Source organism: Camelus ferus, chromosome 21 (assembly GCF_009834535.1).
Source record: "Camelus ferus isolate YT-003-E chromosome 21, BCGSAC_Cfer_1.0, whole genome shotgun sequence".
Lineage (NCBI taxonomy): Eukaryota > Metazoa > Chordata > Mammalia > Artiodactyla > Camelidae > Camelus > Camelus ferus.
Window position 1 is genome coordinate 28,767,144 of NC_045716.1, and position 508,311 is coordinate 29,275,454.

Below are 508,311 nucleotides of genomic sequence, written 5' to 3' on the forward strand. Positions count from 1 at the left end.
AGGCGTCTCAGAGCTGTAAGGAGGTGAAGCCAAGGACACTGCTGGGGACAGTGAAGCAGAAAGCATGGTGCGGCCTGGCAGTCAGCGGCTCCTCACCTGGCCTGGGCTCAGGACAGGCTCCTCCAGAGTCTGCCCCAGCCCCAAGCATTCGGGGACCCACCTCTCAGCCCTCCCAGCCTTCACATCTGCTCTTCTCTCAGCCAAGAACGCCCTCCTCTCACCACTCTTTCTCGAGTATTCTCTTCATTCTTCAATATCCTGCTTGAGTTTCTAGAATATTCCATGGCTCCCTTGGGCAGAGCCTAACAACCAGTGCAGAGCCACAATTAGCCCCCTCCCCACCCGCAGCCACTGCATGGGCCTGGGCAGCCCTCCTGGGATGGGTCAGCACAGAGCCAGGCCCACAGGCTGCCAGCCTACAGGTCGGAGGGCAGAGAGGGACCAGACACGAGCCTAGAACCAGAGGCATCAAGGCTGGAGGAGCCCTGAGGGGTTGTGTCCCCTACCCCCACCTACAGGTGAGGAAACCAAAGAACTTACTCAGGGTCACACCCTCCAAAATGGCAGAGGCAAGATTTGAACCCAGTTCGCCCGGCGCCCAGGCCAGGGCTGACTGCCCAGGATCACAGGAAGCTCAACCATGGAGGCGCTGTAGGACCACTCTGAGGCTCACTGTCTTCATCACCACCACTGCAGCCTTGGAAGCTGTGTCCTCCATCCAGCTCTGCCGCCTTCTGCCTGGGTGACTGTGACATCATAACCACTGCAGAGTTGCACAGGGACATCCTGAGACACTGTGAACCAGCCCACAAAAAGGGCTGAAAAAATGCTGGTGATGGTGATGATGACATCGCCCCCAAGTGGGCACCCAGAGCCGTCCCCAGCAAGCTTTCCTGGGCCTGGACAACCCTGGCACCTCCCTGGGGGCCTCCAGGGAGCCTGCTATTATGCCTTGAAATCCAGCAAAGCAGGAAATAACTAGGCTGTGGTCAGGGCAGCCCAGCTTCTTGGTGGGCCTGACAGCCCCCAACACGGATTGAGTGCAATTCTGTTCTCTCTACTAGTGACACTTGGATGTGAATCTCGGCACTCCTCGCGGACACACAGGGGCAGCCCGTGGAGGATACAGGTGTCCGAGTGGGACAGCGTCAGCAACCCCACACCCTGCTCCTCCTCTCCCATCTGATCAGGGGCTCCTACAAAACCCCTCTCACTTGTCACCTCCTCCAGTCAGCCTTCCTTGACTTCCAGTCTTCTTCCTTGACTTCCTTGACTTCTCCAAAGGTGGTCATTCCTGCTCTGGGCTGAACCAGGCCTTCCCTTCCACAGAATTTCTTGCTCCTGTTTCCTCAGTTCATTGTCATTATTAGCAGGCTTCCCCTGAGGGTATAGGGGCTTGTGTGAGAGGACCTGTGACATGGCCAGGCCAGCCATCACAAGCAAGCTGCAGTTCCCTCACCTGTACCTGGAGGTAACAGCAGCTCCTTGCAGGGCAGACAGAGGGAGCAAAGCATGGAAGCAAAGTGCTCCAGAAACAGCTCAGGCCTGGACCAGGGCTGTCGTAGCGTTTCTTGGGCCCGTGATCGTGCATGGAGCCCCACCCTTGGTTTAATGCTCTCCTGTCCCTGCCCTGAAATTCTTAATTTTGGGAAAAGGGGCCCCACCTTTTCATTATTCACCGAGCTCTGAGAATGATGTCATGGGTCCCGGTCAGCAGGCTCTGTTTCTGACCTGCCTCTGCCCCTAAGTCCCTGGACAACTTGGGTGTGTCTCTCCCCTCGGAGCCTAAAGTGACCAAAGTGATGCCAGCCTTCTCCTCCTGCACCCTAGACAGACATCACTAATCGATCCTGCTGACCCTTGGATCCCTCCTCAACACAGATCCCCAGCCACTCCAGCAGCACCAACCTGGGTGCCACTTGCTGTGCATGGAGCCTCAAACCCAGCACAGGTCCAGCCCATGGCACCGCCTCCAGGAATCCCCCTGAGGGCCTGACTGCCAGATCCTCATCCTGTGAAGAGGCCCCTCTTTGGGAAGACAGCAGGCCCAGTGGGAAACCCAGACAGGCAGGGTCCCTTGTCCAGTTGACAGATATTGTGAGAGCCCTGGGCTGAGCGAACCAGCCAGCCATGGGCCCTGCTCCCCAGAGAAGGGGTATAGCGCCAGGCAGCTGTAGGAAGGCTGCACCCATTGGCCCTGGGCAGGGAGTAGGTCTCCTGGCCTCCCAGCCTGAGTGTTCTTGTCTGTCCAGGGGCAGCCCTCAGCCTCCTGCCCTGCCCGCTCGTCTCCGGCCCTCCTGAGAGCAGCAGCAGGGCAGGGGAGAGTGCCCAGTCTCTGAGGGCAACCCCTCTCCTCTTCCATGGGGCAGGGGCAAAGATCACAGGAGTCAGAAAGGAGGGGGAGGGTCTTACCGCAGAGTGTGCTCAGCACCCAGTCAGCCTCCACATGTAACAGCTGTGGTGATTATCTGTCCTCAGTGGGGTGGGCCCAGCCTCCTGGACACTCGTCCAGGCGTCCTCTCTGCAAATGTCTTCCCACTAGCCCCTGGGCTCTGCTAACTTCCTATTTCTTGTGAGTGTAGGGGATGGGGGCAGGGACCAAATGCAGGCCAAGAATATTAAAAGAACACAGTTGGGCTCCCAGGGCCAATTCTAATGCTGTGTGACCTTGAGCCTCCCTGGAAAGTGGTGGACCCCTAGGATCCCCTGAACACGTCCCAAAGGACAGAAGGGTAGGTCTTCATTTCCACGGCTGGAACAGGCAGTTCTGACCCTCTGGGAACCTCGCTCCCTTCTGACTGTTCCCATCAGGGAGGGGCGTGGGGGGTTCGCTCAGTCCGCAGAAGGTCCTCCTTCCTGGGCGGCCAGCAGGGGCGCCCTGGAGAGGCACGGCCTGGGGAGAAGAGGCCCAGAGGGTCAAAGCCTGAGGGGCTGTTGTGGCGGGAGCAGTCAGGGCCGCTGGCTTCCGCGCCCTCCGAGATTTCTAGCCAGATCTGAGCCCAGGGGAGGAGACCCGCGGTCCCTTGCTATCCTCTGGGGGCCACCAGAGGTGGCGAACCCCGGGGATGCTGCTTCCTCCGCCAGAGCCGGCTCCACACCCCAAATCTGATCCAAGACAATGTGGGGCGTCAAGGCCTCGGACCTCCTCATCTGGCCCTCCCTGTCCCCATCCGTCGGCGGAACGGGGAGGTCACAGCCCGGGGGTTCTGGGCGAGACTGAGGCCCTGGGGGCGGAGTTACAGAGTGGAGTGTCAGAGTCCCGGGCAGCGGGGACGGAGCCTGGTGTTGGGGCGTGGTCTGGGCGGGGCCTCGGTGTCTAGGGGCCAACCAGGTGAGGTCGGGCTTGACTGCGGAGCTGGCGCCGGGGGTCGGGTCCAGAGAGGCCCAGACGCGGTGCCGCGGGTGGCGGGACGCAGTGGGTCGCCGAGTCTGAGCCGGGCCTGGGGACAAAGCCGCAGGGCCGAAGGAGGAGTCGAGGAGGCCAGAGGTCCACCCAGAGCCGGGGGCGGGGCCTCGCGGGGGTGGCCAGCTCTCTGGGGGCGGAGCCAGGCGGCGGGTCGGGGTCAGGGCCCCAAGGAAGCAAGATCCGCCCAGGGGCGGGCCCAACGCTGTGCGGGCGGGGGAGGGGCCAGCGCGGGGGCGGGGCCAGCGGGTGGGGGCGGGCCCGGAGGCGGGGCACCCGTGACGCGCAGGCCCCACCAGCCCGCCCCGAGCGCCCCGGTGGAGGCCGCCCGGTTCGCCGCGCGCTGCCCGCAGGTTCCATTGAGAAGAGCCGAGCGGCGGCGGCGGCGGCGGCGGCGGCGGCGGCGGCGGCGTCTGCGCGGGAGCCGAGGAGCCGGCAGCAGCCCGCCGCCCGCCGCCCCGGGCGGGCCGCGCGCCCTCAGCGCAGGGCCGAGCCTCCGGCCTCCGCAGCGGCACCGGGCCGGACGCGGCGGGCTGGGGGCGCCGGCCGCGGCGGCCGCGGAGCCTGGGGGCCGGGGGCATGAGCCGCCCCGCGCCCCCGCCGCCCGCCGCCGCCCGCCAGGGGCTAGAGGCGGCCGCCGGGAGCGCGCGCGGCGCCGGAGACATGTCCAGGAGGAAACAGAGCAACCCCCGGCAGATCAAGCGTGAGTCAAACTTTGTCCGCTGTCCCCGACCCCCACCGGCCCCCGCCGGCCCTCCCCCGGCCCGCCCCCCTCGGCCCGCGGCGCCCGCGACCTTCACCCCGCGCCGCGCCCCCCGCTCTGTGTGCCAAGCGCGCCGTAATCTAATCTCCACCGGCGGGCCAGGCCCCCGTGTCTCGGCTCGGGCACCGGGGGTCCAGCCTGGAGGGGGTGGCCGCCTGGGGACTGGAACGGAGTGGCTGGGGGCGCGACCACCTCGCGACCTGTCCCTCCCCTACATCCCCGAGATGGTGCCGCGATAAGGCGACCCGGATCTGGGCTCAGATAAAGTTTAAAATATTCCATTCTGCAAGTCCCATCCTGATAAGATCGCTCTGTCGGGACGGGCTGAAATTGTGATCTTATCTCGGGAGGTTGACTCTCTCAGGCTTTGTATCTAGAGGGAGAAAGAGACCTGGGAGGGAGAGGGGGCACCGGGCCGCTTGGAAGTGCACGGCCATGAGGCAGGGACAGCCTGCGCCCACCACCACTCCTGCTGACCGCAGAGCCCGGTGTCTTGGGGGATGAGGGTGCAGCTACCACAGACCGTGCGCTAGGCTCCAGCCACTCAGACCCCGGTGCCCTGTCGCTGGTGTTTCCAACTGGAGCCTCCCGTGCCTGGGGACAGCCTCTTGAAAGTCTGACCCTCCTTGTGCCCCGGCCATGTGCCATGCCGTCTGAGGCTTGTGGGCACATACCCCTCCCCCCCCCAAAAAAAAACAGAGGGGCTGCTTCAAGTCAGGGAGGGGTCTCCTAGGACTCAGTCCTAGGCCAGGGTCGCCTCTGCAGGCGTCCAAGTTTCTCACTCGTCCGGCCCACGGGCCACTCCCCTGGGCAGCTGGGCAGCCACTGTGTCCACACTGCCATGGCCCTGCGATAAGAACAGTCCGCACTCTCCAGGCCGCTCTGCTGCGTGAGCAGGGGCAGAGAGGGAGAGAGAGCAGTGCACAGGAAGCAGGCTCCCCACCCCACGCCAATCATAACTTCGCGCCTCTGCAGCCAGGGGCAGGGCACTGTGCTTTCTTTAGGGGGCCACATCTCTGAGGCCAGACGGGAGGGTCGTGGGGGCCAGCCAGGAGGCGAAGAGGGGGGCCTCATGCAGCCCAGCACTGCCTCTTCTCTCCACGTGACCACTGCCACCAGGACCCCATGTGCATGCTGCTGGGGGAGTGTCTACTCCTGAGGTCCCAGAGGGGGAAGGCAAGCATGAATCCGGGTTCCCGTAACCCGACTCCTCAATGTGCAAGCGGGACCTGTTTTCCGAAAGTCGCCTTCTATCAAGTCAACTCAAGTATTAAAACCACCCACAGGTCCCGATCTGCACTGGTTCTCTGGTTTCTTTTTCCCCTCCTCCCCGTGCGCCTCTGTTCGGTCTGTTCTCGTGTGTGCGTGTGTGTATGTGTTTCAGCCTGATGAGAAATGCAGATAGCGCGGGCAGGGAGATCGCAGGCTGGGAACCGATCGCCAGCGCCGATAAGGTCGCGAGCTGGGCGAACGCCGGGGCTCAGCTGGGTCGACCAAACGGTGTGCACTGAGGACAGGGACCAAAGCGGGCGCATGGGCAAACCCCCGCTGTCCACTTTCAGCACTCCCGGTAACAGGACAGGGGAGGGGTCCAGCCCTGGGAGGCGGGGACGCGCACCCTCCCTGCAGCTCGCGGCCCCGGGCGCCTCCTCCCCCTGGCAGATCTTGACGCGTTAAGATGCGATCGCTGATTGCCACCAAGCGGCGGCGCCCGCGCGCCCGCCCTCTGCCCGCGGCTGAGCGTAGGGCCCTCGCAGCTGGGTGCCCGCCGCGCTGGCCTCACCTGCGATGAGGCCGCGGTGTCGAGGGGAGGGGGCCGAGCGCTTGAGGCCGCCGCCCCCCGCGCCCCCACCAAAGCCAGGGCGCAGCTGCCCGCGCCTCTGTGCGCCTTTTGTTCCGCGCGAAGATAGATGTGCCGCGCTGATAAGGCGCACAACCGATGGCGGCGGCGATAGGCGCTCCCATTTATTAACTTCAAACGTGGGAGCCGGGGAGGGCGAGGCGGGAGCGCGGCCTTGGCCGGCCAGATGGCTGCGACGATAGGCCCGGCGCGCTGGCGAGAAGCGCGGGGCGGAGCACAGCTCGGGACCCCCGGCGCCCCCGGCCCGCCGAGGTTTCCTCCCGCCCGGGTCGATGTGAGCTGAGATAAGCGCCGGGCCGGTCGGCCGGATGGCGATCGTTAAGAGCGATAAGAGGCCTTATCTATGGCCACCAGGCCCGGCCAGGTTCGAGGCAACAACAGCGCGCGGGGGCGTTGGGGCTGGGGAGAGTGGGGACTTCGGACCCGTGGGGGAGGCGGGGAGGGGGCGTGCGTGCCTGGGTCCCTCTGGGCGAGTTTTCATCCCAAACACACTTAATTGCCAAGAAGTTGATCCTCCCCCTGCGGGTGGTACAGTCCATCAAAATGAAAGAAAACTGACTTCGCACCGGCCCGGAGGGGGAGGGGAGAGGACACCTCGCCCCTGATTCCTATTAGATGGTGTGAGATAGCCAGAGGCGGAGTTGTCACCTCCAAAAGGACCGTTGGTGTTTTCCCCCTTGAATCAACTTGGGGTTGGTGTTGTTCCTGGCAAGTAGTAGGTGTAACCTGCTTGGAGTTTTCTTGGAAAAACAAAAAAATCAAAGTGGTTTCCATTGCCAGGCTGAGGTTGGGGGAACCCAGTGTGCTGGCATCTTTTTCAGCAGGTCCCCCAAATCAGAAGGGAGGGTCTTCTCAGACCTGCCTTGATTCACTCAGCAAATCTTTACTGAGCACTTGCTGTGTGCAAGCACTGGGTCCCTGGGGAGCTGGGGAGGGGTGGGCTAATTAACCAGGGCAGGCTGAAAGTCGTATGGAAAATCGGAGTAGGATGTGGGCAGGTGGGGTGCCACCTGGAAGGGGGGACTTCCAGTGAGGTCAGGAAGAGGCTGGCCATGAGGGCACCTCCAGGGACAGTAGGCTAGTCTCAACTTCCAACTGAAAAATGGGAACAGGAATAAGACCCCAGGTCAGGCTGGGGATGTTGAGGGGGTCACAGAGCCCCTCTGCAGTGGGAGGGCCCTCTGGGACCACGGATCTCAGATGCCAGCCAGGCAAGGGGCTCCCAGCAGAAGTCCCACCAGTCCCAGCCCCAACAGCTGCCCCATCTCCTACAAGGGTGTTTTTCTCACGTTCTCAGAGTTTGATTAAACACGTTATTGGTGACCACAGGATGACTCATTCACTCCAACCTTTGAAGCACCTGCCCGCTCTCCCCAGCAGCCCGACGCCCACCTGGGGGCTGGCAGCGCCACCTGAGGAGGGCCAGTCCCAGGGAGAGCCTGGGTTAGGCTGGAAGGAGGGGGGGTGGTCTCTCTCTGACTTTTTATGAACTTGAGGGGGAATATCTGCACAGAGCCACTCACACTCCCCTCCCAAGAGTGGGAGGCCCCGGGAGTCCTGCTGGTTCCTGGGGGCCACCCTGCAGCCCACCGCCCTGCTGTGCTGGCAGAGAAGCAGGGAAGAGGGGGCTTTGGCTCCCCGATGGGCCCTCGTGGGCAAGCTGCTTTCCCCTCCACAGCTTCGGTTTCCCTTTGAGAAACGGGTGTAATGCTGCCTGCCATCTGGGGGTGGGGACGGAGGGCCTGAGCCTGCCTCCACAGGCCTCGGCCACCTCCTCAGAGCCCTGGGGGCCAAGCTGCCATGAGCCTCGGGGACCAGGGCCTTGGAGATGGGAGAGACTTGCTTACAACCGCCAGCCCCTGAACCTGGCCTTGAGCAGAGCTCTGGTGGGCAGGCACTGGGGTCCCAGCCCTCGCCCCCTGAGGTTGGGGCTTCTCTCTGGCTCCAGGCCATTCTTGGTTTTCCTGCATTCCTGGGCCTCAGGGAAGACAGTTCATTCACTCATTAGATAGTAATAATAATATTAATAGTAGCTAATAGTTACAGTGCTTACTCTGTGCCAGGCCACATATTAGCTTAAAGCAGGTCCTATTTTTATCGCCGTGGACATTTTGGGGAAACCAGCAGAGAGAGGTTAAGGCTCTCGCCCTAGAAAATGACAACCAGAGTTGAAATTCCCCCACCCCACTCCCCACTCTGAGCATCATGCTGCTTTCCCACAGCCCTCTTGCCTCTGTCTGCCCCGGGCTTCCCCAGGTCTCAGTCTGCACATCTGTGAAATGGGCCTCTGAGAGCAGAGGCTCCCAGGGGCCTCTCCCCAGCCCTGCCCTCACGAGTCTCCCGCGGCCTCCTTCCTACCATGTTCCCGGGCAGAGGGGGTCCCAGGGGCTTCATCCAGCCCTGCCCTGGGCCTGAGCCCCAGCTTCATCTGGCCCACTTGCCCAGCCCCTCCCCAGAGGTCACTGGGAGCCCAGCATGGCACCAGCCCCACCTGGGATTTAAATGGGTCAGTTGGGGAAGAAAGGAGGAGGGAATGCGATGCCATTAATTGTACCCCTTATCTCCTGTTTCTATGCCAACCAGACGTTCCTGGGGCTTGACGGGCTCGTGAATAATACTCCCGGCCGGCCTATCTGCCATCGACAGGCCTCCTCCTGGAGGCAGCTGTTGCCTCACCGATTGGTATCACCAAGCCCTAGACCCAGGCCTGGGCCCGCACATAGCCTGGCTGGGCTCCTGCCCGCTTGGCCACATAGCCCTGGGTCCTCCTGGCACTGCCCCCTGGCCCCATCTCACAGAGCGGGAGACTGAGGCCATCATCCATGTCCGCTCTCGGGACCTCATCTGGGAGGAGTGGCCCAGGTGAAGGGGGCTGCAGAAGGGGGGGCAGCAACACCTGCAGTGCCGGCCTCCGTGCGTCCTGGCCCCTGGGCCTCTGTGACCTCAGCTGTGGCACGAGGCAGGTGGCCCGACAAGTAGGAGCTCCACTGTCATCAGGCTGCACTGCATGTGTTCCTGTGAGGAGGGGGAGCCTGCACTCAGGGTCGGGGGCAGCTCCCATCAGGGCTGACCCCCAACCAGGGCGTGTGTTCAAGCTGACCCTTGGAGGATTTCTCCCTGCCTTCTTTTAGTCCGTTGAATGCCCAGCCCCTTCCAGCGTCAGTGGCTTTGCCTCGATTTCCCCATCTGCAGAATGGGGATAAGGACACTGGTGGCCCCCCCGGGCATGGCTGTGAGAATCAACAGGAATTACATGTCACCTAAGACAGCTGTCACCATCCCCGTCCTCCTCAGGAACAGTATCTTTGTGGTCAATCAGTCAAGTCAGATCTGTGGTTTCCAGCTTATCTGTGATGGACAATTCCCTTTTCCCAAACTCTCATTAGAGAGTGAACCACATGCAAAGCCCCTGCCCTGGAAGTGGGCCCCTCAGCCTGCCCGGCCTGTCCCACAAGCCGTTCCCACTACAACTTGCCAGACGGGTACCCAGGCTGTGCAACCTTGGAACATTGCTTGCCCACTCTGGGCTGGGGTCTCCTCATCAGAGAGGAGAGGCTACACTGGGGAATTGTCTAAGACACCCCACCTCATCATCTCCCTGCCTGAGCTCTGGATGGGTCTGGACCAAGCCAGCCCAGAGGTGAAGGGCTGTGGGGTCAGGCTGCCAAGTGAGGGGACCCCAGACTCCTGTGTCCCTGGGTCCATTTCACAGATAAGGAGCTGGAGGCCTGGAAGGGAACAGGGGCTTGCCCAAGATCCCTGGCCAGCAGTTGGCAGGTCAGGAGAGCAGTGGGCCCGCTCAGCCCGGAGGAGTGGGTCCAGGAGGAGCGGGGTTCTCTGCGGGAAGGACATCTTGGTGTTCCTGGCAGGGCCCAGGCAGTGTCAAAGAAAGTACCCCTCTCTGCCTCAGCTTGCCCACAGATCAGCGGCACGTCGCAGTCTGACACCCCATTTTTCAAATGAGGATGTGAAGGTGGCAAGAGGCCAGGACTGAGTGCTGCCCCAGGGCGAGGAGGAGGAGGAGACGGGGGTGGTTGGTCTCACTCTCCACTGCCCCCCGACTTTCCACCTCAGCACTGCGGGCCTGACTTCAGCTCCAGCCCCTCGGCTCCCAGCTGAGTGACCTCGGGGCTGTCTCCTGCTTTCCTGTCTGTGGAACAGGGTGCATACTCTGGAGGCCCGTCAGCGCCCATGGAGGCCTGGGACCCAGAGGGTGCTTAATGAGCAGTGTGTTTCGGGCACCCCTGGTGTCCCAGGTCAGATGGGGGCCCCAGCTGTTGGTTGCTGGTGGCATGTTGCTCCCACCCACCCCAGCTGTCCCTGGGGTCACTGGGCAGGCTCAGGACAGAGACCTTTCCCTCTGGGACCCCGATTCCATCCCCACCCCATCCCCAAAAGCATGGCATGGGGGCTCGGAGATCCCGGCTTGGGCTGTCCTCTGAGGCCTCTGGGCTGCAGGCCAGATCTCGTCTCCAGAGCAGGAGGCCACTGCATGGGGGGCTGCCACTCGGCCTTAAGTCCTGGCCTTGCTGTGACCCTGTGGGCAAGTGGCCTCTCTCATGCGTCAGTTTCTGCTTTTGAAGCAGGAGCTTCCTAAGAGCACCTCCCTCCTGGGGCCTGTATGTGGGGTCTGTGAGATCCCAGATGCAAACTGTAAAGTGCAGTCCAGGGTCGTGTGGATGTCGTGGCTCTGGGAGCTGCTGGTTGCATTACTGATATTTTGCCAGAAGCCCCAAGGGCTGGACACTTCACTCAGAGTCCTGTTTCCCACCTTCCTCCCCTTCATGTGTTAGTTTTGGAAGGAGGGACATGTGGGTAGGGGTGCCCTGACTACGCCACAGCCTGGGCTAGGCTGGCCCCACGTCCACGTCTCATCAGTCCCTTCCTGTCCAAGGATCTTCATCCTTATGGATTGACCCATTTTACCAGTGAGAAAACTGAGGCTCTGGGAGACAGTGATGTGCTCTAAGCCCTGTAACACAGGACCTGGGTGTGTAGACCCCAGGGTGGGCCGAGGTTTCTCTGGGCAGTGCCCACACAGCCCCCAGCCACCTGCCCTGCCATCCTGAGTCACCTTGCGTCCTCCGAGGCCTCTTCAGCCCAGCACCACCACACCACCTCCCTCCCACTTGGGAAAAGGCAGTGGCCCTGCTGGAGCAGGAATGCGGTAGCTGACCTTGGGCCAGGGCTGGGTTAGACAGACAGGCAGGCCCCTCCCCCTGCCTCCAGTCCCTGCATTCTGCCTCCCTGGGGCCGCCGGGGCCGCCCGGGCCGCCTGCGGCCATGGACTCTCAGAGGCTTGGTTTCCCCTCCTGTAAAGAGGTGATGGTGTGCAGCTTCCATGATCCCGGGTCTGATCAGAGCTCAGCCCTGATTCCAGTGCTCCTGGTTCCCTCAATCCCCACCCCAGGGCTGGAGTGGGGACAGAGACCCAGCCAGTCAGCCTCGGAGCCCTCCTCCCCTCTAAGCATTTTGCAGGCATCCGCTCCTGTGATTCTGCGAACACCCACTGAGGTCAGGGTTCTCAAACCATTTTGCACCCTGAAAAATGGAGGATCAGAGAGGGTGGGTAGTTGCACCAGGATCACACAGCACATGAACAATGTAGAAATGGGACCGATGGGGTGATCTATGCATCCCCGCCCCAGCTCCTGGGCTGGGTGCCTATGTCCCAGGCACCCCTAGACCTTGCAGGCATTCTGCTTCCTGGAGAGGAAGGGCCAGCCACAGTGGGGGCTCTGAATGTGGGTGGCTGCAGGAGCTTCCGCGTGGACGACCACTGCCAGGACCGGCTGGAATCCTGGGGTGGAGGCTCTTAGACCCTGTGGGTGTACAGAAGTTACCTTGCCCTCCTAAGCCTCAGCCTCCACCTCTGCGAGATGGGGATGCTGAGGGGACGCCGGGCTGAGTGCAAGTCAGTAGGCCTCCCAGGGCCTCGATTCCCCTACAGAGTGGAACCATGATGCCGACCTCGCGGGGCAGTGAGGCTGGTCAGCCCTGACAGCAGAGGTCCTGCCTGGCCCAGAGCCCCTGAGTCATCTGTGTTGCTTGACAAAGTTACAATGTAGAGGGCAGAGGGCACCTCTCCTTTCCCCAGTCTCCCCAGGGCTGCATCCCTCCGGTCCCCCTTGGTGCGTCACTTCGGTCCCTCCAGCGCTCCCGATCTGCCCCGGTTACTTGCACCTGCCACAGCCCCCTGCCTTAACTTCTCTTTTCTCCACCTTGCAAGTTGGACCCAGGGAGCGCACAGCAGCCAAACCTGCCAGGGCAGCTCCTGGTCAGACGGGGCATCTGGGCAGCAGGGTCCTCGGGTGAGGCCCTGCCCTGAGCCTCAACTGCAGGGCTCCCCAGGGAGTGAGTGGATTTGAGGGCCCCTTCCTCTTGAGTGGACAGAGGTGTTCCATTAATGGCCCTTGGGGACCCACCCCTGGCGTGCCCGTAGGGCCCTGAGGGCAGGCGGGAAGCCTCAGCATCTTAGAGGCGCACCTAGCACACTTTGAGCCTCCGCCGGTGCCTGCAGGGACAGCGTCCCCAGGATGGTCCCCCCCCTCCGGCTGTTTTGTTACTGTGTTTCCTGTTCCTGGGGCTTGGGGTCTGGAAAAGTCTTCCGGCAGAGGTGACGGGGGACCCTTCGGGTCGAAAGGCAGGAGGGCAGGCTGCTCGCATCCCAGCCCCACTCACAGTACCCCCACACCATCCACCTTTTCCACTTCATGGGCCTGGCACAGACCCACTGGGACCCTGAGGTGGCCTCCTGCCTCAGTTTCCCCTCCCACGACATGCCCGTACCCAGCTCCACAAAACCAAACATTCTCCCAGAGAGCAGAAGGGCCCCTCCGCACTCACTGCCATGGCCTTGATGGTTGGTGGGCACCCAGGCCCTCGGGGGCCCCTTCTAGGCCCCCTTTCCCTCCTGGCTTTGCCGGCCAAGGCCTGGTCCGCCGGAACCGCCTCCTGGTCCAGGCCTCTGGCGGGCGCAGGTTTCAGCCCCTGTGATAACTCGGAAAGTTGAACTGGCCCCATTACTGCGCCAAGATGGTGGGCGAGATACGGCCCTGATAATGGGGGAGATACGGCGTCTCCGTGGCCAATAGCCCAGCCTCTCCACCCATTAACATTCCCCACCAGCGATCGCTCCGGCCTATCTCCTCCATTTCCACTCCTCCCGCAGATAAGAATGGAAATTCTGACTTCATAGCTCACTGATTAAAGTGTCTGGATTTCTTGATAATACACAGATAAATTATGTTTTTGAAAAAGAAGGTAGGGAGGGGGTGGGTAGGGCGGGGGCCGTCTCTCCGGGCCTCTCCTGGCCCCCCGGGCCCGCTGTGAACCTTGGCACGTCCAGCCTGCACCTCCCAGGCCTCTGTACAAGGACAGCGTCCAGGGGCCAGGCTGGGGAGGGGAAGGCAGAGGCCTCCACACAGAAAGGCAGCAGCAGGGGCAGGAACCATGTTGCAGGGAGTGAGGGCTGGGGGCTGAGCCTTCTGCGGGGAATTAAAGCCTCCTCCGCTCCTCACAAGGGCCCAGCGTCTGGACCCGGCTGCCGGGGCTCTCCCTGCTGGGACATATCCCTGGGCCTCAGTGCCCTTATCTGTCCAGTGGGCCCAGGCTTGGAGAGAGGATGCCGGGATTTGGCCCAGTTGGGTCTCTGCTCTCTCCCTGGCCCCTAGAACCAGCGGTGCCTAGTTATGCAGTGGGTGCTCAATAAATGTTGAGGGACCAAAGGGAGCCCCACCTGCCGGTTGGGGCTGGGCAGGGCTGGGCTCCCGGCTCTCCCTGCCCAGTCCCCAGCCACCCTGCCTGCGGAGGCCCGCCTGGCTGCCACGTGTGACAGCTGCGCCCAGATGGGGCTGAGGGGACATCCCTGCGTCTGTCTGGATAAAGCTGCCTCCTTCAGCTGATCCGAGATCCGGCGCTGATGCTGCGATGAGAGTGATTAGGGCCTGCGTGGGGCTAATCCTCCCGCTGAGGGACAGGTGCGGCAGCTGTGGGGGTCGGGCGCCCGCTCAGGGAAAGCCAGGGCCCCGTGGCCGTGACAGTCCCGCTGGAGCCGTGGCTGAGCCAAGCCCACCCATGATGCAGAAAGCCCCGCCCGGCTGAGGGGCTGCTCGGGGCCATATCCACGCCCCGACCCCCGTCCCCTTTACCCTTGAGAAATGAGCTTCTCTGGGATCCCAGAGGCAGGAGACCGGTGTGGGCAGTTGGTGGCATTTCTGGGTGGCTCTGGGACTCCCCAGTCAGAGTAACCCACAGAGAGCCGTCATGAGTGGATCGCTCCCTTCCTGAGCACGTGGACCTGACCTGCATCACCCTGTAGGGCCCTCCCAGCAGCCCCGGGAGGGGACCTCTGTCCTCGTTTATCCTCAGAGGACTCAAGCCTCCGAGATGGCCTGAACCCAGCCTGGGTCCCGCAGCACAGGAGGGAGCCTTGGGTGAACTCAGCCCAGGACCCACAGCACGGGAGGGAGCCTCGGAGACCTGGCTCAGAGGCCTGGTCGAGGGCTGGGTCTCCATCCTGGCTGGCAGTTCCGGGGGTGTTGGTGGCCACAGGCCTCCACTGCCCCAAGGGGACTGCCTCCTCTGTTTTGGAGAGAAATGCCCAGGCACAGAGAGGGTGAGTGACTGCTCAGGGCCACACAGCCCTGTCCTAGCGCGGTGAAGGAGGTGGGTGCCATTTCATCTGCCCCAGAAAACAGGCTCCTTGGGTGATAAGGTTGGTTTCTTTCTGTCTTTTGGGTTTTATTTTCTTTCAGTATTCTAAAGGAAGTCAGCTATTTCCAGTAAAATGGCTGCACATGCGGGGGAGGGGGCAGGTGTGTAAGGGGGTGTCCAGGGCTTGAATCCTGCCCCTGGGCTGGGGGGTGGGCGGTTGGGCAAGTGACTTAACTGTTTCCAGACTGTGTGATGGGCTTCCTCGGGCTGTAGGGTTCTCTAGGGGACACAGGTAGGGGTGAGGGTCCCCAGGGCCTTCCCTGCCTGCTGCACTCCCTCCTCAGATCCCACCAGCATTCTTCCTCAGCAGGTTTTGGCAGGTGGCTCCAGTTTGCAGGGGCCCAGGCCCTCATGCTCTCACGTGGTGATGTGGGTGGTTCCAGAACATGTCTCCTATGGCCCTAGACAACCCTCTGCTTTCATCAGGGCCAGAGAAAACACAGAGGGAGTGAAGGGGCCCAGCCTGCCCCCGTCGCTGGGGTTCACCTGTTCTGAGCCTCAGTTTCCAAATCTGTAAAATGGAGCTGGAGACACCAAGACCTGCCCTGCAGACCCTGGGCTGAGAGTCACTGGCCCACACTGGCTGTCTCCCCTGGGCTGTCCCCGCCTAGCCGTGTCCTCCAGGGCTCTCAGGACTTCTCAAGGCAGGAGCTCAGTGCTCTCCAGGCCACCAGCCTCAAGGCCAGAGAGGCCTGGGTTCAACTCCTGGCCCCACGACGCACTTGCTGGGTCCTCTCTCAGGGACCCATGCTCTCCTGCCCTGTCTCAGTGGTGACTGTGACCCTTGGGACCCCTTCCAGCCGGCAGCTCTGGGCCGGTTGCTGGGCATGTCGGCCACAGTGGGAGGGAACCTGAGAGGGAGGCCCCCAGCTTGGGGTGGGGGTGGCGGCGTGCTCCACCCTGCCCACAGCCAGAAAGAAAGAAAAGGGAACGGCGACCCTGGTGATGGGTGAGCCCTATTGCCGCTATCTGCCTGCCGCTCCGGGCAGTTCTGTTGTTTCCTGTTATCTCACCCACCAAGATGCCAGGCACAAAAGCCCATGCACACGCACTCACGCACACGCACAGCCCGTGAGCCCACCACCCTCCAACTCAGAGCCACGAAAATGGTGCCACTAGATCTGGGCAAAACGGGGACAGCCAGGTCCTCTTAAAATCATCACTGGTGTGTTGTCACTCTGCAGAGGAAGCTGGAAACAGCCCTCCCTGGCCAGGCAGCTAAAAATAAGAAGTGGCCCTCCTTGAAGGGCAGGACCCAGCCTTGGGGTGGGGAGCCAGGACTTGGGGGGAGGCCCCAGCTGCGCTGCTGCGTCCTGCCTGTGCGGCCTTGGGTCAGTGTCTTTCCCCCCTGAGTCATTTGTGATGGGGTGAAGGAGAAGGATTAAACAGAGCCTTAGAGGAGAAGGAAGAGGGTGCACTGTAACCAGAGTTCTCCCCGTGTGACAGGTGGCCCTTTTGGACCCAGACTTGGGACTAGGACACGTCACCGTGAGCCAAGCACCCCTATAACCTGGCTCCCCAGAGCCTGATCTCCCCAGAGACCAGCCCAGTCCCTTAGAGCTCAGGTTCCCCACAACTGTCCCACAAAGCCAGTCTCCCCCAGAGCCAGCCCAGGGCCCTCAGAACCCAGTGTCCCCCAGAACCTGGCCCCAGGCCCCGCCCCCGGCCTCACCACCACAGCCAGGGTCCCAAGGTCCTAACCTGTGCTTGTCCTCAGCCAATGGAAACAGGACATGCAAATGAGCAGGAGTGAGGCCCAGGGATTGGCTGGGCTCTGTGTGGGGGCGGAGCCTCTTCCAGGGTGCACCCTTAATACGTGGGGACACTGCCCAGTGGTGGAAACCCGGCCCAGGCCTCGCATTGGCCTGGGCACGGGGGGATGGACAGGCAGGCCTTTGGGTGACCTCCTGCTGGACCCCAGAGCCCAGACCCCGACAGACAGATCAGTGTGGCCAGCTCTGACTCCCAGATGGGAACAGCAAGTTCCAGAGCGGGACGGGCTGGCTCAAGGCCATCCAGCTCCCCTCCCACTCTGCGTGTCTGGGGCACCTCCAGACCCTGTGCGAGCTGTCCCCTCAGTCTCTGCCCTCCCCCACTGTGATTTCCATCTGGAACCTCACTCTGCCAGGCCCTGTAGCACAGGCTGGGGCTGGGGCCTCAGCGCCATCCCCACAAACCACGGCCCCCCACCCATTTGCCCGGCCTGCTTCCCCATCTGGGCCCTGTCTGCCACCCAGGGTTTCTGTGCATTCCCTGGGCCTGCTTCCCCATCCATACAGCAAGGGCTGACATGGGACGTTCTGTTGTTCAGGTGGGGGTCCTGCTCGATCTGTGGCTGTGACGTATTCTGGAACCTGGGGGTCCTCCAGGGCTCCCGTTCTCAGGACTTTACGTGATAGGAGACCATGTCTGTAGGAAGCCTTCATGAAACTTCGGAAGGTTCTCATGGTGTTCCAAGGCACTTTGCACCCCCTGGGATGTCTTGTCAGCGTAGTGGGGCCCCAGGTAGGCCCTGCCATCCTGGAGCCCGGCCAGAGGCTCCCCCAGCTCCCATAGCACCCTCAGGGCTCTGTGACCTGAAAACCAGCCACAGGCGTGGGCGTTTTTCAAAAAATGCATAAGTGGAAACTAGCAGAGGGGTGAGGAGGGAAGGAGTTTGGGCTGAGATCAAGGTGGAGGAAACGGGGAGGGGGCCATCGGACCAGAACCAGACTGCCACCGTGAGACATCGGCTGAGCCCCTCACCTCTGGGGTGACGGTCCTTCCACGGGGTGGGAGGTGTGAGGGTCAGAGGGACTCAGCACGCAAGAGTGAAAGGACAGCCCCAGGGCAGCCTGACCTGGGGGGGGCCTCCCAGCACCTGCCTCGAAGTCTCTCCATGAGGGGCCCGCATTCAACACAGCTCTGTCTCCCCCAGGACAGCGCAAGGCATACAGTAGGTGCTCCATAAATATCCCCTCGACTGATTTCTACATCTGCTCCCTACCCTAGGCCCTGTCCCAGGGGAGCAGAGCAAACCCAAGGAACAAAGGAGCTGGAAGAAAAACTCAGCCCCTCCAAGTGAGCGCTGTGGTGGGTCGTGGGTGGTGGGCAGAGCCCTTCCAGCCCGGGGAGGACCCTGGCCCCCAGGCAGGGCTGAGGGCTGCCGCTTCAGGGCTGGCCGCCTGGGAACAGGGATGGAAGAGAGACAGGGCAGAGGCAGGTGGCAGTGTGTGTGGGGAAGGGCGTCCCTGGCAGAGGGAGCAACAGAGGCGAGTCTTGAGGAGGGAATGAGGTGTGATGGCGGGAGAGAGGCCAGGCCTGGTGCTCGCCTTGGGCTCGCTGGGGGTTCCTGAGGCCGGGGAGGGCCACTGCGCTGCTGGGAGTGCAGTGGGACCAGGGGAGCCTCAACCCTTTTGGTGGGAGACCAGCAGGGCTGGACCCTGACTGGAGAGGTTCACCTGGGACCGTTCCCGGGACCGGTCAGCTTGCCTGGCGTCCCTCCTGGACTCAGCACGCTCCCCAGTGTCTCCGGCCCCCATCTGTGGACGCAGGACCGGACCGCAGCAAGCCCTGGCCTGTCTCTGAATTCGGCAAATGGCCCGAGGCAGCGTGGCAGGGAAGGCGTCGCTGTGAGTAGGGGTATGTGTCCCTGAATCCGAGGAAGGGAACAGGCACTTATGCAGCACCTGCTGTGTGCTTCATGGGCGTGTGTGTGCTAAATGTAGTGCCAAAATGTACGTAACTCAAGATTTACCATTTTAACCACGTCAAGTGTGAAACTCAGCGGCAATACGTACGTTCACAAGGTTGTGCAACCATCACCACTATGCAGTGCTAGAAATTTTCCATCGTCCATCAGAAACACTGTCCCTGTCGAGCACTGACACCCCCTCCCCAACCCCGGCAGCCTCCATTCTACTGTTATGTATGAATTTAAGCCAACAGGTTCAGGCTGGGGAGGGGCCTGCCCGACAGGATTTGAGCCCAGGTGTCCCCCCCCTCCAGCCTCCTGGACGCTGTGGCTCTGGGCCCCATGGGGATGAGAGACACATTGGGCCAGGAGGTCTGGGCTCAGGCCCTGCACAGCCACCAACTTCCCGTGGCCCAGGAAAGCCTCTCCACTTGGGGCCTCAGTCTCCCAGTCTGTTCAGTAGAAATAGAGAAGGTCTGCTGCTTGGAACCCAGCCACATCCCCCAGGGGGAGGCCCGTCCAAAGGACCCTGCCCCTTCCTTCCTCCCTGCTGCACACCATCCCCAGGGCGCTGGGGAACTGCCTGGGCTAGTGGCTTCAAGTCTGGACACTAGAGTCTCCCAGGCCCAGTGAACATCCCACTCCTGACTTGCAGTGCATCAGGAAGGCCTGCCTGGAGGAGGAGAGATAACCACCCCCACCCCCCACCCCAGGGCCACAGCACCATGGCATGAATGAAACCCGGAGCACAGAGTGGAGCCTGGAGTTCTCGTGATGCGAGGGCCCTGTCACAGTGGCCCCAGTGCAGGACCCAGGGCAGTCGTGCCCGAAGGCTGGGTCTGCAACGAGCCCGGGCAGGCCTGCCCTCCTAGTGCCTGGCCACAGGCCCTGAGAGGCCGCTGCCCTGGGGGTGAGAGCCGAGGAGGGCCCTGGCGCCTGGCCTGTCCCCCCTCGGGGTCTCCAGCCCCTGCCTATCAGATGGCAGGGCCCTGTCACACTGGAGCCCCGTCCCCTTCCCGGAAGCAATCTGCCTCCATCCATCTGACGAGCAGGCCGTGCGGCGATGGCTCCATTAGCCGCGGCCCCCCGCTTCCATCTGTCAGCCCTTATCGGCCCATCTGGAGACAGCGTCACGCCACAGCCTGCGGCCCCCGTTTTCTCGGGCACTATTCCCCGTCTCCTTCTCCCGGCCACCTTCGCACTCATGGTTCTCTGCCGTGGCCTCGGCCGCCCCTGCCGCACGCCGTGGCCTTGACTGCCGCCCTCGCCCCTGCCACCTCCCCCCGCCGTCACGCCCGGGGTCTTTGCCACACACCCCAAGTGTGCTCTTGGCCGCCGGGCCACTCCCCACCCCACCCGGGCCACGCGGCCCGCACCCCCACCCCGGAGCATTAGTAATCGGTTCTCGGGAGTGAAACAATCTCGGGTAATCTGTCAGCGGCTATCGGGCCCATCGGAGGGCCGGGAGTGGCCAGGCCCAGAGATGGCGCCAACCTCTCCCGTTGATAAAGTCTCCGAGTTCAGCGCTGATGAATGTGGAGTAAGGGCTGGCCGTCGATAGGATGTGGACTTGGCAGGCCCGCAGCTCCGGCTGAAACCAATCTCTCCCCTATCAGCCGGGCTGGGCTTTCTCAGGCCCCGCGCTTTCTTCCCGCCTCCTCCGCCTCCCCTTTCTCTCTGCCTCGCCCCGCCTGGGCCCCTGCCCCCAGGGACCCAGGTTGGGGACCGGCCCACTGGCCCTGGCCCGAGAGAGGGGGCAGGCTCCAGGCAGGGGAGGCTCCTGAGGCGGCCCAAAGAGGCAGCACAGAGCTGGGGACTGCCTGGAGGTGGTGGCTAGGCCACAGAGGCCACAGGCCAGGGCCCTCCTTGCCATCCAGCGTCCACATTCTTGTGCTTAGCTTCCCACGGTGCCGAGAATAAACCCCAGGCCAGCTGCCTTTGTGCCCCAGCCCCTCGGCCTCTCCACCCACGCTGTCCTCAGCTGCAGCACCCAAACCTTCCAAACTCTTTCCAGATTCTGGGACTTTGCACTGGCAGTTCTGCCTGCCTGGATTTCTTCCCTGCTCACAGCTTAAATAGCGCCTCCTCCAAGAAGCCTTCAGTGACTTCTTCCACTGCCCACCCACCGCTTTCTATCCTGCACCCATCCTGGCCCTTCATGATGTCTGAAGTGTGTCCACCCCCCACTCTGACCGCTCACCCCCATCGGGGACCTGTTTGGTCATGGCTAACCCAGCATGTGGCGGGCACGCACGCAGGACCCTGGGGGAAGAAGTCACAGTGCTCCTGGGAGTCACACTGGGAGGCATCTGTACCTGCTGCAAAACCCTTTCCCACCGACCCTCACAACAGCGCTGTAAGGTTGGTGGGTTTATACCCATTTGCCGGATGGGTAAACTAAGGCCTGGGAGGTTCCCTGGGCTCAGAGCCATGTGTCCCAGAGCCTAGCACTGTCTCAGTTCTGCCTTGTCCTGGATAGCCATGTGGGCAGGTGGCCAGCAGCCCGTGATGGCCCTGGGTGGAGGCTGGTGTGGCTGCTCTCTGCCTCAGTTTCCCCATCTACACAGCAGAGCTGGCTTCCTCATAGGCTACTGCTGATGAGGGACCTGGCAGAGCTTAAACTGTTGAGGGCTGTGCACAAGTGTCCTGGGGTCTGAGCCGGAGGGAGCCCCAGCTCCCGTAGGGAGGGGGTCCTTGGTGCCCACCTCTTCACAGCCCTGCTGACCCCCCCATCACAGCTAGGGAGGCAGGTGAACACCCCCACATGGCAGAGAGGGGGCCCTGGGCCAGGCCATGCAGTGAGCAGCAGACAGAGCCAGGCTCTGGCCTCAAGGAACAGACAGTCAGAGGGGGACAAATGGCAATCCCACAGTGACTCCTAGGGAAGGGACGAGGGGTGGTGCCTGAATGGGAGGGAGGCCTTCTCAGAGCCGCAGTCTGTCTGTGATGCAGAGCCAGGAAGGGAAACTGAGGCAGTGAGGGGAGAGGTAAGGCCTCAGGCCTAGGATCCCCCAGGAGCAGACACCCCCACCTCTATCACCAGGGGCAGCAGGTGTGGGAGCAGTCTGTCCGCTCTCCTAGCTGTGAGGCCTTGGGCAAGCTTCTTGACCTCTCTGTGCCTCGGTCTCCCATCTGTATGAGGGGGTAACACTGTCAGGGTCATTACGAGCCTCAAAAGTCCCTCACGGGCCATTGTCTAGAACGGGGCCTGGTGCAGAGGCCGCCCTGAGCGCTGCTCATGGTCCCTCCGGCCCTGTGTGGCTCCAAGGGGTGATGCGGGCAGGGAGTCTGGGTGTGGCCGTGGGGCTGGGGCAGTTAAGCTCCGTAAGTTCTACCCGTAGGTTGCAGGCTGGCCAGAGAAGAAAGTGATGGTGGCTGCGGGTGGCATACGGGTGTAGGACCCCCTGGGTGTCAGCGCCCTATCTCCCCACATCCTGTCCCTCCCAGCTTGGAGCCCCCCACACTCACCCAGGCCTCGGAGGTCCCAGGCAGGGCCAGCAGCTTATCTTCTGCTGGTGGGGGGCAGTGGCACTCTTATTGTTCCTGGGGCTCCGTCCCTGGTCACACACCCCCAACATGCAGGCTGAGACCCCAGGCTCCTGTCTGGGACCACACCAGACTCCCCCGGGTCCCCCACCACTTCACCCCAGCCCCTATCCAATGGTGGCTCTGAGCCCCACCCTGTCACGTGGTCACCAGTATTCCCTGAGCCCCTACTGTGTGCCGGTGCTGTTCCAGGCTGGGGGTGCCCTGCTCTCTCAGGGGCGCACACGGAGAACGTGATGGTGGAGTAGTCGTGCTGTGAGAAGTCGGGGGTGCCAGCCGGGTGAGCGTTCAGGCCAGGACGGCCTCGCCAGAGCCAGGGAGGGAAGGTGCTGGCATGGGTCAGGTCATGGTGGGCCTCGGCCCGCAGTCAGAGTTTGAGAGACCACCCAAGCAGAAGACGGGGGTGGGGGGATCGGCGCAAGGGTTCTGGTGAGCACCACCAGCAAGCCAAGCACAGCGGGGGGACGGGGGTCGGCAATCACTTGCACCGCGAGTGAGTCTTAGGGTCTGTGCCTGAGGGCAGGAGTGGAGGCGCTGACAACTGGGTGTCCAGGCAGTGTGAGTCCTGGGCCCTGGGAGGTGGCCCTCAGCTCAGCCGTCACACAGGAGCCTGGGGACTCGGGACAGCGGATCCCCAGGAGCCGGCTTGCCAGTCTTACCCCGTCCCCTGTCCCCCGTCCGCCGTCTCCTGGAGGAATGTTTCATTTTGTCCTTCGCACCCAGGTCTCCCCTCCACACCCTCACAGGGCAGGAGGGAAGGGGTCTGCAGGGGGACAGGGAGGCCAGGACGGTCACAGTGGAGCAGGGTGCACGGCTGGCCCGCTGCGGGTGTTGGGGGACTGGCTGGGAAAGGGGGTCGATGCCAGAGTCTGAGCCCCTGATGCCCCTGAAGCTCTCAGAGAGAAGCAGGTATGGGCTGGTCTGTGGGCGTTTCCCTGGCTGAGCCTGGCCCACAGAGGGCCTGCGTCTTCCTTGGGTTACATGGGACTGTCCCGCCCAGCTTTCAGTGAACACACCTCCAGAAGCTGAGTGACGCTTGACAGCACGTGTTTTATTGTGTGTGAATGATTGCTCCATAAAACGTTTAATTTGTTCAATGCCGAAGTAGGTCACAGCACTCTTGCTTGTTGGAGGATGGGGCCTCTGCTGGGCCCTGCTCTGAGCACCCAGGTTCTTCCTCTGTGCCGCAGGCTCCCCAGGCCCTCAGACGACCCAGAGGGCATTGTGACGGTGGTCGGCCTGGCTTACTTGGGACAGCGGGTCCCCCAGCACCTCTGGGCTCGGCCTGCGCACATGCGGGGCTAGGAAGCTGCATGCATCAGGTCCAGCTCACAGCCTGGCAGCAAAGGCAGACAAGCCAACAGTCAGCTGCAGCCGTGACGGGGGCCTGACCCCCAAGGCCTGAGAGGCAGAGAGTCTGGGCTTGTGTCCACTCCTCTGGGAGGAGCAGTGAGCCTCTGCTGCAGGGTGCATCGAGCGCCACCCAAGAGAAGTCGGGGGTTAGGCTGCTCAGCCCATGTCTCCACTGTCCCAGGGCCACTCCCACAGTCAGGGGGCAGGACCAGCATGGGAGGCTGTCTGGGCCCAGGCTCCCAGCACACATACAGTTCAGATGCTCACCCTCCCCTCCGTGGGGCAGGCCACCTGCTCAAATAAACCAAGACTCTCTCACCAACGTCCTCTTTGTGGTCGCCCTGGCTGTCAGTGGGGACTGATCCTGGGGTGATGAGGGCCACTGGTGGGTCACAGTGGGGACCTGCAGGGCCCCTCCCAACCTGAGCCTCCCGGGGCCCAGAGACCCTTCTGGGCTCGGCTGGGATCCTGAGTCTTGTCCTCACAGCCGTCAGTACCCCCTTAGCACACAGAGGCACAGCGTGGGTCAAGGCCCTGTGGCTGTAGGGGTGGGGGCGACAGAAGGACTTTGGTCATCATTCCTGGGGGTGCCAGTGGAGGGACTGGGGGTGGGGCCCTGGGAGCCAAGAGGGGCCAGTGCTGATGGGCCTGGACCCACGTGGGCAGCAGTAGGGAGAGAAGTGGGCAGCATCAGGCCACGTTTGGAGGGAGTGGACACGAGGTGGACCCACCGAGGTTGTCTGACGTTCATGCTGGGCCTCAGCGTCCTAGCAGGGGGGTGGGCAGGAGAGGACCCTCAGGCGCCCAGGAGGCCTCCGGTCCCTCAGCCTCCTCCCGCAGTGCCTGTGTTAGCTCTGGGGAACCCACCTCCCTAAGTGTCCTCAGTTTTTAAGAAGCTCTGATCCAATGGGACTCTTCCTAGGCCTTGGTAACATTCCCTGGGCCCAGAACCTGCACCTTTCTGCCAGGCCTGAGGCTGTGAGGCGTGGGACATCCCTGCCCTTCACCAAGGCCCCGTACACTGGGCTCCCTGTCCCTACTCCCTGCTGAGGGCTCTCCACCCCTGCCCGCTTCTCTCCATCTGCCTCTGCCTGGAATTGTTTGGCTCCTGGTTAGAAGCGGGCATGAAGCACCAGTCACTCGGCCCCAGGGGCCTGGGCCGAGAGGTGAGGCCGCAGGGCAGGAGGCAGCCAACGGGCGGTCTGGGCCAGGCTGCCTCTGTGTGCAGTGCCTTGGTTTCCTCGTCCTTAGGCACCAGCTGGACCAGAGACCCTCCCAGCCTGGCATGAGTCCTGTCCACTGGGGCCTGGGTGGGGCCCCATCACCAGAGGTCTCACGGTCCACCGCCGCCGCCGCGAGGTCAGGCTTCAGACCCAGCCCAGTCTGCTGGGGGTGCCAAGCAGGGAGAGTGGGGTGTCCCCACCATGGCCCGAGCTGCCCCGCTGCCCGGCAGTGGGAAAGTCTGGATCTGTTGCTAATTCCTCTGTTATCGGGCCCTTATCCGGCTGCTGTGTGCCGCCCAGAGGCCAGGGTCCTCCCTGGCAGCGCCATGCCCCCTCCCGCCCACTAGCTGACCAGGGCCAGCCTGGGGGAGGTCTTTGTCTCCTGCCCACACTGCCTCCCCAGGCCCCAGTGCCCCAGTCCGCTCCCTCCAGCCAGGCCCCTGGGCCCTGCAGCCCCATCCAGAGGGGCAGGTGCAGCACCTCCCTGGAGAGTGGAAAGAATAACAAGTTATAACAATAACCACAGGTCTGTGCTCAGCACCCACAGCACCGCCTGGCTGACCCTTGACCCCAGGCTGCTGTCAAGCCCCCTTTCTGTGAGGAGACCAGGCTCAGGGAGGTGTGGCCTGCACAAGGCCGTGGGCCCCGGTGTCCTGCTGTTCCTTCTGCCTGGAATGCTTCTCCTCAGTTGCAGGCAACCTTCTGTCTTGCTCTAGATCATCACTCATCACCTCCTCCAGGAAGCCTTCCTTGACTGGCACCTCCACCTCTCCTTCGTAGCTGTGGCCACACTTGGCATTGTTCGTGTTTCTTTCTTGGAGGGTGTGTCTTGGCTACTGCGGGGTCTCCAGGGCCTGGTGCAGGGAGATTGACTCAGGGGCGGTTTCATGAGTGAATGAAGAATGAGGAGTGAGCAAGTGATTGAGAAGAGACCGTGGTGCTCAGGGCTGCACACTGCAGGCTGTGCCCAGCACCACCCTCCCAGCTCTACAGCCCCCCGGGCAGGCCAGGACGTGGGGAAGGAGCAGGGCCGCATGCCCACCACAGTCCACCCCACCAGCGGGCCTGTGGTCAGGATCGGACCCAGACACAGGAAGAGGCATGGCAGGTGCCCGCACCGCTGCTCCTCCTCTGTGCGCCGGGAATACAAGGACCTTCCCCGAGAGGCGTTAAGTGGCTGTGAGACGGGCAGGCGCAGAGCGGGGCCTCGGGGAAAGACCCACACTCGGGGTCGGGAGCAGGGGCCAGGCAGGGGGTGGGCACAGTCTGCAGGTGCCAGCGGGGGCTTCCCGCCCGTCCAGTGCTCCCAGCCACCCCCTTTGCACCCTGCCAGACAGGTCCACCCAGGGGCCACGGTCAGGGGATTTCGTCCCCTCCTCGGCCACAGCTCCAGTGTCTTTGGGGCAGGAGGACCCCCAGCTGCCTCGGCATCAGAGGCAGGAGGGCTGTTAATAGTCGCCAGCCCAGGACTTGGGAGGGACTCGGGATCATCGTGCGGCACGGAGCCTGTCTCCGTAATGCAGTTTTAAAGCATGAAAAAAGGGAGTTGATGAAATTCCGCTATCAGTGCCAAGCCAATATGCAAAATATCTCACCCCCAATCAAATAGCTATTATGTTTCCATTTCCATTTCGGCGTCCGGCTTAACGAGCGGGAGACGGGTTGGCTTGCGGGGCGTCTGCTTGCCGTGATAACCAGGGGGCTCCGGGCAGCGGGGGCCGCGCCCAGCACTGCCCCGGCCTCCCTGACCACCATCATCACCCATGGATACCCCCAGCCAGGTGCTCGGCCTTGTGCCCGGTCCTCTCACCCCGCCAGGCAACAGGGCCAGTGTCGCCCTCACCCCAGGTCGTCTGTGGGGTAGGGGAGGCATGAGGAATGCCTGGTGCAGAGGAAGGCAATGGCCTGATCAGAGTCCAGGAGGGCAGCGTGTTGAGGGGGTTCCGGCCGAGGGCCGTGGGCAGGTCAGTCCACCTTGCTGGGCCTTCGTTGACCCACCTGCAAAGTGAGTGTGACACCCCTCTGGGGTGCTGAGGGGGCTCCCAGGGCACCTGCCCTTCGTGACTGGCATCAGGGCCCGCCTCCCACTGCCCTCCACAGTTCCTCTGTGCACCCCATCTGCCTGCCCAGGACTGCGCCCCTCCCCGCACATACCTTCCACACGGGCTATGGGGCAGGGCGGGGCAGGGCAGGGCAGGGCAGGGCAGGCAGGCCCACCCCCCAGGCCCTGCTGGGAGGTGGGTGGTGGTGACTGGTGGTGGTGACGCCCGGCCCTGAGCACAGCTCAGCACAGGTGAACATCGTCCTGGGGGGCAGGAGCTGCTGAGGTTTCTGAGCACAGGGAAGTGGTGTGACTTACCCGCGGTCACACAGCCAGAGCACCATCTGCCTGGCCATGGGTGGGCAGATTGGGTCCCACAGGGGCCAAGCAGGGTCCTTCCTAGCACTGTCACCCCACCAGTGGAGAAACCTTCCTGTCCAGCCCCTGCTGGAGCAGGGACCCAGGTGCCGCCGTGTGGCCCTGGGAGTGTCACGGGGGCTCTAGTGGGCTGAGTCGGACACGGGGCGGGATTTGCCCGGTCACACCCCGGCACATCCTGCCTGTGGGCCCCCAGCCGCTTGCCAGTTGGCAGCTGTCTCCTGCACTATCAGAGCCGGTTGATTGTGCTGGATGAATTAGCGGCATCAGGATAATCGCCGCAGCCGCAGCCTTTCTCCACGCTCCTGTCACGCTTTGTGCGGAGCGGGTGTCTTTGTTCTCCCATAAACGTACCCGCCGTGAGCTCTGGGCCTCCCTGGGTGGCTGAGGCCCACCTGGGTGAGTGGGGGAAGCATCAGCTGTGTGCCCCAGGGCCCTGCTCCCTGCAGCCCCTGAAGCAGGGGCTTCTCGCCCATTCTCCAGAGCTGGTACCCGAGGTCCTGAAGCACCATGGCATCAACAAGGGGCCCGCAGCTCCAGGGCATCCCCTCTCCAGCTCTGAGCAAGGCACGGGCACACCAGGGCTTCTAGAAAAAGGCCGCAATCAGGCCGACCCCAGGCCTGTGTGCTGTCCGCCAGGGCCACGGTGACCGGCAGTGCCTGGTTGGGCTGGCCCCACAGGCCAGAGGCTAGGCCCAGTACGTGCCAGAGGCCACAGAGGGTCAGGCCTCCCGCCTGCCCCGGGGGCACGAGTCCGGCTGGTCTGGGGTGCACCCAGCCCTCCACGGAGCCTGCTCGTGTGGGCACATGAACGAGAGAGCATGCAGCTCAACCCAGGGCTGGCCGGTGTGGTCTGAGCCCGGCCACGGGGAGGGGAGGGGAGTGCCAGCCCACCCGCTGCCTCCTGTAATTACAGCTCCGCGGTGTCCCGGGGAGGCTGGGATGCGTGGGTCCGTGGGTCTGTGGGTCCAGAACTAGACAGAATTCAGAGGGCTCCGGCTGGGAGCTCGGGGTGCTGGAGGCAGGGCAGGTGGAGCTGGGGAAGGTGATGGGGCAGGAGGCAGCCCCACCCCCAGGACCTGTCTGGGCCCGAGGACCCAGCTGAGAGCGATGGAGCGGAGCACGAGGGAGTTCTCGCAGCAGGCTGAGGACAGACAGCGGTTCTCCACTGTTCTCTCTGCCCACCGCGCTGGCACGGGTCCCTCTGACCCTCCCAGGTGGTCTGGGCTCAGGCCGCCTGCACTCGGTCTGCCCTCTCACTGTGGGGTGGGCTCCATGGGGCACTTCCTGCACAAGCCTTCAAGGGAAGGTTGGATTTAGGGGGCCCAAGGCCTGCCTGGCTCCAGCCCCAGAGGCTGAATGCAGACACCTGTGCGCCCACCTGTGCCCCATCAACCACTTATTCCTTTAATCAGGTTCTCTGAGCACTTCCTGTTTGTCAGCCCCCACCCCAGGCCTGCCCCCTACAAGCTCCCAGAACTGAACCTGAGTGTGGGGCTTCCTGGAGGTGGGTCCCGGGCACAGGGCATAGCTGTGCAGAGGCCCAGGGCTGTGGATGTGCACCAGGGCCCCGCGAAGCCCAAGTGCCTACCTGCATTCCTGCAGCCCCCAGGGGCCCCGGCCCAGAGGAGGCCGGTGCTGCTCCCACGCTTGGAGCAGAGGGGAGGGGCTGGGAGCGTCGTCCAGGGAAGAGTGGTCCGCGGGGCCAGCAGAGGCTGCAGAGGAGGTGAGCTGGGTGGGAGGCAGGGTGACCCCCAGGCGTTGGAACCGGTGCAGGGGTTGGGGTTGATACAAGGGTGAGGTTCACATACCAAGTCTTGGGGGACCCTGAGGTCGCCCCCATGCTAATGGCCGCCCCCTTGAGGACTCTGACCTCTGACCATGCGGGGCGGCCGAGCCCTGCCCGTGCCCCCTTGTGCCTGGTACCGGGGCTGTGCTTGTGCTGGGAGGGGTCAGGAGACCGGCGGGCGGGGGTGCGCCGTGAGCAGACACCGCCTCACGACTCCCTTCGGGCTGTGTCCGCAGGTTCCCTCGGAGACATGGAGGCCAGAGAAGAGGCCCAGGCCGTGGACACCAGCCTCCCGGAGCCACTGGAGCCGGAGACCACGGGGCAGCCGGAGCTCCAGAGCCCTTCCAGCCCAGGCAAGTTGGGTGGCGGGTGCGACAGACCAGGCTCTGGCACCCCCACCCCTTCCCCGTTCCTCGCCTGTGACGTTGCTGGAACCATTTCCCACTGTGGACTCAGTTTCCACACCTGTGAGATGGGCATGAGCTTGCGGGTGTCTGTGGGCTGGCTATGCCCACTGGGGCCAGGGAGGGGTCTGAGAGGGCCTGGAAGAGGTGACACACACATTTTCGGAGGGTCTTCGTGGTGCAGGAGGGGAGAGCGAGGCCCGATGGGGAAGGTCTAGTCCAGAGTTGTCGGGGAGTCATAAGGGCACCGAGTGACCTCGGGAGGATCACGGCCCCCAGCCTCGGTGTACCCACTGTGAAACAGGGTCATCTGCCTCAGCACACGTGCTGCTCAGTACATAGCAGGTTCTCCTGTTAGGGCACTTCAGCCCATTTTACAGACGGGAATGAGGCCCGGAGAGGTTAAGTGACTCGGCCAGGGTCACACAGCCTGCAAGCACTTGAGCAGGATCTGACCCGAAGTCTGGATTGAGGCTGGCCCCTCTCCCCTCTGTCTGCCCCCCTCGGGCCCCTGGAGCCTCTCCTTGGGCCCTCCTGGTAGCGGTCTCCCTGGGGGGTAGGGGCGCACTTCTGAAGCTGAGAACAGGGCTTGGAAGGAGAGACCCTCAAGCTCACCAGAGAGTGAATTAGTTTGGCATCAGGAGGCCTGCTCCAGCCGGGTCCCTGGCGGGACTTCGAAGCTGGGCCAGCCTCTCGGGCTGGCTGTGCCCCCCGAAGACCCCAGGAGGAGGGGCCTAACTAAGCTGGAGGCAGTGGGGGAGGTCAGTAGCCTCACCCTTGTTTTCCAGAAGATGGAGCTGAGGCTGAGGGGTTCATGGAGGGAGGACAAGAGGTCTGGGCTCTGCCCAGTCACCTGCCGTGAGCCCCCAGCCCCCTTCTGCCCCATCCCCCCTGTCGGCAGTGGGCAGCGAGCTCCCACCCCATCCAGTACCCTCCAAGCCCTGTGCACAGAAGCTGAGTTAGCCCTGGGCCATAGTCCAATAGGGGAGACATGGCCACAAGCGGGACTGTTTAGGAGGGTGGTAAGTGGGTGGCTTGACCAGGAGCAAAGGAGAGATGGGGTAGGGGCGGCACTGAGCAGAGAAGGACATGTGGAGCCTGTGCTGCACACATCTGCACATGCAAAGGCCCTGAGGTGGGACAGACAGGGGACAGCGGGAGAGCCCCTCAGGGCTGGGACTGGGGGGCCGAGATCCCAGATAGACAGGGGGCTTCTCCCTGTGGACCCCATCCCCAGAATGTCCCAATGTCAGAGCGTCAGTCGCCTCAGGATGGCCACAGGTGCCCAGCAAGCCCCATCCTCTGACACCTGCTGGCCCGTGCCCCTTTCCCCAGTGTCAGGCCCACTGGGGTCACCAGGGCAGTGCAGTGAGAAGGAGGCCAGGCCAGAGGGACTTGAACCCAGAGCCGGGCCTCCAGTCACCCTTGGCTCCTCCGGGACAGCGGGCAGGGTGGAGGGTCAGGGGCCTGGCCTCAGGGGCTTGTTTGTAGGCCTCACTATCTCTGCAGTCATTGTCACCACCACCATGCTGCAGGCAGCCTCTCCCTAGCCTGTCGGCTTTCACATCCGTAACTGGGGGAGTACCTGTCCGGTGGCCCAGGCAGTGGGGGCCCCATCACTGTCACCATCACCATCCGGTGCTGCGCACTGACGGGGGTGGGGGGGGCGGCGCTCTCAAAAGGGCAATGGCTGGTTTTGGGTGGACTTTGCCCCCAGGAGCCTGGCCCCTTATCTGATCTGGGAGCCGGGCTGCTGGGGTGGGGGTGGGGGCGGGGCGGGGAGGAGCTGGAGAAAAACAAGCGGGGCTGCACCTGGCACAGGCCGCGGTGATAACGCGCCGATGGGCGCGATAAGGCGGCGGGAGCGGTATCTGCTTGTCAGGCGGGCCCAGCGCGGCTCCCGCGCAGTGGCTGGAGCTCGGGTGCCAGCCACTTGATTTATAGCCAAAAATAATAGGACTTTTATACTGTGTGATTGATTTATTCGATGTTAATCACGGCCCTTATCTTGGGGATTAATAATCTGCCGGGTGCGTGACGTCACCAGGGGGGCTGCTATGGGAGCTCATCGACCGGGGACCGCGGTGGTTATCGGGCCGGTGCGGAAGGCAAATATGCCCTTTGGGCTGGAGTTGGGTGCGGGGCCTGGCGGAGGGGCCCCCGCTGCCGGCCGGGGAGCCCGGCGAGCCGGGGCCGCACGTGTGCCCGCTGGCCTGGGCGTGCCGGGAAGGCCACCCTGCGCTCTAATCATTAACGGCAGCTGCCGCAGCCGGTGAGCAGGCCGAGGGCTTCTCAAGGCGGGCGGAAGTTGGGAAGTAAGGCCAGCCCCTGCTTAGAGCAAGCCTGGGGGGCCGGCCTTGGGCCTTGGTGTCCTTCCCGGCCACAGAGTAGGGAGAGCCGGCGACTTGGTGCCCAGAGGCTCAGTGGAACATGTTGGTGTCTTCCCTTCTGCAGACGCTAGTTCTCCACCCCGGCCATTGCCACAGCCCCCCATGTCCCCAGGAGGCCCCGAGGAGATGGAGAGTCAGGAGCCGGAGACGAGGCTGGAGGCGGAGGAGGAGGAGGCCAGCAGCCCCTGGGGTGGGCCAGGTAAGCACGCCTGCACTCGGGGTCTGCCAGCATCACCTCTCCTGGGTGGCTTGGGGGCCCTGCCTTGTGGGAGTCCTGGGAGTCGGCCACCCTGATGGCTTGGGTGGGACAGGCCTGGCCTGTTGGCCAGGGAGGTCGATAGTGAACCACCGGGCCCAGCGCTGCCTGTTTCAACGTCCAGCCGGCCTGTGGGGCCAGCGGCTTCCCTGGAGGTAGGCCCCGCGCAGCAGACAAGCTGCCGATGATCTCAGGCGGCAGAGTCCGGCCTGGCTGGGCGAGCGGTGCAGGCTGTGAGGGCGAGGAAGGGCATGTGGGAGATGGGAACAGCCCGAGCAGGAGGCAGGGAGGTAGGGGTGTGTGTCTGGAGCCACCAGGATGCCCGGGCCTTCCCAGCCAGGCCAGGAGCTCAGGTCTGTGCAGGGCGGGAGAGGACCCACCCCTGGAGTGGCTGCAGCACGTGGGAGGGAGGTGGCTCCAGTCTGCCAGGCCCTGGACCACAGGGAGTGTCTCTGACGGAGGTTTCACCTCCCAGCACTCCCCCTGCCCAGGTTGCCAGAATTCTGACTGTGGAGGGCCCACCAGATGTCCCCTCCCAGCAGCTCCCCAGTTCCACCCACTTATGAGCACAGGGCAGGCTGGGCGTGTCTGCTCTTTCTGTGATTCCTAATTAGAACTAGTGCCGCTTGGGGGACCCAGGGCAGCTTGGGGGTGGGGTCCCAGGGCTGCCACTCAGGGCACTGGTCGTTGAGGGCGGTCCCATGGGAGCTGCTGGGTGAAGGAGGGAGGGCGTGGTCCTTGGCGAATGGAGGGCGGCACCGAGGCTGCACACCCAGGCCAGGCGTGTGGGCACACCTAGCAAGCATGTACTGAGCACCTGCTGTGCACTGACCTGGAGCTGCCCTCACACAAGTGAGGGTGGTAGCCAGTGGGGAGGAAGCACATGTGAGGGCCTCACCGTGCTGGGGGGTCAGGGAAGACTTCACCAGGGCAGAGGGGACCCCTGTGACCTCTCGGGGTGTCAGAGATGGTCTCCTGCCAGGTCCGATGCAAGTGGCCGTGTGGACCCCTCGTTGGGATCCCAAGGAGTCAGGAAGAGTACTGGGACCGACGTGTGGTGTCTGCGTGGTGCCGCGTGGGGGTGGTGGCTTGTGTGCCTTCCAGTCCCCCTGCTGATTTAACACAACACAGCCCCACCATAGGTGGGGGTCTGGGGCCCAGGGAGGGAGGGGCTGGCCTGGTGGGCACAAGCGAGTTGGCGACACTGCTCCACCGGGAGTCTGAGCTCTCTGACAGCCTCTCCCTGCTGGGATGGGCCGTGGTGCTGCCTGGGTGTGGAGCATCCTGTGCATGGCAGGCTGGGGGCCCCCTCTGCCGTCCCCAGGCTGGGAGCGGGTTGAGCATAGCGATGTCTTGCCCACCCCACCCCACCTTAGGGTCCCAGCGATGGGCCGGGATGCGACAACAGCAAGCCCACCCCCACCGAGGAGCGCCTGGCCAGAGACGGGCCACAGGCCCCATGTGCACGGGGCCCTCCCAGCCCAGTCGGCACAACTGAGCCGGACGCCCACCTGCTGGGGTCCGGGACCGGCAGCAGGGCCTTTCTGGGCGCAGGGGCAGTGCAGTGGGGGCTGGGGCCCTGCGGTCAGACTGCTCTGACCCCGTCAGTCTCCCCAGCTCTAGAATGGAGTAGCAGCGAGGCCCCCAGACACTGGGTCAGCACGACTCCGGCACGGGCTCCCGAATTCCAGGGAAACCCAGATGCCTGTGGGACCCTGATAGGCCCCTGGGCAGGCGGTGGGGCTGAGGAAGCCGCAGCTGGACAGAGTGACCATGGGGACAAGTGTGCGGGGCAGTCACAGGCGGCAGGTGCGAGGCGACCCCCCCCCTTTGTGGAGAGACCCAGACGCAGAGCAACAAAGGGAGTGGCACGCCCGTGTTGGTGGCAGCCACGGCCATCCTCCGCTGGCCCGTCCACCCTGCGGGGCTAGCAGCACCACCCCCATTTCACAGACAGGAAAGCAGAGGCCTCTGGGCAAGGTCTGGCCCCCAGTGGCTGTGGGGGCCGTGGTTTGGGCTGGGGTGCACCGTGGAGCTTCCAGCGCTATTCGCATCTTCGGGGGCTGGGGGGCTCCCTATCGGCCCCCACAGATAGGCATTTCTGTGCAGCGGGCAGCGATGGGCCGATAAGCAGCCGCCAGCCAACCGCCGTGGTGGCCGCCCCCTATCAGACCCTGAACAGGCCACACTTATCGCCAGCCCGGAAAGCCAGAGACGCCCCGTGGGCTCTTATCTTGTAGGGGCCGCCGTGCTGGTGCTGGGGCGGCAGGGTCGGTGTCCCCAAGGGCAGCGCCCAGCCCAGTGGCCAGTGTGTGTGAGGACAGGGCGTGCAACCAGGCCCTTTGCCGCAGGCCCGGTGCTCCTCGTGGCTCCCCAGCCCCTCCCTGTCCATCTGCACCTCTGCCCACTCCCTGTCTGAGTCTGTCCGTCCATCTCTGCTGCCCCCGCCTCCCCATCCCGTGGGGACAAGTGAAGGCCTGCCCCAGCCTGCCTGGCTCTGGGGGGTGACTGGCCCCAAGTCTCGGTTCCCCATCTGCGCGGTGTGAGGGTGGGCCTGGCCACCTCAGAGAGACCGGGGCTCGGCCCACACAGGTGCTCGCCGCTGCCTCTCCATTCTGGCCGCATCTGCTCATGGGTCTCCTAGGAACCCTCCCCAGGTCAGACCCACAGCCTGAGAAGGGTGCTGAGATGACAGGGGACTCAGGGGCAGGTGACATCAGCCGGCTGGGAGGCTGGGCCTCAGTGCCTCTCTCCAACTGCACGGTGGGTGCAGCAAGGCTGCCCTGTCTGTAGCGGTCAAGGCCCCAGGCAGATGGCCACAAAGCCCTGGGGAGACGCCCGCACGGCACCGGGCGGAAGGGAAGCCTCCAAGCCCCCTGCTGCCCGGAGGCCCTCGGCACACACTGCAAACCTGCTGAGGTGCTGGACCCGCAAGGACTTTATAAACACTGGAGTGCGAGCCCCGGAATGTGCAAAGGGCCTATTATCTCTAGGCCTCGTCACTGCACCCACACTAGGTCCCCTCACCCCATCTGCGACCTGGCAACCCCAGAGCTCCAAAAACAGGCCAGGAGGTACTTGGGGTCTTGTCTTCATTTTCAGACGTTGCGAGCATCGTCAGCTGCTGGTGGCTAGTTCTCCAGTGTTGCTGCTTCTAGTGGGAACCCTCCGGCCCCAGCTGTCCTGAGAGGCAGGAACCTGCCTGCCCGGGCCTGGGTCCAGCTTTGCTGGTTACTTGACCTCTCTGGGCCTCAGTTTCCTCATGTGCTCTATGGTGCAGAGCCAGCGCCCCCCCCCCTCAGTGTTGTCATCCCTCTGGGAGGCCCAGGCTTCTCTGTACAAGGGAGCAGGGGGAGGGTGCAGGTGGATTCATTGGGAGAAGCAGCTCTCTGAATGACCAGAACTCCGCTCTCGAGTGGAAAGCCACCACATCCTGTGGCCGGCCAAGCTGTGTGGCCACAGAACAAGGAGAAGCCACCTCGCCCTCGAAATGGATGAGGACAGAGGAGGGTCCATGGGGGATGGCCACCAGCCCCAGGGAAGCAGGGTGTTGGGCTGAAGGCTGCGCTGGCCCCATCCTGCCCTCGTCTTCCTTTGAACCGCCAGCCAGAAGGGAGCGGGCAGGCAGCAGGGACCAGAGAGTGGGTATTTTTATCTTTGAAATGACCTTGTTCGCTAGAGGGGCTGGTTGCTTAAAATTCTGCTGTGCGGATGGTTGAGAGCTATCGTCTATGATCCTCAAAGCACGTCTGGGAGGGTGGCTGCGCTGCCGTGGCCGTCAGGGCGGGGGCCACCAAGTCCCATCCCACAGCCTCCCCACTCACCATCCCGGAAAAGCAGAGGGTGGGCAGACAGGCCAGCCCCCATTAGGACTGAGAGCCCTGAGGGTCCCATCTGACTGCTTGGGGGTCCCGGGCCTGTCACCCACCTCATGGTACCCGTCGGAGCCTCTGTCCTGTGGCACAGTGGCAATCAGTGTGACCTCAGCCTGCCTGGCTGGGTTGTGAGAAAACAGATGAAGGGAGGGACTGCAGTGGGTTTGGGCCCCCAGGGGTCTGGGAGCCTCCTGTGTAGCCAGGCCTGGCGGGGAGTCCCCCGCCCATGACTGGTCCGGCATTGCTGACTGGTCCAGCATTGCCTGGGGGTGGACGGAGACGGTGTCACTCCTCTGCCCTCCCCGCCCGCCGTGCCCGGCCCAGGGAGGCGAGGGCAAGCACATCTCTGTGGTTCTCCCCTGCCTGTCTGGAGGTAGCATGGTCCAGGCACTCCTGAGTGCAAAGCTGTCCACCAGGGATGCTGTGCATAGCTGGGGACTGAGCAGGTGAACCCAGAGGCTCGCAGGGACTCCCCACCAGCTCTAGGGGCTGGTCCAGTGGCCGTGAGGGTGGCATGCACTCCGTGGGGCCAGGAAGGAAGGGTGTGGCCAGGGCTGTGACATGGCTGTGTGAGCAGGGCCCTGGGAGTGGGGTCCCCTTCACCTGTCTTGGGACCTGGAACTCTTCCCTGGTGACTACTGTTTACAAAACAGAATCCAACTGACCAAACATCAGGTGTCACCTTTTTTGTCCTCAGCTTCATCTCTAGCCCTAGAGGCAGAGATGGGAAGGCGGGCCATGTTCCCCCTGCACTGCAGGCCAGCAGAGGGGACAGCCAGCTGGTCAGGCCAGGGCAACAACATAGGAGGACCCCAAACCTCCCCTACTCCATCCCCAAGGTGAGGCCCAAAGGATAAGTCAAAGTGGGGTGAGGGTGTTCAGGATGGAGTGGGCATGTGCAAAGGTCCTGAGGTTTGGCTAGCATGGGCATGGCTGGAGCATTTGAGGCTAGAGTAGGGTTGGAGAGAGGACAGGACATGGAAAGGCCAGGGTTGGGCTCAGGGCCATAGGCTGTAGGGAGACACCTCTGTTTTCTTGGCTGTAAGGTGGGGACAGAGTGTTATGCAGGGCGTTTGATCAGCTGCTGCTCGGAGAATGGGGAAGGGCATCTTTGGAGCTCGGGGGTCAGTCCTGCTGTGAGGGGCCAGAGGAGGTGTCTGTCTGCCGTTCCCTGCTTGGGGACCAAAGCCCGCTGCCCCCCTGCCCAGGGCACCTCCTGGAGGCCGGGGATCCTGGCCCCTGGAGCATGAGCAGGGCCATCGCTGGCTGTCTGGGCCGCTCTTGGTTGGCTAATCTCACTGCCCTGAGTCTCTCTGCAAACCTCAAGGTTTGTTATCTGGCGGTGGTGGGCAGGCGGCCGAGGCAGGACGGCCTGTCCTGACAGACAGCCGGGGAGATGGGCCGATACAGCCTGGCCACGCGCCCCTCCTGCCAGCTCGGCATGTGTGTGGGTGTTAAAAATCATTTCAGCGCTTTTGCGTTGTCGCAGGCCCGGCATTGCGGCCCAATAGGCCTGCTTATCTTAGATTAGTGGACAGGGGGAGGGCACAGGAGGGGGCGATGGCGGGTGGCAGGTCAGCCTGGGGCCAGCTCTGGAGTCCAGGCCCAGCAGCTTGGTTAGGAGCTACCTCTTCTGGGTGTCCCAGGGAAGAGGGTCCACACCAGATGCCCCCTGAGGCCCCCCAGCAGGCCCTACGCCCATCCCGACCTCCCCACCTCACAGCTGTGCAGATCGAGACTTGAGGACCGGGGGGGGTCCCAAGGAGGGGGCTGTGTGGCCCCACAGTCAGCCATCCTTCCTTCCCAGGTGTTGGCTGAGGACAGGTGCTGGCAGAAATAGGGACTGTGTTGTGGCGTGACATGCTTCAGAACCAAAGGACAGTGGGGTCTACAGCCAGGAGTGGGCAAGAGAAGGAGGTCGTGTATGCCCTCAACAAACACCTGTGCACCAAGTGCCTGCTCGGCGCCAGCAGAGTCCAGGCACTCGGGGAGCTGCTGTTCTGGGCAGTGAGAGAGAGATTAAATAATCAGTAAAAATGTCACATGTCCGAGGGGGTGAGGCTCGGGATAAAATAAAGAAGGGACAGTTCTAATAAGTAGGGTGGCCAGGGCCAGCCTCGCTGAGCCACGTTTGAGCACAGACCAGAGAAATGGGGGAGCCAGCTGCCATCTAGGGACAATGTGCCAGGTGGAGGGCGCAGCAGAGGAGAGAGCCCTGAGGCCCGGGTGTGCCTGGCTGGGTCTGGGGCCAGTGCAGGGAGGGAGGAGGTGGGTTGTGGTGGGGGAGGACCTGTTCTGTAGGTGGTTGTCTTGGAAATGGGGTTTAGAGGTCACAGGCTTTGGCCAGCAGAGGCCATAGGTGGCTGGCTGACCAATGTCCCCGGGCCCTGAGTTCTTTCCATGATGCCCTCCCAGGCCAGCAGTCCCCAGGCAAGGGTAGGGGCCTGAACCCGTGGCCGGTGTCTACCGCCAAAGCTCAGTGCCACCCAGTCTCTGAGCAGGGCCCTGTGGGCAGAGCCCCCAGGACAGGGCTGAGGCGGGGGCTGTGAGCCCATGGCCTCTCCATGGCTGGCCGGGCCCACACAGATGCCACCTCCTGCACTGCCCAGTGGGCACTAGGGGCCCGAGCACCAGGCCACACACGACACCCCAGAACAGCCCTGAGCAGAGGGGCCTCCGCAGTGAGACCCCCCGTTCCCCCACCTGAGGGGCAGCTGGGGCCTGGAGCTGGCCATGGCTTCCCTGGGGGCCAGGCTGTTGACCCCTCGCTGTGGTCAGCAGTTCTTCACCCTGGAGGTGCTGACCGCCTGGCACCATCGGCCCTGGCCAGATGGAAGCCACCCTTTGGCCCAGTTCTGACTTCGACCTCCACCCCTGACAAAGGCCTGGGCCTCAGGGACACACAGGCAGCCAGAAGCTGGAGAGGGGCAGACGGTCAGTGGGCCGACCCATCAGACTGCCCTGCCACCCACTTGCATTTTCATTTATCGAGCACCTACTGTGTGCTGGCCCCCGTTAGAGACCCTGGGATGCAGCATGAGCCAAACAGACCAGCTGATGCCATCCTGGAGCCATAGCCCGTTTCAGAGGGAGGGGTCAGTGAGGGCGGGGGCTAAGCAAGGAGCACAGGCTGAGAAGCGAGTGGAGAGCCCCTCACCCTTGGGGATTCGTATGAAGAGCTCAGCAGGCTGGGGGAGCCAGCCCTGCGGACACTGGGAAAACCGCTCACCTGCATGGCCAGTGCAAAGGCCCTGTGGTGAGGATGACTGGGAAAGGGGGCAAGGGAGGGGAGGGCTGGTAGCCATGTGGTGAGTGGACTGCGGAGGTTCAAAGACAGACACAGGAGACCCACGAAAAAGCTGAGACTGTATTTTGGTGTTTCGGACGTGGTCACTGAGGCACAGAGAGGTTGGGGCGATCGAGCAGTGATGAAGCCTGCAGTCCCACCCCTCCTGGCCCAGCCCCATATGGTTCTCTGGGCCCCTCCTGGGGGGCGTGGGCTCTGCGCTGGCAGAGGCTCCAGGCAGCAAGGTGCCCTGCAGAGAGCGCGGCCAGGGTGCAGGTCCTTGGCTGCCCTGGCAGCGGGTGGGGGCCCAGGCCTGCGCCGCCCGCTGACCTCACCCGCCTTCCGGGAGTGGCTATCTGTGGCCGGGAAGGCCTATCTCAGCCACGGGCGCTAATCAAGCCGGCTTCCTCCTCCGCCCTCCGGCCAGCTTCCTGCCCTGGCCAGCCCACCCCCCGCCCCAGGCTGGGCGTCTGGGTGTCCGCCCTTGCCCTGCCAGCGCCTCCCGGACATCAGAGGGACGCAGCCCCCCCAGCCCCCCGGGACCTCTGGAACCTGCTGCCCCTTCCAGAAGTTTCCTTCCCCGTCCTCCCCTTGGGCCCAAACCACACCCACTAGGACCTGGCCATGTGGCCCAGGGCACATCAGCTCACCTCTCCCGGTTAAGTGGCCACAGATGCACACTGGGAGGACCCCAGGGGATGACAGTGCAGGCTGCCCCCTTTGTCGTGCCGCTGCTAGTGCTGGCGGGACCAGAGTGAGCCCTGTTACCAGTGCTGTCACCAGGACTTGTGTGTCCTGGTCCCCGGGACCAGCACTGTTACCGTTCTGCTCCCCCTGGCTAGCGGGGCCCCCACCACCGGCACCAGCGCAGACCTGGCTTCTAGCTGCCACCTCTTGCAGTGGGGTCCTCAGGGCCCACTGCGCCCCTCTCTGGGCCCAGGCTGCTCCCCTGTGGGACAGGGGCAGGACGTTCCGGTTGTCTGGAGAAACCAGGAGGGCTGCGTGTGGGAGGCTGTGGCTGTCTCCGAGCAGAGCATGATGGTACAGGCCCTGGGGCACTGCGGGGCCACTGTCAGGCCGTTCCCTCCCCAACACGGGCTGGCTCTCCCTGTCCTGGGAGGAAGACTGAGGCAGCGCTGCCCTCCTGCAGGCAAGTCCTCCTCACAGCCCTGCAGGGAGCAGGGAGCTCCATCAGGCCCACTTGACAGGTGGGGAGACCGAGGCTCGAGGAGAGCTGCAGAGGGTCTCCCAGCCCCGGGGTGGGAGCCGCCCCGCCCACCCCGATGTCGCACTGTCCCCTGGGCCCCCACGCCACGCGTGCTGGCTCCCTATTTATTTAGTATTCGTCCTCTATCTCTGCGTGGAACTTATTTCCTCACCGTGTGTTTCCATTACGGCGGCGGTGGACGCGCCGATAAGATCGGTCCCTGGAGATGGGACAAAGGGGCCGCCATAGGCTTGAGGGCTGGTCATATCCTGCCCGAAAGGGCCAAGCAGGGCCTGAAATGAGCGATGCTATCGGGGGCTTATTGTATGTTGTGGGGGAGGGGTCCCGCTGCCTCGGGGGCCCCCGCCCCTTCGGAGAGAGTCTCTTTGGCCGCCCCTCCTTGGACCCACCCCTCCTCCCTCAGGCAGGTGGCCCCGGCATCTGTCTGGGCCATCCCAGGTCACCTGTGGTCTCCGTGGGGCTGGGAGCTGCCAGATGCAGTGAGCTCTGGGCCGTCCACCCCCGGCCCGGGGAGCGCTCCCCCAGGTGCAGGTGCTCAGGCTGGAGCCGCCCAGGCCCCGGGCCACCCGAGCCCCTCCTGGTGCTGAGAAGCCCCTGTCCTGACTCAGCAGTTCAGCTTCTAGGAATTGACCCAGAAAAGTATTCTCAGCTCGGACAGGCGCAGGGGGCGGGGGCGGTCATCGCGGCCGTGTTGAAGACAGCAAGCCATTTAGTTTTTATTTCTGCTAGCCTGAAGAATTTCTACAAGAAAGGGGAGAAATGATTCTAAAAGAAGCAAATTGCACACACAACCCCTGCCTCTTTGCCCGTGCGTGAGTGTGTGTGCGTGTGTGTGTGTGTGTGTGCGCGTGTGTGCGTGCGTGTGTGTGTTTGCATCTGCACGCTTGCTTGTCCCCAAGCACACCCACTGCCAGCAGCTCCCACACCCAGCACCCGAGGCCACAGGCAGTCGGGGCAGATGGGGGCTAACACTGAGACAGCCCCACCACCGCCTCTGCCTTGCCTGGTTCCTGAGTCTTTACTGGTTCTGCCTGCCCCGCCCCTGGAGGCCCAGGACTCGCTGGGTCTCAGAGAGCGCAAGCCATCACCTTGGCAGTTGAGAGTTGGGCAGTATGTGGAGGTGGGAGTGAGCACCACGTCCAGAGGTGACGCCCCTATTGGAGCGGACCACGGGCCCCGGCTGGGCTGGCAGCAGAGTGCTTGATTTGGGGCCTAGTGGGGAGCCCTGGGGGTTCCTGGGCAGAGGCACAGAAGAAGGGAGCTGTGTCTGGGGTGGCAACCAGCCTGGGCTCACTGTGTGCAGGCAGCAGGCCCTCTGTCCTCCAAGCCTACTTTCCCAGGCCCCTGCCCTGGCCCAGGCATGGTTCTTCCCTGCCTCCCCGCAAGGGGCAGGAAGGACGACAGAGCACTGGACAGGGGTCATGGGCCTGAGCTTGAACTCAGTTGCCCACCTCACTGTGTGGCTGGGTTCTCTCTGACCCTCGGTCTCCTTGTCTGAGAAGGAGGGGAGTAACCACCCCCAGGGCATGGGGTGGTTCAGGGACTGAGTCATCTGTGCCTTGAGAGCAGGTGTCTGCTGGTTCCATGCAGTGCATCGAGCACACACAGCCTATGAGGGGGGCAAAGCTATCCCCAGGGACTCCCCTCATGTTGCGTCATCCTCAGGGACCCGTTTAGAGCCAGGGGGGCTTGGGCAAGACATAGCCTTCCCTCGGCCCAGGCCCCTCCCCAAGTGCCCACGCCTCCCTTGTGGGCGGAGCAGCCGAGGGTGTTTATAAAGGACCTGCTGGTGCTCAGGGACTGGCGCCTTCCCTGGAAGGCTCTCTTACTCTCTAAGGGGCTGGCCCTGGGGGTGGTGCGGTGTCAGGACATCTCCATGGGGTTGGCTGACCTCTGTGCCTGCTGCCGCCCCTGGGGTGGGGGTGGGCGCCCGCCAGGCTGGGTAGGACAAGACTGGCCTGAGGCTGGGGGCAGGGCCCAGGGACACAGGGAGCAGGATGGGCCAGCCAGGTGGAGAGGGGGTGAGCAGGAAGCGGGATGGGAAGGAAGGGCCCTCGGTGGTGTTGGCCCCTGGAGAACGGGCAGGGGCCGGGACGCCCAGGCCGATAGCCAGATAAGCTGTTTGCACAGGAGGTGCTTTCTTTACCTTATCAGACACCCTGCTTCCGCCCCCTCCGGGAAGAGGCAGGGCGGGGTGGGCCAGGGACCCCCACCCCAGTTCTCAGGCCTCAGGGTCTCCCAAGACCAAGCTACCAGGGCCCAGGAGCTGATGGGCCCTCTCCCCATTTCACAGGTAGGGGGCCTGAGGCCCAGAGACCCAGGGTGTTTTTTTTTTTTTTTTTTTTAAAGCTTTTCAAGAAGGCTGGAAAGGCCATGAGGCCTTGCACTTTGAGGCACCGGGAGCTGTGGTTCTCAGGCTCTGTGGGGCCCAGGGAGGCTCCTACCAGGGCGGGGAGGGGAAGAGGCCGGCAGAAATCCAGCAGGTCCCTGGAGGGGGGCGCGGGCCCCACCCTGACTGCTGGTTATTCCCAGGCAGTCCCAGCGCCATTAGCTGGGGCCAGGGTTCAGCCCGATAAAGATGGGCTGTTGTTCTGTGTCAAAAAATCAATAGTCTCCAGCGATGCTCAGAGATAGGAAGAGAAGTTCACAGGCCCCAGCTGGCGGGGGTGCAGGCCGGGCCGGGGCTCCAGTGCCAGGCCACCTCCCTGCCTGTGCTCCCCGGCAAGCCCGCTGTCCCCCTCTGTGCCCACCCCCAGGTCCCCGCTTTGCAGATCAGGAGGCTCTGGGCCTGTGTGCATCCCAGGAGTCAGTGCAGGGAGAGCAGAAGCAGAGAGGACGGCGCAGTCCTCCCCCGCCTGCCCCAGCAGGACCAGCTGGCCCTTCTCCCAGGCCTGCGGCTCGTCGGCAGGACCGGGTGTCCAACCCCAGTTCGGCCTCCTGCCACTGTCCTCTAGACACAGGTACTCATGGGGCGTACAGGGCCCAGGCTCTCTCAGGACACAGCCATCAGGGGCCGCAGACACTCTCCTGGAGAGACTGAGAGATGGGAAAATACGGCACTAGAGGTGGGGGGTGCTTGGGACACAGTGGAGCTGGTGGGGACAGGGGGCCGGCCCATGGGTCCCCCTGCTGCACGAGTGAGGGGACTCGGGAACACCGAGGTCCCCGGCCAGGGCGTCCGGGGTCATGCCCCTGGAGGGCCCTTCCCAGCTCAGACCCTGTGGCGGGCACCATGTCTGACACCCGCTGGCCCGGGTCAGAGCCCCTTCTGCTGTCAGCTCCCGGGAAGGCTCAGCCTGGGCTCGCCGGCCTGTGTGACGGCCCTGTGTGACGCAGCGGCGCTGAGCAGAGCTTGTCAGCAGAGGGGAGGCAGAGAGGGCAGCCCACCCCAGGGCAGGGAGCCTCTGGCAGGTGCAGTGAGCAGGTGTGTCCCACCCTGAGGGGCCGTCTAGAGAGGAGTCCTTGGGGTCTGAGCTCTGGAACCCTCTCCAACCCAGTGCCCGCCACTGGCCACTGTGAGTGCAGGTCTGTGGGAAACTTGTTAAGAAGGAATGTTCTGGGCTTGAAGCCCTTTGAAAACCTCTGGCCTGGAAGGAGAAGGGTGAACGCCCCACTCCAGGGAGTCCCAGGCTCTGCACCCACCCCCAGCCTGGAACCCAGGGGCTGGGTGCCAGCAGAGGCTAGCGGGAGCCGCACTGGGCACTGGGCAGTGGCACCATGGGCCAGCAGAGAAGCCAGAGACTTCTCCGGGTGGTGGTGGGACTGACGGGGGCCTCAGGGGTCACTATGGGGACTCCTCTGACTTCCCCTCAGTGAAGTGGGCGTCCGTCCGGCTCTTGGTCATGGCCACTGTCGCAGCCCCCGTGCTGGGCACTCGGTAGCACAAACAAGTGCCGTAGCAATCGGGTGGGGCTCAACCCTGCGGCCAGCCCCCAGGTTAGGCGTGGGAGAGACTGTCATCTCAGGCAGAGGTGTCCTCTGTCCAGTGGGCAGCAGACGGCACTGGGTCACAGCATCCGATCTTCCCCATGAGGCCAGAGATCCCAGATTACACGTGAAATCTGATTTTCAAACCACGACAGCCAGTCCTCATTTTCATATGTGTCCCCAGCTCCCCCAGCTGCCTTCCCAGCTCCGGGCCCTCCTGGCAGGGCCCGGCTCCCCCGATGCTCAGGCTGGAGGCCGGGTGGAAACCCTCACCCTGGCCCCCAAGAGCCGCTAATCCTCTGACCACTCGAGTGGCTTTGCTTCTGAGCCGGCGTTCGTGTGCGCCCGTCTTATCTGGAGGACACACGTCAGATCATCCCTTCCATGTTGGCCCTGCTGCCTGCCGCGGGGCCAGGGTCCCGGGCCACCGCCTGTGTGCAGGCCGGGCATCGGGACTTTTTCCTGCCCCGCTCAGCTCGGTGGCTCCCGCCTGGGATGCGCGGACTGGACTGTGCTTAGGGCCCGGAGCGCTCCAAGACTGGCTGGGAGTGCGTGCCCACTGCCCAGGCTGAGGGCATGGGTCTGAGCTCAGAGGGATCCGGGCTTCACTCCCCTGTGCGGCCTGCTGGCCTTGTAACCTCAGACAACCCCTCGACTTCTCCAAGACTTGCTTTCCTCGCCTGGCAGGGGAAAGGGAGACACACCCCACCTGATTTTGCCCCAAAGCCTTTTCAGACGAGTCCTCTTCGATTCACAGGTGGGAGCCTGAGGCCTGGGATTTGTGACGGGGAGTCTGAGTCTGTCCAAAGGTGCCATAGCCGCTGGTGACAGCCAGCGCTAGGATCAAGCTCCACCCCTTTTTGCTTCCTGATGTGGCATTCAGGCGTGGCCTGATTCAGGGGACGCACTAGCGGGGTAGTGCCCTATGGCCCTGGGCCTCCAGGTCATGGGGCCCTAGGCTGCACAGGCACATCTGCCTTCCTCCTGCCATGGGGGGTGGGACCGCTCAGAGACCAGCAGCGAGCCTGTCAGCCGCCTGGCGGGGTGTTCGTGGTTGCCCCCGCAGGGGAACCAGCTCCAACTCCAGCAGATGTGTGGGCCTCCTGTGGAGCTGGCTGCCGCCGTGCACTTTGACCTCACTGATACACCGGGCTCAGCCTCACAGCCCTCCTCATGCCCCAGGCCTCGGGTCTCCGTCCCCAGTTCCCGGGCCTTGTCACACATCTGTAAACAGGAAGCAAAAACAGGGCCAGCAGGGTGGGGCCCAGAGGGGGGATGTTCCGAGAAGCTGATAGGAACTTGCCGTCCCCAGCTGTTTCTCTCCAGGCCCGATGTGCCCCCTTCAGCGAGCTCATATGAGCAGGGCCATGGCATTCACGCAGACAAACCCTCCCTCCTGGCCCAGAGGCTCCGTGGCCACAGAGCAGAAGGGAGGTGTCCCCCAGGCCTCAGTGGTGCCCACCCCACCTGGGTGGGCTCTCGACTCTCACCTCAACAATAGCCATCTAGGAGGTGGCTTCCGTGCCTGCCGCGGCCCCTGTTTGGTGTATCCACATGATCAGGTCTCCGCCGCCTACAGGTGGCAGAAGCCCCAGCGTGCCGGGGCCAGAGCCACCCAGGTGGGCGGCTGATGGTGGCTGCGGCCGCGTCCCGCTGCTGTGGACTGGGTACTTGCCGTGGAGGCTGGGACCGTTGGCCGTGTGGCGCCGCACCTGGGCCGCAGGAAACCCCGTCACCGCGGAAAGCGGGCACTGGTGATGTCTGTTTTAGGGCTAAAGCCCCAGGCCCGGAGGGCCGAGAGCCTGGCCAGGATCACGCAGGGCTGCAGCCCAGCCGGACCCCCGCTGGCTGCCCTGGTCACTGAGCACTCATCGTGCGGGGCCTGCCCTCCAGCCTTTCTCCCATTATGTCATTTGACCTTGACCTATCCCCACTTAACATGAGAGGAAACCACAGACAGGAAGGGACATGACCCAGTACCAGCCCGGTCCTGGAGCTTCGGGCTAACGGGGGGCTCAGCGTCGTCCCCTGGCAGCCCCCCCACCCACAGTGCAGGCCTCTAGAAGGGCTGGGCCAGCTCAGTTGCAGGGCAGTCCAGCTGGCTGCGGGAAAGGGGCCACCCTCGGTTCCAGGTCATGGGAGCCGGTGAGGTGTGTCTGGAGTGGGAGGGACTGAGTGAGCGTGTGAGTAGGTGGGGAAAGAGGGCCTGCCCCATTTGCTGGTGACCTTGAGAGAGGTACTCGCCCTCTCTGGCCTGGTTTCCACGTTGGTGCCAGACGTGCTGGACACACACATTCTCCGGGCCCACGGCCGCCCAGCCTGCCCCAGTCTGGGCCCAGGCCCTCAGAAACTTCTAGAAGCCTGCAGGGCGGGGCCTGCTCACCGTTGGGGGGGTTTCCTTTCTCCCTCTCGCTCCTTTTCTCTCTCTTTTTTGTGACTTTTATCAAAGGCAAACAGTGTGATCCATGAGATAGGGCTGGCTCCCGACAAAGCCAGGGCCAGCTGGCCCCCGGGAGCCACAGGGCGGGGCCGGGCGGGGGCGATGAGGCCGATTAGATAAGTGGGTGCTGGCAGGGACCCTGAGGTGAGCGCCCACCTGCCAACCCGAGCCCACTGTTCAAGGCAGGGACCGCAGGGCGGCCGGCCTTTTACGCTGAAGGCTACTGGCCATTAGCAAGGAGGCTGGCCCCTCCTTCTAGGGGCCAGCCAGCAGGGTGCAGGAGGCAGCCCCAAGCTCAGGGACTCTCCCGCAAACCAGCAGGGCTGCCTCGGGGCGGAGCCGCAAGCCAGCCTGCCGGGGGCCGTTGCACGGCGGGGACTGAGGCCTGCACTGGCTGGGCTCGGTGGGCTCTGGGGCCAGATGGTCTGGGTTGGAGCCCCGGACCTGCTGTCAGGAAGGAGCTCAGGTCTGAAAGGGTGACTGCAGCCCTTGCTGCGCCACCTTGAGCAGGCCGCTTGAGCTCTCTGGGCCTCCGCGGCAGGACGGGGCGGGCCGAGCAGTGCCTCCTCGCTGTTCGTCATGCGTGCGGTTGAAGGTGGTCACTCTAGGGCCGGGGCAGGGCTGGGGCCGAGGCTGAGTCTCAGGGCGACTCAGTGCAGCCCCAGCAGGGCCTCGCGTCTGGGTACACCGGGGACCGAGGGCAGGGGTGGCCCCGCTCACTGCCCTCACAGCCCCTAGCCCGGCACGCACCCTGGGTGGAGGCGGGACCGCCCGCCGCCGACCCCAGACCTCAGCTCTCCCGCCGCCGCCCCCCGTGGGGCTCCCAGGAGTGGCTCTTGCCAGCCCTGCCTGCTCCCCCTTGTCGCCCAGACACGAGCAGAGGCTTGTGAGACCTAAACAGAGGTTTAAATCATATAAACATGCAAAGGATGAGCCTCTCCTCTGGACCCTCGCAGATGCTTTGGGGTGAGACTGAATCCTGGCACGCGTGTTCTGGAAATAACGTGTGGGGGTGTTTGCCGGAATGAATTGGTCCTTGTCCCAGTGCTGTGCCCGCAGTGACAGCCTGACCGCCGTGGGGAGGTCCACCCTGGCTGCGTGGGGTGCCCTCTCTACCAGAGGAGACCGGTCTGCAGATGGGAACGTGAGGACAGAGCAGGAGAGGGGCTGGCCGCCCGCTGCCCTCCACCTCCTCTCCAGCAGCCTCTCCCCACCCTCTCGTCTCTGTCGCCTCCTGCCTCAGTCCAGAAAGACCCAGAAAGGGTGTCAAGGCCCTGGCCGCAAGCGTTCTGGGGCTCTGGTTCAAATCCCACCTCCCAGCTGTGTACCTGGGCCAATTGCTTAACCTCTCTGAGCCCGTCTCCCACTCTGTATGCTGGGCAGAGTAACTTCAGTGTGGCTGGGAGGAATCCCTGCAAAGTAAGCCAAGCTATTGGCTAAGACTCTGTAGACAGAGGCCAGGAATTGTGTTTGTACTGAGTTCCCTGGGTGAATGGCATCCCCTCGCACTCTCCACCTGCGGACACGGAGGCCACGGGAGGCAGAGCAGGGAGGATGCAACCGGGGCCTCTCTGGAGCTGGAGGAGGAGACGGAGACGTGGGTCACCGGAGGCTGCCAGAGTGGAGGCCGCCTCCACTGGGAAGTCACCGACTGGCCTACCATGGGAGCTGCCACACTGATGCTTCCTGGTTGCGCCTGAGGGCAGAGGCTGTGCCTCTCTCATCTCTGTCCTCGGCACCCACGTGGGGTTTTGTGACTGGCTGAGCCATGAGTCCAGAGACCGGGTTCTGGTCCCACCTTTGGCCTCAGCTCGCAGTGCGACATGAGCACTCCCGGGCCTCCCTGGGCCCCAGGTTTCCTGTCGATGTGGCTGAGAGCTGACCATCTCCACGGCCACTGCGGTCTGGGTCCTCCGGCTCTTTCTGAGGCTATTTAAAAATAGCCGTCTTCCTGTCTGTCACTCTCCTTGCCAGCTCCCGCCCCCAGCTCAGCGTCTCCTGCCCCCAGCCCCTTCCTGGCCCATTCATACTTTCATTCATTCTCAATTTTGAACTGAGCCCTCATGAGATACCCAATCTGCATGGGTAGGTGGCCCTGCCCACCCCCAGCCTGGTTTTTAGATACATTCTTGCTTTTGACTGGGAGAGAGCCCTGGATAGGTGCTAACTGGGCTTCAACACCTGCTTAACTATGCAAGGGGTTGGGCAGGAACTGGGAGCTGGATGGATATGGAACATCACCAGAGCCACCATGGACAGTTACACAGGTTGTACACCACACAAGGGCACTAGGAGAGCTGCGGCTAAGATCCGGACGTGTTCTCACCAAGCCAGGCACCTGCTGTGGCCCTGCATGAGGGCCACCTTTCCAATGCACAGCCCCTCTGAGATGGCTTCCCCTGGACCAGAGGGTGGGTTCTGATGATGGCCAGTGCCCAGTCCCAGCCCACATCCCCTGGATCCCTGGTCTCCCTGCCTTTCCCAGGCCTTGAGCAGCCCCCAGCAACCCAATGGGTGGGTTCTGCCCCCAGTTGTGCAGAACGGCTGCCTTTATCAGAAGCTGTCCCGTCTCTGGTGGTGCGTGATACCCAGAAGATGGAGTGGCAGCCATACTGTTATCTGGGGCCAGGCCGCCAGCCTGGGGTTCTGATTAGGGAACATGGCGGTTTGCCTGTGGGTGCGCGGGGTTGGGGGGTGCTCACTGGCTCTGCCCCTTTCCTCCATGGCCGTGAGGGCTCTGAGAGAGGGGCCTCGGGATCCCACAGGTGCACCGAGTCAGGGGCAGACTGGGGGCCCTGGGCTGCACCCACTTCCCTTCCTGCCCACAGAGTGACCTGGGCTAGCCGCCTGCATCCCCTGGCCCCCAGTCTGGGAAGACTGAACAGAATTCCAAGTCCCCCACCTCGGGGAAGGCGGACATTGGCCCCCCGAAGGAAAGCACTGGCTCCTGGTGGGGGCTCGTGCCCGACAAGACCAGGAGCAGGCCCGAGGCACTGGAAGGGAAAGGGCCTGTCCCTGGCTTGTCTGTGGCCCCAGGGAGGCATGTGGGCACCCCAATTCTGAGGCCCAAGTGAGGGCCTCCCATGAGGCTCAGAGGGAGCTGTGTCCAGATGGGGGCAGGGCACGGCGTTAGAATTCTGGATGATTCTGCCTTTACCCCTCTGCTTGGAGTTGGCAGAATGGTAGGGGGTGGGCGGGGCAGAAGCCCAGCCCATGGTGGGCTCCTCGCCAGCCTCAGAAACAGCGTGGGCCCATCAGGCGTCTGGACAGGCAAATGAGTGCCCAGCAAGCTTGCCTTTAGAAAGCCTCTCCCTACAGATGCCCATCCCCTGGGGCAAGCCGGCTGGGGGACCAGAGCCTCAGACCCGCCCAGGATGCCAGGGGCCAGAAGCCCAGGTCAGCGTGTGGAGCCAGGGGGCCTGGGTTCAGATTCTGGCACCCTGCTGCCAGCGGCAGGCCCTCTGGGGGCCACGGCTTCCTCGTCTGTCGGTGGGGGGGCGTCACAGGGCCGTCTGAGCAGGAACAGGTGACCGCGTGCCCACTGGGCACCCTACAGGGCCCGGGGAGGGGCTGGCCCGTGGGCAGAGTCCTGGCCGGGACCCAGGCATCCTGGCTCCACTGGCAGAAGACACAGCCCCGTGTGGGCGGGCCTCTCCGCGAGGCTGAGAAAGGGTGCCGCCTCCTAGCCTCGTCCTGGTCCCCTGCCATCTTATCTGCCCTGGAGAAGACAAGGACGCAGTTAGACATTTTAGCTGGGCCTCCTGGCATATTTACACGTTATCTCTACCATTAGGCCGGCCGTTATCTGATAATCGGGCCCATTAAGGCCACAGCCTGCCTGACTGGGGATCCAGGAAGTGGGGCCAACACAGCAGTGCTCAGTCAGGGCCCAGGCCAGGCCACGTGAGGCCTCTGTGGGCCCAGGTGGCTCCCAGGGCACAAGGTGGCCCCGCCTGCCTGGGGAGGGACCGCCCTCTGAGGGCATGGCCACCATCACCCCCTTGTCCAATGAAGAGGCTGAGGCTCGAGGAGGCAGGTAACCTGCCAGGTGTGAGTCTCCCAGGGCGGCCTGGGCAAATGTGCACGACCTGGGTGCCTTAAAGCATCAGAAGTCTGTTCTCCCACGGTCTGGAGCCAGAAGCCCCAAATCAGGGTATGGGCAGAGCTGCACTCCCTCTGGACGCTCCAGGTCTCTGCCTCTGCCTTCACGTGGCCACCTTTACTGTGTCTCTTACGGGGACATTTGTCGTTGGCTTCAGGGCGCACCGGATAATCCAGACACTCATCTTGAGATCCCATATTAACCCCAGCTGCACAGACCCTTTTTACAAATAAGGGCACATTCACAGGTTCTGGGCAAGTGTGTCTTTTGGGGGCCACCATTCAGCCTTCATCACAAGATCACGTGGGTCATTCAGTGAGGCCCGACTGCAGACCCTGTCTGACCCCACGGCCCTGCCCCCTGCAAAGGCAGTGGTGGGGCTCACGGTAGAGGCCCATCTGTCCGCAGAAACGCGGCAGAGTCCTGCGCGTGGCCTGCCACAGATGCCGCTACCCCAGCCAGGCCGCCGGCACCTGGGAGCCCGGCCCCGCCCACAGCAAGGCAGCTGTGCCCCCTGGACAGCCCTACACCCTCAGCGGGGCGACAGGCCACACAGACAGGCGGCGGCTGGCCTCAGCTGGAGCCAGGTCCACACATTCCCCAGGAGCACGTGGAGGGCCTGGAGGGGGGGCCTGCATGCTGGGGCCCTGCTGATCTGCAGGGAGAGAACAGGGCTGACTTCAGAGCTGCCCAGGCGCAGGCTGGCTGTCCTGAGGGCCTTGTCGGGGGAGCGTGGCTCTGGGCCTGGTCCCCTCTGCTAGGTGCTGTGCTGAGATGCTAGGGGGATAAACTCGTTCAATCCTCACACCAGCCCCAGAAGTAGGGCGTGTGGGGTCCCCATCTTGTAGACCGGCAAACCGAGGCCCGGCTGCCTGCCCAGGCTTGCTGCAGACTTGCGGCCCAAGCCAACGGGAAGGGGCTGGGAGGACTGGGGGTGGGGGATGGGAGGCAGGTCTCGTCGATGTCCTTGTCCTCTGCTCTGTGCCCCCCACTGACGTAAGCAGCAGGGTGACCTGGCCCCATTTGTGCACCCTGGGCTGCACGAGACACACGTGTTCCAGCAGAGCAGCCTTGGCCCCTGAGGTGCGCGCCCACCTGCTCTGCTCCAGCTGCAGCCCCACGCTGTCCTGCGTCTGCAGCCTGTCCTCCCCCAGAAAAAGTCCCACTGCAGGGGCTGGCCTGGTCCCCAGACCCCGCACCAGCCGCCATCCCCATAACCTGGGTCCAGGCGCTCCCTCCCTCCTGCCCTCCCTCCTCTGCCCTCAGCCCTGACTGCTCCCAGGGGGACAGGGCTGCAGGGCTGGACCGGACCTGAGCAGCCAGGCATTCCTCACACCTCTGACGTCTCTCCCCACAGACGAGCTGGAGCTGGTGCTGCAGGACGGACAGACATGCGTGCAGGCTCGATGCAGCCTCGCCGAGGGCCTGTCCTGGGGCCCATTCTGTGGGAGCATCCAGACCAGAGCCTCGTCCCCCAGGCAGGCAGAACTGGTAAGGAGCCCCGATCCCAGCCAGTCAGTCTACCAGCCGCAGGGCAGTGGCCAGGACAGTGTCCAGCCGAGGACACAGGCCCCTTCATCTCCCTTGAGCCAAGTCCGGGTTGGACTCCAGCCCAGGAGCTCCTGCCCGTCCATGTGAAATGTGTCAGGAGATGTGGGCATGAGGTGTTGGTGCCAGGAGGGCCGGGAGGAGTTAACTGCCTGAGAGCATGGGGAGAGCTGTCTGGAGGTGGCGACGTGCGGCCTATGGGACCTCAGGGTAACACAGGGAGGGCTGCCTGGAGGAGATGATGTGGGGCCTACGGGACCTGAACGTGATGCAGGGAGGGCTCCCTGGAAGAAGGGGTTTTTTAAACAGGCCCTTATGGTTGAGTAGAAGTTGGTGGGGCAGAGAAGGAAAAACTCAATCAAGGGGAGGAAATAAGGAGCCCGGGGTGAGGGGGCTGGACCTGGCCTGTGGCGCGGGAGGCAGGCAGGGACTGCCCCTTGGCACTGGACTTCACGGGGGGGGCCACCCCTGGTGGTAAGCAAGGTGGTTTTCTGGGTGCTTGGGGGCAGCTGCAACAGAAGGTGAGATCCGTTCCGTCTCTGTGCCTGTGGGTCCTCCTGATGACAGCGAGAGGGCGCCATTGGCATCTGAGCACCGCCGGCACATGCCAGTCCCCCCCAGGCTACTTCTGAGCTGCCCTCTGTGGCAGGCAGTTCCTGCGTCCTCTTTCAGGGGTGTCAAGGCTCCTTCTAGAAAACGTTTCAGTCAAGAAAGGCATCAATGTATGGGAAGCAAACTGTGGGGCAGTGCAGCGGGCACCTGCGCTGTGCTGGGAGCGGGGAGGAGCCGTGCGTGACGAACATCCAGGGGGCGCCCTTCACCATGCCTTTTGATTTCTGATGTGGCATTCAGATGTGGCCGGATCTAGGGTACGAACTGCTGGCAGGCGGCCCATGGTGCTAGGTCTCGTGGGCCTGTGGTTGGCCTTCAGTGGCAGGGGCAGGGCTGTGACGGCAGGGCTCCCCTGCACCTGGAGGCCAAGTGCTGCCCTGACATCTCTAACCAGCTCCAACCTGGCAGTCAGAGCCCCCATCACTCAGCCGAGGAAACCGAGGCCCCCGGAGCTCAGCCTGCAGCAGTGTCCATGGGGCTGGTGGGGAGCCGTGGGCAGAATCCCCAGCTGCAGACCCTCAGACTGCTGCTCCCAGCCCCCACCCACTCCTGTGTGCACTAAAACCTAGGCTGTTGGTCATGCTGAGTCAGAATCTCGGAGCTGGGGCTTGGGGCCTCAGGAGGTTGAAGGTGTCCGAACGTGCAACCCAGGCACCAGTCACAGCTAAGTGGCCAGGCTCAGAGGGGCAGGCGCTTGCCCAGACCACTCATAAGTCGGTGGGAGTCTCCGAGGGCACCCACCTTCTAGCCAGGCTGTCCCTGCGGCGCCGGGTCCAGATTCCTGGGTCTCCTGCCTTGTGGCTATTTTGCTGTGTGCCCCCAGGCAGGCCCCACCTCTCCAAGCTTCTGTCTCCTCAGCCTTTGGGAACTCAGGGGTCCCAGGAAGCCCTCAAGGGCCCTTGAGGCCTGAGCTTGCAGACCCTCCACTCTCCCCGCAGAGGAGAGGGTGGGCAGAGCTGCAGCTTGTCTGTGAAGTGGGGAAGCTGGTGGCCCAGGGCAGACGGGCGGATTAAATGCAGTGACCCGCACTGGTGCTTGCCACAGGGCCTGGCCGGTGGGCAGTGTAGCCAGCAGCCCTGTGGGAGGGGTGACCCTCTTGTCCCGTGGCTCCAAGAGGGGAGGAAACAGCGGAAACCCCAGGGGTTTCAGCTCTGTGGAAGGAGTGAGATTTCGGGAGGCTGTGGTGTTGAGAGCAGTCTCTGTAGGCAGTGAGCTCCCCGTCACTGGAGATATGCAACCAGCAGTCAGGCTGTTGTGGGGCAGTTAATAGGAGCTCGGTGGCTCCTCCCTGAACCCCCAGAGTGTCAAGAAAACCGTAAGCAGTAACTGGACAAAGGCAGGATGGTCAGGGACTGGGAACTTCGGCGTGTTCTGAGTGAGGCCTGCACCTCTCACCTCTGCTCCCTCCTTGGGGACAATCGGCCCCTTCTGAGACGGACAGGAGTGTGTTCCAGACTCACTCCACACACACTGCCGTGCACACATCCTCACACCTGGCCCTGTCTTCTCCACCCCACCCCCATGAGGCAGGCACCACTGTTCCCACTTTACAAATGAGGAAACTGAGGTTCCAAGAGGTTTGGTGACTTGCTGAAGTCACTGGGATCAAATGGCAGAGGGAGAATTGGCCCTTGTGTCTGCCCAGCCCTAGAGACCCCTGCAGGGCTGGGCTGGGGGGCCAGAGACACCCGCGCCAGTCCCAGGACGCCCGCCGTGGCCCCCCTGGGCCCCGCCTGGGCCTCCCCTCCCGCCTGCAGCCTCCTCTCTGGAGGTTTTGTCTTCATGGGGCCTGGGGAGCAGGTCAGCCTGGGGAGACTTGCATGAGGCTGGAAACCCTCTCCAGGCAGAGAGATAGCGTCCGAGGGAGCTGGGGCCAGAGAAGCCGGCCTCTGAGGCGTGTGCATAGGAGCCAAGGAGGAAGGGGCCTGCCTGCTCTTCCCTGCGGCTTTATCTGCACAGAATTAAATCCTTGATTAACCCTTATCTCCCCAGCAGGCGCTATCTCCGCCTTGGCGCCAAGTGTCCAGACACACGTACAAGATGATTGATTTCTTAAAGATATGCCTGCTTTCCCGATACTTCATTTATTGTCTAAATATTTTTGCTAACGTTTCAGCAGGCCCTTATGAAGCCCAGCGGGTGGGTTCTGGCGCCCCCCACTCACCCCGCCCCAAGTCGTCCTGCGCCCACCCCCAGGCCGCCTGTCTCTGCTGCTTGGAGGGGGAAGTGGGGGGCGCCCATGGGGCCTGGTGACCCTTCTCCACTGGTCCCCTCAGGCCCAGGCCACTTGCAGGCCAGAGGGGGACAGGGCGGCTCCCCCCACAGTCCCCACACATGCTGGACGGACACAGTGCACAGAGCCTGGCCGAGGGCTGAGAGTGGGTTCTGGCACCAGTGTGCTGTGACCTGGGGCAGGACCCCCGCCCTGGATCCAGCTGTGGCCTCCACTGCCGGAAACCCAGCCAGCTCTAAACCTTGTGCTCAGATACAAGAGAAGTGCTCAGGGTGGATGTCGGGGGCAGGGAGCGGATGTGTGATGGACGGGTGGGCGGACAAATGAGCCAATGAGTGAGCAAGTGAGCAAACGGGCCCCCCAGCCTTGTTCCACCTGGCTGTCCTGTCGTCCCCTGTGGCTCACCCTTTAGCCACGAGGCCGCTGTGACAGCAGTGAGAGCTGGGAGGGACCCCTGGCTGGCACACCCCTGCCTGGGAGGCCGACGTGGGGCCTCAGGTGAGCCTTCGCCCAGGGCTCAGCATGGCGGGAGGGGCTTTGGTGGGCCTCCCCAGCCCCCTCCTGGGCACCAGGGGCTCTGAGAGGCCCTCCAAGCGGGATGCCCCAAAGGCTGGTGTCCGCGATCATTGCCTGGTGGAGCCAAACCTCATGGCAGGCTGAGCCCTGGCCAGAGGGCAGCAGAGACACCCGGCCCAGGATAGGTGCTGCGGGCCCTCCTTCTCCAGATGGGACGGGGTGGCACTGTGAGCCCTCTGCGTCCTGCTTCTCTCGCCTGCTGGGACGTTTGTGCGTCCCACGTCGGGGGGTCCTGCTCCCCATGTGCCAGGGTGCCTGCTGCTGGCCGTAGCCGTCCAGCCTCGGTGTTCCTGCCCAGCACGTGTGGATGTGCCCTGACAGTGCCGTCAGGCCTGGGCACCGGCCCTGGACCAGGTCTGCCGGTCAGTCCTGCCCGTGCCCCTGCCTCCTTGCTCACCGGCTCTGCCAGCCCTCAGGAGCCTCTCGCAGCCCATGTCCCCCACCCAGGGGACCCAGCAGCCCACTGGGTCCCATGGCCCCACGGGCAAGGCCCTGCAGCTGTGCCCCCTCCCCTCCCACATAACTGGGGTGTGGCCTGGCCCAGACCAACTGTCCCAAGGACCACAGCAGTCTTTCCCCAGTGGGCCCTGGGCTAGAGCTGCACACTGACACTCTGTTGACCCTCCTTGGCTGTGAGGGGCTGTTCCGACTGCCCCATTACACAGATGGGGAAACTGAGGCAGAGAGGGCCAGCACGTATGGCTGCTGACACAGAGGACCCCACGTGGGCATCTGACGCAGTCACATTCTCCTGGTCCTGGTGTTGGCAGAGTGGCTCCTCCTGGGGTCTCCGAGGAGACAGTGCGTTCCAGGCCTGTGTCCGGCTTCTGGGCCCTGGTGATCCTTGGGGCTCCTTGGCTTGGAGACGAATCAGCCCCAGCCTCTGCCTGTGTTCCCCCTCCTCTCAGGACACTTGTCATTGGATTCAGCGCCCACCTGGCCACCCGGGGTGGTTTCACCTGGCTTAGCCTTCATTTAATCACACCTGCAAAGACTTTTTGCAAACACGGTCACGTTCCCAGGCTCCAGGTGGACACATCTTTGTGGGCCGTGTTCAGCCCGCTCTGCAGAGCTAACAGGTGTAGGGCCAGGCCCAGCCAAGGTCAGTCCCTGGGGGATGGTCAGGTCTGGGCTTGGCTGGAGCCCCACGGCCAGGAAGAGGGTAGCGTGGGGCTCTCTGAGAGGTGGACTCCCTCCTGGGGACAAGCCCCAGACAGGAGACCCGCCACTGGCCTCCCTGGATCCCTGGCCCCCTTCCTGTCCACACCTGTCTCCTGCCTGCAGCCGGTGGGGCTGGGGTGCCGCAGGATTGGGGAGGCCCTGCGGGTGTGGAGGGGCTCTGGCCACAGCGTCAACTCAGACTGGCCTCTTGGGGTCCCGGAGTCTACTCCAGAAAGACCCCAGCTGAGAACTGAGGAGGCCCATCCTTCGGTGGCCCCTGCTTTGAGCCGAGGGAAAGGGGCTGGGGCCACGTCCTCCCCAGGTGTCCTCACGCCCCGCCATCCACACAGCTCTGCCCACGTTCTGTTCACACTGCCCCCGCAGCTGGCCCACAGCAGGCCCTCGGGGCTGTTCACCAAATGAGGGAGGGGATGAATGCATGAATGAGTGGATGGAGGGAACAGGGAGTCTGCAGAGATGCAGCAAAGGTCTCTCAGGCCTGGCTTCTGGGCCTGTGGGCATGCAGCCGCTTCCGGTGGCCTTGGGTGTCACCACCTCTGTGGGCCTCAGTCTCCTTGCCTGGGAAATGGGTTCTTCACAGGGTCTGGGGGAGACGGGGTGGGGGTGGTTGTCTCCCGCGATGGTCAGTGGGAGGCAGGTGGGGGCTTCTCAGGATGGGCTGACGGACAGATGGGTGTGGCCCGGATCAGAGCCCACCCCAGCCCCAGTCCTGACCTCTGGTGGACGTGCCTGCAGTGACCTGGGGGAGGGCTTCTGCAGGGCTGTCTGGCTCCCTGGGCCACCCTCTCCCTGCGACACTGCTTCGAGCAACGCACAACGGAGTTTGAGAACAGCCTCAGATGCGGCTGTCACAGCGGATGCGGCGGAGATAGGGTTTCTGATGGTTATCGGCAGGCACAGAATCCAGACACTGACCTCTTTGTTGGCGAACAACAAGGGTTCTCAGATGCACCCAGAGAATTTAAAGTGCCCGCCTGCTACCCCGGGGGCTGGGTGGGGCTGCCTGCAGTCAGGAGGGAGGGACGGCGACCCCGAGCGCTGCAGGCCAGGCAGGCAGCCGAGTTTCTTACCAAGCCTGGACATGGCCTGTCCAGGGCAAGCTGGACCCAGACCAGCAGTGAGCCTGGGGGCACCATGGAGGGAAGGTGCCTGGCGGCCACACATCTTTAATAGTTTCGGCAGAAGGGCCAGGCTCGCACCCCGCTGCCCATGGCAGAGCCGGGAAGGGGGCCCACCGTGGCCTGGCGCCTTCAACACCAGAGAACAGGGCTTCTGTTCCAGGGCTGCTCGGTACTAGGGCTGGGCAGGGGAGAAAGTAAATAACTTGGCAGCCTCTCCACCAGGAGAGTAGAGTTTGAAATCTGCCCTCGGTCCCCAGGCAGGCTCCTGGGGCAGGGGGTGGGCTGCAGCAGCCCCGCGCGTTGCGGTCCAGCTGCCCAGGACCAGAGCTGGCTTGTGCACGCTGCGCCCCGGGGACAGGGCAGCGGCAGGCTGGGCGGGGCCGGCTCCCCTCCCTGTGGGGTGCTGGCCCCTGCACCCCTAGAGCCAAGCGCAGGTTGGGAGGCTGGAGATGGTGGTCTCAGCCTTCCCCATTTAAGTGGGAGGGGGAGGCCCCTCCCAGTGTTCAGGGCTGAGGGAACGAGGGTGAAGGGCTAAGGGGTCGAAGCCTGGATCTCCTGTTCCCCGCCCGGGGTGCAGGGTGCAAGCTCCCCCAGGTCCCCACGTCCCCTCCTCCTCGGCTGTCCTCACAGGCACCCAGCCCGCCCGGGGCAGCCCCCCGGCAACAGGCCGCCGCTCCCGGCAGGAGGCACAGGGCCGGGGGAGCGCGGCCGGCCATCTCCCCTGCACTCGGGCGGGCGTGTGCGGAGACGAGGGGTTCTGCAGCGTCAGCAGAGCTGTGCGCGGGCGCTTTTATCACACCACGAACAGGCCGCTCCCGGGAGTGATAAGCATTAAACCGACCGGGAGGCTGTCAGTCTCGGTTTGAGGGTTTAGAAATATTGGGACGAATAATTAGATTTCATATCGTTACCGCAGCACCCATCGGAGAATCAGGCAGATTAATTTTTTTCTCTCTCCTCCGCTCATTAATATTCATTAGGGACTCGGGGAGGCCCCCGCCTCTGCCTGGCTGAGAGCTGCTGGTCGGCTGCCCCGGCCAGCCAGGTTGGGGGAGCCACCGGTCACTGGCTGCTGCACCAGCCTTGTTGGTTCCACTTTGGCCCCCAGCCTGTCCCCAGCTGGTGAGGACCCCCAGCTCTGCAGCTGTCAGAATCGCCAGCTGTCTGTGAAAGCAGGTGCCACCAGCCACCAGCCTGCCCCGTGCAGCCTCCTTGGTGGAGACGCTTGTCCCAAGTGGACATCTGGCGATGGCTGGCCTGGTGCCCCAGTGGACACCAGCCTCCTGGGCCCAAAGACGCAGCCACTGCCCTCTGTTTTCTGCCGGCCAAAGGGAGTGGAGAAGCGAGGGGACGAGACTCGTGTTTCTCTTGTGCAGGTCATGTGCCAGGTGGGCACAGATCAAAGGCACGGCTTCACCCAGATTGCTACCTCTCAGTGCCCTGGGGGAAACTGAGTCACAGAGAGGGACACGACCTCCCCCAGGAGCAAGTGGCAGCTCCAGGACATTCGAGGGAGCACACGGGCTTGGGGCATCACTGTGTGCAGAGATGCGGAGGGCAGGGAGGCAGGCACGGTGCTGGCACCACAGGGCTCTGCTCCCACGGCCCCCTGGCTGGCTGTTCTTCACTTGACCAATCCGTGACTGAGCTGTGCAGCTGGTCCGCTGGCCAGGGTGCCCCAGTCTGCCACGGGATGAGGACAGGACACAGGGAGCACTGAGGCCGCTGCAGGTCAAGGGGCAGTGCCCTACCCAAAGTCACAGTCAGGGAGGCCAAGCCTGGGCTGGAGCTGATGCCCAGCTCTGGAGCCCACATGCTCCCTGCAGGCAAAACCTAGTAACGCCATGGGCTTGGACTGGGTCGGGAGGTGGCCAGAACCCATCAGAGAGCGCCCTGAAACATATTGCCTGCCCCCGCCGACCCACCATGGTAGCATCCTGGCTGACTGCCACGTGTGTCCCTGGGGTGCACAACTCTCGCCCCCCCCCAGGTGACCCCAAGTGACCCTGGTTCTTCCGTTAGAGGTCCTGATAAACAAGGTTTGAGTAAAAGGCATTTATTTACCTAAAACAAAGAAAATACTCGGACATGAACGCACTGTGCCTTCCCACAGTGCCCAGCAGCTGAGGGTGGGGACCTCCAGGCAGAGGCGCCATCCAGAACCCATCAATCCCTGGGGCTGGGCCTGAGGGGTGGCAGTGGTCACCCCAAACTCCTGGGGCCACACAGGGCCAGGCTCTGTGCCTCGTCCCCTTGATGTGACAAGGGCTGGCCCCCTCCCAGCACCAGGCTATGTTGGGACAGGGGGCGTATTTCCTCTGCTGCCTGGTGGGGGCCAGGGATCCGGAAATCAGGCCACCGCCCTCCACGGTCTTCCAGCAACCCCAAGGGAGCTGCCCCTCTCCCCTCAGCCTCCTCACCTGTGAGATGGGAGGACACTGCCCACTTTCCAGGCCACCAGTGAGGCAGGTGGGTGAGGGGCTGACCCTGCATGCAAACATGGGTCTTGGAGTCACAGGGAGACCAGATGCTGATTCTGGGGACCTCAGAGGACTGCTGGGCCCAGGCAGGTGTTCCTTGAGGTGCGCCAGCCCCAGGATGCACTGGACAAAGGGGGACCTGCAGCAGGGAGAGGGGCCGCACTGTTGGGGAGGACATGCAAGTACCCATCTGGGCTGATCCTGGCTGCAGCCCTCAGAGTTCATTCTGGGGGCCTCTGGGGGGTGTGTGTGGGAGGAGCCTGTGCCCTGCCCAGGTCCGGGCACCCCATGGGCTGCACCACAGCACCGAGCGGCCCACCAGGGATGAGGCAGCAAGGAGCGAAGAGAGATCTGGGTGCAAATCCCCTCTGCTGCTCACTGGCTGTGTGACCTCAGGCAAGCTGCTTGACCTCTCTGGGCCTTAAGCTCCATGAGAACCAAGCACTTAACCCGTGGAAGACACCCTGGCTTCTGTTGCCAGCACAGTACCTGACAAGACTCAGGCCTGCAGCCCGGACTGGCCACCCCCCCAGGCAGACCCTCAGGCTTCCCCCACATGGACCCCCCCCTTCCCTGCTGTGTTCCAAGGGCACGACTGAGTCCTTGCTGACTGCCCCCTCCTGTCCCCCAGAGCCCAGCCCTGACCCTGCTGCTGGAGGACGAGGCCTGCTGGCTGAAGAAGCTGCCCCATGCCCTGACAGAGGCCAAAGCCAACTCAGAGATCCACAGGAAGGGTTGGTATCCTGGTGCTTCCTCGCAGCCTTCCGGAATGTGGGGGGCGCTGGCTCTCCCTGGGGTGGCCCTTAAAGAGAAAGTGGCCTGTCTGGGCTGAGTTGAGGGGCTGGCTCCCATAGCCAGCATGCCCCCAGGGCCCTGATCAATGCCAGTCTTGGGCTGGATGGACATCTGCCCTCAGGAGGGGGGACAGGCATCCCAGGAAGCCAGTCTGCCCTCAGGGCGTCTGGGAGACTCCCCAGGGCACCGAGGAACCCAGGCTGGTGGGGTCTGGCGGGCTAGGCTGGGGGTGTAGTCTGGCCCCTCAGGGAGTGATCATGAGGGCCATGTTCAAATCTGGCTATGGGGCCCAGGACAGGTCCCTGCACCTTTCAGGGCCTCTGTTTCATGAGGCCTAGGAAAGAGCTGGTCAGACCCAGGGCATTCAGCTGGGCCCTCCCGCCCCTACGTCCCCACGTCCCCACTGTATCCCTGCACCTTCCAGGAGGGAGGAGGGAGAGCAGAGGGGTCCTCACCACCCCTCACCTCCTCAGTTGAAAGCTTAAGCCACACAGATGGGGACGGGGGCAGTGTCTACACCGAGGTCCTGCCGGCCCCGGTGGTTTGACTCCTGAGGAAATCACAGCATGGCCTTCCCAGCGTGTGAGGACCAGGGTGTCAGGGCTGCAGGGACCCCCCAACTACAGACAAGGAGGCTCAGGGCCCAGGGGAGGATGTAGACAGACATGATAGCTTCTACAGCCAAGCAAGGGGCATGCGCTGCAGTGTGGGCACCTGGGAGGGCCGTGCGCCCACTGCCCACAGGAAGTCCTCCTCACTCCCCTGTGGGGGCTCCACTTTCAGGGGATGTTCTAGGGGCACCACCCTCACCATCTCCTCGCAAGCACATTGGGCCAAGTGTCCTGGGGCGTTCTTGTTTTGGGACAAAGCCAAAGGCCACTAGGGTGGGAGGGAGCCAAGCTAGGCTGCTGCTCCAACACCCGCCCCTCCCATCTGGGGGCCTACATCCTGGCACGCTGCAGGTGCACAGCCAGGACCCAGGCTTCCCACCTGCCCTGCCATCGCCCCCAGAGGCCTGGGCCAGCATGGCGCCCACGTGCCTGTCTCTCCCTCCGTAGGGGAGAGAACCCCGGCCCCTCCTCCCCACCGAGGGGTGCTCTAAGGACCCGGAGAGCAGCCAGAAGGTACTGCAGGGCCTGGCGTTGGCAGCAGGTCATCAGCTGGGGGGTCTGTCCACCTGGTTGGGACGTGGCCCAGTCAGTGTTCTGGCCTGGTCAGTGAAGGCTCACCTAACCAGGCAGGACGAGGGTCCCTGCAGTGCCCAGGCGAGGCCTGCACCTCTCGGGGAAGTATCCTGGCAGCCTCGGTGCCGGACACTGGAAGGTGGACGGACCTGTGGGCAGTTCAGCCTGGGTCCTGTTGGCCAAGGCTGCCCTCTGCAGGCCGCCTTGGGAACAGCCACGCCAGCTGAGATGCAAGGAGTGGGGAGGCCCTTCTAAGGCCAGGCGAGTGGCTACTAGGCCCTCCCTAGCCACTCTGCAGCCCCTCTCCTGGAAAAGGGCCCTACTGCTCAGATGGGCGCAGGGCAGGCAGACCTGGGGAACCACCTAGTTGCCGCAGGGTGCACCATGGAAACCAGCGGGCCACAGCTGCAAACCCAGGTGTGGCCTCTCCCTGGCCCGTCCCTCACGCCAGCCTTTAAAACCCTTATCTCTAAGATGAGGCAGTGTGGAGGGGTTCCGGAGGGTAGGTGGATGGTTGGGTAGGGGGTCTTCGCAGATGAGTGGCAGTGGTGGCTGGTGCTAGTGGCTGTTCCATCATGGATGCCCTTACGCCACAGGTGAAGCCCTCTGGTGCAGGGTCACCAAGCCGGTGCCAGCAGGTGGACAGTTGTGTGTGCGCCTCATGGCCGAGCCCCACGGAGCCCCCAGCCACCCTGTGAAGAAGGAGCCCGTGGAGCCCGAGGGCCCGGCCCCCTCCCACACCGACATCCAGCTCCTGCCCCAGCAGGCCGGCATGGCGTCCATCCTCGCCACAGCGGTCGTCAACAGTGAGTAACCTGCCGTGTCTCCCCCACCTCCACTCCCGGGGGGCCAGTACAGCCCAGACACAGGGCTGCAGGTGGTACCCAGCTCAGGATCTGCAGAGATCTGTCACCACTGGGACCTGAACAGAGATGTGGGGGCCCCAGGAGGGGCCATGTGGTCGGTCTGCACACACTGCCGGGGCAGGACGTAGGGGAAGGCCCAGCACACAGCTGCCCGGTGCCTCCCGGGGAGGGCGGGAAGCAGGTTTCTCATCTCGATGTCTGACACGTGCACCATGGGGGCGCCCGAGGGCAGCCCTGCCCTCGTGCAATAGACACCAGTGCCACCTCCACCTATGAGGCGTGAAGCACGGGCCAAGTGCCCCTGCGGCAAAGCCACCAGGGGTGGGGGGGACAGCTGGGGTGGGGGCTCACTCACAAGGAGCCTCGGCGGGTCTGAGAATCAGACAGAACTCGCTTGTTCCCCAAACACTTGTGTAATGTCCATATTCAACCAGGTGGTGAGGCCCTGGGTCCCCGAGGTGCAGAGGCAGGAGCAGGTATGGCTCCATCCATCACCGTGGGCAGTGGCCAGGGGTACTTCAGCCGGGTGCTCAGGAAAGCCACTGGACAGGACAGCCAGCTGAGATCTGCATGCCAGGTCCTACACAGTGGTCACTGTGGCCAGAGCAGACCAGCCAGGGCTGGGACTTCTCAGAGAAATGACCCCACCAAGGGCTTTCAAGCAGCAAAGGGTATGATCCAGTTTAGTTTTAGTATCACCCAGCTGCTAGGTGGTGACCATAGGGTTGCAAAATTGGAAAAAAAGTGACCTTTTGAAGCAAGTCAAATGTGATGACGGTTTGAACCAGGTGGGGGCACCAAGGCAGAGGACAGAGGGGCACTGGAGCCAACAGGGCTCCACCGGGGGGCGGGGGCAGCAGCACGAGGCCCAGAGCTTTGGCATAGCTGTGCGGGTGGACACTGGTCCGTCCTGTCGCTGGCAGGGAGTCAGGGAGAGCCTGCTCTGACTTTCTGACCTGAGACGCCCGCCAGGCACTAGAGCGGAGCCCAGGCGGCAACTGGAGACATGTGCTGGGGCTCAGAGTGCGGTCAGAGCCAGGGCAGCTCTGGGCAGGACAAGGCCCCCAGAGAGACGGGACCTGCGGACACCAGATCCGGGAGTTGAGAGAGGAGTCTGCCATAGCCCAGCTGTGTAGACGCCAAGGGCAGAGATGTGACCCCTGGACTGGTCAGCATGGAGGCTACTACCATGACCCAAACAGTTGCAGCTGAGATGGAAGGGGGTGGGGACAAGCGCAGACAGAAGGGTGTCTCAGGCCACCCGTGGTGGCTGCCCCCACGCCCATCTGGGGGCTGCAGGGAGCCCCGGCCCCAGCAGCCTCACCGGGCCTTAAGTTCCCTCCCCTTTGTCTGAGACTTCGGAGCCACAGCATCCCAAGAGCGTTTCACCTGAGAAGTCCCCGTGGGCTAGACGTCTTGTTGACACTGACCCCTATCCCCGCGTGGGCCCGCCCCAACTGGTGGCCCAGAAGGGCCTTAAGACCCTCAAGCTTAGTTAATCAGCTTAATCAGACCCAGGTTAACTCCTGACACTCCACCACTCTGGGCCTGAGTTTTCTCCCCGTGAAAGGAGTAAAGGTAATACCAACCTCACGGCGTCCGTGCAGGACCCCAGGCCCCAGCCAGTGGTCAGCCTGCTGTCAGCTCAGGGCGGGTGGGACCGTGGCATCTTAAGTTTCAGGCCTGCAGCTGAGGCTCCGGGCCCCGCCCTGTGCTGCTGGCTGCCGCGCTGACCTTGCAGCTATGAACAGAAACCCCCCCACTGGCCCCTGGGATCCAGATCCCACCTCAAGGCCTCAGCTGGTAGAGAACAGAGCTGCCTCGAGGCCCTCAAATAAAAGGGAACTTGAAAACCAGAAGTAAACAACACAGTAGGGGGGAGGTCTGAGCCAGAAAAACAGCAGGCAGAGGAGCGTGAGGGGTGGCCACCTCACCTGACAGACAGGTACTAGGCTCCTTGAAGGAGGCAGAAGCCGGAGACCTGGCAGCCCCCCAGTGGAGGAGGACCACCCCTTGAGTAACTGCGGACCAGCGGGATGAGAACCTGAAGAAGTTAGAACACAATTAAGGAGTCCCAGGCCCCTCAAGTCCACGTCAAGGTCAAGACACAGGGCGAGGCCTCCGCAGGCCCTGGGTTCAGCCCCACGGAGCAGGGGCAGACAACAGAGCATCCCTTAGCCTTCTGCTGAGAACCAGAGGGCGAGTGCTCCCCCATCAGAGAAATCCTCACCGCTGGCAAATCTGACCCCGCAACCCGAAATCCTGTAAACTGAAAAGTCAGAGGCAGCCCGCTTGGGCAAATGTGCTCCATTCAGCAAATGTTGACCCTTATCAGTAACACAAGGAGCCATCAGGCGTAAGGGGGCTCAGGGAGGCTCTCCATCCTCTGCCTGCCCAGAGCCACGTTCACCTCCTATCCTCCTGCCCCAGGACTTGGGGACCCGTGCACCTGGCCACCCATATGCCGTTCCGTGTGCACACGCTTGTCTTCTCCACGGGCAGCCAGCTCCACGCCATCCCTCACACCCACGGCCAGTGCACCTTCACGTGCACATGCTCACCCTGACCCGGTCAGAAAGAATCACGACATGGACCCCAGCCTCGTTCCCCTGGGCGTCCACTAGTGTGTCCTTCTGTGGGCACCCCACAAAGCCTGTGGGGAGACAGCATGGGGGCCATCCTAGGGGCTGCTCAGACCCCACCCACCTGTCCCCCTGGCATCCTAGAGAGGGAATGCAGGACTATCCAGGGATAAGGGAGAAGACACAGCCCTCGTGTTGCAGGGGGCCCACTGCCCTGCCCCGGGTTGTAGGCAGCCCCTCTGCTGCCAGGGTGCTCCCTTCAGGCTATGCCTGCCTCTCGCCCCCATAGAAGACGTCTTCCCCTGCAAGGACTGCGGCATCTGGTACCGGAGCGAGCGGAACTTGCAAGCCCACCTCCTCTACTACTGTGCCAGCCGCCAGGGCTCCGGATCCCCCGCCACAGCCGCCCCCGACGAGAAGCCCAAGGAGACTTACCCCAACGAGCGCATCTGCCCCTTCCCCCAATGTCGCAAAAGCTGTCCCAGCGCCAGCTCCCTGGAGATCCACATGCGTAGCCACAGCGGTGAGGCCCCACACCCCCACCGAAACCATGTGGGCTCGACACACCTGTCCCGGGGTCGCCCACCAGCCGGGGATGTGCTGGGAGGGGGTCCTCCCACCTGCCCAGGGCACCTGGCCCATCTGCAACCACCTGGACAGCCAGCTTGGGGCTGGGCCCCTGCCAGATCCTGGGAATAAGGGCCAAGGAGGCTGAGCTTAGGGCCCTCCGCATGGCCTGCTGCGGTCCCCGGCCAGCTGGGCTTGGGACCCACCCCCTCAACGGGCCCTGTGTTCCAGGAGAGCGCCCCTTCGTGTGTCTCATCTGCCTATCTGCCTTCACCACCAAGGCCAACTGTGAGCGGCACCTCAAGGTGCACACAGACACACTGACCGGTAGGTGGGAGCCAGGAAGGGGTCAGACAGGGGGCGTCTCTGGGGCCCACCCACCCAGGGTCCTGATACCACAGCCTGCCTGCAGGGGTCTGTCACAGCTGTGGCTTCATCTCCACCACAAGGGACATCCTCTACAGCCACCTGGTGACCAACCACATGGTCTGCCAGCCGGGCTCTAAGGCTGAGATCTACTCACCAGGGGCCGGGCACCCCACTGCCAAGCTCCCCCCAGGTGAGCCCCGGGGGCCCCCTGAGAACCGGGGAGGGGGAGGCAGGCTTGTCGGTGAGAGGGGGTTGGTGTCAGTCTCGGCCTTGGCAGCCACAGCCTTTGCCCAGCGCAGCAATCCCTTCCTGCCCTCCCCCGCCCTCAGGTCTGGCCCAGGCAGGTCCTGCTCCAGCCCTGAAGTGTGGCCCCTGGGGTCTTCCTGCAGACAGCCTGGCTGGCTTCCAGCAGCATACGGCATTGCACGGTCCTTTGGCCTCTGCTGACCTGGGCCTGGCTACTGCCCCATCGCCTGGACTGGACAGGAAGGCGCTGGCCGAGGCCACCAACGGAGAGGCCAGAGCGGCCTCCCAGAACGGGAGCAGCGGCGAGCCCCCCGCGGCCCCCAGGAGCATCAAGGTGGAGGCGGCAGAGGAGCCCGAGGCGGAGCCAGGGCCCCCGGCCCCGTCGCGCACGCCATCGCCGCCCAGCCCCAGCCCGGTGCGCGTCAAGGCGGAGCTGTCCAGCCCCACACCCGGCTCCAGCCCGGGGCCCGGCGCGCTCTTTCTGCCGCAGCTGCCCGCGGCGCCCCCGGCCTCCGAGATCCTGGCCAAGATGTCTGAGCTGGTGCACAGCCGGCTGCAGGCGGGCGCGGGGGTGGGCGCTCCGGCTGGCCTCTTCGCGGGGGCTCCCAAGGGCGCCACGTGCTTCGAGTGCGACATCACCTTCAACAACATCAACAACTTTTACGTGCACAAGCGCCTCTACTGCTCCGGCCGCCGCCCGCCCGACGACGGGCCCCCCGCCCGCAGGCCCAAGGCGGCCCCCGCCCCGCCGCGCGCGCCCCCAGCCCCGCCGCCTGCCGAGGCCGACGCACCGTGCTCGTCGCCGGGCCCCGGGACGCGAGAGGACGAGGCCAGGAGCGCGGTCACGCCCGAGGCCGAGGCCGAGGCCTGCGGCCGGGGCAGCGAAGGCAGCCCGAGCCCGGGCAGCGGGGCGGACGAGGACGACGACCCCCGCCGGACGCTGTGCGAGGCCTGCAACATCCGATTCAGCCGCCACGAGACCTACACGGTGCATAAGCGCTACTACTGCGCCTCGCGCCACGACCCACCGCCGCGCCGGCCGGCGCCTGCCGGGACCCCCGGGTCCCCCGCGCCCGCCGCGCCGCCGGTGCGCACGCGCAGGCGCCGCAAGCTCTACGAGCTGCACGCGGCCGGCCCCGCCCCGTCGCCGGCCGGCCCCGCCCCTCCCGCTGCGCCCGGCCCCTCCTCCACGCCGCCCGGCCCCGCCCCCACGTCGCCCGCGGCGCCGGCGCCGCGGCCCGGAAGCGGAAGTGGAGGCGGAGGTGGAAGCTGCTCCGATCCCGCCGAAGGCCCCATCGACCTGAGCAAGAAGCCGCGGCGCCAGACGTCGGCCGCCGCCACCCCGGGCCCCACGCCGGGCCTGCCGGCCCTGGCCGACTACCACGAGTGCACGGCCTGCCGCGTGAGCTTCCACAGCCTCGAGGCCTACCTGGCGCACAAGAAGTTCTCGTGCCCCGCCGCCCTGCGCCGCCTGCGCGCCTCCCCCGAGGACCCGCCCGCCGTCGTGTGCCCCTACTGCCCCCCGAACGGCGTGGTCCGCGGCGACCTCATTGAGCACTTCCGCCTGGCGCACGGCCTGCTGCTGGGCAAGCCCCCGGCCGGCCCCGGCGCCGAGGCCCGGACGCCCTCGCCCGCCGTGCCGCGCGACAGCCTCAACGGCCAGGACCTGCGGGAGCCGCCCGCCAGCAGCCCACGGCCCGGCCCGCCCCCGGCCCCGTCCCCTGAAGCTGTGCCGGCGCCCCCCTCCCACTCGGACAAGGGTGTGCAGACCCCCAGCCAGGGGTCAGCGGCCCCCGTGCCCAACGGCAACCACAGGTACTGCCGCCTGTGCAACATCAAGTTCAGCAGTCTGTCCACCTTCATCGCCCACAAGAAGTATTACTGCTCCTCGCACGCGGCCGAGCACGTGAAGTGAGCGCCGCGCGCGGAGGGCGGAACCTGCGCGCCTGCTCTCTAGGGGCCTCCACGGGCCCGGGCACCCTTGCTCCTGGGAAACGCTCCAAGCACAGGCTTCAGCACAGGGGCTGCAGGGGGCAGACCCCGCTTGGACCTTTGGCACTTAATAAAGAAGTTCAGTTTGATGAGCACAGTGGTGGAGCAGCCTAGTTCTCTAAGCAAAGGGGCCCTGCAGGGTAGGCGCACGCATGGCCAGCACCACCACCAAGAACACACAGGCCACTGCAGACAGGAGTCACAAGCCCAACTCCAGGCTGACGGCACTGCCCTGGGCCCCTTTGGGGGCACAGGAAGGGCAGGCACGGCCCTTCTAGGTCCACTGCTCTCACCACCCCAGGACGCAGCCAGAAGCTCTGGTTTGATCACCAGACACCAAAGGGAAGAGCTGGATCCTAACCAGCCTACAGTTCTCCTGTCTGCATGGGTCTGGGGCCTGGATGTCACCTGTGCAGCCACAGGCCACCAAGGATTCTGGGAATGGGAGCATCACGGGGGAGGATGCAGCCCTGTGGTTGTCACGGCTGATGGGGGAAGAAGGGCGAAACAGCAGACAGGCCCCAGGAAAGAGAGTGGACCAGGGAGGGGCACCAGGGCCCACAGCGACCCCTAGGGCCAGGGGGAGCCCGTCCTAGAGTCGGGGCGGCAGTGGGCACAAGGACTAATGTCACACACCCCCAGTCTGCCCTGCGGGGGCAGCATAAGTCACGACCAAGCCACAACTTGTCTTGCCACTTGGCAACAAGGTGGCAGTGGGCACCCTCCAGCCCGGTGTCCCTTAGCTTGAAGTAGTGTCTTTTCCAAACATAATCTTACTTGGAACCTTACTGCAGATTAAAGTGCAATCTGACCGACTTTCTCTGCCCCCAAATACCAGAGGTGATTCCTGCCACGTACCCAGACTCTCTCTCTAGCTCAAGGCAAGCTCCCTCCCACCCAGCCCTCAGAGGTGAGGCCAGGGAGCCTGGGTTTGGACAAGCACAGTCCTCAGGCCCATCTGACACTCCCTTCCGCTGGCCCTGAGTACCAGGCCGTGACCAGGCAGGGCCACCGAACAAGCCAGGGCCCTAGGGAGCTGAGCTGCCTTCCTGGTGAGGACCGTCCCTGACTCTGCCCTCCTGGGTTGGGACTGGGAGGCTTACGGACCCCTCAGTCCTGCTCCTCGTTTGCATTGTTCTGCATTAATTTGCGTGGAGAGTTGGAGTTTCCACCCCCGAGTCTGGCCACCAAAGGCCAACATCGCTCTGTTCTCAAAACGTTAAACCTAAGGCAAGGTGCATGTCCGTCACTGGCTGCTGGTGCACACAGATGCTTGAAGGGGAGGGAAGAGGAGGCAGGCAGTGGGTGGGAGGCAGTGCTGCACTGAAAAGGGCTTCAGTTTCCATGCCCTTAGTGGGGGAGGAGGGGCTCCACCATCCTGGAGCCCCTTCTGAGAGCGCAGCTCCGGAGCCAGAGCTGACCCCTGACGCTCTCCTCAGGCCTGAACTGCTGGCCAGGCCAAGCCCTGTGCCAGGGAGGTCCCGGGCCCTGCAGCTGGGCTCTGAGTCCCATCCCCCGACACCCCCACTGATGCAGGGCAGGCACCTACTGTCCTCGCCCAGTTGAAGGTCCCCTGTGCTGGGCTCGCCCACCCACAGCCCCCAGCACCCCTTCGCCCTCTTCGGACCCCGTCTCCCACACACCCTGCCGCCTCCTCAAGCCAAGACCTAGCCAGCCCCCTTCGCCCCTGTGTCTTCTCCCCATGTCTGCGCACCCTCACGTATGCACACCTCACCATCCAAAGCAACTTGTGATTTCGCCAGACCCGTCTCTGCCCACCTGCCGTCCACCGTCTGGCTCCCAGGTCCCCTTGGGTCTCTCTCCACCACCACTTCCAAACCTGCCAGCACGTCTGGTTGTCTGCCGGGACGCCTGCCGCTGCTCCCCCGCCCCGGCCGCACCCTGTCGGAGGCCCTGGCTGGGTGGCCGGGAGACCAGGTGGTGCCCCACCCTGCTGCAGGCCTTCTGGGCTTCTTGCTGGTTTGTGCTGCTCCTGTAGGCACCTCGGCCCAGTCTGCTCCCCGGTCAGGCGGCCTGTCTGGAGACCTGCCCCAACCCCCCGTCCTACCACCTGGCTCGTTCCTCCTGTAAGGGCTCTCCCTCTTGGGATCTCCTAGTTTTTCTTACCTCTTGTCCCTCCCCCATGGGCCTCGCAGCCTTGACCACTGCCTCCTGGACACCTGATCCATGGCCTGGCCCCAGGGAGTGGCACATGGTCACTGGGGAGTGAGAGGACTAGCAGAGACAACGAGTGACCTCCCCTCCCCCAAGCCCCCTCGTCTACAGCCGCCCGCCTGAAGCCCGCCCTGCCCATCTGCTGCCCCCTCCCCCCGCCTTCCTCCATCCCGTTCTCCACTGGTCTCCTGCCTTTGACTGCCCCCCATGCTGTGCCAGCTGCACCTCTCCGGGGCCAGCTCTGACCAGGTGACACCGTGTCACAGGTCCTCAGCACACAGGACACACAGTCCATGTTCAAGGCCACCCGCCACCCAACCCCAGAGTCCTGGGTGCAGATCTCCCACAGGTCGTTGCTCCCAGCAGCCCTGCACACCCCTGGGGACACCTGGCTCTAGGAAGCGCTGGTGGTCATTCCTGGCACCAGCGGTCAGCAGCAGACAAGGGGACAGGAGCTTCAGGCCGGCCAAGCTGCCCACCCTGTCTCCTGAGGAGGCAGAAGGGAGGTGGGGCAGGTAGTGGTGGGAGGTGGCGGGATCACAGCTGCAAAGGGAAGGAGTGAGAACACGGAGGAGGGCTATGTGCTAGTAGGCAGCCTGGCAGAGTTCGGAGGTGCGTTGGTCTTCGCAGAAGGGGAGGAGCAGCAGAGATGACCGGCCAGCGCGGGAGGGGCCTGACAGTCAGGCCCCAGGTGCAGGGTGCATGGGAGCAGGCAGTGGCCCCCGGCAGGGCCCTGGCGGGCACCAGGCGGCAATAAGCTCGGTGCTGACCTCCTGCGGGTGTCCCGCAGCTGGCCTTAGGTGCTGGGAATGATGCTTCTGCAGCCTCCCTGGAAGTCAGCTTCCACCCTCCCACCACTGTCCTCCAGGGAGGCGCAACCGGCTCAGGGAGGGGCGTGGTTTCCCACCGCTCCAGTCACTGCTAGGAGCATTGCAGCCTGGTGCACAGACGGCCCTGCCCTGCCAGGCACTCAGCCGCCTCAGCCACTTCGGATTTCTGACCAGGGTTCCCCCCACCCAGGGCCCAGCCTTGCACACAGACCTGCCCTCACCTGGGGCCCTCCGTGGGAGCAGCTTAGAGCAGCGGACCCAGGGCGTCTGCTCCTGGGCAGCCAAGACTGGCCGCTTTCCTTCTAGGGGACAGCCTCCCCACCACTGTGGGGGACACTGAGGACAGAGGTTCTCTGGGATGTGGGTGGTCCCGGTTGCCAAGAGCACTCTTCCAAGACGGCAGCACCAGCACCACCCGAGCTGGTGAAGGGGCCTGGGAATCTGTGTTGATCAGCTCCCAGCAGATTCTTCCCTGGCAAGTTTGAGACACACCTGCACAGCAGGTGCTCAGACACTGTTTGAGCCGTTCTAACCTAACAGAGACAGACTTGACACAGGACCTTTGTCAGCTGGGCCGGAACTCAGCCATTGGGAGCCTGGCTGGGACGATGAGACCACGCCTCCCCCCTCAGGATGCGCGCTTGACCACCCAGTGTTCCAGACACTCCATCCCAACACCATTCTGCCTTCAGCCTTCATCGGATGAGCCCTTGGAAGCCCTGGCTAGCTAAGCCCAGGCCACGCTGGTGAGAACAGCAAGGTGGGGGGTGCGTGCGGTAGCTCCACCACCAACATGGAAGGCACCCCGTGCAGAGCGCTGCCGGCTCCCCACCCCCGAAGGGCACACGCTGGGAAAACCGGCCAAGATTTCACAGGGTCCCATCACGTTAGTTACCTAGGGACTTGCAAGTGGGAACCGCACCCAGTGTCAATCCCACATAGAGGCTCCAGGCAGCACCCCCAGGAGGAGGGGGACCCTGCGTGACGCTGTGCCTCCAGGCTGCTCCCTGCCTGCCTGGATGAGCTGCCGTCCCCAGGTGGCCAGATCTCTAGCTGCCTGTCTCAGCTGGGCGGAAAACAGGGCGTGGGGCGAGGGCTTGGCAGGAGATTGAGACCTGAAACACACCTGCGGCCCCTGTCCTCTGTCCACAGCTGGGTGTCTCCCAGGTCTGTGACTTGATGCTGGGCAGGAGGAAAGCTTCTAGCCAGACACACTCGCTTGCACACCCACACGCATGCACCCTGCCTCTCGTGTGCAGACGGTGCACTGACGGTGCGATCTCACGGGAAGAGCACCCTTACAGGAGTTCCCCGGTGGGGGCTGGGACACATCCCTCTGCTGGTTTCTCTGGGTTCCCTGGATGTCGCCTTCCCCGCACCCAAGGCCTCTGCAGGGACATCCCTGACAGGCAGGTCTCTGCCACTTAACAATGAGAACGTGAGAGATCCCGGCGTCCCCGCAGGCCGCCTGCAGCTGACGGAACACCATGTGTCATGGTGAGGTGCAGGCAAAGCTGGACCCGCCACCTCATCAGGTCCTGCTTGAAATCGAGGTGCTCCGAGCTCCCTGGAAATCACATGTCAACACTCAGAGTGACACAGGCTGGCTCCGTGAGCCAGCACCGAGAACTCTCAGCAAGGATGCCAGGAGGCCATGCAGCACGCAGGTGCCGCCTAACTGTGGGTTCACAAGGGTGCCCGTCTGTGCTCGGACAGCATGAGGGCAGCGTGATGGCCCAAAGCTGTCCACGTCCTAAGCCCCAGAACCTGAGCCTTTTTCTCCCCCGGGCAAAGGAGAATCAAGGTGCTCATCCAGTGACGCTGAGATTGGCCCCGGATCCCAGAGGGACAGGCTCATGCAGAGAGCAAGACCAGCGGGCAGGGCAGACTGGCCGGAGCGGCAGAGGACTGAGCCCCGGATTTTGAGAATCCCCCAGCACAGCCGGTTTGCCAGGTCCGGACCTGGACACACCCAGACTCAGCCCTCTCTCTGGGGCTTCCCTGAGCGATGTCTCACATCTGCACTGGACAGAGTGCAGCCCCAGGGCACCCTGGGGAGAGCAGCGTGAGGTCGCCTGGCGGATGTTTGAGAACCACGGTAAAGGGATTTCACCGGCGCTGCCGCCCAGCCCCCCTCCAGCCACCTCCTGGGGAGATGAAGGCAGTGGCCCCTGCAGAGGCCGGGCAGGGGAGCAGGGTGGGGGGAGAAGGGGGCACACCCCTCCTGTGCTTTTACACCAGCGGCTCTGAGTGTGCACCCCAAGATCCTGTTCTGACCGCAGCTGCACAAGAGGCACAAAGGCCAAGGCAAGTGTGACACATGGACCGCAGCACAGCCCCAGGCAGCAGTCCGTGACTCGGCCTCTTCTGTCCAATAAGTAACACTTGAGAGCCCCTCCCCGGGTCCAGGACCCCTCCTCTCCTCCCTCTGACTGAAGCCGCGGCCGGACGGGAGTCCGTTCCAGGTTACCACTGGGTGGTTGACAGTCAGGGTTCTCTGGGGACGCCACGAGTCCCTGACTGTTCTGCTCCTAGGCAGAACACACCTCGTGGGGACACCCTCGTTTTCGCTCTTGCCTTTGTCTGTTGACAGCCTGTGACAGCGCCGGGGCCGCCGGGCTCCCCCTGCGGTCTGGGGTTCTCTCACTGCTCACCTGCGATGGGCAGGCCCCTCCTAAGGCCCCCAGGACACTGCTTTAGGCTGATTCAACACATTCGAGACCTCCACCTTCAGGAGGTGGTCAAACCCAGACTTCTTACCTTCCTTGGCGGTACTGCATGGCCACAACGTAAACTTGACAATGGCAGCCAATGGCCCAAAAACGGCACTTTTGATTTGCACCTTCTTAAAGATGTTGACAGTTTCCTCCAGAGCCATGGAAAATGGTCAGAGGCCCCCATCTCCAAGCCTTTTGGTACCTCCGATCTCGTCGCTCCCTCTGCCGGTCCTGCTCTCCCCACCAGACCCCCTCCTATGTGAACCCCCTCCTCGGCAGCCCCAGCCCCCCAAAACAAAAGCCGACCCCGAAAATCCTCTCACCCCCACCAATCCTTTCTCATTCGAATTCAGCTGCAAAAACAAACCCCCTCCTTCTCTCCACAATCCCGACCCTCTCCCCCGAGGCCCCCCTCCCCCCCCACACATGAGATCTCGAACCCAACCCTCAGCCCGACTCCACAACCCCTCCGTGAGGTGGCCGGCACTGATGGCATCCTCTGAGTCCGTGTCCCCTTTCCCTCTCCGACCTCTCAACCATTGGAAACGATGCGGGTCATGCTCGGCAGACCCTGTCACCTTCCAGAAAAGAACTGCTATACCTCACCCGGCCCTGTGGCCTGACCTGGCGTGACATTCACTTCCCTCACGTCGCTCCCGCGAGGACCGGGGCGCAATCTGGGCGTCCCCTGCGGGCCATGCTGCCACTCTCCACCAGCAAAGCCCCAACAATCACCCTGGCGGCGGCAGCGGTCCCCAAGACAGACCCTGACTGAGACTGTCAGGCAGCCTCCCTGGGCCGCCCAGGGCGTGCCCATCCCGCTACCTGCCTCCTGACAGGCATGGGAAAGGCGGCCCTGAGAGCCGTTAATTATGAAAAGGGCGAGATCACCCAAGGTCTGGACGAAAACCCTGCCCTCTTCCTTCCTCGTCTCGCTGAGGCCACGCAAAAATATACCAGCCTCGACCCCGATTCCAGGGAAGTCCGCGTTTACCTTCATCTACATTTCACATCCCAGTCCGCCCCAGACATCAGAAAAAAACCACAAAAACCAGAAGGCGGTCCGCAAACCCCTCAGCGAGACATCATAAAACTGGCCTTCAAGGTCTCCAACAGCAGAGAGGAGGAGGAAAAAGCCTGAAAGGGAAAGCGCGGCCAGGCCAAACACCAGGTGCTGGCGAAGGCCCCACAAGAAGGGGCAGCGTCTTCCCAAAGACAAAGGACCCGGGGGCCACCGGCGCCTGCTTCAGGTGCGGCAAAACTGCCCGTCGGGCAAGCGCTGCCCCAGCCCTAGGCCCCCACCAGGGCCCTGCCCGCCCTGCAAGCAAAAGGGACACTGGAAACCGGACCGTCCTCAGCAGAACCCCTCCGGCCTGAGCACACCCCGACCCCTGTCCACTCTGCTGTGACTCAGCTCCTCGGCCCGGCCACTGAAGACCGACAAGCCCCTGGGCCCGTTGCCCCACCCGCACCTCTCACGATGAGCCGCGGGTAACTCTGACGGTATCTGGTAAACCTGCATCATTCCTGCTGGACACAGGGCCACCTATTCTGTTTTACCAGAATCCCAAGGACCTTGCACAGGTCCTCCACCTCTGCTGTGGGCGCTGACTGCACTCCTTCACGACCAGGGCAAAGCAGCCCTCCTCCGCTCCCTACGCCCAGCCCAGCTCACCCACGCCCTCCTAGTGACCCCGCTTGCCCAGCCTCCGTTCTGGGCTGAGAGGCCCTCCGAACGCTCATGGGGGGCGATCCATCTTTACCCCTCCTACTTTGATCTCCTCTACTGTTGAGAAACACCCCAACTCAAGCATACCTGCTCCATCTCTCTTTCTTCCTGAGGCGACCCCGGTCACCTGGGATGCATCACAGCCCGTGGTCGCCTCCCACCACACCCCCATCTCCATCTCCCTCCTAGACCCTCAACCATAGTCTGTCAGACAGATCCCTCTGGCCTCCAAGGACTCAGGGGCCTAAAGGCATAATCGCTCGTCGTCTGAGAGCCAGGCCCCTTCGGCCGACAACCCCTCACAGCACCCCTATTCTCGCCATAAAAAATGAATGGGACCCACTGTTTGGCCCAACCAAGCTGTGTCCCCATCCACCCACCGTGCCTAGTCCCTGTACCTCCTCTCACATGTCCCTCCTCAAGCCACTCACTTCTCTGTCCTTGATCTCAAGGACACCTCCTTCACAGTCCCCTGAGTCCCTCCTCCCCGGAGATGTTTGCCTTTACCTGGCCCGATCCAGACACCACACAATCAGCACAGCTGACCTGGACAGTCCCTGCTTCTTTGGCCCAGCCTTAAGCCATGGTCTCTCCCTCCCTGATCCGTCCCCTCGCCTTCTCTTACAATATGTGGACCGCTTACTTCTATGCAGTCCCTCAAAGCAACGCTCCATTTCCCATACTACCCAACCACTAAATTTCCTCACCGACCGCAAGTACCGAGTGACCTCCACCAAAGCTCCAGTGTTCCAGCCACAGGTCACTCATCCTGGGCTCGCCATTACCCCGTCACTCCAGGCCATTCCCGAAGAACGGAAAGCCCTCATTGACACATCGCCTCTTCCAAGCTCAAGACCCGAACTCCTCTCCTTCTTAGGCCTGGCCAGCTACTTCAGAATCTGGACCCCCAGCTTCAGCCTCCTACAGGACCCCTTTCCCAGGCCGCGGAGGGAGACCCGCAAGAACCCCTGGACCCGACCACACCCATTTCTGGCCCGATCAAAACACTAAAGCGGGCCCGAACGCATGCACCCGCCCGAGTGCTCCCCAACCCTACAAAGCCTTTTCACCTCTACCTGACTGCCACTCAGAGCCTGCCCTGGGTGTCCTGTGCCAGACACTCGGAGAGACTCCCTGCACAGTGGCCTGTCGACGTGGCCGGATGGTCCCCATGCCCAAAAACCCTCGGTGCCGCTGCAGCCCTGGCAGCCGAAGCCAAAATGTTCCCTTTTCACCAGCCCCTCCTCGTGTCCTCCTCACGCAGTTCACAGACCTACGCGGCCATCACGCCCTTCTCGACCTCCCTCCCTCTTGCTTACAACAAATACATGCCACATTCTTCCAGGACCCTCCCTGTCCCTGCAGCATTGTACCCTCTTAACCCCACCACCTTGTACCAACTCACTCGGATCCCTTACAACCAACCACTCACGCCTCAAGGTGCTAGATTCCCCTCCCTGTCTCTTCTCTCACCTCTCTGACCTCCCCTTCCTGAGGCCCCTACCTGGTTTATCGATGGGAGCTCTTTCCAGGACCTTCATCCCCAAGCAGGCTATGCCATCGTTACACAGGACACCGTCCTCAGAGCTAAGCCCCCGGCCCCTCGCCCTACCTCACAGCAAGCTAAACTCATCACACTTACCAGAGCTCTCACCTTAGCAAAAGGTGAGCAAGGAAACATCCACACCCACCCTAAATGTGCGTCCCGTGTCATTCGCACCCACGCCGCCATGTGGCAAGAAGGGGGCTCCACACACATGGAACCCCGTCTCTAATGGAAAACTGACTCACGGACTCTTAGAGGCAGCCTTCCTTCCGGTGGCCGAAGCTATGCCCCGTTGCAAAGGACGCCCAGCCCCAGAAAACGACACAGCCTGAGGCGGCACCCTCACAGAGCTAGCGCAGAGCAGGCTGCAGGGAGGCCATCGAACCCCAGAACACACCCCGACTCCTCCCCGCCTTTCCGCCGACCAAGCCCACACACACCCGCAGTGAGCAACACACACATCCAAGTCAGGGCTGCCCTCCAGTTCGGGCATGGTTCGTGCTCAATTCCGAAATCGTGCTCCCCAAATCACAAGAAAGCCAGATCCTAGGGCAAATCCACTCTCAGCTGCCCTCTGGTCACCCCCCACCAGACAGTAACGCTGCCTTCCCTGTCCCCCACTTTAAACCGCCTTAGCGCAAGTCGCTCTTGCCTGCACTTGTTCCAGAGCACCCCCTGAGGAGCCACCAGGCCGCCAGCGGTTCCCACACACCAAGCACGAGAACAGCTCCCTGGACACGGCCGGCGGCTGGATTTCACCCACATGCCCCCCGACAAAAAATTTAAGTATCTTCTGACCTTAGTTGACTGCTTTGCTGGCTGGACTGAGGCTTTCCCATCCGCATCAGGAAAGGCCCAGGCTGTTTCTTCAGTCTCGTGACAACACATCGTCCCCCCGACTCGGACTCCCAGCCAGCCCACAGACAGCGGCCCAGCCTTCAGCTCCCAGATCCCCCAACAGCCCATCAGAGCCCCGGACACCTCCCGGAAGGTCCATATCCCTCACAGGCTCCAGTCCTCCAGGTTGGGGGGGGGGGGGCCGGGGGCAATGCCCTGCTAAAACGGCGTTGAACTGTACTGGCTCTAGAGCTAAAACTCTCCCAGACCCGACTTCTTCCGTTAGCTCTTCTTAGACTCCACACGCTTCCTCAGAACCCGCCAACCTGACTCTCTTCGAGCTGTGACACGGGCATCCTCCTGCCTTACACAGCCACCCCGCGACTCTGGTCCCCACGCCCTGACGCCGGTCTGCTCTGCCCCTCAGCCGACACCCCACCCGACAGTGTGCTGGGGAGAGCCTCCCGTCGCCCCCCACACGCGAACCCACCAGTCAGCCCTGCCCTCTCCCCGGAGACTGGGTACACCTGCGACAGAAGACCCTCCCGGCCTCATAGCGCCTGGCTGGCAGGCACCCCGCCAGGCTGCAGTAACCACCCCCACCACGGCCAGGCTCGTGTCCCTCCCACGTTGGGCGCACAACTCACCACCAAAGCAGGCCCCTCCTGATCCCAACCCTAAGAACCCCCACAAACCCCTGTGTTCCCACTGCGTCCCCACAGGGGCAACCAAACTCCACCTGACCAGGATCCGGGAGGACAGCCCGCCCTGTGAAGGTGGCAGCCTGGAGTCCACCCACTCACAGCTCCTGTCTCCTTGCCCGTGTCTCCCTCATGATGTCAGTCCTGCTCGTCTGCCCCTGCCCCCCACCCCCACCCCCACCGAAAGTGTGCTCTCCCCGAAGCCCTCGCCGAGCCGGGGCGCTGATTTTTAACAGGGCTCAGTCAAGAAAGTGGCAAATCACTTCACTCTGTGTCAGCCGTCAGGGATTTCGTCTTGGGCGGACCCTCAATTAAACAGCAGCAGAACTTCTGGGACCTTCTGGTGCCTGGGGGGAGGGGGCGTGCCAGGCGGGGGCAGGGCGCCTCCGGTCAGAGCCCACTGCCCCCCGCGCAGCTTTGCCCAGTGGGCCATACCCGGCAGAGGAAGCACGAGCAGCCCCCCTCCTCCCGAGGTGGGCAGCCAGCTCTGCCCAACCAGAGCCCCATGCTTGCCGAGCCCCAGCTGCGCCCCCCCACCTCCACTCTTGCCCTCTTAGCCTCCCAGGACGCCCACACACCTGCCGCCCCCCCAAGGCCCCCAACCCCTGTGCCCCTCCATCTACTGCCGTGGAGTGTGGTCCGCCTTGGGGTACCCCCTGCACCCCAGGACTAGGGCCCCCTCAAGTCCACTCTGCCCCCAGACAGGTGAACGCAGCCAGACATGGCCAGCCCCCAGTGGGCCAGGGAGCCTGGGTCCTGAGCCCTGAGTGAGGCGTGGGCACCGGGGCCCCCTGGGCGGCTGCAGGCCCGGGGCTGGGGCTCCTCCTTTCTGGGGGGACAGGTGAGGACAGCCCCCGCAGCAGTGAGTCGGGAAGCAGAAGCTGGGGCCTCTAGGGGAGCGCCCTGGGAGGGGCTGCAGCAGCAGAAGGCGGGCCTGGGGACCACCTCTCTCCACCACCGGCCTTGGTCAGGGTGGGTGGCAGGCTCCAGGCCGGGAAAGTCCCACGGCCCGTGGGGCATCTCACCCCAGGGAAGCAGGGGCAGCCGTCCCTCCGGCCTGGATCCGGCTGACGACCACTGCAGGCTGCCGCGTGCCCGTCCTCCGCAGCCGGACTCCCAGGAGACGGGAGTCGGGGCCCAAGCTCAGAGGGGAGGCGCTGCCCGGGGCTGACCTGCAGAGAGCCGTCTGTGGACCTAAGACGCTCGTTACACCGCAGCCTCCCCAAACCAGTTCTAGCCCAGGGGACCGGGGTCCCCGAACATCCCAGTTTATTCCCAGCGAGACAAGCTGGAGGCACTAAACCCTCCGAGGGCAGGCAGAAGGCAGGACTCCAGCGCCAGGACCTCGCGTAGCTGAGCCCCGGAGCGGGCGGGTTCAGTCCCCTGGGCTCCCCGCCCACTCTCCCCATCTCTTTATTTTAATCGAGGTAAAGTTCATGTGACAGTTCAGTGGCATTCAGTGTGGTCGTGGTGACATGCAGCCACCCCCTTCTCTGCTTCAGCCCCAGGCATCGCCCCTGAGGAAACCGAGCCATCCACACTCGTACCCCAGCTCCCCCAAACCCAACCACCCCTGCAACCACTCACCTGCCGCCTCTGGGACTCACCTGTTCTGGACGTTTCCTGAGTGGAATCCCACCGCACGGGCCCTTTGCTACCTGGCTTCCTTCACTCAGCGCCTTCCCAAGGCCTTCCACAGTGTCGCATGGGTCCCGCCCCTACTCCTTGTTAAGGTCCCTGTTCCACCGTGTGCCCAGGCTGAGCCCGGCTGACCCACCCCCGGGCAGGGCATCTGCCTGTCCTAGTGGGCTGTGGGCGGAGACAGCTCAGGACCCCAGGGGCTGATGTGAGCCCAGTCAGCCCCCCGCCCCCTGCAGTGTGGCCTCTCCTGCTTCCTGTCCTAGGCCCTAGGATGATGCCCAGGGCAGACCCCCTGCCCCAGGGACAGGAGACACAGCGGGGTCATCTCCCCAGGAAGCAGTGACCTCGCCCAGAGGGCCCGTCACGTGCTACCTGGCCAGCAGCGCCACACCCCGGGGTCAAGCTTCTCCTACGGCTCAGCCGACCTGGTGCCCCCACCTGCCCCCAGCCGGCGACCCTGAGCCTCGGCCTGCAGCCCCCACAGTCTCCCACCCAGGACACTGCTGCTCCTTCGCCGGCCTTGTGTTATCACTGCACCACCATCCACGGCAGATGCGCACGTTTTGTGTGACTTCTTCTCACTGGCCTGTGCTCCGTCCCCTCAGCCCCCACCCCACTCGCCCTGGGGGCCCAGTTAACTCCCCAGGCAGCCCACACGTGACAGGGCAGGAGTCTGGGGCAAGTGCACCTGTCCCTGGAGGAAGGACATGGAAGACAGTGCCCACAGCATCTTGGCGGGTTCCACGGGATGGAGCCCGGGTGTGCAGATGGCTCTGTTCCCCCGCCTCACCTCCTCACTGCCCTCCAGGCTTCAGGGACACACACCCCGCGATGGTGTGGGCTTTGCACCATCCTCCCTACTCCCAGCTCAACAAGACGCTCCTGCTCCCAGCTCTCTCAGATGGGTGGACAGACAACAGCAGCCAGGCCCTGGCAGGCTTAGCGCTCCTGCTCTTATGCACAGCACCTCTCCCCGTGCCTGCTGGCCCCATTCCCTCCTCTGCTGGGAGCCCACAACCCCAGGCTCCAGGGCCCCCCCACCAGCAGACCACACCCCCCCTCCACCACAGGACAGGCTACAGGTCGGGTGGGCACCAGGCCCCCTCCAATGACCACCAGGGTGGGATCCCTCCCCAGGGTGCCGGGTGACAGCGCCACACCTCTCGGACAATTCCTGCTCCATCACCAAATCCCTTCCAAGCCAGGGTCCCGACGCGCGCATCAGAACACCTGCAACCCAGCGCCCGGCCAGCCACTCCACCGGCTGCCCTGTGGCCTGGGCCGGGAGCCCCATCTCCTGTCACGTGCGGGCGGGAGAGCCGGAGTGGACGCCCAGTCCTCACAGAGGGAGATGCAACCCCCACGAGAGCAGACTGTGGGTTCAGGGGGACAAGAGCCTCCCGGAAACATGAGACCCGGAAGGGCCAGCCCCAGGTGCCCCGGGTGATGCTCTGAAGCTGCCTGGGGTCGGAGGAAGACAAAGTGCTGTGCCTGCAATGGGAAGGGCAGGCACCTGGTGGTCTGAGAATGTTCCAGAACCCAGCCCGCCCAGGCCAGCCCCACCCTGAGTTAAAGGCACCTGTGTCCACACACATTTGCATGTCGTTAAGCAGCCTCCCTGGTGGAGATAGTTCCCTGGCGTTTTTCTCTACAATTTCTCTAATATGTGACTCCCGGTGCCCCCTGGTCCTCCACAACCAGACCACGAGTGTGAGGGGGGCTGACAGGGTCAGGGCCAGAGGACCCCAGGGCTGCTGACCCAGTGGTCTCACCTCCCTGTGCCCGGGTCTCAGGGCTGACCGCTGCCTAGCTCTGCCTGGCATCGGGGCCCCCCGTCATACCCACCGCCCCGGGCGAGACGGCTCACGCCGGACGGCCCGCACCCACCAGCTGTCTGACTGCACACGTGCCACTAGCCCACGAGCGCTGGAGACCCGTGTGCAGTGTGGTCACTAAGTCAACGCTGAGCCCCAGGGGGACGTCTTAGGGTCTGGGGAGGGGAGAGATGGGGAGAGGAGGGGTTTGGAGAGGAGAAGGGGGTTGGGAACGGGTGCCACCAGCTGGGGGCGGCCCCCAGGGCTTCCTGGAGAAGGAGGCTCGCAGTGAAGGCCATAGCTACGAGGTGCGCTGCCCCGGGACCAAGCCCAAATGGCTGGTTATGAGGACGCGATGCCCGAAGATGGCGACCGGCCCGCGCAGGCGCCACCCAGGGCCGAGCTGTCTCCTCAGCTGCGCGGCGGCCGCTTCCCCGGAACGGCCAGGGCGGCTTCAGACAACCGCAAAGCGGGCTTCGTGTCTGCACACACAGCTCAAGAACCGCGAAGAAGGTCTCACCTCCACGGCCGCCCAGCGGCTCGCGCGGGGGCTTCGGGCCACCCTGGGCCGTCCTCCAAGCGCCAGCGGCTCAGCCCAGCCCCGTGACAGCCCGGACGCTGCCGGGCCAGCCACGCGCCGAGGGCGCCCGACACACGACGCACGCAGGCGAGTAGGGGAGAGCCGGGATGCCTCGGGGAGGAGACAGAAAGGCGAGCAACTGAGTGGACCCCGAGCGAGCGCACCTGCAGGCCCCGTGGCGGCGGGGGAGGGTCACAGGAAACACGCAGGCTGCCCTGGGGCCCGCCCGGCCCACAGTGACAGCCAAGCCGCAGACCCAGGGCCGGGGGGGGGGGGGACGTCCTGGCAGGGGCTTCTGTGGGGAGGGGAGACAGGTGGCAGGCAGGTGGTCTGCAGGTGACGGGCCGGGGTACGGCTGGGCTTGTTTGGCAATCAGGGGGATCTCAGTCAGCTGAGCAGGACTGCTTCTCGGTCTAGCTGGTGCTGGGGAACAAACAGCTCTATTTGCAGCTACTCAACAACGAGACAAAAAACAGGGCCCTGGAGGTCAGGGTCCAGCCTGGTCACAGGTCACCCAGGGGGATCAGGGGTCTTACAGAGTCCCGAGGAACATAGATGGGGCTTCCTCCGCATCATTCAGGGAGGTCTTTGCAGGATGCCGTCTCTCAGGGTGTTCGGAAAATAGGAAGTTTGTGGGGCTCCTAAGTCCCTGTTTTCTGGGAGCACAGGCTCAGAGGGGAGCTCCCCAGGGACCCCGGCTGCTCTGGCATCTCCTAGAGGAGTCCACTGCCCCGGGACCCAGCGTGGAGCCGGGGCGCGCGGCTGCTCCTGCCCCACCGGCCTCCTGCGAGAGAGGGAGGAAGTGGGGCACACAGCTCAGGAGAAGAGGCACCAGGGTTCACTGCTCACCGCAGACGAGCCAGCACCAGGCGCTGTCCCCTTGGCAGCCACATCCAAGGGCATTTACCCCGGGGCCACACACACTCATCAGACAGCCAGGCTGAGGGGGAGCTCTGGATGGCGCTGAGCCAACACCGGACACCCGCGGACGGTCCCTGGGGCCCCGCGGCTCTGCGCACGCTCTCTGAGCACTGTGGGCCTGCTCCTGGGAAGCACGCACGCTGGCTGCTGCATCACCTCCACGTGGCAGCGACAGCTCCGATGGTCAGGCGTCCAGGACGGCTCCACCTCTTAGGCACAGCAGGGGTGTTTCACTCAGGTCCGGGGGATCTCTGGGCCCAGTGGCAGAGGACCACTGGTGTGCATTGTTGCATACCAGCGCGTTCACTTTTAGCCCCTTGGGGTGGGAATCTGGAGCAGACCGCCCAGTCCTTGTTGCTGTAAACACGGAGCACCGCCTGTCACAGGCGCTGTCCCAGGTAAGGGGTGAGGGTGCCCAGCCAGGTGGCCGGGATGTCCCCCGCCCAGGTGCCCCCACCCTGCCATTCCCCTAAGCACGGAGTTGGTAGTCACGGCGTTTGTGTCCCTCCCCAGGGCACTGCTCCCTCTGAGGGGCCCTTGGCCCCTCCACCTCAGGCACCCAGACCTCCGGGCTTGGCCCACCCCGCCTCCCCGCACTGGTAGTTCTGACATGCTCCCTGGGGGTGACATGTGGGAACCACTGTCCTGAGAACCAGGAAGTAGAGCGAGAGAGGGGCTTCGCTCTCAAGAAGTAACACGGAAACAGAGGGAGAGGCTGCTGCAGACCAGGTCTGGGGACCCGGGACCACCCAGCAAAGCTCCTGAGAGCAGCACGTAAAATAAATCGAGGGGCCGAGGGCTCGCTCCTGGGTGTCAGAGCAGCAGCTCGGGGACCTCTCCAACCCTCAGAAGTTCCCTTTAATCATTTGTGGCGGGTTGGGGGTAGGGGTGCCCAAATTAACTTCTTTCCGACGGTCATCTATGTCCTGGATAAGGCTCAGTAAAACAGTTAATCTCCCTGTTGATGAGATGTTCCTGTGTGCACACACACAATGAAAGAAAAGGAAAAGGAACAGTTCAGGCAGCAAAACTGGCAGGGCAATGCAGCCAGAACCCTGGTGGGAGCAGCCTCCCTCCACCCTGTCTTCACTGGAGGCAGGGGCGCCCAAGCCCTGTGTGGGTGGTGGTGGGGAGGGGTACCGAGAAAGGCCAGGAGGAGACCCGAAGCCTAGCCTGGCCCTTGGTTTGGTTGGAGAGGCAACCTCAGTGCCAGGAGGCCGTTAAGAAGGGACCAGGCCAGAGCACGACGCAGGAGCAGAGTCAGCAGCAAACGCCGCCCAGCGCGGCTGCGGCTGCAGGGCTCGGAGCCGTCAGCAGTGAGGCCAGGGCGGGCCTCCTAACGCCAAGGCCTGGCCCGGGCCCTCAGTGGCCACAGGAGACGCTAACGCCCAGGTGCCCACTGCACCCAGCCCCTCTGTCGCCCCGCCTACTCCCTCATTCCCGCCTGCTTCCGCCCCACACAGGTGCCCCACTGCACAGGCCACATTTGGGCCACCTCTAGACACACAGACTTCCTCCCAGGTGTCCACGGAAAATCTGTTTTAATGAGCGTCGCAGGAGCCCAAGGGGAAAATAATCTCAAAGGGCATGCGGATGGGTCAGTGCCCCAAGCCTTTATCCTGATCACAGAGGCGCGATCGCAGAGGGGGACAGGTGACTGCGCCTGAAGGTCTCCGGGCTCAAGGTCCTCATCGCAAAAGGGGGACAGGTGGAGGTCCCCCCGACCGGGTCGTCACTGGGGTAAACGTGAGTCCTGCGTGCACTGGGCTTTTCCCAGGCCTGGAGCCCCTGACCGTCAGTAGGGACCACCACGAGGAGGGTCCAGTGTGGACAGGCCAGCAGGGTCCCTGGTCACCTTAGGTGGCCACTGTCCTGCCACTGTCATGTACAGTGGCCATGCCCACTTACCCATGCACTCTCCCCTCACTGGTGGATCAGGAGGATTGACAGCCACGTGCACCTATGGAGGGCCAAGCATCGGTGCGTCCAGCTTGGCCACCACAGCCAGGCCGGGTCAAGGCACCGCTTTCCCCGACCCGCGTGGGGCCAGACCAGCCAGCACACAGGAGGCTGCCTGTTGGGCCCTTGACCCAGGAGCCAGCGCTGCCGGGTCCTGGCTGCCCCCATGAGGCCCTCGGCCCAGGCTCTGCTAGCGCTTGAAGTCACAGCAGAGGTGACAACCGCTGATCTGGGTCCCAGCTGCCATTTTGAACCCACCTTCCACAGGGAGCCTGGTCCCTGGGCAGTGAGGGGAGGAAACGGGCCTGAAGTTCTGAGTGCCGTGGGCACCCCCCGAGCTGGCCCAGAAACACATCTCGCTGCTGGGTGGGGGCGTTTTCTGCTACCTGCCCCCTGAATTGTCAGTGCCTTTGGCTGCAGTGTCCACCCAGATAAGAGATGGAGGTGGAAGCCTGCCCACGCCCTGAACTCTCCCATGGGCCCTGGATGAAGGGGGCAGTGGTCAAAGCCGGCCTCACGGGAGCAGAGCTTGGACGCTTGGGGGCGAGGGGCTCAGGAACGGCTTCCTACTTCTGGCTAAGGGGCTGGAAGAAACACAGCACTCTGCTCTGTCGACGACGGTGGCCCAGGCTGAACGCAAAGGGAAGGAGGCAGGAGGCTTAGGTACCGGCTGTCCTTGGCACACGTGCGTGGCCAGTTGGAGAAGACCTCCGAGCCAGTGGGGGTGCAGCATGAGGTGTCTCTGGGTGTCGGTGGTGGGGCTGGGTGCCCTTTCTGTGTGGCACCGTCCACCTTAGAAAATGCCACATGCTGGCTCTGCCCACAGCCAGACTGACAGGGGGTGTCACCAGAGACTGGAAGCGCATTTCTGTAATACCTGGGAAAAAGTGCTTGAAGTGGTAAGTAGGAGCGGTGGAAGGTCATAATTCTACACTGATGGAGGCTGGGGCACCCCCAGCCTCCCGTTCCTCACCTCCCACGCTTCTGGAGGCGGGAGCACTACCCTAATGGAACCCCCCTGGCCAGGACACCCTCAGGTCCTAGCTCACGGGGACAGAAGCCCCTGGGGAGCTGGGAGCTAAGAGCCACTGGCAAAGGGGTGTCTGCTCCTCTCCTGGCCCTGTCAGCCGCCAGCAGACAGGACCCAGCAGGGAGCAGACCAAGGGCGGCAGGAGGAGCCAGGCAGGGGGAGGGCAGCCCTCAGACGATGCTGAAACCAGGCCCCTGCTGCTGGGGTGGGCGCCCAGCTGCCTGATGGCCCACGACCCCACTCTTGCCCATCTGCATCTTCGGGGGGGGGGTCTCTCAGACCCCACCGTGGCTGGTGGTGGTGAGGCAGGCTGGGCGCCTCAGGGCTCCTCTCCTTGGCACCCGCATGACCGCCCTGGAATTCTGGGACGTGAGGCAGTAGGTGATGGGGTTGATGGGGCTGATGGGGCTGTTGGTGTAGACGCAGGTGCGGCAGAAGAGGAGGACCCAGGGGTCCTGGAGAGGCTGGGCCCCCAGGGGGCTGAGCAGCACCAGCGTGTGGCAGGGCGTCCTCAGGATGGCAGAGAGCAGCACGACCACCATGCGCACCTCGGTGACCTGTGGGCTGGCGGGGCTGGGGAGCCACTGGTGCTGGGCCCACCACATGGCTGGTGGCCAAGCAGATGCCACCAGAGCCACAGCCATGGCTGCTGCCCCAGGACGAGGCTGCTGAGTAAGAGATGAGAACGTTACTGAGATAATCACACGACTGCTGCGTGTCCACTGGGCGCTGTGCTAAACGTTTCCCGTGCAGGGACCCAGGGCCGGCATTCAAGGCTGTGCTGGTTGATACGCTCGTGAAACAGTCCCACCTCCGGTGGTAAATACCCACGCCCTGAGCCTCTTGTGCACCCTGCCCCCCAGGCCTCTCAGGTTCCCAGTGAGCAAAGACTGGATGCTGGGAACGGGGCCCTGGGACCCTGACGCCGCAGTGAGGCCCGGATGGACGGCACCACTGCTGGCACTCTGGTTGCCTCCCCTGCATCGGCCTGCCCCCCAGTGTGCTGTTGTCACCTCCACTTGAAGGACGAGAAATCAGGGGCTCGGGGGGAAGGACCACACAGCACGCACACCATGAACCAGCTTTTCCTGCAGCCTGCTCGTGCTCACCACTGTCCCAAATGGCCCCACCTGCACCCATTCTGGTGGGGGGTGGGGGGATGTCTGTGAGGGGGACGTCCAGTGCGGGGGGCGGGTGCTGCACCCACACCTCTCCCACATCCCCCATCTCTGGCAAACCAGCCCCTCCCATCCCAGGAGACCTCGTACCTGCTTCCTGGGAGAAGGGAAGCCTCTGGCCCGGGGGCAGCTGCCGGTCACGTCCCCACCAGGCCTGCAGGGCTGCCTCTCTCAGGCTCCTGCCTCCCATCGGGCCTCACTGCCCGCGTGCTGGAACCTGTGCTGGGGCAAGTGGGCAGGGGGAATAAGATCCTTGCCATGAGCCCGTAGAGGGCGGTGGCCACTAGCAGGGTGTGACAAAGAAGACCGCAAAGTCCAGCAGGTAGATAGGCAGGCAAAGGCCGTGGGACACCCTGCAGCCGCACCTCAGGCCCCGGTCCCCGTCCACATCGAGGTCCATCAAGAAGAACCAGAGCAGGCAGTAGGTGGATGTGGCCCCCTAGACTCCTGCCATGATGCGCTTGGCCCGCGCCAAGGTGCACACGGTATGTGCCCTCATCCGGTGGCAGATGGCGATGTACCTGCGAGCCACAGGGTCATGTGACCCACCCACCTGCCCATGTGATTGGGCCACAGTGGGGACACTGACCCCGCTCAGCCAATCAGATTCCCCGCTGGGGACCAAATGTGGCCTCGATGGTTGAACTGGCCCTTTAATAGGGATCTGGAGGGCCGTGACCATCTGGGAAGCGAGGTGGCCATGCTGAGGGAGACTCAGGGGCTGCAGAACACAAGGAGCCAGTCTTGAGAGGAGAGAGCAGGGGGTGAGTCGGAAGAGCAGAGCTGGGCTCCCTCTCGGGGGTACAGATCAGAGCCAGAAGAGCCCCAAGAGGGTGCCCAGTCCAGCGCCCACATTCCGGGCGGGAAAACTGGGCCCAGAGAAGTGCAGGGTGCCTTGGCGTCCCGCAGCAAGTCAGCAGCTGTGGTGAGACGAGAACCTGCTTCCTGGCGCCTGCCCCCTCACCCACCCTGGATGCCAGGTTACTCCAGGGCCCCACAAGCTCCCCCCCATAGATGGGGAGCAGCCTCAGTTTACCGAGGATCACGGCCAGGAAGCCCTGGCGTGCAGGAGGGGCCGGGAGCGCCAATCTCTCCACGGTGAACTCCAGGACGGAGCAAGAGGAGGCACTGATGCCCAGGAAGCCGATGCGGCCACAGACCCACTGCCCGGCCAAGCTGTGGGAGACGATGGGCAGCCCTGCGGCCACCAGTATGGCAAGGTCAGCCAGGGCCAGGAGGGCCAGGTAGCAGTCAGTGGGTGTGTGTATGTCCTATGTGGTCAGCACCACCAGGACCACCACGGCATTGCCCACAATGCCCACAGCGCACACGAGGAGCACCAGGAAGACCGAGGCCACCTTGTACACGACAGGGCTTGGGACAGTGTCCCTGACAGCCAGGGACACCTTGCTGGGGGTTGCCCGGCCTCTTCCCGATTTCTGTGTTGGCTGTGCAGGCACTGGAGGGGGAGGGGCTCCAGGAGGCATCCACTGCCCGCGGCTGGGCCTCCGTGAACACCGGCCTGCTCTGAGAGCCCGGCCCTGGGGACATGCAGGGACCCAGCACTTGGGACGGGACTTCTCAGCCAGGTTGAGAGAGGACCAGGAGTGCCTGTTCTGGGCTCTGCTGTAAATAGCGTCTGCGAGTCAGCCACTCTGCAAGCCTCAGTCTCCTGGTGCATAAACACAGACAACGGTCGGACCTAAGCCGTGAGCTCGCAAGGAGGCTGAACCCGGAAGAACGCCCGGCGAGCCCTGGCCCAGCTGCCCTTTGTCGTCAGGACGCCACACAGCATCTCTAAGCCCAGCTAGCTCAGCTGTGAAACGGGAGAACTGAGGCACCGGCTTCTCGGGGACGTGGTGAGATTCCCACGAAATGGCGGGGCCTGGAAAGTTCTGGGCCTGGAGGCTGGTTCCGGGCCCATGTCTGCTATTACTGGTAACATTAAGGCTTCAGTCACGCAGGGCCTGCTTCCCCACCTGCCGGCAGCTGTGTGGACTGAGTGAGACGGAAGTGCCCGGGGGCCCCGGGAGCCCCAGGCCTCGGCCCCCGCAGGCTCTGCTCCTGATCCGGGAAGAGCCAGCCAGCCTCCCACCTGTCGTGGTTCCCGCACGGTCCCACACCATGCACAACCCACCCCTCTGCCCTCTGACCCTGCTGGTGTCACTGGCCAGAAGGACCACATGCCAGCTCCGTCAGAGCCTGGACTCCCGCCTCCGCAGCCCCGCCCCCCATCAGCTGCACCGACCCAGGGCCCGAGCAGAGCCGAGGCCCCTGCAGCGCAGCGGAAGCGGCACCCCCTGCAGCTCCCACGAGTCAGGGCAGGGCTGGGAGAGAAGGGGTGGCCCCCAGGACACAGACCACACACCCGTGCGCACACACTACACACACAATACACACAAAACACAACATGCCATAACACACACACAGCACAACTCCCTGTGCACACCAACATGTGGAAACACACCACTCACAAACCCAAACCCCCCTCCCTGAACAGCACACCCAACACACCCAGCCGTCCACGACACACACGTGGGCACCACACACACACCTGTACCCACACGCAGGGACCCAAACGCACACACATAAGTGCACATCACAACTCGCCCACACCCCCACAACACGGGTGTCTGCTGTAACCACAGACACACACTGTCCACACTCACACGCCCAGGTGCACTAGGATGCAGAACACACCACACAGCTGTGCCCACAGCGCCTGCAGGCACTCCCCACACTTGGTCCACGTGGCCTGTGGCCCCTCACTCTCCTGAAAATGAGCCTCCCTCCTGTTTAGCTGGAGGAGACAATCGCCCCAGGGTCCCAGCAGCCGCTGTGACCCCCAAAGTCTCCAATTCCCTTCGGCTGCTGGAGGCCCGTGGCCCGGGGAACAGAACCCAGCAGCTTCCCTACCTGCTGTGCAAGCCCCCTGCAGCGGGGGGAGGGGGCTCACCCATCCCTGCGCCTTGGCATCTCTGGGACCCTCCCCCTCCCCACCTCCCTCTTCCCTCCTGCCTGCATGCGAGCCTTTCTCCACAAGACGTTCCACCAGCCAGGCAGCTGGGACCATCGTCTCCCAGCCCAGCCCCGCCCCCAGGAGAAACTTGGCAGCACTGAGAACTTACTGGTGAAGAGCCTCAATGCCTTCCTCCTCCTCCCAGAGGGAGACAGAGAGGAAAGGCGATCCCACAGGCAAGGCTCCTGTCCTGCAGCTGCAACGCCACACACGTCTGTACGTACGTGCTGGGAGCTTTCACACCCAGACACGGGGCCCTGCAGCTTTTCCCAGCTCTGCCACGCCCCTCCGCCCACACCGTGGGGCCCAGCGCCTGCCGATGCAGCTGCCCTAGCAGGCAGCCCCGTGAGAAGAAAGCCCAGGACCACAGCACCCCCTGCCTCCCCCAGGCCACGAGTTCGGCAGGCTGGGAAGGACCGGGCTAGCCAGCCGAGCCCTCCGGGCCGGACGGGAGGGGGCAGAGACCCAGGGCAAAGGTGGGGAGGGTGCGGACCAGTCCCCCTACCCGTGAGTGGCCAGGCTGGGATTACCTGGTGGCTGCTGGGTGTCTGGAATCTGGAAGGGACTCTGGTGTGGGGGCCGCCCCGAGGACACTCCACCGTGATCTGGAGGGGAAGGGACCCTAAGCGCCTCCGCAGCACGTGCCAGCAGGGAGACGAGGCTCAGGACGTGTGTGGCAGCTCAAGAGAAGGGGCCCGGGCCTCGAGGCTCCAGGGAGCAGGGCTGCCCCACCCTTCCTGCTGGGGTGGGGCTGCTGTGTACCCATGAGGGCTAGCCTTTGGGAAGAGACCCTGAAGGGGCCCCTCAGCAGGAATGTCCCCAAACTGTCTCCCCCAAATGGCCAGGGGCCTGGCTCCTCAGAGGCATTTAAAACGCAGATTCCAGGCCAGGCTGTGTGTCACAGGCACGCACCCCAGGACCTGGGAGGGACCCGTAAGCATGCAGGTTCCTGACCACTGAATTGAATATCTAGGAGCAGGCCCTTGAACGCGTGTTGTAGTGGCCTTCTCTCCCAGGAAGGACAACACCTGCTGTCTTTCTGATTTTTACATTTTTATTTTGGAACAGAATACACTCAGAGAAAGGCGCACAGAACATGAAGGAAGGTTGGTGAGTAAAGTGTGCACGCGGTTACCACCCCTACCCTGGCTGGCTTCCACTGCTGTGCCATCCAGGAGCTTCTGTAACCAGATCCACACGTGATGGCGTCCTGCTCACTCCACTGAGGTCAGCAGGCGGAGAGTCACCCTGGCCATGTGTGCAGTAGCTCACCGTTCCCTCAGCTGTGTGACTCTCCCCCAGAGGACTGGACTGCAGTGTGTCCACGCACCACAGGCTGTCGATGGACTTTGGGGGGTCTCAGCTTGGGGGAATCACAGACACCACTGCTGTGGACACTCCTGTCCAAGAGTCCTGGCTGAGTGCATTTTCATCAGCTTGATCCAAAAAGTACGATTTCCGGGACCTGGCTGGACTCAGGACCACAAAGATGAGTGGAGAGGGGGGAGGACCGGTGGGGAGGGCAAAGGGTGGCAGAAAGACGGCACACTTGGCAGGTTGTGGTTTCCAATGCCCCCAACACAGCACCCCAGCCCCCACAGGGCTCCCCGGAGCACTGGGAGGGCCTGTGGGGCTCAGCGGTGCCTGGTGGACAGAGGGTTGCCTGTCTCTCCCCTTCTGCTGCTGCCACGCCCAGCCCACCTCTGGCTCCTCTCCTGCCTCCTCTAGGATGGTCCTCCCCCAGGAATTCAGCTCCCAGGACAGCTCCCAACTGCGGTCCTCCTGGCTGGTGCTGAAGTCACCCAGCTGGGACCAGTACCCGTCTTTGGTCTCACACTGCCCTCGTCCTCCAGGCCCTCCTCCTCTCTCGGACAGAAAAGACGGCCAGAGGGGCAAAGGCATCGCTGACCAGCACCTACATAGAGAGTGCCTCCTCCGCCTTAAGTTCTCACGTACTAACTCGCCTGTGGACAGTCCCCATCGCACAGAGTTTCTTGCGTCCCCACCCCCTGGTGCCCCAGGTGCAGCCAGCCTCCTCTGCCACCAGCAGCATGGAAACCCTCAGTGGCGCTCCCCAGGCACAGCATGGTTACGGAGCGTTTGTTCCCAGTGAGCCAGCTCTCTGACGATTTAGCTGTCCACTCAGAGAGGAAAGGACTTGGTGCTGTGTCCCCACAGCGGAAAGTCTAGCCTTTAAAACTGATGTTGTAGGAGGAATCAATCAGCACAGAAAGACGTTCGCAGCACGACAAGCTAACGGTGGGCTCTGAGTGGCGGGTAAGTGCTCTCTCTCGTTTGCGAAATGTGTTCAAGTCTCACAGCAACAGGCCAACAGGAGCTTAGCAAGTGGCCCGCGTGGGGCACGGTCCTCAGCCTCTTGTGGCAGTCACAGCCCTCCCCTCCTGGAGGCCACTGTTACTGTTGCCAATTTTCAGAACAGAAAGCAGAGTCTTACAGAGGCAAGGAAGCTGCTCAAAGCACACAGCTAGTCAACGGCAGAGCTGGGCTTTGAACCCAGATCCCTCCTTCTACAAAGTAGGTGTCCTCGGCCACAGGCTGGATAGCCACACCTGTCCCTGTGACTGCAGAGTCACCGGGAGGACAGGGGCACACCCAGATCCTGGGCCACCTTATTTTCTATGTCTGCATCAGTAAATGTGGATTGACTCTGCAGTTAGAAAATGTGCGGAGACGCCCCACAGAAGGGCCACCTGCATCACGGGGTCCTTCCCACACTCGGTCCCCAAGGCCATGAACCCCGCGGCAGGCGGGTGGGGTTCCTAGCGGCTGTCTTGGAGCCTGAGCACCACAGGCAACTTGTTTTCCGAGACAGGAAGCTGCTGGTTGCACCTCGGAGTGGCACATGGGCCCCGTGGGCTCTACTGGTGGCCAAGGTGCAGGAGGGTGTCAGGGTGTCAAAGTGCCGTGTGCAAGCTGTCACCGTGGGAAGAAGTCTCCGGCCGCTGCTAAAGGCTGCGAGGGGGGAGCTGGGCTGCCCTTCGCCCCTTAGTTCAACATCCATTCATTCATTCATTCACTCACCAGAGCCAGCGTGTGGAGGCGCTGCCAAGTGCCAGGGCGGCAAAAACACACGAAGCCGAAAGCCTCCAGTGAGGGGTCTTGGGAGTCCCTCCCCAGCCTCCTGGGGGCCTGCAAACCTCATCAGACAGGCGGGGGCAAGTGGCCACTGCTCTGCGGGTCTTAAGAGTGGCCCCGAATGTCTCCAGGGAGGGAAGGGGGCAGGGTGGGATCAGTGCTGGGACGCCTTGGAGGTCGGGATGGAGCCTGGAGGGGACAGGGGTCCCATGGGGGTCAACACCCCTAACGGTGGAGCCCACCCCTCCGCAGCCTCTCACTGCATCTGGGTAGGGGCTGTGATGTGAGTGGCGGTTTGGATGAAGGGGTATGTGTGTGTGCACGAGCCGGTGCCCTCCCTTGCCCCTCACCACTCGACCGGGAGCAAGTGCAGGGGACAGATGGCTTGTGAAAGTCCAGAAGCCTGAGGCCCACCCGGCCCGGGGCCCCAGAACCCTGGGCTGGCGCGCCCTCTGGTGACAGCCGCAGACAGCAGTGGAGGCTGGTGGGCGTTGGGCTGCTTGGAGAGGTGAGTCCTCTGGTGGGTTCGTCCTGCATAACTCACTTCCCCAAGAGCGGCTTTCAGTCAAAAGCCCTTGTGTCGAGCTCACCTGTGTTAACGACAACCACAAAAGCTGGACAAACCCATCAAGACACACACGTTGACGCACTTGGGGGCCGGCTGGGAAAGCCTTGGGGAAGGCAGGGGACAAAGTGAGCCCCACACCACTCTGGCCTTGGGGACAGAAGCAGGAGGCACAGCCTTGCTGAGCTGAGGAGACAAGGCTCACCAGCTGGGGCTTAAGGGGAAGCGCCCACCTGGGGAAGACTGCAGGGACCAGCAGAAAGCACCGGGGAGCTTAAACAACTCACACTGACTTCTCATGGCTGTGGCGCGTGGGAGTCCGGGGTCAGGGTGCCAGCGTGGCGAGAGCCCCTCCCCCTTCTGTGTCCCACTGGGGCTGGCCTCTGGTGTCTCCTCTTACACAGACGTTGCCCTTTCATAGGGCTGAACAGCATTCTGCTTCATGCACGGACCACAGTCTGTTGATTCACCATCTGCTGAAGGACATCCGGGCTGTTTTCACTCTGGGGCTGTTGTCAATAACACTGCCGGAACGTTCCTGTACAGGATTTCATTGCTCTGGGGGGTGGCATGGCCGGGTCATGGGTTAGCTCTGTCTACGCGCTCATTTCTTCCCTTGCTCATGCATTCATATGGATAACACGGGCAAGCATGCAGGAGCCCAGTCAACTACTCTGTGTGCAGACACTTGCATCAGTGGGCTGGATGGGGCAGGCTGCCCTGAGGAGGGGATCTTCTTAGTGCTCACTGCGGGCTCTCTGGAGCAGAGAGATGGGGCTCTCAAACCCCTAGGTACCCCCAGGGCCAGCCACAGAATTTGCAGGGTCCAGTGCAAGATGAAAACACGGATCCTTGTTCAAAAATGACCAAGAGTTTTAAAGCAAGGAAAGCAGGGCGTTTGACCAAGCCCGGGTCCCTCTAGTGTGGGTCCCTCCTCCAGCATGGAGAGTCTGAGCCTCTGTGGGACGGTTCTGTGAGGCTGTGAAGGCTGTAAACATGCCCCAAATGCCACAGGATGTCCTTCTGGTTGAGGAAAGGTGACTTTGTGTTAATCTGATCATGTTTAGCAAGATGCAGAGTTGTATATTCCCACGGAAATGGTTTAAAATGTTAAGCTTCGGAGTGTAAGACAGGCTCAAGGATGTATTGTACAACATGGGGAATATAGCCAATATTTTGTAATAACTAAATGGCAAATAACTTAAAATTGTGTAAAAAATGTTTTTTAAAATTTTAACTCAAAAACGCTTTAACCTTTGATATTTAAACTCAGTATCTCAAAAATGATTAAGGTTTACGCTGTGCTGATTATTTTTTAAGAAAGATGTGTAAAAAAAATTCAGCTGAGTAAATCTGAAGATCTAATTAGCTTTATTCAACAATTTATGAACCAGAAAGCATCCCACCTAGCACATGGAAAGGCCTCTAGGAGCTGTGCAAAGCCGAGGTTCTCACAGGCGCCAGGAGGGCCGTTGTTCAGACAAAGTCACCTTCCCCTGGGGGGAGAGCAGGCAGGGGCTCTCAGGCAGATCACCTCCTTGGTGCTGACCAGGAAGTTCCAGGATGATGGGTTTCAGTTTCCACCCCTGGGAGAGGCTGAAACTTCCATCAGGTGAGGTGTTAAGTCTTGGTGGAGTTAGTGACTCCGCTTTGGGCCTGTTGTTTCTTAACAACATTAGCGACAGTTAAAAATGTTTACACTCTGACATTTAAACTCAGCATCTCAAAAAATGATCAGATTTTGTGTTGAACTGATTGTATTTGATAAAGTAAGAGCTATTTAGTCGCCCAGAAACAGTCTAAAATGCTTAGGCTTTGACACTTAAAACTCAGTATCTCGAAAACAGTCAGTTTGTGTTGAACTGATACGTGGAATAGAGTGAGGAGCTAGCCAATCCCACGGGAACAGTTTAAAATGTTTCACCATTGATCTTTAAGCTCATTTCTCGAACAGGATTAACTTTTTGCTGGGCGCGCACGCCCCGTAGCGCGGGAGCCCCTCAGGCTCGCCGGAGAGAAGAGCTCGGAGCCCCGGGATCGCGGGGTCCGCCCGCATCGCCAGCCGCCAGGCGCGAACCCGCGCTCGCCCGTCAAGTGGCCGCGTGGCGCGGGCAGCCCTCCCCGCGGCTCATCGGGCGGTGCGAGCGCTCGGAGACCCGCCCCCCGGGGGGCGGGGCCGAAGGCGCGCCTACGCCGTGGCGGGCTCGGGCGGGCGCGCGCCGCGGGGGCGGGGCCTCGCGGAGGCGGCAGCGCGGAGGCCGGAAGGAAGCAGGCGGAGGGCGGGGCGAGTCAAGGAAGCCCGCCGGGCCGCAGGACAACCGTCGCGGCCTGATGACGTCGCACAATGGCCGGCCCCCGAGGGTAGTGGAGCCCGTTTGTTCCGCCCGCGTCGCGCCTCCAGTCGGAGCCTGTGAGGAGCGGAAGGACCGAGGGACGTCTTCCCCGCACCGCCCCAACCCCCGCGGAGCCGTGGCCCCCCTCCCCGTCCTCGCGCTGAGGTAAGCGGTGGCGGCGGCGGGGAGGCCGGGTCGGCGGGAGGAGGAGGCCGAGGCGGCCGAGCGGGGAGCGTGGCGGCTGCGCGGAGCCGAGGCCGCGGAGCCTTGCCGCCTCCGCCTCCGGGGAGCGCTCCAGGCTGCCCACCGGCCGAAGCGTGGCTTTTGGGCCCCGGGAACAGGAGGCCGACCCAGGCACGATCCCGCGTCCCGTCCGCGGCGACCTGGCCAGGGGCCCTGAAATCTCAGCCCAAGCGCCCGGCGGCTACCTCCGCGCCCTGCCGTGGGGTTGATTCTCTCAAAGCTGTCATTCCTCTTCCGGGACATTCGCGTGGCGCTCTTTGCCGCTCACAAAGACGTGGGGCGGCAGAGGGAGGCGCGTGGATTCGTTCTCCGAGCTGGGGATAGGCTCTTCGGTAGCTTTGAGCTTTCCTAGTCTCCTGCAACTTGCTCCCTCGGCGTCCTGGCGGCCACAAGTTGGACGTATTGGCTGTGGCCTAAGACGCGCGCCACTCTTCAGAGTGACTTCCTTACCCCTTTGGTTAAGAGCCCAGAGGCTGCTGGGTCCTTGCTGGGAGAAGATTTCAGGACTTCCAGCCTTGCTCCTGCTAAAACTTAAGTTTTCCTGAATACTTTATAACAGCTGAGTTTGCCGGGTAGAGTGGCTGATCATCTTAAATGAGCTGTTCAGCTCCACCTCTGAAAGAGTAGGTCGGTCTTCAGATCCGTTGGGAAGAATGGGAGAAGAGAGTGTTAGAAGCATAACAATGGCTCTCGTTGTTTATGTTTTGAGGCTCATCTCTTTCATGTTGCCTGTGGAGCCGTCCTTTCCCAGAGCAGAGGTTGGGATTCTCAGGGTGAGCCTGGAGCCAGGCTGATTCCCACCTCCCTGGCAGGGAAGTCTCTGCCTGAGGATTTTACAGTCTGAGCACATGTGTGGAGCCCAGCCAGCTCTGGAAACCAGTCAGATGTGTCTCAGAGGCTGGAACTCTTCTGAGTTTTGGGTGGGAAACCATCAAACATTGTAAGAAAGCTCTGTGGAATCAATTCCAGAGAGCAAAAGTTTTCTCCCTTTTTTACAGGTCATCTCAAGGTGAGTGCTTCCTCCCCACGGAGTTGTTTGATATCAGGCCTGGTCAGTTTGGGGTGCTTTCTATCACCAACCTTGACTTCCTTCCTCTGGACGTTGTAAATCTATGAAGTTACGAATCCGAATTCTAACCAGATGTACCAGCTCTTGGGCGCTGACGTAGGGACTGCTCTGTCAGAAGTTGTTACCCTGGAAGGTGATGCTTGTATTTCATTGGTGCTCCTCTGCCAGAACCTCTTTAGAAGTCCTGTTTAGGAGGTAAATATGTAAGCCATCTGAGGAAGCAAGTCTCATTCAATAGTCACACCCCATGTTTGACCAAGAATCATCTCATCTGGCTTGGGAACTCACCCTACTTAGTAGACCAGGCTCTGAACAGCCTCCTGCAGTTTCTCAAAGTGACCCACCTCGAGAGGAGGAAGGTTTGCTGCCACTGAGAGTGCCAGGGCAGTGTTCTGCAGGTTCTAAAGGTCACTTGGAAAGAAAAGTTCCCAAATGTTCTGCACTGTAGCAGTGCCATGGGAGTCAGGGTGCCTCCCAGAATGCCTGCTGGGAAATGAGACGGCACTCGCTCTGGGTCTGAGCGTAGGGCAGTCTTCTGAAAGCTAGGCACTTATTTCACATTTCTTCCTGGTGTGCAACAGGTGGTTTATCAAGTAATGAGGCTTTGTCATCTGTTCAGGAAGCATTTACCGGTCACTGTCTGCCAAACATAGTATGCTTTAGAGACACGATGACGGACATGTGTTAGTCTCTTCTCCAGGCAAGTTCACTATCTTGTGGATCAAAGGACTAAAGAGTTTTAAACTTGGCCAAGAATGCTCAGTTACAGGGTGATTGTGTGAGAAGAACAAACTGAGTAAAAATCGTGAGCCTGGGAGCTGGTGAAGATGTGATCAGAGGACCCCCCATTTTGTTGTGTGCACTTAACAGACCACATGTTTTTCCTGGCACCTGACAGGGAGCATGTACTCAGATGTGTGCCAGATTGAATTCACCTCAGAGCAGGACGCTGATGCCCAGAGAGCCAATAACTTGCTCAGAGTGAGTCCTGGAACAGAAACCATCTCCTGACCCCGGTGACACTCCTCTTGTTTGCAGCCAGTGTGACTCAGGTTGCTTCTGATAAGCAGGTAGATTCTTTGACATGTCTCCTCTGTGAGATATTCACCTATGTGTGGCCTCAGATTGTAAAATCCCAGGAGGTCCCATAGAGAAAAGAGATGTGACTCCTTTCCTCAGGAAATTGTCCAGGCCTCCTGTGGGTGCCTGTGTGTTCTGGTGTGCCCAGGACAGCCCATTTTCATGCCTGTTGTGGTTGGTAACAGTGGCCCCTTTCAGTCGCAAACCCGTCCCCGAGTTTAGACAATGAGTTATGGATGTGGTAAGTTCTGCTACTAAGTGCCAGCCATTTGCTGAGCTCGCGGAATGCATGTGAGTCTGAGCCCTTCCACACAGGTACCTCGTGAGGGGCAGGGGGGCGTCTCAACAGACTTTGCAAACAGATAGTCAAAGTACAGTGTGGTGAGTATGGATATGTAATAGAGTAACGTACAAAATGCTAAGGGTAAGAGTTCTTTATCTGGGGGTGACGGTGGACCTCAAGAAGTTTTAAACTCTCTGAAGTGGAAGATAAATGGTGTACCTCCAGGTTTTTCTAGGGAGAGGAACCATCCCAGTCATCAGATTCTCAAAGCCACCAATGCTCCCTGAAAGGCTGAGCACCTCTGACAGCACCGGTCCCCTGCCCCCTTGACGGGAGCAGGTATACTCGGGACTGTGCACTCCGCCATCTTCTTTTCTGGTCAGTGCTGAAACCTGCCCTTGAGAGCAGGGAAGTTTTCTTGTGCTTGGACTGCTGTCATGGTTTCCATCATTCAAACTGGGGGCACAAACAGGCTCTCAGGGTACTTCTTTTCCATGCACAGTACAGCGGCCTTGGATTTTCATTTGAGTCAGCGTTTCCTGTGGTGTCAGTATAGAGGTGTGCACCTTTGGGGGCTTTCTTTTGTTTGATTCATCTTTAGTTTAAGTGCCTAAGGTTCAAACTTCAGACTGGTTTAAAATTAAAAAATTAATGACTGGCATCCCAAGTTCAATTTCCATGTGGTCATCACTCCTTTTTACTAATAGTCCATATAGGTCATACACTTTCCCATCTCTGAAAATGTGTGGTTTTGGTTCTGGAAAGGCTGTGGTAGGAAGCTAGATTGCTCAGCACAAACCTTCAGAAGGGAGGAAAGGACAACAGGCAGACTCTCCTGATTCAGTAGAAGCCCCCAGTTTATGTGAGGACTGTGGTCCAGAAAAGAATTTGCAAAGTCAGTTTGGAATTCAGGTCCCATTTTATAGAAACAACGGCGGTCAGTTGGGGTTGGGTCCTAGCAGGCAGCAGGAGCCCGTTCATGCATAGGTCCAGCTCTGGGTCTGGGCACACGCTCTGGCAGCAGCTCGGAGATGCAGTCCCGGGACCACGCCCAGTGGCCATGTGGCCTAGGTTCCTTCTCTGTTGGGGGGAACGTCACTTATTTGGAAGGTTGTTGTGACGGAGTGGGTCAGGTGTCTGGCAGAGGACGAGTCTCTCAGCAGATGTGGAGCCTGTTGACTTCATTGCAGAGGTTGTTTTAGTGACATAGTCTTGCACGTGTAGGTTCTGGGGTTTGTTGGGTGAATTGCTCCTAGGCACCGCAGGAGAGTTGAACTCAGTCTGATGAGGGGAAGGGGTGTGGGTTTCACACGCTGAGGGTTACCGATACTTGTGTGCATGTTAATCCCACGTGAACTGTGTGGAGCACGTGCTGAGCGTGTTACAGGGCTCATCTCATCGAACGGGCGTGAGGACGCTAACACGGCTGCTGCTGTCCATATACTTCAAATGAAGAGGCTGGGGTCTGGCTAGTTTGCGTCATTCGTCCAAGACCCAAAGGCTGGGAGGCAGGAAAGCTGGGACTCTGGTTCTTGCTCGGGAGCCCCACGCTGCACTGCCCCTGTGTCCCACAAGACGCGGCATCTGCCAGATGGACTGCCCGCTTTGCTGGCCCACAGCTGTGAGCTCACGTATTTGAAGTTAGGCGATCTTTTTCTTCCACTTCTTACCCTAGAATTTAAATTCCAGTTTGCCAGGAGAGAAAGCGCCTTTTGGTTGGACCTAATCATAACGGTGAAACCCAAGTGCAAACCTGTTGGCACCTGGGCCCCAGGAAGGGGCTGTTATCAAGTTACCGGGAGCGAGCGGGAGCGAGCCTCTGTGCTGTGAGCAGGTGGTGTGCTGCGAGTTTTGAGTGTCAGTTGTGTGGGTTTTAAACTAGTTTAAGGGGACGCTTAATTTTTTTTACCAGTTGATTGACTGAAGAGGTAACTTGGTTTCTGGGGTTGCCTTTAGACTGCACACTGTGAGGATTAAACCTGCCAGATCCCCAGCAGTGGTGTGATGGGGCTCGGTGCATTTTGGCATGACTGCCGGGCCACAGGGTCCCAGTTGCCAGCCTAAGAACCAGGCAGCGGAAGCCCCTGCCCTTCTTTGAGAGTTCCTGAGTCCGGCGTGACACAGCCCAGGACCCATCTGCACCGGTGCTGCGGTGCCCCATGGCCGTCCGTGAGAGTTGAGGCTGTGGACCCTCATTAGCCGGCCCTGTCTCAGTAGTACTCTCCCCTTGCTCATCGCCCTGGGCTGCGGGAGTGACATGTGTGGTGACAAGGAGGCCAGGAAGCCATGGGGCAGCAAAATACACCTCTTTGGGGCCAAGTTTGTAACGATTCTTTCCAGTAGTCCTACCTCTGCATAGGGTAGTGGGAAGACTGAAAAGCGAATCCTTTTCAAAACTGTCTGCTTTTAAGTGACTTTGAATGGCTTGTAAATTTCTATTACTGCTAACCATTTGGTTTACTTATAAATGATGGATTTTAAGTGATTTGTCCTAATGTGTGCTGAATTTAAATAATTTCCATTAACAGCAAAAAAAAAATGTAACTGTGGATTCAAATACCAACTCTCGGTATGTGCATCTTTAAACACAGTTTCTTTTGAAAGTATAAGTTTAAAAGATATATTTTTAATCTTTACTTATATAAATGTATACAATAATTTTATATTATTTATATAGTACACAAACGTGTGTGTTTCCACATCTCAACTGAGGTACCGAGTAGCATGACTGTGGCACTCATTATTTTAAATAAAAAATTTTGAAGAATCAGGTGAACACTGAATCCTTCACTGTTCCTGTTACTTCACACTGGTCAGACGGTTACTCGCTACACCTCGCAATGGTGGATGGTAAAAGTTTACTTGTGGGCAATTTGATTTCAGGCACACACGCTCCTACCCCACTTCTGCGGCCTGCGTCTAAAGCTAATGGAACAGCATCCTGTCTTTGCACACTGAGGCGGGAAGAGCAGGAAACAGTCACTTTGTAATTAAATCTAGAAATGAAACCTGAAATGACAGGTTTTTTGTTTGTTTGCTTTTTAAAAAGAAACTACTTAAATATGTAAAGTTTTCTGCCAGAGTCCTTTCCCACGGCGTGCCTGTCCTGGAACGGTGATTCTCAACTATCCTACCAGAATCACGGTGCACTGAGGCCTCTGGGCATCCCTTGGCAGCCCCAGTACACAGGTGTGTGGGAGGCCCAGTGTCTGCATTTCTAAAGATCATCCCGAGGGGTTCTGACGTGGCCATCAGGGCCATACTTGGAGAAGTGTGTTCAGGAACGGGAGACAGCCCGCATCTCGGGGACTCCTAAAGATGGGCCCGGTTTCTGCTTCAGACTCTTCAGAACAATGGCCAGGCTCATGCCTTCAGTGTGGCCAGCTCATGCATAATGCAAGTTTTCCTGAATTGCAGAAGTAATTAATTCACTCTAGGGATCCAGAAAGCTGGCCCTTGCAGTTCACATCTTATTTCTCACTTTCTGTTAGCTGTCGGGCTGCTCTGTGAAAGCGGGCAGGCGGGCCTCTTCCCGGCTGGTCCCGCCTCGTGGAGGCCTTGTGTGCGGTGACCAGCAGCGGTGGTCTGTGCAGTGCAGTCCGGAGGAGCTGTGCAGGGCCCAGCAGACTGCGTGTCAGGAATGAGTGTGGGGCCAGGGAAACCAGGGCGAGATTTCCTTTCCATTCTGCTAAATGCTGTGACTCTGTGTCTCTGTCTTTTGCAGAAGTGTGGGTACCGATGGATGTGGCCGAGAGCCCTGAACGGGACCCTCGCTCTCCGGAGGACGAAGAAGAGGAGCAGCAGGGGCTCTCGGACGATGACATTTTGAGGGAAAGTGGGTCTGACCAGGACTTGGACGGAGCTGGGGGGAAGGCTTCTGATTTGGAGGATGAGGACCACGGTGCCCCGGGACTGAGCCAGGAGGAAGAAGAGAGTCGCTCCGACGAGGAGGACCAGGACTCTGAGGCTCAAGAGCTGAGCGGGGGCCCGGCCAGCCCCCCGCGTGTGGAGGAGGGGGACGGCGGGGAGGAAGACTGCACCAGCGACCTGAGGGACGAGGCCTCGTCGGTCACCAGGGAGCTGGACGAGCATGAGCTGGACTACGATGAGGAGGTCCCCGAGGAGCCGGCCCCCGCCCTGCAGGAGGACGACGGCGAGAAGGCCGGGCCCGAGGATGATGACGAGAGGGGGGACGGGGCCCCCGGGGAGGAGGGGAAGGCAGATGCCCCTGGTGTGGAGGACAGGGAGCCCCTGGAGGCTGCCAAGGAGAGGAAGAAAGAGGATGACGACGGGGAGATCGATGATGGGGAGATCGACGTGAGTGTGGGGACAGGGACAGGGAGGAGCACACTGGAGGGCTGCGGGGCAGGGGAGGGCTGTCCTGGGAGCACTTGCCGTGGGGGTCAGACAGTGCTAAAAATCCAGGAGAAATAGGCTGGATTGAGAAACTGCCAGTCGGTAGCTGGCGGGAGTTCCACAGGCCCTCCTCGCTCATCCGTCTGGTTGTATTAAAATTCTGGAGTTTTTTAATAGGCAGTAGTTTTCACCCTTTGTGTTCGCTGTCTCAGAGTAGTACTTGAGTTAGCAGTCAGCTAGAACCTCTGTGGGTTTCAGTTCTTGTTAGGTTCTTGAGGCTGAAAAACTCCTTCCTTCCAGTTTCGTCTGTTCTTTTATTCATTTTTTTCTTGGCCCCACGGCCTCTTCTCTGATGCGGGCCCCATCTTCTATGGAAGTATCCCTAAAAAGACCCTCGCTGGATAAAATGGGGTTGCGCATCAGAACACCTTGGGTTTTGACCAAGCTGTCGCATCCTTAGAACTTACTTACGTTCATCTGGCCTTCAGGGTGAGGAGAAGGTAACTGGTAATGATCATCTTAGATGTGGGTTGTTTGGGTTTTTATGACAGATGATCCTGTTGAAAGAACTTTAATCACCATCGTTTAAGAGGTTGAGTTTGGGGGGCGGAGCCTGAAGCCCTACTGAGTAAAGCTTGTACTCAAAGGAGGGGAGAGGGAGGCAGAGCAGAGGGAAAGGATCTGGAGTGTTAAGTATCCTGGGGGCCGATCCTGGTTGAGTCATTGTGGAGAGAGGTGGGCCTGGGGAGTACCCCTCAGGAGGGCCCTGTATTGAGGAGGGAGAGGTTGCTGCTTCACGGGCAGCTCCGTCCTGGAAGGTGAGGCGGTGCCGCACAGCCACGCGTGTGCCTGGTCTTAAAAGACGTGCTTGTCGGTTCACAGGGACAGAATTTGTGGTGCATGCGTGTGTAGTTAAAGCTTAGGGGTTTAGATACTCTCATAACTTAAGTTTAGGAGGTGGTCTCATGTATTAATAGCCTTTGCTTAATATTATCTTATTGAAAGTGGTATTGTCGAGACCTGATCATGCAACTGTCCTCAGGTTTTGCCAGCTCCACCTCCTTTCCAAGCTCCCTTTAGAAAGTTAACCCTGACGGCAGGGTTGCCAGAGGGAAGGAGATGCCAAGAGACTCCAGTGAATCAGTTTGGGTGGAATTTGGGAGTGGAAGATGAAGTCACTGGTTGAGGTCACCTGTGAGTTTGATTTTTCAGTTTACATAGAGAAAAGCCACTAGGAAGGTGAGGGGTCCCGACAACGGGGGCACCGTGGCCGGCGGTTCTGGGTTCTGTGTGTCCCGTTAGGAAGGCCCAGCTGCAGATGCTTCTTGCTTCCACTGCTGAACGCATGGTAGCAGACTTCGCCGCCTCTGCTGCCTGTGTTCAGTCGCAGGGACATGAGCCTTGCTGCGCCGTGGCGTTCCTGCTGCATCCAGCTTTGTTGGTCTCCCCCGGGCCAGCATTGGAGCCTCCTTGCCCACCGACCCCACCTGGTCGGCCGGTCGAACGGACTTGTGCCTGCCTGGCACCTCCAGTGAGGCCCCCACAGCCCAACTGGAACAGCTCCACTCAGCTCTGCGGGCCCCGCGGTGTGCCAGGCTCACTGTGAAGCACTGGGGGTGTAACTGTCCCCCATCCTTGGGGACCGGTGGGCCTGCATGGGGCTGGGCGCTGTGAATGGAGACTTTGGCCCTCGCAGGAGCGCACCTGCCTTCCAGGAGCTCCTCTGGGTTATTTTTGCTCTTGCCTGTGCCTGTGACTGCGGGCTCCTCCACACCCTGTAATCACTGGCCTCAGTGTCACCTCCTTTCCGTAGGCCTCCTGCCTGCCGCCCCTGGCTCTCCTGTTAGATCTGCCTGGGCACCTTTGTGGTGCTTCCACACACAGTCTGAAGTAACCGGGCCATTAGTGCGTGTGTCTCTGCTGCTTCCCCGCACCTGCCCCTCCAAGAACACGAGTTCCCGAGTCCGGCCCCTGTGTGGCTGGCTCCCTCCATCCCCAGCACCTGGCACCTTGGAGGCAGTGCTCTGGGGCATGCCAAGTTGAGTGCCATCGAGATGAGGCGTGGTAGTGGGCGGGACGTCTGCACTGGAGAGCCTTCCGAACAGAGGGCAGTCTAGCACTGCGTGTGGGTGACCAGCACCAGCCTGAGCCTGCGTTGGCAGAGCCCGGCGTAGACACGCGTCAGCAGGCATCTGAATCGCTGCTGCTGGGCCGTCTTCCTGCTCTCTCTGTCCCGGTTCTGGCCCTTCCTTCCCTGTCAGGATCCCGTGTATCCGCAAGCACACACTTATATCTTTCTTTCCCAAGATGGAGAGGGAACTAGAGCTGTGTGCTTGGGTCCATGAACAGCCTGCTTCCTTCCAGCAGGCTTTGGTCTAGTCCCCTTTAGTTGAAGTCCCTGCCAGGTAGCTTCTGGTCCTAGTGGGAAGTACCCATCCCAGAGGGCTTTTTCCCCGTCGCCTTCCAGGTATCAGAGGTGAACTACCTGGATGTTTTTGTGAGGAGGAAATGTGTAGTTTAGTGTATACCTCGAAGATGTGCATTCACGGAAGCCTCTGAGCTTCTCCGTGCCCAGCAGCCCCTCTTGCCAGTCTGCCAATTTCCTGCCCACAGCATCAGGCCCAGAATTGCTGGGAACAGCAAGCTGAGTGGAAGAGTCTAAAAGGCCCTGCAATTTATTCTCCTCTTAACTCAGAAGCACTTTTCCTTGTAGGTTAGGGTTAGATTGGGGGTTACTGGGACAGGTGAACTGGTTTGGGAGGGAGTCACCCCCACCCTCCCCAACTCTTCTAGTCTGCTGAGAGTTTCCATGATAATGACATCAATTTGTACAATAAACCCTTGAAATTTTTTTGTCTAAACCACAGTTTATAACTCAGGCCTTGAGTTACCTTTATATGTTTTTTGTGTGCTGCCCTCAGAAGCAGATGCCTTTCTGGAAATGCTACTTCCCTGTGCGGTGGGGATGGGATTTTGCAAACAGGGTGGTGGGCCAGCTGTTAGCAGCACTGGCTTATTTGTGGAGGGGGCGTCGAGGGGACCTGAGGACCCTGACGCCTGAACCACGGGTGAGCCCTGTCTAATCAGTAGTCGTGCCCATCAGGACGCCACACTTAGAAGGACTAGAAACGTGTGGTTTTGTTTCTGCTCCCTGCGTGTCTCTCAGAAGAGCGCCGGAGCCACCACCATGGCCTTGCGCTGCGCGGTCTTCCTCTCTTAGACCAGCGCCTCCGGTTCGTCTCACCAGAACTACTACTTCCTTCGGGGGCTGCTGAGTAGATCGAATGTTCTTCAAGGGTCTTTGATTTGCCTTTACAGACACCAGCCCCACCGTCTGGTCTCCCCATCCTCTCCTTTGCTCAATTCCTTGGTTTCTGTTTTTATATCTTGTCATCTGGTGAACAGAACTTCGGCCCCCAGAGTATGCCATCCCCCAGGAGAGGGTGGAGTATGTTTTGTTCCCTTCCTTTCATTGGTGACTCTCACACTGTATGCTGGGCTCTCAGAGATGGCAGGACAGTGGCCTGGTCAGAAGTGGTAGCTCTGGGTCCACCCACATAAAAGTGCTTTGAAGCATTTTCCTTGCAGGTGGTACTTTGTGTTTTGTCCTGTTCAGAAGCACCTGCTCTTTCTGTGTCTGGATACATAGTATCTTCTGCCAAAGGGCTTCCCACACCACTCAGGCTTCCTGGGGACACGTCACTGCGCTCACTCCACTGCATGCCACTCAGATGCTTCCCAGCATCTGTCCCCTTGAGGAAGCCAAGGAAGCCGCTGCCTGCGCCTCCATCAAGGAAGGAGGCCGTGCGGCGCAGCCCCTGAGGGACTAAGTGGTGCCAGGCTGTTGGCTTTGTCCCCTGCAGGACAGGGACAGGGTGCTGCTCCAGACCCCTTTCTAAAGCCGGAACACGTCTGAATTCCCAAACCACGTCTGGCTCCAGGGGTTTTGAGTGAGGGATTACAGCCTGTATTGTCCACTGCATTTTGCAGGTGCAGAATCTGGGGCTCAAGGGGATTCCGGTGGGATCTGGTGGTTGTGCCAGGGTGAGCTCTCTCTGCTCCTGTGTACATGGGGCCCTGCGCCCAAGCTCCAGGTGTGGTGGGCTTCAGCCTGGCACAGCCCACTGGGTAGACCAAGGCTTGGGGTCGGGGCATCTGCAGTCACAGGCAGGATTCAAACTCAGGCCTCCCCACCACGTGTCTGCTATAAATAAGGACCTTCAAGGTGAACATGCTGGTTTGTGCTCACCCCAGCGGCACGCTGCCAGCGGGCTGGAGTTCCTCCCAGGCTTGCACACTGTGGCGGGCCTGGCGCTCTCCCCCCAGGCTAGTCATCAGTGCCCTTGTCGCCTGGCCTTCTGTAGACCCACGGGCCTGCTTCTGACTGGACCGCTAGGGCCCCTGCTCTCGATCACATCGCCAAGGGTCGCCAGGTCAGAATTCCTACCCATTAATCACACACCTGACCTGATGGAACAGCTAAGTGCTGGCAGTCTGGCTTCAGAGATCCCTTTCTTGAGTTGTGTTTGCAAGAAATTCTCTAAGATTCTGGTACTCCTTTTATTTGTCATCACCTGAAAGGCCATCGTGCTAAACGCACAGTTAGTTGGCAGGTGAGGACCTTCTACTCCTGAGTGATTTATTGCTGGTTTTGTCTGTTAGGCCTTGGAGTATCCCAGGGCACCCTTGGCGGCCCCGGTGACTGCTCCCCAGCTAAGGTGGGAGGGGGCTCTGCTCTCTGCTCTTGTGAACATGGAGAGTAACATCTCTGCAGAAACAGCTCTTCGCCCCGATCTGGTGCCCTGCCTGTGCATCCTGGCTGCTGACACATAGTCACTCTGTTCCTCATCCCAGGCTAGAATGTGGCCAGGCTGGACTTGAGAAGGTCACGGCAATGTGGAGAGCTCAGAAGTGTGGACCCCTGTCAGGGAGTGTCCCCAGGCCAGCTGGGACGGAGCGATAGTTCGGACGAGGCGGTGCTGAGGAAGATGGGGGAGTGGGGTCCGCACTGCTTGAGATCCTTTTCATCGACTGCACTAGGGTACCTTGGACAGGATGAGAAGGGGCAGTGAGGGGCCCCATCCTGGACATACTGACAGATTTCAGTCAGGTGGCTGGATGCTTGTCTGCTAGGGGCCATCCCAGGGGTGCAGGGTCTCAACTCTGGGGCGCAGATGGCCCTGGGGCGGTGGGGGCTGGGGGTGGGTTGTGCAGAGCAGTTGTCTAAGCTCTCTGCTGCTCTTTGGAATCCCTGGGGAGAGACCCACTCAGGCTTTGGTCTTTAAAGTCTCCTGCGTCACTCTAGAGCCAGGGTTAGGAACTCTGGACCAAGAACAAGAAGAGAAGGGCCCAGGTCTGAGCTAATGGTGGGCCCACTCACTGGCCTGAGCCACCTAACTTTCTTCCTCCCTGCCCTTAGGCTTTTAAATTAGAGGGAGGTAGCATCTAATTTAAAGGACATATAATACTTTGTTTAAATGTACAAAATATTGAAAACCTGAAGGGTAACCACGTCCTGCTCAGAACTGCCAACAAGAGAACTTGAAGGAGTATTCTTTGGTGTGGTGCCTCAGTCTTGGAGGTGAGCTCTGAGACACCCCCGTTGTGTGGATGAGGTTTGGGAAATGCAGGTGAACTGCTAAGTGGCCAGGACCCGGACCTCGGGAACGCACCCTTTCTGGTTTGGTGAAAGCACGCCGGTTGGTAGATGCCCCTCCCGCCTCTTCCCTTTGTTAAGACGAGTCTCTCTTCAAGTCACGTTGTCCTCTGTTTCAGGATGATGACCTGGAAGAGGGTGAAGTGAAGGACCCCAGTGACAGGAAGGTGAGGCCTCGTCCCACCTGCCGATTCTTCATGAAAGGTAATTGTCTGGGTGAGAGCCTTGGCACGGCCAGTCCACGTGGCCTGGCTTCTCCCAGGACGGGCGCTGGTTCAGCCTGGTCGGGCGCCCCGGGGCCTGCTCGGGCTGTCCTCGGGACCTGTGCTGGTGGCGGCGGCACGTTGACGTCAGACAGTGGGCCCTTTCATAGGCCGCTTTCAGGACTCCGGAGCTGGGCCAGCTCGCCTATTTCTTGCTGGGGCTCCTGGCCCTGCTGCCTGGCGCAGACCCCCTCTTTACTGTAGGCAATGTCAGCTCTTTCTAAGTGGTCCTTTTTGGAAGGCCACGTGCCCCAAGCTGCCAGTTTTGACATTTTCCCGCCTCTGTGAGGACAATTCCCACTTTGCTGCAAGATGTCTCAGAAGCATATCTTTCATCTGGCGTGGATCTCGGAATAGCTGAGGCCTTTGAAAGCCAGCCATGCATCCTGAAAGGTGGACAGAGTGAGTCAAGTAGTTGTGACAGGGGGCCCGTGACAAGGGCTGGTGAGCAGTGGGCATTCAAGTCCTGGAGGCTTGGCGTGGAGACAGCAGCCTGTGTGTCAGGGCCGCTCTGGGCGCAGCGCCGGTGGGCACGTCGCCGTAGCCCCGCACATGCTGGCGGAAGGCGTCTGCTCTTGCCCGTGGTCCGCCCTGACCCTAGACGACCTGTCTGCTGAGCCGGCCCCCCGTGCGGCCTAACGCTCACCACAGCTTCCTGTACTTCTTTTCCAGACGTTGTGACACCATTGTCCACTGCTCCACCAATACCAAATTCCATACCATTCAGAGGCCAGGTTAAAGGTACAAAACATACGATGTTCCCTCTCTTTAGTACCTCAAAGCCCCTCTGCTCCAGAGGCCAGACTTCTTTCTCCTGGATCCAGAGTCCTGCTGTGAAGTCGGAAGGAAGGGGCAGGCTTTGAGGGACAGAGAGCGGTCACGCCAAGGCTCACCAGAGGGCGGCTGCCTGCCCGGGGAGGGCGGGGACGTTGGGCGCTGGAGCCCCATCCTGTGGGTGGCCCTGGAATGAACCTGTCCTGAGTGCTGAGGTGGCCTGGTGGTGAGGATGCCTGGGAACTGGGGGCCCTGGGCAGCTCATCCTTGGGGCACGTCCTCTTGGCTGTGCTGTTTCCATGCTGCTTGTTTCTGCCACGTGGGGACAGTCTGGCTCGTCTGAGTCAGATGTCCACATGGTGGCTTCCCTGTGTAGCCAGTGCCCTGTGCATGCGGGAAGGCCGCAGAGCCAGCCTGAGGACACGATGAGCGCACAGTACGTTCTAGAAAGAAAACTACTGCGGTTCCCTCCAGCAGCAAGAGAGTCACTTTAGGAACACAATGAAGTCTGTTGTGTTTGGTGAGGATGCGGAGAAGGGAGCCGCGCGCCTGCTGCTGGGAGCCAGCAGTGGTGCGGCTGCCTGGGGCCCGTCCCCTCAGCATGCCGCGTGCAGCGGCCGCGGACCCAGCGGCCCCTGCCTGGTGGTCGGGAGAGGAGCGGAAGCCTAGGCCTCCCGGAGGCTGGGGCGCGAGTGTCCACAGCAGCCGCGGAGTGGGCGCTATCCGGGCGTCCCTCCGCTCGTGAGGGGAGAGACAGAGCACGGTCCAGGTGTGCAGTGGAAGGCCTGACCCCATGACGTGGAGGAGCCCTGGGGGGCTGTGCCCATTGAAGGAAGCCCGTCTCAAAGGCCCCTGTTGCACGTCCACGTACGTGAGCGTCCAGGGCCGGCAGGGCCATGAGACAGAGTAGGTCATCACTGTCTGCGCTTGAAGGGAAGAGGTAGCCGTTGAGTACAAGGTTTCCTTTTTGGGTGATGGAATGTTCTGGAATTAGTGGTGGTGATTGCACAACTTTGTGGAAGTACTGAAACCCACTAATTGTGCACTTAAGTGGGGGTCTTTTAGGATAGGTGAATTATATCTTAATTTGAAAATTCTGTTTTTAAAAAGTGTTTTAGCTATATTTCTGTTACATGTTATGATCTGCAGATTAACCGTTGCTTTGCCCGAGTGGACACAGTGCTATTCGTGGCCATTGACTACAGAGTACACTGAGGAGTACAAAGTGGAACATTTCAAAGCACCAGTGCTTTGTTTAGGACGTATTTTCACCTCTCATGTGTTCAGGTTGAGTCATCAAGACGTGACGTTCTATCCAAAGAGGCACAAACAGCACTTTCTTCAAGGGGGTGCTACTTGGAGTCTCCGATCTTCCGGCTGTCGGCAGCGCGCAGCCCGTTCTGTGGGCCGGCCTCCTGCGTCTGCTCCTTCCTAGTCTCCCTTTCCCTTTCCCCTTATTTTAAAATTGTGGTAAAATACACAATATAAAACTTATCATCCTGCCCATTTTAAAATGTCCGGTTCGTTGGCGTTGAGCACCTTCATATTGTGGCTCCTGTCACCGCCCACCTGCACAACTCTCCATCCTGGAAAACTGCAGCTGTCTCCATTAGACGTGGACTCGGCACCCGCCCCCACCAGCCTTGGCACCTGCCCTTCCATTTTCTGTCTCTGTGTCTGACTTCTCTAGGTGCCCGGTGTAAGTGCAGTCTTGCAGGGTTTGTCCATTTGTGACCGGCTTCTTTCACTCAGCATGGTGTCCTCAAGGTTCATCCTGCTATAGCAGGCGTCAGGATTTCGTTTTTAGACCGTTAGTACTCCCCGTATGATGGGCCGCTTTCTGCTTACCCGTCACCCGCCGATGGACACCGGGCTTGCTCCTGCCTGTCAGCTGTCAGGAGTGGTGCTCCTGCGAATGTGGGTGCACACGTGTCTCTTCAAGACTCTGCTTTCAAGTCTGCTGAGTACACACCCAGAAGTGGGGTTGCTGGGTCATGTGGTAGTTGTATTTTTAATGGTTTGAGGAACCCCCCACTGTTGTCCATGGTGGTGCACCATTTGCACCCCACCACCACACCAGGGTTCAGGTTCTCCTCCTTGTCAACTCCTGTTGTTTTCTGGTTTTGTGATGGGAAGTGTCGTACTGGGTGTGAGGTGGTGTCATTTCCCTGTGGTTAGTGGTGCTGAGCATCTTTCCATGTGCTTTTTGGCCATTTGTGTATCTTCTTGGGAGGGATGTTTATTGCCCATTTTTTAACCCCTGCATTCTCTTTTGTGTTCAGTGCAGCAGATCTCAAAGTGTGCTCTGTGGACCCCTAGAGGTTCTTGAGACTCAGGGCCCCTGCGGTCAGAGGTCTCGTGAGACTCAGACCACACCGGTGGCAGAACTCGTTTGGCAGTGTCTGTGGTAGAGCAGGAAGAATCACAGGTAGACTTTACCTTTGAGTACAGGTCTTCTTTTAAATAACTTTTTGAGGTCTCATTTACATTCCATAAAATTCACCCATTTTAAGTGTACGATTCGATGATTTTTATTAATTCACCAAGTTGTGCATCCATCACTTCAACCCAGCTTTAGAATATTTCCGTCACCTCAGCCAGACCCCTCAGCACGTCTTTTGATATTCCATGTGATGAAACTACAAGTGTGCACGGAGCCCCTCTGCTCTCACTGAGGTGCTGGGGCGTCTGATGGGAGCCAGGACGCGCCTCGGGGCCAGGTCCCTCCAGGACACACCCGGGAGACCAGCTGACAGTCTGTGCTGGTGAAGTTCAGGCTCTCAAGTGAAATCAGAATTTTGGAGAGTGTGACAGCTTCACAGAGTTTGAGGACTTTTCCAAATGACTGTTACATGATGTTACAAAATCATTCCTGGGGAGAAGGCCATTCCCGGGCCACGAGGGACCAGTGGACTTCAGTGGAAGAGGCGGAGAAGTTCAGTGGTAGGGCTGCGGCTGACCATGACGAAGCCTCAGACAACATGCTGGCTGCTGAAAAGGCTGTCCGCCCCACCCCATCCAGCTGTGCCTCTGGGTGAGGCTGGCTTCTCCTTGCCTGCTTCACCACACAGCCCATCACAGCAAATGGAGCACAGATGCCAGCTTGAGGGTCCTATTCTCACGTCAAAACTAAAGAGACGTGCAAAAAGGAAGATAATGCCGCTCATCCCTGAGTGTTTTTAAAGTATCTTTTCCTAAAACACTTATGTTAACAAGTATTGTTAACGTTAGTTACATATGTTATATTTCATGCCCTTAAATGTTCTCAGTTTTAATTTTCACAGTAAATATCAAGTATAATCGTAACAAAGGCTCTTTGGGGTCCTGAGACCAAAAAGTTATGAGAACTGCTGCTTTCAAGTCTTTGTAAAAGAAGCAGCCCAGAAGTTGTTTTCATTATTTTGGCTGCCACAGTGAACACATTCCTTAAAGAAGCTGAACTACGTCAGGATCCTGCTGGAGATGCCCGCAGTGCCTGCCCGTTGGCCGCGGTTCTCTGTGGAAGGGGAGAGTGCTTGAGTGCCTTTGCTCTGTCGCTCGAGGTTCGCTTGTCGTGGTTCGTTGGATTTTATGCCTGTTAGAGTGAGCGTTTGTAGATCTTGGGTTGGTCCTTCATTATTTATTAGATTTTTATATATTCTACTTTCCTTGTAGGAAGTATTTTAAAAAAAATTTTGGTGGGGGGTGAGGTGATTAGGTTTACTTATTTATTTTTTAGAGGAGGTACTGGGGACTGAACCCAGGACCTTGTGTTTGCCAAGCATGCTCTCTACCACTTGAGTTATACCCTCCCCAGGAAGTACTTTCTAAAACCATGAAGCACTTTATAAACTTCATTTTGACAGTCCCTGTATCTGTTATTCTGAGTGATTCAGACTAACAGGAAACAGGACCAAGGAGTATTTAAATAAGAAAGGCTTTGTTTAAAATGTTAGTGTGAAGCAAGTGTTTTGCACTGAAAGCAGATATTGTAAAGTTATCTCAGCTGCTGTAGGATGCGCTGGGAGTGCAGCGATGTGCAGCGTGTAAGTGCCTTCAGGCTCGGCGCTGCGGCCCAGGCAGGCCGGCAGTCAGACCCGCAGGCTCTGGGCGTGTGTCTGGAGCCACTGCGCACCCACGCTCACACGTGTGCCTGCAGACACGGGCACTTTCTCTTGTCTGACGCTTCACTCGGTGAGCGAGGTGGGCTCCTGGGGCTGCGGTGTGGGGTGTGCTTTCCTTTCCTGTCGCCTCTGTGTTGGGTTCCTTAGTTTCTGCTGAGAGACCCAGGTGAGCTTTCTCTGGATTGTGTCTGTCTCACTGATAGACTTTGGGTTTGTTGCTTTTGAGCATGCAGGTTCCTTTTTTGTAGGTATATTGTTTAGTGAAAAGAAGCAAGACTCATCAGAGTGTGTGGTGTAAGCAGGAAGAAGTGGGACGGGGCCCTGATGGGCGGATAGATGGATCAGTCCCTGGCAGGGTGACACTGCGGCTGGTGGGGCGCGCTGCAGGCGGGAGGCCACTGAGTGCCTCTTAGAGTATTTGGGTACTTTTGTTTATGTGTGCTCCTTTTATTAGTTTTATTATGAAATATTTCACATGTAAAATAATACATCCACACAGACATAAAGAATAATAAAAGAAAAAGGCGATTTCTGATGTGCCCCCCACTTCCGTTAAGAAACAGAACCCGATCAGGGCCTTTGAAGCCCCATGTGCGTGCGGGGAAGAGGCCTGGCCCCTCGCCCGCCAGGCAAGCCGCTCCTCCTCTCCTGCCCTCCCGCCCGCCCGTGTAGCGTCCTTACAGAATTGTAAGTCTGTTTATTCGTCTAGCCTCGATCACAGTCCACATCAGTTTTGTGTTTGTGAAGTTTCATTTAGAAGCAGAAAACGATACGGTTTTAAAACGAGTTTATGTATTTTTGCTTCCATTTCCTGGAGAATGTTTTCCCCAAACAGATGCTTTTTTGAATCACGAAAGTAGCATGTACTGATAGAGAATCGAGGCAGTAACCATTTGGGTGTGTCCTTCCAGACTTTTTTCTACACAGTTAAAAATTCATTTTTTAAAAGGCTGATGGGATTGTACTGCTCTTGCTGTTCTTTTTGCCTGCATTTGCGGGACGTCTGCCCTCGTGTGTACAGCCACCCACACTCCTTCCTGGAGCAGTCTTCTCCCCTCTTGGGAGGTCAGGGTCAGGACATATGCACAGCGTGGTCCTTAGCACAGCCTGGGGTGGGGGCCTCCCTCCCTCCTCACTCACCCTCGCACCCACCCGCTCCCCCTCCTCCCCTGCCCGGCCAGCACGGGTGGTGAGAGTTCTTTCTCATCGGTGGGCTCACAGCTGAGGTTTTTGTTTTGTTTTGAAAGTGTTTTAAATACAAAAAGAACAGAATAGCATTCATTTGTCCACCACCTACATATATATTTTAGATTTTAAAATTATAGAAAAGCTGTGGTTTATATTGTTAATACTTTTCTGAACTTGCAAGTTTTGTACAATGAGCTTTTGTTATTTTTTTCAACTAGTTTGTTTAAGAGTCAAGTGGTGAAGAAGCCCATAATGTTTTGGAATTCGTTTTTGAGATGTATTGACTGCATAATCTTTTTTCTTTAAAACCTCTGGGTCTCCGGGATTTTGAAACCCCTATAGTATATTTTCCAGCCTCTGACAGATATGTGATCTCTCAGACACTTTTAGTAATTTTAAAAGTTGATCAGTCATTTTTGCATTCCCAGAGAAGTAATTTTAAGCATACTTTATTTCATATTTAATTTAGAGCAGTATATTATTAAGTTGTTTTTTATTTTATTTGTTTTGTTTTGGGGGGTTTAGGGGGCGGTAATCAGGTTTATTTATTTTTAGAGGAGGTACTGGGAATTGAACCCAGGACCTCATGCATGCTAAGCATGCACTCTACCACGGAGCTATACCCTCCCCCTTAAGTTGGTTTTAATACAAATTTAAACACTCGTAATGTTTAAAAGGTAAGATTTAGTGTTTTCCCTAAATACCAAATGATTATTTCTCTTTAATTTACACTATACAAACAGAAATATTCAAGTGGAGTATCATGTTTGAAAGTGAATATATATTAAAAGATAATTTAAAATTTAACTACATGCTAACCCAATGAAAAAAAAATTGGGGGGGGTGTGGTAATTAGGTTTATTTATTTTTTAGAGGAGGTACCAGGGATTGAACCCAGAACCTCGTGCGCTCCACCACTGAGCTATACCCACCCTCCGAAAATATTTTTTAAAACTACTTAGATATTGTATGCCATATTTATTTTTGAACCTGTGTACATATTACCTATTCAAAAAGTTAAATTTTAAAAACAGTGATTCACTCACATATTAAATTAAAACTAGGCATCCTGCCTTCTGTGCTAAAAAGTCAAGTGGTTTTTTTTTAATGATCTTGGTGCTCTGTTGCTGAATAATGCTAAAAGTCGACCTTTTTATCATTTGTTGTAAAGTGTAAACACCCAATTTATTATAGTCGTCCATGTGTTTTCTCTCTGACACGTTTTTTGAAGTACTAGAAACACCCTGGCATGGTTGATAGGGGAAGCGCAGACACGCAGAGCTGGCGCAGACCGCCGGCCTCAGGTCGCAGAGCTTGTCGGTCTCTGTGTCAGCACGAGTGTCTTCTGAGCCAGAACAACGACCCTGTGGGCGCACCTGCAAGCCTCCCCGGGCCGTGTGTGTGCTGGGCAGTGCCCAGAACTCAGGCCGCCCTGGCTGGCTGGGAGGCTCTCAGACTCTGCTGTTTTTCGGGAGAATGAACTGTGCACATGGTGACTACGGAGCAGGGACCCCGGCCCCTCTAGGAGGTGCTCCTCGCAGGTCGGCCCAGACTTCGCAGGCCTGCTGCTCTGCGCTCATGGGACGTTGCCGGGCTTTGGGTCCGTCCCCGCTCAGGCTCACGCACCTTGTAGGGTGGAGAGGGTTCCACTGGCAGCCTGGCACGTCCCAAGCCCCCCCGCGTGGCTGCTACTCCTGGTCCCGCCCCAGGCTGCGGCAGGCAGAGCAGGTGGGCAGCTGACCTGTGTGCTCGGGTGCTTGGGCCATGGCCCCTTCTGACCTGCCTTTTGTTTCCGTAGGGAACTGCACCTGGGGGATGAACTGCAGGTTTATCCACCCCGGAGTCAACGACAAGGGCAACTACTCTCTCATCACCAAGGCGGAGCCCTTCCCGCCCAACGGCGCCCCGCCCCTCGGACCGCACCCTCTGATGCCTGCCAGCCCTTGGGTGCGTGAACGCCTCTTTTGTTGCTGGCAAATCACTTCTAAGCTCTGTTTGTGAATCTCCAACATGAAGCACATTCATACGCCTTGTGTCTCAGGGACCTCTGTGGTGCCAGGGCCCCAGAGCCGCCCCCCACCCCCGGTGCTCGGGTTGTCTGCAGCGGAGGGCGCCCTGGCCCCCGGGCAGCCGTGTCGGGCAGAGCGAGGCCCGGAGGAGAGAGCGGGCAGTGTGGCCGCTGGCGTGTTAGCTGGTGTTCTGCTCCTCTGGTTCTTCATAGATCTGGAAGTTTGCTTGATCCCTTAACTCCTCCCTTCTCGTCCCTTAACAGGGCGGGCCGGGAGTCGATGAAGTTTTGCCTCCACCCCCTCCAGAGCCCCCCACCGAGAGCGCCTGGGAGCGAGGACTCCGGCACGCAAAGGAGGTAACAGAGCCTGCGCAGACAGGCAGTGGTGGCGGCCGGTGCGCGAAAGCAGCCTGCCTTTGACCCGGGACGGCGGTCAGAGCTCAGTGCGGCCTCTGGAGAGGGCGTGTTTCTGTCACTTCTCTGAAGAGGTGGAGGGCGGAAAACGACATCTGCCTGTCTTGGAGGCTTGCTGGGCCATGACAGAGCCCCGGAGGCCGGGGAGGCCCAGTCAGGAGCCCGGCCTGCTGCCTGCATGTGGCTCGGCCAGCACTGGGCCGCTTCCTAGAGAGCACACAGTGTTCCCCAGAGTGGCCTGTGCATCTGGCACGCGGTCCTGTCTCCCTAGAGAACACCCCTCGTCCCACCCCCAGTCTAGGCTGCTTCCCGGTCCCGGGGGTCCAGGCTCACGGTCTCCAGGCCTGCTCTCTCCACCAGGATGACGGGCTAGAGCAGAGCCCCACCCGCCCCTGGCCCTCCTTTCCTCTGAGGCCAGCTGGCTCCGGGGCCTCTCCTGCTGGGAGCGTGCTCACCGACCTCTCCACTCTGTCCTCCCAGGGCACGTGTCTGGAGCCCCTGCTTCAGTACCTGGACTAGTAGTAGGGAGTCACCGCTCCGTCCCCTCTGCCCAAGTGCTGCTGCAGCTGTGCCTGCGAAGACGGCGTGCTCCCGTCCCCCCGAGAGGCGCGTGGATCCCGTGTCCGTCCCAGCACAGAGCTTGGGCTCGCATCAGCCACGCGTGCTCTCCTGCAAGGCCCTCCAGCCACGCCAGCCCAGGCTTCGTGGGTCAAGTCAGGACAGGACTCCCTCTGTGTTCCTAACAGTAACTCGTGTTGGCTTCTTTCTTCTTACAATGGTAGGTTTTAAAAAAAGCAACCATTCGAAAAGAACAGGAACCTGATTTTGAAGAGAAAAGGTTTACAGTGACCATTGGCGAAGATGAACGGGAGTTTGACAAAGAAAATGAAGTTTTCCGAGACTGGAATTACCGCATCACGAGAGATGTCAGAGATACAGCGTAAGGAACACTGCGGCCCCCCTCCCTGTTGACAGAGAACGCAGCTGTCCCCTGCTGTGTGGGCTCGGGCTCTGAGAGCAGCAGCACGTGGCCCCCAGCGTGTGGGGGCCGAGCCCTGTCCCTCTCCCTGCACTGAGAGCGGCATCCCGACCCATCTCAGACGCTGTGCAGTTGACTTTCCTCCTTGTCTCGCTTCCGTGGAGGACATGTGCCTGGGGTGGGCTTCCACCCATTTGGGTTCCTATCGTATCTGAGAGTCTTTACAGCTGTTCTTTAACAGCTGGAGCCCCGTAACACAAGGCTCCTCCCCACCCTTCCCCAAGCTCCCCAGGACCCAGGAAACTTTGTCACTGACATCTGAGAGTGTGACAGGTGTGACCCTCCTCATCATCAATGCCGTCTTCCTCATTTCTTCCAGACATTTTATTACTGGTCTTTTTAAAACACGGTTGCAGAAGTTGATGTGGTTGGAGACCTGGGTCAGATCTCGAGGAAATGTGTAGCGTAACCAGTCCAGCTGCCGGGAAGGGGCATTACAGGCCACGTCTCTCCTGAGCGGCCAGTGTGGTGTGGGCTCTGGTCACCAGCCAGTTTCAGCATCGTCTTAAGTCTTGCAGTGACTCTGTGCACTTGGGTTTGCTACCAGAAAACAAAAACCACTGATTTCTGGCTGAAATGACAGTAAAAGGCTCAGGAAGAGGGACGCATACATGCCTGTGTTTCCAGATTCAGTTGTGCTGACCCAGACCCACAAGGCTGTATCAAGGCCTTACATCCCAGGCCACACCCCACCAGGCGCTCCGCGGGCAGGAAGCTCGGGAGGGCCACACCTGTCGTGGCTCAGGTGGAAGGATTAGAGGCCAAGGACGTGAGAGCTGAACTCAGATGTTTTCTAATTCTGCGTGTGCAGTAGTGCGGCCGCAGTCAGGGCTGCATCTGCCGGTCACTGTGGGCATTTCGCTTGACTTGAGTCTTGAGGTCTCGGCTTTTTCTTGTGTAAAACTTGGGTGACAGTGCTGCCCCCCCCCGGGGGGGGGTGTCAGTACACGTCCTGGGAGCCAGCGTATCGGGTTGCGGTCTGGGACCTCACTCTCTGACTGTGCGGTTGCTGTGAGTGGTGAAGGGAGGGGCCTTGGAACCTCAAGGTCCATCCTTGACACTGTTCTCAGCCTGGCTGGAGTAGGGGCCTTGAGAGTGTGCCTGACGGAGCTGTCTGCAGCCCAGGTCCACGGCCGTCCAGGCACCGCGCTCTAGCCCTGGCCCGTGTTCACCCACAGCCTCTCCGCCAGGCAGGGGCCTCCGAGGATCAGACCACCTTAGAGCCAGGTTTTCACTTGTGTTTGGTTGTCTGTTCAACATCTGCTGTGTTTTAGAATTAACCACACGCTTTTGTGATAGGACATGCCTAGCCAGGGAAGTCCAGACCTCTGGGAACAGGGACCTGGCATGTGTCTGGCGGGAAAGCTGTTCTGACGACGCTCAGGGCAAGGGCTGTGTCAGTCAGGGTCCGCTCAGCAGAGACCACCCGGCTCTTTTAACGGGGAGTATTCAACCTAAAGACGTGCTTTCTAGGTGACCGCGGGAGCAGAGAGGCCACTGCCCCCCAGGGTGAGGGGAGGAAGGCGGTTGGAACCGTCCCTGCGGGAGCTGGGAGAAGGGCTGCGGCTTGGGTGGCTCAGGAGGGCTGCTGGCACCTCCCAAGAGGGTGATGAGGCTGGGCTTGCAGGGCTGGCAGGGAGGTGCCAAGGGGAGACCCCAGCCTCCCCAGCCCTGCAGTGCCCGCTCAGGCTGGCCTCACAAGGACAGCTGGTGGCAGCACGCGCTCTGCAGGGTGTGTGGGAAGGTGGCCAAGGATGCCGGGGCTCCAGGGCCATCAGCGTAAGTCTCAGAAGGACCAAGCCTCAGCAGCTCTCGCTTCCTGGGGCCCTGCGCGTGGCCTGTTTTGTGCCCAGGCGTCCTTACCCAGTCCTTACCCTTCTGCACAGGGGAGGGCTGCAGGCCGCGGTTCTCCGGGTGTGGCCCATGGGGGCTCATGAGACACACCTGGCCTGAAGGTCCTGGGGGTGGAGGCCAGCTGCTGCTTTTAACAAGCCCTTGGGTGACTCAGGTGCTGCCCATAAAGTTTGAGAGCCACTGATGTCGCTTGCGGGGCCGTCACTTCTCCCACTGCCCTCTTGCCTGACGGTGAGTTCTGAGGGTGGGAGCTCTTAGTGTTGTTGTGGAAGGCCTCCTCGGTGCGGTGGTGCTGGTACCTCGCAGCTGCGCAGGCCGGGGGGAGCCGTGGGAAAGGGCACCTGTTCGGGAACTCTGCAGGGGGTGTCCTGAGATACTGTGAAGGCTGGGGAAATGGGGCTTGGGGGAATTAAACAGAATTCCTGACAAGGTCACTTGGTGAAAATAATGCTTTTATAGCCGGACACTGCCCAGTTCCCCTTTTCCACCACCTCAGGCGTTTATTTCAGACTTGTCGATCTTGTGAGGCCTCCTGTGTCTCTGCGAGGTGCTTTTGGGTGCTGCCAGGGGTCTCCACCTAGGAGACGAGGGTCCTGGGACGCTTGGGGTGTCCCCTGCGAGGAGTCTGTCATTGGCGGTGGCCCTGTCAGGAGCAGCACTTGTCAGTAAATGGGCCAGACTGCGGCCGCGTGCCCGGGGCTAACTGTGTGTGGACATGCCCTTCCTGTCCTGGCCTCTGAGGAGTGGCTTGCTGCCCGCCTGCCTTTCACGGCAGTGGTTCTTACCTGCTCCCGAGACCCAGGCCCACGGGCTGCCAGGAAGCCGGGCTCGGTTCTGGGGGCAGTAGCGGGGGAATGCTTCAGCCCGTCCCCGTTAGCTGTCTCCCGAGATGGAGATACACCCAGAGAGGCCTTTCACTCCCACGCCCCTCCTTGAGAGAGCACGTGGCTCACCGCCACTGGGGAGAGTGCTTTCTGGGTGCTCTGGGCGGTGAGTGGTACCGGTTCTGTTCTCAAGGGCACGGGGGACATCTGCCTAGGGATCGTGTTCTCTCTGAGTGCCATCTGCGGGGCGTGCAGGCCGTTGGGCATGAAGGGCTGTTTCCCTGGGCAGAGCCCGCCCTGGGCTCGCCGCTGGGCCCTGGCAGCACAGGAGAGGTTTCCCAGGAAGCAGCCAGCCGAAGGCCACACGCACCATGGAACATGGAGGGCACCTCTGCTTTCCCCACCCGTTCGCCCAGCGTGAGGGTTGGTCTGGAGGCCAGAAATGCTCGAAAGAACCTCCAGTCGTCTGTTGCAGGGAGTGCACTTCCCTGTCCTCTGCTGCTGGGCTCAGAGCTCCCCCGTGCAGGCCGTCTGGGTGGGTGTGCCAGCTTCTGGCCCTGCGGGAAGATGCGTCCTCGGCCCTCCTCAGGGCTGCCCAGCGGTCCTGCCCCAGACTCCCTGCTGGCCACCCCCCTGCGCCCGCCAGCCTCCCCTGACGTCATGACACCTCGGAAGGTGTCTCTCCTAGCGTTTCCTTGGCTGGCCTTGCATGTCTTGGGTTTCATGTGAGGATCGGTTGTCTTAGCTGCATGAAGACAGTGTTTTACTGGCTGCCCTAAGTCTGTGAACTAGCACAGGGAGAGCTGGCTTTGGTAACATCCAGTCGTCCTGTCCGAAGACACCGTCTTGTGTATTCACACGTGCTCTTGTGTCTTTCAAGAGTGTTAAATTTTCCTCAAATACGTTCTACACATTTCTGGTTGAATGTATTTTGCTGCTGAGTATTTTTTTTCTCTCTACTGGAAGTGAGGTTTTCTCTACCATCCATCTCCTAACCGGTTATCGTCTGTGTGTACGAGGGTGTTGGTTGCTGTGTGTTCATTTTTCTCCGTCTGCCGTACTGGGCTCTTCTCACCGTCTGACTCGCTTTAGCACGGTGTCTCGGTTTTCCATGTGTAGCATCATTTAATCTGCAAAATGAGACAATCTCACGGGTTCCTCTGTCTGGTCACGGCAGTGCCCCAGCACGCTGGTGGGCTGTCTTGGAGGCACCGGGCGACCTGAATGGAGACGCTTCCCCTGTCCGTAGTAAGTAAGGTGCCAGCTTGAGTCCTAAAGTGCATACGTGTTCTTTGTCACGTGAAGAAAGTGTCATTCCTGTTTTCATTGCGAAGGGGTATTGAGCTTTTATCACAAGTGTTTTCATCACATCACCCTTAGGTGTGGTCCTGTGACTGGCCTCTGTAGGTCTGTGTTGGCATGTAGTGTGTTCATGAATTTTCTTCTCTTGACTCAGCCTGGCAGTCCTGGGATAAATCCCAATTAGCCCTGCTGTGTTACTTTTTGAGGCGGTGTGAGTATCTTTTTGCCCAATTCCATGTAGTACTTTTGCATCCGTGTTCCTAAGTGACGAGCCTGGCTTCTGCTTGCTCTCTTTCAGGCTGGAGCCGTACGCAGACCCCTACTACGACTACGAGGTAGAGCGGCTCTGGCGCAGCGGCCAGTACGAGAACTTCCGGGTGCAGTACTCGGACGCCGAGCCGCACCACAGCTACCGGGTACGCGGCCGGCGAGACCGCCCCCTCTTGTCTGTGGCCTGTGTGGGCACGTGGACCCATCTCAAGCCCAGACGGACCGGTGTTGGGGGGCTGGTTCTGATCCACGGCTTGCCTTTGTGGTGACGGGAGCGGAGCCGTCCTAGAGTGGTCGGTGCTCTTGCTGTCTTTGCGCTGAAGCTGCCGATCGGCTTGTTGGCACCATTTGCGGGGCCTGTGCCCCTCCTTGAGCGCGTGGCTCTTCCAGGCCCCTCGGGAGCACCTTTACGGGGTGGAGCTGCCCTCATGAGCTGCCATAACCTGGCCACTGCCAGCCAGGCCTGGAGGTCTAACGGAGGACTGTCCTGCAACTGGCAGGTCTGTGCCTCAGCCTCTGAGTCCCTGAGGGTATGCTTTTAGTGTGCTGGGGAGGAGCTGCACCCGGGGAGAGATGAGTCAGCAGCAAGCTAGTGGGTTTTGTGCTAAGCCTAAAGTGACAGTCGTGAGTTTTCAGGACCCAAGGGAGGTGACTGGCTGGGGCACCCATCAAATCACATGGTGAGCTTGTGGCCAGAGCTGGCCCCTGGCTGACCCTCCCATGCCCCCCGTCCCCAGCGGAGCAGCCTTCTTGCCGGGGTCGTGCTGCGGGGCTCTGGGTGCCTGGTCCCAATCAGGGCAGCCTTGAAGGTAGCAGGACCTGTGGGGGGGTCCCTACCACCACGTGCCCCCTCACCCCCGTGTGCCCAGGTCCCCACCGGCCTCGGCCTTTGTGGAGGCTCGGTCCTGTGCATCCCGCGACAAGAGCCAGGCCAGGGAGGCCTGCCTGGGCACGCGGCCTGGGCGTGGTCAGCCTGGAGTCCCTCTGGGTTGGCGTCAGGTCCATCCCGGTCTCCTCCGCGGGCGCCTCTGCGTTTTCTCAACGCTTCCGGTCCTAAGTGTGCCCATGTTTGGCTTTTCAACTAGGAAAGGGAACGGGAGCGCGAGCGAGAGAACCGGCAGCGCGAGCGGGAGCGCGAGCGGGAGCGAGACCGGGAGCGGGAGCGGCGGCAGCGTGAGCGTGAGCGCGAGCGCGAGCGCGAGCGGGACAAGGAGCGGCAGCGGAGGAAGGAGGAGTGGGAGCGGGAGCGCGCCAAGCGGGACGAGAAGGACCGACAGCACCGCGACCGCGACCGGGAGAAGGAGCGCGAGAAGGAGAAGGAGAAGCCCAAGGCCCGCTCCCCGCAGCCGCCCAGGTAGGGGCCTCGCTTCCCGTCCGCCCCGGGCTGCACGGCGCTGCGGCAGCCGGAGGAGGCTCCTGGCACCGCGCTGTTCTGCCCGGCGGTCCCCGGGGAGCTGCCGGCGCGGATGCGGGCTGGCGTGCAGTCAGGACGCCCCCAAACATATTTGAGTACTAGGCCGGGACAGGGGGTCCTCGTTCGAAAATTGTAGAACTGGAGGAAGTTGCGTGTGTGTTACAACTTTGTTGAGACACAGTTTACAGGCCGCGCGCCCATTTACAATCCACAGATTGTTGCTGCGGGGTCTCTCGCGGTTCTGTACAGACTTCAGGGTTGTGTTCTCTGTGTCTGTGAGAGGCGCCTGTGGGATCAGGGTCGGGACTGCGTCATTGCGGTGGCTCTGCCGGTTGGCCTGGGTAGTGCGGACGATGCTCTAATAGCAGTGTTAGTTCTTCCTGGTCATGAGCGTGGAATATCTTTCCTTTTTTTGTGTCTTCAGTTTCTTTCATCAGCGTCTTACAATTTTCAATGTACTGGTCTTTCACCACTTTGGAAATTTATTCCTAAGCCATTGATTATTTTTATTATAAATAGGATTGTTTTATTTCTTTTTCAGATAACTTGTTGTTAGTGTCTAAAAACACAGCTGGTCTCTGTATGCTTACCTTGTATCCTGCAGTTGTGCTGGACACGTGTGTTAGTTCTGACGAAACCAGGCTCTCATCCCTAATTCTTGTCCTTTTCATCAGACAGGCTCCTGTCCCGTGTGCCGTTGTGTTTCTGAGAGTGAATGTCAGGACCACAGGCTTCCATTTTAGTTTGTGGTCAGCGCCAGTGTTGACTCTCTGTCCTCTGGATGGCAGTGAAATGACCTCCCTGAAGTTGCTGTATTTTTTCCTAGCACTGGGCAAAGTGAAACTCTTAGTTCAGTTTTTAAAAGATTACTTCGATGAGTCTTTTTATATTATAGTAGTCACTCTTTAAGTTATCTTGAAATTATACATTCATTTGAGTGGATTTTGATCTGGTCTGGTCCCTTTGAAGCCCCTTTTTGATAGAAGCCCTTTCCCCTAAGATACACCGCCTCTCCAGTTAGGCTCAGTCCTGGGGGCGCACTGCAAGGAGGAGGAGACTCAGCGCCTTTCTGTTCACACCCGCCAGCCACACTGCCTCCTCACTGCGCCTCCTCACTGCTCACGGACTGTGTGTCCCTGTGTGGGCCCCAGCCTTTGCTCTGCCATTCCCTCTGCCTCCAGGGCTGTCTCGCTGCTCAGAGAGGTTCCCACACTCCTTCCTCACAGCTCTCATCATCCCCAGCCCTCTGGTGTTCATTTGTCCGTCATCATCTCTTTCCCTTGTAGAATTGAATCCCCGCCCCGAGGGCACTGCAGTCCCAGAGCCCCGCACAGAGGGCGTTCATGAACATTTGACAGATGCCATCAGTGAGTTTTGGCTTTAGTGGCAGCCTGCATTTTTACCTCAGGTGACATAACTGGGTGCTCTGCTTTCCAGAGTCATAAACTGGCTCTGTTTCCATGTGTATCCAGATGCCTGGTTGGACAGGTGACAGCTAAGATGTCCCTGCGGGTAAACGCGTGGATTCCTGAGTCACATCAGCACGTCCATTTCTGTGGTTTTGGGGTTTATGAGCATGCTTACTCTGGCTGCAGGCCCCCTTCTGTCCACAAGTGTGTTTTTAGAGACTGGTGGAGGATAGGCTAGCTGTGTCTCTGTGTGTCACCGCAGATCCTCCCCAACTTTCGAGGGGTCACCTCCCAATAAACCTATCGTACATGGAAAATGCATCTAATACTCCTAAGGTACTGGGCATCATCAGGTGTGGAGCCTCTCGTGCGATTTGCTGAATACTGTACTGAAGGTGCAAGACAGTGGTTGTCTGGGTCCAGAAGGATTGTTAAGCGTACTGGTTGTTTGCCCTCCTGGTCACATGGCTGACAGGCGCTATGGCTTGCTGCCCAGGAAAGGGCAAAATTCGAAAAGCGGCTTCTGCTTAATGCATGTGACTTTTCCACCATCATAAAGTCAAAAACTCAGAGTTGCGCCATCGTAAGCCAGGCACCAATCTGTCTCATGGGACGGAGGCCTGTGTTCACAGTTCTAGGGCTGCCTGGCCTCTCTAGAGGGAAGTACATACAAATTCCAAAGGAGGGTTTTCTTCAAGGCTGTGGCATGTCTTGGCTCGGCCCCCTAAGCGGCAGATCACTGTGTTTGCACAACCACAGATCCTCAAGTGAAGGAGAGTCACTGAGAACATGGCTGCACTTGCAGGCCGGGACGCCGGAAGCTCAACTTCCTGTGTTCTTCCTAAAATCGGGTGCAGCTTTGCTCACCACACCGGGCCGTCTGCTCCGCTGGCCACTGGCCTGGTTTGTCTCCTATGCGCCTCTATCCCCGGCACCTCCTGCCGTCAGCAGAGAGGAGCTCTCGTCCCTCAGTCTGGGTTCAGCCTGTCTCACTGGCCTCGGGAGTCTTGCAGTCCATGTGCGGTCCTGGCTGGAGCCCCGCCGCCCGCCCCACCCCCCCCAGCACCAGCCTGAAGGGTCAGGTCTCGCCAGGGCAGAGCTTCCAGCAGGGCCTCCTACCTCCTTCCCTCTGACCAGCAGAGCTGGTGTGGCCACTTCCGCAGGAGGCGGCTCAGTCTCCGCAGTGCTCCCTTTATACCATCACCCTTTTATAGCAGAGTTTGTTTACTTAGCCTTTGACGGGTTGGGAGTTTTTCATCAGCAGCCTGACGGAGAGAACGCTCACCTGAAGTAAGAGATGGGCTTAACTGCATCCGGAAGGAGCCACCTGGGAGACCTCTGTCTGCCATCCGTCTGTGAGCGCCCTGCCGGAAACAGCACTTGCAGGGTCCAGCGGACGTGCTGGGAGTGGGCATGTGGGTGGTCTCCCGTGTCATCCGCAGTTAGCAAGAGCTCCTGAAACCCGCCTGTTCCCCGGGAGAGGGTGAGGGAGGCGCAGCAGGCAGCAGGGTGGGCGCTGGCTGCGCGGTGCTGGCGGGACAGCAGGCGCCCCCCCACCTCGCGCTCTCACCCGCCACGCTGGGCGCACTCAGGCCGGTAGTAGGTGGAATGTCAGCTCCTCCCTACACCTCGAGGCTAGGTGCCGTGCTTCTGTAGGAACTGCATCACTCCCTGGTCCAGGTTTTCCTTTCGTAATTACGCCTTTTGAGACATTTTGCCTGCTCCTAGATCTGGGCTATTTTTAGGCTAGAGTCAAACCTTTCAGCCAGTTCTGTAGAGGAATGCTTCTGCGTCATAGGGGGAACTCCCTCTTGTCTTTACAGCCAGGCCAGTGGGTGTGCGTTCCCGGGTGGAGCTGGGGCAGTGATCAGGCTGTTCCTCAGCGCAGGCAAATGAACCTCATTCCAGATATAAATAGTAATTGGGGCCTTTCTGCAGGAATTGTCCAGACTGCTTGTTATCTTTAAAGCTGTTTACTAAGCGTTCAGAGGCAGTGTGAGGTTCGGTGCCTCCTGGGGCGGGTCCAGCAGACTTCTCTCCTCCTTGGAGATCAGTTAACCCTCCTAAGGGAGCACTTGCTCCCCATTTCCTCACCCTCGTCCAAGCCTGGCCTTTGCCCAGCGTCTCAGGGTGCCTGTTGGTGGGGAGCCTGGGGAACTGTCACTTCCAGGGCCATGGGAGTTGCCCTGCTCAAGTGTGCTAACCTGGGGGTCTCCTTTTGGAGACATGCTGGGGTCTTGGCAGGTTAGGGGCCCTCTTCAGAGGGCTGTGTGTCCCTCAGCAGGGAGGAACCACTGTTCCCAATGGCCCGCGGAGGACTGATTGCTGTGTGGCCTTCTGCTGCCCTGGAGAGGAGAGTGATGGTCACTCAGGCCTGCTTTGGCGGGTCTGTGGGACTCTGCTGTCTTTTTGCCAAAAAATATGTGTTAGGTTTCCCTCTGCTTTTGGAGACTTTTTTCCTCCCCATTTCCTTGAGTGCGGCTGCCCCTCCCTCGGCCTCACCTCCAGCCGCAGTGGCTCACCACCACCTTCAGTGCCATCCGGTGATGTGCACACCTTCTGTGTGGAATTCAGGGATTTCATGAATTTGACCACCACGAGTTGTGCTCCATCTCGACCCCCATGGTGGCGTTGCCGCTTCCGCTGACCCCAAGTGTGTCGGACGATCACACCTGGGCGGCTGCGGAGCCTGGCCCCTCCTCTCCCAGCAGCAGAGCTCTACCCCCACACTTAGTGCTCCTGGCAGCGGTCACCGAGGGTCGGAGCCCCAGCAGTGAGGTGCCGCTTTAAAACACTCACTCATCTGTTAGCGAAGAACTCACCCCCTAGGAACTTAATAAACCTTATTTTCTCTTTTTCATCTTCGTTCTAATCTGTCCTGGTCATGGCTTGCCCAGCTCTGTGAAAGTCACTGTGCCCAGGGTGTTTTCAAGGAAAGGTGTATCCTGTTTTTGAGCTTCTTGACTCTTTACCCACTGAATTGTCCAGAAGTTGCCTGACTGTTTGACAAAGATGAGAGGATAACACTGGTCTCCCTCCTGCTCAGCTCTAAGTAGTGCCGTGCAGTAGGCCTCACAGAAGCCGTCCTGGATCAGGGAGCTCTGCTGAGCCGGCGGGAGGTCAGTCTCGGCTGTGGGGCGCAGAAGGCTGAGGCCGCGGTGGTTCTCAGGGGTGTCAGGCCCTCCCAGGGGAACAGCGCCTGGATGGCCCCACCCACCACTTGAGGCTTTTTCTTCTCTTCACTCGGAAGTTAAAGTCTTAGTAGGTGGCACTTACATGTCAGCTTTGTTGGCAGTGACATTTCTCTAAGCTGTAGCCACTTGTGATAAAGTGCAAATGTGTTTTCAAATCCAAGGAATAAACAGACAGGTCTGTCGCACTGGTGCCCCTCGCCCGGGTCTGCGTGGCCTCCTGGGGAGAATCCCTGGTGTGCAGGGGACTGGAAGGGGCTGCTCACAGCTGGCAGGTCATGAAGGCTGCCCAGGGCCACTGGGCGTGGGGACCTGTGGGCAACCTGATGCAGCAGTGGGAAGGAGAAGCAGGTCCACTCCCAGCGAAGTCGTGGGAGGGCCTGGCGGAGGGAAGCCCCATGCTGCCAGGTCTGCTCCCTGTCCCCCTGCGGGACATGTCATCCTTCCGTTTCAGGAGAGAACCTTCCTCCTTTTTATCTCTTCTTATCTTTAACCCCAAACTAGGCAGCTGCTCAGGGCAGAGTTTGAAGACGCCCTGCCCGTGGCTGCCTCACGCCGCTGCCCTGGTGCTGTGCGGGGACTGGGGCCCTTTCTCGTGTTTGCTCTGACTGCGCCTGCCTGGCCAGCACAGCTGACCTTTGCTCTGTGGAGTCTGCCTCCTGTGGCCTTGAACAAAGGAACAGGGGCCAGGAAGATAAGGCTCCGTACTGGTGTGCTGCAAGGCTCTGCTCGGAGATGATCGGGGTTTTCCCCTTTCTGTTCACAAGGGCTTATGCAAATTCCAAATCTGTCTGCCAGCTTTGATGCCAGCATTCCTGGCTGACCGAGGCCCTCCCTCCCAGCTGTCCCACTCACGCAGGTTTCCTCCCGCCCTTCTCCAGCTTCCCGTTGTGAAGTGGCCGGCCTGCGCACCAGGCTTCAGTGGGAGGCCTGTGGGGACAGCGTGGCGCCCCTGCAGCTTTACGTCTCAGTGTGGTTGCTGGCTTGTCTGTCTCCCAGGTACTCCAAGTCCCTTTAGGCTCTCCCTGAGTGGGGTGAGACAGCAGAGGGACAGTTCTGGTTCTCTGCGGCCGCCAGGCGCCAGCCCACTGACCCAGGCCGTGGGCACCGAGGCCAGAGGTGTCCTCTGTCACTGCCCCCCTCCTGCTGGGTCGTGTTCAATTTACTGGTTGGCGCAGGACACCTTCTCCTGCCGCCCCCAAGGGTGCTGAGCTGGGGGTGGTGAGGACAGTGGCAGCAAGTGAGCCCTTCGTGGGGTCAGTCGGCAGAGTGGGGCTCCTGCCTGGTCCTTTGAGTGACCTGGGAGCGCCCCGACCTTGCCTCTTCCCACCTCCCCAGGAGTATAGGAACAGGTTTCCCAAGTGGTGTTTAGTGAACTCTGTTGCCGTTGCCTGTTCATTCAGTCATCCTTCCCAGACAGCTGCCATCTAAAACTGATGGGTCACATTTTGCCTCCAAGTTTGAAACCATTTCTTCCTGGTTTGGGCCCCACATCGGGGGGAGCCCTTCCGGGCTCAGCAAACTCATTAACACCAAGCTCTGGCTGTCTGCAGGAGCGTCTTGTTTCACACAGTGACCCCCCAACCCCACTTTTTTCCTGTACCGCCGTGTGATTCTACATCAGGACCACTTGTACCATTCATTTATATACTTTAAAAACGTTTCCACCTTTTAACCTTAAATCCGTCTTAAAAGGCAATTTGACATCCTTGTTGCACAGCAAGGCAAGCGCAGGTGCTTTGTCCTAGTAAATCACAGTAGAAACAGAGTCAAAAACAAAACCGGTTTTCTTTGTACTAATTAAAATCAGGAGCCCAGTTGGCTACGTTTTGGGGAACACAGACTTGCTGCGTGGGGTCCCTTGTTGACCAGGGTCACCACCAGGCTGGCGCCAGCCCTCCCGAGGGGCGATGGGAGCTCTAGGGCCACCCGCGGCCCCAGCCCAGAGGAGCCGTCTCCTGGCCTCGTCCTGGAGCTCTTAAGACCACCAGTTCATTTGAGCCCCAGAGTGAGCGAGGAAACCTTGGCTCTCAAAGCTGGTGGAGGCCTGCTGTGGCCGCCTCTCTGTGGCCACGAGTGGTGCTCGTTCCCTGGCTGTCATGGGGCCAGGGGCCAGGGCTCTGTCCTGCCCACCACCACGGCAGCGGGGTCTCGGTGCTGTGCTGGAAGGGCAGCAGGTCGACAGAACTGGGCCGTTCTGATGACTCATGAAGAGAAGCTAGTGACCCAGGTGTTCCGTTTCTTGTTGCATGTTTAGAATGAGAACAGCTCAGGAAGTGCAAAGGTGGAAGCAGCGTGGCTGGCTAGGACACCTGGAGTCATCAGGAGGGTTCCTTCCTTCCTGGACAGCGCCTCCAGCAGGACACGCTTATGAGCGGAGGGGCCGTGACTCTCGGGGCTGAGGGCTGAAGTGTCAGGGACTTTGTGCCTCACTTAGTGTGTCCTTAGGGTGACTTTAAATGTTGAGTGTTGCTCCTGGTGTGGGGCCCTTAACAGATGGTAGGCATGGAGGCTGCTAGTTGGTGGATTGATTGAATAGGTCTGAAAATGTCAGTAGGCGTTGATTTTTATGAGTTATGATGTAACGTAACTAGATGGTGGTCTTGGAGAACTTAGAGTAACTAAAAACCTACCCCCAAGCAACAGGATTTTTTACGAAGAAAACTGATCTTTTGCTGACACCCGTCAGAGAAGAGGTGAGTAAACACAGGACACTGTTCCTCGCAAGCCGGGCGGCCGAGCGGCTGGAGCTGCCCTGCGGTCGGGCGGCCAGGCTGCGCCCAGACGCCTATGAGGCCTCTGCACTGGCAATTGTGACTCTCTGGGGTCTTGCCTGCAGACAGGACTCTTGGCGTGAGATAAGACAGGAACGGGAGAGCCCGGCCCCTCAGAACATACCTACTCCAGAGGCATCGCCCACAAGCCTTTCAGGAAACGGAGGCGGGGCGGGAACACGGCTTCCCCTCAGACCCTGCGCGACACCCAGAATTGTTAGAGGGACAGAAACCAGCCCCGTGCTGTGCTGAGTGTCAGTCGGCTTCACTCTCAGGGAAAAAATTCGACAGTAGCAAGAACCTGTAAAATGCTCACCTCCTTCCACACACTGATTCCACATCTTAAAAATTGGCCCTTAAAAAAAAGTCCATAAAGACATATGTAAGGGGTCGCTTTAATCTCTGTGTTTTCTAAACACAGAGTTAGAAACAGCTAGCAGTAGAGCAATGTCCGGACGGTGTAGCCCCTGACAGTGGGGTGCTGCACCGTCGGGAGGCCCACGAGTCCCCGAGGGTGCCCAGCTGTGCTCAAAGTGTTCATCGAGGAAAGAGAGAAGGTGGGAAGGAGATGCGGAGGTGCTAAACAGCGGCTGTCCCCGCAGAGCAAGATGACAAGCTTTTACTTCCTTTTTACTTTGTGTGTGATTTTTAATTGATGACAAATATGGCACAAGGCCAGCAGGTACCTTGGTGCTGAGCTGTGTGGTGGTTGTGGGGCCCTGTGCTCTGGCTTGTAAAGCAGGGGTGTTGAGGGGCGGGGTGCCACCGTGGCTCGGAGCAGAGCCTCGTCCCCAGAGCTGTGCTGCGAGCTGCTGCCGGGCCCAGTCCCTGCTCGCACCCTCGGGCCTGGGGGCTCCCGCTCCGCAGCGCGGGGGCGGGCACCACAGAGGCTTTCCTGCGTGGGCCTTGGTGGGTGCAGCCCCACTGGTGACCACCACGGAGGCAGCCGATGTGGGGGCAGGTTGGTTGGGAGGCCCAGCAGGGTCTGACCCGCTGGCCCTCAGCCTGCACACACTCTTCATGCAGTGACTGACGCCCTGGGCCGCGCTGGTCTCTCCGGCCCGGGGTCTAATCGGAATGTTCTTGGGGTGAGTTTGAGAACTTCAGAGAACAAAAGAAATGTCAAAGGCTTGGATTGTGTATTTAACTCTTTTGAAAACAAGTAGTTGTTCAGTACCTTGAACTTGCTGAACGCTGATTGTGCACCCACTGGGTGCCACCCCGGAGAGAAGGCTGCCCTGTCCCTGTCCCTGTCCCTCCCAGAGCATGTGCCGCGGGGAAGGTGGGACTCGGGCACCGGCAGGACTGGTGCCAGCGTGGTCAGGGGCCGTGTTCCCATGGAAAGACGCCCCTCGTGGAGCAGGCCTGCCCATCTTGTTCGTGGTGGGCTCTGCCGTCCGTCGGTGCCCCTGGGCAGGCCACTGAGCTCCAGGTCTCTCCTCAGTTTTTCTAACCAAACAGCAGTGCTGTCTGGCAGGAGGTGGCCTGAGGCCACTCACCTTTCTGTGATTTCAGCCGTCAAGCTGAGCTGCCAAAGAAGGAGGCGGCCTCCACGGGGCCCCAGGTGAAGAGAGCTGACGAGTGGAAGGACCCCTGGCGCCGGTCCAAGTCCCCCAAGAAGAAACTCGGAGTGTCGGTCTCCCCTAGCCGGGCACGACGGCGCCGGAAAACGTCAGCCTCGTCGGCCTCTGCCTCCAATTCCTCCAGGTGAGGAGCGCTGGCGGCCGCTGCCCAAAGATGGGGTCAGCAGGACAGAGCGGGCGTCTGTCTGCTCAGCGGGGGTGTGGGGTAGCTGGGTGGCAGTGTCGGCATAAATAGGTCTGATGCTGAGCACGTTGGTGAGGCTCACATACCCCCAGAATAAACGGTGAGGTCAGCCAGGATGCGGGCCACCCAGAACGGACCCCAGACCTGGGCAGGGGAGAGACACCGCAAGGTAGGAGGCCAGAACCAGCGTGACCCTGGCATCTCGTCAGTCCACCTGCTTCTCCTGCGGGTTTGGGTCAGCAGCTCTGAAATCTGGGAGTGCACTGGGTCTGCACAAACTAGCGGGAATGCTGTGAGTGATGAGGGCTGGGTCTCGCCCAGAAGAGGGCTGGGAGGAGCCTGCCGAGTTGGACGGGAACTGCAGGTGTCTGTGGACTCAGAGTGTTCACTCCCTGCCCGCGTCAGACACACCCGCCTACACGTGTGGGCACAGGTGTCCTGGCGCTGCCCCTGAGGGCTGAGGAACCGTCACCAGCAAGAGTGAGCACACCTGCCACCCAGATCTTGGTTTCTAAACACCGTTCCCACGACCAGGGGACTGGCCTGCAGTGTGTCCACAAGCTGCCCCGAGGGTCTGTGTGTGTGGCTGTGCCTTCCAGGCCTGTGCCTGGGCACAGGGCAGCAGGGCTGGTGCCGGGGGTGGGACGGGCAGCGGACAACCGGCCTCTGTCCTCTCTTGTCCCCTCGGGGCTGCAGGTCGTCCTCGCGGTCCTCATCCTACTCTGGCTCTGGCTCGTCCCGGTCCCGGTCCCGGTCCTCGTCCTACAGCTCCTACTCCAGCCGCTCTTCCAGACACAGCTCGTTCTCAGGCAGCCGGTCCAGGTACGTCCCTGAGGTCCTGCAGGTGCAGGGAGCATGGGCTCATCCATAGTTGCCTGCGTGATGGGAGGTCTGCCTTGACAGGGCCCTTCTGGGTCCTCAGTTGTTTGCAGAACAGTCGTTGGGTTACGGGGTCGAGTGGTGAATTCTGGAGGATACACAACAAGGGGCCGAGTCGCCAGCAGCAGGCGCTGGGGTTGTTGACACAGGGCCACACATCAGGGGGCCCAGGAGCCACTCTGCCCTCGCCTGGCTCAGGAGGTGTGTGTGCTGAAATGAAGGAGGCAGCTATGGGGTCAGCGCCAGCCCTGGTGACCCCTGCGGCCCTGCACTGTCCACCGCGGGCCGCCGACCACATGTGGCAGTTCACATCCCAGCACAGTGGAGGGGTGGGAGGGTGCACCAGCCCTGGTTGGCGTGCTCAGGTACGGAACATCTTCATCTTTGCAGAAAGTGCTGCTGCTCCGTTCTAGGAAGATCACAGAATGTGTACATTTTCCCCCCTGAAAATGGGCAAACTCTGCTGGGAATTTTAGAGAATTTCTGGTTGTCATTTGGGAGGGAGGACAAGCCCTGGTCTGTGTGAGGAGGGGAGAAGTCCTGACGGCTAGTGGCTGCTTTGGCCCTTCCCGCCACACCCCCGCTTCCGCACGCACTCCACTGGCACAGACCTAGAGCCACACCCCTGCCCCACTCCCACCCACATCCCCTATCCTGCTCACCCTTTCTGCCTCCTGCCAGCCTGAGACGCCATGTGGGGACCCCACCCAGGGGAGGCCCAAGGCCAGAGGGGGGCCTCTTGTGCAGCTGTTTCCCTTCGACAGCCCGGAGACACTCCAGAGCTTCTGCCCGGGCTGCGCCCCTCCAGCTCCATTGTTGCCTCGGCCCTGGCCCCACGTCCCGGATCGGGCGCTACTGCCCCAGAGGGCTGTGGCGGGGTGTGGACAGGAGGCGTTCACATCCTGTCACAGGACAGAACTGCACACAACACACGCACCTGCTTCCCTGGGGAGCGCCTCGCCAGCACTCTTGGGGTAAAGCGATGGGTCCTCCTGCGAGGCTGTGGCCCACAGCAGCACCCCTCTAGGACAGTGTAGAGGGCGTTGGGACAGCAGGATGGTACCATTGAAGCTGTTGAGTCTGGTGGCCACGCCTCTGTCTTGCAGGGTCAGATGGCAGGTGGGCCACTTTCTAGGGACGTCTCGAGGGCCAGCTGGGGCCCAGGGCCTCACAGCCTTCCTGCCTAGTGTTTACACAGTTGCCCGGGGGTTCAGGGGCAATCCAGGAAGGCTGCCGGTAGGAGGCAGGGTGGAAGACGGGAAAGACGTTGATCAGAGCGTTGAGGTCAGGAGAAACCGTGTCTGGTCTCGCGTGAGAAACAAGGCTGGTGAGCTATGGGGAAGAAGCCTGGAGCCAAGCTGAGAAATCCGGGGATTCTGGAAATCCCAGGGTGTGGCAGGGCTTACCTGCGGTCGTCCTTCTGAGTGAGCGGTTGATGAGACCGGGAAAGACCAGGAAGCGGGCCCTGGGGTCAGGGCCCGGGCTGCAGCCCCAGGGGGTCCGCGTCCCAGCGTGGTCGGGCCGTCCCTGCTGAGGGAAGCAGCTGGTAAGTCCCCCGGGACCCAGCCCTGCGCTCCAGAACCGCATCCGTCTGCGTGTAGGCGTCCCCAGTGTTCTCAGAGTTGGGTGCACTTGCGTCCCTGCCTAACCTCCCTGCTGATGCCCGGGACCAGCCCCACCCCACGCTCTCCGAGGGCAGCCCCGCCCGAGCCTGCGGGGAGGGCCTCGGGTCTGCCTTCCTGCCTCCGCACAGGCAGCGCGGCCACTTGAGGCGACGTGAGGGCAGGAGAGGGAACGGGCGTCTCTCCCGTGTGGCTCCGTCCGTGGCAGTCGCAGCGGCGTGGCTGCAGGAGGAGGCCTGTGCTGATCTCAGCTGCTGATGCTGCTCCGCTGAAGCTGCCGCAGACCCTGCAGGCGGCTCTAAGCGGGGAAAGCCCAGCGAGCCCCGGAGCCCTGGGAGGCGGCCCCCTGTGCGACGTGGCGGCGCGTCCCAGGGCTGCGGAGGCCGCTGCTGGTCCCGCTCTCCTCGTCCCGCAGCCAGGCCCGGCTGCTGGCGCGCCTGCTGGAGCCTCGCAGGCGCATCGTTCCTGTTTGTCCCTCAGCACCTCCTTTCCCCTCTGGGAGTGCGTTTCAGAAGATGACCAGACACTGGCTGAGGCATACGAGAGGCCACCCGCAGTGGCCTTCTCTGGGAGCCACGCTCGGGCCCCCTCACGCCTCCATCCACTCCGCAGGTCCCGGTCTTTCTCCTCATCCCCATCCCCGTCCCCGACGCCCTCCCCGCACAGACCTGTGAGAGCCAAGGGGGAGCCAGCTCCGCCTCCCGCCAAGGCAGGGTAAGTGCTCCCGCCAGTGCCACCGCCAGTCGGGCCCCAGAAGGTGGGCAGGGGGCCAGGGTGCCAGGGTTGGGCTCTGGAGGCTGTGGGCCACGTGCCGTGTCTGTGCTTCAGCAGCCCTGCGTGGCTGTGGGGATAGCCTGCTCCCGGAGGTAGGAGCCCCTTGGGTCATGGGCCAGCGGTGCTTTGCCCAGTCGGGGAGGGCACGGCGGCAGCGGCCCTGCCAGCCTCCTCGTCTTTCATCTTCTTTGCTGCCCCTGGAGTTGGTCACCTTGATCCTTTTCAACAGATGTGACGACATGAGGAATCAGAATCGTCTAGAACTTAGCACACAAACTTTACGACACCCGTGAGCAGTGTCGAGGTGCAGCCTCCACCCCAATCCCCCGGGGTGACAGTGGGCCCCACTCCTGAAGCTCTGCCGAGCGCGAGGGCCGGCCTGATAGTGGCCGTCCCTGCACAGGTCTCGCGCGGCCCTGCTGCAGGTCTCTGTCCTGAGGGAGTCGGCCTCCAGGCTTCAGGCCTAGAGAACCTTGAGCAGGTCACTGATAGAGTGACCAGTGCTGACGTGTTAACATCCCAGGCGCCGCAGCCGTCTGAATTGTACTTCCAGGTGGGCTGCCACCACCCCGGACGCTCAAGCCCTCGGGGCTGCGCCCTACGCAGGCTTTATGCGGGTGGTGTCACGTGGGTGCCCGTGCGTCTGTGTCTTGGTCAGCACAGACTTCGACTCAGCCCTGAGGCTGTGCTGAGCAGCTTACTTTCGCCCAAGACGCTGTTTCCTGCTGGTGTCAGCCCTGCTGTGACCCATCTACACCAAGTGGTCAGGGAACCCGAACACCTACCCACTGCAGGCGGCTTAGGTGGCCGTTTTCCTGACTGTGCCGTGTGAGAGTGTGCCTGGCCCCCCCGAGGACCCCGCTGCACATGGGCTGGGAGGTCTGGGCTGGCCAGGAGTGCGCATCTGCCGTGGGGTGCGGCCCTTGCTGAGGGAGCTTGCCCGGCTCTCCTTGACCCTCCAGGGCTCTTCAGATGCCCATCTTCCTCCCAGCCCTGCCTTTGGTGAGGAGGTAGCATGATGCCGTGAGCTCCGTGAGGTGTGGGGTCTCACGGGGAGCGTGTGCGTGCACTGCACGTCCTAAGATCTGCCCGGCTGGTCTGACCTCCCCCTCACACCACAGGGAGAAATCGGTGAAGAAGCCAGCCCCAGCTCCAGCCCCACCACAGGCCCCCAAAACCACTGCTGCTCCTGTCCCTGAGCCCGCCAAGCCCGGAGACCCTCGGGAAGCCAGGAGGAGGGAGCGGCAGGCCAGGACCCCCCCCAGGAGGTGAGCACACTGATGTCAGGCCCTTCCAGAGCTGGGGAGAGGCTCCCGGGCAGCCGAGGCTTGACCCTTCACCACCAAGCCTCGGTTTCCCTGGGAGCTCCATGGGAGGGTGGCGGTGGAGTGGGGAGCCGACTGGGGGTGCCAGTCTTGGGAAAGTGGCACTTAGAAGAGAGCAGCCCTGCTCGTGGCCCAGCTGGTGGCCAGTTGCTGGTGAAGCGTTCGTCCCGAGCCAGCGAGTGTGCTGGCTCTGAGGAACGCCGTGTGCCAAGACCATGGAAGCAGAGCGGGGCTCTGCTTGTGTTGCAGGCGGACTGTCAGCGGCAGCGGCAGCGGCAGCAGCTACAGCGGCTCCAGTTCCAGATCCAGGTCATTATCCGCTCTGCCCCTCGTCAGGCCAGGAGAGGCCTCTTCGGGTGTGAGTGGCCTCCACCCTCGGGCGCCTGTGGCCCACCGCGGCCGCCTCACTGGTCCCAGGCGCTGGTCCGGAGCAGCCCCGACGAGAAGAGGCCGGGCCGATGCTCACAGCCCGGCCAGAGGGCTGGGTCCTGTCCCGGCCTGTCCAGCACAGGCACGTGGGGAACAGCCGATGGAAAAAGTCTGTGAAAGATAGAAGAAAGCTCTGCTGTTTAGTTGTTTAGAGAGAAGACTGGGCTCAGGCTCTAGGTCCCTCGAATCCAGCTTCCTCTCATTTTCGTGCAGCAGGTAGTTCATACACTTGCCCGTGTCCTTGTAAGTAGGTCTGGGATGCGTTACAGACTGAACCTTAAAAAAACTGGACTGTTCCCTCCCCGTTCCAGCGTCTGCCCACCTCGGGACCCGGTGACGGGTGTCTTCTCAGAGGGCGGGTCACTGGACACGGCAGAGGCTGGCTCGGCGGTTTGTCTCAAGTCCTTGTGTAGCATGGGCTGTGATGGCCTGGGGCCTGGCTGCCGTGTCTGTCCCGCCCTGAGCTGTGTGGATGCAGGCAGTCGTCCTCCCCTGGGCCAGGACTCCGTTCTGTGTCCGGCCCTGGGTCACACTCCCATCACGTGTCCCTGCCCGGCACACAGCACAGTCCTCAAGAGTGCGAGGGGCCTCAGCTTGGCTGTATGGGTGTCCCCTCACCACACGGCACCCGGGAACCACCCAAAGCTCCCCAGATTTCAGGCTCGGTGGGCGCACACCCCCCAGGAACAGGACTTAGGGAGTCTGGGGTCCAGGGCCATGGGGCGCAGACGTGCGTGTGTGTCCAGGTCCCTGAGCGTGAGCAGCGTCTCCTCGGTGTCCAGTGCCACGTCGAGCAGCAGCTCAGCGCACAGCGTGGACTCGGATGACATGTACGCGGACCTGGCCAGCCCCGTGTCCTCAGCCAGCTCGCGGTCCCCAACCCCAGCCCAGACGAAGAAGGAGAAAGGTACGCGTCTGTGTCTTGGGCGTCATGGATCCAGAGGAGGGTGCGTGGTAGTGCGGCTGGTGTCCATGTGCAGTGACCACGCGCTGCCCATCCCGCCCCCCGAAATGGCACATGGAGGCCGCCTCACCGGAACAGAGGCTGTGATGGGGTGTTTCTCTTTGGCAGGAAAATCTAAAAAGGAAGATGGTGTGAAAGCAGATAAGCGGAAACGGGATCCGTCCACACAGCCGCCCAAACCCTCGAGGCCCAGCGCAGGCAGCAGACCCTCCCAGCAGCCCACGGCCCCCCAGCAGGCACCTCCCGGGCAGCCCCAGCAGGGCACATTCATTGCCCACAAAGAGATCAAGCTGACCCTGCTCAACAAGGTGAGGCCGCAGGTGGTGGTGCAGGGCCCCAGGGACCCCATGGCTGGTCCTGCCCTGGCGGGCAGCCTCGTGGGCAGTAGCACGTGGGCACAAGTAGACAGTGAGTGCCGGGGTGGTGGGAGCGCTCCCTGCCCTGGGTCTGGCCACGGCAGCCCTGGGCCGGGGCGCCACAGGCTTGGTCTCTCTGAGTTGGTGTCCACAATGCCCTGAGGGACGGGGAGGCAGGAGACAAAGTCTGCTGGGGTCCCGCCCCATGGGCCCGACTTCCCTCGGCCATCCTCACCGCCACCCTCCCCGCTGCTGCAGGCTGCTGACAAAGCAAGCAGGAAGCGCTACGAGCCCTCAGACAAGGACCGGCAGAGCCCCCCTCCCGCCAAGCGGGCTAACCTGTCCCCGGACCGAGGTGAGCCGCCCCGAGCCGGGCGACAGGGCACAGGCGCCAGGACCCCGTCCACCCCTGAGAAGTGCTGAGGCCCTGGGGGGCTTCCGATAAGGTGGGGCGTGTCCATCCACGCCCGCCGCCATCCGTGAGAGGCTCAAACTAAGGAAGAGACAGTGATGAACTGTTGGGTTTTGACACAAATAACATCTTTTATGGGAAATAACTGTTTTCCAAAATAGAAGTTAGCAGAAGCGGCATTAGTTTTTTTTTTTTTCCACAACCCGATGCGGCTGGGATCCCATTTCTCAAAGCACACGCCCTCTGGGAAACCCCAGGCCAGCCCGTGAGCCTGTGCCGCGGAGGCGGTGCCGACCCCTGCAGAAGCACTGGCCCAGCCCCAGGCAGCATCTTTCTGTCTGGCTCTCACAAGTCCAGCAAAAATCTGACTCAGCCAAGCTGTCTTTACTTTCTAAGACAGAGAGCGAGGGCCCAGCAGAGCGGGGGCAGGTGGGGTGCAGGTCCTGGGCCGTCAGGAGCAGGAGGGCGCCACTGCCCCCAAGCACTGTGGTCCCGAGCCCCATCTGCCCTCACGCAGGACGCCACGCTCGCAGGATGGTGCTGCGGCAGACACTCCTGTTTCTTAGTTTTGCTTGTATTTTTCAAGCCCTCACACCTTTTTGTTCCCTGTTTGAGGATCACAGCGAGTTCCTTCGAGGCAGGGAAGGAGGGTTTAGTCTGCCTGCTGTTGGCTGGTGAGAGCCCCACAGCCTGTTCGGACTCTTGCTCCAGAAACCAGCACCCACACTGGGCCTCAGCTTCAGTGTTTTCTGACATAGTTAGTTCTCCCCTTCCCCTCCTTCTTACTGGCTCTGCCGTTTTCCTCTTTCTGTGACAACAAGGGCACTGAACTGAGCTGGCACAGTCCTCTGGGGTGGGGTCGCTGGTCCCGGTGAGGCCACCCCTTCCCTGTCGGCCCACACCAGCCCCTGTGCTGCTGGCGTCACGTGTAACTGGGACCCTGGTCTTCCTTCGTCCTGTGTCACCCAGGTTCTCGGGACCGGAAGTCAGGTGGGAGGCTTAGCTCCCCAAAGCCAGAGCGGCAGAGGGGCCAGAATTCCAAGGCACCCGTGGCCCCGCCAGACAGGTGAGTGCCCCCCACCCTGTGCCCCACACAAACCACATTGGCTTCTTTGCCGCCAGACAGGCAGGCCTAGAGGCCGCCGGGTTGTTGCTCTTGGCTCTGATCCAGAGGCAAGAGTATGGCCCAGCTCATGTCTTATTCTGCCCCCATGTGGGTCTTGGAACACACGGCTCAGGGCCGGGAGAGGGGCAGGGCAGGGCAGGGCAGGGCATGGGAAGTAGAGCCTAGATCTCCTTTTCCCAGGAAGTGGGCTCGGAGTCCCTGCCACCTGCAGCTCTGGGTTGAGGGCCGGGTTGAAGGGGACATCAGGCCGGTGGGCAAAGAGCCCCCCACACACCCCTGGCCCTTGGCCCACAGCAGTGTGGGGTTTCAGCTCGCCACAGTGTAGGGCGCAGATGAGGACTGCAGCCGGGGATGAGTTAGCGGAGCCCCAGCTGAGCCTGGACGCTACGCCCCCCTCACCCTCCCCGGTCTGTGCACCACAGACAGGGGAGTGGGAGGGAGTGTGGGGAGGCCACACCCCCATGGCCAGAACCAGGGCTGCAGTCAGGAGGCAGTGCTCTCCACCTTGGGGGCCTCCATTCACTGGGGAGGGGTGCCCTCCACCTGGGCACAGCTTCTGGGGTCCAGGCCCCTGGGCTGGCCGCCCTCCGCGCCCTCTTGACGGCCTCCCGGCCCCTGCAGGAAGCGCCCATTGTCACCCCAGTCCAAGAGCTCTGGCAAGGTCACCAGTGTGCCTGGCAAAGCCTCGGACTCCAGCGCTGCCTCCGCCTCCGCCGGCACCAAGTCAGGGAAGGCCAGCACGCTGTCCCGGCGGGAGGAGCTGCTCAAGCAGCTGAAGGCCGTGGAGGACGCCATCGCCCGCAAGCGGGCCAAGATCCCCGGGAAGGTGTAGGCCCGTGCTCTGCTCCTGGGGCACAGACGCTCCTGTTTTTATAAATAGGGTAAGCACAGCCATTTTGGATTTTGCAGTTTATGTCTTATTTTGGCTGTGATTCTTTTTAAAAATTGAAAAAGAAAAAAAAAAGTTCCTCAGCTGGAAGAGAAGCCACACACACGGAATGAAGAGGACGCTGAGCCCCAGACTGAACCAGCCCCTCCCAGAGTGGAGTCCTGCCAGACTGGCGCCGACTTTACGTAATTTACGAGTCCAGGGCGCCCACGTGAGCCCCACCCTCTTTTCCTCCCTCTGCTCGTCAGGGTGCCCACTGCCACGTGGGGCCCCGACGCGCCACCCCCACCGTCACCAGGAACACCAGTGCTGCTGAGCGTCCTGCCTGTCCCTGCCACCCCAGGATCAAAAAATATATATATTCTTGACTGAAGTCTGATTGGGAAATACTTCCTGTCTTTTATTTTAAGCATCAAATTGTTTTAGTTGATTTAAAAAGGAAAAAAAATACAGAAAAGGAAAAAAAAAGGCCAAGAGTATTGTTGGGCGTCTCAGATGTGGAGGGTCTTTTTTTGAGGGGTCTCCTAAAATAAAATATTTTGATAAGCAGCGGTTTTGCCCTCGTGGTGATGTTTGCCCGGGCCTGGGCCCCCCACCTCCACCCTCCCCTTGGCGAGGGCCAGGCCACCCCACGACGGCCCCTGGGCCCTGGCTGACGGAGCCTGAGGATGGGGCTCCTGCTGGGAGACCCCTGTGAGGTTCCCTGGAGCCGCCAGCCCGGCGCAGCTCCCCTAACCCGGTGTGGGGCCTCTGCCCCCAGCCCTGGTCTGGCGGGGCTTCGTGAATGCCGGGTGCCTGCGTTTGAGCAAGGACCCCCCCACACAGCCCTAAAGCCCAGTTCAACACTCAGCGCCTCAGCGGACGGTTCGACCACATGTGGACGTGAGACACCCTGGCTGGGCCACTCTGCTGTCTCGCTGCAGGGCAGGAGCAGGCGCCCACCACAGCCCCTTCTTTCCACCCCAGAGAGCCCCAGCAGGACAGGACTACCAGGAGATCCCTTCCTTGGGGACTGAACTTGCAGACTGGGGCCAGGGGCCTCGGAGCTCCTCTGCCCTTGGGTGACTTGACTTGCAGACGGCTGGTCCCCCCAGAGCCTAGCCAGGCTGTGTCAGGAGGCAGCAGCCCGGGTCCTGGCCTGGTGCTGTAGCCCGAGGAGCTGTGTCCAGTTACGGGATGCATTCTGAGGCGCTCTGCCCCAAGGCTGCGTGGCCAGTAAAATGTGGGACAGGAGAAGGGAGTGGGAGGGAGTGCCGCTGAGGTGGCCGTGCCAAGGGGCCTCCTGTAGGGACGGTCTCCAGGGCCCAGCCTCGCCGGTCCCTTGGCCTGGCACGCAATGCCTCTTGCCTCACCCACCTCGCGTGTGCTGAGCAATTTTTCAAATCTGATTTGCCATCGGGTCAAAGCCAGGTGCTAAGGGAATGCCCATTCTCTGAATGGGTGGCCTTCATGGACATGGAGTCAGAATCCAGGACACCTCGGGTGACAGCCTGTCCCTGCCTTCTGCACCCCCTGGCCACTGGGCCCCATCTGCCAGCCAGGCAGTGACGGCCTCTGAAGCCGGGAGCCCACAGGTGAGTCCACCTCGCAGGTCTCTGCACTCAGCCCATTCCCTGCTGGCCTGACTGGGCCTCTGACGCCTGGGTGGGAGCTCCAGTCCTGGGTCCCTGGACCCGAGCTGAGTTTAAACTAGCAGCTCTCCATCCAGGGGCAGGCACCTGACCTGGGAGGGCTGAGGTCCTGGCAAGGGGGTCACATGCAAAGGTTGGGAATGATCAGAGTTCCTCAAGTCCCACACCTCTGCTTACAGACTGCTCCCAGACCCCCTGCCCCTCCAGTCCTCCCCCTGCCCCTCCAGTCCTCCTCCTCCCCCTCCTCCTCCAGGGCACAGGCCTGCTTGCCTTCCTCCCACCCCAGGGCCTTTGCACTTGCCCTTTCCTGTTCCTGGAACTCTGACCCAGCTGAGCCCTATATTTATTCTCCAAGCTCAGGCCAGGGCTGCCCCGTCCGCTCCGGCCCTCAGCTGTGAGCTGCCCCAGTGCTCCTGGAGTGGCCCCCGCAGTGCAGACCTCCAGTGGGCCTTCCTCAGGTGAGAACCAGTGGTGCCTGACCCAGCACCCAGCACCTGGCCCCACCCTTTCTGTGTTTCCTCCTCATGAAGGAAGGGGCCAGGTCTTCCACAGTCCAGCCCGTGGTCATGGTGTCGGCAAATCCTGCTGGCCAAGAGCAGGGCCCGGGCACTTGGGCCATCACGGTGTCCTCCCCAAGCCCGGCCTCTCTCCAGCCGTGTGTGCTCAAGTCTGCAGCCATCTCAGCCTCTTCTCCTCTCGCTCTTGAATGGATAAAAAAAGACTATGGTTTCAACTCACAATTTTTCTCACTCAGTGTCATTAATGAATGCCTTGCACCAACGAGACAGCTCAGTTCCGTATGAAGATTAAGTTCCTGTGGGTTTCTTGTGGTGGGGGTCACACCCGCCCCCTGGTGATCTACAGCAGCCACAGTCCCCTCACCCTGCCTCTACACCAGCCCTGTGCCCCATTCCCTGAGGTCTGGCCTCCACCCATCCCTCCTACCCCACCTCCACCCACCTCCATCCCCCTTCAGCATCTCCCCAGGCGGGGATTTGGGAGTGTGGCCAATGGGTGTGGTCTGTATGGGCAGGGATGCAGTGGGTGTGGCTTGAGGGGTGGAGTCTTCCATGACACCTCCTCCAGGACACCCTCCAGCCTTCCTCCTGCAGCCACCTTTCCAGTCTTGCTCAACCCTGGGCTGGTACTTGCCTCGGCTGCCAGAAGGAATGAGGCACTACCTGGGCCCCACCCTGTGTCCTTCCTGTCAGTGCGGGACCCTCTACCTCCGCTAGGGCGCCAGTGCCCTCCGGAAATTTGTCCTCCAGAGTGGCTGCCACGACTCCGCCTAGCAGCTCAGGGCAGCGGTAAGGAAGGGGCGCGAGACCAGCCCCTGGATTCGTCCCCAGTGTGCCCACTTGCTTTGGGCTGTTCAGAACAGACACAGGACACCTGAGGCCCTGCCCCTTGAGTGGGGACCCCCTGCAAGGGAGCTCTGCAGTCTTTCAATCCTGAAGATTGTGCCGGGACCCCAGCCCCAAGGGAGGCAAATGTGTGGCTGAGGGCCGCCTCCCCAGCCTGCAGGTTCTTCCTTCTCGTTGGCTTCTGTCCCAGGCACGGGTGCCAGGCATGGAATGGGTGTCCAGGTGGCCCTCTTCCCTCCACTGTGAGGCAGCTCCGCACCTGGGACGGGGTGAGGCAGGCACACACTCCCTCCCTCCTCCCTGGGGGCTCATGGCCTTCTGGGCCAAGGCAGGAGGGGCTGAGAATTCTTAGAGCCAGGGGTGCTCCTGCAGGAGGGCAGGCCTCTGCTCAGCCTGAGGAGGGTGTTCCTCAACCTGAGCATCTGTCCTGGTAGGGGGTGAGGGGCTAGGCTGTGTCCCCCAAAACATGTTGCTGTCCTAGCCCTGGTGCCTGTGAAGAGTGTGCCTTCACTTGGGAAAAGGGCCTCTGCAGGTGTGATCAGGGCCAGGGCCTTGATGTCATCCTGGCTTTCGGTGTGTGTCTTTAGAAGATACAGAAAAGGAGACACGCGGGGGAAGAGGCCACGTGAAGATGGAGGCAGAGGTTGGACTGATGCGTTTACAAGCCAGGGACCCCCCAAGAGTCACCAGGAGCCACCGCGAGCTGGGGGAGAGGCAGAAGGACCCTCTCTCAGTGGCCCCAGGAGGACCCAACCCGACTGACCCTTTGATTTGGGGCCTCTGGCTTCCAGAGCTGGGGAACATCGAACTTGTGTTGTTTTAAGCCCCCCAGTACTGTGCTATGGCCACCCCAGGAAGCGAATACAGGTGGTGAGCTCCCTGTTGCAGGAGGTGTGCGAGCAGAGGGCGGATGGCGGTGGGCAGGCACCTTGTGGGCAGGAGCAGCCCTGGGGACTCATCCATCTGTCTGTTCATCCATCCGTCAGGACACAGCACCTGCTGTGGGAACATTTCCTCCAGACTGAGGCCGGGAACCATCTTCTGCCTCACCTGGGCCCCGGGAGGGCAGGGCAGCCCCCCATACAGGTGCAGGCTTGAGGCCAGAGTCACACTGCTGAGCCGAGGCACTGGGAGGGCCCAGGCGTCCCACCACCTTCTCCAGCCCCATCTCAGGTCTCCCTGTCCATGGAGACTGGGGCCTTAATGGTGTATGCTCTGGCTCCTGCCAGCCGGTGAGGAGAGACCAGTAGGCGGGTTGACTCCACCTTCCCCACCCCAGACCCTCCTCAGCTGAACATGTATTTGATTGTTTGACTGATCTGAGAGGACCAGGGCAGACAGGGCCTTCAGCCTTGGAGGGTGGCTGGGACCCAGTGGACCCTCCCCAGGATGGTGTCCAAACCTCAGGCATTCAAAACTTTGCAAGATCTGATCCAAACTCTCTCCTTCTCAGATTAACGAAGGCACCTCCAGCATCCCCAGCTGGCAGCACTGAGTTGGCACAGGTGGGCTCCTGGGGTCTCCTTGTAACGCTTCTTAGGGGGCACAGGCACTTCAAAGTTTCCAAGGCATTGCCAAGCCTTCCGTCTCAGACTTGCGCTTCTGTTGACTAAAACCACAGAAGCCCAAAGTAGAATCCTGAAGACACTCTCTGGCCCTCAGCCCCCAAGTCTTCTGGAACCACCCGCTGCTGGTGGGCGAGAGGAGGCAGGCACCAAGGTGCACCGGATGAAAACTGGACCCAGCCTCATGTCCACCAACAGGGACAGAGAATCAACCCTGGTGGAGGACTAGTCAGCCGCCTAACGAGGGCGAGCCCCTTGCCCCAGGTCACCAGGTCTGAGCAGCAAAAACATACAAGCTGAATCAGAAGCAACAATCAAAGAAGCAGAATGCAGAAGGATACTCAGCCTGAAACCCTTCTATAGAATGGGCAGGACCCCTTCTCAGCTCCATTTGCCTGGGGTAGGGTCCCTCTGGGTAGGGATGGGGTAAGAAGGGAAGGGAGGGGGGGGGTGAGGAGGGTGAGGGAGGGGGGTGAGGAGGGGAGGGAGGTGGGGGTGAGGAGAGGGCAAGGGATGTGGGTATGGCCCACCCTGGGCTGGGCAGAGGGGACAGCGGCAGGAGGGAAGGAGGAAGCCGGCCCAGGCGCTTCCCCCAGGAGGAAGCGGCGCCCGGATTTTCCCCAGGTGTGGCCTGAGGTATAAAGGTGTCGTGTGAGCACCCAGAGCCGCCACACCAGGTCAGCCTGCAGCTACGCCTGGAACCCTGGGCAGGTGCACTGCCGCTCGAAGCCCGGAGCCCAGTCGACGCTGTTCGATGGTGAGCCTGAGCCGCTGCCTCCCCCACGTGCCCACTGAGCTGGAGCCTCCTGGCCCTGGATGGTTGGTGGCTCACTGACCCCAGGCTGAAGATGTTGGGATAGGGTCCCGGGAACCCCCAAATCTGGGGGCAAAAGGGGGTCAAGGAGCCCGGGTGGGCTGAGGGGCTAGTCCCTCTGAGCCTTAGTTCCCCCACTGTAGCGGGGGGCTGTCCCCCGCCTTTCCACAGGGAGCAGAGCCCCCTTCCTTGGGCACCCCCTGACCACCCACCACCTACTCCACCAGCTCATCCCTGGCCTCCTGCTTCTGGTCTGGCTGCCCGCCAGCCTGGCTCGCCACAGCCCCCCGCTCTGGGCAGGGGCCCACGCCCACGCCCACGCCCACAGGACCCCGCGCTGCTACTTGCCGGAGGAGCTGCCCCTGGGCCATGCCCCGCCCCACCTGCTGGCTCGAGCTGCCAGGTGGGAGCAGGCTTTGCCAGTAGCCCTCGTGTCCAGCCTGGAGGCGGCAGCCCGCAGGAGGCGGCGTTCGGGGCCCCCGGCTGGTGCCCAGTGCCCAGTGCTGCAGCCAGAGGAGGTGCTGGAAGCTGACCTCCACCAGCGCTCCATCTCTCCCTGGAGATACCGGTGAGAGCTGGGGGCTCCCTGGGCACGGGGTCCCCACTGTGTGGCGTTGGGCCCCTCCCTCCCCTCTCTGGGCCTCAGTGCTTTCACCTGCTGAATAGGCTCAGCATCGGACCTCAGACCTCGGTCTGGCCAGCCCCCCACCCAGGGGGCAGGGCTCCTCCGGCCAGCTCCTCCCCAGCCCTCGGCCACCAGGTTCCCCTGGGGAAATTTGGGAGCCCCTACTGAGCCCCTACAGGGGCTGGGCTGGGCCTGGTGGGGAGAGGGGGGTCTCCTGTGCCCTGGGAGGGCCGCAGGCGACGCGGGCAGTCACCCACTGAGCACTGGCTGTGTGCCCAGCCCCCTGGGGACCCCACACCACCCACCCCACAGCCCAGGGCGCCCCAGGCTCCCTGACACCCCGTCCGCCCCGACAGTGTGGACACGGATGAGAGCCGCTACCCGCAGAAGCTGGCCTTCGCCGAGTGCCTGTGCAGGGGCTGCATCAACGCCAAGACGGGCCACGAGACGGCGGCACTCAACTCTGTGCTGCTGCACCAGAGCCTGCTTGTGCTGCGCCGCCGGCCCTGCCCGCCGGCCGCCGCGGGGCCGCCCATGCCCGGGGCCTTCGCCTTCCACGCCGAGTTCATCCGCGTGCCCGTGGGCTGCACCTGCGTCCTGCCCAGGTCAGCGAGGTGACCGCCGGCTCGGCTCCCGGACTGGCCAGCGGGACCTCTCCCCAAGAGGCCCCTCCTATTTATGTGTATTTATTGGTTATTTATGTGCCCCTGGGGCTCCTGGGCAGGTCCCCAGGCTCCAGGCCTCTGCTCTGAGGTGACAGTGGAGATGGGGCCCAGGAAGGGCCACGTCGTCGGGCCCAGAAGGGACTCTGCGCTGGCCAGTCCCCACCTGGAGACACGGTTTACCCTGGAATATTTTTGCTCTTCTAGAACTTCTTAAAACAACAACAGAAAAGGTGTCCTGATGGCTGCTTCCACCTCGGTAGCCCCCTGGGCTCCCCTCGCCCCCACCCCTCCCTGGTCTCAGCCTCCCTCTCCCCAGCCCCCGGGAGGCACAAGTACCCTGTATTTCTTAAAGTGATTATTTTATATATGAGTCCGTGTTATTAAACTGAGGAGCAGCCCCCGAGCACAGTGCTAGATGGCAGGGGGCAGTGGGTGAGGACACACCCCTCGCCCTCACCCCTTCCTGGCCCTCCACACCCAGCTGGTCCCCCAGCAGCAGCTACTGACCCAGAGTCTGGTGTGGGCCACACCAGAAGGTTCTGTGCATGAACCCAGACGCGCCCTTGGCCATGCAGCGGCTCCGGGGCCAGGGGGTGGGCCCTGCTCTCAAAGCCCAGCCCTCTCCTGATGGGCATGGGTGTGGCCCCAGGGATGCACCCCCCTGCCCCGTGGACGGGCGCCCTGAGGGTGACTTCCCAGGTGGTCGGCTCAGGGGGCCCGTCTGCATCCTGGCTGAGTCACACTCCCGCAGCCCCAGCAGAGAGGCCCAGGCAGCTCTGGATGCCCCCTCGGGTTTCCATCCACCACTGTGACCTGCCAGAGCAGGGGCAGCGGGGGCCCAGCCTGCCCTCACCAGAGTGTCCTGAGGCCGAATGCATTTTGGGGCATCTGGTTCAGGGGCCCAGAGCGTGTGGCCTCAGCAGCTCCAGCTTTGCTACCACCCTCCATGGAGCCCCCATGTCCCCAGTGCGCCCAGGCCCGGCGAGACTCAGGGCTGATGTGGGGCTGGGGCGCTGCAGGGCAGTAGTCTGCACCCCTCGCCGGTCTCACCCACTGACTGACACCCGCTGTGTGGAAGTGCCTGGGAAGAGGGGAAGGGTCTCAGAGAAGCTTCCCGGAGGAGGTGGCCTTTGTCATGAGCCTGGAGGGCTCTTCACTCTGCACTTACTTGCTGAGTGGGTGCCGTGTGTCCAGCACTGGGAGGAGAGCAGTGAACAAAACAGACAGCCCCACCCGCCCTGAGGGTGACCGGCAGCCCAAGGCAGGCAGCAAAGCACTTGGCCTGCTGGTGAAGGAACCAGGGGCAGTGATGCAGGCAGGGAAGAGGTGGCCCCTGAGAACGGCCATGGTGGCCATCCGGGGCCTGGTGTTCCAGGCAGAGGGGAGCCTGTGCTCAGGGGTGGAGGGAGGCCCGTGTGGCTGGAGCCCTGGGAGAGGGGTGATGGGGGCCAGCCCAGTAGGAGCCGGGGTGGAGATGGTGTCTGTCCCGGGCTGTGGGAGCTTGTGGGCCCTAAGCTGGGCACCGGACGGGACAGGGCAGTGCTGGGCCTGGGGGTGGGGGAGAAACAGTGGGACGACTGGATTTATGCTGATGGTGGAGCCAGGATTGGGCGGGAGGTGCGTGAGGGGCAGTCAGGGGGGCTTGAAGTTTAGCTGACTTTCTGGAAGGCCGGAGTGGCCATCCCTGGGGTGGGGCCAGACTGAGATGCTGGTACAGTGTTGAGTGCTGGCTGCCTGGGCAGGGTGTACGCCAGGCCAGAGGCTGAAGGGCTAGGACCCCCGGCTCTGGAAGAAGCAGAGCGGGGTAAGCAGCAGGTGAGCCGCTTCAGGACTTCTCCAGACTTGGGGGCAGTGGGTGCCTGGGGAGGAGGGGGCTTCCCAGGCTGGGGTGGGACAGGCGGGAGCCAGGAGGCCCACGCCTGGGCCTGCCGTGGCTGGTGAGTGTGTGCGGTGTGTGCTGGGGGGGGTTGTAAGGGGCGGTGTGTATGGTGTACAGGTGTGTATGTGTTACCGAACCACATTTGGTCTGTTGGCCTGCTGATCACACATCCCACAGCCCCCCTCCCTCACTGTCTAAAAACCCCTCCAGGTAGGGGGAGGGTGTAGCTCAGTGGTAGAGCGTGTGCTTAGTGTGTTCGAGGTCCTGGGTTCCATCCCCAGGACCTCCATTAAAATAAGTTAATAAATCTAATCACCCCCCAAAAAACAACAAAAAATTAAATAAAAACCAGTCCCTGAAACCCACTGGGGAGTTGGGGTCTCCTGAGCATGAGCCGTCTGGCTCCTTACTTGGCGCCTGCAATGAGCACTGCACTCGCCTGGACCGCAGCCCAGTGCCAGTAGGCTGGCTTTCTGCGCACAGGCGGGCAGACCCAGGTTTGGTTTGGTAACAATTCTGGTGCCCAGGTGGGATGGGGACCTGAGTGGGCACATGCCCGTGGCACACTGGCCCCCGGGAGTCCTCCAGCAGGAGAGCCCTAGCAGGTCAGGTCGAGGGGCTCGTGGGATGCACACTCCCTTCCCCCAGGCCTGGACGTTCATTTCCAGAGGAGAAACTCAGGCACGAGGGGTTCCAGATACGTGTTTCAGGGAACAGGCGAGGCACTAAGGCTCCAGTGCAGCTCAGGAGACGACCGCGCAGCCAGGGGTGAACGGGGAAGGGGCCGCAGCCACAGGCGTGCCCAGGCGTAGGGGCTGCCGGAGCTCCGGCCCGGGTCACACCACCTCGTCTGTCACTGGCACAGGGTTTTCCTGGGGGCCACCCGTGGGGGCCCCCGCAGCTGCCGCCGCCTCCTCTCCTGGCTTCTTGCGGGCCTCGGCCGGGGGCCGGGGCGGGGGGTTGCTGGGCGGCTGCTTGATGGTGCCCCCCACCTGCGGCCGCTCCTTGGGCTTGGGCTCGATCGGGGTCCACTGCTCGCCACGGATGGCCGCCTGCAGGACACGGAGGGGCTGGGCCGCAGGGTCCTCCCGGGCAGCCTCCGCCCCATCTCACCATCCCCGCACTCCCCACAGCTGAGAGGGGCAGGACAGGACTGAAGGGACTGCAGCTCAGAGAGGGTAAGTGACTGAGGCCTCTCAAGGGCCGTCTGCTGCAGCTCTGCTCCAGGCAAACCCAGCCCCAGGTCTTGGAGAGCATTCTCGAGGCATCTGCCTGGCTAACAGGCTCCGAGAAGTGCCCCTGACAGCACCTTGGACTGGAAGAGGGAAGTCTGATCAACGACTCCCAGGCCAGGCCAGGCCCCTCTGAGCCTCCGCTTCCTTGTGTAAGGTTGGGACCCTGCCACCCCCCCATTACAGGGCCACGGCGTGGATTATGGGAGGCGTGTAGGGGACCAGCCAGCACATTGCATGGGCCATCAACGGAGGCCACACCATCACTGTCCCCACCACAACCTGAGCAAGGACACGGCCGGCCTCGAGGCCGAGGCTGCTGAGGACCAATGGGGCTGACCACGGGGACACTACTCACCAGCAGGTAGATGCCACTGGCGATGACCAAGCAGGCTGTCCCCAGGATGGTGGCAAGCAGGAAGCCGGCAGGTACCGACAGCCTGGCGGGGGCGAGGGTGGATGCAGGGGACAGAAGGGCGGTCAGAAGAGGGTCCACAGCCCCAGGCCTTGGTCAGAGACCACAGAATTGCAGGACGAAGCAGACTGTAAGCGTGTTCAGGGGGGCCCCTGACCTGCCAAAGACTGGTCTTCTCACTTCGGGGCCCCCGAGCTGTTCTCAGCCAGGTCTGTTGACAAGCCTGGGGACACTGGCTCTTGGCCCCCAGCCGGCACGCTGGGAAGACACCCAGGCAGCTGCCAATGGCTGGGTGCCACGACCTCCCCAGCAGTGACCCAGCCGCGTACATGCGATGCAGCTGAGCAGAGCTGCCCGGCTGAGCCCAGTGAACCCAGGACCCTGAGGTTCCGGGTCTAAGCTACTGAGGTTGGGGTGAATGGTGACCCCGCAAGTTATAGTGGATACAGGGCTGGGGAACCTCTGGCAGAACCTGGGCCCTGGGTTCTTGTTTGGAACAGCATCTGGACCGGGAGGGGCCTCAGTCCACCCAAGCAGTGCGGCGCAGGCAGCCCGCAGGTGGGGCCTCCTGACCCTGAGAGGGCGCGGGGACTCACCCAAGGTGCAGGAAGGCCCGGATGTAGTAATTCCTGGTGAGGGGCCCGAACAGCTTCACCACTCTGGTCATGTACTTCTGTCCACTAGGCCAAGAGAAGGGAAGCAGACAGACCGTGTCCTACTCGGCACACAGCACCACCCGCCCAGCCCAGAGCACCCCCGCTGAGCGGGCACCAGAGGGACGGGACCAGGCTCCTCCATGGTGGCTGGCCAGGCACCCAGCCCTGTGAGCTCTGCCCAGCTCCCAGAAGGACCCCAGAGCAGGCCGGGGAGACTTACCACCTCTCCATGGTGGAGCCCTTGCTCCGCTTCCCCCGGGGGTACTCCAGCAGGCAGATGAGAACTCCTGCCGCACTGAAGCTGCAGTTAAGGAAGAGCCCGCTGACTAACGGGCCACAGGGAGCCCCCTTTGCTGATAGAAAAACAGAGAGGTGCAGCCGCTGCCTGAAGTCACACAGCCAGGAAGCAGCCAGGAGGGATTCGAGCAGGTCTGGCCACTTTGCTGCCTCCTTCCCTGTCCCGGCCCCTCCCTCCCCTACACCTGCCTTGGCTTCCCAAGGACCTGGAACCGCTTGGCCAGCAGAGGACAGTGAGGCCCGTCCACTCATGGACAGGCCTGGGCAGGGTGGGGAGGGTGGCTTATAGAAGGGGGTGCAGGGGGATCTGAGCATCCCCGAAGCCTCAGTGTCAGCCCTTGGGGGCCACTGACACCTCCCATCCTTGCCAGAACCCGGCCCGGGCAAATCTGTCATTTCCTGCTCTGAGCCCCTCCTGCCTTCCCCATCGCCGCTGGGAGTGCAGAGGAGCAGAGGTGTGAGCAGCCCTCTGCAAACTGTGAGGTGTGTCTGCCCCCAGCCCCGCCTGGGGTCTGCAGCAGGAGGATACATGGAGTACGTGCCCAGGTACCACTGGGTGAACTGGCCCGCTGTGGCCACGATGCCCCCCGTGATGAGGACTGTGGGCAGAGGAGAAGCAGGTCAGTAGGTGCCCCCCATCCCTGCAGGGGCCCTGGCCACCTCCCCCGGGCTTCCCCCCCACAGTGGGGCTGTCAGCCCACCGCGGAGCTGTGCTTGAGTCTGTCACCGTGTTTGCTGGGCAAGGGGCCCAGGCGGATGCAGACCCTGGCAGGTGATGGGGCGTAGGCATGGGGTCAGGATGCCTTCCCCTGGGAGCAGCGTGTGGGCGGAAGGAGCTGCCAAGGCAGGGTGGGGGGCGGGGCCTGGGCCCGCTCCGTGGGCGCCCCTCCCCCCGTGCCCTGTCTGGTGCTGACATCCTGTTCCGGATGGAGTTTGTCTCTCCCAGCCCTCTGCTCAGATCTGTGCTCCTGGTCGCTGCAGGGACACGAGGGTCTCGGTCTTTCCTCCCCAGTAATGCAGTTTGGGCGGTAACACGAGCACGACACACAATGCCGCGTTTTAGCCGTTTCACAGCGGGTGGCTCAGGAAGCGCATTCACATCGCTGCGCCACTGTCCCCGCGTCTCACATCCCCAGCCGTTCACGGAGGTTTAATTACTACGTGACGGGCGCACATGTACGCTTGAGAACTTTACTTCTCGTGTGACTCCCCCGATGTGACCTCGCCCAGTCAAGGTCCCCGTCACCCCGGAAGTCTCTCTCGGCTCTTCTGGGGTCAGCGGTCATCCCGGCCCTTCGTGTGGGTCACTCTTGCTGACTAGTTTTCGACTGAATCGTCCCCAGGTGACCTGTTCTGTGACCTCGGGGACGTGTCAGTTGCTTCCGGTTTGGGGCTACCATGAATGGTAGTGAATTTAATGTATTTGTTGACTGTGGCTGCAGAGAGAAACTTACCTAATTTTATGTTTTCTCTTTAATGAGCACTTTTGTTGCTTCGCCTGCCTTTTGCTGACTTGATGGAACTTTAAAATCCCTCTTCCTGAACCACGTATGGACTTGAGAATGTTTCACTTCGATCTCACCCCAGGTTACCAGTGATATTCATTCTTTACAGCCAACACGGACTCGCTGTGTCCTCCCTCTGGTGCTGCTGCCCCTCCCCCTGGACCCAGCTTCGCTCTGGCCGAAGCTCACCCCTCTGTGGTCCTTTCCCGGGACCAGAACTTCCTGGTCAGTGGTCCTTGCGACACAGGGTCGGGGAGGGCAGCCCCTACTCCCTGCACAGCCCAGGCCTGGGTTTCCAGAGGTTTCCTCTTGCCCGTGGCATTCTTCATCTGGGCTCTGGCACAGACAGCACACTTCCTCGGAGGGGGCGCTCTTGTGGTGTTTCCTGTGCGGGCAGCCCTTTACAGCACCAGCCTCAGGCGTGCAGCTCGGTTTCAGCCCTTTTCCAGAGAGGCCCCCGAGCCCCTCCAGCCCCCGGAGCCCCGCTGCCGTCGGCTGGTTTCGGGCTGCGCTGTGCACTCAGGCTCATTGTGCTGCCAGGACCCCGTGCGCTGCGGGCAGGCCCTTGCATGTTCAGGCAGCACCGCGTCCACTCGTCCTGGGGACACCACTTCCTCAGCCTGGGCCTCGGTCATCAGCAAGAGAGAGGCTTGCAGGTGGCGTGTGCAGGGCCGCTGGGCCCCAGGCCTCAGCTGGCGCGGGGCTGTGGCCTCGGGTGAGGACATAAACTTCAGCTAGTGGAGAACTGGGACGGGGGACGTGACAGGAAGCCCAGGTGGGTGGCCCCGGAGAGGGATGGGGGGCAGGGGGAGAACAGGCCTGGGGCTGCGATCTCACTCGTGGGGCCCGGTCTGAGGAGGGCCAGGCTGTAGTCAATACTGAGTCAGGAGGAAAAGGCAGACCAAGGAGGTCGGAAGGGGGACCTTCCCACAAGCCGCCCCATCTGATGGTGGATGTCGGGGCATCACTGTAAAGAAGACACAGAACAGCCCTGCCCCCCGGGTGTTGGCTGAGGACAGGGAAGCCACCACGGGGGTACCATCTGCGCCCTTGGGACAGGAATCCAGGCCTCTCAGCCCCACGCTCAGAGCCTGCAGTCACCCTCTCCTGCTGGGGGCTGGGGGTCTGCCAAGGACAGCTCTGGGCAGAAATGAGATGAGGAGAGCCATCTACTGACCTTCTGGGTTCTCAGCCACTCCAGACCCAGGAGAGACCACCCTCCAAAATATGACCTTGCCCTGTGGGCAGGCCGGATACCTCACCCGTCTCTGCTCCCCTACCCGTCCCAGCTTGGCCAGCTCCTCTGCCCCCAGCTGGCATTGGTGGGTGAGGGGGGCGTGTCTGGGTCTCGCTTCCAAGTGTACAGTGCAGACCCCACTGCTCCTTGACCAGAGCAAGGCTGGGTGATGGGGCCCTGCCGTCCCTCCGAGGAGCACCTGGGGAGCTGGGAGGGAGGGGCAGTGGGAGCCATTTACAGCACTGTGCACAGGGCCCTTCTCAGCAGACCCAGAGCTGGGCCCCAGAGAGAGGGTCACCCCTCCGTGGGCCAAGCGCCTGGCCAGGAGGCAGGAGGAGCCCACCTCTGCACCCCAGGGCCCCTGGGAAGGAGCCTCCACACCAGGACAGGAGGGGCCACAGGGGCGGGTCAGGCCGGGTTTTTCCAACCCGATGGGTGGTGACTCTCCGGAAACCACCAGGGGCGAAACGCCTCTTCCCCTGGCTGCAACTTCCTCTTTTCAGGGGGTGAGTGGAGGAGTGAAGTAGGAACAGCTGTGGCAGCGGGACAGAGGATGGGAGGTGGGGTGCATGTGTCTGCAGGGCAGGAGGGCAATGAATCCATCTCCTCAACCTGAGGGCTGCAGCCTGTCCTGACACTGGCCCCAGGCCCTTTCCCACGGGGCTGCAGGTCCCTGGCAGAAGGCTCCAGACTCGGCCCCCACCCCCAGGCTTCAGTTCCCACTTCCTGACCTGCAGTCTGGGGTCTCTGGCTGGTCAGGACCCTGCTCCCCACCCCCGTCTCCAGCCTGCTCCTTTCCCCCCCCTTCCCCGGCCCGCAGCCTAGGGTGGCTGACTCCTGGCCCTCAGCTTTGCTCTGCTGGGCCCTGGCCAATCCTGAGGGTTTAAGTTTCGGCGCCCCTCACCCCAGGTTCAGCCGTCCCTGTGTCCCCCACCCCAAGTGCCAGAGCCCTGGTGCCCACTCACTCAGGCCAGATGCCAGCGCCTGCTCGTTGGCCCACATGGCCCACTCGATCTGCCCCATGGCGGCCGCACGTCTCCCCAGGGCTCCTCCGACTGGCTCAGACCCTTCGGACCCCGCGGCCCGAGCTCCGCCTGCCTCCTGCCAGCCCCGCCCAGAGTTTCCCAAGTTCTGGGGCCGCCTTGCTGCTCGCTCCGCCCCACCCTGGCTCCAGGTGACTGGCCAGACCAGCAGGCAGGCGGGCCCATGCTCCCAGGAGCCTTGCCCCCGGGAGCTCAGGGAGAGACCCAGCCACCCTGGCTTCAGTGGTGCCCCCCTGCAGAGGGAGCAGGGCCTCAGGCCAGGAAGCCCTAAGGCCTCATGGGGATCCCTCCCTGGCAGTCAGCGCAGGCCCAGCTCCGCCTCATCTGGCCTTGGGCTAGTGCAGGTGTGGGCAGCTGCAGCCCCTTTGCTCACCAGCACTGTCTTGGGGGGCCCCCAGGGTGCAGCTTCTGGGAAAACCCAGCGTGTAGGAGGGCAGGGCCCTGTCCTGTCACCTCCCTCCTCTGCCCTACCTTTGGGTCAAGGTCAGGACTCTCCAGCGGCAGGAAGCTGGCCCTCTTGGGACAATGAGGGGGGCCAGGAGGTAGGTCAGAGGGCGCAAGTGCCCACCCCCTCTCCTCCCAGCCTGGTCGGGACAGCGGGGAGGGACTAGGAACACGGATGGCGTAGGTCACGCAAAGGAGGGAGCGACCCGGTGCTTTCAGACCCACAGACCCACAGCTTCTGAATCAGCACTGCCCGCCTTCCTTCCTGGACCCAAACCACATCCCAGGCCATGAGCCTTAGTGACCAGGTCTGTCACAGTGTGGCCGGGGCTGTGGGGGGTGGCAAGCTGAGCAAGAGGGCGAGCTGGGGGGAAGGTGAGTCCTCAGCCCCTCCTGCCAAGCCCACGGCAGCCCCTTCCCAGTCCTCACTGCAGAATGACCGCAAGGGCCCAGAGAAAGCACACCAGGCAGAGTCAGCTCACTGCCTTTACTCTGGGGCCAGACAGAGTCCCGTTCACCTCTCAGTGCTGCTCCCCGCCCCGCTCCAGACACACCGCTGGTCTTTCTGTGAATAAACTGCAGGCACATGGGCCTAAGCTCAGGGTCTGGAGGAACACTTCACGGAGGTGTCCTGAGGCTGCTCCCTGCACGGTGACTTGTCCTCCAGGGGGGACACTGATTGGCCATCTTCTCCTTGGGGCAGTGGGGGTGGCCCAAGTTCAGGGACAGAGAGCACTTCACTGGTAGAGGCACTGGCAGCTCCACCTGGCTGGCTGGTCCCCCACGTCTGTCTCCTGATCTGGGCTCCCATCTCAGCAAAGTGTAGGTGCAGGTGGGGAAGATGAGGTACTGGGGGGCTCCTGACCGCCTGGGTGCCTGCAGGTGTTTCTCCACTGCCCCAACTCTGCCACGGCACATTGCCGGGCCCAGAGTGAGGCAGCCACCCACAATCCCAACAAGCAGGGTGGGCCGACCGCCACACCCGGCTCCCCAGTCCCAGTGAAGTGGCCCCTTCACCCAGTGGCAGATGGGGCTCCACTAAGGTGCTCAGGCGGCTGGCTTCGGCAGACCATCAGGGCCCAGCAGGCGAGCACCAGGGTCGTCCAGGACTTGAGGCCCAGGCCCTACCTGGCGGGCACAGAAATTAATGTCAGGGCAGGTGACAGGGAGGGGCAGAATGCACCTGCCCTCCCAGGTAAGTGCAGATCAGAAGATGACAACCCCATGGTGACGCTGGCCCTGGGCCCAAGCCTCAGGCAGAGCTGGGGTCCCCCGGGCACTTGCCTCCACAGCCCAGACTTGGGGTGGAGAGCAGGTCCTGGGATGGAAGATAGGGGCTGTGTCCGGGGGCACAAGGTCACGGGTCTTGGAATCAGACAGATCTAAGGGAAATCCCAGCCCCACCACTGAGCAGGACCCTGACCTGGTCTGGTGGGGTGACCTGGAGGCCCCCACATTCCCCAGCACGGGAACGCTGCCCCACGCACCCCAGGGCCCTCACACGTCCACTGTGAGTGAGCGAGGGAAACGCTGGGTGCTTTGAAACCCGAGGAGCAGGGTTCCTGCTACCTGACTGACCCTCAGCAAGGTGGCCCCCCACCTGGCCGAGCCCACAGGCCTGTGACGGGTGCGGCCGGGGCTCACCTGGGTGGCAATGATGTACTTGATGCCGCCAGGAGCGGGGTCCATGCCCAGCACAGCTTTAAGCTCGTCCGAGAGCAGGGCAGGCTCCACAGGCAGCCCCTGCAGAAACCTGGGAGAGAATGGCAGGCTGGCCCGGGGTCTGCAGACGCAGGTGTGCGGACAGGTGGCTCCAGGACGGAAGCCCCAGAGTGGCTGCGCGGCTTGGGCTGTGACTGCCACCAGGATGGGCTCTTGTGGGCTGACGCACAAGTGCTGCTTGCCCCGCCCTGAATACTCTTAGTGCCACCAGGCTGTCCACCCCAAGTGGTTGGTGGTACGCTTCATGTCACCTGTGTCTCACCACGTGTGCTAAGCACTGTGCAGGAACGCCAGAGGCCTGGTGGGGTCCCTGAGGGGAGGTTTCGGTGCTGCCCCCTTGCCCTGGCCTGTGGCTACTGCCACGCACGTTGGGTAGCAGAGCTTAAGAAAACACCTCAGTTCAAGCACAAACCTACAAACCACCCACAGGGTGACCAGGGCAATGAGCCCCCAGAGGGCACACCAGCCGGTCTGTCCTCGGTCCTGTGGTCTGTCCCATCTGGTGGGGATGTAGTATCCAGCCCCTCCCACTAGAAGGGGCACTGCCCCCTCACAGTGATGGACACAAGGACCCCACATGCCCCCCACACCCCCAGGGGGCAGGTGTCCCCACGCTGAGAACAGGGCCCCTCAGAACAGCTGGAGAGAAGAAATGCAGACACTCTGCACAGAAGCCGCTGGCGGCGTGCGTGCACGTGGGTGTGGGTGTGGGTGGGCTGGGCTGGGCGGAGAAGCGTCCAGGTCACACGGAGGCGTCCTTGAGGATACACCGCCTGAGGTCTCCACGGGTCAACCCCCACCACAGCCTGAGGAGGAGAACCCACGCCTCCCACCCCTGCCTCCCGGACAGCGGCCCACAACTCACTTGTCTCCATTCGACTCAGGTGGGAAGCTGTGCCTCACGGCAGCCACAAACTCAGCCACGGTCTCGTCCAGAGTGAAGATTACAGCATTGGGACCCGCGTCAAATGTGTAGGCCACCTGGAACCATGCGTTCAGCGTGACCAGGCGCCACAGCTCAGACCCGCTCCCAGGTGCCAGGCGAGCTCCCACCCACTCGGGACAAGGGGCTTGGACGTGGGGCCACGCAGCCGAATGAACCGCAGTGAGACAGAGCCCACCCGTGCCGGCCAGCCTGCCTTGGTGTGCCCGTGGAGGGCATTGAAGCGGTGCACCAGGTGGATGATGCGCCGAGACGTGTCATTGAGGTAGGAGATGGGCGGGAAGGTGTCCAGGCAGGTGGCGTGGAACTGGTTGCTGTCCTGCATGGTCAGCCGGCCGAAGGCCTGGAAGTCCCGCTCCCGGACACAGCGGGCCATCTCCACCATGCGGGCCGGCACCACCGCCTCGGCGCGGAACTGCAAGGCAGACAGTCTCCTAATGGCGTGGGCCCACTGGGGCTACGGGGCTGAGGGGCTGGGCTCCCAGGGCCCCCAGGGAGCGGCCCGCCCGCTGAGCGCGGCCTCACCCTGAGCAGGGGGCTAGTCTCCACGCTGGTCTGCATGCCCACGGTGCTGCCCGTCAGCTTCTTCCCGGCGCTCACCTGCCCCAAGGGAGAGATGGCCTGGACCGCGCCCTGAAGCCCCGCCCTCCCCACTCCTGCACCCCCAGCTCAGCCGGGCCAGCCAGAGGGGGCCCCTCGCTCCACAGCAGTCTCACTCACCACGAGGATGAGGACTCGGAGTTCGGGCCAGTGTGACTCAGGGGCCACCTGCCGGGCGATGCTGTCCTTCCCGTCAGCCCGCTCTCCCATCTGCCACTCCACGAAGCCGCCGTACAGGCTGCGGCAAGCGCTGCCCGAGCCCCTGCGGGCCACTTCCGAGAGGTCACTCTCCACCCCATAGACGCGGGCCAGGGTGTAGGCTGCAGGCACAGGAGCAGGCAGGGCAGAGAGGCTCAGACAGGCTGGGGTCCGTCCTGGGCTCAGAGCCATGGGAGAGAAGGAATCCCAGCTCCCAAGGTGGGCATCCCCCACGGTGGGCTCAGGCACTCAGGACTTAAAAGGAGCAGCTGCCCCGGAAGCCTGCTAGGGACCTGGGGGCCCGTGCCCGGGGGCCTGGGCAGGCAGAGCTCTCTGAGGAGCTCTGAGGGGTGGTGGTGTAGGGGGTTTGCTGGGTCACTGGTCTCAGGACTCTGAGAACGTGACCCCTACCGCCCATCGCTGTGGTGACCAGCTCTGCCCCCAGGCAGGGGCCAGGGGCCCTGCTGGAGGGTGAGCCAAAACAGGGTGGGCAGAGCTGGGGTGTAGAGCAAGAGGGATGGACTCCCGGTGGGAGGACCAGAACCTGGAGCCAGCTGTACCCCCTGGAATCCCACTACGTAAGCCACAGAATCCCCCTACTCAGTTTAAGCCGGTTTGGGGGGCTTCTGCCATGTGCAGGGTCCCATCCACGGGTCCCTGGGAGATCTCGGCACTCAGACATGCGAGATCACACAGGCCGCGGCGGGTGTGAGGGGCACCCACCTAGGCAGGCATAGCCGGCTGCTGAGGAGGCCAGGCCCGCAGCCGTGGGGAAGTTGTTCTCCGAGGCGATGTGAACCTTGCAGCTGTGGCTGAGGGGCAGTGGGTCTTCCGGGCTGCCGCTCCTGCGCTTGCAGGCCAGACGGCGGACTACAGGGAGAAGGAGTCGGCGCTGGGCAGAGCCGCCCGCCTGTCGTGGGCCAGCACCCTTGGGACTGGTCTCCACCCGAACCTCTCCCCGTGACTTCCTTCTTGGGAGGCCCCAGGCCCGGACTTGGCCACGCTGACAGGTGACCGTGGTCCCTGGGGCATGGGACGTGGCGGGCAAAGTGGCAGCAGCACCATCTGTGCCCTGGACCCCTGCGGCCTGAAGACCCAGCAGCTCCGGGCTCCCACTCACTCTCCTTCAGGCAGGCCTGGAGGCGCGGCTGCCCAATGTCCTCCTCGCGGCCGTTCAGCCAAATCCGGTCCTCCGTGAAGTCTCTGCTGATGGCGGCCGTCGTGGTGGTTTTTAACTAGGAAGGGAAACGCAAGGCCACCTCAGGAGCGGGTGCCCGCCAAGCACTCCTCTCTGAGGGTCCCTCCTGGTCACCCACCCAGGACAGTGGCCTTGCTGGAAAGCAGGGAGGTGGAGGCCCAGGCGGGCCAGGCTCGGTCGGTGGGGATGCCACACAGGCGTCCACTACACAGGGGACGGCCTGTTTCCAAGTTCCACATCAGGGCCACTGGGCCGGGCACAGGGAATGAAGGACAGGGACCCCCAGAGGAGGACCAGGCGTGTGCGCACGATGAGCATTCCTAACAGCGGCGGGTGGAACGGACACCGTTCATTGGCGGCGGGTTTGTTGCTACCATTCGGAAACAAAGGTTCTGTAAATATTTTTGGTGTTTGCTGCCAGTCCACGCTAACCTGATCCTGGTGCAAAGTGACGCTCAGAGAGGAGTTGATGGGCAGGATCAGCTTCTCATCCCGCTTTCCCCCTGGAACAGACAACCCGAGGCAAAGCCAGTCAGTCCACCCGAGGGGCCAGCGGGGCCCAGCCCACCCGCCCCGCGGGCGGGTCCACCGCCCAAACCGGCCCCTCTGAATCCCAGTTTCCCCGTCCGCAGGCCCCCCAACACCGCGCCCCCAGGCCCGCATACTCACAGTACTTGATGACCGCGATGTTGACCGGCGCAGTGCAGGTCACCGCCACGACCGGCTTCTCTGCGGCCATGGCCGAGGAACCGCGCGACCCCAGCCCACGACCGCGGGCCTTTCCAACCCGCGCCGCAGCCGGCCGAGCAATTGGTCGGCACCGCCCCAGCAATTGGTCGGCACCGCCCCATCTGTCCGCGCGCCGCCCAATCAGCGGCGGGCCTGGCCCACACTCCACTTTACAGCCAATGAACTGTATCGGACGACGGGCTGCTGACGCTGAGCCCGCCCCCGCTAGCCCGCGGCGGCGCTCCGGTTCTGCGCAGGCGCGGGATCGGGCCGTACGCGGAGCCCGCGCAGGCGTCGCTCTGCGCAGGCGCGGGGTGGGCGCAGGAGCGTGGGGTTTTTTTGGGACCGCGCCGCTCGCGCAGCTGAGGGGAGCTCCGGCCGGGCGGACGCGGTAAGCGCAGTAAGCGCCGTGGGCTCCGAGGTCCGTCCTGGGCCGAGGGAGGGGGTGGCCGACCGCCCGAGCGGACTGGGCGGGGCCGGCAGCTCCGGAGACGTCGTGACCTGCCCGGCCGAAGGGCAAGCGCTCCCAGCGCGGCTGGACGCGGGCCCCGCGGCCCGAAGTCCCCACCTTCCTCTCCCCCCGAGGTCCCCCCGCAGCCTGAGGTCTCCCCGTGTCCCTCCTCCCGAGGTCCCCACCTTCCTCTCCCCCAGAGGTCCTCCCACAGCCTGAGGTCTTAGTCCTGGAGCCGAACAGTGCCTGGGTGGGGGGCTGCTAAGGGATGAACTGCTTCCGAGATAGATGCTTTAAAGCCCCACTCTCGTTTTTGAAGCGCCTATAAGCAAGAGTTACTTTTTCACGGTTGAAATGCGGGTTGCCACGTTTATATTGACTCTTTTATTGTCATAAAATATACCATTTTAACCACTTTTAAGCAAACAATTATGTGGCATTAAGTACTGACAGTGTTGTGCAGCCATCACCACCCTCGGTCTCCAGAACTCATCCAGTATCCTAAACCGCAAAACCCGTTGAACAGTAACGCCCAATTTTCTCTTCCTTTTATAAAAATTTATTTTCAGCTTTATTTTTTTTTCACAAGCTGCACTTTTTTTTGCCATCTTTTTTTTTTTTTTCTGGTGGAGATACTGGGGATTGAACCCATGACCTTAGGCATGCTGAGCATACGCTCTACTCCTGAGCTGTACCCTCTCTCCCTATTTTTAGCTTTAAAATGGTTCAGATTTCAGTCAAGGTAAAAGTATGCAACATAAGGTCTCCCACTTTGGGCCTAGCCCCCCCAGTTCTGTTCCTGGAAGGACTAGTGTTATGAATTCTGTGTATTTTCATCAATGTTTTATATGTCATAGGAGCAAATAGCTTTTTTCCCACTTACTGGTTTCTTGGAAGTCATTTCTGATGATCTAGACTTGCTGTAACTTGTCCAACACATCCCCTGTTGGTGGACACCTGGGTTGTTACCAATTTTTTGGCACAAGCTGCTGTTTTGTGCAAGTATGAGTCCTTCTGCAGGTGAAACTCCTGGAGTTGTGGGCCCTGCAGGATGTGCCTGAGGTAATTTTGATAGCTGAGCAAGTCCCATCTGCGCAAGTTCGTCGGATGCTTGAAGTCTAGCCACCAAAGCACAGGCGTGCGAACCTTCCTCGCACAGCAGACCTCGTCTGTCTGATGCCTGAAAGATGGCATCTCACTGTTTACAGTTGCATTTCTGATGGTTATTGTTTCAAGTTTTTCTTGGAATCACTTTTCTGTTTCATGCAAAGACACTGAAACTTCTTTTGAAGAGCTGCTGGTAGATTGCTCTGGACGGCGTCATCGTGTATTTTCTGAGCTACAGAGGCTGGGTCGCCCGTGAACCTCGGTGATCTGTGTCCTGCCGTGGTGATGATGGCAGGGCCAGCACACACGTTCATTTTGCACCTGTTTGGTGGCAGATGGTGTGCTAGGTGCGTCACCCTGCAGCCCCTTGGTAACTTCAGCTTTACTGTTTATAAGTAACGTGTCCCCCCTGAAATTCATACGTTGAAACTTAACGCCCCAGTGTGATGGGGTCATGAGGGTGGAGCGTCGTGAATGGGATTGGAGCCCTCCTAAAGAGACCCCACGGCTCCCTCGCCCCTTCCCCATGTGAGGACACAGCGAGAAGATGCCGTCCGTGAATCAGGAAGGGGCGCTCACCAGACACCGCACCTGCCGCCGCCTTGATGCTGGACGTCCAGCCCCAGAACTGAGAGAACTCGCTGGTGGTTGTTGAAGCCCCCTCGTCTGGGGTATTGTTCATTATAGCGACCGGAACAGGCGAAGACCGAGTTGCATGCACACGATTTATTTATTAGTTTTGTTTTGGGGGGAGGTAATTAGGTTTATTTATTTTTTAACATCAGTCCTGGGGATTGAACCCAGGGCTACTCAGCTAGACCCTCCCCCTTGCATGTGATTTAAGGGGGCAATTACAAGGACCCCCACACACACCCACCCACCTCCAGGTTATCAAAGGCAGCCACTTTCAAATCTCTCACTTCCCTCCATGTTTCTAAGTAAACAGCTTATTTTTTCTCTTCCTTTCTCTCCTTCCTTTTTTCCTGTTAAGACGGTATCTGTTCATACCACCAAGTAGACATGAGGAATTCTCTTCTATCAGGACCACAGTCCTCCCTCCCCCATGCAGTGAAATGTTTTCATTGTTACGATCTTGTGAGCCACGCACTCGGGTGAGCCATGTGGGTGTAAACGCCTGACCGTTTGCATGTGGGCAAAGGCTCCCTCGTTTGATAGGGAACGTTGAATAGAAGAGGGTGGACACCATCACCCCAGTTCTCCGGAATGGTCAGCCTATACACGTGTGCAAGACTCATCACAGGGTGTCTGGGGTGAATAACTGTGAAGTCAATGTTTTTTTCTATTTCCTGTTTTTTTGTCAAATTGATGTGAGTAATAACTACGGGTGTGATAAACCAAGGACAGAAACTTTAAGACATGCACTCACACTTCCGGATTTGTCCCAGTGTTTTGGGGGGCGGTGGGAGGTGTGGGACGCCCAGGGGTCAGGATCCAGGTATCCAGGCTGAGATGCAGGCTGAAAACCAGGGGCCACTCCTGCCTCCGCCTGGAGCCCCTCCCACGGTTCCCTCAGATTTCCGTCGTGGTTTCAAAGCATTTTTTTTACTGTGGTAAAATACACATAACATGAAGTTTACCATCTTAACCATTTTAAGTGTGCCACTCGGTGGCATTAAGCACCTTCACACTGTGAGACTCTGTCCCTGTCAAATGCTGACTCCCCCAGCCCCTGGCAGCCACCTTTCTGCTGTCTGTCTCTGAGTTTGTCTATTCGGGGGGCCTCATGGAAGTGGAGTCCTGCAGGATTTGTCCTTTTGTGTCTGCCTTATTTCACTGAGCGTGTTTTTGAGGTTAGTCCACACTGGCACCTTTCAGAGTCTCCTTTTTGAGGCTGAGTATTACTCTACCGTGTGGGTCCATCGTCTGGCCCCTGGGAGCAGTGCTGCTGTGAGCACGGGTGTCAGGCCTCCACGTTCCTGTTTTCTGTCCTTTTGGGTGAATGTGTGGCGGCGGAATTGCTGGGTCGTATGGTGACTGGTTAACTTTTTGAGGAACCTCCAGACTGTTCTCTGCAGCAGCTGCACCGTCTTACATCCCCAACAGCACGTGGTTATCTTCTTCTAGTTTCTCCACATCTTTTTTTTTAACGGTTGCCACCCTAAAGGGTGTGCAGTGCCAGTTGTGACTTTGATGTGCGTTCCCAGATTTCCTTTTATTTGCGGTGGTTTCCCAGTGTTGATGAGAGAGTACATGGGATGGTGTTTCTCAAATGCTGGCTGCTAGGAGCAGGTCTGAGTCAGGTCAGGGGATCCTGAGACCCCGCCTGTGCAGCTGGCGCCCCGGGCGCCGCCAACAGGAGTTGCTGGGCCAGGGCCGCTGAGCTGCAAAGACAGATGCTAGGAAGCCCAGGGGCTCTGGGGTCAGGCGGACCTGGTGGTGCAGTGACTTTCTTCCCCGCAGCAGAGCAGTTGTCCCTGCAGCAGACTGCCAAGGGCAGGGAATAAACAACCCCTCCCTTGATGGTGGCAGCTTGGCCCCTCATGCGGGGGTGGAGATGAGAATGAGCTGCCCAGGGTGGAAAGAAGGAAGCCCAGTGCACAGTGTATGAGCCGGGTGTGGGGCCGACGGTCACCTCCAGGCGAGGGATCCCTTCCCCACTGGTACCGCCATTTGTGCCCCGCAGCAGCGGGCAGGCAAACGTGGGGGAGCCTCCTGCTTGCCCAGCCGGGTGCGGGTGCACGAGCATTGGGGGGCACCGAGGGCGGTGAAGCAGGATCAGAGCCGCCTGCCCCTCCCACCCACAGAGGGGACCAGGGACACTGGGTGGTGGTCCTCGGTGCCTTCAGCTGCCTGGCCTGCGTGTGCGACCTACCAGGTGTCAAGACAGGAGATCCTTGAAAAAACGGCGTGCGCTCGTTTGGAGATGTTCTTTTTTCCCCTTTCTTTCCCTTCTGTTTCAGTTCACTCCCCCCGGAGACCCTCAGCAGTGAGGCTTTTCTGGAACCTGGTGGGCGTGGACCACCACCTGGAGAGGCAGTGGGAAGGCTCGCCTGTGTGGCAGTGCATGGAGAGCAGCCGCAGGACAAGGGAGAGGCTCGGAGGTGTGAGCGCCGTGGAGTTTGCAGGACTTTGATTTTTTGGTGTTTTTTTTCAGAGGTGAAGCATCCGTAACAGCGTTCCTGGTGTTGTGCCGCCGTCACCACCAAGCCTCTGGAACCTTCTCATCTTCTTACACTGAGACTGTCCCCACTGAACACAGACGCCCCCAGCCCCGCCCGCACCGTCTGCTTCCTGTGTCTGTGAACCTGACTCCTCCAGGTCCCCATATAAGTGGAATCACGGGGTTTGTCTGTCTGTGTCTGGCACCGCCCTGAGCATCACGTCCTCGTGGGTCATCCACTCAGCATATCAGGACTTTCGCGGCTAAGTGATGTTCTGTTCCATGGATGGACCACGTTTCATCCATCGATGGACACTGGGTTGCTTCTGCCTTTTGACCATTGTGAATAACGCTGCCATGCAGTTGGATTTTCTTATCAGACAATCACTCTCAGCTCTTGAGCTGCCCAAACACAGGTGTGCAGGGCTAGGTCTGGGCCCTGGCTTGTAGACCTTGCTCTGAAACATAATGGTCCCAAGTCACATCCTGAGCCCAGCTTTGCATCACCTTGCTTGGCCTTCTCAGGACCCAGGAACTGCCCAGGCTGCCCAGTCATCCCCATCTAGAGAGACTGGATCTGGGTGGAGTGGCCCCAAGCTGAGGGCTGGCTGTGTTCGCAGGGAGGACAGTCCAGTCCCCAGTTGGGCTGGACCACGTCCCAGGCGTAGCTGCAAGGGGCGCCCCCCTCCCACTTTCTTCTTGACCTTTTCTTCTCCAGGGCGATAGTTTCTGTGCAAAAGTCTTCCTTTTTATTAAGAAATGCTTAATGCACGTAAAAGAATACAGGTTCATGTGGTCACTTGGAGCACCAGAAAATGAAGCCCCAGCCCCTGACCCTCATTTGGAGAACTCGGACCAGCCCCCCATCCCCAGGGCACCCTCCCCCGGCATCCACTCGCGGGGCTAGGAGATGGATGGGCCTGTTGTCTGTGGCCTTGTCCCTGCCCAGCCCTGCACGCATCCGAGCGTCGCCCTTCTCACGCCGACTCTTCTTCACAGGATGGATTTGGCATCGAGGCGACACAGCTGCAGAGGACCTGCGAGTGTCTGGGAGAGTGAGGAGGGGAGGGGAGCGGGGTTGGTAGCAGGAGTGGAGAGACAGACGTTCCTGCTCCGTGTTGGGCTCTGCGGGAGGTCAGCTTGGCCTGCGTCCTTTCAGCCTTCAGGGTCACTCCCCCTGGCTCCCTCTTCAGGGAGGAGCCAAGTCACTCTCTGTAATCACCCAGTGGAAGGTTCTGGAGCCTTCTAAGTCCTAAATTTTGCTGAAGTTGTGTGTGCCCCTCTGCCCATTCCCAGACCTTTTTTGGGAACCCCTCCAGCAGGCACTGTGTCGGGGCAAACTCCTCGTGGAGCTGGGACTGCAGCACAGCAGGGAGCGCGCAGAGTGCACAGCTGTCAGTAGCAAGTCATCTGAAGATGCTGACAGGCTGAGGTCCCCCCAGCGTGGGGGCTGTTTGGAGAATGACACGATGTCACTGTGTCTGGAGAGCAGAGGTCATCAGTGACAAGGACGAGTTGGAGCAAGGACTGTCTGCACGTGGGGGGACCTCCGACAGGCCGCCGCGGTGGTCTGTGACCCTGCCCTCTGCTGTGGTGTGGGCTGGGGTAGACTGCGGCACTGTCGGCGGTCGTGTGTAGTCTCACCGGTTGTCTGTTAGGGAAGCTCATGGTGTCGGCCATCTACAGACTCAGTCTGTGTCAGTGATCGTCTGTAGAGCTGACGGTCTGTAGCGCTGGTTATCTGTTGTGACGTGTTGTCTGTGGACTGGTGGTCTGTGCGGAAGATGGGGACCCGCAGCAGAAGGCAGTGACCGGAGTCTGAGGCCCGGAAGAGTGAGATGGGAACAGAGCGTGGGGCACGTTGAGGGCCCAGGGCAAGAGATGGAGGGAGAGAGGTCCTGACGGATTCCACCCGTAAGAATTCTGGGAGATGCCGCCTGATCCGTAGTGGCAGAAGGCAGGTCAGCGGTTCCTGGGGAGGGGTCATTGGACTAGGAAGGGGCAGGAGAAGCAGTCTGGCCCGTTGCTCGGGGCGACAGTGTCACTGGTGCTCATCCAGCACGGACGCCGATGGACGTGGAGGGGCTGTGGCCTGACGGTGCGGACGTTGTGTCTGACGCCCAGGTGGGTGGCTGGTTTGAACTGAGGGCCCAGGGAGGGCGGGAGCCGGGTCGTTGCTGTTGTCTGAGGGTGGCTGGCTCTGGGCATCAGAGGCACTGTCTTTGCCGACCGCTTCTGCGAAAGTATCTGCGTTCGTTTTTGGAACTGAGGTGAGCTGCGTCCAGCGCAGCTCGGGATCGTGTCTGAGGACGGGTGATGCAAGACCTAAGAAACAAAGAGACAGAGAGCGAAGGTGGGACCAGGGGACTTGATCTCGTGGACCCGGAGCCCCAAAGCCGTGTCGACGTCATATTTATTATGGGTACACAGCTCAGAAAAAAATGCGATCAAAGAGGGGGGGCTTTAGACATCCCTGTGGTAAGCGCTAAGTTCTGCTTGTGGGTTCACTGATGAACTTCAGGCCATCCCTTCCAGGAACAGTCACCCTCCTGGGGGTGTGCAGAATTTCTGAGTCTATCCTGTCGCTGCCTCCGGGACATCTCGAGATAGCGAGGACTTCCCCTGGGTTCAGCAGCAGCTTTCATGCCGGAACAAAGTTCTGTTAATGGACGATCTGGCTGTCCAGGACCATCTGTTTCACCCTAAGGAAGTATCTGCCCTCCTTCGTGCCCTTACGGTCAACGTCAGGATCGCTCGCCACACATTTTCTTTAGTGTGACACGTGCTACAGGTCATCTATTGCGCCAGACATTAAAACAAAGCAAGCATGAGTGAATATAATATATTAAGCTCGTGGAAATTTAGGAGTGGCTTCTTTTCTAGCCGCTTGTTGTCCAGCAGCTTGTTTCCCAGAAGAGGTGGGAGCACGGCGGTGACAAGGGGCAGGAGGGTGAAGACGGTCTGGGGGCTGCTGAGGCCCCTCCTGGCCTGCTTGTATTTGATGCGTGAGTCGCGTTCACTGGTGCGCGGGCCTGACATTCTCCTGTGGTGGCTCACCCCACCCTTGTCCACTCCCAGCTGCCAGGTCCCACCGCGTTTGGGTCTGCTCTCTGCCGTGGGCTGATGGGCCTCTCTCGGGTCCGGGCCTCTCTTGGGTCCTGGCCTCCAAGCACCCTTCCATTTGCCCCAGAACCCTTTCTGTCAGAGCCTGTTGGAGGTGGCATGGCTGGCAGGGAGCCAGGGTCACCTGGGGGCACTGCTGATGCAGAGGAGGGGCCGGTAGAGAGACGACCTCAGAACGGACTGCGTTTGGAGGCAGGGTCTTTACTGAGGAGATGAAGCTGAAGCCAGCAGGGTGGCCCCGATGACGGGAGAGCTAAGAAAAGGAGACCTAGGCGCCCAGAGGGATGACCACTGGAGGACCAGGCAGGAGTTGGCCATCTACCCACTGCCAGGGAGGCCTCAGGAGGAGCTGGCCTCTGACACCTGAACCTGGACGGCCCGTCTCCAGGACTGTGAGACAGGAACGTCTGTGACTCCGACCACTGGGTCGTGGCGCTTTGTCGTGGGTTGTAGCACACCGTCTCCCCAGGTCTTGGGAGCAGAGCAGGCATGATCGTGTGTGTGTGACCACAGTGGGCACAGAGCCCCTGTGTGGGCACTGTGGGTGGTGGGCATCCCCAAGGGGCCTTCCAGCCACATCTGCCAGCACCCCGCTCCCTAACTTCCCTTGGAGGTTTGTGGTTCCAGAGACCAGAACTGCGAGGCTGAGCACTGACAGCACCTGCCATGTGTCAGGTGTGAGGCTGGTGACTGCCACCCCGTTTAGTCCCTGAGCCTGGCTGGCTCCCAAGAAGCCTGTCCAAACCCTCCCCTGTACCTGTCGCTCTGATCTCCCTTTTCCTCTTTTTGCTGTGCCTTTCTGTCTGGCTTCCCAGACCCAGGTCACTGCTGAGGCGCTGGGTGGGTCCTGCTGTCCTTCCTCCAGCCCATCTCCCTCGGCTTCCCTTTCCTGCCCATCCTCTGACCACCTCACCTCACCCCCGGCCCCTGGGGCAGTGACAGTACCTGCCATCCAGATCTGGTGCCCTGTTTATGATTTCCAAGAGAAAGGAAAGTTCAGAATCGCTTTCTCAGCAGGGACGCGGTTTAGAGACCAAGGCTACAGGCGGGGGCCCGAGTGCCAGGGCTTGGATCCCTGCTCTACCGTGGCCCTGCTGTGTGGCTGCGGACGAGGGGCTGCAGCTCTCTGTGTCAGCCCCCTGCCTGTAGGGGAGGGGTGAGGTTGTCTTCCCCCACGGAGGGTAGAGCTGCAAAGGGGTTGTGTTGGAGCCACGCCCACGTCCGTCCACGGTGGCTGCTGCTTGTTACCGTCCCCAGGGAAGCGCTCAGGTGAGAGCAACTCCCTTTCAGAGGAATGTGTGCATCTGGCGAAATCGGGAGTTCAGAACACAGCCCCTGTGCTTCCAGCTTTCTCAAACAAGGGCCCCGGACACGCTGGCGCTTACTGCCTGCACGTGGCTGGGAGGCCCCGCCGCTCCCTGGAGTCCCTGCTGGAGCCACTCAGCGCAGGAAGCATCTCCCTCGCTGGTGGATGCCTGAAGCCTGCTCACCTGCTTTCAGACACCGCACACGCTGTGCCAGTGAATAGGTCTGGGGCTTGGTTCACGTGGCCTGGATAGACCCCCGGAGGCTGCCTGCGGGCCTCTGGGGGCTGGTGATGGGCTCAGGAGAGTGGACCCCTCTCGAGCGGTGGGAGGAGCCACGACTGTGAGATGACCCCAGGCATGGGGGGGGGGCCTGTTCAGACTGAGCCACGTCTAACGTGTTCCCTGTCAGTTCCCTCCTTCCTTCGATGCTGGTGGGGGGCCTGTCCTAGGTCAGACAGAGTTTGGCACGTGGGAGACAGAGGCGGCCACCACACAGTGGGGGCTCGTGGGAGAAAGTGGCCTCGTGTGGGTGCCAAGGTTTATGGGCTTGAACTTGGGTCTGCAGGGCAGACTGCCTGTCTGAGGCCGGAACGGGGTGGGGGAGTGGGTTGTGGGGCTGCTTGGGGTGCAGAGTGGAGGCTGAACTGCAGATGGAGATGGGGCTGGGAGGGGTCTTCCGTTGTCTGGCTGGGAAATCGTGAGGACGTGGGCTCTCTGGCAGTGGCCGTGAGGGTTGAGGTGAAGACGCTGGTCTGAGAGAGACCCCGGAGGTGGAGCTGACTGGACATGGGGCCGGGAACATGGGGCTCCGAGTCGTGTGCTCCAGGCCATCCTCTCACTGACGCGCCTGTGAGGGACTCGTTTCCAGAGTCAGTGGGGAAAGCAGAAAACAGGCGGGCAGAGTTGCCCTGAATAACTGACCGTTGGCACCAGAGGAGCACAGGACCGTCTCCTGCTGGGCCCGGGCAGCCCCTCCTCCCTCCGCCCGACCCGCTGCTTTGGCCCCGGGGCTCCCGTCCACACATGCCGGTCAGGTGTGCAGCTCGGGGGCCGTTGCTGTGCGTCTCAGGACCCCTGACGCACGGCTGAGGACCTCGTGCGGGGGCTTCCACCCGTCGTGCCCATTTCAGAAGTTAAACTTGGTGTTTCTTAAGGATGTTTATTAAACTCACCTAAAGGCAGTAACGAGCCCATCCCACGTTAGCGTCTTGTGACAATGGCTGTTTCCTGCAACGGTTTTGGTAAGGACTGTGCTGCGTCTTCGCGAGCCTCCTCAGCGTGGCCCTGTGGTGCCGGCGCCCGGCCCTGCTGCCTCTGCTCCATGTGGGGCTTTGGTGGGTGCGTGGGAAGGGGACCGCTGTGTGGGAGGGACATGCTGTGACCGCTTTTGGATCAAGTGGCTCTTTGGAAATGTGCCGAGTCTTGGCCGCGCCGTCCCTGCGAGCTCAGCTGTGCCGTCGGTGAGCGTGACCCGGCTCTGCTCCGCCCCTTCTGCCCTCCCCAGCGCTCTGCTGGCCAGGCCGGCTCTCGGGCAGCTCAGCGGGTCGGGCAGGGGCAGCTGGGAGGAGAGGTGTGCTTGGCGGTCGGACGTGGGCCTAGGGGGTTAAAGGTTACAGGTCTCCCTAGAGTTAGCAGTTACGTCTTATTTCTGCTGCTGTTCAGTCTCCCAGGTCCCTCCTGAATCCTAGAACAGAGGCCAGAGCAGAAACCAGGGCTTTGTGGCGGGTCCTGCCCAGCAGAGCCGCGGGCTGGAGCCAGAGGCCTCCGTCCGGATTGGGCAAGGTCACTGCGTTTGCTTGCAGGGCCCCGGACAGACCCCCGTCAGCTCCAGCCTCTCCCACGTGCCCCTGAGCCTCAGCAGCCGGGCGCCCTCCCCGCAGGGCTTCTCGTCCACAAGGTGATGGAGGTTGGAAACTTTTGTTCCACTGAACTTTGCCAGGGAACTATACTTAGCCACCCAGTGGAGGCCAGGAGTGGGCTCTCCGAGTATAGATAGTAACCAGTGGGCTATTTTCAAACTCCCAGAGAACCCCCAGAATATTCTGGCCCAAAACGGTATTTATAGAAGACTCTGGGTCTTGGAAGGGAAGCCATAACCTTAGCGCGCCTGCAGCTTCAGTGGGGAGGTCTCTCTCCCTGGGGAGCGGGGCAGAGAGCCAGGCCTCTGAGACCCTGGGCGTCCCTCTCACACCTGTTCCTGGACCTGCGCCCCGGGGCCAGGCGCTCGCGCCCCGGGCACAGGCGGCTCCCGGCGGGTTTCTGTCCACTGCCCATCACACGCCTCCTGGGAGCACTGTTCACATGGTGGAGACGCCGTCCCCACCCTCAGCTCCTTACGTGGTTCTCCTCTTGTCCAGAATCATGCAGGTTTCTTAGGCTCCTGCTGTCACCCAGATGTAGCTGGGCTGCCACCAAAACGCCTGCTTCCAACTCCTGGTCCTGAGGCTCCTGTCTCCGCCCTGCTCCCACCTCGGAGAGGTGCCAGCAGCATGCCTGGGGCATCGCAGTCAGAAGGCCTTCTTTTGGGAGAAAAGTGGAAATGTAATGTGTAAAAATGGGTTGAGAAAAGCAAGCCTGTACGTGGGGGACCCAGACGGTGGTCCCTGAGAAAAGAGCTGGCCGTGCCCACCTCACCTGGGACGAATGTGAGCAGGGGTTAGGCCCCCTCCCAATTCCCATCTGTGGGTGTTGAGAGGGGGTTCAGAAACCTGAATTTTAAGTGAGCCTCCTGGGTCAGTGCTGGTGATTAGACAAAATCACGAGGACAGTGAAGCGGGAAGCGACGAGGCCTGAGTGGCCAGTGGGGAAGTGGCCCTGTGGAGGGACATGGCATGCTGAGTGCAGCCGCCCTGCTCGGAGGGAAGCGTCTCCGCCGTCACTCCATGTCGGCACCCTGGCAGGTGCCTGGACCTCCCCTCACCCCATCTGCCAACCCATCCTCCGCCACCCTGTCCTCCACCAGCCCAGATATAAATATAAGAGCATTTTCCATGGGCCGGCACAGAAGTGCAGACGTGGACTTTATTTTAAGCCTGTGAAATTCCTTTCCTCCGTCCCCAACAGGTGCATTGCCTCATTTAGATATTGGGGCTCGGAAATAGAACACAATTTACAATATAGCTTCCTTCAGGCATCTGGATGCCATTAAAAAGAAAAAAAAAGTCCAGTGAGATGCTCGGGCGGGCACAACACAGACGTGGTTGGAGTCTCGCCTTCTACAGAGGCCGGAGAGGCCGCCCCCACACAGCAGAGGGCCGGGCGCCTCAGGAGACGGTGCAGGGCAGAGGCCCGTTCTCACCTGGGCTCCTGACCAGGACGGCGGAGGAGGTGGGGGGCAGGCACCGGCGTGCTCGGGAGGGAGTGGGGCTCACGGTGCTTGCAGAGGAGGCGCTCTAGCAAATGCATCGTGAAGCCGACTGCCCCCTTTCTCCCCTCCCCACCCTTTGCAGCCTGGGGGCAAAGGATTCATTCTTCTCCTTCAGTCCAAGTACAGGGACCCACCAGGCATCTCTTGGCAAACTGTGTTCTTATCAGCTGTTACAGGGTGAACGGTGCCCTTCATTCACATATTGAAACCCTAACCCCCAAGTGCCTCAGAAGCTGGCCTTATTTGGAGACGGTCTTTGTGGCTGTAGTCAGTCAGATGAGATTATGCAGGTGGGTCTCACCCAGCACGACCAGTGTCCTTACAGAAAGGGGAAATTTGCCCACATGACGGGGCAGCGATGGGGGTGATGCTTCTACGAGACACAGAACATCAGAGCTGCCAGCGAACCAGCAGGAGCTGGGAGAGGCCGGGACAGGACCCCTCGGTCTCAGAAGGAGCCAGCCCGGCTGGCACCTCGGCCTCGGGCTTCTGGCCTTCAGGACTGCGGGAGAGTGAATTTTTGTGGTTTAAGGCACTCAGTTGGTGGGATTTGTTATGGCCGCCCCAGCAGACTGACACGTTAGCTACACGGCACATTTCCAGCCTCTGGTCCCTGCCCTCTGTCCCTCGAGGGAGGCTGACCCCTGTAAGGGGAAGGCAGCAGGTCTGGGAATGTGAGGGAGACTTCCTCACAGAGGGTCTTTGTTTCACCGGCAGATACAGTCTGATGCAGGCTGGAGCAGGGGCTCTCCGGGGTGGACAGTTTCATCAAGGTCACCCTTGGTCCAGAGAAGCCCAATGACGAGGCCAAGTTTGCTCTGGGCTTTGTCCACGCCCCTTCAGTGGCTGTCATCACGCCAGCCACCAGGGCTTCAGCCCCGACATGTCAGGTGGGGGGCCCAGGGCTGGGGCTGCAGAGCAGTGGATGCCATGGCCCGGCGTGGTCCTGGTGAGCTCAGCAGGTCTGGAGGCCCAGAGTGGAGAGAGGGGGCCTCTGCTGCTTGCCATGTGGCTCCATCCTGGGACCAGGACCAGGGTGCTTAACTCTGTCACTTGGCTGGGGCCAGCGTGGAGCTGCTGACTGTAGGCCAGCCCTCCTGCAGAGAGGAGCAGGTGTCCCCTGTCGGCATCAAGGACTCGGTCATCTCTGTTAGACTCAGGGCTCCTTCCTCATTCCTGAATCCCACCCTCCAGGCGGCTCAGACCTGCTGGCAAGGGGAAGGGGCAGCCCACTGGGTGACCGCCCGGGGGCTGCGGGTGAGGGGAGGCCACCTGCGAGAAAGAAATGGGGTCTCGTGTTGGTATGTGAGGCAGCTTGGGAAGGCGTGGATCTCAGGCAGGGTCAAAGGCCAGCTGCTCGCTTGACTGGGGGACGACACGGCCTCGGCCAGGCAGGCGGGAGGCTGGGTCACTGTGGGCAGGCGGCGTGGGCTTGGCACCTCGCGGAGGTGGCTGCAGTGAAGACGTGTGTGTGGTGTTTAGCAGAGGGGCTGCAGGTGCGGGATGGACTCTGCATTAGACTTTGGGGAGGTGACTCCCTCTGCAGACACTCGCGCCCTCGACGCCCAGTGCCGGTTCATGCCCCGTTCTCGTCCTCACCTTTTCTTCCAGAGGAGGCACCTGGCTCGCCTAGGCCCCTGTCCCATAACCACTGCACAGCGCAGTGCTCCCTGACTGGCCAGAAGAGCCTTGATTATCCGCGAGTCCTGCCGGGGGTGGGCCTCTGTCGGCGCTCAGGCACCTCCGCGGGGCGGCACAGCAGGCTGTGGGGACTCCTTTTATAGCCCAAGTCCCCCCCCACTGTGAGTTCTCCCGCTGCTCCATCTTTGGGACAGCCTCGTGAGGTGGGGGGTGCGTCTGTGCACGCGTGACATGAGGCAGATGGAGGTGAGCCTCCAGGCGGCTCTGCCCATGAAGGTGGACTGGACGGCTAGGCTGCTCATCTGCAGTAGAGGGATCCAGGGCAGCCCTGCCCGTCAGCCTGACGGCAGGCATCCTGGTGCCGGAGACCTGTCTCCCAGCAGCCGTAAGTGGGAGGAGCAGAATGGAGGCTCCCATCTCAGTGAAAGTCTCCCCGGGAGAGAGCCCCTCCTGCGCGAGGGCCCCGACCTCCCAGGACGCTTGGCTCCTCCAGGGGCAGTGGGCTCTGGGGGCGAGGCCCTGCCCCTGCCTGCACAAACCCTCGCGTCTCTAGGGGCCGGGGCAGCCGCCAGACTCCTCGTGCCGCGCCAGGAGTGCCATGCGGGAGAAGGTCTTGGCGCAGCGCTTGCACTGGTACTTCTTGGTTTCCGAGTGCGTCTGCAGGTGGGCCCGCAGGTTGGAGCGGTCGGCGAAGGCCCTGCTGCAGTGAGGGCAGGCGTAGGGCTTCTCACCTGTGGGAGGGGAGGGGACCGGTGACCATCGGAGCGGCCTGTTGCAGCGGCCAGGACAACACTGCAGAAGGCCACCCAGACTCACAGGTGAGTAACCCGTCCCCCACCGCAGAGGCTTGCTCAGTCCCTCGTGGAGGTTGTAATGCCTTTATCTCCTTGCCCCTCCCTCGGAGATAAGGGGTGGGGGCCTTGGCACTTGCCGCAGGGGGAGATGCTGGGGCCAAGGGGTCGTGCAAGAGTGAAGAGCTTGCACAGACCTTGGCTGGGGCACCCGGCTTCTGCTAGAGCCCTCCTGGGGCCTCTGCCACCAGCCCTGGGCGGCAGGTGCTCTGGGAGCCTCCTGGCAGCTGCCCTGCCCCTTGAAGGCCAGTGGAGGGGACCTGCGGGGCTTGCACAGAATCTGCCACTCAGGTAGTTGGAAGGAGTGACCCCGGGTCCGAGTGCATCTCCAAGTGGGCCCTGCACAAGAGCCAGGCACTCGGGGCCAGGGGGAGTCCCGTGTCCTCCAGGCCGCCTCCATGAGGGCAACCAGGGATTTGCACACGGTCCTTCTGTTGGGACCTTGGCCCCCAGGCTGACCCTGACAGGTCTAAAAGGAAGGGTTGTTGACCGTCATCTGTCCAGCTCTGCCAGTGTGGAGTGGCCTCCGGTTCTGCAGCCCTAGAGGGTCCCGGGAGGCACCAGCCTGCAGTCTCTGCGTCCTTGCTGCCTGACTCCTGCATCCCAGCCCAGGGCACGGAGCCCTGACAGTGTGGCAGGGTGCTTGGGGACACCCTCTGCGAGGGGTCGAGGAAAACCGGATGGATTTCCAACCTGGAAAAAGACTCCTGCAAAACCCCTCTTTCTGTCATCTGCCAGGGTATGACTCATGGACCCATGACCTGAGGGTCAGGGAGGCTCCAGTGACAAGGCGTGTGTGTCGTCAGCACCAGGCCCAGAGCTGAGTCTCTGTTCCTGTCTCTCACTCTTTCGCTGTGTGCTTGACAAAGTCCTGGACTCAAGACGGTGGCCTGGGTTGAGGTCCAGCTCAGCCACTGGCTGCCCTTGGGCACCGCCGGGCCCTGCGCTCTTCCGGGACACTGCTGGTAATCTGCAGGGTAGAAGGATGTGCCCTCCACCCCCTGCTTGACTCTTCCACAACCACCCCGCTCTCCTCGTCTGCTGTGTGGCCCCTGGGGTCCTCACCCCCAAGCCAGGCCTTTCTGCCTCCTCGCCTCTCCGGCTGCTCCAGAATTCTGGAAGGCCGTGGCCTGTGAGCAGTCAGCCCCCACAAGAGCTGTGTCCATCCTGTGCTTAGCCAGGTGTTGTGAGCCAAGTCATGTCTCCAGAAAAATACGTTCACGTCCTCAACCTGGGTACCTGTGAGTGTGGCCTTATTTGGAAGCTGGGGTTTTGCAGATGTTGTCAGGTTGAGATGAGGTCACACTGGAGTACATGGGCCCTGAATGCCATGTGCCTGGTGGTGTTATGACAAGAGGTCAGTGTGGACACAGGCTGTGTGGGGACAGAGGCAGAGACTGGAGTGACTTGGCCACAAGGAACACCTGGGGCCACAGGGGCTGGGAGAGACAGGAAGAACCTCCCCACCAGACCTGGAGGGACTGTGGCCCTGCGACAGCTCGATCGTGGACTCCTGGCTGCAGACTGCGAGGGAGACCCCGGTGTGTGGGCCTCTGTGCCGCAGCCTTAGGACACTGGGAAGCAGAAGCCCTGTGTGGCTGGCTGCCCGGCCCTCCCTCCTTTCTAGGCCCAGCCCCGGCCCCACCAGCCCCTCGCGTGCCCTGGCGCCTACCCGTGTGGGTCCGGAGGTGGCCTTGCAGCAGCCAGGGCCTGGAGAAGGCCTTGCCGCAGACGGCGCAGAGGCAGGGCAGCGTGTGTGTCCGGATGTGCATCTTGAGGGCGCCCAGGCTGCCGTACTCCTTGTCGCAGAACTGGCAGGTGAAACAGCGCTGGGCCTGCAGGGGGCACCGCAGCTGCCGGCGCCTGGCCAGCCCGGCTGGCGCGTGGGCGGGCCTGTGGCCGTGGAGGGCCCGCTCGGCCCCCAGCAGGCGGCCTGGGGTCTGGGCCCCGTCTGTGCCCAGGAGCGGGGGCCAGCGCATGGGCAGGGCCGGCAGCGGAGGCAGGTTGAGGTGGTTCAGGCTGTCTCTGAGGGGTGCGCTGAGGGCCCGGCTGGCCCGGGGGTCCGCCCGGCTGACGTCCAGGGCTTCTGGCCCTGAAGCCCCCAGAGCTTCCTCGTTGCACAGCAGGGGCAGGGAGGTGTGAGCGATGACAGAGGCGTGGTCCCAGGGCTGGGGAGGGTCACCAGGCGAGGACGGGGCCACCTTGTCTGGGAAGATGAGGGGCACCACCGGCCCCCCGCAGGCAGAACAGGCACCACTGATGTCTGGGAGGGGAGGGGACAACACAGGTGAGCCCTGAGTCCCCGTGCTGCATGTTCCCGACTGGCATTCCCAGCGAACCCCCACACCCGCCGTTTAAGCCCTGGGCAGCCCCGTGTGAGGGTGTGGGCTGCAGCCCAGAGCAGGAATTTCAGTTCCCCTTTAAAAACAGGGGAAGAGAAGCACCTCGCAGCAGCCCTCAGGGGCCAAGGAAGGAAGCCTCCGCCCACCTCAGGACCAGCTTGGGCCGCGTCCTCTGGGCGCCCACGCAGCGTTAACTCACGGGGCTTGGCAACGTGTGCAATAACTAACTAGCCTCCAGTCACCTCCTGGTCACCACTCGCCCGTCGTGATGTGGGTGGACACAGCTCCTGCGGATACTCCCAGGTCAAGACGGCCTGTCCCGGACCCCTGTCTCCTGGCCTCGCTCCCATATTTGTGGTCCAGCACGCCTCATGCTGGACCCAGGTGGCAGGAGCCCCCAAAGCAAAGAGGCTAGCAGGTCAGAGCTGAGTTCTGTGTTTCCCCAAAGCCCAGCTCTCCAAACATCCCTCAGCTCGTCTCTTGTCCTTCATGTGTTGACATCAATCCCTGGCCGTTTCTACAACCATGCCAAGGCTTTGCTTGGAGGAAGACAACCCACAAAATGGAGAAGATACTTGCAAATCAGACATCTGGGGAGGGTTAGTGTCCAGAAACAGACAAAGAACTCTCACAACTGAGCGATAAAAAGACAGATGATCCAAGTTCTAAGTGGGCAAACGACGTGAACAGACGTTTCTCCAAAGAAGATACACACGCAGCCAACAAGTGCGGGAAGAAGCCGACGCTCGACACCACTAGCCGTCAGGGCCGCAGCGTAGAGCTGCGGGGAGGTTCCACGTCACACCCCCAGCACGGGTAGGGTTGAAAACAGGCGGTTACAAGCGCTGATGAGGATGCAGAGAAGCGGGAAAGTTAAGGAAGGTCCTCACACTCCACTCTCCTGACTCGTCGTCCTCCACCCCAGTCTTCCCAACTACAAAGTCAACACGCCAGGTTTCTGTCCTCCCAGAAGTGGGGGCTGGACAGTGACTGGCTGAGAGATGATGTTCAAGGAGGTTCTGGAGAGACAGCGCTGGGGTTCCTGGAGAGTCTAGGACCCCCCACTCCACAGAGAAGCTTCACAACAAGCCCCTCTATGGAGAAAAAAAGTCACCTTCCTCAGGTCTCTGAGGTTCTGCCTGGCCCCAGGCATCACCATGGAGAAAGCCCCTGTCTGGGGGGCCCGTGCCGACTGCAGCAGGAGGCGGGGGCAGGGGCAGCGTGCTCCTCCCGGTACTTTAAATGCTTCCCCAGGGGATACCTGGGTTAGCTAGATTTTTAATTCATTCTGCAGCTCAGATCCATGGGGGAAGAGACTTTAAAGTTCCCCTCTGGCTTCAGGGGTTCCCTGGGGAGGCCTAAAAAGGCCCTTATTTAAGAGTGAAGACTAGGGAAGCCCAAATCCAGCATCTCAGGTCTACCTGCGGTAACTGCTGGGCAGAAAGAGAGCTGGTGCGACCAGTGGGGGGTAAGGGAGGGGAGCGGGGCAGGAGCACTGGCAGCTCTGAGGCTGCACTCCTCCAGCCACTGGGCTTTGCACGCCGCCTAGACGAGCACGTTCGGGGTAAGGCAGGGTACACTGCGGGACCAGTTTCCAGACAATGGTTTCTGAACTTTTAAAACTATGACTTGTGTAAATTTAATTTTCATCACACATATATATCTGAAACAAAATTTTCCTTTACCATGAGCACTGTGCTCTGATGGCTTCTGTTCTTTTTCATTTTATAAGATTGCTGGTGGTGACTCTAACTGGATCTCAAAGTGTGGCTGAGGATCCTGGCCCTAGAATGTGCCCCCTGGTGGCAGCCCAGACTCAGGGACCCACCAGCCAGGACGCCCCCACCACCTGCGCCGCCCCCCCCCCCCAGTCCTGAGAGGGCTGAAGGGCTCTGAGCGGGCATCAACTGGGGGCCCTGGCCTCCCTAATGTTCCTCCCCTCCGAGTCCCCAGGCAGTCCCCCAGAAGGGCTTCACCCCAAGGAGCTGCAGAGCTGGGGGACGGCTCGACCACTCTAGAGAGGCCTTTGCCCTGGGACCTTCCCATGTCCCTGTGCCTAGCAGGGAATGGGAATGAGTGGACAGTCCTGGTTCCTGGACGCCCGTCTCCCCACCTGGGTGAGAGCTGCAGCCCCGTAGCCCAGCCTGCCTTGAGCAACCTCCACTGGGGTGAGGGGAGGCGGGAGGGAAGGTGTGAGGAGGCTCTGGAGGAGCCCAGTGGAACACAAGCTGGGCCTGGGCACCACAGGGCCCCAGGGTCACTCTTCCTGTCCCCTCTGCTCACCGCTCAAGCCAGGATGCTCTGGTGGGCCCTTGGAGGACAGCCTGGTGGTCACCCTTTGTCTCTCTCCCCAACATCCATGGGACCCTATCAAACCTCTTGCACCAGGAATGACTCTGATGTCCCCTTTGCTGGGATGGGAGCACGAGGCCATAGGGGGAGAGCCCCCAGGGTGACTGGGGGCCTGGAAATTTCTCTAAGTGGAGAGAGAAACCTTACCCAGTCTGCCCCGATTCGAGGCCCCGATCCCCAAAGTGGACAAGGTGCCCGCGGGCCACATTCCTGCCTCTAGCTCCAGGATCTCTGGACCCGCCTCCCACCTGGGACAGGTGTCCTCGCTCCCGAGGAACTCGCCCCTCCTGCCGCTCAGGAGTGGAGCCCTGGGTGGCGGGGAGCCCGCAGCACCTACCTCTTTGCGTCTCCAGCTGCCCGTAATTGGGGACCCTGTGACTGGAGTGCGTCTTCACCAGGAAGGAGCGCGGCATGGTGCCCTCGCGCGGGTCCCGCGGCGAGTCCGCCGGCGCCCGGGGGCAGAGCCGCCCGCAGGTGCCTGGAGGGTCGGGTCATTAGCATAGCGCGCCGCCTCGGCCAACCAGCGCCCGGCGCGGCCGGGGAGGGGCGGGGCCGCGGGGCGGGGTTTCGGGCCACGCCCAGGACAGGTGCGCGGGCCGCGGGGGAGGGAGCGCGTGGCCGCGTGTCCAACCCACGGGACTTCCTTGGCGCGCGCCGCGAGTCACACCTACCCCAGGGCCTGGAGCACCCACTCGCCGTGGACTGAAGGGCGGAGGTCAGGGCTGGGCAGAAGCCCAGCCCGGCGCAGTCCATCCAGCGGTGGGAGCGTGCGCGGAGCCCAGCCACGGAGAACCCTGCTCCAGCCCGTGGCACCCTCCCCGCCTCCAGCGCAGACCCGCAAAGGTAGGATTGCTGAGCACAAGCTCTGAACTCCAGAGCTGACCCAGTTGACGAGCCAGAGTGGCCCTGGGTGCGGGGGGGACGGGGGCGGTCCGCCGGCCTGGAGGAGAGTGGCCTCTCCTGGTGGGATGAAGGCCAGGAGGAGAAGGTGCTTTGGGAGTTGGCCCCAGGTCTCCAGAAAGCTCGTTTGGCAGGAGAAAGGCATGGCCTGGAATTCTGGAATTCGGAGGGGTTCAGACACGTTTAGTCACAGAGGGCAGCGTGTGTTCCGGCTGCAGCAGCCTGGTCTGTGACCTGGAGCAGCCTTGTCCCTCTTTCGATGTCCCTTGGAGTCCTCAGTGCTGTAAAGACTGAGCCAAGCCTGGGGGTCTGTTCCCTCTGATGTGGCCATTTTGTGAGGTCAGCCTCTGGGCTAGGGGGCACAGTGCCACCCCCGAGAGCCGCCAGGCGCGCCCATGGCTGTGCAGCAGACCTGCCTTTTGCGGCCCAGAAGCCACGTGACAGCCTGGTGCCCTTTGCCACCGTGGGCCTGGGGGCAGAAGAGCTGTGGAGCGATGGAGGGGGGCCTGTGTCACAGTGTCTTACGTTCCCATGGTTTTGCCAAAGAGAAGACAGGCTTGGAGAGGTTGGAAAGTGGTGGGAGTGGGAGCCGGGCGGGCGCTTCCAGCCTCACACGAGGCATCGGCTGCTGGGTGAACCCCACCCGCCGCTTGGTCAGGGCGCGTGGAGGGACAGACAGGCGGTACACAGACGAGAAGGCGCATGTCTCTCGTGGGCGAGGCCTGGCACCACGCTGCCATGCGTGTGGATGTCAGAGGCCATGTGGCTGGCTTCTGCTTGTTCACCTGTTCCGTGGCCTCACATACTTTCCATTTATACCCTCTCTCCCTTCTCTCCCCCCGAGATGTAGATAACGTTTGCAGATAGCTGGCCGGGCCTCCGGCCAAGGTGCCCTCCTTAATCCCCAGAGAGACACACATGGTGTAGCGGGGTGCCCGAGCACTGCTGAGGAGAGCCTGCTCTGTCACCCTGGAAGCACCCCTGTGGCCTCCAGGGGCCTTGAGGCACCTTTGGGGTGGAGCGCTCCTTGCGGAGGGCTGCCTCAGCCAGCCACTGGAGGGGAGTCTGAGGTCCCTGCCGACTTCTCAGAACTGCCCTCCTGTGGTCGCATAGACTCACTATTGGATGTGCCTCACAGGGCTGTGTCCAGGCCAGACCAGAGCAGGACCCGTGGAGGACATGGGGATCCCCCCGACAGCACGGCCCCAGGCACACCCTTCCCTGGGGTGTCTCAGGAGCAGACGTGCGGGTGAGAGAACAAGACCCTGGGTGAGCCTGACCTGGGACTCTTGGAACAGTGCTCAGTGCCACGCCTTGCCAGTGGGGCTCAGCTGTCCCGGGGCTCCGGCGCCAGTTACCATGGCCCCCGTGTCAGGGTGTGGAGTGGTCGCCGAGGGAGGGTGAGCGTGGCTGGGACAGCCTGACCTGGGCATCCCCGTGGCTGTCCAAGGTCATGGACTTCTAGAAGCTCGGACCCAGTGCTCCAGCCCCCAACATGTGGCCAGACTGGTGGCCAGTGTGTGCTTGGTCACTCCCAGAAGGGGGATTCATTACCGCTTACAGCTGCCTGGTCCCGTTTGGCGCCCGGTTGTTAGAGGCGACACTTGTTCTCAAACTGGGGTTCAGTGGGCACACCCTGTGCGATGTGGGGCCTCTGACACTGGCACTTCACCTGCAGCCGTGACGCACAGCAGAGTCCCAGACGCTGAGCTGCGGAAGGTGACCTGAGGGCCAAGGAGGGACACACTGTGTGTGCATGTGCGTCAGCGTGCGTGCAGGCCTGCACCCTGGTGTGCACGCACACACGTGTGTGTCCACGCACGTCTGTGTGTGTGAGGTCACAGGAGCTATTCCTGAGTGACACAGAAGTGAGGCTTCAGCGGGTGAGCCCAGGGCCTGGAGGGGAGGATGTGCTCCGAACCCCGCGGCGCCCTCTCCAAGCCTCTTACCCGTCCTCACGTGGAGCCGGGCCCTCCCTCGTTCCCAGCAGGTGGGAACTGCTGACAGGCAGCAAGGCCGGCTGCCTGTCACCATGGGACACCTGACGGTCCCACGTCGCCACCTGCCCTCCCTGGAGCTTGGGCTCCTCGGGGGGTCAGGTCCGTGCTTCTCCCTGCCGGCCAAGGCCCCCGAGGCTGCAGGGGCAGGGCAGACCTTCAGAGTCGTCTTGGGTTGTGGCGAGGGTCCACGGCTTTCCTCCCTTGTGTCAGTTGTCTCTGGGTGCAGGATGCCCTGAGGAGAGGGTGTGATTTGGGGTGAGGCTGTCAGTTCAAGACTGACCACAGCCCTTCAAATCCACGCACCAAATGTGCTAAGAGTTTCTAGCAAAACACCGCATGGGTGCTGATTGCTCCCCAGCTGCCTGCTCCTGTGCTCACCCCCGCCCCAGTGCCTCCCGAGGTCCCAGGGGGCAGACTCCACCCGAGAGACGTGCGTCCACGTGGGTCTCCAGGCTCCTGCCTCCTCTGCCCTTCGCTCAGGAGAAGCCCAGCCTCAGCGCCCCACTGCCCGCACCTCAGCTGTGAGGGCCTCCTTCCCACCCCAGTCGCTGGCCCTTTGCCTCAGGCTTGGGGTGGGGGAGGCCGGACGCAGTCTTTCCTCTCACCCCGCGAAGCCCATCCCGCCCTGCGGGCTCCCTCTTCTCCTTCGGGCCTGTCAGCTCCTGGTGCCTCGAGGTGAGTGAGTGAAGGCTCCTTCCCCCGAGCGGGCAGGGCTGGGGGCACCCTGGTGTCTCATGGAAGGAGGTGCCAGGCCTGGTGTCTGCACCGTGGGAGGGGTGCCCGGGGCCCTGACCCCAGCTGTGTCAGCGAGTAGGAAGCGTGAGTGGGCCGTGGGCCATGTCAGCAGGCTTCAGAATCTCTTTCTTCACCTGTGAAACAGGAGCTGGGACTTCGGCCCACCCCCCAGGGTGCATGAGCCTGAAAGAGGGGCCCCAAGAGCTTGGGTCAGTGGCTCTGCAAGACCCAGATTGACAACTGTGGCCCGTTCTCGGGAGTCCTGGGGCTAGTGGAGGGAGCTGGTCGGCCTGGGGGAGGCGCTCTTTGCTCCAGGCATCCTGCCTCCAGGAGAGCTGCCCGCCTGTCCTCTTCCCAACGGTGACGGTCACAGGTCCCTGGGGACACAGAGGCGCCTTCTGGGCAGCATGCTGTGTGCGGACTCCCCCTGCTGCTGTGTGACTTGGGAGGAGAGGGCGTGTGGCCCTCACTCAGGGCCACCCAGGTGTCGGGGCCTGGGCCCTGTGGGCGTGAGGGCCTTCTGGCTTTGTGCTGCGAAGATGCGCTATGGAGGATGGTCTGTCCTCGCACGTGTCTGGTGAGAGGGAGACCTTGGCTCCAGGAGCGGCAGCCTGGAGCTAGTGGCCCGTGACCCTGAGCTGTGGAGTGGGGAGCGCCGACCAGCAGTGGTGCCGGCCTCCCGTTCCCACTGGGACAGCCCCACCCACAGGGGCTCAACCTTGGGCTCCAGCTGCAGTTTCATCCAAACTGAAAGCAGCTTCCTGCTGGTTCAGCCAGAGGCATCCCCACCTGACGCGGTGGGGTCTGCCCAGACCCAGCTCCCCTGTGGACAACCCCTGCACCGGGTTCACTCTGATGGCCGCCACCTGGGTCATCTGTCCTGGACCCCTGGTCACCGAGCGGCGTGTGCCCGTGTGCCAGGGTGGAAGGGACGAGATGGAGAACATGCATGGATGCTGCCTGTGGCTCTGGCCTCTGTGGCCACACTGAGCGGCCTGGAGGGGCTGAGCTTGGCAGGCACCCTCGCGCAGAGGCAGGGACTTGCCACAGCCTGTTCCTGTGTCAGACAACGTAAAGGTGCACCTGGCTCCTCCCACTCCCTCCTGGGGCCCCGCTGTGGTGATGTGATGGCTGCCAGGGCCCCACAGGGTGAGGACAGTCACTGGAGCATCACCTCCCCGAGGGCACTGGTGAGGTCAGGACCTGCCCGGACAGCCCTGGAGCCTCCTCCAGGGCAGCAAGGGCCACGAGGGCATGTGGTAACAGTGCTGTCCTTTCCCAAGGTGGTGGGCAGGTGGCAGGCGGCCCTCGGGGTGGACAGGCGTGGCTGGCAGCCCCGCTCTGAGGGCTCAAGGCCCAGGTTGAACCCCTGCAGGTGGGGCTGTCCCAGTGGGAACGGGAGTAGGGGTGGGATGCGGCCTGAGTGACAGCCCAGAACCACAGCCGCTGCGTGTCCCAGACCTACGTGCTGCTGGCTCCGGGGGAAGAAGGGACAGGTCCTGGACAACGGGCGGTGTGGGAAGGTACCCTGCCTGCCGGCCTCAGGCGGACCCCGTCTCCAGACAAGGAAGGAGGTGAGAGCCGCTGTCCAGCAAACCTGGGCCTGAGCTTGTCACAGGGAGGGGCCGATGGGCGGGTGAGAGGGCCTGGGGGAGGCGGCTCAGCTCCTCCTGGGCGGGGCCGCCAGGGATGGATGCACACCCGTGGGCCTTGAGCAGGACTCCAGCCCTCTGCTCTGAATACTGGCTGAAGAAACGCATGGGTCCGGGACACAAGAGATGCTTTGAAACGTTTTATTTAAATTTTTTTAAAAGACAGAAATAACTTATGCCATGAACGAAACGGGAGCACTGACGAGCGTTTTCTGGCCCGACCCGCCGCTGCCCAGGCTGCTGCGCCCCGCCACCACGGAGGCGGGCCTGCCGAGGGAGGGGGACACGTGGTCCACTTTGGGACAGTGACAGCGGGGCCGAGGCCAGGAGCAGACCAGCTCCACCCCCAGTGGCTGGGCGCTGGGCTTTCTTCTGGTTGTTACCACAGGGAGACGTCGCAGTGACTGAGGCTCGTGGCCGCCTTGGCCCCACACACAGCGAGACCCTGCTCATTCCTGCGATTGTTCACTTTTGTTTTTTAAAAAATATAATTTTGTAAATGTTCCATAAAAATACTATTGTTCCTAGTCAAACACAGAGATTGCAGCATGAAGAGTGACTGCTTTATCTTTGTTCTAAAAACGTGAAAAGGTCATCGCGCTGGATAATGTAGAAAAGTGCCAGGATCTCGAGGGACCGCAGAGGCCAGTACCGAGTGCAGGGGGGGAGCAGGCCGGGGCTGGGCTGGGTGCCCCTCTGCGCGTCCCTGCTCAGCGGCAGGGCCCCAACAGTCCTCCCGGCAGCAGAGGACGGCATGGCTTTGAGACGCAGACGGCTGGCTGTGCTCGGTCCCGCGGCCGGTCCCGCGAGGCCACCTGCTCAGCTCAAAGCACCGCAGAGCCAGCGACGCTTAGCAGAGCCCTGGCAGCCGGACGGCGGCCTCCCTTCCTGCCACAGTGAGGCTCCCCCGGCCCTCGAGGCTCCTTCCCTTGAGCGGGCAGGGCCCTGTCCCTCCAGCAGGAGGGCTCGTCCAGGGCTGCGCCCTCAGTTCTCGGAGAGGGACAGGGCCAGGGCAGCCTGGAAGGCGGCTTCCTCATCGATGCTATAGTCCTGGAAGGCAAGGAGCCAGGCTGTGCTAGTGGCCTCTCAGGGCTTCCTCCCTGTCCCGTCACCTCCAACAGACCAGCACTGCCACATCCAGGTCCCCGGCCCCCTTCCAGCCCTGCATGGTCACGGGGTCCCGGCACCACCAGGCAGCCTCTCTTTGGGGACGGTGTCTGGCTTCCGCCGAGGTCTGTGCAGTGAGCTGCCCACAGATACCATGCCCGTGACTGAGGGCTGAGCGGACGGTGTGGGGTGGACACATGGAATGAGAGACTCAGGAACAGGGTCTTGAGGCAAGTCGAGAAGCCAGAGCTCCCCGTGGTCTCCAGCCATCAGGACCAGGCACAGATGGGGGGGGGGTGCTGACCCTACGGGGCCCGGAGGCTGGTTGGGGTGGGAGTCAGGCCAGGCCGTACAGCCAGGGCAGGTCTGTGGGCCAGAGGCCATGGGCGCGGAGGAAGAGCCGAGGTTTTCAAGGCAACGGGAGTCTGGTGGAACCTTCTCTACCAGGCCCCAGAGGGAACGCATCCCCTCTAGAGGGGTCTCTGTCCTGAGGCCCCATGCATAGCTGGGGAGATGGGGCCCCTGTGATGGTGCCTCTCCCAGAGAATGGGCCCAGGTGAGGTGAGCTCGCTGGCCTGGCGCTGAGGGACCGCAGGACAGAGGGGTCCCCCGTGGGCCTGCTGTGAACAGACCCAGAGCCCCGGGGCCCCTAGCGGCCACACGGATCTGACTGCCGCCAGCACCCCCCTGCAGGCGGCTGCCACAGACACCGCAGAGGGCGGGGGGGGGCACCCACCACGAAAGTGTCGTAGGAGAACTTGTGCCGGTGGAGCAGGTGCTGTAGGAAGTTGGCACTCTTGTAGCTGGGGTCGCCCCAGGGCATGGCCGAGCAGACGGGGCACACCTGCAACGCAGCGGGCAAGGGTGAGCCCCGAGGGCCTGCGGCGGGCATGGCTCCCTGCACCCCAGCAGGGGTCGGGGTGGGGGCTCACCACGCGGTTGGGGTCGCTGCGGTGGTTGTCCACACAGTGCTTCACCAGCTCCTGCTGGTCCAGGTTGCGGGCGCCGCAGTACGGGCAGGCGAAGGTGGACCTGTTGGGCACGGCACTGGGGCGGGGCGGGGTCAGCGCAGTGCCGCCCTCCAACAGCCCGGCCGGCCCGCCCTCCTCGGTGCACCCCACTGCAGCTCCCACCTAGTCACCTCCTGGCCCCTCTCCTTCCCAGACATGGCTGAGCCAGTGGCAGAGACCGGCCCTCCTGCCTCCTGCCCTGAGAGGGAGTGTCTATCCAGTCCCGGCCTGTCTGCGGACCACACTCCCCTGCTGGGAGGTGACCGTGGGCCTGGCCTGGGCCCTCCTGGGTCTCCTATGTGCAGGCGGTGATCCCCCCCACAGAGGGGACATGGCAGCCCTCCCATCTTCCCCTTGACGTTGGCCAGGAGCTGCCCCACAAAGGGTGGGGACTCTGGGCGCCAGGCAAGGCGGCCTACCTGGGAATGGGCTGGGACGTGGGCACCACGGGGACGAACTTGGGACAGTTGGCCATCTGCTCCTGGACCTTCACGCAGGAGGAAATGTGCACCCTCATCTTCGCCAGCGTCACCTAGGATGAGGATGCGGAGGAGAGAAGGGGTCAGGCAGTGGAGGACAAGGGCCGCTGGCAGCGAGCTGGGCTGGTCCAGCTCCTGACGCCTGAGCCAGCAGTGCTGCGTGAGCGGGTTCTGGAGGCTCCCTTGGGGGCCGAGCACCCCTGTTGGAGAAGACACACCAGGAGAAGGGGACTCCGGATCCCAGACGCACCAGTGAGCTGCACCAGAAGCTGGTGCTCACGGTTCTCAGCTGCAGCCATGCAGGGGGCAGTCGGCCACCAGCCACTGGATGGGAGCAGCCCTGCTGTGGTCCCTGGGGAGCTGCGGAAGGGAGGGGCAGCTCACGAGGGACCAGGAAGAGTGTTTATTTGGGAAAAAATACCCTAGTAACGGGAGCCAACAGGCAAGGTCCTTGTAGACAGTCAAACTCCTTACCAAGAAGTAGAAAACCAAATAAAACAGGACCTTCTCGGCTGCCACTCTGGCTGAAGGTGGGACCATCTCAGAGCAGCACAGGGAAGAGGCACTGGCTCCCGTGAGCAGACAGGGAGCCAGGAGGTAGGACAGGCCCGGTCAGCCCACCCTGGGGATGGGCGCCACTGATCCTGCCAGGTGAAGGTGCTGAGAGGCCGGGGGCAGACACCTCACTAGCAGGAAGCCGCTTCATAGAACCAAGGAAGCAGTGAGGGGCTGAGCCAGGCGTCTGGGCTACAGGAGGAGGTCCTGCTGGCACAGGGCTGGGCACCAAGTGAGGCCTGCCCCTCTGGGCCTGCACACCCGGGCAGACCCACAGCACTGAGGCTGTGGGCAGGGCCGCCTCACACAGGGACCTGCTCTGTTCTCCCACCAGGAGGGGGCAGCACCGGAGCTCAAAGGAGGCCCAGGGCAGCCCCTGGACAATCAGATCTTTGACCTTGAGGACTGAGCAACCAGGGGCTGCTTCCTATGTGGTAAGATGGTAGAACTCGTTAACCCGAGAGATGGTGAAATCTGAAAGCTAAGTTCAAACTCTGTTCCTGGGCTGGGTCCAGCGGGAGGCAGTGCATCCACCCGGAGGGAGCAGTGAGGCGGGGGGGCTCTGCTGCTGGAGGGAACAGCCCTCAGCTCCCAGTTCTGCCCGCGGCCCCATCTGCTGTCCCCACTGCCCTCCCCTCTGGCATCACCTGCAGGGGGCAGGTCACTGGGGTGTCCAGGGTGGGCTTCAGCTCAGCGCCTAGACTAGGCCCACCCAGTGTGGAGGAAGGCCCGCCAGAAGCCAGGGGAGTGGCCAGTTGCTCAACGGGAAGGGAGGCACGCACCTAGTTCCTCGTGCTGGTGAGCGGAACCCGGTCAGAGCTGCCCCATCCAGCCCTTCCCGCCAGGGGCCTGGGGCTGGGGGGTACCTTCTTACTGCAGCCCCGGCAGGGCGCCTTGCAGGATGAGAGCTGCTTCTCCACGTGGGTGGCCTTGTCCACCTTCTTGGGGTCGAAGGGCAGGCGGCAGAGCGGGCACAGAGGGGACGGCACCTGCAGGCAGGGCTGGAGGCACTCCCCGCAGAACCTGCAGGGGCGGGACGTGGGCCTGAGGGCTGCGGCTCACTCTGGCAGCGGTCACTCTGCCTGAGTCCTGCTGGCCGGTCAGACGCCATCTGGCTAAAAGATGACCCCAGGTCCCCACCGAGCTGTGGGCTTTGGGACCCCTGCTGGACCCTGCGATGCAGGCCGAGCTGTGGCTGTGGCTCCCCAGGTCCCGAGCTGGCCCCACAGCCCTGGTCCCAGCAGCAGCTCTCGCTGCAGAAGGTGGCCCAGGGCTCAGCCTACCAGTCTCACTGCCACGTGGTGATGCCAACACCTCAGGGGGCTCCAGGACAGCATGGGGGACCCTGGAGACCCCCCACCTACTAAGCTCTGGCGAGTAAAATCGCTAACAGTGGCAAGAGAGGAAACCGCAGGGTCCCAGGGCTGCGGACTCATTGGATGGGGCAGGGCCAAAGTTGGCCAGGTGAGTGCCACCAACCTGGGGACAGTGCCCTCGCCCCACTTAAGAAGGGCTCTGGCTTGGCCAGAGCAGAGGCATGGTGACAGAAGGGGCGGTGCCCGGGCCCCCCTGCCCCGGCTCCTCTTGGCCCTGTGCCTGGAGATGTTGTGTCATGAGGGACGAGGGTAAATGAGGGAACAGGATCTCCCTAAAGCTGTTCGGTGAGGCCCAGGAGTGCACTTGGGACAAGCCATCGTGGGCCTCGGGTCGGGGCGCAGGGTGCCCCCAGCGGGAGGAGACAGAAAAGCCTGATGTCTCGAGAAGCAAGACAGCCCTGCCTGACCTAGCCTCCTGGCCTGCCCGCAGGTCTCGTGTCCCTCCCTGAGGAGATGGAGGCGGAATCAGGTGTCCACACAGCACCTGGCCTGCGGCCTAGTTTCCAGCACCACCTCGCTGGCCCCCAACGCCCGCCGGCCCCAGGGGCTGGCGCGGAGCAGCTTTTTATCTGGAGGCCCATGGGCACCGCCAACGCACCTCACTCTTGGCCCAGCCTCCTACATGCGCAGCTGCACCAGTGACCTGGGAAAGCTGGCAGGCTGGGCAGTGCCTGGAGCCATCCTGAGCCTTTTCTGGAAGGGCTTCTAATCGCTCATGTCCTGGCCCCCTGACTCGGCTCACTCAGGCACAGACGCAGGTGAGCCGCCCATGGGCCCAGGCCTCTCAGGAAGCAGAGCGCAGTGACAGAGGCCTGTGACCCTGAGCACAGAAGCCAGCTCACTGGCCTGACTGCAGCCCGGCAGGGGGCTGGAAACGCTCTGTTGCAGGAGCGTGGGGAGCTGAGGGGTGGGCACAGCTGCTAAAGGTGGCGAGGGGAGACTGGCCAGGGCCTGGCAGCCTTGCCAGGATGCGTGGGAATTCCACTCAGCCTCTCTGATCCCATTTTCCTTGTACAAAAAGAATAATGTAGCATCTGCCTCCCAGGACCTCTGAACAGGGAGGATTCCGAAAACGTCCGTTATCACTGTTCCCAACAGGTTCCCTTAAACATGAGCATCTTAATGTTCTTCAACCTCTGTTCATTAACAGACAGCACGAGGGGACACTCAGGCGGGGAGACAGATGTGACACGCTGACCAGAGAGAATGACACAAGAGGTACAGAAGCCGGAGGCAGCCAGGACAGAGCCCCACCCCAAACGTACACTGGCCCTCGGGGGAGGCTTCCTCAGAGGGTTAAAAACAGCTGGGTAGCGTCTGGTTCTGGATGTGGCTCACTGCCCAGGGTGTCCCCTGACTGTGACAGTTAACTGGCTCCCATCTGGGGCCCTGGGGAGTTCCTGGGAGCGCTTTCACAATACCTACCAGCGGCCTCCTGCCCGAAAGCCCTCCCTACAACCTGGCCCCTCTGCCTGGTGCTGGAGCAGAAGTGCCGGTCACAGACAGGGCTGCTCTCACCATCAGAAAACATATCTTGTGGAAAGAAACTGCTTCCAGTCAGAGAGCCATGGAGGGACAGAATCAGGCCACCAGCAAACCTTGTAAAAGGAGAGGCACGACCCTCGGAGTCATTTTTGTTCATCTGTGCACATGCCTTTGAAACACTGGACAAGAAACTTAGGGAAAGTGCAAGGCAGAGACAGAGCAGGCAGGAGGTTTGTTTACGCCTGCAGGTAGAACCAGGGAGAAAGTCTTTTTAAGGGAGAAGCTGAAGAGGTTCCTCCAGAACTAACCTTAGAACCGGAAAGAGAGGTGTCAGATTCTGCCAAGAAAAGCATGGGGCGGGGGGTGTGTAGATCAAGCTTTCTCCACAACTTCTGTAGTTCTGTAATCTGAAAACCACCTTTTAAGAAAAGACTGATTTGGAAAAAAAGGGAGAGAAAACAGATTTGTGCTGACCAGGAGACCCGAAACACCACATTCTGGGGCTGGGGTAGTGTTGGTACCAACCCAAAGCCTAGGAAAGGCTTTCTAAAAGTAGGCCTGGGACATGCCCTACACGTCTCTCAATGATAGGCTGGAAGATGCTAAACATACCTTAAAACACCCACTTACAAGAAACAAGTGTTGTTCAGAGGCCACCCCTACCGAAAGGTCACGAACAGCACGAAAAAGCAGGCAAAGCACCTTTGAGGCAAGTCTCCCGGTGTGGGCAGGTGCCTGGGCTGCTTGTCGGCACGTGTGTGTATGTGTGCACGCGTGTGTGCCCTTCCTGGCTCCGGACACCATCCCTGCTGCCTCCCTGGGTGATGAGCGTTACACACACACCCAAGCAGTTCCAACTCCCTGCTCCCTCTTTGTATCAGGAACCTCGTAGGTCAGATGCCTCTGTTTGCAAAATGTTCCAGGGCCTCCTACCAGCCTGGGTGCACCTCGGCCCCACCTCCTCCGCAGCAGCTGCTGGCAGCCAAGCCCTCCTGCCCCCTCTCTCCACCCTGCTAATTTCACTCAAGAGCTGTATTATTCAGCACTAGGGAGAGTTGCAGAGCAGACACTCTGATCTCAGCCTCCTCCCAACCAGGCTGGCAGCTCCCAGACTTGAGTGAAGCTCTTGGCTAGAAGAGCCACATCCTCATGAGTCTGTTCCTGAAACAACTCGGCCATGGCACAGATGGAAACCCTAGCAAAGTGTGTGGCTTCTGGTATCCCGAGGGCCAGCCTGCCTGCTTGCTCAGTGACCGATGTGACCCAAGTTCTCCATCAAAACAAAATAGCGCCAGACTTCAAACAAGCCGATGCCTAAACTTTAGGGAACTTCTCTCCTCTGCAGTCAAGACAAGCAGACAGCAGATTCGAAAAAGAGTTGACAGCATAAGTCACAAGTTATTTATTTACCTCTGCCCACCCCAGTCTCCACGAAATCAGATCGAAAGCAACCGGCGCAGAGGTCGCGCCCGCTGCCCTCTGAGTCCCCAGGGAGGCCCACCGAGGCCGTCAACGACCCCCGGGCACCGGAGACCAGGCAAGGCTGCAGGTCAGCCCCATATGCCGACCTGGGGGTCGGATCGAGCACCCGGGGCGGGCGGGCAGGAGGCTGGGCTGAGGCGGATGGATGCAGAAAAGGCGCTGCGCGGGGAGTCTGCAGAGCCCTCCCCGCGGCGGCGCCCGACCCCGCGGCCTCCCGGAGGCCGGCGCACTCACGTGTGGCCGCAGCTGCCGATGGCCACCGGCCGGTGGTAGACCTCCAGGCAGATGGGGCAGCTGTACTGCGCCTCCAGGCCGCTGTCACCGCTCGCGGGCCCGCCAGGCGGCTGCCGCTGCTGAGCCGAGGCCACCAGGCTGCGGAACATCGCCATCCCGGGCCCGGTCCGCGGCGCCGCCCCTGTCCTGTCCTGGCCCGGCCCGGCCCGGCCCGGCCCGGCCTGCGCGTAACGGCCGCGACGGCGCGGGGTTGACGTAACGAGCGCCCGCCCCCGGCCCGCGCGTCACGGCCGCGCCGGCGCCTCGGTGACGTAGTCAGGGAGCGCCGGCCGTCGGCTCGTGCGTCACGGCCAGGCCGGCGCCTCGGTGGCATAGTCAGGAAGCGCTGGTATCTATGTGACGTAGTCAAGAAGCTCCCGCCTCTGGCCCTTATGTCACTGAGTACCGGCGCATCTGTGATGTTGCCAGCGAGCGCTCGCCGGCGGCCCAAGCGTCACAGAATTCCGGAGCCTCTGTGACGTAATCAGGGAGCGTCCGCCCCGGCCCGTGCATGAGTCTCCGGCGCTTCGGTGATGTAATCAGGCAGCGCTGGTGTCCCTGTCAGGTAGCCTGGAAGCACCCGTCCCCCGGTCCGTGCGTCACGGCGTGCCGGCGCCTCTGTGACGCAATCAGGGAGCGCCAGTACCTCTGTGACGTAGTCAGCGGCCGTCCATCCCCGGCCGTGCGTCACGGGGCTCCGGCGATTCGGTGACGTAGTCAGGGAGCGCCCGCCCCTGGCCCGTGCCTCAGGTGACGCCGGCGCCGGCGCCTCAGTGACGTAGTCAGGGTGCGCCCCGCCGCCGCGTACAGAGCAAGCCGGCGCAACCATGTGCGAGGTGGGCGAGGACTACCGTGAGTCCGCGCCCGGGGGGCCGCCGCTGACACGACCCGGGTAAGAGCTGGGCGGCCGTTCCCGCCGCTCCCGCCGGCGGCGAGCCCTGTCTCGAGGGTCCAGCCCGCGCTTTTCCGTCAGTCACGGGGGCCGCGCTCCGGGAAGCCCGGGTAACGCCGAGGGCGGGGCCCAGGAGCGCTGGAGTCAAGGCGGGGGCTGGACCTCGCTCCGCAGCACCCGGGGAGTGTCTGTCAAGCCAGCGGTGAAGCCCCAGGAAGGAGCTCCATCTGCGCGCTTGCACCTCCGATTCGTGTAGCCAGTGGGGCAGGTCCGCCGCTGACCAAGCTGTCGTTACTCTTACAGGAAAGTAGGCCTTTTTGTCGCTTCCACTCGCTGGCTCCATTCCCCTCCAGGGTCGCACAGAGCAAGTTCTCTCTCGTTGTCTCAGCCCTTGGGAAACTGAGTTGGTCTTTACGTGCCCGCTGAGCCAACTTTAACAGGCTGTGGTCTTTCTAGGGCCTTGGCTTTTCCTCAGGGTGGTAGTGTAGATAAGCTACAAGCCCTGGTTTGTGTGGTGCAGCCTGCCACGTGACCTCTCTAGTACGCCAGCGTGGGGTGAAAAACAGGCCACCGTGTGCCTGACGCCCCTGGGAGGGGGTGTAATCTGTGTTTTTGTTCTCTTCCCCGCATGTCTCCAAAGCCGTGAGCAGAAGTGTGTGAAGTGCAAGGAAGGCCCACCTGTGGTGGTGATTCGAGCAGGAGACGCCTTCTGCAGGTGAGGCCTGGCATGAGGAGACCCTGCAAATGCAGCCTCACTCAGCCGCCACAACTGCCACGGTTTCTGTGGCTTTGTTTGTTGCCTTTGAAAGCGTCTCGTCACTTTGCCCTTGCTTGTAACGTTCTGGTGCTGTGTGTGTGGAGGGGGATTGGTTTCCTGATCGGCTTTCTGAGTACCACTACATCGTCGAGCTGTGCCACAGGTGACAGTAAGACACTGACGAAGCTTATGGGGAGAGTTGGGAGTAAAAGTGGTCTGTGGTGCAGGCGAGGTGAGCTTTTCTGGGGCAGCTGGAACACATCAAGGGCAGATTAGAGCGTCCTGGTGTCTCTGGCAGGCGCTCCAGGTGATACCTGTTTTACTTGTGAGAGATGGCGGGGTGGAAGGAGGGCCCCAGCCTCCCCTCGCTCTGGGGGCCTCTGGACAGGAGCAGAGGCCTGTTCCCAGAGATGCCTGGGCGTGAGTGTGTTGCATTATATCTGAAGCGCTCTCGTGGCGCTGTGACATGCCTTTGAATCCTAACTCGGCCAGTGTCTGAGCACGTTCACTGGCTCATAGCTCCCCGAGGGCAGGGCCCGTCTCCGGTTTTACCCCTGTTCCTGGTGGCACTGCAGGCTCTGTTACAGCATTGAGTGCTTCCTGCGTGAGCAACTGGCTCACGTTTTAAATTGGTCTTCAAGAGTATGGGATTCTGTTTTGTGGATGTTTCCCGAAGAAAAACTGAAAGGACTGAGTAAGTTGTTTTCCCAAAACGTTCTGGTCTCTGCCCACCTCTTAGGTGTCCAGTGAGCTTGGTGTGTGTCTCCAGGATACGTTTTAAGCAAGAAAGTCACTGCTTTAACCACTTAAGAGCATCTAGAAATGTCGAGCTTTGCAGTCTGTTTCTGGGTCCACAGCCCCCCTGCCCACGCTTGCTTGGTCCAGAGAAAAGGTGGGAACCTGATCTTCTGGGCAGCAGGAATCTAGGTTTTGAGCAGGTTTTCTCAGTGAAAGTGAGGGTCCTGGTCTCGCCTGACTTGCGGGAGAGAGTGGTTTCAGGAGTCCGGTAGGGCAGGGAGGATGCCGATGCAGCAGCCCCAGGGCCCCCTGTGCCTGCTGGGAGCACCTGTGTCTGCTGAAGGAGCCTGCCCGGCCCTGACCTGGGAGTCACTCCTGTGGCTGGTCACCTGGGGCCTTGGCATTTTGCTGTTAGGCACTGAATTGAGTTACTGCGCACAAAGGCCTGTGGGGTGTTTGGTGTTGGGGGACAGCATGTATGGACAGGAAGCAGGAAGTAGACTTGGGGGTCCTGGGCAACGTTCTCCGCCTTGGCTGCCTGTTGGGGTTGCTGGGAAACTTAAACCTGTGGGATCCTGGGCCTCACCCGACACACCCTGATGTTGCCGGCCTGAGTAATTCTGATGTGGGGCCAAGGCCAACAGCCTCTGACCTAGTCAGCTAGAAGGTTTACCAAGAATGCAGAGTCCCAGGCCCTGCCCTGGAAGTTGTCATTCTCTGTGTTTGTGGGAGCCTCCCAGGCATTTCTGGTCCAGATGGGCTCACCACATGAGAGGCCAGTGTGAGGCTTTAGGACACTCGTCCCCTGACCCCACAGCCTGCTCAGTGCTTGCCCTGTACCCCCAAAGGTGGTGTGCTTCCCTCTGGGGCTCTGGGAAGGGGTCACCCGCTCTGCTTAGGGAAGGGTCGGGGTGGCCTTGCCCTGCACGAGCCTGTGTCCATCCGCCCATCTCTCCCACTAGCTGGCCCTTCCCCAGGGCTGCAGTGCAAGTGGTGCCTGGGCCCCCGGCCCCTCAGGCAGTGGTTCACACTGGTGATAAGTGGGGGGGGCGGGGACCTAAGCGGGCCTCCCCGTATAGCGTGAGGCTCCTTGTGGGGCAGCCACAGCTGGTGAGAGCCCCTCAGCTCCAGATCTCCTCAGGGCTGAGACAGTGCTTTTGCTTACTTACTCAGTGGAGGTACACTGGGAATTGAGCCCAGAACCTCATGCGCGCTAGGCAGGCACTCTGCCACTGAGCTGCACACTCCCCCCGAGACACTGCTTTTACAGCTGACTTTGCTGAAAGAAAACATTGCTTGGCGGAGCCTCGGGCTGCAGCCCCACACGTGGGGCCCAGCGCTTCCCTGTCCTGGTGGTGGCTGGTGGTCGAGGCCCTGTTGCCACAGCTGCTGGTGGCCTGTATTACAGGGACTGTTTCAAGGTGTTTTACGTCCACAAGTTCAGGGCCATGCTTGGAAAGAACCGACTGATCTTTCCGGGAGAAAAGGTAGGGTATGGGGCATCTCTTCCTGCACGTGGCCTGCCCCAGCCACGCCCCTCCAGCCCCTCCCCTGCGCACACCTGTGGGTTATGGGGGTGGACTCATGTCTGGGAGGGATGTCCATGAGCAGCGTGGGCCTTCATGTTGTGGGTGCAGCGTCTCCAGCGATGTTCTGTCTCCCCCAGGTGCTCCTGGCATGGTCTGGGGGGCCTTCGTCCAGCTCCATGGTCTGGCAGGTCCTGGAGGTGAGTCTCTACCTCCTCCTGCACCCAGGATGCCATCCGGCCAAGTTCCAGGGTCGGGGGCTGGCACTGACGGCCCACTCCCCAGCTGGGAGCCCAAGGGTCATGCAGGAGGCACACGACCTGGAAGCTGTGTCCCAGCTCGGCGCCGTCCCTTTGCTTGACTATGAGTGGCTGGAAAATGGGTGTGGAACCTTGGCAGAGTGCTGCTTGAGGTGTTTTGGGGGCGTCAAGGGGATGGGCCCTGGTGCGGGTCACGTGGCTTCCTTGAGAAGATACAGGGGAGGCCCGCATGCGCAGGGGCGCTGCTGGGTGGGGTGCAGGGGTATGAGCCGGGAGCACAGCTCAGGTCTAGGCTGGTGGGGAGCATGGGGCTGTGCCCAGTGTGTCCCCAGGCCCAGCTCAGGGCATTGGAGGCAAGTGGGCTCCTGCTTACGGCAAGGGGGCACCTTGGAGGCCTTGCCCAGGGTGTGGCACACAGACCCCTGCACTGACTCCTGGTGTGGGGCTACGGTGCCGGTCTGTACCAGGGGTTCCGGGCAGTGCAGTGCTTCTGTGGTTGGGTTTCTGCTCTCACCTCATGTGCCCTGAGCCTGGCCTGGTGGTGTGAGGTCGGCACCCCTCCCTGGCTCCTCGCCGTGCCCTGTGCGTTGCTCTTCCCTCAACCAGAGACACCTCGTTTCTGTCGTACTGCCCGTTCCTCTGAGCGGTCTGAGGGGCTCAGGCAGGGGCCTGGGGGGCATGTGGACCCAGCTGTCTCTCTGGGGATGTTGCTGGGAGGCTATCAAGGGCAGGGTTCACTTGTGGGGCTCCTGCGCTCCCGGCGGGGCTGCTCTGAAGCATGTCGTCCTGCTGTGCGCTCTCCCCCCCGGGCCTGCCTGGCACCCGGGCTGAGCGGCCTGACCAGTGCAGTCCAGGAGGGTACTTGTTCTAGACGGGGAGCAGACCATCAGCAGCGTCTTGTGGCTTCTGGCCGCAGAGCTGAAGTCCTGTCCTGTCCCCTCCAGGGCCTGAGTCGAGATTCTGCCAAGAGGCTGCGTTTTGTGCCAGGAGTCATCTACGTCGACGGTACGTGTCTGTCTGTCCCCAGGCCCTGGCGCTCGTGGCGACCCCTCCAACAGCTGGCACTGGGCTTGTGCAGGGCCCTGGTGGGGGCGTTCCCCTGGAGATAGCGCCCGGGTTCAGCGGGCGGCCCTGCTGTTGTCTGAGGTCTCTCCACGGGATCAGGGGCACTTGGTGAGAACTCCGAATGCACAGCCAGAGGGGGCCTTCCCACCCCACTGTCAGAGAACCCACCACCCTGAAAACGCCCCCAAGGAGACGGCTTGGCCCCCAGCGGCCTCCAGAGGACTTGCTACACACCCCTCCACAGGCGCAGTGGTGGTGGCCCTGACTGCCCGCCTGCGCCTCTTCTGTAAAGTGGTCATTCCGCATTTTCCAGAGGGAGCAGCCTGTGGCCGGAGCCCCGAAGACAGAGCCAGAACTCTGGTGGAGGTGGAGCAAGTCCTGCAGAGAGTCGGTTTCCCGAGCCATGTGATCGCCCTGGAAGAGGTGGGCGGCCCGTCCCCACTCAAGGGCCCTGGAGGTGCCTGCTCAGTGTCCACAGGGCCAAAGGCCTGCTTCCCCACGTGGAGGGCCGGGCTTCACGCTCTCCCCACCCACCCGCCAGGTGTTTGGCTTGCCGCCGTCTGTGCTACGCTGCTTTGCCCAGGAGCCAGAGTCGGTGGGGACCGAGGGTGCCTACAAGGCGGCCGTGGACAGTTTCCTCCAGCAACAGTGTGTGCTGGGGGCAGCGGGGGAGGAGCCCTGGAGCCAGCCCCGCCCCCAGGGCCCCCAGAGCCTGGCCGGGCCCCCCACAGCTGTGCAGACCGAAGCTCTGTCCAGACTGTTCGATTCAGTGAAGACGCTGACGGCCAAGGAGGAGCTTCTGCAGACACTGCGGTGAGCCCCCTCCACTGCCCCAGGGTCCCTGCCTGATCGCCCCCACCAAGTTCCTGAGACCTTCTCTTCCCTACCCCCGGGGTCCTGGTCCTGCCCACCCTGAGATTCCTGCCGTGCTCTGCAGGACCCACTTGATCCTGCACGTGGCCCGGACTCATGGCTACTCTAAGGTGATGGCAGGGGACAGCTGCACCCGCCTGGCCGTGAAGCTCATGACCAGCCTGGCACTTGGGAGAGGGGCCTTCCTCGCCTGGGACACGGTGTGCACACGGCTGCTCTGGCCCCACCCTCACCCTTCTGTCCCCTGTCACTTGATTCATGAATTGGTCCTGGGGTCTCCCACGGGGTGGGGCCAAAGACCCCCCGCCAGCTGGCAGGGAAGGACAGGAACTGTGAGCCAGTCAGCTGAGTGTCCTGAGGAACGCCTTTTCCCCCAGGGCTTCTCGGACGAGCGGCATGGTGACGTGGTGGTGGTGCGGCCAATGCGTGAGCACACGCTGAAGGAGGTCGCCTTCTACAACCGCCTGTTTGCCGTCCCATCTGTCTTTACACCGGCCGTCGACACCAAGGTGGGCTGGGGTCGGCGGGGTGGGCTCTGCCTGGTGCCCCAGTGGAGCGCACACTAGGGGTACAGACTTGAGGAAGGGGGTGCCCATTGGGCGTCACACAGGTGGGCGAGGGGACAGTGGGACAGGATGACCTGTGTTGGGTGCTTTATTTAACAGCATCTGTGCTTGACAGTGAGGGGTCTCTAGAAGTGGTGGCCCCTGAGCAGGCCCGGGGGCTGCCCCTCTGACTGAGGCCCCCAACCCGTCTGCTCCAGGCCCCCGAGAAGGCCAGCATCCACCGGCTGATGGAGGCCTTCCTGCTCAGGCTGCAGGCCCAGTTCCCCTCCACCGTCAGCACCGTGTACAGGTGTGTGTGTGTGGGTGTGTGGGCTCCAAGCCCTCCATCCCGGTACTTGGGACAGGAGCTGAGAGTGGAGGCCCCCAGCCAGCTGTGCCTCAGTGCCCTGCCCCCCTGCCCCCCCCCCAGGACAAGTGAGAAGCTGGTCAAGGCCCCCAGGGACGGCTGTGCTGCCAGCCCCCCTGGCCCCCGCTGCCTGCTCTGCCTGTGCACCCTGGACGTCGACAGTGCTGGTCTGTCCTGGCCTTCATGGGCGCTCGGGGGAGGGCCACGCACGGGTGTGTGTTAGGGTTCTGTAGCCCTCGAGGCCCCCTTAGCTTCTCTCTGCTTCCAGACAGTGCCACGGCTTTTGGGGCTCAGACCTCATCACATCTCTGCCAGATGCAGGCCCCCGGCCCACAAGCTGAGGCCGGGACGCCCACCACCCTCTGCTGTTGTCCAGGGCTGGGCGGTGCCCAAGGCTGCTGTTCGAGGTGAGTCCCTGCCTCGTCCTGTCCTCCTGTCCCCACCGTGGTCAGCACCTGGCAGCCGCACGGGGTGGGGGTGGCCCCCAGGACACTCGCTGAGGGCGAGAGCAGGCACCCAGGTCCAGCTCTGCCTGCAGGGAGGACCCCCGAGCCCGTGTGGTGGGGCAGCTGTGCTATGGCTGCCGTGTGAACGCAAGGGACCTGGTGAGTGGACGCCTGCCCAGCTCCTGCACCAGCCCCCCCCTGCCCCACGCGGCCCACACCCATCCCGGCTCTCTGTTACAGCCCTCCCTGGACTCCCTGCCGCCTTACATCCTGGCCGAGGCCCAGCTCCGCAGCCAGAGGTACTGTTTGCTCTGCTGGGGAGCCCTGAGGGGGGGCTTCTGGGTGTGTGAACCTGTGGGACTTCCTCCCGTGTGGCTTCCCCCAGGGCCGGGGGCGAGCAGGAGATCCAAGCGTATCTGCTGGGGGACCGCGATGATGAGGCGCTGCCCGGTGGGAGCTGAGGTGAGAGCGCTTGGGCCTCACCCTACACGGAACAGGCAGGCAAGGACGGGCAGGCAAGGACAGGCAGGCTGCCTGTGGTTGTCCACATGTATAAATAAAAACGTTTTAATTAGAAAACTCTACAGTACGCATGGGGCAGGGAGGGCCGGGCCTCTGGCCGTGTGTGGTGCTGGGCAGCGCCGGGCCCCGCAGGGACGGCTGGCAGGGGCGGCAGTCCTGCGCCAGGCCGGGGGAGCCGCGGCTTCGCTCCCGACAGCACAGTAGCAGCGCTCGTGGGCCGGGAGCAGGTCAGCTGGTGGCCTTGGCCGGAGGGGTGGCCCTACTCCTTCTCACGGGTCCACTTGATCATGGTCTCGGGTGAGCGGTACAGGAAAATGAGCTTGGCGTACAGCTCCTCCTCCAGCTCCAGCTCCTGCGTCTCCCGCACCAGGAAGATGTCCTGGCAGAGCTTAAGGATGCGGTCCACGCATGGCAACTCCTCGAACATGATGGAGTGCGAGATCTCGCTGAAGAAGCCACGCACGAACTTGCCGATGACCAGCACGATGGACACGTAGAGACCCATGATGCTGCGGGCGGGCGGGTGGGCAGTGAGAGTCCGTTCTCCTCCCTGGCCCCGCCCCGGCCTGGCCCGCTGCACGCCGCACTCACCCGTAGCCGGCCAGGAAGCCCAGGCTGGGTGGGCTGACCTTGTCACTGAAGATGACCATGGGCAGCAGGTTGCATCTGGCTCGGCAGTCTTGCAGCTCGATGACCCACCACTCGAGGAAGCCAGCTGCCCCCGAGCCCACACGCTCCCTGCGCAGCTGGACGCGCACACTGAGGTAGTCAGCCTCCTCCTCTGGGTGGGAACCAGGAGGTGTCACGGTCCCCACCCATCCCAGGCTGAGGCCAGCACCCCTACCCCATGTCCCCACCTCACTCACTGGGCTGTAGCTGTTTCACAGGGTTGGCTTCAGGTCCGTTGGGGGCACGGATGTACTTAGGGAAGAGGTGGGGGATGACCCTGTAGGGAGGAGGCCAGAGGGTCAGGCCTGGCCCTGCCCCCCACCATGGCCCCCCTGTCCACCCCCTACTCACACGGACTGGTCGGAGGTGCCCTCCAGCAGGCTGGCCAGCTGCCGCCGGGCGGTGCTGTTGGGGGCTAGGTCCAGGGTATGCTTCTCGTTGGTGTACTCCACGGTGCCGCCCTTGGCCAGGTCCCTGGGGCAGGGGTGCTGTGTGACCCTCAGTGCAGCTGGGTGGCCCCCGATCCCCCCTCCCCTGGGGCCTGGACGCACCTCTGGAAGTTCCAGGTGAGGCGCAGGGTGATATCGGCGGTGCCATTGTGCAGCTCACGCTTCATCTGCGCCCGGCTTGGTGGGCTGATGCGCCACAGTGCCCCGGAACTGCCCTCGATGTGCGCTGTGACGATGTCCTCGGGGCTGTACTGGCTGATGAACTGCATGGCCAGCTGGATGTGGGGGGCAGCCACCTCAGCGGGGCAGCCCGGTCCCCCCAACCCCCACCCCCGGCAGCCGCATGTGGCAGGGGCACTCACTGGGTCGCGGTCAAACTGCCGGGACAGTTCCTCATAGGCCTGGGCGGTGAAGGGCACGATGGATGGCTGCTGGGCGCTCATGGTGAACAGGGGCTGGTGGTGGGGATGCAGTGATGTGGCGCCGGGGCCTCTGGACCCCAGGCCACCAGCGTCACACAGAGCCCCTCACGATCTCGAGGGGAGGGCACCTGAGGTGGGGGTGAGGCTGCTCACCTCATAACCGCCCAGCTTGAGGGTGACGGTGACGTCGATGGGCTGGTTGACGACCCCGACCACAGAGCGCACCAGGGACATGAAGAGCAGCGGGAACCAGATGATGGCCACCAGGAACAGGATGATCAGGCCACCCATGCCATACTTGACCACCTTCTTCTTCTTCTGCCCCTTGGGCTGCGGGTATCTCTGGGGGGCAGAGGGGGGATGCAGGTCACCCGCCAAGTGGGCCTCTGTCCTCACATGGCCCTGCAGAGCCAGACCCACGTGGGGACCAGGTGCCCAGGCCACCCAGAGAGAAGGATGGCCGGACACCCACACGCCGAAGAGTGAAGTTGGGCCCTTAACCCTCGACCAAAGTGAACTCAAACAGAAGACCATAAAACGGTGAAACTCTTCATGGCAAATCTATCTGAAAGAACCTAGTGTGCAAGATCCAGAAAGAACTCTCACAACGGTGAGACACCACCCGGTGAAGACCTGGCGAAAACATCAACAGATGCTTCTCCAGACAAGCTACGCAAGCGGCCAAGCACAGGAAGGGGCCTGGCGCCAAGACTGGAGCCCCCGCAGGGCCCCGCCCATCCCCGGACGCCGAGCCCGGGGTGGAGGGGCCTGGCACCACAGCCACTCTGAGCTGTGTACCCAGGAGCCATGGGGACCTATGGCCACGGCTCTGGACGGAATGGCCACAGCAGCATCTCACAACTGAGACTTGTCACAATGGAAAGCTACTCAGCTGTGAAGAGAATTCTGACACAACTGACAGGTGGGTGCGCCTGGAGAGCGCCGTGCTGTGAGAGGGAAATGGTCACCAAAGGCCACGTGCCGTGTGCTGCTGTGCACGTGAGACACCAGGAATGGGCAAGTCCGCGTGGGAGGGGGTGGCTGCCCGTGCGAGTGGGGCTGCTTTCTGTGCAGCGGGCGTGCAGCCCTGGGTGCACCAGGAACCACCCAGCTGCGCGCGGTACAGGGGCAGCTGCGTGAATTACATCAGTAGCTGCTAAGAAGAAACACTTGGTTCATGTTCTACCACGCAGCCTGCTCCCCATGCCTGTGGCTGGGGGCCCTCTCTGTGGGTGGCCGCCCTGACATGGCTGAGCCCACCGTCCCCTCGAGAAAGCCCCTTCTGGCCATCAGGAAGTTTCAGAGGCGCGCACTGGACGCACTGCTGGCGTGGGCAGCAGCCGGCCCTCACCTTCTCTGTCTCGCGGCTGCACTTGATGATGAAGATATTGGCATAAATGTCCTCCACGCACATCCAGCTGGACAGGGACAGCGTGGTGTCCGTCCACACCCAGTCCATCACGGCCCGCAGCTCCACCAGGAAGGGCACCAGCCGGAACCTGTGCGAGGCCAGGGACCATCAGGAGGGCCCAAGGGAGGGCCGCCCTGCCCCTGGTGCCCGGGCCGGCCACGCTCACCCCTGGAAGAGGAACAGGTTGAGGTGGTTGTACTTCTTGGTGAGGAAGTTGCCGAGGATGCGGGTGGGGTAGCCACAGCGGATCTGGTAGGCCGACAGGGCGAAGTAGACGCACTTGACGAAGTACCACAGCTGGGCCACGGCATTCTGGTTGAACATCCTACACGGGTGGGGAGCCAGGTCAGGGCGCCCGCAGAGCCCTGAGCTCCGCACAGCACGCGCGTCCAGGCCACTCCCGAGCCCACACCCACCGCTCGGTGACGGCGGGCAGGACGAAGAACATCCAGACGTGGATGGCCAGGACCAGCACAACCTGGAAGGCCAGCTTGCCCAGCACGGTCTTGCGCAGGTACAGGGCGCGGTCGATGACCATGGTGCTGAACTGGACCAGCAGCATGACGAGGAAGGCCTCAGGCACCTGGTCATCTGACAGGGAGGACGTGATGTCCGTGGCCGCTGAGTGCTTCTGTGGCCAGGAGAGCAGAGGTCAGGGGTGCTGGGTTGGGGTGGCCCCCGGGCCCCGCGCTCACCGGGGGCACTGAGACCCGGCTCACCCCAAAGGCCCAGAAGCCGAAGATGATGATGATGAAATCGACCACGTCGGCCAGGAACATGAGGGCGTAGACGTCGGTGGCCGCGCGGTACTTGGTGTGCAGAATGTCCTGGAAGAACCTCCGCAGGGGCCGGTAGACGCCCTGGGCCCTGGGCGGGTGGGCAGGCCCGGCTCAGTGCAGCCCTGCTGCCTCCCGCCCCCCCCCCCCCGGCCCGGGGCTCCCAGCTGGGTCACTCACAGGGACAGGCAGCAGCTCTGCAGCTGGGCCCCCGCCTCCCTCACTCTTTCCCGGGGGCGACTCCGCTGCTTCCTCCTCCTCGAGGCTGCCGCTGCCTCCTCCGCCTCGTCCTCCTCCTGGTCCTCAGCGTCTGTGGGGAGCAACTGCTGCTAACAGAGCCCACGGGGTGGGGCCAGGCTCGGACTCCTGACCCTCCTGAGACCTCCCAAAGGGCTGCCACTGCCTCACTTTATAGACCAGCAGAGGGTCACCAGGTGTCCGGGGTCGGGGGGCAGCAGGGGGGCCCTCGTACCCACGGCTGCCTGTCCTCTGGGTTCTGTGCTCTCCCTCCTGCTCCTCCGGAAACGCAGGCTGATACGCCTCTTGTCTTGGGGCTCAGGGGGCCCGTCCCTTACTTCTAGCTGGATGTCGCCCTCAGTCCTGGCCACCCCTGGCTCCTCCTGGGGTCCTAGTGGGGCCAGCTCCTCCTCAGCCCCCTTCTTCCTACTGCCTCTGTCGTGCTCCTTGGAGAGCGGGTCGTCCTCGTGGTCCCAGAGGCCGTAGCACTGTGGAGGGACAGAGGGAGGGAGGTGGGTGAGGAGGCCACGTAGTGCCGCTGGGCCGAGCTCAGACCAAGAAGATGGCCAGGTGCATCCTGGGCTGTAAGATGTCCAATCTGCCTCCTGGAACAAAACGACTTGAGTGTGTTTTTGTGTGTGTATATGCATACATTGTGTGTGAGTGTACTGTGTGTTTGCATGAGTGTGTATGTGAGTGCACGAGTGTGCATGCGTGCGTGTGAGTGCATGTGTGCCCTGCGCGAGCACTCTGCCGGGCTCACCAGCAGCTGGGAGCGGTGGAAGAAGAGCGCCATGAGCTGCGCCAGATCCCCCCTGACGTAGCCGTCGCGCTTCTCCAGCCCCAGGATGCGTGGTGGGAAGTAGGGCTTGTTCTCGTGGCGCTGGAGCACCGCGTGGCTGTTCCAGGGGAAGAAGCCGAACTGGAACAGGTACTTGGTGACCACGGTGACCTGCAGGGGACAGCAGTCAGCAGGGCGCGGCCCCCGGCCCCACCCGGCCCCGCCTGGCCAACGCCCACCTCCGTGAAGACGATGGCCGTCATCCAGAAGCGCTTGCTGGGCCGCGGGATGGACAGCATGGCCCACAGGAAGACCAGCACAGGGCAGCACGAGCGAGGCGGCTGAGGCCGTGACCATGTGGTTGAGGACAATGACGAAGTAGCAGAGCAGCTCCGAGTGGGCGGCCAGGCACTGGTACCCGGCCCGCAGCAGGCGCAGCGCCCGGCCCTGCCGTGCCGCAAACTGCTCGGCCGCCTCCAGCTCCGGGACGTGCAGGCGTCTGTGGGGGCACAAGGCTCAGGCGCCGCCCACTGGGGGCGCCCCGGGGCCCCGGGCCCTCCGCCAGCCCCGTCGCCGCCCACCTGGCCAGGAGCAGCTCGCTGGCCGTGCGTGTTTGGGCGCGGCCGCCGGTGGCAAGCTCCCGGGAGCCGAGTAGGGACGTCCCAGGCTCAACAACCGTGTCCTCGCTGCCACTGCTGCGGGTGTGGTAGCCCGTGCTCTGGGGGCTGCTGGTGTCCTCAGTCGCACTGCTCAGTGGCTCCTCGGCCCCCAGCCCACTGTGGGAGGGGGCTGGTCACCAGGGGGCTCTGGGGCAGCAGGGTAGGACCTCGAGGTCCCTGGTGGACGAGGGGCTGGGCGGCTGGGCTAGACCTCACTTCGGGCCTGGAAATAGGCCAGGTGGGGCTCGGGGGGGGGGGTGCCTGAGCCCCCACCCTCACTTCTACCTTGATGCTGTGCTCAGAGCATCGCGGGCCTCCAAGTGGCCTGGCAGCGTGGCCTCCACTTCGCTGATGTACAGCTGGTCCAGCACGTCCCGGCGCACCTCTCCGCCCTGCAGGGCACCGGGGGCTCAGGGCAGCTGAGGCGGGGCAGGCACAGGGGCAGGGTACAGGGGGGCGCGGGGACAGCCCACTCACCCTGAGCAGCTCCTGCGTGAGCAGGTAGCGCTCGGCACGCAGCACGTCACTCATGGCGCTGTGGTGCCGTGTGAAGGTGAGCAGCCAGCGTGTCAGCCCGTCCACCAGTGCCTGCCCCAGCACCCACAGGAACTGCACGGCGCTCAGCACCCGCTGTACCACATGCCTGCGGCCTACGAGGGTGGGAGGGCGGTGCTGGAGGGCGGCCCGTGGGCACCCTGACCCCGGCCCCCTGCCCCGGGGCCCACGCACCTGCCATCTGGTCCTGCAGGCCCTCCGCCGGTGCCGCCTCTTGGCCTGGGCCGCCTCCTGGGCACAGGAGTGCTGGTCAGCGCCTTGCACCCTGAGGGCCCCCATACCCCATGCAGCCAGACTCACCCGTGGGCAGCTGCCTCGTCTGCTCCTGCCGCTGCTGCCTCAGCACCGTTTGGGCGCTGGTCACCCACGCCTGGTAGGCCATCTGCAGGGGATGCCGAGTGAGCACCAGGGCCCCGACTGTCCTGGGCAGTCACTCAGCCCCACGCCCCACGCTGAGAACCAAGGGCCCAGAGGCAGACAAGATGACAGGTGTCCAGCCACTGTGTGTCCTTCTCGGAGGCCAGGCCACCACAGGCCTGGGGGGCCAGGGTTGGGTCCCTGGGAGGCGCTGGGCAGAGGGCTCCCTGCTGCCTGGGACTGCCCACCTGGCTCGAGGGTGCTGGGTGTGACTCCTCCTGCCACCCTGCCCAGGCCCAGGCCTCCGCAGCAGCAGGGGAGCAGGCACTCACCTGGAAGGCACTCTGTTCTGACGGCCTGAGGTCCTCGGGCTGGGCCTCCTCCTCCTCCTCGCTGTCGGACTCGAACAGGAAGTAGTCCCCGGAGTGGATGACTGTGGGCATGGTGGAGTGAGAGCCGGCCCCCGACACGGATGGGGCTCTGTGTCCCCTCCTCCTCCCCCCAGACCCCTAGACCATCTCTTCAGTTTGGGGTGGGTCCAGGAACAGGCCTGGCTGTGCTGTCCAGCTTGGATGTCCCCAGCAGCCCGTGGCCCCCGGGGCCAAGGCCCACATGCCACCCTCACCCGAGAGACAGCCACAGTGGCGGGCGGCAGAGAGTGGTGGGCAGGGGCGGTGGCACATGCACAGTACACAGGCCAGAGCTGGGACGAGACCAGATCGGACGAGGGGACGTATAGGGTGGGGCCAGGAAAAGGGGGACACTGCCGATTAGCAACAAAAACTCCAACTTGAGTCAGAAAAGCACAGGAGGAAGAAAAGAGTCTGTGGTTGGGCCGGGCCCCTCACCATGTGAGGCTGAGAGCTCGCATGGAGGGCTCATAGAAGGTGCAGGGAGGGATGGCGTGCACTGGCCAGATCAGCTCCCTCTGCCCGAGGGTAGCTGGCAGCCAAGAGGGGGCTGCCTGGCACACAGCGGCTCTGAGAGGGTGGGCAGGGCAGGCCAGGTTGGGGCAGTACCTGTGGCGTGGTCCAGCCAGGGCCGCCACCACTGTCGCTGTGGCGGGGAGGAGCCCCCTGGACTGCCGGGCCCTGTGGGAGGGCAGGGGGGAGCGTGAGCCAGCAGGGAGGGGCAGGGCCGGGGAGGTGGCCCCTCAGCAGAGACAGACGCAGAGCCCGTGAGGCGTCAAAGGGGCCACATATAGACCCTGGGGAGCAGAGGACAGCCCACAAGTGCGCACAGACACTGACGGCCAGCTATGTGGCCTGCAGGGCCAGAGCAACCACACAGCACAGGGCGGACGGGCTGGAAGCCCCGTGGGACAGCTCACGGCACAGACGCGGGCAGGCTCCGGCGGGCGGGGACACAGGGGGTGCGGGGCCCTCCGAGGCTCCATCCACGCTCACCTGGCTCCTGCCCGGGGCCTGGCGAGTCCTGCAGGCGGCTGCGGCCGGCCCGGCCTTGCCTGTGCTTCTCCTGTTTGGCCCGGATGCGCTCCATCCTGCGGGCCGGGAGGCGGCTCAGTGCTGGGCTGCCCAGAGAGCCCGCAGGGCCCCGCCCGGACGGCACCTACTGTCTTTTCAGCTGGGCCAGGGACTTCTCCTCCGCCCTGCGGTGAAGCTCGATGGTCTTGAGGTTGGCAGCATTGTAGAGGGCGAAACCCCTGTGAGGGGAGAGGATGGGGCACTCAGTGCTGGCTGCTCGATCCCCGACCCTCCCCGCCCCACCAGCCACGCTCAGCCCAGCTGCCCAGGCCTGCTGCTCACGCCATGGTGCCGGCCCCCACTCGACACCCCCTGCCACCAGGTGCAGTAGTCAGAGGGAGACCCTCCAGCAGCCCCCAGCCTCATGGGGTCGAAATCGGGGGACAGGAGGTTAGCTGGCTCCTTGACCAAAGCGCAGAGTCAGGGAGGAGTGAACCCTTGGGCCCACGTGGCAGCCACATGGGGCCTAAATGTCAGCCAGTGGCAGATCCGGGCTGACGCCACGCACCACCACACTCGTGACAAGGTCCTCAGGCCTCCCGTGGGTGGCGTGTCATGTTGCAGAGTGGTGACGAGGGGACACAAGGCAGGGGCCCACCTGGAGGCCTGCAGGGCAGTGGCCTGGAGCTCGGCCCTGACGTGCAGGAAGTAGCGGCTGAGGAAGACGCGGCGCTGCAGCAGCAGGAACAGGAAGCAGATGCTGTCCCACAGGACGCCGGCCTCCTCCACGGGCAGCAGGCAGTCCTGGTCCCGGCCCAGCATCTCCTTGGCTGCAGACAGACAGTGGCCCAGGTCAGGCCTGGGAGCCGCTCGCCCCTGCGCCCCTGGACACCCGCCCCGCCCACTCACGGTCGTGGTAGCCTTTGACAGTGCACACGAGGCTGAAGAGCTGGATGACCCAGCAGAAGCTGCTCTGCATCTGCTCCACGAAGACACAGGACAGGAGCTGGGGGTGGCAGGAGGGTCAGCCTGGGCGGCGAGGCGAGGCGAGGCGAGGCGAGGGCGGGGGGGTGGGGGTGGGGCGGGGCTCACCGAGAGCATGTTCTTGGAGATGATGACGGTGACATTGTAGAGGATGAGGCAGTCCCACAGCACGAGGCGGGAGTGCGTGTCTTTCTGCAGCAAGCTGGTCCCGAACAGCAGCAGGTAGAAACAGGCCAGCAAGTAGCCCAGCCCGAAGACGCTGATGCGCGTGGCGCCCGTGACGAACACCACCACCAGCACCAGCCAGAAGAGGTAGCGGAAGACGGCCACCTTCAGCATGTCGAGGTAGGACCTGTGGGCAGGGCGTCACTGCAGGGCCCGGGCACTACGGCCTCCCCTGCAGGACCCCTCCTCGGCAGGGTCAGCGACCACCCCTCGTCCTGGCCACGGGGACGCCGCTGGCAGGGCCTGCCCGGCTCAGTCCTGCTGGAGCCCAGGCACGTCCGTCCGCCCTGCCAACTGCCGCCTCTGCAGCCCCAGGGGCCCCGGTCCTGGCCGCTGTGACACCCACCTGCAGTGGATGAAGTTGGGCACGGGGTTGGGCTCCCCCCGCAGCGGCTCCAGGTGGTCAGTGTTGATGCCAGCCATGTGCTGCCACTCCTCCGTGCGCTCAGCCAGGAACACCTGCCACTGCTGGGAGGCGCAGAGCAGCAGGAGGAAGTCACCTGCGGGCACACGGGGGCACTGCTGGGCTGCACCCTGGGGAGTGCCGGGCACGTCCGGCACTGCCCTCAGGCCCCTGGCCAGAGAGAGGTTGCAGTGTGTGGGGGGAGTGGTGCAAGCATCCACCTGTGTGGACACCAGCACCTACACACAGTGTGGACAGGCACACAGACATCAGAGAACACGCCTGCTGTACACATTCTGCATGTGCACGTGTGGCTCTGCACACACTGCACACATGTCAGCAAACAAGACCCACAGGAGCCTGACTGCACGCCTCACGGCCTCCGTCTGCACACCCGCGTCCACACCTGCGAGCAGGCACGTGTCTCTGTGCAGGGGTGCACGTGATGCGGGCCCCCCAGTCTCAAGGGATCTGTCTGCAGGACTGGGCACACTCATGGAACAAAGATCCCTGCTAGGGAGCTACAGGGCTGGACCAGCCGGTGAGGCCTGGGCCTCGTCCCTCGCGGGCTGGAGAGGAGGGTCCCCGCTCGCACACTGCCCGTCCACAAGGGAACCCAGCCCCCCGTGTGGCAGGGCTCCAGCAGCAGGTGCTCACTGATGAGGTTGGTGGAGTTGGGGGCTCTGAAGAAGTCGGGCAGGTACAGCCACTGGATGAGGGCGGAGTTCATGGGGACGGCCCGGCTCCAACGCCACGGGTAGTCTGCGGGGGGAGGGTGTGCGTCACCTGTGTGTCCAGGCCCGTCCCCACCCGTCCCCAGCGCCCACTGGGAGCCTCCCTCACACCCCTGCCACCCGTGTCTCCAAGCATCCGGGCCCAAAGCCCGCTTCTCGTGGACGCGTGTCTCAGACACGAACTGTGCCCCAGCCCTTGGGGGAGGAATCAAGGGTCGCCTGGGGAGGGTGGTGGGCAGGCCTCCCTGTGTGAGGGCCACGGTCGGCATGGGCCAGAATGAGACTTCATCGCGCACCTGACAGAAGAGCTAAAATAAAATGGTGTCAACGCAAAACGCTGGCACAGACAAGAGACGACACAGCCTCCCAGGGCGCTCATCCCCGAGAGACGGAAGCCACGGCCACACAGACACCTGCGCAGTGGCAGACAGACTGGTGTCCGCAACACCTGGTCCCCAGCGGCCAGATGTCGTCCAAGGGTGAACGCGGGCAGCAGCCCGGAGCCCTTGGCTGTGGCTCGTGATTGAGGGAAGCCAGACCCCAGGGCTGTGTGACCCTACTTAGGTGACTCCTGGCAAAGGGAAACCACAGGGCGGGAGTCACGGGGCGGGGGGCAGAGAACTGGGGTGGACACGCCTCCACGCGCTGGTTGGCACCACACAGAGAACATTACTATATTAAAAATCGAAGCCATCCTGGACGCTGGGGGGCCCAGGGCGGAGCACAGACTGACAAGCAATCGAACTAGATGGTGCATGTACATCGCACCTTCCAGAGGTCTCGGGGAAGAACGGAGCCACCCCGAGTGACGTTGGAAACTGTTTTGATTGAAGAAAGACACTGTCTGCCGAGAGGTCAGAGAAGCAGCATCTCCCCAGAGCAACACACACCGCAAGAGCTGGGGCTGGGCGTCTGAATTTCACCCGCCAGTGGAGGGAAGAAAGCAGGGTCCACCGGGCAGGGGCGGGGGGACTTCCAGGGCCAGTGCTGGGACGGTGCCAAGGACAAGGCCCCAGGGACAGGACTGGAGCAGAGCCCCAGGCCTAAGTGCCCGGAGTCCATACAGGCAAATGAAAACTGGACAGAGCAGGGTGGGCGACGGGGCAGCTCCTCGCTCACGGAAGACACCAGTCAACGGCCGTCAGAGAAATGCAGACAGGAAGTCCCCGTGAGAGCCCCGAGTGCCCCTGTGGGCGGGCCCGCCTCGGGCGCCGACGCTAGTAGGCAGGAGTTCACACAGAAACAAGACCCCTGCCTGGTCTCCAGGCCTGTCCCCCAACAAGCCTGCACCAGTGACAAGCAGCAGACGATGACGCTGTAACCGGGTGACAAAGGCGTGTCCCCTGGGGTGATACACTGGCCCCACGTGACACCATGCTCTTGCCAAAAGTGCGTAACCTGGTCTAAAGCAGCAGCACTGGATGATGCCGGGGGAGGAACGGCAGCCTGGTGCTCCCAGGAGTCCCAGAGTGATGAAGAGGCAGGCAGACAGAGGCACCACCCCGGCCCGAGGCGAGTGGAGCAGCCTGAGGACCACAGCAGGGGTGTCGGGGGCCTGGGACCCCCAGCGGCAGGGGCGAGACCAGGGAGAGCCACGCGGCCCGGGGCTCCGGCCGTAGGTGGTGGCCTGGCAGCCACTGCGGCTCCAGGTATGTCAGAGGCTGACACCAACCCTGGGAAACTGGGTGAAGAGATTCGGAGCTCTGTTCTGCTTTTGTAAATATCTGTAAGTCTATGGAAAAGTTAGAAAATTAAACAAGACCAACATGGGACAACACGGGGCATCTCGAGCCTATTCTGCCGAAGAAGCCTGGCTGAAGGCGACCCCGTGTGGGTCCGTCCCTAGGACACTTTGGGAAAGGTCAAGTCAGAGGTCGCTAGGCAGGCAGCCAGGGAGGGGTTGCTGCAAAGGGGCAGGGACTTGGGCCACGGGGTCTGACCGCAGTGGTCACGCGCCCGTGCCTTCTTCAAAACTCAGACTGTACACCCAACAGGGGCGTTTCCCTGGGTGACTGCAGCCTCTGTGAGCCTGACGTGAAGACAGTGGTGGAGGGCGTCTGAAGTGCCGTCTGGGAGGGCTCCAGGGGCCGCCTTGGCACGTCCAAGGGAGCCCCGGACAGGTCACAGCGCGCTCAGAAAGCACCGCTGGGGCTCGGGGAGGGGGCGGCGCCATGGCAGAGCGCGTCCTTAGCAGGCATGAGGTCCTGGGTTCATCCCCCAGCTCCTCCCCCGCTCCAAGGACAGCTGGGCTCCACTGACAGCAAGAAACAGAAAAGGGGGAGAAATCAAAGTCCCCCTTCGCAGAAAAGCCAACTAACCGACCAACCAGCAGTGATGGCGAACGGGGAACACCCCGTTCACGAAGGCCCACCGGCCACAGGGAGAGAGCAGGGCACGGACACCCAGCAGAGCGGCAGCCCCGCGGCGGGGCCATCGGGGGCCCTGGACGCCCCGTGGCCACCTGGCTCCCCAGTCGTGGGACGTTCCTGCTGAAGTGTCCACTGACATCTAAGTGTTGGGGCACAACCCGCGAATCCAGATTCAGAGCTTTCTGCAGACCCCCCGGCCTGACTGTGGGAAGGGCACAGATGGGCTGGGATGGACTCGACCAAAGGAGCTGCGAGAAGAGGTAGGCCAAGCCCTCCTGTCAGGTCCCGTCAAAGCAGACCATCAGCAGGACACCGCCCTGAGGACGAGGCCGTGAGCACGGACGGTGTATCAGACCGGGGTACCATCCAGGAATGGATGGCCGTGTGGGGTCACCGTCCCGAGCACAGAGGGCACTGGCCCCCGGGGGAACTGGGCACGGACCCCGACGGACTTGGTCCTGCCCCCTGGTCCAGACACCGCTTCCCCAACCTCCCACTGAGATTTTTCAACATAGCATGCTGGGCAGAAAGAAAGCAACGAATGCAGTGACCACGGAGGGGGCAACCGCCGCCATGAGCGGCAGCACGGCCGCGGCCAGCAGATGGGGGAGGGGCCCCAGGGTAGGTGCCCCCCCCAGTGCTCGGCACACCCCGGTGCCTGCTCACCGATGCACAGGGCAGGGGGCACGCCCAGGCACAGCAGGTACTGGTACAGCAGAAAGAGTGCCAGGAAGAGGCAGTAGTTGGGCCAGAGGCGGGCGATGGCCACACGGCGCCGGCGCGTGAGGATGGCCACCAGCCAGCAGCCGTGCAGGATGACCATGAAATTCATGCGCTGCCCGATCACAGTCACAGCCATCAGGAAGCAGATCTGGGGGTGGCAGAGTCAGGCAGGAGCTGGGGGGTGGCCTAGAATGCCTCTGGCGGGTGTCGTGCATGGGGTGGGGGCCTGCAGCCCAGGCCCCTCTCCTGGAGGGACGGCGAGGCTGGACTTGTCTCTACTGTAGGGGGGGACCATGGTGGTGGGGACCGTGGTGGGGGTTCCATGGCAGAGTCGAGACCAACCCCATCTCCAGCCTGAGACCCAGCTCCCCACCCTGCCTCTGCAGGCCACTCTCCAAGCACAGCCTGACACTCAGCCCAGGATAACCTGGCACCCTCGGTGGTCCCACCCCGTCACCACACCCCAGCGGCCCCCTGGGCCTGCTCATACCAGATGCTCAGAGAAGGCCCCTCAGGGCAGCAAGGACCCCAGTGGCTGAGCCTTGTCCGGCGGGGGGGGGGTTGGGGGTGGGTAAGGGTCGATGCCCAGTCTCACCTCCAGCCCAAATTTATAGAAGAAGAAGTTGACGAAGTACTTGAGGCAGCTGGGAAGGTCCCGGTCCAGCTGCTGGCGGGTGCCGTCAGCGCAGACGGCCTGGGCGGGCAGTGGGCCCAGCTGGTGCCAGCGGCGGTGGTGCTCCTGGCGCCGGTAGACCATGGCCTCGAACACCAGCAGCAGCAGGATCTGCAGGTGGTTCTGGGGAGCACGAGCAGTCAGGCCCTGCCCTGCCCCCTCGCCCCATGCCCCAGGCACCGGACCACCTCGCCTGCCTGCCGCATGCTCACCTGGATGTAGCCCAGGTTTGGGAAGCCCTTCCGCACCCCAAACCAGTTGGCAGGGTCAATGGGGCCCCGGTACAGCAGAGAGTCATGGACCTCCGTCTTCTGCAGGTTCGTGCTGTTGGGGAAGGGCTGAGGGAGGGCTGGCGTCAGCACCTGTTCCCCGCCAGGAACTGGACCCTGCCTCACTCCCTGACCCCAGCCACAGCTCCGGGACTGGTCTGGGCCAGAGAACAGCTGTCCCCAGCCAGGGACGTGAGGTGCTGCCTCCAATCCACCTTAATGGGGAAGGGGACAGGGTATCTGGGGACAGGGAGGCCACCTGCAGGAGCTAGGGGGAGTGAAGACAAAGTGATGGGTGGGGCTTCCCTGGGCGACCCCCTCCTTCCCCAGGGCTCCCCCTTCTCTCCAGGAGACCTTGGGCCTCTGTGCCCCTCACGCCATGACACGCGTGTCCATCAGGGAGCCAGCCAGGTCAGTACACTCCTCTGAACCCAGACGCCCTGGTACTGGGGGTGGTCCCCCGCAGACCAGGTGGAAGGTCACCTCCTCCGGGAAGCCCCTGGCCCCAGGGACAGGCCCCCTGCACCTGTCCTCCGCCCTGGGCTGGAGTGGCGGCCCCTAGGGGCGCGGGAGACTCCGTGTGACTCAGGCGCCACGAGGCGGCAGCTGTACCTCGGTGCAGTTGCTGGAGTACTCGTGTGGGTTGACGACCTTGAGCTGGTACAGCATCTTGCACACGATGATGACGCAGGTCCACACAGTGGACAGGCAGGAGGCCGTGGGCCGGAAGCGTGGGTAGGGCAGGGCGAAGGCCCAGAGCGCCACCAGCAGGAAGTTCATCACTGACACCTGCCGGCAGGCGGGTGGCTGGGCTGGGGGCGGGCGGAGCGGCGCCCCACCCTCCCCGTGGTGCCTGCGACCTGCAGCCCAGGCTGCAGGGAGGCCAGCGAGGGTCCCTGAGTGACCCTGCTATGGACAAGGAAGGTGCGTGTCCACACTCACCTCCTTCAGGGCCACCCAGACAGCGTACAGTGCGACCAGCTTTACGACATGCAGCTCCAGCAGGCGCTGCGTGAACATCTGCACACGGGCGAGGACGTCTGAGAAGCCGGCGGCCAGGTCCAGCAGCCTCTCTGCCACCAGGCCCCACTTGCTGGCTGGGGTGGGTTGGGGAGGACAGTGAGGAGGGGGACGGAGACTCTCAGGGTTCACGGCACGGGGGGTGTGTCTGTGTCCCGTACTTACCCTCTGGGGCCTGCGAGGCCTGGGAGGGGCCTGCTGTGCCCAGCCCCTCGTCCCTGGGGGCCTCCTCTTCCTCCTGTTGCAGCAGTGGGGTCCCGCTCACCGCGTCCTGCCTAGGACAGGGCCCCAAAGTGTCCTTCCCACCTGTACTTATGGGGTGGCCCCGCAGGCCCCTCCCATTCCTGCCCCACCCCCCATCTGTGGGACTCCTGCTGTCGGTGCTGCAGCTGCCAGATGAGCCTGTGGCCCCGTGACCCCTGCGGGTCAGAGAGGACATCCAGTGCCTGAAGCCCCTCATCTGAAGGCAGCATCCCAGGCTGTCACCCTGTTCCACGTCCCCCATCCAAATCCCACCAGACAGGCTGTCCTCTGTGCTGGTTTGGGGAAGCGGGGGGAACACCCTGCAGACCCCCGGTCCCTCAGGAGCGGGGACTGCAGCACGCGCCTCTCAGAGGCGGCGGCGGGCGCACCTGCGGGCCCAGTGTGGGGCGCGGGCGCCGGGCAGGGGGCGGCGCTCCAGGTCGGTGAGGCGCATGAAGGGCCGGTGGAAGTAGTGCAGCTGCAGGATGCAGGCGAGCAGGAAGAAGCCGGGGATGAGGATGCTGGAGAAGAGCTCCGACACGCTGAACTGCTCCAGGCCCAGGTCCCCCAGCCTGGCGAGGCGAGGGGCAGTGTCAGCACACGGGGAGCCCCGCCCCGCCGCCCCGCCCCGCCCCAGACTCACTGCTCATCCGTGAGGCCGGTCAGGTTGCGCCAGTAGGCGGGGAAGTCCTGGAACTGGAAGGTGTAGACGGCGACCAGCACCAGCATGGTGTAGGCCACCACCAGCCACCAGAAGAGCTGCAGCAGCTTCCGCCACAGGCTGTAGTAGACCTGCCAGACAGGGTGTGGTGAGGCCGGCCGGCAAGGCCCAGGCTGCCCCACACGGCCCACACCGCCCGCGCACCGCCCCGCGCCCACGCACCTGGAAGAGGGTGAGGCAGAGCAGGAAGAGGAACATGTAGACGATCTTGTAGACGACCAGGCGCCCGGCGAAGCTGACCACGATGAACATGCCAGCGCACACGTAGATCCAGTACTTGGCGTAGACGCCCCTCACCAGCTCCCCCAGGCTCCGCAGCAGCGCCTGTGTCCGCGTGGGCTCTGCGGGCCAAGCCAAGGGCCAGGGGGGCGTGGCTTCGGGGCCGGGGTGGGGCGCCCGCCCCCCGGCTGCCCTGCCCCCTCACCTGTGTCAGCCACGGTGACCTCCGTCAGCGCAGCGGGGACCCTGGCCCTCCGCAGCAGCTTCTCCTTCACAAAGCGGCGCAGCAGGAGCCAGAAGGTCAGGGTGCACAGCAGCTGGCGAAGGGGGGCAGTGTCACTGTCAGGCCAGCATCCCCAGCCCTGGGGGTGGGGAGACCACAGCAGAAGGTGGTCCCCACCGGCCCCCAAGAGCCAGCCTCCCTGCGGGCAGGAACTCCCCGTCCAGTATATACACGCACACAGGCTCATGTACAAGTGCACACGCTTGTCCGTATCAGCTCACGCACACACGATCACATCTGCACAGACCCACAGGTGAACCTGGGTTCACATCTGTGCACGCACAGGTTCACGCGTTTGCACCCGCATTTGCACGCACGTGACTCACACGCCTCTCGCTGAGATATAACCTACTGACCACCGACACGTGACCGGCACGATCGTGGGCGTCCAGGGGCAACGACCTGTCTCACTCGGGGACGCAGCAGAGGCACAGGACTCACTGAGACTCGCAGGACGTCAGTGCGACAGGGGACAGCCCTCCCGACAACACGAGGTCGTCACTTACTCATCCAGCCAAACACTCTGAGTAACTACTCTGGGCTGGCCCCTGGGCACCCCGTGGTGACAGCCAGACATGGGCCCTGGCCTCTCAAGTGCCCACTCCACTGGGACCTGGACGGTGGACAGGAAGGCATTGTCCCAGGTCCCCAGGCAGGAGCCCAAGGCAGCATCAGCGCTGTCAGGGTGGGGGCGGACTCACCATGGCGCCGAGGTCCAGGCAGGGGTAGCGGGTGTGCTCCAGCCCCAGCTGGCGCAGGCTGACGGGGCCCAGGGTGGTGGGCAGCTCGGGCTGCAGGTCCATGGCCCACACGTAGCGCAGGCTGCAGAGCGCCAGCCCGTAGAGCAGGATGAATGGGGAGCAGAGCATGGCCAGCTGGTGGCGGCTGCGCACGGTCCAGATGAGGCAGGCCCAGAGCAGCAGCACGAAGGTCAGCCAGCTGTGGTAGGTGATGCTCCACACCTGGATGGCAGGGTGGGGGCGGGGCTGCACAGGACACCTGGCCCGGCACCCAGACCCACTCCCACAGACCAACTAGCTGGCAGGTCCTGGGGTGCAGGGTGCTCAGACGGGAAAGCAAACACCCTGCCCGCCCAGGGGGCAGCGGCCCAGGACTCACTGACCACATGTATGCACACGCACACACACAGCCAGGGCTGGCCAGGGTGGCTCGTGGCCCAGCAGGTCACAGCCCCATCCGTTTTTGGTGACAAGGCACCAGGCCACCCCCCGCCAGAAGGTGTTGAGAGCCCTGGGGGAGCCCTAGCCGGAGGGGCAGCCACTCACCATCATGGCGATGAGGGCGCACACATAGCTCTGGTCCATGATGAGGTGACCCAGGCTGTGCAGCGGAGATGGCTCTTTGGGCTCAGTCAGCCTGGGACGCACTAAGAGGTGGGGGGCAGGGGTCATTAGAAAGGCAGACCCCCCGCCGGGGAAGCTCCCACATCCATAGGCCCAAGACCCTCACGCACACCCTAAAACGCAGACAGGACGCTGGAACCACAGCCCAGTGGGGAGGCGGGAGCCACGCTCGGCAGCTGGTTGGGCATGGGGGATGGCGGCTGGGCGCAGGTGGCGGAAAACACCAACAAAGGGCCCTGGCCAGTCCTCACCACTGTCCAGGACTTGGTTTCTAAGACTCTGAAGGGACAGGATGGACAAGATGGCCCAGACCCCATCCCACGTCTGGGGGCACATGCGTCCCCAGGTGCCAGGTCCTGAGGCCAGTGGCCTCACCCCTACTTTGTAAGATAGAAACCAAGACAAAGGGAAAAAAAAAAAAAGGCCCAACCGTGCCCTGGGGACACCGCCTACACAGCTCCTAGGGCCCGAAGCTGCCCGAGGCAGAGCAGTCAAGTCCTCTGGGGAGGGGGTGGAAGACCTGGAGCCCCCACAGGGTCCCGGGGGCGGTCAGCGGCTAGGCTGCGCCGGGGCAGCCCCAGAAGGGCACAGCTGGAGAGGCGGCACTGTGAAACCACCAGGGGGCAGCACCACGGCGTGCTCACCGGGGCGCTGCTGGACAGGGCTGTGGCCGGTGAGGTCGTGCACGATGCAGTTGTCCTCGGGGTCCAGCCTCGTGGGCGGGGGCGCTGTGAGCTGCAGGGGCGAGCCAAGCCCAGTGAGCCCAACTTGCAGGCAGGTGGGCACCGGCACCGGCCCCCCTCTCAGCCCCGACGCCTCACCTGGGCGGCCCCCTCCTCCTCGGCGGCTGCAGCCCTGGCCTGGCCCTGGGGCCACTGGTCCACCTCGGTCAGCTCCACCTCCCGCTCTTCATCGCCCCCGGGTGCCTCCTGCCTCTGCAGAGAACAGGGGGAAGCTCAGCCCCCAGCCCCGGTCTGAAGGGGGCGGGACAGCAGAGGGCACTGGCCCGGGCGCTGACCTGGCCTGGCGGCTGGCGTGCATGGAGCTTCAGGAGCGAGGTCACGGTGTAGTAAAGCAGCAGCAGGATGCCGGGGCTCACGTAGACGGGCCAGTCGTGGCTGGTGTTGAGGACCAGCACGTGGGGGCTGGAGCAGTTGGTGGGGGCCACAAAGTCCTTGAGACCGAACACCCTGCCCAGAGAAGGCGTGTAAGTGACCACGTCTGAGATCACGGGGGCCAGGCAGGCAGGCAGGACCAGGGAGACGGCGGCGGGGCCTGTGCGGGCGAGCCCTCACCTGGCCCAGATGCTGGCAGGCGGGAGCATGGCCTGGACGAGGGGCGTCTGGTAACAGTAGAGGCAGAGGAGATGGCCGGCACCGAAGCAGCCCACCATGACGCAGAGTGCGCTGAAGCCCAGGGGGCTGATGGGGAAGTGGCAGGCCCACCAGGTGCAGAGGGCCAGGAAGACCAGGAAGTAGACACTGGAGAAGGCTGAGGGGTGGGCGATGCCTGCAGGGCCAGGCAGAGGTGCTCATCAGGGTCAGCCTGGCCAGGGCTGCCTGACTGCTGTCTTGCTGGTCAGTGGGGGGCTTGCAGGCTATGAAGACGCCTCCGGATGCAACAGCAGTGATGGGGTCCCGGCCCCGCCCAGTGGTACCTGCTAACGCGAGCAGCACGATGGCCAGGGTCCGCCCAGCGGCCACCAGCAGCCAGTGGGCTGTGATCCGGAACCGGGCAGCCAGCCGAGACCTCCGCTTGGAGGGCTGATCGGGGGCTTCCTGCAGCCCCCCCATGGAGCTGGTGTCCATGTCCCTGCTGTCATCGTCCTGCTGAGGTCATGGGGAGGGCAGGGGTCAGGTACGTGGGGAGGGAGAAGGGCCACCTACCCCTCCACTACACCAGCTGCTGACCCTCTGAGGTCATGGGGCCAATGGTCCAAGTGTGGACCCACTACCCTCCCTGCCCAGGTCCGCCCTCCACCTTCCCACTGCCTCACACAGGTTCGCAGCCCTGGAGGCCTGCCTGGAGGCAGCCCACCATGATCACAAGACACGCTCCTGACAAGTCCTTGTGCTTAGATGACTGACCCTGCAGGCCAGCCACAGACTCTTCTGGAGCCCCTCGAGGGCCTTTACCTCCCCACATGGACCTGGACCTGCGGGGACAGGGCAGGCCTCCTGCGTCGGTCCCCGGAGCCCCTGGCCTGGCAAGGTTTGGTTCCTGAGGGCCCAGGTGGGGATTTTTAGAAAAAAGGAAAGCAGTGCACGCCCCTCTTTGCACTTGGCTACAGTACAGGGCGCCTCTACGCCCCCGCCCCTGGTCCCAAGGCACCGTCCTGACAAGTACATGGTGGGTGCCCCTTCCCCACCTGCTTGCAGGGTGAGGGTGGGGACAGACATCCACCAGGGCCTGTTTCCCCGGCCTGACTCGACAGTTTCCCAGAACAGAGCTGTTTCCTGGAATCAGGGAGAGCCAGGGCAAGGCACAAAATGGCACTGCATCAGACGCCTTAGGCCCCTGTGTCCCATCTGTAAAGCGGGCACTGGGCTGGTGCGTGGCCGAGGTGGCCAAGGCATCCAGGCTGAGAGCACGAGCTCAGGAGCCGGGCAACCTAGTCCCAGCCCACCTCCAAGTCTCCTGCTGTGCAAACTTAGCCAGCCACTTAACCTCTCTGTTTCCTGCCTGTCAAAAGCAGGTGGGGCGCTGGGAGGCCCCAGGGAGGCATAGAGCCATGCCTGGAAGGAGGGGAGGGGCAGGACTCCAGGACCCAGGATATCAAAGCAGGTGGTCCAGTCTCCTGGGGTCAGAGAGGTACCCAGGGTTCCCCCACTGCATCCTGGAATGCAAGGGGTGGGGGGCCGGCTGCTGGAAGAGGCCGCAGCCAGGCCTGAGCTCACCCCTGCCCACAGCCTGGCCCCGGCCCTGGGAACGCTTCTGAGCAGCCTGTGGGAAATGAGCGTCTCAGGGGAGAAGCAGGCAGCTGCTGGCTGGCAAGACAGGTGCTGGGGGCCGCCCACCGCGCCCAGCCTGGCCAGGCCCGGCTCCAGCCACGATGCGGCACAGCCCACAGGCCGCACCTCACACCCAGCCCAACCGACCTCTCAGAGCGGGCGCGGACATGTGCGTCAGGGTCAGGGTGTGTGCGTGCCCCTGGGCCCCATGCAGCTGTATATATGTGTGGCCCCGCCAAGCGCTGCTGTGTGCAGAGGGGCACTGCGGCGGCTCCTGGCTCTGGCCTGTAGCTGGACACCTGTGAGGGGCCCTGCTGCCTTGCTCAGAGGTCTGTCTGCAGTGGCCGCCTCTCAGCCAGAACCCAGTCCCTGGGAGCCACCAGGGCAGCCCTGTGCTTTAAGGGGCAGTGGGCAGTGAGGAGAAGGGGGCAGACCTCCTCCCACCCACCCCCAGGTTTGGGGAACAAGTCAGGCCCTCCCCAGCAGAGCTGTTCCACCGGTGAGGAAACTAGAGGTAGTCCTGGCCCATGTGCCCACTGGTGCCCCCAAGCCATGGAGATGGACGGGGGCTGGCTGGCTGAGTCGGGGGTCGCCTCCAGGGCAGGCAGCAGGGTGGGGCCAGCTACCGCGCAACTTCCAGGCCCCCATACCCCACTCAGAAACGGGGGTGCCAGCTTACCCTGCAGGATTAGGGGGACTGAGCCTCCCCCTGACTTCTCCAGGGATAGAGGCCCCCATTTCCATAAGCATCAACCGCTGGACAAAGGGACCCTGGGGCTGCAGGCGTACAGATCCCAGGCCCCCCCTCCCCCACAGGGAGCTCTTGTGCCAGGACCTTGGCCGGTCACAGCTCCCAGCCCTGGAGACAGGGTCCTACTGCACTGAGGCTGAAGCCAAATATGGGGGGCCCAGATCGGGCTGGAGATCACAGCACTCGTGCAGGGACAGGAGGGCACTGAGCCTTCAACCTCAGACGACAGCAAGGGAAGACCCCAGGGCGGGACCCTCCAGGGACTCTGATTCAGGGCCCTGCTTTATGCCTCTGGGCCTGGACAGTCACAGCCTTGTCCACAAGCCCACAGGTGCCCCTCCCCTGCTGTAGGCGTGGCTTCTCAAACACCTGTCTGTCCACTCATCCGTTCATCTGTCCCTAAGTACTCTCTGACACAGGCCCAGACCGTTGTCCAGCACCACTGATTCCCTACTGCCCTGCGGCCCTGAAGAGTCTCCTCTGGGAACAGTCCCTAAGGCACAGACGTGGCCTGGGTCCCTGCGTGTGCGAGGGACATGCTACATTCCAGCGCCCCTGCCCCTGCCCTGGGATGGGCTCTCCCCTCACGACAGGTACAGACTCTTGCAACCAAAACATGTAGATTTGTCAAGAAAAAGACCCTCACCAGCTCCGGGGCGTGCTGGCTCTGCCCGGCTGTCCGCGCGAGGCGCCTGCAGAGGCCGAGGCACAGCGAGGAGACCACCAGGATGCCCAGGTCGGGGGCCACCAGGCGGACGGCGTTGGGGATGTCCTTCAGGTCCAGCCTGGGAAGGGCAGGGAGAGCCCGTGGGTCAGCTCAGGCGGGCGGGCGCCGGTGGGGGGTCCCACTTGGGCCTGGGAAGTCTGAGGGAGGCTGGGGGCTCTTACCTCGTGACCCCAACGTGGCGGGAGATGTTGTCCCAGGTGCTGCCTGCAGAGAGGCCCAGGGGAGCTGGGTCAGGTGGGGGGGGGACTGAGAAACCGCCCCCCTTGTCACCAGGAGGCCCTCAGGAGCCCCAAGACTTTGGGGATCCTCAAAATCACACCTATACTGGGAGGGAAACTGAGGCCCAGGCAGGGAAGGCTAGGTGGATCCAAGGCCCCTTAGTTCTGCCCAGCAGCACAGGTTTCACAGCCCAGCTGGGTGGCCGTGATGGGGCCAGAAGTGGCCTGGGAGGCTTGGCCCGGCTCCCAGACCCATCGGTCAAGACCAGTTGCTTCTTGGGCCCAGGACCAGGGGGCCCTCGAGTCACCAGACTTCTCTCCCATTTCTAAGCTGCAGGAAAGGTGCCACCATCACAGAATCAAAACGGGAAGCTGGGTGGAGCACCCTGCCCACCACGAGCCAGGCAGGCCCTGGAGGTGGGAGGCCCCACGAGGGGGTGGGGGTGGGGGTCCGGGGTCCCCACACCTGAAGATCGGGGCGCTGGTGTCAGTGGGGGTGGGGGGGCTCGGTGCCAGCTGAAGTGTCCATCCACAGGGGAAAGGGTGTGAGGGGTGTCGGGCGGGCAGGGCACCGCGGGCTGCTGGTGCCACCCGGCCTAGAGGCTAAGTCCCAGCAGGCACAGGAGGAAGATGTGACAGAGCCATGGGAAGACCGGGGCTGCCCTGTGAACTGGCCTCTGGGCTCCGGGATTAGCTCTGTGCCGGTGCTCAGCCCGGCCCCACGGCCACAGGCCATCTCGGTGGGACAGAAATCACGGTGGTTCACGCTGGGGAACCCCTGGGTGAGGCAGGGCAGCCCATGAAGCTGAGATGACCTCCCCCAGAGAACGGGAGCCCCCCCCCCGCCCTGACCTCCATTTGCTCAGGAAGGCCACAGCTCTCCCCCAGGCCTGCTGCCCCCCAGCACCCCCACCCTGGCCCCTTGGTGACTCACAGCTCGGCCCCAGAAGCTGGTCCAGACGTGGCACGGTGTGCAGGCATATCTGGAAGATGAGATGGGCTGCCAGGAAGAGGAGGCTGAAGCCCAGCAGGGCTTGGAGGAGGCGGCCGGTGTGACCTGCAGGCAGAGGGCAGGAGTGAGGCCAGCACGCAGCTGGACCTGAAGGCAGATGGGGAGGGGCAGACCCGCCAAGGCCACTCAGCCCCACTAACAGCCCTGGGCCAGGCTGTGTCCACCAGCCCAAGACACGCACCCAGCACAGCGCCGGGTCCTGGGGGGCTGTCAGCAGTGAGCTCACGCAGCGCACCCCCCGACACCATCCACTGACCATGCACAGCAGCCCCACGGGCTGGTGCTATCTCCACCACAATTCACAGACTGGAAAATGTGCACAGAGAGGTAAAGTGACCTGACTACCGTCACACAGCAGAGAATCAGTGCTTGCCTGCACTGGGATCTTGCCCCTGCCTGGGGTGGAGGCTGGCGGGGGGGCAGAGCCAGCACAGGAAGGAAAGGGCTCCCCAGGCTAGGGGGCCACCTCCAGATCTGTTCATGTACCCAGCAAGCACGTGCTGCTGCTCAGCCCTGGCAGAAGGCACTGCCTCACCCTCAGCGTGGGCTGGAACCACGCACCGCAATCAGTGGGTGTGTAGGGGTTCCTGACTCTTCACGGGGTAAGCCTCCATCTCCTGGCAGGGTGCTGGGGGGCTAATGGCTTCCAACACATCCATGGAATGAGTCCCTGCAGAAATGTCGGCCCAGCACCCTGTGCCAGGTGCATCCAAGCACCTCACAGGCCACATTCCATCCATCCCCAAGCCCCACCACCTGTCAGGCCCCCCCCCCGTGCAGGGAGAAGCTGTCTGGAGCCCAGGAGCGGCAGCACCGGCAGGGCAGCCCACACAAGCACCCTCTCTGCGCCTCATGCCTGGAGGGACACGGTGGCCGTAACTGGGCCTGGACCCTGCTCCCCGGGCTGTGGGACTCAGCCCATCGGGCAGGGGTGTGGGCTTCAGGGAAAGTGGGGCAACGGTGCCTGTGCTCAGAGAGGACTCAGGGACCCGGGTCACTGCTGCTCTGTGAGCAGGCGGCAGCTCACAGCCCGTGCGTGGCTGAGACCAGAAACCTCCATTCACTGTCGGATTCCCACACACTGAGCCCCGAATCCTGGGTCCAGGGTCTGGCTGTGGGCAGCTCCCTCCCATGGCTCCCGCCCACGTCCCCAGACCCACTGCTGGATGATTTACTGCTGAGAACCTGCAGGCCAGCCCGGTCAGCCCCTCCCTTGATGTCCCGGAGCTCGGGGACAGATGGGGTCACCAACAAGCCAGCCCTCTTCCTCCCGCCCAGAGGCTGCAAACCAGGGCCTACGTCCGCTGCGTTCACCGTGTCTGAAGGCAATCGGTATTTGCTGAACAGACTCAGAAGTGGCCCACCCCTGGGGCTGGCCTGGCAGGTGACACTCCTGCCGTGATGGGCGCCTCGTCCATGTGAGGACCCACAGGTCAGGAGGAGGACACCCTCACCTGGCTCCTGACTGACCGCCTCCCCGTCCAGCGCCTCGCGGACATTCTGTCTGTCTGGCAGAGGTGTCAGATGTAACTCCTTTCCCACGGTTCCCCCTCCCCAGTCCACTTCTCAGAATGACCACAAGGGATCCTGGACCATGAGCCAGCACCGAGCCAAAGGGCCGGAGCCCTGGCCGTGCAGCTGTGGCTCTGCCCATCCGGGGCTGAACCACCCAGAGCGGGGAGAGGCAGAGAGGGGTCCAAGAGGCACCAGAGACGAGATCCTGTGCCCGGGGCAAGGCCCCACTGACCAGAGTTGGGGTGAGGGACAAATGGAGGCTGAGGCTGGCGCCCTGACCTCACCCTCTTCTCCGGGGGTGGCCGTGGGACCCCATCTGCCCACCAGTGCCTCCAGTGTCCGTCTCTAATAGGCCCCCGAGCCTGAGCTCCCGGTGCCTCTTTAAGGGGTGCTGGCATCTGGACCTCACAGGTCAGTTTCCTGCCTCTCCTGCCAGGCTGACGCCCAGCACGCGGGGCCTGGCCTGACCCATCAAAGGCAAGCCTTGCCCGGCATGCAATCACACCGCTAGGCAAGCCAGACACTCTCCTGCCTCACTGAGCTCAGCCTCAGACCCTGTGAGGCAGTCCTATCCTGTGAATTCACACAGTGGATGGAGGAACAGATGGCTGGCTGCAGGGACGGGTGGGGCCAGAGGGCAGCTCTGACTTCAGAGAGGGGAGGGGGGTTCAGGCTGCTGTGGGGCCCCTGAATTGTCTGGGAGGGAAAAAGCGGGTGGCAAGTGACCACTAGAGCCCACCTCTGTGGGCACCAAGGTTCGGCCCCAGTGCTGGAAGGAGTGGGCATCACTGGTGGTGGCGCACGGCCTCTGCGGTGGGGGCGCTGGGCCACCCACTGCAGCTGTGGGAAGGGGCTGCCTGCCTGTCCTTGGACCTGGTCCCTCACCAGGACAGGAGAAGCCCGCACGGCACGGGGCACACCGTGGAAGGACAAGGCCCCGCCCCCGTAGGCAGGTGACCCCCACCATGTCCATGCTTGAGTCCCTAAGTTAATAAGGCCACCGGGAGAGGACTGAGGGTCTGTCTGCAGCTTCTGCTGCGCCGCTGCCCAGCCCTGCACAGGGCATGTGGCCCTGGCCCACCGCCCCCTTGCCCGCTAAGCAATGGAGCAGGAGCTTTCCCGAGGACACAATGAGGTGGACACCTCTGGACCCCACTCCGCCCACACAGGGAGCTGGGGTCAGGCAGAAGCCCACACGGGGACGGGGCCAGGAGTCAGTGCCCAGGGGCCCTGGGCAGCCTCAGACCTTCCACCAGGGGCTGGCGCCACGGCCCAGCTGCTGCACAAGATAGACGGGAGGCCAAGCGCGCGGGCACCAGCGGGCAGGCCTCACATGTTCCTCTCTCCCACCCGGAAAAACCGGCAGCCTCCCAGTTCCTGAAGGGCCTCTGAGGCTGGACAGATGGACGATGGACGGGGGAGGTCAGGCAGGCAAGCCACTCCTGGCGCCGCCTCCGCTGCTCCCTAACCCTGTCCCGCTCTGGACTCGGGCCCTGGCCGGGGGCCTGTCCTCCCGCTGCCAGTTAGAGGGAAGTGCCCCCGGTGCTGCAGGGCGTGAAATATCCATGGGACAAGCAGCTCTCGCCGAGGGCCTGGGAACCGGCTCCGAGGCCTGGGCGACAGGCTCTGCCCAGCAGCCGCCCCCGGCTGGCCTGAGCTGGGCGTCAGGGGACAGCTGCAGCAGCTGGCCGGGGGGGTCTGGCCAGGGGCCCCGGCGGCTCCCAGATCTGCGCCTGCGCTGCGGCCCCTCTCCTCCCTCTGCCCCCTGACCCCTACCTGCACTCCAAGGTCAGGGCCATGCACCAGGGCCCCCAGCGAGGAAGGGGCTGGTGGGGGTCACCGCCAGATGCCACAGGCCAACCCTGTGGGAGGCAGAATGACACCCCCACCCCAGAGAGGTCAACCCTGGGGCCCGTGGACCATTTCCTCACACAGCAAAAGGGACTCCAGGCCGCCAACCAGCTGACTTAGAACAGGGCGTGGACCCTGGATCCCCGGGCAGGCCCAGTGTCACCCCAGGGTCCCAACAGTGGGGGGGGGGGCAGGAGGGCAGAGTCAGAGTGACGGGGTGACACTTGACTGGCCACGGCCACCCTGGGTGATGGAGGAAGGGGCCACAAGCCCAGAAGCTGGAAAAGATGAGGAAACGACTCTCCCCTGGAGCTTCCAGGAGGGACCGGACTGTGACACCTGGGCTTCCGCCCGTGAGGCCCAGCTGGACTCCGACCTCCTGACTGAGAGGGTGAGGGTGTCATTGTGGCCACTCAGTGTGGGGACTGTCTCGGCAGCGACAGGACACGCAGACACTCCCGAGGCCGCAGAGCAGCCAGTCTGCCGGGCCGGTACGTCCCAGGGGCAGCATGTGCGGGCCTCGGCCAAACCCTCAGCCTACTGGGCTGCTGTCCCACCGCCCCTGCCGGGCACGGGGGTCCTGCTGCCCATACCCCGCTTCCTGGGCGCCTCCCTTCACCCTCCGCAACCCGACAGCCTTCCCCCCGACCCACGGAGGCCAGAGCTGCCTTTGGGGATGAGTCCCCAGGCACCTGACCTCACTGAAAGCTGGGATAAAAACAGACACTGAGAAGGGGGAGGACAGAGCTCAGTGGTGGAGTGCATGCGTGCTTAGCTAGCACAAGGTCCTGGGTTCAATCCCGAGGACCTCCTCTTAAAAAAAATTAAGTAAACTTAATTACCCCCCCCCAAGAAAATAATAAAGTAACATAAAATAAAAATAAAATAAAATAAAGTAAAAATAAATAAAATAAGACACTGAAACACCCAAAGACCCCTGAGAGCGGCTGGTGGGAGCCCCGAGTGGAGGGCCCCTTCCGCCGTGCCCCTGTGCCATCTGCCTGCATCTCCCGTCACAGGGACCTGCCTGCACTCTGCAGGGGGCCCGCCTACGTGGGGATCCTGAGAACAGGCAAAGCCTCTCTGCTCCTAACTCCCCTCCAACGAGCCTGTGCTGGGGGCCCCACCGTCCAGACCCTCCTGGAGGCACAGCCACCCAAATGGGGTTCCCACCCAGTCTGTCTGGTGGACACTGCCATGGGCCCAGCTACCCAGATGGCCGGAGAGAAGGTGAGGCCCCACGAAGCACTGGGCGAACTCACACAGGACCTGAGCCCACAGCAGGGCAGGGCGGCCCACACGGTGGGGCACAGGGCTGGGGTTGGGGTGGGGGACAGGGAAGGGAGCCGGCGGGAAGACGGCCCAGCCCACGGCGCCGGGGCCTGAGCCTCCCCATGGGGACCCCCCAGGGACATCCTTCAGCATGGCCCCATGACATATGCTCAGAAAAGATTCTGAAACCAGCCAAGGGTCCATCGTGGAAAATGGATCTCAGGACCACTCCTCCTTCACCTGTGGCTCTTCAACCACAAAGAAAGCCCATCCCGCTGACGTGTCAGCCAGAGCACCTGACGCTCCCTCCCCTGGGAACCTGGACGGAGAGTACCCAGACCCCAAGTCCCCCGGCCCTGGGCGGGGGCCCTGCCCACCTTCCTTACCTCGGATGCTGTGTCGGGAGGGGCCCGGGAACCAGGGCAGCAGCAGCAGGACCAGCAGGTAGACCAGCGAGAGCACGCTGAAGCGGAACAGGCAGGCTGTGGGGGGGCGGGGGCCACGGTCAGCACAGCCGCCACGGCCACGCGGCAGGGGCAGCCCGCCCCCCGGCGCCCCCGGAATACCACCCCCGGAGCATCTCTGCCCGAGGTGCTGTGCTCATGACCGCCACGAGGCCGCCCGCCGCCCTGCCCGGGGGAGCGACCTCACTCAGCACGGGACGTGCCACCTGCCACTCGGGGCGGCCTCGCTGTCACCCGCGTCTGACACGTGGGCTCTGGTGCCTGCCCGTGTCTGGGGACCCGCCCGCGGGGCTCACCCCTCTGGGGGCCGACCCCGAGAGTGGACTGTTCTGACTCGCTGTTTCTCCTTCGTAAGACTTTGCGTCTTCAGTCACCGCAGCACAGCTGACTTCGGGGCCCAGCTCTCCGAGCCTCCTCCCTCTTCTGCCTCCCGGACGCCCACGTGTGCCGTTCCCAGCAGCCCCGCCCAGCACTGCACTCACTCAGGCCACAGCGGGGCCCCCAGAACGTCCCATGGGGGACCACGTGGCACGGAGACCTGGAGTCACGCCCATGCCTGGCTCCCACCTTTCCTCTTAAAGACTCAACAATGTGTCCCCGAGTCTCACACTGCTGACACTTTCCTGAGAAAGGGCAGAGGGGATGGGACCTCGCCCACCCCCCGGGAACTGAGGTGGTCAGGGGGTGCCAGAGCAGGTCTCATCACTGGGGAGCTGGACCACTCAGCCTCTCCTGGGGGCCTGAGGAGGGTGGCGGTGTGTGGGCCCTGCCCGCCCAGGCCAGGACAGAGCAGACGGCCACAGGCGCTGGTGCGCACCACGGACCCAGCACCTCCTGAATGGCCCACCTCCCGGCCGGATCGTCGTGACCGAGCAGAGGGGCCGCTATCCCACCTCTGCTCTGCCCCTCAGACCCCATCCGTGGACCATGAGCCCGGCAAGGGCCAGATCTCTGCTTAGCAGCCGTCTAGACCGCCAGGGCCACAGCAAGCTGCCCTGAACCCGGCCATGTCCTTGGTCATACAGACCACCCCTCCCCGGGCAGGCGGCAGGGCCTTTCCCACCCCACCCCAACCAGCAACCCAGCAATGAGGGAACCACTGGCCGGCACTGGGGCCACGAGACAGACTCGGAAGCACCCTGAGCTCTGGTCCGGCTGCCTGCCCTTCCGGACATCACCAGGCCTCCCGCTCCCCGAGCACCCCTAAAGCTAGGACGTACACCGGCCATGGAGATCGGCTCAACTAGAAATCTAAAGCTTTCAGTAATTAAACATTTTCACAAAAACAACAAAAAAGTCAATCTGATATGGCCCAAGAGGCAGCAGGGAAGTGTACTTACAGCAAAGGCTTCTGAAGTTGCCTTCTGCTACCCAGAGCTGCACCTCTCAGCCCACTGGGCCCTGCTTCTCTCCCCGCAGCGCCAGCCCCAGCCTCGTCCCCAGGGAGGGGGGACCAGCCTGGTGAGAACTCCTCCAGCCAGGACACCCACCCACCTACCCACCCAAGAAACTTTCTCCTGCACCGAATCCTGCAGGACTCTGCCCCGTGGTACTCATGTCCTGATCTGCCAGGGACACCAGACACTGAACAGTCAGACGTGCACCAGGGATGGTGTTCAGAAGGGGGCACCTCCCGGAGGCAGACGGGCAGCTTCAGAGGAGAAGGGACAGCCGAGGCCCCACCGTGTCTCCTGGCTCCCACCTGGCTCTGTAAGCAGACCCTGCCCCGGGACGAGCACGCGGGGCCGGTGCTTAAGGGATGAGGGCTTCAGTTCAGGAAAAGTTCAAGACACGCACGGAGGGGATGGCTGCATGATACTGAGGGTGTGCTTAACGCCACTGAACCGGACACTTAAACGTGGTTAAGACGGCAAATTTTCTTACATGTATTTTACCAAAATAAAAAGGCAAACAGCCCCTGAAATCAGCGAAGGGCTTCAGAAACCAGAACCGGAGGGGCAGGGCTGGCCCGAGCCTGGCCAGTGGAGCCAGGAGGTGTGGGGGGCTGGGCCCCCTACCCCCAACAGCCCTGGCCAAGCAGGAGGGAAGGAATCTCGAGGCTCAGCTGCCAGAAGCAGGAAATCAGAGATGCACAGTCAGGGCCAGGGTCAGAGGGCGTGGGAGGCACTTTGGAATGGACTGCACGGCTCGCAGTCCCAGTGCCAGGCACTGCCCCCACTCTGGGAGGGTCGCCGGGCACCACAGGCCCACCCCCTCCATCATTTGTCCATCAGACACACAGCTGACAGCCCTAGCTCAGCTCCGGTGACACAGAAGAGTTAGAGGAAGTGTGGTCTGACCTGGGACACGAGCACCTCCGCCCACTCGGATGAGGAAACTGAGGCCACGGGGTGGCCGCCCGCCCACCGGAGCCAGGCTGTGAGAGGGTCTCCCTGACTCCACCCTGCAGGCAGTGCTGCCAGGAAGCTGGCAGTGGTCAGGCGGGCAGGGCCCAGACAGCAGCCCAGGGGACGTGAGCCTGAAAGCGGGGCCACTGGCCTCTAGTCCCCACAGGGCAGTCTTGGGGGTGGGGTGACAGAGCAACTGGGGTGCGTCTCCAGCCTGCCCCTCCCCTGGCATTAGGGCCTGGGGATGGAGCGAGAGGCCAGCCAGCAGAGGAAGAGTTGCTGGGCCCACAGGGGCACCAGGAGCAGAGGGAGACTGTCCTTGATGGGGAGGCCGGGGTGACTTCTGGGATCCCCGTTATTCAGGAGAGAAAACAGGTTTTCGGGGGGTTTCATGGTGGGACAGCCTGGACTTAGGTCCAGACACCTGGCCCCACAGAAGGGCTTTTGGAACAGGCCTCAGGGCTGCTGGTCTCAGTGCCATGAATGTGGCCTGACTGTGACTGCAAGCCAAGGAGGCCCAGGGTATCAGAGCAGGCTGCCTGGAGGTGGCATTGTTCTGGCCTTGAAGGCCGACTGAGACTCAGAGAAGGCCAGAGGAGGGTGGGTCAGCCCCAGGCTCCAGCACAGAAGGAAGAAACTCAGCTGAGCAGGAAGTGGAGACCAAAGAAGGGGGACAGGGCCTGCTCTGACAGGCGCCCCCACCTCCCCATCAGAGCTGCCGTGGCTGGTGACCTCATGGGGGAAATATGCCTTTTCCTGAACCAGAAACAATAGGATGGGGGTGAGGGCAGAGGGAAAGCTGGCATGCTGCGCAGGAAAGGGCTCCTGCCGGCCTGGCTGGACGTCCCGCCCTGGCATGCGGGCAGGGGCCTGCAGGGTTGGGGGTGTCAGACGCCCAAGACCATGGACAGGGGTGGACACTCCACAGCACGGCTGTTGCTACCCCAGGCACCTGCGATGCAGGGGTGCTGCTGTGGCCGCTACTCTGCAGGTGAGGCAGCCGAGTCCCAGAGACCAGGGCTGGTACCCCAGAAATGGTGTGGGTCTGGGTGGCCCAGGGGGCAGAAGGCGGGGTCAAGGGTGGGAGGGTGAGCGCCCAGAGCCCAGGGGCTGCTGTAGCTCCCACAGCCACTTCCTCCTCTCCCCTCTGTGCCCCTGCTTGGGTGAGTCCCGTGGGCCTGGCCGGCTGCTGGGTCACAGGGAGAAGGGCCACAGGCTGAGTAGTCAGGAAGGGCTTCTGGGAGGGGGCGGTGCTGTGGCCTAGTCCGTGCCAGGGACCGGGGGCCAGGAAACTCGCCACGGCCTCAGTCTCGGGGAGATGGGGCCTCCCTGCGCCTCTGTTCCTCCCCCCAGGGAGCTGTTGCCATGGAGACGGTGCCCAGTACCACGAACCAACCTGCAGGACATGCAACGCAGACGCCACCTGCCACGTGACAATTCCTCTGGTACAAAACTCAAACGAGAACAGACACAGTGCGCATGGACGCTAAAAAGGCCCAACGGACGTACACCAAGCAGAGTCAGGGCGGGAGGGCCCCCGGCCACTGCTGTGAGGTCTCCTTTCTCACAAGGAGAAGGTTCTCACGCAGCACAGGGCTGTTAACAAGTGAACTGACCGCGAGGTAAGCTGCGGGGTGCACAGACGGCGTCGGGTTGCCGGGCCCAGGCTTCCCCTTCACAGAAGGGCCGGAGGCCGGGAAGGATGTGAGTCATCTGGGTCCCCAGGACACATGGCAGCTCAGAACCAGACCCAGGGTCTCTGACCCGGCGGGCGCCCCAGGCCTGCCCTACCACCTGCTGGGTGAAGCTCCTCTGGGCAGGCCTGGGGCAAGAGGCTCAGGGTCCCCAGGGGAAAGCTGCCAGGCCAGGGCAGCTGCCAGGGCGGGGGTCCCATCTGAGCTCTGACCGCCCGACCCCAGTGGCTGCACCTCCGGCCAGCTTGTTCGCTCTGCCGTATTTGGCTTGGAGGAGAAACCTATAAACACTTCCCTGTTTGCTGCTGCCAGCGCGCGGGTGGGGTGCGCAGAGGAGAAAGAGGGGAGACAGACGTGGCAGCGGGGTGGCCCAGCAGCACTCACTGTCCCCCGCTGTCCATCCGTCCGAGGGGGCCATACCTGCCATGCCCCCCGAGGCAGGGTACAAAAACCGGACCCAGACCCAGAGGTGATCAGGGTTAGATGAAACTCGCTTTCTGGAAGAGGAAGGCTGGGGAGGCCGGCCGAGGGCACAGGGGGAGCTGGCCCACCCTGCACGGCCCCACCCTCTGGGGACAAGAGCTGCAGCTGGGGCCAGCAGGGCAGTGCGGCCTGGCACCCTGGGGCCCTGAGCCCGTAGAAGGTGGGCGGGAGCTGAGGGGCCGCAGCCTGCCCAGAACCCCCCACAGCCTCAGGCACCAGGCCCATCAGCCGGCCTCCCCTCGATCACTGCCACCTGCCCTCACCTCCGTGTGGCACATGCCCCAGACCCTGCCCCAGCTGCAGCACCATCCGCCCCAGGCACCCCCTCTGGGGAGGGGGTCCCCTCAGCTGGACAGACACTGGACAGCCTGCAGGGGGTCGTGGTGGACCTACTCCTGCCCAGCACTACAGGGCAGAGGAGGGTGAGGGCGCAGGAAGGAGGAGCTGGTCCCCGGCCCTCCTGGGGTGCCAGCACAGACTACGTGGCGTGGAGAGGGCATCGCAGTCCGAAAGCTCTCTAATCCTCAACGACCTTCAAAGGAACCCCTTCCTTCTGCAGGAGAGAGACTGAGGTCGTGGGAGAACAGAGGCCAGAGACAAGGACACAGGCTCCTGGGGGACACGGGATGGAGTGCGGAGCCCCACGGGTAGGAGGGGCCAAGGGACACTGTGTTACCTACTTGGACCCTGGCCAAGAAGCCCGGGGCACCACGGTGCTGGCAGAGAGCTTAATTAGCACGGTGTCCAGGTTTAATCGGCACGGTGTCCAGGAAACCTGGCTTGACAACTCACCTGACCTACACAGGGCAGGGCCCCTCCCTGCAGCGCTAGCTCCGTGAGGCTACGGTGACTGCCCAGGGCCAAGGGGGCCTGGCGGCTGCCATGAACAGAACACCAGGAAAGGGGACTGAACCACAACCCAGCATCTCCCAAGGCGCACCAGCATTGCCCGGGAAAGTCCCACATGAGCCCAGGCTGGCACCCCTGGGCCCGTTTCAGATGGGGGAGACGGCTCCCCAAGGTGACCAGCAGATGAAGCACAGGGGGCTCAAACACCTCAGCCCAAGCTCTCAACCAGCACTGCCCAGGCGGGGGGAGCCCGGGCCGGGGGTCCGGGGTCAGGGTGGGGATGCTCAGACAGCTGCTCCCAGGGGTCAGACGCTGATCTCTTGGTCCCCTACTGCAGGCAGACACAGGGGTGCCGGGGTGCTTCTGCACTTCTCCCCTCCAGGCTGCTCAGACCCCTCCCCCAGTGCACAGCCTTCACCGAAGACCCTCAGCATTGCTGGAACCCCCTTCCCAGACTGTCAGCCAGCCCCTCCCCCAGAGCCAGGCCTGGGGCTCCCCCAGAAAAGAGCAGCTCTCCCCACCCACCAGCCCTTTGTTTGCAGCTGGACTGTTTGTTGTGGCCTCTGTCCCCCCACCCCTCAAGGGTCAGGGCTCCGGCCCCACCACGCCCTCCCCAGTGGAGAGGGCTGGATTCCAGGCCAGGGGCAGGCCCACATTCCACAGGGAGGGACCTGCACAGAGACACCCCCACCCCCCAGCAGAAGGAGACCTCACTCGAACCTGCAGGGTTGGTCCCGGCTGGCACGTGAGGGGGCTGGCAGGTGAGGTGTAGTTACGGACACGCCCCCACCCACCCTGTCTGGGATGTGGTCTGACAAGGGGGCCCCTCCGCAGGCCACCTAGAGCTCAGGGCCTGGCTGAGACACAGGCCACAGCCGGGGTTGCTTGGAGGGCCAGGTGACAGCCTGTGTCCCCAAGGCCAGTGCCCAGCACAGGGAGCCCTCCTGCCACATGGATGCCTCTTCACGGAGGTCAGCCCTGTGCAGGCCCCCCTCCTGGATCCCTGCCACCAAGACTGCCCAGGGACGGGCGGGACACCCTCCAGCCTCACAGAAAGGGGCTCCCAGCTGAGCGGCACCCCTAGACCACAAGGGGCAGGCCCCACTGTGCGTGACTGGCACCAGGACACACAGGGCCTCCCTGCACCCTGGTGGGCACTGCCACGGCCCGACCCCGGGCTCTGTGCCATTTGTCACGTGGGGAACCTGAGGCACGGTGGGCCCAGCTGGGGTGCCCGTGTGCACCTCAGGGCCTCCCACAGCCTCACTGCCCCGTTGGAGACAGCGCTGGCCAGTTCCTCCACACACCAGCCCCACTCAGCTGGGTCCCACCTGCTCTTCCCTGTCCCGTCCCCTAGCTCACCCACTCCACCCCGAGGAGCACCTCACACCCAGGGGACAGACAGACAGCCCTCAACAACCAGAGTGTCCACAGATGGCCTGTCTGGGGATGCGGTGACCGGACAGTAGTGGGCGGGGGGGACAACAAGTTACCATTCCCCCGTTCCCAGTGCCGCCGGGGAGCTGGCACCGACGTCCTTGCTGGGGACACAGCCACTGCAGGCGCAGCTGTCTCAGGCAGGAGGGGCCTTGCTGGCCATCCAAGTACAGGGGGTCCTCTGTGAAGGGGGCAGCGGGAGGCAGGGGAGGCCCGAGGCTGGCCAGAGTGGCCCTCTGTCTCTCATCCAGAAAGTGGACACCGCAGCTCCGGCCCTGTCCGCCCGGCCTGGGTTACCGTGAGGACCCCTGTCAGACTGTGTGAGGGGCTTCTGCCCGTGGGGGTTCTCTCGAGCGTGAGGGGCGGGTGCGGCTCAGAAAGCAGAGGCCACCTTACCCTGAGGGGGCTGTGACACCCTGACCCCCGTCACGCGGGGCAGTGCAGGGAGCCTGGCCCTGGGTGGACAGCACATTCCAGAAGCCTCTTCCAGAGGGAATGGGGTTAAGCTCTGGGTAAACAAGGACGCTTGTGACCTGGGGCCACTCCCAATCCTGCCCTGAATTCCAGGCTAGTTGACATGACTGGGCTCCAGAGGCGGCCCCCATCCCACAGTGTGGGGGTTCCGAGAAGTGACCCATCCACTGCCCCGGGAATGATGGGGTGACGAGGCTGTGCTGCACGGGGACCCTTGTGAGCCAGGACACAGGCCTTGTCCCTACACTGCCCACCTGGCTCTCAGGCTGAGAGCCTCCCTCACTCAGAAACCCCCCAGGCTGACCACCACACGAGGGCCTCCCCACCCTCAACACGGCCCCACCTGGAGCCACTCAGGCCCCGTGGCTCTACTGCAGAAGGCACAGCGAGGGTCCACACCTGCCACAGGCCCCACATAACACACACATAGGCCAGCCAGGTGCGTGTCAGGCATGGTCATAAGCCCACGATGCCAGGAGGAGCAGGGAGCCCGGTCTGCCCTCAGTTTCCACGGTCTGGGGATTATGTGGAAAGCACTGAAAGGATCACAAGGAGAGTCTGGACACAAAACAGAAAGCGGGGGGCTGGCAGGGTGGGCACCACTCACACGGTCCTGACCCAGCCGCCCCCTGAGATCCCGCAAGGCAACATCCAGTGCAAAGATCCTATGGTGACAGCGGGCCAGGGGCCGGGGTAGGACTCACTGCGACACAGGGCCCAGGCCCCCTGCACAGACTGGACCCTCCCAGAGCCCTCCAGCCAGCAGCCCACCTCCCCCTGAAAGTTCTTAATTGTGACAAGACACAGCTAACCCACCCTGCAGAGCCATGGCCCTCCCAGTGGGGCTCCCAGGCCAAACCATCGGCATCGCCTGCAGAAGCCAGGCTCTGCAGGCCTGCAGGGGCAGGCCCTGTGGGATGGCACACCCAGGCAGGCGTGGCCTGCAGACAGACGGGTACCTTGGGGCCCGGAAGGAAACAGGTGCGTAGGTTTCCCAATTTATAAGCAGCAGTGAGATGATTGCTCGTGAGACCCCCTGCCACACCTGGCCTGAAGCATGGCATCCGGCCCAACAGCGTGACCCGGGGGCCCCCGGAAGGACAACGACCTGCCTTCCCCACATCCTGTGCCTCCCCCAAGTGGAGGCAGCGTCCACTTTAAGGCAGGCTCAGAGCAGCCGGGTCCAAAGAGCTCCTGGGCGGCTCGGTGCCTCCCGGGAGCCACCCCTCGGGCCACGGCCGCCTCGTCAAATGTGGGCGTCTGCCTCAGGCAGACCTGTGCCTGAGTCTGTGCCCCAGCTCTGGGCCCAGGACATGAGGTTGGGGCGCTGAGTCAGACCCCCGCCCAGTGAATCAGCCAGCCCACAGCACCCCAAGTCCCTTGGCCTGTCTGGTCTGGCTTGTGCAATGGCCCAGAGCCTGGTCGCAGCCCGCCCCCTCTCCAGGGCCCTTCCTGGCACCTGGAGAGGAATGCCACCTGGCCACCCTGGGCTGGCAGGCGGAGACGGGGTCACTGGCTGGAGGGAGGCAGCCTGCCCATGAGAGGGAGAGGCCACGAGCCCTTCAGGGCCCCGCCCCCGCCAGGGCTGCAGGAGCTGGGGGGCAGGGCACCCCGTCCGGTGCTAGGGAGGCTGCCACCACCTCTGCGTGGTGGCGGGAGACCGTGTCAGGTCCTGCTCAGCCTGCTCTGCGCCTCGGTTCCCCTTTGGAGAAAGAGGACATCCACAGGCCCTTGTCCCATGACCACCCCGCTCCCTAGCACAGTACTGTTCCCAGACAGCGCCCCAAAAACGTGCGACCAATGAGTGCCCGGCAGAGCTGGGGAGAGGACGGAACCTGGCAGGCATCTTCATTCTGGATGAGGGTGCGGAGGTCCGGGGACTGCCTGACAGTGTGGAGGTGTGACCGGAGATGCCACACCCAGCCTTGTTTTCTTAAGAGTGGCAGGCGGGCTGGGCACCTCTGTAACGGGCCTTCAGGCCGGGAGTGGCAGTTAATTCTGAGTCTCCAGTTGCTGTGAGGGTGAGGGCACTAAGACACAGATCGGCCCACTGGGGACAGCAGACACCCTCCCTAACGTGTGGCCAATCAGAGCAAAGCCTGGTGGCAGAGCCTCAGGCCCCTAAGGAGAAAGGAATTCTTCAGCGTCCTTTGGAATTTGGAGTCAGGGTTGCAACATCGAGTCTTGCCTGAATTTCCAGCCTGCTGGGCTCCCTGCAAATTTCAGACTTGCCCCACAATTGTGTGAGCCAGCTCCTTCAGATACACCTCCTTCCTTCTCTCTCTCCTCCTTGTGTGTGTGTGTATCTACGTCTTACTTAAAACACCACACCTTCCCATCTACGTGCGACTGGCTCTGCTTCTCCGGAGGACGCGGGCCACTGCACAGGCTTTCAAGTTTCCGCGCTGAGAACAGCAGGCTGGCCCGGCCGTCTCTGAGGTCTGGGCCCAGGGGACCACAGGGCTGGGATGGACAGGGTGTCGGGGGCCCCCCGTGGGCTTGGGAAGTTCAACCAGCTCACAGAGACCAAGGGAAAAATCAACACTGTCGGCTCACCAGCCTGGGCGGGGCAGCTCAGCCCCACCCCCAGGACACCAGCCCCTGGAATGGGATGCAGCCCACGGGGCTCTGAGCAGCCACCCCCACGGGGAGGACGCCAGTGGTCTCCCCAGCCTTGAACCCTGGCTCCAAAGGGCGGGGAGCAGGCTGCAGTCTCCCCTCAGCAGGAAAGGCTCCTGACCGGCTGGTGGAACGTTCACTTTCTTTCCTCCATTTTCAGGAGTTTTTCAGATGCTGAGAAACTCAGAAATAGTAAACCAGCAGGTCCCACTCCTCCCGGGAACGGGATCAGCTCCCACCCGGTTCTCGGGCAGCGCATGTCTCACCAGGTGGAACGGCGCCCACCAGGCCCAGGGGTCCTCCGCTCGCCCCCCGCCCCCTCCCCTCCCCGGAAAGCAGCATGCGTGAACTGTGGAACATCCTTCCAGCAAAGAGCTACTCGTGTGCCCTGGAATTCCACGTAGGGTCACTTCCAGAGGGGCATCCGGGCCTGTGGCCGTGCTCCGTTGGGTCCAGAAAGAACAAAAGTGGCCTCGACGGGCACTGGCCTTCCTGGGCCCGGCCCGTGCCTGCCAGCCAGGTGCCCCCTGCCCGGGCTCCCGGGGGCCCACCCCGGCCACACCCGACTCCAGGAGCCCAGAACCCAGAGGCCCCCACGCCCCCGCCAGCTTGTCCAACGCAGGCTTGAGCGGCTCTGGGGGCTTGCTGCCCTTTTAAATCCACTTTGAGGCTTCCTGAGACACGAAGCCCCTGGAGGGAGTGACCGGCTTTGCTGGAACCCCCCACCTCACCCCACCAAGTGCAGCGCCGTCAGCTCTCAGCCACAGCACCGGCCCTGCGCTCGCAGGACAAGCCCACGGCGGGAGGAGGCCCCAGCACTGTCTGCTCCCAGAGCAGGGACAGTGCCCGTGGAGGTCCCCGCAGGTCACAAGCCGAGGCCACTCAGCCAGCTAGTGGCAGAGCCAGGCCTTTACCTGTGGGGCAGACCCCCCAGCCCCCGATCCCCGCAGGCAAGCAGCAGCAGCCTCAGGCCGGAGTCTCAGGAGCAGAGAGGGAGGGGAGCCAGGAGGCCCGGAGCTCAGCTCCACACTCCCTTCTCTGTGGCCCCATCACCCACGGGACAAACCCACACTCCCTAACACCCCAACCCAGCCTTCCCGGACGTGCCCAGGGCTCCCTGAAACTAGCCCCGCAGCTCACACCCTCCTCCATTCAGCGGACCCTCCAGACCCAGGTTCAGACCCCCAAGGTTCTGGGCCACCGTGCGGGAGGGGCCGAGGCGCAGGCCATCACCGGGGTCAGTCCAGCACCGCAGCTGTCCAGGGCGGCCTGCGCAGTGTCCCCTCCTCCCACACCCGCCCGGCTCTCAGACCACCCGGCAGAAGTGTCCCCACTGGCTCGGGATGATGGAGTTAGCTCCCCAGACCAGAGGAGGAGCAGCCACTTAAGAGCAGAGAGCACGGTCCCCGCACCCTGGGGAGGCGGCGGGCAGGGACAGGGCCGCCCTGGCTGAAGCCATACATTCAGTTCCTGGAAAAAGAAGAGTGACAAAAAAGATCGAGTACTGCCTCTCACCCACCACATCCTGTTTTTATGGAAAACTAATCTAATTCCTAACAGCAAAGCAAGCAGCAGATAGCCGCGGGGGTCCCCAGGGACCACGAGAGACAGGCCCCCGCAAGGCAGGAGCCAGCTCCACCCCCAGGGCCAGAGCCTCCATCCTAGCAGCTCCCTCCTCCCCAGGGAGGCCAGGATCAATGGACCCTTCCTGGCAGCGAGGAGTGGGCCAGCTCGCATCCACCTCCCCCAGTCTCAGCCAGCCCTTCCTGCCCCCAGAGGCCTCGGCCAGTCAGCAAAGGGGCAGCTGTCACCTCGGGGCTGCCACCCGCGGTGGCAGGTCACCGAGTGCCAGAGACACCCACAGCGGTGAGGATGTGCCCCTGGGCCTGGCGGCTCTCGTGCCAGAGCAGCCTTGGCCGGAGGCCTGGCCCTACTTCTGTGGCCATGTGAGCTACCTGAGCTTCAGTTCCCTCACCTGTGAGGTGGGGACGCCAATCCCAACTGCCTCAGAGACTGTGGATGGGAGCTTGCTGACGGCCCCCAGAGGCCTGGCCTGGGCTCACCTGAGGCCAAAGGCTGCCCTGGGAGATGCTGGCCACCTGCCTCAAGCCAGGGGCCCCGGGACTTCCCATCACTGTGCCCTGACCACAGACACCCTCGCAGGCTCTCCTGCTTCTAAGAGTCAGGGCCGAGCCTCCAGGAACCTGCAGGCTTGGGTCAACCTGGGGGAAGAGGCCGAAAGCGGCACTGGGCCGGCCCCTGCCCTGTCCCTCTGGGTCCCCGCTACACGTGGACAGGCTGTGTAGTTCCCATGCCCCGTCCAGCTGCTGCATTCGAGGGCAGGTGAGCCGGAGACGTGGGCCACTCGGTGCCCCAGGGTGTCCCTCCACCTCGAGGGGTTCCTGAGGCCAGGGGTGCCCCCACCCCTGTGCAGACACACGCGCAGGCTGGGGTCCCTCCCACCTGCCCTGCAGGCCACACACACAATCCCACCCTCACACCCTTGGGCTGGACGGACCCTGCGGGAGCCTGAGCAGGACCCTCAGGCACAAGCAGCCCCAGGACAGCCCGGCCCTGGGTCCGCGAGGCATCCCTGTCCCCTGCGCCCCCACGGGTCACGCTGCCGGTGGACTCCAGTTCCTGTCCTTCCCAGCTGTGGGCGTGGAACCTGTTTAATCTTCTGGGAGCTGAGACTCTTTGTGCTGCTGCCTCCGGAGGCCAGGCCGAGTCAGCAGGAGGCCTGGGGCGGGGCTCGGGGTGGGGGAGCACCAGAGACACGTCCTGGCTGCCACGCTGGGGGAGCCCGGAGGGGTGCCCGCCACCCAGGCCAGCGCTCCACGCACACCTGCCCGGCCAGCCGCTTCCTGCCTGGGCTGGGGACCGCCCTCCCACCAGCGGCCCAGGGAGTTGGCCTCACGGTGCGTCTGCTGCTGTCCCACGGGAACACCAGCAGCCGTGACTCAGCCAGACCCAGCAGGTCCCACTGCGCCCGCCTGAGCGAGCCTGAAGCTCCGCGTCCTCACCCCGCCACCCCCACCTCACGGCGGGGCCGTCACCAAGCTGCCGGGATTCCCCGCAAGTGAGGCCACGCCCGTGCCCTGAGGCTCCAGCCAGGGGCTCCTGGATGAAAGCGCTGGGCGGCACCCACGTCCTGATGATGTGCCCAGGGGCGTGGGCGAGGCGGCCCGGCCCCCCTGGCACTCACAAGGTACTACCGCCCCCTCACCTGGCAGGTCGCCCCAAGGGCCACGAGGCCAGGCAGGGCAGGTGCTAATCTTGCTCACTAGAGGTGGAGTTACCGGGGCGCAGAGAGGCCCCACGAAGGAAGGGCGACGGCTGGGGCGGTGCGGGCTCCAGGCCCACAGAGGCCGAGTCACTCCCCGCAGGGCGCCCAGCAGCAGAGCCAGGCTTGGAGCCTCGTCTGACAGGACAGGCCAGAGGCTGAAGCTCGGCCTGGGGCGCTTCCAATCCACCACTCTGTTCAAGGCCGCCCGCCGCCCCAGCCGAGGAGGGGGGCCCGCGTGGCCTCAAAGCGGCTGCCGGGCAAGCCGGAGCCTGAGTCCCAGCACAGCAGGGCCTCGGAGCTGCCCGCTGACAGCGTTCAGGACAGAGAAGGACCACCTGAGGTCCCAGGGCAACCCCAGCGGCCCCCACTGCCCACCCGGGCACAGAACAGGATCTGCAGGGGTGGCACAGGGGTGACACTACCCAAACACTCGTCCACAACACCCTGACGTCCTGCGGCCACCCTGGCAGAAGGCTGGACTCCAAGCACAGCCACTGCAAGAACCACCCCGCCAGTGGTGACAGTCCCACTGCCTTGGGGTCCAGCCCCTCGTGTCTCCACGGGCTGAGGTCACACACTTGCGGTCAGAACTGGAAGGAGGGACAGGAATCCTGGACCCTCTGCACAGGGGCCAGTGAAGAAACTGTGATGGGCCCAGAGTCTAGGAAAGCCGCCAGCAAGAGCTACCACCAAGAACACAGTGCAGAGAAGCAGCCAGCCTCAAGTTACAAGTAACCAGCAGACAGGCGCTGGGAGCTGAGTCCGCTGGCAGCCATGCTCACACCACGAGGTCCCGCCCGCAGACAGGCCAGGCTCGTGAGGAGAGAGCCTGAGTCTGGCTGGCAGAGAGGCACAAGACAAACGTTCTCCTTCCCCTCTGAGGGGCCACCCCTGCAGCTCCCGCCCGTGTCCTTGGGTCACCCCGCAGAGGCGCACCTGTCCCCACCCTGCCCCTTGACAGCACAGCCCTCCCCAGGGGCCACTTCGTCCCACAGGTCCTCAGCATCCCGCCCCAGGCCGCCACCCCGAAGACACCAACTGGCTCCTGGAAGTGTGTCTCGGGTCTGGAATGTGATACAGCCTGTCCAGCCCCCAAGCTTCCCGGAGCCTCCTCTGGAGACCCTAATCAGTCCTCCAACTGCCTCACGTGCCCTCCGGCCCTTGAGGGTCAGGGGTCTCCTCCCAGCTGGGTCTCAATTCTGCATGGGCCCCTGGCCCCTGCAAGTAACTCCTGGCTTCCAACCCTTGGTCCCCCGCAGCCGCAAGGAGGAGGGGCAGACAGAGCAGGGCAGCAGGGCCCTCCCAGGGAACTGTGGGAGATGTGGTTTGTCCCACCCAGTCCTGGGGGCCCAGGGAGGTGATGGGGAGGGGCTGAGGAGGGGCTGCGGGGCCTCGCTCTAGGGAAAGCGGTGGACGTGTGGAGGGGCAGGCGGGAGGCGGGACACCCCGCGGAGTGCAGACAGGCTCTCCCTGTGTGGCCTGGGACCTGCCTTTTCAGCACAGGCCTGGCCTTGCTCTGGGAGGGGAGGTCAGCGCCCCCCAGCTGGAGTGTCTCCACCTGCAACCCCAGGGACAGGAGGCCACTTGGAGGCCCCCAGATTTGGAGGGCCAGAGTCTGGCTAGGCAGTGGTGGACGGCCCAACGGGGCAGGAAGAGGGAGGAAGAGGGCCCAGTGGTTCTGGGCCCGGCATCCCCTGGCCTCCTCTGCAGGGGACACAGGGACGCAGGACCCAGAGCCCACCGCCTGCCCTGTGTCTAGGACCCTGCTGAGCCCTTTGCTTCTGTGCTAATCTCGTTCTCACGAGGTCATGTCATCTGCCCGTTTGCCAGGAAGAGGGAACGGAGGCTGGAGAGGTCCTTGCCGAGGTCACAGAGCGCACAAATTGCACAGCCCGCTCCAGAGCAAAGCTGCCCGCCAAGGGGCCCCTCAGGCACCATTCCTGGGCCCACATGGGGACTGAGGCCACCGTCCCTGGGCCACGCACACCCCCTGCCAGTCCCCCCACCGCTCCTGACTTCTGGAGATTAGGGCCCAGCGGGCCATCTCCCCCCGGCTGGAGAGGTCTGCACCCCTGATAAGGTGTGGGATGCAGTCCAGCAGCAGGACAGGAGTGGGCAGCGGGCAGGGCTGAGAGCCGGTGGGGCCCCGAGCAGTCACAGCCAGCGTGTTCCAGACTCTGCCTCTGTCCACTTCCCACCTGCAGCTCGCGGCGACGGCCAGCCCTGGCCCTGACAAGGCCACGACGACATTGAGGGGCAACAGCGCCAAGGGACAAAGAGGTGCCACTCCGACAGTGGGACGGACGGTGCAGGGCGGAGCGTGCTCGCTCGGGACCGGGGCCGGGGGACAGGCTGGGAGCCTGGCCGCACAGGCCAGGGAAACAGGCTTGAGTTTGCCAAGCTGAGCCAGGTCCCAGAGGACAGAAGAGGAAGGAGGCAATGCAGTGCTGACGTCCTGGACGGACAGGGCCCAAGGACCCAGACGGCTCCTCTGTGGGGTGACCCACAGCGGGTCACACAGGACACCATGCCCGGGGCCGGTGTGCACCTGACAGCCCAGACTGTGCTGTCCTTGGAGTTTATCTGAAGGGAACAGTTGGAGTTAAAACAGGCCATGCACAAAGATGGTCACTGCACCCCTGAGAACAAGAGGGAGGGGGGCCCGGAGGCTGAAAGGAGCCTGCTTCATCTGATAGGAGGCCCAGGGAGGCCACACTGAAGGCAGAGTGACAGTCCCAGCTGCGGTGACCCAGGACAAGAGCCTGCAGATGGCAGGACAGGGGGCCTACAGGCCCGAGAGCAGGCGGAGGGATGGGCAGGCAGCAGGGGAGGGGGTGGGTAGCAGGCAGAGGCAGGAGAGCCTAGCCCAGCCCGAGGGGAGCGGCCCACCCGTCAGGAAACACAGCGGGAAGGCCCCAAGGGCCAGGCACCCAGGCCTCGGCCCCCCAGGGCGAGGCAGGCGCGGGGAGGGTCTCCCCGCAGGAAGCTAACTCATTAAGAGAGCGTATCCCAATTCACGGGACTTCAAATTAAAAACACCTGCTCTTAAAAGGACGCCAAAAAGACGGCCAGGCTCCGTAAGCCACAGGCAGGGAAAGCACCCACAGGACAAAAGGCTGACAAAGAGGTTAAAAGCTGGAGTCCACAAAGGACTCCCACAGCCAGAAAGAAAAGGGCACCCAACTTTCCTAGCTGTGTGAAAGACTCCCAGGCACCGAGACAGAGGAGACTCCCCAGGCGATTAACAGCGTCCAGCATCAGGGCGGCGCAGACTGAGGCCTCAGGAGACACCACTTCACTCCCACGAGCCAGCCGAAGGCAGAGGCGCGCCACGCGCGGCCGGGACCTCCCCACACGGGAGCAGGAACGACAGCCAGAAGGACAGACAGCAGTTCCTCGAGGTGAACGCGTGCAGCCCCACGCCAGGAAGCGAATGAAACCCCGGTGTGCGCCCGGGAGCAGCAGGCACCCAGCCGCCGGGCACGCACTTGCCAGCCCGGACGGGAGAACAGGTCAGCAGATGCGGCAGAGAGCTCGGAGCACGCCACCCGGCGCCAAACCCGAGGAAGCACTGCCGCACGCGGTCACATGCGACTCACAGGACCTCAGTGCGGAGCGAAGGGCAGCCAACACAGATGCACACGGCCTGGCAGTCCCTCAAACAGGGACCCCCGGTGCTGGCAGAACCGACCTGGGGACAGAAGTCAGAGCCGTGGGGGTGACCAGCAGGCGCAGAAGCATTCTCCATCTCGTTTGGGGAGCTGGTACGTGGCGGTGCTCAACTCTCAACCCGCCAGGCAGAAGACTTAAGGTCTGGGCCCTTCACTGCTTGCTCCTGACATCTCAGTGTGGACTAAGGACCGTCCTCCTCTGGGGTTCCGGTCGGGACCCCGAACCCTAAGGCAGGGCCTGGCTCAGGCAGGCTCTCTGCACATCTGCCAATTGAGTGACTGACAGAAGGTGGCAGAGTGACCGAGTGTGTGGGAGGGAGGAGGGGGCAGCAACAGGAGGTGGTGGCAGGGGGCAGCCAGCAGGTTCCGGGGTGAGGGCAGGCTCGGGGTGTTGGGGGACCAGAAAGAAGCTGGAGGTGTGGGGGGCAAGAGGCACAGTCGGAGGAAGAACTGCGGGTCCCCTGAACGCTGATGCGTGGGGGGCACGGGGCCGGGGTGGCAGGAGTGCCAAGGGCGAGAACTCTGGCTCCAGGGGCCAGCAGATCTGCTGCCGATGGCCACTGTCCCCATAACGCCACCCTAAGCCCGTGTGCTCATCCATGAAACGGCGCCACGGCCTGCTCACCTCTTAGGACTAAACGTGCAGACAACAGGGAAGTCAGGGGAGACCAGAAAACCGGGGGCCCCGGGCCAGGCAGAGGCAGCAGACTGTGCGTGGTGGGAAGTGGGCAGCTCTTGGGTGTCCCTGTAAAGCCACTCAGTCATGGACACACCTAGACCCAGGGCCAGAAGCCTGGGCCAGGAGGGCAAGGCGGTCCCGAGTCTGCCCGTGGACATGGATGGAGGCTGCAGAGGAGGTGGGGTGATGAGTGGACACTGAGTTGGGAAAGCGACGCAGGGGTGTGTGCCCACGTGAGCCATCTGCTGGAGGAGGCGGTCAGGGCCGCCGCCCACACAGGCACGCGGGGAAGGAGGCCTTGTGCTTCAGGGGGCTGGGGAGCTGTGGCCCTGCGACCTCGTACTCAGGGCAGCTTGTAAACCGCACCCAGACACGTGGCGAGCCTGCTGGGAGGCGCTCACCCGGGGGCCTGGGCAGCGTGGGCGACCTGCTCTCGGGTGAATCAGCACCCGCCCCCACCCCGGGAGAGGAGGCAGGGACACACAGCACAAAGCCTGCTCGGAGCTCTGGGAGGCCGCGTCCTGTGGTCACTACCATCCCGGCCGTCCGCGAGGGGAGAGGAGGAGGAAGCCGCTGCGGCGGCGGCGGCTGCGTTTCCTTTTAAAAAGCTCCCTTTAGTGCTGTTAGGACGATGCGTTGTTTTAAATGGTGTTTCAACCATAAACAAAAATCAAGTAATTGAGAGGGGGGGGAGGGGGGGAGGCTGGAGGTTCTGGGCACCTCCCCGGGGCCCCTGCCCAGGAGGCCCCTCTGGCCTGACCACAGTCACCACCTTTGGCTGCTCCCACAGGCCCAAGCCATCTGCATACATAGCGATTCTGTTCTTCTGTGTCCCCCAGAGGGGGACAGCCACTGAGGGGCAGGGGAGGCGAGGAGAGCCGGGGAGGGACGGGCCTCCCACAGCCTCAGCTCCGCGGCTGGGACAGCTCCCCACCACGTGCTCAGGTCACAGACCTGGACGCACGCAGAGTCCTGAGCCCCCACCTGCTGTCAGGACAGAGGCAGGGCCCCTGGCAGAGCCGGCGGGCGCTTGGGCCCGTTTCAGCCGCCCGTTCACTGGGAAAGGAAACCACAAAAGGCGGCCGAGGCAGACACGGTCCCTCTTTGTCCCGGGGCAGAAGCAGAGGCCCGGCTATATTTACTTACGGAGAAAAACAGTGCAGGTCGGAGCCTGGTAAACAGCTGGCCCGTTACAGGGAACCAAAAATACTCCCTATAATTATGGTGTTAAAACACACCAGAGAAGTCGACCCGCCCGCTCAGCAAGGGCCCCGCGACGGCGCGGGGACTGGGGAGGCCAAGCACGTTGGCCCGAGGGTGCCCTGGAGTCACTGGGCGGCTGTCCGTCACGCCCCCTCAGGACCACCGCAGGCCTGGTCTCAGCCTCACCGCCAGCCCAGGAGGCTCCTGATCCCAGCTCACCCCTGGAAACACGCTCCTCTGTGAGCAGGGAGGGGGAGCGCTGCTGTGGCCCCCAGGACCTAGAGTCACCTCACCCCACGAGCAGGGACCACAGCAGCTTTGGGCCCCCGGCCACTGACCAAGGCTTTCTCCTGAGAACGGGGAGAAAGGGGTAAAAAAGGATCTTAATCTTCTCTGGCATTTCACCGCTGCATGACAAGTATTCATACATCACTCGTGTAATTAAATCTAAATTAAAAACATCAAAGCAGATGGAGGGGATTGAGCCGCAGCCCTTCCCAGCCCTGCCCCTGCCGCGCCCTCCCCACCCCACCCCACCCAGACCCTCGACTGGCCACCACCAGGGCATCAGAGCCCCCCACTCCCCAGGCCACCTGTTCGCCTCCTTCCACAGAGGGCCCGACCTGGGGGCGCTGCACCTGTCTGGTGCCTTGGATCTGCCATCCTGCCCCCTCCCCAGCCTGGCTGACCGCCTCTCTCCCTCCAGCAGACGGGTCTCCCCAGGCCTGTCCAGCCCCGTGCCCGGGTAGGATCTTGTTCTGCGTGGTGTCGCTGGGGGCAGGTCACCAGCTGCCCTGTTTCCTTCCATCCGTGCTTAGCAAAGTGTGAATGAACGTGGCAAAGACACCTACAGAAACAAGGCACCGGGAGCTGGAGGGGCCCAGACTTGCCTTCACAGCAAGGAGCCCTCAGCCTGGTGAGAAAGGAGAACTGGCCCGGCCCCTCCCACGCCCGCCACCACTGGCCCTGAACCAGAACCTAGGCTCCTGTCCAGAGCTCTGTCCCGTGAGACCTGGGTGAGAGAACGCTTGAATGAACTGGGAGGACTGGGAGAGGTCCCACGTGAGCCCAGGAATCCGGGCAGGCGGGTGTCACACTCGGGGGCTGGGGGCCGGCTGCCGGCTGCCGGCTGCAGACACCTCGGGCCCTGCACACCACGCCTCCCCCTCCTGGGAGCTGCCTGAGGCCGGCTGGGCTGACCTGCGTGCGGGGACCCTGGTGGTGGGCCGCCTTCCACTCCAGCCCCCAGAGGCCCAGCCGGGCTGCTGGCCACCAGCACTGAGGCCGGGCCGGCACATCTGGGAAAGCGCTCCGGGGCTCTGGGCCCACCAGGACGGTGCGTGGGAGGGCTGCCCTGCCCCTACTCCAGTCCACAAACAGAGATCAGAGACCTGGGATCAGCCTTGAAGCTTTTATTGTCTCATTTACAGGCAAGGAAACTGAGGCCCAGAGAGGGGTGAGGGCCTGGCCAGTTCAGCGCAGGGCAGAGGCTGCTGCCGCCCACAGACCCCTCCAGCAAAGCCAGCCTCCCCTCTCTGCTCCCTGAGACCTTCCACCCAGGCCCTCCCACAGGTAACACCCCGCCCGCAGAAGGGGTGGGACTCACCTGCCCAGGGAAGGAACAGATTTCATCCCCAGATTCATTTCCTGCCTGTGTGTTCTTGGGGCAGTGCATGAACTCCCCCAGGAAACAGGCTTAACTCAACTCAGAGGGGTTCAAAGGTCAACAGTGGGACGGAGCTCAGCCCAGAGCACCTGCAACCTCTCCGGGGCAGCCTCAGGCTCCAGCCCCTGCTCCCCCCGAGGGAAAGCGGGAGGCAGGCACCCCTCAAGGCCGCTGCCCTGCAGAAGCCACGTCTGAGGTGCTCCGCGTCTTCACCGTGTGGAAGAGTGACGCTGCTTCAGTAACCAGAAGGAACAACTCTCCACAAAAAAGAACCTGCATAAAAATATCTGTCTGTGTGTTTCTAAAGCAGACGACAGACAAAAGGCCAGCGTCACTGAACTCTAAGGAGAGGGGTTTCTGAGGGCCGGGGTGGTCAAGAGCAGCTGGAGGCGGCCGGAGGGGCCTCCTGTAGTGGCCGGTTCTGTCTCACGACGCTGCAAACCAAAGGCCGTCCCCTGCGGCTGTGCTCAGAGCAGGCGGGGCTCCTTTGCCTCTTCATCTCTGAGCCCCGAAAGCAAATGCAGTGCCATGTCAGAGGGAGCGCGCCACCCAGGAGGCAGCCCTGGGGCCAGGATCCGGATCCTCCCCACCATCCACACTTCCTCTGCAGGGCCCTTCCCGCTGGGCCCGGCTGCCGGGGAGATGACCACAGGTGACCCGTCCTCAGCCCCCGGGCTGACCCCAGCCCCTCCCTGAAAACACACACACTGACCCCTCGGGTCCCATCAGCCAGGCACCCCCGTCCTGTGACTCATTCACTCTTCTGAGGGCCTGCAGGAGGCAGTGTCTCCTCCCCAAGGCTGCACAGGAAAGCAAGCCCCACCCCTCGCTCTGCAGGCCTCTGGACGGGACAGACCTGGGCTCCCCACTGGCTCTGAGCACCTAGCTGAGCATCACCCCTGGCCAGGGGGGACTCTCAGGCCGGGGTCCCAGCAGGGCCCTGCCGTCCCAGGCCTCCGTCTTCCCACTGAGATGGTGGTAGTGAAAACGCTACGAAAAGGAGGAAGTGTCCCCATTCTCAACAGTAACACGACAGCGACAATCAGGCTGGCGCAGGTGACGCCCAGCGCGTGGTGGGCGGGCCCGCGAGGCAGGAGGCCCATCCGACAGGCAGAGCCACAACGCCGCGCTGCGTGTTTCCCGAGCCACTGACACAATTCCAGCGCCCTAACCGCATTCTAACCACCTGCCCAGCGGCCAGTGTTTGTTTCTGGATGGCCCTTCGGTCAAGAGTCGGGAGGCGTGGCCCATTCCCTGGGAATCACACAGCGTTCTGCCCTGATGTCTCTCTAGAACCTTCCAGCCATGGGTCCTGACCCACCAGGGCTGCAGGCACAACAGGCAAGCCATCTGAGGCCGTCACCCTTCTCGGGGGAGCCGGGGAGTCCCTGTCATGACCAGGAAGTGGAGGTGGGATTGTCGGGGAGTCCAGCCGGGCGTGGCGTGGAGGAGGGGGCACCCCAGGATGACTCAAACCCTCACCAGCTGGTTCAGGGCACCAGTCTGACTAACACCCTCTGAAGGCCTAATCCAGCACCCACCACTCACTATGAAAACATGGCAGAACTAACCATTCCGACCAGAGCTCATCACAGAGCGAGGTGGCGCTCAGAAGGCAGCCAGCTGGGCCTTGCCCACAGCAACACAGCAAGGTCCCCTCCCCCGGACCGGAGAGCCAGCCCCCACTCTCAGGAGTCCCCAGGGCAGGACTCTTGGCCAGCTCAACATCACCCTGCCCTGAAGCTTAAGAAAAATTACCAAAGGCCGAGCCCCACGGCCAGGCACAGAATCCACGTGGGGTGTGGCCTGGGCGCCAGCCTTTTTTTTTTTTTTATAATTAATAGACTTTAAATATTTGGGGGGGCAGTTTTAAGTTTAGAGAAAAACTGAGTAAAGCACACAAAGAATCAGTCATCAGCATGTGCGAAGCTCCCAGCTGACTCCAGCATGTTGCAGGGGGGAGCCCTGAGCTAGCCCTGCCGCTGCGACCAGAGAAGCAGAGGGCCACCCCCGTCACCCACCTGGGTGGCAGCCAGGAGCCCGAGAACCCAGGCTAATTCTCACAAGCAGCAAACCCCAGCCCGGCCACTAGTTCTGGCACAGCCCACAAGGTAGGAGTGGCGGTTACAGTTTTTAACAGTCGGGAAAAATATCAGAAGAGTTCACGATGTGAAAATATTTACTCCGCAGACCATCGCAGGAAAAGCCTGCCGACCCTGCCCCAGGAAGCCGCGCCGCTGAGGGAGGGCGGCCCTCCGGAGGGAGCCCCACCCGGGCAGGCCTAACAATTCCCTGCCCGTCTTCAGAGGCCAAGTGGCCGCAGGTGTGCTGCGGAGCCCTCAGAAGTGAACCTGCACCTCTGAGAAGCTCACCAGGAGCTCCCGAGCCCAACCGCCTCCCGCTGGGTCTGTTCTGCTTGTCTGTAACGTCTGTTTTCCAGAGACACCACGCATCCCTGAGCACATCCCAGGCCGCTCTGTCCACACCAAGGCTGACTCAGACCCTCCTCCCCGACCTCAATGGTTTTCATTGATTCCTGTCCTGAAAATTTCCCCAAGTTTCACCACCTTTCTCTGCTACAAATCAAAACACTGTCTGGGAGCAGGCTGCTCTGGGTCCCCTGGCCTCTGGAGCCTGCTCCTACCTTTCACAGAAGTTGGCAGAGCCCACCTGGAGTGATTGAAGGAGCCCTGGAAAGGCTTTCAGAATAAAAACACCACCCACTGAGGTCCGAAAGACCTCCATCCACAGGCAGACTCACAATGCAAACCATTCCACGTTTCCGTGAATTAATCCAATCAGACAACTTTCCAGCTCACACCCAGCAGAGACAGCCCAGTGGAGGTGAGGGCTGAGGGCCGGCATGTGAAGGGTGGGATAAGTCTCCCGCACCCCACCCTGGGCACAGGGAGGCCAGAAGGGGTGTCCAAAGAGGGGAGGGGCCGCCCGGCACCAAGAACCAAGCAACGTGCTTTCGGGAAGGGGCACCGAAGATATGGCAGGCGGCAGGCACTGATGTCAAGGTTGGGGACCCTCGTATCTTGATGCCAGAGCCTTCTGGGGGGGGCATTCCCACCCCCAGCCCAGCGGGCCCCTCCCACAGCACTAGAGCTCAACGGAGTAAGCCAGGGCACCAGGAAGGGCAGGGAGGAACACAAACTATTTTTTTCCAGAGCAGGGGCCTGCCCTAGTCGCGCACGGGGAGGGGACGGGAAGGGGAAGGGTGAGGGGGGCCGAGCCCAGGGCACGACGTTAGTTCTGCTCCGGAGGCTCCAGATTAAACAGCTCCAGGCAGGAAGACCGCCTTCTCCCAGATTGGTCAGGAAGTCATGATGCAAGTTTGCAATTTTTTTTTTTAATACGAAAGAGAAAAAGAGATTCGTGCCCCCCTCACCAGCCCTCCAGCCCCTCCCAGAGGGGCCAGCACCGTACCCCACCCCCGTGCCCCTACCCCCAACGCCCCGGGCGGAGGCCCTAACCGCCCTCTCTGGGGGCGCTGGCTGCCCGCCCCCGTGGGCACCCGGGTGCCATCTGCCCGCCGCCCCGCCGCCGCCCTCCCAGCCTGGCGCTCGGACGGGCCCGGCCTCCCCGGCCGCCGCGGCGCTCTCATGCTTCTGGAATGCGGGCGCCCAGGGCCGCGCGTCCCGGGGAATCTCCGCGCCCGCCCGCGCACGGTCCTAGCCCCGGCCAGCCTCACTGGGCGGCGGGGCCGGAAGGCTGCGAGCAGGGACGCAGACCTTGTCCCAGCACGGCGCCCGCCGCGCCCGCCCGACTCACCGGCCAGAAGCGCGAAGGGCAGCAGCAGCCAGTAGAGGACGGCGCCGAGCACGTGCGGCTCCATGCCCGAGGGGCCCGCGGGGCCGGCCCGGGGTCGCTCGGCCGCCGCGGCGCTAAGGGGCGGCGCGGGGGACCCGGGGCCCGCGCGCCATGGCGCACTGGGCGGGTCGCCGCACGTGCCGCGCTCCGCGGCCAGGGCCCGGCTGGTCGGCGGGGACGGGAGCGCCTCCGCGCCCTCCTGCTCCTGCTCCTGCTCCTACGGCCGGGGCCCGCCGTGCCCCGCGGGTGCCGACGGCCGAGGCCTGCGCTCGCCCCGGTGGGAGTCCTGCCCCGCGGCGGAGCGCAGCGCGCGGCTCTGGGCGCCTTGCGGAGGCCGAGCTGGGCCGGACGCGGCTCGGCGGCTCCCTCCTCCCTCGGCCCGCCCGCGGGCCTTTATAGGCTCGGCCCCCCGCCCTCCCGGCGTGCCCGCCTCCGCGCCTCCCCGACGGCCTTGCGCACTCCGGCGCGCCCTCCGCGGCTCCACGCGGCGCGCGCCGCCCCCCGCCTCCCTGGACGCGACCGGCCGGCAGGGACACGACACCCCCGTGCGGCGCACGCCCCGGGAAGACCCCCGGTCTCAACAGCCTAGGCGCTGCCGCTCCGCGTCGCGTGGGGGCGGGTAGGCGCCACTTTTCCGCCGGCGGACCCCGCTGGAGCGCTCGTTAAGGGCCGGGCTTTCCCGAGCAGCACCCCACGCGCAACTGCGCCCCGCGTGGCAGGAGCGGCTGAGGCTTCGCTCCCGCGGACGTGAGCCCGCAGCGCCCCCTGGGGACCACGGGGTGGCTCGGAGGCCCCGCGCTCAGGGCCAGGGCCACCGCGAAGCGGTGGATCAGGTGGGAGGGCCCGCGAGGTCCGCCGGGGGCTGGGGGCCGCTTCCACTCGCGCCCGCCACCACCCTCGGCTCTGCCTTCATCATGTTGCTGTAGGAGGGAAGTGACAACTGCCCTGGGGCGGACAGGGCAGGGTCTGAGCCCAGGCTGTGCTGGGCACTTCGCCCAAGCCCCCTAGGCTGTCCTTCACCACCCTTGAGTTGGGATGGGAAAGAAGAAAGGGAGAGGGTCACACAGTGTTAGAGGCAGAGCCCACCGGGGTGCCTGGGCTCAGTCCTGGGTGAGGGACTGAGGAGCCTGGTGGGTGCAGGGGACCCCGAGAGTCTGCAGCCCGCACTGCCCGGCTCCAGGCGGGCTGAGGATGCCAGCTCCAACACAGCCCCTGACCCTCCCACTCTTCAAAAGCCAGAAACGCTGACTTCCCTGAAGTCTGGTGTTTAAATGCTAATTGGTTTTCTACCCGCCTCTGCTTCTGCCTGCTCATTCCTGTCTTAACTCCCGGCCAGAGTTATGTCTGATCCTGGACTTCTTCTAGACCCCTTGAGACTTGTAGCCTCAGGGTCCTCCCCAAGGTCAGAGCCCAAAGGAGGCTAGGGACGTGCAGTCTAGCTAATTGAGAGTTCCAGGACCCACCTGTAAATACGGCATGTTCTCAGCCTCTTGCAGAGGTGGCTGGAAACACCCTTAAGTTCAGGCCCGAATCTAGCCACCTGCGGCCATCCCTTGGCAAGGACTGCAGCCAGGGTCTCTGAGCAGTGCCAGGGTCAACAGAGGTGCCAGAAGGATATCCCCCAGCAGCTCCACTGGCTGCTGGCCTCATGCCCCAGGAGGCAAGTCTCCTCTTGGTGCCTCAGGGGCATCTATGGGATGGGGTGGGTGCCCAGCTGCAGAATTGTGAGGATTTAAGAGCAGACTGTGTAAAAGTTGACGTGAAGTTAACACGCATCCTTGAGGGGTTACCATCAGTCCCCTTGGTTACCCCCATCATCATTCTTACCTGGGCTGTGGGCTAGAGAGACGGGGTGAGGGGCGCTCACCCAGAATGCCAGGGGTGGGAGATGTGGCATCAGGGTTAGGGCTCCCCTCGCCCTGCCCTCTGCCTGGCCTGCCCTCGGGGTGACCAGGGGTCAGCTGGGGCCCCTCTCGGGACACTGACGTCCACCTGCACAGGGCCTTGTTTGCTCAAAGGGTTTACGTGCAAAGACCGTAAACAGTTTAAAAACCACTCCCTTAAGCTAAGTCCTTACAAGGACTCTGTCACAAGAGCAAAGTCTGGGGGAGGGGGGAGGCAGGAGGACTCAGAGAGCAAGTCCAAGGGGAGGAGAGCCCCAGGCAGGCAGGCCCACAGCCCCCAGACCCACCGCAGCGACAGGGACCTGACTCACAGAGCTTCCCGCCCTCCAGTCTGGCTCCAGAACACAGAATTTGTCCTGCAGGTGGGCTGGGGAAGGAGCAGATAGTATGTGTCCAAGAATTGTGAGCAGCAAAAGACAGGGGAAAGACTGTTGTGGCCAATCCGGGAGCTGTTACATAAATCACAGCCTATCCTGCAGCGGAGGACTTCAAAACAGTTAGATTCAAGCAACAATCCGTGCAGCAATAAGGAACAATCTCTAAGACACAGTATTACAATTGCAAGAAGCAGAGGCTCGCCCTCGTCCGCACAGACACCGCATCTCTGGGGGGCATACAGGTGTGGCCGGGCCAGCAGGGTGCGGCTGCACTGTCCGATGGGAGGGAAATCTAATGATCACTGAAATGCCCTTTTTATTTTTATTTTTAAACTTATTTTTATTTAAACATCTTTGAAACGCCCTTTGTGTTTGATTTTTCACCATGTGCATGTGTCACCGATTCACAAAATAAATTTTAAATGAGCACACGTAGGGACAGATTTTCAGCAGAAGAACTTCCTGACCTGCAGACTTGCCGAGCAGGGGGCAGGGGGGAGGCGGGAATCTGCCTGTTGAGTAACACGTGTCTAATCCTTTGCAGACCAGGACACATGGGGCAAGAGGGGAAGTCATTTGCCAAAGGACTAGTCAGGCCCAGTGCCCAGTTTTCTTGATTCCAAGCCCAAAGCCGTCTCTGTCCCACCACCCCGCAACTCGGGGCCCTACTGCACTTGCTGACTGAAGTGGTACTCGAGTCTTGAAGAGCAAGAGGGGGTCAGGTCCCTCAGGGAGCCAGAAAGGCCAGGGCAGGAGTGGCATCAGAGGGGACTTTATCTCTTTCCCAAGGGCTACATGGCCATCGCTACCTGTCTATAAACTCACATATTAAAGAGGAAACAACACAAGTGCCTGTGAACAGATGAATGGATAAACCAAATGTGGTCCATCCACACGATGGAACACAGTTCAGCCATAAAAAGGGAGGTCCTCACGCTGCTCCAAGCGGGTGAAGCGTGGGAACATTCTGCCAAGTGAAAGAAGTCAGACACAAACGGACACGTTTTGTACAATTCCACTCACACGAAACATCTGGGAGAGACAGATGTTTCAGAAGCTAGATTACAGGTTCCCAGGGGCCGAGGGAGGTGGGAATGGGGAGTAATTATTTAACAGGTGCACAGTTTCTTATCAGGATGATGAGAAGGTGCAGGGAACAGTGGTGATGGTGACATAATAACACATCTACTTCATGCCGCTGAGTCGCACACTTGAAAAAATAACTTTTATATTATGGATTTTTACCACTATAAACAACTACCATGGGAGGTACGCACATAGTGAGAAGATTTTCCAGCAGCCCACACGCTATCTTCCTCCCACTGGGAGCCTCCCAGAGGCAACCACGTTCTCTGTTTCTTCTGAACATCGTTTTCCTGACTCCCGGCCAGAGACTTGATGAGACTGCGGGTTATTATTCAGTTTCCCCAAGTGTGTTCCCACTGAGTCTCCACAGCCCCCTTGCCCTGGAAACAAGACCAGGAGTCGGTCCAGAGGAGCACACCCAAAAATCCTGCTTCCGCCAGCGGATCCCGGGCGGGCGGGCCTGGCTGCTTCTGGGGGCCGTGTCCCATGGGAGCCACAGAACTGGCCTCAAGTAACCATCCCCTCCTGGCTCCTGCCCACCTGGAATTGGCTGAATGGCTGCTTCCTGGCTGCGAGAAGGCCCAGCATTTGGCTCTGACCCTGCTCAGCACGTGACTGACCAGGGTCAGCGGTGGCGCCTGGTTCTGCATCCGTGGCTCCAATTTGGTCCGGAACCTGCCTGCTGGCCCTGGCTGAGTGGGGAGGCTGGGAATTGGAACCCACTACTGGGGAACATGCTGCAGGTGCCCGCGGCTGGGAGCCCTTCCCAGGCTGCCACCAGGAACGCATGGGCACCAAACCCACACCCGCTGGTGGAGCTGTGGGGAGAGGTGGCCGGATGGGTGGCTGGTGTTCTCCACGTGAAGCCGACTGTTAGAAGTGAGTCAGCGGTTTCCCTAGCCCCAGCTCGGCAGTAAAACCGCACTCCAGCTGGACAGTTGATGGAGGGGCCGGCCGAACTCGAGTGGGGCTGATGGTCCCTGTGGACCAGCTGCTGTGTCCTCCGTGGCTGACAGGCTAGCGGGACCGGTAGGGTGGGGGTGACAGGCTCTCACTCAGCTGAGACTGACGGCTCTGCCCAGCCCTCTGCAGCCGGGCTCACGCCAGCATCTGGTGCCTCTGCATCTCCACCTGGGAGGGCAGCGAGGCGGACTGTGCAGCAGCAGTGGGGACAGGGGCAGGAAGGGCTGTCGCGAGTGGAGGCTGGGTCCGAGAGTGGAGGCCTGGCCCTGCCTGTGAACTGGGATCATTTCTACCATCAGTTTTCAGGGTTATGTCTGGCACCAAACTTCCACCGAGCAAGTGAATGAAGGAACAGAGGAGACAGGCTAACGTTGGGTGGAAACGTGGAGAGACTCCTTGTCTGGCGAGAGTTGAGGGGGGCGTCCCCTCCCACTGGGCGTCTTCAGGGCGGGACGGGCTCGCTCACCCCTAGGCTGGTGCCTGGCACGTGTGACGGGAAGTGAGGCCCGAGTGAGCCGGCCATCACCTCCTCATTGATTAGGACCTGGGGGCACCAGTGGTCTTAGAGATCAGTGACACAAAAGGGTTTATAACACGTGGGGAAACTGAGCTCAGAGAAGGGGATGCCAGGCCCAAGGGCAGTCCAGGCCCACTCGCCCAGGGTCCGCCAGGTCCTGGGACGCCAGGGCGAGGGCGGGCAGGGTGGCCCTTGCAGTAGGGAGGCCCAGGCTGGCTTCAGGCACTCCCGGGGCCTCCCATGCAGGGGATCCCTTCTCCCAGGGGTCCACAGGCCACACGGAGCAAGGCGCTGGGGGGAGGAGATGGTCTCTCACACTAACTGTGCCTCACTCTGGAGGTCAGGGAAAATTCTGAGGTGTCATCACCCAGCAGCACTCTGAAGGAACAAGGGGAGGACAAGGCCGGCATCACGGGGGCAGCAGAGGAGGACCAGGCCTCGGGCCAAGGCCCGCCTGCTCTCCAGCCCTCTGGGTGCTCACTGGCCTCCCCCAGCCATGCTGACTCACCGCGCCCCCGCATCTGGGCCCACCGCAGAGGCTGGCTCTCCCAGGGGCCTGGTCAGGCTGAGAGCCAAGTGCCTGGCCTGTGTGTGGCCTTGGCTGCCCCCGACCTGGCCCCTTCCTCCACCCACACTGCCAGGGGAGCGGATGCCAGGCACATCCTGCGCCGTCCTCACTCGCAGGAGCTCCGGGATGGAGGTTTGACACGTGGATCCCCCCACCCCCTCCAGCCTAAGCGCCTCTCGGGTTCCCGCTGGCAGCCTGTCCTGGCCCTCTGACTGGTTTTCTCGCTATCGCTGGGGTGGTACGGACCACCGGCCCCGGGGCTGCCCAGGGAAGGGAGGAGAGCACCCCTTGCCGGCCCCAAGTGACAGTGGGCAGGTGGGCAGCAGGTGGCTCTGGAGAGCAGAGAGCTGGCTGGAGAGCCGGTGGGAGGCATCCTCTCCAGCCTGGGACTCCGGCCAGGGGCAGACATGGGAGACAGGAGGTCCTGCGGTCCCCGACGCTGACGGTGCCCACCTGTGCACAATGCAGCAGGAACTGTAGCTGATCTCTGACCTATGGGAGCTGGTGGATAAGCTTCTCCTTTCTCCCCTGGGCAGCCCTGAGATGCGATCTGCTCGGATCTGGGGGGACAGCCGTGTGCAACTGAGCCACAGCTTCCCACAGAGACATGTCTTCCCCTGGCTCCTCCGTCCCATCTCGCTCCCCAGGCCCCTTGCCCGCTCCCCGCCGAGCTCCGCTCCCCACAGGCATGCTGACGGCAGGACACCCGCCACTCACTGGGAGGCCATCTCAGTTACTCCAAGCCTCCACACCCGATGCACCGGCCTTGGCACCAGGCGGGTCTTTAATTCTGGCCGAGTCGCAGGGGGCTGAGAGGAATGCTCAGCAGCAGAGCGCCCACTGCCTGTGAGCTGAGGGCCTCCTGCACAACCTCAGCGTCTAGGCTGTGGACCTACTGTCCACGGAGGTGTCCTGGTCCCAGTGCAGAAAGAAACCAACCCAGTACCCCCCGGATACAGGACAGAGGGCTTGGAAAACTGACCCTCACCATGCGGGGCAAAGCCAGCCGTAGCTGTGTTGTGCAGAAAGGCCGCCTCCGTCCCCTTCCCCCCAGCACGCGCCGCATAGGCTCTCGGGGGCAGGGAGCGGGGAGGTCTCGCTCACACCGCCACCGGCGCGCACAGAGCTCCCTCCAGAGGCTCCAGGTCGAGCTGGGGGCGGACGTGTGGACAGTTCTCTCCTCAGACCGCCTTCCTGGGCTTGCCTTGCTGGCTGCACCCCTCACAGGCCTGGGCAGGGGGCCCCTGTGCCCCACCACCCCCGCCCCATTCCCGGTCACCACAGGCCAGCTGACACAGGGCGAGAAGGAGCCAGTCCCTCTCAGCTGTGCGGGTCGGCCGGCGGCCCTGCTGGGGCGCGTCCACCGTGCCCCCTTCCCACGCCGGGCTCTCAGCAGTGGGGCTGCCCTGGCCTCTTCCTGGCCTTGGGCCCCACACCGGCCTGCACGCAGCAACCAACGGGTCTACTGTCAACGTGCCGGCCGCTCACGCCCTGCCAGCCTCGGAGGAAGTTCAGACTCATTTGCGGAACCCTGAGTCCTCTTGCCCTGGCTGCACCGTCCCTCCCTTCAACCCCAAAGTCCTGGGCTGGGCCTTCCCTGTCTGGTCGGACGCACCAGCTCTGCCCCACGACTACCGACCAATCACTTCTTGCTCCCTGAGCACTGCCCTCGAGACAGCACCCTGCAGGCTGGCCCTTTGGGCCCGCAGGATGTCCTCGTGGGCAACGGGGTCACACGCCCACAGCCACACACGCAGGCCCACGGAAGAGCCAGCATCTGACCTGCTCCTGGGCCCACCCACCACCCCCAAAATCCAAAGCCTTAGGGTTTTCCCGAGTGCTTGCAGCAGCCTCTCCCTGTCTCCAGTTCCACTCCAACTTCCGTCCCAGCCAGGAGCCTTTCAAAATACTGCCCGCATAAGGCCTCCACTGCACTTACGAGACCACGATGACGTGTGCACCCTCTCCCATCAACACATCACCCTCACTGCCACAGCTCCAGGGGCCCCGGCAAGCTGGACCCCACTGCGCTTCCCGGAGCTGCCCTGCCTGCTCCCAGCCTGTCCAGGCTCTGAGGGGGTGCCACTCCCACCCAGCCTACCTGGGCTGTTGATGAACTTGTTTAAGGTGTGTTACCCCACTGGCTGCTGCCCGTGCAGAGCTCTGGAATCAGACCCCAGCTCTGCCTCACGGCCGTACACCTCTAACAGTTACTGGGGACCCCTAAGGGCTTTTGTCGATGTGGGTTACATCTGTCAGTAGTGGCCATGTTAACCATTTTGATAATGTTGATTCTTCCAATCCAAGAGCACAAGACAATTTTCCATTTCTTTGTATCATCTTCAATTTCCTTCGTCAGTGCTGCAGTTTCCAGGGTACAGGTAGCCTCCTTGGTTAAGTTTATTTCTAGGTATTTTGCTGGTTTCAATGCAATGGAAATGTTTATGCCAGTTATAAAATTCTGGGTTTTGAACTGCCAAAAAAAAAAAAAAAAGTGAATGAAGAGCCACAATGGCAAAATACCCTCCTTTTTTTGCGGGTGAGCTGTGCTCCATCCCGTGTATGTGCTGCACCTTCTGTGTCGTCACTTGTCCAGACGTGCACTAGGATGCCTGCCTGTCCTGCTGATTGGGAACAGTGCTGCTGTTAACAGGGGGGTGTATGTGTCTTTTTGAATTAATGTTTTTGTCTTTCTCAGGTGTATGCCCAGGAGTGCAGTTGCTGGGCCACATAGTGGTTGTTTTTAGGTTTTTGAGAAACCTCCATATTGTTTCCCACGGTGGTTGCACAGTTTGCATTCCCAACGGTGTCTAAGGCCTCCCTTTTCTCCACATCCTTGCCAACATTTGCTATTTGTGTTCTTTTTGGTGATGGCCATCCTGACAGGTGTGAGATGGTGTCTCACTGTAGTTTGACCTGCATTTCCCTGACACTGGCAAGGTCGGGCAGCTTTTCATGTCCTTGTTGGCCATTTGCGTTTCCTCTTTGGGAAAAATGTCTTTTCAGTTTTTCTGCCCATATTTTAAATGGGTTGTTTATTTGTTTGCTTTTTAATTGAAGTACAGTTGATTTGAAATGTTTTATTTAAAAAAAATTAAAACAGTATCGGCCATATTAAGAATTAAAACTAAGGCTTTTGAGAAACACTTCTGTATTTTGGGGGGGTTCTTAACAGACTTTATTTTTTTACAGCAGTTTTAGGTTCTCAGCAAAATTGAGTGGAAAATGCAGAAAATCCCCATATACTCTTGCCCCTGTTGCCACACACTTCTGTGTTAAGTCAAGAAAAATAACAATAGTTAAGTCTGTATCTTTAAAAAATGAAAACTAATTTTATCTCCCAGGGCAAAAACTTTCAAGTGAGAAGAGTGGTGTTCTTTTACTGTTCGCGCCTCTTTGAAGTCCGGGTGAACCGGAGACACGTGGAATCTCACAGCCACCCTGCGTCAGATCGGCCGTGATGAGCGGTCCTGGTCAGAGCACGTGAAGGAAGTCCAGCCCACGCGGACCCATGGCAGGAAAGGAGCACTGAGGACTGTGGCCTGTGGCCTGGCTAGAGTGCAGTGAGAGTGCTGGGTCCAGCTCACCCCCGACACACTCTGGACGTGCTAGGACCCGCTTCTGTCTCCAGGCTCGTGCCCAGAGCTGGCCAAAAGCCACAGCAAGGCTGTGCAAGCCTCTTTCCTTCCTAGGAGTCCCCTCAATGTGGACACGCCTGGCGGTGTGTGCCAGGTGGGAGGGGGGTCCCCTCCCCATGCGGTCGCCCTGGACTTCTTGAGACCCTGGGGCCTGCCTCGGGCCCCCCACCACAGCTCCGGGACGGCAGGAGCCCCACACTCTGCAGCTGCTCCAGGCTGGGGGAGTCTGCTCAGCATCTGGGAGGCCTCCCGGCCGCATTCCTGCACATCAACTTATCCATACAGGGCAGGCGGGGAGCCTGAGGGGGGGTTAGGTCCTGCTGCCTACCTTTCTGAGACCAGGTGTTCCTCTGTTTTCAAAATGTGAAACAGAGACTGGGGAACCAGCCTGTTGCTGGCAGAGAAGACAGCTCGCTCCCTCCTGATGAGCAGCTATGAGCCAAGATTTACAAGGTCCCCTTATGGCCGCTGGTCTTCAGAAGAGGCTATGCCTGTGGCTTGCTCTTGCTGTAGCCCTGGAATCCTACAAGGTTTCCCTCTGTAATGCACAGCAGGCTTGGATTAGGAGTGCTCCACTTTGCCTGAGGTCAGTTTCTGTCTCCAACCGCCCCCTCCCACCACAGTTTTGGTTAAGAAATACATTTTACTTGATGGCTCAGAGCACACACACTAGAAGAAAACTGTAACAAAATGTAGCCTTAAAAATGCTGCCTGTAACTGTCTGAGTTGATTTTTGGTGCACTAGTAACTTGCTACCCTCTACTTACAAAATAGGGGTCCAGATACGGCGTCCCTTTATTAACATGGGAAAGGATGACCACTACCACCTGTCACATCAACGCCAACTTTCTTACTCTTGTCATTTTGCAAGCAGCAACAGCATCACCCGATTGAGTTTTCTGTTCCTTTAACTTTTTTTCTTAAAGGCACAATTCACGCTTTTTACAGAAACCCTGGAAAAGATGGCAAAGCCAAGCCTCTCTCTCAGCCCTCATCCCGTCCCCAAGACAAACCCTGTGATTTCTTTTCCTCCCAGACCTGTGGTCACACTTCAGGACCGGGCTGACTGCATTCTTCTGTGACGGGAATAAAACGGGCACTGATCCCGCCAGGTAACCTAAGCTTGAGGTTTTAAAAACTAACTTCTTTCTTCCCAACTCAGCCATCTGAGAGCAACTTTCCTTTTTAAAATAACACCCTGAGATATAATCATAACGTTCACCCTTAAAGATGTGAGCAGTTCACACATCTTGTGGTTTCGTTCTGCCCGCCTAACTGCCGAACACTCCCCAGGCTCGCCCCCCAGCCTCGGCGTGCCGGTCTGCACACTGGGCGCAGGGCCCGGCCCAGGACCCGCGGAGACCCCGCCCGCGGCCACGTGCGCAGCACCCTCCTGGTCCGGCGCGGCGCGGCGTCAGCTTCCTGGCACCTACTAGTTTAAATTTCAGCTGAAAGCAGGGCAGCATTTTTCTCTTTCCCAGGACAGCACAGGTTTAACGTCCTCAAGGAGCCGCGCCGTCCAGCCCATACCAGGACGGCAACGACCACTCCAAGACCTCCGACGCCCCCAGGCCCCGCCCGGAAAAACCGCGCTGCGGCGCATGCGCGGCAGGCGCAGCCCGAGCGGGCCAGCGCGCGCGCGCTCGGGCGCATCCATCTCCTGACAACTCCCCCCCGGCCTCCGCACCGATGGTTCCGGCCACGGCGGGGCGGGGCCAGGCCGCGGCGCGAAAATCGGCGGGAAGAACGGAGCCACTTCCGCCCGCGGTCCCGCGGTTCCAGGTCCTGCTGCACCCGTACCCGCACCCGCTCCCGCTCCCGCCATGGCGCAGCGCCGCCTCACCGACTTCTTCGCTAGCCGCCGTCCCGGGCTCCGCGCCGCGCCGCCGCGGGCCAAGCCGGCCTGGCGCACCCCGAGCCCCGCCATGCCCGCGCCCCGCGGCCCGGCCCCAGGCCCCGGCCCCGGCAGCAGCCGCAAGCGCGCCCGCCCGCCCGCCGAGCCTACGCGCGACGAGCCCGCTCCGCCTGCGCGCAGGAGGCTGCGGCTGCCGGCCGCCGAGGTGAGGGCGCGGGGCGCCGAGGGGAAGGGGCAGCAGGCCGGGGAGGGGGATGGGCGGGGAGACGGGGGAGAGGTGCGCCGTCCGGGGCGGGGAGGGAACAGGCCGGGGAGGGGCTCCGGGAGAGACCTGCGCGGAGGGTAAACCGCGGCCCCCAGTGGGAGGAGGGTCTGGGGCCAGGTCACGTGCACCTGGTAGGCGGGATCCAGTAGCCTCCCTTCCCGAGGACTTCCTGTGACAGCTGCAGTGCAGCGTCTGTCCAAAGCTGGGGCAGGGCCGGCGTGCAGCGGGCTAGTAAACGTCAGGCGTCTGCCAGGTGGGGTTAGGGGTCAGGCCTGGCCGTGAGTGGTTCGTATTCCAGTTAGCCGGGGACAGGAGAGTGGCTGTCTGACGAGGTGGTGGACCCAGGGTCTTGTCGTTCCGTCTTTTCTAGGGTCCTTGTCCCCAGGTCACTGGCCCCAGTTTCCCGGCTGCCCCTGGCTCCCCAGAGCACTCTTCTCCCGGCAAGAAGACGAAGAAGACCGCCCTCTCAACACAGCTGACTTGCCTGGAGGCCCGGGAGGATAAGGTGAGGCCGGACTGAGGGTAGGGGAGATGGACTGGCCTGGAGTGACAGGCTAGCTGACAGCACCCTGTGTCCACAGGTCCCCTCAAAGGTCACCCTCTCTGAGCTCAAGTCCTGCCTGCAGCGGGCACAGGAGCTGGGGGCGCGGGTCCAGGAGCTGAGGGCAAGTGCCCAGAGGAAGGATGCTGGGGAACCCGGTGCACTGGAAGACAAGGGGTACCTGGCAGGGCCATGGTGAGTCCTGGGTGGGCAGTCAGGCACCCCAGGAAAGGGCAGGCTGGTGGGAGGTCTGACAGGTCTGGGCTGAGGGCCAGGGGCTGCTCCTTCCAGGGGGTGGGTGCAGTTGACTGGTCTCAGTCTCCATCCATGAGAGGGGCCAGTTCCTGTCTTGTGGGCCTTATGAACTTGAGACCATCTTGATGGCCAGGAGTTACTGGGTACTTGCAGCCTGGTCCCACGTCTGTCCTCCCCTGGTCATCTGGTCATCACATGCCTCTTAGAGACAAGGAAGCCAGGGCTGGGGGTGGCCAGGGATCTCCCTGGGTGACAGCTGGGTTTGAAGCCACATTTTTCTGTCTCCATCCCTGACAGTGCTCATGATAGGGAGATGGTGAGCGTGCAGGGCTTTGTAAACCGGTGTGTGGTGTGTCCTGGGGTCTCCCGGGCCACTCTGCCTGGACGGGTGCTGGATGGGGTGGGTCTGGTGCTTCACTCAAGGCCTGGCTCCCTCCCTGGCAGTGGAGAGAAGGTGCCTGCCTACCAGCGCTTCCACACCCTGGCCCAGCCGGGGCCCCCGGGCCTCGTGCTGCCCTACAAGTACCAGGTGCTGGCCGAGATGTTCCGCAGCATGGACACCATCGTGGGCATGCTCCACAACCGCTCCGAGACCGTGACCTTCGCCAAGGTCAAGCGGGGCGTCCAGGACATGATGCGCAAGTGAGCGGGGGCCAGGGTCCGCCCTTGGAGTCTGTGCCCCCAACCCAGCTCTGACCCCCGCACCCTTGTCCCGTAGGCGCTTTGAGGAGCGCAACGTGGGCCAAATCAAAACCGTGTATCCCGGGTCCTACCGCTTCCGCCAGGAACGCCTCCTCCCCACCTTCAAGGATGGCGTCAGGCGGTCTGATTACCAGCTTACCATCGAGCCACTGCTGGACCCACGTGAGTGTACCGAGCCTCGGTTTCCCTGCCTGTGACGCTGCACGGTTTTTTAAGTGAGGGTCTGAGGCGTCAGGGCACTGAGCCTCGCCTGAGACCCATGGTCATGGGGCCTGGGGCTCAGGCCTGGACTCTCCCCACAGAGTCTGGCAGCCCAGCCCCCCAGCTCACGGCATCATGCCTGCTGCACCGGCGCCAGGTCTTCAGCCAGAATCTGGTGGCGCGTGTCCGGGAGCATCACAGGGTGAGCAGGCAGTCCTTGGTGGATGACAGCTCATTCCGAGTTGTAGGAGGCGCCCTGCCGAGTTGTAGGAGGCGCCCTGCCGTCAGGGCCCCATCTGACCCAGCAGGAGACTGGCTCCCCTCAAGGCTGTGTTCTAAAGTCTTCCTCCTAACCAGGCTTCACCGCCGTCTTCTACGATGGGTGGGTGGGGGCTGGATGGGGACCCTGGCTCTTAGCAGAGGAGCAGGGGACTTGGGGCTATGGCCTCGGGCCCTGGGAGGCTGGCTGGGTGCTGGAAGTGCTCTATGCTGTGCCCGAGGTTGCCTAGCTGGGACAGGAACCTGGACAGCCCTGCTCACCCTCACACAGACATGCCCATGGTCACCTGGTTTCCCCCCACAACAGGCCTTCCTGGCCTCCCTGAATCCCCCCATGGAAGTGCCTGAGGACCAGCTGACACGCTGGCACCCCCGCTTCAACGTGGACGAAGTGCCTGACATCGAGCCAGCCGAGCTGCCCCAGCCGCCCGCCGTGAAGGTGGCCACTGCCCAGGAGGTGCTGGCCCGTGCCCGCAGCCTGATGTCACCCAAGGTGAGCCCGGGGTGGGGCAGCTTGACCCCCAAGTTGGCACCTGACAGGCTCCACCCTTGGCCGTGGGTCTCCGTGGTGGGACGTGCCCTCCCTGATTGGCGCACCACCTACAGCTGGCTCTGCCCCAGGGCAATGGGTACAGGCCCCTTATGTGCCGGGGTGAACCTGGACTTGGGTCCACGCAGATGGAGCGTGAGGAGCCTCCCCTGATCTCTCCCCTCTGACCTGCCCCAGATGGAGAAGGCCCTGAGTGACCTGGCCCTGCGCACGGCCCAGCCTAGCAGCCCTGGGTCCCCCAGCCTGGCGCTGCCAGCCACCCCACCGACCACTGCGCCTGCAGCCCTGAAGGGGGTGTCCCAGGCCCTGCTGGAGCGGGTGAGTGTCCCCGGGGGTGGGGTGGGGGGTGTGAGGCCGGACATCCCCTAACTGCCCTGTGCCCACTGCAGATTCGGGCCAAGGAGGCACAGAAGCAGCTGGCACAGATGACACGGTGCCCGGAGCAGGAGCAGCGGCTGCAGCAGCTAGAGCGTCTGCCCGTGCTGGCCCACGTGCTGCGCAACATCTTCGTGTCAGAGCGCAAGCCGGCACTCACCATGGAGGCGGCCTGTGCCAGAATGGTGGGCAGCTACAGCATGGCCATGAGCCACGGTGTGTGCAGGGCCCCTCCCCAGGGTTCCGTGTCCTGGGAGAGGGTGGGCGCAGTGCCCTCAGGGTCCCCTCCTAAGGCTGCACCTGGCCCCCTGGGCTTGAGAGCCTGCACACCCTCCCCACCCCCCAGCCTTGTTGCCTCTGCAGTCCCTTCGCTGGCTCCAAGGCCCCACAGGACCGTCTGTTCCCTCTGAGGCCTCTAGGCCCTCTGAGCTGCAGGCAGCCTCCCGCTGCAGTGTCTCTGTGGGCTGGGATGCAGGTGGTGCTCAGTGGGGGGTCACCTTGGTGGGGCTGTGGTCACTGCATGAGTCCTTCCCTACCTTGTCACGGGAGGCCTCCAAGTCTACCTGCGAGGCGGAGATGGGTTGCGGGCCCAGCCTCACACATCCCCTCCCTCCACAGAGGAGATGGAGAAACATGTGCGGCTCCTCTCCGAGCTGCTGCCCGACTGGCTCAGCCTCCACCGCATCCGCACTGACATCTACGTCAAGCTGGACAAGGCCGCTGACCTGGCGGGCGTCACGGCGCAGCTGGCCCGCCTTGCCCGTGCAGAGGCTGCCCTGTGAGCCTGGTGGGCGTGCCAACACAGCCTGGCCTCTGTACCTGGGCCTTACTCCCTTTAGAAGACGACGCACTTTGCTTTCCCTGTCCAGAGTCCCCAGGAGGGTCGCCTGGGCTCTGGCTGCTGGGCTCGAGGGTCTCCAGCCAGTGTTGTGGGCCCCCCTGTATACAGGGTGCAAGGAAGTGGGGTCAGGGAGAGGGGATCCCATTAGTGGAATAACCCTCCCAGTTGTCCACAAGTGCTCTCCAGGTGGATGCAGGGTCCTCTCAACAGGAAGACATGCAGAATCTGAGATTGGAAAATGAAGGCAGGGGCCACGAGCCTGGGGAACACAGGTGCCTTTAGGAGCTGGGAAAGCCCAGAACTGGCCCTCCCAGGTCCTCCTTGGAGCCTCCAGAAACCAGCCCTGCGACTCATGCCTTGGTTTTTGTACTTGGTTTCTAGAGCTGTAAGATAAAGTTGTTTTAAGTCTGCACATCGGTGTGACGAGTTACAGCAGCAGGGGAAGCCCTACTGTGCTCAGATGACTCCCCCAGTGAGTGATGACTCCCAACTGCTAATGTCACCAAGTGCTCAGCCCGCCGGGGGGCCTTTGCACCTTCCACCCTGGACACTGGGAAGGAGACACTGCTCTAGAAAGTTGTTTATTCATATTCTCACTGCACTGTAGACACGCCTGTAGTGGCCTGGGTTTGGCTGGCTCCAGCCACCAGCTCCAGGCCTTGGCACTTCCAGAACCCACAGGAGGGCTCCAGGCAGCAACCTGCCTGGAGACTCAGCCATAGGGACAGAAAAAAGTCCAGGCGGGCAGCCAGGGCCCCTGTTGGCCAGTGGGGGGGTCACTGGCACCAAGGCCAGCCCTCTCCCCTTGCAGTTAGGTGTGGGCCCTGGCTGGGGTCACTTGTACTGCAGGAGCGAGAAGAAGGGCACAGCCCCCAGCTTCTCCCTGCCCTTCAGTGAGGTCAGCTCCACCAGGCTCACACACTCTAGCACCTCGGCCTGCAGCTGGCCGAGCAGTTCACAGGCTGCGCGCATGGTCCCTGGCAGGGGAGACAGGGTGAGGCTGGGGAAGGAAGAGGTGGCAGGGACCGACCTCTCACATGTGCCAAGACAAACTCCCCCAACCCCAGCAGGCTTCTTTGCTTGGGGGAGACTCTCACCACCAGTGGCCAGCAGATCATCCACAACCACCACCTTCTGTCCAGGTTCCAGGGCGTCTCTCTGGATTTCCAGCTCAGCCTGTGAATGGAAGTGGGCACGTGACCTGCAGTTTACAAAAAGTGGCCTGGGAGTGCAGAGCATGGGCCCCTGTTCCAACCCACCCAGTCTCCTGGCTGTGTCAGCCTGGCCCAGATTCTCAGCCTCTCTGAGCGCCCTTGTCCACTCCAAGCATGGCAGCTCCACTGGAGTCCATGACTCTCCTTTTGGGGATGGAGGGTCCACGGAGGCAGCCCCCAGCCTTCTCACCTTCCCATATTCCAGGGCGTATGAGGTGGACACAGTGGGGCCTGGCAGCTTCCCTCGCTTTCGGATGAGAACGCAGCCCAAGCCCAGCTCCTGGGCCAGGGAGGGACCAAACAGGAAGCCACGGGAGTCTAGGCCTGTCGGGGAAACCTGGGGTGTTGGGGGGCAGCCGCATGGCACAGCAGGATTGGGGTCCCCATGGATCAGGGCTGGACAGTGGCAGCCAGTCACCACCATGACACAAGACACATGGCCCTGTTAGCTACAGCTGAAGGGCCGATGACACCCATCCACTTGGAGAATGTGGACAGAGTTACCTATCATGCATAGGGACTGCTGGATGCTGGAAAACTCCCTACAAGGTTGAGTAGATAGTCACATGGCATCGGGCAAGTCACCCGACCTCTCCAAAGCTCAGCTGGTCACCAGTGGCTGGTGGTAACCATAAAACTTAAAAGACACTTAAGTCATCCTTAAAGGCAGTGTCTTCCCCAGGAACTCCCGAGTCCAGAAGGAGAGGCAGTGACTGGGCACTGGCCATGCCTTGTGGTGGACTGAGCCGTGATGGGGAAGCCTGGTGAGGGAAGGATCCAACTCGGGCACCCCACCCCCACTCCACCCCCGTGGCCCCTCAGGGAACACAGGGACCTGCCTTTCACTAAGACAAGATTCAGGAAAGTAGCTTTCCTGAAACCGGCTACTGGGTAAAGGGCGTGGCACACAGCAGAGGCCTAACGTCCACTATCAGAAGGCAGCCAGAAAGCATGCTCGACCCAGTGGGTTCTGGCCAGACCACTCGGGGGAAATGCTGCTGTGTGGCCCCACCTGTTCAGGGCTAGGAACCAGGAACCATGGGGGGTCTGCCCTCAGCCTCGCGCCCGCACCCACCCGGCTGCGGCCATTCCCAGGCCGCTGGAGGGGCCTGTCGCTCCTCTCAGGCTGCAAAGGGTCGGGTAGCGAGTCTGTCCTTACAACCCAGGTACCGTTGGGGCCTCCCGCAGGTCCCTGAAGGACCCTCCCCAGTGCCCTCCCCCAAGCAGAAGTGGGGCCTCCCTCCCCCGGTCTGCCTTGCCCAGGAGAAAGGACCCCGCCACCGCGCCCTCATGGTGCCGGGCAGACGCGGTAGAGTCCGGGGTGGGTCCGGGGACCCGGCGGACGCCCGCCGCTCCACTTGCCCGCGATGTAGTCGATCCTGCCGCCGTGGGCCTTTTTCAGGTGATTCGCCAGGAGGCTGATGGAGGCGCGGAAGGAGTCGGGGTCCTTCAGAAGGGGCGAGATGTCCCTGGTACGCGAGGTCAGGCCTGGTGACTCCCGGGCCCACGCAGAGCCCACCGCGCCCCCACAGCCCTGGCCACGGAGCCCCGTCCGTCCCTCGGTCCGTCCGCCCGTACCTGAACAGCACGCCCGGGATGGGGAAGTCGGGGAAGCTGCGGATGCGCCGCGCCACCAGCTGCAGCTCGGGGTCAGCCATCGTGGCTCCGCACGTGTCTCGGACACGAGGGGCGGGCTCTGCGCTCGGCAGCCGGGCGTCTGCGTGGGGGGCGGGGCCGGGCGGACTCGGAGGCTCCGCGCCTGCGCAGGAGGGTGGGCAGGGCCAGGCCCGGGGGCGGGGCCCACCCGTCTCCTGTAGGAGGTACTGGTATTTCGTCGACTCTTAAGTGCCACCGGCCTATACACTCGTGCTTGTTTCTTGTTCCCTGAACACAGGCGTCCCCGCCTCAGGGACGTTCGCGCGGGGCCCAGGTGCGAGTCAGGGTTGACGGAACACGGCGTCCACGCAGGCCCGCACTCACCCCGCCGCAGCCTCGCGCGTTCTTCCTTCCCTCCCGGGCGGGTCTTGACTGAGCTGCAGCGCGGTGCGAGGGCGCCGGCGCGCGCACGGGGCGCAGGGGGCTCGGCCGGGCTCGGAGCGGTCCCGAGCGGGAGTGCTGTGCAGCGGCCTGGAGGGGAGGGCCGGAGCTGGGGAGCAGTTCAGGGAGGACCAGCGGCCCGCGGAGGGGCGAGCCAGAGGGGCAAGCCCGGGCCTTTGATGCCCGGCTCCCGCAGGGCCCGCAGTGGGAGGTAGCCCTTCCCAGCCCGGCTGGACTCTCGGCAGGGTGGGGAGGAGGGAGTGACGGGATGCTTAGCCGGGGCGGCCGCAGCACCCCTCCCTCAGCCTTGGGGCGGCAGTGCCATCCCACTCCGCCGCCACCATGGTGCCCAGAGGGGGCAACTTCCCCCAAAATAGAATCTCATTTTGAAAAAAGGCTGCTTAAATGTGTTACTTTATTCTAAAACTGTTTTCTTCGTAATTCCCCAATCTTACACCAGTACAGATTTGGCATGACAGTCTGCAGAGTGGAAGCCCCACTCGGGGTTGAAATGGTCCAGGGGCCTTCAGGGCGAGGGTGCTGGAGTCTGTACAGGGCTCTTGTGATTTCGCTGGTGAACTGGCTTATCCTTAAGCTCTGCCACCCTGGGCCCGAGGGGAGGGTCGGCAGGGCAGCTGTGAGGCAGACAGGCCCCAGAGTGTGCTGGGGTCAGGCGTGGGGGGCTTGGATCTCTAAGGAAGGGGTGGCATCAGCTGTCCCCACTTGGCTGTGGAGGGTCTGGGTCAGGGAGGCCCGTGGCCTCCTCCCCTTCATGTTCCCAGTCCCCCACCGTGGGCGATGCCAGGGTATCCCCTCTGCACAGCGCCAAGGGGTGACACAGGATTGTCATGGCTGCCCTGGACACCAGGCCTGAAGTACTTGGGGCCAGCCGGGAGGTAGTTGGAGCAGAAGGGGAGGGCATGAGCTGCACAGGGGTCCTGAGACCCGCTGGGCAGCATCCAGTTCAGGGGCTGCTCTGGGCCTGAGGCGGCAGTGACCGAGGAGTAACTCCAGGGCCCGGCTCAGGTAAGCGCAGCAGGTGGCGTCCGTCTGGCACAGGACCCTTGGTGCTCTTCCAGCACAGCAGCCCTGAGGCCGGAGCCTTCCTAGCCGCCGGCACTTGCAGGGTCTGGAGATCCTGGACCTCGCTGGAGCCCAAGGAGGTGCTAGTGGGGCCAGGAGCACTTCTCCGGGACAGACTCTGGGGGTTCCAGGCACTTCCCTAACTTTTCACAGCCGGGGGGTGCCCAGTTCTGGGTAATGAAAATCCAGAGAGAACAGTTATTCCAGGCATCTGTGGACTCAGCAGTTTGCAGACTACTGCCCTGCCCAGGCCTGTGACCTGCCAGACCAGGATGGCCCAGCCACAGCGTGGAAACCACCTCTGTCTCCACCTCGCCTGGAGGCCACTCAGCGCAATGCCTGAGGCCGGCACAGGAGCCGCCTGGCTCTGCACCGGCCCGCACAGCCTGTCACTGACAGGGCTTGCCGGTTATCCCGCTGCGTCTTGCGGGAGGGGAGGAGCCGGGTTCCAGGGGGTCTGGCCAGACTTCCCATGGAAAGCTTTGCAGGTGTCGGCCTCAGCGCCCCAGGGAGAACTAACCTGCTCCAGTGTGGCTGTTTTCCTGGCAACAGAACTGGGCACTTGTGCCCCTAAGAGGGAGCCATCCTGGTTCTGCTGTGTCCCCACCCAAGAGGTGCCGAAATCACCCTGGGGGGCACTTGCCCACCCCACCAGACCCTCAGAATCTGTGTGTTACTGAATTGGGGCATCAGAGCCAGTGAGAGCCATGGGCGAAGCTCCCCCCACCCCCGGGGGCAGCAGGTGGCCCTGTGGTCACAGCGGGCCAGGTTCAGGTAAGGAAGCAGTTCCCAACCTTTGAGGCAGAGCAGAGGAAGAGGCCGGGAGCACGCAGAATGAAGATTCTGGGCCCAGCCTGTGAGTCTGGGGGTTGGGGAGGGTTTCTGATGCAGCGGTGGGGCCTGCTCTTGTCCCTGAGAGCAGAGGACACCACCCAGAGTCCTCACCCACTGGCCTGGGTTGTGTGTGGAGGGGCCCTGGCAGGGCATGGGGACTAGGGAGGGCTTTGCACATCCACATGTGTCCACACACAGGGGAAGGCCTTGCACCTCTCTGGTGGCGGTGCTCGCTTCAGAGCCTGGAGGTCAACCTGCCCTGGTCCAGGGCGTTTAGCTCACTTGGTGGGGAAGGGGGTCCCCACTTTCTCATGTTCCAGGGGTGGCCTGGCTGCCACAGTTCCTGCTGTGGCCAGGAGGTGGTGGTAGTGCCTGTCCAGGTCCATCACTCCTCCTCACCCCTCAGGTCACTAGGACCCCCTTGGTTTCTGAGTCACCTGGAGACTCAGCCCACAGAGCAGGCTGCCAGGCGGGTCTGGAGAGCTGGGTATGGGGGGAGAAGGGCCGATGGGCTAGAAGCCGGGCTAAGCCACCGGCTTTGCTCTGCGGGTTTTGGGGTGCTGCTGGAGCTTCTGCCTTGGGGACATGAGATCACCCATCTCTGTGGAGCAGGGGGCTATACAGACCCCAGCTAAGGGACAGACTTGCGGACGGGCTCCTCACGTATCAATGAGGTCTGTTGGGGCTGGGACCCGTGTCAGCCGTGCTGGGAGGTGGCCCATGGGCTGCACGCCAGGCCATCCACTCAGCGTGTCCACACCCCACTTCCCACACGGGTTTGGCTTGTCCTGCACCTGCAGAGGGGCCAAGTGCTCCCCTCACCACTGCGGTGAGGACTGAGACAGAGCAGTGGCAGGAAGTGGGGATCCAGCCTGCAGCTCCAGCAGCCTTGGGAAGCACACTCCCTGCTGGGGTCCCGCCATGCTGCCCAGAGGTCCCCCTGCCTGTGACGGGAAGGCTGCACTTCCACGAGGCATTCGGCTGCCAGAACTCGGTGCGGCCTCCGACAGCTCCTGGTTGAGAGCAGAAGCAACCGCACTCACCCGGCCCTGGGATGCCCCCCCACCACATGTAAACCACTTACCATGACCGCCTGGTTGCACACGTTGAGCTGGGGCTGTCCGGGGACCAAGGTCTCCTGGTGCTGCTGGACGACGGAGGTGATTCTATGAAGGGCGTCCAGGTACTCGGTGCTGGCAACGCTGCAGGCAAGGGCACCGGGTCACCCAGGTGGAGGGAGGAACAGCGAGTAGGGCAGCCCACCCAGGGAGGCTAGGGGTCGGGGGCGCTGGGGGGACCAGCGCCGGGCCCGCAGGGAGCCCACTCCAGCAGCCTCCCGGCAGGAGACAGCTACAGCGGCCGGCCGGGACTACAGCCCCACCTGCCTGCCCATCTGGCCCAGAGGGAGGCGTGCACCCCGGGAACTGCCCAGTGAACGAGGGTTCAGGCAGAGCCTTGTGACAAGGGACACTAGCTGCAACCCTGCAGCCGCCCTTCAGCCACTCCAGCAGGGGAGTTGTCATGGGCTCCCCAAGCTGCACAGGCCTCTGCGGGCCCTGGGCTCTGTCCTCACTCTTGGTCCCTTGTAGTCCCCGTGGCCTAGTTTTGTTTCCCCAGAGTGGCTGGTCCTGCCCGTGTCTCTAATGCTCCTGAGACCGTGTGGCTCCCGGGCCCCCCACCCCCTGCTCCGTTGGTGGCAATCACCGCACATTCAACCCACATGCTTTTTACAGCCAGGTCTCCAGCCTGTTTCGTGTCTCTCCAGGATTCTGTGCAACAGCATGGGTGGAAGGGTTTCTCTGTGTGAGTGCCTGCAGGACGCTTGGGAGGCCCGGCACTCATCTGAGCCTTTCAGGGCCAGGCGGCGGCTCCAGGGTTATCTTGCCCAGAGCCCTGTGTCCCCCTAGAGTGACCTTGGGCAAGTTGTATGGTCTCCCCATGGTACGTGGGGCCACGGGCTTCTGGGGGAGCAGGGGTGTGTCAGGAGCCTCTTGGGCAGGGCCCTCTTCTTGGGGCAGGGCAGTGCCCCCCAACGGTGAGGGTGGGGGTCTACTGGGAGCACACTGGTAGGTGTGTTCCCATGTCCTGGCCACAGCCCTGAGAGGCAGACCCCAGGGCCGTGAACTTCGGGGGTTGCTGAGGCGGGGCATGGCTTTGGGCCAGGCTCCCACTCGCTGCTGCCACCTTCCAGGGGGCACTTGTGTCTGGGAGCCACCTCGGTGTGTCTGCTGTCAGCAGCGGGGCTCAGACGACTCTCCTTATCTCCTCCCCCAGGTCCTCCTCGTCTGTGAGATGGGAGAAGGGCTTTGGGGGCTGCCGGAGCTGGGACTGTGTGCCCCCACCATGGCCTGGCTGGACAAAAGTCAGAGGCAGCAAACAGGTGTTGCTGGGACGCGAGAGGGAGAGGACATCCGCGTGGCTGTGAAACTACGCTGGGCTGGAGCTGGGCTGGGGAGCGGGACCACTGCCTGCAGCCTGCTCCAGGTGGTCCTGCTGGGCCTCGGCTCCAAAGAGACTTCCAGGCGGGCGAGGCTCACAGGCTGCGTCTCCCCTGGACTCAGTCTGGTTCTAACCCCCAGCCCTAGCCCTGGGCTCAGACCTCCCAGACTTGTGGTGACCACAGGTGCTCCCAGCTCCCGCCTGAGTGCGTGTCCTGGGGCCCTGGCAACAGATGGCCACAGGCTGGGGGAGGGGCTTGAGCAGCAGGAATTCATCCTCGCCCTGGAGTCTAGAGTCTGAAATCAGGGGTCACAGGGCTGCACCCCGCCTCCCGAGCCTCTACGGAGGGGCCTTCCTGCCCCTCCAGCTCTGGGGGGCTCCAGGTGTCCCTGGGCTTGTGGCCGCATCACTCCAACCTCTACCTCTGTCCTCAGACGGCCTCTCCCTTGCATCTGTGTCTCAAATATAAGGACACAAGTCATTGGCTTCAGGGCCACCCTGACCTAAGTTCAAACCTCACCTAAACCGATAACCTCTGCAGTCCCTGGTTCAAGTAAGGCCACACTGCGAGGTCCTGGCAGACAGATGTGGGGGACACTATTTCATCCATGGTACCATCTGAGTCTCCTACCCACAGACCCAGGCCTGAGCTGGACAAAGCCCCAGCAGGGAGATGCCACTGAGGAAGGAAGTCCCCCAAGTGCCCCAGTGTCAGCAGAGGCCCCTGGGAGCCTCGCCGGGAGGTGCTGCCCCATCCCAGGCAAAGGAGCCCCACGGGCACCCAGGCTGGTGTCACCGCCTCCATGGGTGTGGGGGGCAATGGGGAGAGGTCCTCGTCCAGCCCGCTCCTGGACCCTCCCCTTCCCCTCAGCCATCGCTGGAGGCCGTGCAAGGAGGGGGCACGAGGCCCGGTGGGGGGGGCGGGGCGGGCGCAGCGTGCCCCATTCTCACCTGAGGGGGTACCTCTCCCCTGGGTCTCGTCCCAGATGGAAGATCAGGGGCAGCTTCGTGTGCTCTTCCTGTGTGTGGGTGGTGACCCCTGAGATGTTCTGTCCGGGGCAGAAATCAACGCCCTGAAATGAAAGGTGGGGAGGGCAGCTGAGCTGGCCCGGAGGCTGCCCACTGGGGCTCCCCGACTTGGCTCAGGGAAAGGCCTGCTGCCGTCCAGGGGCAGTCGGCCGAAGCCAGGCACTGCCATCCAGATGCACTGGGCACTAGCCTCCAGCCGACGTGGGACACTGTTTACAGGGTCTGGAGAGGCGCCATGATCATGCACATTAACCCTAAAACGAGGCTGGAGACAGACGAGTGCCGCCTGCTTCTCCCACGGGCACCACCAGTGCAGTGCGATGGGCGGTCACCCTAACACCCGTGTGTCTTGAGAACAGCCAGTCAGTAAAGCAGGGAAGTTGGGAGCCCATGAAATCCCATTTGTCTGCACTGAACTGCAGACTCCCGAGTCAGCGGCTGGGATCTGGGCTGTTGAGGGCGGCCAAGATCAGACCCACGGGTGGGCCCTAAGTGGGTGATCCTCTGACCTTCTGGGAGCAGACAAAAATGGATTCAGTGGTGGCAGAAACAATCACATTTGACATGAGAAAGCGGAGCAGTCAATGGAGAGGAATCCAAGTCCACACAGATGACACAAATTATAATTTGGATGCAAATCAAATAAGCTTATTTAATTAAGATCCCGCTAATTAGCACAGGGCTCTTCTCTTACAGCTGGTGTCTGGGGAGGGAGGCCTTGCCCTGGGGGCATCGCAGCTGAGCGGACAGAGGGGCGCGGGGAGCCCTGCCCAGACCCGGCCATGGCGACCACAGCGTTGGCTCTCGAGGGGGGAAGGAGGGAGGGCAAGCCTGCTAGGCGTTCCTGGGATTTAGTCCAGAAATGCAGGCCGTGCGGGCACCAGGCCCCACGAGGGAGGAGGGTCAGGGGCTTGTCGGGGACAGTGGCACCAGGTCTGGTGTTGGGAAAAGCCCTGCACCTGGGGACCCCAGACCTGAGTCAGCCCCAGCTATGCTGCACCCCCAGGCCCCGGGCTGCGTTAGTTGTCTGGAAGGGCCAGGAGGAGGGGGACCAGTCTCCCTGGGGCGTGGGGCCTGTAAATGACCGAGAGGCTACTGTCATAGTTTTTGGGGTCCCTTCCTCCCAACTTCACATATCCCCTCGGCCTTTCTGGTCCCTGGAGGGAGAAGGGTCACCACAGCTGCACGCAGGCACCCCTCGGCATCCGGACGGAGCCACAAGGTGCGCACCCACCGCGGGCCCCGTGTCGGGGCAGCTGCCCTCCCACAAGGGGCCCCGGACGCCAGCGTGGGGTGGAGGAGTGGGCTCTCTGGGCTTCATCGCCCAAGAAGACAGAGGCGTGCAGACCAAGCCAACCCAGGGGCCCCACAGACAAGCCTCAGGAACCAGGAGCGGTGCACCCCACGGAGCCCCACGCGGAGCTGTCGCCGGCCAAGCTCCTGATGCGTGCTGACCCCACATGGACGAGGGCAGGGCAGGGCAGGCGCGCAGGTGGCTAGGCTCTGCCTGCAGGGCCTTCCAGGCTTCTTGTCGCCCTCTCTGCAGGAGGTTCTGGCCCTCTGGACTCCGGCCTGGGTGCAGGGCGGGCCTGACCAGACCTGCCCTCAAGGGGGCCCGAGGGGTCGCTTCCAGAAGGCCAGCCACCCCTGCGCAGCTGGACACCCCCCCCCCCCGACCCTCGAGCAGCCAGCACCGGAAACCCAGGGAGTGAGGCGTATGTGATGGGGAGGGGGCCTGGGGAGGGGGAGGGGAGGCCGCACAGCTGTCCCCCAGGGCCACCACGCTGCCTGCGTCTACACGAGGCAGTGGCGCGGTGTTGGTCCAGGCGCGCCCACAGCAGCACCTTGCCTGCCCGCCCCGCCTGGGCTCCAGGCCGGGGACCCACCAACCGTGCGGCCTGCACCCAGTCTGTGCGAGGGCCCCAGCACTTAGCTTCCTCGTTCACTTGAACGGCCTTCCTTCCACCTGAGGCACGTGAGCCAGCTGTTCTTGCGTCTGCAGACCTAGGCGCTGGGAGGGCTGGGGCTGAGGGACCTGGGAGGGAGCCGCGTGGGCACAGGGGTGGGGTGGGAACGGGGATGGGACTCTGGACCCCGGGCTGTGCCCGGCTCTCTGGGGCAGCAGCATTTCACCGGCAGGCCCTTGGGCAGGCACAGGGAAGCAGACGCCATGACAGCCTCTCAGGGCCACCGAGCACCTAGCGGGCCTGGTGAGGGGATGAGAGCAAAGGGCAGGGGAGGCCCGGGGTCCATCTGGGCCCCTGAGGCTTCAGACCTGGGTCTGGGCTGAGCTGCCCTGAGGCCTCACCCCCCCCCAGGCTCTGGGTGGCCTGGGTGAGGGGGTCCTCGCAGCTCTCCCACATGGCCCCCAACTCCTCCACAGCAGGTAAACACGCAAGCTGGGGGCACAGAGGTCTCTGGCACCACTCTGGTCACCCGCGTCCTCCTGGAGGACGGGTCGTGGGGAAGAGAGTCCACAGGGCCTGAGCCCCTTACCTGTCTGAACTCCTCCCAGGAGTTGGTCCAGGTCCAGAAGTGGGCCTTGTACTGGCCGAGGGTGACCGCCATCAACGTGTTGCCGCGGTAATAGAATATCGGCCTATCATGGGGACAGGAAGGGTAAGGTGAGCAAGGCTCCCACCTCTGAGTGAGGTCAGGGGTGAAGCTCTACAGACGCGACCGTGCTGAGACCACGCAGGGACTGCCAAGGCCCCCAGGCTGTGGGGGAGCCCACGGCCACCCTTCACCCTCAGCCCTGGGGAGGCCGGGTGAGGGTGGCGGTGCCTGGCCTGGCAGGTGGGCTGGGGGGGACCATGGTGGCGGGAACAAGCTCTCAGGCCAGGCTTCAAGACAAGACAGACAGCGAGTCGTCCGTGCCCAGCCTACACCTGCTCCCACTCCTCTCTTTGCGTTTCAGAATTCACGTCCTTTCTCAGCAGCCTAGGAAACCCATTTTGTTTGAGCAAAACAGTAGCAGCTTGGGCTAGAGCAACTGACTCTGGACAGACTTCCAGCGCAGAGGTGGACAGGCTGGGCTTCTGAGGCCATGGACAGCTGGTGAGGGCCTGAGGCAGGGAGAGGGACACCGCAGGCAGGAACAGGCCCCTCCACCCCACTGTGTGGCTCATGCCATAAAGTCCCCGGGTCCCACCCTCTCTGCCAGCCAGCTGGGGGAGGACACCTGCTTTGTTGGCCAGCTGGACTTCATACCAGGTGCTGGGTGCGGGGCAGGACAAGGGCCCGGCCAGAACCTACCTGTCCATCAGCCGGCCCTGCAGCATGGCCGGGAGGAGGTCCAGGCCGTCGATGGCCCTGTCACTGGGTGGCTCCAGGCCTGCGACAGACAGGCTGGTGGTGAAGAGGTCCATGATGCTGCCCAGCTGGTGGCTCACCTGCAATGGACATGACCCAGATGCACTCAGGATGCCCACCCGGCCCAGATGTTGGCTAGGGCCACGTCCCCGGCACATGGCTTTCTGCTGCCAGGCATGTCTGCAGTGGTATGAGAGTTACACACATGCGCGGCCACAGCCTGCAGTGTCCATGCACGCAGAACGCAGGAATTCCCTGCCCGAGAAACGCGTGTGTGCACACACCTCACATGGAGAGTGGCCGAGGGGAGGTCAGGGGTCGAGTCGGGATTCAAACTGGCCCGTCTGGCCCCAGGGCAGCTGAGGCCCTGTCCCACCCCGGTTCCCAAGCTCTGACTTCTGCCGTGGCTGCGAACGAACTAGACAGAAGGGAGGAGGTGACACAGCCCCCAGGGAGATGCCCGCAGGCCTTGCCTTGCAGGGCCGTCTGTGGCCATCCCAAGTCAGGCACGAGTGCAGGAGGAGACAAGACTGAGGCCCCGGAGCAGCACGCACAGCGCCGGGAGGAGGAGGGCCGCTGCCGGGAGGGCGGATGTGCCCAACCAAGCTGAACGGTCCAACTCCGCAGAGCCGGCCCCCGCGCCCGCGGGTCCCCCTGGACGCACGCCCCTGCCCTACGTGCTCAGCGAGCGCTGCCCGGGCTCCTGAAGTCTGGCTCGGGGCGCGGGCCAGGGCAGCAGTAGGACCCGGGGAGCCCACTGGCGGGTCTGGGGGATGCCCACTGTCAGCCGGGACCTCGCCTCCCCCAGCCTGGCACTTCCCAAGCCAGGGGGACCCTCCACGAGGAGACACCCCATGGGGAGACCAAGCCCACCCGCAGCGTCTGGTCCTGCAGTCCAGTGAGGGCACGGAGCTCGGCGTGTGGGTCACGCGCTCCGTGGGGCCTCCGCAGGGGGAGGAGTGAGACACGGTGACCGCACCCCTGCCTTCTGGGGGCTTCCCTCCCTTCCTGCCTTCTTTTTTGTAGACCAAAAGAAAAAAATTCTAGCTACTTTCGGTGTCTGGCACAAGTAAGGAGCGGCGCGGGAAGTGGGCGCAGCTGACGTGCTTGAGCCGGCGCGGAGCAGCCGGGAGGCTCAGGGAAGCGGCCCCGTGTGAAACACAGAAGCCCTTGACGGGCACAGTGTGTTCAAGGAAACGCAGCCCGTCTGCCGTGGGCGCGCGGCACCAAGTCTGGAGGCTGTCAGCAGCACCTTCAAGATTCAGCTCTGAATCAAAAGCCACGGACGACGAAGTCGCCAGCCGGGCGTGCAGGGGGCGCTGAGTACCTGAAGCTGGGAGGACGAACGTCAGGTGATCTCAGTGAGACCCCTGCCGTTCCACAGGGCGCAGGCCCGCAGCCCAGGGACGTGGCAGAGGGCGGAGCAGGGAGGGCCCAGGGTGGCCGGGAGCCAGGCAGGCGAGGGCAGACAGCGATTCTCACGGGCAGAGGGGACGGGGAGAGGGTCCCGTGGGGACCATCCCAAGAGGGAGAGGCTGTGGCGGAGGAGGAGGGCCTCCCCAGGCTCAGCTCCTAGACCTGCCGCCTGCCAGCGGGGAGGCCCAATGTGCCCTCCTCTCACGGGGCCTCAGCTGGTTAGCAGGTGGGATGGTGATGGTGGTGGTGACGGTGGTGGGGAGGGAACGTGATGATGGCTGGCAAAACAACACCCCTGCAGGAGAATCCACACCCCAAGCCTGGGGACCATTTCCTCACACAAAGGGGACTCCAGGCCGCCAACCAGCTGACTTAGAACAGGGCGTGGAGCCTGGATCCCCGGGCAGGCCCAGTGTCACCCCAGGGTCCTAACAGTGGGGGGGGGGCAGGAGGGCAGAGTCAGAGTGACGGGGTGACACTTGACTGGCCACGGCCACCCTGGGTGATGGAGGAAGGGGCCACAAGCCCAGAAGCTGGAAAAGACGAGGAAACGACTCTCCCCTGGAGCTTCCAGGAGGGACCGGACTGTGACACCTGGGCTTCCGCCCATGAGGCCCAGCTGGACTCCGACCTCCCGACTGAGAGGGTGAGGGTGCTGTTCTGGCCGCTGAGCGTGGGGACTGTCTCAGCAGCGACAGGACACACAGACACCTTTCCTAGTGCTGCTGCCGTGAGACTGAGCCGACACCAGTGCTGAGAACAGGGCTCTCAGGGAAGCTTGTCGGGGGAGAAAGGTGACACGCGCTTTTACAAACGCTTGCCTTGGGTCAGAACCCAGGCTCCCGGTTAGGGAAGGCCGAGGCCAAGGGTGGGCAGAGTGAGGGGCTATGAGGAGGGGAGGGCAGCGGGGACGCAGCAGGCTGTCTCTGGGGGTGTCCTGAGCAGTGGCCTGGGGAGACACACTGCCAAGAGAGGTTCTGCGCCCTCGTCAGGGTTCCGGTGCCTGTGAGCACACCCAAGGCCCTGACAGGTCCTGCAGGGAACAAGCCCGTTCAGCTCCGCCTGGCTCCAGACTGGCCCCGAGGCTGGCCAGGATGCCTCCTCCCCTGATGGAGCTCTCACGGCCCACGGCTGTCCATGGGGGATGAGGGGACTGAGAGGGGCCCGTGTGCAGGAGAGCGGGCGTCTGGCCTCAGTGTTGCCTGGACACGGAGCCGGCCAGCAAGGGGGCCAAGTCTTCGCGCCACAGGAGGACTGCAGGCTTGGCACGAGGCCAGGCCTCTGACTCACCTGGCCAGCAGGGATGCGGCCAGGCCACCACGCGATCGCAGGCTCCCTCATTCCGCCTTCAAACGTGGTCTGCTTCCCACACAGGAAGGGCCCATTGCTGCCACCTGGGGAGGGAGAACTGCCCCTCAGACCATGACCCGAGGCCCCAGGGCCACAGGTGCCCTGCTGGGCACTCACCCTCGGGACATGTTTGTCCACCTGGCTCCCTGCCCGGCCCATCAGAGGTGGGGCTGCTGGAATTCTGAGGCACCGAGACTGTCGTGGAGATGAAGGACCAGCCTGAGTCAGGCCTCAAGTTCAAGTTCACAACACCTGGGGATGGCTCGCCAGGCAAATGCCCTGGAGCTGCGGTTGTAAGGTCGAGCTCTGTGGAGAGCAACGGCACACTAACCGAGCTCGCAAACACACGGTCAGCGAAAGACACAAGGCCTCTCAGCATGGCCATGAAACAGTCCCGACACAGGCCTGGCAGGTGCCGGGCCACTTACGCGTCACTGCACACAGGTGCCTCCTGTGAGCCTGGGCTGGGGGAGTCCAGTAAAATGCATCGGCCCCTGGGTCCCACCCGGGGAGCAGGTCCTGGGTCCTGACACATCCCACTCTGAGCAGGGGGTCCCGGAAGCATGCCGTGGTGGCACGGAGGGCAGTCAGCCCTGGTCCCGGCTAACTGCATGCTCCCAGTCGCTCCCGGAAACGAGGAAGGTTCCTGAGAGGAGGAAGGCTCGGCCAGAGCACTGTCACTGTCCCTGGAGAACTGAGCCCGAAGCCCCTCTGCCCTGGGAGGATGTGGGGTCCCCCCGGGCCTCCCCACGCAGGCGGGACAGGGGTTTCCTGCCGCCCTCCTTCCAGAGCTGAGGGGCGCAGGGCCCTGCCGGGGCCTCAGCCTCTCAAGAAGAGAGGGATGAAGAGACCTGTCACCACTGGGACGTGAAACTCTTACAGGACAGTGAGACCAGGCGCAGCCACCTCGCTCCACGAGGTGGAAAGCCCGACTTACTGACAGGCCTGGGAGGCCAGGGTCTGGGGGCCTGTAGGGTCTGGAAGTGAGCATGGCATGGGGACCCCAATGGCCAGCACTGCGGGGGTGGGGGCATTCCCCCCAGGCCCGGTGAGGGCGCTTCTGAGGGGTGGGAGTGGGCCTGGTGGCCAGAGAATGAGGGAGCCCCCCCAGCACAGGAAAAGGTGCAGGCGTGTCCAGCCGTGGACAATGGCCACTGTGTTACATCTGAGATTAGAACAGAGGCGCTGACCGGGGAGGCCCGGGGAAGTAAATGCTCCCAGGGCCAGTCCACAGCAGAGCCAGGACAGTGTGAAGGCCGCGTCCTCCTGCACCCCGAGCTCTCCCTCCAGATGCCCGGCAGTTGGGGAGAGGGGACAAGGCCTGGGCCAAGCAAGGCCAGGGAGGAGGGTACCCCCAGGACACGGGGGCCAGGCTCCTGTGCGACCAGGCCCAGGCCGGCCCCAGGCTGAGCCCCTCACACTCGGCCTGGGTGGGGTAGGGTGTGAGGGCCCTGGGTGGAGCCTGGTTTGCTCGCAGCACCTGCCTTGTTTGGGTGCGGAGATGAGAGCTGCGCCGTTGTCAGATGTGAAGAAGACAAACGTGTTCTCCGCGACCCCCAGGTCCTGCAGGAGGCGCAGGACCCTCCCGATGCCGGCGTCAATCTCCCGGACCGCATCCCCGTACCTGTGGGGAGGGGGAGGACCCTGGGTTCGGTGGGGGCCGAGGGGAGCAGATCGCTGACCCACAAAGGTGGGGCCTTCGCAGGCAGGTTCTCAGACCTCCTTCCACTGCCTCACAGAGGCGCCAACGCTCGGTCTCTGTCTACAAGTTGTGACGGTACCGAGGGCCCTGCCCGGGAGGTACTCAAGCCCAGCTGAGCCCCCTGGGGTCCAGGTCCCTGTGACCAAGGACTCACCGCCCACGCTGGCTGGAGCCCAGGAAGGGCCTGGAGGCGTAAACAGGTGCGTGTGTGGCGTCGACGGCCCAGTAGAGAAAGAAGGGGCGGCGAGCGGCCTGCTGCCCCTTGATGAAATCCAGCGCCTCCTGGGGAGAAGGACGGTGTCTCCCGGGCCCGGGGCCCACCGCCCCGCTACAGCCCGCCCAGCACCGCCGCCCTTACCTGGACGTAGATCTCCGTAAGGTTGGCTTCCCCAGTCCTCAGGTTAATTGGGAATTCTTCGTAATATCTGAAAACAGCACAGACCTGGCAGAAATCAGACTTTGAGGCCGGAAAGCCCCTCCCCCGACTTCACAGGCAAAGTCACGGGCCTGGTTTGAAAGAGATGGAAGCACTCCTGTCCTGAACCAAACCGGAAGCACACACAGCCCCGAGGCCACTGCCCGCCCAGGACAAGGTGGGCTGAGGCTGGCGCCACGGAGACCCCAATGCCGGGGGGAAGGACGGGCCCCCTGTGCAGGCACAGGCAGGCGGTGAGGAAGGGGTGCAAACTAACAACAGGGGGCCTCTCCGTGGACTTTCTAGGACTGGGGCGGCGGCTGGCGCTAGGAGACAGGGGCTGCCTATCCGGAAGGGGGAGCCGTGCTGTGCGAGCTACAGCTCAGCAAGGCTGGCCTGGCTCTGTGGTCCACGGACCTGTAACAAGCTTCCACCAAAATGAAAACAATAAAAAAAAAAAAGGAAGAAAGAAAGGGAACTTAAGTCAAACAAAACTCAAGAAAGACCAAGGCCCCACCCACAGCTGCCCGTGGGCCAGACCAGGCGGGGCCTGCAGCCTCGGCCCCTCAGAGGGCCCCTCAGAGCAAGGGCAGGCCCCTTTGGCCATCCGAGCGACACCCCCACCCCCGGCCTGGCACACGACCCGCCGCCACGGGCTGACGGGGCCGCAGCCAGAAGCTGAGTGACACGCCTTGTTCTGAGTGTCCGTGGCTCCATTCAGAAACCCACGCAGGTATGGCTCCTGGGAGTGCTGAGGTCACGCTCTCGGCAGGACAGGGAGCAGCAGGGCAGAGCTCGGGCGCTGGGACGCGGGGGGGCGGCGGGTGGGAGCCTGTTACCTGCCGACCATCTCCCAGTCCCGGTACACGGGGATGTTGGGCCGGGCCTTGTTGTCGTAAGGACCAAAGTGACAGTTGGGGGACCCGAACCACTCGTCAAATCCATGCTTCAGGGGGTGGAACTGAGGCCTATGGCCCAGGTGCCTAGAAACAAGAACCCAGAACAATTCAGGGACCCGCGCAGGCACCCTCACCTTCAGAGGATGATGAAGGAGACAAGCCCGCAGCCCGCGCCCAGAGGGTGCTGAGCCCAGGCGCCCTGAGACTGCGCCCCTCCCTGCTCGGTCCACCCGGGCGATGGCCGAGGGTCCCAGGCTGGGACAGTGCCAGGTCCCATGAGCGCAGGTGCCCCAGGCAGGAGTGGGGATGCAGGGGCAACAAGAGAACGTGGCAAAGTGCCTGTCCCCCTGGGTGACAGCCCAAGCTGTTCCCGAGACCCAGGCCCCCTGTCGGAAGCCCCTGCCCCATGCTCCCGCCCACAGGCCCCTTCCCTGCAGCGCCTCACACTGGGCCCTCCCGACAACAGGAGCCTCCCTCTGGAGAAGGTGCAGCTTAGGGACGGGGTTCAGGGCCAGAAGCAGAAAGGTTCCCTGCGGCTGTCTGCAGAAAGCCTCTTGCAGCCAGTGTCCCCCCGTGGCACAGGGAGGCTCTGCACCGGGTCAGGTCGAGCCCAGGTCACCATGAGCACCCTGCACTGCTCGGCCACTCAGTCAGGGAGGATGCGGCATGGGACAGCAGAGGAGGCTGGGCCAGACGGGGCCAGAACTGAACTGACCAGCCGCGGAGTCTGGGTGCTGGTGACGCCTCTCTCGGTTTCAGCTGGCCCTAAACTGTCCTGAGTCCTGTCCACAGAGGCCTCCCAGCCGGCCCCCCACACAGTGCCCGCCCTCCGGCCGCAGTCCAAGCCCCCCAGCCTGCCGTGCACGATGCTCCTGGGCCTCTGCAGACAGGACCCCCCGGAGGTCCGGCTCACGTTCCGCTGTCAGTGCACAGTGCAGGTCCCAGAGCAGCCGTGGGTCAGCGCTGCCCGCGGGTGAGCTGAGGGACAGCACACTGAGCCACAGGACTCGGGCAGCCTCGCGGGAGCCCAGGCTTCAGCCAGCCCAGGCCCCGGTGAAGCCAAGGAAATCCAGATCCGTGGTGCTGGGGCCTGAGGTCAGGCAGGTCACAGCTACAGCCGCCAACACCCCTGTGGCCCTGGACAGGACCCGCTGAGAACTGCCCCCCCACCGCCGGCTGAGGAGAGGCTGAGACCTCTGCCACAGGCCTCCCAGAGCGCTGCCCCTGGCCTGTCCACCAGCACTGGCCCATCTGAGTCCAGGCCGGCTGCTTTTCCAGGCCCTGCCGCCTCCTTCCCTGCTCTGAGCCCATCGTGGGGACAGGCTCCCAGTCCTGCTATGGCTGCTCCGAGTCAGTGACCGTGAACAGGAGGCCAGGCCGGGCAGAGCGCCGGTCATCACAGGGGCTCCTCCTTCCGTGGGCACAGCCCTGACATGGCTCTGGTGGGCCTCATGGCCGGCCCCTGCCACCATCTCCCCAGGCCTTCCCGCTGCTGCTGGAGCCATGCAGGCTCCCACGACCCGCACTCTGGTCAGCCCTGCTCTCCTGCTGCCACCACAGCCTCCGAGCTCGTCTGCTTGGCAGGACAGCTCCCAACCCGGCTCAGGAGTGAGGAAGTCCTCATTCTGCAGACTCTAGATCACCAGGAGTCTCTGGGACTCCTTCCTTGGTTCCTGCGGAATCCTCGTCGCTGTGACTGTCAGCTGTGCAGAGCAGTGGTCCCTGGGGGCACAGATGAGGTGCTCGCCCTTGAGAAGGCCACGCTGGTGAGTGCCAGAGGGGTTCAGGAAAGAGGGGCTGAACCAGAGCGGGCAAAGGAGAGACAATCAGGACTGGAAAGTCGAGGAGGGCTTCCTGTAGGAAGTGGGCTCGCTGGTCTCCAAGGGCTCCACCACTTGGGAGAGGAAAGAGAGGACGTCTGACCTTCACACTGACCTCTAGGGCTGTGCCCAGGGAGTAGAAGAGAAGCCGCTTAATACTCCTAAATGAGAAACAGCACGACACCGTGCGCAGTGACATGATCTTTCACGAGAGTGGTCATTTGATCCCGATGACTCCACACCACACAGCAGTCCTCTGCCCTCTGCCTGCTTCTTCGTTTCACCACCAGACAGAGCCCTGTGCTGGCACGTGTGCAGTAACGTGGCCCCTTTGTTGATGGCGTGGCAGCCGACACCCCAGCCTCGGGATGTGAGGTCCCGTGGGCACGGGCACGCCAGCTTTCACAGGAACACTTTGGTGTCTCAATGCACCTGGAGTTCAGGGACTCTACCTCCCGCCCGAGAGGCCCCAGTTTGTTAGTGTTCAGCGAGGAGCCTCCACGGACGCGCCCAGCCAGGCACGAGTGGGACTCACCATTTGCCCACAATCTTGCTGGCGTAGCCGGCCGTCCTCAGCAGCTCCGGCAGCAGGTGCTCCGAGTCGGGGATGCCACCCACCACCTCCTGCGGCGTGTAGGCTAGGAGGGCAACGCAGCATGTGAGCCACACACGGGTCAAGGGGCACAGCCCTGGGCGGGGGCACCCTGTGCTCTTCCAGCCGCTCCTCCCAGTCAGCACCATGACTCTCGGGCCATGCTCCCCACCCCTGGGACATGGAAGGGGCCAGGAGGGAGCCAGGCTCCATCCCTGCTTCTTCCCTACTCGACTAAAATACACGGTTTGGATGGAAGCCCCGCAGTCTGTTTTATAGTGTGTCATACCCCAGCTGGAGTTGCGGACCCTGCGTGACGAGTGTGCTCGGGAGAGGCAAGGTCACCCGAGGGAGCAGCTGACAAACTCCCTCCCGTCAGCCCGAGGGCACCGCCTACCATTCCTGGCGTGCCCGTTGCTGGTGTAGAAGCCGGTGCGGATGGGCAGGCGTCCGGTGAGCAGAGCCGCCCTGGCTACACGGAGGTGACCCAACAGAAACATGAGTGGGATCAGGACCCTGGCCCTGCGGCACCCTGAGTCCCCGCAGCCTCTGGACAGCTGGGCGGCACGTGGCCCCGCACAGACCGTGCAGCCCGGAACGGGGACAGCCCACGGCTCGGCATCTCCCACACCCCCCACCGCCACTCTCCTTGGCTCCCCGGGACAGCCCAGGACCCCTCTCGTGGCTGCCACTCTGGGGTTACACCTGGTCTTCGAGATCAGTGATTCTCCCTGGAGGCAGGGGGACACTCCACCTCCCCACCTGCGAGGCCCCCACACCCGAGGCTGAGAACCACCTCCCCAGCCAAGTGCCTTTCCGGAACCAGCCCTGGCACTCTGCTCCATAAATGAACAGCCGCCACCAAGGAGGCCTCTTTTGCCTCAAAAATTCTCACAGCCTCCAGGCTCTTGGTGGCCTCTGATGATCCCACTCCTCTGCAGGGAGCCCGGTGCTCCCGCGTGCCAGGGGCCAACGGAAAAGGCCACACCCACCTGCCAGCCTCTAGCACTTGGAGGAAACGGTGGAGCCGAGACCCGAGTCAGGGCTGCCGCCCCCCTCCCAGGCCCCCACACCCCGGTGGCCTGAGCCAAACCGGACTTACATGGCGAGCACAGGGGGTTGGCTGCGTAGAAGTTCGGGAAGAGCATCCCTTCCGCTGCCATCTGATCCAAATTCGGGGTCTCTCGGGAAGGCTCTCCATACACCCCCAGGTCGCCCCACCCCATCTGCAGGAGGAAGCACGCAGAGGTGGGACGGGAGGCAGAGAGCGCGCGGCCGGAGCCGCAGAGCCCCATGCGCCCGAGCGTGAGCTCAGTGTGCGGCCAGCCGCCAGGCGGTGCTCCCAGGGCATCGGCCACCAGACACACGGTCGCATCTCCTGCACAGAGAGAGGCCGTCCGGCTCCGCCGCGCGAGTTCAGAGTCAAGGACAGCAGTGAGGCCCCACGAGGCGAACCCAGCGAGGCCGTGAGACCTGCCACCCCTCTCTGAGCTCACTGCCTAGAGCGCCGGCCGCACGGCACCCAGGCACCGCGGGAGTGTCCACACCGCACGACCATGCCGCCCCACAGCAGGCACCCCAGGTGTCCGTCACTGACCAATGGTCAGCAGCACTGCGCTGTCCAGCCGGGACCAGGCTGAATAACGGTGCCCTCTTCTAGTTTGTCCACTCAGAGCCTGCGAACATAACTTTAATTGGGAATGCAGGCGTACTTTACAAAGAAGAGGTCACATGGGCAGGGTGGCCCTAAATCCCACGACCAGTGTCCTTATAAGAGAGAGACACAGATGAGACAGACGGACAAGGAGGCCAGGCCTCCACGAGGCAGACGGCCAGCCCGCAGAAGGTCTCGGCTGTGTGAAGACATAGGTCCGACCCGACCCCGCACACCGAGGCGCTGACCCAGGGGCTGTGCAGACCCCGGGCGGACTCTGCACAGTCTGCACGCGCTGGCCAGGCCTCATGAGGTCTGGCAGCTCAGGCCACGTGTGGGGACTGCGTGTGCAGGTTTGCCTGGGAGGGTCCCAGGTGGGTCTGTGGTCTGGCTGTAACTACGAACGTCCCCTGCACCGGACAGCAGACCACGGGGCGCCCTCTCGGGGAGCCCCACCTCCAAGCACCCCCGGATGTGGCTGTCTCCCTCGGCTGTCTCCCAGAGTTAGGCCATCCTGACACGCGGGTCTGAGAGCTGACCGGGGCCTGTGCCCTTGGCCCGTGCGGTCTGCTCTCAAAGACCCTTCCAGCTGCCTGGTCCCTCTGGAGATGGATTGCTTTGAAGTCACTGAAATGGCTTTTCCATTTGGTGACAACAGGAAAGAGGTGCGGCCGATGGGGTAGGAAGAGGGATCGGAGGCACCGAGGCTGCAGGCTCCACCCCGCCGCGGGCACAGGGGGCTGTCCTCTTCCCACATCCTAGGCGGGAGCGGCAGAGAGTCAGGTGGGCACCTGCTGCCGGGCACCGCCCAGATCCCGCCTCCCAGAAGGAAGGCGGGGCTCAGCATAAACCTTAATGTTTACATAAACAGTTTAGACAAAGGGAGCCCGTCTTGCCAGGGAACAATCCCCAAATGTAAGTTCCCAGATGCTGGCCAAGGGCCCCCCTGCTTACAGGTGAGCCTTTCTGAGGCGGCAGTCACTGGCCTGCCGCGTTAACTCTGCTCTCCTCCATCAAATTCTGCTACTTGTCGACTGGCTTTCTTACCTATAAAAATAGGGATGCTAGCATCCACCTTGCAGGGTCATCAGGGTTTAACGAGACCACCCCCCACAGCAGCCTGGGTGGGGGCCCCCGTGTGACCCCCGTCCACATGCACGAGGAGCGAGGGTCAGCTGGGCCCAGGGCTACGGTCTCCTTCCTGCCCTCAGCCTCTCCTCTGCTTAGTGGGAACTTCAGGACTTGGGAGCAGAGCAGACACCGTCTTGCTACGAGGGATTATTAGAAAGAAACGCAGGTCCTGTGTGTGTCCTTGTCAAGACGATGGAAGGGTCTGGAGGTCCAGGGCGGACGCACCGGCTGGACAGGCCCACTGTGGGGATGCAGGCTCCCTCCTCCCTGCAGCCCGGCTTCAGCTTCTCGGTTTTACAGGTAAGGAACTGAGACACAGACGGTGCTTGGGCCTGGCCAGGCAGGGGTGCCAGGGAGGGAGCTTCTGCCCCTGCGTCCCCATCACCCATCAGCCTTGGAGTATGGAGCTGAGTCAGCTCATTCAGAAATGCTTCTCAGCGTCTTCCAAACCCAGTCCACGAGCTGGCGTCTACCAGGGGTCTGCACTGGGCCTGAGGGCGCACTGAGGAGCTGTAACAGGGCAGCGCCCCTCCCGCCTGGCCTGAAGCTACAGGCTCGGTAAGGACACAGAGCTGGGGGTGGAGGGGGAAACCTTTGGATCCCGTGGCCGGAAGCCTGTCTACTCAGGACAGCTGCAGTTCTCACTTTTGCTAAAGTCAATTTGAGTGTGTTTCCTGTCATATGCTGAGCAGAACAGTGGTCTCCCTGACTTCCCTGGGCCCCAGCTGTCAAAGGGTCCCAAAGCCACAAGGAGGAACCAGCACAGAAGAGGCCTGGCATGGGGGCCTCCCAGCCCGCTGTTCCAGGTTTCTGGGCCCAACCCCAGGCCTGCAGGAGGATGGGCCCCCGCGTCTGCCCCCTGAAGTAAGGCGTGCCCAGGGCTGGTCACACTCCGCCACTCAGGGCCTGAGCAGAACTGTTACTGGGCAGAGGGAAACGGGGGGTTGCAGGCACACGATGGGTTTGAATTAGCCCCGTAAACCCACAACATTACCACCTCAGCAAACCTGCAGTGTGAAAGCTCACTGATGAACTGTCACCTCGGAAAGAAGCAGGAGGGGCAGAAATCAGAGAGGCTGGGTGCTCAGCTGACCAGCAGCCCCCCATGACTCAAACACTTAAGTAGCCCTCCTGCCCGGGAACCTCTGCCTTGAGAAGGCTGAACACCAGCACAGGAAGCAAACGCTCCCAAGACCACGTGCCGTTGGTTATGAATCAAAGTTTCTGGACTGGCCGTCAGGGCGGGCTGGCGGGACAGGAGGTGCAGAGCCCACTCCGGAAGCTGCTGCGTCCAGACGAAGCTCTGACTAAAGACAGCGCGTCTGTGTCATCCCTGGGTGCTGCAATTACCAGCGGGTTTCCACGGCCTATTCAGGCTCATCTGAATGTTGTTAATGTTTTGTGATAAAGAATTATTTGAATAATAAATATTATTACATGAGATACTTTGTCCTTTCCTCATACGAGGTCTTTGAAATCAGTACCAGTACCTCGCAATTCCGACCAGCCAGGACAGCCCAGCAGCAGCCACGTGAGGCTCGTGGCCTCGGTCCAAAGGTTACTGAGTGTCTCTGCTGGTCTTTTGGGGAATTCCGAGCTATTTTTGCTCACAGCACTTCTGACACCAAGTGTGGGAGGGTTACCACTCAACCACTTCTGCAGCCTCCGGGCACCAGCTGGGACTTCCGCAACTCAGCTCTGTTCTGAGCCTGTGTACCCAGACCCGGCATCAGAGACCACGGGTCAAGTGCTCAGCCCCACAAGACCACCCCACTTCAGATGCCACCCCGTGTCCCAGGCCACCTGTAAGTCGGGGTTCCCACAGTCCCCTCAAAGTTGGATAATTTGCTAGAACGGCTCGCAGAACTCAGGCTGGCGCTGTATTTACTAAGACCTGTTTACCAAGAAGACTACAGCGCAGGAAGAGCAGGTGGAAGGGGTGCCCTGGCAGCGGACCGAGAGCAGAGGGAAGAGGCTTTCAGGGTGAGCCCCCAGCAGTGGAGGCAGCAGGGGTGCGCCGGGGTGCAGGGGAGCTGGTCCTCGCCCGGCCAGCATCGCAGCGCGGGAGGGGCGGGGCTGCCCTTCCGTCCTTCCAGCGCGGGAGGGGCGGGGAGGGGAACAGTGCGCGAGGGTCTTCTCCTGGCTGGACACTGGACACGACCAGCTCACTTCGGCTTCACCCACGAGCCAGGCTGCGACCGGCAGGGCCAGGCGCGAGCCCTCACCCCTGGCCGCCCCCACCCCTGGCCGATCGCAGCCCTCCGGAGGCCCGGCCCGCCGCGCACTCACATCGTCCATGAGCAGGAGCAGGATGTTGGGCGGCTGCGGGGCAAGCGTGACCCCCAGCCCCGCGGCGCTCAGCACCAGCAGCAGCTGCCACCTCGTCGCCGCAGCAACCGCCGCCATGGCAACCACGCCGAGCGCCGCCGAGCCCCGGAGCCGCGGGAACCGGGCCGTCGAAGCGGGAGGCCCTTCCGGCCGGGGGACGGGGCGGGGCCGGACCAGCAGAGTGATAGGAGGGGCGGGGTCAGGGCCGCTCGGAAGACAGACAGGTGGGCGGGGCCTGGCCGGCCGCGTGACTGGCGCTGCCGTCACGTGACGCGTCGGCCGGGCTTCCAAGATGGCGGTGTGCGTGGCGGTGATCGCCAAGGAGGTGCGTACGCGGGCGGGCGGGCGGGCCGCTCCGGCGCCAGCCTCGCTCTCCGCCTCCCCTCCTCTTCTCCTTCCCAGCCCCGGGGGCTCCGGAGGGGGCCCGGGGGCTTCGCCGAGCCCAGGAGGCCAGGGGCGGGCCCGGGGGAGGCGCCGCCCAGACCTGCACCTGCCGCCGGCACAGGCCGGATCCTCCCCTTCCGTCCCGACCTCCGCTCCGCCCAGCCGTCTGTCCGCGGGCTCTGTTGGTTCTTGCTCCCCAGCTTCTGTCCATCCTGCTCCGCCCACCCGGACGACTGACAGCCTTATCTGTGCTCAGCAGCCAGAGGTCCGACCGTGGCTCACCCTTGGCTAAAGTCTCTTCAGTGGCTTCTCATTGCCGTAGGATCACTTCTGAATGACCCCCCTCCCCATACCACTGACACCCTCCTCTCAACCAACGGAATTACTGGTAGCCACCCCGCCCCCGGCCGGCGCTGCTCTCTCACCTCCGGGCCTCTCACCTGGACCCCTCCCTTCCTCCCCCACGCCCATCCCCTTCACTGGCCACCACACGTGCCATTTTCTCTGGAAACTGTTTCTGAAGCCTAAGACTGAGCTGCGTGGCCATCCACACGCTCCCACTGCACAAAGCCTTGGTGTCCTCCCGGGCCTTCTGTAAGGCCAGGCTTCTGCAGTGGTCCTCTCCTCAGGTTCTTGGCCTGTTGGCTTCTCTCTTAGCACGTGCTACGTTGTTCATCAGTTGTCGGATTTGTGGACTGTCTCCTTCACCCGATGTCATCCCCATTAGGCCAGGGACAACGTCTTGTACACTGTGTCTGGGCGGCACCAGGCTTTGGCCAGAAGCAGTGAATTGTGGCCTGTGGGAGCCTGGGGAGGACACTTAACTCCGGGGTTAGGTCGGTCAGAAATGGCTGTGGAGAGATGAAAGGAGGCCTGCGCCGAGCCTTGAAGGGTTTAGAGCGGGAGCATGGCAGTGCCTCTGCCAGGCGACAAGACTGTAGTAGCTCAGGTATTGAGAACCAGCCAGTATTTCGGGGCGGGAGGAGAGCACGTGCTAGGAGTGGGCCCCCCCGCCGTGGAAAGTGAGTGACCCGACAGGGCTGGTGGTCAGGCTGCACTCAGACCTGCTTTTCAGAGCTGTCCTCTCTTCCTGGCCACCCCAGTGATGCTCCTGTGCAGAGGGGCGAGAACCTCCTCAGACTAGATCAGGTTCTCTGAAGACAGATTGTAGTATTGAGCAGCAGGTTTTAGGGAGTGAGAGCGTGTGGGCGCTTGGCCATTCCTCCCTCCTGAGGGTCCTGTGTCAGTGCACATGGGGTGGACTCCTGTCACTTCAGCCAAGTCACCCTTTCTTGCAGAATTACCCCCTTTACATCCGCAGCGTCCCCACGGAGAGCGAGCTCAAGTTCCACTACATGGTGCACACATCCCTGGACGTGGTGGATGAGAAGATCTCTGCAATGGGGAAGGCCCTGGTGGACCAGAGGGAGCTCTACCTGGGCCTGCTCTACCCCACGGAGGACTACAAGGTGTATCCTCACGCCTGGCAGCGGGTGGTCGCTCTGCAGGGCTTCGCATTGGGGGCTCTGCCTGTAGTTGGGGGGTGCGCTGGAGCAGCAGATCCCCTTGGAAGGCATCTAGGCACATCACTTGGAAAAGAAAAAAGATGTGGGCTTTTGGCCAGTGGGGAGTTAGAGCAGCTCGAGGCCAGCTAGGACCTCCCATCTTTTTTTCTTTAATGAGGAGGATAAAGTGGGAATAGCCAGGCTTGAATTGCCTGGAGAACTGTGACAGTCTGCACCTGTCCCTTGGGTTTGTGGAAGAATTAGGGACTCTCTCACTTGATGCCTGTGAGGACTCCTCTCTGTGTCTTCTCAGAGGGGCCATCATCTCCTGAGTAACGGGGTGGTGTTCATTCATGTCACCATCAGGCCCAGCCCCATGAGTCACTGTAAAATCTTGACCAGTTCTTGGGACAAGTGGCCCGAAACCCATGGAATTCAAAGATGTTCCCATAAGCAGTAACGTAACTCACCCAGTGTCATATGCCCGGGAGCCACTGTTCCACAAGAAATAGTGGCCTTTAGAGGTCTGGGCACCTTAGTTAGGATTTGCCTTATTCATGCAAACTCTGGTTTTGCAGTTAACATTCCTGAGGCAGGAATTGATTCAGAAAGAGGGCAGGTCACCCTGCGGTTTGAGCCATTATAGCTGCTGCCCTTTGCTCCTCCACTAAATACCAGAAGCTGCCCCAATGAAGTGTCCAGACACACCCGGCATGGTCGTGTCGTCCTGGCACTGCGGATGGACCCAGCTGGTTGTCATGTTTCTCCAAAGCAGCTCAGGAGCTGTGGCACGTGCACAGATGGCCCTCTGCGCGTGTGCACTGCACGGCGAGGTGCCTTCGGGCCGCCACGGGTCCCCTGTGTCAGGAGCGTGTTCCCTAACCAGCTGTGCAGATACGGCTACGTGACCAACTCCAAGGTCAAGTTTGTCATGGTGGTGGACTCCTCCAACACGGCGCTGAGAGACAACGAGATCCGCAGCGTGAGTGCAGGGCGGGCGGTGCGCCGGCGGTCGCAGGCGTTGAAATGCTGAGAGGCCACGTGTGTGGCAGCAGCCGTGTGCACGTGTGGATGCAGCATGGTGCTGGCTCTTGTTTCAGATGTTCCGGAAGCTGCACAACTCCTACACAGATGTCATGTGCAACCCCTTCTACAACCCGGGGGACCGCATTCAGTCCAGGTGGGATATGACCCCCCCCACCACCGGGCGGGCCCTGCTGAAGGGAGGGAGGGGGAGGGAAGTCCTCTTCAAGCGACAGGCGCTGTTCTTCTGAGGCGGCCATTCTGAAGCAGCAAGACCCTGCTTTTTCCAAACACACTCCTGCACGGATCTCCAACACGTAAAACAGACCGGAGAGGAGTTGGGGAGTGGGGCAGGGACAAGGCTCGCCCATCTGGCTTCCCAGGTGCGCCCAGCAGGTGCTCGGGCGCCTACCCAGATCCCAGTGAGGGCCCAGGCATGTGGACAAGAGCATTTTGGGAGAAAGCCCAATTTTGTCTGTGATGTTGAACTTGGACGCTTAAGAAGTGAGGTTGCAGGTATCTTCCCAGCAGCCTTCAGGTAAACACAGACTGAGCCTCACAAGGATGCTTCCCAAAGGAGTGTTCACGTACACACACTCCAGCCCTGCCTCCCGGGAATCCCCTCTGTTCCCAGAAACTTCCCGAGGGGCTCCCTGGAGCCAGCAGGTGACCCCAGCCAGGCCTTTCCTGTGGTGCCATCCCTCAGCGGTGACATTGGCTCATTCTGGGTCCCAGCCTTGCCTGGAGACCCAGCCTTGCCTGGAGACCCAGGCAGGGCAGCACCACGGGAAAGCGTGCAGGAATGAGGCCGGAGGCTCAGACTCCCACTGCCTGGTGTGGCAGGACGCAGCCTGGCCTCAGCCGAGGTTACTCATCTGGACCCCGGAGACTGACGTCTCTGCCGGTAGGGGATGGCGGCTAGGGCTGCTTCCCTGACTGACCTGTTTCTTTCTGCAGGGCCTTTGACAGCATGGTGACGTCCATGATGGTACAGGTCTGCTGAGGGGAAGCGTTCTGTACATAACTGCTGTTCAGATGTATATTTATAACTTTTAACCTCTTCCCGGGTGTCACGGATGTGCCGCGGTGGGGCGGGGCCTCATGCACGCTGCGTGTCCACTAAAGGTCTTGCGAGATCAGGCTTGGCTTTTTCCTTCTGTGTCAGCAGAGGGTTTAACTTAGTCAAAGAGACTTTACCTGGGACTTTTCAGGGCCAAGGAAGAGGTCAGAGACCAGACAGAGCAGAGAATGTTGTCCCCACTGGGCACAGAGGGGCAGGGGGAGCAGGGTGACAGGAGCTCGCAGAGCTGGGAGCCCAGGAGAGGCTGCGAGGGGGCAGAAGGGCTCCCTGCTCCACTGTCCCTCCCGCCGCACCCTCCAGTGGCTGAGCAGGTGGGCTGGCCTGTTGGGGTCAGCCTCCGGTGCCCAGGGCTGGATTAAAGGGGCACACAGGTCGGCCTGCAACCTTCCCTCCTGGGGAGGGCCCTCCTCTTTCTGGTCATGCCCCGGCCTTGGACGGCAGCCTTCTCGGGATAACCGCACCGTCTCATCAGCTGCTGCCTGCTTTCTGGGCATCGAACGAGCAGATTCCAAGAGCCCTCTGCCATCAGTTAGTGCACGGCGGTTCCTGGGGCCAGGAGGGCGTTAGGAGATGAGCCCCCTTCCCCGCTGTCCCCCAGGCACCCGGGGGGTGACTACACTGGGTGACAGCCCTAACGAGTTGACCATGGTTGAGGTGACAGCCCCTTCTGGGATCAGGTGGCCCAGGTTCTAGTGCCCTTTGTTGTTTGCGAACGGGGCTCGTGAAGTGGAAGAGGACCCTCCGGGTCTGAGCCCACCCGCAGTCTGCTCCATGCTGTTTCAGCTGGCTTCCCTGAGTCAGATACCCCAAAACCACTGTGAGTCCCTCTGTTCCCCCTTATCCCCCACCATCACTCCAGAGAGGGTCTCTGACCAGGAGGGAGGTGGCTCAGACCCCCTGAAAATGGGGTGGGGGGGCTGTGAGGGTCGTCGGCCTAGGGCTGGGACTGGGACGCGCTCTATTTGCTTGTCTGTGGGTTTCCTTCCCGTCCTATGAGCACAGGATTCATTTTTCAAATTACAGAACTGGGAGCATGTGTTACAGACACAAGTCTCAGGTCTCCCCCACCCCGCCTGCCACAGATGGAACTGGTGCCCCTGGCGGGGGGCCCAGAAGTGCCGACAAGCAGGTGCTGATTCTGACGCAGGCCGCCCCCACACAGGATTTCTCTCCACAGCCCATACTCAAATCTTTGGTTGAGCTTTTAGTAGTGGTCTCTCCTGCCTGAGTCATGGCTGAGGCAGGGACTGCATGTTGCCAACCCAACGTCCATTCTTCCTTGCTTCCTTTCTAACAGAACCCTGGTGGTGTTGGGGACAATGACCAGACAAAAGACACTTCCTCCCTCCCAAGGGCAGGCAGTTACGGCATGTAAATGGGCGGTGTTGGGAGGCACTTGGAGGAGAGAGATTTCAAAAGGGGATTCGGCTGGCAGTTCCTTCATCTTTTCCCTGCTACAAGGGCCAACGCGGACCCCAGATCACAAGGGGAGTGTGAGCCTGGCCTGAGCGAGGAAGTCGAAGACTGGACGGAGAGCGAAGAGGCCCGTCCTCTCATCCTCCCCAGAGAACACTGTCTTCGCTGGTGCTGGAGAGGAGACGCTGGGACTGGGGACCATCCACCTGTGGCTTGGAGCCCAGAGCAGCTGTGTTCGTGGCTTAAAGAACTGATAATCAAAAAATTACAAGGCGAAGAGAGTTGCTTCAGAAAAGGCCAGGGAGGGACTCGCTAGTAATCATTTAAGGCCAGAACCTGGTGGCCTGCAGTCCTCGCCCCAGGTCTTTCCCAGCCCTGAATGCAGTCAGAGGACAGAGAGCAACATTGTACCTTCAGGGAGGAAGCTGACGTGTCTGCGTCAGAGGGGACGACAGTCACCGTGCCAGCATGGAAAACTCCTCTGCTTCCCGGTCTGAGAAGGGCCAGGCCTGTGCCAGGTGCCCGGGGACACACGGAGCAGGCAGGGTCTGTGTCACTCGCCAAGGGAGGAGCATGTGCCAGCAGACCTGGGGTGAAGACCCAGTGAAGCTTGCCCCTGCAGCACGGGTCTGGCGGGGCTGCCGCAGGCCCCGTGCTATCCGTTGGCTGTGAGTGGGCCGTGGTTGGAGCTGGGGCTCAGGGCCCCGGCCACACCCCATCACCTGCCTTCTTTGCAGAGTCTGCCCCTGAGGAAACCGCGTGCCAGCAAGGTGAAGTAAGGAGATCTGCTGCCATATGCTTTTAAAAAATATTCAAGTTTAATAATTTATGCTTTACCACTAAGACACATAGTTCTGCTTTCCTATAAAAGGCAACCCGACGCTGACCCCGTGCCGCCTTTGGCCCGGTGCCCCGCAGAGCCCCGACTAGCACGCCGTGCCAGGCCCACCCAGTGCCCTGCTTCGGGAGCGGAGGCTTGGGTCCCGGGCTGCGGCCCGTCCTCCGGCCCAGTGAAGGGGCCGGGGCAGTTATTCTGCGCGGAGTAACCAGTCCCGCGTGCAGCACCGCCGTCCTCTCCCGACCCAGCCCCCGCCCCGCTCTCCCAGTCGGGTCCTCCCTTCAGTAGGGCGAGTACCACGGCGAGAACCTTCCGCGCGCCCTGCACGGAGAGAGACGGCGGTGAGCGGCCTCCAGGCCCGCCCGCCGGAGCCCCGCCCTCGGGCCCCGCCCGCCTACCGGTTCCGCCCTCGTGGTCTGAAAGGGGCCCCGCCCTGGAGGCTGCTGTGGGTGAAGGGTGGCCCCCGGGCGCTTGGGTGTCCCCGAAGGCCTCCGCGGTCCGTGGAGCTGATCCCTGGCAAGTTGGTCCTTTTGGGCAGCACCTGAAAGCAAAGGACGAGTCTGCCCGAGACCGCTGTTCTCACACCCTCCTCCCCAGCCCAGGGCAGCGTGCTGGGCTAAAGCTGCCTCCAGGAAGCTGTCCTGGGTTTCTCTATGGAAGACTCACAGACAAGTGCGCACAGGCCCCAGCGCCCACCAGGCCCTGGCTGTCCCAAGGCATGGGGCTGCCCGAGGCATCAGACCCTCACCTGTTCCCAGCCATCTCAAGATCCCCACTTAGGCCCAAACAGTCCAGCCACAGCCGTGGTCATGTGACGTGCCTCTGTCAAGCCATTTCCTCCTGCAGGGGGCAGTCTGGTTCGGGAAGGAAGCCTCCCCGGAACTACACCCAGGCCAAACCCACACTGGAGATTGGAGAAGTGTCAGGCTGGGGCAGTTGTGTGTCCTTGGTCGGTGCCTCAGCCTCTTCGTGCCTGCCTCTCCCGGCCCCTTGGGGATTAATGGGTTAACACAGAGATGCTCAGAGCAGAGCCCCCCACCCCACGCCGTGCGGTGACTGGTGGGGGACACACACCTTGATGACCCGGCCTCGGAAGACACTCTTGTCCAGTTCCACGGCAGCCTGGGCCGAGCTCTCGGTGGCAAACTCTATGTAGGCATAGCTGCGGAGGGGCGGGGCAGGGCAGGTAAGGGCTCACCTGCACGGCTCTATCTCCTGGCGCCCCACCCCTCCCTGAGGCCCCTTCCCTGAGGGCCCCCGCACTGACCCCTTGGGGTGTCCGGAGAACTTGTCGCACAGGATGGTGACCCGGTGGATCTCCCCGCAGTGGTTGAAATGGGCCTCCAGCTCCTGGGCTGTGCCCCCGTAGTCCACCTGCAGGCACAGGCCCTGGTGTGGGGTGGCTCACCCTCCCGGGGGCTTCCGCACGTTTTCTTGGTAGAGAGAGGTTGATGGGGCCCCGAGGCCTCTGCTCCCCAGCCCCACCAGGGGCCAACTGGGTACCCAGATGAATGCTCCCCAAGTTTACTGGCCTGTGCAAAGGCCGTGTGGCTTTTTAAAGTAGAATTCGTTGATCAGCCAACTGGGAGATTCATGTGGAAATCCCGAATCCCAGTCCTTGGTGGGAAATCAGGCCTAACCACAGCAGGCCCACGCTCCCTCCTGGGGACGGCCCCCTCGTTGGACCCGCCCTCCTGATTTTCCCTTCCAGGCCTGTGTGGCTTTTGAGTTTGCTGCCTATACGTGTCCCTTCTTCTCATCCTCAGAGCCACGAGGAAGCTGTAGACCCCGTCTCGCTCCCCTTCCTCACTCACGTTGCCCACGTAGACGGATCTGTGGTCGGCCTCCGTCTTCTCTGCCGGGGTGTCTGTTGGGAGAGGGGCCTCAGGACCGCAGGGCTTGCCCTGGGCAGGGACTCAGTCCTCAGCCCTCGGGGGAGACAGTCGCCCCTGGGGGCCTGTCTAGAAGGACCCATGCCAGGCCTGGCCTCTCCCCAGGAGACAGCACTGTTCCTGCAGCAGCTTGCGGCCACCCCAATTTACAAGCAGAGGGGGGCCAGAGCCGCCTGCCAGAGGACTGGGGGCCACCTGCCCGGGGAAGGGGTTGGCCTGGCTGGCCGGCTCCTACCTGGCTCAGGGCTCAGCAGCTGCCGGACTGGCCCAGCCCCGGGGCCCTCCTCTTCCCTCTCCTGGCCCTGCACCCCAGGCGGCTCCTGCCCCTGGGCCTGCTCCATGGCCCACAGCTTCAGTCTGATGGCCTCCAGCTCCTGCCAGCAGAGGCCCAGGCTGAGCCCTGAGGCACGATGGCCCCAGGCTCCTCTGGAGGGAGGGGAGAGGGGAGTGGGCCTGACCCTGCCCGTTCTGAGGGTCGTGCTGGGGGCTCCTCGAAGGGGAGAGGGAAGGCCAGGTGGGCCTGCAGAGAAGCCCTTGTAACCCACCCCCAACACAGAGGCCCCTCCAGGCCAGAGGAGCCGCCCTGCCCCTCCCCCCTAGCCTGTGCAGGGGTGGGTGTCCCTACTCCCTCTTCCGGACAGGGGGACATTGGCTCTCTCACATTTGGGGTACAAGCTCTGCCGTCCGTACCCCCGCCCCCGAACCCTGGGACTCCTGAGATCCCCAGCCAGCCTCTGCCCGGCGCTCCACGTGGCTGTTACCTGGTCAGGTCCCGGACACTCGGCCAGGTCCGCCCTCTCCAACAGAGACAGCAGGATGCCGGCATCCTCCGCGTCCTCTCCCTCCACTTCCCCTGTCTTCCCTTCCTTCCCGCCCCCACCCCCTGAGCCCAGAGGGGTCTTCTCCGTCCAGCTCCAGGCCCCCCAGCCCTGGGCCTCAGGGTCTGAGGAAGCCTTCCGGAGCCAGGCCTCACTGGGGGGTGGGAAGAGAGCGCGGCTGAGGAAGGGCCACATGGTGATGGGGGAGGAGGGCGGGCAGGTCCTCCGTGCTCACCTCCACGCCAGCACCTGCCCGCCCGCCGGAGTTTTAAGCCCTCCCCCAGGCCAGCTGCTCCCACTAGAGCACCTCAGAGCTTCCTGGCTAGGGCCGGGCCTCCACCCTGACTTCTGGGCCTGAGGCTTCAGAGGCCAGACCCCTACCCCTGGGCCCCTCCTCCTCACGGGGCAGGCCCCTCCAGAACACTCAAGGTGGAGAGGGGCAGCTGGGGTGGAGCCTCACTTGCCACAACTCTGGAGCTAGGAAGCTACTGGGGTCGCCGGTCCATGTCCCTCACTCAGCACCGCACCTCCAGTGGGCAGCCCCAGTTAGGTTGACACAGGTGCGAGCGAATGACCTGAGCGTGCGGAAGTGGGAAGGGGGCCCATGGGGTCAGAGCAGGCTTCCTGGAGGAGGTGGCATTTGAGACAGCCTTCACAAATTGGGTCATGCAGAGCCCAGGCGGCCTGGGGCCTGGAGGGGAGACGGACGCCTCTGTCCCTCCTCCTGACCTCTCATCGATTCCCCATGGCCCCTTTCCTCCCCACCCCCATTCTGGGCCAGCTTTTGGGTGGGAGCCACTCAAATGCATCCGGAATCCTGCTGGGGCGCGGGGCAGGATGGTGAACTCTGTGCAGATCCCGCGGATCCTGGGGGCGGAGGACAGTTTGTGAAGGCCCGGCCTCTGCCCCTCGCTCTCCCGCGGGCAGCTGCAGGCCGTTGTCCCGGGGCGCTCTGGGCTCTGTCTGTCCTCCCCGAGCAGCTGCTCTGGCTTCCTCTCGCCCCGGCTTTGTTTTGGGAGCGCTCTTTCTGTGTCTTCATCCTCCTGACGTGTTTCTGGGGACCCCTCTGGGAGGGTCTGCCCCCCTCCCCAGCCCACAGCCTGCCCTCGGGGCCCTAATTGGTGGGTCCCAGTCAGTCCAGTCGGGGTCTCTTCCTGGGAACGTGGAAGTGGGGAAGGGAATGGTTGCAGACTGTGACCCCCGGGCGCCGTGCACCCTGGAAGGAAGTGGGGGGGCACTGCAGCTGTCTTTCTTCTCCGACTCTGTTCTCACCTCGGCAGAGGCTGAGCTAAGACTGCATAGTGCCCCCTGCCCGACCCCGGGCCCTGAGGAAAGCTGGTCTGTGGGCAGTCTCCTGGCCTGAGCTGGCTGTGAGCCTGTAGGCAGGGCCTACCCGCTGCCCACCCCCTTGCTGGGACACCCCCTCTTCCCGGGACACCCCCTCTTCCCCTGTGTCCACAGAGCTGCAGGTACTTGCATATACGAGGCTCCAGGGGGCACTATTGCCACTGTGCCGCTGCGACCAGGAAGCCTTCCTGATTGCTCCTTCTTCCTCTTGTGGCCATGGCACCCGGGCCTTACCCTCTGTCTGTCCCACATAAGCTACACGTCCCTAGGTCTCCCCAGCCGGCCAGAGTGCCTGAAGGGCAGTGTCCACATCTGCACTGAGGACAGAGCCTCGGCCCGGGGCTGGCTGGATGAGGCTAGAAGTGCAGCCGTGCAGGTCTTTGCCCTGGAACGTGGGGCAGTCAGGTCCCCTCCCCCCCGTGGGCTAAGGCCCCATGGAGGGCCCTGGCCGGGGCCCTTCCTCTACCTCCTCGTGGGGGGCAGGACACCATGGCGGCTGTGTCCAAGCCAAGAGCCGGCTGGACTCGGGCCCAGCCCGGCCAGCCTCCCTCTGAGCTCAGACCTCCGCAATGGAAAATCGTGGTCATCCTCTCCTGTGCCGAGACTGCTGACACACCAGGCCCGGATGGGGCTCCCGCCAGCGCCTGGCGTGGGGATGGCCTCGCCCCCATACTGGCCTTTCCAGTGACGTCTTTCAAAATACACCATGTTCCAGACTGGGCCCGAGTATTAATAACACGCCTTCCTCCCAGGGGCCGCCAGCGAGCCCGGAGCCCAAGCCCTGGGCACCTGCTCTGGGCAGGACTGTCCTGTGAGCTGGGACACCATGGCTGTGACACTGTGGCTCCTTAGGGTCAAGGTGTCCCTTCCCTTGGTGCTCACCCTCAGGGTCTTGCGCGAGGTGCCCACATGGCCACAGGCAGGGAGGCTAAGGGCCCCTGAAGCCATGGGTGTCATCTGGGGTCCAAGGTCGTCCAGACCACGTGGAGGACACAGTCTTCACCCCTCTTGGTGAGCGCTCAGGAGACTGTGGGGCCTGCGCACCCTCAGCACGGCGTCATGTTTGTCCATCCACCGCCATGGAGCAGGGTCTTGTCTCTCTTCCCTGGCACTGAGAAGGCCCCCAACACAAATCTGGTGAATAAATACGGGAAACAGGCTTAGAGTGAGTCTCCGGGAACCCAAGGAGAGGCAGAGCCCCAAGATGGACAAGGGTGGCTTTATTACATGCACAGAATCCATGTGACCCCAGTGGCACCATCTCCCGGTGCCCAGATCAAACAGAGACATCAGAAGACACGGGGGCGGCCGCCAGGACCCTGCACAGCCCAGGAGGACGACCCAGTGTTCTCGGCCCAACTCACTTTGGGGAATTAAAACATAAAATAAAGGGAAAAAGAAAGAAGTGGAAAATCAACCCATCCCCCACAAGGCTGCGTGGGGCTGCACCCCGGCCCCCTCGGCCAGCGGAGGGGCCGAAGGCTGGCCTGGCTGGGTCCTGTCCTTCACTCTGACATCGAAAGCCAGACTCCAGCTGAGGCCTGACGCTGCGTGGCCGCTGTGACGGGCCTTCTGGGAGGCACTCCAGGGGCCGGCTGCATCGAAGCGAAAAGAGCAGAAAGCAAGCAGACCGGCTTCTCTGGAATGCTGGGGGGACCTGTGCAGGTTGCTGTCAGAGACGGCTGGCTCCCCGGGCTTGTCCGCGAGGCGTCCGGAGGAGCAGGCGCATCCCTGGTCTGGCTCCCTGCGGCTTCTGCTCCCTTCCGCTTTCTCCTCCTGTAATCCAGTGGCAGCCTCCCAGCCCTTCTGGAAGGTGCCCTGTGTGTCCTGGGAGCCCGGAGACAGGTGTAGCAGGCCGCTGGGACCACAGCTGGGCCGGGGCCTCAAGGTCAAAGAAACATCGGCTGCCATCAGCTGAATTCAGCCTGGGCGGGTCTGTGTCTGCACCTACCCAGAGCTCTGAGGGTGAGTTTCCAGCGTCCAGGACCCCAGGGTGGAAGATGGGAGTGGGAGTGAGGTAAAGCCACTCCTGAGCACCTGGGAGAAGACGGGGTCCAGGAGCACTGGCATCCGGGGAGGCCAGCGCTGGGCTCTTTCTTCCCCCTCCCTCCCTGGGGACGCCTCCTCCAGGCAGTGACCCCTGGTGACAAGGAGAGGACCTGGCGGCCTCGCCGGCGTTGTCGGGGTCTTGCCAGGCAACGTGCTGTCCCCAACTGGTGGCCTCGGTCACAGGGCCCCTGAGCAGCTGTATGGGCCGCCTCCCAGCGCCTCCTCTGGTCCATGGCCACCACACTTGCCAGGCAGGCCCAGACTGGCCGGAGCTGTTGCTGGGACGTTGGCCTGATCTGCCCACAATGCCTGCAGCAGCCCTTCTCTGTCCCCGGAGTTATGGGGGCTCGATGCAGCTCTGCATCACTCAGGGAGTTGGTATTGCTACTCTGGGTTCAGTAGATGGAAGAGTGGAGCGGGGATGGACTAAAGCATGGCTGTGTGTGGGTTAGACCAGAAAACGGGTGGACAGACACACACCTGGTGTGCAGAGGAGTGGAAGGTGGAGAGAGGTGGACGGTGCAAGGATGCATGGGAGGTTAAGTGACAGCTGGGGTAGAGTAGTGGGTGGACGGGTGGGTGGGTGGACGGATGGGTGGACGGATGGATGGAAGATGGGTGGATGGGTGGATAGGTGAATGGCTTGGTCAGGATACACTGACAAAAGGATCAGTAAGTAATTGCAGGTGGGCCAAAAGGTCGGGCAGAATAATACCCAGACCCCTGTGCTGCAATGAGCCAGGACAGGCGAGGTGGGCAGATGCCGGGGACTGGACTTCAGCACCATTCTGAGGATGCACTTGGAAAAATGGGCAAACAGGAGGCCGTAAGGGTCTGCCCGGGCCCCCTCCCGGGTGTCACGGGGACGCAGCCAGCAGCAGCGCCCCTCTCCCGTCTGTCTCCCTCGGCCACTGGCCTCTCTGGCCCTGATGAGCAACCCCCACCTGCTGAGCCACAGGGTGGCCCCTTCCCAGGAGGCCGGTTCCTCTTGTCCTACGGCCCTTCCCCTCCTGGACCCTAAGGCTTTCTCCAGCTCCCCTCTCTGCCCTGGCAACACCCAAGGCTTCCCTTTGGTCCTGGCGAGCTGTGAGGATAGGGTCCCTCTTTATTCAGACGGGGTCTGGGGTGTGCCAGCCTGTCCACAGCGGGAATGGGAGACACTGGTCTTTGCCCACAGAACAGGACACACCCCAGAAACCACCTGGGGATGGTGACACATCCTCAGAGAAAGGCCAGAGGAGGGGGAGGGAAGAGTTGGAGGGTCTCGCACACCAGGGGGCTTTCCCCACGGGGAAGAGGACCCAGGTGCCAGCATCCCGTCCCCGCCTGTCATTGGCCTGGCTTGGACCAGTGGGCTGGGAGCCCTGGCTGCTGCCTGCCTCCCTTGGCCTTCCTGTCCTGGCTTTGGCCTCGGAGCAGGAGGGGAAGCTGCCGCACTCCACAGAGCTTTGGGGTCACCAGTGTGTCTGATCTCGGCAGCCCACGAGGAGGAGACACTCGCGCACGCATCGACAGTCGACAAGCCCGAGAGGGAGCAGGGCAGGATGGTCTCCAAGCAGAGAGAGGAGGCTGGGACCTCTTCTGTCCAGACCCCTCTTGGCATGAGAGAGGCAGGGCCTCCAGGGGCCGAAAGCAGGTGAAACACAGACTCAGATACTTCCCGCCACTAGTCCAACCCTGGATGCAAGAGATCTGCCTGCCCCACTCTCCCACCAAAGCTACTCATTCTGTTTGCTTCTGCTGTGAGGTCTTGGGCCACACGGGGCCTGAGCATCAAAGGGACCCTGGGTGGGGGCGGGGGTGGAGCACCTGCTTCGTCTGACCCAGACCGTACCTGCTGCCTGCACTGACACGGTGCCCACTAGGTACCCCCTCCCACCCACTCCGGGCCTCAGGGTCCTCACCACAAGCCTCCCCACCACTACCCACACTCGCCTCTGTGGACGCTCTCTGCGGGCAGAGGCTGTCTGCCCGCCCTGGCCAGCCCCTTGTGCCAGGCTGTTGCAGCCCTGGTTGGTGGCAGGTCCTGGTGGACAAGAGAGGGATGTGGGGCCCACACTGGAAAGGTGGCCTTTTACAGCTGCTCGAAAGCGACCTCTTCTCAACAGCTGGGGTGGGAGGCGCCGCCGGGCAGCTGACCCTCAGCCGGTGGGCTGGCCCTGCAGGCTGGGCTGGCCAGATGCCACCAGCTGGCTGCCATCCCTGGTGTGCTTGCTTGTCCCCAAAGAAGGGCCCGGCAAGGGGAAGAGAAGCAGAGGCCAGCAGCAGGGCCGCGGGTGGCGGGCTCCTCCCAGGCCTGGCTCAGGACAGCAGCCCTGCCCCAGGGTCCCAGCGTCAGGGCCTCACATCTCCTCACCCAGACCCCAGCCTGCCCAGGGAAGCGCCCGTTCCGTGGCACAATCTTGTGGGAACAGAGTCAAAGGGGAGGCAGGGCTACTTCACAGCACGTGCGAAACTGCTGTTTTAATTGGCTCAATGCTCAGGAGAGGAAGAACAGACTGGAAACACGACAGGCGGCCACCGGCTGCCTCACGGCAGCCCGAATCCCACAAGGTCCCTGCTCTTCTGAAACCCACAGATGGAGCCTTGGTGGGGGGGGGGGGCTGAGGCGCCATGCGGCGGGGGTGGAGGCTGCCAGGGCCGCAGTCAGCGGGGGCTCCTGTCAGCCCAGGTTCGGACAGCACCTGCCCTCTGGCAGCTGGGTGGAGTCCTTCCTCTCGATTCTCAAAGGGTGACTTCCTACCACTCTGAACAACGACAGCGATCAGACCAAGCCAGTGCTCCTCGTGGGACCACCGTTCAGATTTCTTTGAAAATCTATCACCCTAACTCTACATACTTCCGTAGTTTCTCTTAATTTTTTTAATTTGGCAAACATCTCTTCTTTATTACCCCCTCATGAACACCATCATTTGGGCCTCTGCAGGGACTATGTACATTCACATTCTCGTGTGCTACTGACTTCTTGCCTCTCGGCGGGGCGGCTGGGCCCCGGGTTTCAGTAGCTGGTCACCACTGCACTCCAGTCCTGGGGACTTCTTACAGCCACGCAGGAAAGCGCAGATCGGGGGCCGTGTCTGCTGCTTGCTCTCCCACTGAGGACAGGTCAGAATTTCTTTATTCCTTTATTCCCTCCTTGAGATCACCGTGGGGAGGTGAGTGGGGCCAGGGCACAAGGCCAGACTGGGGGTGGGACTTCAGAGAGACACCCCCTGAGGAGCAGCTGGACAGAAACACGGGATTTTACGCAGGTGACCAAGACTCCAGGAGGTGCAGGGAGGACAGACTGCGTTTGTGTGTGTGTGTGTGTGTGTGTGTTTTCATTTTCTGCAAAAGTGTGAAGACAAGAGTGGCAGGACACGCGGGGGTTGAGCCGGAAAGATGAGCTGGGGAGGCTTCGTGGCCCGGGGAGCAGAGGTAGAGGAGGGGGCGGAGAAGCAGCAGGTGCTGTCTCCTGCGCTTGGGAAAGCAGTCAAGAATCAACCCAAAAGATTGTCACAGTTTTGTCTCCGAATCACGGTCTCTCTGGGAAGGACACGTTAGCACTTTTTTTCACGAGTGGAGAAAATGAAATGCGATGGGAATTCACAGGGGGCGTGAGGACAGCCCGAGGTATCCTCCCCGCACACGAGCAGACACACGGCGGGGCGTGCCCCAGGCGCACACGCAGATGCGCACACACGGGGCCCAGGGCCGCGCTGCCCACCCCGCCCGTCCCCGGCGGAGGCGCTGCGGTGGAGTTGAAAAGAAAGAAGTCGCTTCTTGTTGGGCAGAACGCTCCAAACCCCAATGTCCCAACACCCCTGAAACAGAATCCAAGCAAGAGAGAAGACCCACGACTTCCTGAACAAGCCCAGGTGTGGAGCCAAACAGTGAAAAACATACTTTGGCAATGACAAAACAGTTTTGGATTCTGACTTCTTGTGTCTGCTTTTTGGATCTCCTTGGGAGCAGAGGTGTGTCTGGCGTCCTTGGCTGGCTAGCTGGCAAGGTAGTTTACAGGTGTGGTCCTTTATCTGTTTTAAAAAAACTTTTTGGATTTCTACTTAAAGCCAAAGAGTTTGACATTAAAGGAAAAAAATCTGAAACCAAAAAAATATTTCTTGAGTCAGAAATTGAGCTCTCTCTCACCGTCCTCAGCACGTCGGCCACACGGCCTTGGGGGGTTTCGGTGACTCAGCGGCTCAGGTCTCCAGCTGTGAAAGAACAGCTTTCTTTTTCCCTTTTTCATCAGGAAGGGGAAATCCCCACAGTTTTCTTTGTCCATTACTGAGTAGTTCTTTTGCCACAAAACCTCCAAAATTCTTCAATGAAAATATAAGCCACCAAACAATGAGATTTTTTCATTGAAAGTGTGTGAGAGTTACAGAGACAGAAACCCCAGAGAGAAAGAGAGAGGTGGGTGTGGACGGAGCCAGTCACCCTCTGGCCGGCGAACGTCCCGTGGGCTAAAGCTTGCCGGGAGGCTCTGAGTCTGAGGATGGGAGGAGAGGTCGCTGCGTGACCGTCAGGTAGCCGAGGAAGCTGCCTTCAGTGCAGCTATGTTGGTTCTGTGTTTTCTTTTGGAGAGAAGCAGCAGCAGCAGTGACTCCCACGGCCAGGCTCCCAGGGCTGGGCACAAGTCCAGTGGGCCCGGGGCAGGGCTGGGCGGGTCGGCAGGTGCGCCATCCTTGGCCCGGGCACCGGGGTCTGGGCGGGTCAGCGGGGTGCAGCGTCCAGTGGGCCGGGCGGGCCGGGGGAACCTGGGCGGGAGGGCCCCGTGGAGCCGGCCTCGCTGGGGCTGGCGGCGGTGGCGGGCAGGCAGGGGCCCAGGCTGGCGGCGTCTGGCTGTCCCGGCGCAGGGTCGGCCGCCACGGCCGCAGGGCCCTGCAGGCTCTGGCCGCACACGTGGTGGTGCTTCTCCCAGTCCTTGTGCTGGCAGAAGGAGCCGCAGTAGCGGGCCGCGTTGCAGCCGCTGCACGTCTCACTGGCCTTGCGCCCGCAGTTCCAGCAGCTCTGCATCGGGGGGGGGGGGGGGGGGGGGGGGGCGTGGTCAGGGGCGGCCGAGCCTGGGCCCGCATTTCCCCAGAGCACCCCACCTGGCTGCAGGACAGGGAAGTCCACCCTGCAAACCAGCCTGCGCAGACCCAGCCAGGGCACCACCAAGTGAGAAGAGAAAACTCCAAAGCATCACACCTTGTGGGGACCCTCAGCCTGCACAGCCTCTCGGCTGGGCTGCTGGCGGACAGGCTCCCACAGCTCAAGCCCACCCTGTGAGGCTCACAGTGCGCTTACGGGGCCACGGGGCCCTCAGGAGGGAGGGAGCCACGGCCCCTTCCCTCCCTTCCAGGAAGCCCTCCTGGCTTCGCTGGGTCTCCGCTATCAGAACATGGCAGCCCCAGCAGAATAAAGACATGGGGTGCATGACCCGAGCTGCTGTGGTCACGACCTCCCCAAACCACTGGGCCTCTGCCCACCTTCCGTGGAACAAGTGAGGACCCCAGCCACCCAAGCAGAAGGTGGGCAGGGATTCCAGGCACAGGCTGGAGGCGGCAGCCCAGGCAGGAGGACAGGGAGGCCCAAACCCGCCGAGGGAGAAAGGCCCACGTGCCCACTTGGCCTCCAGAGCCTCCTGCGGGGCCACAACACAGGCATGGCCGCCCCACCCGCCCTGGCCGGTCCCTGCTGCTCCCCAGGTCGCCGCCGGCTAGCCCACTTCGTCCAGGACTGCTCGGATGGCACTGCTAGTGGGCTGCCCTGGCACCCCATCCTCCCCACGCACGTCCACTCCTGAAGCACCACAGGTGCCCTCCCACCTTCCCCGCTCCCCCTTGCCCACTCGGATGTGAGGTCTGCTCTGCTCTGGCTGAGAGTGTCCATGAAAAGAGCCGTACAGAGATGCACGAGCTGACTGGGACGGGAGTCCATCTCTTCCGTACCCTCCCTCGGGGCCAGCCCCGGCACAGACCAACCCAGAGCGTTTTGAAGTGCCGCCCCCACCCCCGTACAGTCCTGGAGCCCCCTGGAAAGGGCCTCTCCCTCTTCTGGACCCCTCGGTCGCCTGAGCCCTTCTCGGACAAGGAGGGAATGGAGCCTGCCGGGGTCCCCAGCTGCCCTGCTGGACCAGCCCAGCCCTCCGGGCACACAAGCACCAGCATGACTCTCTCCCCGCTGCTTGCCTCTGCTTTCACGGACGCCCTGCCATTTCCTAGGGTGTCATCTGGGGCGAGCCACAGACCCTCTGGAGCCCTCAGTTTCCACACCTGTCGATGGGGACGCCCACAAGACCCGCCTCACCAGGCCGTGTGGGGTCCAGAGGCCCAGGGCTTCCCTGGTTCGCGTGGCTGGGAGGTTGGGGCTCCAGCCTTGGACCGGGAGGTGGGGACGGGATGCAGGGTGGGCAGGAGGCCCTACCTCACTGGAGTCCTCCTGCTGGTTGACGACAGTGAGGGCGTCCTCGGAGGCCTGACGCCGGGCCTCGGCCAGGGCCCGCTCCATCTTGGCCCGCTCTGTGCTGATGAGCTCGTGGGCCTTGCGCTCGGCGTCCGACACGGCTTTCTGCAGCTCCGACATGGCCTGCCGCTTCACCGCGCTCACTGCCTCCTCTGCAAAGGACGCTTCAGGCTGGTCGGTATATGGGCCGGCCCGGACGAGTGTCCCCTGCCCACCACCCAGGGGCGGGCGTCCCGCATGTGTGTGCTGGCAGGGCTGTGGGGGGACCTCTCGTCAGGTAGAGGGGTGTCCCCTGGAGGGCAGAGACCCAGTCCCCCGCCAGATTCTGAGTCAGCAGGCCTGGAGAGGGCCCAGCTGAGCCCCCCTCCACCGATGCGGATGGCAAGAGGGTCTGGGGCCCTGGGCTGTCCCCTACCAAGACTCACCAGCCTTCCTCCAGATTTCCTCGGGCATGTAGCCAGAGAGGGTCCGGGGCATGAACTCCTGGTGGACGTCTGAAACACAGGGGGCCAGCATCACGCTCAGGGTGGGGCCACACCCAGCCGGGCCATGAGGGCAGGGTGTGCATGTGATCTTGTGTGACCTGGGGGTCCCTGAGATCCCCATGGTACCTGTGTCCGTGGCTGGGGTGGGAGTGGGTAGTGTCAGGAAAGGAAGATGCCCTGGGACCAATGGACCTTGGATTCTGCTGGGAGCTGGGCCGTGCTCGGCCTGTTTCCGCGGTCATTGTCCAGGGGACCTCCCAGCTCTGAGCCCCTGGCCCAACGGAACCATGAGCTGGGCTTCCCAGCGGGTCAGGCAGCGCCTTTGTGCAGCAAAAAGACCCCTCTTTCCGAAGTCAGATGGTTTTAGCCATATCACTGCAGGGCCACGTGAGGGCCCTGCCTGTGTGGGTGACGGCCTTAGTCCTCGGTGCCCCGGTCACGTGCCCTGCCCGTGTGCACACCTAGCTGAGACCCCTCCACTCCTGCAGAGCTGTGCAGGGGCCGGGCGGCGGGCGCGGGGCTCTTCTTGTCCTCAGCACCGCTATAGCGCCGGATCCAGTGGTTGAGCTCCTCGCGGTCAGCCTCCTGGCAGCGGCGCAGCACGGTGAGTGACCGCCGCGTCTTCTCGGCCATGTCCATGATGCAGTTCAGGAGCTGCGGGCGGGAGGGCAGGCAGCGTGAGCAGGAGGGCCAGGTGTGGCCGCTGGGATGAGGGGGACAGCTGGGGATATGTTCCCACACTCCTGGGCTGGGCCAGCGCGTCCACCAGGCCTGCCCACGGGGGCTCAGGGAGATGGCCTAACACCCACTTCCACTGCCTGGAGACACCTGAGCAGCTGGGCAGGGCTGGGGAGGCCCACCAGTCTCCACCCAGACTCCCCAGCACCTGGGGCCCCAGACTGGTGGCTCAAACCCAGGGCTGGGCACTCCTTCCAGCCCTCAGGGTGTGGTCCACCCCGCCGAGCAGCCCCGGGTGCAGCTCTGGGGAACACGCCCTCTCATGAGCTCCCCTCCCCAAAAGGAAGTGGGGCAGGGATGGCCTTGAAAATGGGGTGGAAGGGGTCCCACCCCTATGGCCAAGGGACCTTCCTCTGGAAGGTTAATGAGGGCTGAGAATGGAGGGTTCTGAGGTGCTGACCAGAAGCCGCCTGCAGCCTGAGCCAGGTGGGAGCAGGGCAAAGCGGGGCGCACACGAGCCCCGCCCCCACAGCCCCTGCAGGCCGAGCCGAGCGCCTGGGAGTCGTCTTGCGCCCTGCGACCCCCGCCGGGACACTCACGTTGTTGAGGTGTTTCCATTCCTCCGCCCACTCGCGCTCCGTAAGCCGGTGGTCAATCACTTCCTCAGGCCTGGACCCGTGCACCGCTGCAGGGGGAGTGGACGCTAAGGCCCCGCCCCTTGCTCATTAGCCACCACCCTCCTGCTTCCAGGACCTGCCCTTTCGAAGCCCCTCCCTGTGCAGTCAGGCCCCGCCCATGGGCTGTGCCCTCCTGGGGAACAGTGAGAGCGTGAAAGCGGGAACCCTGGGCACTGCCCTCGGGGGCCGAACAGGCCTGGCCTCTTCTCGTGCTGGGAGGAAGAGACTTGGGTGCCCGTCCCTCGCTTTGGCCCCCCCCCCCCCGCCTCCCACCCAAATCCAGCCACTCCCACACTTTCTGACCCCTGCTGCCTGGGAAGTGGCCTCAGACCTCACTTAAGGGCATCCTTGTGACTGCCCGGCTCGGCCCGTGCTTTACTGCTCTGCTTCGTTCAAAGCCCAGGTCACAGGCCCCTTCCTCCTCGGCAGCCCTGGGCTCTCAGACTCCTGAGCCCCACGTATCTCTGGTTGTTTAGTAATTATAGGTGCCTCGCTGCTTCTTCAGTACCCCAACAGTCCGCAGGGCGTGGCCGGCGTGGCCTGTTCACCTCTGTGTCCCCTGGGCTGCGCTCCAGCCTGGTAGGACGTGCTCTGGCTTATCTGCTGGGTCTCGGGTGAGCGGGTCTATGTGTGGTCTCCTGGGAGTGGTGGGGCTGGGAAAGGCCGGAAGCCCTGACTCGCATTCCCTGTGGGACCTGGGCCCTTGTCCTGCCCGAGGGCTCCGTCTGCCTACCCTGCCTGCCTCCCGGGGGTGTGAGGAGAGGAGGTGCGCTGGAGGGGAGCCCCGGGTACGGAGCAGGGCTCGGCGCCAAGCGCTTCACCCTTTCATCCCTCTGTCGGCCTCTGGGGGCAGGGGTCTACTGTCACTTCCACCTTATGGATGAGGAAACCCAGGCTGGTTAAGGGGACACGTTGACCAAGGCCAAGCAAGGCTGGCCCTGTCCAGAGCTGAGCCCTCAGGCCCTGGCTGGTACAGTTCCAGAGGCTGAAACAAGGGGTGTCCCTACCCCGCAATCAGAAACAAAGGAACTGTGAGCTGAGAAGTCCTCGCCAGCCAGCAGGGCAGCATCTGCCCCCTCACGACGGCTCCTCCTCCGCTTATGCAAACACTGCACCCCCCCACCCCCACCGTGTCCCGGCACTGACTCCCTGGGCTGGGGTCCACCTAGGCCTGTTTGGCCCCCAGACCTGAAAGGCCTCTGCCCAGATTGCAGCAGAGGTGGGAGGCACTGTCCACAGAGCGGGGGCCGGCACCAGCGCCCCAACCAGAATAGTGGCTGAGATCTCTCTGACAGCTGGTGTTTATTTTTGTGTTAGCAGAAGCGGGTGGGAATTAGCACCTGCCTGACCCGGCTGCAGGGAGCCAGACGCTGTCACCTGCTGCCTGGGCCTGGGCCCTGGAAGCTTCCGCAGGGTGGGGGCGGAGAGACGGCCTTGGACAGGGCAAGGCCTCCACTGACCCTGCCTCTAGGTCCCCCATCGGTGCCCTAGGCTGCTCCCAGGCTGTCCCACACCAATATGTAGGGGAAGGGCTGGGCTTTCCACCTCTGATACAGCACATGGGCAGGTCAGAAGATCAGACAGCCGTGGCTAGCCAACTTTGGGCATGTTATACCCCCTGGGCCTCAGTCTCCCCATCTGTGGTGTGGGTGTGCAGACACGTCACACAGGTGTGTCAGGCACTTCGAGCTGCTGCCTCCTAGCCCTAGTAAAGCATCTAATGTGGGCATGAGGTCCACTGGGACCTGTTACTCCACTACCAGTAACCGCTGGGCCGGGCCCTGTATTAACCCCTCACACCACTGGGGCAGGGCTGCTGTGAGGCCCCGCTGACAGGGAGGCATGGAGCCATCTGACCAGGGGTGCTCCCAGGCACCTGGGGAGTCTCGATGCTGGAAGGTCACAGCCCTGCTGGAAGCCCGCGCCCTGGGGGCGATGCCGTGGCGCCCCAGCCTCCCTCATCTCTGTCCTCTCCCTGGGTGTTTGGGGCTCACTTCCTCGCTCGAGAGCACGGCTGGACGTGCACAGTCAGTGGCGCTCGGGGCTGAGGAGTCTCAGGGAGCCTTTGCTCTCCCTCAGGGTGCGTGGACTTGGAGGCAGTGGCTGCAGCTCCTGGGACCTGGGGGCCGCCCTCATGCCAGGCCTCGCCCGCCCACCTTGCCCGTAAACAGGTGTGTCCTGAGCAGCCCTAGGTCCCGTGCCTGTCCCTGCCCAGCCCCCAGGACATGCACCCCTGTGGCCACAGCACCCACCCCCAAGGGAGGGGCCCTCCTAGCCCTGAGGCTGGGGGATGTCAGGCTGCCCCCCAGGACAGAGGTCCCGGAAAGCTGGCTGTCCCTCAGGCTTCGGGGTGCAGCCCATCCAGGTTCAAATCCTTTCTCTGCACCCATTTCCTCTGTGTCTGTCCTTCCCGGACATATGGCACCGGGCAGCACCAGCTGTCCCCCTGATGTTGTGGGGCACACAGCCGCTGGCGGGCACCCCCCACAGCATGCTCTCACCCAGCTGCCGATGGCGCTCCCGCAGCTCCCGGGGATCAAGGTGGCGGAAGGAGTCACGGAAGTGGTGGGCCATGGCCATGTCCTCCAGGCGGTAGTGCGGAGGTGGTGTGGGGTGCGGCAGCCCATGGCTGGGGCTGTAGCGCTGGGCAGGGCTCAGGGTGCAGGGCCGTTTGCTGAGGTGGTCGAGGTGCAGTGGGTCACGGTCTGACCCGTTCTCTTTGGTCCTAGTCCAACAAGCAGGCAGGGGGGCCAGTGGTCATGGGACCAGGATCCGTGGACAGAGGGGTGAGAGGGAGACGAGGGTGCAGGCAGAGAGACAGTGAGGGGAGACACAGCCAAATGAGCATCGGGAAAGATAAGAGCTGCCTGCTGGGGACCCAGCCCCCTCCTCCCTCCTCCTCTGGGACTGGGGACCCCGCTGGGTGGGCTCCTGGGGCACAGTGGTCAGGCAAGGAGCCCGAGCCCCCCTTGAGGCAGTGGGGAGACGCCCCCCCCCCCAGCAGGGCAGGTGCCCGGCAGCAAGGGCAGCCCAGGCACCTGGGGACAATGGGCTCCTGGACACTTGGGGAGCACGACCAGCACGAAGGGAAAAGCCAGGGAATTCCCGCCAGACAGACACCGCCCTGTCCTCCCAGTAGGCATCTGAGTCCTCGGGAGGCCTCGCCCCAGCCAGACAGGGCGGCCTCTCAGCAGCTCGGCCCGGGCAGCGGCCTTGCAGCCAACGCTGCTTGACAGGCCCGGTGGCTGCAGCCACGCAACACAACCGGGTTTGGACCTGCATTCACTCAGCTCTAGACCTGGGGCGCCCACTCAGCTTTGGTACCGGAGGCGGCTCTCCGGTCAGGCGGCCTGTGGGGGGGGGGGTGCCGGCCCCTCCCCCTCCCCAGGTACCTGTCAGGTGTCCTCCTCTTGCCGTTCTCATTGACTTCCAGCAGGAGCTCTGAGGAGTCGATGGGGGAGGAGGCGCTGGCATCCAGCAGGAGCTGCTCGTGCTGGGCCAGGTACTGGGCGGGGGTCTGCTTGGCTAGGCGGGCGCAGTGCAGGAGTTCGCGCTGCAACAGGGGCAGATTGGCCTGTGGGGAGCGAGGGTTGACTGCTCGTGGAGGTAAGGGCATGAGGTGCTCCGAGTGAGGCAGGGAGGCTGGTGGCTGGCCTTGCTGTGTGCCTTTGGGCAAGCTGCACAACCTCTCTGGGCCTCGAGTTCCTCCACTACAGCCTGGGAATGAGGTGGGACCATGCCCCTCAGGGTGCACGGCGATTTGGAATGCAGCGGGACCCAGAGCCTGGACTCCCACGTGTGCAGACCCCACGCGTGCAGGACGAAGCCCCCAGGGCTGGCCCCTGCCCTCCCCCTTCTGCAGGCTCCCAGCCCGGCCTTGAACAGAGTGTGCTTGTGTGTCTGCACTGCTCTGAGCCGCCACGTGTGTCACCTCCGTGGTCAGACATGAAGACCTGGCTCCGCATTTGCGGTAAGGCCACACAGCACAGGGCACAGAATGACACGTCGGGGTGGGCACAGGACTGGAACACAGAGCACTGCCTGTGACAACTGTGCGAAACCGCTGTGACCTCCGGCCTCCACCCTCACCCTGGCTCCGGGCCTCCAGTGCGCGGGGGCTGCAGGCGGGCTCCACGGTCTTCCCAGAGCCACCATGGAGGGTGCGGGCTGGATGCGGGCCCAGCGGCAGGCCGCTTGGGAGAGCCAGAGTTCTAAGTATTTGTAAATAAATGCGATTCCCCAACTTTCTCATGGTGTCTCAGAGCCGCCCGGGCAGCCTGCACCCGCCTCTGCCTCCCCAGCCCCCATGAGTGCATCCACACGGACCGACCAGGCAGCTGGGGCGTTTCTGTCAGGCAGCGCCGGCTGCCAGGCCTGTTTTTCTATTTGGATAGCTGAACAGGGGCCAGCCTGCCATCTGTCAAACACGTTAGGAGCATGAGCTGGGAAAGGAGGTCCCGGGAGGTCTGAAGACGCCAAACACCCTCCTTCTCCCTCGCCAGCAGGGCGGGGGACCGCGTGGGCAACGGCTGGTCTGGGCGCTGTCAGGGCGGTGGAAACATCTGGATTCCTGGCCAGCTGAGGCCAGCTGGAAGCCGGTGCAGGGGGAGGGCTGGCCCGGCGGGGCAGTACCTCCCAGCTTCTGGAAAGCCCCAGCCCTTGGCCATGCACAGTGTTGGGCTCAGGAGCGAGCTCGGGGGGCCCGGGGCCCTCAGTGGGGGGAACAGGGACCCCAGGCCAGAGAGATGGGTAGACTGCGGGGGGCTCGCCTCCCTCTGGGGCCACAGCCCCCATTCTGTCCCTGGGGCTGGGGGTGTCCGGGAAGCGTGGCCACTGAGATGCTGACAGACTGACCAAGAGCCCCGCGGCCCCAGCCTGAATGGAGGTCCTGACACCGCCTCCTTCCCGCGCCGGAACTCAGGCCAGAGGGCAATCGGTGGCACAAACAAGCACGGGGACGTGTCGCTGGAACTGACACCCCCTTTAACGAGGGTTTGTGACATTCCCACTGCTTTGCCAAGTGCCTCCTCCATCATTACTCAGCCTGCATGACTCTGGGCCCTGGCTGTGCTGTGTGACCGTGGGCAAGCTGCTTAACTTCTCTGACTTCTGTCTCTTCTGCAATTGGAGCTGAGAGGCTCCAGCTCCTCCCACCCTGGGCCAGAGGCTCCTGTGAGCCTCCCCGAGGAGGGAGGCTTCACACCCAAGGGACTGGGGGAGGGCTGAGAAGTGGAAGTTTCAGGTGCCCAAGGTCAGAGCTGGGTCTGAGCTGGAGGGCCAGCTGCAGTTCCTGCCACAAACCCTGGGAGCAGGACTGGCCACACCCCAGGAGCCCCAGGTCAGGCGGATGAATGAACTCTGTCCTTGACAGTCCTGTCGGGTGGGGTCACAGGCATGTGACCCAGCCAGCAGACCCCTCACCCGGAGAGCGGTCGGGGCGCTGGCAGCCCCGTGACAGCTGCGACAGAGGCACCTGGCCAGGCCGGGCGTGTCCTGCCCGACTCCTTACAGGGTGTGCCTGGGGGGACAGGGGTGAGCCGGGGCAGGGCCGGGGCGCAGGATGCGGGATGTCCCCCCCACTCCTGCTCTTCGGATAAGCCAGGGCAGCTCACATGGGCGGGACGTGTGCTGCCCACGTCTGATCAGACATAAGCAGTGCATTCTGTCCCCGAAGACGGGGGCCTGGAGTCAGCAGAGCTGAAAGGAGGAGCGGGAGTCGCAAACAGTGGCCAGATGGGCCCAACCCTTGGCCGGCCCAGTGTGAGCAGAGCAGGGGGTGGGCAGGAGGGCAAGGGGACGGAGCGTAGGTGGGAGCGGGAGTGGGGCCTCCAGGAACAAGGTGTGGGCTGGGGGCACACCTCCGAAGGCTGGGGATCTTGGAGTCAGAGAGATTCCAGCCTCGGCTCCACCCCCCCCCCACCAGTGGGCACCCAAGGGCTCCCACATGCTCACCGGATTGGTGGCAGTGCCTGTGTGGGGCCCCCCAACCTCGACAGGGCCGCTGGGGGCTCAGCCTGGGCGGCTGCAGAGGAGGCTTGCAAAGCACAACTCGTCTGTGGAATGTTTAAACCCCGGATGACAATGCCCATTGTGAATTGAGCTCGAGCCAGATTCTTCCACGCATCGCTCCCTGCAGCCTGAGAACCTTCCCACTTTACAGCTGCAGAAACTGACATGCTTGGGTGAACTAGGTTGTCCCAGGACAACCAGGGCTAAGGGGCGGGTCAGGGCTTGACCCTGGGCATGTCTGGTCTGGTCTGGTCTGTCCTCAAGACCCTCTGGAAGGCAGCCCCACCAGGGCCCCACCATGCAGGCGAGCAGGGCCCACAGCTGGAAGCATCACTTGGGCCAGGAAACAAGAGCCCCACAGGGGAGGCTGGTGGCACTGAAGGCGAGTGTCTCCCAAGTGAGCTCTGTGGGACCCTGACCCGGGGAGGTGCACGGGCGATGGGCGCCCCTCGGAGGGGAGCGAAGGCCTGTGAAGGTCCGACGTCCGCGCCTGCTTGCACCTGCACCGTCCTGTTCTTGCGCACAAGCGTCGCTCAGCACCTCATTAAAGCGCAGGTTCCGATTCAGTGGGTCTGGGCCGGGGCCCGGGAAGCTGCACTGCTCACAAGCTCTGGTGTTGCTGCCGTGGCTCACCGCCAAGTGTCGATGACAGGCCCCGGTCCTTGCTTGTCTTCCGTGAGGCTCACACGGCTGCCTCTCATCCATCCGCGTGCTCACCGCCGTAAACACCCACCACTGCCTGTCCCTCCGTCTGTCCACTGTCCCACTCCCCTCACTCTGCCCCGGCCACACAGCCCCCTCACTGCTCCTCAAAGCTGCCAGGCACACCCCTGCCTCAGGGCCTTTGCAGACGCTGCCCTTGCTGCCTGGAAGGCTCTGTTCCCTGCTATCCGCCCTCACCCTCCTCCATCCTCATCAAAACGCTCCCTCCCTGCAGCTCTGCACACACCTCTCCAGAGTCTGTGGCAACTGTCAGCTGGCATACAGCAGGTGCTCAAAAAACAGCTGTCAAGTGGATGGGTGAACTTGGCCAGTAAGAACAGGGATGACTCTGGGAGCTCTGGGAGGACCAGGCTGGCAGCTGACTGCTCTGGTCTGGCAAGTAGTTTGCAGGAAGCGGCCCAGACAGCTCAGCACTGTTCCCCAGAAGGATGGGGAGCCTTGAGGGCCCCAGGTGGGCCGAGAGCAATGCCTGGTCCGGGCCGGCAGAGAAAAGGACTCGGGGTTCCCTGGGCCCTGCACGAGGGGAGGTAGGTCTGCCTTACCTTCAGGAAGGGGATGACAAAGGGCCTCAGAGGGAAGTTGGTGGCCTCCTGGAGCTGGGCGTGGAACTCCTCGATGGTCAGCGTGGAGTTCTGAGGGGAGACGATGCCTTGCTTCAGCCCAGGGAGGGCAGCGGGCCGAGGGCGGGGCGCGGCCTGGGCCCCCCGCCCCGCCCGGCCGCCAGCCACTCACCACGAGCCCCAGCACCAGCGTGCGCACGCGGCCCCCGATCTCCGGGGAGATGTCGCCCCCGAACTGCTGCAGGGCGGCCAGGAAGCGCTTCAGCTTGCTCAGCTGCCGGGCCCCGCAGGCTGGGGGCAGCTGCTGCGTGGGAAGCGAGGCCGTGGGCGAGGTGGCCGGGCCATTGCTGAAGCCGTTGGGCGTGCACGGGGCGCCGTGGATGGCCGTCGGTGAGTGGCCGCTGCCGTTCATCACTGCGGGAGGGAGGGTGGGCGTGAGGACGCGGCAGAGATCCCCCGGGCCCCGAGGTGGACGTGCCAACCGGGGCAGCCCCGGCAGGCGGGGCAGAGCAAGGCCCTGTGGTCTTGCTCTGGGCGGCACGGTCAGGCCCTCCACACCCAGGGGAAACCAGGGCCCCCATGCTGCCTAGTGGACACGCCTCCTGGCCAGCCTGCTTGGGCGTCCACTGTGAAGAGGTGGAGGGGCTTCTCCACCACTGAGATTTGCCAGCCACTTTCCTCCTCCAAGGAGAAGTCCCTTGTCCCCCCGAAAAGGCAGGTGACCCCCCACCTCTGCCGCAATGGCCTCGAGCCATGCCCCACAGGCTGCACAGCCGCCACCACTCACACGAGGGCCCCGATGCCAGGCTGGAGGGGTGTGGGGTGGGGCAGGGGAACCTGACCCCCCAGGACAAGTGGGCTGGTGCCGGCAGGGGAGGCACTGGGTGGCGGCTGTCTGGGGCGGCTGCACGTGCGGACGTGTGTGCACCTGGCCCCGGGCGGCCTGTGGGGGACGAGCCGGTGACCTGAGGGCCTGCAGGGAGCAGATGGCAGGGTGACCTGAGGGCCTGAGGGGAGCAGATGGCAGGGGCCCCGGACCCGTGCTGTCAGCCCAGGACTGGCAGTTGCCGGGACTGCTGTGAAATGGTCCTGGGGCCGAACTGTAATCCTCAGCTGAGCCTGCACCCCAGAGGCTGGGGGAGCCCTCCTGTGCCTGGCCGCCTGTCCTCACTCCCTCGGCCTCAGATCCTGCAGACAGGTCAGAGATCGTGGGCTCCCAGGGCCCTTGGTGATGGTGGAGGGGGCTTGGACACGGGAAGGGGACTGGACGCCTCTGGGAGGCACGAGGCACATCCCACAAACTCAGCGGCCACTCCAGCCTCACCCCCTCGGTGGGTGGACAGCACGTGCCCCTGCTCCAGGCAGGCTCCATGCTCCCCACCCAGCCCGTGCACGCTGGCCTGCCCTCTCCACCGCCTCCTGTACATGGCACGGCCCCACGACTGCTCCAGACCCTGCTCCCTTCTGTGCTCCCTCCGCACCTGCACAACATGCCACACGCACGTGCACTCACTCGCCCATGTGCACGTGCACACCCACAGATGCACACGGCACACCCCTCACATGCACGCTCGCACACGCAGCCCCTCACGGCACACACGTGCATGCCCACACAAGGCACATTTGTGCACACACCTCTCGCTCACTCAACTGGTCCACGAGGCTCATGCCTACCCCTCCTGCTGGGTCTGTGCGTACAGGGGGTGCGGGATCTGGGGATGCAGGACAGCTCAGACCCGCTGCTCCCTCAGGGCCAAATTTGTCTGAGGCCCCAGCACCTCCTCTGGCCTGTGTGTGGAGAAGGGGGAGCAGGAGCCCTTTTACTCGGGAGGGGGGCCGCCGGCTCGGCTCTGGGAAGTGGCTCCTGAATGCTCGTGGTTTCCTCGGCTCATGCGCGCGGTGGGCCTGCCACTCCCGCCCTCCTGCCCTGGCTCTGGGAGGCGACCTCTGCCGACCACCTCGGCCTCGCCCAGCCTGGAAGGGCGGGAGCCGCGTGCCTGCCGTCCCCCCTGGGCCTCAGCTCTCCCACGGCCCGGCTGCCCGGGTCCCAGTTACCCCCTCCGCTACCCCTGCAGGCCTAGGGGACACGGCATTCGCTGTCTTCAGCTCGAGGGCTGCAGCATCCACCCGTGGGCTCTGGAGCTGGCCCACCCTTCTGGGAACCGCAGTCTGTGGCCTGGTTGGCGCTGCCTCCCCAGACACGACCTGCACCTCCAGTTTTGATGACTGGCTTGTCCCCACTGACCCACCACCAGCGACACCTGTGAATGCCCCCTTCACTGAGCCACAGGCCATGGGGCTCGCCGTCACTGCATGTGCCACGCGGGTCCCAGGCTGCCTCCCACCCCTTGGTTGACGCGGCACTCAGCAGACCCTCAGCAGCAGACAGACGCAGCCCTGGGCGGGAGTTGGCATCCTGGCCCAGACCAGACGTGCCTTGGGGGTGAGACGCGGGCCCTGGCCTGTCTCCTCATCCGCGAGCGGCCCTTGGCCTGAACCAGAGGTAGGGCTTCATTCAGGGCCCCGAGGGCCGGGTGCCTGGCCCCTGCTGCTCTCTGCTTGTCCAGCCGCGCACTGGCCAAAAACAGTTGACCTGATTGCCTTGACGTGCTGGGTGATCGCTCGTCAGTAACCGGCCCCCACTTAGCAGACGTTTGGAATTGCGACTGAAGGCCAGGGTTGGCCCCAAAACAGACGGCTGCCTCTGTCTCCCAAGCAGGGACAGGCTGTGGGAGGGGAGCCCAGCATCCTCCACGCGGCCTTCAGCGCAGCACTCCCTCCCCTGAAGACACGGTGCAGGTTGAAACCAGTCTGCCCCCAGGGCTGGGGGATCTTAGAAGCTCTTCCAGGACCCGGAAGAGACCCTTTGAGCTGGGATCTTCCTGCAGGAGAGTGTGCCTCGCCCCAGGGCCTCCCGTCGCCCTGGGGTGCAGAGTGAACCGGACGCAGGACGCAGGACACGACAGCCCTGTCCCTCACCCTCTCCGAGGCGGGACCAGGGGTCCTGGGGCCAGAAGCCCCCGCTCTGGTGCTAGTTTTCTCTCATTGCTGAGCTCTAGCCGACTCGTCAGTGGACGCTGACACGCACGCCCTGGCCAAGACTGATGACAGCCACTGGCGGTCACCCCAGACAGCCCGGGAGATGGCCCGCTGCCACGGGGACCTCACCACAGCAGGGACTTCTGGTCACTCATGGCAGAGCTGGGCTGTCACTCGGGGTCTGAACCTTCCAGAGGCTTCTAAGGCGTGCCACTCTGCCTGGGCCCCCACCCGCTGGCCCCTGGCCCGGCCTCTCCAGGCTCCCTTACCAGCCTGCCCTGGGCGCCTGGTCCTCCCGGCGGCCCGCCGGCCTCGCTCGCCGTGCTCCCTCCTGCGGGCTGCCGGGCAGCCTCTGCAGCTTGCTGAAGAGACGCCGAAAATAACCCCGGCCACAAGTGCTTTCGTTCCCACAACAGGTGTGTTACCAAGATAGACCACACGTGTCCCGGCCGAGGTTTGGGGGCACACACAAGCACCCCCACGGCTCCCCCAGCCCCGGGCCTGGGCGGGGGGAGGGCTGGGACGACGCCCTGAAAACAGCCCCTCCCACCATCCCCTGTCCCTGCCTGGGGCCCTGGGAGTCACCATCCTCTTCACCCACACAAACCACCCAGTCCTGCCCGCGGCTCCGAGGCCACGCCAGCCCCAGATGGAGCAAGACGACAGAAGCCACGCACAGCCGCTGGGCCGCCCTCCCGCTCAGACGGGGCCCGGGGGCCGCGCGGCAGCCACACCTGGGCGGACCGGTGCACTGGCGGGCCGAGCAGCGCCCCTCACAGCCATCAGCTGCGGCCGAGTGCGGCCCGCCTGCTGAGCTCGCAGTGAGCGCTGGAAGCACCCGGCGGGGCCCTGGTGACTGCCCTGGGCTCCGAGTGCCACGACTTCCGTTCTAGGCGGGGGACACAGAGGCACGGGGATGGTGCCCGCGCGAGGATGTCGTGTCTGGAAGGGCAAGAGTGGGGTCTGCCCTCAAGACAGGCTGTGGATGGACTTGCCACTGACGCTTGACCTTCTCATGACTCTGGGGCCCGCGTGACCTGCCCCGTTTTGCACTGGGGAAGAGGAAGTTCAGAGAGGCCGTCCAGCTGCCCAAGGCTGCACAGCTGTGAGCGGCAGGACTGGGGGTGAAGGCGGGTCTGTGACTGGGGGACCCTGGCTGCGCCGCTCTCCTGGGTCTGCCCCGGACGCCTGCTCCCTCAGGGAGGCGGGTAGCACCAGACTGTGGTGGGCAACGGGTGCTGGGGGAGGGCCTCCCGGGAGGCCTGTGGTTTTTGTTATTTTACTTACAAAGACAGACCATAGACCATTTTAAGCAGCCATGAAAACGGCCGTGGGGCAGAGACACCGCAGGTCCGTCCTCTTGATCTGTAAGCAAAATAAGAAAAACACTGTGAGGAGGGAGGCTGGGCGGGGACTCTGCCCTGAGGGGCGTCTGCAGTCGGCCCTTCCCCTGCCTCTGGACAGCGGTTCTGGGGATCGGCACTGTCAGCACCTCGTGCCAGTCCACCCCCTTCTCTGGGGCCTCGGCTTCCTACTCTGTGAAATGGGCTGAATCAGGGGATCTCTTACATTTCTGGTGGGAACTTCTCAGGGGGTCTACAAGAATTTTGGTGTCTCACGGGCATGGGCGGGACACCCTGACTCTCAAAAGCTCTCTTTCTGGAAGATGCCCGGTAACCTCATTCGACACCATCCTCAGGGACCCGGAGCCCAGGGCGATGGGCTGAAAGTCTCCACCGACAGACGAGAAGCCCAGGACAGCGCTGCTGTGAAGGGAGAGACACCAACACAGAAAGGGAGAGGCGACCTGTCTGAGATGGAACAAGGGGGCAGAAACCGCAGGGAGACGCTGGACCTCCCGTCCACAGCGGGTGGGCAAGTGCAGGGTGGGGCGCTCACGTTCTCTGAGGCCCCCACCCCCTCCCTGGCCACAGCACAGCTTCAACTCCAAAATGAATTTGTGCCCAAGGCTGTCCCCAGGCCAGAAAAACCACAGCCCTCAGGCCGCGGTTCAAGGTCAGTCTCTGGCAGCCAGGCTCGCAGGCGGGCCGGGAAGCTGGGGCAGCTCTCGGCAGGACTCCGCGGGCGAGCACAGAGGCCCTGCCTGCTTGCACTGCCGCCAGCTAGGTGCTTGGATGGACGCGGTTAACCACCCCGCTTTCAGGGAATTCCGCAGGTTAGGGAGCAAATCCGAGGCCACCGTGGAGGCGGCCTTACCCGCAGACGAAAGCCCCAGCAGCCAGGGGCAACTGAGGTGTCAGCTTAGAAAAGACCCGCTTCTAACCTCCATGCTCTGAATGGAGCCTGGGCCGACCCCACAAGTGTGAGCCTGTGGTGGGGGGAGCTGCATGTGGGGACGGGAAGAGGGGACCCCGAGCAACACACAGGCCTGCTGCCCACATCTGCTCACTGTCCTCATGAAAGCATGCTGGGCGGCGTTAGCCGCCCGTGACCTGGAACATCTGGTTCCCAGACCAGTGCTTTCGGGATCACGGGCTCCTGGAACACGGAGGTGCCCGTCAGGGTCGGGGACCTGGCTCAGAGCCCTCGGCCAGTCGCTCAGGTGGCCTCCTGGACTCTCCTGCTCGGAAATGGACCGCAGTGCAGGGGTCGTCATCCTGAGGAGGCGCACCTGTGGCCTTGCTTCTTGGGAGCTGCTACTGCCCCATCACGGATCACCCCTCTTCTTGCCTGGGCTGAGCGGACACTGGTGAAGGTAAACCAGGCCCAGCCTCCCCTCTACTTGCGAGGGGAGACTTAGCCCGTGGATCAGCCTGAGATGAGGACTGACTTCTTGGAAAGGGAAGTAGTGACCGGCTGGCCGCAGGTGCCAGGCGGAAACGGTGGGAGACAGAGCCCAGCCCCTTGGCCCCTTCCCTGCAGCCAGTGCAGGCCGACCCGGGACGCGTGGAGGACAGGGCCGGGCCCAGTCCGGTCTCAGTCACACATGGGGGCGCTGGCTCAGCCCCTCCCCAGGGGGAGAGGAGCTGGAAACTTCTGCGCCAGGCAACACTCAGGGAAGGGTGTTGGGCTATTAGGCTCCGACTGTGTGCAGGGGACCCCCTGCCTTCTGGTGGCCACACCTCGAAGCAAGTGGTGTCACCCCATTTACCAGACCATGGAGTGGTCAGAGCCTGGCTCAGAGCCAACAGCGTATGCCCAGGGGCCCAGCCTGGCCTTGAACAGTGAACCGCCTGACCCCTTTCTCCAGACAGAGCTGCCACCTGGCCTCTCACAGCAGGACCAGCGCCCTGCACACCCAGGAATTAAGGGAGCCGCCCCCAGGCCCTGCAGTCCACCCTGGGCTCTGGGCAGAGCTGGTGGACCCCGGGTGGGCAGAGTGGAGCCCAAGGGACCTGTGGGGGACCAGGAGCCACCAGGCTGAGAATTTGGGGCTCCTCCCCCAGAGAGGGGCTTCATTTGAGTTTCAAAGACTGGGGAAGGGTCCCCAGCATGGGGCTTTCTGGCCTCTGAACTGGGGGGTGTGGGAGGCATGTGAGATGCCTGCTAAGCCCCTGGGCTTGGGGGCAGGGAACACCATCCCCCACACCAGCCCAAGCTGGGGGTCTCCTTCCCAACTGCCGAGGCTCCGCTGATCCCGTTCCTTGCCAACCCTCACACCACTGAGGCCTGGCCGTGGAGCTCCTCCAAGGCCAGAGCTGCCTCTGACTGGCCCTCCAGGGAACTCAGGCCCAACAGAATTCACCTGTCTGCTGCATGACTGTGGGGAAGTCCTGTCCCTCTCTGAGCTCCAGTCTGACTGCTAACCTTGACGGAATGCTTACCGTGTGCCCACCACACTAACTCATCGTCCTCACAGAAGCTCTGTGAGGCAGGGGCCACGGCCAGCCCGACTTTACAGACGAGGAACTCCAGGCCCAGAGAAGTTAAGAAGTTTGCCCAGAACCACACAGCTACCAAGCAGCCAAGCTGGGGTTTGAAGCTCAAAGCGTGGGCCCTGACCCATGATGAGAGCCTCCGTCTCAGAGGCCAGCGGGGGCACTTACGGGTTCAGGGTGGAGGGGCCACGGTGCTGGTTGGCTCCATTCACCGTCACAACGAGGTTCGGACCTCGAACCGCCCCAGGGACCCCAGAAGTGCCCCTCCCCCTGCCCCTCTCGCCCAGCCCTGGGGCTACTCACTTGTGTGGGGTGTGAGGGAGGGGTGTCGCGTGGCCCCCTGGGATGTGGCGGGCGACGGGGGCGGCATGCTGGGGGGCGTGGCCCGGGGCTGCGGCTTCACCTCGGCTGGGGAGTCAGACATCCCTGCGGCCTTCTCCTTCCTGTCCGCTGTGGGTGCAACCCCGGTGCGGGGAGGGGAGAGAGAAAGTGCAGTAAGGCAGGCCCAGGGGCATGCGGCCCGCTGCCAGCCCCACCTGGCTCCCGGCTCCGGGGGCCCGGGTGGCTCCTGGGTCTGCCCACAGAGGGCAAGCTTGGGTCAGCCATTTCAGCGGGGCTGGAGGGTGCGGCTTCAAGAACTCTGGGGGTCAGAACAGGCCTGGGGGCCTCACTGTGGAGGTGGCCCTGGGGCAGCTTGGGCTCCCCTCCTGCAGACCAGGGAGTTGGGCGGCAGTGGCTCCCACGCTGCCACGGCCTCCCCTGGAGGGTGTGCGCAGACAGATGCAGCCTCCCCGCCCCCACTTCTGATTCAGGAGGTCTGGGGTTGGCCCGAGACCCTGCATTTCTGTTTCATCGGGGTACCCACTCGGAGAAACTGTAGGCCCTGTGAGCCCCCAGATGCTAAAAGGCTCATCTGGGGGTCTTCCCAGGAGAGACTGGGAAGCAGACCCTTTGGGGGCGGCAGGAGTCTGTATTTTCAGCATCTCCTGGCCCAGGTGACTCCTGGGTCCAACAGACCAAACACAGTCGATTTCTGTGTTGCCTAGGACAGCCTGACTGCCCAAAGTGTGGTCCGCAGACCAGCGGGTCCGGCCTCAGGTGCTGTGTCAAGATTCCCACCTGGTCTGATGCTCTGCTAAGGGTTGGGCGTGTGGAGAGACCGTCTGTGGGAATGACAAGAAGAGACCATGGCTTGGCAGGGCCCTGAGTCCCTGGGCCCCCAAAACAGACCCCAGAGAGAAGGCCTCAGGGTGAATCCGATGGGCCACATGCGCCCTGAGGCTGCAGCTGCCCGGGATTCTTTGCAGGTGGACGGGGTGAGCCCCGCTGTCTTAAATTAGGGTCAGCCAGTGCCCGGGGCCGCCAACAAGACCTGGAAGCAGTGGCTGGGCTTTTGGTGGGCGTTCCCGCCTGTGACAAGCAGCCACGCTGCCCCAGCCACTGCCCTGAACGTGTCCTGCGAACCCTGACGGGGTCTCCCCAGGGGCAGGGGTGACGGGGCTGGGGCTCGGCACCTGCCAGCCGTCACTAGGATTGGAGTTCCTGTCACTCTGTTTCGCCCCATCCTCCCCCCCCCAGGGGTCCCCTGCGATCTGTGCAGACGCGGAGACGTGCGTCAGGGGAAGCCAGCCTCTGTGGATGTAACAACTCAAACACACGGCGTTCCCGTTATCTGCGCCCCAGACCCTGCAAACCTCTCCTCATTGCCCCACCTCCTCCTTTACAGAGAGGAGACACCCGTCACCCAGCAGCACCGGGGGGGGGGGCCCTGACAGCGCCCCCGCACGCCAGGGCCCTGAGGGTGTGAGTGGAGAAGCCCCCTCCCCACTGCGCCCCACGGAGGGGGAAGCAGCCGGTGACCAGGAGCCACCCGGCCGAGCAGCACCTGCTGTCCACTCAGCTGCAGCCGCTGGCCTCCCTCCGGCCAGGCGCCCTGCCCCCCCGCCCGCCTGTCAGGAGGCTGACGGCCGGGCACACGTGCGCCGCAGCTGTGGGGCCCGTCAACGCCATGCCCGGCGGCAGGGCCGGCGGCCAGTCCCCAGTGACAACCAAAGAAGGCAAACGTGGCCAGTACCGTGGGCCCCGGGCCACCGTCTGGGGCGCAGCCCCAGCCAGGTCAGTCCTTCATCTGACCAGGCCGCCCTGGGGCAGGCCTGGGAGGCGCTCAGCATGCCAGGCTGGGACGCTGGGGACACGGGGCCTGCTCTGACTTCCCAAAGCCCTTCCACGTCGGGCTTCGTCAGAACATCAGGGATGGGATTAACCAGAAAAACAGACGGAGAGAAACCTGGCTGAGGGCAAGGAGGGAGCCCGCGAGGGCTGCCGCGCTGGCGCCCCTCACAGTGCTCCTTTAATGAGGACTGCACCACCCGGGGAGGGGTGGGGAGCGGGCCGCGCGCAGAGTCTCCGCCCCCGCCACGGCCCGTGGAGGACGGAGGAGACGCGCACGCACACGCGAGGCGGACGGCAGACGGGCATTGCTCGTGTCACTCCTGTGGAACCCCGGGGGAGGGCGCTGCTGCCAGCCCCGTTCCACAGGCACAGAGAGGTGCAGTAATCCCCCAAAGGCGCACAGCAAGCTTGGGTGCATCCCCGCAGGGCCTGGAGGGCCTGCAGGGCTTCAAGGCCTGGTTGTCATTCACTTGAACTCTCCCTGCAGAAGAGGCAACAGTTCTGGGATTCAAACCCAGGTGAATGGAGGCTGAGGGTGCGGGAAGCACCCTGCTGCTCTACCAGGCCCCACCCCTCGCCCTGGGTCCCAGGTCCCGGTGTTGCGCACAGTAGGACTGCAGATACACAAGACCTCACGAGTCTTTCTGGAATCTTGTTTTCAGTCTGGCTCTGTTGCCTCCTGGCTGTGTGACTTAGAGCAAGTCACCTCACCTCTCTGAGCCTTTACTCCTGTGTAATAGGCGTCAGCGAGCACTCTGAGATTCGGGAAAGGTTTATGGAGCAATTCATGTCAGGACCCCACTCCTGAGGCCACCCTTGGCACAGACCCCACCCCAGAAAGCAGACAGTGACGGAAGCCCTTGGGAAAGAGCACAGCTGGTATGGAGATGGTGAGGAACAGCATTGTGGTCAAGGAATAGAGAGTTCAAAGGCTGGAGGGAAAGTGTGCAGGGCTTCTAGGTGTGCAGGGGAATCAAGGAGGTGGGCGGGCCAGGCTGGGAGGGCAGGCTCACTGTGCGGGCAGTAGGGAGCCACTGAAGGCTCTGCCCAGCAGCCAAGGACATCGTCCCGCCTGCCTGAGACCCTCCAGCAGCTTCCACTGCACGGGGGGCTTCATCAGCTCCTACCTGGCCCAGGCCCCTCCCCCTATACCCAGAGTGCCAGGCTCCGAGCCCGGGCACCCCGGACCCCTCCTCCTTCTCTCTCAGGGGTTCAGCTCCAACCTCACATCCTTGGAAAAGGGGCCCTGACATGGGGGTCTCTTGCCCCACTACTTAGCTCCCCTGGAACGTGACCCACCTGGGATGACTTCACTTCTTGGCCCACCTGACACGGGGTCTCTGGCTGCACCGGCACCTCTGTGTGTCGGACACAAGAGCAGGACATGAGGATGAGGACCCACCGGCAGCCCTCCCGGAGGAGGGGTCTGAGAGTACTTCTCGAGGTCTCCCTGCTCAGGGGCTGGAGGTGCAAGACGGGGGCCCTGGCGGTTCCGGCTCTAGGATGGGGGCTGCTGGAGGCTGTGGATGCACCCACAGCTGCCCTCCTCGGGGCTGGCCAAGCGAGGGCACAGGCTCAGAGGGAGCTGGAGTCCCTCCCTCCTGGATGCGCGGCTGCCTCTGAGCCAGATCCCTCATCTCTAAAGCAGGTACACCCGTCGCCCACCTCCCGGGGGACAGCCTGGGTCCAAGGAGAAAGTTCTTAGTGGAAGCCCAGCCCCTGCACCTGCATGCCGTCCACGGTGGCAGCTATTAATTATCATTATCGATTCCTGCCCCACCAGCCCCTGCCCCCTACGCCTCAACCCCCTACCCACCCCCGATCCTCCAGGCTGTGCCTGTCGCCCTGCCGGCCGGCAAGGCCCGAGGGCAGACAGCTGAGGAGCTGCCAGACGGGCAGCCGTGCTCTAACCGGCCGTGGGCGTCCTCCCCAACCCCTCCCAAGGCCCTGCACCAGCCAAGGGCCGCTCCCACTGCGAGGCTCGGACCCCTGACAGCTCCTGCATGACCCCAGTGCCTGGCTGGCAGCCAGCATAGGGCTGTCCAGGCAGAACCCTGTGCCCATTAGCCAGTGTGGGCAGGAGCTGGCTGGGGGTGGGGGCCTGGGGAGGGGCTGAGTGCTGGGAGCCAAGGCTGCTGAGGGTGTCAGCGTGGGTCAGCTCAGCTGGCCCGGTGTCCTGGTAAGGTCTAGACTCCACCCAGCCCCGCAAGGTAGCTCTTCCCCTCCCCCCATTCTCGCCCCCCACCAGCCCAGCATCCACTCCCAGGTGTCCTCCGTCCCGGGGTGCCGGGCCCTGCTCGTCCACACAGCACCGTGCTGGACCCCGTGCCCTCCCCGGAAAGTGCTGTCAGGCCCCCTGTGGTGTCAGGCTACCTGGGAGAGGCCCTGACCCCGTCCATTGGGCCCTGAGCTCGACCAGTCCTGTCGCACCCGCCCAGGGACTGTCTCCCCCACTCCTGATTCTCGGGTCATTTGGGGCCCTCAGCCCCACAAGGCCTTCCACCCGAAGTCGAGGTCCCCCTGCATAGCCCCCCTTTAGGATTCGGCAGGACTATTGTGGGGCCCATGCAGCTGAATGGACATCTTAAGTTTTCAGTTAATTTTTTCTCATGAGATTAACATAAAATAATCCCAGCTGTCCCCATGAGGGCGTGGCACATGCCCCACACGGAGCAGCCTGCCCACCGCTCAGGACCCCGAGGACCGACTTTCACTAGGAGCTCCATGTCCTTGCTTGAGGACTCCCTGCACCTGAGCAACAGCTCTAGGATGCAGGTCCTGCCATTGCGCCCCTTTCGTAGATGACGAAGCTGAGGCTCAGGGAGGGCAAGAGGCTTGCTCAGGGCCCAAGAGCCTGACGGGCAGCAGGGCCCGAGCCTGGGGCCTCTCCGTTGCTGCCTCAAGCCCCTGGGCCCTGAAAGCACCTGGGCGATTAGAAAGTTCTGAAGCCAACAGGGGACACTGTGTGGACCGACCAGAACACGGAGGGGTGACTGCCTGGGATGTACGGTTGGGGCCGGGCTGCTGCTCTGAGTCAGTGGGTGACGCAGGCGAGCAAGAGGACTGTCTTCACAACTCCACCGGCTGATTCCAGAGCTGGGAGCTCCCGGCAGGAAGAAACGGTCCCCTCATAGCACCCCTGCGCCTCTCCCAGCCTCGCTGGCAGCAAGGGACCCTGACTGCTGTGGGCACCCTGGTCCTTCCCAGACAGCAAGTGCGGGGCCTGCCCTGGAGAAGCAAGGCTCCGACCTGGCATGAGTGGACGCGACGCGGAAGCTGGTGAGGCTCTCCTGGGCCTGTCGCCGACTGGAGTCCCCTCAGCTCTCCTGGAGCCCCGCACACTGCCACGGCCAGAACAGAGGTGCCCCTGCTGGTGGCAGGCGCGGGACAGCTCCGGGGTGCCGGGCCCCTCACCGTGGTCCTGGCTCAGAGGCAGGCAGATGGGAGGCCAGGGGCCCAGTGGGTGACTCGAGACCCTCCCACAACCCTCGGAGGCAGATCCGGGCTGGACTTCCTCCCCAGCCGCTGTTGCAGCCCCGCCCACTGCCCCACACTCCCAGCCCTCCAGAACATTCCCAGACCCTGGCGCTCCCCAGGGCCCATGGGAGACCCTGCGTCTTTCCCAGACAGCGTATCCAGTTCCCAGCTAACTGTCACTAATCCATCGACAGAGGAAGCAGCTCTCCGAGGCTGGGTGGAGCCAGTGGGAAAGAACACGGAATGTGCTGGAACAAGCCACCCCATCCATCACTGTCCCTGTCCGCCTGTGTTCCCAGCCCGCCCTGGCTGGCTGAGAACTGGCCACAGCCCAGCGCTCCCAGCCCTGGGCTCTAGAACCCTCTGGCGGGAAGGGCCATTAGCACCAGCAAGCTCATGGCCCCATCTATCCCAACTGCCGAGGAACTAGCAGTCCCCGGCTGTGATCTGCGGTCTAATTTCTGCATCACCTCATTCGACCCGCACAAAGCGGCAGGAGTGGGAAGTGGGAAGGTGGGCCGGTACCGACAGGTAACCAAGCTCCAATGAGAGTCCTGACTGTGAGCCAGGCCTGGCCCTGAGCACGTCATCCAGGTCTTGGGTACAAGCCTGGGAGGCAGGAAATCCAGGCGCAGGGCCCCTGGCGCCGTTCTCGCTGAGCGGTCTCGGGATGCGCCCCCATGGAGCCCAGCTAGGCGCTGCTGCCAGGGCCTGGCTGTCCCAGGGTGGACACTGCGCCCCAGACCCTGTTCCTGTGCTGACCCACAGGCAGGCAGGGGTTCCTGAGGCCCACGGGAGGCTCGGTGGGGGGCCCTCACCCCGAGGAAAAGCCCCGTGCCTCAGTCCCTCCCTGGGGACGGGTGGGCCCTGGGCACACCGCCCCAGCCTCAGCCTCCAAGCCTGTCAGCTGGGGTAAGGAGAGGGCACCATGGGCCCTGTCTCTGAGTCCCAGCTCCTGCACTGGGCCTCCCTGCCAAGGTGGACCATATGCTGGACTTTCTCAGAGCCAGAGGGAAAACCAGCCCCTAAGACTTATTTCCTAAGGCCAGTACCAGGTTACCAGGTGTCTCCTGTGCCCTCGGCCCACAACCTGAGCATGCCCACAGGGTCCCGTGCAACCCGCCCGCCTCTCTCTACCCTCACCTCCCACACTCTCCACCACATCTTTACCCAAGTGCAACTCTTTCTTAGGAAACTGAGTGCCCAGAACAGTGCCAGGCACATAGCAGGAGCTCTGCAGACATGTGTGGGACCATGGCCAAGAGGATGGGAGATCATGGTTCATTGGCAGCAGGGCGGTGACAGCTCCCCCACCCACAAGCTCCCTTTCAGCGGAGGCGAGTCCTGATCCCATGCCGGTCAGCCCAGTGCAGTCGGCCAGGGACTGGAGGGGAACCTCCCTGGGCCAGGCGTCCTTGGGGAGGCCTGGGACAGGGCAGCAGCTGGCTGGTGTGCCCCAAGCGAGGGTGCACAGCTGCCTGTCCCCTGGCGCCCCCACCCCACTCAGGCTAGACTCTTCTGGAGGAAGACGTCTGCCCACACAGGGGCTGATCTGCCTGAGGGAAGCAGCCCCTTCATCCAGGCCCAGGCTGGTCACCCAGGGTCCTGAGCAGGTCCGGAGTCCACCTTTGTCCCACACCAGCACTCCAGGAAGACACTGCTATCACCCCACTTTACAGATGGGGACACCGAGGCCCAGTCACGGTGAGGGAGGTGCCCCCAGGATCCAGAGTCCACTGTGGCGCCCCACTTCCTTTCCTATCAGGTCCAAACTCCAGGTGTGGCCTTCAGGGCTCTGCGCAGTCTCACCCACGTCACCCATGCTGCCAGCACGGTCTCAACCCCATGTCCTCCAAGGCCCCGATGGCCCCGAGCACTGCCACCTTCCTGGACTTCTCCTCTGCGTGGCAAAGCCCTAGTCCAGCTGGGCATCACTGTCCACTGAGAAGATGAGGAAGTCCAGGGGTCGGAGGCCAGGGGAGCCATCCAAGACCACGGCTCTGCCGGCTGTGGGCTGCAAAGTCCTGACTCCCGCGCCGCTGTGTCCCGGCCAGGATTTCCTGCTTTCCTTCCTCCCACCTCTTCCCCTCCCTTCCTCCGTGCTCAGACCTCCTATTACAACAGCTCTATGAACCCCAAAGCCCCCTTCTAATTACAAATAGCCCCAAGCCCCCCATTAGCCCGACACCAAACTCGTGGAGGAGACAGACAGCCGGTGTGCTTGAGGGGAACCAGGCTGGGCGGTACACGGTGATGTCGCACTGCTTCAGGGCAGCCCTCGTGCGCAGGACTGGCCAGAAGACGAATGGTGTGTCTGATGTGGACGCTGTGGAGGCCCTCAGCGTGTTGGAGTACGCCAACGCAGCGTGGCTGAGCACAGGGCACCGCCCCCCGAGCAGGGACATCCCACGGAGGTGGGAGGAAGGCCCCTTGTCCACGGAGCAGCCCTCCTGAGCGCAGGGCGTCCGCTGAGCGGTGGATGCTGTTCTGCTCACGTGGTCAGGCAGGCTTCTGGCTCTGTCACCGTCAGGCGGGAACTTGGAAGCTGTAAGATGCAGGCAAGTCCTTCCATCGGAGGCCTTGGTGCCTGCAGGCCAGCCCAGCCCCATCGCTGGCCCCAAGCTGCCTGTGGTGACAGATTCACCTCCTCTGAGGCCACTGACCATTGCGTACTGCCACCACGTGTGGCCTGGGCAAGGTGGGCCAGGCCCGCACCAGCTCACAGAGGGACGGGGAGCGGGGCAGACAGCTCTCACGCAGGGGCACCTAGCCTCCACAGCCCTGCTTAGTGCCCTCCCCTCCCTTCAAGGCTTCCCTCCTGGATCCTGCGGTCCAGTTAGAGCTCCCGGACTCCAGGGGATCTCAAGCAAGCTGGGCGATCTCCCCCACTGAGGGACAAGTTCCCGGGGCAGGAGAGGAGGGCATGAACTCTTCCAGAGCCTCTGGGTGGGTGTGTGTGGGACTGGGCGTGCACCCCAGGAAGCAGCCGCATCTCCGAAGGGCCAGTGACCCCCAGTAAACAGGGCTTCCAGGTGGAGGGACCTGGGGCGGCTGCCGCCCTTCCAGGACAGGGTGACCCCCTGCCTCGAGATGGGCGGGTGTGACCAAGAGGCTGACCACTCCCCACCCCCAGCAGGGCAGTGTCAGGGGACAGCTTGTCTTTGATCCCCAGTGCTCCGCAATTGTCGGGGCGGGGGGCTAATGAGTCCCAGGCGCTGGAACTACGGCCGCTTTCCACATCTGGTTTCACTCAAGGCCTCCGCCGCCTGATGAATCAGTGATCACACAAAAACACCAGAACGAGTATTCTCCCTCCCTCGGCCTGGGCGGCCCTCCCGCCCCCGCGGCTGCTCCAGCCACAACCGACCGTTGAATCCCCTCACCCGGCCTTTCCTGGTCCTAGGGTGGCCTTTCCCGCTGCACAGGGAGCCCGGGCGGCCTGCGGGCGACAAGGGCAGGTCTCCATAGCAACACTGCGGGGCCGGAAGCCTGGAGACCTGGGTTCCCAGCCTGCCCTGGGACGGCTACCCGTGAACCAGGGAAGTCATCCTAGCACGAATGAGCCTCGGTTTACCCATCAGTGAAATGGGCCTGTGACCCCGCTTCCCAGGTGGGGTGGTCTTAGACAAGGACCATGAGGGGAAAGGCCACCATGGCTCCTGCATCGGGAAGGTTCTGGCTGGCCTTCCTCCACCCCCCCATCCTGGTCTCTCGGCTGGAATGTCAGTGGCTTTTCTACCCGGGCCCTCAGTTTTCTCACCTGTAAGATGGGATGAGAACAGAGCCGCCGAACAGAGTTGGGGGGAGAGACGCACAGACGGGACATGTGCTCTTCCAGCGGCTCCTTCTAAAGCCCCTCGTGTCTGTGCACAGGGGAGGCCCCACTGAGGGCAGGGGGCACAGCTCTGGTTTTAAACGGGCTCTCTTCTGCTGAGAGCTGCTATGTGTGGGCGCTGAGACCCCCTCATCCTGACAAAGCCCTGAGGTTACAGATGGGGACACTGAGGCGCACAGGCGTGTGCCAGTCACAAGGCCATCACTTGGCAGATCCCACGCGTGTGCAGCCCTCTGGCCGACGTCCCTGGTGGTCCCAGGCAGGCTTCCGCACTGTGGATGCTCAGAGCCCACCCGGGGTGGGCAGTTCCCCTCTGTCCAGGGGGCAGTCCACAACAGAACGTCCCACTGCCCGGGGAAGACCCCTCGCAGCCACAGGGAGGGCGCGGCAGTGGCCGGGCTGCCCGCCGTCAGCAGCAGCAGCAGCTCATGAATCCGTTCCCTGGACGGGGAGACCCTCCTGCTACCGAGATGCTGCGAAACTGGGCCAGACACCCACTGACCAGAGCGCTCCTCCCGCCCAGGGGCCCCTCCAGGAGGGGTCCGTCCTCCCCTTCCGATCTGGCTCCGTGGCCCCCAGGCGGACACTGGTGTCTGGCCGTGGGCCCTGATCCCCAGGTGTCTGCGAGGCTGCCTGCTCACCACTCGCGCTGCACCAGCCAACTGTGCTGTCTTTGGCGCACTCATCGGCTCCCGCGATCACGTTGTGTTGGTCCTGTGTTCACTGCCTGTCTCCCTGATGCCACGGCCTCGTCTCTCTGCACTGCTCACCCTAGGCCAGTGCCCGACACCTGGCGTCAGCATGGCGCTCCACGACACAGTGCCAGCTGACCCAGGAGAAACCGTGGGGCCCACCTGGATCCCGCGCATCTGTGGCGGACGGGGGGCCTCGGTGGCTTGGCAGGAGGGAGCCTGGGTGGGGACCCGGGTGGGGACCCACCCCCTGCCTGGGGCCCAGCAGCCAGCTCCCCTGGGTGGACATGAGGCGCACACGCACTCCTGGGTGTGTCTGAGGACCAAGAGCTGTTTTGAGCCTGTCCCACAGCAATAAAGCTCGGTTATGGCAGCTTCAGTCTGCTTTCCAGGGTGGGTGGCAGAGCAGGTGCTCAGCACGCAGGAGGTCGTGGGTTCAATCCCAAGTACTGCCATGTAAAAAAAATTAGAAAGACTGCCTTCCACCTGGGAGGCAGGCACATCATAAAATACCCTCAGCTCTGCCCCCTCCCAGACTCACAGCCCTGCCAGGTGACCGGAGCTCCTCCCACCCAGAGACGGAGTCAGTTCCCAGCTCCTGGATGCAGGCTGGCCTTGAGACTTGCTCTGGCCAGGAGGATGCCGTGCAAGTCACGTCAGCCTGCTCTGCGCCTGGACACAAGAGGCGGTCAGCTCCACTTGCTCTCCTGCTGGGCCAGCGGCTGGAGGGTGAGACTCATGGGGCAGTCACCCAGGTGCCCCAGCCGAGGCTCCAGTGGGGGGCCGGCTACACTCAGCAGAGCGGCCGACCATGGACCCAAAAAGCAACTCCAGCTGGGACCAGAACCACCCAGATGACCCACCCGAAGACCTGTGAGCCAAACAAAGGTGGCTGTTTAAAGTCACAAAGGTTTGGGTCGCCTGTTACATGGCAGTCACGGACAGATACGCTTTGGTACTTAGATGCACAACATTTCGGAGCTGGAAGGGCCCTCAGAGACCCACCGATCAGATCTTACAGGTGACAGGTTGCACTGAATCGGGGCTCCTGCCTCTCTGCCCCCGTTCCTCCTGGGGAGGTGTCTGGGCTCAGATGGGAAGTGCACCTGAGGACGTCATTGGGCAGACCAGGACCTGGGAGGAAGTTCACCACCGCACTGCCTGTAAGGGGGACCAGCCCACCGAGGGCAAAGCAAATGTATTCTCCAGCCAGTGCGACCCGATAAGCCTGAAATCACGCATGGGCACACGCTCCTTGGAGACCGCTTTTCAGCCAGCCAGCCCAAGGCACCCACACCCACAGCACAGAGGTGCCGACACACGTGCCTCAGCAGCAAGGGGCACACGTCCTCGCCAGCCACCGTCAAGAGGGCGAGGGGCACACGAGCTGCGGCAGAGACACTCGCTGGCACACTCCACAGCAAGGAAAAGGGACACACACCACCCCAGGCACCCACACGGCGGATGTCACACACACAGGGCCGAGTGACGATGTTAGACCCCAAGGGGGACGTGCCACGTGACTCCACCTACATGAAGCTCAGAGCCTGGCATTAAGGCCAGGGTCCCCCGGCAGGCAGCGACCGGGCTGGGCATGGGGCCTGGGGCAGGCCAGGTAACGCAGTCTGTTACCCGCACACTCCGTGAACGTTCACGCCATGCACTATTCTGTGTGCGTGTGGTACTTCGAATACTGGATTACTAGCAAGAATGGTGCCCCAAAAGACTGTCTAATGATAAGGAAACTCAAAACGGATGGAAACACATGTAAGTCTACCTTGTAAATAAACATACGTGCAGAAGAATGATGAGAAACAAACCTGACCTCGGTTCCTGGGTAGAAAGCGGGTCAGAGCCATTTCATCCTTGCATGTTTTCAAGAAGAATCTAGGGTCTTGGTTGGGCCCAGGAGCCCAGAGCTCCAGCCAAAGGCAGATCCCCGAACAAGAGGAGGGGGCAAGGCTTCCTTCTCAGGAGGGTCTAGGAGCCCCGTCCTCTGCTGTGTCCTCCCACTGAGCGGACTTACAAGGCGGGGAGGGTGGAGAGCTCGCAGCGGCTGGAATGGAAACCTCCATGAAACCTCCCTGCTCTCTGACAGCCCCAAACGTGGTCCAGATGTCCTGCCTGCTCACCCTGCGGCTGGCGCACAGAGGAAGCACATTCCACTCCCAGCTGCTGGGGCTGCGCCGCCGCCAAGAGCAGCTCCCTGAGGGCTGTGGGGGAGGCGCCCCGCCATCTGGGCCGCCCGCCGTGGGGGGGGGGGTGCAGGCTGGGGGAGGGGCACACTCCTCTCCCAGCACCAGTCCTGGCACCCTGAGAGCGCTCTCGCAGCCCCCTGTGCACTCCTGCCACCAAGGGGAAGTGGCTCAGCTGCGGGCTGGCACACCCAGTGAGTGTGAGTGGGCTGTGACGATAAATATGGTAGGGGCTGGGCGGGCATGAGTGGGTGTGGGTACGTAGATAGAAAGAGATGAGGGGGTGAGTGGGAGGTCCATGGACGGATGGGTGGATGGATGGTGGATGGGTGGACGGATGGTGGGTGGATGGATGGTGGATGGGTGGACGGATGGTGGGTGGATGGATGGTAGATGGGTGGATGGATGGTGGGTGGGTGGATGGGTGGGTGGATGAGCAGCTGGGTGGTGCTGTGACCTAAACTTGATGGAGCTCCCTCCTGGAGCCCACAAGTGGTGGGGGCGATGACACACAGGCCACTACACAAGGTCGCACAGTGGTGGGAAAAGCCCAGTTTTGGGGTCAGGCAGGTCAGGCAGGTCCAGCCGGTCCAGCCATGGTCTCATCACTTGGGTGGCCTTGACCAGACCTCCCTCTCTGAACCTTGGTTTCCTCAGGTACACGCGAGTGATGCTGTGAGGGTCAGGCCAGCGCCTGTTAAGCCAAGCTGCTTTGCTCACACACACCTGGCTAGGACGTGTGGGGGTTGGGAACCCCTCTCCTGGGCCCCAGGAGAAGTCCTCCTGGAGCTGAGGGTCTGAACAGGTGTGTCCCCCCGAGGGGCTGCGACAGCACTGGGAGGGGGCGTGTGCAGTGCCTGTGTGCAACTCCCACTGGGGGGGGTGTGACCCCAAGAAACGCTGCAGAACACCCCAGAATACTGAAAAGTACTTAAAAAGATGATCTGGTATGTACACAGTATCTCTAGAAGGAAACAGGAACTGTCCGGGGGGAGGACAGCAAGACCCCCATCTCTCTGCACCCTCCCCAACCTGCCCAGCTTTTAAACCACCTCCTGATTTATTATTAAACTGCCTTCCACCTTACCAGCACGTGACCCACCTAACCCCAACTCTGAATTAAGGTGACAGTAACTGCAACAGATACACAATTACAACGTGTCTCTTAGCAAATAAACAGATACGTTATTCCAGATTGCTTATTTTAAAAAAGGAATTGATGAAATGCCAGGAACTCATCTGGCCGTGGGTGAGTTAGCAGTGCCTGCCCTCTGAGGGACGGTGCTCGTGGTTCAGCAACGTGGGGAGGCCCGCACCAGCCGCAGGCACACCTGTGCCGGTGGCCGAGGGTCAGGGGTGCTTCTAAGAGCTTCATGAAGCTGCACCTGGATCCTGAAGGTGGCACGATTTGCACACCTGAGGCCAGACGGCTGTCCCCAGCGACGCAACGGCAGCTGGAGCTCTGGGAACCAGCAAACACCAAGTTCCGCCTGGGAAGGTGGGGCTGGGCGCGAGGCTGGCGGGGCTGGAAACCCAGGCCAAGCAGTTAGGGTTTTCCTCCGCCGGCAGCAAGGCGCCATCCAAGGCCTAACTGATTCCCAAAGCATTTTCATTGTTTGAAAAAAAGCGCAAATCAACTGTGTGTCACCTTGAGCTCTGCAGAGGAATGCTGCCAGAACTTAACCCATGACGCTGCTCATACAAACGCCTCGTAGTAATTAGGGACCAGTGGTTTGCCCTGCACGTCCCGTCGGGGCGTCTCTCCAAAGCGCCCAGTGGTCTCTCGCCAACTCCCATCCACAGCACAGCCACCCTGTGGCCACCCTATGACTGTAGCCTGTGAGGACCCACTCACCTGAGGCATGAGACCAAGGCAGACGAGGGGTGTGGCCCCCAGGACTCTGCCCACGGGGCCTGAGGGACCCCAGGTGGTGATGTGGGCCAGCTGGAGTGCCACCGGGAGAGGCAGGGACTGACGAGGTGGTCTGGGCTGGCTTTGCTCTGGGGGGTGGGCTTGCCTCCACATTTCACTCCCCGCCTCCGTAAGGATGACCCCTCAGCTGATCCAGCTGAGTTGCAGCCGGATGGGGCACTGCCCTGATGCCCAGTGAGGGAGCCCCTGTGGATTAGGACGCAGAGGGGGAGGCCTGTGGTCTGTCTCACGCCCTCCCCCAGAGGCACAGCCAACCCCTTCTGCGCCCTCTCAGTTCTCGGACATGGAAGGCACTGATCAGGACCCTCCCTGACCCACACACCCAGAGACGAAGCCAGGTCCAGAGACCCCACCACTGCGGGGGCAGCAGCCCTCAGCCCTGGTCCTCCCGCCCCTGCTTCACAGGGTGGTCCACCTGCTTCTGCCGTCATGGAGGAGGCTGGGGGCCGCCGGGAAAGCTCACGCTTCCTCTCACAGAGAACTTGGTACCGGCAGGAGGGCAGGCCCCCTGGGGGCTTCCCAGCTGTGTTACTCTTGTGGTCAAAGCTCACAGTAAGGGGGACGCCATCCCTTGCCGGATGCTCAGAGAGGCCCAAGCCAGCACCTGAGGTCACACAGGACTGGTGCAGGCCGTGAGCTCCCAGGACACCACAGGTGCCGCTGGCCCCACAGCTCTGGCCTCCGCTCACCTCCGTGGATGTCCGGGGCTGTGGCTGATTTTATGATTTAACCCCAGCAGCGCCGGAGATGCCTGGAGGCAGTGTGGCCTCGCACCACTTCCGGAAGGGCAGGGACCAGGTCCCAGCCTCTCCTGCATCCTGGGCTCAGGCTTCTGGGCACTGTGTTCCCAGGGCCTGTCTCCCTGGTGGATTCCAGGGCGGTCCGTCTCCTTGCCCCAGGAACTGTCAAAATGTTCCACAAATTCCAGTGCATGTCACCCAAAAGGCACATCCCAGACCCCCCACTGCAGGCGGGGCCCAGACCCCCAGGGCACCAGAGCCCCAGCTGCCAGGGCAGAGAGCTTCGTACATTAGCTGCGCACGCTGGGCCGAGAACCCTGCTATTTTCCTGCTCAGAGTCAGCAAGGTGCCCCGTGGTCGGTCTGGCAGGGCCCCCAGATAAAGCTGTCGTCGTCACACAGGAAACCCCCGCTGCACCCCTCCCAGCCCCGACTCGAAGTAACCTCTCGGATCCTTCCCGACACTCCGTGTAATTACAGCCCCGTGCCGTCTACTCTCCAGGAAGAGGCAGACACGGTGCCTGCTCGTCAGCCTGCCCCGTGACCCACAAGTCTCTGCCTCCCAGCGAGCCCGGGAGGCTGCGCTCGGTCCTCAGCCTCGGTCTGCTCACCTGCGCAATGGGGACAATCAGCTCCCCCGGCCCCAGACAGTGACCAGGAGACTCAGGAGTAAGAAGGACGCGGCAGCAGCCAGGCACAGAGCAAGTGCTAAAGCAGGGCCGATCGACAAAGGGGGACCCCCTGAGCACATGCTTTCTCGAAGGCTCTCCTCTGAGCGCTCCAAAAGGGGTGCCCTGCTGTTCTGCCCCAGACCCCAGATGGCCGGCCACACGGTGGGACCCCGCGAGGACAGGGCTGGTCAGGCCACCACGAGCAAGGTGGCCGTGCGATGCACGTGGAAAGGTGCCCACCCAAAGGGACACCAAGCTTGGCAGGACGGGGGTTCCCTACCCCTTCCAGGCCCTGCCCGCCCCACCCTGCTGGAGGGGGTCTTCCCCTAGCCTGGCCCACCCAGTCCGGAGGCCAGAACCCCAGTGGGCCCCGGGGTGACACTAGGGGGACAGGAAGATCCGTCCGAGGAGGCGTCACCGTGAGCAGTGTCCCCACAACCTGAGAACAACACCTCCATTCTCTGGATTGAAGGGAAACAGGCCTCTGGAAGCAAACCTTTTGCACAGATGTTTCCTCTTGGCGTGAACCCCCTGGGCGGGGCCTGCCTGCTCCCACACGGAGGCGCAGGACAGAGAGAGTAATTGCAATTCTCCTTTCTAGGCAGGGGGAGGAAAATATTTTTAAAAATGTGTTTTACAAGCCTGCCTTTGCCATTGTTTACGTAAACAGGTAAATTGTTTCCTGCCTCAATTAAAAACATCTGCCATATAAATGAATCCCAATTAACTCATCCTGTTTTTAATTACTCTGTTAATTACACGCAGGCAGCAGAAAGGATGGCTGGGAGGAATGGGAGCCCTCCCCCCAGCTTGGCAAGGATCCGGAATGTGTCTGGCTCCTGGTGGATGAGGGTGGCAGGGAGGTGGTGGCGCGGTGCCAGCCGGGATTCCCTGATCTGGGGCTGCTGAGTGGGCATGTCCTCCTGGGGGACCCCGGATGGGGCGGGCCCGGGGCTCCCGGCTCACACGAGGGGGGCTGGAGCCCCCTCCTGCACCCACCACCTTCGGCACCCCGTTGTCCCTGGAGAGGAAGGAGGGGGCCTTAAGGCACCCCCCGCTCATGTCCTGGCCATATTTTGCTGGGGGAGGGAGGCAGCCAGAGGGATGGAGGCCTGGGTCTTGTCCAGGAAGGCCGGCCTGGGGCTGGGGGAGGGGATCAGAGTCCCCAAAAGGCCCTGCTGGGAAACAGGCTCAGTCAGACGCGCACCCCTCACCCGCCCCTCGCAGGCTGCTCCTCCTCCACTGCCTTCATCCTGATCTGTCCTTTCAGGGCCCTCTTCCGCCTGCTTCACCGGAGCCTGGCCCAGAGCAGGCAGGAGGCCCCCAGGACACGTCTTGGAGTGACCCAGGGATGCTTGTTTACTACCGTCACTTACGGGGAGGCCTGGGAGGCCGGCTCCCCTCCAGGGTCACATCACCCCGCCTGCAGGACTCTGACTTCAGCACTGCGTTGGCAGCACCGTCTGCATCCCCGCTGCCAAGCTCAGGGGCCGACGTGATCCCCAGGAGCTGGGTCTGGGTGGACCTCGAGTCTGCGCACCAATCGGGGCCCAGTCTGGGCAGCTGGGGTTCCACTCCTTCCGCACCCGGGGTCCCTCTGAGGCGTCTCGGGGAACTTGCTCCACCGTGGGGGGCACATCCCGCCTCCCACTGGCACGTGCGGCGGTCAGACGCTGTGTCTCCCCCAGTGCCCGCGGCTTATAGAAGCTGAGGTGGTCACTGCCAGCTGCCCTCAGAGCCCACCCGGCCTGAGTGGTCAGCAGGCGTCCACTCGCACACCAAGCCCGTTACACAGCCGGCGCCAGAGCTGCTCCATGAGGAGGGGGCTGCTACCTCAGATGGGCTCACAGGGAAGGGGGTGCCCGACTGGCTGGTGAGGTCTGCCACGGGCACGGGAGTGGATTAGCCACGTCTGCCCCGGGCATCAAGGTGGGTAGAAGGGACGGTACCCCATGTGCCGGAGCAATAGGGTCCAATCCCCCTCCCCCACAGCGCTCCACAACAGTCTGCTCCCCCTCCACCCGGGAGCGCTGCTCGGGGCCTCCCGCACCAGGGCCTTCTCTGAGGGCTGGATCGACAGTACACAAACGGACAGACCAGAGTCTAGGGTCAAACCCCTTCCAAGGCTGGGTCCTGGCTGGCAGCCGCCACCTGGAATCCTGTCCCAGCCTCGGGGGGGGGGGGAGGGAACAGCCAGTGCTAAGCCACCAGCAACATATTCACTCACTCACCCTTCCAGCAGCCCCGTGAGGTTGCTCTCTTATCTCACGATGGCGATGAGACAAAATGTATTAACACCCCCATTTACAGACGGGACAACCGAGACAGAAGTAACCGCCCGGGCACATGGCTGGGAAGGGCAGGGCTGGGGCTCTCACCCCACAGTGCAGCTCCCCATGGGCCCCGTCTGAGCTCACACAGCTTCCTGGACCCAACCTGCTCCCTCAAAAGTTCTGTCGTCTCCCAGACAAGCTGCGGCTGGCATGGGTGGGCACAGCCTCCAGTTTAAGTCAGGTATCTGGCCACTTTCTGGCCACAGGCTGTGAGCGGATTCCTTCTTGGCTTGGTCTCAGCGTTTTCCCCGAGAAGTGGGTGCAGGGTTTCTGGGCTTTGCTGCCTGCGTCTTTGCCCCACTGCTCCCTGCCTGCCTCCTCTTGCAGGCAGGCCACCAGGCTGAACCCCTGCGTGTTGCCAGGCAGCTTCCTGAGCTGCTGGAAGCTGAGGCCAGCGTTCAGGGGTCAGGGCCTGCCCTGCACACTCAGCCTCACCCGATGGGGTCTCCTCAGACCTTCTGCAATAAAATTTCCCCTTCAACAATCCTGGCCATCACAAGTGTCGGAGCCACTCTCTGGGGTCTTCTAGACAATTTGAGCAATAAAATGCATCTAATGGCAGCTCCCCACAGTGCACTGGGCGGCTGGGCCTGACAGGAGCTGCGTCCCCACGCCCGGGAGGCTCTCTGAGAAGGAGTCAGGAAGCAGAATCTGTCCCCAAGGCCTGTCCTTCGGGCCGAGAGATGCTCGCTGGCAGTCCGCAGCCCTACGTGGTCCAGACAGCAGGGAGGCCCTGCCCACGTATGGGGAGGAACCCAGACTCGCTGGTCAGGACTTCAAATCAGACCACAGGGACCCTCAAGTCCAGCCCCACCCCAACCCAGGACCAGAGGCAAGCACAGGGACCCTGCACCCCAGAGGCCATGTCTGCCGTGGAGAGGGCCACACCTGGTGGTTTAAACCCCAGTGACCTCCTGTCTGTGTGAGTGGATGAATGCATCCCCTCGTGGTGACAGGGGCTGTGGGTGGACAGTTATAACAGAGGGACAGTCTTGCCAAACGAGAAGCTGCCAGCCAGTGGGCACTCAAGGTTCAGACTGTCCACCTGCTGCACCCGTTGCTGAGCGGCTTCCAGGGGGCACAGAGAGGGCAGGAGCCAGCCCAGGGTCACACAGTAGTGGCCTCACCTGCCAGTCCTTACTCCCCTGAACCCAAGCATCGGGCTGTGTCCACCTCGGGCAGAGGGTTTGTTTCCAGCCCTGCCGCAGCCCTCCGCCCAGCCTTGGAAAGCAGCAGGCGGGCAGATGGGCCGGCACCGTGCAGCCGCGGTAGCAGCTGCTCCGGGGGAGGCGAGTGAGGAGCGGGCTCCGCGCCTCCCTCCTGAGCGGAACCTTCTGGATGTTTTGACTCATTCCACCAAATGGTCTCGCAGAACCTCAAGGAGATCTGGGGGTGGGGCCCTGCTGAGTCAAAACACCCCTGGGGGTTTTCTGCGGGGGTGGGGGCAGTCTCCCATTCCACTGCCCGAGAAGTGCCCCTCCCATCCCAAGTGAGAAGGCTCCGAGGCAACTTCCCCATTTCACAGCAGGGAAAACCAAGGCTGCTGTGGGCCCCAGGGTCTCCCCTCTGACCCTGGTGGGCTGGGCCAGGCGTGTCTGTGGCTCCTTAAACAGAAAACCTGTCCGCTTTCCAAGGCCTTGCACTGGACCAGCCCACCTGCTGCGGCAGATGCTCCAAAGGGTTTGCGGGACTCACTTTGCCCTTCTGTGAAGTGGGGACAACCCCGCGGCTGTGGCAGGTGCCGTGGGTACAGGGAGCTGGTCCAGACCCCAAACCAACCAGCACAGCAAGCTCCCAGGGAGCCACAGGTCTGACCAGAGCAGTGACACGGGCTGCGCTCTGGCTCTGCAGGCTGCACAACCTCCCCCCCAGCTGCCAACGCCCTCAGCCGGCCCCGCATGCCCCGCCTGGTCCCCAGGCATCTGACCTTCCTCCCACTGAGTGCCACCAGGCTGAGCCGTAGGTCACACTGAGATGGCGTGCCTGTGGGCAGCTTCATTAGGACGGAGTGGGCACAGAACCCGCCAGCCCTAGGGCCACAGACAGAGACCTCCTGCCCAGCCCCAGGCCCGCCCCACGGCACCTGGCAGAGACAACACCGCGTGTCGAGGGACATCCGTTGTCTGTCTCTCCCCAGAGAGCGCAGCAGCCCCTCGATTCCGAAGCAGCGCCCGACGCGCAGGAGGTCCTCGCCCTCTACTCATCAGAGGAGCGAGCAGGCACGGCCTGACCAGCCATGTTCTCATCGCTGGCACGAATCAGCTCCGTGACACCCAGCTCCGTGCCAGCGCTTCACATCCGCCGGGCAGGGACTGTGCCGGGGAGCAGTGACCCCCGCTCCGGGGTCAGCCTCCTGGGCTCCACCCAGGAAAGAAACAACAGCCGGAAACCAGGGTCACGCTGGAAGGGGTGCATCGTGGGCAGACGTGAACAGGGCGGGCAGCCAGCGCCTCCCGGAGCCAGCATGGCCCCTGCAGCTGGGGCCTGGGGCCACTGGGCTTCAGTCAGCGCCCCCTCCTCACCACGCGGGGAGTTCAGAGGGCTGAGGAGCTGAATTTCTGCTGCACGTTGAAAGCTACATCGTTTTCCAATCTGGAGAGAAATGAAAACTAGCGACCTTGAGCTCCCTGGCCAGGACCTGAGTATCCGAATTCTGTCCTGGGTCCAGAGAGGCCAGGGCAGGTGCTGGTGACTCTGGGAGGGGAGGGTCCATCTGCCTTTCTCCAGGGCCCTCCCCGCCTGACCTGCTGCCCGGCGTGGGGTGGGAGCCGGGGTGCCCAGGAGCAGCAGCTGCTCCAGCTGACGGGGGCGGGCACACTGCCAGCTGCCAGCCTGGCCGTGGCTCTGCAGAAGCCCCGAGGCCTGGTCTCCCTGGCAGGCTGTGAGGACCAGCCTAATCTCTCGGCTGCTCCGGGGGTGGGGGCAGTCTCAGCTCAGGAGACCGGGGGCAAAGGTGACCCGGAGTGACCCGCACTCCCTCTCCTCCTCCCCACCAGGTTCTGCGCGCCCCCCCCACCCCGGCCTGTCCTGACTGCCCACCCTGACACTTTCTGGAACTCTTCCTGCAGGAGGTGGGCTCCAGGCCCCTTCCGCCCACGCCACACAGGCTCCTTATGCTCGGGCAGCCCCCGTCCTGGTGCAGGGGCTGTGTGGAGGGGCTTGGTGCACGGAGGCAGAGACACAGCCTCCCCACCGGGCCCTGTCCAAACTCCTAGCCCAAGAATCCGCAAGCTGGCACGTGGCTGCCCCGCCCCTGCATCCGGGGTGGTCTGTCCACCGCGAGCTGGTACGTGGCTGCCCCGCCCCTGAGTCCAGGGTGGTCTGTCCACCACAGTCATAGCCGGGTTCCTTCTTGGTGGGTCCTCACCCCAGTTCTTAAGGAGCATTTCTGGCTCACGGGGCTGCAGGGAGGGGCCCTCTCCTGCCTCTGGGAGAATCTGTGGCTACTGCCCAGGCCTGGCCTGGAGGGAGCCCCCCCAAAACGTCTGTTTAGGAGTGAACGGGGTCAGGTTTGAGGGCCAACTGCCTGGGATGCTCCTGGCCGCCTCCCCCAAGGCCCCCATGCAGGCAAGACTCACAGCCCGACTCCAGGGCTGGAGAGCAGATGAGATAACTGTTTATGGAACCAAGCACAACGACAGCTTGCAGGCAGACGAGCCCTGCTGTTCAAACAACTCTCTCCAAGCTCCCGGCGAGAGCGTCCCTGCCAGCCGGTGACCCCGGGCATCGCCGCCTGTGAGATGCAGGGGCTCCCAGGTGAGACGCACTCCTGCTCCCCGGGGCCTTCTGAGTGTGAGGTGCTCGTCTGGGTTCTGGGGCTGCGAGGAGCAGACAGACAGAAGTCCTGCCCTCACGGAGCTGACCTAGGAGGGAGACGCAGTGACGGGTGAAGGAGGAGGCACAGCATGGTGGGGACGGGTGCCGTGGAGACTCACAGCAGAGGGGACTCTGAGCCCGACCCAAGGAGGGGAAGGTGGGAGCCACGCAGGTGTTGGCAGAGCACGCAGGCGGCGGGACCCGCTTGGGAAACACAGGGAAGGCAGATCGGAGTCAACATTTCGGGGGGGTTGGGGGTGTGGGGCTGTGTGGCCTTGAAGCCACGTGACAGTCTGACCTGCCCCTGGAAGGGCCACATATGATAGCTTTTGGGGGACCTCTCCAGCTGCTACATGGGGACCCCAAACTGCCTCCCCTGTTGAGGGCAGGGCAGGGCAGGGATGACGCCGGAGACCAGGTGCAGCATCCTATTCATGACTTGAAGGTGGGACGTAGGTGCCAGAGACCTAGTAACTGGGGAACCAAGCACTGCCTGCAGGCAGACGAGGCCCGCCATCCAAACCACCCTCCACGCTCCCGGCGGGGCAGCCCAGCAGCCCGTGGGCCACAGTGCTCACCACCCTGGGCTAGGGCACGGCCACACGTGCAAAGGGATGGTGGTGGCCACCCTCACGACCCGGTGACACAGCACAGGGAAGCCGGGCCTATCAGGGCAGGAGGCGCCTCTGGCGAGTTCATCTCGCGACACCGGGGACGGCGGGTCAAACCGAGAGTGCCACTCAGCCCAGCATCTACTCTCCCAGGTGCGGCCCCAAGAGAACTGAACACACGCGTCCACGCAGAACTGTGCAGGCGCACGCTCACAGCGGGTGACACACACCCGTGAAAACGGGACTGGCCCGGCCGTCCATCTGCTGACGATGGACACACCCAAAATGCGCAGGCGCGGGCGACTGAATACCACTCGTGAGAAGGGCGTGAAGCACCGACCCGTGGGACAGTGTGGGCGAGCCGCACAATCTGTCCACCGAGTGACGGAGCCAGTCATCTACTGAGACACCCAAACGCAGACCCACCGACAGAAGCAGATCGGTGGTCGCAGGGCTTGGCGGGGGCGCTGTGGGTGAGGGGCTCTCCTTTCTGGGGTGATGGAAATGTTTGGGAATTAGATGGTGGTACAACATAGCAAATGTGTTTGATGCCAGTAAGTCATAAACTTAAAAATGGTTCAGATGATCAATTTTATGTTCTGTGTATTTTACAATTTAAAAAAAAAACCCAGTGGGGAGACTGAGGTGAGGCAGGAAGTGGCCTCTCCCCAAACGTGGTCCCTCCAGTCGCCTGTCCCTGTCCCCAGCACAGAGCTGGGGAGCCTGAGCTCATGTGAGGGACACAGGCAGGCGATGGGGCCAGGCTGACCTCTCTCCTCGCTGCAGCGCTAACGGGGGGGTGTCACAGGATCCCTCTCCCCAGGTGCTGGGCTCTCGGTGACCTGGGGGCCCATCCCTTTAGGTGGGCAGGAGGGTGGCTCCCTTGCTGACGCCAACTCCCACTCCCCTGGGGCTGGCAGGTCTGGGAAGGCCGGTGACATGTGACCTTCCAACACATACCCCATATATGGAGTCTCACCCTTAGGGGCCAGGAGGGGTTCCAAGGAGGGGCTGCACGAATAATCCCATAAACCTGGAGGCCTGGTTGGGCTAAAGGCCTTTGTGAGATGAGGGTAACGGGGCGGAGGGACTGGTGGGGTCTGAAGGGGTCTCAGCCCCTCTGAGAATCAGATGAAAGGCCTCTGAGCATGTAACACGAGCACAGGTCAAGCCCGGACCTCATGACTACCCCCCAGTCTGCCCCCTCCACCTCGAAGCCCCCAGGGCTGTACTGACAAGACCAGCCGCGACGTGGACACGGCACCATGCCCACCCAACCAGACCGTGCAGGTGCTGTGTGGGGCCCCCGGCCAGGCGTTAACAACCATGACTGTGGGGATTCCGAAAAGGAGGTTTCACGTGGACACAGAGGGAACTGAGGCTCCAAGAAGCCCCACGACATGCCAAAGGGCTCGCCTGGGGCCAAGATTTGAACTGGGGTGCCTTGACACCTCAAACGAGGTTCCCTACAACAAACCCACACAGACGGTGGTGACAGGCATCCTGGGACAGTCCCTGCAGGTGGTGGTGACAAGAATCCTGGGACAGTCCCTGCAGGTGGTGGTGACAGGTGTCCTGAGACAGTCCACGTAGGTGGTGGTGACAGGCATCCTGGGACAGTCCACGTAGGTGGTGGTGACAGGCGTCCTGGGACAGTCCACGTAGGTGGTGGTGACAGGCATCCTGGGACAGTCCATGTAGGTGGTGGTGACAGGCATACTGGGACCGTCCATGTAGGTGGTGGTGACAGGCATCCTGGGACAGTCCCTGCAGGTGGTGGTGACAGGCATCCTGGGACAGTCCACGTAGGTGGTGGTGACAGGCATACTGGGACAGTCCACGTAGGTGGTGGTGACAGGCATACTGGGACCGTCCACGTAGGTGGTGGTGACAGGCGTCCTGGGACCGTCCATGTAGGTGGTGGTGACAGGCATACTGGGACCGTCCATGTAGGTGGTGGTGACAGGCGTCCTGGGACCGTCCATGTAGGTGGTGGTGACAGGCGTCCTGGGACAGTCCCTGCAGGTGGTGGTGACAGGCGTGCTGGGACAGTCCATGTAGGTGGTGGTGACAGACAGCATCTTGGGACAGTCCCTGTAGACGGTGGTGACAGGTGTCCTGGGGGTAAAGTCTCATCTGAGGCCTTTGCTGGTCCCCAAAGTGGATGCTGACTTCAGTCTTCAGGCTGCAGGGCTCTGGGTGGTGCAGGCCTGTCCTGACTTCTGTGCTGGTCCCCACCTGAGCCAGGTCACCCTCCATACGAAGTGCTCACGGGATGCAGTGCAGTTGGGCCAGACGAGCAGGTGGGAGTCGGCATGTCTGGGTGTCCAGGCTGGCCGTGCGGCTCCCGGACGAGGCCCCAGGGCTGCCGCCCTCAGGACAGTCAGGGGGGAGTCACACCTCCTCCGTCCGCCTGGGCAGGGCGACCTTCACCACGGCCCCCGGACTGAGCTGCTCCCCCCCGTCCAGGGGCCTCCTAGCCACTCGGCCCCCGCCCCCAGCAGACAGGGAGTGCAGGCTGCAGAGAAGCACAGCTCTTCAGGTACAAGCACCCGGCTTTGTTCCACCAGCACGCTGACGGTCAGGCAGGAGGGGCCTCTCGGGCCAGAGCCGGGAACTCGGGCAAGAGGTGCAGAGCACGGGAAGGAGGCAGAGCTCCTCCCGGACAAGCGCACTGTCCAGAGACTGACCAGGACTCAGGCCACCCTGGGCTCACCCTGCCCTCCTCAGTGTCTGGGTCTGGGCACTGCCTCCTCATGGCCCTCTGTTCCCACATCTGTCCCCTAGGATGATCAAAATGCTAACCCAACCAGCCCCCACTCCACCCAGCCCAGCTCAGGGGGCTTCCCTGGGCGGCTGAGACTCCAGGGACAAAGGCCAGAGTGCCCCCCAGGTCCACCACACCCCCTGATCCTCTGCTGCCCGGTGCCCTCCCTCCCGTTGTGACCCGTCACCAGCACAGGGTACCACCCCCTCCTGCCCCCCCCACCTCTCAACACCTCCCCTGCCTTCCTGTATGAGGATTCTCCTTTCCTGAGTGCTCCCAGGTCAGGACTGTCGGGTGAGCACTTCCCTGTGGGTCCCAGGTGGGGCCCAGGGCCAACGGGTGCACGGGGAGCCCTCCTGTCCTGCCCTGGGAGGTCTGGAAGCGGCCCCTGCCCGTCTCCTGCTCCCATGGCAAGGGCGCTCCTGCCCTGCCCACTCTATGGACTTTTCTCTGCCCAAGTAAACAGAAGAACGCCCAGTGCCACACCCTCCCCAAGCCTCCTCCTGCCACGTCCACCACACTCCGTGCTCAGGGGAAGCCTGGGGGTCTGAGCACCCCAAGCGCCAGGAGGCTGCAAGTGCGTGTGGACAGTGAACAGGACAGACGGGCAGCCGGGAGTGGGCTGAGCAGCAGAGTGGGGTGCAGGCTCCCGGGCCCAGAGGTATCTTCCTCATTGCACCAAATGCACCTTTGTTCCCTTCCCATCTGGCTCACCACGAGGTCCCCGGATGACGAAGAACAGAAGTCCTCGCTTCTGTTTTACTGCCACAGGAAAACGCAGCAAACAGCCCGTCCGTCTGAGGCTCCACCCAGCCGCACACCCCACGCTCCCAGTGAGCCGTGAACTCAGAAGTGGGAACTGGGAACTAACTCATCATCGCCTTCCTCACCACGAACGCCAGACCCCTGCCTGGGTCTTTCCACTGGTGCTACAGGGTGACTTCCAGTCCAGGAGCTTGTTTCCAGACCCCAAGCCTCTGCTGGAATTTGTGCTTGAGGCTCAAGGCGGCCCCCAAAGGCGCTTGGGCGCTGGGCCATCTGCAGCCCCTGCCCTCAGCACTGCCTCATCCGCCAGATAAAGCAGGGTCCCAGCCTCGGCGAACCGCAGTAGCAGAACTGGGCCTCCTCCTTTTGCCCAGAAGCCTGGGGACATGATGCCCAGAGAGGACCTGGAAGTGTAACTTGCGGTCTCCAGCAGTCCTGGGGACACGGAGAGCCACAAGGATGAGCCAGCAAGCCCTGATTCCATAGAACACACAGCCTGCTGCCTGGCCCGCCTGGCCCGGCCCCTGGGCACCCAGTATGCTAGGAGCTGAGACGCAGTCCAGAAAAGAAGCCTCTGCTAACCCCTCTGAGCTGCCCCCAGTGAGCTGGGCCCTCAAACGCCACATCCTAGATGGACACCCAACAATCATGAGCGTCCACTTCCTCCTGCCCCTCCCTTGGACATAGAGACTCTAGGTGCGGGGACGTGGGAACGCTGGGGGCCTCTGGGGAAGCATGCCCGCAAGCCCTGCACTGGCCCTCTGGACTTGGAACTTGGCAGAAAGCTCCAGGGGCCTGTCCACCTGCCTCCTGAGCCTCTCCCAGCCTCCCTGTCCTCATCTGGAGAACGGGACAGTAAGGGAACCCACCTTTAGGGCCGCCCTGAGGTCAAATGCAATCTGCCTGTGAGCTCCGGTCAGGGCTGCAATATCACCCCTCCCCCACCCAGAACTGTCTGACCCAGGGACAGAATGACAGGTAACAAGCACCTTCCACAGACAGTTTTGTCCAGGAAGTGTGCTCGTGGCCACGTTCCCACCTTTATGTGTTACAGAGTTCAGGACCCCACTCCCAGAGGTCTGGGAGGTAACACCAGCCGCCCACCAGCAAAGCTGCGTCTGTTATAACAGTCAGACAATGTCCAGTGGCTTCTAGAGGGTCTCAAATGACAACGACCCCCCTCCCAGCTCTGCCCAGGGTGATGGGACGGGGGGAGGAGGCTGGTCTTGGGCTTCTGTGACCCAGACAGGGCAGAGGTGCTCTTCCTCCCTGGCCCTGATCCCAGGTGGCCCCCGGCCGCAGGTGGCGCCTCTGATGTCAGTTACAATGGCACCTCATATGCCTGAGGCTGTGTCCAGGTGAGGGTTCCCACATCTGGGGCATGAACCCCTCGACAGCACCCAGAAGTCGCCAGCAGTCCCTGCAGGTGTGGGAGGAACGCTGATGGGCGGGCCGGGGACGAGGGCCACAGACAAAGGGAGGCCAGTCGGCTGCTGTCTGTGGGGGAGGAGGGAGGGCCCTAGGCCGACGCGGGCTCCCCTCGTGGGGCTGACACCCTGCACCTCTGTGGGCAGCTGTGAAGCGGGAAAGTCCTACCACCGGGCAGGCCGTCCTGCAGACTCGGATGGTGAGTGTGAGCGCTGAGCACGGCCGGGCAGGGAGCCTAGTCCGCCCGTGGACTTGTGCGGCTGTGAGCAGGGGACAGACTAACAGCCGGGAGAGCAGCACTGTGGGCAGGACGGGGCGGCCCCTGAGGGTGCCACTAGTGAAGCACCTACTGTGTGCCAGCTCTTCAGCCGGCCCACGCTCTGGATTCTGAACACACACGTGTGCACACATGCACACTGACTGGCATGGGGACTCAGAAGGGCTCCCCAGTGCTGCGGAGGCCAGGCTGAGGAGGAAAAAGGCCACCTCAGACTCGGCAGGCTGATGGCCGAGAGCCACGACGGCTCCAGGTGGCAGGGGCCTGCTTCCCCCCACGTCACCCTCCCCTGCTGCCAGGACTGGTGCTGGAAGCTGGCCCCCCAGGCAACAGCCTTGCTGGCTTGGACCTTGTGGATTAGTGACCCAGCCTGCCGGCATTTCCAGATCCTTGCGTAGGAAGGAAAATTAATTTCTTCCAGTCATGCAGAAATGAAAATATGTGGACCCAAATCAGAGAGATTTCCTGGAGGTGGTAACTCAATTACGCGCATAACCTGGTGACAGAGGAAGGGCTGGTGGGTGGCCCGAGGCAGCTCCAGAGGGTCCTGGCTGGGCCTGCAAGAGACCAGGTACCACTTCCCTTCCCCCCACTCACACATGGATCAAGGCACCTCCAGAGAGAGCCAGGTTCCGCCGGAAAACTGGTCCTAATGTGATATTCCCTCCCGCTCTGTGTCTGCCGAGCTCCCAGGGAACACACACCACATCTGTTCCTGCATTCATCGTCCCTGCCCTCCGCTCCCTTTCGTCCTTCGAGTGGCCTGGCCACGGAGCCCCAGTCAGCCAGGCTCTTCAGGGACTGAGCTATGGGCTGCACAGGACAGAACCCTCTCCCTGCCCCACCACTGCCCCAAGGACAGAAGGCAGGAGAGGGGTGACACAGCTAGACCCCAGCGCCTGTCACAGCACCAGTCCTCCCTGAGTGTGCCCAGGGAGTGTGGGCAGCGCCTTCCTGCCCCTTCCCCTGCCCGAGAAAGGATGCCAGGGGTTGCCTGGACCCCCGCAGGGTCCCAACCTCAAGAAGTTTCTAAAACCTTGCTACAACTTGCAAGAGCCACGGCGCAGGGACACAGAACATCCGCCCTCCCTTTGTGCCTGGCCAACCCCTGTCCTCTGAGGGTGGCCGCCCTGGGAACCTCCTGTTTCTGGGTCCAGGGGCGGAAACTCACACCCAGTTAGACATAATGGTTCGGCATCCTGGCCACCCATCAACGGCGGTGCCTGACAGTTGCTCAGATCACCGCCCACAGGAGCACAAGGTCTCTATTCCCAAAGGAAATATTCTTCTTTGTGGTCTCTGGAAGAGACCTGAAGGCTGTCAGCCTAAGCCCAAGTGGGGCGGAGTAGTTTTTTTTTGAGGGGGTGGGTGGGGCGGCACGGGTCTCCACACTGACAGGGGTCCTCCCACTCCTCCTAGCCGGAAGGAGGGACAGCCTGAGGCTGTGTTCAGAGCCCAGGGCTCAGAGTGTGGCTTGCCACCAGCTCTGCTGCCTTCTGCTCCACGTGAGCCCGTCTAGGGCTGAATTTCCAGCCATCTGTCCCTCCACGTCGGCTCACACCTCCCTCCCCGCCGTTCCCACAGCCTGGCTCTGGGCCTGCCCAACACGCAGATGGACGGTTCCCAAAGCGTGTGAGCAGAATGCTGCCACCGGCTGCGCCCGAGGCCCGCAGGCGGTCAGGATCCAGGGACGGGTCGTTTAAGACCTTCTCCCCACCTACGGGGAGTGAGACAGGACTCCTGAGGTCTCCAGACAGCTTAACCCCAAGACTGCTTAATCGCCCCTGCCTAGGCGGCAGGTCCAGGGACCAAAACAAGAGGGAAAGGGGCTAGAGGGAGCGCAGGCCTCCTCCCCAGTCAGGTCAGAGACAGTTCTCTCTCTCCTAGGGTCACACTGTGCACCCCCAACCAGTCCTCTGCCATCTGGCCCGGGCCTCTTTGTCAGGAAGTGAGGGCACCGCAGCGAACTTGCTGGACTCCCCACTTTCCAGAAACAGGTCCCACCTTACGTCTGACCACACCCCCTGCAGGTCAGGCCCTGGCTCACCTAGGGGGCGGTCAGTGGGTGGGCGCTGAGTGGGCTGGCCCCACCCCACCTGGACTCCAACTTTGCAAAGTGGGGAAGGGGTGCCCGGGGCGGCCCCTGCGCTCTGCGCGGTTGCAGGGAGACTCCGAGACCGGAGCCGCAGGAGGATTCGGGGTGACAGCGGCGGCAGCGCGCGGGACGGGGCACTTACGGTCAGGAGGTCCGCAGGAAGGGAGGCGATCGCACTCTCGCGACCCGACTCCTGAAGCGGCTTTTCCTTCGAACTCCGTCCCTGTCTCCGTAACTTGGGGGCAATCGGCGCGCTGTCTTCTTGTGCCGCGCCAGGCTCAGGCGCGCGGCGGGGCCGGGGCGCGCGGGGCGGCCGCCTGGGCCATGCCCAGGCCAGGCTCCGGCCGCTCGCTCCGCCCGCCCGGCTGCCCGCGCGGGAACAAAGCGCGCACGCCGCCCCGGTTGGTCTCCGGCCTCCGCGGCCCGCGCCCGCTCCGGCCGGCGCGCCTTTGGCTCGCAGGCGACGGCTCCGGCTGCCGCGCGCTCGCCCCGGCGTCTCACGGGCCCCCGCGGCCCCCGCCCCGCGCGCCCCGCCTCCGCCTCCTGCCCCCCGCCGCCGCCGCCGCCGCGCCACCTGCCTCCCGCTCGGCGCCCATCGCGCGCAGCTCCGCCCCGGGGCGCCGGCCGCGGAGAGGGGCCAGGGTTCCGTGCGGGGCCGGCGCGGGAGAGGGACTCCGCCCGCCGCCGCCCAACGCCGAAGGCCGACCCTGCCGCCCCAGCCACTCGGGCGCCCGCGGATCCCGGGGCGCGCCCTGAGAGCTCGGCCGAGGGCGCGGGCCAGCCGCGGGGGCCAGGGGCTCTAGGGCGCAGCCGGTGGCCGGGAGCACGAGTGCGAGTGCGGGGGCTGCGCGGGCGGGTGTGAGCGGGCTGGGTGCGGGTGCGGGGGGGGGCCGGGCTGGGAGCGCGGGCGCTGTGGAGAGAGACGCTCGCTGCTCCGTAGGCAGGAATGCCCGCGAGGGCACCGTGGGGTGCCGCTGAGCCGGGAGCGCTGAGTGGGCGGGAGCGCGGGGCGCCGTGGGTGGGGCGCGGGTGCCGCGGGGAGAGCGGTGAGGGAGCCGCGCAGGGAGCCCGGCGGGCCCCTGGCCCACGGCCACCCCCGCCGGCTCCGCAGGCCGCGCCCTGGGCGGGCTGGTGGGGGTCTGGCGCTGAGCGCGCCGCCGCGCACACCCACCTCAGAGCAGTCGGCGGGCGCCCGCCTCGCAGTTTTAGAGCCGCGGCTTCTGGCGTCCGGGCGGGAGGCGAGCGGCAAGCGCCCCTCCTCCGACCGCCGCGCACCCCCGCCCGCCGCCCGCCGCGTGGGCCGGGCCGGGGCCGCCTCCGCGCTCAGCCCGCAGGGGGCGCCCTCCCGCCGCGCCCTGAACCGCGCGCCACGGCGGCCTCGGCCCCGCGCTGACCGAGTGACCGAGCGGACTTGGGGAGCGTAGGATCCCGGCTCACTGCCTCTGGCCTTGGGTATTTGCTTGTCTCTGCATTTATCTGCATCCCATTCTTTCAACGTCAACCTGCAGGGGTGCCCAAGCTGCTGCCCTGGCCCTTGAGCGCTGCACTCCTCCCTCCCGGGACTCTCGCCTACCTCCCCACTCTCTGCCTTTCCCTAAAGTGCCTTGCGGCATAGCTGATGCCCTGCGAGGTTAGCGCATGTTAGTAAAATCGGTGCCTTTCTTCTTCCTTCCTCCGCAATTCACATAGACTGTATTTTCTCAGGACAAGCTGAGGTCCCAGGGTCACAGTCTTAGGAAACAGACGCCAGAATTTCAGAACAGTAGGGCCCTGATTTGCATCTCATTTGGCATAAATCTGTACGTGAAGGTCCACGGTCTCCAATTCCCAAGTACAAATTCCTGCAGTGTGCCGAAAGGTACCCTCCTCCTTGACTGAGCCCTGCCCACTGGGTCCAGCTGGGCCGAGGAAGCCGTGGGAACGCAAGGCAAAGGCTCTGAGGTGCAGGGACACCCCTGCCCCATCCCCGCAGGGGCACTGGGCATGGGCCCGTCGTCTGGGTCACCAACGAGCCACGTGGCCCCCACCAGTCCCTTGACCTCCTGGGCCTCTGTAGAAATCAGAGCAGTGTGGTGAAGCAGCACAGATGTCTGGCGCCTGGCTTTCAGAATGGGCTCAGGCGAGACTCCTCCTGTCCTGAGCCCATTTCACAGAAGAATGTGGATCTAAGACAACCATCCCAGACTTTATGCACCAATATTTATCAACACCAGCTCCTTTACTTCATGGACTCTGAGGCACTGTTGACTTTAAGTTGCAACATTATTTTATGAACCAGAAAGAAAGAAGAACATGGTCCTGTTATAGTCCGGAGATGCCTCTAGATTTCAGGGAGGTTAATATGCACAAAGGCAGGCCAGGTGGGGCACTGAGCAGCAGCCAGCCAGCCTGCAGCCAGCCTCAGGGGCTCTCAGCCGGGCAGGGAAATAGACACCATCCCAACAGCCATGAAACTTTCACAGAGCATCAGCAGAAGCTGGGTCCAACCTGGGCCTGGGGTCCACTGCAACTCGACCCCTACAAACCACACAGCGCTGTCAGGTCTTTGTGTTAAATTACCAACTGCAATGTCTCATCTAAGCAGGGTGTCGGAAACCACTGGAGTCATGACAGATCCCAAGACACCAAGGATAAAACCGCAATCATCAGAGACCACGCTCTGGGCCCTGAGCCACCCTGAAGGCTCCCACACCCCTGCCAGGGAGAACCGAGCACTGTCCTGACTGGGCCAGACGGCCACGCAAAGTCGCGATGGGACACGGCGGCAGCTGCCACACTGAAGAGGGTTTGCCCGGGGCAGGCAATGACCTGAGCATGAGCTCTGCATTTTCACACTGAATTCTCACCCACCTGCCAGACAAGTGCTACTGGAAGCCCCGTGTTACAGGCGAGGGGACGGGGGCTCCAGCAGGCTGCATGGGCACGCAGCCCCGGATGGGCGGAGGCTGAGTGCCCTCCCCGCCCTCGCCTCCCTCACCTCCTGTGGGCTGGTGTCTCTCTCTAGAAGCGGCTCAGGCAAATTCTTTGGTCTTCAGCAGGGCTGGAGTCCCACCAGGCCAGCCTGGCCCGGGTGTCCAGGCCATCAGCCACTGCAGACCACTCCTCAAAAACAATTCTGAGCCGGGGGAGGGCACAGCTCAGTGGTAGCATGTGCTTAGCATGCACAGGGGTCTATGTTCAATCCCTAGTACCTTTGTTAAAAAAAAAATTCAACCTAATTACCCCCAAAAACAAAAACAAAAACCACATCATGTTAAAAAACAATAATTCTGAGTAATGATGGGCTTCCTCAAACATGTTTCAGTCACATCTAAAAACCTGCAGCCGAAGTTGAAACAGCTGCGAAGAGCATAAGATATGACACACAGCAAACATGGATATTTCAAAATAAAAGGGTGGCTGGTGGGCTAGGAGCTACAGTGTTGGGATAGCCACCGTTCTCCACTTAAAAATACATGAACAAACTCTTCTCTGACACCTGAATTGTCCCAGCTCCCTAGGTGACACAATGAGTTTTGAGATACAACACCAGAAGTGTGATCTATGAAAGAAAAATTTGGTAAGTTGGACTTCATTAAAATTTAAGCCTTCTGGTCTGTGGAAGACAGGGCTGCAGAGTAAGGCTGTGCAGGGAGTGAACTGCACCTGCGAGTGGGCAGGGAAGGCAGGTGCAGCTGTGCTGGGGGCCACCTTTGGACCCACAAAAGCAGCTCTGCCTGTCACCACGGGGCCCCTGACAAGCTCATGTGAAGCCATTGCTGACTGCTGGCTCCTTCCCCTGAGACAGGATGAGGAGGGCTGGCAGGCCCCTTTCCTCCCCGTGATTCTGTGTGGTCGAAGGCCACAATTTGGGAAACAGGACCCCAAAGCATGTATCAGGCCACTCACAGGCAGGCTTCCCCTGGGTGCTAGGACCTGCTCTGCAGGTGGGGTTGCCCCCAGGTGGGCAGGCGGAACTGCTACCTGGATTCTGGGAATGGGAAACGGGCTCTGCAAGGCGAGGTGCTTTGCCCAGGGGCCGCGCACTTCTTATTTGGTTACCCCAGCAGGAAACAGGTAAAGGCCAGGAAACTGCTGGGAGGCTCTGCCAGGGGGCTTGGGCAGTGGAATGGGAGCTAGACCGGGAGGGACAGAGTCAACAAAAGCAGCCGTCCACCAGGGCCAGAGAGGTGGGAAGACACACACTCATGCAGCAGCTCCTGTCCCTACTTGTGGGGCTGCTCCTGGCACCCTCAGTCCCTGCCCCCGTCCTCTCAAGCAGGGGGAACACAGATGAGGGTGGTGATGACTGGAGGTCTGGAGCCAGTGGGGGTGCACAGAAGTGGGGGCAAGGGGATGTGGGCGGGGCGTGGGAGTGGGTTGGGGTGGGAGTTGGGGACGGGAGTATGGGGTGGGAGCAGGGACTAAAGATGTGGGTGGGGTGCAAGGACGCCTGCCACTGGCCAGGCTGGACTTCTGTTCCTCCACGGGGCTCCAGGGGGTTCCCTCCACCTGGCCCAGGGCTCCTCGGAACCCTAGAGTCCTGGGAGATGCCTGTGGGGCTCCCACCTATCGACTCCAGGTCATTTGTTTTTACCTCTGCCCAAGCTTCAGTAAGGAGCACCAAGTAAACAATCAGGATGGCAGTCACGTTGTGAGAATTGTGAAGTCAAGTTCTCTGGGCCAAGTCATTGATTATCCTGCGTGCAAAGCCAGGCAGCTAAGATCCCAGCTCCTGGCCAGGCCAAGCGCAACCCTGGCTGGGAGGCCTCCAAGGAGCTCTCCTGTGGAGGGAGGGCAGCCACCTGGTGTCTCCCACCTGTGCAGGTGCGGCACTAGGTGCTTCAAAAATGCCATATTCATGCGCCGGGACAACCCCTGTGCAGGTTACGAACCACCTTTCTGCAGAGGAAACCGAGGCCCGGGGAGACGGGAGCCTGCAGGGGGAGGTGGGGCTCAGGCGGCGGGGGTGGTGAGCCCGGCCCACGCTCCCCTTGGCTGCCTTGTGCTGCCGGCCCGCCCCACTGGCTTCCGTCCTGTTATCTGGCGTGTCACACCCTGTCACCTCCTGGCCGGCCTGCCAGCCAGCCTGGCCACACTGTGGGTGATGGTCACAGGAAGGAGGCGTGGAAGGGCAGCCCATCTGCTTTCCAGATCACAGGGAGGGACCAAAAGTGAGGCAGCTTCAGAGGTGCTGGGCACTGCCCACAAGACTTTGATGTGGCCTCAGGACCCTGGGCGGGGCAGGGCTCCAGCAGTGGCCCCTTGGCGGGCTCCTGCCTGCGGGGACTGGACGCCTTCTCTGTGGCCGCCTGTGCCCTGTTCCCAGTGCCCTGGAGGGCTTCTGGGAAGTTAGAGAGGGGAGGCTTCCACAGGCTCCTCACCGGGGTGCCCCAGGCCGGACGGCTGCGGGGAGACACGGAACCTCACTGGGGATGGAAGGCCTGTGGGCTAAAGCAGGTGCGGCTCCTCGCCGAGAGAAAAGGCCGCCCTCAAAAGTGAAGGCGTGTGGCATGGGCCAGGGTGCTGGGCGACCGCAGTGGTTACCTCGGGCCCTAACTAGATCCAGCAACTTCCACACCCGGGGCAGTCCTCGCCGACTATTCACTCCTCCCTTCCCTCACTCTACAAGCCTGAAGGCAAGCGCCTGGGCTCGCAGGGCCTCAGGTTCCTCTGCGGAGACGGAGTAACGATTGCCGGCTGGACCCCACATTTGCAGTGTGGCCCGAACACCACCTCCTGGCTCTCTCTCTCGCCTTTGCTCAGTTTCAGGTGAAAGCAGGCCCAGCGGGAAGGCGACCACCGTGCACACTGGAGGGGGGCCCGTGGGGCTGAAGTGGCGCTGAAGACCCCGGAGAGCCACACACTCTCCCACGGATGGTGGCAGGACACCTGGACCCCATTTGGGGAAAAAAATGGATACATTCCTTACTTCACTTGGAAAAATTGACTCCACCGTGTTAAAGAATAAAATGTGAAAAACAAAACGGTGAAAAAGTATTAGAAGAAAACACAGGTCATCTGTGTATCTGCTTATAATGAAGGAAGCCCAGAAACCCGGGAAAGAGACGGACAGACTTGGCTGTGTAACTGCCAACAACTGGACCAAAAGATTTACGGCACCATGTTCATAAATCCACAGAGAAGCAGAGAATATAAACACACAAAGCAAAAATGAGCAAAGTACATGAACAGGTCCACGGCAAAGAAGAAATACACTTTCAGGGATCTCCTTCAAAACCTCCCCTGAGCATTAGGCCCATTTCCCAGGCTCTTAAGATAACAAAACAGTCCCTGCACTGGGGCACTCGCCCTGCTGGGGCGCTGCCTGAGTGACAGCCCACAGCCCACCTGCTGCCTCCGTGGAGGGGGGGGACACCCGGCGCTCAGGGAGGCAGGCCCTCCCGCGAGCTCACGTGCACCTGTCTTCCCTCCACGCACATACGGCGCGTTTCTCTGTGCTTCACCTGGTCTCTACGTCTCTTCCCCAGGGCAGGGCGCGTCCATCTGTTCCCCATGCATCCCCAGGGCCTCACACCTGTACACCTGCAGTGAGTATCTGTTGAATGACTGCATGACCTCATTTAACTTTCACACAGCTCTCTGAGATGTGTCGTCATTCTCATTTTAAGTTATTTTCACCTTCCTTTTATCCGCATGTTTGGATGTTTTTATAGGCATTTCTAGTTTTATTTTCACTTTGTTAGGTAAGAAGAGATACCAGTTGGTTTTCGAAGTGCACTTGCCGGACACAATCAGGGTGGCAGCCCCGGGCCAGGCCTGTGGCTTCTCAGTCCCTGCTCTGGTCGCAGGCTGCTCCTCGGTCCCAGGTGGGCAGCTCACCCCCTCAGCAGCACTGGCTGGACCAAGAGGAGGGCATGTGACCCAGCTGGGCCAGTCCCAGTCCTTCCCTGGGATTTTGGAGCTAGACCAGGAGGGGACCTTTCTCTGCTTTGCCCAGGAGGCACCCCCAAAGCTGCCCGGGGCATCTGCTGGGGAGCAGGAGAGGGCTTGCCCTGAGCACATGCTGGCTGGACCCCGGGTCCCTGAAACTAGTCCTGTTCTGCCCTTGAGCCAACACACCTGTCTGCCTGAGCTCCAGGGCAGGGCTTCTGTCACAACCACAGTACCCAGGCTGCACGCCCCCACCTCCTGGCCCCTGTCAGGAGGTGGTTTGTGCCTCCCCTGGCCCCGAGGGCCATCCGTGCACACCAGCTCTGTGAGCCAGTGATGAGAACGGCCTACCCGCTACAGCATCACGGCGCTGAGGCCCTTTATCAGCCTGAGGCCCAGGCAGGCCGGGACGGATGGTCTCCAAGCCCACTTGTGTCTCCTGCTCCAACTGGGCCGTTTATTCTCGCTGGAGCTGGGTGTCCTCCAGCCTTCCGGCAAGACCAATTTGGCGCCATCACTTCTGCCTGAGATGAAGTCTGCCTCCCACGGGGTCCCCAGGTACACGCAGCCCCCTCCACCTGGAGGGTCCTGCCCAAAGCTCCTCTCCACCTCAGGAATCCTGCCCTGCTCTCCCTGAGTCTGGGGGCAATGCCCTCTTGCACCCCCATGGCACAGTTCCCCCCATTGCACCGCTGCTCGTGTGTCTGCTGGTTCTCCCAGGAGGTGAGGGACCCCTTGAGGTAGCGTGGCCCTGTCTTCCTGACCCCACCATGCCCTGGGGTAAAAGGACCCAGGACCTGCATTCAGGCTCTGCCAAGAGTACTTCACTGTGTTTGCTGTTGAATGAGTGGCTGACGGAATGGCATCCTCACCGCAAAAACAAAACCACCTGTTCCCCACTTGTGCTTCAGTATCCCCCAAACCCTGCCCCCAGGGGCAATCAGAGGGCACGAGGCACCAGGTGGGAGGGTGTGCCTGGAGGTGGGGTCCCTCATCCTCTGGGCTTCCTGGATACTCCTTTGTCCTCTCTGTCCCCTAGTCTGTCCACAGGGTGGCCAAGGGAACTCCCTCCATCCTGGGTCAGTGACCCTCAACAGAGGGTGCAGAGAAGCCCATGCTGCCCTGGCTCTGGGGAGGGAGGGGGGTTCATCATACAGGTGGACAGACCTCGGAGCTCGCCAGGCCCCGCACTGATTTCACAGAAAGGAAACTGAGCCCAGCAGGGTTGGGGACGCCATGTCTAGGCCCGGCTCTCTGCTGCACCCACCAGGGCCCCATCTCAGTTCCGTGCCAAGGCATCACCCCAGGGGTCCAAAGGGGACCATGGCCCCAAGAGGCCTTTTCCTGCCAAGAGGTCCCAGGTTGCTCAGGGCCAGTAAGCCTGCCCAGCAGAGGTCTGATGGGTCACCTCACCTTCCCTCCTGCCCACGGGGCTGGTCTGTGAGCAGCCACGAGGTGGGATAGAGACAGAGCCGGGTCTGCCCTGATGCCGTGGGAGAGCAGGGCTTTCTGGACGCCCACTCTTCCCTGCCCTGCCTGGGCACTCATGAGACAATGGGTGGCAGGAAAGACTGGAAGCAACGCTTGGTCCCCCCAGGTCGGCCCACCCACACCTCTTGTGTAAGGTCCTGTGGACTCTCAGGGCTGGGTCTCAAACACTCACCGGCTGGGCTGGGCTGCCTGTAGGACAACGGTGCTGTGTCACCTCCCGCCTGCTCAGGGCACTTTACCCGCGTCCCCCACGAAATCCGCATGCCAGCCCTGTGTGGCTGTTCTCCAACCCAGGGCCCAGAGAGGGGCTGTAACTAGCCGAGACAAACAGCGTGTAGATGGTGGGGCTGGGTTCACACCGGGCTGCTTGCTGCACAGTCCCAACAATGGAATACGATTCGGCCAGAAAGAGGACTGAAGTCCCCATTCACACTAGACGTGGGTGAGCTCTGAAAACATCACAGCGAGGAATCAGGCACAGAGCTGCACGATCAAGGATCCCATTTGTGTGAACCGTCCAGAACAGGCGGATCCAAGAGACAGGAAGGGGGGAGGTGACTGCTGAGGGGCCCAGGGAGATGAAAATGTTCTAAAATTAGCCAGTAATGATGGTTGCGCAGCTCTGAACAGACTAAAAACCACTGAAATTGTACACGTTAAATGGGTGAACCGTATGTTACGTTAGTTCTCACAAGATAGCTGTTTTAAAATCAAAGCCGACCGGGAACTCAGGCACCTTCTGAACCGCACACTTTCCCCTCTCCCGGGGAGAAGGGGCCGGCAGAGGGCGGGGTGGCGGGGGTGTCCTCTGGCGGGCATGGGGGCAGCAGTGGCTGGAGGCGCTGGGGGACGGGGCGGTGCCGCAGGGCCTGTGCGGAGGGGCAGGGCTGAGGGGCGCAGGCGTGTGGGAGGAAGACCTAAAATAACTCCAAGAACCTGAAACTCCGGGGAGAAGTTGAGGGCGGTGTGGTCACTGCGAATGGGGAACTGCTTGTGGAGGGAAAGGAGAACTTCTATCCGGGGACGCAGGGCGAAGCCGGGAGGGGTGGGGGGCGGCAACGGAGGAGGAGAAAGGGTTTTCACTTGGAAACACTCACGTTCTCAACTTCTTGGGCACTGCGTGCTTGTTTGTGGAAGGACCCCCTAAGGCCTGGGGACCCCCGGAGACCCCAGCGCAGTCACTCCCCACCGCCGCCGCCTTTGGAGGACATGAGAACTCGCTGCCCGCGGCCGGGGCTCCAGAGAGTCCAGGCAGAGCCGGCCCCGCCCCCGGAGCCGGAGCCCCGCCCCCCGCCCCCCGGAGCCACGCCCCCGGATACGGAGCCCCGCCCCGCAGCCGGAGCCCCGCCCACACACACACGGAGCCCCGCCAGGTGTTCATTGGTGAGCTGACTGACCGCGCTGCCCCGGGCACCGCGCAGGGCTGGCGGTTCTTGGTCTCTGGCCTGCGCCCCAGCAGGCAGTGGAGGACGCAGCCCGAGGGGGGCCGGGCCATTTCTGCTGATAAAGGGGTCCGGGTCACTCACCCATCACTTGACTTGCAGCCGCTCCAGGCGGAGCAGGCTCTGTGCCGGTGTCGAGGGCACACAGTAGGCGCTGTGACCACTGATGAACCTTGACGGATGGGGGCGCCATCCGTCCGGGGAGCGGACTTAAGAGTCACCTTGGCAGGTGGTGGTGGGTTTGCTGGGAGGGATGCGGCCTGGAAAGGGTGTGGGAAGCGCAGGGTCTGAGAGGAGGCTGGTGAGCTGGGGCAGCACCCAGCCCTTACGGGCCTGGAGGTCTTGAAGGGAAGGTGAGGAGAGGCAGGAGGGGGCATGGACATGTCACCCCTGTTAAGTTCGGGTCCAGGAGAGAATGCTCCAGAAGTGGATGGACACGGTGCAGTGACCGTCAGAGGCAAGGAAGGGGTGCAGGAGAGAGAAGTCGGGGGACTCTGGGTCTCCTCTCTCCTCCAAGCAGCTTGGAAAGATGACTGAGAGAAAACGGAAAGAGAGAAGCCAGCCTTTCGGGGGTGGGGAAGGCTGGATCTTTGATTAAAAGGACCAGTCAAGTTCTAACAAGCATGAGTATGTTCTCTTGGAAGATGTTGGGTAGATGCCTGCAGGGGTGAGAGAAGAGCCTTCGGGACCCCAGCCACCACTCCCACCCTCTGCTCTAGGGAGGCCCTGTGGATGAGGGACACAACAGTGATTTCTCAGCACTAGGCTGTGGGCAGTGTGCTCACCTCCCCCACATTCAGTTGTGAAACCTCATGGGGCCAGGGCCGGGTGGCAGGGTCTTGGGTGCAGGAGGCTGTTTGAAAACAGCAGAGAAGGTGTGAAATTGGAAGCCAGAAAGTCCTGGTTTGGGAAGGTGGTAAGGACTGGAACCCCATCGTGGATGTAAACAGAAGTCTAATGATTCGGCTTCTACGGAAGCCTCATTTTTCCTTATAAGAAGGGGGTGGCCCAGTTTCTGTCCTCTGTGCTTTCTCTCTTCTGCTTTCTTCCTGCTTGGAAGGCAGATGTGACGCCTGGACGTGGCACAGCCACTTTGCAGCTAGGAAGCCACAAGTAAGAGGACAGTGGAAGAGAGAGAGCGAAAAGCCTGTGTGCCAAATGCTGCTGCGCCAGCCTGAACCACTCGCCTCCAAGCTTTTGTTACATGGACAAAGACAGACAAACCCTGCTTATTCTGCAGTTAGGTTTTCTGCAGCTGCAGGCAATCCTGCTGGAGACATGAAGGTTCAAATCCTTCATGAACAGGGCTGCCAGATTTAGGAAATAGAAATACAGATGCTCGGTTAAATTTGAATTTCAGATAAACAGTGAATAAATTTTAGTATAAGTGTGTCCTAGGTGATATTTGCGACACACTTGTACAAAAATATTGTTTACCTGAAATTTGACTTTTCGTGGATGAAGTAACAGAACCCAGAGAGGTGACACATCTTGCCCAAGGGCTTGTCTGAGCAAGCAGTGGGGTGCAGGCTGGGTCCTGGGGCTTTGGGGCCCACCTTATCTTCGTCCTGCTGTAGTGCCTCCAGTACTTCCTAAAACCTGCCATGACGGGTGCCCAAAGGGGTCTCGGAAAACCCACGAGGCTCGTCGCCAGGACAGAGCAATCCCAGCTGAGGCAGGTTGGAAGACAGGAGTCGTGCAGGAAGTGAGGGTGAGTAGGGGAAGCTTCTGTTGCAGTTTGACCCCATTGGGACATTTTCACTGCATCTGACAAAAGTACTAGCTGGAGATGGAGGATGGTTGTTCCCTGCCGACAGTGAGCACCCACCTCCGAGCAGGACTGGCTGCTAGGAGCGCTGTGCTGGGAAGGGAGCTGCAGCCTCCTCCACGCTCAGCACAGAGGCGCTGTGATTGACCAGCCACGCCGGCCACAGGCTGAAAGAGGGGAGCAGCTGGGCCGGTCAGTGGCCAGTCACCCAAAGTTCCCCGCGACAGGATGCGACATGTCGGGCTTCTCAGGACCGAGTTTCAGGCTGACACTCGCCAGGCCCTGTGGAGTGGCGCCACCTTCAGCGTCTCCTTGGGTCCTGGAGGAGCTCTGCACCCCCGTGAGGACGTCTGCAGAGCCTGGTGTTACCGGGGGGACACACCCGCCCCCCGGGTCACAGGCGCACCTCTGCCCCAGACGTGTCCGCTCTGCTTGCTCAGAAGGTGAACTTGGGCACCCGCCCTAGTTCCCAGGTGTGCGAGGTGCCTCAGAGGACGAAGCCTGCCCAGGCAAACACCACCGTGTATGCAGAAGAGAGAACTCAGGGGCCCTGGTTCTCGGCCCCAATGGCAAGGGCGGTGGGGAGCCCAGGCAGGCGGGTACCCCCCACAGCAGATCTGCGGGGGAGCCCAAAGCAAGGGGCACAGGGAGAGGGTCAGGTCACCAGGTGCCCAGGAGCACGGCCAGTGCCAGTTCCCACAGCTGCAGGAGACACGTGACGAGTTAGCAGGAGCCCTGAGGCCTGAATTAAGGCTCATCTTTGCCCTTTTAAAAAAAAGAAAGTTAAGATTGTTTTCATTGTGGTAAAACAACCAGAACATGAAATTTACCATTTTACCCATTTTAAAATGACCAATTCAGCAGTCGTCCCTGCTGCCACCAGTTGCCCCCCACCCCCACCAGCTCCTGGCAGCCCGATTGCTCTCCATCACTCTCGAGTCGCCTCTTGTGGACGTTCCGTAGGAAGAGCGCCACGTGGTACGTGGCCCTGTGTGTCTGGCTCTTTCCACCTGTGTGATGTTCTCAGGGTTCATCCAGGTTCCAAGCACCCCAGGCATCGTCCAGACTCTCTCAGCTGGCGACGCTCCGGCACCCGCTGTGCCAGGCAAACCTCAGACCCCGAAGAGAATGCCCCCACCCCCGAATCCGGAGGCCAGTATCAGGGAGTGGGCAGGGAGGCGGCGGGACTGGGTTCGAGGCCCGGCCCGCACAGAGGTCGCGGGGTCCTCGCCTCTCACCATGGGGGGCAGTCCGCTTGCAGTGGTATCGGCAGAAAGAAGACGGGCTCAGTCTGCCAATGGACGAGAGCTTCCCGGTCCCCTGGGCCCTGGTCCGTGCAGCAAGGAGGCTGCTCTCGGTCTGCTGTCTGGGTCTTCCCCATGGGGGTGTGCCCAAGTCTTTCCAGGCACCTGGGCAGGATGGCTTGAAGGAACCCACAGGGTCCTCAACTTCCAGATTGTTCCGCCAAGAAACGGGGCCTGCGGTCTGGCCACTCTCCCTCGTCACCTCTGCTTTCCCCACCTTCCTTCTCCCCTGAGCCGGAATCCATCAGTGCTTCGCCTCAGGGTGTGAAGACCCGGCAGGGCTCCGTGCCTCCCCGGCCTTCCTCTGATCAAGCCCCGGCCCCAAATGAGCGACGCGAGGCAGGACAACCTGCGGCCTCCTGTCCGGCCGGGCTGCCAAGGCCAGTGGCCTTCCCGGGACGTGCCTGGCGGTCTTGCTCTTTGCGCCGACTGGGTCCCAGAAGCTGTGAGCTCGGTGTTAGTTTGCAGGAAGCCCACACGCTGCAAACCGGGTCTGCTTGGTAGAGACGTTTGCTCCCCTGGCTCCGTCTGGGGCCTCAGGGCGGCGGCCTCTCTTCCGGACGGAGCACCCCTGCATCTGCCCTTGACTCTCCTTTACTCCCTGCCTGGCCCCCCCAGCAATGAGGGAGACACAGCTCTGACACGGACTCGTACGTTCATGAGAGAATCACACTGTAACTTTCTGGGATGTTTGGGTTCACTTTCCTTCCTGCCTTCCCACTTTCTTCTTTTCTCCCTGTCTGTCTATCCATCCACCCCCCAACGTCCATCCGTCTGCCACCCACCTGTTTACATCAGAATTGGAATTCTGAAGTGAGCCAGGTGGGTCACTTAATAACACGCCCATCTGAAGACAAGCTGACAAAGGTCAGCCCTGACAGTTCGATTTTCTGGTGACTTTTCCACCAATCAAGGTGCTAACTCTGCAGCCTCAGGGTTGTCACGAAGACAGTTCCCAAGCACGTGCACAGCACAAGGTACACTGCACACTGGACGCGTCACGACTTCTGACTGTTTACGCCATGGTGTTTGGATGTTGCAAGCTGGCCCGTGGCACCATCATCTGGGGCCCCGTGTCCTCCCTTGGCTTAGAAGGAGGTTTGTGAAACTGCGTACAAGCCCCTGTCCTTTGAAGGGAAAGGCTTTTGCTTTAGTCTCCCAGGCCTCTCCTGAGTCTCAGAAGTTAATGGTTAGGAACCGTGAAGTTGTAGAAACAAGCATGGCTGTTGGGGGCGGGGGGGACACTGGCAACAACCGAGACTGTAAACCAGCCACACAGCACAGTCACCGACCTCCCAGGTCCCTGGAAGACACAGATAAAGGCCTGACACACATTCCTCGGTTGTCTTTGCAAGAAGCAGACCCCTACCAGATAAAAACTGCTGACCACAAGCACGTAGACCCCAGACCGGCTGAAACCGAAAGATTGGGTGATGGTCGGAACTCCACCTTGATGCCCACCCACCCGAGAACTGAGCACGTGCTGATCATGTCCCCTGAAGCCCCTCCCCTCCACGGCCTTTGAAAACCTTCCCCCAACAGCCTCGGGGAGTTGGGGGCTTCTGTGAGCGAGCTGCCTGTTCTCCCTGCTGGGCACCTGCCGTGATCACAGCCCAGCGCCTGGAGACTGGCTTTGCTCTGCGCGGGCAAGTCGTCTTCCTTGCAGGAACCGGGTGGGGGGAGCTCAGCAACCTGCCTCTGTTTACTATTACAACACCCCTCCCGGGACCCCCGTGGGGTCTCTGCCAGGCCCCCACAGACCCCCTGTGCCCCGAGGCCGCTCTGATGCCTGGACAGCCGCCCTGTCCTGCCTGCACAGCCCAGCTGCCACCCTCTGCAGCCAGGGCAGCCCCACCGGGCAGACCTCTGGGCCGCAGCTCCAGATCGGCTCTGTCACATGTTCCTGGCCTTGTCAAGGGGAGGACGGGGGTGTCCCCCAGCAGCTCAGTCTCCTGACCCCTCCAGGGAAGGCTGTGGTGGCCACCTCTGTGTGGGGAGGCCTGGAGGGGCTCAGCCAGCCAGTGGGCAGGCACAAAAGTCCCCCCAGCAGCCTCTTCCTTTTAGTGTGGTGGAGGGACCGCTCAGAACCCCTTTTCTGGCTTCCTGCAGAGGAGCGGGGTTTCCCAGCGGGAGGCCTCGGGCCCACGGGCCCACTCATGCCAGGACTTTCCACTGCCCAGGTCTCACATTGGAGGCCTCCCCAGAGCGCAGACAGAGCAGGAGCAGGGCTGGGGTCGGGGGAGGGGTGCCATGAGTGCCGCGCAGAGCGGAGCAAGGTGGCGGGACACACCATCCAGCCTCTCCCCCCATCATCACTGCTGCACTCCCCATCACAGCCTCACCTGGGATGACGGCTGAGCCCACGTGCAGGAAGGGTAGGACTAGGTGGGCCGAGGCCCCTCGCACTCGGTGCCCAGGTGCCAGTGCCCCACTCCCGCTCGCCGCCCCCGCCGGCGCTAGTTTCCACGATCAGGGCCTCCCCTGGGAGCCATGTGCCGGCCTGACCTCCAGAAACAGCCCACACCATGGCTGGACACTCAGGTACCAAAGGCCTTTCTCAGCTGGAGCCCGGAGGGGTCTCCTCGTAGCCCCCTCGCCGCCTGCTTAGGCTCATGGGGCCTCAGGGACAAGGCGGTGCCACCTGCACCGGTGCCGTGTTATCGATTATGCGGAGAGAAAACCCGAAATTGCAAAAGGACGCTTAGAATGTGTTACTTTCATGGAACAACCGAAAACACAGAAAACCACGATGTCTCTGGGAAAGACACGCAGATAAAAGTCCGACATGGGCCCCACTGCACAGATGAGGACATGGGCCGGGGCTGGGGGGCCTGGCCCGCAGGGCGCCCGAGCTGGGTCCGGCCCCAGCAGTCTGATTTCTGTGGTTCCTGATCCCGTGGCTCCGCCCCAGGGTGGGGCAGCCGCCGAGGGTGGGGGCACCAAATTGACAACCCCTTTTTACTGAGAAGCGGAGGTGAGGGGGAGCGGGCTCTGGAGCGAAGCTGCTTGGGGTGGGGCTTTCCTTGCGTGGGCGAATTCTTTCACAGTTTAAATCAAAGATGGTCCCTGAGTCAGGGGAATGGCAGGACCAGGGAGCACAACAGGGGCCTGTCCCCTCTGTCTCCCGGGTCCTGGGGCTCAGCACCCTGGCCAGCAGGCCTGGCCATGAGCCATGTGTGAAACGTCCCCTGCTCTGGCCGCCAGAGAAGAGGAGCACAGAGAAACAGTGGCTTTAACGCTGTGTTTTGTTCCATCTGATCTATCTGAAGTGGAAATAATTCCACATGTATTCAAGTTAAAGAGAGTTAAGGTATTTTTCATCCTGTTTTTGCCCAAAGATTTGAAATCTCAGGCCAGGGTGGCACGGGATGGACTGGCAGCCCCAGACGGTGGCAGGGCTTCAGGGCTACCCAGCCTTGTCCACACGGGGGCAGGGGCAGGTGGTGACCTGAGTGAGGCTCAGGGGTGCGTCGTGGTGGCAGATGAGGAGCGCAGTCCAGACCTTGGACGCTCGTCCGAAAGGGGGTGGCGTGGCGGGCGGGCCGGCGGGACTCGTCCAGCTGTGTCTGGGTCGCCGCGGGATGGGGCTGGGGGAAGCACCTGGCTGTTTCGGTTTCCACAGGAAGCTGCCTGCTCCCATCTCCCCTCCACCAGCTGTGCAGCCCCGGGTGGGGGCCCCGCCCGGAGAGCCCCCCAGGTGGGGACAGCCCCTCGTGCTGCAGACGAGGAAGCCTGGGCTGAGGGCCACAGCCAAGTGGGGACCCCCCAGCCGGCCTCCCGGGCCTTGGGGACAGGGTGCCGCACACCTGGGGCCATGAACGGGAACGATACTGTTCTGACTTGCAGTTTTTGTCACCTGCTTTTAGAATGTGTGGTTCCAACCCTGGGTCTAGAAAACGCCGTGGTGGTGGAGGGGTGGGGATGGATCTGACGTCTGTCTGTCTGTCTGTCTGTCCAAGCCTGAGGGAACACCAATGCAACACCCTCCTCAGGCCCCTGAGAGACAGGAGGGACAGGGCGGGAGCCGGTGCCCGGAGCCTCCTGGTCTCCAGGCTGAGGCGCTGCCCTGCAACCCACTGGGCAGACTGTGGCCTCTCTGAGCGCCGGGGCCTGAGTGCTGGGGTCCTGTGTCCTGGCCTGGTGGCTTGTTCAGAGTGGGCCTGGGAACCTTGGACCTTTCCCTTAGTAAGAGAGTGCAGTGTGAGAAGACCCCCGTAGCCCCAGCCCTTCTGAGCCTTGAACGAGCCAGCTGGGCTGTCAGGCTGGGGTCCGAGGGACCCAGCAGCCTGGAGCAAGGTGCCCCTCCTGCTGGCCGTCCTCCTCTGCTCCTTTCCCAGGGCCTGTGAAGTCGGGGCTTTCCACGACACTCAGAATGCACCCCGATTTGGGAGGGAAGGGGGAAGCTCCAGGAGCCTGAGGGTGGGAACCCTCGTTCCTCTCACTGGGCCCTCGTGCAGGCCAGGGTCCCAGCAAGGTCCCGGGAGTGGGGAGAAAGCCGGGCCTGGGCCAGGGGTCCTCCCTTACCACCCCGCAGCCTCTCGGGGGCTGGCTCTCATCTCACGTCACAGACAAAGGCCCAAGCCTGCAGGGCCCTCGGGCAATGATGGCAGCCGGCTTCCAGCCCAGCCCTCCCCCAACAGCCATGATGTGGTCCAACCCACTGCCCTGGCCACAGCAAACTGAGACGGAGGTTTGGGGGGAGACGGGCCCCTACTCAGAGGGCTCGTCCTCGGCGTGGCCTCCCCCGACCTTCCTGTCTGCCTCGGGCCTCCTCACCCCGCACCACACGTCCTCTCTGCTGTGTTTGTGAAGCCCTCTGGGACCAGGGAAGGGGCACTGCCAGTGTGAAGGCCGGACCCCTGGGCCCTGTCCTCCGCCCAGGCAGAGGACACCACAGACACTGGCTACGTCATTAGGTCAAGGACAGGTCATCCGCCCGGCCTGAGGGGCTGTGACCGGGCTGAGCCCCACCCTCTGCCATCTGATGTGGGCACCTTCGGCCCGGCCTCCCTCCAGGCTGTGAGCCCCACGGAGCAGGTGGCCCGACGCTGCTTCCTGTCAGGAAGGGACCCTTTCTGCACCTGCTGAGTGTAAGCCCCACGCAGCGGCCCACACCCTCCTCGGACCCTCAGTGGCTCGAGTAGGCACTCAGAGTCTGCATGCACACGGACAACAGGGTATTAACTGGGGGCAGGGCCGGCCCACTCTTCCAGAGGCTTCAAAGCTGCCCCCACAGATGGCCCACCCGACGGCCCCACCAGGCAGGCAGCCCCTCCAGCCTCCACGGGGGAGGCACCCCATCTCGGTGTCAGCCGGGGCGCCCGGCAGCACCTGCCTCAGGGTCCCGAGCATGGAGCGGTAGACCCCACTGTAGGCTCTCGCAGGGCTGCCGGGTGTGGCTCCCACACGGGGAGTGGTGGGCGCAGAGCCTGAAGCCCCGGCTGGGCCGCGTTTCCTCCCGGGGAGGGCGGCAGGCAGACAGGAAGGCCCCGGGCCTGCCAGTGACTGACCGTGCGACCTCAGGCAGGTCTCTTGATCTCTCTGATTTGTCTTCATCTCTACAGCCAGGTCAATGACATATTTGAAGGGTTACTGGGAGGAGGCTGTGCCCAGGGACAGGAAGGAGTCCGGAGTGGGGTTGCCCATCCCCCGGTCCCCGCCCCTCCAGGGCCTGAGAGACATATGGGACAACAGTCTCACAGGCCGCTCCTGTGTCCTGACTGTTGCTGCCCCCATGCTGCATCTCAAGGTCATGGTCCCCTTGGGAGACCTGTGCTGTCCAAGGGGCAGGCCTCCTGGTGCACAACCCACTCGTCACCTGAGGATTGCCCAGCCCCCAGCAGTGCCACCGAGCCCTCTGGCCTGGAGGGGAGGTGGCCACATCTGGGGAGCAACTCTGCCATCTGCTCCCTCAGATGCCATCCCGACACCCGGCCCTCAGGCTCCAGAGCTGGGGGTGTGTGTGCAGGCACAGTGGGTACAGGGACAGGGGCAGAAAGGGGCTGTCAGCAGGTCAGGATTTCCAAGGCGACAGCATTCACCATGCTGGCGGAAGGCACCTGCCCTCTCCCTGCAGTCAGCGTCACCCTTGGCTGTCCCCTCCCAGCCCTTCCCTGACCTTCCCTGGAAGTGCTGTTTGAGAGCGAGCTGGCTCTGGACCGGGAAGCTCTCACCAGACACCGAATCTGCGGGCAGCCTGACCTTGGCTGGCCGGCCTCCCCCCGTGTGTGAGCCCTCGCACCATCCTGACCTCAGGCTGCAGCGGAGGGGACCCCGGTTCCCGTGGGGATGCCTTAGGCTGGGAGGGACTGAGGGGGCTGCCTGGTCCTTGTCCCTAGGCCCAGGTGCAACTCAGCTCTCTGTGTGACCCTGGTAGGTTGCTAGGACGCTCCCTGTCTCTGGGCCTCAGGTCCTGTCTGACAGTGGCTATGATGATAAATGGAGAACCCGCCACACACTGCGGTCAGCAGGCACGCCGTGTGCGGGGCAGCCGAGTGGTCTGCACAAGGGATGTGTTCACCCAGCAAGCGCCGGGCAGCAGGGCAGTACCGCTCTGGGTGCTGAGGGGGCCACAGCAGGCAGAGGGCGGGGCCGCGCAGGGAGGCGGCTGGTAGACAGACAGGTGACCTCGCAAGACGCCCAGTGTTCAGATAGAATCATAAACGGAAGGAGAAAGCTGCAGTGGGAACGGACCGGGCACGTGTGGTGGGGGTTGCAGCTCGAGGGAGGGCCGAGGGGAGGCGGCAGGGAGCCGTGCAGACCCTCGGGGGGGGGGGGGGGGGGTTCGCGGGGAGGAACTGTCACCCGGGCGGGGGTGCCTGGGGCAGCCAGGCCCGGCTGGAGAGCAGGGAGAGGGGTGAGCACAGGAGGCGGGCGGAGGGGAGAAGCCCTGGGGGAGATGGGGTCAGACTTGCTGTTTCCTGGGCTCGCTCTTGCGGACGACGTAATGACAAAGCGATGCCCCAAAGCGCCACGAGAAGCATCTGCTCTGCTCCCTGAAAAACTCTTCGATGGGGTCGCCACTGATGCTTCCTCCCACGTGGGCTGCCCTCTGACGGTCACCGACTTCCCCCCACCCCAGGCTTGCCCGCTGGAATGCACACGAGGTGTTTTCATGATGAGGGTTCCATCAGCACCACCGCAGTCCCACCTCTGGCCCCGTGAAGGACGTGAGTGAGCCTAAGTCCAGGGGTGGCCCCTCTTTTCCCCTCCCCACGGCTGCCCTGCTCCCCCCAAACCCATCCGAGCAGCTGTCTCTGGGAAGGAGCGCTGGCCGGGTTCCAACCAGCTCAGCCTCTCCTGGGCTGTGACTCCCCTGCAAAGTGAAGGCATATGAGGTTAACACCAAGGCCTTTCTTCGCAGTTAAGATGCTTTGAGAAGTGAAAGTCTTCCTTGCCTCCTTTAGCCACCCCCGTGGGACCACTTCCTTCAGGAAGCTGGCCTGGATTGCACCCTGACCCCTGGGGATTGCACCCTGCCCTGTGGCTCTGCCTTCCAAGTCTCTGGTTTGCTGCTGGGTGGGTGGGGAGGACATGGGTATCCAGTGTCCTCTGCTGGCCGCCCCAGGAGTCTTGCCCCACAGGCTTGTGTGATGGGGATGGTGTCGAAACTGCAGGTCTCAGGGAAAGAACATCCCACAGTTAGCTGTGGGGGAAGGGGAGCCCCACTCTCCCCTGGACCTGGGCTGGAGCACAGTCCTCATTCCCCAGACTTACTGTTGGTCCTGACACAGGCCTCGTGGGATAGAGGCTCAGTCCAGAGCCTCCATTTGCCCCAGAGCCACACCCCCTTCTCCTGTGCTCTGTGCCCTGAAGGCTGGCTTGGGGTGTTCAGGGGGCCTCAGGCGATGGGGGGCAAGAGGAGAGGGGTGAACATTCGTCCTGCCATCTGTCCACTGTCTGGAGAGCTTCCCGACTCCCTGGTCGGCCACAGTGCCCCCTCCTCTCCCCAGCCCTCTCTTAGCTCCTTCCTCTTCCCCACTCTTCATCCCTCAGTCCAGGAGGTAAAAGCTCCCAGATTTCTGTGCTGTCCTGGCCGCTCTGTTTGACCTTCGTCAGTGGTTCCTCATCAAGCTGTTCACACTCCATTGCCCCGTGGTTGTGTTACCAGTTTCCTGCCAGGACCCACTGTTCTGCAGGGCTTCTGGGGCTGCCCTTCTACCCTGAATGGGCCCCCATGCCCGTCTGGCCCTGTATCCATCCTGCAGGGTCAGCAGACTGGGGCTCAATCACACCTCTGCTCTTGCCTGCTGTGTGCCCCTCAGAACCTCAGTATCTTCTTCGGAGATGGCAGGCGCAGCAGCGTGTGGGGCTTGGCCGCCCTGAGCCGCGACCTGGCACGGGCGACCCCAGTGCTCTGTGGTCAACCAGAGGGGGAGCGGGAGGTGGAGACAGGCTTGCAGGGCGAGCAGAGCAGGGGCAGGATTGCCGCCCTGCATGGAGCGACGGTGCAGAAGAAATCAAGCGAACGAGCACTCACAGTGCTTCACGCAGACACGCGGGTGGACGGCCACCACGGGGCTCTGTCCTCGGTCCTGCACTCAGAGCGGGACTGCGGACTCCGACGCCCTCCTGGGCACAGTCCTACCCCAGATGGCCTGGGACTCCTCGTGTGAACGCATCAGTGTCCACAGCTGACCGTCTCCCGACAGGCCCAGGGGCCTCAGCTGTGTGGAGAGCAGGGTGGTTGGGGCAGAGACCACGCGGGCTTCTGGTAGCCTGGCTCCCCTCTTGCACCCTGTGGCCCTGGAGGCCACGTGCCCAAGCCCTGGCCGTGGCTGTGACAGACACAGCTTGCAGGCTCTGGGTCCCCTCCCTCCAGTTCTGCTGCCTGGAAAGCAGACAGGACGGTTGGAGCTCTGGGCACCAGGACTGGGGTCACCGTAAATCCAAAGGCAAGTGTCCTCATTGGAAGAGGAGAGGACACAGAGACACAGAGGGGAGGCCATGTGGAGATGGGGACAGGCTGGGGAGCCGCGGCCACAGCCAAGGACGCCTGGAGCCCCCAGGAGCGGGCAGAGGCAGGAAGGACCCTCCCCCGAGCCCCCGGAGGGAGGGGGTCCTGCCCACATGCGGGTTTCAGACTCTGGCCTCCAGACTGGGCGGGAGTAGACCTCTCTTGTCGTAAGTCACCTGGTTTGTGGTACTTTGTTAGTGGCCCCAGAGCACTGACACAGCAGGGAAGGGCATTCCAGGCAGAGAGCATTCCAGAGGAGACCCTGCGGCCGCCCGGCCAGGGCAGCTGAAGGCGGAGGAGGAGGCTGGGGGATGGAGGGCGAGGCGCTCGGTGACAGCACTGACCTCTGAACCCCAGCCTGCCTCCAGCCCTCCTCACAGGACTGGGTCCTCCCCGGACCTTACCCAGTGCCTTCTAACACCCCAGCTGTCTCTGCCTGGACTCCTCTGGGGATGGGACACTCACTGTCTCGCTGGCCATGCTTCAGCTGAAATCTGCCACCTGGGCCCCACTGTCCCTCTCCAGGGACACTGAACAGGCCTGACTCAGTTTCTCCTCGGAGTGGTCAGATGACATTGCCCCCAAGGCCCCTCTGCTTCAGGCACCGCTGCCAGTGTCCCAGCCCCCACCTCATTTGTGGGGGCCCAGAGCACACAGTCAGCACCTCAGAAACCCGAGTGCAGTGAACACTCCCCTAAACGGCGCCGCCGCCTCCTGGCCATGCCGCAGGGCTCCCACCACGCTGTGGGTGCCGGAGCGATCCCGTCCTCTGCCACGATGGGGCTGGGCAGTCCGGGTCCCCACCCTCGGCCCCTGCCCTCCCCCCAGCAGGAGGGCAGCGCAGCCAAGCCCTGTGCGTTCGCCCTCAGACAGAACAGCTCTCTCATGTCAGCTCTAAAAGCTTTACTTCCTACTGCTCTTTGTGCAGTTTAGAGCTGCCTGGACCCTAGCGGACTCTCAGAGTTTCTCATGCACTCGCAGGAAGCCTGCACGGCGGAGCAGCGCTGCCTGTGGCCTGCCCTAGACTCCAGGCCCCTGGCCCCCAAGGCTGTCCCCAGCCCAGCCTACCCGGTCACCTCCATCGTGGTGGTGTCTGGCAGTAAGGCCCAGCATGTGTCCCCCGGGGGAGCCTGGGGAGCAGGATGTCTCCCGTGTGCCTGTGCCCACCCCACGAGGCCAGGTACCTTAGAGAAGATGGGCCATGAGCTCCTAAAAGACAGAGGGCCCAGAACTGGGACCCCGTGCCCAGACGAGCCCTTATCCCAACTCACTAGCCAAATGCTCATTGCTTTCCCTCCTCCAGTTGAAGCCTCCCAAGTGAGAAGTGCCCTCTTCGGGGGGCTGGAGCTGTGTGTCAGAGGTCCACCCAGACCATCTGCTCCAGGCACCTGCACCTGACAACCACCGCGGGTGTCATTGCAAGCATAGCAGCTCACTTCCTGGCCTCAGACCCCTTCCACGGCTGACACCCCCCGTCCACACGCAACGCCTTCCACGGCTGGCACCCCCCGTCCACACGCAGCGCCTTCCACGGCTGGCACCCCCCGTCCACACGCAACAGCATCTGGCAGCTCTCACGCACCCCCACCTGCCTCCCCACTCCCTCCCCGGCCTTTGAGAGCTGCTCCTTGGCCCCTTCAGGAGCAGAAGGACAGAGCTTGACACCCAGGGAAACTGAGGCCCAGATGAGGAGGGGCTGGCCCCAGGTCGCAGCAGCAAGCGACAGAACTGGGCTGCTGATTCCAGGACAGTAGGGTGAGGAGGCTACCTCAGGAAAGGAGGGGGCGGCTGTGTAGTGCCCAGCTGGAGGCGGACAGGACCAGAGCCTCTGGCTAGCCCGAAGGCAGGATGACTAGCCCCTCCCTGAAGACATTTTTGAATCACCCACACTTGGGAGAAGCCAACAGCATGTTTGCTTTGGTGTGGAAAGGTGGCCTTCACACTGGCCTTCTAGTCTTGGACGTGCTGAGGTGCCTGACAGGGCCCGCGTAGGGGGCTGGCCCACGGGTCCCTGGACGGGGCAGGTGGGGACCTGCTCAGGAGAGGAAGTCCCTCTGCAGATAAGGCAGAGCTGTCTGATGATGGGCACGCTTGCACCCTGGACGTGACTGTCCCAGTGAGACTGGGACTGTGTGTTCCTGGCCTGGGGCCATGTGGCCATGGGCTGGGGAGCCAGGCCACCTGCCTGTAGCTATGCTGGCCCCTTGAGTCCTGGGAGAGCCAGGCAGGTGACCTTGCAGCTGGGGTCAGGGGTGTCAGGGAGGGCGGCAGCCACCTGCACTCCAGAGTCAGCAGCCCATGGGAGGCCCTCCGTGTGTGACCGCATCTCCCTGGCACTGGCTCCAGAGGGTGGGGGCCCTGGCAGGGATGGCCACTTCTTGGTGGGGGCTGGGGCAGGGTGGGGTCCTGGACCATCGTCACTCATTCCCAGGGCCCTGGACCAGGCCCTCTCCTTCTGGCCTCAGTTTCCTCATCCAACCTGCAAGTCTCAGGGACCCCACACCTGGCTGCACACCCTCTCCCTGGCCGACTCATGGGACCTTGCTCCCTGAGATCAGAGCCCACCCCTCTTAGATGGCCCCGGGCAGCCCCCGCCTCCAGCACTTGCTCTGGGTGGGGCCCGCAGCTGGCCCTGGCACCTGCCGGGTCCACCCCCTGCCACCTGCCCCAGCTGTGCGGACGGTGTCCTGTCGGAGGCCGAGTCGATGTTTGAGGTGAGTCATCAGAGCCGGGCAGGCAGTTGCACAGAGATGTCACAGTCTGGCCGCCTGCTCCCCCCGCCCCCATCCCCTTACCTGGGCCGCCCTTCCTGGGACCCCGGGGCGCTGAGCAGCTGGCGGACGCCGGGAGCCCGCTCTCCAGCACGGGAGATGCCTGGGACATGGAGGTCGAGGTGGAGCAGGGGAACCAGTCCTGATGCTGCTGTGGGGTGGGCGGCCCTGAGTGCCTTTCCCAATCTCGACCTCGTGGGGCCAAGAGGGAGAGAGGAGGGGCCTCGGCCAGCCTGGGTTTCTTGTAGCCAGAGGCCTCTGTCACCCCGACAGCCCGGACCTCCGAGCAGCCTGCCCGCCTGCCTGGGGAAGGGGCGGGCGGCCACAGGGGCTCATGTGATGTGATGGGGGGCGGGCTGGGGGAGGTGCCACTGGGGAAGGTCTGCAGCGGCCTGTGGGGCAGCCAGCTGTGTCGCTGTGATAGGGGCTGGCCGGGAAGCGGGCCTGCAGCTGCGCCTCTGCTTCCCCAACAGGAACCATCTGGGCCCGGCCCTGCCCGGCCTTCCTCACAGCCACTCCAGTCTGACTTTCCAACAGCTTCCTCCTACCGTCCGGCCAGTGACACCCCACCCACCCTGAGCCCCGCTGGCCTGGCCGCTGGGTGTGTCTCCTTGACCCGGGTGGGGCCGGGACACAGGCCAGCAGCTGGGGGGCCACGTCCATCCTGGCCAAGCCTTCCACCCCTGCCCCGCCCAGACCTGGTCCTGCCTTCAGCCTGGGGTGGTCTGGGGGTCTCGTCCCCTCCTGCCCTCAGCCAGACTTCCTCAGAGCCCCCGTTCCAGGCCCAGTGGTTCATGGGCATCAGCTGTGAGTGACCCTGACCTGGACCCCTGGGTGAGCCCTGGTCCTGGCCTGGTCCTGCGCTCTGAGCTGCCTTCATCCACTCAGGGCGTTCCCCCTGCGGCCTGGTCCTCACCCGCTGGGCTGGGCCAGAGACCTCCTCTCTGAGCTTGGCTTCCTAGCTGGGGGCTCCTTGGAGACCCTTACCCCACTTCTTGACGGATTCCTTGGGGAGCAGTGCTGATATGGGCTCACAAGTAGAATTTGGGCTGTTCTCCAGTCTGAGGAGTCCCAGGAACCACTCAGGGCCCTCAGTGACCACTCAGATCGGAGCACTAGATGGGGCCTAGAACCCCCTCCCCACTGGGCCTCCAGCAAAGAGGAGGTGAGACCCTTCACAGGCACTCAGACAGCCACATAGTGAGGGTGGTGACCACCAGGGGAAGGCCCCTTGAAGGAGGTGGTGCGCCCCTCACCCTCCACTGGACTGGAGGTCGGTCCCTGGGGACCCGACCTCGGCTGTAGGCTCAGGGCCTCGGACAGGCCAGAGGTGAGCGACCCACAGACCGCGGACCGATGCTCGGCTTCTGTGCTGTGTTGATAGAACTGAAGTGGAGTTTTAGGTAATTCCTCCCCATGGCGAGCTGTTCAAGCAGTGCAGAAAGTAAGAACCCCAACCCGCGCCTCCTGGTGTCTTTCCCCAGAGGCCGCCCGTCACAGTAGACGGGCGTCCTTCTAGAATCAGTGCAGGGACAGACCCTGCTCGTTCCTGGAAGGGGTTGCCACGCGCATGGCCTCCCCGCAGGCAGGTGGGGAGGAGGGTCCCGGGAGCCAGTCCCTGGGTGTCACCGCAGTCCTCAGGGCCCCTCCTTGTTTCCCACGCTCTGACTCAGGGTGGGATTCAGGGTCAATTTTCTCAGCACGCTGGATGCAGTGATCACAGAGGTCCCAGCTCCCAGACTGCTTCGGGAGGGAGCCCCTGCAGGGAAACGCTGAGCGCGGCCGGCCACACGGTCCACATGCAGGGATGCAGCTGTGACTCCCACCGCTGGCAGGACGCTCACGACGGCCTTGTTTTCCAAGGAAAACAAGGAGCCAGGAAGCCAGAGGGTTGGGGGAGGCCCAGGCCCCTCCCCCGTGAAGGCAGCCCCGCCCAGCTAGGGCAGATGTTTGGGGTGACTTGCACCTGTGGGGAGCGCCCCAGATGGGACACTTCCACTTTCATGAGGAGGCCTCTCATCCTGCTCGGCTTTCTGATCAGCGGGGCCGACAGAGGTTGGGTTGAAAGTTGCCCGTGAGATGGGCGTGGGGGCTGCCCGGCCTGTGGTGGCCTCCTTGTGGGTGATGGCTGCCGCCTGCCCCCCCAGACCGGGCAGTTGGTGTAGGGGAGGAAGCAGACGTTGGCTGTGGCTTTCGGAGCCGGGCGGCCCCAAGATAAGGGGCTGAGAAGGAAGTGGCTGCAGCGAGGGGGGGGCGCCCCCACCCCTCCCGGCCTCAGTGCTGCTCCCTCCAGTGACTGCTGTGTCCAGCACACATCCATGGGGGCAGGTCTTCCCTCCCCCACCCCTCCTTCCCTCCTTCCTACGAGCACAGCATTTTGAGGGCCTTCATGGGGGAACAAGGCGCCCAGGACAGCCCGCTCCTGCTCTGGGAACCCATGGGAGACAGACATTCAACCAGGAGGCCCCAGTGGACGTGGCCTGTGGGGCTGTGTCGGGGCCCCTGGGGAGGCGAGGGGGTGCGCTCCAGGTAGAAGCGCCTTGAGGTGGTCCCACCTCCAGGCTTTTGATTCTGAGGATGGCCAGAGAGCTGGAGGGAGGCCAGCAAAGGACAGCGGGGAGGTGGCACTGGGTGGAGGTGGGCAGGGAAGCACACCAGGTTGGGTGTCTGATTTCTGCCTCCTCTCCTATCATGTAGGGGCCCCAGGACTGCTGGGTGAATGGATGGACGGGAGGGTGGCTGGATGGTGGATGGATGGGTAGGTGAGTGAGTGGATAAGAGGTTGGAGGGATGTGTGGAGGAATGGATGGGTGAGTGGGTGGATGGGTGAGTGGATGGATGGGTAGACAGATGGGTGAAGGATGGATGGGAGTGGGGGTGGAAGGGAGAGAAGGTAGGTGGACGGGTGATGGACGGCTAGATTAGTGGAAACAAGATCCTATGCAAATCTCATGCCAGCCTGCTGTAGAGAGGAGGGTCCAGGGCTCACAGGGTGACGTCCCCAGGCACAAAGCTCCCCAGAGAGGGACATAAGTTGCAAGGAAGCCCCAGAGGAAGCCAGGTGGGGAGATGTGGGCTACCTGTGAGCTCAGACAAACCAGTGCCCTCTCACCCAGCGCCAGGTAGGTGGCTGACCTCTGCCTCTGGGTCCAGAATGAAGTGTGGCCAGGTGGTGGTGGTTGACAAGGATGGGCTCGCTCAGGGCAGACAGGCGAGGAGGCCCAGGCTGGACACCTGCCTGCAATCCCCAGTCAGGGTGTAGCTGAGTGAACCCAGGGCCACAGGGAAGGTGCCATGAGCATGCTAGGCTGACATGTCGAAATTCCGCACACACGAGGCAGGGCTCCGTGGGTCCCAGCACAGGGGGCACGCTTCCTGGCAGGAGGAGGGAAGCTCTGCTTTGGGGTCCAGAGGCTGGAGCCCATCCCGGGAACACCCTAGGAGAACGCTGAACCGGCCTCACGTGATCTCAACGCCCCTCGTACCGTGGAAACCTCGAGCATCTGGTGAAACCCATGATCCTCTTGGCAAAATAATGTCTTTGAGAACACAAACATGCTCAGGGAATTACAAAGGAAACCCGCTGTATTCAGAAACAGCGGCCAACGTGCTAAGACCTTTCTGCTCTTCCTGGTGCCTGTGCTTCTGTTCAACCGTGCTTTCGTCGCGAAGAGTGTGAACTGCATTCTCAGACGTCACAGCAACTGAAATACGGAGCAAACACCAGGTGGGACCCTGTGGGATTCCCAGTGTCCAGAGCTGTTGGCCTGCATGTGTGGCCAGTAGAGACGACTCTGCTGGCCCGAGGTCATGGGCGTGGCTGAAACGTGATGCTCACGGTAGGAGGAGATGCAAAATTTGGTTGGAGGTGGTACAGGTAGGTGTGCCCTTTTCCTCATGCAGGTTCACAGACGCCCTGCACCAGGAGCCACTGATCTAGCTCATCCTGAAGACCCCTCCCATCTGCTGCCTGGTCCAGGGCCCCCACTGTGCTGGGGGCTCCAGGGTCACATCGCCATGTTCTCTGTCTTTGCTGGGTGCTCTTGGGCCAGTGTCTTAACCTTTCTGGGACTTCAGTTTCCTCAACTGGAAAATAGCCCTGAGAGGACTACCTTTGGAGACCCGGCATGCTAAGGGATGCTCCAGGCCCGGCTGCCCCGGGCAGGCGTCGGGAGCCAGAGGCATGGTGTAGAGTGTCCCCTGGGGTCGGGGACCGGGATGGCCTGTGCCCGGAGGGGCTTCCCAGGCCAGAGGTGGGTGCAGAGTGGGGGAGCCGTGCCCACTCCTCTCACTCTGACCACCACTCATTCCATGAGCAGGATGGCTTTGGGGCTGAGCCTGGTCAGAGCAGACTCTGAGGACGGAAATAAGACTGCTGACAGTGAGGGCGATGGCAGCCAAGTCCCCTGCGCTCGGCTGACACGTCTCGTCAGTCTGCTTAGCACCTGAAGCTAAGACCCCATCCCTGTCACTGTCACTATCACCGTCACCGAGAGGGTGAGCTGCCTGCCCACATCCCCAGCTGGTGCGCAGGGCTGGGGCTGGGGGCCAGGCAGAGTGCACATCAGACCCGGAGCGCGGCTGGGGGGCTAGAGCGGAGGATGCCTCCCACCCAACCCTTGGTCCCTCTGCTCCTCACCAGCCCCCACCCCTCAGGGCATCGAGCTCCAGGATTCTGTCTACTCCAGGGAACAGGAGACCAGGTGTCAGGAGGGACGCGGAGGGAGTGTCACCTCTGCGTGACCCGGACACTCCTGGGGTCCCGCCCGCCTACCTGCAGTGCTCATCCTCCGGATCCTGGGGAGCTGCCCCCCTCCCGCCCGGCTCCCTTGAGCAGCCATGCTGCAAAGGGGAAAGAACCCCTCCCTGAGGCCACTTTCCCTTTGAGGAGCCCCAGGTGGAGGCTGGGTGGGAGCCGCCTTTGCAGCAGGGCCCCGTCCGGTCCCGCTTTCTCTCTGACTGGCTGAGCCGCCTGCCTGCAGAGACACCCGCGTCCGTCATCTCTGCAACAGGCTGTCACTGCGTCTCCTCTGCGTTTCCTTTGACTCCCGGGGCCATGGGCTTAGTCGACCTGGTGGTGCGTTTGATCCAGAAAGAGGAGGAAGGGGAAAGCCCTCTGCTGGGCATGGGCGTCATTTATTCCTCTTTGACCCTCTTCCTCCCCATCATCCTGCCTCGGCGGTGGCACGAGCTTAAGGAGGGGCTGGAGGTTTATCTGCTAATGTTGTTCAGTGCCTGTCCCTGCACTAGGTCAGCTCTGTGGGGCAGGATTTATTTTTTTCTTCTAAATAGATTAAATTTTTTAGAGTAGTATTAGCTTCACAGAAAACTCGAGTGGACAGCGCAGGGATTTCCCACACACCTGCTCCCTCACAAGTTTGGCCTCCCCCGTCACTGCGTCCCCACCAAGGGTGCGTTTGTGGCAACTGACGGACCTGGCCGTCATCACCCAGAGTCCACAGTCCACACCGTGGTCACTCCTGGTGTCGCGTGTACTGTGGGTTTGGACAAATGTGTAGTGTGTGATATGTGCACCCACTGTACAGGATCACACGAGGGTGCACGGCCCTAAACGTCCCCCGAGCTCCCCCGGTGGCCCCCTGCCCCCCTGCCCTGGCCACCACTGAGCTGTTTACTGTCTCCATAGTTCGCCTTTCCCAGACTGTCACAGGGTTGGAATCACACTGCCGTTTCAGATTGCCTTCTTGCACTTAGTAACGTGCATTTCAGGGTCCTTCTTGTCTTTTCACGGCTTGACAGCTCTTTTTTTTTTTTTAGGACTGAATAATGTTCCATCGTCTGAATGTCCCACGGTTTACGTGTCCACTCACCTTGAAGGACGTCTTGGCTGTTCCGGGTTTCGGTGGCTGTGAGTGAAGCAGCAGGAGCGGCCCCCGTGCAGGTCTGTGTGCCTGCATCCCAGCGTCCCCGAGCGCCCACGTCTCTTCTTATACAGACACGGGTCAGACGGGGTCAGGGCTGCCCTCCCAGCCTCATCTTCAAACGCAGTCGCGCCCTGAGGTGCTGAGGGCCAGGGCTCCAGCACGAGCTACGTGGAGACCACACAGCCTTGAGGTGGGGTGCGGCCTGCGGACCCTGGGTTCTGGGCTTGTGGCCTCCGGAACTCCGAGAGGATGTGTTTCTCTTGCTCTAAGTCCCCAGACTGGGGTGGCCTGTTGCGCACTTGTTCCCATTTTACAGATGGGAAGCCAGAGGCCGGTGGTCTGAGTGACCTCCCCGCTGCACGCAGAGGGCCAGCAGGAGCCCCCACTCCAACGTCATGCCCCGCACGGTCACTTACTGAGTGCCTCCTGTAAGCTGGGTCCCATTCTCTGTGCTGAGGGGCTGATACAGACCCCTCCGGGTCTGGCATTACCGCGAGGGGAGGACAGCAAAACAAGAAGCAACACAAGCATAAGGTCGTTACAGAGTGAGGCGTGGGGGGGAAGCAGCCCAGGCAGGGCATGAGACTGCAGGTCAGGGGGCGTCCCTCGGAGGAGGTGCAGAGAAGGCTGTGAGCCGCCCAGAGTGTGTCTCACTCACCTGTCTGCAAGGAGCGCTCGCGAGCAGCGCCTGCCTCACGTGCAAAGGCCTGGAGGCTGGAGCGCCAGGCAGGTTGGCCTCTGGCCCCCTGGTATTTCAGAACCCAGAGGCCAGGGTCCCACCTGCAGTCCCCTCCTGTGCCCAGTGCTCCTTCCTCTGGCCTCTGGTGAGACTGTCACCAGCTTTCCTGGAAGGTGGGGCCCTCCCTAAGCAGGCATAACTGCCTCCCAGGTTGGGGGACAGACTCCCAGGCTGGCTTGAGGCAAAAATATGGCACATTGGGACGTATTTGGATGTAAATATTTTCAGCTGTGAGAGGAGCTGGGAGACGAGGTCTTGTTCCTGGGCGTCTCTGCGGAAGCCGGGAAGCCGGGCCATCTGTCTCCTCTCCGGCTGCCCCCCTCCTCACTGGCGGGAGGGAGGAGTGCACGGGACAGACACTCTCCGCCTGGCCCCTGGGGCTTCTGGAGCCTGAGGCCCTTCGTCTCGTGGCCGCCACGTCACCACCAGAGCCTTGCTTTCCCCGCCTGGCAAGTGGGGGGCCGTGGGGCAGCCTGGTGACTTCTGCTCACTCATGGCTCTGCCCTGGGCCGGGGAAGAACCAGGTGGTCGCCCATGGCCCTGCAGGTAAACCAGATGTCCTGTCTTGATGTGTTTTCTCTAGGGAGGAGGAGGGCTCAGCTGCCTCCTCTGGCTGCAGGGGGACCCCAGGATTTCAGTCCTCCCAGCAGAGCCTGAGAGCAGCCCAGGAGCCCGGGAGACAGGAGCGGCGTCAGGTCTCAGACTGGACGGGGTCGGGGGAAGCCCACACTCCTGACCCTTCCCTGGGGTCTCCCCATCTCCCACTCAGGACCCATCAGGCCGCCTCCATGCTCATCTCCGGCTGTGGCTCTAGCAGTCTTTATGGAATCCCTGTCCCCGAGAACCCCTCACCATGTGCCTCCCCTGCAGCCAGCTCAGGTCTCCTATAGTTGTAAGGTCGTGGGTGAGTTGAGCTGGCAATGCCCCTGCAGATGGCTCACTGCAGCGACTTCAGACTGGGCTGCCGTGGAGGGGCGCTGGGTCCTGTCCAGTTTCAACTGAGGAAACAGGCTCCACGGGGGTGGTTTCAGGACTGGCCCCAGGTCACCAGGCAGGGAGTGGCAGAGCCATCCTGGTCTCCTCTTCACATTCTCTCCCCATCACTGGCCTCCAGGCAGGGCTGGGGTGGACCAGGTCGAGCCCAGGGGTTCACAGGTGCTAAATTTTGCGTTTCCACTGGGATGCTTTCAGCTGCAAGTAACAGGCTGTCTAGCCAACAGTGGCTTACCAAACACACACATGAATTCTCTGGGAACCTGGGGAAGGTGATGCCGGACTAGGTGCAGTGAGTCAGTGATGCCATCAGGGACCCTGGCTCCTTCCATCTTTATACTCTGCCATCCCAAGGGCTGGCTTGTTGCCTCATGGCTCCAAAATGGCTGCTGTGGCTCTAACTATCATGACTTCTGACCACTGCATTTAAAGAAGGACAAAAAGGAGCCAGGGAGAAAAATCTTTCCCAGAAACCTTCAGGCAGTTCTCTGCTTCCAGCTTATTGTCTAAACTGTGGCTGTGTCTAGCTGCGAGGGAGGCTGGGAACATCCCGTGAAGCCCCTTTGGGAGGGGATAAGATGGCCATGTGCACTTGGGAGGGAAGAGAAAGGGACCAGGGCTCAAAGGAGGCAGGGGTGGCAGGACCAGAGGAGAGGAGGGGCTTCCCTGAGATGGGGCAGGGTGGATTTAGGAGGGAAGGGAGGAGGCCTGGGTACAGCTGGCACTCAGCTCCAGTACCATAGGAAGCTGACGGTGTGTCAAGGGGGTGACACCAGCCCCTGCCTCAGTGATAGCGCCCTGGGCCCTGCTGGACCCTGGGGCTCCGGGCCGGACCCTTCACAGCTGGCCTGGGCGTGGACAACACATCCTGGAAGGGCGGTGATGAGGGCGGTGATGGGCTGGGGGCCTGTCCTGGCGAGGGGCTCCGGGCAGCTCTCTGGGACTCAGATGAAGTGAGTTGTTCCTTACTCCCGGGGGCTGGGGAGCAAACTCACACCTACAGAGTGAAGGTGCTTTCTGGTTCTGGTTACATGCCCTGCCTGGCCGAACCCAAGCCGGCTGCTGCTGATCAGGGACACGCTGGGGCACCTGCTGTCCCCTTTGTACAACGGGGACCCTCAGGGATGCCTTCCTCCTTTGCCTGCCACCTACCAAGGGCTTAAAAGAGGTTAACTTCAAAATTTGTCCTGAAAATCTCAATTTTGCTTTTAGAATGGAGATTCCCTGCTTCCTTTAGCTGCTACTTCAGGCACCAAATGTTGATACCTATGCTTATGGAGGGCAGGCGTCTGTCTCCTCACAGCCACGTCCCTCCCACGGCCGGGCTCCCGGAGCCATGCCGGCCGCCTGGGAGGTGATCAATCAGAACTTGCCGAGGGGGCGAAGGGAGCCCTGCGTGAATTGTAGCCTCCTCAACACAGGCCCGGGAGGCCGGTTCCCTGGGTCTGGCCACACATGAGTGTGCGCGCAGCGTGTGTGTCTTTACCACGTGTGAGTCTTCCCTCCCAGCTGGCCCACAGCCCTGCGGGCAGGGCTCCTCCCAGATGGCGCCCCCGCCCTTGAAAAGCAGAAGCCCAGCTGCAGGGCCCGGGCCCAGGAGGCAGGTAGCTTGCACCTCGTGAACAAGGGAATCTGCACAGAATGAGGAGGGCCTTGTAAGGCCACAGGGTCCGAGACAGACACAGCAGACACCACGTGCCAGTGGAGAAGTGGCTTCATGCTCAGCCCTTGGCGTCTGGGCCCTGGCCTGCATGGCCATGATCTGGGCTGGCTCCCCAGCCGGCCTGGGCCTCAGTTTCCCCATGGTCAGCTTGGGTTTCAGGCCTGCGAGAAGAAGCCATCTGCACTCTGCAGGAAGGGCCCCGGCCGGGCGGGCCTGCTACTGCTGGCCGACTCACAGCCTGGGCCGCGGGCGTCTTCCTGCCCGGCTGCCCCAGGCACCTGGTCAGCCCCTTCTCCCCGGCCTCATCCCAGACAGTCGCCGTAGGGTCACCGTCTGCAGGGTCCTGGTTGGAGCTCCAAGTCCAAGGCCGTATCCACAGCCTTATCTCGGTTCCTGGGAACTTCCCCCCGGGCTGGCCACGAAGGTGGCCCCAGAGATACCAGGCGTGGGGGCGGGTGCCTTCCTGCCCGTGACATGATCAAGTCACAGAAGCAGTTGCTGGTGGGAAAATCAGCCCCACACCAGCCATCTGGCCCCACCCAACCCTGCTGGGCCTCCCTCCAAAGTTATCTCCCCCTGCCCAGCCCTGCTGGCCGCCTGCTGTCACCGCCAGGATGGACGGGAACTGCAGTGTCCTGCACTTTTCAAGGTGCTTATAACACATCTGCAGCCAAATCCAAGGTGCAGGAGGCTCCTTCCCCAGGGGGCACCTGGAGCATCCCCAGCCAGCCTCCCAGGTACTTGCCCAAGCAAGTCCCTGTCCCCTCCCCTCTGCCCGCTGGGGACAATCCCCCCACCCCGCTTTGCCTCAGGGCGCTGTTTTGCTCACACACCTGCACTCTCTATGGGTTCATATCAGCCCCCAAGTGTAACCGAATCCAAAAATATTAAACCGGGGCCCATCTGTTGGCCAACTGATGAGTGCAGATGTGCTCTGGATTTCAGAGGCGAGTGGCAGCCTGTCAAGGCTGTTAGAAGCGGCACCTGCTGCCTGATTCCCCCCTTCCGTCGCCCCTCCCGGGCCCAGGAGCCTGCTGGCCAAAACAACCCCCTCCTCCCGAAGGTGCTGGCTCCCCTCTGATCAGGACAAGCATCCTGGGCCAGGGCCCGCAAAGAGCCTCACCCACGAGCTGGGAGTGGGAACCCCTGGGTCTAGCCAGGCCCCTCTGCCCTGAGCCCCCACTGCGAGCCCTCCACCGGGTTACGGCAGGGAAGGGGCCAGGGGCTGCTCTGAAAGCAGGTGGACGGCAGCCAGGTGCCAGGCGGGCCAGCTCGGGGCACTTGCACCTGTGGTGCCCTCTGCCCAGAGCCCTCCCCAGGGGCCAGGAGCCCCCTCCCGCACCTCCTGCGCGTCTTGGCTCAGACGCAGTTGGGACGAGACAAACGTGACTGTTTCTTCCTTGCCTTGAGACTCATACCAGGATCCGTCTACCTCATGTTACCGACATCTTTACTGGTCCTATTTCAAGAGGAGAAGAGAAAGGGAAGAGGCAGACGGCTCCTCCTTGGGACAGTGGCATAAGCAGGGGACCAGCCTGGATGCTGTGGCCCGGGAGTCTGAGGGTGGGCAGGACCAGAGGGGCAGAGGAGGGCTGGAGAAGGGGCTGGAGGAAGAAGCCACAGGACTGGCCTGGAGAGGAAGCTGAGGCCGGGAGCTGTAGGTGGCCCCGCTCCCCTGTGGTCCCCACCTGCTCAGCTCCGGGGACCCCTGGGTGAGAGGTCTGTGCTCATGTGACCAAAACCCCGTGTGGCTGCCTGTGCCCTCGCCCACAGCCTTCTCCTGGCTCTGTGGCGCCGGGTCCCCCATCGTCGGGCCCTCACTGTCTCTCCCTGACGCCGGGGGAGCTTTCGGCAGTGCGCGGCCTGGGCTGCTGTCTTTCCTGCACTCAGTCCCACAAGGCTGCTGGGTCTGCCCGCGCACTCCCACCACGCCGCCTTGGTGAGCCCGGCCGTGTGGGCTCCCCCACTACCACATACGCACATCTTGGTGCCCCAGGAGTCTCCTGGTGACTCTGGGGGAGCACGTGCTGAGTCCTGAGGGTGGGCTTCCCAGCTTGAACATTGCCCGTTTCGCTCTATTTCACTCAAAAACGCTGGTCATGAAAACCTGCTGAGTGACAGAAGCCTAGACACAAAGGCCACGCGGCGTGTGACGCCACCTGCACCAAGTCCCGAGGAGGCAGATCCACAGACAGACAGTGGACTCGTGGTTGCCAGCGGGGGAGGAGTGGGGAGGGGGCTCCGGTGGGGGACGAGGAGTGGGGGAGCTCCGGTGGGGGGGGGCTGCCAGCACGTAAGGGGCTTCCTTTTGGGCTGATGAAAATATCCCGGAACTGGACGGAGCTGCTCCCCGTGTGAAGATGTTGAAACACTTGTGAGCCACTGCCGCACCAGCACCCTTGGGGTCCCCAGGGACCCTCCACCCTGCCCCTCCCTCCAAGACCCCCCCAACCATTCAGCAACTAAAGGGGTGGGGCCAGGTCCAGGGGGCCTCTGGGAACCTGCTCTGGCCCTGCATTGACAGCGAAGCCTGCTCCAATGACATGTGTATGAGCATCTGGGTGCGGATGTAACACGTCCCCAGAAAGTCACTCTCCCGCAGTCCTGAAGGCCGGAAGCCCGAGGCCGAGGTGCCGGCCGGGCTGGCTCCTTCTGAGACCGAGGGGGTCTTGTCCCGGCCTCTCCCAGCTCCTGCTGGTTCGCTGGCAGCTCTGATGTTCTGTGTCTCGTAGAAGCATCACCCCCATCTCTGCCCCGTCATGTGGGCAAATTTCCCCTTTCTGTAAGGACACTGGTCGTGCTGGGTGAGACCCACCTGCATAATCTCATCTGACTGACTACAGCCACAAAGACCGTCTCCAAATAAGGCCAGGTTCTCAGGAATTGGGGTTGGGACTTCACAATGAATTTGAAGAAGACTCAGTTCAGCCCACAATGGCTGAAGCCCCTGGCTTTGCAGAGGGCCAGCGTGTGTGGGGACGTGGCAGGATGGTGACAGGGGCTCGCGGCTCGGACTCTTGGGGCTGGGGCGGCAGAAGCGTCTGGCTGTGGGCGCCCTGAGGCCCCTGCTCCCTGGCACTGCTCGGCTGGCGCCTGCCATGCAGAGTCCTGACTCGCCTCACTCGCGGGGCTCGGACAGGCCCTGGAGGAGCCACTCGCACGCCGTGGGGCCAGTCACACGGGCTCTGGGCGGAGTCACAGCAGCGCTGATTGAACACACCCCCCAGAGAGGTCACTGTCTGGGCCACCGGGAGCCCCCCGCCCCGAGCGGGAGCCCCCCGCCCCGAGCGGCAGCCCCCCGGCCCGACGCCCGCTTCTGTGGGACCCCAGCCCCAGGCCGATGCAAGTCTGCCTCCTGTGTGGGCTTGGGAGGGGCCAGCTGGGCAGCTTCCTGTGGGACCCGCCCAGGGCCACGGGGGGATGAACTTCCCGTTACTGAGCTGCCTGCACTCAAATTAAGGGTGACTTCCAAGGCCTCCTGGGGCCCGAGCAGGAGCTGCAGCCTGGGACGGGCCAGGACCTGAAAGGGGTCAGCCCGGTCTCCCCGACTCACTTGGGCCGCCCGGAGCTTCCCGGGGTGCTCATCTGAGAGGTGGGCAGGCCACCGCGGGTGGACCACCTGCGGTTTACACTGCTCTGATTGTGAGGTCGGGAGGGCAGGCTGGCCCTCTGAGGGCTTCAGACGTTGCCCACAGGTCGGAGGGGGCTGACCTCTGCGTGAACAGGTGCCCCTCACTTCTGTCTCCCTCTGTCTGTCTCTCCCTCTGTCTCCCCCGTCTGTCTGTCTCCCCGCTCCACCCCGATCTTGGCTGGGTCCTTCTCCCTCACGCCAGTAGCCCCTGCTCCTCAGCCGACTGTCCCTTATGACTGGGACTGGAACACAAACATCCCCTCAAAATCACCCTTCCCCCGTGTTTGTGCGTCTGTAGGGCCCGTGGGCAGAAGGCCACTGTCCTGCCCGCTCCACAGAAAACGATGGCAAGCCAGGCAAAAGGTCAAGGAAAACACATCCCCAGGAGACCACGCAGGCGCCGCTCCCAACCGAGACGTGCCGCAGGAGCCGGGTCTCCTGCGCGGGGAGTTTGAAGTGACTGTGATTACTCCATGAGGGATGTGATGGGGAAGTGGACACTGTGAAGGTCGGGGGGTGGTGAGAAGAGAGGCACAAATGCCAAGAAAGAAGAAAAAAGACATTCGAGAAACCAACGTGTGACGGAAGTGAAAACACCGCCAGGGGCTCGTTAGGGCCGAGGCGAGGCAGGGAGCCCGAAGGAAAACAGGAATGGGAAACTCCTAAACTGAAACAGAAAGAGGAAAAAGCAAGCCACCAGCCCAGAACACCCAGAGCATCGCAAGGTGTGCAACACACGTAACTGAAACATCAGAAGGAAACGCAAGAGAGGACAGAGCAGAAGAAATATTTGAAGTAATCGTGGCCAAGAACCTTCCAAACTTAGTGACAGACACCAAGCCAGAGGCCCTGGAAGCTCAGACAACGGGCAGGACGAAGGCAACACAGCCAGACCCCATGTCGGGCACATCACTTCCAAACTCAGAAAACCAGAGACACAGGGAAACGCTGGGAGGGGCTTCTGTCAGCCGACCCCTTGGCTCGTCTGCCAGCCCCTCGTCAGCAGGCTGGGTGCCTCCCGGGGTGGGCTGGGGTCTGCCCTGGTCACTGGTCTGAGCCAGCAAGGGATGTAGACGGGAGCAGTGGGGGCCGTCGCTACTACCACCTGCAGGCCCAGCGGGCCTGGGGAATCCAGGTGGTCGAGGGCCTCACTGCGTCCACCCAGGACCCTCCTCAGTGCGGGAGGCAGCTCCCGTGCCCCTGCTGCCCTCTGCCCCTGCCCCCCAGCTGTGGTCTCTCGTTGGGGGGTTGCCACCCTCCGCGCCCGGAAGGGTCTTCCTGACCCTCGGTCTCCCCTCCTGGTCTTCGTGATGGAGACTCACTAACTCGACAGACGTTCGCCAAGCACCTGCTGTGTGTTAGTGCCGCTCTGGGCTCCGGGGACACTGCACGAAGTGAAACCTGCACTGTGCCAACTGGTGACAAGTCACAGAGGAGACACAGGCAAGTACGGGCTGGGGTGCAGGGGGCGCCTGCGGGGACTCCCTGGGGAGCAGGCCTGGGAGCAGACTGGAAGGGAGAGAGGGAGGCAGAGGGCACAGGGGTGGGGGACGGGGCCGGGGTGGCATTGGTGCTCTAGCCAGGGCGGAGTGGAAGAGGCCTGGGAGGCGAGGTCAGAGGTCACTTGGGGCCCGGGTCTTGCCAGGGTGAGGCTGTTGTCAGGGTGAAGGCAGGGACTGGACCGGGTGGTGCCAGGGAGAGAGGCTGACTCCGGAGCTGACAGGTGGGTGGGACTGGGGATTGGGGTGGCCCGAGGTGTGTGGGAGGGGGCTGCTGGGAGGAGGAGGGGCCATGGGGCAGGAGCGGGAGTCACACTGTGGGGTGGGTGGGAGACACGGGCCTGCAGCCCAGACCCCGCAAGCCCTGCACCCCAAATGCGGGAGTGGCCAGAGGGGAGAGGGAGCGGACACAGATGAGATGAGGAGACCCCAGGGCTGAGTCCTGGACCTTCTGCAGTGGTGAGGGGCCCAGAGGGGCACAGTGTCCTGGAGTTCAGAGAGAAAGGAAGGAGCCAAGGCAGGGTGGGGGCCAGAGAGAGGGGTCCTCGGGGGAGAAGGGGCAGCAGGTCCTGTGAGCGGCCAGACGCATCCCTGGCTAATCCTCCTCTGAGGAGAGAAGGGGCAGCTGGCCTGGCAGCCCACCCTCTCCCGCCTGCTAGCCTGTCAGGCGGGGGGCCCTGGCCCAGCCTCCCCAGGGGTGGGCTCCCTGAGCCCCAGCCCACCCCACAACTCTGAAGCCTTGCTTGCATCCTGGCTGGGAAGACTTGGCTCTGAAAATAGGTGTCACCTGGAAACGGAGACAGATGGGAAGTGGTGGCCCCGGCCGTCAGCATCCGGGCTCACAGCTGGCTGGCCTGGCAGCGCCCTCGGCTGACAGCGGGCTGGGCAGGCGGGGCAGGATCCCACGGGGCCCAGAGCGTCCCTGGCAGACCAGGAGGCTGGCGACATGATGCACCGGCCCGCCGGTGGCCCCAGCCTCACCTGTACTGCCCACACCCCAGACACCTGCCTTGCAGTGTGACTTGACTTGACGCCAGCCTTCTGCTCGCTGCACACTTTTGGGCAGGTCCTGTGGCCAGTCTGTCCTTCCCGCTCCTCCTCAGACAGCGCCCACCCCACGGCCCAGGCAGTGATCTCAGGAGTGAATATCCGCTGAGTGCCCTGCGCAGAGGGAGCCCAGCAGGTGCTGTGAGGACCGCTGTTCCCGACCCCCGGGTCCTTCATCCCCTCGGCTCTGCCCAGGGGCCCTCCCAGGCCCACTGGCCTCCCAGCCCAGCTCAGAGCCCTGGGGGGCCTCCCTGGGTGGGGGTGGTGAGTCTCCCATGACTCGTTCCTGGACAGGATTACACCTCAGCCCTGCCTGGACCCCAAAGACCTCTGCCCCCTGGGAATGGGGTACACCCTGCCCTGGCGGTGTCTGGTGTGGCCAGTGCAATGTGGGGGGACAGACGTTTGCCACGGCCAAGCAGCAGCTTCCGGAGTCCCCAGAGTCTCCCACCAGCCCCCTCTCACCTCTTCATCTGAGCCCAGACTGTCTGAGACCCGTGGGGCCAATTCTGGACCAGTGAGAGCACCACGGCCAGCTTGTCACTGCCAGCTGGTAACAGGAGAGAGAAGTGAACGTGTGAGGCCAGAGCTACGAAGCCGGGGACTGTCCCTGCAGCAGAGCTGACCAGTGCCCCGAGCAGAACGAGCTGCCCCAGGCTGCAATGACACTTGTTAAAGCAGACTTCATCCTGGTGAAGTATATATACAACAGAATGCGCACATTTTAAGCCGATTGCTCTGTGGGAACCAGCAGGTAACCCGTTTCTCCAGCCAGGATACAGAGCTTTTCCATCACTTGTCCCTCCTTGCAGTCAGCTCCCCCCGCCCCAGTTCAACTGCCGACCTCGCCCTCGTTCTGTGCTGTAAGGATTCTGGAGCGCCATGTGGGCAGAGCGTGGGGTGCGCACCTGGCTCTAGGAGGTGGGCCTTCCCCCTTCACGTCCCCGCCAGCACGGACGGCAGTCCCAGCCGCTCCACTTCCTCACCGGTGTCTGATGTTGTCAGTGTTTCTGTGATCTGTTTTTAAAAACGTTAGTCTTTCTAGCGGGTGTGCAGCGAGGGCCTGCGGGGCCCGCGGGGCGCTTTCTCTGGCGACCAGGGCTGGCAAGCGTCTTTTCACACGTCTGCTGGCCGATCCTACGCCTTCTTTCACTGACGCGGCTGAGCCTCGGGCCGCGCTTTGCCGGGCCGCTTGCGCGTTCACTCCTGAGCTGTAAGAGTGCTTTGTGAGCACCAGTGCGCGTTCTGTGCTGGCGCGTGCCGCGCGGTTTCTCTGTGGCTTCCCTTTTCGTCATCCTAGTGGGGTTCTGATGAGCACACGGCTTTAACGTTGATGAAGCCTCAAGGCCGGTGACTTGGAGGAGCTGGCCGCTCCCCAGGAGCCACGTCCTTCCCTCCGTCTGTACATCTGAGTGCCCTGCTCTGCCTTCCAGATGCAACCACCGAGGCCCCTGGAGGGTGACCCCGGCAGTGCCCGGGCTCCGGGTCCGGTGCGCCTGGAGGGGGCGTGCCTGGCAGGGCGGCCCGGGGCCATGTGGCTCCTCGCCCCAGACCCTCTGTGTTCCCGGGGGCACAATAGTGTGTCACCCGTGACCTTTCTCTTCTCGGTGATGGAGGGCACACAGCTCCACGTCAGTTCCCAGCCTGCTGTTCTTCAGTGTGAATTCCGGGAAATTCTGATTCCTGCTTTTAGAACGACCATAGCCATTTCCAACCCAAACCCTCCTGGGGTGGCCTGTGGTTCTCACACTGCGAAGAAGATGGCAGGGTGTCTGGGCCCGTGCCCGCGTGCCCCTGCGGACACGGAGCCCCGCGGAGTCCCTGGTCACTATGGGACAGCCGCTAGATCACACAGGGCAGCTGCCCCCCAGGGCGCGCAGGGCTGAGCGGTGGGCATCTCCTGAAGCCGCTACCCTGATGCCTCCAGGAAGAGCTGGGCCCTGGGAGGCTGCCCTCCTACCCCAGGGGCTGGGAAGCCGGGAGCCCGTGGGGCTGGGGGCAGCCTCTGGGCTCCCTGAGCTCAGCACCTGTGTGCTCGGGACCCAGCTCCGCGGTCCTGAGCGCTCAGGCCCGGCTCCCCCCTTGGCTCAGCGCTCGTTCAGCAAACCCTTCCTTATAGGAGCAGGCGCCAGGCTCATCTGCTGAGGACTTGGCGAGAATCTGGACGCTGCCATCCAGCCTGGGGGGCTCTCAGCCAGGGGGCACCGTGTCTGTCTCGGGGAGGGGTTCAGGACAGCAGACGTCTACTCCCGCCCAGTCTGGGAGCCAGAGTCTGACGCCCAGGCGTGGACAGGACCCCCTCCCTCCGGGAGCTCTGGGGAGGGTCCTTCCTGCCTCTTCCAGCTCCTGGGACTCCAGGTGTCCCTGCATCTCTGGCTCTGTCCTCATGGGGCCCCTACCTGTGGGGCTGGGCCTCTCTCATGAAGACTTCAGGCGGTGGACATGGGCCCACCCAGCCCGGGGTGGTCTCACCCCCAGAGCCCTGACTTCACCACCGCTGTGCCCTTTGCCACTCGGGCCACATTGACAGGTTAGGGGGTGGGCGTGGGACTTTTGGAGACTATTCCACCCCTGACAGGGGCACTGACGGGACTGAACCAGGGACCCAGAGGGGCTAGGCCACTCTGCCCTCCCAGGCCAGGCCTTTGATGAGCTGCTTCACCGCTGTCCTTGTTAATTGTGGTCCCAGGGATGTTATGGTCAGCCCGTGTCACGGACGAGGGAAGGGGGCGCAGATACGCCACGAGCCGGTGTGGCTGAGCCCCTGGACGCCAGCCCTGCCCGGGTGCACACGGTCCCTTGGCCACAGCTCCACACTTCCTCTCCCGGTCATGGGCTGCCAGCACGGAGCCAGGTGACTGATAACCTCCCGGAACCTTGGCTTCCTCATCTGGGGAAGGGAGATAATGGTCTCCCCAGATTAGCGGAGCCAGCGGAGGGGAGGGAGGCTCCAACCGGCTGGTTCCTGGGTTCCTCGGCGCGCCTGGTCCCCAGCTCCTGCAACGAACGCCCAGGGTCCCCCAGGGGCTGTGGATTAAGGCTCCTTGTAATTCATCCCTCATCGGATGGGGCTGGGAATTCCAGACCTGGGTGAGGGGTGAGGACTTGGATCTGGAGGGTGCAAGTCACTCAGGAAGGACCCCACAGCAGGAGGAGGGGGAGGGAGAAGGGGGTGCAGGAGGTGGAGGGCGGAGGAGACTGTGGGGTGGGGGGGTCAGGAGCCCCTTACTCTGTTCCTCACTCCTCCTCCCCTTTCTCCCCGCCTGCCAAGGGGCAGGGGCTGCAGAAAGATGTAAGCTACTGACAGCCTCGCCTCGTTGCAAAGGAAATATTCCCTGCAAGACATTAAAATGAAGTAAATAGAAGAGATAAAATGGAAATATCAAGGCAGCAACTTCTTCTCTTCTGATCACAAAGCAGGCGGCGGGGAGGCGCGGTCCCTGGAAGTCGCAGCTGCACCGCTGGGCCTGCCTGATAAGGGCCAGGCTGCCTGTGGCCGGGAGATAAGGCCGCGGCGCCGCCTGCCCTCAATCCCGCCGGCATCAGCGCTCACACAGCCGCCGCCGCCGCTGCAGACAGCTCCGTGCCTGCGGCCCACGGGCCAAACCTTATTAACCCGCTCGCGGGCATTTAGGTGCCGTGGGAAGTCCTGACACCCATCACGCTGCTTCTCCCGCCCTCCTCAGCCGACGTCTCCGCTCACTTGCAAGTGAGGTTTTCAGCTGCAGGGGAAGGGGGTTCGCAGGGTCCACACATCTGCCGGGGGCGGGGCCCGCAGAGGTCACACCTGTGCACCTGCGGGACAAGGCCAGCGAGCAGCAGCCTGGTCTGCAGGGGGCTGCAGTGATTCCAGATGGGAAGGACTTGACCTGGGCACAGGGGGGCTCTGCAGAACTCAAGCCGGGGCAGCCACACCCTCCTGGTCCTTTGTGTGTGGAGAGCAGCCATCAGCCCGCTGGCAAGGATGGAGGCTGAACACACCCCACACAGACAGAGGACAGTGACGGGCGAGGGGAGTAGGGGCGCGATGAGGGCCACCCAGCCATTCTGCTCAGACCCTCCCATCTCCTTGGTGAGAAGCCCACCCCACAGGCCCCAGCTCCTCTCCTGAACTTGGCACTAGTTTGTTTTTATGCCGAGCTTGCTCTGCGCAGGGCCTTTGCACGTGCACCTGTCTCCTAGGAGCCCTTGTCCCCCAGATGTCCACTGGCTCCTTCTCACCTCCTTTAAGCCTTTGCTCAATGACCCCTCCTCAGAGAGGCCCTCCTTGACCACCCCTTGCCCCCTCAATGGCATCACCCCCACACACACACACTCACAATGCAGGCACCTCAGGCAAAGGTGTTTCTGCCCACATTGTCCACTGCTACAACCCCAGAGCTCAGAACAGCACCTGGCACGTGGGAGCTGTCTGGTGATGTTTACTGAGTGAAGGAGGAAGACTGCGGGGGCACCTCATTTAGGTTCTGGGGGCCTGGGAGGGGGGTGATGTGGACGAGGAGCAGGTGTGGGACAAATGGAGTGGAGGGACAGGCCCTCCAGGCAGAGGGACTGGCTTGTGCAAAGGCCCTGAGGTGGAGTCTGGTGTAGCTGGAGTCAGGGGATGGAGACAGAGAGGGAGGAGAGGCAACAGGTGGGCCAGGCAGACAGGGCCTTGGGCCAGGGGAGACTCTGGGGGGTTCTTCTCAAGAGCAGGCCCAGCTTTCCCTGGGGAACCAGCTTCCCCCGGGGACCCAGCTTCCCCCGGGGACCCAGCACCCACCCAGCACCCAGCACCCGGCACACAGTTCCTGCTCAGCTCTCTTGGCTCAGGACCCCGGAAGCACGCTCCTGGCTGTGCTCCCACGGCCAGGTAGAGATGCTAGGATGGGCGGGTGGGTGCCCAGCTGGGCTGCATTGACAAGGCCAGGGCTGGGGACATGGCAGAGTCCCGTGACATCCCCACACCAGCAGACGCTGCTGAATTCCAGCCCCGGCGGCAGCTTGTCGAGTGAGTGGGTGAGGTGGTCCCACCGACTAGCACCTAAGAAAGGCCCGTGAGCCGCCCGGCACACTCCTCGGAGGCTGCTCTCACCCGGGGACACCACCCTCCTCGTGGCCGCCCTCCCTGCCCCCGGATGTGGGTCCTTCCCAGGTTCTCACGTGAAGCCTTACCTTGGCCAGACTTCTGAGGGGGAGGCCCGAGGGGAGAGGGGGCGCCCCCTTCCCTGCGCAGAGCTCCAGGTCCACGGAGGGGGCTCTGCCCCGGGCACCCCTTCCGGCTGGGCTCCTTCCCGGGCCGCTCAGCGGCAGGGCGTAACAGAGCCTGGTCGGCGAGATCAGCTCTGCGGGTTACGACCAGCATGTAAAAACGGTTAGGGTACATCACACACGGAAGAAGGAAGCACTGGGACGCTGGTTTGGGGGACGTATGCAGTGAGTGTTAGGACAGCTGATCCTGCCCACGGCCCCCACCGCTCACCCTCCTCCTGTTTGCACATGTTTGCTTGCCCAGGGCTCAGCCACTCTGGGTCCATGCTTCCGGGTCCCCCTCCTCTCTGAGCATCTGCCTCCTGTAAACAGACGTAACGCGGGGGCTTCCCAGCAGCGATGCTGGCAGGCGCAGACGGGACCAGCCCACAGAGCACGGGCATCGCTGCTGTCAGACCTCGTGCGGCCCCCCCGCCCTGCCCACTCTGGTCCCAGGGCAGATGGGATGAGGCCTTCTTTCCTCTGGCCGAGCCGACACCAGCCGGCACACGCAAAGGAAAACGGGCGCAGACGAAACACTTCAGAAAGCACGTGCAGCGTAAGGCTGGCCCTGCTCCTAGCTCTCCTAGCTCTCCAGGCATTCGTTCTGGTGTGATGAGCCCCCTAGTCTTGGAAGCACCAGACCCTGCACACGAGGACAGCTGCCCTCTGGCCGGCGGTGGCAGCCTTTCCCCAGCGTCTGTCCTTGTCCTCGGGGACAGCAGAGCCGTCGCCCCCTCCCCCCAGGGCTGGTCTGCTTCTGCATCTGGCTTCATTCATAAGCAAATGCCAAGTCCCCCAGACCCAGAGCCCCTAGTCAGCTGGAAAGCTCTGTGCAAATACCGTCATTAGCCGTCACTGATGAGAATTATAAATAAATGAGAACTGCACTAGGACGGTCTCTCAAGAGCGGTGTCAGTGGGGCAGGGAGCCTGGGCTGGCCCGCCTGCCTCTGCCCTTCTCCCCATCAGGGGCTCTGACTGGTGCATCCAGGCCAGGCTGTGGGCTGGTTCTGGGTGGCTGGGGCTGTCCGTCATGGTTCTGGGACAGACCCGCCTCCTCTGCAAGGCTGTGGCTCCGATGAACAGGTGGCCCCAGCGTCCCAAGTGCAAAGTGAGGGTGGTGGTGAGCTGGTACCTAGAACTGGTCAGCACCCCACCAATTCCTCTAGCTTTGCAAGGAGGATGCATGAAACGGGGGTCCACGTGGTCGGGCTTAACTCCTGGCTCCTCTTCTTTCAAGCTGTGGGACCCTGAGCAAGTCACTCCCTGCTCTGAATCTCAGTTTCCTCATCTGTAAAGTGGGCATAACAGTCCTGCCCTCACAGGCAGCTACAGGGACTGAAAAGAGAGAACACAGATGGTGCACACATCACACCCAGGCAGAAATGGTGCCACAGCTACCGGTGCCGTGGCCACAGCCCCATCACATGCGACAAGCTTGCTGGTCCCTCCAGAACTGCTCCCCTGAACCACCGTCCTGTGGGAGGTGCTGCCTCCTCCAAGCCAGGAGCCAGGCACCCTGTCCAGCCTCCGCCAGGCAGTCTGCCGGGTGAGGGACAAGAAAGTGCCAGGAAAGACAGAGAGCAGAGGAGAGGGATGTGCAGATGGAGACAGCGCAGAGATGCAGAGACGGGCTGAGGGTCGGACAAGGGGAGGGCACCCCCTCTGACATCACTGGGCAAGGAGAGGAACTTCTGTCTTGGCTTCATTTGTCAACAGCCATGGTTTCCACGGAGGGCATCCTTCATAGATCGGCTGCCCCTCCTCTCCTTCCCCTGTGCCCCACCTGTGGGTCCTCAGCAGGTCGGCACCTGAGTCCAGACAGTGCCTGCATGTGTGCGTGCGTGCGCATGTGTGTGGGAGGGATATGCGCATACACCTATGTCCAGGTACACAGGGACTTGTCACAGCGAGCCGACCATGCACAGGCTGGCATCTGGTTAGACAGCCTCTGGGGGGCTGCTGTCTGGTGCTGGAAGGGCGGCGCTGCCACGGCGGGGAGGGAGCACTGCGGGCAGGGAGCTCCATCCCCGGGCTGCCTCAGGCATGTGGTGAGGCTGGGCTCTTCCAAAGCAGCAGCTTTGCTCACGTCGGGGCAGGTGTGGAGGTCGGAATCACCCGCAACACGTGTCCTTCCAGGTCCAGAGGTGAAGGCACTTAGAGTTACAAAGAGTTACTCACCCATTTTTCTCCACCAGCGCTTCCTGGGGCCAAAGAGACCGTCCAGAGCCCAGGTGCCCAGTGTCGTGAGGGAGGCGGCACAGTCACCCACCCTGCACGCCCCGGCCGGCGGGGCCTTAGAGACTGGGGGACGGCTACCAGAAGTGGCCTTGCACGCTGCTCGAGTCCTAGTCCCTCCCCGGAGTGCTGTGCCAAGAACGGTGCTGACGCTGGGCTCGAGACCAGCTGCAAAGAGAACTGGGATCACCTAGTGACGTCTGCCACAGGAGCGGCACCGGGAGGCGGGTGGGGTGAGGGCGGCCTGTGTGGGGAACCTGAGGCCAAGCTCCAGCGGCTGGTTCTAGGCTCTGGGACGAGGAACCTGCAGGGCTGAGGCCGGAGACCGCCTTCCTCTCTCCTAGTCTGGATGCTTTCCCAGTCGTCACAGCGGATTCCAGAGTGAGACAGACACAGGGAGGGGATGACACCTGGGCTTTGTGTCCTCTGCTGACCCCGTGACCCTCACAGCAGCCCCGCCGCCTGCAGGGCTGGCCAGCAGCCCGGCTCCTCGGGCACCGCTCTCCCCGGCCCTCGCCCTGAGCACTGCCAACTGTCTCCCTGAGACTGTGCGGCTGACGTAGGCCCTTACTTGCCACCTGCCCACCCCCACCAGGCTTCGCTCCTGAAAATGCTTCCTTCCCAGAAGCACAAGCAGCAGTGCCCAGAAAAGTTCCGGGAGGAACGAGCTCAGGGGCTGCCCCGCGGACGGGCTCAGCCCAGAGGGGTCCAGCGAACGTTCCGACGCCCCAAGTGGCACAGCCGCGCTGAGCCGTGCCCCCGCATCAGGGAGGGAGCACGCGTGGAGCCGCGGGATCAGCCCCCCTCCTCGGTATCACAGGAGGCACACCATCTGTCCACGGAGGTGCTGGCATCCTGCGGGAGAAGTTTACCAGTTTGGGAAAGTAAGCTTCTCCTTTGTTCTCACAGGTGTGCTGCACCCACCCACACACCCACCTCCCATCCACATACCCATCCACCCACCCACTCCCCACCCGCCCATCCAGCCACCATCCACCGCCCCCACCTCCATCCACTCACCCACCCACAGATATTCACTGGGTTACCGGCCTTGCGGAGGCACAAAAATGAACAACACGTATCCACCCTCAAGCTTCCAGTCTAAGTTGGGGTTCCAGGCAGGGGTACACACACCCAAGGGACTGCATAAGTGACCTGGGTGGTGCAGGACGGAGCCGTCAGCCTCTCTGCGTGCGTCCCATGACTTAAAAGACGGCGTCTGCCCATCTGTTTACAGAGTGGTGCTCAGCACGTCCTCCTCCAGGGACCGCAGCCCAGGGTGCGAGTGACGACTCAGCCTGGGAGGCAAGGACTGTGCCACCACTCAGACAGACAGAGCCTCCGGGGACAGGGCTGTGAGGCTGCGGGACAAGGGTGTCTGGAGACCTGGGAGGTCTCCTTGGAGAAGGTGAGGACACGTGGGGCTTGGAGGATGAGTGTGTCAGGTGGAGAAATTGGTGAAGGACATTCCACAGGCAGAACCCACACAAGCAGGGACAAGGCGGTGGGCGGGGTACAGCAGGGCTACGGAGTAGGGACGGCTTGGTGATGGAGTGTGGGGCTGGGGTGCATGAGGAGGGGCAGGTGGGGCAGGATCAGTCGGCCTCTGATGCTGGTTGGCCGGGCAGCTTGAACTCTGCCCTGGCGGTTGACAGGAGTTGCTGACGAGGATAACAGTGGAATCAGATCTGCGTCAGCATGCGCATGCAGCTCTACGGGGACCAGCGAGATGGTGAGGCCGGAACCGCTGGGGAGACAGGGTCTAAACGGAGGGTGAGTCAGGACTGCTTGCTGGGCTGTGTGTCAGTTGACTCCTGCTGCGTAACAAAACACCCCACATCTCAGTGGCTTCAAACAATAGCAATTTATTGTTTCTTGTGACTCTGTGGGCTGGCCGCTTCAACCAAAGTACTGTTGGGCTGGATGGGCCAAGATGGGCTTGCCCACAGGCCAGCAGGTGCAGCCAGCTGTCCAAACAGCGCCTCAGGCTCCCATGAGTGGGACCAGCCTCTTCCCAGGTGCTCTCAGGGCGGTTCCAAGGGGGCCAAGTGGAGGCTGCACAGCCGCTGAGGCCCAGGCTCCAAGCTTGCCTGATACCACTTCTGCCGCAGCCTGTGGGCTAAAGCAGGCCAGAGGCCACCCTGGGTGTGAGGGTGGGGAGATGCGTCTCCTCACGGGAGTCTCCACAAAGCCTCTGGGGCCGCATTTCATAGACAAGCCTCCCAGTGCTGAGTGAGCATTTGGCTGCAGGATGGGAGGGGCGGGGCGCACACCTGCAGAGGTACAGACAAACGGAAGGGCCAGGACAGGTGGAGGGAGCCCGGAGGGGCTCTGTGGGGTGGAGGAGAGGATGGAGGTGGATTTGGGGAGGGGAAGGAGGCCCTGGATTGGATTCTGAGGGTGATGGCGGTGTTCGGAGTGGAGGGCTTCTGGGCAGAGAGGGGCAGGAGTGGAGGGAGGTGGACAGCAAGGAGGAAATAGCCAGGTGGGCAGTGGGCGGAGCCTGACCAGGGTTGGGGAGGTGGGGGTGTGGGAGGGACAAGAGCTGTGGATGGAGAGTGAGGGCCTCCGGGAAGACCACATCCGCCTGCTTGGCTGACGGGTGGACAGGACGGACGCAGCGCAGCCCTGGCTCCATCTCTTCACCCCACCTGAGCTGAGCTCCCAGCCCAGCGAGGAGAGGAGAGACCCTCTGATCAAGAAGCCACCAGGGAGAGCTTTAAAAATGCAACTAACTGGAGAATAATTAAGTCCAATTAAAAACGAACCATGGGAGGACGCCTGCCTAGTCGCGGCTTCTGAGGGAGAGCCCAGGCCGCCTCTGCCTGGTCTCGGCAGCCTTCCCGGCACTCACCTGGTAGGCACTTGAGGTGGAAGGAAGAAGCCAGGCACCCCCCAACACCCGCAGGGGCCCCGACCTGCCTGCCGGGCTCCCCCTGGCCCGCCAGTCTCCCGCTGGGCCGGGCCGCCTGGAGAGCCAGGAAAGTGTCAGGGACGCACTCACTCGCTCAGTCACTGGGCTCTGCCTCCACACCATCTGGGTTCCCGACCCTCACACCACGCACCTCAGAGCCGCCAGGTGCTTGTGAAACGCAGATTCACCAGCCCCGCCCTGTCCCGGCTGGTGGATCTTGGGGCTCTGAATTTACAGGAAGCCCAGGGACTGTGCTGGCTCACAGCCCTAGTCCAGGGCCTTCCCTTCAGAGGGGATCAGTCCGTGGCCCAAAGAGGAGGCCTGGCGAGGCTCACGGAGAAGAGGCCCTGGCGAGGAGCCTGTGGCACTGGGAGGCGTGGCGGCTCACGGGCAGGGTGAGGGAGACAAGGACGCCTTCTGCGTCTGAGCCCCGCTAGGAACCAGCTTGCTGGGGTGGGCTTTCTCAGGAATCTGATGCATTCCTCCCAGAGAGGGTGTCAGCAGGCAGGGCCACAGCTGTTTGACAGGTGGGGGCTGAATCTCAGGCCGCGAGTCCATGAGGCTGTCTCTCCAGGGCCCAGTGTGGCCGTGAGACTGAACCGCTCAGGGCTGTCAGTAGGATGGGCCGGGGGGAGACGGCTCCAGCCAGGGTCACCTGCACCCTCTGTCCCCAGAACACCTGATCCTGGGGGCTGAGGTGGAAACTCCGCAGAGGGGGACTGTCTGATCCTAAATAATGCTCCAAGGTCATCGCTGACTAGAAATCCCATTCCTGGAGCAGGGCAGAGCCTGGAGAAGCCACCCTTCCTGTTAAAAAATTTCATATAAAATGGAGAACACGTGCCAACACAATGAAAGCACGTGGTGCACGCAGGCACCCTCAGACACCCCTTGTCCCTGTGCCCTCAGGGACAGCCATGCACGGGTGGGCGTCTGTGCGGCCGCGTGGGGTCACGTGGCACCGAGTGTGAGCCCCCTGCCACGGGCATGTCTGGAACCTAACACCTGCACCTGCTGGAAGGCAGCCCCTCAGAACAGCGAGCCCAGGGCAGAAGCCCAGCCCTGGACAGAGCTTCTGCATCCACCCCAGGAGGTGCTTCGGGCAGGGCTTACTCAGGGTTTCAGCCCCAGGTGGTTCTGGGCTTCAGACAGCGCGAGAGCGCACAGCAGAGCCCGGCTGCGCGGCTGGCTTTTCCTCTGACACGTCCAGTTCTTTTTCTCCAATTTTATTTTGTCTGTTAGTTTCTTTGGGGAGGGTAGGTAATTAGGCTTATTTATTACTTACTTAAAATGGAGGTGCTGGGGATTGAACCCAGGACCTCATGCATGCTAAGCACACGCTCTACCACTGAGCTGTACCCTCCCTCTCCAATTTTCTTGAAGACTGAGCTTTCTGTTGTATTTAGTGCACATTTGTTCCTCAGGGAGGAGCGTGTAGGGTGTCCTCTGTCCCCACAAACAACACCAGGTGCTCTGGGCAAACACGTGAGGGGACTCCTGAAGGCGGAGTTGGTGATGAAAGGCAAGTGGCTTTCAAATTCAGTGACTGTCTGCTTGCACGGCAGTCTCGGGGGAACACAGCATAAAGCCGTGCAGCCTGGGCAGAGGGTGAGCGTCTTCTCTGTCAGCAGGAGCACGCTTGCTCCTTCAAGTCTGAGTAGAAGGATGGCTTTTGAGCAGGCACGGGAGAAACAGGCGGACATTTTAGATCTGCTGTCCCGCCTCCATTCCTCCCTCTTCCTGGAGAGGCTGCAGGCTGACACCTGACTCTGTAGTGGGCTTTCTGGACGCAGACGAGGCCCCACCAGGTACCTGTCTTCACAGAAGGTGGGCAGGTCCTGGTGACAGGCAGAGTCACCAGACACAACTCTCTCCAGCACAGGGTTTTAGTGGCCAGGCCTGCATCCTTCCCACCCCTCTCCACCATCCAGAGCTCGGCCAGGCCACCAAACAGAGAGGAAGTGTGGGAAATATGGCCGTCCTGCGGGCAGGGGGGACCAGGACCTGGCCTGGTGGACACAGCACCACCTTTGCTATCAAGACCTAATTTCTGTTCCCCTTTCCTAGGAGAGGCCAGAGGAGGGGCTGGGTTGACTGGAAGGGTCCAGGAGAGGAGGGCGGTCTAGGAGATGGGGGGGGGTCCAGGAGAGGAGGGAGGGGTTTGTGCTGACCCCAGAACCTTCTAAGTGACCACAGTGGGGAGTGAGAGCCAGGCACAGGAGGGGACATGGTCACTTCCCCTGAGTCTCCAGGAGAGCCACCCACTGCAGGCCGGCACAGGGCACAGGGACCCTCGTGAGGACTGGACTTTCCCTTAGAGCAATAAGGAGGCCTGGAGCCTTCTGAGAGGAGGGTGCGTGATACAGTTTAAGAGGCTCACACCCGGGCAGGTGGGCAAGCCCGGCCATCTGCACGAGCCCAGCGCACGCAGCCGGCGAAGAGGACTCGCTCTTCTAGAGACGTCGGAGGCTCTGGGCCTCTGAGGACAGAGGGGAGGAGGGAGGCCGACAGACCCGGGGGAAGAAGGGAGCTCCAGGGCGAGGCGGGACGGCCCCAACCCTACGGAGCCCATCACTGCAGCCTGGGGCTCAGCGCCGGTGTTCCTGGCGCCTCCTCCCGCCCGTGCTGGCCTGGGCCCCAGTGGAACCTGCGCCCTGCGTCCCACACGGAAGCAGCCGACCACAACGCGGTGTCCTGCTGGACAAGGCGCCCCTCCCTCAGCAGGTCTGCGGCCGCACGTCCTCCCGCCCGGGCCCTTCCTCGTCCACCTGCGCCGCGACTTCGGGCAGCGCCTCCACGTGCGCGACGCGCGGTGCTCATTGGGCCCAGGACGCGTCAGTCGCCCCCGCGGGGCGGGGCGGGGCGGGGCGCGCCCACGCCCCCCGGATGCCGGCCGGGCCGGCGGCGCCAGGTCGGAGCTCCCCGCCCGGTGCGGGCGCGCGCGCGAGGCGCTGGCGCCTCAGCCGCCCCTGCTCCGACCCTGCTGCTTCCCTCGCAGGCCGTTAGCGCGGAGGGGCCTCGGGTGGGCTCCGGGAGCGGTGGGGGGCCCAGAGGGCGTCCAGGGTGGCGCAGGGCGCGTCCTGGTGAGGGGCCGCCGGGCGGTGACACCTGGGAAGACGGGAGGCGAGGTCAGGCAGCTGCGCGACCCTCACGGCAGGGAGGAGCCCACCCGCCCAGCCCTCCTCCGGGACCCCCGAGCGGGCGGCGCGTGGCCGGCCCGCCGGGCCTTCCCGTTCCCCCGCGAGGCGGCGCCACGTAAAAGACGCGTCTGTCAGCACCAAGGGGGAGGCGGCGCAGGGGTCCCGCCGCGCGCCCCCGGCCTGCTCCGGGGAGCTGCTGCAGGGCTTCGTCCGCAGCGAGGGCCTCCCTTGCCGTGGACTCGCGTCGTGAGGGAGACGGCAGAGCCTCCCTGGCGGCTTTCACGAGGACGAGGTGAGAGCCGCTGCGTAGGTCGCGGCGTCGCCGGCCCTCCTGGGTGGACGCGTCCTGGCGCCACTTACCCACCATCAACTCTGGTGCGGAAATGGGCACGGGACCCAATCCAGGGACACTCCTGGGAAACTCTCCCGGCTCCGCAGGGAGACCCACGGGGAGACGGGCCACCTTCCTCCCTAGGTGAGTTCCCGTGTCTGGGCCGGACGCCGAGCCCCTGAGCCGTCTCGCTGCCTGCCTGTGTCGGGGACTGTGAGGGCTCTGAGGCTAGGCCGTGTGTCTGCCCTGGGTTCGAAGACGCCTGCGGGATGTGAGGGCCCTGGGTCAGAGCCAAAAGGCTTCATCGCCTGCGGCACAGCTGGAGCAGGAGCTCCGTCCCCGTGGCCGCAGTCCAGCTGGCGCTGCGCCTGCGGGGTGTCCCAGGAGCGGCGAGCTCAGAGACTGAATCCTGTGTGAGGGCTGCGGGCAACCTTGCGGAGCACAAACTGCTATGTCCTCCGCTGGGAGGGGCATTCTCTCTACCAGGGCCGTTTGCTAAACAGACATCCTCGAAAAGACAGCCTGGAGCAAAAGCTGTCCGTGGCTGTGCTTGTGAGATGTGCACAAGGGTGACAGGGCCGTGGGAAACCGCAGCCCAGAGGAGGCTGACCTCATGGGGCCATAGAGCCAGGCCACGCTGGGCCCTGGCGTTGTGGACTTGGTGTGGGAGGGAGTACTTCCTCATTGGGTAAGCTGGCTGCTGCAGCCAGGAGTATGGGGGGTCCGCCTCCCTGTCCACCCACATTGTCCTACCTGTGGTGGACAGGGTGGCCTGCTCACCTCGCTAAGGGGTGGCCTGAGCACAGGGAAGTTTTGTTGGCAGAAACTTGCAGGAAACCAGAATATGTCGGGAAACAGACGTGATTGTCCCCTTTTTCCTCTTCCTGCAGGGTCAGGGATTGGGACGTGGCTTTGTTTTCTGGGTGCTTTGTTCCAGCAGTTGAACCCCAACCCCTTGGTAAACTTCTGTCAGGCCAGAGACCCAGCCCATTGTTGAGGGTCGGGGCTGGGGAGGCAAAGGGAGCCCGTGCCTACCAGGTGGGGTCAGAGACTGCACGATGTGGCCCCAAAATTCCTAGTTGAGCCCCAACCCCAGAGTGATGGTGTTGGGAGGGGCCTCAGGGTGAGGAGGTCGTGGGGCTGAAGCCTCGTGGATGGATTCCTGCCCTTGGAAAAGAGACCCCACAGCTCCTTGTGCTCCCCACCTGAGGACACAGTGAGAAGACCCCGACCCTGAACCAGGAAGGGGCTGTCACCACCTTGACCCTAGCTGTCCAGCCCCCAGCCCTGGGAGAGCTCAGTGGGAGTTGTGAAGCGGCTGGAGCTGGACGGGGCAGGGTCTGGGAGGAGAGAGATGGAGCTCTCTGGGCACTTCTGCACTGGGCAGTGCCAGCTGGTGCCAGGTTTGCAGGACGATGGCAAGGGTGTGAGTCCGCCGCCCCCGTGCGTGGGGTCAGCAGGCGCCGGCTTGGTGGGAGCGGTGCCCCCAGAGTTTCAGCAGCTGTGTCTGTCACCTGTTTGGAGATCTGTTTGTGAAGGGTCTGTTCCATCTGTGTTCTTCTGTCTGCATCTGTGGAAATGTAGGGTTCCTTGTACATCTGGGGGGACAGCTCAGCTCGCCGGGATGGGGCAGGAGCGGCCAGGTGTCGCTCAGTCACCGGGGTCTGCCCTGCCCTCTTCAGCCGAGCCGGCAGCAGGTCCTGGGAAGCCGACCCACTCAGCGGTGCTCTGAGGGCTATGACACTCACTGCTCATCTCAGCGAAGCCGTAAGCCTGGTCCTAGAAACGGGGCTGGGTGGGAGATGCCGACTGACCATGCGGGCAGTCTCATGTACACACTGTTCAGCACACACACAGACATACCACACACACACCACACACACAAATACACGTACACCACAGATACACACCACACGCACAGAGATGCACACACAGCGTGCCCTGCCCTCCCTGGCAGCTGCCGTCCAGCATCTGGGCAGCAGGGGCTTAGCACTGGCCTCTGGCGCTCGTTCCCCCAGCACAAGAGCTCCCCCCGCAAAGCCTCCCTTTGTCCTGGGGTCTCTGAACTTTGGAGCTGGGGTCGGTGGGGCTGGGGTGCCAGCTGAGGCCTGGCCCACCACATCCGTGGACCTGCCCAGGGGCTCCTCTGGCAGCAGGGCTTCCTGTCCCCGCTCAGACCCCATCCCATTCTGGGCCCAGGGCTCCATGGCGCCTGCCCTCCTCCGCCCTGGCCCCGTCCCCCGCCCGAGGTTGGCGCTGCCATGCGTCACGTCCCTGCACTCGACAGCAGCTGGCTCAGCGTAATTAAGCCCCACAGCGCCGGGTTCCACCTGGCGAGGAATTAACAGCAGTAACAAAACAGCAGACACTCGAGGGGGTGTGACGAGACGGGTGGCAGGGTCCCCCGGGTTGCCCTCAGGTCCTGGCTGGCAGCGACCAGCCCCGGTGGAACATGACGGTCCTCGCTGTCCTCCCCAAGGGGATGGTGGGCTTTGGGCAGCTCTGCTCCACTGGCGAGGAGGCCAGGGCGTCCAGGGCCCCATGTGCTGGCCAGGGCACAGGCATGTCCCTGCTCACCAGGGTCCAGGCAGGATGGCCTGTGAGGGCTGAGGCCTGCAGTGCGCTTCATGGCGAGGTAGGAAGGGGCGCTGGACTTGCTGTGGAGGGATGTGGGCAAAGGCGGTGCCGACAGAAGGGGCCTGGAGCCAGGGCGGGGGAGCTGCAGAGCAGCTGTGTCCCTGACAGTCCCCAGGATCCTGCTGCTGCTGGGCTCAGCAGAGGGCCTCCCAGGGGTCCCGAGTGCCGATCTGTGGCCCAGGGGTTGGGGGCTCCTCCCGGAAGCAGGTGCTGAGTTGAGGGGAGAGAGGTGGCCGTGGGGTGGACACGCCCGGAAGGCACTTCCCAGGGGCTCCGTGTTGGCAGGACTGATGAGCGGGTCACAAGGTCCACCCTGCACACAGGTGGGCTCCTTTAGAAACAGTGTTTGTCACTTGTGCTGCACCTGCTTGGGAAGCCGGAGAAAGCAGAACACTGCGGAGGAAGAGGTGGCAGGTCGGCCTTCACGCTGGGATCTGCCGCGCCTCCTGGCACCTGAGGGAAAAGGCAGCAAGGATTTGTTGGCTACAGATTCCTCTTTGTATTAGAGATTTTCCAGGAAGTTGTAGGAGACGAAGGAGCTTTAAGAGAAGCCGCTAAGGCCTGGAACGGGTCCTGCTGTCTGACCTCAAGAAGCTCAACCCCCTGCTCCCAGCGGGGGATGCTGGGTCCCATCGAGGCCCCAGGGAGCGTGGGCCCGGTCCCGGCTCCCGCTCAGGCTGGTCTGTGCCCGTCCTGGGGTGGCCACCGCAGCGACCCGTGCCCTCCCCGCGTGCCCCGGCTTGCAGGCGAGCTGAGGGCCGCTGTGCGTGCGCGTGGGCGTTTCTAGTTCTGCCTTGTTGCTGGTGCGCCGGTGAAGCGGAGCCCCTGAACTCCAGGGGCAGGAGGTGGAGACTCCAAATGCAGAGAGCAAGAGGGCGTGTGTGCAGGGTGTGGCTGGTGGAGGGGGAGCCTCCCTACTGTGGGCACCGCACGGGGGTGTCGGGGGAGCCTGCCTCCTGCTCTGTGACTTTGGCAGGAACTGGAGTCTCTCTGAGCCTCTCATCCTCTCCCCTGTGGACCCGGGTTGCCTGAGGGTGAGGCGGTGGGACAGCCCCCCTGGTGGGGTGGACGGCATTAGACTCGCACCACCCTTCCCGCACACCTTGCTCAGCGAGACCCGGTGACCCCCTTCCTAGCACCAAACAGCCTCCAATTTTGTCGCTCGGGGAGGGTTTTAATTATGAATTCATTTTTTAAAATCAAATACACTTCTCTTCAGAGTTTCTGTTTCCTCTTATGTCAGTTTTGGTAATTTGTGTCTTTCAAGCAGTGGTCCATTTTCTTTATGTGTTAGGTCTATTGGCACGAGGTCGTCTGTAACGTCCCTGTGTCTGCTCTCACCGTCGCTCGGCGCTGTGGCGCCGCCGCCTCTCAGTCCTGGTGCTAGGGTTGCTTCCCTTCTCTCTCCCTCTCTTTTTCCTTGAGGGCTTTTGCTAGGGGTTTGTCAGTTTTACTGATCTCTGTTTGCTTGGCTTTTTTTGGTGGGGGTGAGCAGGTTTATTTGTGTATTTGACGGACCCTGGGGACTGAACCCAGGACCGTGTGCATGCTAAGCACGGGCTCTGCCACGAGCTGTGCCCTCCCCCCAATTTTATTCATCTTTGTAAAGAACTTCTTTTGTGTTTAAAATTTTTCTCTAGTGCTTGTTCAGTCTCTGCTCCATTGGTTCCTGCTCTTTATTAATCCTTCCTTCTACTTGGAGCTTAGTTTGCTGTTCCTTTTCTGGGTTTTCAAAGTGGAAGCTTAGATCGCTTACTAAAACATTCGTGTTTTCTAACCCAAGCATTCTGAGCTGTAATTTTCACTTTAAACTCTGCTTTCGCTGTAGCCCGCACGTTTTGATGTCGTGTTCTCATTGTTACTTAGTTCAAAATATTTTCCAGTTCTCTTTGTGATTTGTTTTGCTCATGGGTTACGTAGAAGTTTTTTGTTTAATTTCTGAACATTTGGAGTACTTTTACAAATATCTTAATGTAATTGATTTGCAGTTGTGCTATGGTTAGAGAGAACGTTTTGTGTGAATACACTTTAATTTTTCGTTTTTATTGGGACGTGTTTTATGGTGAATAATCCATGTGCATTGGAAAAAAAAGTGTCCAGTTGTGTGGAGAGCCCCGTGGACTTTGCGTGGGTCGTCTGGCAGACAGTCTCTCATCTCTTGCTGGTTTCTGTCTGCGCAGCCCTCGGTCACCGAGAGACGGGTGTCAGAGTCTCCAGCTGTGTGTGTGGATTTCTTTCCCCTTAGTCTGTTAGTTTTTGCTTCACGGATCTTGTGTCTTCTAAGTGCACACTCACTTCTGATGATGATGCATTGGAAATACCTGTTCTTCGTTTTCACTTCTGCAGGATTTTTTTTGCAAGATGCAGACTTCTGGCTCACAGCTTGTGCTAACGCTTTGAAGGCAGCTCTGTGCCACTATCTGGCGCACCTCGCTCCGGCGAGGCGGCGGCCTCTCTCGGCCGTGCTCCCTGGGACGTCTCTGCCCCTCCGGAGGCTGGCTGAGGTGGTGCCCTCAGCTGCGGCTCCAGGATGCTCCTGCGCAGGGTGGTGGTGGTTGTAGTTTATGCGTCTTGGTTTTATTGGTTTGTGGGTTGGTATTTTTCATCAGATTTGGGAGATTTTCAGTGATTATTTCTTCAAGTATTTTTTCCACTCCCCTTCTCTTCTCTCATGGGACTTAGCTGATTTATGGATTGCACTGCCCTTGCTTCCCAGGCCACGGGGGGGGGGGGTTCTTTGTTCAGTTTTTTTAAGGTTTTTTTTTCTCTCTGTACTTAAATTTGGGTCGTCTTTATGGGCCTGTCTTCAAGCTTACAAATCATTTCTTCTTTGGTCTGGTTGGCTGTTGGAGTCATCCAGGAAATTTTTCACTTCAGATTGTGTGTTTTTCGGTTCTGTGTTTTCTGTTATATATCCCACCCCGCCTCCTGTCCTGAGGTGACACTCGTGTCTTTCTTTCGTTTTATCTCTTGCTTTGTAACTCCAGCATCCACGTCATCGCTGGGTCTGCTCTGTGGGCTGTTTTTCCCTTTTTTCCTCGCTATGTTTTCTTGCTTCTTTGCGTATCTGGTAGTTTTCCGCTGCGTGCCGGGCCTTGTGAGCCCCGCATTGTTGAGGGTCTGGCTCACACCGTGTCCCTGGAAGAGCGCTCAGTTTCTTCCGGCACAGTTAGCTTGCCAGCAGCCCGGCTTGCTCTGCCAGGGCTTGGCTTGGGGCTCTGCCAGGGCAGGGTCCAAGCAGGCCTGGTCCTCGGGCTGGACTCGCCCTCCTCCTGAGACGTGTGGTTCTGGGCTGCTGGGTGCGGGCCCTCCACGCAGCTGTTGGGACTGCCCGGCCCCTCCTCTCTCTGCAGTCACCTTGTAGCCCTGGTGGCTCTCGTGGGGCCCTGCCCTGCACGCGTGGATTACTCTTTAGGGACCCAGGGAACCGGGCCGGTCTCTGGGCCTTCTCTGCACCGCTCCCCCCATCCCAATGCTCTGAAGTTGCAGGCCCCTCAGCAGCCCCAGCTTCAACCTGCTCTCATCCCTGGTCAAGCTGCTGAGCGCGCTGGGCTCTGCTGCCCTGTGCTGACTTGGGACGTGCTTTCAGGCAGGAAGCTGGGCTGGACGTGGAGCTGTCTGCTGCGCAACATCTCAAGACAGTTTCTGTGTACTTTGTCCTGTTCGGTGACAGTTTAGAGCAGGGGGCTCAGCCCGCTCCCGCTGACCGCAGAGGGAAGCAGAAACCCACTCCCTGCTTCGGCAGCCTCCTGCCTTCCATTCGTGGTGCCCTCCTGGCCACACCCCGGTCCCACCCCAGCCCTCCTCCTTCCCCGGGACCCTGTTCAGATGCTGCACCGTCAGTAACACCCTCCCTGAGCCCTCGGCGCAGAGACGTCCCTGCACTGAGCCCGCCACGTTCCCACGGGCCTCGTAGTTGGCTGTTTGCACACCTCCCTCTGGACAGTGAGCAGCTCGAAGGCCAGGGTCTCTGCCCTGTGCTCTGTAAAACCCTTCATGGAGTCTGCACATCGTGGCGTCAGCACACGTGGGTTTTTGAACTGTTGCTGAAGCAGAGGGTTCTCTTCCTGCTCCGCTGTGGACCCCCAGCTGGGCTGGAGCGGACGTGGACGCGGACAAGCCTGGGGACGAGAACCCTCGACTGTAAGAGAACCCCCTTCATTTTTTACATGAGGAAATGGCCCAGGGAGCTCTGTGACGTAGTTCAGTTATGGCACTCGTTTATTCATCCTTTGACAAAAACCGTCAAATGTCAGCTGTGTGAAGCCCTGGGGCTGGAGAGGAGATGCCGTGTCCTCGGAAAGCTCTGAGACTGGGGCGAGGTGGGGGGTGGTGGAAGACATCAGTGGTGTCCAGCGGGGGGGCCCTGCGAGGTACAAGCGTGAATTGCGTGGGCAGAAGACCTTCGAGAAGAAGGGAGGCAGAGCTCAGCTGTGAAGCCCTCGAGGGAGAGGACAGAGCAGGTGGAGGGGCTGGGGCCCTAGAGCGTGGTGTCCAGGTGCCCGTGGGGGCTGGCCTAGGATTTGGGGTGAAGGCCTTGGGTGCCAGAAGGAGAAGGGCGGACGTGGTCTGGAGGGCTGTGAGGGGCTCTGGAGAGCTTTCAGCAGCATGGTCAGAGCTGGGTGCCACTGCGGCCTCTGTGGGCTGGAAGAGAGAGGATGTAGGAGGCTCTGGGGGCGCCTAGCAGTGAGGGCGGAGGGCCAAGGGGGCAGCGGGGAAGGGGTGGGCTCGGGGACCTGGAGAGGCAGGGAGGTAGGTCCACTCACCCAGTGCCACCTTGCTGGCCCTACGCTGAGATGCAGGCCAGAGGGCACAGAGGAAAAGAGGGCTTCCCAACTTCTACTCCAGTGTGCCTGCGTGTGCACACTCACACGTGCGCCTGCACTGTGTGCACATGCTCACTCTGAGTTCAGGTGGAGGAGAATCGTCGGGGGTGGCCTGGTCCCCGAGTCTCGGCAGTGCAGGGGGAGTGGCAGGGGGAGGTGGGCACCCCATGTCAGGTGTGGCCCCACACACATTTCGGGGCAGCTCTCCTGTGTGGAGCCTGCAGGACGCCCCACGGTGAAGGCGCCGGGGCACCTAAGACTGGGCCGGCCCCGCAGGAAGGCTGGTGAGAATGTGGGTCTCACACCTACGTCCTGCCCTGTGCTTGCGGGAAGCCGAAAACAGCTGTTTGGATGGTGTCTCTCTGTCTTTGGGGACAGGAGCTGAGCGGCTTGTCCATAAGTGAGGGGCGGGCAGAGCCAACACGCCCCCTCGACACATCCCTGGTCCCGGGGTGGCCGCCCTCTTGGGGTGCTGAGGGTGCCTCCTCCATGTTCTCCTCCAGGTCCTGCCCCTCCCTCCGCCCAAGTTCTTTCCCTCGCTCCCCCACCTTCTGGCCTCTCCTCTCTCCCTCCCTTCAGACCCCTTCTCCTCCTGCAGCAACAAAGAAGTCAACTGTCAGCCACCCCCCATCCCACCCAGGCACTCCCTCCAGGAGCCTGGATACACAGACCTGTTCATTAACTTGCCCGTCTCCCTCCCCTCCTCCCTCATTCCCTGTCTTTTTCTGTCCCCCTCCCTATTCCTTCTCTCATTCCTTCCATCTCTCTCTCTGCCTCCCCTCATCCCCCACCGCCTCCCCCCTGAAAGGCGAGAGCAGTGGAACCCAATATCTTCTCTTGGTGATAATTATTGAAAAGTTCAGGGCAGAGACACTGTGAGGAGGAGGAAGGGGAGAACATTAAAATGCATGTGCACAGCTTGGCTTTGCAGCAGATGTTGGCATAATTAGAGAGGAAAAAATTATGAAATTAATTTGTGGTTCAATGTAAATTTCAGCGATGGGGAAAGCTGGGCCCCAGTCACCTCATGTGCATGGAGAGGCGCATGCGCGTGCACACACACACACACACACACACACACACACATGCACGCACGCGCGTGCAGCGCAGCCCAGCTGCCAGGGAAGCGGTAATTGTCAGAACCCATCCAGGGGGAGAGACTGGCATGGCAACTAGGGAGGGGGCCGGAGGTGGGATTCATCCTCTTAAAGGCACAGGAGCTCATCCCTTGATGGGCAGGAGGACGCCCCCCCCCCCCAGATGAAGCAGGATCTTGGGGGGGCGATCTGATCCGCTGGTCAGGGTCTGAGCTCACACTCTCCAGCATCACAACAGCCCAAGGAGGACACTGTGGCCCTCGGCTCAGGATGGATACCCCTCACCCTGTGGGTGTCCCTGCTGCCCTCTGTGCAGCTGGTCCTCCAACTGTGGGGTGAGGGCAGCACAGTCAGCAGAGCAGAAGAGAGACGGACCCTGCTGGGGACAGGGCAGGCTCTAGGGAATGCAGCAATTCAGCTGGTCCTGGGGGTCCAGTCAGGCAGGGCCAGGGGCCTGGTGAGCAAAGACAGGGACGCCGGCTGAGGCCTTGTTGGGTGGCACTGGGGAGCCACGGAGAGTTTCTGAGCAGGGGAGGGCCATGAGCAGGCGTGCAGCCCCTCCAGCTTAGCCGCCCAGTGTTTCTCTCCTTTACTCTCTGCCCTGCCACCTCCCTGGTTCCCTCCTACTTGTCAGCTCATCTCTGGGACCTCCGACACTGGGCAGCTGCCTCCTTGCACGGAGACAGGTGTCCAGGCGGCAGGTGGAGGGGGCAGAGACCCATTCCCCCACTGGATGGCAGCCAGCACGGGCAGACTGGCCCCCCTGCCGCCAGGCCAGGCCTCTCACCCACACCTGTGCCATGCAGGACTGGCTGAGGGGCCCTCTGGGCTGCAGTCTCCCCGTCTGCCCAGGGAGAGCTGGGCAGGGGCTTTCCGTCTGCACCCTGGGTGTCTCAGGCTACATTACAAGAGGACGGGGCCCTGGACCCATCTGCCCTCCTGCTGGCTGACCCCAGGGCCTCCCTTACAGCTTGCAAATAATGACAGATTATTTGTAAATGCAGCACCTGCTGCCCTCAGTGCATCCCCCGTGCTGACAAGCACCACAGCCCAACTTGGGGGCTCCAACCAAAGCCTCAGGCCCCCAGGGCCTCTGCCCCACCTCTTGTGGGCACTGAGCTGGGTCATTTCCAGCATACCCCTTCCAGGTGCTCTGGGGGGTTTCTGGGTCATCTGTGCCCTTTGCCCCTCGTGAGCCGTTCCTGCTGGCAGCGCACCTCAACCTGGTGCCTCTGCCGCCCGTGCACTGGCCTGGGTCCTTCTGGCCCCTGTGTTCTCCAGGCAAGCCCTCCTCCAGGAAGCCCTCCATGACCACCTTCTGTAGGTGTTGTCAGCGATGTGTGCCCCTCCCTCAGAGCCACAAGCCGCTTCAAGTGCCACAAGGTGCGCTGCAGGCCCAGCTCGCCTGCCCACTGGCTCCTGGGTGCGCTCCGTCCTCCTGGGAGCTGTGTCCACACGTCTTGATTCACCACTGACATCACTGACTCTCCTTTGGCCCTTCCAGGACCTGAGGAGAAGGTGGGCCTTCCCAGGACTCAGGCACTGGTGCTGGTGGGGTACTGGTCCACAGCATCTGAGCTGCAGTTCTGCGGAGCGTCCAGCAGTGGCTCTGGCCCAGTCCCATGGGTGGCCACTGGTCATAGAGCTGCCCGGTGGCAGCTTTGTCATGGCACAGGGCAGGGGTCAACATGGCCCCAGGAAGCCCCCAGCCCCAGGTGGTGCAGAGGAGACAGCTGGGTAGTTGGGCGGCACCATGTTTTGTCCCAGGGCACCAGTACCAGAGCCAACGTTCTCTCCCACATCCGTGTGGACCCAGCACCTGCGTGTCTGTTGCCTCCACCTCTCCTGAGACCCGCCTGTGACCGGTCCTGCCTGGGCTCCGGGCTCAGATCCCTGGAGCCAGGCTGGGCTCTGGCCCTCTCCAAGGTGCTGAACGACCCAGACGCACTCTCATGCCTGGTCAGCTGGTCAGCGCAAGGCAGATGCCACTTCCATCTTCTCACAGGGTGAGGACAGAAAGGCAAGCAGACCACCCGTGCCCCCTCCCCCAGGACGGAGCTGTGTGCCCTGGGCAGCCCGTGTCATCTCTTTGAGCCTCAGTCTCTGCTGCCCCTGCTCCCCACTCGGATGCCGTGCGGAGGAGAGCTGGGCCCAGGTGGAGGGTGACCCCGGGTCTCCCTACAGTCCTGGGCAGGGGAGCAGCTCTCATGCTCTGATTCTGTTTCTTTGTTCCAGCCTCTAAACTTACTTCCTTGTTAATAAGGTAAACAAGTAGCAGCCAGAGGGAGGCTGAGGCTTGGTGGGAAACGCCCGCGTCCACATCAGGTGGGGTCCTGTAACCTGCGTGTAAACGGCCCGCCATGCAGGGAGGGGCCTGGGCTGTGGCGGCCGCTGGCTGTACTCCCATCCAGTGCGTCTGTGTAGCGTGTGGACATGCATGTTCTGGGGTTATTCCCAGCGCGCCCCTCCCCCGCACCACCCCCAGCTCATTAAGGCTCCCCCATTATTCTGACATTTGTGCGCGTCACGTACTGGCAAGAAGTAATTTACTTAGAAGAAATTAAAAGTTCATTTTAATTGAGCGCACACTGCAGTATGCAAATGAACACATTATGCACCCAAAGCAGAAGCAGAATCAGCGCTTAACCCTCGGCGTGCCGGGCTCCTCTGCTCAGGGCGGGGTGTCCCAGTCCCCAGAGAGGGGCCATCCACGCTGGGGGGGATGCCTCCCTCCTGAGCCTTCTGTGAACTTTCTCCAGATGTAACAGCCACGTGAGCACCGGCCCCTGGGGAGGGACCCAGGCTCTGAGCCCAGCTGGGCACAGCCAGGCCCCGGGCTCTCTGTGGGACCCGCCTCGCCCAGGCTCCCAGAGGCCTGAAATCGGGCTGAGCGCAGCGGCAGGCTGTCCCTGAGTCCTGACACCCCTGTCACACTGCAGGAGGGCCCCAGGGTGGTGGAAGATCTCCAACTGCCCAGATCTCTGACCGAAGCTGGTGTCCACTTCACTGCAGCCCAGGGTATGGCCAGATTAGGCGAGAGCAGAACCCCAGGGGGACCTGCAGGGCCAGTCCCACTTCACAGGCCCTTCCACGTGCCCAGGCCAGGTGCATCCAGCCACCTACTGCCAGTTACGGTTGTGGCCCAAGAGGTTAAGAAGGGAGGCTTGGCGAGTAACGGAGAAAGCTCGAAGAACAGGGCTGGTGTCCTTCCTCGTGGCCTGCCTGAGTGCCCATGGGGCCATGTCACCTGGTTGAGCACCGGGGCCTCCTCTGGAAGGAGAGACATGTTGGCTCCTTCCAGGGCCCTGGGGACCCCCATGGGCGCATCTTCCCCTCCCAGAAGGGCAGGGAGGCCTTGGGTCTCATGGATGGCAGCCTGGTTTCTGGCCAGAGGCCTCTTCCAGGATGCCCGGTGGAGGTGGGAGGCGATGTCAGTCCAGACGTGTGCCCGTAGCATGTGGCACCTCTTGTGTCTGCTTTCCCCTTCTGTCCACAGAGGAGTGTTGGGCCACCCGCCATGGTGTCCGCCGTCCCACGCACTGTGCAGCTGCAGCCCAGGGCCAGTCTCCCTGCCTGGGTTATCGAGCCTTCTTCCATCCCTTCCCTCTGCCTCTGTCTCCGGGCGTTCTACTCTGCTGATGGCAGGTCAACACCTGTCCAGCCCAGCACCTGCCCCCAGAGCAGTGGGAGCAGAGCAGACTCCCCACCCCGGCCCCTCTGGCAGGGAGCGGGGCTCCCACTGGAGGCGTGGGTGGCCCCTGGGCTGTTGTTTTGATGTGGGATTTTCCCTACCTGTCAGACCTGGGACTTTCAGTGACAGAGCAGACGAAGCTGGCTGGCAGATGTGAGCCGACAGCAGCTACAGGAGGCAGACAAAGAGCCATCCTGACTCGCGAGATAAGCCTGTCCCCTCCGCGCGTCCAGCCGCTGCCCCTCCACACGCTCAGGGCTCTGTGCTCCATGGCGACAGCCCGTCACCTCCAACATGGCTCTGCCCTCGAGGCCACTGCTGCTCCGTCTCACGGGCTCCCTGAGGGAAGGGGTGCAGGAGGATCTCTCGGACCCTGGTGGGGCAGTGACCCCGGAAGGACCTCAGCAGTCGGGCAGCGGGACCCTGTCAGCCCAAGGGTGCCCTGGGAGCTACGTGAGGCCCGCCAGGACCACCCTGAGAGGCCCCGGGGCCGCTCCCTGGGGTCCTAAGACAGCCGAGCCCTCCGCCCTCAGCCCTGGGCGACCTTGGGTCTGGGTGAGTCGGGTTCCGCCCCAGGGCTTCGTCCCCTCTGCCTCTGGGTTCAGCAGTGACTGCAGTCCCCTGGAATCCCCTGGAGCGACTGCCTTCCAGCCCCAGGGTGGAAGTGTGGCAGACCCCTCTGTAGCAGCCAGGCTCCTGGCTGTGCCCCCCGAGTTCTCCAGGGCCCCAGAATCTCCACAGGGTGACCCAGAGGGTCTGAGGACGCAGGCGGGCCCAGCCGCTCTGCACTGGCTGTGGGCTCGGGCAGGTTCCTGAGCCCCGCTGTGCCTGTTTCTCCCACCCCCAGGCACACGTCTGGGCAGCTTGGCTGAGAGGAGAAAGGGCCTCATGGTGACTGTGCCCCTTTCTCCATGGGACCACACCCAGCAGAGGGTCCATGTCGAGGGGCCAGCCTGGGAGCCTGGCCAGATTGGGGGATGGAGGGCTGGTCCAGGCCCAGACTCCCCTGCGCTGCTCTGGGGTGCCTGTCCCTGCAGCGTGGCTGTCCCCTCCTCCTACTGTGGCCTGCAGCTCTGGTTCGGGACGGCATCGCGTCCTTGGCCCTGCTGCTCCTTCCTGCCCGCAGCTCCCCAGCCTGCTGGTGCACGAGTGGGCTTTTGCAGAGGGCTGACTCCCACGCTCCCATGTCCCCTTCCTGAGCTGGGCCACGTGCTGTGTCCTTGGGCCCCCGAGCTGGGAGGTGGCACCCGTGTCCCTCGTTGTGGCTGTTGCTCTCTGCAGGTCTCAGCACCGCCAGCTTCAGGTGTAACACGTGTCCCCACGTTACTGGGCGTGTGCCGTGCGCCCCAAGGCCCAAGTTCTTGGTCACAGTGCGCCGCTGAGTGGGGACGGAGCAGCGTGTGGCTGGGGAGACTCCCAGGGCAGAGGCCGATCAGCCCTTGCATCTGGGGGTGGGGGCCAGCCTCCCAGGCAGCAGCCCTGGAAGCGCCCCACTCACCTGCTGCTGCAGGTCTGGCAGCTGCGAGGGAGCTTGGTGGGAGCAGGACGGACATTCGTGGGTCTGCGGCCCAGGTCCTCTCTGTGTTGGCAGCCACACAGCTCCCGGTGACCCGCGTGGGGGTGGGGATTCACCCTGAGAGGGGCATCTTAGAGGCTGCGGATTGCAGGTGGCAAATAGCTGGCGGCCAGCGGCCTCCTGGAACTCACGCGGGTTGTGGGAGAGGCATTGTGGTTGGTTAGTGATGTCTGCCCCAGCTCAGACGGGGCCAGGCCCCTGGTGACGCCAGCGGAGAAACTGAGTCTCGCAGGAGGGGTGTGGCCGGCCTGGCCTGAGCTCTCCCTGAAGATGCCGTCCCCGCCTCGATGATCAGCCCTCTGCCTGGCCTCCCACGTCTTGAGAGCCACAGGGCACCCCCAACGGCTGCCCCCAAGTCCCCCACCTGCCCACTTCCTGACACGGGCACCCTGCCTCCATCCTGAAGGTGATGAGATCCTGTGTGACCACCATGGTTTGGGTGGTGTCGGCGCACTTTACAAAACGCTGTGTCCCCTGCGGGCAGCCGGGGCTCCTGGTTGCCATCGGTGCGTGACCATGGGTCACTGTTGTCCCCTCGCAGTGTGGGGCCAGCTGGTTGGCGTCTACAGCTCTCTGGTACCCACCAGACCTGGAAGATGTGTCCACGTGTCTCTGCCATGGGGAACCCTGGAGGCGAATCACCCCTTAAGCATCATCTCAGGGGAAACCAGAGCAGAGGGTCTGAGTGGGAGTCATGACCGTAGCTTGGGGCAGCGTTGCCTGAAGACACCAGGGTCATAGCTCTCATTCTCTGCAAGCTGGATGGGCTCAGCGTGGCTGGGTCCAGGGCACACGCACTGCTCTGTCCATTGTCGGGGACCCTCACGTCCCTCCGCTCCTGAGACCTCACAAGTCCCCATCCTGTGAGAGCAAAGAGCCCAGCTCTCTGAACGTGCCCCGACCCAGGCCCTTCCTCGCACCAGCTCCACCACTCGAGATGCCTTGTCTTCCCACGAAAATCCTCTCCTTCAGGGCCCTGGGCAAACGCCACCTCCTCCTGGAAGCCCATCGTCCCCTCTGAAGTCAGCGGGCTCTCTGCAGAGTCCTGCCCCTCTGTGAGCACACGCTTCAAGCCTTCCGCTCAGGTGCAGGGGGAGCAGCCACGGCCCCGCCACAGCCCCCAGCCCTGGGCCGACCTGGGTGTTCGGTGCCGAAGAGGCTGTGGGGTAAATCGATAGGTGAAGATGATGGGGTGGCTGCAGGGGCGCAGGGTCTCCAGTTTCTGAAAACCACGGTGAGGGGCGGTGAGGAGGGGCACTGGGGTCATCAGGTCCCCAGGACACCAGTTTCTGTGTCTAGCTCGTGAGGCGCCCTGCGTGGGCCCTGCCGAGAGAGGAAGCTGTATCCGCCGTGCGGGGGCCCCCAGGGTGGGACGCGGTGGGAGGCCTGGGTGAGGCGGGCCTTTGGGGGGCTGGCTGCGCACCATGCGTGCCTCTCCCCAAGACGCCAGAGAGCAAGCAGGAAAGAGTTAAGTCCTCTGTGAGGGACTGGGAGAGGAAAGTGGTAAACAATTTTTCTCTCCCTTGGCTAAATTAATATGCAAATTCCTCAGCCCCCTCCACTCCCTTCCCCTGCCTCGAAATCAGCGAGGTAGAATGCTCCGGCTAATTATGCATTCAAACGAGCAGGCTGTGCTCGGCTGGGAGGGTGCTGAACTGATTGTGAGAACAGGGAGCTGACATGCCGCCGGCCCTCCTGGTGCAGCTGGGGCCGCTCCCCTGTGCAGGCAGATGTGACCCGGCAGTGGCCTCCGCTCCCCCCCACCCCTGCTCGGGCAGGGGTGCCAGGACTAGCCCCAGGCGAGGGGAGGGGGCCCCGGAGAGACTCCATGCACCGTCCCCCTTCCCCCACAGCCAGACCCTACATTCCCACCCACAAGCAGGAGCAGGAGCCCCCTCCCCAGGTCCCTGTGCAGCTGGTGCCAGGGGGCAGGGCGTGGGCTGGGCGGGCTGGAGCGGGCAGGGGTCTGCACCGAGGCCCCCGCGCAGGGCGGGCAGGGGTGGCCGGGCAAGCAGAGCCCTCCCCTCGGGGCCCTCTCAGCAGAGCACCTCTCATGGTGGTTTTATAACGCAGCGGCTGCAGGTTAAACTTGGTCCTCAAAAGGGATGCGTGTGGGCGTGTGGCACCCAGGGGAGAACGGAGAACAGAGGCGGCCTGGGCCCGCGGCAGGTGGTGTCCGCTCTGGCTCCCTGCCGCCACTCCCGGCCCCCAAGACCCCTCCATGCAGCCTCCTCCTGCACACACTGTCCCCCTCTTGGTGCCCCTCCCCTGCCTCTTCCCCGCCTCCACCCAGGACCCACCCCACCAAGGGCCGCCAGAGCCCCCACCTGGGAGGCCTCCCGCCGCGGCCTTGTTCTGGCCTCGTAGGCTTAGCCTCCCCAACCCTGTCTGAGAGGGTCTTCCCAGCTGGCCTCCAAGGCCTGCAGGACAGCCTTGTGCCGGGCTCCGTGGCCTCCTGGCGCCTGGTCCCCTGCTCCGCGTGCGTGAACCCCTGCCCAGTGAGAAGCCAGTGAAAGGACGGCCGATGCCCTGCTCTGCTGGACGCTCTGGCAGCCACAGGGGAAGGAGTGCCCGTGTGAGCGGTTTTTGCAACTGCAGGAGGTTAGAAGAGTGGGTGGATGCTGGCACCCTCGCCAGGCAGGACAGACAAGGACTGGGGTCTCAGCATCCCCAAGCCTGAGGGCTGACCTGGGCTAGAGAGGGGTGCGGACCCCACTGTCCCCACCTGGAAGCAGGCGTGTGGGCCGGGCTCTGAAGGACGCAGGAGTGGGCAGAGCCTGTGGGTCCCAGGCCCAGGGCTGTGACGGGTGAGGTCGCGACCCTGTGCGGGCCTCCATGTCCCCATCCGCACTGAAAGGCTGTGGGACAGATGCTCCCCTAGGTCCTTCATGTCAGGTTCTCAGTCCAGGACCCTGTTAGTCCATCTGTCCGTCCGTCCACCGCCCCAGAAGCACTCACTGAAGGCCTCTGGGTGCCCAGCGCTGGCCTCAGCAGAAGGCTCCCGGTGACCCTTCTCCCCATAGGGGAGAAGAGGAAACAAGACCAAGAGGCAGAGGAGACAGCCCCCCGGGCCCAGTGAGGACCCGCGGGGCAGGCAGACGCCCCGCCTTCCACACCTGCCCCGGGGACAGTCCAGGTTTCCGGAGTTGCGGGGTGAAGGAGCTGCAGGAACATGGGACTGTTCATCGGGTCAGGTGAGAGATGGTGTCACCGTGAGGGTATGGCACGTGGTCCCAGCTTCTCCTGACCCCAGAGGCAGGCACTTGCGGGTCAGGCAGGGAGGAGAGCCGCCAGCGTCACTACCTCGTAGGAGGCTCAGCTCTGAGCGGCCACCGCAGTAATAAATAGAGCAGACAGACCGTGGTGGAGGGAGCCCAGGTGAGGAGGGAGACTGGAGGCGGGGTGTCGTCGAGGCCACCAGGGAGGGGGTCTGAGAGCGCAGGGTCCACAGCAGGACTGGCCGTCTGCCCCACCGGCTGTGACCCGGGTTCCTGGAGGAGAAGGTCCAGATGGCCGGCCACCCCTGACGCCACGTGAGACCCCACTCCTGACCCAGGGATGAGCACTGGCTGCTCTGGGCAGGGGTCTCTGGGAGGGACTGGAAAGCTCTTCTGGAGACGGTTGTGGTCCGGGGGCTTTGTCCCAGCAGTTCCCCGCATGGCTGTGGTTCTGGCACAGCTGCTCCCTGCCCAGCAACGCCAGGCCGCGGTGCAAATTAACACCATTAGTTCTGCAGAACGTGCGTTACTCCTGCGCTCCACGCACAGCTCATTACCTCGCGGCTGCGCGAGGAGGGATGCAAGGCTGCCCCTCCAGCGCCTCCACCCCCAGCCCACCTCCTGCGAGTGGAAGCCTGGGTGGTTCCTGGGCAGGAATGGCGGGGATCTCCTGTGTGTGGCAGAGTGAGCCCAGGACCAGTGCCCTGGTTCTCCTCCTTAGAGCACCCGGGGGTGTGTGCTGCCCAGGGAAGCCCTGGAGGGAACTCAGTCCCCAGTGGGCACAGCCTCCCTGTGGCCATTGCCTGCGACCGGAGCAGGGCCCTCTCGGACCCCTCACACAGTGACTCTCATGGAGTCTCCCTCCATGGGGGTCTCGGCAGCCACTGGCCCCGCCAGCCCTCCCTCCAGACCTGGGAGACTGCTGAGCGGAGGGAGCCGGTGCAGGAAGGCAGCTGGACCTTGTGGAGAACTTCCTTAAAGACCGTCTACACACCACTTTCCTCAGCTTAGACCAGGGCCACAGGGTCCCTCCCTGCCCTCCTGGTGGGACAAGCCTGCCGGTCTCTTCCCTCCACCCCGGAACTTCCACAGCCCCTGCCCCGCCTCTCCAGGGGTGGGGTCCCAGTGAGGCGTGCGTGGTCCCCCAGACTGGCCCCTCCACTGAGGGAAACCTCCACAGGAGGGTCGGGCAGCCTTGGTGGCTCCGCCAGGAAGGGCAACTGGGTCCGTCTGGAGACCCTCTTCCTGCCAGTGACACCTTCCTTCATAGAGGGCGCTGGACCAGAAGGTTCCATCAGGCTCCTCCGTGAGGGCAGTCCTCCGAGGGTGGTCCCCGGGGGGAGGTGGCAGAGGAGTTGTGTAGACCAAGGGTGGCCAATGGCAGTGGCTGGCCGGGCTGAGTGGAGCCCCGTCACCAACTGCTGGCTTTTCCTGGGGCCACTGGGGCCAAGCACCATCCCCCGTGAACTCAAGCATGGCTGGGACTACCGTCCCGTTTTACAGATGAGACAGTGGGGCCCAGAGAGGACAAGGGTCACACAGCCAGCACCGAGCTGCTCCCGCCCGCTCTCCAGCCCCCGTCCCTGACCAGCGGACTGTCAAGCAGCCCGGAGGGTATGTGGGAGCCAGCTGAGACCCTGGCCGCCGCCCTGGGCCTCCCTTCTCCTCTGTCCAGCCCCCACCTCCCATCCAGCAAGCCCGCTGGAGGGCCACCGGAGCCTCGGCTCTGGCCCAGACACACGCCCCGCGGGTCTGCCAGGCAGGAGGACTGGAGCACACGTCAGCTCCGGGGAGAGGAGGGCCAGGGCCCCACATGCGGCCCCGGCCTGCGAGGAGCTGCAGAGGGGCAGCCAGCCTCAGAGCTTCGGGGATGCACCTGGCACCGTCGGAGAGCATCGGCCCGGGGCTCAGCCAGCAGGTCACTCACAGGCGCTGACAGCACGGTGGCCAGCAGCCATCCCAAGGGGCTTGGCCCGGTCAGTGGGGCCCTCATCTCGTGGAAGGCTGAGATAGGGGCCAGGGGCTGGGACCCGTGCAAGTGGACCGTGTGAGCGGTGGCTGAGGCCACTCGGTGCCAGGCCCCTAGCCAGAGCCCCTGCCGCCCCGTCCTTGCTCCCACAAGGCATGGCTGGGGACAGGGCACAGCCACTGCAGCCCTGTCTGTCGTGCCTCAGGGACCTGGTGGGGAGACCTGGGAGCTCTCACGGGCTGCAGACAGAAGCCGGGTTCTCTATAGACTTTGCAAGGGTCTGGGGGTGCCCAGCGTGACCAGTGTGAATGGGTCACTGTGTCTGGCCCAAAGCACGGGGTTGGGTCCATTTTGCTCCGTTATGAGCCCAGTCTCCATGCATGGAAACCTGCACGTGGGTTTCCAACTGATAAACAAGTAGGTGGAGGGGGTGACAGGCGAGCAGAGTGTGGCCACCACACAGCGGGTGGGACTTTGTGGGCTGAGGGGGGGGTCCCGTGGGCATGGGGCAGGGGTCCAGCAGGCACCAGAGCAAACACACGGAGGAAGCACTGACCCCTGTCCAGCTGGGGCCACGATGTAGTGCGGCTTGTCCTTGGGGTGGCTGGTGCCCACACAGAGTGAAAAAAGACTTGACGTGGGGGTGGATGGGTGTGTGCAGCACCGCGCGTTCCCGGGGGCGGGGGGCTCACTTTCTGCGGGGTGGGGAGCTGCAGAGGCGTTTCTGTCAAGAGCCAGAAAGACCCCATGAATATTTTCATCAGGGCAGTGCCGGCCGCCAGGAACACCGGTCCCTAGGGGGCCAGGAGCTTGTGCAGGAAGCAGGACTGTGAAATGCGGAGTGGGCAGGGGCAGGGGGCCTCCTCTGCCACTGAGGATGGCTCTCGTGTCCAGCCACCTGTGGTCCCTCCCACTCTGCCTGTCACTGCGCCGGCTCGGGCCACCACCCCATTTCTGTGGACGAAGGCCTGCTGGTGTGGGGGCAGGTGTCCTGGATCAGCTTCCTTGTCCCCCCAGCACAACTCCCACTCATTGCCCACCCTGCCCCACCCAGGCCCATGGCCAGGTCAGAGCCACTCGGGGTCAGGGGACCAGAGAAGGACTCTGGACCTGGGGTCTGACTCTCTAGATGAGGCCACCGAGCTGGGGCCAGAGAGAGCCTGCCTGGAGCTTGATGGGGAGGGGGGCCGTGGTGGGCCTGGGTCCCTGCACCTACCCCTGGGGGAACCATGGATAGGCACGGCTGCCCAAAGCCCTTTGGTTTCCTAAATGCCCTGCCGGGTGCTCAGACCAGGGCTCTCCCGGGCCAGGCCAGCACCTCACCTGCTGGTGTGGGTGTCAGGGCCGGCAATGGAGAGGCCTGGGGGCTAGGGACGGGTTGGCGACCTGGGCAGACCCACACTGGAGCCAGGGCATGGCCCTGGCAGAGCTGGGAAGGCTCTCCCTAGGGTCCTCCTGGTGCCACCAGCCATGCACCGAGGGGCTGCCCACTGAGGCCAGAGACCTGGCTCGCTTGCTTGCTTGCTCTCAGGAGCCCCCGGAGTGCTGCCACCCAGTGCTCCCAGGTGGGACGCGCTGCTGGCCCAGTTCCTGGAGATGGAGGCTGGGCCGGGTACCCTCTTCAGACCCCCCATTACCCGCCTGGCGAGGTGGATGGCCCACTGCTGGGAGCCCCTTCCCTCTGCCCGAGTGACTGCCTGGAGCCCAGACCCCTCGCTGCCTCCCAGGTGGGCCCCTCTGGCCCAGGTGAGCTCCACACTTGGCTTTTCAAGCTCCTCCCAACTCTGCAGCTCTGGGACTGCGGCTGCCCCAGGCATGGGCGCCATGGGTGTCCCCACCACCTTCTGCCCAGGCACATGCATGCCCCAGGCCCTTCCTGCCACACTTTTCAGGGTCTACACTGGCTGTTCCAAGCGTCACACTGGACAGCGTCCAGCCCAGAGCCCCTGGGGCGGCAGTGGTGTCCCTTCTGCTCCTTGCCCCGAGCTGAGGCCCATGGAGGCTCCCTCCCCTGTCGCCACCAGTCTCGCCCAGGGAAGGGTGGCCAGGTGCCTGCCCATTGCCCTCTGCCACCACCTCCCCGTGCGCCAGGAGTCCAAGTCGCCTGTCCCACTGCTCTGGCTCTTTCTGCACAGCAGGGCTTTGTCCTTGAAGCCCCCGGCACAGGTGCTCCCCAGCCAAGCAGTCCGCCACCCATGCCCCCGGCAGCTGGGCTCCTTGCACGGCTGCCCAGGCTCCTCTGACGGGCACGCTTGGCTGTGGTCCCTGGGTCTGCACACAGGCACCGCATGCCAGGCAGGCTGTGGGGAGGGAGGGGGGATCTTGGGACTGCCCAGCCCCTCCAGGTGTCTCCCTGCCACCCATCCTCCCAACCCCTGCCCCAGTCCCTGGGTTGGCCTGTGAGAAGAAACAGACATTCAAGGACAGTTTGGGGACACCTTCCAAAAAGTGGGGCAAAGAGAACCCTGAGAGCCAGCAGGACGTTGGTGGAGGTGATGCAGCCACAAGACCCTGGAGGGAGGGGCTCAAGCCAGAGGCGCTGTCTTGCGGTGCCGGGACCCTGGGTGTGGCTGCTGGTTCCCCTGCCCCACGCTGCCCCCCAACCCCAGTCCAGCCAGCCCTGCTTTATTCCTCTGTGTGGACAGATCTTATGTCACCTGGAGAGACAGGCCCCCCCCAGGGGAAGACCCTCTCCTGCACCAGGGCAGTGCTGGGGGAACCCAGGGTGAGAGAGCCAACCGGGCTGGCCCGGACCCCTGGTGGACACAGCCGTCCCCGCAAGCCGCATGCCGTGTCACCAGCACCCAGGCCGAGACCCGGCCCCCTGCCCGTGAGCCCCACGCGCTTGTTACCTGTGCCCCGCCGGCCGCCGCCTCCATCTGCCTGCTGCCAGCCGGGTCCTCCGTGGCTCCTTTGCCAAGTGGCTGCCGCCTGCCTGGGATGGGCTGCCAGCAATTTGCTGTGGGTTTTGTCTGAGTTTTGGCCCCGTGTGCCCGCTGGCACCCGAGAGGCGCCCAGCCCCGCAGCTTGTTCGTGGCAAGCGTCCATCTTCCCCTCGGCAGCGTCCCCTCACCTCTCCCTCCTCCTGGTCCCCACGATGCCAGCTCGGGGGAAGTGGCAGGGACGGAGCCGGCCAGCCTCTCCCAGCTGAGTGCAGCCACGCTCCTTTTTTCTGGGTTTTAAACCCACACACACGTACTCTCGCACACACACGCGCACACGTCAGGCCCCCGCCCCTGACGACGCACGTCCCTTCTGTCAGGAGCAGCCCCAGCCAAGACAGCCGGCGGCGCGGCAGAGCCAGGCTTCGCCAAGCGGGGGAATCCAGCTTCCCCTGCCATTGCTTCATCTTACGTAAACCACCGAAAAGGAAAAGGAACTCAAGTCCCGCCACACTTCAGAGCCTCCGACTGGGTCCCCCTTTACCCCAGCCTGGCCACCCCGGCCTCTGCCTGCTGCAGCAACCTGCCCGGCCGTGCTGCTGCAGTACCGCACTGGACCCCTGTCCTTCCTGGAGGGAAGCTTGATGTGGAGGGCTGACTCTGGACCTCATACTGGGCCAGCTCAGGACTGGCCTCCCGGAGCCACAGGGTAGTGGGCTGTGATGGAACGTGCCTTTGGGTACACATGTGGTCTGTGTCAGGGAACCGAGTCTGCCTGAGGGGCCAGAGTAGGGCCCCACGTGGACGTGAGGTCAGGGCCAGCTTCAGACAGGACTGGGGGTACTGGTCAGACCTCCGGCGGAGAGGGCAGCAGGGTGGACGCGGCCCACTGCCAGCTCTGAGCACCCCCCAGCGCTAACAGAACCCGACGTGGTCAGCACACGGCTGCTACTGACCCAGGAGATGGAGGTGGCCGACCCAGGGAGCAGGGGCGCAGGGCAGGTGCAGCCCACTCCCGCCCGCGCTGCTCTGAAAGGCGTGTGATGTGGAGCAAGGAGCCGGAAGGAGCCAGGCCTCGGTGACGCCCGGAGTGGCCAGCCCAAGCGGACTCCTGCCTCCCTACTCCCGTCCCCGGGAAAACCACGCCTGCTGGGCCGAGGCCCAGCCGAGTTAGCCAGCAGCCCGCGGAGGCCTCACCCCCCAGACGCAGCTGGGAGCAGGCAGTGCAGGCCGGGCCTGGGCACTCTGCTTGCCTGTCGCCCGGAGCCGGGCCTGGCCATCTGGCCAGGGTCCATCTGGGTCAAAGGTCACCCAAGCCAACCCCCTGCCCCCCCGAGCCCTGGCCTCGGCGGGAGCCCTTCTAGTCTCCGACTCCAGGCCTCACTTCACTCTTCAGTGTGTTAATTCTTCAGCTCCCAAGTATTCCAGGCAACTGACAACCTGAATTGGCTTCAAAACTCCTTGAAGTGCCCTGGGTGGGCAGGAAGGAAAAGGCACCACAGGGTGACCCCGCTCGTGGGGCGGAGGCCCGGCGGCCCCAGGGGCAGGTCATCAAGCCTGGGCTGACCAGGTTGGCACTCCCTCCACACCACCCAGGTGGCTCCTGGTCCCAGCTGGCGTGTGGCTCCGAGGTGACCTCAGGGCGACCTCTGACTTCTAGGCCGCTGGGTCTTCGTCTCCGCAGGGGGGCCTGGACCCGAGGCTGGGGAGGCCCTGAAGGAGCGGCCTCCCAAGAGCCCCCGTCCTGCCGCCGCCCCGTGCACACTGGGCTCCCTTGTACACAGCTGCTCGCTGCCCCGGAACATTCCTGCTGAGGTGCAGCCACCTCGTCCCTCCCTGCGAGGCCCGGGGCCGCCTCCTCATTCAAGGGCCACCTGCATGCCTCCCGCCTCAGGGAGTCTTCCCTGGCCCTTCCTTTTCAAACTGTGTTAAAATACACATAAAATCCACCACTGGCGTGGTTTGGAGGGGCAGAGGTCAGTGACATCCAGCACATCCACGGCTGTGCAGCCACGGCCTCTGTCCCGTTCCAGGGCGTCTCTGTCCCCCGAGGGTGCCCTCTGCAGTCCGCCACCAGGCCCACGTCCCCTCTGGGGCCTGGCCCACTCTGGGTGCCATGCCCGCGGAACCTCGGCCCGTGGCTTCTCTCCGGTGGTGTCTGAGGCGTTTCCGCGCTGTGGCCGCATCACGGCTGCCTGCCTTTGGGGGATGATTTGGCCCCTGCTTCCTTCTACATGGCCCGGCAGCTCTGTCCTTGGGAAACACAGGGTGTGACTGGGGTGGGGCAGACTCACTCTTACAAGAATAAGGTGTTACAGTGACATGGGACGGTGCTCAGTACAGCAGCCGGACCTGTCCTGGCGCCCGAGGGACAAGGTCACGCCACTGCCCACCGAGCTCTACTCCTGCTGCGTGGACCCACCAGCACCCACAGGGTGAGTGCGCCCTGGGGCTGGGGACCCGAGGCCCACGGCCACTGTAGCAGCTGCCGCTATGCCAGGCCAGGGGACACCTGCTGCCTTGGTGTGGTCGTGGAGCTGGGCCACGTGGAGGAGAGGGGCGGAAGGCTCCAGACATCCCGCTGAAAGGGACCAAGTGAGCTCGTCGACCCCTGACCTGGGGAGAGCAGATGTGATCGTGGCACCATGAGTGACCAGGCATCCACTGTGGGCCTGGGACCGGCGTGCTCAGGACAAGGTCGCCAGAGGGCAGGCCGATCCGCGGCCATGGTCTGACCGCCCAGCTGCACCAGGCGGAACGGCCCCAAGCCCTGACCTTCGGGGACGCCCACGTGTGCAGCTGCCGGGGCCTCAGCCTCCCCAACACCTGCCCACCCCCAGCTGCCCCCGGGCCCCACCTGTCATGCTGACGGATGGGCGGGGTCAGTGCCCCGCTGCCTGTGGGACTCAGCCTCATCCGTCACCAGGGGCTGCTGGTGGGCCGGCTGCAGAAGCGGCACTCCCGGGGCTGTGCAGTGGGCGGAGCCAGGCGCTGTGTCTGGTGACCGTACACGCAGACACGCCGACCAGCACCCTAGTCCATGTCCAGCTCCCCCAGGTGTGGCCTGACCGCGGTGTACCTTCTGTGACCTCCGTGCCTCGACCTACCGGGCACACGACAGTGCTGCTCACAGGCTCGGCGAGGCCGTGGGCGTGGGAGCAGGTGCAGGTGCAGGTATGAGCGCAGGGTGACTGTGGGAGGGGCGTGTCTGCCTACCAGCCAGTGCTGTCAACACACGGGGGCACGTGTGCCTCGGGTGTGCATGGACCCACCAGGTGCCTGGGAGAAGGTGAGTGCGTCTGTGGGTAAACAAGTTGGGGGGGTCCTGGGTCCTTCCACGGCCCTCCCACCCTTCCACTGCTGGGGTCCCAGAGGTTGGAAGAGGTCTCAGGGGTCAGCCTGTCCAGCCTTGCAGGTCATTGTGAGTCCTGGGGACCCCCAGCCCACCCAGCTCTGCTGGGCCGACCAGCAACATGGGGGGGGATTCTGCCCCCAGGGCCCTGGCACTTGCCCCATCTCTCCCACCTCAGACAGTTCAGGTCAACCCGGTTATGTGGTCTTGTGTCCCCTCCTGTCCTGATTTGCCTGGAAAGACTTGAGGAAACCTCAAGCCCAGTGAGTCTGGAGACAGATGGAATCACAGCCACCCCTCTCCTTTCCTGCTCCTCCTGGGGTTCACACCCCTGCTCCCCCCGCAGGGCCTTGGCACGGGCAGCTCTGTCCACGCAGAAGGCTCCCCTCTGTTCCTCCAGGTCTCTGCTGAAACGCCAGCTCTGCAGGGATGCTCCCCGGGGCCCCCCTCGCACCTCACACACGCAGCCTGAGTGCTGCAGGTTAACGGGCCCTGTACTGCTGACCCCAAGACACCGGTTGCTGTGTGAGGGCAGGGCCGTGGTCCTGGGCGGGAGAACAGGCTGCAGGTGGTGGCTGAATGAGGCAGTGGAGGGAGAGGTCCGAGACAGGGCGCCGGTCACCACACAGGGCAGCTCCCCACCCCACACTGCTGACTGACCGGTCCACAATCAGCTGCCCTCCAAGGTGGAGGCCTCTCTGGGCTGCCCACAAGTCGCCCCTCAGGGTTCTGGCCACACGCAGGTCTGACCAGAGGCGCAGGGTGGGCCTCCAGCGCCAGCTCCTGACGGGTGGCGGTTACCACCCAGGACGCTCCGTGGGTACTGGGCCCCGCGGGTGGGCGCTGCCTGCAGTCGCTTCCCCAGCAGCCCCGAGAGGAGACGTGGGCTCGGGCAGCTCCCCCACGTACAGGCGAGGGAACCAGGAGGCCTGGGCACAATGCCCCGCACCTCAAGCCCCGCCCACGCCACGGCCCCACGGGCTGGGGGCCCCAGGTAGGTGGGCGGCATGGGGGTGTGCTGGTGAGCAGCCTCCCAGAGCCCCAACACCACTTTGCCGGCGTCACGCCTCGCACCGGCCGAGGTCCCTGAGCTCAGAGACGGGGTCCCAGTGGGCCGCGCGCGCAGCCCGAGCCGTGCCATAGAGACCGCGGGCCGGGGCGCCGGGGCCGGGAGTTCGCCGGGCTCGGTGTTGGTTCTCACTAAGGAGGCGACACAGACATGTTTGGGGGTGAAGAGGCATCACGTCCACAACCTGCTCAGTGTTGAGAAAAATGGTGTAAGATGTCTACGTAGAGACAGCGGTAGGTAACTGTCACGGAGTATTCACAGTTGGGGCCGGGTGAGAGGGGCCAGGACTTTCTTCATACTGGTCCCCCAGGTTTTCTGTAAGTTTGAAAAGTTTATTTCAAAATGACAAGCAAGCACAGCCGCCCCCGGAAGAAGCCGTGGATGACCGTGCTGCGCACGGGCTCTCTCCTCTGGCGGGTCAACGAGGGGGGCTCCGGGAGCGGCCTGGTGTGCGGCCGTCTGCCCCGGGTTTCCGCGTGAGCGGTGCGGGCCCCGAGGACAGCGCGCTCTGCCGCGCTGTGGGCCTCAGTCTCCAGCCTCTGCTTCCAGTCTGTCGCTTTCACAGCCAGGGGTAGGTCTGTTTGCTCTGCGTGTTGCCTTCGTCTGGCTTTGCCGTCGCGGTTAAGTTATCCTCGTAGAATACATTGGGGGTCGTTTTCCATAAGTACCTGGAACCTGCCTGTAAAGCCCTCTAGCCCTGTGCCCTCCCTGGAGTAACTGATGGATTATTTTTTTCAGTTTCTTCTTTAGTTGCGGTTGCTGGTTTGTTTGGATTTTCTGCTTCTTTAGGTCAGTTTTAGTCACACATGTTTCCTGTCCCCGTGTGACTTCCCAGGTCCCCTCACCGATCGCTGCGCCCCTCTTCTCTGCTCCACCCTGTGTCCCAGTTTCTTATTTTCTGGACTAGATTGCGAAGTTAAGCTATTTTATTGTTTGCCTTGTTTAATCAGGAAATACCTCTCAGCTGAATCTATTTACTTTTTCTGCTTTATCTTTCTTCTACTTTCTCTTGGTTTCTCTTTTCTAACTTTTGATTTGAATGCTTTACACCCCAAGTTTGATCATGAAAATGTCTCAGGCCACACATAGGCCTTCTACGCTGGCTTGCACTGTAGCTTGTGGGTACAACAGTCCAGGAACTTATTGTGCTATTTTCTAGATGCTGCATAGCTACAGGTTTGGTTTCTTTGTGTTAAAATAGTCAATTAGGTTATGTTTTAAGTTCCAACTGGGAATTCTAACAAACCCTTAGCTATTAACTTAATGTGCCATGGTCTCTGGACTCTGCCTGGGTGATTGATACCTGAGTGTCCAACCGTCCCGGTCTTGCTGGGGCCGAGGGGTTTTCCACGACTCCAGTCCTGTGACGCTCAGCACCCAGGACCAGCTGCTCACCCTAGTCATTGACACTTTCTCTGTCATCTAAAAGATGACTTATCTTAGTACCTGCTGCAGAGGAACTTGAAAAGAACGTGTTTCCTGATTGTAGGGTGCAGAACTTAAATTTAGACCTGCTTGATTAACTTAATTAATAATATTTCTCAGTTCCGCAATAGCTTTTTTTTCCTAATTTGATTAGTCAAAAATTGAGAGACAGGTGTCAAGGTATATCACCACTGCTATTGTGTCTGCCAATTTTTTCACATTTTTATTGTAAAATTGATAAAACTCTAGCAGGACTGACAAAACTAAAATGGAAGAAGACTGAAATGGCCAGTGTCAGGAGTGAACCGGGGACACCACCGCGGATGCTGCAGCCACCGGGAAGATAATCCAGACATACTGGGAAGAACTTCACATGCACACATTCAACAGCTTGGGAGAAACGGCCCGTTCCTTGAAAAGTGCACGGCACCAGAACTCAACTGAAATGAGACAGATCATCCGAACAGCCCTGTAACCGTCCAGGAAATCAAAACCACCGGCTGCAGGCTCCCCCCAAAATAAACTCTCAAGTCTAGGTGTTTCACTGGAGGGTTCTAGCAGGCATTTAAGGAAGAATTAACACCAGTCCTTCTCAGACTCTCCCAGAAGATAGAAGAGGGAGACACCCTTCAGCATGTTTTTGAGGCCAGAATTGCCTGGTTACCAAACCCAAAGACGCACAAAAAAGGAGAGCTTCGGACTAACATCTCTGAAGAACTTAGGTGCAAAAATCCTCAACAAAATAGTAGCAAGTCAAGCCCAACAATGCACAGAAGTGAGCAAGCAACACAGCCAGATAGGATTTGTCCCACGTGCAAGGCTGGTCCAGCACCCGGAAGTCAATCCAAACCTTACGTCAAAAGGGGGAAATGCGATTCTATCAACAGATTCAGGAGGAGCGCTTGCCAGCACCCAACACCTGTTCATGGTAAGATGCTCAGCAAACTGGGAGCATTAGGGGAGCTGCCTCAGTGTGGTGACGGCACCTGGGGGAACCTGCGCCGACGTCACACCTGACAGCCAGGACCGAATCTTTCTGTCTGAGATCAGGAGCAAGGTGAGGATCCCACTCTTAACTGATCCTGTTCAACATGGTCATGGAAGTTCTAGCCAGTTAGATGAGAAAAGAAAGAAAGGGCACATTGATTAGCAAGGAAGAATTGAAACTGCCCCTGTTTGCATATGACATGATTGTCCGTGTAAAAAACCCAGAGAGTTCTACAGAATACAATTAGAGCTAGTGAGTGAGTTCACTAGGTTGCAGTATGCAAGAATCAATCAAAAGAATACACTATATATATATATATATATTCCACTCCGGGAACGTCCCTGCGCGCACAGCAATGCGGACAGACAGCGGGGGACTTCTGCTGAGTGAGATTTGGAATCCCATACTATCTGTTTAAAACTACTCCAAAACAATGAAATGCGAAGGTATCAATTTAAACTAGTCCCTTGTAAAATCTGTATGCGGACTATTCAGAATGCTGGTGAAGGAGATCAGACATTTAAATAAGTGTAGACACACCATGTCAGCGTAGTAAAAACTGGAAAAATCAACACAGCAGAAGTGTCAGTTCCTCCTACTTAGATCTACAGATTTAGCACAATTCCTGTCAAAACCTCAGCAAGGTGTTCTGTAGACATAAACAAGCTTATTCTAAAATTTTGCAGAAAGTCAAAGGATGGTTAAAAACACTCTAGAAAACAAAAAAAAAGGAGGAACCATTCCACCTGATATTAAAGACTGATATGTAGCTACAGACTCAAAACCGCACGATGCTGGTGTAGGGACAGGCCACAAGTCAGTGAGACCGAATGGAGAAACCAGAGCAGACCCACACGGACATGCCCAGCTGACTCCTGACAGAGGTGTGAGGGTGGTTCGGTGGAAGACAGATGGCCTTTTCAGCAAATGGTGCTGGAGCTGTTAGACGTCCATGCAGGCAAAAAAAGGAGCCTCGACCTTCGCAAGTTCAGGCTTTTGTAGAAGCTTCGTGCTTTGTCCCAAACAGCTCAAAACGTATCCGTAGACACAGAAGAAGGAACTTGTGGCTGCCAGGGGCTGGAGGTAGAGGGGAACGGGTGCCTGCTTAACGGGCCCGGAGTTTGGGGTGAAGGAAAAAGATTAGACGGTGGTGATGGTTGCAGAACACGGTGAGTGGACTTGATGCCACTGAGTTGTGTGCTTGAATATGGTCAATTGTATGTTATGTGCACTTTTCCAGAATTAAAAAAAAAAAACAAACCACAGAATGGATCACAGACTTAAGTGTAAAAAAATAAAATTATAAAACTTTTAGAAGAAAAACACAGGAGCGAATCTCCTAGGGCAACATGAGATTTGACACCAAAAGCACAATCCATAAATTGAACCTGGTCAAAATTAGAAGTTTCTCCTCTGTGAAATAACCTTGTTAAGAGGCTGGGACGAGAGGCTGCGCCCTGGACAACATATTTGCAAACCGCAGATCTGACACAGAATATACCAAACCCCCACTACACAGACAGTCCGAGTAAAAAGTGAGAGGAAGACGTGAACAGACATTTCGCCAAAGGGGAGATGGCAGATAAGCACGTGAAAGGATGTTCAAATCCTTAGTCTTTGGGAAACGGAAGTTAGACCCACAGTAGCAGATCACCGTACATGTATCAGAGTGGTTAAAATGAAAAATGTGACCACACCAAACGCTGGTAAAAATGCAGAAAACCTGGATCTCTCAGACACGCTGCAAGGTGCAGCTTCTCAGGAAGACACTAACACAAGACACGCAGCTCCCACGGGCCCCAGCAACTGCACTCTCTGGCACTTGCTCCAGAGAAATGAAGACCTGGATTCACACTGAAGCCTTACAGGAGCATTCACAGCAGCTTTATTGGCAATAGCCCCAAACTGGGAACAAGTCCAATGTCCATCAACAGGCGAATGGTTAAACCAGCTGTGGTGCGTCCACGCCGGGAACGTCACCGCGCACACAGCGATGTGGATGGATGGCGGGGGGCTTCTGCTGAGTGAAAAAGAGCCAGTCCCCAGGGGTTCTGTCCTGCAGGACCTGTGTGAGTCACCCTTGAAATGACCAGCAGTGGAGAACATTTATTGGTCTTTTATTGAAGTACAGTCAGTTACAATGTGTCAGTTTCTGGTGGACAGCACAATGTTTCAGTCATGCGTGTACATACGTGCATTTGTTTTCATCTTCTTCTCATTGTAGGTTATTACAAGATGCTGAATATAATTCCCTGTGCTGTACAGAAGAAATTTGCTTTTTTAAAATCTGTTTTATATATAGTAGTTAGTATCTGTGCATCTTGAACTCCCAGTTTATCCCTTCCCACCCCTTTTCCCCCCAGGAACCATGTTTGTTCTATGTCTGTGAGCCCATTTCTGTTTTGTAGATAAGTTCATTAGTGTCTTGTTTTTTCTTTTCTTCCTTTCTTTTTTTAAAGATTCCGCATATGAGTGATATCATAGGTTTTTTTCTTTCTCTGACTTACTTCACTTAGAATGATGATCTCCAGATCCTTCCATGTTGCTGCAAATAGCATTATTTCGTTCTTTTTTATGGCTGAATAGTACTCCATTGTATGAATATGCCACAGCTTCTTTATGTGATCAGCAGTGGAGAACAGACCCGCTGTGCCAGGGGTCAAGAAGAAGGCGGGAGTGGGAGGGAGGCTACCAAGTGTCGCGTGCAGAGTGCTGGCGAGGGTGGGCGCGTCCTGGGTCCTGTGTGCACTGAAGTCAGCACCCCAGTTGTGTTTTACTCTCGTTTTGCAAGCTGGCACCACACAGAGGGTTTGTGTTACGTCTTACAGCTGCATCTAGACCTACTTATCTCAAAATAAAACCTTTAATTGGAGGGGTGGCATGGCCTCACGGACTAGAAAACCTTGAAAATAGACCATGTGTGCTGGTTTGGGGACTCTGCCATCAGGGCTGTCAGAACACTGGGTACGTGGTCCGTGTAACTTACTCGTCCACTTAGCACGTGTCAGCGAGCTCCTGGGCAGGGCGCTGGCTGCAACAACCCTGCTGTAAGCTCACACGCCTCGTCAGTAAGCAGCAGGCCCTCTTACCGCTCTTTAAGCTTTGCGTGTGACGTTCCACTCTCAGCACTGGAACGTCCCCCTCCTTTGCCTTGCGAGTCCTGGCCTCGCATCTGTCTTGTCTAACTTCGATTTTAACCTTTCTGATTTGCTTCCTTTTAGACCCCTTCTTACACATTGCAGTTAGATTTGGAAATTTCACCGAATCTGAGAGGCTCTGTCTTAAAAAAGAAAAAAGCATCCAGTCTGTTTATAGTTATTAATACCAAACTGGTGGCAAGGGTGTCGTCACCCTGTCCCCTCATCTCGGGGTAGCTGTTCTCTTTGCTTTTACTGTGTGTGTGTCCGCGTGCTGGTTTCTGCATTTTCTAACTATTGGAAGATTGACTATATTTTATTTAATTTATTCTCACTAGTTGCTTGGGAGAGATTCTTCCCGTTCTTAATTTTCTTGTAGTTACTGTATTTTAAAAAACGTATTTGAGCTCCTCTGTTTCCGATTTGTTGCATCAGTTGTGAACCCTCTCCCCATGATTGGAGGAAATTCGCCTCCCCCGCCCCCGCCCCCCTGCCGCCACCGCCTCGGCTGCTGCCCCCACCCCGACACCACCCTCCCTGGTTTTTATCGGCACTTCAGGCAAAGGAAGCTAGGTTGGTTGATGTTATTTGTTTCAGCTTATTTGATTTTCTTTTAAAATTATCTATGGCAGGTATAGCCTGTTTATTAACAGAGCATAGTGATCATTTGGGTTTGCCTCTAAGTGTAGATTCCCTTGCCCTGGGTCCTCAGCCCCTCTGCGTCCTCATCCCTGTGGTCCCCTCTCGTCTCTCCTGGGACTGGGGCCCACTGGGGCGTGATTCCGAGAGTTGCACAGTCGGGAGGCGCTCCCAGCGGCCGGCTCACAGGAGAGCGCCTTGGTTTTACTGAAAACCTTGGGTCAGAGCCGTTTTCTTCTGGAACTCTGAGTGTACTGCCTTTTCTCAGAACATGTTAGTTTGAGGAAGTGATGAATTTAATGCAGTTTTTTTCTGCCTGGAACTTTTCAGGATTATTCCTTTAGTCTCCACGTGTGAAGTGTCTTTTTCGTCTGAGGACCGTCTACCGTTTGTTCGCTGTCATTAATTTCACCCGAGGCGAGGTGAGGGGATTCACCTGCAGTCGGGCGGGTCCTCTGCCACGGGACAGGCTTCTGCTCCTGTCCCACCTGCTCTTGCCCCGCCCCCCGCCGGGGCCACCCCAGCAGGGCCTGCCCGCAGCCTGGCCTTCCTCCGTCCCCGCCCTCACAGTTCTGGTGGTGTCCCAGCAGGCCACCCCACCTCTGCTGTCTGGGCACTGACACCACTTTTTAAACAGCTTTATTGAAATGTGACTGACGTAGGATAAACTGCACATTTAACACGTGTGATTTAAATTTTGACATTTGGATTCAGCCACAAAGCCATCACCACCACCAAGATACCAAACACGCCCATCACCCTCCAAGCTTCTAGTGCGCCTTTCCAAACCTCCCCTCCCACCCGGGGGCTCAGAGCCAGGCGACCCCGTAGTTCAGGGTGAGCAGGGGGAGAGGAGGCTGTGGAGGGGAGGCGGGAGGGGTCCTGGGGGTCCAGGGCACGGAGAGCCCCAGGAGGTGAGCAGGGTCGGGGGTATGGTGGACTCAACCCTGTGGGACGAGAAGGACCAGAGTGCCCCGGGGTGTGGTCGCTGGGGCCTCGGTGACAGGAAGCCCAGGGAAGGCATGGGCCTGGTAAGAGCTAGACAGAGGGAGGGGCCGGGAGGGGGCCGGGGACGCGGCCCTGAGAGTCTGTACGGGACGCACGCTCCAAGGCCCAGAGGGAAGCTGGGAGAGGCTGGTTGCAGGTGTCCTTATGGGGTCAAGGCCAGGAAGGCAAGGAGGACGTCCTCCCTGCTCTGAGCTTGTCTGGAGCCAGCGTGAGGCCTGACCGCGGGGTGGACACAGAGCGTGTTCAGGAGGGAGATGGTTGGTGGCTGGTCTCAAAGCTGGCCCCACAGGACGTGAAGGTTCCAAGTCTGTCAGCATCTGCAGCATCATGGTGTCCCTGGCAGCTCCGTGTCACCCCAAGGACAGAGCCAGGACCCCTGGCCATGAAGGGCCTGCTCCCCATACCTGGTGGGCCCCTGGGTGCATCAGCCCCCTGGGCTGGGACCACTGGCCCAAGGGCTGGAGATACCAGAGGCTCTCCAGTTACGGAGTGAAGCCCAGCTGATTGAGTGAAGGCACAAAGCAGAGACCAGGAGGCGGAGGGGTGTCTGGAGGCCCAGCCCCTGCCCCGGCTCCGGGCCTGGCGTCCCTTCCCTCTGAGCAGTGGGTGCACACTTTGTGGCTGGCCCAGGCGCCCCCATCTGAACCCAGGTCCCTGTGGGGCTGCTCACTGGCCGCGTGGCCGGAGGCCAGCTCTGGGCTTCACTCTCCCGTTCCACACCAGGAGGAGCACAGGGGTCCCTGCGGGAGCCCCAGCTCACACCCCTTACTGGTGGGAGGAGACTGCTGGCTCCTGAGCCCTTGGGGCTGGGATGGCCACAGGAAAGGGGCCGGAGTGAGGAGAGGCTGGGAAGAGGGACGCGCAGCGGGCAGGGCGCAGCGCAGGTGTGGGCCGGCCAGGCCAGGCCCGAGGAAAGAGGAAGGGAGATGGCGGGGGAGTTTCCCACCCCACAGCCACCCCGGTAGGCAGCTCGGGGGCCGGAAGCATGGGCCGGCCTTCATTCGAGCCGGGCTCATGACCTAGACCACGGGACAGCAGGGCAGCTGGCTGCACCTGGGGCCACGTGTCACTCAGGGGCACCCCTGCCCTGCCCAGGCCACCCAAGAGCCCTGACCCAGACCCCGGAAGCCGTGGCCAGCTCAGTGAGGGGCTCCCCCGGCGCTCAGGCCGCCTTGCCGACCCCCAGTGGCTCCGAGTCCTGCTGCTGTAGAAGCCACGTTTCTGCCTCCACGCAGGCCCAAGTCCCGTAAGGCCGTCCTCTCTGCTTCCCACAGGGGTGGGGGCGGGAACGGCCAGCGGCTGGGGTCCCAGGTGCTCTGCAGGAAGGCATGGCCCCTCGGCCACCAGGGAGTCCAGCTGTTCCCACCGGGCCTCTGACTGGGCCCTAGGCAGGGTGGGGCTCGGACAGGCAGGTGATGGTTGGAGTCCAAGGCCTGCCGCCCCCTGGCTGGCTGTATTCCTCTCTGAACCTCAGCCTCTCTGCTGACTGGGAATGGAGGCCCCTAACACTGCTGGCCCGTCTGAGCTGCCCCCACTCTGGTCCCTGCCCCTTCCCTGCCCTGCACAGGCTTCGTTTCAGGGGATGGGAAGCTGTCCCTTCTCTCCCCTAAGAGTGAACTCCCTCTGGGGAGTCCACGTGGTGATTCAAAGAGAAAACACTTACTGTCTTCTCTGTGCCGTTACGTCCGACCGTCTGAGCTCTACAGCCTTTAAATGTGAATGCAGTGTGATGTCACGAGTGTTCTTCCTAGGACACCCTCTCAGACCCCTTTCAGTGGCCCCTCTTTGCCTACAGACCAAACCCAAGACCCCACTGGCTGCTGGGCCAAGAGCTCAGCCCTGCCCCTCAGCTGGGTGAGGGTCCCAAGGCCTGTGTGAGTTAACCTCTGGGTGGACGCTCAGTTTGGGAGAGTCTGATCCTCTGGGAACATCAAAGGCACGGCCTGGCCCCAGGGGCCCCATCAGACCCCTGGGGGGTCCAGGACCAAGGCAGCCAGCCTGCAGGGAACCAGGCCCCTGCTGCCCTCCATGGTTGTCCTGAGCCGGAAGGGGCCCAGCAACCCAGAGAGAGCGAGTGCTTGTCCTCCGTCCCCCAGCAGATTCGTGGCCACATCTGTTGGACCAGGCCTTGTCTCTCACAGAAGGGTGTCCCTCTGGCCTGTGAGCCCTCCTTCCAGGAGGATCCAGAGGCTGCAGTTTACAGGCGTTACCCAGAAGAGCCCTGAGGCCAGGGCCAGGTCCTGAGAGACGGCCCAGCTCAGACCAGAAGTTTCCAGGAAGTTGAGAGTACGTCCAGATGAGCCTTGCTGATCACACACACTCTGCCTGCCCAGTGGCCAAGGAGGGCGTCCCAGGCCCCGGGCCTGGTTTGGAGCCTTAGCCGGCCCCTCCCCCAGCACGGCCCCTCGGCAGCCTGTCCTCCCCTGGGGAGTGACCATCTGCGGGGCCGCAGCCCCGGCCTGTGAGAGCGGAGGGACGCCCAGGCCCCAGTGCTGGCAGCTGGCCCCATCGGGCACGCTGGGCTCCGAGGCCACCCAGCCCAGCCACATCTGAGCGGATGCGGACAATGTGTGGGCGCAGGGATGTTCCGTCCGCCCCCACCCACCCCGACTGGGAAGTGAAATTGCTGGGCGGGCGGGAGGGTCCAGCAGGCGGGGTTGGCAGGGGCGGCGTGGGGGCCGCTTCTGTCCAGGCACCTGGGTGGGCTCGTCAGAGAGACTGCTCTGCAGGGGCGGGGCGGCGGCAGGGCCGTGCGCAGTGGCTCGTGCATCCCGGCGGCCCACGTCCCGGCAGCGCCCAGCCCGGGTCACGCGTCACAGCCCCATAGTGGCGGCACTGTCCACCCGACCCCTTCTCCAGATGGGGAAACTGAGGCCTGAGCCAGGACCAGCTATGTCACCTGTGCGGCCCATGGGAAATGGAAATTGGGGCACTTGTTTAAAAAGTACAACGCATTCCAAGAGGTTGACAGCTGAGCGCTGAGCACGGGCACTCCTGCGCCTTGCTGAGGGCGCAGGGCTCGGTCCCGCGCAGCCCCCAGCCCCCAGCGAGACGCCTCCACCGCTGCGCACTCCCAGGCCGAGCTGCAAGGGTCTGACGCCAGCCCAGGCCGGGCATCCTCAGCCTGGGCCCCATCGGCCTGCAGAGGCTGCCCCAGGGTGGCCAAGCGAAACCCCCAGCGCCCCTGAGCTGGGCCCCCGGGAAGTCCAGCGTCTAATTTACATGTTCCTGGTCGGTACTGTTTGGAATAAGTGAATATTGAGCTTCCGTGTTAAAAAACTTTTTTGAAGGAAAGATGGTTCGAAGAGTTTCATACGTTAAAAACGGAAACCCTGGATTTCATCCAACCCCGTGTTTCAGTATAAGGGAAACCGAGGGCCAAGAGCAGATGTGGGCTCCTGGGTGCTGCAGAATCCGGCCCCCGCCCCGTCGCTCAGCCTCGCTGGGTGGGCTTGGAGCTGGTCCCCCAGGTCGGGGTTTTGGGGGGACTCCCTCCTGGCCTGACGTTCTCCAGCTCACAACTGTCACTCCCGACACGGCCTGCCCTTTGTGTCACTTGCACACGTGACTGCAGGCTAACGTTCCCTCCTGTGGGACTGTGTTCGCTGTATCTCGAGGGGCCTGTCACCTTTAAGGGAGCAGGATGGGTGTGTGGAATGCCCGGGTCAGGGGAGGGGCAGGTGACAGGAGGCCGGCCGGCCCTCACACCTGCCGCTGTCCCATACCTCCTGCCAGGCAAGGACGGAAGCAGTGACAGCGAAGGGGGGCATGGCCAGGTGCAGACCAGGAGGTAAGTGGGGGGTGGGGAACGGAGGATCACACCCTAACTGAAGAGATCAAATTTTAAAACGGTAATCGTGTGCTGGCCAAATAAATAAACCGCCTCACAGCGGGTCGGGCCAGACCTGCAGCTCAGACCTGGCCCCGCACCTTGGAGGCCCTCCTTCCACGCACAGGGCTGTGGGCACACCCCCCGCCTCACCGCTGCCCTCAGCAGATACTTGCTGGCAGCTGGAGGCACCTGCCCACGCGCTGGCACACCAGGGGCAGAGCGGGCACTGCTCTGGGGCTCTGAGCTCAGACCCTGCTCTGCTGCGGGCTTGCTGGGCGGCCCCGGGCCAGCTGCCAGGTCTCTCTGAGCCTCAGTGTCCCCGCCTGTCAGCTGAGAGCAGCATGTCAGTGAGGGTAAGTGGATCACACGCGTGAGAGACTGGCCCAGGGAGGCCCGTCCAGTGGGAATTTTGTCTAGGCTTTTGGGAGGAGGTGTCTCCCCATGAGCCTAGTGGCTAAAGCAAAGTAGCAGGGTGGGCAGGGGACAGCCTCTGGGGAGGTCCTGGGCGCTGACCAAGTCACTCCAGCAATGCCCAAGCAGCGCCCAGGCCCCGGAACTGCAGCCACGTGAGTCCCTGTGCTGTGGGCCTGGCGGGGCGCCTTGTGCCCAGGCAGCAGGCAGATGTGTGGCAGGCAGCCGGGCGCTGAGGACACGCGCCCAGCACTGTCCCCTGGCTGTGGCTTTGTTCATGCAGCTGGGCCTCACTGGGGCAGCCCTGTCCCTGACCGCCCTCCCAGAGCCCGAGGCTATACCCCAGCAGGCAGCTGCGTCCCTCACCTCCCATGCAGGAGTTGCCGGCCACTCGCACAGCCCCATGTGCCGGCCAGTGAGGGGTGATCTCCAGGTGCCAGGTCCTGTGGCAGACCAGGGAGGGACCCAGGTAGTTCCCATCTCAACTCAGGGCTCATGCAGGGGTCTCAGCTGCGGCCGGTGCACTTGGGAAGTCCCAAGGCCCAGGCCCCGCTGAACCAGCCCCGTCAGAACCCTTGCGGGCCAGCTCCCCAGGCTTCCCGATGTGCGCTCCGAGCTGAGACCAGCAGCGTGGGTCAGCTCCTGAGAGGACAGTCAGGGAGAACCTGCTGTCCCGGGTGGAGGGCGGAGCAGTCTCGGGCTGCCGGCTCTTAGGCCAGGAGTCGGGCTTTCCGCCCGTGCACCCATCGCCACCCACCTCATCGCTTTCTCGTCCCGAGGACCAGCTGGGGCAGGAGAGGTTCACCTGTGTCATCTGCTCGGGGAGGCTGGCCCCGCCACCTCCTTCCCTGAGCCTCTCCTTTCCAGTGGGCCTCTGCTCGAGAGACAGGAGGAAAGTCAGAAACGATGGTTGTCGGTCAAACCTGCCTGCTCAGGTGTTCTCATCTCCACCCCGACCCCTGGGGGTCAGTGTCCTCACAGATGAGACCCAGTGAGGCAGCGGTGGTGAGCGATGGAGCCGGGACCCCAGTGCCGTCTCTCCCCTCCCGGTTCCCAGGGCTGCTCTCCCATCGCCGGACCTGGGGGCACCTGGGGCCCCAGCTGCAGCTCCTCCTGTCCAGCCAGGGGCCCCCTCCACCCTCTGCTCTGGGATGCATCCTCAGGCTCCGCCCATGGGGCCTGTCTATACTTTGATGCAGTGGCACCCGCACGTTCCCCCACATCGTGCTCACCACGTGCTGGCCCCCACCCCCTGCTCCAGCTCCTCAACTGTAAACACCCACTGTGGGCCTGAGAGGCCCGCACCAGGCAGCTGTGTGGACTCACCTGGCCTGTGTTAACCTCGAGACCGAGCTCAGCGAGTTGCCCGCACTGTCGCCGTCACTTGTCCTGCCTGTCCCTTCCGAGGGCCCAGTCCACATGCTCGGCGGCCCGGTGGTCTGCACGCGGCCTCAGGTGCTTCCCGGCTCTGTACCTCCCTGGATATGTCCTCCTGGGCCAGGAATCGGCCTGACCTGCTCTCTCCCGAGTGCCGGCACCCTGGGCAGCAGGGGGTGGGGGCCAGCACAGGACCGTCTGGTCCCACCTCCTGCGCTCGGCAGAGGCACAGAGGGGCCAGTGGGGCGATGGGAAGGGGTGTGAGAATGGCCGTCTCTGCTGCAGACTGGCTGGCACCGCCTGCTCGGGAGCGGGCTGGGGCGAGGGGCTGAGACCGCTCAGCTGTTGTTTGGATTGAATCCAGATGCCCCTACTACTGGTGCACGTGTGCCCTGGGAGCATTTAAATGAAAAGCACAAGGATCAGAGAACTGTTCCCGGAAGCCGACTTCACTGGGAGCTGGGCCGGGAGGAGCTGGCTGTGGGGAGCAGTCTCCTGGCGTGGCCAGTGGCCCCGTGTAGGGAGGCCCTACACCCTCGCCTCTGCCTGCTGCTCCAGCCTCTAGAGCGGCCCACACCTGCTGGGGGCCAGGGGCTGGGAATGGGCCTAGGGCCTCCTTGCTCCTGAGGCTCTCAGGGTGAAGCCTGGATGGAGCAGGGCCCGCATCTCCCAGGGACTCTGCCCTGGGTCTGGAAATGGGCGTTGAGCCCAAAGTGACCTGAGCTCAGACTCATTCTGACAGAGAACAGCGAGGAGACCCAGAGGGGAGGCCGGGGCCAGGCCCCAGGATGGGGGCCATGAGGCCAGGCCCCAGCAGGAGCAGCTGAACAGAAGTGGTCCAGGGACTGAGCACCCTGCCTTCTCAGGGCCTGGGCCTCTGCGGTGGCCGCACTGCCAAAGGTGGGGCCGCGCTGGCCTGCAGGGCGGGGCCTGGAGCCAAGGCCCTGGGACCCCTTGCCCAGGCCCATCCTGGGCCCTTGAGGTGGACGTGGGCTGGGCAGGGCCCCCTCCACAGCTACCTGCTGGTCCAGATAATGGTAGACCTGGGCTCTGGACCGGCCTGGAAGCTCGCCAGGCCTCTGGTTTTCCCAGCAGTAAGCTGCTCTGAGGAGCTGGGGTGAGCTGGAGCCCCACTCGACCCCCTAGCCACTCAGCTCCACGGCCCTGCCCTAGGCCACCTCAGACCTTCCTGGACCTGGGAATGCTGTGGCCTCATGGACAAATCCCTTGGCCGCTGGCCTTGAGCAGCTCTCTGTCCAAGATTGAGGCCTGTGCGGGGGCCCAGGTGCCTTGTCTGGTCCACCTGACACCCCATCCTCCATAGACTCCCAGCACTGCTCACCGTGTTGTCGCCTGCCACCTCTGTCCCTGCCGGGGCCCGGCCTCCACCCCAACTATCCTGCGTCACATCCTGCTGGGGAAAGGGCCAGTTGCTGTGCACTTGGACAGCTTGCTTGCCCTCTCTGATCTGATCTTGGGGTAATTTTTCCGCAAAATGAGAAAAATAGAACATCTGCTGTTAAGAGACAGGACCTGAGGATGGTCCACCTGTGGGCCTGGCCCGTGGCCTCGGTACTTTGTCCTCAGGGGCCCGACAGAGCGGGAGAAGGGACAAGGCAACTGAGGATGGAGCCGACTGGCAGGAAACCATGTGGCCTCACCACCGTGCAGGCTCCTGCACACCCCGCCTCTGCCTCCAGCCAGCCGCGTCCTGCAGCTTCCCCGGCTCCTGGCCCATGGCTCTGCCATGCTTAAGCCTGCAAGGAGATGTCCGAGTGCTCACAGGTGAGAGAAGGAAGAAGGCAAGGGGACTAGCTGGGCTCTGCACAACATTTCCTTCACACCTGGGCTGGGGGTGGAGACCCGCTGAACTGCCAGACCCAGCTGGTGGGGGTGTACACCCCCACCTTATCCACGGAGGGTTTGAGGTTGCTTCTAAGGAAATGTGAAATAGTAAAGTAATAATGCAAGGGAAGCCCAGGGACAGAGAAAACACAACATTTGCCCACGATGTCATTACACAGACCACAGGAACCTAAACAGCTGGTAGACTGAGCTTCCTGGCAGCCATGGCAAAAAGAGAAGCAAGCACAATCGGTTATACTATTTTTTTCCCAATAGAAGAAACAAGTCCATGCTCTGGGGGAGAAGCACGGCTTTCTTGCCTCCTCCCTGTGTGGAAACGGAGGACCTCCTTCTCCATGGACTGAGGTGCAGTGCCTCTCCCAGAAAGTCTCCCTGGGCCAAGAAGACAAGGCTCTGTGTGGTCTTGCCAAGCACAGGCAGGGTGGGAGGAGAGGGACTGCAGAAGTCCCAGACCTTGCCCTGCCATGGCCCTCAGCAAACCGTCAGCCTCCTGGGCCTGCTTCCCCATCATCACGTGGGCAGGTGCCATCACCAGCGGTCAGCCAGGGACCCAAGGAGAGGCTGCGTGTGCATGTGGCCTGAGTGCTTGGCTCAGGGAGGGCTGGTGAGGGACCCCTCTGATGGACAGTTGATGAGCATTGATGGCTGCCACTTCAGGAGCCAAGGCGGGAATCCCACCACTGGGCTCTCCCCTCAGCTTCGTGCCCTGGGCGGCGCAGCCTCACCTGGACAGGGAGGTAGCAGCCTGTGGCACCCAGGCTGTGGGGCGGTCAGAGCAGGAAGCACAGGTTGGGCACAGGCTGTCGCTCTCCGGGAGACGCTGCCCCCGCCAGCCATCCTTGGCCTGGACCAGGCCCCGCCCCTAGGCCTGACCCTGTGTCCCCGCAGGGCGTCCTTTCAGACTCGAGGGCCCCACAGCAGGAGCAGGGCGCAGGGCCGCAGCCACCAAAGCTGCATCAGAAACGCAGCGGACAGAAGGCCCCTGGCCGGACAGCCCGTCCGGGGAGGCAGTCCCCAGCTGTCATGGGAAGTGCCTGGCGCAGCTCGTCAGCCACCAGCACAGGGCACAGAAGACCCTATTCATCTTTAAATAGAACCGTAAGGCCAAGCCTCACTCTGGAGCGTTGACAGAGCACAGGGGTCAGCCCTGAAGTGTGCGCACAGGGGTGTGGTCCTGGGTGTGTGTGCATGTGGGCGTGCACATTTCTCTGCGGATGTGAGCGTGAGCAGGCTTCCTCATGTGCATTTGTCCACCTGCGTGTACTTGCGCGTGTGCGCGTGTGCACGTGCTTGAGCACAGGTGTGAGCTGTGATGGGGGCCTGTCTGCACTCCCACAAAGCAGTGAGCAGGGGGTGCGCTGGGGAGCCCCTGCCCGGGCTGGGCCTGCAGGGGAGCCCAGCCTCCCAGCACCCGGGCTCCTGCTCCAGAATGGGCGGGAGGGTCTGGGGCAGAGCTGTGCTCTGCTGGTCTCCCCACTGTGCAGCTGGAGCACTGAGGCCCAGGGACTGGCCGCTCCGCTCACCTCTGGTGAGCAGGCGCCCTCTCAGTCCCGGCAGGGACGTCCTGTGAACGCTCTGCGGTCGAGCTCCTTCTGGCCTTACCAGCTCTGGCCCAACCCCCAACCCACCTCCAGGCAGGCTACCCCACTTGTCCTCCCACGTCAGTCAACTGGGCGAATGCCTCACTCCTCGGACCTTCCATCTGGGCTCCTGAGGCGCTGCCGCTGTGCCCTGGACGGGCCCACAGCCCTCCCGGTGCCCCTTCTCCCACCTACTGTGGGGCTGGTGGTGGTTCAGGGCCTGTGGGGAGCTATTCAGGTGCCAGCGCCCAGGAAAGAGCCGTTTCCTGGCTGGGGGCCACCTGGCCCCCGCACCCCCAGCTCCTGTGGGAACTTCCCTCCTGTCAGCGCCGCCGGGTCTGCTGGACCCAGGAGGAGCCTTGTAACTGGGTGAGGCTTCCCTTCTCGAGAGCTGCTCCTGGATCCTTGGGGGCCCAGCTGCCCCTTCTCTAGAGGGCAGACCCAGGGCTCAGGGCCCAGGCACTGGGCGGCAGACGGGGCCTCAGCTGGGGCCCTAGCAGAAGCCGCTGCCCCGTCCAGCCCGGCAGGTGCAGCTGCTGCCTAGTGGTGGGAGGCCCGCAGGTGCAGCGAGCATGGTGGAGCTGGGGGCTGCTGGCGACGGCAGAGGCACAGGGGCCCGAGGAGGAGGAGCACGGGGGAGGGAGGAGGGCTTGTGTCCAGCTACCAGGAAATATCCCAGGTCATCGCGGGAGTAGTGGCCACATCCTAGCGCGTGCAACCGGGGGGCCCAGCCACCCTCGCGACTGCTCCGTGGAGCTGGCAGCCCTGCCGCCACACGTGGCGGGGAGCCCCACAGGAGACCCGCGTTTTGGTGCTTGGGTGGTGTCGTTCCTCCCAGCTCTGGGGCAGAGGCGTCCTGGACAGGGGCTGGGCCTTCCCAGTCAGCCCCACCCACAGTGCCGCCACGGCGGTCAGCTTTGTTGCTCACACCTTGGGGAGGGAGGTCAGCCCGGCTCTGGTAATGGCACAGACACCAGCCAGGTCCGGCCCTTGGCACAGCTCCAGCCAGTGAGCTGAGCCCGGAGAGCACAGGAACGTCCCCCGTCCAGGTGGCCACATGCTCCTTCTTCTCAGGCCATGGCCCCATCTCCTTGACATGGCCTCGGATAGAGAGGAACAAAGAGAGGCTCACAGACGTCCTGGCTAAGAGCACAGAAGTGGCACGTGTGTGTGCGCACACGTGTGTGTGCCTGTAGGGGACACGGGAAGGGCAGGGCTGGGGCTGCGGGTGGTTTGGGGGACATGATGGAACTGGAGATCATTTCTCATGTTCACCTGGGATTTCCTGTTATTTCGCCCCAAACGAGGAGGCCTGTTTGCGTCAGGAGCCTGTGTCATCTTGGCCTCACGAGGACAAGGAGCCATGAGGGGAGAGAGCCTGTCTGGGCGCTGGAGGGTGGCCAGCGGTTTCCTGGTCCGTGGGGGTGTGGGGTGCTCTGTGGTCAGTGAGGGCATGTGGGCCAGTATGGGGAGTGGGCAGTGAGTTTGGGCCTCGAAGCTGAGCTCCAGGAGGCTGATGGACCTCAGCTGGATCCCTGGAAACGGGCCAGGCCACGTGGCTGTGAGTGGAGGGGGCCTGGAACCGCCCTGCCGGCCACCCACCCCAAGCAGCCCCCTCCCTCACTCCTCCTTGCCGTCACTGTGCCAGTGAGGGGTCCCTTCCTCTCCAGGGCATCTGGATATAAGACCCAAGAACCCCAAGGAGAGCCTGCCCTCCTGTCTGACCCCTGGGCAAGTCCTCTCAGATTTAACCAAGGGACCCACAGCCCAGGCATGACGCTTGCTGGGACCCGGGTGCAGAGGGCGGTTCTGGGGTCAGTGTTCCATAGCCCTTTTCCACCTTGGGGTCTGTCTTCAGACCCAGGCACAGCTGGGGGCTATGACCCTGCTGGGGTGGGGCCGGGTCACCCCAAATCCAGGCAGCTCCTCCGCTGTTTCCCTGACAGCCCTGCTGCGGGGCTTCTCCTCCTGACCCCCCGCCGCCCATCACCCAGAGGCTCTCCCTTCTCCACTGGCTCCCGGGGGCCCAGCGGCTGTCTGGAGGGGTCTCAGCTCTTTGACAGCCTTAAAACCACCAGGGACCCCAGTGAGCATCTATTTATGAGTAATAGCTCTCAAACCTTACCGTGTTAGAAATTAAAATGAGGAAAACTCAAATGTTTTCTTATCAACTTATTCAAAATAACTGTAAGAAAGAAATTATACGTTGACATAAATTACATTTTCGTGAAAATCACTATACTTTGAACAACTTTTAAATGCCGCATTTGTTACGTCACAGCTTCTGCGGGTCCGGGATCCAGGAGCGGCTCAGCCGGCAGCTCTGTCTCGGCCTCGGGCGAGGTCACAGCCGGCGAGTCAGCAGGGCGGCGTCGACGGGGCTGGAGGGTCTGCTCCCGAGGAGGCTCCTCGCCCGGCTGCGGGCAGGCGGCCCCGAGCGTCCTCACCAGGTGCCCCCCACCGATCCCAGAGAGCCAGGAGGAAGCTGGGTGCCCGTCGCGACCTCGCCCCGCTCAGCTCCTCTGTTGGGATGGTTCCGCGTGTGGGCATGGACCGTGGGGGCATCTTGGAGGCCAGTGGCCACAGGCAGGGTCGGAACCCAGGTCGTGCCCGACTCACATCAGGCGGGCCCACGACTGGTCCTTCCTCTGAGTGCCGTCAGGCCCTTCCTGGTGTGACAGCCGCCCCTCCGGGCGGGAAGGCACCATGCTTGCAGTTGGCGGAAGCTCCCTTTGCGAGGACACCACTGCCAGCGCATCTGTGCTTTGCTTTCATCAAGTGAAAAGGTGTGACCCACACGCCCCCCGCAGTTTGGGCTAATTAAGCTGGAGGTGTGAACAGAATCAACGGAGGGAAAGGGGGCGGGGTTCCTACCGTCTCCTGCCGCTTCCCTGCGTGCTCCAGCTGCAAGGATTTCCTCTGGGAAAGCCTGGGTGGGGAGTGGACAGGGGCTCAGGGCTGGGTGTCGGGTGGGGAGGCTCAGCCTGCCTCCTGGGTGCGGGCAGGCAGAAGCGCCCACCCCACGCAGAGGCCACAGGGCCCTCCTCTGCCTTCTAGAGGAGCCACCCCGCCTGTCTGTCTTCCACTGACTGAGCACCTGCTCGGGGGTCTCTGTTGAGGGGCTGGCGCTAAAGTTGCCGGTACCGACAAGGGTGGACAGTAATGACAGTTAGTGTTTCTGAGTAGCTTTAAGTGTCCTGGCTCCTGGGTGCTCCCAGCAGGATTAAGCCAGGCACGGAGTGGGGAGCTGTCACCCCGTTTTATAGACATTTGGACACCTGCCCTGTTCCCCTGAATTTTCGGGGCTCTTAGCCGGAGGCAGTTGCAAGTGGATCGGCCAGCGCCCCACAGCCCTGCTGAGGCCGGCTCCCTGAGACACCCTCCTGGGTCAGCTCTCCTCCAGGGTCAGACCCAAGGGCAGCTTGAGTCCAGGACAGCTGGGCTCCCCAGGTGCTCCGAGGGCACAGAGGCACTCATCTCCCAGCTCCGAGCTGCAGAAAAGCCAGAGGGCCTCCAGCATTTCACATGCAGGGCCAGCTCCCACCAACGTAAAGGCCCTGAAGCCACGCCTGCCCGGACCACACACAACATGCAGCCAGCGCTTGTGAGGCTGGGGTGGGGGTCAGCGATCACAGGAGCCTGCCTCTTGGGAGGACAGCATCCCCCTTCTTCACGCGGTCCTTTGGAGCTTGTCCAGGGACATGGTGGGAAATCCCAGGGCAAACACACTTTGCTGGTCCAACTTTTAAATCTTAGGCACGAGGGGATTCTTTTATGCTGGTTGAATCCATCTGCAGATTGCTGCCAGCAGTTCCCGTGTGTCTGCACGGCTTCACGCCTGTGCTTCCCGGGCTGTGTGGTCTCCTTGTTTTCTCTCGAATTCACAGCACCTGGTGGAAGGTACACCCCTGGGGTGGCACTGTTTGGGGGCCATAGGGCAGAGTGTGGCCGAGTGACTCAGTGCTGGGCAGGGGCTGCCTGAAGGTGGACAGGAGCCCGTGACCACGTGGACACCCTTGAAGTGTTTCCTGTCCCCTCCCTCATTGAAACTTATTTTATGGTCTAGTTTATTTTCATCACATGCACGCACACTACACATCCACACAGTTTAAAGAATCCCCTCCCTTCCCAATTCTCAGAGGCACCTGATTCTCTTGATATTTACCTCCACGTGTGCAAGTGGCCTCCACGGTCACACTGTCACTGTATGCTCCTGTGATGGACACCGCGGCCTCACTCTCTCCCCAGCCCCACAACCCCTCCTGAACCCGCCCCCTCCCTCAGGTCTGCAGTTAGATCACGGTCAATGTTTGCGTGTTCATGTTTACATTACGCATACTACATTATCGCAACTCTGTAACCGCTGTCTGAACCGAGCCTTCTAGTGGTTACTCTGCCTTTGCTGCTGTTTTACTGGACCACATGGATGGCCTGGAGATCTTATCTCCATCTCAGTCACTTTATTGTTTCTGGGAGGTTCCCAGCCCTCTCCCCTGGGGCATCACATCCTCCACCACCAGGAGCTCCTGAACACACACCACCCAGAGCCAGACTAGCTCTTCCAACACCAAGGGGGCAGCGGCCCAGTTCTGGTTCGGCCCGGATCCCGGTCTCTCAGCTCCCTGCTGGCTCCTTCCTCCAGGATAGCAGCCTGGCCTGGGGGTCTAGGATCTCCAGGGTGGCTTCTGCATCCTCCACTGCGGCGCTGGGGAGGGAGGAGGGCGGTGTGAATAAAAAATATTGCCTGCCATGTAATACACGAAGGATGCTGTGGCCACCAAGCCATCAGCCACTGCCACCAGCCTGACGGTGGGCGGAGGGAACTCAGGATATGGAAGCACAGAACACTGGCCCCAGACTCGGGTGCACATGGAAGGAATGATTTCAATGAGCCCAGACTTTTGCGTGTTCCCATAGAGAAAAGTGCTAAGTTCCTTAACTTGGGATGTCTGGTTTTCTTTAATTAACACTAATCTTTTGATGTTCTGATTGCATGGCCTTTGCTCCCAAACCTCCTGTACTCTGGCTCCTCCCCGACCTCCCGGGCTCCAGCCCCTCCGAACAAAGCATGACCCTTAACGTTTGGCTCGCGCGTTGTTAAGTGCACAGCGCGAAGGCGCGCCCTCTAACTGCGCCCGCGGCCCCGCCGTCAGCGCTGGTTTACTTTTCACTGTGGAGAAACCGCACGTTTGGGCGGAGCGGCCTTCCGGCCGGCACCACCCAGCATAACACCTGCAGCCGCCTTTAGGGTCGGCGCCGGCTCCCAGCCCGCTTCGGGCCGCGAGCGGTTAACTCGCAGGCGCCGGGTCACGGGCCAGGAACGCGCCGTCACCGGCTGTGCCCGCGACGCTCCGTCTGCAGCCACGCGCGTCGTCGATGGGAACGTTCGCGGCCGGAACCCGCGCCGCCGCGCCGCGCCGCGCCGCGCCGGGGGACGCGCGGGGGCGACGGACGCGGGGTGCGCGCGCAGCCGCAGTTCCGGTTCCGGTTCCAACCCGGCGAGGAGGAGGAGGAGGAGGAGGAGGAGGAGGAGGAGGAGCGCGAGCCCCGCCGGCGGAGGTAGATCCCGCCCCCCGCCCCCCAGTCCCCGCGCCGTGCCTCCCCTCAGGCCCCGCGGGGTCTCGCGCCCCGCCCCCTCCCGGCGCAGGTGTCGCGTCACGTGGGGGCCCGGCCTGCCCCCGCGGAGCCGGCAGCGCTGACACCACGTGGAGGCCCGGGACGGCGGTTGGAGTTAGTCGAGTCCAGGTTCAGCCACCGTTGGAGAGAAACTAGATCGGTCGTGTCTGAAAGAAGTCCGCTTCCGTCCTCAGTGGGCCGGCAGTACCCTCCCCTCCCTTGTTCGTTTGCTCCGTGCGCGGTGCTGGGTGCGTAGGGGCAGACGGCCGGCTCCTGGGATCGGTCTCTGTAAACAAGGGCTGGATGCTAAGTCGGAGGTTTTTAAAAGGCCTTGAGAGCAGCCAACTGGAAGGATGATTAGGAGTTTGCCAGATGGGGAAAGGATGGCAACAGGAATCCCGTGTCTGGGGAGTCTGTAGGTTCCCAGCTTGAGGAGGGGAGGTGTTTGGGGACCTAGGTAGGGACGGTTGGGGGTGGGGGGAGGCACCAGTGCTGGGCCCAGGAGCACAGACGTCGTCAGCAGTGGGTTTCAGCTCCCCCTACCACCCCCCACGCGGCTCCGACGTGAAACCTGGCAGTCTAGCGGGTCTGGCGGTCTTCACATGTCCCTGCTTCCCAACCCGCATCCCAGAACCGCTCCTCAAGGCACACGGCAGCTGTGGATTGACTGCGGGCATGGGATAGCAAGCTTCGTCCCTCCAGACCGCATCTCTAAAACAGCGCCTTACGTCCTAATATGGATACGGAGTTAAGCTTGTGTTTTCCTTTTTGGTTATTTGATTTGAATGCACACTCATGAGTGCAGTGTGAAGGTCTGTCGCTTAAAAATATAACTTTGAGAACAACCCCAAACCGCAGGCACCCTGCTGAAAGGATGTCGTGTATGGGAGGGAGAGTGTGGGCCACTGCTCCCACCCCACACCTTCATCCAGGGAGCGGACAGCAGGCAGGGTCTGGGGGGTGGGGGGCAGGTGCTGCTGATCCATCAGGTGCCATTTTATTCATTTCGAAACCAGCCACCTTCATTTGAATGCAAGTATCATTCTTATCAAGTAATTTTTGGCACGTGGCCCCTTGGTGAGCCCAGCACTGAGGGTGGGGAGACTGTTTCCCCTCCGTGTGTGGCCGGTCTTGATGTTATCCTCCACAGATGGGGAATCCAGGGCTTAGCCAGGTGAGGAAACTCGGAAGAGCCAGCGAATGTTCCAGTCTGGGGCTATTCTGACTATAAAGTCTGTGCTCTCAACCAGCACCCTGGTTAGGAAAAGACAGGTGTCACCTTCCTGGTGTTGGCATGTGTTCTGAAAGGTCCACGGGCCTTGGTGGTCTGGCCGCAGTCTCTGGTGGTTAGCACACCGAGGGGCCTCTGCCGGCTCTCTAGCTGGGCTTCTGCCTCCTGACGGAATCTGCGCAGGCAGCCTTTCCCAGGAGAAGGCGTCTGGCTCAGCAGAATTCAGGTTTCTGTGCTGTTGGCTGGGATTCTTTCATGTGGCTGCAGGGTGATGCTGGTTTTATGAAGTCAGTTAACTGAGACAGGGAGAATCCATGGCCAGATTGCATTTATCTGGTGGCAGCATCACTCCAAGCTGTGCCACTGGGGGTGATAGGAGCCCTGTGACCAGAGGGGGCCCGGTGGTTGGAAGGTGTGGGCTCCTTCCTTATGGGGGCTCTTGTCTTTCTGGAACTGGGGGTGCTCAGGACACAGTCATCTGCTCTGAACAGATTTTTTTTGCTTGTTGAAGGCGAGTCCCTGATCCCTGTGACCTGGAAGAGTTCAGCTCTGTATTTAAAGAACTGACGATGAATGGTTTCAGGGTCACACACCCAGGGGACTCTTGAAAGAGTGGCCCCGTGCTCCCATGTTTGGTGGGAGAGTGTATGAGTGCAGCCTCTTTGGGGGTGAGTGGCAGTACTCACCCAAATGAAAAGGAACTGTTGCAGTGAGGCTCCGTGGTGAGCACCCACCCCACCAGCACCCTGTGTGAGCACAGCTGTGGGGCCCCCGCAGGTTGACCTGGCAGGCTCCCTCCCACCCTGAGCTCGGCCTCATCACCCTTCTCAGGAGGGCCTGCCTATACGGAACTTGCGCAGGAGCCAGGCCAGGGCCTGTCTGACCCACACCATCCCTACCGAGAGCCCCTCACGGTCCACCACCTCCCAGACACTCAGAGACTCAGGGCCAGGTGTCCGCTGCCGGTCGGAGGTGCTAGTGCAGCAGGTGTTCAGACCGCTTCTGTGAGGACTGACTTCCTCACTGTCTGCGCAAGCCTTCCGTGAACCACTCGCTTTAATTAAGATGAAGGCTGTTACCTCATTTTTATTGGCTCCTATCACTTTGAGAAATTAAAAAGCTGTAGACAATTACCCTGGAGATCTGCCATCCAGAACAAATATTTTTAATATTTTCATCTTTTTTGAATAAAATAAAATGTTAATGCTTCAGCTGAAGTATCGTCATTTTTAAAAATGTCATTTATTAGACCTCAAAAATCTGATTACAGAAGTCATACGTGCTCATTGCAGAAAAACGAGAAAATTGAGAAACACCAAGAAGAAAGCAAAAGTCACCTGCAGCCCTGCCACCTCGTGACCCCCGGAGGTTTTCCTTCTGTCTCTGTGATGTGGTCCCTGGGCAGCACCGTGGGAGCTTCCGGGGCGGGGCCGTGGCCCCAGCCTGACACACGTGTGCGCGCCCCAGTGTCCTGAGACCCTCAGGACCACAGCTTAGCCCCGGGCTTCATGTTAGAAATAACCCTGCAGGGGGCGCCCTGTGCGTGACTCCACCTGCACCTCTAATTATTTCCTTGGGATGCATTTAAAAGCACACACGTGGGAGCAAAGGTCCTGCCTTTGCTGGTTTCGTGTCTTATTTTGAAGGGTCTGCTAGGTGTCCTTTGCGGTGCTGAGTCGACGCTCTGGGCCTCCCTAGACTGGGGCGCCATCCAGTGAACGTGTGGGGCCCTCCGGGCAGCGCCCTGTCACAGACCTGGCCCTCCGGTACGCCTCACCAGACGTGGTGTTCCAGAGCGGCTCAGAGCATGGGGCAGCTAGGCCTGGCCTGCTGCTTTGTGGCCTCGGGCCTGTGGCTTCACCTCTGTCTCCCTTTGGAGGTGCTGCTGTCACTGCCCGGCCCCCACGGCCGTCTGTGCCCACTGGGGATTTGCTGTCATGGAGTCGGAAGTCAGTGAGCCCTCCCTCCCCGGCCCCGGGGGCAGAGTGGGGCTCGGCCCTATCTCCTGGTTCCTATTCCGAGTGCTCGGGCCCCAGCTGCAGGGGACCAGCGCCAGCCCGCGGAGGGTCTCGGGACAGAGCAGAGCTCGGGCTGGCAGGCTTACTGGTGTGAGGTGGTTGGTTTGGTTGGGTAATTGTACAGTGTTGTGTGCAGATTGCTGTTTAAATTAAGGACAGACAGCAAAACTGTACGCATCACAGACATAACACGTTAGTTTTCTCCTGTAGCAAGTGGATGAAAGAAGAGTGAGGGTTTTCGGGGGAGAACATGCCGAGAGCGGAGCAGCAGGCCCTCGGAGCAGTGTGCGGGCTGCCCGCCCAGCACCCCCACCTTCCTGCTTTGCTGGGCCTGTGGGAACCAGGCGAAGTTTACAGGCTTATTTGATGCTATTGTCGGACAGCGGACAGCTCCTTGGCGGGCGTCTGCATCGGCCTCTGATGGGGGGAAGCGCCCCTGGTGTCGCGCTGCCTGCTCCCCAGGCCGTCACCAGGGGGCGCCGCCCCACCCCCAGGCCCCGCATGGGCAGCATCAGGTCCCCTCGTGGGCTCTGACAGCCTTGGGCTGCGGCGTGGCTGGCTCTGGCGGGAAGGATGGCTGGGGCTGGGGAGGCTCTGGCTGGGCTCTCATCCCTGACTTAGGAGCTGGGCGGCTTGGCTTCTCTCATGGGGGAGGCAGGGCTAAAAGTGGTTGCCTGTTTATCCAACCGTTGAAAGTGAAATCACAAGGTGAAAACACATTGTGATGTGTTGCGTGTATTATCACTGTCAAGATCATACTCGTGAAAACCCTCTGCGAACAACTTGGAGAGCTGGGTCTGGGACACTGCTCTGGCTGAGGGCACTCCCAGAGAGGGAGGCACGGTGACCCTTACTCGTGGCCGTAGGGAGGGTGTGGCAGTGGGGACTCCGGGCCCCAGAAGGAACTGTCTTCAGTGGGGTGGCAGGTGGGCTCCCGACCTCTTGAGCTTAGAGAACTTCAGCTCTAAGCCGCCGTCAATGCAGGGGCAGCTTGGAAAGTGGGCGCCCTTCCTCGTTACGGACCCCGTGCGGCTGCCCCAGGAGGGAGGTGTCCTGGAGCAGGGCAGAGGCAGGCGGCTCCTTTCCTGGGCCTCCCTGCTCTCCAGCACTCTGGAGACTTCCAGGTGGACTCGTGGGTCACCGCCCTCGTGGTGAGCCCTCCTTCTCCCTTACTGTTTTGGTCTTTTGGGTCACTGTTTAGCGGTTAGGTTTGAGGGGAAAGGGGAAAAAGTTATGTTTCAGTTTTTTAAAAAAGACTGACACCCTGCAGAAAGGTGAGCTTGCTCTATTTAAGTTCCTCGACGTCCACGGTTGGGCAAGGGTCCAAGAGCAGGAGGCGGCCCCGTGTCTGTTCTGCTCGCTGGGGTTTCCAGGCCCCGCTGCTGGTGGACAGGGAGTGTAGGGGGACCCTCGAACCACACAGGGCTGAGGGTGCCAACCCCACACAGTCGAAAATCCGCACGTCACTTTCCAGTCGGCCCCCCGGCCCTTCGTCCACGTCCCATTCCTGTTCCTCCCCAGTCGCATTTCTGCACGGAGCGCCATGGCCGTGGTCGGCAAGACCCCCGCCGAGGCAGTGGGCCCGCAGTGGGCCCACGTTGTTCAGACCGTGTGGCCCGGGGGCCGCCGCCTTCACTCTGTGGCCCTCAGTACTGACCCCGCTCACCTGACTTCTTTCAGGCTGAGGTTGTTAAAAACCATTATTCAGAGTTTACCTGAAATGCACTGCCTTCTGTTTGCTTCTCCTTGACCTTCCTTTAGTTCCTGGCTTTAGAAACTTGTATGTTTTTAAAATCCTTAAACTAATGAGATTAAGTAAAATGCCGAAACATTGGTCATTTAAGTTCCAGAAGCGTGTATCGGGAGTGCTGGCATCTCCTGTTCAGGATGTCACCTCGTGACTGAGCCAAGCCAGCTTTGCCGGGTTGCTCTGGGGTCAGGACGGGACCGGGCAGTACCTGTGGTGTCCTCTCTTCCAGCCGGTGTCTGCCCTGCCATGCCGCCCCACGTGGGGGTGTCCCTCCCGCGCCTGGTCTGTGCCGTGGCCTCCCGCCGGCCAGCTCCCTGGAGGCCTGGAGGACGCAGCCCCCTGCACACAGGCCCGGCAGCCCGTGGCAACAGAAGTGCTCCTGTGTTCACCCGCGCCCTGGCCTTTGGGGACAGAGTCGCCCTCGCTGACCAGCACGGCAGCCACACCTACAGGGACCTGTACTCCCGCAGCCTCAGCCTGGCCCGGGAGATCTGCAGGCTCCGTGCGTGCAGCGACGGGGACCTCCGGGAGGAGAGGGTCTCCTTCCTGTGCTCCAACGACGTCTCCTATGTGGTGGCGCAGTGGGCCTCGTGGATGAGTGGGGGCACCGCCGTCCCGCTCTACAGAAAGCACCCCCAGGCCGAGCTGGAATACTTCATCCAGGACTCCCGCAGCTCTGTGGTCCTCGCTGGGCAGGAGCACGTGGAGCTGCTGAGCCCGGTCGTCAGGAAGCTGGGGGTCCCGCTCCTGCCCCTCCCGCCCACAGTCTACTGTGGGGCGGCCAAGGACCCCGGGGAGGAGCAGGTGCCGGAGCGGGACTGGAGAGACCGGGGTGCCATGATCATCTACACCAGCGGGACCACGGGGAGGCCCAAGGGCGTCGTGATCACCCACCACAACGTCTGGGCCACGGTGAGTGCTCGGGGGCCACCACGGGGAGGCCAGCCCCAGCAGGTGCCGTGTCTGGGGCAGCAGCCTTCTGTCCATTTACCTTTCTGTAGGGCCCTTTGCAGCTCTCAGCATTCCCCCAGCCCAACTTGAACCTCACAGCGCTGAAGGGTCCCGGGGCCGTGGGGCCACCAGCCCCACTAACCATGTAGGATGGCTCTCGGGAGGGGCTGAGGCACGTAGCGCCCAAGGCGGGACATTTATGGCCCTGAGGCGTGCAGAGCACAGAATGGGCCCCTGACGCCATCTGAGGTGGTTTTCAGAGAGACCTGCCATACGCAAGTGTCCAGGACTCACCCTCTGCGCCTGGAGTCGTGCTTGTTTGGGACACAAGAAAGTAGGACCTCGTGTTGCCGCGGCCTGGGCATCATTCTGCATCCCACAGCCTCAGTTCCTGTCTCTGTAAGACTCCCCAGTGACTTCATTTACCTGCAGTTCACACCCTTCTTGCTTCCAAAAAGCATTCGCCTGTACAATAAAGACTCCTAGACGTAGAAGTTCAGAGCCACGAGAGGAAGGTCAGAGGTCCACGCCACCCAGTCCCAGGCTGAGTCGGTGGTGACGGAGTTGGGCTGGCTGCAGGCACGGCGAGGTCACACATTGTCTCCGTCTCCCGGAAGAAGACACGCTTCTCATCAGGAGAGGCCATCACCGGACCACATTTCTGGGGGGAGGGCAGCTACACCGTGTGCACATGGCGGTCACTGCACACACAAGAGGACATGCTCGCGGTGGGAGGTGCCAGAACTCGCGGGGTCAGGCAGGCAGTGGAGGTTGGGCGGCTGGATCTCGGGGCCTGTGGGAGCCAAAATCACACCTCTGACTACCCAGGAGAGAGCTGCCCAGAGTGTGTGCAGAGCCTTGGGACCCCCAGGTCAAAGGCTCCTTCTGATTGGCTGAAGCCCCTGACTGCATATGGCCCTGGCCTCCAACGCAGGTGAGGTTAAGGGAGGGCCGACAGAGCCTCGGTTTATTACTATCTTCTTTAGACGCCGCTGAGGGCGGGGCAGTGAGAGTGAGCCCCCTCCACCTCTTCGCAGCTGGGGGCCCCTCTGAACCCTGTCTGTTGGTGGCTTCCCTCCTGTTCTCAGGCCATGCTGTTGTCCCACAGGTGACGGGGCTGGTCCACAAGTGGGCGTGGACGAAGGATGATGTGATCCTCCACGTGCTCCCGCTGCACCACGTCCACGGCGTAGTCAACAAGCTGCTGTGTCCTCTCTGGGTGGGGGCCACCTGCGTGATGCTGCCCGAGTTCAGTGCTCAGCTGGTAAGTCGGGACGGGCTCCTGGCACCACTGGATCTGGACTCCCAGCCCTGGGGTGTGGACAGCCAGTTGTGGATTCCTGTTGCCTCGGGAGCAAGTGACCCTCCCCCGGGGCTTAAACAACGCAGGTTTATTCTCACAGTTCTGGAATCTCACGGAGCTAAGTAACGTCAAGGTGTGGCAGGCCTGCATCTCTCCGGAGGCTCCAGGGAGAATCTACTCCCGGCCTCTTCTGGCTTCTGAAGGCACCCACATGGCTTGCCTTGTGACTGCATCCCCCTGCCTCTGCTTCTGTGTTCCCACACTGCCGCCGCCTCTGCGGTCGCCTCTCCCCTGCCTCCCTCTCATGAGGACCCTGTGACCACATCTGGCCCCTTGTCCAGGGCAACCTCCCTACCTCAGGACCCTCATCACACCTGCAAAGCCCCTTTGCCACGTGCAGTGACACACGCTGGGAGGCTCTGCCTGTCGGCCTCAGTGTTCACTATCCCAAGGCGTCCTGCAGGTTTAACGCTCGATGGAGCTCGTGCCTGTGTGGCTGAGGCACTGTGACAGCGGGAGTGCATTCTGGACGGGGAAGCGCGCAGAAGGCAGACAAACGGCAGGGCTTCCTGCAAGTGCGGCAGAGCTGAGCAGGGAAGCACGTTTGACGTGCGGCCGATAAAAGCCTGCAGCCCTGAGTTTCAGGGTTCTGCGCATTTAGAAGCTTACGTTAGTAAAACCCCACTTGAGCATTACTGCACCTCCGGGCTTCGTCTGTGGAGTCTGTGTGAAGCAGTGGTGTGGGTGACCAGAAGGCTCCTTGGTGTCCAGATGGCCTCAGGCCCTCTGAGCAGAGCTCAAGGAGCAGTGGGGTGACAGCGGCCAGCGCCCTACAGGGCTGGCTGGCGGGGCAGTGGCTGGGAGGACAGCTGGAAGACGGGTGGGGCTGCCCGCCCTCGCCCCGCAGGGTGAAGCCTGGTTGTTAACTGGGCTGCCCGGCCTCCACTGAGCCCTCATCAAAGACGGCTTCCTCTGGCTGCTCACGGACGAGGTTTCCAGCCGCGGGCACCAAGTCAGGGCGGGATGTAGGGGCCGGGGCTTGCTCTCCTGCGGACTCTGAGGGCAGAGGCTGGGCGGTGGGCGCTCGGATGCTGGGGCACTGCCCTCGGGCCCAGCACCTGCTCAGGACTCCGGGTCCCTCATGAAGCGTGCTGCCTGGCGGACCTGTGGCCCCAGACGCTGTTCATCCTGGGGTCTGAGCAGTGGGCGTCGTACTGAGGCAGGTGGGGCTTCCAGGCAGCATGTGGAAGGGGCTGCAGGCAGAGCTCGGGCCTCTCAGACCCCATCCCTACTGGGTCGTTTCAAGTCTGGGGATATTGTGAATAAAGCTGCTGTAAACATACTCCTAAAGCTCATTCTGGTTCTGGGCGCCCACCAGGCTGGGTGTATGTTTAATTTTGGCTCCGGCGCGGCCGCACCTTCTGTCCTCCTACAGCAACGTGAAGGGCCCAGTGGCTCCACGCCCTCACCGTACTGGGTGACCCTTCGGCTCAGCCCTGTCGTGACACCTCGCAGTCGCCCCCGCAGGCAGCCACCTCTTCTCACCTGTGCTGACCTGCTCCTGAAACCTGCGTCAGAGTCACGGCCCCTCACGCTTCTGTGCCTCCCTCCTTCCCCTGAGCACGCTTTTGAGGCCTCCCCGGCGCACGTGTCAGTGGCCAGCTCCTTCCAGCACAAGGGCCCCCACGCTGCCGTCCATTCACTCCTGCTGACGGGCGTCTGGCTTGTTGCAAGTTTTGGCTTCACGAGTGAAGCTGTGGGGAACATCCTCACGTGTCTGTTTGCGGATGCACACTTTCACTCCTCCGGGAAAACACCCAGGGTTAGAATTGCTGGGTCACAGGGTCACACGTGTTTAACGCTGGGAGAAACGGCCAAACCCTCTCCGAGGTGCCTGTCCCTACCCTGGCCCCGCCGGCCGCACCTCCCCGCCCCGGGAAGCCCGCGCTTCTCGTCATGCGAGCGCTTTTCCGTGCTTGCTGGTCGTCCGAAAGATGCTCTGTGAACTGCCTCTTGAAGCCTTTGTCTGCTTTTAACTCGAGCTGTTTGTCGTTTTATAACCCGTCAGTAGTTGCTCTGTGTACATTCTGGATAAAAGGCCTCCGTCAGAAATAACGCCGTGAATCTCCCCCCAGTCTCTGGTCCATTGTTTCACACTTTGAGTAGTGTCTTTTGATAAAGAGACTTTAAATTTCGGTAAATGTAGCTCGGAAGCAGTCATGGAGGACACTGTGACACAGCCTTGGGGAAAGCGTTGCTGTCTCACTGATAGACATGACGCAGGCCACCGTGTTGTGTCCATGTTCGCTCCCGGACGCTCCTGCCCCTTGTCCGCCGAGGGTTTAGTTATAGAGGTTTGAATATTACAAATGGTTTTCTTTATCCGTTTATCACTGAGATGAGCAAATATTCTGCTAATGAGGTTGGCCACACGGAAGCTGCTAATGTCGCCGCTTTCCTCGTCTTGCAGTCGCCCAGTGCGCTTTCTGGGCGTGACGTACTGTCCCTTCTGCACACTGCCAGGTTTGACTGCCTAACGCTTGAGTCAGGGCTTTGCACCTGCGTTTACGAGGACCACAGGTCTGTAGTCTTCCTGTGACATCCTTGCCAGGCTTCTGTGCTGGAGTCTGGCTCGTTCTTGAAAGGACTGTGGTGGCCCCTCCCCACCCCTTCTCTCTCTCTAGGAGTCCGTGTGAGGCCAGAGGTGTTCCTTCCTTAAGTGTTTGGCAGAACTCGACTGAAGCCATCTAGGCCAACCTTTCTGGGAAGGTTTTAATTAAGGACTCAGTTTCTTTAGCAGATAGAGGACTTAGAATATTTTGTTTTGTTTCTTGTGTCGGTTTTGGTATATTTTTATTTTTAAAACAATTGTGCATTTTGTCAAAACTGTCAGATCTATTGGCACAGAGTGGCTTACAGTTTCTCTCCTCGGCCCTTTAGTGTCTCTCAGGTCTGCAGTGAGGCTGGCGTCGGGAGCGGGCCTTCTCTCTTCCTGAGCCCCTTGGCTGAGCAGCGCATCGGTGCCCTCAGTCTTCTCTGAGAGGCAGCCTCGCTGCTCCTCTCCCTCCCGTCCTTGCCACGCCCTCCTTCCCCTTCACGACCCACGGCCGCTGCTGCTGCTCTGAACACTGCCCACAGAGCGCCTTTTCTGGGCTCCTCGCTGGCTCCTGCAGTCCTGTGTTTCCCTCGTGGGTTGTTTCCCGTGACCTGACGAAGTGTTTTGATGGTCCTTGAGGTGCAGCTCTGCTGACAAGTTCTCTCAGCTGTGTTTGACTGAAAACGTTTTCTTTGCGTGTTCTTTTTAAAACACAGCTTCATTGAGATGTAATTCACCTATTGCAGACGATTCAGTGACTGTTCATAAATTTACTGGGTTTGTTCAATGTTACCTCAGTGCCTGCTTCCACCTCCAGCCCCCGCCCCCCCCCCCCCCGCCCCGGGGCTGTCCTCTGTCCTTTTCTGGGCGTTGCATACTGTGTGTCTGACCTCTGCACTCTGCGGAGTGTCTCTGAGCTTTGTTGCCCATGCTGCAGCGTGTGCATTAGAGGCCTGCTGCCTGGTTGGTGAGGAGCGCTTCACCGTGGGCTGGGCCACCGCGGGTTCGCCTCTTTGTCATCTGTGGGGCACTTGGATGGGCTCCAGTTCTTGTCTGTTAGGAATAATGCTGCTGCGGGCACTTCTCATTCACCCTGAGCAGATACGTAGGAGCAGAATTGCCAGGTTGGTCTGGTACATTTACTGTTCATGTTTTAAGAAACTGCCAGACTGCTTTCCAAAGTGGCTATGTTGCTCACATTCTCACCAGCAGCGTATGAGGGTCCAGTTTCTCCACGTCCTCACCAACACCGGTTTATTGGTTTTTAAAATCGTTACGAGAGTCATTGTAGTGGATACGGCGTGGTGTCTCACTGCGGTTTAAATTTGTGCTTCCCTGACGACTAAGGACGGTGAGCATTCTTCACGGTCTCACTTGCATCCACGTGTCTTCCCTAGTAAGCTGTCTGTTGAGGTCTCCTGCCCATTTTTAACTTGGGCTATTTATCTTATTACTGAATTGCAAGGGTTCTCTGTGGCCTGGATCCCTCCTTTATCCACAGATGGTTTGCAAATATCTTCTCCCCATTTGGCTTGCTTTTTTTTTCATTTTATTAATGGTATCTTTTGAAGCACACGTTTTTAATTTCGATGGAATCCATTTTATCAATTTCTAGACTTTACAGTTCACGGTTTTTGTACGTCTAAGAAATCTTTGCCTAACCAGAGATCCTGAAGGTTTTCATCTGTTCTTTCTTAGAAGCTTTGTAGTCTTAGCTGATGCGTTCGGGTCTCTGACCCGCTTTGCCGAGTCCCACACACAGAGAGGTGAGGGTCTTAAGTGCACCTTCCTGGAGGTGGCTGTTCAGGCGTCTCAGCGCTGTTTGTTGAAAGGGTCCCCCCTGTCAAAATCAGTTGGCCATCAATGTATTGATTTATTTCTGGACCCATCGGCTCTGTTGATCTGCATGTCTGATCTTCCACCAGCTTCACATGCGTCAATCACCAGTGTTTTGGAGTAAGTTTTGGGGCCGGGAAGTGTGAGTTCCCCCACCCTACTCCTTTCCACATTTGTTCAAACTCTCTGTGTCCACTGCTGCTCCGTGGAACTGCAGGTCAGCTTGTCAGCTTCTGCAGAGCATGCTGGCTGGGGTTCGGGAGAGGTGCCTCCCCGGCAGTGCCGGGTCTCCCAGCCCGTGGGCGTGGCCACCCCTCCACTGACCCCCCCCCCAGCCCTTGGGCGTGGCCGTCCCCCCGCTGAGCGCACCTCTTTCCCGTGTCCAGGATGACAGGCCTGACTGTCAGGTTGTGGCGTGGCGTCTCGTCCACATGTTGTATCGCTGCCCTCCTCCCCTTTCCGTTTCCGTCTGTCCTTCGCTCAGGTCGGCTCGTGTCTGACCTGTGTCCTGGTGCTCGTCTGGCCTGTCCCTTGCACCCTGCGCCCCAGCCTTACACTGCACGCTCCCCGGGTGTGTGGCTCTCTCACGCACTCCCCTTCTCCAGTGAGACCCTTGGTCACCCCTCATTTTGTTCACCTTTTGCTCTGAACTCTTTAACCTGTTTAATAGTTTATTATAATTTCCTGAAATTCCGTGTCTGATATTTCCGACATCTGGATTCCAAGGGTCTGCTTCTGTTGACTTTTTTCCTTAAGTACGGGTCACATTTTCTGTTTCCACACGGGAGCCACCATCCGCTCCTGTCTGCCGTCACCACTCTGTCAGCGCTGCGCTCCTGCCTGCCTGTGGGCGGCCACTTGCCGCCTCGTCCACTCTTATCCCACCGGCTGGAAAAGTGTGAGGGGCCACGTCCCTGATGGCAGGTCTGAGTCCAGTCCCTGGGCCCAGTGCCCGCTCCTCCCTGACCCGCCTCCTCCTCTTCAGTCTCCTAGGCCAGACATGCGTGTCCCTGCACAGGTGACTCCACAGGAGCCCAGGGGCTGCGTCACCTGTAAAAGTGAGGACCCCCCCCAGCCAAGGTGGGAGCCGCTTACAGACCCTGATGCTGAAGAAAAGGGGGTCCTCTGCTGAGAGCGCTGCTCCCAGAGCCGGGGGTCCATGCACATCTGTGCACAGGTGATTCCTGCCCGTCCCGCTGTGCGCTTTTCTGTTTTCTCTCCAGGTTTGGGAAAAGTTCCTGAGTTCTCAGAGTCCACGGGTGAATGTGTTCATGGCCGTGCCGACCATATACAGCAAGCTGATGGATTATCACGACAGACACTTCGGCCAGCCTCACGTCCGGGACTTCGTGCGCGCGGTCTGTGAGGAAAAAATTAGGTGAGCGAAAACAGTCCACCTTCCTGTCCAGAGAGCCTTAACGACCCGCAGACAGGGCGTACTTTTACTGAGTCAGTGCTGCGGAGGCCGAGGAAGCAGTGCTCCCTGAAGCGCGGCGTCTGCACGTCCGCGCGCCCGCATCCCTGCCTGGCCGCTGCGCCCCTGTTGCTGTTCCGTCTCCTTGTCCGTCTGTCCGTCCGTCTGCCTCGTGGGGGGGCCTGAAGCGCAAGGGTGAGGACGTCCTTGCTGAGCCCACGCCCGTCCTGGCGCAGACCCCGCCCAACAGGCGTGCTGGCCGTCCTGGCTGCTTCAGAGGCGGGAGCTCGCTCTGCGTGTTCTCAGAGCCTGCAGACCCGCCGCTTCCCCTCTGCCGTGGCTGGGGGCGGCTCGCCTAGAGAGCGCGCGTCGGTCCCCAGCAGCCCGACAGGCGGCGCGCGCCCGGGAGGCATTGACCCCGTGGACCCTCCAGGGGCTCGTGACCTGTGCATCTGACCCTGCCCTTCAGAGGGGCACACGGAGGCCCTCCGCCTCCCGGAGAGAATTCTGTGTCTTGTTGTGCTTTGGTTCCCATTACCCCTCTTGGCTCCTCCTCTGTGAAGACTCCGTGGTGGAACCGGAGCCCTTTCCTGAGGCTGCTGCTGCCGGCCACCCGCCCAGCCCACCTTCACGGGGTGGCGGGCGGGGCCTGGGCAGCTGCAGGGGGAGGCGTCCAGTGCCTGGCCACCAGGACATGAGTGGGATCGGTAGCACCTTCTGCCCAGATGAGAGTGAGATTGGAGGGAGGGCTTTCAGAGTGACCTCTGGGTGACAGAGGCCCGTGGACCTCGCCGGCCAGGCTCTGGGGACCGGGTCCTTGTGACTGTGCCCCCGTGGGAGCTAGTGCAGCTTGGTGACTGCTCCAGCCCCAACCAGAGGCAGATACACACACGGCTGGTGTGACCTGGTGCACGTGCAGGCCGCAGCTCTCGGATGTCACATGACTGTCGCTGTCACCGCTGAGCCGGCAGCACCAGGCAGTGAGTGGAGGACCCAAGCGCACGTGCCCTCACCGTAGGCTGCCTCCTTTCGTGCCCCTCTTCCTCCTCGGACCTGTGGCATTTTATGTATAAACCAGATTATCCGTCACCACCTTATTTTAGCTTTGTTTTTTTAAAATTGTGAATAGCACACTGATTATTGCAAAGCCTGCCACCAAAGACCCTAAAAGTCACTTCTTTCTCTTACTCTGCTTGCCCGTTCCTTGGGAAGACCTAGTTGCATTCTAAACTCGCCATGAATTCCATGAGAAGAGTGCTGGTGGGGGGACACGGGGCGCAGAGGGAGCCCTGTCACCCTGAGAGGCTGAGGTGCGTGTGGTTGTGCCGGCAGGTTGATGGTCTCGGGCTCAGCTGCGCTGCCCCTGCCCGTGCTGGAGAAGTGGAAGGGTGCCACCGGCCACACCCTGCTGGAGAGGTACGGGATGACGGAGATTGGCATGGCCTTGTCCAACCCCCTGGCCACAGCTCGCCTGCCAGGTACGCACAGGCCCGCCAGCTGTGTCCCCTGCGCTGAGCCCTCGGTGGCCCAGGCTGTGGAGGAGGCTGCCCTGACGGGTGATGGGGAAGCAGGGGGGAAGAACAGGAACCACCAGAAGCCACGTGCTTGGCAGAGGGCCTCCCGCGGGTGCTGATGCCCAGACTGGGCCGCCCCGGGAGAACTGCCACCGCAGGCTGGCAGCAGCAGGAGCCATGGCGGCACCCCGCCTGCGCCTGGCTGTCTGCACGTGTCTGGGCGGTGCTGCCCTTGGTCTTGCTGCGCAGCCTCCTCTAGGACATCCCATGCGCAGGCCTCAGGCCCCAGATCCCTGATGGGAGCCTGCAGGTGGAGCCCGAGGCCTGAGACGCACGCGTGTTCTGTTCCGGGCCCCTATCCACCCCCCACGGTAAGTCCCCGCCAGTTGGTCCAAAATACAAGTGGTGTCTCGGAAGCAAAAGTGAAACCATCTGTACCTGTGCTCCTGCCTGTCCGCCCACGTGTCCCTTCCTGCTTCGGGTCTGTGTCACTGCCATCTCTCCCGGCGTGGAGGCGGTTTCACGGTCTCTGAGCTCCGCTTCTGTGGTCAGCGCCTCCCCAGCCCAGGCCGGGCGAGCATTGACCTGGCTTCTCTCCCTGAGCTGTGCTGCTTCTGGGACATGGAGACGAAGCCTCCAGGACCTCCTTTTGGGTCTGGCTTCTCTCAGCAGGAGGCGCCTGAGGCACCCTGTGCCAGGCAGTGTCCGTGGTGTGGACGGGCCACCACTGGAGGACAGCAGGCTGTGTCTAGTTTTGGACAGTTCCCAGCCCGGCTGTTGTAAATGTTTGTGTGCAGGTCTGTGTGAGCACGTCTGTATTTTCATGGGGAGACACCCCGGAGTGCACTTGCTGGGTCAGAAGGTGGGTCTTAACTTTCTGAGAAGCTGCAGGCTGTTCACAGAACAGCCGGATACAGGGAGGGTCTTACCCTGCTGACACAGGAGGGCCCAGGATGCCACACAGACAGCGGGTATCCGCGTGGTCAGATCGTGACACCCTCTGTCGGGCTGAGTCTGGAGGAAGAGAAGGGCCAAGAGATGGACAGGGAACCTTCTGGGCCTTAAGGAGAGCAAACAGGCTGAGAGCTAGACCTGGAAAGACGGGTCGCAGCAGCAAAGGGTGGGTCTGGACCGTCTGTGGAAAGGTGGAGGGTGGGGTGCGTGGAGGGGCCGGAGACCTGGCCAGCCCCTCTGCAGAAGGAGGGGCCCAAATGCTCTTGAAACCCCAGGCTTATGGGCAGAAATTCTGGAATCTTAAATTATGGCCGCAGCCCCTCTGCAGACTCAGAGACGGTTCAGGACAGCACAGAGGCCGCACGCCTCCTGTGCACAGGGCGCCAGGCACCCCGTAGGCCTCTCACATCCGTGCGGGGCGTCTTCAGTCTGAAGGAGCCCTCAACCTTGAACCCCTGAAGAAGCCCCTGAGCACAATCCCCGGAAAGATCAGGCAGAGGGGCTTCTCTACACCCCCGACTCCCACACCTGGCCCTTCCAGCCGGAGGCCCTGGACTCTTGTGGGAGCCCGGCCTGTGTCCCCATCCCACTCAGGACATGGCGGCTCCTCCCCGGGCACAGCGCTGCTCCTGTGGTCGCACCAACCACCCCAGGGCTCACTGCAGGCTCCCTGACCGCGCAAGGGGCACGCGGCCGAGTGCGGCTCCGGGTCAGTTACCCGAGGGGCACGGCTAATTCAGCCGCCCGGCAGGACCTGATGCTCTAATCGGAGGCTGAGATCAGACGTGGGCTCCGTGGGGCCCGGACAGGAGCGGCTTCCTTCTCTCCAACCCAGACCCGCTGCAGGGCCCGCAAGCCCCGGAAACGGCGGAGTCGTGGGGCCAGGGAGCTGCCGACTGATTTAAAGAGAGCCCTTGTGTGTGCAGCCAGCATGCCACCCTGGGGGACTTGGAGGGGGCGCCGTCCCCGGGGTGTGGGAAGGGTTCTGGCTACCCGCGGTGCGTCCTTGTGGGTGGGTGGGCTACGATTACGTAGTATGGGGGCAGCTCCGTCTACGTAGGGTAGGAGCGCTACGTTTACGTAGCCTACGTCCCCATGGGTGGGATGGGCTACACCTACGTAGGGTGGGAGGGGCTGCATTTATGTAAGGGTGTCCCCATGTTGGGAGGGGCTGTGTCTACCTGAGGTGTGTCCCCGTGCGTGGGAGGGGCTGTATCTACATAAGGTGTGTCCCCATGGGTGGGAGGGACTACAGTTACCTAGGGTGCGTCCCCAGTTTGCAGCAGGTTGGACAGAAGTTGTGGGTGAACAGGGACACACCGGAGGGACGGGCAGTCTTGTAGGACTGAGGTACAGTATCGGGTGGCCCCTCACCTCCCCTGCCCTGAGGCCACAGTGGATTCCCCCTTCTCTACGCCTATCTTCCTGTGGTCCCAGCGCCTGGACCTAAGCCCCTGCCTGCTTCCTTCTGGGGAGGCGAGTGCAGGCATTAGTGAACCATACTTGGGTCTGCACGTACCCACCACGCAGCAAAGCCAAGCTCCTAACACCATGTTGTGGGGACGGAAAGCACAGGTTTATTTGTAGGGCACCAACCAAAGAGTAGGGTGCTTGTGCTCAAGGCCCAAAGTCCCAGATGGCTTTTAGAAGCAACACGTGGGGTGAGGCTACAAGACTGCATGATTTTCTTCAGGTTGTGTTGCACAAAAATGTGTTACAGCTCGGTGTTTCAGCTCAGTTGTGACAGCAACCTGGATCCGGGTGAGAAACCAAGCAGCACTGGGAGAGTTGGAGAGCTCAGGTTTATTACGCCAGCAGGCCCAGAGGAGTTAACACTCCAAGCTCTGGACCCCGTCTGTAGGTTTACACTGGCTTTTATAGGCTGCCAGTTTACACTTTGCAACATCATATGCAAATAAGGTATAACAAAAGTTGACTAATTAGGAACAAGCTTTGTAGAAATGGACCAATCAGGAGGGAGAGAAATAACCAATCAGGAGTGAGCTCCATGCAAATGAAGTACTATAAATGGACCAATCAGGAGTTAGCTTAGGGAACCAATAGAATGTCAGGGGTAAGTCCCCCTTTCCTAGAAGCAAACCTTTTCAGAGGCAGAAAGTGAATGAGGCCACTGGGCCAGGGAGCCGGATGGGGCTGTCAGGAGAGTAGTGGCCCTGCCTGGGGGTCCTGCCTGGGGCTCCTGCCAGTCTTTTTATGGGGCTTCCCGCCTCAGTTGGTCGGGGGTGCCAACCTTCTGGTTCCAGCCTGGGGTCTCAGCACGTGGTCACCGTCTCCCACCGGGGTGAGGACAGCTCAGAGGTCTGGGTCAGACTGTCATGTACATCCCGTGTGGAGAAACGCGGATTCTGTTTTAGCACTGATTTATCGTTCAAACTGTCCGGCATAACGGCTTCTCCTTTGTTTCTGTGTTCCCTTACTTCCCTAATCAGCAGCAGCTTGAGTCCGCTCTCTGGAACTCAGGGAAGGCCTAGGAGACGAAAAGCCTTTTTGACAAACAAGAAATGGGGAACACAGCGGCTGTTGAACCTGGAGGGCCCCGAAGGTCCTGCTCGGTTTCACGGGGCTGACACTTTGGGAGGCCTCGCTGTCAGGAGGGCTCGGGCCTGGGCAGGCATCACCCCGCTGCTGGGACGAGAGCTCGGGAGGAAAGGGAAGAGCAGCTCTTGTTCCTGAGTGAGGTGGGTGGTCCTGCTTGAGAGCCTGTCCTGAGTTGATGAAGTGCCTCCTGATAAGATGATCACTCTGCCTGATGGCTTACGTGTATCTGCGGAGTGCTCTCTCCCCGGCAGACTGCTGGGGAGACCGTCCCGGCCAGTCTCAGAAGGTAGTAAGTCAGTTCACAGCACACCTCGCTCAAGCAGCAAGACACCACCCCCCGACTCAGAACACAGGGTGGGGGACAGCTGGCCCAGCATGTGGGGGTGCCAGCTGGTGCAGCCCGCTGCGTGTCCTCTCACACGGCCTTTCTCTCCTGCCCTTCATCCGCCCAGTTCCTCCCTGGAACATTTGTCCTGTGGCTTTCACACACACTGACATCAAAATTATGATCACGTGTTGTAGTCACTGAGGGCTGCAACCAAGGTCAGCCTGCTGAAGTTTGGCCATAAAACAGGAGCGAATGGGAGTGGCCTGAAAACCGTGGAGGAGTCTACAAGGTGCCAGTCCTGGTCCACAGTCCAGCAGTCAAAGCTGCGGCCCCGGCTGGCCCTCAGCGGACTGTGAGGTTCAGGGAGGAGCAGTGCAGATGGCAGCAGAGAGCTCTTCACTGAAGACAGAGCCACGGGCAGCGGGCCTTTCATCCAGAGTGTGGGACCTGCGCTGGCCTTGGCCACACCGGGGTCATGCACAGCCACAGCGGGGAGCCTGGCTTGCCCAGCCAGGGGGCAGGGCCTGGACGCTGCCGTGTTCACAGCTGGTTCTCGCCTCTGGTCTTCATGTGAAGGGACAGGCCCCCCCCTTGCAGGCTGACTGATCCTGAGTGTCCCAGCACTGTTGCAGACTCTGGGCCCTAGTGGATGACTGGCAGAAAGAGATGGGAGGGCCCTCACCGTGCGCCCGAGCCAGGTCCACAGACCAGGCGGGCTAATGGTTGTTTGGGTGGGTGTGTGACTGCTCACCGGGACTGGCTTCCTTCTGGGCTGATGGAAAGTTCTGGAACTAGATGGTGGTGATGGCTGTGAATGTGCTGATTGCCACTGAATCATCTGCTTTACAGTGAATATCGCATGTGGATTTCACTTGAGTTTTTAAATCTTTGGAAGCAAAAGAGGAGGAGGGGAGGAAAGAGAAGAAAGAGGAGGTGGCCGTGGGGACCCTCGGGGCCTCAGACAGAAGACAGGCTGAGGAGGACAGGCTAGGCCCATTCCAGCAACACAAGACGCATGTACCAGATTGAGACGAGTGTGGATCCCAGGACACTGAGCGGCTCGTGGGCTTCGCTGAGTCTGCTTCCTGGGACAGGTGCTCACTGATTCCCGTGGTAAAGAGGGCCAGGAACCCTGGCGGGAATGCTCAGACGCTGGGCCTTTGGTCTTGGAATCTCTGCCCTTCGTCCTTTGTTTATCACAGTGGCCGTGGGGATTCCGTGCAGCCAGCACCTGCCCTCACCTCTGCAGGCTCCCCGTTGGCTTGTCTGCTGGCCCACCACACGGGTGAACGTGCTGAGCAAACACCTAACAGGCGAGACAGGGCTCTGGCGCCACCCCTGCCGTGAGGACCCCGGCTCCCCGTGTGCCCTTTGCATGCGTCCACCCCTGCCGTGAGGACCCTGGCTCCCCGCGTGCCCTCTGCACGGTCCTTCTTGGAGCTGCTCTGCACAGCTCCCCCGCAAGTCCCTCGCTCATCTGTGCAACTGAAGGGCCCCTGCACCCTGCCCAGGTGCTGGGCGGCCCTCCTGAGGGGCCTTCGGGCTCTCTGGAGTGTCCGGAGTGCCGGCTGCAGCTCTGCGTGTCCGGCGTGGGTGCTGCTCTCTGCTCCCGGGGCTCCTCCCACCCGAGTGCGTGCAGTCAGGCTGACCCAGCACCTCGGGCGTGCCGCCATCTCCTTCAGAACACAGCTGACCGTCTCCCTCGTGTCTCTCTGCCCCTCACAGGCTCGGTGGGGACCCCGCTGCCTGGCGTCGAGGTGCGCATTGTCTCAGAAAACCCGCAGAAGGACGGCTGCCCTTACATCATCCACGCGGAAGGGAACGAGACAGAGACCAGGGTGAGCCCGGTGTTCTCGCGGCTGCACGGGGGTCCCAGGGCCACCACACGGCCCTGGCCGCCCACAAGCCTGTTGCAGAGGTGGCGTCCCTGCCATGCGGGCCCAGGTGGCGTGCTGAATGATTGGGGGTCTTGAGGGGATTTCGCTGGAAGACTTGGCTTTGGTCCCAGAAGACCCTGACTCTCTGCTCCACGTCTGAGGCCACATAGCCTGCGGGCTGGCAGCTGCTGTCTCGGGGGTGCGAAAGGGCAGCGTCCGTGGCCCTTGGCCATCCCCTCCTTCACCAGTTCCAGGTCACCGCTGGTGGTGACACAGCACAGTTTCAAAGATGCTGAATGTGAAAACCTGCCCCTAAGAATACATGAAATCAGTGTCTCCTTGCTTCACGCAGTTGGTCGTGGTCTGGCCTGCTCTTTATGCAGGGTTGAGGCTGATGTGATAACACTTTGTTGAGCTTTCTGCGTCTATGTTCATGCGGGAGTTTGGTCTATAGCTTCCTATTCTTAAACGTCTTTTCTGAATTGTGTGTCTAGGTAAGGCTGGCATCGAAATTAGTTGAGAAGTGTTTCCTCTTCTGTTTTCTGCAAGAGACTGTATATAATTGGTGGCATGTAGTTTATAGAATTTCCAGTAAAGCCATCGGGGCCTTGAGCTTTCCTTTTTGGAAGGTTTTAACTATTAATCCCATGTCTTTAATAGCTATAGGACCATCCAGGTCACCTGGCACGTTTGGGACGAGTTTCAGTAGATTGTGTTTTCGAGGAATTGAAGGGTTTATGTGCATAGTTTTCCATAATGTTTCCTTATTCTTTTAACGTCCACATAGTCTGAAGCGATATCCTTCCCACGCCTCATACTGATCATTTGTCTTCTATTTTTTCCTTTGCTATTCTTGCTAAAAGTTTGTCCATTTTATTGAACTTTTTTTAAAGAACTTCTGAATTCATTGAATATAAAAATTCTCTGTTGCTTTTCTCTTTTGACTTTTAATTGGTTTCCATTTTTATCTTTGTTGCTTTTCTTTTGCTTGCTCTTGACTTATTTTTCACTTTCTTTAGTTTCTTAACATCAAACTTTAGGTTATTGATTTGAGACGTTCCCTCTCGTATAACACATGCATTTAGCGACATGAACTTCCCTCTAAACGTTGCTCTAGCTCTGCCCCTAAATGTTTGGTATGTTGTATTTTAATTTTCATTCAATTCAAAATGTTTTCTAATTTTCCCTAAGCCTTTTTTGACTCATGGATTATTCAGAAGTGTGTTCTTTATTTTCAGGTATTTGGAAATTTTTCTGCTATTGATCTCTAGTTTAATGTTTAACCACAGAAGAGTGTGTTCTGTGGTTCTGGTCGAGGTGTGCATGTCCGTCCGGTGAAGGTAGTTGGAGCTCAGGTCTCCCCTGTCTGTGGTTCTCTGACGACTGGTTCTGTTACCAAGTGAGCGGGTTGAATTCTCCAGCTGGAATTGTCAGTTTCTGCCGCAGGTTTTTGTGTCACACACTTTGAAAGCCTGTTGCTTGGTGAAGGCACGTTTATAATTGCTGTGTCTTGGTGAGCTGACTGCTGTCATCCTGCTGACGCTGCTGGTGATGCTCCGCTGCTGAGTTCGTTTTGCTTGACGTTAATGCAGCCGCTTCGCTTCGCTTGATGGATGTTTGCACGGTGTACATTGCTCCAGCCTTTTGTTTCTGACCTACTGTATCACTGTATTTGAAGTGTGTCTCCTACAGACAGCGTATGGTTGGACCACGCATGGGTTTTAATCCAGTCTGTCTTCTAATTGGCCTGTGTAGACCGCATGCGTTTCATGTGGTTTTTGACACATTTGAATTTAAGCCTCGCGTGCGCTGCTTGCTTACTGTCTGGTCCCGCAGTTTCTCATCGCTTGGCTTCCCTTTGGGGCCATTTTCTTAGTATTCTATTTAAATGTATCTGTTGTTTTTGAATGTCAGTCTTTGTTAGTCTTTAGTAGTTGTTCTAGGAACTACAACATACATACTTCACTTTTCAAAACCTACTTGGATTCAACATTGTGACACTTCCAGAACAACATAGAACTCCGACCACCGTCAAAGAAAAAATGATTCATCACATGTTAAAGACGGTGAGGCCAACGTCACTCAGGACTGTCACGATGCGTGTGGCGGCCACCGCAGTGGGTCTGCAGGAGGGGGAGCGATGGGGCTCAGCTCCCAGCACGGCGCCCGCAAGTGGGGATGCACAGCCAAGGGGCACGTGGGGTCAGTGGATGGGCAGTTACTAAGAGGAAACATCAGGGGTGGGAGGATTCTGGCTAAACTGGCCTAACAGGATCTTTGCTGAAGGCTGGCCGGGGTGATCAGACATCACCTGGGAGATGCTGGGGTGGGGGCGGTGAGGAACACGGTTAGATATGAGGGTGATCAGATGTCACGGTGGGGGCTTAGCAGAGTTCTTGCTGAAACTGGGTTTTATAGGAAGTGCACCGATGGGCCAGGAGAAGGCTCAGGCCCTGACTGCAGCCTGGTTGAGCAGAGAGTCTTGTCGCCGCATGGGTCGCTCCACCCCCACCCTTTACATGGTGGCTGCCACACCTTCGTGCGTGGTTGGCTCCATTACAGTGGGGCGGGGGGGGGGGATGCATTTCGTTCCCCTGGCAGCCCCAGTCCCGCTGCTCCCCCTTCACTCCTGCCTTCCTGGTTGGTTCTGGTGTCGTTGCCCTCCTGGCTGAAGAACATTCTTTCGTGACTCTTAGATCAGACCTGCTGACAACAGATTCTCCTAATTTTTCATCTCCTAAGAACGTTCTTACTTTACCTTCATTCCTGAAGGTTGTTTTCACTGGATTTGGAATTCTGGGCTGACACTTACTTCAACCCTTACGAGATGTCACCGCGCTTGTCTCCGGCCTCCGCTGTTTCTGCGAGAAGTCAGCAGCCACCTGCTTCCTCCGTTCCCACCCTCGTCTGGCTGCTCTCAAGGGTGTTCTTCTTGACTTTCCGTTTTCAGTGATTGGTTTGGGGTGTATCTGGGCTTGTCCTATTTGGGGTCCACTGAGCTTTCTGAAGCTTATGTTTGTGTATTTCACCAGACTTGGAGAGTGTCAGGCCAGACTCTGTCAAGTGTCTTCCTGCCCCCTGCTTCTCCTCTGCTGGGAGTCCCGAGCAGGCGCGTCAGCCCCTGGGGCACTGACCTAGGCTCCGCGACGGCTGCTTCTCCCCATGGCGTTTCTCCGTTCAGACTGGACGGTCCCTGTGGGTCCACCCTCCAGTTCTCAGGTTCTCTGTGCTCTCCATTTTGCACTGAGCCCATCCAGCAGGTTTTCCTTACTCTGGCTGTCGTATTTCTCAATTCTAACATTTCCACTTGGTTCTGCTTTGTGTCTTTTCTTTCCCTCCTGCAACTTGATTCCCACCCTCCTCCGGCGCCACCCCTGCGTGTCAGGCACAGCGACCGCGCGGGCTGTGACATCTCTAGGCGCTTGTGCCCCGAGCCGTCCGCCGGCGTCCTGCTCGGGGGCCCTTTCCCACAGGAGCCATTGTTTTCTTGGCTTTTCATGTGCTGAGTAATTTCGTGTTGCGTTCTGGACGTTTTGATGTTGTGCTGGAACACTCAGAGTCTTCTTTACATCCAGATGAGAGTATTGTCTTTGGTTTTTTTACCATTTTTGTTTTACTCTTATCCACTTGGTTTGAGTCTGCAAGTCCCGAACTGCCGTCCTTGGGGCCGGTTTCCACGTCACTTGGTTTTCCAGCCTTTGCCCTGCAGGTGTGCCCCCACACGGCCAGGCTGACCGTGGGGCAGATGAAGGACAACAGTGGGAAAACCGGTGAAATTCAAATAGTCTGTGATTCAGTTGGAAAAACAGTCGCCTCCTCCAAGCAGGCTGCCTGCAGGAGCCCCTGGGCCCGGAGGTGCAGCCCAGCCCTGGGGAGCGCTCCCTCTGTGGGACCCGGGCTGCTCTGCGAACCGAGCAGAGCTGCTTCAGGTGGTGCGCCTCGCCCTGGGGAAGTTCAGCTCTTTCCAGGCCTCAGACTAGCAACTCAGACGGTTTCACAGCCCATTTCAAAGGGCCTCTGACTCCTTCTGAAAGGGGGTGAGTCTTCCCCCAGAGAAGTTCACTCCAAGGAGTTCACTCCAAGGGGAGCGAAGCAGAACAGGAGAGCTCCTGGGTCCCTGGTTCACAGTGTCCTTGCTAGCTCAGGACAAGGATGGGCGTGAGGCCCTGGTGCCTGGTGGCCGCCTCGCCGGCCCCTTCCTGGCGTCACAGAGGCCCTGACTTAGGTTCTCGTAAGACCCAGCCTCCTCCCCGCCCCAACTGTGGCCACAGAGGGAACACCGAGGTCCCCGCCTGCCAGGACCCTGTGGATCCCTGGGGGCCGGGCAAGTGCAGCAGGTGCTGATGCGTGACATCCACCGAGGTCCCTGCGCTTTCCTGGTGTTCCTGTCGTCGTCCCCACAAAAGCCTCCAGCAGTGTGTGCTCCCCCGAGGGGTGGGGCGCCAGGAAGGCTGGGCGGTCCAGCCCTGAGAGGGACTGGCCTCTGACGCTCGTTTCCTGCCTGCACCACAGGTGACCCCCGGCTTCGAGGAGACGGAGGGGGAGCTCCTCGTCAGGGGGCCCTCCGTGTTCCGTGGGTACTGGGATAAACCCGAAGAGACGAAAAACGCCTTCACCTCAGACGGCTGGTTCAAAACAGGTAGGAGGGAGGGGCCCAGAGGGGTAGGGGACGGGGCTGGACTCGGCCACCAGGAACCACTGGACCAGGACACCCTGAAGCCCCGTCGAGGGCTGAGGCAGGGGGTGGGGGGACTGCACCCCCACAGCACCCCATCCCCCGGAAGGAAGCGCCTGAGCCCATGGCCCTGCACCTGGTGGTCCCGCTGCCCCTTGTGGGTCAGGACACCACCACTGAGTGACCTCTGCACTCTGCATCCGAGACCCTCCTCCCTCCCACCCCCACCTCGCCTGCTTGGTAACCCCTCCCCTGCTCAGGTTAAAGCCGTTTTGACAGAAGGTGGTTTACTTTCGGCTTGGTTTGGGCATCTGCTGTCTGCGTGCTGTCTGCCAGAGCAGGGAGTGTGGCAGAGCCTGGGTGGTGCATGGGCAGGCGGCAGTCCTCCACGTCAGGGCCCTCTCCCCGGCCCTGCGCCCAGAGCCCTCAGGTCCCTGCGGCCTGGTCTGGGTGTGGACAGAACAGCGGCTGCTGGCCCCGCTCATGTTCACGGCTGCACGGACGCTGGGGTGTGCTCGTCCAGGACACACCGGAGCAGCAGCTCCCGACACCTACGAGGTGCGGTTCTGGGCACTTCGTCCTGTCCTTGTCGCCCGGTGCCGAACATACACGATTTCCTAAGAGTCTCAGAGCAGTATTTTCCAGAAGGAAAGACTGTTCACACGTCATCATGTGCCAGCCTTTTAATAGAAACGCACCTTCACGCAGGTTCTTCTGTGGGTGGCAGAGCTGAGGGGAAAGGCGGGGCGCAGGTGGGGCAGCCGTGAGGGATGCCCTGCACACCTGAGGGGGGCGCCCTTTCCCTGAGGCCCCCACAGACCCCATGGCAGGAGCTGCTCACCCTGACACTCCCAGGAGCTCCGGGAAGCGCGGGCCTCCAATCTGCTGCCATCGTGGGCCTGAGGTCACCGAGGGGCAGAGACCCCCACTGTCTTGGTGCTTTGGGGCCCCCTTCTGCCCTCCCCCAGAGAAGAGGCCGTGCCTGGGAGCCCAGGCCCCCGTCCGTGGCAGCGTATCTGGCTTCCCTTTGTAGACACCGAATTCTTACAAGCCAGCCTCTGTCACTGCCCTCCCGGCACGTATGTGAGAAGTGCTGCTTCTGGGCGACTTGTGCTTCTCATGGTCCCTCCTGTCGCCTCTGGCTGCCCTGATTTGGAAATCTGACTTGCTTTGTGGCATCTTCTTTTCTTTTTAAATTCAGATAAAGACTGCGGATAGTTTTTTCTTTAAAAGCACCGGCAGCACGAGCCTGTGGGTTCTGCCGCTGGCGGGGCTCCCTGAGCCCTGGGCCGGCGTGAGGCGTGGGGCGGTCAGCCCCGGGCCTGCTGAACGCTTCAGCTGAAGGAGTAGCATGCATTAATTATTGTAAAGAAATGTGTTTATGAGAAAATGATTTTGAAATTCAGTTTAATTTCATTGTAATGTGCAGCAAACAGGAAGGGAGTATATGTGTTTAATTGGCTTTTGGGGATGAGGCCGGGAAGCCAGCGCCTTTGTCACAGGCCATTAGCGATACAGGCCGCGTAACTATCGAGCCGGCAGCCAGCACGCAGGTGCCAGCTCTGCTCTGGCGCAGGCTGGGGGGTGGTTGAGGGGGGGTGGGGAGCGGGGTATTAAATAGAAATCAGGATGAATTCAACTTAACCCTTCCCTGGCCAGCCCTCCTGCTGCTCAGGTTCTAGCCCCAGGAGGGCCGTGTCCAGCGAGCTTCTCCTCAGTGGCCTCCCGCGTGTGGACAGGAGGAGAGAGGCCGCCCCTCCTGCTCTGGCCACGACCACCCTCCTGCCCGCAAGAAGCCTGGGGCCCAACAGCAGGGGGCTCACTGCCAGCCCCGGGTGTCCCGGCTGCTGCTCAGGGAGGGAGTCAGAGCTCTCCCTCCAGAAAGGCCCCCGACAGCGACACGGACCACGTTCCCCCGAGCACCACTGGGCCCAGGCCTGGAGAGAGTCTGTTCAACACACACACACGGGTCCCTGAGCCTGCCTGGGGCCGGGAGCCATGTCAGGACCCGGCTCCTCAGGGCTGAACACTGACCCTGCATTCAGAGCTGAGGACACGTGATGGATGCAGGGACACGGATCTGAGGACACAGGATGGATGCGGGGACACGGATGCAGCTCCTGTTGCCTTCTTGATGCTTTAAAGCAGCTGGGAACTGGACCCAAGGAAACAGAACCAGCATCTCTGACTCTCTGAAGATTTCATCACATGGTTGAATGTTAAAAGCGACGTGGTGTAAAACCACTCCTAATGACAAACGAGGGCGTTGGTAGAAGGTGTTGAAAAGCACCGATAGAAAACCCACCAGCACAGTAACGGGGGCGTCTCGGTGCTGAGTTTCCTCTTTTTCTCCCACAACAAGCACGTGATATTACCAGAAAAAAACATGAAAGGCTATTTAAGGTAAAAAAAAAAAAAAAAAAAAACTCAGCAGCAGAGCAGCGGGAGGCAGCGAGGGCCCGGCGCACACGTGGAGGGCGTCCCCGAGGCCAGGCTGCGGGGCGCGGGGTCCCGAGGAGCTGGCTGGTGTGTGCGCAGTGGTGCTGACCGTGAGCCCGTCAACCCCCCAGGAGGAAAGCCGGCCACGGCCACAGCCGATCACAGGAGGAGGTCAGTTTGCCATGGAAATACGGAAGGTGTGTCACTTCCTGGTCAAGAAAGAGACAGACACAGGGACAAAGCCTGCTTTTCACCAAATTGGCAAGGACTGTCAAGTAGCTGGCGCTCAGTGCTGCGAGGCGGGTACTTTGCACCAACAGGCAGGTCTGTGTGTTAGGAGGGCCCGGAGCCCGTCCGAAGGAGACAGCCCGTGGTGGAGGCTTGCGACATTTACAGAATGAGAAGTTGGAACCAGGGTCCCTAGCAGGCAGCTGCCAGTGGGAGCAAGGTCGGGAGGCCCTTGGAGGGGCCTGAGGGCCAGTGCAGCCTCGCCTTGGCGGTGGGCGGCCAAGACACCTGATCTGCTGCATTTAAGGGGCCCGTGGTCGACGGTCGGGTAATTGTCAGGAGGCCAAACAGCCGTCCAGTGTGGCCGGAGCTAGGGCAGCACAGCAGGGATGGGAGGGGGGCCACCGTGGGCCTCGTGGAACTGAGGACAGACCACATCCAGACCCCGTGTCCCACCTGACCCTGCACGCCATGTCCTTTCCCACCAGCCAGCCTCCTGCCCAGTCAGGCTGTCTCGGGACCACAACAGCTTCCCGCTCCTCCCCTTCCTCCGCTTCCTGCCGGGCAGGATAGCTCGCCACACCTGCAGCCCTGAGCTCGGGCCGGCCTCCCGCTGCACCATGAGCAGGCGCAGCCATCCGTCTTGTTTAATAGGCTGGGGCCCCGTGCGCGGCGGGTCGCAGGAGTGCAAGGTGATGGGCGGCACCTCCTGCGCTGGGCATTGTGATGCATCACAAAACGTTTGTGATTTATTCCAGCAGCTAACCCGCGTGAAGCGAGGGGTGTGTTAAGAGCAGGCGGTGAAGTGCCACGCAGCCCTCACACACACGCTCCCGCGTCCGTGCACATGGGGCTCATTCGTGTGTGCACACTCCCACGCCCAGCCAGGGAAGGGAGGTCCCGAGGCATCGCTCTGAGCCTGGACACAAGGATCCCTTCCTTTGGTCAGACTCCCTGCGAGACACTGCGTGTGACATGGAGCCCCGTCAGGAGAGGGGCCACAGCGACACCGCATCCCACCAGGGCTCTGCCGTGGCAGGGCCAGGGAGGGACAGCGAGAGGCCCCAGTTCTCTCGTGTCTCCTGCTCCACTGTCCTGAGAAAGGGCAGGAGGGGCACCGGCTGTTCCCCTGGGATGCTGCCGCCCACGTGGGGACCCAGCCGCAAGGCTCCTGGATTGGCCTCTCGCGAGGTCCTAGCCGCTGCCAGTGGCCTGCTGCCTTGTTGCAGAGCAGCGCTGACGCCCCCGACGCCCAGGGCTCACGTGTGCACACCTGACCGGCTCAGAGCCATGGCCAGGGGCCAGGTGCCCCCTGACAGAGCCTCTCCCCAGGTGACACGGCTGTGTTCAAGGACGGCAGCTACTGGATCCGTGGCCGCACGTCTGTGGACATCATCAAGACCGGCGGCTACAAGGTCAGCGCCCTGGAGGTGGAGCGGCTCCTGCTGGGCCATCCCAGTATCGCGGGTGTGTGGCATCTGGGGACTGGGGCCTCCTCACAGGACGAGTCCAGGTTGACTGGGTGTCCGGGGCGGGACTGGTGGAGGGGGCCGTCCTGGACTCCTCAGGGACGCTGCACCTCATTTCTGGCCACTGGGTGGGCTCTCCCAGGGGCCACGGGTCCCGGGCATCTCCCCCACATTTCCGGCCTTGCTGCACCTGCACTGGTCGCCTCGACTGCTTCTCAGGAGCCCCTTGTTCCTCCAGACGTGGCTGTAATCGGAGTTCCAGATGTGACGTGGGGCCAGCGGGTCACTGCAGTGGTGACCCTTCGGGAGGGGCACTCGCTGTCCCACAGAGAGCTCAAAGAGTGGGCCAGGTAAGGGCCCGGCAGGCGGGCTGGCGGGGTCTCGGGGGTGGGGGCCTGAGGGGCGGGTGACGTGGTTCTTACACAAGGAGCTCTCCCCGACACACGCCACACACACACTCACGAAGGGCCCAGGGAGCTGTGTGGTCACAGCAGCGACAGACACAGGACCCTCAGGCCCGTCACCGGCGGGCCACAAAGACTTGGAGGGAAACGGGGCCCCCAACCCCCCGGCCGCAGGGCTTTGAGTTCGGCGGCCAGTTCTCCGTGGACGGGGTCCCTCGGTCAGCGAGTGCTTCCTCTCCTGGGTGCGGGAGGAACCTCTTCAGGGAAGAGCCGCATTCCTGGAGCTGAGATCAGGGCGGCCCCACGTGCCCCAGGGCACCGGCTGATCGAGGTGGGGAGCCTCCATGCTCACCCATCTCTGGGCCAGAACCACGGCCTTCAGGTGCTGCCCACCCGGGCCCCCGGCCAGAGCCCTCCTTTGCCGTCCTGCACCACACCCCCATCCTCACCACGCCTTTGGTGGTTTGTCTTCACCTCACCCTGACACTTCCCTGAGAACTGCCCTGGCCCTGCCACAGCCCACGGTGCTGGTGGCCAGTCCCGGGGGAGCCTGGAGCCCTGTCCTTCTCCAGGGCCAGCGGGCCAGGAGGCGGGTCTGAGGGAAGCGCGGGGCTCTGTCCCTCTGGCTCAGAAAGACACTGTAATGTCCCAGATTCTTTACTTTAGACCCAGGAGGTCCCCCTCCCTGCCCCTCTCCCCCCGCCGGCTCCTCCTCCCCCTCGGAGTGAACATGTTTTGGGCTCCTACAGCATGATTTGAGAATGGCAGGAGCCCCTGCTTACCAGGGCAGACAGCTGGGCCATGCGATTCCCCTGGATTCGTAGAATCACAGAAAGTTGCGGCTGCACAGAGGCGGGAAGGTTCCAGCCGGCTTGGCCGCTGTGATCAGACACTGCTTTGATAAAAGGCGGAACTCTCAGTCCTGTGCGCGAGCAGGCCCATTAACCCTCCCACCCCTCTCGTGGTGCCTGCACGCCTACTCCTCTGCTCCGTGGTCCACCCAGCGTGGGCTCTGCACGGTGGCTGTGGGCCCGAAAGACCAGGCTGGGCCAGCGCTGGGTGCGGGGTCGTGGGGCTCTGGGGAGAAGGTCCCTGGGCCGGCAGCCAGTCCGCAGTCTCCACGTGGCGGTGCCCCGGCCTTGTGCCCTCACACAGGAGGCCCTGGGCAGTGACCCCGAGGCCGCCCAGCATGTGGAGGGAGGGGTGGGGTCTCCCTTTCCAAGGGCGGCTGTGTCCCGAGTGTGGGAAACGGGGGAGGGTCTCTCAGTGAAGCCCTTGTTTCTGTGTCTCCATCACTGCCATTTGGGGGGTCTCTTAACATAAGCTTTTCCCTTTCACGGTCTGTCTGCCCCCCTGGTTAAAGGGCTGTGGCCCCCGCCGTGTGCTGCGCTCCCAGCGAGGGTCGAAGGGAAGCCAGCAGCACCCCCAGCCCAGGCAGCAGGACACTTGGGGGGAGTGAGCGTGGGGCCTTGGGCTGGGTAGCGACACCAGCTTCCCGTGGGCTGGGATGTGGACCATCCACCAGACTGTCATGTGAAACGCCCCCGTGGGGCCCACACGCCGCCTGCGGGACTCGGGAACCCGGTGTCCAGATCCCGTCGGGCCGCCTCCCTTCCCAGGGAGGTGAGCCCTGGGAGCGATGCGTCTGCGTGCCGCAGTCTCCCACAGGGAGACTCGCTTCCTAGCAAACAGCCCAGCTCTGCTGGGCTCCTGGCCGGCCGGGATCTCACTTTGTCTCGAAGCTGCGCAGGGAGCCTGGAAGGAGGCCAGCTGCTAAGCTCCCTCCTGGGAGAGCGGGTTCGCTGTTGTCACAAGCAGCTGGAGACCCGGGCCCTGCAGGCTGCTCCCCGTCCCTGCAGCTCCGGGTTCTTTCTCAGGGTGAGGAGGCGCGGGGCTGACTCGGGGTCTGCGCTGTGCTCTGTGTGCCTGCGGGGCCCCAAGCCTGGCCCACCCCCCGCCACCTGTGCGCCCTGGTTGCTCGGGTTTACTTTTCAGCTGTTGACCCCGCACTGCGTTCCTAATACTTCGCTCAAGCAGCTGTCTCAGAGGGGACTAACGAGGAAGGTGTCGCTCACCCCGTCCCTGGGGCCCCTCCCGCCGTGCTGGGCGCTGGCTGGGGGTCCTCCTGCCGCAGACCCCGTGGGTGGAGTGGGGCTGCTGGGCGCTCCCAGCTCCTTTGTCGGAAAATCTTCAATTTCACCTTCATTCCTGAAAGTCTTGCCCTGGAGATGGAATTCCAGGTTTTCTTTCAGTTCACGCTCCACTGCTGCCTCCATGTTCCGCAGGAGCCTGCGTCCCAGTGGCTGCAGGCAGCCCGCCTCTGCCTCCTCCCCGCGCTGAGACTGGGGCGCAGGGGCCGTGGTGGCTGCGTTCCAGGAGCGGGTTAGGTGTCGGGCCTCAGGGCTTCCCTGGCCGCACTGCTTGGGCCGCTTGGCCAGTCCTGGGGACTCATTCCAGCAAAGTCTCGCCTGGCCCCACGAGTGCCCTCTGTCCTGGTGGGCGGCTGCCAGGCTCACAGACGGCAACCTCTCCCCCACGACCCGCCGCAGGGCCTTGCCATGACCTTTGGCCTGGAGCGGGCTATTACCACCGAGGCAGTGAGGTTCTCGCGGACTGTGGGCAGGTGGACCTAGCGCTCCGAGGCCGTGAGGCTTTGTTTATTCATAGGTTCAGAGGTGGCGCTCCTCAGCCGTCCCGCACGGCTCCTGGTACAACACGTCCTGAGCAGGGAGGCAGCCCCATGCCTGCTGGCCCTGGGCGGCCGTCACGATGCCCCGCTGTCCTGAGTGTCTGCTGTTTCCTTACAAAAGGGCCTGAGGCCGTGTGCCGCTGTCGAGCAAGGAGAAGGCAGCTCTTCTCAGGAGAGGCTGACCCATGTCCAAACCCAGGAGTGGTTTCCAGAGTGGCCTGGGGCTGGTGCCCACCAGGTGGCCGCTCACAGAAGGAAGCGCCATCTGCCAGTGCCCCTTCGGGGGAGTACAGGTTGCAGACCTGCACTTGGACCCTGACAGGCCCCTCCCACTGCTTGGGCACCAGGCTCTGGTGTGAGAGGGGTGGTACCCAGGGGTCTGCAAGGTGCCCCCCTGGCCAGGGCAGCAGGGTGGGGCCGGTTCATTCCAGCTGAGGGGGTGCTGGAGCGGAGTCTCGGGAGGCTGGCAGGAGAGGGGCGGCCGGGCCTGGGGTGCACCATGGCGTCCCCGGGTCGGAGGCTGGGCCCCCATCCCGCTGGGGAGGTGCCCTGCGCCCGCGGCCCCTGCACTCAGGCCCTGCTGGTCTCTGCAGAGGTGTCCTGGCCCCGTACGCGGTTCCCTCGGAGCTCCTGCTGGTGGAGGAGATCCCGCGGAACCAGATGGGGAAGGTCAACAAGAGGGACCTCGTCCAGCAGCTGTACCCGCAGGACCGGGGCACCCCCGCCTGACCAGAGTGCAGTCACTGTTCTCTCTGCCCAGCCTCTCCCATCTGCACACCTCCATGTGCTCAGCACTTCCTGAGGTTTCTTCCTGGGAAGCTGGTCTCCCAGGAACTCAATAAAGCTCCACAGAGAAGCAAACGTCCGTCCTGTGCTCCCACCCGGGGCCCGTGTGGTCCACACACACGGCACACGGAGGCCACTGTCTGCACCTGCGTGTGCAGCATGCAGGCTGGGGGTCTTTCTGGGTGGGCTTGGGGGGCAGGCATGGGTGTCCAGGCAGGGGCGTCCCCTCCACAGGAGCCGCAGGCAGTGGGGCGTCCGGCACTAGGCCTTCAGGGCCGGGGACGCAGCTCAGGCTGACCAGAGGGCAGAGTGCCTGACCCTCAGGCCCCCAGCGGGGACCTCCTAGACCAGGGCTTGGTGGACTCGGGCACGGGCCAGGTGCCCAGGTGCCCAGCGCGGCTTCAGCTCAGACCGTGCTGTCCTCACACGGAGTCCAGGTGCTCGCGGTAGCCAGCGGCCAACCACGAATGGCCCTGCAGCTGCTCCCCTCCCCCTCCTCTCTGCTGCTCATCCCCCATCCTTCCCAGATACCCACCAACCCCAGGTCCCCCGCCTTCCCTGGCCAAGAGCAGAGGTGCCCCGGGAGGCCCGTCTTGGGGACCTGGGATGGAGCCAAGCCCCAGGGGCCTCAGGTGGGGCTGGGACCACTTCCCACCCAGTGCTCACGAGGCCTGTGATCCCCCCGAAGAACGTCTGCCCTGCCTGGACACGTGCTGGTCACCCACCTGCAGAGCAGGCTGGCCTCTCAGAGGGACCGCACTGGACACCTTGCCCGGTGCCGCGAGCACTGGCTTCCACTGTCCTGGGGCCTCAGATGTCTCGTCGCAGGGTCTCTACTTGGTCCCACTGGTTTGACCATGTGTCTGTCTTGATACTGAAAATTTGATTCCTGAAAACATTTATGTAATTAGTTGCCCTGTGCCATAATCAATACCGAATACTTTCTGAAAAATAACGGTCATCTTTGACCAAGAACGAGGACTAGGCTGGGATGCCAGCTGGTCCTTAGAACGTGCCCTTCTCGGAGGCACGGCTGGCCCCGCCTGCTCCCCGCCTCCTGCGGCCCTGTCACTACCCCCTGATCCGGCTTGTCTTCCGCTGCTCATTGCAAGGGTCCTGGTCCAGCCCAGGCAGGGCCCACTGGCTAAGTCGACACGGCTGATGGTCCTGAGGATTCTGGAAAGTTCCGCTTGGCTGGAAATGGTCAGCTAGGCTGCCCTCCCTGAGGGGCTCCTGGGCACATGGGATTCAACTTGAGGGTCCCCAGGGAAGACCCAGGGCCTGGTGGGGCTGCTCCTTCCTCAGACACCACCTCCTTGGAGCAGAGGGAGGCCCCGCAGTGGGGGGACTAGCCTGCCACGTCCCTCTCTCTGGACGTAGGCCCTGCCAGTGTCTGGGTCTCTGCAGAGTTCAGCATCCGTGTGGGCAGGTGTGGAGGGCCTGGTGAGGTGAGAGACCCGGGAGACAGGCTGGAAACAGACACAGAAATGTCAGGCGCCAGCACCGCCTGGCTCCTCGCCCCCTGTCCAGCTCTGTGGTCAAGGCCAGTGCTGACTTGGGCTCCTCCTGCTCTGACCGAGGGTGGAGGCCTTTGCCCCCTCGGAGCTGGCAGCCCCAGCATGGCGTCCTGCCTGGGGGCTCCCTGAGCACCATCAGGCCAGCAGCAGGACCAGGGGGCCCAGAGTAGAGGAGTGGGGGGCAAGTGGAGCTGGACTGACCAGACCCCGCACCTCCGAGTCCATACAGCCTCAGAGCTCCAGCCTCTGCATCGAATCCCCGCCCCAGCACTGGGGCCTCGGGATCCCGGGGTCGGGGGCTCGTGGCCGGCAGTGAGACCACAGCCCCTGGTGTCCACGCTCTGTCCTCTGTGCCCCCTCCCTGCCGCGGCCCCTGCTGCCTCATGCTTGGGACCCGAGGATGTGCATCCCTGGGCCCGGCTCCTCCTGCAACCTTCTTCCCAAGCCCCTCCCAGAGCGGGCAGCAGCGGGTGGTGTCATAGCCGCGGACGCCCCGCCGGGAGTGGACCCTCTCAGCACCGGCCCCCGGCGTCCCAGGGCCTGGGGATGAGACTCCAGGCGTGCCAGCCAGCAGAGCCCCAGCCGCGCTTGCGTTTCTCTGACGGTTAGGTGGGGTCTCCTGAGCGTGTCTACTCTCTGAGCAGCCTGCTCACGGGCTTTGCCCGTTTTCTGCTCGGCCACTGACAGTTTTCTCGATTACACGTGGCTTGTGTGGCTGGCCGTTTAGTGGTGTGTATTGTGCAGAATTTGAAAACGTTAATGTATTGAAATGCCTTCCTCTTTTTTAGAGTTTTCCTTGCCTGAAAACCCTTTCCTGTTCCAAGCTCTTAAATATATCTTTCCTTATCTTCTAAAAGTTACAAAGTTCTGCTTTTCTCATTTAAATCCTTAATTTGTTGGAAAGAGCTGATTCCTCCTGGATGGAATAACTCACGGTCCTGGCGTGGTTTTCCGAATCTTCCGCCTCCTGCACTGGCCTTCTGTGGCCGCTCTCATCCGGAGGCGTGCAGGCTCCCGCCCCGCGCCACCCACCTCTCTTCCAGGACGCGCCCCACGCCCACCTCCTCCTTCTCGGGCCTGCGCTTGTGCATCTGAATTTTAAGAGCAGCTTAAAATTCTTTAAAACAAACACACACCATCCCTTGCTGGAATCTTTATGGGAGATGACCAGATTTGTGGATCGATCTAGTGAGATCTGCCGTCTTTACGGAACCACATCCTCCGGGCTCGGACGGGACCAGGCCTGCTCCCGAAGTCTTCTTCACCTTCTCCATGAGGGTCCTGTCTTTTGAGAGGTTCAGCCCCAGGTACGTTAGTTTCACTTGGAATCCCGAATGGCTTTGTCACTGAAATGGTCTGTGCGTGTTGAGCTGTGCCCTGCAGCCCTGCCACCCCAAGTCCTTCCCCAACCACCTGACTCCTGCTAGTTCACACAGCCTTATTTCTCATTCCTCCTCTTACCACGATGCTCTGATTGCCAGTAAAATAAAAACCAGAGGGAGAGGGTGCTGCGGTCTCCAGGCTGGGGCGGTCCGCAGGGGAGTGAGGCGGACCCACACAGGTCCGCTTGCCACCACTGCCTGCCCCCGCCGCCGCCCGTGGCTAAGATGCATTGTGAACAGAGTGCTGAATTTCATTTGCATTTTTTTATCTGTTAAATTGGCCGTCTTTTACAACTTTAGTCTGTGAATTCAGGCTCCTAACGATTTCCGAGGTGAAGATGAGCTCCTGTCCCCGGACACACCCTCCCTGGTTGCGGGGGCGGGGTCGGGGGGAGGCCAGGTCACACCCCGTTCCATGTGGCTACTGAGCTTTGCTTATCTACAGGTTCCAAACCCAGAAAGCTCAGAAAACCAAGTTGGTTTGGGTTTTATTTTTTCATGTTTGCAGTAAGCTCATTTGGCAGATGCTGCAGACTGAACGTTTGACCCCGGAAACTCACGTGTTGAGACGCGACCCTGTTGTGGTGGTGTTGGGGGTGCCTCATGGGTGGGGTCAGTGCTCTCTCCACGGGCCCCAAGCCCCTTGTCCGTGTCAGGAGCCAGGAGCTTCACCGGACGCAGCTTTGCTGAGTCTGCCGGAGCCAACATCTCGGACTTCCAGCCCCAGCTGAGTCCTAGCGGCTGACCTGAGCAGGCGGGGGCCCCGCGGGCACGCCACCAACAGCTGAAAAACTGAATCCCAACCCACTTCTTGCCCGCGGGCTTGGATGTGGGACTCAGGCCTGCTTCCTGCTTAGGATTCTGAAGAGGGCCAACCTGGCCCCGGACCGCCAGGGCCTGCCGTCCCCTCGGGCCGCGCCATCTCCATGGTTACCAGTTGATTCAGAGTCATCACCCCCATCTATGACCTGACTCTTCTACAAAACAGCGCTCTCATCTGGTTTCAGATTTACTGGCACAGAGTCGCTTACGACTCAAGATCCCTGTCCCGCCTGCCTGGTCCTCCCGGTCACCCACCTCGCGGTCTACCTCTGTGCCCTCGTCCCCCTCCTGACCCCCGGCCCTCCCCCGGTGCTGGTGGACTGGCCCCCACCTGGCTGCTCTAGGCTTTGGTGGGAGGACCCCGGCTCCAGGCGCTGGGTGGTTTCATCTCTTCACAGTCACCCTCCTCCAGCTGGTCCCACTGTGACCCTCAGAACATGGCTTCTGGGCTCCAGGTCTTTGAAATTCAAGACCCGTTTTGTTTGGGGCCTAGGGCTGAACAGAGTCTGTCTGATTGAACCTTTGCTTCTGGTGTTTCGGGGCCTCTCCCGCGGTGCGGGGCCGCCACTGTCTCCGAACGAGGCTCCTGGGGGTCTGGTCACTGGGCCCAGGCCCTGCGACCTTGTCCGCCTCATGCGGCGGTGCTGTGGGCCCCGCCCGGCGGTACTCGTCACCATGGACCCGGTGGAGGGTCTGGTCACTGGGCCCAGGCCCTGCGTCCTTGTCTGCCTCATGCGGCAGCGCTGCGGGCTCTGCCTGGCGGTACTCGTCGCCGTGGGCCCGGTGGGGGTCTGGTCACTGGGCCCAGGCCCTGCGTCCTTGTCTGCCTCATGCGGCGGCGCTGCGGGCCCTGCCTGGTGGTACTCATCGCCGTGGGCCCGGTGGGGGTCTGGTCACTGGGCCCAGGCCCTGCGTCCTTGTGCGCCTCACGCGGCAGCGCTGCAGGCCCTGCCTGGCGGTACTCGTCGCCGTGGGCCCAGTGGGTTGTTGGTCAGCGCCTCTCTTCACCCTGCTGGTGTTGGAGTCACGTTTCATCTGAGACCAGGACCGCTGTCTGGCTTCTGGGTTGGTATGTAAGCGGCGGTCCCTGGGTCCCTCCTCACCACCCACCATGTGGCTTCTCCGTCCCTTGGTGGCAGCTGCCACCAGGACTGTCTGACCACACTTCCTGCAGTGACCGGGGTGGGTGCACTTACTGCGATATTGACCTGTCTGGACCCACGTCTGCGTCTCCTCCCGCCGCCGTAGGGACTTGGGGTTTGTTATTTTGCCTTCTCTTTCGTTGTCTTAATAAATTTCTTGACTTTTTTCTGTTTGCTTGTTTGGAATAAACTAAATTTCTGTTCTTTGAGGACCTTGAGTTTTTAAAATACATGGAAGAAAGCCTGTGGTCCTTTGTGGGCTCGCAGCATGGGGTCCCCACGGCCAGCACACGGCGGGGCTGTAGCGGGCTGCAGCCTTCCCCCAGCGCCCACCGTCGGCGTAATGTTTTTGCTTTGTTTCGGATGCAACGATTAATAGGCTTTGTTTTCCAATCAATCGTTAAATTTACTGGCTCAACAGATTTCATTCTGGTAAATCTGTTCCATGTGTCTCAGTCTCTGTCTCCTCACTCTTGAGTCAGGCAGGCTGCAGGACACCACTATTCTCTGACGCCCTAAGGTTTTCTCTGTCCCCCGACACCCGCAGTGGGTCCACATGGGGGGAAACTTACTCACTGCCCACGCCAGGGCCCCACGGGCCTGGGCCACATCAGAGCACTTCCAGAAAGGTCACAGGACTGGAGGGGCGAGGGTGCCCACTGGCAGGAAGGAGGAACAGGAGTGCACGGGATTCTGGAACGTTCTGGGCTCCAGCTCTGTGGGGGTGGGGAGGGCAGAGCTGGGAGGTGGGGGCTCAGGCCGGCACACCCTGAAGGTGCGCGGCCAGGGGACGGTAGGCACAGCCTGGGCATCCGCCCAGGACTTCCGAGCGACAGGAGGTGGGGGCCCAGGCACCCCTACTCGGGGACAAGTGCCCGCGTGCTCCCAGCTTGCAGGAGGCAGTGGGATTCAGGACCCACCAAGGAGAGTGGCTGAAAGGTGTGAGTCTCTCCAGAGAGGCAAGGAGGCCACAATCCTGGGTGCCGTGGGAAGGCTTCTGCGCCATCCACCTGCTCTTGCACAGCCTGGGCACAGGCCTCTCCCTGGCCTCCCTGGCCTGGCCCTCTGTGTGGAGGGGAGAGGCTGCCCACGAGGGCTCAAGGGCCCTGAGGCCTGCCCATCTCGTATCTGTCTCCTCCGCCCCGACGTGGAGGCCTGGGCTGTGGGCAGAGCCTGTCCGGCCCCAGGGAGAGCAGAGGCCGATGTCAGAGGCGGCAATGTTGTCAGACTAAGTTGATCACGTTACAGCGATTGATCTAATCTGAGCGGTCATTAACGTGACTTACGCGGCTGCTTGGGGCTCTTTGCTCTCAAATATTTCACCCGCCCACTTGATATTTCTGAGAGACTGCGGCCCTGGAACTGGGTGGGGTGCTTGGGGGATGGGTGGGGCTGCGCTGCCTGCGGGACACAGGGACCCCACACCCCTTCTGGAGCCCCAGCCCCTCGTGTCCCCTCCCCTCCAGCAACCCTCCACCCCTCCCAGCCCTGGCTCGCTCTGATGGGGTGCTGGGCGAAGGATGCCAAGGAGCAGCTCCCAGGCACAGCCCCTGGCCTCCCCTCCCCTCCCCGAGGCCGGGAAGGACAGCCACTGCCTGGTTTGCCGGGAGCCCATCCCACCAGCTTCTTCCAGAAAGGACCCCTCCCCACTGCCCGCCCAGGCCACGCTCCAGGGTGTGTATGTGACAGGGACATGAAGGCCCTGCAAAATGGCCTGTGTGCAGGACACTCACTGAGGGCGCCCCTCAAGACCCAGGAGCCCCACAGCAAACCGAGGGCCGCCAGGGCCCAGGCAGCTCCGTGAGGAGTGCCGCCCCGGCCCTCCTGACGACCCTGCTCGCCTGCTGGAGCCAGGCTGGGGCCAGTCACAGCCGGCGCCCACAGGCACAGGCACCTGCCAGGCCGGCCGGGAGGGGGGTGCCCTGGTGTGTGTGCCGCGCGGGGGTCTCTCCTGGGCCACAGGGCCTGTGCCTCCCCTCCCTACCTCCCAGCTCAGGGGGCCTCGGCCCACACCTCTGTGTCCCGGTCCTCAGCACGCCGAGACTGAAGGAGCCGGATGCAGGCCAGCGCCCTGCCCTGGGGCCTCGGGGTGTGTGGGCCCGGCTCAGGCCTGTAGTAGGTGAAGGTGTCCTGGAGTGGGTTTTTGCATCAAAGCCACCCTCTGGCAGTGACAGTTACACTTACAAATTGCTATAGAACTTGACCATCTGAACCCAGAGACCTCTGTTCTCTGGCCCTGCATGCCCACCGCTATGGCCAGGCCTGCTCCCTGGACTTCACAGGTCCTCACTGTGGCCTGGGGAGCTCAGGGTTCTGCTCAGGCTGTTGGACTCGGCAAGGAAGGTGCCACTTGGCAGAAGCTCTGCTCCCTAGACTGCAAGGGCCAGCACGTGGGAGGATCCAGCCACTGCCCTCGCCGGGCCTTTCCTGGAGCCACACTGCCCTCTGCTGGTGCCAGCAGGCATGGCGGGAGCCGCCAGGACCCCTGCTCTCCTGCTGCTGGGCGCCTTGGCTGAGCCGCCACCACTGCGCCTGGCCGGACTCTCCACCACTGGTGTCAGGGCTGCTGGGCCAGTGGCCATGGGGCAGGAGAGGACCCCAGCCCCAGCAGCTGGGAGCTCAGAGCTCAGGGACAGCCCTGAGGATGGAGGAACCGGGGCTCCTGGTTCCCAAATCCCAATTCCCAGGGGACCCAGGAGGCAGGGAGGGGGTCCTGCCACCCCCTCAGCTTCTATTCTATCTTCTGTCTCTGTCCATCTGTCCGTCCGTGTGTTTTGAGCACCCAGAACTTTAAAACCAGTTTGAGAATGACCATTCAGTGTGTGTTTATCACTGGGCTTCTGACAAGGGCCCCCCAAACCTGACAGTGCCATCCTGGAAGCTGCGCCTGACAGCACTGTGGCCACCAGAGGGCGCGTGCGGCCCGGACCTGGGCGGTGACACCCTGCGCTCCCCAGGCCGGCCAGGTGCTGAGCCCAGGGGCCACCAGCCTGGACTTCCGAATCTCCACGCCCCACACTCCAGCCCACCCCACTGTCCCCTCTGACCCTGGGACCCATTTAAGGGACAGGAAGCCCCTGCAGGACCCTTCCCACTCTGCCTCACCTTTGCCTGGCTCCACAGAGGACCCCCTTCACTGCCTCACCACATTGGGGTATGTTGGTGCCTGACTGACTCCCCAGGGAGGGCGGCCTTATGAGGACTTCAGTCAGGGCTGACGTCCCAGCGCCTGGAAGGGGCCTGGCACGGGAACTGTGGCGGGGGAAGAGGGGAGCGGAGGGGAGGGGGAGGCGTCTGCCTCTGCCCACCTTCTCTCCCAAGCTCCAGACCAGGCTCGAACTTGGAAACGGCCTGAGACCTGCAGTCGGTTTGTATTGGTGGTGTCACCTCGGCCCCCTCGAGCCTCCAGGGCCTCACCTGTGAAATGGGGCCCCAGAGGGATGGGCCACATGTGGGATGAGGGCAGCACCTGGACTTCCGGGAGCACCTGGCCACACGACCCTAGCTGACCCTCGCTTGCAAAATGGGCCTGCACCACAGGCGCCCCCGGGGCTGGGGTGGGGGTGGGTGTAACCGAGCAAGACCCTGTGGGGCCTTCCCTCCAGGGACAGACCCCTCCTCCATATCCTCTTCTGTGGCTCCTTTCTGATAACAATGGCTCGAGTGTATTTCCTGCATTTCTCAGATGCTAAATACCCCCACCCAAGGGAAGAAATTAAGTACTTGGTGACTGAGAGAACATGGCCCCCAGGCCTTCTGGCGTTGGGCTGTGTGGAGCATTGCCCGCCCGCCCCAGGTCCAGGTTGAGGGCCTGGACAGAGGGTGGCTGCAGAGGGGAGAGAGAAGGCCTGGGTGTGCAGGAGGACTGGACAGAGAGGTGACCGAGACACCAGGCTCTGGCCTGGGCAGAGGACAGTTTCCTTGTGGACTTCAGCAGTGTGCCTGTGGTCACACAGGTGGAGGTGCCCTGTGGGCAGCTGCCAGTAACAACAGTCTCGGCTAGGGTGGGGATGTGTGTTTGTGTGCAGTTTTATATAAATCTGCATACTTTCCATAATAATTCTTAGTGCACTGTATAACTATAGTATTGTTCTAACGTAGATAATTGCATCGTTTTTCTAAAGTTATAGTAACGTCAGTTATCTGCTGAAACAGTCAATGCCCCCCTTTTTATCATGAGAAAGCTGAGAATCCATGAACAGGAGAGGTTGGAGGGGGACAGCTCCCGGCAGGGCGGCCTGGAGAGAATCTTGCCTTGGCCCCGACCACTCGCCTACGCAGGACCAGAGGGATGGTTCTCCTAAGGGGAGGGGGTGCGAGGGGGTCCCCCCATGGTGAAGGGTTGAACCTGGGGTTAGCTGCCTGGTATGTCGGAAGTAGGAATAGGGTTGGGAAGGGCAGGGGCGCCTAGCAGGTCGGTCACCCCAAGTCCACCGTGAAACAAGAGGGCTCTTCATAAGGGGCCCGTCCCTCTTTAGGAAGGAAAGCCAACTGGCACTCGCAGCCTGGGGTGGACCAGCGCCAGACAGGGCCTCAGGGCTCATGGAATCCATCCCTCTGTTTCTCGGACACAAGAGGAAACCAAGGTCTGCGCAGGGCCAGAGCTAGGACTGGACCGCAGGCCTGTGTCCCCACCCTGGGGTTGCCCTGGCCCGTGGGGGGTCCTCATCAACTTGGGGGCCACACCTCTTCCTCAGCGGCCCCTCCCTGCACTTGGGGCTCCCCCATGGCCTGACCAGCTTATCCTCCCACTTGGAGACCCCCACACGCAGGAGGTTGAGCAAGAGACAGATGGCGGAGAGCAAGGCGGAGGAGGGATGGACTCACCGGAGGAGAGCACTGCCTGAGGTCAGCCAGAGGGACTCAGGCGCTCGGCCATCCGCCCTTTCCACCTCACCCGCTGCACCAGAACCGCGGGCAGAAACCCAAAGCGTTCAGCGGCTTCTCCACCTGGGTTTGGGGTTCCTGCCCCAGAAGCAGGACGTGGTCTCAGGGACTGCTCAGCCTTAGGACCTCAGAGCCTGCAGACTTGGAGCAGTAAGTGCTAGGGACACAGCCACTGCCCCCCTCCCCAGCCTGGCCTCCTTCCAAGCAGGCCAAGGGCACAGATGGTGCCGCACCTGCTCGGCTGCCCTGCAATCTGGACAGGAGAGCAGAGGCCCTGTGCCTGCTCCTGCAACAGACAAGACAGGCTGCAGGACAGGACACTCCCCACTCCCTGTCCTGAAGAAAGCATGTGGGTATGCAGGGCCCCCTCTTCCCTCCCCTCCCTCCCCAGGTGCACCAGGAGTGCAGGGGCTTGAGTCTCCACCCTGTACCAAGTAGTCACTAACCAAGTGACTGCCAACCCAGGGAGGAAGGAGGGGCTTCTGGGCAGGCGGGC

The 508,311-nt window shown here is 62.2% G+C and overlaps 17 protein-coding genes and 1 long non-coding RNA gene across 78 annotated transcripts; 8 read left to right on the forward strand and 10 right to left on the reverse strand.

Annotated features, from left to right (window-relative positions):
• Positions 1–2,832: 2,832 nt before the first annotated feature.
• Positions 2,833–3,984, reverse strand: LOC116658795 (basic proline-rich protein-like). Its single transcript, XM_032464727.1, has 2 exons — positions 3,014–3,984; positions 2,833–2,893 (listed from the first exon to the last, which is right to left on the reverse strand). Exons 1-2 carry the CDS (start codon positions 3,982–3,984, stop codon positions 2,833–2,835), a joined length of 1,032 nt encoding a protein of 343 aa, XP_032320618.1.
• On the forward strand, positions 3,860–69,103 carry ZFPM1 (zinc finger protein, FOG family member 1). 3 transcript variants are annotated; one of them, XM_032464542.1, is made up of 10 exons: positions 3,860–4,106; positions 28,982–29,098; positions 31,604–31,738; positions 52,011–52,144; positions 61,037–61,139; positions 62,981–63,190; positions 66,122–66,355; positions 66,631–66,726; positions 66,812–66,958; positions 67,098–69,103. In XM_032464542.1, exons 1-10 carry the CDS (start codon positions 3,983–3,985, stop codon positions 68,927–68,929), a joined length of 3,132 nt encoding a protein of 1,043 aa, XP_032320433.1. In that variant the 5' UTR covers positions 3,860–3,982; the 3' UTR covers positions 68,930–69,103. The 3 variants fall into 3 exon arrangements, with proteins under 3 accessions (XP_032320433.1, XP_032320435.1, XP_032320434.1); XM_032464544.1 differs by having other exon boundaries at positions 67,158–69,103; XM_032464543.1 differs by having other exon boundaries at positions 66,125–66,355.
• Positions 69,104–85,921: 16,818 nt separating this feature from the next.
• LOC116658786 lies at positions 85,922–91,922 on the reverse strand. 5 transcript variants are annotated; one of them, XM_032464549.1, is made up of 3 exons: positions 91,793–91,922; positions 89,701–89,862; positions 85,922–88,881 (listed from the first exon to the last, which is right to left on the reverse strand). In XM_032464549.1, the coding sequence occupies exon 3, from the start codon at positions 88,852–88,854 to the stop codon at positions 87,580–87,582; it is 1,275 nt and encodes a 424-aa protein (XP_032320440.1). In that variant the 5' UTR covers positions 88,855–88,881; positions 89,701–89,862; positions 91,793–91,922; the 3' UTR covers positions 85,922–87,579. The 5 variants fall into 5 exon arrangements, with proteins under 5 accessions (XP_032320440.1, XP_032320439.1, XP_032320437.1 ...); XM_032464548.1 differs by having other exon boundaries at positions 85,922–88,886; XM_032464546.1 differs by having other exon boundaries at positions 85,922–89,185.
• Positions 91,923–97,649: 5,727 nt separating this feature from the next.
• On the forward strand, positions 97,650–144,283 carry ZC3H18 (zinc finger CCCH-type containing 18). Of its 4 annotated transcripts, none has more exons than XM_032464551.1 (19): positions 97,650–97,842; positions 104,077–104,669; positions 110,484–110,568; positions 111,300–111,368; positions 118,491–118,639; positions 118,965–119,057; positions 119,897–120,054; positions 124,432–124,549; positions 125,489–125,757; positions 134,707–134,898; positions 135,655–135,780; positions 138,072–138,173; positions 139,355–139,501; positions 139,808–139,867; positions 140,734–140,894; positions 141,060–141,259; positions 141,566–141,662; positions 142,689–142,785; positions 143,467–144,283. In XM_032464551.1, exons 2-19 carry the CDS (start codon positions 104,091–104,093, stop codon positions 143,675–143,677), a joined length of 2,913 nt encoding a protein of 970 aa, XP_032320442.1. In that variant the 5' UTR covers positions 97,650–97,842; positions 104,077–104,090; the 3' UTR covers positions 143,678–144,283. The 4 variants fall into 4 exon arrangements, with proteins under 4 accessions (XP_032320442.1, XP_032320443.1, XP_032320445.1 ...); XM_032464552.1 differs by having other exon boundaries at positions 140,770–140,894; XM_032464553.1 differs by lacking the exon at positions 111,300–111,368 and having other exon boundaries at positions 97,651–97,842.
• Positions 144,284–148,800: 4,517 nt separating this feature from the next.
• Positions 148,801–150,918, forward strand: IL17C (interleukin 17C). 2 transcript variants are annotated; one of them, XM_032464560.1, is made up of 4 exons: positions 148,801–149,051; positions 149,336–149,676; positions 150,090–150,338; positions 150,603–150,918. In XM_032464560.1, the coding sequence occupies exons 1-4, from the start codon at positions 149,049–149,051 to the stop codon at positions 150,610–150,612; spliced, it is 603 nt and encodes a 200-aa protein (XP_032320451.1). In that variant the 5' UTR covers positions 148,801–149,048; the 3' UTR covers positions 150,613–150,918. The 2 variants fall into 2 exon arrangements, with proteins under 2 accessions (XP_032320451.1, XP_032320450.1); XM_032464559.1 differs by having other exon boundaries at positions 150,090–150,918.
• Positions 150,919–152,959: 2,041 nt separating this feature from the next.
• LOC102509853 (cytochrome b-245 light chain) lies at positions 152,960–158,742 on the reverse strand. 3 transcript variants are annotated; one of them, XM_032464558.1, is made up of 6 exons: positions 158,585–158,742; positions 155,407–155,476; positions 154,801–154,875; positions 154,521–154,604; positions 153,868–153,949; positions 152,960–153,329 (listed from the first exon to the last, which is right to left on the reverse strand). In XM_032464558.1, the coding sequence occupies exons 1-6, from the start codon at positions 158,640–158,642 to the stop codon at positions 153,114–153,116; spliced, it is 585 nt and encodes a 194-aa protein (XP_032320449.1). In that variant the 5' UTR covers positions 158,643–158,742; the 3' UTR covers positions 152,960–153,113. The 3 variants fall into 3 exon arrangements, with proteins under 3 accessions (XP_032320449.1, XP_032320446.1, XP_032320447.1); XM_032464555.1 differs by having other exon boundaries at positions 153,868–154,015; XM_032464556.1 differs by lacking the exon at positions 155,407–155,476 and having other exon boundaries at positions 153,868–154,015; positions 154,801–154,933; positions 158,585–158,740.
• An 836-nt stretch (positions 158,743–159,578) lies between these two features.
• MVD (mevalonate diphosphate decarboxylase) lies at positions 159,579–164,597 on the reverse strand. The gene is made up of 10 exons (XM_032464568.1): positions 164,437–164,597; positions 164,200–164,270; positions 163,690–163,804; positions 163,293–163,439; positions 162,492–162,691; positions 162,297–162,371; positions 161,968–162,186; positions 161,694–161,809; positions 160,751–160,859; positions 159,579–160,234 (listed from the first exon to the last, which is right to left on the reverse strand). Exons 1-10 carry the CDS (start codon positions 164,504–164,506, stop codon positions 160,154–160,156), a joined length of 1,203 nt encoding a protein of 400 aa, XP_032320459.1. The 5' UTR covers positions 164,507–164,597; the 3' UTR covers positions 159,579–160,153.
• Positions 164,598–164,893: 296 nt separating this feature from the next.
• LOC116658788 lies at positions 164,894–167,651 on the forward strand. The gene is made up of 2 exons (XR_004314088.1): positions 164,894–165,099; positions 165,168–167,651. It is a non-coding gene; the product is annotated as an uncharacterized LOC116658788 (long non-coding RNA).
• Positions 166,766–184,646, reverse strand: SNAI3 (snail family transcriptional repressor 3). Of its 3 annotated transcripts, none has more exons than XM_032464572.1 (6): positions 184,496–184,646; positions 181,137–181,727; positions 176,314–179,344; positions 175,943–176,124; positions 174,778–175,200; positions 166,766–171,500 (listed from the first exon to the last, which is right to left on the reverse strand). In XM_032464572.1, the coding sequence occupies exons 1-3, from the start codon at positions 184,569–184,571 to the stop codon at positions 179,163–179,165; spliced, it is 849 nt and encodes a 282-aa protein (XP_032320463.1). In that variant the 5' UTR covers positions 184,572–184,646; the 3' UTR covers positions 166,766–171,500; positions 174,778–175,200; positions 175,943–176,124; positions 176,314–179,162. The 3 variants fall into 3 exon arrangements, with proteins under 3 accessions (XP_032320463.1, XP_032320462.1, XP_032320460.1); XM_032464571.1 differs by having other exon boundaries at positions 176,240–179,344; XM_032464569.1 differs by having other exon boundaries at positions 175,943–179,344.
• A 4,926-nt stretch (positions 184,647–189,572) lies between these two features.
• On the reverse strand, positions 189,573–197,503 carry RNF166 (ring finger protein 166). 3 transcript variants are annotated; one of them, XM_032464573.1, is made up of 7 exons: positions 197,174–197,503; positions 195,766–195,864; positions 193,463–193,619; positions 191,982–192,094; positions 191,485–191,599; positions 191,289–191,396; positions 189,573–190,495 (listed from the first exon to the last, which is right to left on the reverse strand). In XM_032464573.1, exons 1-7 carry the CDS (start codon positions 197,326–197,328, stop codon positions 190,430–190,432), a joined length of 813 nt encoding a protein of 270 aa, XP_032320464.1. In that variant the 5' UTR covers positions 197,329–197,503; the 3' UTR covers positions 189,573–190,429. The 3 variants fall into 3 exon arrangements, with proteins under 3 accessions (XP_032320464.1, XP_032320465.1, XP_014415914.1); XM_032464574.1 differs by lacking the exon at positions 195,766–195,864; XM_014560428.2 differs by lacking the exons at positions 195,766–195,864; positions 197,174–197,503 and having other exon boundaries at positions 193,379–193,514.
• A 126-nt stretch (positions 197,504–197,629) lies between these two features.
• CTU2 (cytosolic thiouridylase subunit 2) lies at positions 197,630–205,707 on the forward strand. Of its 6 annotated transcripts, XM_032464567.1 has the most exons (16): positions 197,846–198,104; positions 198,745–198,819; positions 201,008–201,086; positions 201,266–201,325; positions 202,330–202,390; positions 202,764–202,873; positions 202,992–203,263; positions 203,388–203,523; positions 203,701–203,832; positions 204,087–204,178; positions 204,299–204,402; positions 204,504–204,642; positions 204,774–204,840; positions 204,922–204,980; positions 205,067–205,143; positions 205,574–205,707. In XM_032464567.1, exons 1-15 carry the CDS (start codon positions 198,040–198,042, stop codon positions 205,140–205,142), a joined length of 1,527 nt encoding a protein of 508 aa, XP_032320458.1. In that variant the 5' UTR covers positions 197,846–198,039; the 3' UTR covers position 205,143; positions 205,574–205,707. The 6 variants fall into 6 exon arrangements, with proteins under 6 accessions (XP_032320455.1, XP_032320454.1, XP_032320453.1 ...); XM_032464566.1 differs by lacking the exon at positions 205,574–205,707 and having other exon boundaries at positions 197,847–198,104; positions 205,067–205,260; XM_032464564.1 differs by lacking the exons at positions 197,846–198,104; positions 204,774–204,840; positions 205,574–205,707 and adding an exon at positions 197,630–197,777 and having other exon boundaries at positions 205,067–205,442.
• PIEZO1 (piezo type mechanosensitive ion channel component 1) lies at positions 205,217–258,534 on the reverse strand. Its single transcript, XM_032464561.1, is given in 52 exon segments — positions 205,217–205,712; positions 205,795–205,984; positions 206,070–206,149; positions 206,224–206,346; positions 206,424–206,596; positions 206,684–206,776; positions 206,897–207,085; positions 208,095–208,242; positions 208,321–208,479; positions 208,571–208,785; positions 208,874–209,021; positions 209,111–209,240; positions 209,403–209,655; positions 209,931–210,119; positions 210,188–210,271; positions 210,273–210,447; positions 210,530–210,724; positions 210,893–210,999; positions 211,085–211,257; positions 211,337–211,393; positions 211,463–211,544; positions 211,852–211,952; positions 212,539–212,610; positions 212,926–213,020; positions 213,093–213,182; positions 213,602–213,773; positions 213,853–213,949; positions 214,036–214,279; positions 214,499–214,652; positions 215,213–215,317; positions 218,325–218,529; positions 218,977–219,177; positions 219,267–219,392; positions 219,936–220,112; positions 220,266–220,420; positions 220,509–220,618; positions 220,976–221,158; positions 221,230–221,378; positions 221,470–221,648; positions 221,732–221,843; positions 222,511–222,771; positions 223,096–223,196; positions 223,818–223,908; positions 223,995–224,108; positions 224,192–224,363; positions 224,469–224,682; positions 224,831–225,002; positions 227,522–227,660; positions 227,764–227,806; positions 228,755–228,877; positions 233,857–233,952; positions 258,121–258,534. Coding segments are annotated over 52 exon segments (7,530 nt in total). The 5' UTR covers positions 258,185–258,534; the 3' UTR covers positions 205,217–205,462.
• Positions 258,535–268,941: 10,407 nt separating this feature from the next.
• Positions 268,942–273,488, forward strand: CDT1 (chromatin licensing and DNA replication factor 1). The gene is made up of 10 exons (XM_032464601.1): positions 268,942–269,272; positions 269,703–269,837; positions 269,914–270,068; positions 270,573–270,770; positions 270,847–270,992; positions 271,133–271,233; positions 271,618–271,803; positions 272,038–272,178; positions 272,250–272,451; positions 272,854–273,488. Exons 1-10 carry the CDS (start codon positions 269,036–269,038, stop codon positions 273,015–273,017), a joined length of 1,665 nt encoding a protein of 554 aa, XP_032320492.1. The 5' UTR covers positions 268,942–269,035; the 3' UTR covers positions 273,018–273,488.
• Positions 273,489–273,641: 153 nt separating this feature from the next.
• On the reverse strand, positions 273,642–298,451 carry LOC102509603 (N-acetylgalactosamine-6-sulfatase). Of its 12 annotated transcripts, none has more exons than XM_032464577.1 (20): positions 298,293–298,444; positions 294,321–294,444; positions 293,616–293,690; positions 293,162–293,264; positions 290,747–290,890; positions 289,851–289,917; positions 289,647–289,774; positions 289,275–289,414; positions 287,908–288,096; positions 287,731–287,834; positions 284,968–285,104; positions 284,209–284,311; positions 281,635–281,756; positions 279,329–279,446; positions 276,271–276,417; positions 275,869–276,101; positions 275,653–275,759; positions 274,481–274,614; positions 274,174–274,252; positions 273,642–274,053 (listed from the first exon to the last, which is right to left on the reverse strand). In XM_032464577.1, exons 1-20 carry the CDS (start codon positions 298,407–298,409, stop codon positions 273,911–273,913), a joined length of 2,514 nt encoding a protein of 837 aa, XP_032320468.1. In that variant the 5' UTR covers positions 298,410–298,444; the 3' UTR covers positions 273,642–273,910. The 12 variants fall into 12 exon arrangements, 10 of the variants coding, with proteins under 10 accessions (XP_032320468.1, XP_032320469.1, XP_032320466.1 ...); XM_032464578.1 differs by having other exon boundaries at positions 273,642–274,076; XM_032464575.1 differs by having other exon boundaries at positions 273,642–274,252.
• On the forward strand, positions 297,651–304,583 carry TRAPPC2L (trafficking protein particle complex 2 like). Of its 3 annotated transcripts, XM_032464607.1 has the most exons (7): positions 297,651–297,808; positions 297,896–297,986; positions 298,195–298,656; positions 300,014–300,186; positions 301,115–301,202; positions 301,321–301,400; positions 303,622–304,583. In XM_032464607.1, exons 3-7 carry the CDS (start codon positions 298,624–298,626, stop codon positions 303,830–303,832), a joined length of 585 nt encoding a protein of 194 aa, XP_032320498.1. In that variant the 5' UTR covers positions 297,651–297,808; positions 297,896–297,986; positions 298,195–298,623; the 3' UTR covers positions 303,833–304,583. The 3 variants fall into 3 exon arrangements, with proteins under 3 accessions (XP_032320498.1, XP_032320499.1, XP_032320500.1); XM_032464608.1 differs by lacking the exons at positions 297,651–297,808; positions 297,896–297,986 and having other exon boundaries at positions 298,561–298,656; positions 300,037–300,186; XM_032464609.1 differs by lacking the exons at positions 297,651–297,808; positions 297,896–297,986; positions 303,622–304,583 and adding an exon at positions 302,201–302,383 and having other exon boundaries at positions 298,561–298,656.
• Positions 304,584–304,731: 148 nt separating this feature from the next.
• Positions 304,732–309,804, reverse strand: PABPN1L (PABPN1 like, cytoplasmic). 5 transcript variants are annotated; one of them, XM_032464606.1, is made up of 7 exons: positions 307,232–308,750; positions 306,706–306,844; positions 306,393–306,445; positions 305,846–305,952; positions 305,653–305,740; positions 304,977–305,119; positions 304,732–304,899 (listed from the first exon to the last, which is right to left on the reverse strand). In XM_032464606.1, the coding sequence occupies exons 1-7, from the start codon at positions 307,481–307,483 to the stop codon at positions 304,860–304,862; spliced, it is 822 nt and encodes a 273-aa protein (XP_032320497.1). In that variant the 5' UTR covers positions 307,484–308,750; the 3' UTR covers positions 304,732–304,859. The 5 variants fall into 5 exon arrangements, with proteins under 5 accessions (XP_032320497.1, XP_032320494.1, XP_032320496.1 ...); XM_032464603.1 differs by lacking the exon at positions 304,732–304,899 and adding an exon at positions 305,327–305,567 and having other exon boundaries at positions 304,979–305,119; XM_032464605.1 differs by lacking the exon at positions 304,732–304,899 and adding an exon at positions 309,102–309,804 and having other exon boundaries at positions 304,985–305,567; positions 307,232–308,155.
• A 3,314-nt stretch (positions 309,805–313,118) lies between these two features.
• On the reverse strand, positions 313,119–387,837 carry CBFA2T3 (CBFA2/RUNX1 partner transcriptional co-repressor 3). Of its 15 annotated transcripts, none has more exons than XM_032464591.1 (12): positions 387,562–387,837; positions 333,430–333,576; positions 330,575–330,652; positions 326,421–326,662; positions 326,231–326,320; positions 322,349–322,530; positions 321,458–321,681; positions 318,879–318,964; positions 318,063–318,255; positions 317,542–317,610; positions 317,078–317,268; positions 313,119–315,679 (listed from the first exon to the last, which is right to left on the reverse strand). In XM_032464591.1, the coding sequence occupies exons 1-12, from the start codon at positions 387,647–387,649 to the stop codon at positions 315,383–315,385; spliced, it is 1,887 nt and encodes a 628-aa protein (XP_032320482.1). In that variant the 5' UTR covers positions 387,650–387,837; the 3' UTR covers positions 313,119–315,382. The 15 variants fall into 15 exon arrangements, with proteins under 15 accessions (XP_032320482.1, XP_032320480.1, XP_032320486.1 ...); XM_032464589.1 differs by having other exon boundaries at positions 317,078–317,280; XM_032464595.1 differs by lacking the exon at positions 387,562–387,837 and adding an exon at positions 364,104–364,244 and having other exon boundaries at positions 317,078–317,280.
• Positions 387,838–464,886: 77,049 nt separating this feature from the next.
• On the forward strand, positions 464,887–503,132 carry ACSF3 (acyl-CoA synthetase family member 3). Of its 9 annotated transcripts, XR_004314091.1 has the most exons (12): positions 464,899–464,987; positions 470,273–470,955; positions 472,103–472,258; positions 477,953–478,107; positions 479,476–479,621; positions 484,701–484,841; positions 485,224–485,336; positions 489,888–490,014; positions 494,050–494,184; positions 494,425–494,536; positions 500,487–500,889; positions 501,822–503,132. XR_004314091.1 is itself a non-coding variant. In XM_032464622.1 (11 exons), the coding sequence occupies exons 2-11, from the start codon at positions 470,290–470,292 to the stop codon at positions 498,006–498,008; spliced, it is 1,887 nt and encodes a 628-aa protein (XP_032320513.1). In that variant the 5' UTR covers positions 464,887–464,987; positions 470,273–470,289; the 3' UTR covers positions 498,009–498,140. The 9 variants fall into 9 exon arrangements, 7 of the variants coding, with proteins under 7 accessions (XP_032320513.1, XP_032320518.1, XP_032320515.1 ...); XM_032464622.1 differs by lacking the exons at positions 500,487–500,889; positions 501,822–503,132 and adding an exon at positions 497,873–498,140 and having other exon boundaries at positions 464,887–464,987; XR_004314092.1 differs by lacking the exons at positions 500,487–500,889; positions 501,822–503,132 and adding an exon at positions 497,873–498,009 and having other exon boundaries at positions 494,050–494,132.
• The last annotated feature ends 5,179 nt before the right edge of the window (positions 503,133–508,311 follow it).

Coding starts and splice junctions, on each gene's coding strand:
- LOC102509853 (XM_032464555.1), bottom strand. CDS start 158,642: ATGGGGCAGATCGAGTGGGCCATGTGGGCCAACGAGCAGGCGCTGGCA. Junction 155,477..158,584: donor GGCGCTGGCATCTGGCCTGA/GTGAGTGGGCAC, acceptor CTCTGCCCACAG/TCCTCATCACGGGGGGCATC. Junction 153,330..153,867: donor CCAGTGGCATCTACCTGCTG/GTGAGTAGTGTC, acceptor CGTGTCCTGCAG/GCGGCCATCCGTGGCGAGCA.
- SNAI3 (XM_032464572.1), bottom strand. CDS start 184,571: ATGCCGCGCTCCTTCCTGGTGAAGACGCACTCCAGTCACAGGGTCCCC. Junction 181,728..184,495: donor GCAGCTGGAGACGCAAAGAG/GTAGGTGCTGCG, acceptor CTCCCCTCCCAG/ACATCAGTGGTGCCTGTTCT. Junction 179,345..181,136: donor CCACCTCCGGACCCACACGG/GTAGGCGCCAGG, acceptor CCCCTCCCACAG/GTGAGAAGCCCTACGCCTGC.
- ZFPM1 (XM_032464542.1), top strand. CDS start 3,983: ATGAGCCGCCCCGCGCCCCCGCCGCCCGCCGCCGCCCGCCAGGGGCTA. Junction 66,356..66,630: donor CCACATGCGTAGCCACAGCG/GTGAGGCCCCAC, acceptor CCTGTGTTCCAG/GAGAGCGCCCCTTCGTGTGT. Junction 66,727..66,811: donor GCACACAGACACACTGACCG/GTAGGTGGGAGC, acceptor GCCTGCCTGCAG/GGGTCTGTCACAGCTGTGGC.
- CBFA2T3 (XM_032464586.1), bottom strand. CDS start 323,208: ATGAGAAAGTTGGGGAATCGCATTTATTTACAAATACTTAGAACTCTG. Junction 317,611..318,062: donor AGTGGAGGGGTCTCAGCTAG/GTGTGCACACGG, acceptor CCTGTGTTTCAG/ACGTCCACCAGGAGTTCATG. Junction 315,680..317,077: donor AGCAGGAGGACTCCAGTGAG/GTAGGGCCTCCT, acceptor CCCCCGATGCAG/AGCTGCTGGAACTGCGGGCG.
- LOC116658795 (XM_032464727.1), bottom strand. CDS start 3,984: ATGCCCCCGGCCCCCAGGCTCCGCGGCCGCCGCGGCCGGCGCCCCCAG. Junction 2,894..3,013: donor AGGATAGCAAGGGACCGCGG/GTCTCCTCCCCT, acceptor TCTTCTCCCCAG/GCCGTGCCTCTCCAGGGCGC.
- CDT1 (XM_032464601.1), top strand. CDS start 269,036: ATGGCGCAGCGCCGCCTCACCGACTTCTTCGCTAGCCGCCGTCCCGGG. Junction 270,771..270,846: donor GTCCAGGACATGATGCGCAA/GTGAGCGGGGGC, acceptor CTTGTCCCGTAG/GCGCTTTGAGGAGCGCAACG. Junction 271,804..272,037: donor GCAGCCTGATGTCACCCAAG/GTGAGCCCGGGG, acceptor GACCTGCCCCAG/ATGGAGAAGGCCCTGAGTGA.
- CTU2 (XM_032464562.1), top strand. CDS start 198,040: ATGTGCGAGGTGGGCGAGGACTACCGTGAGTCCGCGCCCGGGGGGCCG. Junction 202,391..202,763: donor AGGAGTCATCTACGTCGACG/GTACGTGTCTGT, acceptor CGCATTTTCCAG/AGGGAGCAGCCTGTGGCCGG. Junction 203,833..204,086: donor CACCGGCCGTCGACACCAAG/GTGGGCTGGGGT, acceptor CGTCTGCTCCAG/GCCCCCGAGAAGGCCAGCAT.
- RNF166 (XM_032464573.1), bottom strand. CDS start 197,328: ATGGCGATGTTCCGCAGCCTGGTGGCCTCGGCTCAGCAGCGGCAGCCG. Junction 192,095..193,462: donor GCCGGGGCTGCAGTAAGAAG/GTACCCCCCAGC, acceptor TCCTCATCCTAG/GTGACGCTGGCGAAGATGAG. Junction 191,600..191,981: donor ACGTCCCAGCCCATTCCCAG/GTAGGCCGCCTT, acceptor GCCCCGCCCCAG/TGCCGTGCCCAACAGGTCCA.
- IL17C (XM_032464559.1), top strand. Junction 149,677..150,089: donor ATCTCTCCCTGGAGATACCG/GTGAGAGCTGGG, acceptor CCGCCCCGACAG/TGTGGACACGGATGAGAGCC.
- LOC116658786 (XM_032464549.1), bottom strand. CDS start 88,854: ATGGGAGGCAGGAGCCTGAGAGAGGCAGCCCTGCAGGCCTGGTGGGGA.
- MVD (XM_032464568.1), bottom strand. CDS start 164,506: ATGGCCGCAGAGAAGCCGGTCGTGGCGGTGACCTGCACTGCGCCGGTC. Junction 164,271..164,436: donor CATCGCGGTCATCAAGTACT/GTGAGTATGCGG, acceptor TGTCTGTTCCAG/GGGGAAAGCGGGATGAGAAG. Junction 162,187..162,296: donor AGACTAGCCCCCTGCTCAGG/GTGAGGCCGCGC, acceptor TCTGCCTTGCAG/TTCCGCGCCGAGGCGGTGGT.
- ACSF3 (XM_032464622.1), top strand. CDS start 470,290: ATGCCGCCCCACGTGGGGGTGTCCCTCCCGCGCCTGGTCTGTGCCGTG. Junction 490,015..494,049: donor AGACGGCTGGTTCAAAACAG/GTAGGAGGGAGG, acceptor GCCTCTCCCCAG/GTGACACGGCTGTGTTCAAG. Junction 494,537..497,872: donor GAGCTCAAAGAGTGGGCCAG/GTAAGGGCCCGG, acceptor TGGTCTCTGCAG/AGGTGTCCTGGCCCCGTACG.
- ZC3H18 (XM_032464551.1), top strand. CDS start 104,091: ATGGATGTGGCCGAGAGCCCTGAACGGGACCCTCGCTCTCCGGAGGAC. Junction 104,670..110,483: donor TCGATGATGGGGAGATCGAC/GTGAGTGTGGGG, acceptor CCTCTGTTTCAG/GATGATGACCTGGAAGAGGG. Junction 139,502..139,807: donor GCCAGGACCCCCCCCAGGAG/GTGAGCACACTG, acceptor CTTGTGTTGCAG/GCGGACTGTCAGCGGCAGCG.
- TRAPPC2L (XM_032464607.1), top strand. CDS start 298,624: ATGGCGGTGTGCGTGGCGGTGATCGCCAAGGAG. Junction 300,187..301,114: donor CCCACGGAGGACTACAAGGT/GTATCCTCACGC, acceptor CCAGCTGTGCAG/ATACGGCTACGTGACCAACT. Junction 301,401..303,621: donor GGGGACCGCATTCAGTCCAG/GTGGGATATGAC, acceptor CCTTTCTAACAG/AACCCTGGTGGTGTTGGGGA.
- PABPN1L (XM_032464603.1), bottom strand. CDS start 307,483: ATGTGGCCCTTCCTCAGCCGCGCTCTCTTCCCACCCCCCAGTGAGGCC. Junction 306,446..306,705: donor GCTGCTGAGCCCTGAGCCAG/GTAGGAGCCGGC, acceptor CTCTCCCAACAG/ACACCCCGGCAGAGAAGACG. Junction 305,741..305,845: donor TTCTCCGGACACCCCAAGGG/GTCAGTGCGGGG, acceptor GCCCCTCCGCAG/CTATGCCTACATAGAGTTTG.
- LOC102509603 (XM_032464575.1), bottom strand. CDS start 298,409: ATGGCGGCGGTTGCTGCGGCGACGAGGTGGCAGCTGCTGCTGGTGCTG. Junction 285,105..287,730: donor GCCGCATCCCTGCTGGCCAG/GTGAGTCAGAGG, acceptor TGTCCATTGCAG/GTGAGCCACCAGCTGGGCAG. Junction 279,447..281,634: donor GGGGAGAGGTACCCCCTCAG/GTGAGAATGGGG, acceptor CCTTGCCTGCAG/CGTTGCCAGCACCGAGTACC.